At 46.1% G+C, this 473,676-nt stretch overlaps 11 protein-coding genes across 23 annotated transcripts; 5 read left to right on the plus strand and 6 right to left on the minus strand.

Moving 5' to 3' along the window:
• Positions 1 to 23,411: 23,411 nt before the first annotated feature.
• Positions 23,412 to 27,472, minus strand: LOC149351594 (uncharacterized). The gene is made up of 4 exons (XM_089580905.1): positions 27,358 to 27,472; positions 24,996 to 25,194; positions 23,982 to 24,394; positions 23,412 to 23,501 (listed from the first exon to the last, which is right to left on the minus strand). Exons 1-3 carry the CDS (start codon positions 27,367 to 27,369, stop codon positions 24,030 to 24,032), a joined length of 576 nt encoding a protein of 191 aa, XP_089437031.1. The 5' UTR covers positions 27,370 to 27,472; the 3' UTR covers positions 23,412 to 23,501; positions 23,982 to 24,029.
• A 25,165-nt stretch (positions 27,473 to 52,637) lies between these two features.
• On the minus strand, positions 52,638 to 59,751 carry LOC149351595 (uncharacterized). The gene is made up of 3 exons (XM_089577064.1): positions 59,549 to 59,751; positions 55,509 to 55,964; positions 52,638 to 53,227 (listed from the first exon to the last, which is right to left on the minus strand). The coding sequence occupies exons 1-2, from the start codon at positions 59,558 to 59,560 to the stop codon at positions 55,581 to 55,583; spliced, it is 396 nt and encodes a 131-aa protein (XP_089433190.1). The 5' UTR covers positions 59,561 to 59,751; the 3' UTR covers positions 52,638 to 53,227; positions 55,509 to 55,580.
• Positions 59,752 to 137,076: 77,325 nt separating this feature from the next.
• On the plus strand, positions 137,077 to 140,462 carry LOC149351596 (uncharacterized). The gene is made up of 3 exons (XM_089580907.1): positions 137,077 to 137,155; positions 138,004 to 138,057; positions 138,735 to 140,462. Exon 3 carries the CDS (start codon positions 138,743 to 138,745, stop codon positions 139,286 to 139,288), a length of 546 nt encoding a protein of 181 aa, XP_089437033.1. The 5' UTR covers positions 137,077 to 137,155; positions 138,004 to 138,057; positions 138,735 to 138,742; the 3' UTR covers positions 139,289 to 140,462.
• A 6,794-nt stretch (positions 140,463 to 147,256) lies between these two features.
• LOC149351597 (cytochrome c oxidase subunit 4 isoform 1, mitochondrial-like) lies at positions 147,257 to 160,447 on the minus strand. Its single transcript, XM_089580908.1, has 4 exons — positions 160,358 to 160,447; positions 151,426 to 151,700; positions 150,362 to 150,493; positions 147,257 to 147,475 (listed from the first exon to the last, which is right to left on the minus strand). Exons 2-4 carry the CDS (start codon positions 151,697 to 151,699, stop codon positions 147,342 to 147,344), a joined length of 540 nt encoding a protein of 179 aa, XP_089437034.1. The 5' UTR covers position 151,700; positions 160,358 to 160,447; the 3' UTR covers positions 147,257 to 147,341.
• A 231-nt stretch (positions 160,448 to 160,678) lies between these two features.
• On the plus strand, positions 160,679 to 163,205 carry Sys1 (Sys1 golgi trafficking protein). Its single transcript, XM_089580914.1, has 3 exons — positions 160,679 to 161,116; positions 161,191 to 161,258; positions 162,867 to 163,205. The coding sequence occupies exons 1-3, from the start codon at positions 160,955 to 160,957 to the stop codon at positions 163,105 to 163,107; spliced, it is 471 nt and encodes a 156-aa protein (XP_089437040.1). The 5' UTR covers positions 160,679 to 160,954; the 3' UTR covers positions 163,108 to 163,205.
• Positions 163,206 to 163,972: 767 nt separating this feature from the next.
• Positions 163,973 to 237,680, minus strand: LOC149351599 (snake venom 5'-nucleotidase). 5 transcript variants are annotated; one of them, XM_089580913.1, is made up of 15 exons: positions 237,280 to 237,403; positions 233,013 to 233,252; positions 232,717 to 232,803; positions 228,180 to 228,319; positions 224,409 to 224,534; positions 223,402 to 223,527; positions 220,332 to 220,497; positions 218,822 to 218,917; positions 207,505 to 207,672; positions 206,163 to 206,335; positions 198,057 to 198,134; positions 192,674 to 192,801; positions 189,922 to 190,108; positions 176,974 to 177,059; positions 163,973 to 166,321 (listed from the first exon to the last, which is right to left on the minus strand). In XM_089580913.1, exons 2-14 carry the CDS (start codon positions 233,185 to 233,187, stop codon positions 177,000 to 177,002), a joined length of 1,710 nt encoding a protein of 569 aa, XP_089437039.1. In that variant the 5' UTR covers positions 233,188 to 233,252; positions 237,280 to 237,403; the 3' UTR covers positions 163,973 to 166,321; positions 176,974 to 176,999. The 5 variants fall into 5 exon arrangements, with proteins under 5 accessions (XP_089437039.1, XP_089437037.1, XP_089437038.1 ...); XM_089580911.1 differs by lacking the exons at positions 176,974 to 177,059; positions 237,280 to 237,403 and adding an exon at positions 237,594 to 237,680 and having other exon boundaries at positions 163,973 to 166,324; XM_089580912.1 differs by lacking the exon at positions 176,974 to 177,059.
• Positions 237,681 to 241,452: 3,772 nt separating this feature from the next.
• Syx16 (syntaxin 16) lies at positions 241,453 to 258,019 on the minus strand. Its single transcript, XM_089580917.1, has 9 exons — positions 257,752 to 258,019; positions 257,519 to 257,604; positions 257,398 to 257,416; positions 257,261 to 257,294; positions 255,360 to 255,466; positions 253,898 to 254,063; positions 249,720 to 249,814; positions 242,712 to 242,858; positions 241,453 to 242,220 (listed from the first exon to the last, which is right to left on the minus strand). The coding sequence occupies exons 1-9, from the start codon at positions 257,830 to 257,832 to the stop codon at positions 242,038 to 242,040; spliced, it is 918 nt and encodes a 305-aa protein (XP_089437043.1). The 5' UTR covers positions 257,833 to 258,019; the 3' UTR covers positions 241,453 to 242,037.
• A 375-nt stretch (positions 258,020 to 258,394) lies between these two features.
• On the plus strand, positions 258,395 to 289,184 carry LOC149351601 (uncharacterized). The gene is made up of 7 exons (XM_089580915.1): positions 258,395 to 258,636; positions 261,362 to 263,026; positions 266,605 to 266,779; positions 269,653 to 269,815; positions 276,937 to 277,060; positions 279,952 to 280,129; positions 285,387 to 289,184. The coding sequence occupies exons 1-7, from the start codon at positions 258,584 to 258,586 to the stop codon at positions 285,921 to 285,923; spliced, it is 2,895 nt and encodes a 964-aa protein (XP_089437041.1). The 5' UTR covers positions 258,395 to 258,583; the 3' UTR covers positions 285,924 to 289,184.
• Positions 285,386 to 338,021, minus strand: LOC149351602 (beta-catenin-like protein 1). Its single transcript, XM_089580916.1, has 17 exons — positions 337,785 to 338,021; positions 337,577 to 337,694; positions 337,426 to 337,496; positions 336,714 to 336,820; positions 333,350 to 333,489; positions 330,007 to 330,104; positions 329,560 to 329,653; positions 327,819 to 327,910; positions 327,635 to 327,707; positions 325,733 to 325,791; positions 313,488 to 313,636; positions 311,582 to 311,763; positions 308,106 to 308,203; positions 306,950 to 307,030; positions 297,992 to 298,129; positions 293,820 to 293,892; positions 285,386 to 290,816 (listed from the first exon to the last, which is right to left on the minus strand). Exons 1-17 carry the CDS (start codon positions 337,812 to 337,814, stop codon positions 290,728 to 290,730), a joined length of 1,692 nt encoding a protein of 563 aa, XP_089437042.1. The 5' UTR covers positions 337,815 to 338,021; the 3' UTR covers positions 285,386 to 290,727.
• On the plus strand, positions 295,949 to 308,095 carry LOC149351603 (uncharacterized). The gene is made up of 2 exons (XM_089580918.1): positions 295,949 to 299,572; positions 304,708 to 308,095. The coding sequence occupies exon 2, from the start codon at positions 304,709 to 304,711 to the stop codon at positions 305,399 to 305,401; it is 693 nt and encodes a 230-aa protein (XP_089437044.1). The 5' UTR covers positions 295,949 to 299,572; position 304,708; the 3' UTR covers positions 305,402 to 308,095.
• Positions 338,022 to 338,208: 187 nt separating the features above from the next.
• LOC149351604 (uncharacterized) lies at positions 338,209 to 427,473 on the plus strand. 9 transcript variants are annotated; one of them, XM_089580920.1, is made up of 23 exons: positions 338,209 to 338,275; positions 347,713 to 347,871; positions 350,466 to 350,516; positions 352,021 to 352,284; positions 353,653 to 353,816; positions 354,187 to 354,384; positions 362,250 to 362,309; positions 365,374 to 365,631; positions 367,818 to 368,048; positions 373,300 to 373,454; positions 377,263 to 377,380; positions 377,506 to 377,555; positions 381,567 to 381,716; positions 386,844 to 386,933; positions 387,909 to 387,977; positions 391,748 to 391,846; positions 399,464 to 399,643; positions 405,135 to 405,194; positions 407,574 to 407,621; positions 412,527 to 412,696; positions 415,983 to 416,236; positions 427,072 to 427,132; positions 427,226 to 427,473. In XM_089580920.1, the coding sequence occupies exons 4-23, from the start codon at positions 352,158 to 352,160 to the stop codon at positions 427,378 to 427,380; spliced, it is 2,697 nt and encodes an 898-aa protein (XP_089437046.1). In that variant the 5' UTR covers positions 338,209 to 338,275; positions 347,713 to 347,871; positions 350,466 to 350,516; positions 352,021 to 352,157; the 3' UTR covers positions 427,381 to 427,473. The 9 variants fall into 9 exon arrangements, with proteins under 9 accessions (XP_089437046.1, XP_089437045.1, XP_089437053.1 ...); XM_089580919.1 differs by lacking the exon at positions 350,466 to 350,516; XM_089580921.1 differs by lacking the exon at positions 350,466 to 350,516 and having other exon boundaries at positions 338,218 to 338,569.
• The last annotated feature ends 46,203 nt before the right edge of the window (positions 427,474 to 473,676 follow it).

Below are 473,676 nucleotides of genomic sequence, written 5' to 3' on the forward strand. Positions count from 1 at the left end.
CAGCACTAAGCCCTTTCAGGGACACTTCCTTCAATCTCGTTAAATTATAAGGGATGTAGTAAGTATACGAGGGAATCAGGGAAAGCGTACTTCTCCTTAAAGAGGACGTCAAGTTGGGAAGAACGGAGTGGAGATAAAAAAAAAATGGCAGTGGTTTAGCTCTGGTTAAGCCGGGTAAATTGCGTAAGCAATGGTGTGCGCGTTCTTCTGGCGATTCTTCGGCGCGTTGCCCTCGCTTGGTAGCATTGCGGAGTTCCTGAGCAGTCAGGTGTTGAGATTTATCGGTGACCGATGACGTGGAACCACTCTGCGAGGTAGAACGTTGTCGCCGAGCTGCATCCTTAGCACGACGCTTTGCAAGACATTCTGCACGCTGTTCTGGCGTCTCTTGTGCACGTCGTCGCTTTCTCGCTTCTTCCTGTCGCTGCCACTTCTCCTTAGAGGACTGCATAGCAAAGCATTCACACCAAGGCAAGCGCGCATTTATAGACGCTTTACAGCGCGGGAGCATCGGCGCCGCCATATTTGGTCACGTGACCATTCCGCCACGCTGCCACCACAGAACGCCATCACCCGTTCGGCTGTACGCCGTGTTCGTCGGTAAATTGGTTTTTGAGGAAAAGAAGTGTATCTGTCTCGCATAACTCGGTGGACACTAGAACCTCGCCGTAAAGGGGAGAGAGGAAGATAGCAGTGAACGAAGACACCGTATTCACTAGACGCGCCTTTGTTTATTCTAAACCATCCAGCTGGCATGGCGGAGTGGTTAGCGTGCTCGTCTCTCAGTCCGGAGATCTTGGTTTGATTCTCCAACTCGACCGATTTCCTACTCGGTGTTATTTTTTATTTATCTGGTCTGACTAGAAATGAGGCTAATTTCTTAACCGATATCATTCGAATGTAATCGATGCACTGCGCGCCAATGCTGCTAACGCCGGCTTCGAAGCTCAGAAGTGGCGGACTACTGGCGGACTAGAGTTCCTGTATATGCTCCCGTATATGCTACCTTTGGTAGCATATACAGTAACTCTATGGCGGACCTCCTAGTGGCGCCATCTGTCGTGGACAGAGCAAACTGCTCGGCGCCGCTGCCGCGCGGGGCGCCGACGGCGCTGTCTGGCGGAGCGCGGCTGAAGCAACGCTGTTCAAGGTCAACCGTGGCCACCGCCGGGGCCCACGCGACGGCTCGAAACCTGGCGCAGTATTGCTTAAGAAATAAAAAGGAGGCTACTTTGGAGGCATTACTTACTCTGTCTAAGCAATGAGCAACTGTAAAACTGACTTTTTTCTTTTGGTAGCCACTAGCAATAATGCCACAGTTTCCTTCCCGCAGCGTGTACTATCACGATCAATAATTCACGGGACTTGAATGTGCGGAAAAACATTCATTTCGGTGTAGTCACGCAATACAGTCGCCTGAAATGTGTCAAGTTATGAGGGTACGGGCATGCTTTATGCGTAGGTAACAGTCCGAGAATACGCGTCCCGCAAACTTTAGCCTGCGATGATACAAGTCATTTTTCAAGCTTTTCCTCATGTTAAGCGGCACACCTTGTATGAAGCCGTCCAACAAAGCAGGTGCAAAAGGGTCCTTTACAGGTTCAGCACTGTGATGAGGACATGGTGTTAATTGAATTGAATTGATTTATTTCATGTAATACACATACATGAGGAGATGGGAGAAAAAGCCGCTATAATGCAGCTTGACTAGGCTCCCATCCCGTATACAAGAGCAGAGAATCAGCAACTAATACACATGTCAATGAGGCAAACAAATACATGGTTGAACTGCAACCAGTAAACAAAGAAAGAAAAGAGTTTACAAAAAAAATAGGTATTAGCAAATGCCCATAGTCGAATTGTAAAAAAAAATGAAATAAAACAAAGTTTACAATGAAAAAAAAATGAAAAAAAACCTGGTAATAGCAAATGCACACCACATGTGTCATGTTGGAGCATTTACATAATTTTATGGATGTGGAGAGATACATGACAGAAACAAACAATTTAGTGCTTTTAATGACAGATTCTCTGTGATGATTCCCTTTTTCCTGAAAGAATTCAACATACTTGGAATGACTGTGCACAACATTTCAACGAAGGCACCTCGTCTCGCTGCATGCGTCTACAGCAGTCTTTTCACAAAGTAATAAGAAATGTTATATCCTTAGCGTCTGGCCATTCGTGTTCCGCGACCACAGAGTTTTAGCCCGTCGAGACTAGCACACATGTATCCAACACAATACAACGCTACTTGCAAACAATGCGGCGAGATAGCCGGATATGACCACATTTTATGGAGCTGCAAAAAGGCGCCGCCACCGGCGGACCTACTACCAGTCCCTTCTCTAGAGCGGTGGGAGGCTATACTGGCCAGCTCAGACCCGTTGACGCAAGTCCGGGCCACTGAGTGGGCTCACAAGGTCGCCAAGAGCCATGGGCTCGAAGCCACCTAGTATAATGCCCGCTAGGGCTCAGTGCTGACAATAAACGTTTTCCAATCCAATTGGGAAACCGAGGGCTCGTCTTTTGCGGCGTTCTTGCAACCATTTTCTTTCTTCTATATTTGCCACGTTTGGAAAGCAACGTGCTGCGCTTTCACAAAATTGACCCCTTGCATAATGTTAAAGTTCACTGTTGCCAGGCATTAATGCAAGGTAAATTCATCTCTTCATTCGAGAGAGATCTGTTGGGGGGACACGTCGGTCGCTCTTTCTGTTTTTGACTGTATGCAGTGTAGAAGATCAGGAATTGAGTGTTTCAGCTGCGCGATTTCTCTGCGTCATACAAATAAAAGCACATGTCGAAAGAATGTGAACGAAATTTTCGTAAGTGCGAAGAATGGCTTTCTGATTATTTTTTTCCTCTGTAGATTTTCCCCAGAGCCATGATCTACCGTATGCGTTTTAAAATTTAAACCAGAAATAAGGATAAATTTCGTTTTTGACTCAGAAGTAGAGCACTGCACGGGCCTCAATCTGGGGCCCGAGCCCGGCCTGGGCCCGAGACCTGAAGCCCGAGCCCGGCCCAGGCCCGCGGCTTCAAGCCCGGGCCCGGCCCAGGCCCGCTAAATTATCGCTCTAGCGAGCCAGGCCCTGCCCGTGAATCCCGGAGTGAAGCCCAGCCCGGGCCCGGCCCGGCCCGTTTCACAGTAACGCTTGAGGTACACTGCTCACTCTGAGCAAGTAGACTGCTACTAGACGGATAAGGAACTGGCCGACAAAGGTTCTGAAACCACAGTTTGGCTTGCAGAAAGTTGGTTCTTTTTAACCCAGAAGGAAGTGATTAAGAGTAATGCTCGCCAGGCCCTCTTTTGGACCGCGATCTCGTGTAGGTGCGCAAAGATAAACTCGGAAGTTCCGAAAGCGAAATGAAAAGGGCTGCATACGCGCGTAATAGACTACTTTGCATTCCCCCATGATTTTAATCAGTTTTATTTTGCCGCCCGGAAGAACAAACATTAAAGCTGCCTAGCAAGCAGGGGGATGTCATTTTTTTAGTGAACGCGATCTCACAGGTTGAAATCATAGCCAAACTGGTCGCCTTTCAGCAGAAACGAAAAGCTAAAAGACCTGAGTATTTCATGGTGTGTGTTTTGAAGACTATAAGCGTCCTAAACTTTGGGATGACGAATGATCAATGGCCAATTAAGACCGGTTGAATTTTACTCTTACTGGTGGAGCAGAAGATAACGTGCGAACGACGTGATAACTTACAGGGCAAAACACTTGCCATGACAACCAGGCTGAAGAATCGAGGAGAGATAGATGTGCTTATTCGATGAGATTTACAAACTCTCGCGAGCTTTTGTGGCTATTTCATTCACGAGACGTTCCGGTCAGCTCATCAAAAAGAAAACCAAACGCGCTTTAGTTTGTGAATTTTCTCACATGAGAAAAATATAGGTATAAAATTAAAGCTATGTTTTTAGGGCTTAAGGGCCCAAGGGGAGTCAGGCTGTGAGAGATACCGAAGCAAAGGGCTCCGGATCATTTCGACCACCTGGGTTTCCTCAACGAGCAATGATACTACATAGTACATGGCTGTCATGCTCGCCGCCTAAACAGAAATGCGGCCGCTGAGGATAGGAACAAACCCTGGTTCCCCGGCTCAGTAATTAAGCGCCTTGACCACTAAGCCACCACGGCGTAGAAATAAGGAAATAAATAAGTCAATGAATAAAGTTTAGTTTTTTTCTCAGCGCGTACTATAACCCAGCTCATCCGTGTCGCTGCTCCAATGTCGCAGTTGTGTACTTCACTCTGCAATAGTGAATGAATAGTCGGACACCAGGCGTTTCTGTACGGACCCAAGCCACACTCGCGTCCGCAGCTTTAAGCCCGAGCCCGGCCCAGGCCCGCAATTTCAGGCCCGGGCCCGGCCCAGGCCCGGCAAAACAGATCATGTCCCGGCCCGGCCCGGCCCGCGGGCCGCGCCGGGCCCGGGCTTTCGGGCCGGCCCGAGCCCGTGCAGTGCACTACTAAGAAGTATGTTTTTTTCCATATGGAATGACATGTCCGCCCCCGCCACCAGCATTTATGATCCTACACCCTTCAAAACGGTTATAGGCAGCATTTCTTAATATCTTGTATAATCCTTACTCCTTTCTGAAATACTGTACAGTCACTGACAATATTTAATTAAGTTTTAAAAAACATAGAGCAACTTGGCCGTGTATGTGTGTTGCTTTTCGATTCCATTTTTGCACACAGTTATTGAGGCAGGTGAACTTAGCATGCTTGCGTCATAGGTGTTGGCATTTGGCATTATAAACCTTTGAGGCAATGAATCTCTGTCAGAAGTCAGAAGGACTAAGAATACGAAAAATATTTTGTTCTTCGCTGCAAAATTTACTGGCCACATAAAGAAATGTAGGAGCAGCTTCGCTGCCCGCCACGCTTCTGCTCCCAGTCGCTCTTCACAACTACGAAACAAGTCAAGTCTATAGACCTTTTTCAGGTGCGCGCGGCCATCTTTCGACTGCAGCGCCGTCTTGCGTCTGGCCGATTTCTCCGCCATGTTGGCTTGGGCGGCTGCCGCTGCAATACAGGCAGCGAGTACTCGCCGCGCGGTTCAGCCTTATCCGAGTGTTGATTTTTGCATGATTTTGACCTGCAAAGTGTTGCACTGTATGCACTGAGCAGCTGTGAACAAAATGGCCCGTGCTTCGGCGAGCGGCGACGCGGGTGTCTCCGTGCAAGTTGTGCCGAAAATCGACATTGGAGGTGCGCTTCTACGCAAGTGTGCGCAATTCATTTAACGGCCTTCTGGTATCTATAATGGAGACATTTATTAATGCGAGCACGAAACTTGCTGAGCGCTTCTATGTTGTAGTTATAATTATAAAAGAAAAACCGCTCCGTTCTGAGCTAACAGCAGTGTTGCTGTCAAGCGCTCAAGCGGTCTGCTCTGCGTTGCGCCGGTGACACGAACAGATTGAAACTGCGTTCGACCACGTCTTTCACTACATTTTCCCTCTGCACTGTCCTAAAAAACGGTACTTTCTGTAGTGCTACATGCAGAAGGCACAGCTGGAGTGCATAAGCGCTTAGAATTCTGTTGCGGCTTTTGGCTTTGCATAAATTTCTTGATTACTTCGTACTAACGGTAAAATAACTGGTGAAGCGTGCAAATGTATTGTGGTCCACTCTTAGCGTGAACATGCGAGTGTGTGGCAGCGCTCTTCGGAGCGCCAGTGCATCCGTCGGCGCCGCGCATCGAAATAAAGTGTCGCAGGAACAGAGGAAACTGGTTGTGTTGCTTCGCGTCGTCTGACATTTCGCTAAACTCGGAAAAAGATGTAGTAGAGAGGCATCTGGCCTTCGAACGCGATGTAATTTATACCCTCGAAACTGGTGCGCCTGCTGTGACAGTTCCTGAGGGGCGTATCTGCTTGGTCCGTATCAGGTGCGGCCGCTGATTAATGCCGAAAGAGCGAGAAAGCGCGTGCGTGTGGTCGGGTGGGCACTGCGTGTCTGCTGATTGCACGTCCCTAATAGGCACATTTTTTTTTAAAACAATCGGCACTTTGCATTACGGCGTCAGTTGAAAATAGTATTTGGTCGAAGCATGAGGTGTCACGATGCAAGGTGGACACGCCAAAGCTGCGGCTTTCAGTTATTTAAGTCCTGCTGGTTTAGCGGATATTTACTGCAAGCAAACAGCTGTGGCATTCGCGCAATGCATCATGACTTTCAAGTACTGTCAAATAGCTTTGGCAGTTATGACAGAAATGTTTCACGTAACCCGCAGTGCTGCTGCATCATTTCCCCGAATTATTACTTATGTTTTGATTTTGCAAGGGTCACAGATGACATATATCTTAGCGACACCAGCAGTAGGTGCTCGCGTGTAAGGTATGTGCCGCTGAAACAGCCCGCAACCGCACTACCGCCGTGGGCCTCTGCGTTCTTAACACTGCTCCGCTTCAAGCCGCCTTCGCTTCCTGTAGTTGTTTGAACAGCAGACGACTGCGCAGTGGTTTCCCGAAGACCTCGTTGCAGCTTTAATCGCACATACACCGAAATCGGGCTACTACAGCTAAGCAACCGCATACAGTAAACACGGAGAACCGCAGAAAACGCGCGGGACGCACGGACACCGCCTTTCCGAACCAGCCAGAGAGGAGGAAAGCAACATGGCGGCTTTCGGCGCGCTGGGAGCGAGGCTAAAACTGAAAAAGGTCTATACTGTATCTGAAGAGCTGATGGCTCTAATAAAAGCGGCTACGGTCGAGTGAAATCGGTTCTTTTCGCAGCCGCACTTCGTTCTCCATACGGTTTGAACTGGCAACAAGCTTTCAGATTCTGCTGGCGTAGTTATTCGGGGCGTTCTTCGATTAGCCTGACTCGTTCACATCACGCGCAGATTTAGGCTAGGTGAAATGTTTGGCCGCTTTGTGTGTGACGAGGTGATCTGAATTATGGATCCCCTCACAACCGTGGCTCCTCTGCAAATGCATAATAACATCGCCAGCCATCAAAGTATGGCACGCGTAAGGTGAAAACGAATTGCGCTGAGCCACGGATAGACTTTTTAATTCTGCTCTCACACGGGACGGGTCATTGCTTCCACTTCAGTGCGGCTAATTATTGAGTAGAGCACAGGTCTTTGCCTCAAGCCAGGCGGGTTGGCCACGGTTACTCGGCACCGGGCAGACGGGGTGGCATTCACGTGGTGGTGATGCGCTCAGAAACGGGGTCAGTGGAACTTTTGTCGGCCCCCTGTAGAACCGGTAACCGTCGAGCGTCGTGCTGTTTTCTCCTTTCGCGTCCCCCGTAAGCCCCTGGATGCGTCCGGAAAAAGAAAGATCGCCTCGCAGCATCCGCTACGCGTCTGTTTCTATTTTCTCCTCCGCGCACTAAATGTGGCCATCCACGGGCCACCAGAAGTAAGCAGAAAACGAAAAAGCGAAGCAGGAATGCTGCGTCGTATGACAGTATGACGAAAACGGAACTTAAACTTGCTGAAGAATGCATCACCGTTACGGACGATTTCAATGTGTCACTCGTCACGGAGATCACGCGTTAGGGTCGCCCGAAGGATAGCGCACTTTCTCTCTCTCTCTCTCTCTCTCTCTCTACCTTTCTCTTTTAGAACGCAGCACAACTCTTCTTGAAGGCAGGCTGCCACAGCATTAGCTACGCTGGCCAAAAACGCAGCACATTGGAAAAACTCGCATCAGTGTGGTCAGAGAACGAACGTCCAGCTTGCGTGACACAGGGCCGTTCTCAGAAGACGTCTTCGCACCGAGTCACATCCCTACAATGCAGATTATAGCTTCATCCTTGAGTGAAGGTTGTTAAACTAATCTACTTAGAACACTTACAACTCAAGACAAGAGGTGACGTGTGCACGTGTTCCAACGTCTGCACACGCCATCTCGCATGAAGCTCCTGTTCATACTGAGAAAGAGAAATAAATCAAGTAGTTACTGCAGCGATGACCACAACGGCGATCTCAGAGATCATTCACTTGACCTAAAGCAGTTGGCATCCAAAATGCATGCAATGCACATGCTAACAAGTGCCGTGGCGCTCAGCTGTGCTGGGGCCATACTTTTTTTCAAAGAATTATCACAAGCATGAGTGTTAAACATATTAGGCTCTACTAGGCTCCTCAATTGAAGCCCTTTTCCTTGCTAAATCACCATCATCATTAAAAAAACAAAGAAACTGTACAACTTGGGGAGCGATTTCCCTCAATTAATGACTTTCAACGTTTGTATCGGTCCACCCTTCGCCATTTCTGTGAGGAGAATCGAAATTTTGCTTCGGTGATTGCTACCAGTGCAGTTAGTGTCCGCGCTTTGCAGACTCCGCGCTTTGTACACCAGTACTCAGTGCGCTTTTCATTTCTACGTCCCGCTGTAATAAATTTGATACCGAGAAAGACGAATGTAAACAATGCCTAAATTATCCATGTAATAAACCCGCATAATATTAGAAGTAAAATTTAACTTCCTTCTTTACCGCTCGCGACGCTAATTCGTCCCATCATTGACATGTATTTCCATGTATACATATGCATAAAGGCCAAATACAATCTGATACGAGTATACACAACAAAGGACAGAGAGCCCGCTGAACGAAAGGGTTCACGACGCAACTCTTGAAAGCTCTCTGCCGCAAACCTGTCCCCTGCTCCGCACCGGTACGAGGGCAAGGCCCTTGCTCCCAACTCCTGCTACGAACCACAAGGCCGGGGCGGCCAGGAACGAACTCTTGGTCACTGATACTTATGTCTCCCTTCTTCCTCTATATCCTCCCTTTGAAGCTCTAAAGGGAGGAAGCAGGGAATATAATCAGCATATTTTGCAAAAACAATCAATATACATGGTCTGTTCTGAAAGTAGTAGGACTGGTTTTTTCCTGGGCGAACGGGCGGACGAGAGGTGGTCTGCGCGTGCAGGATCGTTGAAGGGGGATATTGGGAATGCTGGGGAAAATCGGCAGTCGGCTCTCGGCCGTTGAAGAGAGGAGGTCGCTTGTACCGTGAACCCCTGTCGAAACGTCTCGTCACGCAGAATCGTCGAGCGTTTACTGCATCAGCGATACGCGATCAAATTTTGAGTAAATCTTGGTAAAACGGGCAAAGAGACTCACAACATGATTAAGGAGGCCTACGGTGACGCTTCCATGGGTAGATCAGGTGTTTTTGATAGGCACAAGCTTTTCCGAGAAGGTAAGTGTAAGGAGATAGCGCCACCCAGCGTCGTTTGTGAGGAGAAGAAGAAAAAGCACGAGGAGCGCGTGCGGAGGGGAACGCCGGGACAGGTAGAAGAGGATTACGTGGCAGAGAAGAGAAGAGCGCGGTGGGCGACGGACGTGGACGAGTTCTGCTGGCTCCCCGAGTTCCGGGCTTGGGCCTCAGCCGCAGACGTCCGGGCCACCAGACCTGGACATCCATCGTCGAGAGCCTCAACCACCAGGCCCAGGCGCCACTCTTCTCCGTCCATCCGTCAGCTGCTCCACACAGGCCGCCTCTGGTGCCTACGTGGCCTTTCCGGGATACCAGACCTGGGAACCGTGCTGGGAGCCCACAGACGCTGACGCTGCGGTAGCGTTGCATCGACATTGGAACGCCCAGAGACTCCCTGACTGCCCAACACCCAGCCAGTCCTCCCCGCTCGTTGCTCGAATGAGAGACAAGTAGTGTGACTTTCCTTTTTGACTTTCTTTTTCCTGTATTTTTCGTAAGCACTTTGTTCTGTTCCCCCGTGTGTTTTTCCCGTGTGTTGTTGCGTTGCTCTCTTGTTCCTTTCCTTTTTTCACTCCCATACTGAAATTGGTTTCCTTTCCTATAAAAGCCGCCTCGTTTATTGTTTGTACTTTTGTGTTTGTGTAAAATACAACCTGCAATCTCCCACAGTCCTCACAAATTTGGCGTCCACTACGACAGGACGCGGTCGGTTTTTATTTCTTTGCCTGGTGTGTTAATTTAGGCACAGTATGAGCGCGTCAGATTTGGTTGCTTTAGGCGAGCGCATGGGCTTGTGCGGCGCGGAGTTACGAGCGTGGGTGGAGGACGAGCTTCGTAAGGCACGGGAAGAGAGAGCCGCTGAGCGTGAAGCTGCGAAGCAAAAATTGGAGTTAGAGGCACGGAATTTAGAGACGGAGCGTGAAGCTGCGAAGCAGAAATTGGAATTAGAGGCACGGAATCTAGAGACGGAGAAGCAGAAATAGGAATTAGAGGCGCGGAACTTGCAGCTACAAATAAGGCTCATGGAAGGTGGTGCAAATCCTCCGAGTGACCGTGGAGAGCGTAGCGTCGCACCGGCAAGCTCCATTAACCCACACGCACTCATACCACAGTTCAATGAAGCGCGGGATGACCTCGATGCCTACTTAAAGAGGTTTGAGCATGTGGCCACGGGGCAGGGTTGGCCAAAAGAAAAGTGGGCAGCGGCGCTGAGCTTGTGCCTTGGCGGCGAAGCACTTAGGGTCTTCGGTCGGCTCTCGCCTGAGGATTCCGTGCATTATGACAAAGCGAAGCTTGCCTTGCTTCAGAGGTTTAGGTTCACCGCGGAAGGGTACCGAGAGAAGTTTCGCCAGAGCAAGCCCCAGGATGGTGAAACGGCCTCGCAATATGCTGCCAGGTTGTTTAGCTTCTGTGACCGTTGGGTCGAGATGCGGGGAGAAGGCCGCACTTTTGAGGTGGTTCGCGAGATGGTCGTGATCAGCGAGCAATTTCTGAACAACTGTCATTCTCGTTTAGCCCTTTTCTTACGTGAGCGGGAGGGCAAGACAGTTTCCAAGCTGGCGGAGGCTGCCGATCATTTTCTCGAAGCACAGCGGCAAAATAACTTGTTGGTCTTTAAAGAGGAGGGTGAGCAAACGATAGTTAAAGCCAAGGACGAGGTTTCACGTTCACAATCCCGCCTTCGATGTTTTCTTTGCGAGAAGACTGGGCACAAGGCGTCGGATTGTCGTACAAAGCCGAAGCAATTATATTGCACCTGGTGCCGCGAGGTAGGACATGATGCCCAGTCATGCAAAGCTAAGAGACCAGGAGACCGTGAGGAGTCCGCCTGTTGCATGACACCTCGATATTCACATCCCGATAACCCTGCAGAGGTAACGCGCGTAGAGGGCCAGTTAGGGGAGATGGTCTGTCCTTCCAACCCGGTGGAAACTGCTATGCCCGTGGGGCACGGTGAGGTGTTCGGCCAGCCTGGTTCGGTATTACGGGATACGGGCAGCACCGGCATTGTTGTGCGTGAGTCCAGCGGCACTTACAGGGAAGCAGGCTACATTATTCTTGGCCAATGGGACCCGTGTAGAAGTTCCGGAAGCGGAGGTGGTGATTTCCTCACCGTACTTTTCGGGTAAGGCCATCGCGCGGTGCTTGTCTACACCCCTATACGACATCATAATAGGCAATGTCCCTGGCGCTAAACCTCCATTCTCGGTTGACCCGCCAGTTCTAACTGATCAGGCAGTTTCCCTTGCCATGACGAGTTCGGTCGATGTTCCTTCCCTTACGGTGACAGCAAAGGTTTCAGAGAGTAGTAAAAGCCCCACTCTGAACACACTCCACTTGTCACGGCCGGAGTTTCGCCTCAAACAGGAAGAAGACCCGACCTTAGAGGTGTGTCGCAGGAAGTTGGGGCAAATATTTCGTGGCAAGGGACAGACGCCCACTCTTTTGACACAGATGACGGTGTTCTTTTCCGAACATACCAAGTGTGTCCTGGCCGAGTCGTTGAGCAAGCGGTGGTACCGAAGGGCTTACGCACGCAAGTTCTTAAGTTGGCGCATAAGAGTGCATTATCCGGCCATCAAGGAATACGGCAAACAATAGCTAGGGTGCTCAGTGAGTTTTACTGGCCCGGTGTACAGGCTGACATTAAGAGTTATGTCAGATCGTGTGATATGTGTCAGCGGACTGTGTCGAAGGCAAGGGAGAACAGAGTGAATAACATCGTAGGACGGGAACATGTAAAATCATGGTGGAGACCGAGGTCGGTTTGGAGAAAACGGTTTCACAAAGGAAAACGGAAGTACTAGCTGAAAAAGTTCTCGGGACGGTGAAGTGGTTTGATGTGAAGAATGGAATACAGAAGAATTTAGCCCACACCTGTTCTTGTATTGTCTGTGTTTCTTTGCTCATGTTTGTTTTTGAGTGTCCGCTACCTACGTTTTATGGCTTCCGTGTTTCTTCGCCCTCTATGGACGCTTTAAGTTGACTTTCCATGTGCTCTCTGTGCTGTGTGTGCGAATGTCTGTGGACGCTTCGAGCATTGACGACCATCGTATTATGTGTGGCGTGTAGTGTGCGCGCTGTGGTGTGGTGTTCTGTGGTGCGATCGTCGAACGCGTCTGGGGTCGCTCTCCTGAAGTTGAGTTCTTTCCCTTGGAAAAAACTTCCGAAGAGGGGGCCTTCTGTAAGGAGATAGCGCCACCCAGCGTCGTTTGTGAGGAGAAGAAGAAAAAGCACGAGGAGCGCGTGCGGAGGGGAACGCCGGGACAGGTAGAAGAGGATTACGTGGCAGAGAAGAGAAGAGCGCGGTGGGCGACGGACGTGGACGAGTTCTGCTGGCTTCCCGAGTTCCGGGCTTGGGCCTCAGCCGCAGACGTCCGGGCCACCAGACCTGGACATCCATCGTCGAGAGCCTCAACCACCAGGCCCAGGCGCCACTCTTCTCCGTCCATCCGTCAGCTGCTCCACACAGGCCGCCTCTGGTGCCTACGTGGCCTTTCCGGGATACCAGACCTGGGAACCGTGCTGGGATCCCACAGACGCTGACGCTGCGGTAGCGTTGCATCGACATTGGAACGCCCAGAGACACCCTGACTGCCCGACACCCAGCCAATCCTCCCCGCTCGTTGCTCGAATGAGAGACAAGTAGTGTGACTTTCCTTTTTGACTTTCTTTTTCCTGTATTTTTCGTAAGCACTTTGCTCTGTTCCCCCGTGTGTTTTTCCCGTGTGTTGTTGCGTTGCTCTCTTGTTCCTTTCCTTTTTTCACTCCCATACTGAAATTGGTTTCCTTTCCTATAAAAGCCGCGTCGTTTATTGTTTGTACTTTTGTGTTTGTGTAAAATACAACCTGCAATCTCCCACAGTCCTCACAGTAAGGAAAGAGTGGAGGAAGACGACCGCTTCAGACGCCCTTCGACCAGCAAGACCAACGAAAATGTGTAGCAAGGGAAACATTTACTTAACAGTGATCTATCAGAATGATTGCTGATGACTTGAGCATTCCTCAAACCCAAGTTTTTGGGATCGTGACAGAAAACTTACCCATGAGGAAAGCGTGCGCGAAGTTGGTGCCGGGAGTGTTGTCAGAGGAGGAAAAGGCCAACCGGTAGGATCTTCTTCGTCATCTGAATGAGGACCCCGATTTTTTGACCCGCACAAGGCGGCAACGCTGTCTCAGCCCCCCTACAGCCTCGACTTGGCCCTGCCAGACTTTTTTCTATTCCCGAGAATAAAATCGACGCTCGAGGGGAAACATCACCGATCGGTAGAGGTAGCTCAACAGGCTATGACGAGGGAGCTAAACAGCATTCCGGTCCAGGCGTTCCTGGAGGCGTACGAAAATTGTAAAACTCATTAGCAGCAGTGAGTAGGTGCGGAAGGGTGCTACCTTGAAAAATTGTAATCGTTTGTACTATTCTCTTGAATAAATTTTGTTTAAAAAAATGAGTCCTACTACTTTCAGAACAGACCATGTATTTCAAGATCTTACTTATCGAGACCCGGTTGCTTGCCTTAAATCGAATTAAATAACTCGAGCGTAACAGCTGACAAAGGAACTATCGTTTAGGCCTTCGCCTGAATGATAAAAAATATCACCTTATTCTATCTCTCAAGAATCTTAGCACAAAATCCTGACATGTTCCACAAAGCTAAAATTTAAAGTTACTATTCCAGAACTATCAAGATTCAAGATAACCGCTAGGGTATACAGTTTTTTTTTCTCGACACCATCCAGGACAAATCCCACGCAGCGCAAAAAAGACCTATGCCGAAAGAGCAATGAAACAATGCCAAGACGAAAGCCACCAACCAGTGCAACTGTCCCAAGAATAAGTAGCAAGGTCCCTTCCCTCTCCCTATTCAATAAAGTTCCAGCTGGACGTGCTTTCGCGAAGCGCAGCGGTGCGCAAGGTAGAGAATTTTTTTTTATTTAGTTCTGCGCTTTAAACTGTTCAGCCCTTTCGTAATCCCTCAGGGGGTGGCAGTTCTATGGAGCAGGTAGGGCATTAAGCATCAATTTCTTTGTGATTAGTTAGTTGCGTTCGAACCACGTTGCGTCAAAAAAAAGCGTACCTTCAACTCTGCCGGTCTGCAAAGAACGGCAAAATGTAGCTTCATTCCAAAGCAATTTTCAGCCAATTCCTTGGAGGGCCAGAAACAATCGCGACTGAACACGCGTGCTGTGAGCAGCCGCTAGAAAATGGACGCTCTGACTTCATTTCCGTTGGAGACTTTTTTCAGCTTGCCCTCCGGCTTCGCGGAAGAAAATGTATCAACCCTGCAGTGCCAAAAGCGTCCTTGCTGACGGCTGCATCTCTCCCTCTCGTTGATTATTACGGAAACGGTAAAAATAGTTTTGAGCCTGTCAAACGCGAACGCGCGCGGCGGCCCAGTTGTTGAGCCGCGCGTAAGCGTGCCGTCAAAGCTGCACTTTCTTCCGCGATCCACTATAAGTCCGAAGCATTGCGGCGACTGACAAATCGCTCTGCTTCGATGACGCCCTGTCGTCGGTTAAATGACAGCAGTTAAAAAGGAAAGAGAGAGAGGAACGCTTTCCAGGTGCGCGAATATTTCGCATGCAGGAAGTATTTTGCACGTGCTCCGATTTCTCGGCACTTCTAGCACCTTCGCCTATGCCTAGGGTGCCCGGTCTCGGCTTGCTCCAAAGGCCGTCATCGCGAGGGGCGCGGAACGTCAGGCTCTCGGCATGACTGGCTTCGTTCTCTTTAGTATTATTTATTTTTTTGCGCGCTCACCGACGAAGCCGCGCTGGTTGCGCGCAGCGAGACGACCTGTCTGTGGTGGCAATCGCAACCAATCCGACTCACGCGCAACTGACAGGGGCATGTCACCGAGTGACAGAATGCCGTTGGGCGATGTATAACATACGCGAGTGTCGCTCTATCAGTTTCTTTTCCCTGCACCATTATATATGAAGACTTTCTAGCGCCATCGCCATACATGGAATAACTTGTCACGCCGCCAGCTTATCTGCGATGTGGCCCGGCAACGAGTGATGAAGTCATTACAAGTGCATCTTATGTGAGTGCTGTATAGCGGTAATGCTCTCAGCCAGAGAAAGAGAGCTACGTGTATCGGAGACAAACGAATATCCTAGCAGAAATCAATGGGAGTAATGAACTTGGTCGAGCCAGGTACTGCACAGAGCAGATAACAGATGTGGTTCATGATGATAACACAGTGGACAGCCAAGGAAATAGAAACGTGGCCGGGGGTGGCACAAAGTCAGAAGGGTAGACGTAATTAGGTTTGTTACAGAAATACGAAACGAGAAAGAAATGTGAAACATTATCATGAGCAAAGTCAGAGTCCTTCGATAGCTATAGAAAGACTCTGGCAGAACCAAACGTTTTTATTTTCTTTCATTGCTTGCGAAATGCGCAACAACTTGCGTTTGGAAACAATACATTAGAATTCGCCCAGCAACGTTCAGAGCTGCAGGACTGGAAGTAGTTAAGGGCTACATCCATCTAGGCCAGGCATGTAGCCAGGATATTAATGGGAAAGCACTTATACGCTCACCAATTTCCGGAGCCCCTCACTACGGCGTCTCTCATAGCCTTAGTTGCTTTGGGACGTTAAACCCCAATAAACCAAACCAACCACTGTACGTGCGATCTTGTGCTGTTGCCTAGCAACCCGAGTTACTACCCGAGATTACTCAGGTATGCTCGGGTAGTAACTCGGGTAAGCTCGGGTAAGTTCGGAGGAACGTCGCGGCAGCTGCGCGAGAGGTTACTCGGGAAGAGCAACATGGGTCACATAATTCCTACCGGTGGCTGTGATAGAAACAGGCACCTTCCAGTGCAGTGGCGCATCTCTTAACCGCTGTGCCACTGCGCTGGTAGCGGTATGAGGACTCGCCACCATCAATGAATGTTACTTAGAGAATGACCAACATTAACCAACTAAGGATATCACTTCGTGCCCTTAGGGAAAGCTTAAGTGCCCCTCCAGTTGAAGAATGAACACCTGCTTTCGCACGTCTACTCGGTTTAACTACGTTAAACCCCTACCGATTTTCTTAACTGCCTTCCATGTTGTCTTCCATCCTTAATAAACCATTTTATGGAGGGGAGGGGGAGAGGGAGTGTTCAGGGTAGTTTCGCTTCTCCCCTTGGTTAAGTCACCCCCTCCACTGGCTTTATGCCTTATCTAGACCGAGTAACAACTGCGAACCTAGATCATTAGAGAGAAGTTAGCCGACGAATAAGAATGGGGCGGAGTGCATTTTGTTTTGAATCCCAAATTATAAACAGTCTTACCCTTACCCCTGAAAACGAAACTAAATTAAGCAATGTATTTTGCCAGTACTCACTCAGGGGACCTAACCTTAATCAAATTCTAACCATTGTTAGCGTCTAATTTAGTTAGAGATGAGAATCGAATGAGCAATGGAAAGGAAAATGTTAGGTGCAATATTAGGATAAATAAATAAATAGGACGCGAAATAAAGTGAGAAAGGGAGAGGGAAAGAAAGAAAGAAAGGAAGAAAGAAAGAAAGAAAGACAGAAAGAAAGAAAGACAGAAAGAAAGAAAAAAAGAAAGCAAGAAAGAAAGAAAGAAAGAAAGAAAGAAAGAAAGAAGGAAAGGAAGAAGGAAAGAAGAGACAGAAGCAAAGAAAGAAAGGAAGAAAGAAAGAAAAGAAAAATAAACAAAGAAAGAAAGAAAGGAAGATAGAAAGACAGAAAGAAAGAAGGAAAGAAAGTAAGAAAGAAAGGAAGGAAGAAAGGAAGAAAGGAAGGAAGGAAGGAAGGAAGGAAGAAATGAAGGAAGGAAGGAAGGAAGGAAGAAAGGGAGAAAGGAAGGAAGAAAGAAAGAAAGAAAGAAATAAAGAAAGAGAGAAGAAAGAAGAAGAAAGCAGAAGAAAGAAGAAGGAAGAAAGAGAAAGAAAGAAAGAGAAAGAAAGGGAAAGAAACAGAAAGAAAGAAAGAGAAAGAAAGGAAAAAGAGAGAAAGAAAGGAAGAGAAAGAAAGGAAGAAAGAAAGAGGAAGGAGAAAGCAAGGAAGAAAGAAAGAGAAAGAAAGAAAGAAAGAAAGAGAGAGAAGGAAAGAAAGAAAGAGAAAAAAACAAAGAGAAAGGAAGAAAGAAAGAGAAAGGAAGAAAGAGAGAGAGAAAGAGAGAAAGAAAGAAAGAGAGAGAGAAAGAGAGAGAGAAAGAAAGAAAGAAATAAAGGAAGTAAGGAAGGAAGGAAGGAGGAAAGAAAGAAAGGAAGAAAGGAAGAAAGAAGGAAAGAAGGAAAGGAAGAAAGAAAGAAGGAAAGAAAGAAAGAAAGAAAGAAAGAAAAAGAGAAGGAAAGAAGGAAAGAAAGAAAGAGAGAGAGAAAGAAAGAAAGAAAGAACGAAAGAAGGAAGAAAAAGAAGAAAGGAAGAAAGAAAGAAAGAAAGAAAGAAAGAAAGAAAGAAAGAAAGAAAGAAAGAAAGAAAGAAAGAAAGAAAGAAAGAAAGAAAGAAAGAAAGAAAGAAAGAAAGAAAGAAAGAAAGAAAGAAAGAAAGAAAGAAAGAAAGAAAGAAAGAAAGAAAGAAAGAACCGGTGGCCTACTAAAGCTTCAGAGCATAATACAGGTAAACGCATTCAGGGGCAACCGAGAGTGAGATGGAGCAAGGAGACAGGAAAATTTTAAGGCATTTTAATGCCTTATCGTTGTAAGCAAGAATTGTCGACAGAAATGTCACGCTTTTCAATTGCTCGAAATGGTTGTGACGTCACAGTGCGCGAATTTCAAACGGGGCCAATTGTAGTTTGGCTAGTAACCATGCAACCAATTAAAGGGATCGCATAGTGATGCTCCCAGTAAGTGGGACTGAGTTTAGTTAATTTGCTTAGTTAGCCTAATTAACCCTTCTAGTCAGATAAATAAATAAAACCGAGTAGGAAATTGGTCGAGTTCAGGAATCGAACCCCGGTCTCCGGGGTGCGAGAAGAGCATGCTAACCACTCCGCCATGTCAGCTCGATGGTTTGGAATGAACATAGGCTCGTCTAGTGAATACGGTGTCTTCGTTCACTCCCATCTTCCTCCCTTCCCGTTACGGCGAGGTTTAGGTGTGCACCGAGATATGCGAGACAGATACATTTCCTTTCCTCAAAAACCAATTTACCGACGAGCATGACGTAGAACCGAACGGGCGATGGCGTTCTGTGGACTCCCTGGCAGCTTTGCAAGACGCTGTCGCGTTTCGCTCTTACAGGCGAAGCCTAACATCTTAACAACGCATCAGTGACACAGGCAGCACCACCGCGCTTAAGGCTTTCGCCTCACCGCACTTTAAGTCAACAAAGTGCCCCCCTGAATTTTACGGAATATACGGAATAACGGCTGGCGGAAAACTGCAGTAATGAACTGGAGGTTACTGGCACGTGCCTTTGTCCTGCAGAGAACTGGGATAATGATGACGGTAGAGGTGTTCGTGGTGGCAGTTAAAGTAATCATTTAAAATTATAAGTTCGTCTCGGTGGTACATGTTTATAGTGGAAGAAACCAGCGCAAAAAGACGATGTAGCGCCGTTACAGCGCCGTGTTTCTGTCTGCCATTTCTTTTTTTTCGCGCTGGTTTCTTACTCTCTAAATGGTAAAAGCAATATAGCTAATCTGTTAACCCTCGCTTCGGATATCACGCCCCGTGGGCTTCTGATGTCACGCTTCTCTTTTCCCTACTAATTTCAATCATCAGATTCTATCGTGAAACACCCCTTGTATGATTACATCTTACACATAACCTATTCAGGTTGTTTTGAAGCGAAAAGCTTCACTAGACTAGTCAACACCGCGCTTCGCTTGAGCCACACTACAGATTTGACAATTCTGCGGATGCGCGAAACCGAGTGACGTCACGCACGGCGCAGACACTCGCCATGGAAGAAGAAGAAGAAGCAACAGTCGGACGGCGCAGAAACAGGCAGAAGTGTCAGTGCGACCAAGGTCTTCACGGCAGACTTTGTGAACAATCCGTTCGGCTACGTGTGTGGCATTTGTGAAAGACTATGGCATTTGCGGGATCTTAAGCCGGTAAGTGATGCCATGCCGCAGACATTGAACTTAGCATCTGTTCAGTTGAGTAAACCGGTGGGTAGGGTGTGTGCCTCATGTAGGGCATTTTTAGTAAAAGAGAAAGGCCCTCTGTTCAGCGTTTGACCTTTCGCCGCAGCCGTGCGCAGTGCGCATTTGAAAGGAGAGGTATATAAGGCGCGCTTGCCCATAGAACAGGCGCAGACACTCGCCGTGGAAGGAGAAGAAGAAGCAACAGTCGGACGGCGCAGAAACAATCCAGAAGTGGTAGCTTGGAAGTTAGCTGAAGAGCTTCGAGATATCCAGGCTTAACCATAGCTAAGCCACAGCCAATTTTTTTTGTAATCAATGCAATTATATTGTGAGTTCTGTATAGCTTCTCGAATGCTGTCCTCGCACAGTTATCATTTTGCCAAAATGCTAAGGTAAAGATTGCTAGTAAATCATTACTCTAAAACCAATTAAAAAGCATTTACGAGATGAATGGATGAATAGAGTGATTTTCTGGTAAGTCGATGAACATGACTGCCTCTGTGACTCGCATCTGCATCGCGTTTGCCCCAAGCGTAAAGCTTTGAACGAGAATTAACGGGAAGGATATGGTACAAAGGCGGAGAGCTTAACCATACTGGCGTTCGGCTTGCTCCCTACCCCTGGGGCGCCGTGCCCTGGAGTTGGCACCTATGAAGAAGGGGTGTAAAAGGTCGAGGGAGGAAAAGGAAAGACATGTTGAAGACGTTTGCATTCCAGGAGCCAGGTCGGGCATGTACAGGGTGTTTCACCTAAGACTTGACACAATTTTAAAAAATAAGCTTTTTCACTTACAGGATCGCTTTTTTCGGCATAGCATTGTCAGCGGTATTCTACATCAGAATACAGCTAAGATGTGCTAACTAGTAGATGGTTAACTAATACTGAATAGTTAACTTTTTATTTATTACTGCTAGGCTGCTTAATTTTTTAGAAGATGTAGCCCACCGTAATTGAAAACCATATCAGTTTTTTAGAATTTTGAAAAAGCGGTTATCCTCGCCACTGTAGCCTAACAAATTCTGGCTATTTCGAGGCGTTACGCACACTGGAGAGGTTGCTTTGCCTGCAAGCTTCTAAAAAAAGCTTGTATTTTGGAACGATGTAACCGAAATTTGTTGGGCCACAGCGCTGAGGATAACCTCGTTTTCGAAGTTCTAAAAAATGATATTGATATTACTTATGGTGGGCTACACGCCTCTCGATAATTAAGTAGCCTAACAGTTATAGTTACATTTTTAACTACTCAATATTACTTAACCAACCTGCTAGTTGGCACGTCTTAGCTGTATTCTGATGTACTACACTACTGACAATGCTATGCCGAAAAAAAGCGCTCTTGTAAGTCAAAAAGATTATTTTTTAAACTTGTGTGAAGTCTTAAGTGAAGCACACTGTATAAGGCCTTCGGACAGGACGTTATGTTTGTGGAAGCACCGGAACGCACTCAAAGCCTTTTAGGCCTAGGAGCCGACGAGCAGGGGCACGATGTTTACATGCCATCTTCTCAGACATTAAAGTTGTTAAAGTGTAGTCTAGGTGCCTGAATGGGACGGTCAACGACCGCCACCCTTCATGAGATAGTAGGCAAAGGGGTGAAAAAACCTCCATGGTCTCTTCGCAACTGCAGACGTAGTAGACAAAACTGCCAAACATTCAGAGAAAGTTTAGTTCATGGGGGTTAACGTCCCAAAGCGACTGAGGCTATGAGGGACGCATTTAGAGAAAGAAACAGAAAAGGAAGGTTTTGTGAACCGTTCTGAGACAGTCTACTCAGGAAAGCTATATCACGTCGTATAACCCAGATGGGGCAAGAAGCCGGAGTGAGAGATTCGAGAGTAGTCGGATGACCACTAGGTGTGTGCCACTCGGTTAAATACAGTTATGTATGCCAGGATCCAAAACATTCTCGAAACGTCCAATTTTAAGACGGTTCAGGCACAATGACCGTTCCCTAAATATGATCTAGCATCTTTGTAGAAGAATCGGCCTGCTAAGACACCAGTCTAACCAGACAGCCTGGATTGAGCTGCCACCACGGCACACTCCTGACTGCTTTGACTCTTCATGTCTGTGCCTGTTTTCCGCTCCACTTCTCATGTCTGTGTACAGTTGCCATCTCCGGTAGAAGTATACAGGAAAGAGCTGGGCTGAGTTTCTAGCGCAGCGCTGTCCCGACTGCTTCGTCATCCCGCACCTGCATCTGCTTGTATTTGACGCTTGTTAAACGCATACAACCTATGAGGAGTATCGTAATCTTTCGTATCTTTCATCGGCGGCTGTACCTGACACCGTCAACAACACAACAGGAGGAAACAAAATTACCACGATGGGCATCGAAATTCTGGTCCCTCCAGAGAACAATTCAAGTCTTTCTTCTGTGGGAGAAGGCATGACGAGCGGCGAAGCTAGGTAAAAGCAACTCCTGCCTTGCCAGTTTCACTGACCAAATTCATAAACGCGTGTTCCTGATGTCCGCAGCCTGAAGGAACATTGTCAGATAATCACCGCATGCTCGCATTAATCCAATGCAGGGATAATGAAATGTAGCAGGGATCCGCTAAGGATCGTTTTACACAAATGAAAGTGTCCTTGTTCGCGAAAATGAGAAACATTGCGCTATTAAGACAATGATAGGACAGACGAGGTGGGTATAGCGCAATCCTTCTCATTCAATCCGAAATGCACAAACTCGCCCATCAGCGTACACTCTCTGTTGGGCCACATGACCGTGCACGGCCTCGTTAACCATGTACGCTTTAGATTTGAAAAAATTATGGCTCTTCTTGCTGAAAAATTCGGTAGGAATAATGGGTGAAAAATTTTATCTCGTGCAAAATCTCTGATGCTTAGGTCACGTTCGATTCCTTTGATCTGAATCATTACGAAATTTTTGCATGTGAGCGCAAATTACAAAAAATAAGATGAAGACTTTCATACGAATCTGCCTTATTCTTTAATCATTTAATTTGTACTGTCAAGAATCCTGCCCGTGCACCTCTTCATATAAGCCGCGTCGCAGACGAAGCAAAAGTCATGGCTACACAACTATGCTATATGTGTAGTTTAATTATTTCAGTGCTAATGTATTAACTCTACAGTGGTGGTGAATATCCGCTTTTTATAAAAGGAACATTACTTATTGTGATCCTCATTCAGATTTTAATGTGTGTTTGCCGACGTTCCCTTAACGTTATAAAGCATCGAGCTAAAGTTGCTTCCTGCGTCACAGAAGAAAGCATTTAATACTTATAAATTTACTAGACAAAGGAAAGTGTAAATGATGGGGTTTAACGTTCTGAGGAGACATATCGGCAATTAGGGACGCCGTAGTGAAGGGCTTAGGACTAATTTAGACCACCTGGGGTTATTTAACGTGCGCTGACATCGCACAGCACACGGCCGGTTTTTGTATTTCGCCTCCATCGAAATGCAGCCGCCACGGTCGAGATTTTATCCCGCGACTTTGGTATCAGTAGCCAAATATCAAAGCCACCGAGCCACCGCGGCGGGTACAGGGCAAAACGGTATACGGTTTGGTTTTGTGTATGCAGTTCAACGTCCCAAAGCGACTCAGGCTAGGAGGGAAGCCGTAGTGGAGGGCTCCGGAAAATTTCGACCACCTAGGGTTTCTTAACCTGCACTGACATCGCACAGTACATGGGCGTCTATCATTTCGCCTCTACCGAAATGCGACTGCCGCGACCGGGGTCTAACCCGCGTCTTTCGGGTAAGCAGCTGAGCACCATATAACCACTGAGTCACCTCAATGGCTTCTGTTAATACGAATAGCTTTGTTGAAGTTGTTTTCCACTCCGCATGCTTATGCTTTAACTTTCTTCAGAGCAACAAATTTTAGTATCATGCAACTCAATATAGAGATCATTTAAATAAGTAGTTCGAATGCAAGCAGCTGTACAATTTCAGTCTAGGGCGATTAGGCCATCAAGAGTTGCCCGCCTCCATCGTGGGTCGCTTGTGAAGGCGCTACATACCTTCAGGTACTCGTACAGGGTTCCTTTTTTTTTTTTTGCCGTTCCTCTGTGCGTGTGTGTACGTGTGCTCGGCGAGGAAGCGAAGCATTCTCAGCGGCTTTTTTGGCGCGAAAAGGCCCCGCAGGTAACACACAGACGACTGGTTTGGAAGGGGGGAAGTATATACAGATTTTATTATTAATAAACATATTAAGCCTAAGAGTTGAGCTGGATGAGGTTATGTACAGATGAGGTTCAGTTTCTCCTGAAAAAGAGAAAAAAAAACAAGCAGGTGTCAGAAAAGTGGACTCATCTGAATGACAGTCGTTAATATCTCATGGAGATGCTGCTCTTTGCCCGAGGGGTGCATTCTCTACTGACAGGCACTCTTAGGGATAGTGCAAATCCTTAAGCGACCGCCGGCAATTGTCTAGGCAGTTAAGCATCTGAGCAGCCGTATTATTGGTTTTGCCTGTACTGACGCGCATTGCTTAGATTCGGGCTCTGTGATCATGGCCAGTAGCATTATAGAAAGGAAATAATGTCTAACACATGTGAAGTCAAAGTTTAACGTTCAATTAAAACGTTAAAATTAGCTATGAAGGTATGCCCAGAGTCCTTCAGGGATGCTTCTTTCGTTCCCTACACCCACTTCCTTTTTCTCAGTTGAAAACAGCCCGTAATGTTATCATTGGATTTTACGACATTATTGCCTCCAGCATCAAGATATAGTTCTGCATCTTACCGCAACCGTTGAGTATGACCAGGATGACGTCGCCAGCACGCACACCAATCACCAGAAACCGTGGTAGCCGCCATAGCCGCCGCCGTAGCCGCCGCCGCCGCCGTAGCCATGGCCGAAACCATGCCCAAAACCGATGCCATGTCCAAAACCATGACCGTAGCCGCCGCCATATCCGTGTCCCAAGCCAATGCCGATGCCGTGGCCTCCGAAACCAATGCTGATGCCCTTGCCGAGTCCGTGACCTCCGTAGCCGTGTCCATAACCATGTCCGTAGCCACCATGTCCGTAACCGAAGTGCGGGTGGCCGACCTTGACCTGATGGGCAACCTTGTACGTGAGTACGGGCCGAATACCGATGCCGACGGTCTTGACAGGCACCTTGACAAACTTCACCACTTTCTTAGGGACATAGCCTGCAGTCAGAAGATGCGTAGGCAATAAGCATGTGTCCGTGATTATTCGTACAGAATAAACCTGAAGACTGCATAGTGTAACAATTTTTATTTATATAGCGTTCACCGCTAAACTGCGGCGCAAAATAATTATTTCCTAAGGGAATGTCATCGATCCTTTTTTATTGCTTAACACGCATCCTTAGATAAGTTAGGTGGAGTCTTTGCCGCTTAAAGTGGTCGCATTATTATATGAGCACCGATGCGGAATAGAAAACGCCGAAATAATTACGCTACAGAGGTCACTAAAATAGGAAAGTGTCTTTTAAAAATAACACCAAGACGATTCTCGAAACCTTATTGCTGACAAAAAAAAAATCTGACATAGGGGGGCCATGTTCAAGCCTTAGGACCTGTTTTCAAGGCCACAGTTCGGCGTGTATGAGCAATCGCTTCTTGTGACCGGTATTTTGATCCAAGTATATCAGGCTGCTTTCACAAACGGAAGTTGTCATGGCGCTGAAGCGATCGTTAGCCCAAGCATCAAAAGAAAGCCTTCGCACGGTAGCTTCCACTGTTTACGGTCTTCTCGCGCCCATGTTCTACAAGTGCACGGGCTCACCGATGGTAACGTAGGGTTTTTTGACATAGCCCACTTTGACGATGGGCACGCCATGACCGTAGCCGCCTCCGTAGCCGCCGCCGCCGCCGCCGCCTCCGTGACCGGCGTTGACAGCGCTCAGGGCATGTAGCGCGTTGATGTCGTATCCTCCGTGTACGCCGCTTGTCATCGTTGCTGCTAGCGCGGCTAACACGAGCACCTGCGAAGTCGTGAAACAAACATGAAACGGCGAAAGTTTAGGACAAGGAGGACGTGAGCCAAGTTTCAAGGTTGCATAGAAGCTCGCTGTCGTCGTATTGTGAAATTATAACCCCGCTTCTTAATCCTACCGCCCTTTTTACTCCCAAATAGCGTCACTTCCAGGCCAGCACCCCTTCGCATGCGACGATTTGTTAGCTGCTGACATTGGCCGACAAATCTGTTGGAAGCAATCTGGTTTCGGCTTTCCCGCCTAGAACTGCGTGTGTGAACATTTGTACGCCGCATTTTCCATTTTCGTTTTCAGCCACTGCTGGCTTTAGTGCCGCGGAATCAGTTTATGCGGCACGTATATAAGACCAGCGAGTACACTGAACAGTAAGCGCGTCTCAGATTGACTGTAATTCATTACAAAGCGGAAGGAGTACGGCGATCGTTGATAATTGGGAGATAATGCAGCCTCCAACGTGTGAAGAGTTCTGCGCGTTGTTTCACACAAAAGTATTCGCCAAGGTAATAGCGACAGAACAGCAGCCCTCAAAACCGCTGCCACTGATATTCACAACGCCAAATTTGAGCACACGTCTGCTCCCAACTACACTTGTGTTTTCAACGGCAGCTGAGCCCTTCCAATGTTAATATGTTCCACATATTAATATTAGCGAGAGGTTAGATTGTTTTTTTTTTAAATTCTCTCTTGCTATGTATGGTCACAAAAGTTCATCACGCACGAAATTGTTGTGTGACCCTCATTATTTTCTTTACGCTGCTTGAAACTCGCTGGAAAAACCTACCATAGAATTCGGGGGCCAGTAGCTGATTTGCTTGCTTTCTGAACTGCTGGAATATGTAGAAAATACGTTAAAAATTTATAGCGTTTCATTTTAGTCGCATTATTACTATCACCGTCCTCGTCATAAACACCACCGGCCGAATTTAGTCCAGTGCAGAAAGGAGAGCTCTCCCTACGATCCCCAGTGACCTCGCCCTTGCGCCAGCGGGTCCCTTATTTAATAAGTTCCCTGACCTTGTCACTACACACGGTTCCCACCCGCCAAAGAGTGCGCTTCTCTCGCATTAGTATCCACTCCGTGACTTTCATATACCATCCGTTGCCTGTTGCGCTCATTACAAGTCGTTACAAAGTCAATTTCGTCATTTAATTTCATCTCGTATATTATCAACTTGCTACGCGCACTAGTATGCTACTTTTCAAGTGGCTAACAATCTGAGACATCATCAACATCGTTAGCACACCACTCTAGCTGTCGAAAATGATCCTCCGTTTTACTTTGTTGACTTACTAGAACAAGCCTGAGAAACTAGACTTAATCAGCGCATAATTACGACCAGGTGTTCATCACGATCTAACCTAGCACTAGCGTCACATTTTGCTAAAGGAACGCGCATGGTTTGACATTAAAACTAGATTACTTGCTTTCAAACCTGGAGGTTTTCTCCTGTCCTTCAAGTTCAGCCTTTTTTGCAGAAGGTCGAAAGAAGTTAATTTCCGAGGCTAAAGGATAGTGAAAAGAGTAAGAGCTTTTCTTTTAAAATAATTCCCGCACTATAGTCGATCCCCTGTCTTTCATTAGAAGGTTATGAGCGCTGATTTGGCAACTAAGCGGCAGTCTAATGAGTGCTAAGTACTCTTGAGGAGAAAAGTACTTAGCAATCATGCTCCTCGTAGAGGAAATGAAACCTAGTCACCTATGTAACCTGACGGTTAGAAGTTAGTGAATGCTCCAGGGATGTGTTATAGCCATTTAAGTGAACCGCGGCTGATGACCCGGTCCCACAATGACCTTCACACGTGGGGTCGAGCTTTTTCTACCTACGACCTGCTGAGATAATTTCAGTTTACACAGAAGACAAATTAAATAAAGTTAATTTTCATTGAAGATCGTTTACGTAGATGAAAGGCGGTTATTTTCTCTAATGGCCCCCGGACGAACGGCACTGAAGCTTGCGTCACTGAATATCGGTGAGCCGGCGGGCAAGGCCTTCGTCAGAATCGAGGTTGCGACGCCTGCTGAGGGAGGCAGAGTCGAACCGGCGACCTTGACTCGGACCTGCCGCCGGCCCCGCGGGAACACTGCGCAGCTGCACGAGGAACGCGAGAGCACGTCGGCTGTGGGTGGGTGGCTGGCTCGTCGGCACTTACGATCGTCTTCATGGCTACAATCCCTGAGCTGCTCCGCTGGAAAGCACCGACTGCGTTGCTCGATCCACAGTGCTGGCTGCGTGGCCTTGCAGGGTTTTATACCAGACTGGGCAAGAAAGAAAGAACAGCGCCGCCGCGAGGAGGCGGGGAGAAAGCACGCCGCCCTTATCGGCCAGCAGAGATGACGGGCGAGGGGGTAGGCGGCGCCGCTGAATGAGCGCGTCCATTTCGAAGCTTGATAAAAATAGTCGGTCAAGTCCAGCGGGCGGCCGCAGAAGCCCATGGCGTTTCCGCGAGGGGAAGGTGTGCTTGATCTACATTGGAGCGGGAAATCTGTAAACTCGCTCCTTTTCGGCGAGAGAGGAATACCCAACGAGCGGCGGATGCGCGCTCGGGAGAGGAGGGAGGGCCGGCGCCTATTTCGGTCGCCAGACAGCCGCCAACACGCTGCCCTCGTTTAAAGGGACCGACTCGCCAAAAACGAAGAAAGGATGCGCGGCCTGGGACAAGTTGGTCTCCTTGTCGCGGCTCCCGCGCGCGCGTGCCGCCGATTGCCCGCGCTTCGGCGCGCTGATCGCGACCGCCATTCAGGAAGTAGACGCGCGCTGGGTCGGTGGGGAGCGCCTCCGCGGACAGCCGTCAAGGTGGCCGACCGAAGCCTTGACATTGAGATCCGCCGGTTCCGCTTTCCCTTTCCCCGCTGCGGAGCGCCTCGCGATGGGTGCTGATTGAGCTTTTCAGAGATGCAGCTCCCGGTGAAGAGCCCCTGGACTCTTCGACGCTGGCCGCCACTCTGACAGCTGTCATCGCCTCGCGCCACTTAGGCCTCCCCGTCGACGCCCGCCCGTGAGCCGCCGAGCTTTCGTTTGCCCAGCTCGCACTGGCCTCTTAGCGTCGAAGTGCCGCGGGACCCGGAGGGTCGCAGCATTCGCTTGGAGCGTTACTTCATGTTACGGTACGCCGCCACCTTGAGTTCACCTCTGTACGAGTTTCATTGTCCTGCGAAAGCAAGAGGCGACCCGCGGGTTGTTTCACCCGGGTGCTGCTGCTGCTTCTTTCGGAGTCATTTGCCATAACAACCACTGTGCTTTCTTATCTGTGAGGGTCATATATCCTCGCTGATTTCCTGCCTATTGTTCGTATCATGGCGCTTATTGAGTCATTGTGCAGTTATTGTTTCTTCCGCACGTTTTTTTTTTTTTTTTTCGTCGAGAAAGCATCAGCGGATGGGTGAAATCCAGTGGCCTTGCGCTGTTGAATTGTTTCGATGCGAAAATTTGTATTTGAATTCGACTCTGTGTAATCTTACTGTGCTGTCTTTTCTTTATGAGTTGCCTGCTTTGTGCAAGTATGAAAAGCAGACTCCCGCAATCTGGTAATGCACTGTAACTATGCTTCTCTACTTACGAAACAAAAAAAAACGAAGGGTATTGCCTGTAACACGATGCAAGGATGCTACGCGGGGTATACCGACTGAAAGTTTCAGGGGTGTGAACACGTGCCCTGGTACAAGATATATAACAAACGCAACGATCGTAGCAAGTGCTGCGCTGTGGATTTATGCCGCAAGTTTTACGCTACTAAGTTTTAATCCCACTCTATGTCATGTGCACTCGCAAACCATCATGCCTGGCGAGGTACAGCCTTTGTCAAAAGTTTAGAGCGCAGCGGAGTTGCTTCAACACCTTGCCGCGCTGCTCGTTATGCATCTAAAATATACCTTGAAGGGGAGCGGAACGCTTTTCCTCACCACATAGAATGTTGGGCCTTCCGCGGAGGCTGCACCGCAAGCCCGATTACAGAATCCCTTAGGCTCCTAACTTTTGACAAAGAGTGCACCTCCTAGAATGCCTAACCACACTCGCCGTACGCGATAATCCAATTTTCTTCAAGCATGGCAAATCTGTATCACCTCGTCCCCCAAATAATACCTGCAGGTGATGTGAACCGCAACAAAACTGTTATCGGCCTGCTCTTCGATTTCTACTCACTGTAGTGTTTGTTACTCGCATAGAACTGTTTGTATCAGTTTATTCGTTCCACCGTTGATCCCCTCCTGTGCTTATCCATCGTTAACGTCTACTGTTCACTACAAAGCAAGCTGTTATGATCTCCCTGATTTTTTGAGTAAGTAAGCAGTAAGCAATAGTAAACAAACACTATATAAACTGCTATTTATTCATGCACCCACAGGCACAATCAACTATTGTGTTTAAGGACGAGTAAAGGCGCACAGTCTGTGACCTGAAATTGGCTGCACAGCACGCGGCTTACGAATAATCCTTTATGCACACATCTTTTGCAGTAAAACTGTTAGATGTGTTAAGGTATTTATTTTATAAAGTGGGTTTTTGACGTTAGCGAATAAAGTAAATCGTAAATTGAAGATTTTAACGTCCCGAAACGACACATATGCTCATGGGATGCCGCTATGGAGGGCTGCAGATTAATTTAGGCCACCTGGAGTTCTTTAACGTGCGCAGACACCTCACAGCAGACTGACGTTTTTGTATTTCGCCTGTATCGAAATACAGCCGCCGCGGCCGGGATTTCACCCATGACTTTGAGATCAGCAGCTTCTAAAAAGGTCCATAGCCACTGGGCCACTGCGGCTGGGCAATAATTAAAAAAATATATTTTAAAATTTTGAAGCAAGAGTCCGGAGATAGTAGATTTTGGGGGATGGCAATGGGAATCAACGGGGACCTGGAAGCCCATTCTTGCATGTCTCGGCTCGGCAGGCGGACTGTTTTCCGCTGGCCCGAAGAACACAGAACTCTTGGCGGAACCCGGGCGCCCGCTGAGCAGTCCGCACTTCGTAGCCAGCGTTCTTTCACAAGGCTTCAGTCCGATCAAGAACTTTCAAGCGAACCAGTGCATGACAGCTGGGCAGCTAAGTTTTGACCGTAACGAGCAGGACCCAGAAAAAAAGGTGCCCGGAACCGGCATCAGCGTTGCAGCTAGTGTTCTTTTTTTTTTTTTTTGTATAGGCACAACTTGTCTCCAAGGTCACCACACTCCTGCCTTCCGCAGCAGCAACACACCCGTGGCTATACCCTTGCGTTTACCTTCAGGTTGCCTGCTACAGGCTCGGCACATCTTACTATGACGTACTGCTTCTTAACTTTAATGTACCTGCTAGTGCATGAAACAGTAATGAAACATGGGAGGGAATTTTTAAATTGTACCGCTCCCCTTTGACCATGCAGTGTTGCCGTACCTTGATACACTGCAGGTGTATAATGAAAATAAAAAAAAGGAGCTTGATGGCCAAAAGTTTGAAAGTGGGGCGGTTGGGTTCCTGTATTTTTTTAACAAAGACGCGCCGCGTTTTTGTCTGTATCACATTACCTTTTTTTTTAACTACCCAGATACTAGTTCTTGTTTCTTCGCTCATCTCACCATCACCTATGGCGAGACTTTGTAACACTGTGACTCATGATTGCTTTGACCGAATAAAATTGTCGTTATTTACTTCCTTTCTTGGTTTATTTTGTGGTTATTTTGCTGTAGACAACACTCATACAAAACTATGCTCGGCAATCAGTGTTTTTAGTCCCAGCCAGTGGCTTCGTGAGTTGCAGGCGTTTATCAACGCCGGCAAAAGTGAAAGTAAAAGAACAATATGGTGATCGTAATCGATCACCGTGTTTTTATTCTACTTTCAGTTCACATCAAGTTGACGTCATAATTTAGGCCAAATCGCATAAATACACTTAATGATGAAGGTTAACTGCGGTGTTTTTCAGTTCTCCTCTTTCTTTATTTTTTTACCGTTAGCTTCAGGACGGGTATGGCCACAATTCCGTCGAGCGGAACAAGCATGAAGGATTTTTTTGCTCTACGTTTTCACTCGCGGGCAACAGAGAAACAAGGGTTTACGAGCCATAGCAGTAGCCGTCGATATACCACTCTTAATTTCTGAACCACTGCAGGACAAAGGCCTCTACCTCATCTCTACAATTACAACCTGTGCCACCTGCGTCCACCATAACCCGCAGACTTCCTAACATCATCCGCCCACCTGACTATCAGCCGCTCCCTGCTAGTTTTGCCTTCTCTTGGAGTCTACTATGCTATCCAGAATGATCATTGGCATAACTGATTAACTGATTAACTGAAAGGTTAAGTTTCAGAGGGTCAAAAGAAAATAGGTGCCTCAATTTCTGCAATTATCTGCACTATCGGCAAAAATACTAAGGACTCACAACGACAGCTTGTTTTCTATGCTTTGTTTCCGCGTATTCTGTTAGTAAAGCGCTTAATGTTCGCCACCTAGTCACAGCTACCGCCTAAGCGCAACGAATACCATTATGCGAACAAAGATAAATTTATACCCAACTTTGCAGGCTACTTTGTAGGTGGTGATTCCTGTCAGCTAAATAAATAAACTTCGCATCAAAAGCATATACTGTTTTTTTTCTAATCTTAGATATATATACTCACCTTTTGGCACTAATGGCCAAGTAATATCTGAACCAGAAGGATACAGAGTATTATAGTCCGCTTCGTGCTGTTCACGTACAGGAGGCAAGCAGTGTTTGTTAACAGCCGTGGGCATACACATTTGTATTCACGACCACAGAACAGCGGTGCAAGTTGCAGCAAGATACAGCATCCAGATATGTTCAGCGTCGTCAGCCCTAAGGAAACCGTGAGGACATGCAGCTTAAGATCGGAGAGACTAGGCGGAGACGCTGTAGGACGGTTTCTTTGTTGTACACGGAAGATCTAGCGGCCATTCTTCTTCAGTCTTCTTCAGAGCAATAGCCAAATGGAACGCTCTTCCTCGAGGAGGCACCCCCGTTCGGAGCTTTCTCATCCGTTGTCAGTGCTGGCTGGTGATGTAGCAGTTAATTATTCTCCCTTCCTAAACTTTTTATTCGCTCTTTAAGGACTGTTGTTCAGCGTTTACAGTGTCTTGCATGTTTTCTTCGTTTGCATTCGCGTTTTGTTGTGGGTGTTTTCTTTATCTTAATTCTTCCTGGCCACCTTATCTCTCATTTTCTCGCCTCATTGTGCTCACTGATTCATCTTTAATCATGTAAATTGATCCTGATTCAATAGCTATAGATGATAGTAAGCCGTATTGAATTATACTTAATAATAGTAATAATAGTAGCTCTAATCTGAAAGAGCAGTGTCTCATACATTTCCAATGACAGCGATACTCATCAGTCTTTATTCGCCTGGTTAACGATTTCAGCACGGTTTCTTTAGCCCCTTGATTTGTAGTTTAGCATTGTTTTCTCCTTGAGAGAAATGAAACAAATGCACTTTGTGTTGTTACGAACTGAAATATCTCCCTCGGGTTGTTACTGCAGAAGCTGGTGAGAACAAAAATAAAAATACTGCTCTTCATGGAGAAAAACAGCCGACAGTTGTATTTGTTTGAAGCGCAGGGTTTTATACAAACCGCGAATCATCACGGGCCCTGCGGATAAGTGCGTAGCAAAAATCTTTTTGCTTCAAAATACTTTCCTGCTAACGGCTAGCCAGGTAAGGCCAATAAATTGCCACGTACCATCGGATTTGTTCATTTTTATTTTTATTGAGTGCCTTTCATTTGAGCGCTGATGAATTGTCTTCGCGTCTTTGCGAAGCTTTGTTTTCAACGTCTGCTCAGCGAATAAGCCCCGAATGTCGATGTACTATTAACTCCTCAACCGAGTTTTGGGTAGGGCGGTGAAACGGCCTGTTTTGCAATGGCTGGTACTGCATCCCTGAGCACCGGACCCTGGGCACCAGTAAAGTTTCCTCTCTCACTCTGTTTAGCGTGTGGCAATAAAGATGAATGCCGCAGTCTTTCAAATTAAACTTTGTGACGCAGTACATTTCTGCGTCTCCCTGTCGGTAGTGCTGCTATATGTTTCCTTAATCACATTTCACTCCGCGTAACCTTGGTGCATAAACTACATTGAATAGTATGCTCTGAAGATCTGAAGAGGGTCACGAAATAGAAATTCCATGCACTCATAAAGTCTCGCGAAGCCTTAGAACGCCTTAGGTATTGCGCCATCATGAAGAACGCGGAGCACTCGTGATACGAGCAAGAAAACCATTAACTAGCCCACTATCGATCTTTTGTTGCGATCATGCAATGAATGAAGTAGACAAATTACTCGCCCTCTACCTGTTTCTTTCAATTAATTCGTTTTTGTGGTTTAAATAGACTCAGATATGAGTTGTATTGTTCAACGTTTTATCGGAAAGGCGTTTCTTCAGCGCCACCACTGCGAGAGAAGCAGGTAAGCATTTTCAAAAGAAACTAATGGTGCTGTACTGGCAGAATATTTCGAAAGCAGCTCTTTATCGAAAACTGGCCCACTACAGATGCTGTACTTTCAAGCTAAGCTCGAGAGTCTTGTCAACAGACTCCGCAACGCTCATGGCTAAAAGGACAAATGATTGATTGAAAGTCCTTTATTTTGAGAGGAAGGCACAAGGCCGCTGTGGGGGGAAATGGGGAAAAGGACGAATTATATATACATATAGTAGCTTGCGAGGAGAATCATACTTGGCGCTGCTGCTAACGTACGTAGGAAAGTTTAAGACGTTTCTTAGAGAAACATTTATTAGGTCAACGTTTCTCTCGCCGAGTTCCGCGACTAACGGATCAAAACGGTAACATACTCAATTCTTCTTTATATCCGTTTGTCAGCAGTTTAGCGCAACCTACGTCCACACCGAATTTCTGCCTCACTAGGCTTCCACGGAGAGATCTGGTGAAATTTTCGCATACACAGTCAATGCTGCGTCAAAAGGCATCGGGACAAATACGTATGAAGTGAAAGCTCTCCAAGCTGCCAATACTCAACTAGAAATATAATAAAAAATCTGTGTTACTGGATGATTGTGTCATGTCTCTAAATACTCTACTTCTTCATTTGCTTACTATCATGACAAGTGCTCATGACAATTTCAAAACAAGGTACGGGTGTCGCCTATGGCTAAAAACTAAAGGTCGCAGTTGTGCGCAAATGCGTGTGGGTTTTATTTCCCCGTAACTTATGTCGATAAACGGACTACGTTCTTGAGAAGAGATAGAAGCTTGTTCTAACAGCCGCATAAAGGATTCATTCAGTCAGTCACCCTATTTTTCGATTTGTTTCTGCGGAGGTCAGCTTCTAAAGCCTCATTATCAAGTTTGATAATTACGCGTATGTTAGTTTTTCTGTATTGAAAAGGATCAGGAACAAACTTCTAGGAGCTGCTAAGTAGCCAAGGAGAGGGGACATTCAAGGCCAACGCATATGCTCTTGCATATGCTCTTGCATATGCTCTTCCATGCTACGGAACTGACGTATTTTGGCCCTAAATAATACTAAAAGAAAGCTCATTGTGTTCTGTGTCTGTGCGCTGGGTTGAATAAACCGCGATCACTGGGTGTCAGTGCTCATCGTATCCTTGTTGAGCCTAAGAGATACACAACAGAACATTTTCTGTCATCACAGCAGGTTTTTTGGAGTATATTGGGCCGTGGCCTCATAGTAACAACGCAGTTTTCTGTCGTCGTAGCGACCGACCAATTCTGTAATGACAACAGGCGCTTTCGCACTACTGCAGAAAAATCGGTCGTTACGACGGGACGGCTAAACATTTAGTGATATTTTGGTCAGGGCTCTAACTTTTTTCGACTCAGCTTACGCTAAGGCATTTGAGGTTTATAATGCATTCAAGAGCCACAATTTCGAAACAGGCTTGAGTCTCATCGAAGGAACTAAAAACCACCAGGAAGCGCCTAATGAGCAGCAGGCGCGTGTGAGACGAAATCGCGAAGGTCAAGGACAGGGACCGCAAAGCGTCACCGGCGGCTGCGGGGAGTGTAGCAGCGCGTTCCGTTAGTGAGTTGCTCCAGTTTTGTACAACCGGCTGTCGAGGCGACCTTGCGTTCGAGGGAGCGGGCGGTAAGCGACGCCCTTGTAAACCCGCGGGGCTTTCGTTCGTCGAACTTTACTCAAGAAAGACGATCGAGGAAAGGAATTTTAGCTCCACCTGGGTGGAAAGCTATCGTCGCCGAAGGAAATCGCCTATCGGGCATTCGACCGGTTAAAAATAACGTGGCCGTCTCGTCTCTCGCGTTGAATCACGCGCGGGACGCGCGTAAGCCCGGAGGCAAGAGAAAGGAAAAGCCGAAGGGAGGGTGGAGGGCCTCTTCTCGCCATATAATATCTGGCCAGGCATAAACGTCACCGCGTCGAGCGCCTCCGTCCTTATCGCGCTCCCGAGAACGCGCCCGATGCTCCGCGCGCGATGCTTTTAAGACGCTCGCTGCCTGCGATTTCCTCCTCGGCATAGACCTTCGCGGACCCTCGGGAACCAACGCGTGTGCAGAAAAAGGAGCAAGAGCAAGATAACGGCGCGCTGGTTCTATTTCGCGCATAAGTAGGGGAGTGGAGAGGGGTCGAAAACACCGATAGATTATCCCGCGCTCCGGCCTTCCTGGATCGACCCACATGCGCTCGCTTCCTCGCCGCGGCGTGCCTTGCTTTGTTCTTTTCCCGCTTTCGATTTCCAAGCGGTCGCCTGTTTGGCTTGCTTTCCCCGGCAGGCGGCGCGCATACGAGAGTGGCTGGGCTCGGAAAGGCGCGGCCGCTGCTGGGGCGTCGCGCGGCGTTCTGGTCCCGTGATTTCATTCCGCCGCCGTGAGAGACAGGGCATAAAGGAGGCTTTCATTTGCCTGCGAATGATTTTTCTGCGGACGCGCACTGGCTGTAGCCTTGACTGCTGCCGCTTTGAACGGTTTCAGTTGGGCCCCACCCTTCCCAGCTCGGTTCATGGTCTCACTGCATATATATGTGTTTTTGCTTCTTCGCCACTGTTACTCAAAGCAATACAGTTTAACGCTGCCAGTATTGGTACACTTATAGTTCGTGAATTTTTTTTTCTCAATTCCCTCTTTTCCTCTCTTTGCACTAGTATCTGAAAACGGGTTCAGACAACCGAAACCGTGAAGCCCCTGGGATAGCAAAAAATAGAGGCTCAGTGTCTGGCCCTCACATTTTAGCTGTCACAAGTGATGCTGGGAACGTCGGCTTTATCATTTTTTCTTTCGATTTCCATAGCGTTCTGACGCGGATTTCGGGAAGCGCGGTCGCAGCGTGCTGTATAGAGCGATGGTCACGGGAGGAAAGTCAGTGGACGCTTTTCTGTTCGCTCCGCTGGCGCTGAAAGCGCGAGCTGCTTTCTTCTTCGTGATTGTGGGCGTTGTTGGGTGGCACCAGAGACGATCCATTATATATTTGTGCCGGTGCGCCGACAATGTCTTCATGTAGCGAGCTGCTTTGTGCTGAAGACTGTTATCAGACAAGTGCGTGAACAATTCCGCGCTCTCTTTTCGAGCTCAGTACCACCTATGGCAACTTCAAACATATGAAGTGAAAGATGCCCATAGCTTCCTGAATATCACGCATGCCTAACTGCGGCACTATAGAGAAACACAGTGAGGTTCAATGCCGTAACCGTGAATTCCCTCAGTCAGACTCAAAAATCTCTTTTTCAAGCCTTTTTTTCTTTGCAGCAGCTTAAAAATTCGAAAAAAGTGATGCAAATTTGGCCCTTAGAATTCCCTGAAACTTCGTAAAAATTCCCTTTTCACCAAATCTTATTCCTAAAATTTTCTAAAAAGGGTAAATTCTCCGAGTATAGCATCACTGGAGTATCGAGTAATATATTTGAAAAAGAATTCATTCTGGCGTTTCTTGCTCACAGTTCAATAGTTCTTGTTCACACCGAAGCTCGCAAGCGCATCTGCATGCTCGCAGCGTTGCTCACTTTTGCAGCTAGCTTGCAGAATAGCTATTCATCACTTCATCTGAACAGATGAAGCATTCCTTTGAACGGCTTCGCGAATCTACACGGGTCTGTCCTGAAAGTAATGAGACAAGTCGCGGTGTCGCGCGTGCTCGCGCTATATCGGGAAAGCGCTCTTGGGGGAAGGAAGGGGAGCATTCAGCATCACAATGCGATGAGGTTAGTTGGCTGCGAGCAGGCGAAGCGAGTGGACATCTTCGAGCGTGTACCCATATTTCGTCGCTGCGTCGAGGAAACCATGGAGCGAACGTTTGAACACTGCTACGAGGTGAAGCTTTGCAATAAACTTAGTAAGTCACCTATTGAGTCAATCAACGTGATCAAGACATGTGGGAACGATGTGATGTCCAGGTCGCGTGTTCTAATGACACAAAGTATTTAGAAACGGTCGTGACGACGTTCACGACGAGCAACGGTCCGGGCGCCCGTCGATGACGGTTACGAACGGTAACGATGACTGTGTGGTCCTAAACGTCTTTACGGCCATTTGTAAATATTGTGTGCCATTGGAGCCCTTGCGATCTGGACATTGCATCATTACCACATGCTGTCAAATGTCTGGTCGGTGATTTGTTCAGTTTATTGCAAAGCTTCACCGCGTCGCGCTGTTCCAACGTTCGCTCCATGGTTTCCTCGACGCAGCGACGAAACAGGGGTACACATTTGAACACGCCCACTCGCTTGACCTGCTCGAAGACAACTGAGGTCTTTGCATTGTGAAGCTGAAGGCTCCCCCTCCTTCCCCCAAAAGCGGTTTCCCGATCAAGCGCATGCACGCGCCGCACCGTGGGATGTCTCATTACTTTCAGGACAGACCCTGTACATTGCCGCTGCATCGGTCAGGTCTGAACAGTGCAGGTCTAGTTATATCTCACAGAAAAAGGCGAGGCATTAAGACGCATCTATCTGAATTTCTGGACTTTTGACGCGCTAACAAAATAAATGAATAAAATTATGCCAAACTGTTCGCGCTGCCCCTATCATTATGAATAAAGAAATCAAGCTCGCGGAGAAGAACATTTCAGGCATCGCCAGCAAAAACGCGGGCTTAGTGCCCAAACGATTGTTCGCTTCCTTTTGTTCATCTTTTCCAACGCCGGCTGGGCAACTGATTATCTGAAATACAAAAAGCTGGATATAGCCACGGCAGAGATCTCATTCCGCGCCATCGCCTAATGATGTTTTGCTGGGTTTGGCGTACCGCATGCAGCAGAGACTTTCAAGAGCATCTCCGCAATCTGCAACACCGACGTAAAATTATTTGATATTACATCATGTCACTGAGTCGGCATCATAGTGTGCGTTTCGCTTTCATAAAATCGCCCACACAACCGGGGTGATTTCAAACGAATAACACATTGAGTTTATGTTGATCTAACTACACGAGCTTAGTTACGCTTCCTTTTCTGTTCCAGTACGCCGTTCCATGCCTCTAGGAGCTCCTTACGTAAAACCTTTAATGCACACTGCAATGGGAGTGCAACGCTCCAGCACCGACTCGAAACTAAAGTTTTTGCTCTCTGTATTTCCTTCTTCTCAGGCTCGTTTTGCACCAACGGTTCGAAAAGCCATCCTTGACTTATATTGAGCTGTGCAATCAGCGGCACAACCGTGACCAAATGCAATAAGAAAAGGGACCTGTTTACCTCCTCCCACTTCCCGTTTCGAACTGCAATTATGCTGCGCCTGATGCCGCGCTGTTGCTGTTTACTCTGTAACACGCTTAAAAATAGCATTGCAGATAGTCAAACACCAACAGCATCGGTGTCCGCTAAGCGCGCGTGTAGTTCGAAACGCGAGGATCGGTTTCTTACTTTAGCTCGCGGCGTGTCCCGACTCGTACAGTATGCATGAAAACAGCGAACCCACACATAGAGCAGGTTGTTGGTTTACGATCGTCTCTAGCTGTCTCAGATGCCACCCTCCCATCCCCCCTTCCTTCGCTTTCGAGGCTGAACGGGTTGTCTTCTTCCTTCTGGCGAGGTCGTTTAGCCGTCGTGTCCCCGCGCGCAGCCGGTCGGCACCCGGGGGCCTGCGCGCCTCGCTGCACCGCGGGCGGCGAGGCCGTCCTTTCCTGCAGCCACGGGCACCGGAGTCCTCGGTCGGCGCGCTACTACGTACGGTGCTGCGTCGGGACTCTGGGAAACGAGGAACCGCACCGACACCGCCGCCTGTGAATACGAGCAGAGCGAGCGGGAAGTGTTATTACGGCGATAACCGATAGGAGCGTTCCCTCCAGGAACTGCGAGATGGTGTTCGATTAGGCGCCCGTGCGTGCAGATTCCACGAGTACAGGCGGTCGCGTATCTGAAGATCGACATCCTGGTGGTGCTTTTTTCCTGTCGGCCACCGGACCGCACTGCCCGCCGCTCACACCGAAGTTCCTCCGCGGGTGGCAAACTGATTCGTGCTTATTATGGTCATCGTGCATTCCTTAAGTGCGTTAAATTGGAGCTCACCGGGAAAGCATCTGAATTTACTCCTATAAATGGGTTTTTGAAAAGTAAATAAAGCCCTGCTAAGCAGAGGGATGGGCTGACTTTAAGAACATGCCCTCAAACCGCAGTCAAAATAATAGAAGAAAAGAGTGCGCGCTCTAAAAACTCTGAGACCATTCTGCGTGAGACACCCCCAACAATGTTCTTGCCCCAGTAATACTGCAATTAAAAACAAAATAATAAAACTTGTCAGATTGCTGCAACAACAATTAATCCATTCCGAAAAATCGGCAGGCAAAACGGCTAAGCATGAGGATGCTTCGTTCTCGAGAGGAGTGCAGGAGTCGTTGTAAGCTCTTAAATTTATGCGGAACCACGGATATCCACGAGCCCTTTTCTTTCGTACATGCGCCAATCCTGCTGCCAGAAGTGCTCCCTGGGAGGCACAAAACGCCGTACTTTAGAGCCCTTAGTAAGATTTCTAGCAAAATAACACTCTGCCTGCGCAAAAAAAAAAAAAAAAATCTGCTATGCACGCGAATGCTGAACAAGACTTTGCATGCGCCTTCCCGCTTCCCATAACATTCTCTTCTCTTCCTCGTAACGCCAAGCGCGGTCTATCTCGAGTGGCTGAGTGCTGCCGGACCTTCGATATGCCCTCAGAACCTCGCTCTAGATTGCATTAAATGCATACCTGCATACCTACCGCGGTAGCTCAGTGACTACTCAGCTAGGCTGCCAGCACGAGTTTGCAGGATCGAATTCCGCGACCCGCGAAGTTAAAATTCAGGTTCGCGGCGGCCGTGTTTCGATGGAGGCGAAATGCACAAAACGTCCGTGTGCTGTGCGATGCAAGCGGTAGAAATTAATCTGGAGCCTTCCACCACAGAGTCACTTTGTCCCTCTCTCTCCTTTCACCTCTTCTTTCGTCCCTTTCCTCACGGCGTGGTTCGGGTGTCGACTGTGAGTGAGGCAGCTCCGTGCTATTGCTTTCCCCGTAACCACCCTGACCCCCGTTACACATATATTCCAGCATTAATAATATAGGCTGTTACGTCTCAGCTTGAGACCCGCGATGATCACGGTGGCGGCAACAGCAGCGGAAATTTCGAAAGGTCGTTTGACCCCAAGATGACCCCACCAAAAAAAGGATGACTGGCTGGGAAGTGGCCGATGGAGCTCTTCCCACGCTCGGTTCGGTGCGAACGACCTTCCCTTCGGTACCCCGCAAGAAGCGACCGTCGATGGACAGACGACAGGGAAGAAGGGATTCACCACGTCTGAGAGGAACCGGAACGAATCGGAGGAAGCCGGCGCAGGTGCGGCCGCGGCGCCAGCACGTCTACGCCACACCTGTGTTCGATAGACACGTGCTGCTTGCAGTAATGTTGCACCGCAGTGCGAAAGAGGTGCAGACGCGTTTCCTCCTCGCCAGTTCCCAAGCGTGGACTCTGCACCAGGTGCCTCCGTGCTGTGCTGTGCTGTGCCGATCTGTGTGTCGTGTTGAATTGCCGCCTGGAAGGGGCGGAGCCTTAGGGTATTTAACCAGCGCGCTAAGTGAGAACGAACGCTCTGGGCCTTGTCGAAAAGGCTCATCCAGTCGCTCGACGTTATAAACTGTTAATTGTTTATTCTTTTTCGTTTGCTCTTTTGTACAGTATGTAAATAAGTTAAAATGCCATTAAACCGCTTGTTTTTCGTTTCCCCAATCTCCGAAGCTTCAGACATTCCCTCATCCCGGACGAGCCCCCAGGGTGACGCAACAACCGGTCACGCTACTCGACCCGCGATAACTGGTGGCAGCGGTGGGATGCTGCTACCCGAGCTATAACAAGGCGCATATTTGTATAAAAACGGGTGCTCCCAAACAGGCCCTTGTGCTTAATCTAGGCTGCCTTGTACTTCGACGGAAGCTTCCATTGAAGCCTATGTATTCTATCGAGGCTCTCATCTTCGTTTACAAGTTCCACCCCGTCATCTTCTTCCAAGATTACCTATAGATCTTCTTCCACGCTCAAACGGATAACATTGTGTTCTATCTGCCTCTTTATTTAGCGGTGTTTATTACGCCGTGGCACAAAACGGGCATGGTTATATGAATAAAAAAAATTACGGGGCGATTATGAAATCTGATGCGAGAAATCTGCGGGAGCAGTTAGATTTTCCTTCGATGCTTACTTTGCTGTTTGTAAATTAATTATTCTACTCTAAGCCGAGGCTTCGCACAAGCTAAAGAATTTTTCTGGAAGATGAAGTGGGGAGGGGGGGGGGGAGTTGCATCAGGAAGTTAATGGTGTGATGGGGAGAGGGATCGAGGAGGTGCGTTGGGGAGGTGGATGGTGAGGGGTGCTTCAGGAGGGCAGCTGGCTTCCAAATGTGTCCTTGAACTTGAATTCCCTTTTAACGCGATCTATGGTTAAGGCCCCGTTACGCATGGGTTGGTGGAGGGAGGATTTTTTTAAGGTAGAGTTGGGGGGGGGGGGGGGGGTTGGATGGCGCTTCTGGAGGAGGAAAGTGTGGGCGGGGGTGGGGTTGGAAGTTGGATCGAGGGTGGCGGTGGATGGGTGAGCAGCCCTCTAGCTTGGGGGGTGCAGTGAGGAGATGGCTGGTGGGTGGTGCCTCTGGAAGGTGGAGGCTTCTTTCTACGAGGTTTCACACAAACAACGCCGTCATCATCGTCGCCAAGTGCTATTGGTATTGCTACCGCAGTAAAAGATTTGTATATCTAATGAGGTCCAGAAGGTCATGGTAAAGAGAGGGCAGGCAGATTGGCTTTGTGAAAACATAAGGGGAACAATAAAAGAGGAAGCCTCAGGGTGCTGGCACCCTGAGGCTTCCCCCTCTTTTGTTCATTTTGTGAGGTCTAGAAGAGACCGATGATGCGCCCCTGCGGCCAAACAACTCAGGACGCAGCACCGGCCAGGGAGAGACCCGCTGCGGCCAGATACCGGTCGGTTTCAATGCAAAGCGAACCCTCACGAGGGGGTGGAAGTCGGTTTCGATTACCGGGGTACACAAGCTGAATACCCGGGGCAGGGAAACAAGCCTCGGAAGTGAGCACAATTCGAGTAATGGCCGGAGTGAGGCAAACCCCGACCCGGATCCTCCAAAGAGCAACCTTCTCTGTACGGGTGAGACCGCGGGGGAAGGTTACCGGTCATGGCGTTGGAGGGGCTCTTTCCTTGTCAGAAGTAGGGTGGCATCATCCAGGTTGATAAGTTTAGGCTGTGTTGATGTGCGGGTCGGCAGGCAGGAGGTAGCATCTGCCTGGCTTTGCAATCTGAGGAGGTCAAGTGGGACCAGTTCAATACAAATCAGTAGAGGGTGATTAGCCGCCAGATGATGTATGTCCTGACAAATCACAGGGCGGCGACTGACGCGCCGGAGTAAATGCATTGTTTGAAGGGCGTCACTTTGAATGATGATGCGGGCCATAGGAAGCAGAGTAATGGTGTCCTCTGAAGAAAGCGCCGCCTCTACTGCGACCAGCTACGCACAAAAGGAGGAAGTAGGTTGCGTGATTCTAGACGGAGGTGCCATTGCTACAGAGGCAACAACAACGACAGAGGTGTCCTATTAAAGACCGGCTGGCAAGGACAGTAAATTGCTGCTGTTGTTTCGCAACCCTGGCTGCTAGCATCTTCCTATTTTTCCATGGTCCTCTATGGCGCAGTAAATTTTTGAGCTTGGACTGAAAATCGCTGGCGTGTCGGACGCTGAAGTCCGCGAGCGTAGACTTAAAATGCTTTGCTCCATTCCAGTGAAGGAATAAGTAAACTCGCTGCCCGAATTGCAGCTCAGGTCCGCACTTTACGTCGTATTTCGAGGCAATTTTGAATAGTCACAGACTTTCGGGGTGAGCGAGAAAATAATGCTTGAAGTCTGCGGCCGCGTCGCAGCTCCGAGCAGTGCCATACGTGCAAAGCTTGTTACAGAAGTCGGACACTTCGGTGGTATATGCTGTCTTACGAAGCTAGCGCTGCCTTCGGGGGACGCATGTGTCAGCTGATGGTGACACTTCAGTGTTCCTACAGCGGTGCATGGTGTATATAGACAACGCCACCTATGTTTACTTATTCTCTGAAGGTACGCTGCCAGGTACGCACCGGCCTGAAATAAAACGTGCTCTAAGAAAGACGTGCATAATGAACACAGTACATGAGGAGTTTTTGTTTGTTTTTTTCGAAATGAGCCAAATCCAGAAACGGAAACTACGTCAAATTTTCCTGTAATGGAAAGCTCATCCATATATCTTACTTTTTCGAAGCTGTGAGAACGAAAGGTGCCCAGTAATGCTTAGAAAACCTCCGCGCAAATCTATGTCAAATAAAAAATGAGCCGGATACTGCTCAGGTGTACAGTAAAATGAGCCAAATCCACTCGCGAGAACCTTCTTTGCCAGCTTCAACCTCATATGCCGGACTGTTTCGAGGGTGGTTTCATTTATTTCTTCCCCAGCGATACTTTCTCATAGGCTGAAAAAGATATGAGGAGATTGGCTGAAGGGCTCAACAAACGATAAGATCATTAGCCCCGCTTCCAATGAACCAAGGACGCGCCTCCGCTGCAAGGATGCGCCTCCGCTGCAAGGATGCGCCTCTGCGTTGAAGTGTTTAGCTGGGCTGGTTCTCAGTGGTTTTCTCAAATATATTTATTACTAGCGGAATACTAGATATGGACAGAAAACTACAAACTAGCCGTTGTTCTGTCGTTTTGCGTCCTGTACACGCGGCTACCATTTCGCTATTACTCATGAATTTAGAATGCTACAATGAAGTAAAATATATTCTTGATCCCGTATTTCCCTCTGCTTTCAATTGGAGGAAACACTTAAGCTCCGCCTTTAGTGAGTGACGCAATATCTTTAGTGGGTTAATGTGCAGAATTGGTAATTCTCTACTTAACAATCATAGATGGCGGCGAGTCCTCATACCACTAGCGAGCTTACCCGAGTAACTCGGGTAAGCTCGGGTACTAACTCGGGTTGCCAGACAGCGGCAAAAGATCCAAAGAACGTACGTACGTACGGTGACAAGATTCTTGGTCGGTGTTGGTGAGCGTAATAATGCTTTCGCACTATAATAAAAATAAAGTCACCCTGCTGATACCGTCCACCACACACATACGTTAGGAAGGGTTGGGAAAAGAAAGACAAATAATAGTGCCCTGCCTGCACCGCTGACTGCCCACACCCCAACGGGCTTGTACACCACACATTGGATAACTGGCGTGAAATCGTCCTAAATTCACTTTGTATTTCCCGGTGATGTATACAGTATACAGAACCACCGGCAAATAATGCGGCCACGCGAAGTTATCGCACATCTCTTGGTGTTTCATACACTAAGGCGGCACCTTGACGAAACAAAAAAAAACAATAAACATAGTCTCGAAACACTCAGCCTGCTCTGGGATGTGCACTTTCGCTGAGCCGTATAAAGCGGTCGCACTTGTTGATCGGACAGCCGATGCCATGAACTCTGAAAACGGGAGAAAGAGAAACTCTCTAGCGCTTACGGAGTAGGTGGTAAGGAGCATCGAATTGCCCTTGCGAAAGCTACGTGTCCGTTTCCCCTCTAGTTCTTACTTCCTTTTGACGACGGAGGTTTGCCCCGATTAGCGGTTCTCTGTTTTCATCTCTGTCAGCCTTCACCCGCTCCGCAACGTATCGTACAGCTTGGAACGCGTCAAGCAGTCACCAACGACGAAAGTAAGAAAGGAAAAAGTACCACAGTGAGAAAGTAGGTGGCAGCACCACTAAATACTTCCGGCGTTTGACGCAGGCTGTAACGCGACACGCGCGATGGCCGCTGAAAATGAATCTGATGCGCTGCTCGTATAACGGGTCAACGGTGTGCAATGACGCCTAGAGTGGCATCTGTGACTGTGCCGACTTTAACAAGCGTGACTTCATTGAGAAAGGGGCGCGCCGTACCTCTCATGTTTCGCACATGTGCACACCCTGGCAGACATCGCGTGTTGCGTCACAATCACTCGGAACTGGAAACACCAAGCGCCGCCAACAGCCCCGCTTATACGGCCGCTTTCTTATGCCGCTAGTTCTTACGCCCTGAAATGTCGCTAAGAACCGTAGAGCATTCCACTATGCTCCAATTCCCACTAATAAGCTGACGAGAGCGCATTTCATGGCTTAATAGGCTATACTAACACTGCCTGTAGCTTTTTTTACTGTCATATCATGTCAAGAACAAGCTTTTGCCAGAAATAACAGAAAACGCCCGCAATTAAACTTCGTGCAGTCGATGAATATGCAGCATCAACTGAAAAAAAGATAGGGCGAGAGACACGACGGCACAGTCGTGTAAGTGTGTATCGATTATCCTGTCTACATCTCCGTTAAAAGCTTAACCCTTCCAAGCTTCCGAGTAATATATCATGAGTTCCTCTTAAGCAAATCATTTTTTCTGAGTAGTGCCTATCATCTACGCGTCTTTAAAAAAACGGGTAAAAAGTTTAGAGGATTCATTTATGCGTCAAAAGAAAAGTAATCAGTCAGCGCGTAATCTTTAGACGCGTTATAACATATGTCGTCATCATCATCACCATCACGCGAGTAAAGTTAACTGCGAAGACTTTCTTCAAGCTGTCCCAATTAACCTCGTCTTTTGCTAGCGGCGGCCACCTTGTCCCGACAGATTTCCAAGCCTTATCACTCCACTTGATTCTCTTTTGGCCTCGTTCCCTTTGCCTTAGTACAACATATTCATTCCGTTACTCTATGGTAGACAACCGGGATATGCACTGCACGGTATATATGCCACCCGTCATTTTCCTAATCTGAATTTCAGCTACTTCAGCGCTCGTTCTCTAATGCACGGATCTCTCTTTCGGCTAGAATGCACCGATCACTTCCCTTTCCACCCGATGCCCGTGTGCTGTGCGACGTCAGTGTACGTGAGAGAACTCCAGGGGGTTGAAATTAATCCGGAGCCCTGCAGTTACCACTTACCAAGCTAGTATCATTTCTATACTGACTGCTTTAAATACTCATTTTTCCCACTATCAATTACAGAATGGAAGAGCCTTAGTTCATCCATATTACTAACAGCTCATCTCTGTCAAAATTTAACATTGCTGTTGACAGTATGTGGCGTTATTAGCTAGTCATTTCGGGATTGCTTATGATCTGTTATTATTATACCCATGGTTATGTAGTTTTTTTTTTTTTTTTCATGTGTAAACATTTTATTCCAACTATGCAGCGTTACAAAAACTAACTGCGAATACTATGTAAATGTCTTTGCAATGTACGTTCATAATATTTATTGTTTACTTATTATCTATCATATCCTAATACGCAGCATTGTCCTGCGCATTTTACTTTTCTTTGTATAATGCTACTGACAGTAGCCTTAATTATTTCATGTACAGTAGTCCACACGTCTGTATAGAGCGCTCCGGCTGCGCACTCGGTTTTGAATTTTTGGCAGTTGCCGCTCCCTGGCGAGTCCTATATAGCGCTTAAAGGCATGAGGAATTAAACAGGTTCTATGTCAATGTACATGCGCGATACGATCTGGTTTCGAGCCCTAGGCTACTCGTAAATTACGCCAGTATACTCCCGGGTGCGTCGTTCGAGCTCTGTATAGGCAGGTATGGGGACGACTGTAATATTTCATTGTTTACGTCATAGCTTTGTTGTATTTGCGTTTTACCACTCGTTGTTTTTTCTTAACATGCTGACCAGATGTTATGGTTAATACTAGAGGGCTATCTTGTTAACCTACCTATGCCCTCGTGCCACAATCCCAAATGGGATTAGCAGTATATATAAATAAATAAAATAAACAAATATCCCTTTCTATCTCTTTCTGTACTGTCTTTGGTCAAATTTCAAGCCTTTCTGCCGGCCTAAAACTTTTGCGCTGGCATGTGAGTATTTGCAGAATATGTCGCTTCTATGCTACTCATTTTATGCTCATTGAGAGGCTGGTGACACGCGTCGCGTGCGTCGTGTTTGCGCCAGGGCTGGCTTGCGCACCTCGTCTGTACTCGTATATCGGAAGCAAACGCCCTCAGGTCGGCCAGAGGGCTGTGGAACACTCCAGGCAACATATCTGGCCTGGTCTTCCCTCAGAGAACGCGCTCGTCCGTGCATGCATGAACTGCTTGAAATGGCATGCTGCAGCACAAAACGGGAATTAAATAGAGCTACAGCAGAAATTTGCTTACGATGAAGAACGTGAGTCACGTTCAACCTTCAGAACACCGCTGTGGAAGCTAAGTGATCAAGCTAAGCGTTAATACAAAGGAAGTTACTCATTTCCAACACACACACACACACACACACACACACACACACACACACACACACACACACACACACACACACACACACACACACACACACACACACGTGCAAGCATGCACACAGACAAACAAATAAACAAACAAATGATGCACGTTCTCTGCACAACTAGGCGTGATAGCAGGTCACATATCAGGTTTGCCGAGGAGACCTAAAACTGCGATGGAGCATATATTTATTTGCGGTTCGCGCCGAGACGGTAAAGCAGGACGCGCTCCGAGTGCTCGCATGAAAGTCAACGGTCCCTGACTGATAGCGGTGTATCTGGACAGAGTGCTTCGTCGTGTCTCCAAATGCAGCGCTCCTTAAGCTTTAAACTCTTGTCGACAAAGCCAGACCAGCTGTTCACGCTCAGCACTAAGAATTTCGACCAATGTGTGGCTGTGCAAGGCTCCCGAAGTTGTCATGAAACGAGCAGAGCCTTCACCTATGTCTACCTATACCAATTCGACGTAGAACTTTCAATAGCGTCACTCACAAGGCCATTCTTCAGCTTTGTTCCAAGCGGCGTTGACTAATTTCGTAAAACTATTTTTCTCAGGCAAGGTTTGCATTCATTGAGAGCGCAACGCGCAGCAGCCAGCCTTTATCCGAGAATGCACCGGTACGAGCGGTGTGCAGCATTTGTTTATGAGCTCCTTCGTCGTTGTGTCAGACTATTTGCTGGAGACGCAGCTTGATGTCTGCAACTGTAACGTCCAGGCAGCTCGATTATGACTGCTCGGATTAAGTCACAGACAGTATCGAGAAGCCTTGATTTGAAACAGACTGACATGGAAGCAAATGACACCCTTCTGTACTGGGATACCTTTGCAAATCTGCGCTCGTTCTTCGTGCCCAGAATCACGTGTATCCTTTGCTCTTATCGCCAAAGGATTCTTCCGCCGCGGAAAGATTCCATTTTGCGATTGTAAAATCTCAGTGTACAAAAACATGACTGAAGTTTGATGCATTTCATGTCCTCCCTTTCGTGCGCTAACGGCCGTGCGTGTTATAAGCGAGGCAGCAATGATAGCGTCCAAAGACTGGTGGGACTGCAGATCAAGTCGCTCACTTTCGGCCTATAACACGCCTTCCCACGTGTCTACTACAAGTGTGAAAGGGCGCAAAACTGGCGCGCCCGATTCAACAATGCCCCATCGCACAGTCTTCCACTCGCCGAAAAGAAAAAAAGTTTCCTCTTCAGGTGTCGTCACTGGTCGCTGCCACCGTGAGCGCCTCCGCTTCCCGTAGGAATGCAGCGCGGGCGGCCGCCGCATCCAGCGCCCGCCGATTCGGCCGCTCCGCGGCGGGCAGCCCTTTCACTTACCCGTCCCTTATTTTTCATTTCTTTCCTCCGCCTTGCGCTTTGTTTGCGCTGGAGCATCGGCTCCAACGGGACGTCCGCGAGGCGGCCCCGAGACAGGTAGTCCCGAACGATGGCCGCGGCGCAATGCGCGCGTGACCATGAGCCAGTTTGCTGTCCTCGCCTCTGGTCGAGGAATTTCGGCTGTGGTTTTCGGCGTCTCTCGATGGAGGGGGGGTGTGCGGCGCCCAGGCCTGTCCGGCTGCGGCACTGTCATTACCATTCGGCCAGTGATGCGCGGCCGCCGCCGCGGGAGACGCGCGTTTCGCTAATCTGCCGCTCCAGATAGAGCCAGGAAAGCGGCCAGCCGGCCGGCCGGCGGCGGCGAATTCGGGCCCGCGCCTGCAATTAAGCCGGCCAGGAAAAGTGTGGGCTCGAGGAAGTCTCGCGCCTCGCGGCTGGGCCGCCTGGGCGTTGGCCGTCGGCTACCGACGGGAAAGAGGGGGCGCCGCTCGCAGGGGCACACGCGAGCGCGGACGCCGCAGGCGCCGCAGGTGTCCTCCTTCCCGGCATCGAGGCCACGCCTCGTCAGACGCGGGGCTGTGCCCCCGAGGCCCCGGGCCCCCGACCCCGTGCGCCATCACGCACACGCCACGCGCCATCCACGCGCCTCCGTCCGATCGGCAGTCCCGTTTCGCGCCGTCCGCACGCACTGCTCCGCCGAGTGCACAGCGCTTCGTGGGAATCGCGCCGCTGGGGTTCATTGACATCCACGTGGACCGGAGACGACTAGATTCAACTGCAGCGCTGGCGTAGCTGGCCTGGAATTAGTTCAGTTATTGTCAAAGGACAATAGATAGCAATGAATAGTAGCAATATAAATGTCCGAAGCTGCACGGGAGTTACATGAGGGACGCTGTAGTGGCCGGCTGACGATTAACTGCGACCACCTAAGGGGATTATTTAACGTGAAGTGACATGGCGCAGCTACACGAGTGTCTTATGCATTTCGCCTAGACCGAAATTCGGTCACCGTGTCCGGGATTCGAACCCGTGACTTTCCGCTGTGCAGCCCAACGCCGTTGGGTTATGATGACAGTGGACTAGAGGGATGATAGTGAACACACATGCAGCCACTATTAAAAGATGCTCCGCTAACTTTGGGCCTATCGTAATTTTGCTGTTTAGCAACACTACATGCGCGACTGGGTGTGTGCGCGCGAGAAAGAGAGAGAAAAATAGAACGAGCGAGAGTGAGGTAAATCATTCCAAACGCCACGCGGAGACCTTTTGAAGATGCCGCTCGCACCGGGGAAAGAACACTTACGTTTACTCCAATCATGATATACAGCCGGAGCGAAATCTCTCTAAGAAGGGCTTTAATCAGTAGTGGGCAGCTTCTGTTCTTCCAGTGATAATTGGGAAGAGAGTGGTAATGCAGGGAGCTACTCGAATAAGCTTCAGTCTCCGTGCCGGGAGTACATTCGTCGTGTTTGGATAAGCAGATATGGTGGTCCAGGTAGTAAAATATAAGCAGATGATCACACTGACCGAAGTCATACGCGAGGCAAAGTAACATGAACGCTGAAGTGTGGTATACAGCATAATACTAAATACTGCCACGGGTTCTGCTTATGGGTGCTGCCGTCGTACAACTCCAGCGCCTAATCTTTGGAGGTTGAGGAGGACCTTCCTCCTCACTGCTTCATAAATTCGAAGTGCCAAGGGTGCTACTAGTGCTCCGCTGCACGGCCTAGAAGCAAGCCTAGAAGCCTGACAACTTTTGAGAGAGACTGCCTGAAGGGTCAGTCTACCCCTCACCCTTAGTAGTAGCGTAGTACTATAAGATCAGAAAAAAGGAACGCCCTCTTCCTGACAAATTAGCAAATCTGAAGAACGCATAATCAGGTGGCTGCAAACTAATACTTTACCTATGTCCTACTTAATGAGTAAATAGTATCCAGGCACATACTATTCATCCTGCCACTTCTGAAGAGCAGTTGGCACCCTGTATCCCACAGTTTGGGAATGTCAAGAAAACCAATACTTGTACAATCCCGATCCGACATATTTGAGCGCTGAGAGGCAACCCTTCATAGCTACAGTCCACTCGACCGGAAATCGTTGGTTGAGAGGGGGCGAATTATGATGGCGACCAATAATTTCTGCGACTCAGCCCACACAGTATTTATGCTCTCAATAAATATTTGTTCCTCCTCCTCCTCCTCCTCGAAGCCTGTACTCATGAGGTGATTGCTTTAGAATCAACGCCTTGAAGAGAGCAACGTTCGTTAAAAATATGGATCGGTTCTCATTTTGTTGTTATGTCTGATGATGAAGATAGTGATAATGATAATGTACAATATTTTTCTCACCAACCTTAGTGGGACGCTTTGGAAACACTGCCACGAAAAGCTCAAAGCGCTTCGCGGCACATTCTGCTTTATTTACGACCTGCCTCTATGTGCACTCACCCCCAGCAACAAACTCTCGTGTGGGTTGACCTTCATCATTTTACTAGTATTGCGCCTTTGCTTGCGGCAGTGTTACAGTCGGATACAACTCAAGAACGAAGAGGCAGATGCCCCTCAAAGGAGGCCCTCCAGTCAATGGTGTCGACTGATTTTCATGACGCCGTGGTTAATTCGATTAAGCCATGAGCCTGCCCCATTCATATCTGCCAACCCCTGCGATTTCACGCTAGCGGGTCCACGAGGATCGGTCAGGGGGAAGTGTGTGTGTGTGTGTGTGGGGGGGGGGGGGGGGGGGCGCACTTTGAGGGGCATGTGCGGCATCGTTCTTGAGTTGTATCGGACTATGGAAGGGTCTTTGCAAGTGGAAATGGCGATTGTCGTCACGCAGAGCGTAACGAATTTTAGTATTCCACCTCGAATATAACGAGCATCAGTGTGCTAACCTCGGATATAACGAGCCTAAGTATGTCACCTCGTATATAACCAACATTCGTGTGCTGAGCTCAGATATACCGAAATTCGTGTGTTGGCCTCGGATATAACGAGCTTTAGGGTGTGAACCTTGGATATGACAACGCATTCAAGAGATTCACCGAGGGGGCAGCCTATGAGTTCTTGTAGTGATCCAGTTTTCACCTTGCACTTACCTGCAGTCTAATCAGCAGTACGCAGATTCCAAAACAATGCGGCGGCTTGCCACAATTTTTGGCATGCTAATTTTTGCCGCGGGGCATTTAGTTTGTTACAAAAATGCAAGAAAGCGTCAACTTGTCAAACGAAAAATGGTCGGAAGTTATACATAACTGACATCAGATTTATTTAAGACATTTCACAGGCACCACGTAGGGCATTGCGAGGATGGGGGAGAGGAGGGGTGGGGGTTGCAATCGGAAAATATGCCAGTGCTCTTTGAGACGTTCATTTTTATTGTACACAAAAATTTTCATGTTACAGGCATCGCGTGGAGCTAATGCGCACTAATGGTTTGTAACTTTCCGGTGCACTTCTAGAGTATTAACACAACTTGCTGCCACGAAAAAAAAAAATTTCATCGGTTATTGCTTGTTAACGCACTGCTCAGTACATGATCTTTCGTTGTCTTTCAAGGACATCGAACGTGTTAACGAAGACTATTGACCACCAGACGACGCAGCGAGAGTTGCGTGCCACCCTGAAGCCGCCGGCTATGGAGAGGGCACGTACGGCGAGATGTGCGTGAGTGAGGCGATGCACCATGTCTGTTTCCGAGTCCAGGGCGATCGGAGCGAAGCGATAAATGCCGGGGCGGCTTTATTTGAGACCGCGGACGTTGGCCGGTGGGTCGGCGCGAGTGCCGATTCCATCGCTGCCGACAGCCGTCGTCGAGGAAACCGACGCGGATGCATGACGACGGCGGCACTCTTCTTTCCATGGGCGCAACGGGCCCAATTTCATACATGGCGAGTATTTATAGTCCTATATACAAAATGTACACGATGGCTTGATCGTGACGCCCGGGCGGCCAGTCTCCCTTGACCTCCGGCGGCAGCACCTGCAAAGAACAACAACGCCGAGATGAACACTGCACGAGGAAGTAAAGAAAGCAAGTGAAACACGCGCTCGCGCTTTGACCTGCTTTGCGCGCGCTGAGCTTTGCATTCGCGAGTGTGCGTTATGGTTCTGCTCACTGCGCGTCGGGTTAAGTATAGCCCGCTCACCACGAGGTCCGCAGACAGCTTCCTCTGGGAAGACCGATCGAGCCAACCTTAGCACTAGGGTGCTCGATCCGGCGCTGAATCGCTCATCTTCGTGCAGAGGCGAGAGGACAGTTCAAAGGGAGCAAAGTGCCTTTACTTAGTGTTAAAGGGCTGAATTGCACACCGTCGGCCTTAAGCGCCCAGCTGAGCAGGATGGGATCCCGCCTACTAAAAGTAGGATAATAAGCTAAACAACATAATTGACTGGCAATAATTGACTGGATTAATGCTTTCCTCGCATCCCGCGTTCAGTTTGTAACCACTAATGAAGTGAACTCACCCTCGGCCCCAGTTCAATCCGGCGTTCCGCAAGGGTCGGTTCTAGGTCCTCTCTTATTCCTGATTTATATAAATGACTTACCTTCTCACGTTTCTTCCAAAATTTGTCTTTTTGCAGACGACTGTGTGTTATACCGTAAACTAACTGATGCTTCAGATGCTTTATTAATTCAGAATGACCTCAATAATATTGTGGAATGGTGTAATACATGGTGCATGGAATTAAATATTAACAAATGCAAATCAATGAGGGTATCTCGCACTAACCACATAAGTCCCACTTTTATGCTTAATAACGTCCCATTAGAATCGGTGACATCATACCGGTATCTGGGAGTTCTCATTACCAATAATCTATCTTGGAAATCGCATGTCAATTATATCACTTCTAAAGCCAGTAGCACCCTTGGATATATACGCCGTAATTTCCGCCTTGCACCATCATCATTAAAATTACTATTGTACACAACTTACATTCGTCCACAACTTGAATACGCGTCATCTGTCTGGGATCCCGGTCACGTAACACTCATACATTCTCTTGAGGCAATACAAAATCGCTCAGCCCGGTTTATCTTAAACAACTACCAAAGGACCGCTAGTGTTACTAATATGAAAACCTACTTACAACTACCACTTTTATCGACACGAAGAAAACTATCTCGCCTGTCTCTCTTTCATAAAATATACCATCATAACACAACCTTGCGCTATCTTTGGGTTCAACCACCGTCATACATTTCAACTCGCCGTGACCACAGCAAAAGTACATTCCACACTCAAATACGCTTGCATATTCATACTCGTTTATTCCTCGGACAAGCAATGACTGGAATAACCTACCAGCATCACTAACAAGTATATCTGAAATTGAGAACTTTAAATCAGCATTACACAGTTTCTTTTCATAGCTAGTGCTCATATCATCATCATGGCGTTCATAGATGGTGTTCATATTCCCAATGCGACTGTTTGTTTATTAGGAACTGCATTCCTTGTTTATTATTTGTTTTCCTTGCCATATTTTCTGTATTTATTAACACCGTTACTGATGTCGTAGTTTACTCTTTGTACCTTTGTTCTTTTTCATTCTTTTTGTATGCTTACTTTCGTTTTTGTACTGGTTTTACAGAGATTGTGTATATTTTTTACTAATAACTTTTTTGTGTAAATTGTGTATGCCTCTGCATCCGCCCCTTCCCTCTATAATGTGCATTTGTACCCTGAGGGTATAATAAATAAATAAATAAATAAATAAATAAATAAATAAATAAATAAATAAATAAATAAATAAATAAATAAATAAATAAAGCGTGCCCTTATTCGTTGGTGGCATTTACGGGTGCTATGCGGCGAACAGTCATTTTTACTGGCATCGTTCTTTTAAGCGGCAGCGTTGCTGGCAATGCTGCGGCCACGCCAACGTAAAGAGGAACCCAGCATTGTTTTGTACGCAGAGGCAGTGGAATGTCGCTAGCACATGCGTGCTAATATTTAGCATTTGATGTATTTTTAGTCTCCGCCTTACAAAAATATTAAGTGCAAAATAAATACAGCAAAAATATCGCTTGTCCCTCGCTTTAAATACTCACTGCATGTCGCGTCGAATACCCTCATTGCATTCGTTGGTTTCAGTAAAGAGCGAAAGAAGTCATGTTGCAAACAGCGCTAAGCCATCCATGGTGGACAACTGGAACAACGTTTCAAGGGTGACTTACAGCAAAGCAGAGGGCAGGTAACATACTGAACTGAGTTCATTACTGCAGGATTCTCACCAACAATCACTGCATTGCTTACTTTTCAGAAAGGCAATGCCCAGCTCTAGATCCAGTGCCGTTTTTCCAACTTGGTTCGGAGCACTGCCACGCGCTACCACTTGAAGTCCAAGCTGTTTGAGGCACCGTAACTAGAGAGGAAGTCCATCGAGGACGCAAAGCCGCCCACACCGCCTCCGATGCTTCCGTCCACGAGACTGACGGGCACTCCGGCGGCGATGGTTAGCATAGGCTTGAAACCGTGCTGCACCGATGCCACGGGCTCGGCCACGTAGCCGATCACGGGCTTGGGCACCAGCTTGACCTTGAGCTCGGGTCGGGCTTCGAAGCGCACCTGGGCCACGGGTGCTGTGATGGCGACCGCGGGCGTCCCACCGGAACCTAGCGGATCCCCGAGGCCACCCATTGCCGCCGCTCCGGAGATGTCGAAACTTCCGGCGAGGGCTGCCGGCAGTAGCGCGCAAAGCAGGGCCACGGCCTACGGAGAAACGAAAACGACAGTTGGTGCGCTTCACCTCGCCTCTCCTCAGGAGCGTACTCCGCCCCTCTTCAGTCGCCCGCCGTGGCCGCCTCCCATTCCGAGCGTACGTTGACAGACCTGGAGAGGCGCGGAAAGAAGGGTGACGCGAAAGGAAGACGAAAGCTGCGTGCGGATCCTCTCCGGAGGAGAGCGGCGCCAGACGGTGACCCTCGTCATTGTGCAAAGGCCACGCCATCGCGGCCGCCGCTCTTCCCCTGCCCCCTTTGCGTCATCGCGTGCGTAATTGACCGCGGTTCGCTACGCGCCGTTTGCAACGTCCGATGCGCTCCACGAGGTTTCCCGGTAGCTGCAGGGCTCGCCGCTGAAGACGTCTGGCCCGAAAGTGGCCCCGTGAAAGGGCCTCTCGACTCACTGACCTTTCCTCCTTGAGCCGGAAATTCGTAACGCGGCAACGTAGAAGGACGTGGGTCCGTCGTCGCTCTAAGGCGTGCAGTCGACTCAGCGCTGGAAGCCGTCGATCTTGAATGTCATGCAACCTGCTGAAAGCGGCTGGGGCGCAGCTGAAACACAAACTGCAGCGGTAAATCGTGCAAATTTTGTCGTGTTGTAAAATGTCGGGCCGGAAAAAAAAAGAAGTTTCTCGTTTCGATTGCCGAATAAAAGCATAACCGTTGACAAAAACCGTTCATTGGTTGGTAGGCTTTAACCGCATTGGCACCGTATATCCCTAAATAGAATGTACTGTGACTCTACGATTAAGACGAACTTGCACTGAACCGTAAATGTTGTGTAAAACCTTTATTCTGCTGTGCCGAAATACTACTTGTGCATGCAAAAAAAAAAAAAGTTTCCTTTTATGCATGTATTTACACGCCTTGTCTTGTCTTCCGTGTACCTTGTGCTGTTACAAGTGTATAAAGTAACCGTCATAGTCGCTACCAAACTGCCTCTTTGTAGGGGTGGCGAGGCTTGTCGAGCGGTCGTAATGATTGCTTTTTATTGCCGCCCTCAGTTTTTTGTAAACAAAGCTGAAATAAAGTAATTGATTAATTGATTGATTGATTGATTGATTGATTGATTGATTGATTGATTGATTGATTGATTGATTGATTGATTGATTGATTGATTGATTGATTGATTGATTGATTGATTGATTGATTGATTAGAAAACTGCATGTACAGGGCGCGTCAAAAGTTCCCAAGACATGAGGTCCCATTTTGAGCCGTGTAGTTGGGCATTTAGGACGCCCCCGAACCTCCAGATCTAATTCCATTGGAGAAGTATCATTTTCACCTCTGAGAACTTTGACAACTTCATAGGAGTCTTAAGTGCCAGAAAATACTGCTGAAAAGCAGAACCTGTGGCCTGCAAACTTTTGATGCACCCCGTTTGATTTGGTTTATGGGGTTTAACGTCCCAAAGTGAGCCGGGTTATGAGATACGCCGTAGTGGAGGGCTCCGGATAATTTTCACCACCTGGGCTTCTTTAACGTGCACTGACATCGCACAGCACACGGGCCTCTGTAATTTCGCCGCCATAGAAACGCGACCGCCGCGGCTGGGATCGCACCCACCCATTGCAGGTCAGCAGCCGAGCACCATAACCACTGAGCCACCGTGGCACAGCTGATGCACCCTGTACATCATTCCCTATTATAACAGCCAATTGGGGTGTGTGAATTGCACGTTTTCGAAACCGGATCTAATACTAATTGTGTCGTTAAAAACTAATCCAATAGCGAAAGAATCATATCGCGTACGAATCAAATATTTGTGCGATCATTCGCTACTAGCGCGAATATTCGTAGGAAACGAGCATTCAAGCGAAACATGGAATGTTCCAGCGTCGTCAATATAAGTCATGGAATTAAGGCCATGCCTATCGAAAGACGCAGCCCTGATATCCAGTAGGGGACACGTGACACCAAGTCAGTATATTAACTCCGTTTCCATCACGTCATGCGCATAGGAAAATTACCTTTTGCTCCTGACGGCAACAGCGAACGAACTAGCGCTAAATGTCAATTGTTGAGAGAGACGAGTGTTTGAGCCCTGGCCTCCGACATCGGGCATGAAAGTAAGGTTAGCTAAACCTGGCTGAACCATGTCGCGTAGCCCACTCTTGGAGGCCATATGTATGAGCATTACGAAGGCCCCCACACGAATGAACAGCGTCGCGGCGGTGAGCCCTCCTCCCCCACAGACCCGTCGCGACAACATGCAGTGCGGAGTCGGAGTGGGCCCTGTTTTGGAACAATCGAAGAAACCAACAACGGGCTGCCCTATTTCATCTCCTAGCCAATTATTCGAAAACTATTCGAAACTTCGGAATGGATTCGATCCGTTTGGCACAATTATTCCAGTAATATGCGTTGTGGGCTAGTTGGTTCATTCTCAGAATTCTTTTTCGCGCACACAAAGACACAATATGACAAGGGAAACAGGACGAAGTGGCATAATTATAAACGTGCACTACTTGATTCGTTGAGCGAATCGAAAAAAAAAGCATATTGGATTCTCTATTCGAAAATTTCAAATATTCTTTCGTTAAAATTATGACGGCAAAAGAAAAAATGGAATAAACTAATGGCCTAAAAGACAACCATCACGTCTTTTCAGCTACTGCCACGCCATCACAAGCAATAATGATTTGCTTTTTAGAGAGTCAAAATGCAAATATTAAAATTCGGAATTCCAGCAACGCAAGAAAAATGGTTTACACTTAGCCTGCATAGACACAAAATAAACTGTTTAGCTAAAGCAGTATTAAATAATGAAGCGCTTGGTAAAGCACGTTGTACCTTCGTCTTCATTTGTACGAGGCGAAAAGTCGCCAGAAATAAATGTCTCCGTACGCAGCCAATAATCACTGAAGTGACCCGTGCCTTTCCTCTAAATTACACGGCGTATTGCACCAGCCACTTGCGACATCCCAACATGGCGAACGATTACGCACTCACCATTGTTCTCAATTAAATTACACTTCATAAAGATTAGGCATAAATTATCGCTACATGTTGCGAGTACAGCCTTCCGGATTTATGACAATATCGTGCGGCATTCAACCACCTAATAGCGGGGAAATCGCACCGAATGTTCGCGTGAGCGCACGAAGTCCTATCCAACGCGAGCGTCGTATGCCATGCTGTTTCCCAAGGCGTTGACATAACCCGCCTATATTTAGAGTTGCGCGATATTATTACAAATCCGGAAGGCTGTACACGGCTTTCTCCACATAATTTGTTGATTGCAACCACACGACAGCAGCCTCATAAAGATGACGCTTTATGCAAGCAGCTTCGTGAATGCAACATGAGTATAAAACAGCCAGGTAAGCAAATTTTCGGTAATCACACATAAAAACGAAAAAATGCGCCATATGAACTCCCGGGTATTAAAGTACTTGCAAAAACGAACAAACCAAGTTCATCGACCTAAGACTTTACTTCTCTGATTATGTAAATTCTGCTTTTATCCGAAGTTACCCCCCATCTATTGTGTGCGCCCCTCGCCTCACGTTCGTGACTTGGCTCACAGACGGCTCTCAATGCGGTCGCATTGTAAGCGCGAGCATACTCACAGGCGATAGCATAGCGCCGGCTCGATTCTGTCTCGTGTGCGTCGTCTCCAGACTAGTGCGCTGAAAATGACAGTGGCTGCCGACTGTCGCTTCCCTATATACGTTAAGCGCGACCACCCAAAATAGCGGGCAAACTCGCCGGAGCACACCAGCAGGAAAAACAGCCCAAACTCGATTCCACAAGCAGAAGCGCTCCAGGACGCGGAGACACTCGCGGTCGGAGCACGCTACATCCGCTAGGATACGCCTGTAATCCTGCCACCCCGGCACGAAATACGGGCGACCGCGGTGGGTGGACGTCGGCGGTGCGCGCTCGGATATGGGCTAATCACCAGGAAAAGAGAGAGAAAGCGCAGCTGCTCCTGAACCCCTCGGGAACGCATCTGGGCCGCTTTGTGCCCGACGCCCCTGCGTGTTTCCGTCCGTAGCTGCAAATGCATTCCGCCCGGGGATACGTCCAATATAGATTCACGGGCAACGCGCGCGCCCGATAAGCAGGAGGCTGGGGCTGCTCTTCGCCGATGACGGCGCGCGATTAGCCAGCCAGCCAGCCGGCCAGCTAGCCCATGGTTGCCTGGCCACAGCTTCGTAGCGCGCCCAGTGCTATGTATACATCATGCACGCGCGATGGCACAATGGCCGTATCGCTTGTTTTCCCCGCTGCGCAACAGATATTGGCGCCGGCTTATTTACGAGGCGTTCGCTGCACTCGCGTAACACCTGCAGGTCCCAGACGAGTCATAGCCGATAGGCAGCATATATAACCGGCACGTTCCTGGTTCTGGCGGGACGCACGCCTTTTACGAACTTTTCCGGTGTTTTCACTCCGCACAGAATCGGGTAGAGCAGGAACTTAAGCAACCGTTTTGGTTATCGTTTTTTCCCTCAAGATCCGACGACAGTGTTTTCGCGCGTACGCTTTTAGCAATGCACTGAAGAAGTTCGGTTAAGGCCAGAGCTTAAATGCAAAAAAAAAAAAAAAAAAAATAGAGTGCGGGAACGTGTCTTCCCCCCACACTTCCTCTCGCTGTTGCGCCATCAGGCAATGCCGCGACGTCTCTCACGTAAGTGTGCCGGATACAGGACTTGGCGTTACCTATGAATTATGTCGGCAGGTAATGCCACGACAGCAGATACTACTATAGCGCGCAGCTTTTATATTTGTGCACGCAGTGTACGCGATCATCGAAAAAATCAGAAGACGCTAACGAACCATGGTTCGTGCTCACGTACGTACAACGACATGATTTGCTTTGCCCCACAGTAGATTTTCTTCCTCGTGTTGCCCAAGAAGTTCATTTTGCGCAGATTTATCGTCTTATATCGGTAATCTGCGAGAAGTACATCACACAAGAAAAGTAGCAGTCACAATCGTATTTGAATTCAGCTTAGACGCAAATTCGATAGCTTTGCAGTAGCCGCTGTTGAACATTGCTAGGTAAAGTTTATTCTTTATTTATTCATTATCCGATAAAGTAAAGGCAAACACAATAAAAATGTTCCAAGACATGGTAACAGTCTGCAGGCCTGCAAAGCAGTCCCGCAGAATAGAGCAAGAGAGGTAAAAATGTAAGAAATTGGGAGCCGTGCATTACAGGTCACCAGTGAAACACCACAGACAATGAATGAGTCAAACTTCGCAACCCTCGGTGCAGTATTGTAAGCGAACGGGTTAACTACAAGCCCGCCAAACCGCGAATTAATGAGCACATGACAAGTTTATAAAATTTTTAAACTCCTTACTAAGCCAGCGATTTTGTACTCTGTCAATCGCTGCTCATGAGTACCGACGTTGGTGCACTACCTTGTATTTTCCCTGCTTTCTCCGTAACGGAATTACCTGATTGGTTAATTGGGGTCCCATTATCACGGTGACGTCCTCAGGATCATGTGAGCCCAATGACTATAGTCTGATACAACTTAAGTCTGCAGTGAAGCTCCGTCCACATTCAGCCTCCGCGCACAGAATTCCTCCACGACGAAAAAGTGGTCCGCTGGTTAAATGTTTCTTGTTACGTAAACAAGAAGCTTATCACAAGAAAAAAATTATGAGCTATAGGATTTTGACACGTGGATTGTTTGATATAGTCAAGCATTAAAAGGCTGGTTTCGTTTACAGTTGCGGTTGGCCAGCGGAGTAATACAGGACGTCGCGGACGGCGGCCCAGTGTTAGCGACTGCTGTTTTTTTTTTAGTTGTATCCTACTATAATGAGGAGCGCCGCCAAATTTGAAATTCATAGACTAGTTCAGAAGTACTTGTATTTGGGCGTGTTGGTTCATAACTTTTCAGGAGAAGAAATATAATTCAGAAGTACTTGTATTTGGGCGTGTTGGTTCATAACTTTTCAGGAGAAACATCGGGCTCATTGCTTTGTGTTCAACGTTGATAGTAAGCACTCGTCCCTGTCTACTTCTTTGTCCGTGTCTTTTATTGCGCCCCTGTGTCCTCCTGAAAAATAGACTAGTTGATTTGGAGATGACGTCATCAGGATCACGTGATCCCAAACGAACCATTCGGAGAGCACCGCCAAATTTACGGTACAGAGGGATGCCGAAATGTTAATGCGATAGCATTAGGTTGTCGTCGCACAACGAAATTCCCTGATTGGTCGAAGGAGGTAACGTGACCTTGTGACGTCATCACGACCTGCTCACTGTAGAAAGTGGGAACCTGCCCACCGGATTGTGACCAAACTGCCAGCCGTTGCCATATTCAATACAGTCGCCACCTGTCCACCGTGCAGCTGCACGTGAACCTTACAGAAGCTTGGGAAGAGCAACCTGGGTCACACAAGCCCCACTGATGGCCGTGTTGGAAACAGCCACCTGCTTGGGCAGTGGCGCATCGGTCAGCGATGCACCACTACGCCAGTAGTGGTATAAGGACTTCCTGCGATCTATGAATGTGATTGAGAGGGTCATGATGTCGTCAACACCACATGACCACCGCCAATACTGAAAGTGTGAAAACCCCCCAAAAAATTTGAAAGTTGGTCAGTCCCCAAAATTTCGGAAGTAGGCTCACGCAAGAAAATAGATTAAATTGTACTGGTGGGTGGGATAAGTATAATCTCATATGATAATCCAATGAAAATTGGTTTATTGGTTTATTGGGGTTTAACGTCCCAAAGCGACTCAGGCTATGAGGGACGCCGTAGTGAAGAGATCCGGAAATTTCGACCGCCTGGGGTTCTTTAACGTGCACTGACATCGCACAGTAGATTAGTGCTAGAACATCCTAGAAGGCGATGACTCATGCATATCATATAAAGGTAATGGAAGCGGTTCCAGCCAGAGTTTGGCGGGAAAATCGCAAGAACGTTATAGACACTCACTGTGACACCACAGCAAGCAACCTAAATGCCATCACATTTTCTCGTTTAAGAATATGTTTAAGAGAGCCCCCAGGTTTCTTTTTTTTTAATCGCCGAGCAATTTAGGCTGTGCCTGCGAACATCACAAGCAACGGCGTGCTTACTGAACCAGTGAAGGGCGGCGCACTCGCCCAGACAAGAAGGACCGTAACAAGAAAGCGGGGCCGACTCTGCTCGGCGCCCGTGGCCGCGTGATTCGTTACTCATCTTAACTGCGATCCTCCTCCTCCGCGATGCGTATTCTTGCCAACCTTGAACGTGCCTTCAGTGTGTCGAACAATGCAGCCGAGCGTATTGTTGCGCCCGCGCTGCGATCGCAAGCGCGGAAAAAGTGGCCGGACTCTTGATACCAAAGAGATTCAACAAAGAAAGGCCCGCCGTAACCCAGATTCACAAACAAGGCAGCCCCACGCGAGTCTTTTCAGGCTTTGTGTACAGCTTAGTCAGTCCAACTTAGCTTTAAAATAAACGCGATAAAAGCCTGAAGAAAAAGAAAACTTTAAGCGAGGCACAGACGGCGAGGGCTACACGCGTATACGCGGACGCAGCCCAGAAACATCGTTGAGCGCAACCGTCAAGACGGCCGCTCCATTACCGAGCGCACTGTCGGCGTGAGATCGTTTCTGGTTCGAGCGGCCGATGTATGCGGCGCGGACAGGGAAGAACACTGTTTATACACGTCTCAAAAGAAACGGGCTGCCCACGTTGTTGCTCTTCAACTCCTCAAGAACGCATGCGAGTACACTGTACAGCGTGTCCGTATGCAATGCTCTCCATTCCTCGCGCGGCAAGGGAGGGCACGCCGTTATTGCACGCGAAGATGACTTAGAAATGGGACCTCGACCATTTTCGGGCGAAATCGAAAATTTGCTGAGTAGCCCTGCATCGCCAGTTGGCCGCAATAGTTTGGCAAGTACACTGCGGAGGTCTGTAAATTATAATTAATACGTTCAAAGGCTCCCAATGAACCGTTATTTCGCTGTTGAAGGAAGCTTCGTAGCTCTCTAAGCCGAGAAACAGTGACGGCGCCATGCCGAGCGACCTGCTGGAACTTCCTAGTTTCTTTTGCGCTTGTTTGTGTTCAAGCCCTAGGAAGCAGGTCGTAGTCAAAATTCCCCTGGCCACTTCTTCCGGGTTTGAAGAATGCATTTCCCAAAGCCCATGGACTGCGATTTCGGCGCGCGGTAAAGGGATCCAGACGGTCGAAATCTATCCGGAGCCCTACGCTGTACGGAACGCCGTGTAGCTGATAGTACGTCCTTGGCGGCCTGAAATAAATAAATATATAAATAAACATGGGAATAAATCAATACTTAAGTCAGTAAACTGCTATCTTTACGAAAAAGACTCCCGTGAGTAATGGTGTTTCCTGGTGCCATAAAGTGACTGTATTCTTAAGTGTATTTAGAATGATAAAACTAATTATGAGTATTTGAAGTAAGGTTAAATTGACTAGCCAGAATAAGAGAATTTTTTTTTGGTTGTACTTTCATTTAAACATCAAATTTGTTCCTTTATTTACATTCATTCTCTCACTCACAGCCACTGCAGCCAGTAAGACGTTACTTCCTCTTGAGTCATGAGAGGTAGAACGCTTGGATCAACAGACAGCCAAGAAGACTGCCAGGTGTAAAAGGGCTCTGAAAAACTATAACGGAAGCAGGTGAGAAACGGAAGCGTGAAGGACATCATGTAAGCCGTGCTCTATAGGCCACTGCAAACATCATCAGGCCGCGACAGTTGCTCAGGGGGAATATGGGGGGGATGAATTGACAGGAGAGGGCATGAACACGTGCCTTCAGACTGATTGAAGAAGCAAAATAAAAGCTACTCTGAATAATTCGTGGGCTACCTGTTCGCAGAAGGCAGACGGCGAAAAGCACAGCGCCGCTCAGCTAGCCGGGCGTTTCCACTCAGACTCGCGAAAAACGCCGAATCTTTAGCAAATACGCTCCTCAAACAATGACGGAGACAGACCAGTGATGAAAAAAAAAAGGAAATGTGTATCAGCAGGCGTTGAATTGTGCTGGTTGAGCGCAGACTTGGAGAGCACGTTGTGTGACCGAAGAAAAAATACGGCATCAAAGGATAAAATTATAAACAAGGAGTATTTTCTTAAAAAAATCATTGCATGAACAAGCGTCAAGGGCCTCACCGGAATCAAAAAGAAAAAGAAGGCGTGATCCTGTTCATATCGATCATGAGAAGGTTTTCGCAGCTCAAAAAGTAAGGTCTGAAAATGGTATTCATTTCCGGCCGCAGATTTAAATCAGTTACGGCAAGATAGGAACAAACGGTGAAACGAGAAGTAAAAGACAGTTTCCACTAGGCAAAGAAGACTGCTCACTCCGCTCATACTTGACATCTCATGTTTTTGTTTTTTTTATCAAATAGAAAAATATTAACAATTCCTACCATTCCGTCGTTTTCTTTTTCAGTTTCCTTGCCTTCTAGAGCCTGAAAACAGGTGCGTAGTTCACGGATAAAACAAGTAAACATGTACCCCGTACGGACTGCAGACATTTGGGTGTGGTATAGTCTTTAATTTTCGTCTCACAATCAGTAAAACAAAAGAAGAATATCTGTTTTCACAGTACATGTGGACCAGCATACTGCAATACAGTGACCGCTGTCGCACCAAGCCACTCCTGCGAAGGCGTGAAAACTCCCTTCAATAAAATAAAGAGTACCATGACTACATGGTGGCGGAATGTTTTCGTTAATATGAAGGGCTTATTAGCTTCTTTCTTTCCTTCTTTTTTCTTTCTTGCTTTCTTTCTTTCCTTCTTTCCGTCTTCCTTTCTTTCCTTCTTCCTTTCTTTCTCCCTTTCTTCATTTCTTCCTTTCTTTCTTTCTTTCTTTCTTTATTTTTATTACCGAGGTAGCAGCGGCCCAAAAGAAGTCGTCTTTTCCAGTTGCATGAATGGCGTTAATACGTCGTTCTCGCTGCACCTGTACAGTGTGAACAGGCTGGCTTCGCAGAGAAAGCACCGTGTGCTGTGCGATGTCAGTGCACGTTAAAGATCCCCAGGTGGTCGAAAGACTCCATCCACTACGGCACCTGCATGCTTCTTCTTTCACTCCCTCCTTTACCCCTCCCCTTACAGCGCGGTTCGGGTAACCATCGAGATATGTGAGACAGTTACTGCGTCACTTCCATTCCTCAAAACCAATTTTCAAACATCGGGTAATAAGATAGGGAGCTCGCCCTGCTGGATGTGCGTGAACGCAAGCTACGGTAAAAAAGAGGGGCAGGTCGCAGAGGACAGTTTCCACACGCGGCGTCGCGTCCGAACCCACGCGCATGATATAGAAGAGAGAAAAAAAGGACGGAAAGGCAGGGAGGTTAACCAGGCGATGCCCAGTTGGCTACCCTACACTTGGGGAGGGGAACAAAGGGGAACAAAGGAAAAAGAGCGGCAAGGAAATGAGTTTTCTAAGTGTCCAGCGACCACTATGTCACAGGGACAGAGGGTGCGCACTGAAAACTTAAAGATTATAGGCTGGAATGCAACCCCGAGTCCCTTAAGAAATTCAGGAACACTTTCACCGCTTTCCGTTGTCAGGAAGGTTGTGTCCAAGGCCCCAGAACGCTAGACTCTGTTAAAGGACGCGAGTCCAAGCGGAGCAGAGAAGCACTTAGGAGACCGCGCTCTCGCTCAAAACGAGGGCAGTCACAGAGGAGGTGGCTGATCGTTTCGTCACAACCGCACTGGTCACACGCAGGAGAGTCAGCCATTGCGATGAGATGGGAATAGGCGTTTGTGAACGCCACTCCCAGCCACAGGCGGCACAACAGCGTAGTATCACCGCGGAGGAGGCCGAATGGTATATGATGTTGGAGCAAGAGGTTGAAGTGATACGAGCGGGGTGTCCAACCTCCAGGAGCAGACCACGACGTTACAGTCAGGTTTCGGGCGAGCAGTTGAAGGTGCCTTGCTGCGTCAGCTCTTGTCATTGGTATGCGGACAATGTTGGTTGTATCGTGAGCCGATCGAGCAGCATCGTCAGCTAAGGCGTTACCAACAATGCCATGATACAAAGCCCACAATAGAATGGGGCTGAAGAAAGGGCCGCTTCAATGCGCTTGTATCCTTTGAAAAAAAAAAAAAAGTAGGGAAACAGTGTGTCCATTGTGGACTTGACAGAGCATGTCCGAGCACGAAGACGGCGGGTCCTTCACCTATCCGAAAAAGTGCCACTCACATCTCGAAGTCACACAAGGAGTACAAGAGAAATGCTACAGAAGAGGCATTCTCCAGTGTAATTTCATTCTTTATCCTTTTTGCGACGAGCGGCTAAATATAGTATCTGAGGTGATCGTGCGCTTACATGCGACAGCTGCTGCCAAGAGTCGAAGCGTGCTCGGCGGAAGATATAGCGCGTATCTGGAATGACTCCCTCCCTCTCTCTCTCTCTTAGTATGGCGAATTTCCTAAACAATAATTGAAACTCAGTCCCCCCCTCCCGCTAAAGGCTTACGCGCTCCCCGTCTTTGTCGGCATACAGCAAATCACTAGTTAGATAACGCGTTTACCATGGTGATTCCCCTTTCAGCGAAGATCTACCCTTTCTCTTTCATTCAGACTTCTCAATAAAGCAAAAAAAAATTATTAGCCTTCTAATCTGGATCACTAAGTTAGAAAGTCACTCTCTGAAGGACCCAAAAATAATGAGATTTTAACTATCTTAGCTCCCAGGATCTGAAAGCATGAATGGGTACTGCGCTCACCTTGGTTGCTTGCGGCTCCCTGATGGTGTCGTACAAATACGTTATGAGCATGCGTTCACCAGTCATGTATGTTGCCTCCAAGAGCACTGCACGGACTTGGGCTTATTCGAAATTCCGCCTGGCCCGCTGGGCAGGCCGGGCGGTGTACAGCAGTTTTTTCAGAAGAATCGATTGGTGGGCGAGTTGGTACATGACTAGATGAAACAAAGCGCAAAAGGGACAGGACGAACAAAGAAGCGCCTTGTCCGCGTTGTTTCTTCGTTCGTCCTGTCCCTTTTGCGCTTTGTTTCATCTAGCAGTTTCTTGCCGGGCTCGGGCCTGTAAGCTGATGGGCCTGGGCCGGGCGAGGGCTTGTGTATTGAACGCGTACTTTTCCTGAATGACCAGTTCTTATATTGTCAAGAGGTTAACAAACAGCAGGTCAAGGCAGTTAGCGCGAATTTTCGCCTATTTCCAGAGCACGACCTTTTTAACGTGCGGTTATGCCTGTGACTTGTTGAGCATGCAAAAAAAAAATTAAAGCAATGCAAACAACGCAAGACAATTCAGGCAATGCCTTGCACACCATTCCGTTTTTGTGAAGCTCATTTAATTGCGCTCTTTCCAAACATCTCAAGCAAGTTATGGAACACTGAGAGTATTATAGACATCTTATTTTTGCTTGTTGCCGTCTTATCGCCACCAGAACCGCTATGCATGACATTAGAACCATGAGTACGGCGTTCACTCACAAGATGAAGAAACAATTTGCTTTAATCAGTCACTTGAACAGAGATACCAGGAACTGTCAGGCTGTCTTTGCGCAGAACTTGTTCAACGTCCTTAGTAGTTATTCACGTCGCTTCAAAAAGGAACCCAGAGAAATACTGCATAGAGGAACAATTCTAACAACCCGAAACAAAGCACGCGATTACGCAGAAGCGAAGCGAGAGGACACACCTGGAGTACGGCTAGTTTGTCCTTATCCGCCGGGCGCCTTGGCTGTTCTTCCCGTTCCTGGGATGTTAAAACCCGCTATTTCTGCACACTTGCGTGTTCCGTGCGCCATGAAGTATCGCGCCAGTCTGCGCGTTTCTCATCTCGGTTTTCCGTGTTATATTTTCGAAACAAAATGGCCTCGGCCAGAAACGGGTGAAATGCTCAAGCGCGTTGGAATATGGTGGCTGCTGCATTCTCGGCAGTCACTTTTTTGTTCCGCTGGTTGCGGAGTTCGTGGCAATTAAAAGAGCACAACGTGGCCCGCAATATTCGCAAAAGCAGTGGGCAACTTCCGCGATGCAGTGGAGCGGCGTTTTATGTCGGAGCGGTTTTATGTCGGGGCTTTTGTGCTCTTGTTCAGGAAGGGGAGGGAGATGGAACTGCACATTTCCAATTTCTCTAGCGAAAATAAATTAAAAATAATGGGCTTATAATTTCACACCAGGCACTCGAAATCGTTTCCTGCTATTTGCTGTCACTACTGTACAGAAAGCGAGACAGAGCGCCCCTAACTAAATAAGCCTAGTTCTTTCAAATATTAAGAGGTTTGGCCCCATCTAAAGCCTCGATTAACTTAACCCCATGACTGCATGGCGTCGGATCTTCTCGAAGGAGACCGCTGAGTATCGCAGTATCCGAGTATTCGCATTAATGGGCGTTTCGAGCAGCCCTCATCTCAGCGGAACCGATTGGCGCAGTCGCAGTTGTGAAAGACGACCGCCCATCATTCCTTTCTTATTTTGCTCCTTCGCCGGTCGCATCCGCTTCGTATCTAGGAATGAACGCTGGCGCGCCGTCCGCATGCATGTATTCCCGTTCGCCTCTTTCCGCGACCCACGGATTAAGTTCTCGCGCCGGCGAGCCCCAGTCGGCCCATCGTCGGAGAGTGGTAATGCATCGGCGCCGAGCCATGGCACCCTTTGTACACACGTCGATCGACGGTCGGCGATGGCCCGCGTTGCCCAATTGCCTAAATGCCGAGCGGGGCCGCCGCTTCGGCATGCGGTCCACGCGCGAGCGGCGCCTGACTCAGCGCTTTCGCCGGCCGCTGCAAGGGGAAGGGGCGGTGCTCGGCCGAGCGCGCGCCGTAACCGTCGCTCTGGGTCGGCCGTGCTCGCGGGCCGAGGTCATCTGACCGACCGGCCGCTTCCGGGTCCGCCGGGGCTGCCTCCTCACGACCGGCCGCCGCAGATCCGCCTCGAGACGCCGCGGACCGCGCGGGTCGCCGCTTCCGAGCCACTCTCGCCCTCGTGAAACGGAAACGCGGCCCGAGAGAGCCGGGCGTTAATGGTAGCGGTTATCTTGAGAGCGAATTGTTCCCTCCGAGAAGTGCCGCGTATGAAAGCGAGAGTTCGAGAGCGTGTTATACTTTCGTGATCGTCGCAAATGCTGTTTTCATTTTTGTTGTTTACGAAACAACGATCCCATAATCTTCATCTTATGCTGAGACAAAAAAAAAAAAAAGAAAGGAACGGTCTTATGTCTGTCTCCATTTATTAAGCAAAACTTCTATTCAATGACGTGCCAGTAGATAATGCAATGTTTGCTGTGGCAAGCAACGATGTCCGGCTTAGTATTTAAAACAGCAATGCGGAAATGTAACGTGACGTGATTCGCGACTAACATCGACGATAACCGAAAGCGTGCACACAAAGCTCACTAAGTTCAAGCTTGGGCGAGTTGGTGTGGCTTAACTGCCAGCTACGAACAGCGCGAAATCTCACCCGATGACGGAGAAACACACACATCAGAGCTGACGTGTGCGCTTTACTTCATGTGCACGTCAACCGTTGCCCTGTTCGCAGGCGTCAGTATCTATATGAAGGTGTCACCTGTATCGAACACACAAGTGGAAAAATGGAATAACTATTGCAACAACAAAAAAACTGGCCCTCTCTAGTGCGTGTCACTAAATGATTGTGAATGCTTGGCATTTAGGGGGCCTCCATGAGCTGCACCCCTAAGGGAAACTGTACACTTGGACTTGAATGCACTCAGAAGAAGTATTACTACGGACACGACTGCTCGATCGAGCACAACGGAGCTTCCATAAAAGCCCATGCATTCTATCAAGGTTATTTTCTTCTCCTTCTTCTTCTTCCTGTCGAAGACCTCCCTGGGTAACACTAAGGCTGAGGGTAAAGTGCTGAGGATTGGCCCCTATAAGTTCGAAAGCATTCAGAAAGTTCCGAAAGGCTGCAGTACAGCAAACGAAGCGGCCGGTGTTCTGATGAGGAGGAGGCCGCTGTTCTTAGGTAACATGCCTTCAGCTTGGCGAACCAGCCCAGAACCAGAACCATCCAGCGCACCCACCATAAGCATTGAAACTCCGAGCACGCGCAGCAGGCAATTAGCAGTCCTATGAAGCCTCGCAATCGGCTGCGATTAGGCGGACGCGATATACCACCACTGCATAGTACGGATCGTGTCAAGCTCCGGCGCGACTCAGTGCTCCACTCATGCTGTGCGATAAAGCAGCCTCTGGTCCTGCAGCACATCAAACGCCTGCTGTTATCACATGGGCCGTAGAAATAGCTTTGCCTGTTTACGTATTTATACATCACAAGATACATTCAACAGGTGCTGCCCTAAAGAGATCGAACCCATTAACGGCGAGGGCGTAGAGAGAGCATCGATATGTTTAATCTAATATAGTGTGTAGTTGAGTAGTTAACAGTCTGATGTCTAGATGTCGTAGTCCTATTTTTTTTTTTTTCAGAGCCTTAGCTCACAGTGTTGCGTACAAGCGACGCCAGCATTCCTGCGTAGTACCCCTGATAAATATCGTTGCAAACAAAGAAGGATAGATGCATTATTTGATTCGAAGTCAACACCACCCGGCTGAGGGGCGCGCTGTAGCGGAGGACTCCTGTATTGCCAGCAAACGTCCATCGTTTTTAAGCGTGCGCCGAAATCTGAGAGCACGCGACCGTTATAGAATATGTCTCTCTAAACTACAGAAAAGAAACGAAGAAAGTGAGACTAGAAAAGAGGCTGCGATAGAGCGTGAAAAATCCGCGTTTCGACAGTGATATACATGCCAAAACACAGGCCTGTTGGTGCGTGCGCTGAACGCAAAACGCAACGCTACTCTGAGCAGCAGCCCCATATTCGAAAAGCAGCCCCTTCCCGGCCGAGCACCTGCTGAGCGCTAGAGCAGCTGGCCATGCCTTCGGCGATGCAACCGACCTCGATGCATGCTCACGAACGGTGCGCGGCTGCCCGAAGAGCGCCGATATGCAAGCGCTCTTTTGTTTTGGAGCCTGGCCTAAGCCATCCACTTTCTTTCTTTCTAGAACAGCGCCGAGAATCGAATATGCGTGACCAGGCACGTGAGAGAGCTCTGGCGGCCTCTATAATGACGATCGACTCGACACTGACTTGACCGTCGGAGCGATAGCACGCTCGCCATCTATGAACACTGCTGTCGAAACAAATTGAAGGGCGAACAATTTACGCGATGAAGAACGGACGCTATTTCACGCTTCTACGTTCACAGACGAGGACAGCTGGCTTGATTCGCGTTTTGATGTGAAGCGCGTGAAGAAGCACGCCTAGTCCAAGGTGACTATAACCGGCAATATATATATATATATATATATATATATATATATATATATATATATATATATATATATATATATATATATATATATATATATATATATACAGGGTGTCCCAGCTAACTTGGACCAAGATTTATAAAAAAACTAAGCGTTCTTCAGAACTGAAATCGCGTGGATGTTATTGAGGTTTATCTAAAGTTACAGTACCATTTTTTCCCTCCTCCTATTTGAATAATTAGTCGAGATAAATAAATTAACTTTTTAAATATAGCTTGAAACGTTCAGGCGTCAATAGGAAGGTTGTGGAACTCCGCAAATATCGTCCAACCCAGGCACTTCCATCGAGATAGACCTAGCGTGGCCATTTTTATTCGGGGAAAACGAAAGCCCGCGGATTTTAAAATATACCACGTGACAGCGCGCTCTGTGCGCCCGGATGCGCCGCGATTACAGCGCTCTCATCCGTGCTTCGTTAGAAACATCACCCGCTTCGGGCCTTTCGTGCTGTCCAAGACAGGGCTTCGCGATGTGCTTGGTTCCAAGATAAGCGCCAGTGGGTACGGGCGGCAATGGAAAGAAAGCGCGGCTCCTGTTTTTCAGCGTAATTCACACGACGTTATCAGGCTTGTTATATGCGTCTTTGCTTCTTGGGATCTTGCTCCCAAATTCAAACTCATGAGATTGTCATCGTTCTTCCGCAAGCATTCTGCTAACGTGAGTGTGCAGTTATTGCCCTCAGAAACGGGAGCCGCGCTTTCTTTCAACTCCCGCCCGAACCCTCTGGCGCTTATCTTGGTACCAAGCACATCGCGAAGCCCTGTCTTGGGCAGCACGAAAGGGCCGAAGCGGGTGATGTTTCTTATGGTGTCTTCGACTGGTCGCTCCCACGATCCGGTTCGGATTTGGCAACGTGAGAGCCGCTCTAGCTCCGAGCGCACAGCGAGACCGGTCAAGCCGAATGGTCAGCAAGTTTTCAGAGCGAAAGCGCAAGAAGGAGGGAAAGGACCTAACTTCCAGAATCGCCACACCGCAGTGGCGCTGCCGCTGCGGCTGGTGTCAACGACAGCAATCACACAGTCTGCACTGCCCACGCCGCCGTCGCCGCTGAACCTGTATCGCTGCACCAGCAGTTCTTCGTCTCCGGCTCGCGTCGAAAAAAAAAAATAAAAAATTAGTGTCCCGTTGTACCACTCTGGATATGCCGCGGCAGCCCCCAGATGTGACAGCAACACAGACGGCGTACCCAGCTTAATGATTCTTCTGCTTTCCGACATTTCCCCTCACAGAGCCACACAGCAGGGACGTTTTAACTGCGTCTTATACCTAAAGCGCCAAAACTTGCTTCTACGGATGCGTAAGAATGTCTCGCCAGACCGGTCGTGATGTGCCCTGGCTACCCTGGCTTCGCATCCGTCTCCGCGAAACGGCGGAAGTGGCTCTGTCACGTGAACACATCTCGGGGCCGCTCCGACTTTTTTCTCGGAGCGCCTCAGAGCGCTCTGAGCTGGAGGCGGGCGCTCTGAAAGAACCAGCCGAATGTAGTCAGAGCGCTTGATTTCGACCAGCCGAACGTGCGGCTGCATCTCAGAGCGCTCTAGAGCGATCTGAAACGACCAGTCGAAGACACCATTACAAAGCACTGATGAGAGCGCTGTAATCGCGGCGCATCCGGGCGCACTGAGCGCTCTGTCACGTGGTATTTTTTAAACTCCACGGGCTTTCGTTTTTCCTGAATAAAAACAGCCACGCTAAGTCTATCGCTGTTGGCTTCTCTCATATATATATATATATATATATATATATATATATATATATATATATATATATATATATATATATAGCGCCAGAATTGAGAAGTATCTTATCAAACCTGAGCTGGCAGGCCTAATTACTTTTTGAATGCTAGGAACACTCACTCACTGCTGGATTTTAGTCGTTTTTGTGCCTCGAGTACCGGGAAAACAAACAGCAAGGATAATTATTTGTGAACGCGAAAAGCGCAATGCAGATATACTTTGCAGATGGCCCTAGTGGAACATCGTATGAGCACCGACATGTATTGGACGACTTCTATAGGGAAGGGGGAGGGGGGGGGGGGGGGGGGGCGAAGTGAACGGTTGCTGCCTGTCTGCCTCTTCCCTGCCACGCGAAAGGAAAGCGGCCAGGCCGGAAAAACGTCCACTTTACATCCTCCGTATGAGCGGATTAAAAAGCCAAAGACATCGAATGCTTGAAACAAATTGTTAAAAATCCGAATGCTTGAAACAAATTGTTAAAAATCCTCTCACGTGAACAAGATGCCCGCTCCTGCACTAAAACGTCTTCTGTCATAAGCATGGCTGAATAAACGGGGTAATCGTTCTTTAGCATCCATCCCAGTGCCACCACAGGGTTACAAAAGAAAAATCTGCACAGCTAATTCAAAAACCTGCGAAGTAAAAGAAAAATTCGCCCTGTTCCACGGCTCGAAATGCGAACCATCGTCTTTCCGATGCAGTTGGACTATTCATGGACTAACTCAACTAACGAAGAGGGCAAAGCCGAATTTGTCAAGCGGGAACTGCGTTAGTTAAAATTATATTGGTCAATTCCCAAAGATGGTCTAGGTTTCAGTCAAGCATCTGCGCCCGAGCTCAGCTTTGTGGTTGCAAAAGAGCAGACCATAGCCTGTTCCCCTATACAGCCAGTTGGGGTATTTTTTAGAGTGCGCTCACATCGCACATATTTTTGAGGCTTATTCGCCTCAAGCAGCAACTCATCCTTCTGTGCCTTCATTTTTAAGATGTATACACACGCGTTTTCTGTATTTTCGATTCTTTTTTCTTTTATGTGTGCGTGGATTTAAACCGCAATTCATGTTCTACGACAGCATCAGAAAAGCAGGTACTGTGCTCTTTGCATGCACACCTAGAACAACTTCTTCACCTTTAGAGGCGAGAGTGTCCAGGGGGAAATGACAGAGGCAGTAGTTTCTGTGGGTGATTAATAGTGGGGAGGGGCAGGAGCTGCACAGCTTGGCCAAAGCCAGAGTTAGTCAGTTAGGTGGACACGGTGTAGGAAGTGCTTCGGTCCTTGGACGACATGGCGGAGATGAGTACGCATAGTTTCCTGGGAGGCAATCACATCTAGCGAGAGACAGCCTGCCACAGGCAGCGCTTCTGCAAGCTACTCTCGCCCACTCAACCGAGGAATATACGCAGCACGCCCACATTTTCATCGACGGTTCAACTACTCAAGGAACTTCTTCGTGTGGCAATTATGTGCCTTCAACAAGCCATGTTCCTTCTTACTGGCCGCAGCGGAAGACATCCTATACGACAGCTGAGCTTCACGGCATTAAAGAAACTGTTTCCTATACCCTGCGCTGAACCCCCTACCTATGAATTATAATTACCGACTCCAAAGCATCTCTGCATATCCTGTCCAACGTGCTGAAGATAACCAATTACCAGCTCCTTTCCCTTGACATCGTGTATCCACATCATTTGGATATTGCAGCAGGCCGCAGCATAACATTTAAGTGGATACCAGCAAGCTGTGGCACTCTGGCCAATGAAAAAGCAAATGAAGCGGCCCGTAAAGGCCACCAAAATCGGATATACATCCGGACTTCCTCCACAAAATCTGATGCGTCCCAAACGGCTAAAAGATTTGCTTCCGACGAAACGTATCGGCTCTGGAGCTTGCCGACACATCCCTACCAATTTCTTTACTCAGTCGACCCACATCTCAGATCAAGACTCTCACCCAGAATTCCTCGCCATCTGGAAACACTTCATCACCGACTTCGCATGAACGGCTTGCTATACCGTTTCGGTCAAATGAACAGTCTGCTTTGTGACAAATGCGGCTCGATAGAAACTGTGGATCATATCCTGCTTGAGTGCCCTGCATATACTGAGGAGCGTGCGTTCTGTATGAGCACTGCATGGAGAAGCTCTCTCCAGTGCCTCTAACAATGGACAGTGTTTTAGGTCGCCTAGCCTGCCTTAGGAAACAGAAACATGCTTGAACTTTTTGTTTGCATATTTACATGAGATTGGACATCTTGACAAGCTCTAATTTCACCTTACATGTTACCCTCATGCATTCTTCGCGCAGTGAACTTTGTTAGCTCATTTGTCGGACTATGCACTCCATCAATCCATAGGTTACATCATTGCTCGCCAGTGCACCTTAGTACGCATTTAATGGCCGCATTTTATGTTGCCCCTTTTTTATTTTCATTTTACCCTTTCCACACTGCTCTCCATCCGTCTATCTCCCAAATTCCCTTCCCCACGCAGAGTAGCATGCCGGCGATTTTTGAACGCCGGTTAAGTTCTCTGCTTTTCCATTAAAGGGTCTCTCTCTCCCTCCCTCTCTCCCCTCTCTCTCTCTCTCCCTCTCAGGTACTATGCTTGCATTCAAGTTCGTCTCGTTGTTAACTGCAGCAGTTCTCCATCTGACACAAGGTCCGAGGCAGTGATGCGAGCGTCAAATAGGTCAGGAAGAGGCACATGGCGCCTAACTACGCACAGCCTTGAAAGAACAGTGCGTTCCCTTATCGGAACCTAGAAGAGTCCATGTACCAACTGCTTGTGCCTTGTTAGCAAGCGCTAAATAGAGGCACGAGAGAACGCGAGCTGAGATATCGCGTGCGGCGCAAGTTTCTCACAGCCCATAATACATCGGCTAGCCAGGATGCAAAGAAATCGGAGCCACTTTCCTCGCGGGCTAACAAGGAGGCCCTCCTTTGTTTCCTCGCGTGCAGCTGGTTTCGCTTCCCACGCATTAATAAGCAATGACTTCTTGCTTTTGCGGGGTTCGAACGCATAGGCCGTAAGTGGGGCCGATAATCATCTGTGGCATTGCACTATGGGAATCAGCCGACTGCCGGCGACCACGGAACGGTGGTGTATAGAAACCAAACAAAGCAGCCCTGAGATCCGGAACGCTCGGTCACGCAATGATAGCAAGGCTCAAGCCGGGGTTTTCTACTCTGACGAGGCGCGCAGGGCACGCCAAAGGCGCGTGACGTTCTGCAATGAGGAATCTCGCTGCTTTCACATCCTGCAGCTCGACCGGCAAAAGCGCCGCCATTAGGCCCGCATTCGAACTTCCCTTCACTCTCACGCATGCTATTTGCGACGCGAAACCTTTCGGTGACCCGCAAGCGTGCTGCGCTGTATGACTGTCCTCATATTGGGTACGAAGGGTAGCTATTTTTGCTGCCGTTGTGCGCACGAAGCGCACGCGCACTCCGAACGAGAAACCTCAACATCGTACTTGCGGCTGGGATTCGGACGACCGGCGAAATGAATTTGCGTAAATCTAATTCAATACCGCAAAAAGGATATGAGGTGGTCGGGCTGGCCCCGTGATGCGCTTTGATCCTCCGCTAAAGTTTGCTGCCGGTAAATCGATAGCTACCGTATATGTATACGGGCTCGCGTAGTACGTGCAGGAGCGCTGGAGGCTCATGGGAATGCAAATATCTGGTTAAACGAGCTCCACCCCGTAAGCAGCTAATCTCTGCGGGTATAATTGACGCAATAAAGATATATTTCCTCTAGAGTAATCCTGGCAAGTTGCTATTTATTACCTGCAAGAAACTGTCAAATGCACTCCGCCCTATTCTTATTCTCCCAGTTATTTCACTCGCATGCATGGTCCGGATCTGTGGTCACTGCTTGCCAGTGTTCCCTAGTTTCTTCCAATACCTCGCTTCATCTTGTAAACTGTTGTTCCCTTCTATTGCTGAATGTTAACTTCAGTTTACTTCCTGTTAATTGTTAGTAACATCGTTCTTCCTTGCGTGTTCAGGCCTCCAATCATGCACAGAAATCCTTTCTCTGAGTTACTTAGCAGGGTACTGTCGTTAGCAAATGTAAGGTTACTAATGTGCTGTCTATTAGCTTCTATCCTCAGCTTTTCTCAATCCAAACATCTGAATACCTGTTTTAAACACGCGGTAAATAGCAGCACAAAGATTGTCACTTTGCCTGACCAGTTTCTGATCGGCATTTTATTATTTTATTCGTGCAGAACTATGCGGTCGCTGTGCAGTCCGAATAGACATTTTCTAGCACCTTTGCATATGCCTCTTGCACACTCTGGTTGGTTACGCTATAGTATGACTGCACGGCTGCTGGTGTTTCGACTGAATAAAATGCTTTCTCGTATTATGAAGGATAAATATATACAGCGGCTGGTTATATTGTGCACATTTCTTCATTACCGGACTGTTGCTGTGAATGTGGTCTGTTGTCGAGTAACCTTTCCAAAAACCAGCCTATTCCCTCGGTTGATTGAAGCCTACACTGTAAACAAAAATACACCCAAAAGGGAGTAAAAATAGTGGCGGCCACCCTTTTTACTCCATTTGTGAAAACATTTACTCCATGAGTAGGCAGTAATAAGGTGCACTGTCCTCCATTTTGCTCCCATGAGGGAATAATGGAGTGAAAATGAGGATTTACCAGCATTTACTCCAGTCTAGAAAGGGAGTTAATTGTGCCAAATACTCCACCAGTGCCGAAATGGAGTAAAAAAACCATTTTGTGCAATCCGCCCCGCCGCCTAGCGTCTCGTCTGCTTCTGGTCAGTTGTCGGATAATGGCGGGGAGTGACGACCGCTTGGTTACCATCGTGGCTGGATCTCTGCTGACTTTTGCTCCTTCACGAGCGCCTACCGCGGTGCAAGATATCGACTTGTCGCCGTTTTCCGCTACAGTACGCTACATAATTGAAGTGCTCCTGTGAAGCCTCCAGTAATCTAACCACAACTGACTTTCCTTTGTTAGTGTCGCCACCCCGTTACAGCCCCCGATTAGGCCTAATTCTCACAGGCTTTTTTTCAGTGTGATTCTCGCAATGTGTTGCAGCAGATTAACATGGAACTCCGATAGAACATAGTGTCAACGCTGAGCTCTTGATTGAGCTCATGAAGCCACATTTTTCCTCAGCCATGTTTAAAATCCAAGCCTTAATTAAGTCAGTATGAAAGCAAACACTGCCATTCCAAACTACCATCAGGTGTATTTTCATCTTTTCTGCTCTGGTTTTGAGTCAAATATAGCGTGGTGCATGACCGTGAAACTACCCAGCGTTTCCTTTTCAATTTTGAACTACTGATTATAATGTTACATCCCTTTATCTATGAACATGGCCAACGAAACGAGCTCGTACAGCAAAAGGAGACGACAAGCAGACGACTCCTGCCGCGTACGCCGCCGCTGGGCTAGCAGACTACGGAAAGAATGCCTGACGCGGGGTCTAGGGCAGCGCAGTTTCCCAAGTTGGGTTGCCGGCGGCCCGCAGAGCTACTGCGCGTTTCCGCCGCTGTCACTGCTGTAAGAGTGAGCCTGAATGAGGATAAATAAACATGACGCCATTTTTGGGCTCCATTTCTGTGGGTAGTAAAAAATTTACTCCCTTCTCACTCCAAAATAGCTCCCTTATATAAGGGAGTCAATAAAAAACCCCATACATATGGAGTAAAAAAAACCTCCTTTTGGGTGTGCGTTAGAGGACAAGCCATTTACTCCCTTTTGGGTGTTTTTTTGCTAACAGTGTAGTCATATCCGCGCTACATATCCGCGCTCGGCTCGCAATCCAAAGGTTGTCGGTTCGAAGTCTGGTGTTTTCACGTGTGTTTATTTCTGCTTCCTTTGTCGTTATTATATGTGTCAAGTTCTATCGGAAACTATCCCGTTATAAATTACGCTGGAAATCACGCAGCGTTTGCGTTTTTTTATTAAACTTCTGCTCCGAGGACTAACTGTTGCACCCCTTTGCAAGGGGACCAGCAGTTACACCCTTTGCAGTTAGCCCTGAAAAGGACGAATGCCAGTGGCAGGTCAGTTAGTCCCCAAAAAGACTAATCTCTCGCCCCCTGTTAGTTCTTCTTTTTCAAGAGTGTACTAGCTATTACCTTCCTCCCCCAATAAGCAAGGGAGAGTAAGCTAATCGGTCTGTAATTTTTGAAGCCTTTTGTATCCCCTTTCTAATGGACTAATATAATGTACACCTTCTTCTATGCATCCAGCTAGCTCGAGGTGACGAGGCATTGCATATATAGGGTGAAAAGTTTTTTCTAGCTCAATGTGTCCTGCACCACTCAGCAGAATCTGCATTCGCTTGATCCTCCCCGATCGAGTTTCTTTCAGCATTGCTTGTAAGCCTCTCTCTACTTCCTCTTTCGTCACCCCGGCATGTCCATCTTCTCAGCCCCGCTGCCTCCGTCATTAACGTCATGGTTGTTTAGCGTGCTTTACAAATACGTATAGCATTCCTCTGCTACTTTGACTACCTTATCCGAAATGCTAATGGTGCTGCCTTCATAGTCTCTTAGTGCGTACGTTTGGTTTTTGCCCATGCCTAATTTTCTCTTTTCTGCTTTGAGAATACCTCCGTACTTGAGAGTTTGCTCAATCCTCTCCGTACCATACTGTGTGTTTGTGGGCGTAACAATGCAAAAACACTTTCCGTCCTCTTACCTTAATCACTACGGAAGTTTCAAGGCAGATCCACGGCACTACGCTCTAACTGCGGCCGCGTAATTGCGTCATCCTGGTGCAGGTGAAGGGACCTTTACAAGAATACAATGCAAAGCCCAGCACACTCTCGGGTAAGGCACCCAGCTGCGTAACACTTTTAGCTTAGGAAAAAGAATGAAAGAAAGAAAGGAAAAGAAAAAGAAAGAGAGAAATATAGGTAGACAGAATGAAAGAAGAGCACGCAGCAGCGCACAGTGGCACACGTAGGAAGGCGACTCCGTTTGTTCGGTTTGCTCCCCCCCCCCCCCCCCCCCCCCCTCCTTCCTGCACAAGGGAACTCGAGTCATTTGCGCAGTGGTGGACGGGCCACGACAGTCGCGATGCTCAGCCCCGCACCGGTCGCGGCCAGCTAAGAAGATGGCGTGCCGAAAGCGAGATGATGGCCCAGCTGAACTCTGACTCCAATTCAGCTGGTCCACGAAGCGCTTGCGTAAGAGAATGCCGCGCTCACGCCAGCTCTGTCCGAAGACTTTTGGACGGGGATATCATGTAATCATCGTGCAATGGCGCTGACATAAATCGCTGCGTCGTGAGACGCCTTTTGCACCTAATGCTTCTCTCGCGAGCGCTCCCTTCCTTCAGGGCCCCGGAGCGCTCGACGCGTGTTGCCCGCGCACCGGTTTATTATGTGCGCCGCGGTGTTTCCGTTTAGGTCTTCGCCACGCCACTGGGGCTCCGCTGGCCTCTTTTTCACACCAGCACGCAAAACGTTTCGGCAGATGGACCACTCCGGCGCTGGGAACGCTGCTAGCTTCCGTTCCCGTTCTTGCTTCCGGTGTTTCACCTTTTGGGTGCAAAACGCGGTATTCATAATGCGATGCTCTCGAATGCGCCAAAACATGCTAAAAGAATCTGTATTTTGTGTTGTACACTGTGTGGGGTACGCATGTGTGTGAGGCGCCGTAGTGGAAGGCTGAGGTTTAACACGCAGCGACATATCGCGCAGTACACTGACGTTATTATTTTCTTCTTTTTGCGTCGGGGAAGGCACTTCGCGCCGATCGAAATGCGGTCGCCGGGTTCATCAGCACAATGTTCACCCACTGCTTCATGCCGAGGAGTAGCATGGAAAAGCGGGGTTTTGTAGGTCGTCAGCACTTCGCGGTCATGCGACTAAAGGTGCATAAAGGTGGCACCAGCAATGATCGGATGATTGCGTTGAGAGAATGGTGTCCTGAAACTGCTCATTGTGTTGTCATCACATCACGTCGTGCGAAATGATCAAGCCCTGTCACCGCTCGATGGAGGTTAAAAAGTATCGGTCCTATCTTTACTTCCCATACACGTGCCAGGTAGTCAGAATGGGCAGGATCGTTTAATATATAGCAAGCAGACAAAAAAAAAAAATGAAAGGGCCTTTCCCACGCCTAGTGTTGCTTTGCGGCGGAATTTACTATGTCTTAACTGATTTTCACCTAATGAAAGGCTGTAAATGACCTGCTTTTCGGAAGATTTTCTCGTATTTTGTGCTTAATTTCTCTAGTTTTCCGAAGAAATAGTTGATAATAATAAAAGAAATAAGGGCAAGAATCATTGATACTTGAGGTCAATGAATTTTTTTTAATTAACTTTATATCAGGACCAAAAATATGCGCTGTCGGGATATACTAGGCCTAAGGAATTCACATTCGACACGTGCAAAATGTTATTCGGACTCCTGGGGAACGCCTTCCCTGTGTTCCGACTCAGAATGCACTTCTGGCTTTTTATGGACACATACTTGGTCTACACACGCCATGTGGATGCTTTTGAATGCATGTTTATGCGTGCGTGCGTGCGTGCGTGAGTGAGTGTGTGGATGCAGTGAAGTGAGGGCGTGGGTGGGTGAGCGATTGAGTGAGTGTATGTGTGGTGGTGGTGGAAACGTTTATTGCCAATGATGTAAATCATGGGGGCGAAGACCCCTACATGGCACTTCGATGCCTCCTCAATGTGAGGACGAGGCACCATTCCAACGCGAAGGATAGCCCCTGGAGCGCAATCCTTCTGTGAGCGCTGGAGATGATCCGGTGCTGGTCTTGAGCGGACGAGCTGGTCAGAAGAGACTCCCAGTAGAACTCCGCCGCGGTTGGTGACAGGGGATGAGGGAAGGTGGGGCATGTGAGGAGGGTGGAGTGTATGTGTGAGTGGGTGGGTAAATGAATGAATAGGAGGGTGGGTGAGTGAGTGAGTGAGTGAGTGAGTGAGTGAGTGAGTGAGTGAGTGAGTGAGTGAGTGAGTGAGTGAGTGAGTGAGTGAGTGAGTGAGTGAGTGAGTGAGTGAGTGAGTGAGTGAGTGAGTGAGTGAGTGAGTGAGTGAGTGAGTGAGTGAGTGAGTGAGTGAGTGAGTGAGTGAGTGAGTGAGTGAGTGAGTGAGTGAGTGAGTGAGTGAGTGAGTGAGTGAGTGAGTGAGTGAGTGAGTGAGTGAGTGAGTGAGTGAGTCTGAGCGCGATTTGTATGCCTGTGCACCACTTCGTCTTTCATTATTATGTTCTGGAACAGCACGTAAGTGCATGGCGGCGACGAAAACAATATCCAGCAACATTAAAGACTCTCTCACGTTCGAGAACGGCTTCTTGTACGAAAGGAACTTCGCCACTCGAAATCCTACTTCCTGTACCTTTCTGCGGTTGCGTATGCGTTCCGCAGTAAGGACGCTGCACTGATGCGGAATAAGGACATAGCACACAGCACATTTTATGTATGCTGATACATGATAGGTATCTCAGGCAGCGGGTATTCGCAGGGCCACGATTGCCCTGGAGATTCGGCGCGTCTACCCTGGGAATTAACATGCAGTGAGACCTCTTTTTTTCTTTCGTTCCTCTTTCTCTGCTCTACACATCGCTAGATGCCGATCGCTACCGTTTAGTACGCTTCAGTCGCTCTGAATAGTTGCTTGGCGCGGACAATGGTTGTCGCTTCCGCCTGCTGCGTGTTATTTGGACAGCTTTTGACACCCAAATGTGCGCATTTGCGGGAATACAGATCGCGATGCATGTGGTTTTCACGTTCATTCTATTTCCATAAGCGGTAGCACGAAACAAGTAGGTTTTCATCTAATCGGTTTTAACAGCGAATCTACGCTCACACCTCCTCCAGGGCGACTATAACAGTTGTATCCTGCCATAATACTTACTTGTGTTGCAAAAACCTGGAGACTAACGAAAAGGCCGCAAATTAAATTGCAGGCAACGCAGCCAGCTATGGAAAGGAAGATGACAGAGGCAACGTTACAGCATTAATTTCCCATTGATCAAACACTGTAGATTTTAAAAACAAGATAGTAACGTTTCCCTATGCCCCTTGGTTTCGGTGGCTGTTGGCTTTCTTCATAGAAAGAAGGCAGATAGGAGTTTGGGAGCGAGCGCGAGTTCATGATATCCTAGCTGAAATCAAAAAGAAGAAATGGGCATTGGCAGAGCATAGGTAACTGATGATCTCTAGCGGTCAAGGAGAGTATTCCAATAGAAGGCAACGTTAACAGGGGGTGCAAGGACTCAGGATGGCGGATGAGATGAGAAATTTCAAATTTGAAATTTGAAATTTTTCAGGATAACGTGACCGCCGCTGGCATATATATGAGAGGCCTTTGTCCTGCTTATGATGATGATGAGGAGGTGGACAACGATAACGACGACTACGGCACACACACACACACCCACTCACAAGTTATAACGCCTATTTCTAAGCACTGCTTAAAATATTCGCTGAAACGCCTTCGCTTCGATCCTTGCGGGATCTTTTTTTGCTATAAGTGTTCTGGGCAAAGCTCACATTCCAGTGTCGAGAACGTAAGCCGGCTGTAATTGTGCGTGCCGTGTATCGGTACGCTTTCAAGAAACAATAGGCAGTTTTACTGACACGCGTGTGCAAGGTATACTCCTCGCTACATCACGACGTTGGAGGAAGTCAGGGGCGCAGCCAAACGCCGTAAACATCCTGTCTCAATGGGCTGGACAAAAACGGGGAAAAGCCATGACTGACTTCCACATACAGTTCAACAATTTCAGCAGCAACGCAGAAACCCGGCTCATTAAGACGGCATGTAACCACTCGCTTCACTGCGTGGGAAATGAGCGCAGCGCTCTTTCCCGCTGAAATCGCTTTCCACCTCGTGAAATGAGTGACTCCAAGCTACAGCGTTGCGCCTCCATCTGAGGCGCAAATGCATCGAGCGCGCCAGTTAAAAGGGTTAACCAGCCTTGCACACCTTTGAGAAACCCAGCACAGTGAAGACGGACGTGCTCAAACATTGCAGGACAGACGTTGTCAGTCGTTCAGCCATCAGTCACGCTTTCTCCGTAGCATCTCGTGTCAGGAAGCGTTATGTACGACAGTGCGTCAAGCGAGCGAAAGTACACGAGACGCACTTTCGGCATGGACGACGGAGGTCAGGGTAAATGCCGAGAACGAGAATGAGCAAAAGTGCTGCCCATGCTCCATCTTAAGAATAGTCAGATTAGGCGCGTGAACAATGGACTGCTGTGATATGTCAGTGGCCGCGGTCCTCGCTGAACAAAGGACCACGCGTACGAACGTCAACGCAAACTCCAGATATTTCTTTTTATTGTTAACGCGGCTGCCCCGAAGGGAGGGCACGAGAAGGGGGACACGAAAAGGTACGAAGTGGGGTAGTGTCGATGCGAGTCACTGTCATTCGCGCCAGGAAGCGACCCCGCAGCGGCACGATTGTGTTTCCATCTGCCGACTGCGCATGCACTGCACACCCGCGCTTTAGCCCCGGTCGCGTATCGAATCACACGCTGTGCCGAATCGACGTCAGGACGCTGTGATTTTCGCCGAGGAGTAGGGGCCGGTTTCGGACAGCCACAGTGGCCCGCCTTGGGCGCCGCGGTTTGCTTCTCACGCAGCGTCCTCGTGCAACGACAGCCGGCGTCGACCAGAGCGTGTGCGCATTCTCGCCGCACTCTTCCTCGCGTCGGACCGCGCACTGTTTCTTGTGATCTAAGCGGCGGCCGCCGCGCTGTATTTAGCCTCGTCGTAACCGTTCCGGGACCCCGCAGTGATCTCCGAGCTCTCGTGAGACGCCCCAAGAATGCGGCTGCCTGTGGGTCTTCTCGAAGGAGAAGGGATAGACGGAGATTCGAAGCAGGCTCAAGCTGAGCAAATCCTGACCCGGCCAGCTTATGCGCATAGCCATGAGCGGCTGTCCACAGCACATTGACTTTTATTTATTTTTTCTGTCACGTGGACAAGCGATGACTGAAGCAAAGTTGGAGCTATCCGAATGCCGCAAGAAAAAAAAAAACAAAAAAACGAACACTTCGTGGCAGTTACTTCATTGCTTGTTGACAACACATTGTGGCATTGTAAATACCTGGCATAGAAAAAAATAGAACATGGACGTGACTTCGTGCTCCTTTGATCTCTCTAAGGAGGCCAGTCGTGGAAGTGAGGGCTTCCTCCAGTTACTGACTCTCACAGGAGCGTAACGCATCCGGAGTTGCAGATGGCACCTCCGGTGTTTGTTTTGCTAAAATACACTAGCCTTTCTGGCCTCTGCTAGTAACAGTTGCGGCTCATTCAACGACAGAGCTGAGTAGAGGATATACAATGAAACAGACTACGAGTCAAGCTGTATATATAGGGGCCTTCGTTTTCGGGTAAAATCTAATTTTGCCAAATTATTGCACCCAGAACAGATTTCCTGAAAATCTGGTTATACTCGATTTCGACCCGAAAATGCGCCTTGTAACGAACGTTCGTTTTCTAGTGCACAAAGCTAGCTGTATACAAAGCACGAAAATTTGCGGATGCCGTGTACTTGTTCAAAATGGGTGTCTTCGGTCGAATGAAGATTTTAAACTTGGTTAGCCCTTCTTATTCATGGCGCGGATTAAAGATAACCTGAGATTAAGTTCGAAAAGAACGTTTTCCAAATGGGCGGCCAAAACAACGGTTGTGACCCGACGTTTTATTGGCAAAACGGTATAAAGCGCTACCCACGCTAACGACGTCCTGCTCCAAGATTCTGGTGCGTTTAAAATAATAGGCGTGATTTCGAATAAATATTTTCACTGTGCACAAAAGCAAATAAAAACAAGCAGGTCTTGGCCGGACGTGCTAGTGCTGCGCAGGAGACTGGTAATGTACGAGACAATTGTAATAAAGGAGAAATAAATTCTCCCCCAAAACTGCCTCAGTGTTCGACTTAAGAACGTTAGCTACGCGAGCTTAAAGTGCTTACATCAATGTGCTCAGTAAACGTGAAGAAGACGAAATTTAAACATCCGCGGATGTTTCCTTTCCGGAAACATCCCTTCTAAGACACAAGCAGCGCCATCTACCTCATAGATTTTGCACTACTATTGCGATTTACAGCCACCTTCGCTATATTCAGTATATTTCCCCCTTACATCAGTTAATAAATTTTATAAACGTGCGCCTCACAACACGAAGAATCGTTCGACACCATCCGGAATCCTCTGCGACAAACGGTTCAGCCGTAATGGCCATCTGAAGATCCTTAGAATGCATTGTTTGGAGGCGGAAAGGTCGTCGTTGTGAATCCAACACATACTTTGGACTTCACCTCAATTAGTAATTGTATCCTCAAGACCGTGCCAAGTCATCTGACACCACATGGAACATTCTGCGTCAGACGGGTGGCCTCAAAACTTTATGCAAATGGTGGTCAAGAGGAGGGCGGGGGGGGGGGGGGGGGGGGGGGGGGGGGGGGTCCCATTCCTATGGCTGCTATACTGGCACATATACTGTAATGGGTCGAAAGTATAGGTATCAATTGGGGCGCTACGCGCCCACTGTTGCTATGCGATATAGTGTGGTCACGTGGTTACTCTTTTGGTCAATTAGACCTTCATCGCAGACAGACGCGTCCTTGAGAAACGTAAGTAGCAAGAGCTAACGCTCTTAAAAATTCATTTGGTAGACAGTTTTATAGCGCAACCTGTCATTTGCATATTTTGTGCGAAATAACGAGCAAAAATACATCAATATATATCCCTCCCAAAAATGAACGCTGACGAAGAAGTTGTCTTTTCCTTAAAAAATAAAGACCCCAAAACGCCCGAATTATTTTTTTTGTACCTGAATTTGAAACCATAGTATATCGCCCGATTTTCACACCCCTTCCCATGAAATTACGAAAGGAATAAAATCCGGAAACGAATAGTCTTATGTATAAAACAGTCTCCCTAGAGAGAAAGTAGACAGTTACGACATATCGTTACCGTGTTTATACGTTACCGTTTAGCGGGATAGGCTGGAGCACCCAGACAATGGCCGCGCATGCGCAGAAGTCACCTACCAATCCTGGTAAGCGGTAACGCAAACATGGTAACGATACGCCATAACCCTCACTGACAGTTAAAGGAATTCTGTTATAGCGGTATAACTTGCGACAGCAACAGCAGCGCATGCTGACCAGCACCGACCTCTGGTCGGAAGTGCCGCAAGCCCGGGCTTCCCATGGCACCGGCCCCGCCGATGGAGAAGTGGGGGGGGGGGGGGGGGGGAAGCGACCTGCACCCGCCTGCTTACTCCATCCTTGGAGCTGGATTTGTGACAATAGTTGCAAGAGTGCTCTTTTAGGACAGGTGACCGAGCAGCTACACCGCGATTGCTAACACTTCGCGAAGTTTACTTTTTTTACTGTATATCAGCTTACCCCGTCATCACCAGAGAAGTTAATCCCATCCCAGGGCAGAGACCTTTCTGGTCCCCTATGCAGTTCCAGCCACGCCACCCCGTGATAGTAGATTTTCTAATTTCGTCTCCCTGCATGAATAGTTGTCATTGCATTCACGGCTATATCTTCTTTATCTTGGCATCCACTCTTACCCAAACCGTTCACCAGTTATCTCTTCCGCTCATCACGCACCCTGCCCAAGTCCGCTTCCTCCTTTTGATTCCAGATGAGTTAACATTACTGCGCGTATCGTCTCCAAATAACACTATTGCCGGCTTGACCTCAGAGTAACGCTAAACTAGGTTTCCCGTAGTAACCTCCAAAGAAGAGACGTTAGTGTGCGTGCGTGCCAATATACGGGCTCTTTACTCGGCTTTTGTTGCGACACCTCTGTGCGTGCAATGCACCCGTTACACCTGTACAACAAATAAATTCCTGGGAAAACGGGAGTAGCTGGGGCTGTGGGGTAAGGCAAACCCCTTTGTTTTAATAAAAGCGCGCCATTAATTCGTCACCATTTTTTCTTTACACAAGATAGGGAATTTTTGTTATCCTTGTCATGAGTTTGGATTGGTTCATAGGGGTAAATTTAACGTCCTAAAGGTACTCAAGTTATGAGGGAGGCCGTAGTAGAGGGCTCCGGATAATTTCGACCACCAGATGTCTTTAACGTGCATTTGCGTCGCACAGTGCGGCCCTCTAGCATTTCGCCTCCATCGAAATGCGACAGCCGCGGTCGGGATCGAACCCGCGTCTTCCGGGTCAGCAGCCAGTCACCACATAGCCACGTGGCGGCCCTTGTCATGAGGGTTGGAGTAGTAAACGCTGCTGGTCCTTAGAGACATACCAACTACAAAAATAAAAATGTATTAAAAATTGACAGGACAGTTACCATTGTGTAGCGCAAGATTCCACGACAGCTGTTAAGGTATTTATATTTTACGATATGTTGAGGTAGTAGAGAATATTAGACCGACTTCATATCTGCGTAGTTCTAAAGCGCCCTTTTTAGTTTTCCTCACACAGAGTCGCGTCTAGTTAATACCACCGCCGTTAACGTGGGTGCCTCGAATTATCACCAATTTTCTGGCGACCAAACTTGTGCAGTGTATTTACGCCTCGTTAATATGGAAACTCGCTGTCCAGACAAGGGACAGACAGAAAATGCACAGAGCTTTTTGTCACGTTAATATGGACGGCAATGAGAACCAACTCTCTACTGCCCCTACCAGATGTTTCACTTTCTGCATTTTGAGCGCAGGACACCGGAGGAATGCAGTGGAAAAGTACAAATTGCTGACCTATGGCCCTTTTCTTTTACGCTTTACAGTGCCGAGTCGATGCCCCTTTCCGTTTTCCGTATTGCATAAATGAAGCGATGAAAACTCTCTTCAGCTTGTGCTACGTAGAAAGGCTAACTAGAAAGGGTAACTGCCCTCAGAAAGAAAGCAACCACCCTCCGCTTGCGGCTTACCCTCTCACCATACCTTCCTCCTCCCATGGTAACCACCTTCCGGACAGCTCCCGTGGTAACCACCCAGTGGTTACGGATTCCTTCACTCACGTCATACCCTCCTCCTTTCATGGGAACCACTCTCCGAGTGGTTCCCATGGCAACGCACCCACCGGTTACGCCGACGACTACGACATACTACTGCTGATACTGCGAAGTGAAAGCCAGGAACGGCGCTTAGCTGCTGTCGCTGTAAAATGTCTACGGCTTCTCCGCTACCCTCAACCTCTCTCGCCCTCATCCCCTAGAAATTTTGACACCCCCGCTAATTTCAATTCGTGGGTAGCCCCTGGTTCCGTGATTTCACCCATGCTACGGTAGTAAGCATGGCTCAATGATAACTTTAGGGGGGCTTGTTGCTGGGCTCGTTAGTAGATTTCTGGCGCAAACAGGGGCGCACACACACACAGAAGAAAGACACATCCTCTTTCTGCGTTTGTTCCGCTTCGCGCACGAATATTCTTCCTAACGCTAGTAATTCCCAGTGTACCAATGAGCTGCTGAGCTTGTGCGGATAAATGAATCGCTCTTATCGAGCTGGTTCGGGCTATGCCGAGATAGAATAAATTTTGTCGCCCTAGAAGCACGCGAGCTTCGTGGTTCACCGCAACAGTTTCAGTGGGAATTACTGCTGTGCTGCAGGAACCGGCGAAGCGTCTTCTATAACGCTGAGCTCCATTCCTGCAGGAATGTGAGCCACCGCGGTGGCTCAGTGGTTATTGTGCTCGGCTGCTGACCCGAAAGACGCGGATTCCATCCCGGCCGCGGCGGCTAGAATTTCTTTGGAGGAGAAATTCTAGAGGCCCGTGTACTGTGCGATGTCAGTGCACGTTAAAGAACCCCAGGTGGTCGAAATTTCCGGAGCCCTTCACTACGGCGCCTCTCAAAGCCTGTGTCGCTTTGGGACGTTAAACCCCATAAACTAAACCAAACCAGGAATGTGAATGGGCTGCGCAGAAAGGGTCATCGGGACAGGCCGCGAGAGCAAAATAGACGCTGCACGCAGACGCCACTACGCCGCTAGATGACGCCGATGACGCTAGACGCCGCTAGATGACGCAGCTATATATTTCGGCGTAAATTTTGACGAAGCCTCCCACACCCAGTGTACGAGCACTTTTGCTGTCGATGGTACATGAATGATTATGTAATAGAGTGTTACCCGCCCCAATAGCTCAGTCGCTGGCGTTTGGTTGCTGTGCCCAAGGTCGCGGAATGGAATCCCGGCCGCGGTGGCCGCGTTTCGGGAGGTGAAATGCAAAAACGGCTGTGAGTCGTGCGATGATAGCACACGTAAATGAATTCCGAGGGGTCGTAATTCTTCCGAGACCGCCAGTACGGCGTCTCTCTTAAATCCGATGTACCATAGCTTACTGCTGATTCTGATACGGCACACATGCCTTGCACGTGACGTCACTTCCGCCCACACCAAGCGCTGGCGGCCATGCTGCCGAACCATACGTCTGACCCCGCCCGTCCGCCCTGTGATGCCTGACCGCTCCTGGTACGCTTTAGATTATTTTCTTATCATTTCAAGCACGATGCCTCTTACACAGAGCAATGAGCCATTCAATGTATGCGCGCGGTCGCTACGCAGAAAATATGCGACTGTGTACACGCTGCGACCGGGAATCGACATGGCGATGGACGTTGACGTGTTCCCTGAAGTGGCCCACGGGGATATCGTGAACTATCTAGTTTACTCCTCCATCTTTGAGACGTTGGAAGAAATGAAAACCTTCAAATCACTGGAGGCACACAACTATTTCCCCAGCTGGTGGCCGAGGAGCCTGTCTGCGATGCGTCTACACGACGAAAAGCTCGGCCTCGGCAAGCCGCTTTCTCTGCCATGGCGATACGAACCGGCTTGTGTTGTCAAACAAATCGGATGGCGCCGTAGCAAATCAAAAACATTAACTTCTTCAGGCTGTAGCCCTTGCTTCCCACATTTTCGCAGCTGCACAAAGTTCGTGCCTGCCCTGTCCTTCTTTCACTTTTGCGGCAGAGGTAGCAAAGGCGCCACTGTTTCTCAGAAACATGTCGCAGCGCGGCGGCGACGATTTTGCCCCTCGCGTGGGAAGTTGACCCCTCGCGAAGCTGAAGGGTCAAGGCCACTCCGCCCACTCCTGGTATTGTCGCCGTGTAGCGAGCGCTTGTATGTTGTAGGAACGGGGAGCTGTGGGTTGAATGCCCCGCACCCTGCGCGACCTTCGCAAGTTAGCATGCGCTCCTCGTTAGGACCGTGGCTTTCTCTCGCGTTCCTTCTCTGTTTCTACGGTTTTTTTTTCTCTTTCAACACCTGCGAATAGTTGGTGCACTGTGCCTTGAGCTTGTTTGCTTGTTTGTTTTTGTTTGTTTGTTTGTTTGTTCGTTCGTTCGTTCGTTCGTTCGTTTGTTTGTTTGTTTGTTTGTTTGTTTGTTTGTTTGTTTGTTTGTTTGTTTGTTTGTTTGTTTGTTTGTTTGTTTGTTTGTTTGTTTGTTTGTTTGTCTGTTTGTTTGTCACGAGAACGCGGCGGCGGGAAAACCGTGAGCCGGGCAATTACCTTGGAGATTTTGGTGCGTGAAGACGTGAGTGAGGTTAGCCAGGGAAGCGGTCGGCAAGCGAGTCTAGGCGGGGGTCTGACGCGTAGAGCCAGTAGAGCGCGGTGACGGCGGCCCCGAAGACGCGTGGCCTAAGTTCGCCCGCATCCGCAACACCCCATGAGCCCCACAACGCGCGTCCGCAGCCTGACGCTCCCTGCGATCGGGCCTTGCCACCCCGCAGCTAAGCCATCGTTTCTCCCCACTCACTTGAACTCTTTTTTTGTCTTGTTGCTCACTCTCTCGTCTTAATCTTTTGTATAGTGTTGCTTTCTCGCGTAGCATTGTTGTACAGTAATCGCCCTCATGTTTCCTTCTTCGTGTTAATTGTAGTGTTCGCGTTATTTGCGTCGCGCCTGTGCACGGACATTACTTTCTTGGGCTTGCTTCTGTAACCTTTTGTTGTTGTTCTTTACCAAGTAGAGGGGTTTGTTACGGAATTTGCCAACGCCTCATGCCTCCGGTCAAAGGCTAATCAGGCGTCGCCCCTATCGCCGGTCAGCAGTCGATTCTCATCTTTCGCACGCGGGGTGAAGTTTGTCGCTCCTCCCCCTCCACATTTACGGACAGTGCCGTGGTGTACAGGTTGGTCCAATTAATTATAATTTCGGCGCCAACCAACCATTAAGCCGCCCACAATATCCTGACACGCAGCCATTTAGCTCACGGCACAAGCACCTTACCTGTCACGAGGTGCGCTCCGCACACACGTAAGTTGGGGTTCTTCGGGTCCAAATCGGCTCCCTTAATGCGAGCCAGCCACAACTCGCGCTGATTCGTACTGAGAGTCTTGGAGCGCTTGCACTTGTCTACGGTGATCTTAGGAATGCGGATTAATTTCGCGTTAGACGACTTCTTTCGCCTGGAGCTGTCGCTACGGTTGGGGCAGCAAGGGATAGCACACAAAACCCTATTGAAGCTGCCAGTAGTCGCGAACCAACACGATGCGAGCTAACAGAGGTGGCGGTAAGCTATAGAGGCGGTTTGGTGGTAGTTCGGCAGCATGGCCGACTGTGATGCATGGAAAGGAGGAAAGCGCAAGAACAACAAAAGAAGCGAAGAGGAAAAGGGGGGAAGGGGGATGAATGGAAAAAAACTTTATTGTTAATAAATTGGTGTTCTTGACCGGAGAACAAGGGTGCGCGCTCCCTCCGGAAGCAGCCAATGAGAGGAAGCGCGCCGAACAACCGAAAAGCGGCTTAAAGAAATGGTTTAAAGGCTTGAAGGAGCTGCGATTAAACAGAGATAAAAAAGATGGCAAACCTTAGGACTTGAATATATTCTTACAACGTGCTGTCGAAGAATTATAATGCTTTCGGCCATACTTTTCCAACGTGCTTAATAATACGAATAACAACCTATTGGAAGGAAAGGATCACTGTGAACTATGTTTTGCACTGTCCTGGCATGAACACTATTTTACTAATGGAAATGCATAGTGAATGTAAAGGCATTCACCTGGTGCAAACGGGCATCCAAGAAATGCTCGCTCGAATTTCTCGCGCGTGGGCAAGAAATGCGAACGCACTGTAAAAAAAAATAAGAAAAACAACTGGGTTGCTTCCTTTTTGAGTCAAAAATGCGCTTACAGGCTCGTTGTTTTACTTGCCTCGACCCCCCCCCCCCCCCCCCCCCCCCCCCTTTCTGCGTCTCGCAGTCAGGCCGCTGCGTTCGTACTACTTTCCTCTGCAGCGCCGTGTATCCAACGTGGCGTTTCTTAGGGAAAAAGTCTGCCCGGCTGACACAGCGGTAAATCGGATACTCCAAGAACAACTGCGGCATCCGTGTGCTCCACGAGCCTGCGTGCGTGTGGGCAACTAACCAAAGCGCCTCCAACTAAAGAAGCAAAGCAGAAGTGAAACGGGAGCTCCGTAATGACCCCCGTCTGGACGTAGAACGGCCCTCCGTCGCATGAAGACGCCCGAAAGTCTTTTTTTTTTTTTGCTGCTGCTGCCGCAAGCAGCACTGGCCGGATCGGCAGGCAAAAGGAGTGGAAAGGGGGGGGGGGGGGGGTGTATAGACGACGAGCGAAGCGCAAACTAACCCAACAGCACTGCCTAATTTTGGTAGAGGTGAGCGGCACCGAAAGCCATGCGGCGCGTATCGAAATGCTGCACACGTGGAGAGGCCTCTTTTTTTTGGGGGGATCAAAGTGCTATCTCTCTCTCAGCGCCATTATTGCCGCACGAATGGCGTTCTGCTCACGTAGAGGATATGACATGCGTGTTCCTGCATCTCTTCTCATCGGGTACCCGTAACGATGGAAATTGTTTCCACAGAGCAATGTTCCAACTCTCGCCTTCACGTCCATTTCGGGGGGTCAGTCGCATCTCAGTGGCATCCCATAATACTATAAGCTTAGACGAAGAGGGCAGTGGAGACAATGGGTCACCCTTATATGCCGTACATGAAGCGGGAATGAGTCAACAAACTCACCTGGCGGAACTCGCAAACGATTGCAGGACGACGCAATGCAGCGACTAGTTCGTTTGTGCGCAGTTGCAATGGTTACATGGCAGCGCTCCAAATTTGTGCACTTTAAAAATACGTCATAAAAAATGCTGCGCACTCTTTCAAACTGTTTGTAAAGGGCCTATAGAGCACCACAGATAATTCCTTACTGACCATCACGGGCAAAACACATGGGGTGATGCGAGCGGCAATACTGGCGCCGGGAGACCATTCGGGGTCCCTCTGTGGGGCACAAGCATAGCCGACGGCAGCGACAAAATAAGGAGAAGCGTACACGAAGAGCATAAAAGACGGTAAACTTAACACCGTAGCGTCGACAGAAGTCATCGCTCTGTATAAAGCGCGGGAAGAAGAGAGAGGGGGGGGGGGGGGGGGTAGCCACAAATTATAGGCAGTGTAACGTGCAGAGCGTCTGATTTATTTTAATACAAATTAGTTTCAATCGTGTTCAGAACTCAGTAGGTAATTAATCAATATTTGTTTGTAATAGAGTATACATCGGGCAAACAGGACGGCGTTTTAATGAAAGAGTTAAAGAGCACTACAACACTACAATTTGGTTAAGGAAGGGAAGAGTGGGCATCTTTCCATGCATTGTCAAGACTGCAAATGCAAACCAATATTTCGAAAAACCAATTTTTCGGGGCGCGGGAAAGTCCAAGTCGAAAGAGAAATTGTGCCGGCATACCATATCAGATCAGCAGGCAGTCAATGTATCAGCACACCACCTTTGGTTCTGCATGATAATGAAATAGCTTTTTTGGAAAACTGACTGATTTCCACAAGACAGCCGGTAGGACTGTACTTAAGTTTTCAACAAACTATCAGCGCTCGTCCTGTCGTGATCGTTGTCTCTCGTTGTCGTCGTTTCATTGGCACTGCGACAAATTCTTGTATTATGTACAAAGGCAAATACTGCCAAATCATATATATGATAATGCAATCGGCTATGAATAAAATTAATTAATTGCCAATTAAAATACTTTTTGGCGGCCTTACCAGTAATTTCGACGTAATTCTATTAACAAAAACATGGTATCGCTCAGTGATATCATCCGCCTTCCCGTGTGCAGATCATTTTTTCTTAGCCGCCGCGATGGCTCAGTGGTTATGGTGCTCGGCTGCTGACCCGAAAGACGCGGGTTCGATCCCGGCCGCGGCGGCTGGAATTTCTTTGGAGGAGAAATTCTAGAGGCCCGTGTACTGTGCGATGTCAGTGCACGTTAAAGAACCCCAGGTGGTCGAAATTTCCGGAGCCCTTCACTACGGCGTCCCTCATAGCCTGAGTCGCTTTGGGACGTTAAACCCTATAAACCAAACCAAACCATTTATTCTTAGTCGTGAAACGAAGCGGGCGGAGGCATAGCAGAATTGATAAAACTATTCTTGCGATATTTTATCTGATCACTGCATAAGTTACGAGAACATAGAAATGCTGATAGTTGGGTGTGGCCGTCAGGCTTTCTGTGTTGTTTATCGACCCCCACACGGCAATGTAGACCAATTTTTTTGTACCTTCGAACGTGAAATATCTTTTCTTTCTGGAAATTTCTCTGCGTGCATCGAAGGACAGGACGGTTACCACTGTGTAACGCGAGATACAGTGGCACCTCTTGAGGTATTTATATTTCACGCTATATTGAGGCAGAGTATGCGAAAGCGACTTCATATCTGTATAGTTCTAGAATGGCCTTTTTTTGTTTTCCACACACACACACACTCACTTTTTGACTAGCACTCCTCTCCAGTACGCTCTCTAGGCGCGCGGCACCACCGATGACCCTCTCCTTGGGCAGCGCGTTCCCCAGCAGCGGCCGCATATGGACCGCGCTTAAAGGGCCACGGCCTACCCTCTGGTAGAAAATACTCTCTACCTCTCGAAAATACTCTCTAGATTTTTCTCTCTCGCTCCTCCTCGAGTAGGCTCCGCAAGGCAAAATCACCCTTCCTCTTCCGATGTTAGCCGGACGCGTTGTGTCTGGTGGGGTGCGTCACATGTCTACGTCATGGCCCCGCCTTGAATAGAATTCTTTTCTTGGTTTTTGCTTGCTACCCGGTCTAGTTGAGGGGGGGGAGGGGAGGGAGAGCGGTGGGTCTCTCAAAGCCCTCTCTATTTTGCTCTTTGGGTCTCCTCGCGGTGTTTTGTCGCGTTTTTTTTTCTTTGTCCTTCCTCTCCCCAGTTGCTTGCGTCGTGGACGTAGTCGTCCGGAGCGAAGTGTCTTCCGCAAACCACCACATTCTTTACAGTTGTGTCAGGAAGGACGATGCGTTGGAGCCAGACACGACTCAACTCAATCTCCTGGAAATCTGTGCCGGATCGTGATTCGACTCCAGTCGCTGCGTGCGCATCTAACGACGAAAGAGCGTCGTTGCATTTTCACCGCACACTGAACGATCGAGAGGCGCCATCGGCTCGACCACCTAAACTTGTTAGCGAGCGCATCCTTTCATACATCTGTTTGTCAACCCCAGTTAATGAGCCACCTTTTCATTTTTTTTTAGGCCTCCCCATCGTTTCACGACCAGAGGGGCGGGAGTCGAAGCGCGGACCCGGCAACCACCCGTTTGTTTTTCTCCGTGTGCGTTTGTGTTCTGTGTGTTTGTCTTTTCTCCGCTCCTAAGCTCATGTCGTTCATTGGAGTCAAGGCGTAGGCAAGATGCACGAACGGTAAGCGGTGTGTGTGCGGAGAGGTCAAGTGGGCGAGCCAGGGAAAGACTCTACTGCACAAGTAACTAAAACCCTGTTTTGTGGGGCTTGCATGGAAGAAAAAAAAACTGAGAAGGGAGCGCGCACGCAGAGGGCTATCTCGTGACGTGATCACGGCGGGGGGTAGCTGACAATCTCAGTTTTACTATTTTTTTACTTTTTATGACTAGTGTTCAAGGCTGTCGCCGTAAGCTGCCTCGGCAGTTTTTTTTTTTGTTCCTTCATGCGGGTTTGTAGGCATGTGCCAAGACGGAAGGCGCTGCGGAAAGCGTTGCGCAGACGACGCGACGCCCAACCTTCTCCCGTCAGTCAGAACGATGCACGAATGGAATGCCTTTAGCGAAAATAACCCGCATGACGTCAAACGAGCCAGAGTAGAGGGCGGGGACATTTACTTGTGGAAGGAAAGAACGAGCGGGCTTTGATTTGACTTTTTGCAGCTTTTCGGGGCGCTCATGGGTCTAGTATTTTGCAGAGGTTATCTTCGATGCCTCATCTATGCAGTGGGCTTGTTTTTCAAAAATGACCGGACCCTGGTCAGGTACCCTTTAACCGCGCTACATTCCGCCGCTTTCGCCATGCTCTCCCTCCTCCTGCCTCATTGACTATCCTCCGAATAGTTCGCATGGTAACGACCCCCCGGTTACGCATCCCTTCGCTCTCGCCGCACCCTCCTCCTTCCATGGTAACCGTCATCTCCCTTCCAGGGTGATTACTCTCCAAGTGCTTCCTGTGGCAACCACTCACGGGTTGCTCCTTCTTACGCTCTCGCCACACCCTCCTCCGTCTATGGCAACCATCTTCCGGGCGGTTTGTGTGGCAACCATCCCGGTTACGACTTCCTACGCTCTCGCCATACCCTCCTCCTTCCACAGTAACCACCCTCCGGATGGTTCCGGTAGTAAACACCCACGCTACGCAGTCCACCGCTCTCGTCATACGTTCCTACTTGCACGGTAACCCCCTTCCGGACGGTTTCTGTGGTAACCACCCACGGACTACGCCGACTACTACGACGCGAAACCCAGCTGCGCGCTTAACAGCTGTCGCTGAAAAAGAAATCACCACATCACTTTTGTAGACTGTGCACCCTACCGCCACTGTTGATCGGTTTAGAAGACCTTGATTAGGAGCAACCTTACATATCACGGATGAACCCAGGGCGCCCAGGCTATGGCATACGCCTCATAACATAACCTATGGATGGGGAGACCCAAGGAGGTTGGGAGACCTTACCACTGCTCAAGACGTTCCGCGCAGCTGTACGCTGTGCGCGGTGGACAGCTAACGCCACCTGCCGCAGCATGAGGAAGTCCGTGCCGCGCCAAGCCCTACACACCCGCTTTGTTCAAACTTTATCACCTTTTTCTGGCCAGCTTCATCCTACAACGCCACAGCAGCACACTGCGTAATCCCGCACCCTGCTTTGGTGGAAAAGCCAGTTCAGTCAGCTTTTTGTAACTGCCTTAACTTTTCCCTACCGCGCCCATTGACCATCGTTTCCTCCCTAACTATGGATCCGAACGCCAGTGTCAGTCGATTCATCACCGTCTTGTTGACTATGTTGTTTAGGCTGCGCCATTTTCCTTGAAGCTAGAAAACTAGCTTAATCTGCTCTTTAGTTCTTCTTCCTCATGGCGGCGATTTTTGAACCGCTTGTGAAAACAGCGCAGCGTAAAAATTGAGAATGGCCACCTTCGCCAGAGTGGCATATGCCGTGATCTCGTGATTCAAGGGCGGCCACGGTTGATTTTGTCGACAGTCTAGGTAGCAGTGACTCTGATGATGCTGCCTCATCATCCAACCTTAGTACAGACGGCGAAGAAGACCCGAGGAACCAGCTCAGAACATCGGTGGCAGCGCTTCGGTTAGTTTCTTCTCTGGGCCAGTTTTGCTAGTGATCAAGGGGGATCAAGCGCCAATGCGTGATTCCGGTCGCCGTACGCTGCACTCTTTTCTAGTTTACTGTAGCCTAAACGGTTGTCTTCTAGCCGGAAAGCTGCACCAGTTAGAGCATTTACTTTTGCAGAAGTGTTTGCTATTCCATAGATGCCCGTTTTTTATATTCCGAAATTTTTTTTTTTAATTTTTAATGCATTCGCTTAGAACGCCCGTTATCGCAGAGAGAGTCCGCCGTTGCCGTTGGCTTGTGAAGCCTCAGTTGGCAGGAGGCAAAATGGAGAAAGAGAAATCCCCTCTCCACTTTCAGGGGAGCGGAGAGGTAAAGTGGGAGAGGGGGTGGGAGACGAGGGGTGCCAGCAGGGACACCACGGTCGCCAGAGCCGAGGGGTGTGGAAAGGGAGTACGGCATGCTACATGATAGCTGGATCGCATCGGGAGACTGGAGAGAAGGTATGGAGTGTCACACGGTGGTTGATGGACTGGGCCACGCCACGGTCAGGGGTTACACATCCAATATTAACGCATACTCTGCCGCATGAATCGCGTTGATCGTCTGTGATTTTTTTTTCCTTTTGGATACAAGCACATCTTTGCAAGTTTTGTTCATATTGTATTAAAAGCTTTGATTTCGCAAATAAAATTTTATAATAAGACAAACATCAAACCACTTTAACGAACTCATATTATTAAGAAATGTACTTAACTGCCTTCATTTTTGTCTGTTACATTATACTTTAAACATCACAGCTCGTAGGCCAAAATAATTTAACTAGACCCACAAAATAAGGCCTTTTTCACACGGCAGGGAAAGAGTTAATTGAGCGGATGAGTTTTCAAGCAGCGTAACTTTGCCTTCGAGGTGTAGAATGTAGGGCCGTCCTAGTCATTTCACAGCTGTTTGTAGACAATTTAGACAAGAAAAGCGTGAACTGTCTTGAAAGATCTATGCATCAATTACCTCCTCTCCGAAGTAAATGCTTTTTTTTCCATTTCTCAGTTGGAGGTAGTTCGTAATGGGAATTTCGTACAGCACGAAAGCAACAAAGCCCAACAGAAGAAACATTCGCACACACACCAGCGCTGGTGCGAGCTCAAGTTTTGTCCGTGGTCCTTTTTTTTCGCTCTGAATTACTCGAGTTTTTATCACGGTGCGATGAAACTGCACTAATAAATCTTCATACTCGTATGTGTACTGCAATCCGCGATATGCGCTAGCGGAAGCCAGTCCCGTTCTTTTCTCAAGCGAACCACCACGGCCTTCCTGATTTGCGTTGTGTGCCACAGGCAGAAATTCCGATAAAAACTTGAGAAGACACTTAAGCTTCGCCTTAAGGGAATGATGCGATAGCGTTAATGGGTCCCTACATAGGCCTGGGGTCCTTTTTGTGCATCACTTCGCAGGCACAGATACTGTACTGGCCGCCGCGGTGGCTTGGGTAATGGGGTAGTGTTGCATATATGTGCAAGTGCTCTACAGGCTATAAAGAGAAAAAAAAAAGGCCGTGGTGGCTTGGTGTCTATGGTGCTCGGCTGCTGACCAGAAAGACGCGGGTTCGGCGGTCGCGTTTTGATGGAGGCGAAATTCTAGAGGCCCGTGTAGTGTGCGATGTCAGTGCACGGTAAAGAACCCCAGATGGTCGAAATTTCCGTAGCCCCTCACTACTGCGTCCCTCGTAGCCTGAGTCGCTTTGGGACGTTAAATCGCATGAAACCGAAACAGATACTGTACTGCGTTAGCATTCAAGATCCCTCTCTTGCAAGCACTCTTTCTCTGTAGCCTAGGTTAATTCTGCCTGCATGCCCATATATGCGGAATTGGTCATTCTCTATTTACATTCATAGATCGCGGCGAGTCCTCATACCACTACCAGCGCAATGGTGCAGCAGTTAAGCGATACGCCATGCCCTGGCAGCTGGCTGTTGCAAACGCAGCCAGCGGTGCGGCTTGTGACCCGGATTGCTTTTCCAATTATTAATTTAACTGCCACGGTGGGCAGTTTGCTCACAATTTTCACCTGCTACGTTGGGTAGGTTCTGATGACGTCACAAGGTTACGGGACCTAGGTGGCAGGTGGGCCACCTACTTTCTCGTCCACAACGCCGACAACACCGACGACCCCAGATTTTCTGTGGAACAGGAACCTCAACGCTGCTGCGTTAAAAGTCGACCGACCCAAAACGCACGTCATGAATGAACTTGTTCCGTACGTTCAAAACCTGAACTTCACTGCGATCTGATCAATTCGGACAAAGACATTATCATTCGATTCTCGCAAAAAGCGCCAGTTCATGCAGCAAATTTTCGTCAGGAACCGAAAGAGTGTTGTCTGCGCCGCTTGCAGGCAGAGACGCAGTCAGTACCCTTCGCTCTTTGAGTGTGGTAATAGTCGAGGTGGAGGCCGCACGCCCAGCTGACCTATCCACTCAGCTAGAAAAACGACATGCAACGCACCCTTTGGGCCTCGTTTCATGGCAATATTCCGTCCTCCCTAGCGTAGACTAATCTTGAAACTTTCGTGCTCGCGCGCATACAGTTGGACGAATGTGCGTGCCTTTCGTAACGCCCGTGGGTAATACGCAGTGTAAACAATGTGGTCATACCCCACAGTTCGATACAATTCGGGGAAAGACTCCTCGTCTCAGGCGCCAAAAAATATAGTCATCAAGTGGTTGCCCCAGGTGATGGACAACACTTGCTGAAAGTGCGGTAAGCGGTTTCACGACGCAGCTTTGACACCGGTGAAGATTTTGGTGACAGGTCTCCAACAGAGATGGACATTTGACCTCAAAATCCTCGACCTCACCTAAACCTCAAAAAAAAAAAAAAATCTGATGGCTTCAGTCAACCTCATCAGTTGAGGTCGAGGTCTCCTCAGGCGCCTCCGCCTAGATTTTTCAGGGCCGACCATAGACATCACTCAGCCTCACCTCAACCTAATATATTGTGAGGCTGAGGTCGGGCATTAGCAAATGCGGTTGTCACTCCAAAATCTTGTTTGGAATCCATACATCGCGAAGCCTTCAAGAAGGCAACCCGAGATAATGAGGTACCGTTTTAATTTCTCATTTAACAAATACCGGGTTACCCGGCTAAAAGCAACCAAGCTTTTAAAAGAGACGCAGTGGCCAGGCCCAGCCAAACCAACTGAGGGCTGTTAAGAGTCGTGTGGTCGAGTATGCAGTATTTTATTCGTTCTCCGAAGTTAATTAAGACTAATCAGCTACCTTCTTAAATATCAGCTTCAGAAATAAAGGGCCAATTCAGAAGTTGTAGATAGCTTGAAAAACAGCTCGCCCAGTGCACACGCAAAGCCCCGTCACGGACAGAGCTCCAGAGAAAAGCGGGCTTTGTTCTGTGAGACGCGTCTTGGGACGCTGAAGCAGCATGGCTGTTACGTGGGAGCCCTTGTATTTTGCGAGCTATCTTTCAAGCCCGTTAAAAAAAAAAAGAAAAAAAAAGCTACTTCACGGAAATGGTACCTTGGTGCAGACCTTTTATCCAGTTGTTTTGAAGCGAAATTTTCACTACGGGACCTCGGGCTTCGATCGCCGGGTGCCTAGTTTTGACCTTCAGCTGAGTTAGAGGTTGAACCATGAAAAAGAGAAAAAAAAATTGAATCAATATCCATGTCGAACTCGCGGCTGCGCGAACAGATCTCCTTCAAAGGCCGCTACGCGAGACCATTAGGCTGTCGCCACTTTTAACACCAGCCAACACGCCTCGTGTTAAACTGCACCACACTCTCGCGTTGTGCATTGGAGAGCGCTGTCTTCATCAGCTTCCATCTGCTCCGTCCCGCGGCACTGCCTGCTCACCGTCGTCTTATACGTAGCACAAATCCGTGCTTTCGCTCCGATTCCAAGTAAACGTTCTGTGTAGTTTTTTCAAGACGATCTACAATTTCTGAATTGACGCGTCATTCCTGAAATCAATAATTAAAAAGTTAGCTAACTGGTATTTACGCTTTCCGATTTCATTAACTTTGGAGAACGAAAAAATTTCGGAGGGAACTTAAGACCACTTACGTGCTGTGAATGCGAAGCATGCACGCGGGGTGTTCGGCTGCGGCGATGGCGTACTGTATACTCTAATGCAGTGGCCAGCGAAGCTGACCTGTTAGTGCCGCGTGAATGGAAGTTACAGCTACAGCTTGTAATGTCTACTTTGACTTAACCTCATCAAACATGTGGTTTGAGGAGACGGTCAATACAGTCTAATCTACATGTAGTGCGCACGCTGTAGCAGCATTGCAGTGACACTCATGAACAATTAACACTGCTGCAAACTGACCTGGTAAAGGCGCTCGATCGAGTGTCCCATTCATTCCTTTTTTCTCTCTTAAATCACGTCAGTCTTGGTTCAGTTTTTTATATTGGGATACGCCTTTCTTACAAAAAAGTCTTACACGTGCTTGAGTGTTTATGGCTGTCTTTCACGACCAGTCCGAATTCAGTCGTCTGTGAAACAAGGTTGACCACTGTCCCCGCTCCTGTGCGCACTATACTTGGAGTCATTTTGCATAAGTGTAAACAGTAGAGCCGTCTGCGGTTTTCATGGGAAAAGCGCAAGGCGCGGGGAGGGGGGCAGTTGTGTGCAACAACGTTTTCTGCGCCCAGTTTTGATAAAATAGCCGAGAAAACACTTTCAAACCAACCGCGCAGCCGCTTTCGCCCCTCTTGCGTTTCGCTGCTGCCTCAATGGTAGAGCGCTCGTTCCTCCGGCGGGCAAAGATGGCGCCATTGGTACGACTGCTGCGAAAGCTTGTCGTTTCGGTCCGCCGTCACCGCAAACGATTGAGATTTTCGATTAATTCTGACCGAATCGGGCAAGTGCACCACCCAAACGAAGTGACAAACAAAATTGACCACCAAATACCACTTTGGTGTGATATTGGAGCCCGTACAAGCAAGTGGTTAGGCCGAGAGAATTTTTTTTTTTTTCGGTTTTCTCTGATCGACGCAACATTCGGTATAACTCACCTTGCCTTGTCAGGCGCCATTGTCTCAGAAACAAGAGTACAGTCGAGCCCACTTATAACGACCGTAGTTATAACGAACGCTCGCTTATTACGAAGGAGGGGGTGCTACTGTCAGAATATGCATTAGGGCACTGCGTCTCAGATACAACGAACAACCATGGTAGTGTAACTCGGTTAGAACGAATGAGGAGGCGCCGTAAACTCGGCCCCGCAGTCGAAAAACTCTCGAAGTACGGAGATGGAAGCGCGTCTGTAGGCCTCCGGGCGCCCATGATACCCTCACTGCCGACAAAATGGCAATGAGGGTGTCACGATCATTACACCTGTCACCCGGAAATTGCTGACAAAACGGCACAGTTTTACGAAATGCTGCCATTGAAAACGCATGCCTTGAAAGGCGACGTCTGCACTGGTGCATGACAGGGAAAGCTAACAGCAGCGACCGGCGGCAGTTGTTCTTTGGGAGCTGCGTTTTCGTACGCTACAGGTCGAACACAAAGGCCAGAACAATGCGTGACTTTAATTTCATGCGACGAGCGTGCAACCAGGCAGGAGTTACAACGCAGCGATGAATACTGCGGACGATTTGCTCGCTGAGTGGCTTGTTGAGTTCGAGCATGACATGGCGAAACAAATACGAATTTCAACTCGTGCTTGAGAGATTTGCAACGCATGACGTGTTGACTTATCTTGCGTTGGTGACAACGTTCTTGCCACGAAATGCCAAGTGCAAGATCCAACAAGACATGGGCGTCATTCACGCGCTCAAGATGTCCTTTCATTGGTGCATCACCCAACTCACACTGATAGCAACTCACACACCAGATGACGATGTTCCGGTTCGGATATCTTTGTTTGCTGCTGTGGACTGACTGCGGGGTGCATCAGGAATTGTTTCCGCGAAGCATGCTTTCGACGACCCCATTATGGAGGTTAAAGTCAGAGCAGCCCTTATCAAGCTCCGAAACTCAACCCCTGGGGAGGACCAAATCACAAATGTCATGCTCAGGAATCTAGATGACCGTTCAATTTCCCTTCTCGCCGACTACTTCAATGAGTGCTGGAAAATAGGGGCGCTACCTGCTGAATGGAAGCACGGGAAAATAATTTTCATCCCTAAACCAAATAAGCCCATTAATGCCCAAAATATCCGTCCCATTTCGCTGACTTCGTGCCTGGGCAAACTGTTTGAGCATGTCATCCTCACCCGTATAACTCAACACATGGAATCCCATGGACTATATCCTCATACTATGGTAGGATGTCGAGCCCATCTCTCGGCACAGGATGCCGGGCTGCAGATTTCACACGCTACATGTTACATTTCACATGTTACCTCACACCAGAGCAATCCTGGCAGTCGACCTCACCAAAGCATTTGACAAAGTTACGCACAGCGCCATCCTGCAGGGCATCCAAGAGCTGCAGTTGGGGCCTAAGACCTACAACTATATCCGGGCCGTATGTGGTCCAAACCGTTATATCATCCGCGTAAAGTGTGTACTAAGTGCGGGATGCGGCTGAGAGCCTTGGCCAGGGGGATGAGGGTGAGGTTGAAGAGGAAGGGAGATAAGGCCGCCCCTTGGGGGGTACCAATGTTACCAAGCGTGAAGGAGGGGGTTTGTATATCATCTACATGCAGGGAGGCGGTGCGACCGTTTAAGAAAACGGTTCCCGCACTTAGGACACACACTTTAGGCGGATGATATAACGGTTTGGACCACATACGGCTCGTATGGCGACATAGAATCGACCCTTCAGGAAGCCGCCACAACTATAGCTACTCACGCGGCAAACATTGGTCTTTAATGCTCCCCCACAAAGTCAGCACTCCTCATAATCCGCCCGCGGCGCTTCCCTACCTCCCCCATCACGATTTACCTGCATGACACTCCCATATCGCAAACACCTACCCTCCGCATTCTTGGCCTGCATTTACAGGACACGGGGAAAACCAACCTTACCCTTGTAGGGTCTGCTCGCGGGCAAGTCAAATCTCGCGCCGCTCACCGCGGGTACCCTCGGGCCCCACGTTGGGCGCCATTATTTGTGGGCAATTCCTCTGCGCGGGGACGCACAGGCAGTCACTCGAGGCAGGACTTTGTACAAAGGGTTTATTCTCACATCAGGGGGCCGGTCGTCGTCGTGGCAGCTGGGTCAGGTGGTCCGTCTGCAGGGCTGGTCCGAGAGCAAGAGCCCCCCAGCTGCCACGACGACGACCGGCCCCCTGATGTGAGAATAAACCCTTTGTACAAAGTCCTGCCTCGAGTGACTGCCTGTGCGTCCCCGCGCAGAGGAATTGCCCACACCCTGAAAGCACTAAAACAGTCCACTTACTCCGTCATCCATCTTCTTAGAAGGGTTTCACATTCACGAGCAGGTCTAGACGAAGCAGACAATCTCAAGGTGCTGCATGCCTTCGTGCTTAGTCGCATTCTTTACGCCACTCCTTGCCTGAACCTCTCCTGGGCGGATAAAGATAAGATCAATGCTCTAATCCGCATGGCTACCAAAGCAGCGCTAAACCTACCAAAGAGCACCAGCACGGACAGGCTCTTAAAATTAGGAATGCACAACAGTATACAAGAACTTATAGATGCACATCGCTACACACAGTACCTACGTCTGGCTGGCACAGAAACCGGGCGATATATACTGGGTTCTCTGGGAATTCGCATACCCGCACACACTATAAACTTCATCTCTCTCCCTCGCGCCATACGCACCGCGCTTATCCTCAAACCCCTTCCTAAGAATGTCCACCCTGAATACCATCAATCCCGCCGAGTCGCGCGAGCCAAAGCTCTCCATAAAGAATATGGCACTTCAGAGGATGTGCGCTGGGTGGACGCCGCGCGCGTGTGGTCCAGACCGTTCAGTAGTTGTGGCTTACCATCCAGCAGCCCCCCCCCCCCCCCCCCCACTTACCCATTTCATAGACCCCCCTTGTACCCCGTAAGAAGCAGAGGAAGCAGCTATAGCAGTAGCCATTGCCCAAACCAATGCGGCTTATATAGTTAGCGATTCCAAAACAGCCATTCTTAACTTCGCCCGCGGACGCGTACATCCCCCCCCGCGTGACAGATATTGAGAATGTGCACCCTAAATTCCGATAGGCGTATTGAGCTCGTGTGGGTGCTGGCTCACTCTAGCAATCCCGGAAATCAGGCCGCCGATAACATAGCCCGAGGACTTATTTGCCGGGCAAATGGCGACCCAGCCGGCATTTCTCGAGGGAGCGGGCACACACATTCTCAGAACTGACTCAACAAGCACGCCTTGCCCGTCGACTCTATCCCCCTCCCCACCCCCGCCTATCCCACTCCCAACAAAACCTCTGGAGGCGACTCCAGACCCGAACTCTTCTTACCCCTCAGCTTCTATCCTACTTCCGCCATGTTTCCCCAGAGTGCACTCTCTGTGGAGAATCGCACGCCACCCTGGACCACATCCTCTTCGGCTGCCCTGCCGATCCTCCCCCGCAGAGACAGCCCGCCATTGGAACATGGGAGCAATGGAAGGCCCTCCTTGCGTCGCAGGACCCGGACACGCAACTTCGCTGTGTGAACCGGGGGGCCAGTGCCATGGCCCTACGTGGCCTGGACACATGCGCGTAATGTGAGGGCTGTGCGGTGGCCCTGAGACCTTGCACAGTCCAAACTCGCTTGCAAAATAAATTTTTCCATCCATCCATTCGCGTGATTAGCCGCATGTGTATTTGCAGCAACGCAATGCCCGTCCCTGTCAAAGCCACTGTACGCGAAGTACGAGCGCTGCCCGTTGCCGCGAACGCTTTAACCACGACTAACTATTTCCTGTTTTAAAAGCAGCCTAATTGTTGGTATTTAGAGCCTCGGCGAGGAACATTAAGTATAACCGCTCTTGAAGGCTTGAAAAGCACCGTGATATGGTTTTCTTTGAAAAAAAAAATTGCCGATGATTATGTTAGTTCCTAATGCGAAATTTGAGCGCAGCTCATCAGCTGTTTCAGCTTTTCGATAGATTGAGGCAAAGAAATCGAGCAAGACATGTATGTACTATTACAGACAACTTGTTATTTTTCACACATACTCCTTCAAGAAACACTCCACTAAGAGTTCTTGACTGTCATGAAGGAAGCTTTGTGGACGGAGAAATAGATGGATATATGCTCGACTTGCTGCACCAATGCCTGGTTCCCAAAGACGAGGTCTGCGCAAGTATTTCGCGAGGTTGTCACAGCTGTGGGAGCCGTTACGTTCGAGAGGAACGGGATGTTCTCCCGCATAAGTGGTAAGAAATTCCCGCTTGTTTTTGTATCTGCATTAAAGGGACAGTGAGGAGAGCTCTATTAATATTTTTTTTAAAACACAATCCGATAGTTCGGCATTTCGTGGCTTTGTTTCCACTTGGACGGCCGCGAAAGATGCATTTATTTCTAAGAAACTAGGATTCGAAGTTGAAAAAGTTTCTCCCGCCACTCTGATTCAAACTTGGAATTCTCTTATGACGACACAGGACTAAGTGACGTGAAACATGACGTGCACATGACGTAACGTAGACTCCGTGATTTCTGGCGGCCAGCAGTGCGGCCTAGCAGCAGCCGAAAAATTTTAAGCTACCGCCGGCAGCACGTTGAAGGCATCTATCGGCTATTGCGGCCGTCGCTACCATCGCCTCGTTTACGTTTGCACCGGCGTTTTGCCAGCGTTACGATGGATCCCGCTCTCGAAGTCGTCAACGAAGTTCTCGCAAATAGACATCTTTAGCATACCGTGTACCTTGTTACCGTTAGCGGAATACCGGGAGCCCGCCTACCGCCGGTGAGCAGGCGCTGATTGGTCCCGATGCTGCAGGCGCGCGCGTAGCTGCCGGGTTCGTGGTGCCATCTGGCGACGTCAAGGAGATTTTTGCATGCATTGGCTGAGCCTCAGTGATTTGTGGCGTCTCGTGTCCTAATGTTGCTAGAACCATTGGTTCTAGCAACACTGTTTTGTCCTATGACGTCATCACGCTTGTACTTGCGAGTTTGGCCTGTGGCGGCGATACCTGTATTTTGGTTCTTGCTCTTTTCTACGTTACAAGAGCTTTGTTGTCAATATGAGTGGCGTTTTTGAAATCAGGAGCTGGTATTCTGTCGATACAAGCCAACTTCAATTTCTCCTCAATGTCCCTTTAAAGTCCCCACCCACATTGCCACACTGGCAGGTGGCAGCGTTTCTGGCACAACGTTGTCAATGCCCAAGCATGCAGCGCACATACCGCCACTTAGCTTAAAGCACGATTGAGGTGTCCACTGTTCCAAGAGGGCAGTTATGCGCCTTTCCTCTGGTTCAGGTGTCCACCGAGATTTGTGAGACAGATACTGCGCATTTCCTTTCCTCAAAAACCAGTTTACAAATATTACCCTCTGCTTTCCAAGCCCCCGCTCTACTGGTTTCGCAGCTGTGGGAGACAAATACTGCGCATTTCCTTTCCTCAAAAAAATACCGAAGACACTTTGGAAATTCTAAAGCGTGCTCGACGAAAGTCTTGAGGTCAACCCACTGCCGCTTCCCCGAGCCCATTGGCGCGGAATCACTGGGCCGCTTCGAAGCCATGCGTCTCACTCACTCGACTGCAACGAGACGTCTGGCGAAGGAGTGGTGGTGCAGCTGCCACCGCCGAAGCGCGCGCGCGCGCGCTCGTTCTACCGCTACTCTGTGACGTCACGGTTGCTATGCACAGCTACGCCCCCCACCGCCCAATGCACCGGCGCGCCGGCTGCTAAGGAGGGGAGGAGGTTGCGCTTTTACTTTCTCCTTTCCAAGCTCCCGATCCATTGCTTCCACTGCTGATTACAACGGACAACGGCGACGGCGGCGCCGCGAAACGCAGAAACGGGCGCCTAAAGTGTGGCCCGCATGGAGCGTTTTTTGTCCGCGAAATCGCGTCGCGCGCCCGACGCCCGCGCCGGAGTCGACAAATTGACTCCCGCATGGTCAGCAGCCGAGCGGCGCGCGCTACGGGCACGTTACGGGATACGTTGACAAAATGGCGGCGCTCTGCTCGCCCACTTCGGAATAAATACATCTCACCACTGAATTCTTCGACGCGATAGTTCGCTCATATGGTAGCGGTTCGCTTTTATTTCGCACAGCTCGCCCACGCGTAGAGGTATAAGCGATAACTAGCCCTGTTTTGAAGCGAAAAGCTTCACTAGGCTAGTCAACACCGGGTCTGGCGTGCGCCGTGATCAATTTTAGCCACAACTGCGCATGCGCGAGTTCGCCGCGTGACGTCACTGGAGAAGCGCAGGTCCCCGCCGGTCGACCTTCCCCGTCGTTCGCGCGGTTTACCGAGTGTGCATCGGCGCGCGCTCGGCTTCCTTGTATGACGCTACTTGCAGCCGCGTGTTTACCACAGTTACTACGCATGCGGAAGGAGGGCTATATAACGCGCTTGCCTACACCGTTATCGTGGTGCTCCCAGTGCATTGTGCGCGAACTGCGACAGCCATGACGTCAAACAAAGCATAACTGCAGCTTTTCGCTTGTATATCCAGGCTTAACCAGAGCTAAGCCACTGCCAATTTTTTTAGATTTTCATTTCATTTATTTTTCCCTTAAAGGCCCGAGGGCACTACATAAGGGGGGAGCAAACTCAAGATTTGTACCAACGAAGACAAGAACACTACAGAGAAAAAATAACAATAAAAAGGAATAAGAATGTACAGCAGGTAAGTGGCGCCGAGAAGGTTATACAATATGTAAGAAGTAAAAAACAATTGAACACATGAGTAAACACAGGCTAAGGAATGATATAAAAAAGCAAGGGCAATTGTCTGTATATATAAAGTACGACATATAATTGAAAAGATTGCTCTCACGAAAAATGCTCCTTTAGTATTTCACAGAATGATTTGCGATTAGTGCATGATACAATGGTGTTTGGCAGGGCATTCTATAGTGCTATTGCGTGCGGGAAAAAAGAATAACTGAGTGCTAACGTGCCACAGTTGACGCGAGCGATTCTATGATTATGGTTCAAGCGGCTAGACGTCCTATGGGGTGGTTTCTCGTTTTGCGTGTCGTGAGCGCCGATGGTAATAGAAATGATGCAGAAGACAGAGGCGAGATATGATACGGCGTGACATGAGCGATGGAATGGAGATGGACTGTTTCAGTGCTGTGATGCTTGTTTTCCTTGAATAGGAAGATGTTATAAATCGGATGGCGCGGTTCTGTACGGCTTCAAGGTCGGCGGCAAGCTAAGCTTGAGATAATTTGGGGATTTTCAAGCTCTTAGGCCTAACTAAATGCAGTGTGTTTACCTCGCAAGAATGACATCTGGCGAAGCAGTTGTCTAGCTTTTAGTCACTTGTTACATTTTCATCTATTTGCAGTTTTTCTTCTTGGAACGAAAAAAGGCTCGCAATGCACGCACCCTAGTTATCAGTAATTACGGATGAAAATTTCTTCAACACAGCGTTGATGTGCTTTGGCGTCTTGTCACTAATGGCGCTATACCGTTTACGCGTGCCCCTGAGGGACGCTACGGCACGGCAAGCTAAAACCCAGTGAACCACAAATATCCATTCGACGTACCGGAAAGATCCACACGTCATGTCCTAAAAGGGGCGTCCATTATATGTGCATCATAAGGATCACCGGCACGTTTGGATGCGCTAGACGTCTATAGGACGTCAATAATATGATTGTTTTTTTTTAATCTAGAGCATGTCCACGAAGCATGGACACTACATGCCTATGATCTCGTGCATGTCCACCAAGCGTGAACAATAGACCTTATGCGAAATGCACTGCCATCTAGCGGTCGCCGCGCGCGATCCGCCATGTTGGAGGATAGCCGCCGGATTCACAGTACGTACTGGTGCACGCTCGTCGCGCGCGCTCGAGTGTCACCGTCCTCAGTGCGCCCACATATTGCTTAGTTTCTTGCTGTAAGCAGAAGGGTCACAAAGACGCCCAGGGAAAAAATGCAAGAGCGCTTCATTTGAGCGCATTTCTATTTTTGGACTGCGATCCCCGACATCCGCGGCACAAATGTTGCAGAACCGTCCCTACAAGTCGAGACATCGCGCAACACATGTCGTTATCGCCATGTAGCAAATGAAATTAGAAATAAGCTTTGTAGGCACGAAGAAAATATCACACAAAAGCTGTTTTTCTGCTCCGATTGCCCGTGAAGTGCTGCGATTATCGGCCTCGCAAGAGAGTGATCGTGATCAGCTGTTCAGTGGTACGGGTCGCGCTTTGTGAGAACCGTCGCTCCTAGTGTTATTCGCTGCAGCGGTCACACGCGTTAGTTTTTAGTGCGAATATTTGTTTCGACGGAAACACTAGCAAGGGTCAAGTGCCCATGGCACAGAACGTTTGCGCTCTGCAAGTCAGTCAATCGTTTCTGTTGGACCAGGGAAAGGTGCCTATTTTGTGGAGCGACGGCTTGTATGCGTGTAGCGATTTCACTGAACCAGCCGGTTTCCACGAAACCGTGTGTTGTGTAAACAAAAAAAGAAAGGACCGTAAGGGCAGCCGCTCAAGCGGTACCATATTTCCAACTAGCAGCGGGAATGCATAACGCGCGTAGAATCCTCCAAAAATATCAGTGCACAACTGCTTGCTCGTCGTGGTAAAACCATAGACAGTGCTGCATTCACGGGCTACGTGCTTTTAACGGCGATAGTCCAAGAATGGTAAGCACTTGTGTAGTGGGGTCGTGCGGCGACCCAGGGGTCTATGTGCCCGGTAATAATAATAAAATGCTTTCTCTCTCGGTCTAGGGCACTAGGGCAAACTAGGGGCTCTAGAGCACTATATAGGCAAACAAACAAATGCTGTATCAACTTTGCAAGGAAAATGAAAAGCGTCGCATGTTGAGAGGCTACTTATTTCGACACTACCAACATGAGCGTGAAGTTTACTATCGTTTGCTTTCGGCGCCGACACAACGCACAGAAAACGCAACCACAACAACAGCAATTCAAGCAGCACGCCCGTCCGCAAAAAGTATCGAACCAAATAAAAACTGACTCAAACTAGACCGAAATGCGCACATTTTTAGCCGTAAACTAAAATTACACTTGCTTCGTGCATTTCTTGGTGTTCAGCGTCGGCAAACATACGTAGGACTCCGTGAAAAACTTGTAGCTCCGTACTCGGTGGCGTTCGGAAAGTGGTTTTGGACGCGTAGTAAGTGTCTGCGAAGTCACTTAGAAACTTGGGCAGCAGAAACAGGTCGACTGACCATTCAGTCATGTTTACAGGCTCAAGTGACAGTAAATAAGATTTTCGAGCCAGCACAGCAGTAAGGAAGCAAACGCAGGGCACGCCTAAATCCAGACAGCAGAGGCGGAACGAGCTTCTGTTATCCTCCAACATGGCGGATTTCCACTGGTTCTTCTTTTCTCCGATAGATGGCAGCAATTTTGCATAAGGTCTACAGATGTGCAAAGTATGTTTATGTCCACAAAACGCGGACATTGGACGCGCCATATATCTTCGGCGGCTTTAGGGCCACATTCGAACATATAAGAAAAGCCTGAATCCTAAGATGTGCTCCATGGAATGAATTTATTAAAGTTTTCTTCCATCGGCAATTACTCATAGCTTTTTGGCGATAATGCAAAACATTGATAATGCGAAACATTGTCATCGTTTGTGATGTAACCAATACGTAGTGACGGTTCTGTGACCTGTTGACCTTGAGCTACTTGAGCAGAGCGCGAGACGCATGCAGATTACACTCACGTACAGGGTCGGCCATAAGTAAACGGAGCACGCTATTGCGTTCGAAGTGCAATCACGCTTTCTCCATCGGTGATGAAGAAGCGTTGTTTGTCTACAAGAAAGCCCGCTAACCTCCGCCACCAGCATGCGCGTACCACTGCTGGAAATTTCAGTTAGGTGACGCGCGAAAAATATTCGAAGACAGTTGCGTGCTCCGTTTACTTTTGTCCGCGCCTGTACGTGCTACGCCTTCAATCTCAGCGCTCGCGCATACTTTTCATTTCCTAAACTTAATTACTCCTTAATTATTGGCTTCGGTGATTCCATGAAAGCCTGTCTGCAAACTGCCTCCCCTCCTACTTAGGTAATTATGGTGACAGGTACCAGCAGTCGGCACTCTGAAACAAGACGCACTCTAAGTTGCTTAGCATTGTAAGTGACAAGAGCTATACGACAAGTCTGTCAAGAATTGTAGAAAGAGTGCTTGTGAACATCTGAAGCTGAAAAAGAGTCACAGCATATTCTCATTTCCTTTATTATGACATTTTTACCACCCTGTGCTAGATTTATTTGTTGTGACTTTTCTGATGCAGATATTCTAAATAAAAAGCACTGATGCTGAGTAACTTGTCATTGTTTTTTAAAATGGTGCAGTTCTATTACAAAGGGCATTGTTTTTTCCTTTCTTGCTTTAGTGCACACACTATTGATTACAAGCACCTGCTGTATTACTGTAAAAGGGCTGTATTATGCTTCAGCAGCTCTCGATTGCTGCTCTGCAACGCTGGCTATGTAGCTTTTATGGCCATCCAGTGGATGCGACAAATATCCAACTGCAAGGTCTAGTGCACATCCATTACTAGTGGTAAAGAAGAACTTCTGGTGATCTATAGAATATCTTCAGTGTGTTTGTTCCATGGACAAATTAGGATATCCATTAGAAGAACATTATATGATCATGGATATCCCCTGGATGCGACAAATATCCAACCATTTGATCTAATGCACATCCGATGCTAGAGGTACCGATGCATTTCTGATGATCTATGAAACATCTCCGGTGCATTCCGTGCACTAATTGGGATGTCTATAAAAAGTACACAATATCCAGCACTAGGCATTCTTAGGATGTTCAAAGGACGTAAGTGGTTATCTAGGAAGCGACTCCTCCGAAAGACAACACGTTGCTCGGCCGTTTCGGCCGAGAAACCCGAAACCCAAGCCTCGGTACACTCGGAGCGACAAACACCCGTCTTCCCGGGAAGCGCGACGCAGTTCTGCAGGTCAAGCTATACAGTGCCATCTCAAGCTCAAGCTCGCGAGCGCGTCTATCTCGGCCGGCGTGACTCCGTCCAGAATCACGTGACGCCCGCTCCGGCTCTCATTGGCCTTCTGTCGCTGCCCTCTCCTGGCGTCGGCGTTTTTTTTTTTTTCTTTTCCGCCAGTACCCGACGATTTGGCAAAAACGTCCTCTCCGGCTGCAAAAAAAAACAATCAGGGGCACTTTGTCTAAAGTGCGTAGAGGCGAAAGCGTTTCCCGCACCACTTTGCCTACGTGACACTGGTGACGTCACCACTGGATGACGTCACACATAATTGATGACGAAGCAATGACAAATTACTAATTAGCGACTAACTACTGATTAATTACTAAATACTAATTAACTGCTAATTAATGACGCTTAAGCTCCGCCTTTAGGAGTGGAACGCGACAGCGTGTTGTAACGCTGCCAGGCAGTCCACGGAAAGCCACCACCCATTCGGCGCGATGCCTTGCCCTCTGAACGCGACGCTTTTTGAGGAAAGGAAATTAGGCAGTAATTCTCTGTCATCTCGGTAGACATCCGAACCGCACCGTACAGGAAGGGAGGAACGCCACCATCCGTTCGGCGCGATTCCTTGCTCTTTGAACGCAACGCTTTTTGAGGAAAGGAAATGGCGCAGTAATTATCTGTCATCTCGGTAGACACCCGAACCGCACCGTACAGGAAGGGAGGAACGCCACCACCCGTTCGGCGCGATGCCTTGCCCTTTGAACGCAACGCTTTTTGAGGAAAGGAAATTCTCTGTCATCTTGGTGGACACCTGAACCGCACCGTACAGGAAGGGAGGAAGTGGGAGTGAAAGAAGAAAGAGAAAGAGGGGCCGTAATGAAGAAATTGAAAATTGTATTTGAGGAAAGGAAATTACGCAGTAACTGTCTCGCATATCTCGGTGGACACCCGTCAAAACGCGGACACATCTGCCGACACGGCTGTCGACACGGCTGCCGGCACGGCTGCCGACACGGCTGCCGACACGGTTGCTAACGACAGTATGAGGCATTAAAGGCTTTCGCCTTAAAAAACGCTCCGGTGCTGTCGACGCCGACGAATCACCCGGAAAAACGCTCCATGCGGACCACGCTTAAGAGCTGCCGTCTAAAAGCCGACCCGCATAACGAACGTTTGTACGACATAATCGCCACTTTCGTTGGAATTCGCATTTCTGGCTGTAAAATGGCAAGTCCACTTACAACGAACCTCGGATACAACGAGCACAATTTGCGCGACGTCAGGTTCGTTATAAGTGGGCTGGGCTGTATTACAGTCGAGCCCAATTACAACGACCACAGTTATAACGAGCGCTCGCTTAATTACGAACGAAGGAGGATGTATACCATCAAAATATCTATTAGGGGCATGGCATCTCAAATACAATGGACAATTAAGTGTGGCCGCACAACTCGCTTACAACGAATGAGGAAGCGCTGTAAAATCGCGCCTACGTGCGCTAGCCATCGAGGTTTCCTAGGCCCTAGAGTAGAAAATATCCGTTTCTCATAGGAGCGGAGAGCGAAGTGCATCTCCAAGCCTCCGTGATATACCACCTAGTGCAGTGCACGGGCTCGGGCCGGGCCGGAACATGGTTTATTTTGCCGGGCCTGGGCCGGGCCCGGGTCTGAAGTTGCGGGCCCGGGCCGGGCTCGGGCTTAAAGCTGTGGACCCGAGCCGGGCTTGGGTCCGTACAGAAACGGCTGGTGTCCGACTGTTCATTCAATATTGCAGAGAGAAGTACACAACTGCGGCATTGGAGCAGCAACACGGATGAGCTATGGGTTGTATGCGCTGAGAAAAAACCTAAGCTTTATTCATTGTCTTATTTATTACCTTATTTCCACGCCGCGGTGGCTTAGTGGTCAGGCGCTTGATTAATGAGCCCTGGGAACCAGGGTTTGCTCCTAGCCTCGGCGGCCGCATTTCTATTTAGGCGGCAAGCGTGACAGCCATGTATTTTGTAGTTATATATTTGCTCGTTGAAGAAACCAAGGTGGTTGAAATGATCCGGAGCCCTCTGCTTCGGTGTCTCTCACAGCCTGACTCCCCTTGGGCCCCTAAGCCCAAAAACATAGCTTTTATTTTGTAGCTATATTTTTCTCATGTGAGAAAATTCACAAACTAAAGTGCGTTAGGTTTTCTTTTTGATCACCACCGGAACGTCTCGTAAATGAAATAGCCACAAAAGCTTGCGAGAGTTCTTAAATCTCATCTCATAACCACATCTATCCCTTCTCACTTCTCCAACCCGGTTGTCATGACAAGTGTTTCGCCCTGTAAGTTATCACGTGGTTCGCGCGTTCTCTTCTGCTCCACCAGTAAAAGTAAAGTTAATCCGGTCCTAATTGGTCATAGATCGATCGTCATCCCAAAACATACCTATACACTATTAGAAACGCATTCCGGAAGAACATATTAGTTTAGGGCGCTTACACACACCGTGAAATACTCAAACCTTTCAGCTTTTCGTTTCTGCTGAAAGGCGACCAGTTCGCTGTGTGTTCAACCTGTGAGATGGCGTTCACTAAAAAAATGTCATCCCACTGCTTGCTAGGCAGCTTTATAATGTTTGTACTTCGCGGGCGGCAAAATATAACTCATTAAAATCATGGGGAATGCAAAGTAGTCTATTACGCGCGTATACAGCCCTTCTTGTTTGGCTCTCTGAACTTCCGAGTTAGTTTATCTTTGCGCACCTACACAAGATCACTGTCCATAAGACGGGCCTGGCGAGCGCTACTCTCAATCACTTCCTTCTGGGTTAAAAAGAACGAACTCTCTGCTAGCCAAACTGGGGTTTCAGAACCTTTGTCGGGCAGTTTCTTATCGGTCTAGTAGCAGTCTGCTTGCTCAGAGTGCAATCGTTACTGTGAAACGGGCCGGGCCAGGCCCGGGCTGGGCTCCACTCCGGGATTCACGGGCCGGGCCGGGCTCGCTAAAACGATAATTTAGCGGGCCTGGGCCGGGCCCGGGCTTGAAGCCGCGGGCCCGGGCCGGGCTTGAAGCCGCGGGCCCGGGCCGGGCTTGGGCCTCAGATTGAGGCCCGTGCAGTGCTCTAATACCACCTCCCTCCATTTATTAAAGAGTTCCTGAAAAGGGTGTTCGAGATTGCGTATAATACGCTTGTATTATGTAAAGTACAGGCCACCGAGCCTTCATGCCGCGTACTGGAACAGTAAAGCGAACCGATTATTTACAATATAATTTTAAAAAGTCGCGCTTCCGCGCCTCGCGGCGACCTGCAGTGCCGAGCTTTCGCGTCCTTTACGCGCCGCGCACTTTGCGTCACCAGCGAAGGACTGCCATTGGTTCGCCCCTTTCTGACGTTACGCTCCCATGGCCGCGGCCACAAGCTCCGCCCCCACCACTTTTCTTCCGCTCGCGTCGGCAGCTGGCGGAGGGACCGAGGGACCGAGGTACTTTGCATGTACCTTAGATCAACCATTGTTGCTTGGAATGATGGCGTGGGTATACAGCGCTCTGGGATTTGTATCGGTTCCCGTGTAGCACCGATGCTAAGCGATTTGTTCCTCAGCAGGGTTGACAGAGCTATTGAAGTAGAGGCACCAGCCGGTGTTCTGAAGATACTTAGATATGTGGACGATTACCTCGTCTTTGTTAGGAACGATAGCTTTACGCAGCCTGTGCTGGACACCTTTGTCAGGAATGGCCATGGTCTTACCTTTACCACAGAGTCTATTCAACATGGCAGAATTCAGTTTCTGGATCTAGAACTGAGGCTTGAGCCGGGGCATGTTTGCTGGTTGTATTCGCCACGCTCCGTCAAGAGGTTACTAAGCTTCCATTCGGGGCATTCCAAGTTGGTGAAAGACGGCGTTGCCACTTCATGTATTCGCGCCGCTCTAAATAAGTCGTGCCTCCATTCGATTAAGGAAAGTGTGAAAAGCCAAACTGCCAGGCTCAGGAAGGCAGGTTTCCCTGAAGTTACGATTGGAAGGCTATGCGAAAGAATGGTGTCCAAAATGAAATCCAACCACATCCGTGAAGCAGCCGAGCGCCAGAGGGTCGCGGTTATTCCGTACGTCCACTCGGTCTCTCACCGTCTGAAGAAAGTGGGTCGTAAATATGAGGTGGACGTTTTATTTTCATCCCGTAGAAAATTGTGTAATATTTGCCCGGCTGTACAAAGAAGGCGTGAGTCCCTACTTGGTAGGAGGACCGAAAGTGAATGCACCACTAATCATGCTGAAAGGAGGGTCGATTGCGTGAAAGGGGTAGTATACAGAATTCCCCTGTCTTGCGGCGCATGGTATGTAGGGCAGACAGGACGCTGTTTAAACGACCGCCTGAGGGAACATTTTAATTCATTGGACAAAGCAGGCGGATCAAATTTAGCTCTGCATTGCAGACAACGTGAACACACCTGTACCCCTCTGCTTCAAGACACGTCTGTAGTTTTCCAACACAAAGATCAGACGGGAAGAGAATTAGTAGAGGCCTATCACATTGATAAGGGGGGTTCTGCGTGTGTCGCTAAACCGTCATTGTCATTGATGAATCGCGAATTTGCCCTTCTTGAGAAGTCGTTGCCGGATGTTTAAGATAAGTTAAGTAGGTTTTTTGTGTGTTTGTTTGGCGGGATTATGTATAAATGTCTTTTGTGTTAATAAATTTTCAGTTGAAAGTCAGCGCTCGTGTTGTTGTGTGTGTAAACGTCGTCGTCCTTTCGCGCTGTTAAAAAAGGAAAGGGGAATGAGGGGCTCGTTATAAATATGAGAGAAGCAGCCACAGAAACCAAGGGGCACATGGGATTTTTAATTTATTTATTTATTTTGTGGTGTTACGACATATGTCTTACGACATATGTTTCTGATTAGTCGATATGACAGTGATCTGCAGAAATTATTTCCTCACAGAAAAATCCAAATAACTGATATGTAAGCAATTTCGTAAATACAAAAATCATTCGTACTACGTAGAACATGTGCTGAACGCAATTAGGGACAAAACTGGGCGTTTAGACTATCTCAATTTCCCACGACTCAAAGCAATATGTTTGCGTGGTTCTTTTAAGTTTCTTAGGTTCCATTTTTTGTTTAATTCACTGTTCACCTCACGGCTGTCCAGGCTCTTAATTTTTAATGATGCACTTTCTCTCAGAATGTGTATGCGCATTTACCTTGTTCTTCATACTTTAGAGAAGTTGTCGATGGTGTTAATGAGAGCAACTGCCGGGCTTTTAGGGCACCACTGTCTGGTTATCGCAGCAACAATTAAGCTTCTCTTTATCAGCCGCTTTGGCATTCTCCTTGTCTCGAAGTTATGAATGGCTTTTGGAACTTTTGGGTATTTCTTCCCAACAACCTCCTCCCAAACTCCAAAAAAGGATGGAATGTCCCAGTCCCAGTGCAGCATTTATCGAACGTTTCCAGACCATAAAGGCAAGACATAGAAACACAAGCAAAAAGGCAGTGCTCCCACTAAAAGTCTAGAAACGTTTTTTCGAGAGTTTTAAGCAGCAACAAAAACGAATTAATGCATTTTGGTCCCAGAAAGGCAACTGGGTATAACGTTTTCAGGACCAATGGTTTTCAACAAGAAACAAACAACAAAAAATCGACTCCTCGCTCTCTTTTCTCTCTCCCTCTCGTCACAAGCTGCGGGGAGAGGAGGTTTTGCTCTTGCACTCGTCGCTTTGAGAGATGAAACAGCAGTTTCATTCGAACAGCCGAAGGAAACGGTAAACCCCGCATCTCTCTCGGCGCATGCGTTTCTCGCACGTGGCCGTCGGCTCCATGCTGCAGGCAGGCGACGGCGGTCTGCATTTTCATCGCGCCGCCGGCAGCGACGGTCACCAGCTTTCCCGTCTTCTAGCGTTTTCCCAGCTTTCGCCGAACTTCAACATTGTGTGGTGGTCCCTCCAGGCGTCTCCGACTATCGGCACTCCTCGCTGCGCCGCTGTCTACCAGAAGTGCAGTAATGGCCTCCCGTCGCTCGCCCGGCTTCCTCGCTGGACGGAAGCCATTTTGCGCGCGTTTATTCGCGCTGCCCCAGACGTTCGTGCACAAGCCCCAGAGCGCGGCAGTTCTTGCTCTCGTCACTGCGCCAACTGGGCTGTCGTGGACATCGTAGCTACGGATTCACGGCAGTTTTCCCGCGCACCTCGGCAGGCCCATACCATTCCTTTTGGAACTGATGCCGCGGCGGCGCATCGCAAGTCCTTTGCGCAGCTTCACGGCCCTACTGATGCCGCTGTTCTAGGCGACGTGCGCGGCAGCGGAGTTCGTGGCAATAGGCGACTCCTCGTTCGCACCCTGCATTCCTCAGCGCCTCCGACGACTGCAGCGCGTTGGTGGTGGCAGCGTGGCCGTCTACTACGGTCTGAGGCGGGAAGGACCTTCGGAGACCCACCACTCCCTTTTTGCGAGTGCCCATGGATTAGCCTGCTCTACCTACTTCGCCACCGGCCAACCATCCTGTCGCAGCGGTATAGTTTGTGCAGTGTTCGAGTGGTTGTATTGACTCTCCCCCGCCGGATTAAACGTGCCTTGATCTCGACTCCCACGCTGGACTGTGCCGCATGCGCGGTCTGCCGCACCATGGATGCAGCGCGCCACCGCACGTACCTGAGCACGTTCACCTTCCCGCCTGGCTCCAAGCAGTCTTATCCCCACACTTAGTCACAAGAAAATAAAGCTCCCAGGATCGTAACGGGGGTGTAACGCGTATGTTTGAGCGTTTGCTGTGCTGTGAGAAGGCGCAGGACAGAAGGCTGCGTTTAATTCATGGTTAAAGCTGTTGCAGCCTTCTGTTTCATCCCTGCGTTTCCGTAGGCAACGTCGTCAAGGTATGTTGGTTTATTTTATTTATTTATTTTATTTATTAGGCCCTTTTCGCACTTTTTTTATTTTCGCCTAGTAGAACTAATATTGCTCCGAGTCTCTAAGCGTGAGGGGGGTTTCAACTTGAAGTAAATCTGTGACCTGAAACCGCGTGTCTGCAGCGTACGCCCATCTCGTCTTTTCTTTTGTCACGCAAGTTGCTCTTTACATACGTTTGCTTTTGCGTGTGCATATCTGCTTTTGTAGCCTTTAGATTGCTCGTTTAAGGTGCATCAACTTTCAGCCTGTATTCTGTTTTACTTGCTTCATTTCGCAGATTTCTCAGTGCTGGAGAAAAAAGTGGCCATCATTATATGCATGGTGCCGTAGTGCTATGTACTACACTGTGTATTAAATGGTGCATACGTTTGCGTCTGCTGTTTGTATTCATTGAGATTTGCGACGTTGCGCGCAAGTTTTGTTCGACGCGGACTTTCAATTCGGTCTGTATTGCTTTTCTTTGACTGAAACATGACTGCAATTTGATTGTGGTGGCGCATGGTGCGGTAGCCGATATGGACGACAGGATGCAATTCGTGCTAAGAGCACAGCTAGCAAACTCCTATTTGCTCTTATATGGGCCAAATCGGGTGACTTTTTGAATTCATATTTCTTTTGTGTGTAAAATATGCTAGGACATTTCACGTAAACGGATAAGTGCAGAACGGCCGAGCTAGCACGCATTCACACGAGTGGAAAGGTGTATTACACCACCTGTAACGTAAGTATGCGCCTGAAATTTGGCACATATGTGCGCCTGGATGCCTGCAGGCTGTATGAAAAAGGAGGAATAATTTTATTGAACCAGAGCCGAGAAATCGTGCATTAACCTTTTGGGGCTTTCCATGGGATGCACAACTTTTTGGACATTGCTAGTTGTGGGGACGTTTTTTAGATGTGTTCGGGAAAAATGAGCACCTCCTGGGGAGATTCCAGATGTCCCGACGGGTCATTTTTGGGAGATTTTGAGGAGGTTTTGTGTTTGTTGGGTTGTCTCGTATGCAGACTTGCATTATTAGTACGAAAGCACTGTTCAGGTGTGTAAATCCCGAGCAAAATCTTGCTATATGTAAGTTTGTGCCAATAGCAACTGCAACACAGCATCCGCAGCGACATAGCAGAGCTGTAACGTAGTTATGTAAATAAATGAACAAACAAACAAAAGAAATATTGCCGCGACTTAGTTTGCAACCCGCGGCGGTGCAAACAGATCAGTCTCGCTGGCCTGTGCACGAGAGCACTACGCTCTCGCCGAAGCCGATCAAGCCTCGTGCTAAACTGCAACACATTCTCACGCTGTGCTTTGCGCCTCGTCGTCTTCAACAACTTCCTTCTGTGCCCAAGTCACGAAAGGAAAGGGAACATGTACGCGGCTTTGGTGTCCACATGCAAAAACTTGTTTTCGAAAATTATTTCGTAGTAACCAGTGCTAAACTACCCCCATTTTTTCGACGAAGACGGCGTGGGTACACCACACTAGCCACGGTCTGGCTTCTTTTCTTTCGCACCAGCAAAGAAGGGAGCGAGTAGGGGAGCCACACAATCAGCGCGCCTTGAACACGCTGGGTGATAAAAGAATAAAGAGAATCTCAGCCGGTGCCCCGAAAAGCTGGGTTCACGCGAGTGGAGTACAATGGGGGAAGGTGAAGGCATCTCTCTCCCAAACCAGGAAGGATGAATGTAAGAGGAGAACGAGGAGCTCAACTTCATGCGGTACGTGGTGGCGGATTTGTGAACTAGGGGCGCATGAACCAGAATCCTGGCCTGAAAATTAGTCTAGGGCAAGGGACATGGCTGCTGAGCTGTCTGTGCCTGTGCCGATGAGCGGACGTTGTGCCGTGCCCCTGTGCAGACTGGAGGCCGGAACTAATGTGTCGCTGCACCCGTTGCCCCAAGAAGGGCACCTGCGCCTGGCATGGGTCAAGCATCGCTGTCCTGGGGGAAGCGGCCGAGACTGGACGCCGCCAGTAGGCCAGCAGAGTTTTCTGTGCTCCCTACACTTCTCAGCCGACGCTTACGAGTACTTCATGTACCCCAACATTCCATTCGTGAATACGCTACTCCGGACGGATGCCGTGCCCACGGTCTACCCTACGCGGATGATACCAGAGATCGCCAGAAGCATTGTGCCCGCTAGGAGGAACGTAGAGGTATTGCAGTTCAGTTCCAAGGTGCAGTGCTTGATAGTACAGTGTGTAGCTTGCCTTGAGGGTGATTGCTGACATCATGTAATGCAGGAGTTCACGCACTGGGTTCCACGTACGGAACCATTGTGTTTCATAGACTGCTTTCCAAGTTGATGCATGCCTCAATCCCCACCTTTCCTTTTGCTCATTTTATGTGGGGACTAATCATATAGCCTATTTGCCTATAGCTTACTGTTTCACTCTGCAGAATTGTTATTGAATTTGGCCATTTTTCTGAGGGGCCGTTCATCTGCTTGCTCATTTTTGCATGCAACAGGGTCCCTCAGCATCTTTTGAAAGCCACTGGGATTCTCCCAGCCAATGAAGTTTAAGCCCCCTGCTAAGGTATACATATACAGTCAGCCACTGCCTGCATTATTTATTGTTATACATTCCTGATTGCTTATATCATAAACAAATGTGTTGAGGCAAGGTAAAAAGCATATAATATCTCCTCAGCCCATGCCACTCAGTAAAATAGGCTTAAGTCAGCACCCAGTGTTCCCAGGTCTCCCTCCCAAGTGCTGATAGAGCACAGCGCTGCTTAATTTCGGTGACTGGACAAGAACCAGAGTATTCACTTGCCCTACACAGTTGCTAATTCAGCAGGTTGTAGTTATATTGACTTATTATTTGTTTTTTATTTAAACCTGGTTTGTTCACCTGCTGCTGCAGCTCTGTGGCTTTGGCATTTAGCTACTGAGCCCAAGATTGTGGATCAAACCCTGCCAACCATGGCCACAAAATTTGGAGGCAAAATGTCAAAATGCTCATGTGCTGCACCATGTCAATGCGCATGAAAGAACCCCAGGCAGTCGACATTAATTTGGAGCCCTCCTCCATCGCATTTCTCATAGCCAATGTGCATTTCTGGGATGTCAAACCCTGCATGCCAAAATCTGGCTGCCGAGATTTGAGTTTTTAGATATGAATACATTCCAAGAAAGTGACTGCTATTCCTATCTGGTGTTTGCAGGAATGAAACACTTTTTTGTGCTGAATAAGTTGAATGGGAATGCAGGGCTAAAAAGTGAGAGCTTGAACCATTTGTTGAATTTGTAAAAAATTTTTTTTAGGGCTATGTATTCAAATGGGAAGAGGCTATTGTGTGCAGATTCATAAAACAAAAGCAAGACAGAAAAACAATCCAACAAGCTCATGTTCCAATTATATTAATTGAACAATAAAATATAGGCCAAAATAACTACGAAGAATTTAACCCCAACACGTACTCAACAAGAAGCAAAAGTAAAGTGTTCATCAGTCAGTGAGCATCCCTGGCAAAGCGGTGGTGCATCTGAGGTTGGGTAAGATGCCAGTCAGTAAGCTGCAAAGCATCGCAGAGGAAGCGTTGATGGGCGCAGCACTGTAGAACCCAGGTAGCAGGCAGTGCGAAGGTTGAACAAGGGGTAGCACTGGATGACATCGAAGCTGCAGTTTTTATCCAAAAAGTGCACTTAAATAATATGTATGTCATCCTCTATTAGACTCCTGCTTTTCATAGTTGTGTGGTTCAATGCAGAAACATGAACAGGCAAAAACACGGTAAAAGTTTCAGGTGGTTGCAATTTCATTCCAGTAGCTGGTATTTTTAAAAAGCTCTGAAATTAGCTTTTTTTTTTTTTTCAAAAGCTGAAAAATAGTGCATTCAAATTTTTCTTTTCAACATGTTTCGTTATATTGAGTGCTTCATGTCATTCAGTACAGGTTTTTCAGAAAATGCTGTTGCTATAGTAGGGTACAACTTAAAAAAAACAGCAGTTGAAAACACTGGACCACGGTCTGCAACATCCTGTATTACTCTGCTGGTCAGTCACAACAGTAAACGAAATCAGCTTTTTAATGTTTGACTGCATCAAGCAAGTCAGGCATCAAAATTCTAGTGCTCACAATTTTTTTTTATTAGGTTCTTGCTTAGGTACGAAAAAAAGCTTTTACAACGGACTACTTTTTTGTCATAGAGGAATCCTGTGTGGTGGTCCTGAATATGGGCGGAGCTTCACCGCAGACTTGGGTTGTATATGACTATAGTACAAAGCACTGCTTTTAAAGTTAGGCTATCTGGCTTTGAAAGCACGTCATTTGAGCACATTTGTGAATAGTAATTCATTAAGTATTAATATCTTCTCATTAACTTTCCAGTTAACATGTTCTCATCTGTATGTACTGAATGAAATGAAACGTCCTCTATTCTCTGTGGCAGTGTTAATATGTGTTATAAGTGAAAAAAGCAATGCATTCAATGAGGATATCTGCTTACTAATTGATTACTGTCAAACACTTTAAGTGGGCTTTAGAAAGGGCATTCATGGGTAATTTTGCAAGACGTGGCACAAGTGCTTCAGTGAGTTTGAATGCCTCACTTTTTACTCTACAGACCAGAATGAAACTTTGTGAACAGGTTACTGGATGACTAGGGAATCTGTTGCAACTATAATTCGACGTGCATTTTTTGGTCTGAACAACTTCTGCCCTGCATTCTATTTTAAACTAGATTGATTGCTTCAGTAATCATTCTCAATTTGTTACTGCTGTTGCCATAACTTGCCATTCAATGAAGTATATTTAGGCCATTCACTTCCAGGTTTTAACACGATAGCACTAGGGCTCCCATTCTCCGAAAAATCCGGTATTGTCCGGTATCATCGTTGGTGTTGTGAATCGTGAGCAAGAAATTCCCAGAGAAGCAACCTAAGTGGGCCACCTAGGTCACATGGCCTTGTGGCATCATCCCAACCTGCTCACCAGATTGTGAGCAAACTGACCACCGTGGCAGGTGACAGTTAAATTAATGATTGGTCGCAAAAGGTTGCCTGGAAAGAGCAACCTGGGCTACTCTGAATTTCTGGATAATTTATGAAGAAGCTCATACCCTTAAGGCGGAGCTTAAGTGTCTCCTCCAATTTTTATTTATTTTTTCAGGAATTTGGGGGGGTGACAGATTAAGCATTATTTTTGGGTTCAGAACTGGGCAAATTTAGTACCGACTTTTTCTAAGTTGTGCTCCATATGTCAGTATTTTCTGCTTATCTTTGTGAGGGGAAACAAATAACTGTGATTGCTCATCTTGCTGTAAGTATAAATATCTCCAAATGACTGACTTCACCTAGAAACTCTTTATTTGAGAGCTTTTTTTTTATTTGTTACAGGTGCTTTGTTATTTAATTTACGTTCTCAGTGGACAGTATTTCTACACCTAGGTGTTCCCGCCTTTCATGGTCAAGAGTGGTCATTTGAAGTGATCTTGCAGCATTGTGACAAGATGTTATCAACGTTAGCACCACCTGATCCAAAGATGCCAATGAGGTGTCCGGTCAGTGTCTGTGTCCCGACCACTTGCTTCTGAGAAGCGCTTTTTGAACTATTCTTTACGTCAAGCCATGTTGCAGGTAGGGAGCATCAAAAGAGGTTTTAAGTGATCAAAACAAAAATGAAAAATGAATATGTTTTAAGATGTGCATTGCTTTTCGTACTTCCAGCTTTTTTCACTGTTTTTTTTAAAGCACCTCTAAAATTGTGAACTTTCGTGTGTGAGGTAGTTGCTGGTTTAATTGGTTTAACACAACTCAGAGATTACTCATGAAATGTTCGTGAAATCAGAAAAATAATTGACCGTATCTGCAGAATAGTGTATCGCGTCTTCTCTAGGTGCATATTGGTATAAATTGAGCTGCATTCTTTCTCAGGGAGTAAGTGTGGGATATACCCACTTGCTACTGGTCCCTTATACATTACTTGTTTGTAAAAAATTTGTGCTTTGAAAATTGGAATATACTAACATAATCTGGTGTCTTGGACTTAACCCATTCAAATCAAGTATATTTAATCATGTTAGATGACCTGCAGTACACAGTTACAATAGTAACTATAAATGCTAAAGAGAATTACAACTTAGCTTTTTTTTTTTCTGTACCACTGGGCTTTCTGTATTTTAATTTTCGGCCAAGGGTGCAGATACTCTTTGAATGCTTCTATTGCTCTAAAAATAGGTGGTTAGGAAATGAATTGTTGAAGAAGACAGACTGAAAATGTTTTGTTTAGGCTCTGAAAGTAAGCTCTGCGAGTTTTGTGGATGCTTTATCACAGCACTAGATGTCTTAGCCTAGTTCCCTTGATTTCACATGGTTGTCATCCCATCCGCATGTACGCATGCAGGACAAAAAGGTTGCCTCCAGGGCTTTGGGCATGGCCATTTTTCCCTAGTTCCCACCCTTCAGGAAAGGCTGACTTATACAAACAAATTTGAACTGGAGGCATTAACCTGGACCATGATGCAGAGTATGTACTTATCCCCAATCATGAATCCACCCAGGCATTGGTAGCTGTCGCCATTAAGTTTTTACAGCAAAGTTCAATGTTTAAAGAAAAATGCTCCCGCACAGTAAGACTCTGATTTCCTCAGAGCAAGCAAATACAGTGCATGACAAAATCCTTACATAAGCAGGACGACAGCCACAAGTGGATGGCAGAAGAACAACAGAGGATGAACTGCTCATCCTCTATACTTGTTTAATAAAGGTTTGCTCTCTCTCTCTCTCTCAGCATGCTGCCCACAACATGCTGCACTCAAATATCCTCAAGTCCGTGCTCACAGAATTCTCACACCATAAAAGTCGCTCATTTAAACCCTACCATAACAAACTCAAATGTCATAGCATCATGCGGGGTGTCATCATTGTGTGAATCGTTTAATGAACCAGCTAGTGCTGATCACTAGTTAAGCCCCAAGGATACACGGCTACAAGTTTTAATGTGATAAAATTAGAAGCCTCATCAGGTGAAAATGTGTCATCGGTCACAAAATGTGCGATTGGTTGAGGGAAAGTGATGTCATCAGACCCGAGAAACCCCATTGGCTGGAAGGACATGACATTGCCAGACTAAGACGGCCTTTGGATGTAGGGAGTGACGTCACCAGACCAGAAGTTACATCACTTCCGATGACTTTAGTTAGGGGTCCCTGTGGATTTTTTTTGCTATTGTGAATTCTTTGCATCTTACAGGCTGAATTTTTGGAGCCTTTACATTTGTGCCATTATCGTTATTATTGCTGTTGTTTTCTGCTTAACAGAAATGTACTGCGAGTTCTATTTCGCTGTGATGCTGGACAAAAGGATTTCTGTTGAGAATATTCGTTATATCTTTATTGAAAGTCTTGTGGTCACTCGCTGTTGTATTGCATAAAACAGCCAACTGAAGTATGGATGAATCCAACTCTCAGTACTTAAAAAATCTGAAACTATCTGCCATCTGTGGGAATAGGGTATTCCGGATATGTCGAATTATTGCTTATATCAAACTGTCAGTATATCCCCTTGAAAATCCCATGAGAAGGTATAGCTGTGTTCACATTTATCGAACTCCCGTTCAGCGGAACGTTTAATAAATCTAACTACCATGCCTTTGTAAGTGGTGCTTCTCCTAATGGCACTCTCACAATCACTTTTCACGCATGCAGCCAGGTTGGCTGCGTGGCCTTGGGCAGCTGCTGGAACCGCATCGAACCATGTTGCGAGGGGTGTACTTGTGCGTGGTCTTTGGTCTGGCATGTTTAACGAGACACTGTTGTTCGGGGAAGCTGGCATTCAGTGCATCGGTTGTCATGCGATGAAGCCAGCCTAGATGATGAAAGGCTTGCGTCGGCTCTTGCATGGCCTACTTCGCTCATGGAGGCGATGCAGAAATCACCTGTACCCTTATTTTAATTGACATTGTATTGTGTTTATAGTGTACTGATAACATAATTAGACCTCTTAAAATCAGTGGTGGCTTCTCCCGAAGTACTGCCTACTGCAGCTGCCGTGCGAAGTGAGCTGGGCATAGCGATGACACCCAGCGAGCGGTGTGCTGCCAGTATGATGGCAGGCAGCACACCGCTGCAGGAAGCGTGTCACTAGTGTCCGTACTACGTATTCACACTTCTGACTTATCATCGTCATCATCATCAGCCTGACTACACCCACTGCAGGGCAAAGGCCTCTCCCATGTCTCTCCAATTAACCCTGTCCTTCGCCAGTTGCGGCCACCGTATTCCCGTAGAACTTCTTAATCTCATCCACCCAGCTAACTTTCTGCCGCCCCCTGCTATGCTTGCCTTCTCTTGGTATCCACTCCGTTACCCTTAAGGACAGCGGTTATCTTGCCTTCGCATTACATGCCCTGCCCAAGCCCATTTCTTCCTCTTGACTTCGACTAGGATGTCATTAACCCGCGTTTGTTCCCTCACCTACTCCGCCCTCTTCAGATCTCTTAACGTTACACCTATCATTTTTCTTTCCATAGCTCGCTGTGTTCTCCTTAACTTAAGCTGAACCCTCTTTGTTAGCCTCGACGTTTCTGCCCCATAGGTGAGCACCGGTAAGAGACAGCTGTTGTATACTTTTCTCTTGGGGGATATTGGTAAACTGCCATTCATGATCTGAGAGAACCTGCCATATGCGCTCCACCCCATTCTTATTCTTCTAGTTATTTCCCTCTCATGATCCAGATCAGCAGTCACTACCTGTCCTAAGTAGACATATTCTCTTACTACTTCCAGCACCTCGCTACCAATTGCGAACTGCTGTTCCCTTGCTAGGCTGTTGAACATTACTTTAGTTTTCTGCATGTTAAATTTTAGCCCCACCGTTCTGCTCTGCCTGTCTAACTCATTGATCATGCTTTGCAGTTCATGTCCTGAGTGGCTTAACAAGGCAATGTCATCAGCGAATCGCAAATTACTCAGGTATTCTCCATTAACTCTTATCCCCAACTCTTCCCATTTCAGGCCCCGGAATACCTCCTGTAACCTGGCGGTGAATAGCATTGGCGAGATCATGTCTCCCTGCCTGACACCTTTCCGTATTGGAAAGGTGTCAGGCATAGATAAGCTTATCTGTTGCCATGTTTTATTACTAATCAAATTATCGATAAACTGGACTGTTTTGCGATCCCTTTCGAGTTATCTGAGATCGACTGTATAAATCAAAAATCTAACCTACAGTCCATTATAACTCCCTTTTTACTGGTCATGAAGCTTCTGAGGAAGTTTTGCCAGCATTGGCAAGTCAAGAGGCAATGAAGCGGCGTCAGCATTACAGGGCTATAGCACTAGCTACTGCTATAAAAGGAGCCGGTATTCATTTATGACTATTTCTTAGGCTTTTATCGTGTGAATATAACTAAGCCATGCCTTCAGAAAAAATATTTAATTGCGCGTTGTGTGGACAAGAAATACAGGAGATGGCTGTGCACTAAAGCAATGCATAAACACTTTGCATATAGTCCGGTGCAGCTCTTGAAGTGCCGCGGTCACTATTTTGCATGCTTTTTGTCTTTAAGCAGTGTTTCTAAGGAAGAATAAGTTTGGCAGAACCTGTCTGAACTGCCAGAAGGAATGAAAAATTTTACCACAAAGCTTTGAAGTTCTCCATCGCATGAACAAACTCTATCACATGAACAGGCAGCACTGAATGACCGTTCAAAGGTGAACAGTGACAGCAGACATGAGGCAGCGAGTTTATATACAGTTACAAATAATTATTTATCCTCAGAGCGCACAGGTGTTTGAAATATACTGACTAGTTATAAAACAAACAGGCATGCATGTGCCAAATGACAATACATCATTTATGGTCACTACACAGCATGTTACAAAACATGCACAAGTTATAAAAAAATAATTGCACATTTGTTGATCTTCCGCCATGGCAAAGAAGTGACAGCTGTAGGTGTGCTATAGGTGTGAACTGTTGTTCTTGAGTACAACGCTACTATTGGCAGAGGCGAAATTACTGTTTACGCAGTAGAGCTACATTATCCATTTATGCAATGCCGACACTTTTGCAACAATAAAAAAGTAAAAGTCAAGCACATAGAGATAGAGCTGATGCGTCCATAGTGCAAACCTGATAATGAAATAGACGAGCAGGATACTGCACACAGCTGCTATTGTCTTGCTATGCGCTAGCCATCGTTTATATAAGCTGCACTGGAGACTTGCGAGCACAGAATAGGCACCACTTTCTGCTGCATCTTGATCAGGAGACAGACCTAAAGAGCATTTATCGCATTGCTGGAGCGTTGGTTATCGAGATATCAATTCTGACCCGACAAACACGCCAGGAGGCCTCCGATTATGAGGCTGAGCAGCCAGGACAGTGTCCGTTCGTCCATCCTGTAATCTTAATGTGAGCAACAAGTTTCACTTGCTCTTGAGCTGCGACAGATGGAAGCCTGGACATCACGAATGATGGCTAGTGTGTCACAAATGGTATTATTTTAGACATTATGTTTTCTTTAAACCTAAAGCAAACTGTTTTTAATGACTCCCTGTTCTAGACCTATTATTTGTTAGCCATACCTTTTTTGATGGAGTGCTAAACAGTGAAAGTGGAATATCTGACCATCGTCTTTTATTTTTCTGTTGTGCTTCTCCAGTTGCCTCCGGGGTGATTCCTGTTAAAATTATAAAGGATATAGTACATGCTGATGTTAACACAATTATCGACTCTCTACAGTCACAGTGAGATAATCCTTGCAGCGATGACCTTCAGAGTTTATGAAAGCGCTTTAAGTGCGCAGTGGAATACAGTATTGAACATTTTGTTCGCCTTAGAAAGGTTCACATTAATTGTTGCAATCCTTGGATGAGTTGCAAAATTGTTCAGTTGAAACACTAAAAGATGTAGGAAGAAAAAAACACTTTCTCTACTACAGTTCCATGTACTGAAATAGAAACTTGCTTTAAATTTCAAATTAACTGTCTTGTTATTTTAACATGACGCTTCCCAAATTTATCAGAAGTGCTCACCCAAAATTTTGGAACTTTCTAGGTCAAAAGACTGATCAGTTGAACAAAATTCGAATAAACGATGACGTTGTAACCGACTGTACGATGATGGCACAAGATTCTAACTTGAACTTTTAAAGCGTGTTTCTTACAAAGTGAGCAACTGCTGCTAGAACCCCTATCAAAGATCCTGGTGATGTACAGGCACGGACAAAAGTAAACGGAGCACGCAACTGTCTTCGAATATTTTTCACGTGTCACCTAACTGAAATTTCCAGCAGTGGTACGCGCATGCTGGTGGCGGAGGTTGGTGGGCTTTCTTGTAGGCAAACAACGCTTCTTCATCGCCAATGGAGAAAGCGTGATTGCACTTCGAATGCAATAGCGTGCTCCGTTTACTTATGGCCACGCCTGTACCAACTATTTCTGTGAACGGTGTTCTGTCCATGCTACGTAAACTCAGCTATAAAAATTGCACTGGTCCCGATGGGCTATCAAATGCCTTTCTCAAACATTTTGCAGCACAGTTATCTGAGTTTTTTTCTTTAGTTTTGGGTGTTGTACCGCAGGCTTGGAGGATGGCCCACGTTGTACCAATTCATAAAAAAGGGGACAAGTTAACTATTTCCTATTATCAACCAATTTCAATCACTTCTTGCTGCAAGTTACTTGAACACATGTAGTTTCTAGTTATCTTAATTCCTTTGTGGCTGATAATAACATGGTTTCTGAAAGGGCATGTCCACGGTGGCGCAGTTAATTATGACAGGTAATGAATCTGTAGTTGTCAGGGCAGGTTGATGTACTTATTTTAGACTTTTGTAAAACATTTCTTACGGTTCCACAAAGTAAACTCATCTGTAAACTTGAAAGTGTTGGTGTCCCTGCTTACGTTGTTAATTGGATAAATGCTTACCTAAAATGCAGGACACAGTACTTACAGATTAATGGCTGCACATCTAAGGCACTTCCAGTTGTGTCAGGAGTACCCCAAGGGAACGTCTTTGGCCCGCAGCTTTTTCTAATTTATGTTGATCTGCCGGCTGCTATTTCCAAGGATGTCTCTGTCAGGCTGTTTGCATACGACTGCATTCTATTTATGACCAGAAATGAAAAGAATGATCACAGCATCTTGCAAAATTCTCTTTTAGCTGTTCAGTTTTAAGGGGGGACAAGGGTCTTAAAACTAACTTTTTTATTTATGGCTAGAATCTCATGAAATTTTGCACACAGATGCATTTTTCTCTTCTGATTCCAAATATTAAACATAATTAAGCTGGTGATCTTAAATCTTACAAGGCCTAGAATGTAATTAGGCAATTTCTTATGCAGTTTTAATAAACTTTCTTACTACATTTTGTTGCTTTTAATTACATGAATTGATAGCCAGAGAGTTCCCATACTCGGTGACATCCTTCGTTTTTCTCTAAAGGCATGTCATCCTGATATACTATGTCGAGAGTAAAAGGTTGCAATATTTAACACTGCAACTTATTAAGCTAATTGTAAATTGCTATTAATATGTGGCCTAAACAAAAAAGTAAGAATGTTGTCGGGTATGGGAATTCTCTGGCCATCAATTCATGCTATTAAAAGCAGCAAAATGCAGTGAGAAAGTTTATTAAAGCTGCTCAAGAAATTACCTAGTTACACTCTATACTTTACGATAACTTTTGATCTAAGACCGCCAGCTCAATTATGATTACATTTTTGGAATCAGAAGAGAAAAACGCACCTGTGTGCAATATTTCATGAGATTCTAGCCACAAATAAAAAGGTTAGTTTTAAGGTTCTCGTCCCCCCTTAAATGGGAAGCTAGATAAAACTGTTCTTTTGAGAATATCGCATAAAAAAAACATTTCAGTTCCTTCTCTACAGCCTGCTAAATCATTCCCTTACAGAGGTTACATATCATGAATATTTAGGCATCGTCTTAACAAACAATTTAACAAGGACGGCCCATTTTTCTTACATTTGTTCCTTGGTATTTTCCGAGTTATGCTACCTAAGGCGGAAGCTTAGAGATGCTCCAAGTTGAAACTTCTTGCGTACACAACATTTGTTAGATCAAAATTAGAGCATGCTTCAGTCTTATGAGATCCCTTCATAAAGAAAGACACTTACCAACTTTAGATGGTTCAATGAAGAGTGATTAGGTTTACTTATAACAAGTACAGGGCACTGGATTCAGCTACAAAACTAGTGAAAGCCAACAAAATCCCACCACTTAAAAGTATGCAGACAAATGTCCCGTTTATTTTTTCTGCATAACCTTTTAACACATACATACCTCATTCCAAAATTCTCCAACAGTTATCATAAAGACAAACGCACCAGTCTGGAAGCCATTTGCTTGAACAAATTTTTTCGAGAACTGAGGCATTCAAGCATAGTTTTTTTTTCCTTTGGACCATGTCCAACTGGATCTCTCTTCCAGGGGCCTTTTTCTAGTCCTCTAGCTTTAGTAAAGCTCTTGAAAAGCATTTCTTAGAGTTATTGAGTATTAATTGTACCTTTTTGTTTGTATTATTGATTGCAACCTCATGATCTGCCTTTTCTTGTGCCGTTCTTTGTTTACATGATTTCTATTGTCTTTCCTGCCTGGGCCATAAATGTTGGCATGCAGTATTTTGAAATAAATAAATAAATATCCCTCATGTCAAAATGGTTTCTGTACATGCAGACTTTCAGAGAGTCAAAAGAAACAAACACTGTTTCCTGTCATGGCGTGAACCTTTTCGACTACCTGGGGTGCACGTTAAAGAACCCCAGGTTGTTGAAATTTTCAGAGCCCTTGACTACGGTGTCCCTCATAGCCCGAGTCACTTTGGGGATGTAAAACCCCCATAAACCAACCAACCAACCTTTACAGTGCTGTGTGCCGTTCGCTGTCATACGATGAGGTGAACATCGATGCAGTTTCATGCATCCTCCTGCAGCCTAACCGGTAGCACACAGCACATCTTCAACATTCGTTCTCACGGTACCACACAACATGGGACACGCTCAACACAGAATGTACTCAAGAAATTCCATGTCAATTGCTCACGATGCCAGCATGTCACATCACTGCCGGTGGTGGGCGCCCTGCCCGCTGGCCTTCACAGGACCACTAATAACACAACACGGCCAACCCTAACAGCACACAAAGCTCTCCCATTGCATTACATGGAGGCTTCATGACCAGAAAGCTATTCAAGGACTCTGGCTATACAAACTGTTAAAAGCCAAAGGCCAATGTTTCAATGGCTTTGGTAATATGGCCCTACTTCCCGAAGGCATCAATCTGACAGTTTGGACATCAGCGGTTCATATTAACATATTACTCTGCAGAAGCCCGTGAAAAATTGTTTCCAGTTAAAAGCTTATACCCAGCATGGAAACTAACTGCCTTCTGTCTTTGTTATCCATCTATGAGGTTTATTGTTTAGCTTCAGAAGAAACATTGTTCAGCTAACTGATCCCTTGACCTTATTGTTTTATGTGTAGATCACCGCTATAAACTTGTAATCAAGCCATGTCACCTGCAGTCTTTTTTTTTTAATTAACAAAGTCAAAGTAAGCAAGTAAAATAACTAAGGAAGTAAAGTAAGTCAGGTAAATAAGTAAAAGTGAGTCAAAATATAAAGCAGTTTCTGAATTGTGGTTTTACGCTTCTACAATGTTTCTGCTGCAGTAGTCTCAACATCCTAGTAATGCTTTACACTTTTCTGCTCAGGGAGCTGAGGCTTTTGCTGGTAACCCGGCCAGCTGTGTGCTTCAGTCGTCCGGTCCATTAGGTTTGAATGCAGGTCAGTACTTTGTGTCCATTATTCGTATCTGTGTGCATTATTCTTTCTCTGCTCCACTCAGTTAGCATGGTTTATGAACAGTGTGCAACTATAGGAGTTTGACAAAACATGCCATCAATACTTTTAAAAAAATTTTGTGCTGGAGTACGCTTTTTTTTTTAGAAATACATTGATGCTTATGTGGGGCTGCCGCGGTGGCTCAGTAGTTATGGCAGCATCTAGTGGCACATTGAGAAACTTGGTCATGACAATTTCTTATTTTCTTCCCCCCAATTTCTAGTCCGATATTGGAGGTGCAGGCCTTACACGAGTAAATATGGTATGCTCTGGCTGCACTCAAAACATGGTAGTGTGCAGTTTGAGGTGTGCTTCGATTGACTTGGTTAATTATACTCTTGGAGATACTGTAGAGGAAGTACCATGTTGGGAATATTGGCCACATTTGTGGGCAGCTGTAATTTGGGCTGCAAGTAAACAACCTCCTGAAAATTTTTCGCCAGCAGCCATGGTCCGCAAGTTTTTTTTTTCTGCACACAGTACAAAGCATGCAGTAAAACAGAATGCAGTACCAGTGTGTTATGTCCCTCAGCATAACTGACATTCGTTAATTTAAACCTGCACAGGCAGACTTACGCAGACCTTCCCATGAAGCCAGTAATCAATCAAGTTCACTGTTCAATGCAATGGCTGTAGGTAATCTTGAGTTTTTTAGCTCGACTTGCTGAATTTACACAATTAACCTGGTATGAAGTGTTGTAAAAGATTGTATTCCATATTCACTGTCTGTCTGGTGAGCTGTAGCATTTAGTCCTGCATCTTAGAGGATGTGATGTGACTTTCAAATGCAGGCTTGAGCTCCAGAGACTGCAAGCATGGGGTACCTCCTGGACAGAACACAACAGGTGAGAATCTGCAGCTTTTCTCCAGAAGTGATTTCCTGAAGGTTGTCTTTCAAAGACCATTATAAAGGATATGGAAGCTTCAGTTCTCTGTGGTAAATGATGATGATATTTACCTTCAATATTTTGAAAAGTTGTTTTCTTGATATCTGTACTGCTGTTCAAACTGTCTCCCCTGTAGTTCTGTTCGCTGATGCAAAAACTTGTACAGGGTACCAATTCCTTGTCAGGCTTTTAGCCTCTAGCCTTGGTCTCTTTTTAGGTACTGTATGAGAAACAAATAAAACAAAAACTAAACAGTGGTATTGTGCTGTGTGCTAAGCATAGCTGACTGCCACTTTTCCACTTGATTGGATTTCAGATGTGTCTGTCACAAAGCCTGTAATGCAAGTGCACGGACTAAAGGCAGTGTCTTTTGGATGTGTTATAAAGGATATTCTACATTTTTGGCAGTGATGACATTTCTGGCAGCCTATATGTTTTCTTCAACTGTATGCAGAATTCACAGTAGTAATACCTTGCTTTAGACCAGAATTCACTTACTGAATTAAACTCTGTGTAAACATCCCCAACTTCTGATGAATATGTCCTTCACATTCATCTTTTATCCCTAGCTCCAAGCGAGCTCTGCATTGTTGGTTTCTGCATTTTATTGAAAGCACTCTGCTTTTAAAATGCAGGTTCAGCCATGACAGAGAGCAGACATGACATGCCTCTTGTGCAAGATTCAATAGATGAGATGCGCCCTGTGAGCCACTACATGGCATCTACTTCTACTAGCAAGAGTAATCACCGGGATAAGCCTGTGGGGAAGAAGCTGCTTGATTGCACCTACTGCAGCAGGAGATTCTATAATAATAGCACGCTGGAGGTGCATCTCCGAACACATACTGGTGACTGTCCATACGTTTGTGACCATTGCGATAGCAGGTTTGCACAATGCAGCGACTACAAGACACATCTGCGCACTCATAAAAGACAGCACCCTTACCTGTGTGACCGTTGTGGTAAAATGCTTGCATTAAGCAGTAACGTGGCGGCACACATCCGTATTCACACAGGTGAAAAGCCATTTCATTGCCACCTCTGCCCCATGGCCTTTGCGCATGGTTCAAACTTTTTGAGACATGTGAGGTCACACAAGAATGAAAAGCCATTCCAGTGTGGCTTATGCCATAAGGCATACAAAAGCAAGTATGATTTGAGAAACCACGTGAAGAAACACAAAGAATAGTAGTGTTCTGTAATGCCCTTAGACAGTATGTTCTGCTAGCTATCCTGTTGTGTACAACCAACCAGCAGCACGCTAGCAGGGATAGCAGGCAATATATATCACTGGTGCCAGTTGTCATCCTGCCTCAATAAAGACGTTTGGGGGAGTGAAATGGTGCACAACAATTCATTTTATTCATGCATTCTGAGTGGGCTAATTTTTGTGACGTTCATTATAAATTCCCACATAATTATCCCTGCACCCCTGTATTGTTTGCGTGATAACACAAGCAAACCTGTCCTTGTGAAAATATTTGTGTTTACTCCGGCAGAGTTAGTGGTAGGAACGAGTGTGGACAAAAAGGTCTCCAGCCTCAAAATGATGTGTTTTTCACTTGCTTACAGGCTTTAAGAGTTCTCTCTTCTTTGAAACGAAAGCTAATTAAAAAAGTTCACAAACATCTGTGTTACCAATTCTGACAGCACTGTCTCTTCTGGATGTAAGTAGCATAATATTTGTGGAGCAGTATGTCTGCACTATTTTTAATTTGGTTTGGTTGGCAGAATATCAGTTCTTTGTTATGTTGGTATTACTTGACAAAGCCTTATATAATTAATAAGGTGTTCATAATAACAAGCTGCAATGTTCTTGACTGCTGAAACAAAAGATACAGTGATTGCTGCCTATGAAAAATATAATCTTGTAGTGTATTGTGAGCTCCTATCTCATGTCACTTGTGTGAAATTGCTTAGTGCACATATGAGTATTCTATTGCATTTGCCATTACAAAATGTTGAATACAGTCTGGCTGTTTGTAAAACTTGCTTTGTTTAAACATTTTGCATTAAAATTCGAAAGCACTGCAGTGCTTTGGTTAGCCTGCATCTTCAAAAACGTGCTTTTCTCCATTGTACTTCGAGCATGCACAGACGTCATTGTGGCTTACATCCAGCAAATAATTTTGTGTCCATAACAAGGCTATTTCTACAGGATGGCATTGAATTACCAGTGGCACAACAAAATGTGCGGTAGTTCAGTTGGTTTCTTTGGAGAAAATGTTAAACCTTTCATTCTTTCAACCACCATGTATTTACATGCCGTTGCAAATATCCATTATAATAAAGAACATTGAGCAACCTTTTTGGAGAATTCAAGTAAAATATTCCACTTTTCTATATGTTGCATATTGTGCAGTCCTCCCCATGCCCTGCACCTGCATTCTTTGAAGCTCAAGCACACTTGCGCTGCATGTGCTACCTGCACCTTTGGAGCTACTTTTTTTTGTGGGCAGCACCACGACGCATGGACACAGGTGCTAGTGTGCTTAATTTTTCTCAAAGGTTATAAAATGCATGCTCATGCTACCATCTTTTCCTTATCTCAGGTGTGTCTTGCCTGACTGGTCTGAACGGTTGGTCATTCAGGTTCAAGTAAATGAAATGCATTTTTGCTTATAACTTCACAGTTAGATTTGAGTAAGCGAAATTAGTATCCTCACCTTGGGTATTCAAAGTATGATTCCAAAACACATCACAGTTGCAAAACTAACTCTGTACACATAAAGTCCTCTTTTGTGATTGCTTAAAAAGCAATCGATGTGCTTTTGTTTCAGTTCTGTTGGCTCATGATTACGTGATCAAGGAAAGGGCTGGCAAACAGTGGCATGAAGGTCACAGTTGTTAATTATGGGCATTTGAGCAGTTGTTTTAGAACTGAACGGCCAAAGACGAATAGCTCTCTGCGCAATGCACGCTTGAGTTTTTTCAGTGCACATCCGATGACCTATTTGAAATGCTCCATCATCACAGTTGATGTTAAGTGAGTGCTCACACACATACCAGCTCATGCCTCACAACGCAGAACTACAGAGAAGGGATGTCGCTGTCAGCCTTGGACCACGATGGTAGTCCCGTGCTGAAACATCCTGCTGTGTAACAATGCACAATGCTGGCACTCTAGGGTCACCAATTTGTGTGCAACACCAGTTATGAGGCAGGTATGACCGTTGGTGCAAAGTCGGCAAGCAGACGAGACATGAATACGGGCACAGTTTTGGAGAGTATAGGCATGCTTGTATATTGAAGTCACAGCAGTATGAAGAGGTGCACTGGTGCATCACAATTTACTGCTTGGCTGTGTGTGCATGAACTGGCACTGCCACCTGTATTCATTTCTGTGCAGTCAAGGAGCTGAATTGTTGTAGTGAATAATCATGCAACCGCTGTCGGGCTGGAAGGCTATTGGTTGCATATTTCAGGTAATCTCAGTGCTGAATGGAAGACAGAGAAAAGATAACAAGCCAGACCAAGTGGGGCACAGCTGTCACTGACTGTTTCTTATTTGTTTACAGCTGACTTAGTTGTGATCGTTTTTGTATACATATATGTATACACAGAACCACTTCTTCATTTGCCTTCTATTTGATCGCCTGATCGCATTGTACTAGGGGTGCCAAAAGTAAACGTTTCTTCTGTGAACTTTTAAAAACTTTGAGATGACAGAACCGAAGAATATTCCGAACACAAGTAGTGTTTTTCCAGAAGTGTCTAAAAGCTGCTGAGTTGTCCTATAAAAAGTTCATATCATGAAGAAGCCAAACGTAGCAGGAGAAGGTGAGTCAGGTGGGTGGGTGGGGCTGGCGAAGGAGCATTGACTTATCATTGTGCAAAAAGTGATGAGAGGAAAGCGGAAGGCACAGAGATGCTGAAGTTCAAATTTTGACTACAGATAACTATGCTTTTGACAAGCGCATTAAAAAAAATTTTGCTCGAGGAGTTAATCGTGAAGTGGCATCCTCATCCCAGGCACACCACAACTTTACAGAAAGACCCTTTCAGAGTCCCTTTATTGCTGGCTCGCAGATGTATTGAGCCTGATATATGCTGTTGAGTAGTTCATTACCTTAAAACTATTTTAAAGTATTCCATTTGTATTAATTGTTCATTTTATTATTTTTCAAACTTTAAACATCCAATGGATTTCCTAAATAAAAATATTTCTACATGTACACTGCATGGTGCTGTTTCTTCACAACATTCATATATATGAAAAATCAAAAACTGAATGCAGTTAACACCGATAGCTGCTTTTAACTGCAACACAGTTTCAATGTGCAAGTTAAAAAAAAAATTTATTTTTCCAGAAATAGCACATTTGGGCAATGCCCAAATTTTTACTATTCCGCACTTTGTTCATTCAGCGTGGTGATGACGAGTTAACAAAATAAGCAAATTTGTCTTCTATGGCACCATAACATATTTGAGCTGAACAACTGTTCACCCACTGCAAAAAACACCAAAAGTACTTCGATTCATTTCCCTTTCGAGAAAAAGTCTGTTATAAGGAAAGCTACTGGAGGAAAGAATTAACATTTGGAGCACATGGTTTCACTTATTGTCCAGTCAGGAGTGTTTCGGTTATTTCTTCTACTGACTGGCTGACATGACAACTCTAGGGTTGAACCCACCAAAAGTTACGTTATAGAAAAGGTCTGTTTTTTTTTTGTTTTCTTAACATCAAGCATATTGTAAAATACAATCTCATTCTGAAAAAGTGGAAGCAAGTTTAACATATCTGAAGTGAATGTCACCCATATCGGTGCTGGGGTTAGCAATTCCAGACAAATTCATTGACTCTTTGCTCAATGGAAAAATTCTGACAACAACGTAACACACAAGCAAGTTGCTGCTCATTCATGGAGGAAGAAATATATGAACACACTGAACACCACCACCAAATTTTTTTAAACGTGTCAGCTGAAAAAAAAATATTTACAAAAGTTTTGTATTTCTCTTACCTTCAACCTCTATATGTTCTGTCCCCTCTTTGTATGAAAAACCCCGAATTTCAACCAAGTAACTTTTTCAAAGAAGGACCTAGCAAAACAGGCTTTTAAATTTGTAGTTTCGATTTCCACACCATCACCACCGAAGAAAAATGGCCGTGCACCACTGTCATGCTAGGGTCGCTTTCTGTGAATATGCAGAGGAAGCTACAAGCACGTGCTGCCAGCTTAAAAAGGGAATTAGGGATAAAAAGGGAGAGGGAAAAGTGCAACGGTGCTGAAATATTTTCACTACAGATAACTCAGCTTCTACAAAACGCATTAAAAAATTCTTGCTGGAGAATATTCGTGAAGCAGCATCCTTTAACATTTGAGCCCCTTTCAGAGCCCCTAGCAGCGTTTACATGAACCCAACAGGGCTAGGTTGAGTCAAGTTATCGGGTCGAAAACCAGTTACTGGGTTCATGTAAATGCGTGCAGAGTCGGGTCGAGAGTTGAGGGGTTGGGTCCAGTCAGCTCTGTCGCAAGGGGTAGGTTGACACAACTCGACCATGCCCTGATATGCTTGTAAATGCTGTCGAATTGACAAGTCGAGTTAGTTGGAGGGGACAAGATAAAAGTGAACCTGTTTTTTGCTTGCGCCGTTGCACCTCCAAGACAGGGGTGGCATGCTGCAATCTTGAAGGCTGGCACTGCTCGATCGCATTGCACTGCTCGATGCTTGGTGTAGCAGCAGTTGAAGCGACCTGGACACGCTAAAATCGAGTTCATGTAAACACGCAGTCGTCAAGTTGGGGTGACCTTGCTCAACCTGACCCGACTTGACTCAACGCTATTGGGTTCATACAAACAGGGCTCCTAACAATTTGGAGGTAGCCTCACTACAGGCACCACAACAAAAACAGTCAGGCACAAGGGCAAGTTTTATTGCTGAACTGCGAAAGGAGCAAGTTTCTCAGCTGCTAATGAGAAACTTTTGTTTGAGTAATAACATTTGATATATAATAACCTTTTTCTTGCAAAAACTTTTGCAGCACAATTTCAACAACACGTAACAAACGAGTTTAATATAGGAGATCCGAATGAGAAATAGTAAATTATAATAAATAGTATGGTGCAGTGTACAAAAATCTTGCTTCGGCTTTTCCAGCACACACAGAAGCTTGATCCGAGTTGATTTTAGCATTTTTTACAAGCTCCTTTGCCTAAGTCTTGCAGAATGTTGAACCAAAGGCATTCCCATCCAGATCTAGTTCAAGCATTAACACTGCGGTATAGCTTTTGTATATGTTAATAGACTTTGGTAAGCCATTCTCAAGATATTAGTAATGCCAAAAAGCCTGAATTATGTCTCTGAACACAATTTTTTCCTTGCCCTTCTAAAATTTGGAATTTTACAGCATCATTATATTACACTTGATCGTATGGACCGAATGGCCACTTGATCAGCCTCTGCCTTCTTTGCAGCATCTTGCACTTCTTGAAATCGCCAACGACCCTCTCGGTGATGATTCTGGATGGCAATATGTTCTTGGAGTACGTTACCTCCATTTCTAAAAGCTGCTGCCTTGCAAGTGTGAAGGGAGCATGATGAATCTCAAAAACACTTCATGAAGAAGGAAGCCCCTTTCTGCCAGCACCTGGTTTCCCTCCTGAAGCACATCCAGGAGATCTTTGAAATGACAGAAACATTGAAAACGTTCAGTGCAATACATGCAAGCGTGCAATGCATCAGATGTTATAGATGTAGACATTTACTTCACATGCTTGTTCAGCACATAGAATTCACAAATGATCCTTTGCTACACAGCAAATATTCATTTTTAGAACATTTGTCTCATATGTAAGCTCTCCTACGTGCTGTGCAGTGAAAGGTGTAAAACAGGTAAACATGTTGGCTGCTATATTTTTTTAAGTTACATGTTACCTAGAGTTGAAATGAAGTTTTTAATAACCGACCAACTCAGTATGAAAAGAATTGTGGCAAATAATTCTTGTCGCACTCTAATGCGATCACCTTGTCCGTCATCCTCCCTCTCCGCACACAGGACACGAAGAAACATAACTGCACCATGCAGGTCCACACAAACATGGAACTTCAACGTAATATCTTGCTTGTGATTTCTCCATTTAATTGCTGCGTGCTCATGCCCGTTGGTCTGCTGGTGAAAAAGTGTTTTAATCTGGGCATGCAGTTTGCAAAAAAAGTAAAATTATAATTCATAAATCCAACAAGTGCTTGTAAACATACATGACATTAAAACCTGTAACAGTATTTGTTTTTTATTTTGCATACTTGCCATAAAGGCATAATTTTGCTTTGCTGTACACTAAACAAAATCCTGTAAGGTGTTTTATGCAGGAACCAGGGAAGGCTCCTGCTCTTATTGTTGTTGGTCAGCCACTTGGAGAAATCCTCCTCCCTGATCGGCATCAGTCCCACTTCCTGTAAAATCTGTGTCCTTGAAGCCCTTGTCCCTGCACAAGTTCACAGCAGGTGGTGGACATTCACCTCCGCAGCCGGTGTGGAGCACCTCAGGCAAGTGGTGGGTCCTGCGTCTTCTTCAGAGCCCCATCGGCACATGACTGATGGGACAAGGACCTCCCAGCCGTGGTCCTTCTCAGGATTACCTCCTCCAATCTTGTTAGGTTATGAGAGATGGGGAAGTGCAGGGGAGAATTAGGGCACGCATACTTTTCCTTAAGGAGGATGCTAAGATGGGGAGAACAGAGCGGGCATCAAAAGGGAGCTGAGGGATGCACTAGTGTTTGGAGCTAGGTGTGTAAGATTGTCTTTTCTATGCTCCATGTTCTCAGCATTGTCTTGCGTCCAGTGTATCTAAATGCGTATCTTTGTTTTCATGTTGAGTGGATCTCCTCAATGACACGTCGTCTTTGTCACTTTTTACAGTTGTTTTATGGCAGCTAAGGAGTCTGCATAGATGTGAGCTTCAGTAATAGACTCAGTTTTATTTATGGCCTCCATAGCATCACGGATCGCATAAAGTTCCATCACAAGCAGATCCTAGCTGCCGTAGTGGCTCAGTGGTTATGGCACTCGACTGCTGACCCGAAAGAGGCGGGTTCGAACCCAGCCGCGGGGGTCGAATTTTGATGGAGGCGAAATTCTAGAGGCCCGTGCACTGTGCGATGTCAGTGCATGATAATTAAAGAACCCTGGCCAGCATCGCTTGGCGCAGTTAGGCACGCACAGAGTTTTTGTCTACACCCCGTGCCACTGGCGACCACAGCGCCACCTTTGTTCACAAACATGACACTTGTCTTAACACAGACTATCCCCATGAAAATTCTGTAAAAGTATAGGAAAGTCGTGCAGTATATCGAACTCCAATTTCATCCGCCATTCGCCACGCCCCTTAAGTGGCACTTCTCCTAATGACGCTTTTCAATCAATTTTCGCGTGTAGCGACGGGTTGGCACGCACTATTGGACGCCAACCCAATTTTCTGCAGAGCTAGTGCTGCGAAACCACATGACGAGGTAACCGTGGGATGTGCTTGAGGGTGGCCGTCTGTTCCAGATAGGTAGTACTCATTTTCCACACCACACTGCTCATGTGGCAAGGCCAGCCGAACTAAAGCTTAGCGTGCCTCGTTGCCAAAGGCAATGCAAAAACTGTGCGATAATTTAATGAGCGATTATTCTATGTATAGTGTCCTGGGCAGGATTAGATGAGGGCAAGCGGTGGCTGGCTTCAAATCACCATTCTCGGTGGCTTCGAAGGGAAGCAGGTTAGGCTAGGCCTAGCAAGCTGGAAGGCTGTATGTTGCTGCAAGCAGCGAGTTGCTAGCGTGGGTGCAATGCACCCTTTCAGTTAGGTGAGATAAGCACATATACTGCCATTTTTTACATACTGAATTACTTACGATCCCTTCAGCAGTTTAATACTAGAACCAAGTTCAAATGTACTTGCATCACCTCTGCTTCAGAACTCACCGCTGACAAAACAGAGCTGAAGGCTTATGTGCCTCTGTGGCCAACGTAATCAGTTTTTGTCAAAGCAGGTACCCTAATGACACTCCTAAAGACTAATATGGTCTCAAAAAGTGAGGACAACAGTTGTACTTGAAACACACTAATTGCTCCGCTACACGATTAAGAAACAAATCACACTGCCTGGTTACTTTTGGCAAAGGCAGTAAATTAAAACCACCCTGACATCACGCAGAAAGAAATGCCATGTCTCACTCGGATGTATACTTTATTTCTGAAAAAGTGAAGACCTAAGAAACCTAGTTTCAGTGCCAGTGTGGACTGCACTGAAAGTCTTCACTTCCATCTGTTGTTTTCGTAGTCCCACTTTGAAGAGATGCCTTCAACGGGATTCACCCTGAGGTCAATCATCCTCTGCAGCTGTGCCTGTCTGGCCTCCAAAGTGGTAGTTGATGGCAAAGGCCCATACACTACAAAACAAGGCACATTATAGGAGAAATGAATCCTTCGCAGCCAACAATAAAAGCAAGCACAGAACATGAGAACTGAATCCTTAAATATTCTTAAATTACAGCTACGTATAGTGCTTAGATATGCATGTAATTGCTACTTGCAACTGTACCAATACAACCAAAATAATTTAATGGTTAATTTTCAATGCAAACTTGCAGATGCAGCAAAAAAAGCACGCAAACTGCAAGTTCAACATTCAATGCAAGGACTGCTGTGAACAGTGAAGCCTCACCCTAATGCACTGCATAAATTCTTGAAGCGTTTGCCCTTTACAGTACCTAAGCTTTGTGAAAGAAATGTTGCCACACAAGAGGACACAAAAATACAGAATACATCCATTTTGCAAGCTCATGCCGCTTAAAGGGCATTTTTTTTTTAACATTCTGAATTGATAACAGCATAGTCATTAAAGTTCCCTCTTCAGCACATACCCACGCGTGCATGCATGCACACGCACACACAAAACTTTTCAAAATACCAAGTAGTATCACAAAAACTGGAATATAGGTCTAACTTTTTTTTCAAAAAACCACGGCAAAAAGTCTACCCCCATCTTATCTACCGGTCATTGGTGGAAAAACTACGGAAGTCTTGCAACAATGGGCAGCTGAAGTCAACAGCCTCCATCACCATCGCCGTCAGCAGCAGTGCAGTATGGTGACGTGGCACCGACAATTTGCATTTCCGTTGTCACTAAGTTATTTTGGTTTGTGGCTGGGTGTTGTCGGCGTGGAAATCTCTCCCCGCAGAGATGGTGCGCAAGTCTTAGAAAATACAGCATAAGCAATGCGCTAGACGGCACAGAAGATGATGCTCTATGAGATGGGCAGCGAGAAGCAATTGTCATCTGACTCGAATTTTGACGACTCTGATGACTGAGTAACGCCTGCGCACACCGTGCCCTTCTCTGTACTGTACACCCAGCCAATTCTTTAACAGTATTGCGTGACCATTGCCTTACGTGTTCGTCAGCACCTTATCATGGAGCGGCAAAAGAAGCGAGAGTAAGCGCATGTGTACACATGTGCGTATCTCACTTGTTTCACCGCTCAGCGCCGTTAATAAGACGCTGACAAGCACGCGGGTCGATGGTCACGTGATAGTGTTAAAGAATTGGCTGGGTGCACATACAAGCAGTATCTAAATGAAAATAAATACAGTCACCATTGTGCAGCTGGTTGAATCACATTTGTTTCAAGGTAAGGGTGTCTTTCGCTACTTTTGCTGTTGAAAAAGATTTTTTTCATTTTTAGAATTGGTTAGTTGGGGGGGGGGGGATCGACCTATATTCCTGTTTTTACGGTAGTTTAAAACAGCATAAACCAGGAAACCTGAACTAGTTTTCGACCAAACTATGACATCACGGATACTGTCACAAAACATTTCACGTGCACATTGAGTGGCTAAACTGGCAACTGTAATTGGCAGCTGGGATCATTGTTTGTCCGAAATGACCAAAACTCGAAATTTCGTCGTTCAGCAAACAGAGTGAATATCGACTTGTGTGCAAACTGATATCATACAAGCAAAGTTGCATGTAGAAATTACCCCAATCTAGGCCATGAAATGGGAAGTTTTAGAATTCAGTTGCCCTAGAGTCACTGGATAAGTTTTAAGAGTACGGCGTTCCTTTTCACCGTGCCACCGAGCCTGGAAGAAATGTGGCTGCCGCGGCCCAAAGTTGCCAAAACAGTAATCATAAGTTGCAGGGACTTCCCATACAGTGGCAGGCATCCAAAGCATCTGGGCTTTGGAAGCCTGCCTGAGGACCCACATACACCTGCAAGATATTGCTTCAACAAGTTAAAAAAAAATGCCATCTCCAGTTTATTCTGAGCATCTGCTCACGCTATATCCAAAGTTAGATGTGCCAACTATGCAGAGGTTTACATATAAACATCTGAGGCTTTTCTCTAGGACCCGCACATATCTACAAGGTATTTCTTCAAGGATTTTCGATAACTGCCTTTTCCCGTGTATTCCTGAAGTATTCTCTCAAGTTAGCTGTTCCAACTACACAGAAGTTTAGTTTGTCACATACAATAATGATGTTACAAAGGCAGATACACAGGGAACAACAAACACAACTGCCGCGCTGAAAATGTCAGTCAGGGCCGGCCATGGAGCTTCCAAATACGGTGGTGGGGAGGGAAGGATCGTAATACGCCAGTAACTAAATTGTGCTGCAAAAAAAAAAATGCCGCCTTGCTGTGAAATTTCACATAAGTAATCAGAAGACTGCGGAGAACATACAGTGAAAGTTCCAGTAAAATCTGTGGAGGCAGAAAAAAAACAAAAAACGCCCGAGGTACCCCTTAAGATCAACAGCTCTGCTCCGCAACTTCCCAATCAAGGAGATAGAGGAATAAAAACTAATTTCCAAGAATATGCAGCCCCATAGTTTCTGGCCCTTGTCAAGACCACCCTGCAATACTGTTACAGCTGCGAGATTGCAGAGAGATGGGCTAGTGATGTAGCAAATATTAGGCAACCAGGACAGATAAAAGTACCAAAAGAACTGCTCAAAGGCTGAATTACAAATAAACTGCTTTGTTCCAGCCTGTTTCTGTACAACAACAGCTCCTAGCAGCACTTCTCTTAGCTATAACTAGACAGCACCGCATGCAGCACCATGTTCATCATACAGCATAACTCAATACCTTCTGATGATATCCTGATGATATGTATTCATATCATTGTGAATTTGAAGGCATAAACAGAGGAATACTTGACAGTGATGGTTACTTTTCTGGGAAAGAACTGAATTTACACATATTCTCAAGCTTACTTTACCTAGATAAATATCCAATAAGATCAAACCTAGCCAAGGCCATTATACTCACCAAACTTCTTCAGGAAAATCCATACCCAAAGGGAAACACCCAACAGCAAGAACACATTTCCCACAACAGGCTTCCACTCATTTCGAGATGCATTCATTTCAGCAAAGGTCTGGAAAAAGCTGTACCGATATACTGGAAACGAAAAAAAATATGAAAGCAAATTACTCTCAGCACATTCTTCATTCTCTGCTGTTGCACTTAATACCCCTGTCAAGCGCAAAAGTTAAGTGCACTTACGGGAGTGCGCTTCGGCATCCCTAGTGACACTTTGGGCTACGCGGTGCTTAACGGGAAAGCAAAGTACACTCGTAGTAAAAAAAAAATGGCGTCAGAAAATGAGCGGAATTTCTCTAGAGGTTTATGGAAAAGAAAAAGGACTCATAATAATTGATTGCTTAACGTGACTAGCGCAAATAAAACGAGTCAACAGTTTTTAACAATGAAAAAAAAAAAAAATAGAAATAGAAGAAAAGCTAAGACAAGCCAAGACTATCCAGAATTGTGGCAACAAACAAGATGGCGGCGGGCAGCGATGCTCATCTGATCACGTTTCCTTGTTTTGTTGCTTCGCTTGTAGCTATAACAAACAAATTTTTTTCGGAAAACAGTGTTATAGGATGTTAAATAAAGTTACAAGTACTTTTTATGCACTATACATATCTTGTCTTTGAAGTCGCTGCTGGCGAGAGTACACACTCGGCCAGCAAAGTGTGGTCCGTGAACACACTCCTAGCGGGGTTCACTCAGCCGTGAGTGACACTTCACTTGCCTCGTCAAGATGTGGCAAAGTGTACTTACAGTCAGTGACACTATCCGTAAGTACACTTAACTTGCCCGCTTGACAGGGGTGTAACAATGAGACCTGTAAGCCACCACGGCATGGTATCGAAATGACGAACTTGTTAGCACAATAATTACAAAATACTCCTTTGAAATCATTCTGCTGAAAAGCTTGGCTACCACGCAAAACTAGCAGAATGCAACAGCCTTTTAAAGCTAAGTCCAAAACAAAGACCTGTGCCAGAAAATGTACTAGATGACACGAGGGAGCAAGGTTAGCTTACGTGCTTTCTTCTCCTCCAGGCTAAGGTTCTTCCAGTCGCCCTTCTCCTTTTCACGCAGCTTCTCAATCTCTGGAGTGGGCTCCTTGTAGCGAATGGCTGGCATGGGAAAGTCAGGGGTGTCATGGTAGGCGTACTCGCCATTTAAGCCAAAGCCGACCACTTCTCTCTTGCCAATAAGAGCCCGGCTGTGGTATGCAGCTGCTGGCTGAGCCCGTGCCACCACAGGCGCCAGCTTGACTGCACGCTCACTGATTTGCAGCAGTCGGCTCGCCATGCTGCACAAGAAAAGAACCTTCAGATAAATTTACACTGCAGACAGCCAGGTTGTCCTACAGTGCAACAACCTTAGTGCATCAATCACGGGACGCTAAAACGCCTGCAAAAGAAGGCATCACACGATAAACAAGAAAAATGCGCAAAACATTTCGCAAGAGCAATTTCTAAAATGGCAATGCAAATATCAAGCAAAGAAGCCCAAGTGGCGGGTTCAAAATGGCATCGAAGGCTTGTTGGTTAATTTTGCACAAGTGTGGCAGCAAATGTCACCGTCTGAATCACTGAGTAAGTCTGGAAATATCCAACCAGCATAAGCTATTTGGCACAGAAATGGTGCTTAGCACGTGGAGTTCGTTAAACCAATGAAATGGCCTCCAACAGCCACACGTACAATCATTTCTGCTGGTCACACCAACAGAACATTTCAAATACCTAACTGCATAATTCACGAAGCATAAACTACTATGGTTTACCAGATGCTACAGTGTCAGTTTCAGCTTTGAATATGAAACTGAATGCACAGAGAAGCTAGGTCATTAGCCAATGTATCACCAGCATACTGGGTTAGAACAAATGCATAGGAGTGTATTTGTATGCCTAGAGTTATAGATTCAAGTCCTGGATTTTAGAACCCTGCCTATGTATGATATGCAGGGTTAATCGTACAAAAGTGACATATGCTGTAATGAGGGATGTCATAGTGGAGGGCTCCTGATTAATTTAGACCACCAAAGATTCATTAACCCTTTCAGTGCCTCTCCCGAGATAACTCGGGCTATCACATATGCACACCCCCTGCCTCTCCCGAGTTAACTCGTTGGCTTCTTAACTCACTCCCTGCCGCTCCCGATAATACTCGTGTAAAAAAAAATGATGCAAACATGTAGCGCCATCTATGGAGAGACGCTATAAACTCAGATCTTGCAGGGCAAATTTTTCACAACAGATAGCGCGCATGTTTCTACATCCGAGTAGCTTTGTTTTGGTTTCCGCACAGCAGCCATGCGAGGCAATGTGCCACACTCGTCCGCGCTTTGACGGACGAAGAAATTCAAAACTGCTTGTGAATTCGGAGTCCAATGATAATGAGTACGAGGAAGGAGCCCACCTAAGTGCCTTGTCGAGTGATGACACCGAAAAATCCGCGTAATTAGAGGAAATCCGACAGGCACGATTGGTGCTGGAAGATTTGATTCAGTACAACTAATATCTATAAGATTATCCTGAATAAACATGTCTACATGCCCTGCAGAGCATTTTAGTGCGTTACTAGCAAAACATTTCCAGAAAACTAACATGCAAAAAAAAAACCCGGCAGGGTGTGTGCAGCTGTGAGTAAAAAAAACCTGGCAGTGAAAGGGTTAAATGTGGCCACCACGGCCGGGATTCGATCCTGCGACCTTGCGATAAGCAGCTAAAACCAAAGCCACTAAAGCCACTGCAGCGAGTGAACTAAGAATCAGACTAAATCTCCAGGCGCATTCACAGCCCTCGGACACTGCAGACTTATAAAAATGCAGATGGTGCATGCTGTTAAAACAACAAAGTGTTCAACATTGCAATAATTAAACATATTTGTCCACAGGACCACGAACGTAGCCAGGAATTTTTTTAAGGGGGGCCCATGATAATTTTCGAGCTGGAGTCGGGGGGCCTTGGCTATGTGCCTGCACAGGACTGCTGTGATCTGACATCAACCATCAGCCTGACTACGCCCACTGCAGGACAATGGCCTCTCCCACACTTCTCCAATTAACCTGGTCCTGCGTCAGATACAGCCATCTTATCCCTCCGGACTTCCTAATCTCATCCGCCCACCTAATTTTCTGCCTCCCTCTGCTACACCCGCCTTCTTTTGGAACAATCCATTGCCCTTAATGTCCATTGCTTGTTTTTTTTGCCTTCGCATTATTTTTTAAATTTTAATGCCAATACTGGTAAGCCCTTGCGGGCTGTTACGGAGTGGGAAACGAAACATTTACACCAAAAGCATTTCCAGCCTCTGCTGAAACGTTTCAGCTAAGTACCCCACAAACACACTGGCATGTTTCGCCCATGCCCATTTCCTCTTCTTGATTTCAACTAGGATGTCATTAACTCGTGTTTGATCCCTGATTCACTATGCTCTCTTCCTGTCTCTGAACATTACACCTATCATTTTCCTTTCCATAGCTTGCAGCATTGTCCTGAAATAGAATCCGTCTCGTTAGCCTCCACGTTTCTGCTCCATAGGTGTAGTACCAGTAAGGTACAGCTGTTATATACTTTTCTCTCGACGGATACCGGTAAATGGTTTATGGGGATTTTAATGTTCCAGAGAGACTCAGGCTATGAGGGACGCCGAAGTGAAGGGCTCCGAAAATTTCGACCGCCTGGGGTTCTTTAACGTGCACTGACATAACACAGCACACGGACCTCTAGAATTTCGCCTTCATCGAAATTCGACAGCCGCGGCCAGGACTGAACCCACGTATTTCGGGTCAGCAGCCGAGCACCACAACCACTAAGTCACCGCGGCGGCCGCTGATACTGGTTAACTGCCATTCATTACCTGAAAGTACTATCGGGGACAAAAGTGGTATACTCCACGCGGCGGCAGCCGGAGCAACGAAAAGCTGCGTTTCAACGCCATCTGCAGGCGGAATCTCGGACCCAGACAGCTAATCTGTGACCATTATTATCAGCAGGCATGTCGCTTGACGCGTTTCCATGTTTCATGCTTTTGCTCGCCAGAATGCCGAGCGGCGCCGCAGCAGTAGCAATCTGGTGGCCCTCTTTTCATTTTGTGTCTTCTTTTTTTTTCAACGCGCATTCGAGATATGGCTTGAGAGATATGGCGCGTGGTTAGCTTGTCGTGGAAGCAGCGCATTTTTGAAACATTGAAAGCCAAGCGACATGCCTGCTGATAATAAAGGTCACAGATGGGCCATCTGGGTCCGAGATGCCGCCTGTAGATGGCGTTGCAATGCAGTTTTTCATTGCTCCGGCTCCCGCCGCGTGGAGTATACCACTTTTGTCCCCGATAGTACCTGCCAAATGCACTTCACCAAATTCTTATTCTAGTTACTTCAATTTCGTGGTCTGGATTTGTGGCCACTACGTGCTTGAAGTAGATATTCTCCTTTACCACTTCCAGAGCCTCGCTGCCAACCGTAAATTGCTGTTTCCTACAAAGACTATTGAACATTATTTAAGTTTTCTGGATATCAATTTTTAGACCAACATTATTTAAGTTTTCTGCATATTAATTTTTAGACCAACCATTCTGCTTTGCCTGTCTAAGTCACTGACCATGCATTGCCATTCGTCCCCGGGGTTACTTCACAAGGCAATGTCATCAGTGAATCGCAGATAACTAAGGTATTCTCCATTAACTGTCATCCCCAGCTCTTCCCAATAGTCTCTGAATACCACCTGTAAACACACGGTGAATAGCATTGAAAAGATCGTCACTTCCTGCCTGACAACCTTTCTTATTGGGATTTGATTGCAGTCTTTATGCAGGCCACTACAGATATCTTCCAGTATGTTTGTATACGGCTCTTCGACACCGATTCCATAATGCCTGCATGACTGCTGACACTTCAACTGAATCAAATGCTCTCCAATAACCTACAAAGGCTATATATAGGGGTTGGTTACAGCATGTGCATTTCTCTATCCACTGACTGGCTGTGTGAATACGGTCCATTCTCAAGTAGCATTTACGAAAGCCCGCCTGGTCACTTGGTTGATTGAAGACAAGGTGGTCCCGATGCCATTCGTGATTACCTTAGTAAATACCTTATACGCAATTGGTAGTAAGCTCATTGGACTGCAATTTTAGTGCAAAAGCACAACTTCACGGGGTCAAACCAAACCGAAAATCTTATGGCGTCCCCGACCTTACGGGTGCAGATATAAAATACTGCCGCGACTAGGTTTCGAACCCACGGAACCCGCGACCAGATCAGCTTCACTGGCCACAGCCCAGGAGCACTATAGGGAGCTTGCATGAACGCCGGCGGCGCTATGCATTCTGGGTAACCCGCCATCTTGCCGTCCTAGAAAGCAGTCGACGCCGCACAGGCAGGCTGCAGTGAACTGACCGAGAGCCGCGTCGTCTTCGACAGTAAACCAAACAAACACGGGCTTGCTCGTGTGCCACCCCGACGCACATGGAAGATGTCAGCAGTATCTGTTCCCGATTGTTGTGTGCAGCTGTGCCTAAAATATCCGGCGCGCTACGAGGAAAAGGCAAAGCAATGCAGCGTGGACCCATTCACACTACGTGCCGACGACTGCACTATGGATCACTATGGATTTGGACAAGTGGCCGCCCGGCGACGTCGTCCGCAGTCATGAATTTCTAGTTCGGAGATCTAGTTTTGTCACTCAGCAGCAACTTAAGGACAAGGAAGCTTTGGAAGGCCATAGCATTCTCACCAGTGGATGCGCGTGCAAGCCATGCATGAAAACGGTCACAGCCGAGACCGTGGTCCTCAAAACACAGGCAAGGATACTATTGACTGAGATACAAATTCCTTTTGTTGCCTTAGTGATTTAAGCCCAGGTGAACCACTCACAACGTCTGAACAAGCAACTTGTGTGCGTGTGGGTCCTCGCGAAAGCGACGGCGACATTTGCTCTGCACACTGTATCTGCATGGATGGCAACGGCGAAGCCTGCTTGCATGTTGCTACTTGCTGTTTTATGTAGAGTACGGCTTGCACGCACGTCAAAAACAGTCGTTCATAGACAGCACTAACACTAGCTGCTGGCCAGCGATGGGATCGTGCTTTGCAACAATGATAGCGCGCCTGATTTGGGGATTTCGAGTCATAGCGCAGGTGCAGCGATGGGGCCCAGTCGGCATTGCAATCGTTGAAAAGTTTCGACGGCTGATCTAGTAGATGTATGCGCATAACCAAAGATCTTCAGTGTGGGCAGCAATTATCAACTTTTAAGTATACAGTGGTGCAAAAAGTAGGTAGACAAAAAGTAGGTAGGCGTCGCCAGGTACCTGCCTTGTGAAGCGTAGAACGCAGGGGCTGCAGTAAACAAATCGACTATCAAACTCCATACGTCGCAAATCGTTTATGCACATGACACGAAGTGGCATGAACAGACTTTGCACTTGTCCAGGCTGGCGTCGATCTTGCGTCTGCTAATCCATGCGAGCCATTCGCGTAGGCATCGCCTTGAGAGCTGGTTTGCCTTCTCGCACTTTTGCAGGCGTATCTTCGGTATCCTGAAGAGCCCGCAGCCTGCCCGTCCTTTCTTAGTTTCTGCGCTGCGCTTTGAGTTCGGCTGTTAAAGCTCATGACAAAACAGCACACCATCATGCCAGCACCGTTTGCACGCACTACATGACTGTATAAACTTGGATGCGTCGACTGCTGCCTAGGACGACAAGATGGCGGACTACCCAGAATGCATAGCGTCGCCAGCGTTCGTGCAAACTCCCTATACTATCACTGTAGCCAATCACGCTTAGTGTTAAACTGCAACAAACTCTCGCACTCTGCATTGCACATAGTCGTCGTCTTCAACTTCCATCTGCGGTGCAAACAGATCAGATCAGCTTAACCTTGATTAGAGCTTAACCTGAGCCTAATATCGCCAGCCGCTGCAGCGGCTCAGTGGTTATGGTGCTCGGCTGCTGACCCAAATGACACGGGTTCGATCCAGGCCGCGGTGGTCGCATTTCAATGAAGGTGGAATGATAGAAGCTCATGTACTGTGCAATGTCAGTGCACGTTAAAAAACCCCAAGTGGTCAAAATTATCAAGAGCGCTGCACCACAGCGTCCCTCATAGCCCGAGTCACTTTGGGACGTTAAACCCCATGAGCCATAATATCGTCGTCAGATGTGCCGACAACCCAGCAAAGCAAAACCACGAGCCAACCAGGCTAAACACACGCTTTCGCATGTTTAAACAAGTTTGTTTAACCACGTTAAAACCCTACTACTTTTTAAAGTCCTTGATGTCTCCTTTCTTAGGGAGTAAGTTAATGGTGCTTCCAAGAGTCCAGTACACTAGCCCTCATGAGGCATTGCACATACAGGGTGGCCAGTTTTTCTAGAACAACCTCCTCTCTGTCAACAGATCTGCTGTTACCTGGTCCTCACCAGCCGCTTTCCCCCTCTGCACTGCTTCTAAGGCTTCATTTACTCCCGCTCTCATTACTGTCGGGATGTCCAATTGCTCTGCACTACTACCTCTCTCATTCTCGTCCTGATTACATCGGCTACTGAATAGAGCTGTGTAGAACTTCTCGGCTACATTTAACTGTATAATTGACATTGGTAATGACACTTCCCTGCTTGTCTCTTAAGGCATATATCTGATTTTGCCTATACCTAAATTCTCATGACCCCTTTTAGGCTACTGCCGCTCTTTACAACATGCTTAATTCTCTCTATATTAAACCTCCTTATGACAATCGCCTTACGCATATTAACTTTGAAAGCTCTGTCAGTTCTGTCTGTTGCATTAGATGCTTTCATGCTTTGGTGTTTCCTATTCAGATCTTTCATCTCCTGGAAGAGCTTACCGGTATCCTGTATTAACTATCATTTTGCCTACTCCTATTCTGCACTCCATAATGATATCTGAGATCACTATTCCTGGCTTGAACACTAAGGTTGTCATCCTTGGTTAAAGCCGAATACGTAGCAAAATCCTGAATTCCTCTACTTTCCCTCATACTGCAGACTCATAATGGGCTTCCTTTTTAGTTTCATTCAGTCTTCAAATCTAGACTAATTCGAGACTTTACCATCCCATGGCCACTACATCGCACCTTGCTGAGCACCTCCACATCCTGCACAATGCCACGGTGAGTGCAAAGTATAAGTCTAGTCTATTTCATACTTCGAAGTCCAGTTCCGGTCCTCGCGTTTGTGGAAGAAGGTATTCATGATCCATAAATTATTTCCTTCTGCGAACTCCACTAACAACCCCCCAACTGCTATTCCTAGAACCTGTGCCTGGTCTCCAGCCTACCCTGGAATTGAAGTCACCCATCAGTACAGTCTACTATGTTTTTACTTTACTCATTCCCAATTCGTCTTCCCAAAAGCTTTCGACTAACTTGTCACCATTGGCTGGATGTAACACATAGGCTTGTACCAACTTCAGTTTGTACCTCTTATTAAGCTTAATTACAATATCTTCCACCCTCTTGTTAATGCTATAAATTCTATGTTGCCAGCTATACCCTTATTGATCAGGAGTCCTATCTGACATCAATGCACTGCAACAAAAGACAACAGGACAAGAAATGCCCCATACAGCACTGTATGGTGTTTTTCTTGTCCCTTTTCCCTGTGTTCGTCATATTTTTATACAAGCTGGTGTTATCGTATGCCAGTTCGCTAGAAGGTACCTAGCATCTCCAAGCATTTTACCACCTTAGCACCATGCAGTGCTTGATTGCAGCAATGCTCGTCAATAGTGATTGTTTGCTACATGGTCGGCATATCAAAATGACATAGCTACACAACCTTCCTACCATTTACCCTTTCATCCCCTGAAGGTCAGTATAACAGATCAATGATCATGTGCGCTGCAGGGGTGTACAACTTGAGAGAGTTCCATTAGGTGTCCATTCCCACAAAAAGAATACAAAACACTTTGCATGTGAGCGAAAGGAGCTGCCACTTCATCACGCAGAAATGCTTGTTTATCAGACAGCAGTAACTGCAGCACAGGCGCAAAGGAATCGCAGAGTGGAAGTCCATCTTTCTGGTACCAATTACCCAATGCAGAACACACAGTGAGGCCAGATGCATTTAAACAAGCTCTGTGCTAGCGATTAAGTGGTGACATACACACATCACACTAGTAATCATGCTGCCCAAGAGCACTGCATAATCCTGGCTCCAAACACAAAGTGCACAGCTAATACAGGAGCGACAGACAATACCAGCTGGTTATGGCTACGCACGCACCTACTCCCCTCCCTCACCCGGTACAGCGCTCGCCAAAAAACATCAACGGCCCTACACTTCAATAGAAGCCATGCAGCTAACGAACACGCCCCACACCTGCACTCTACTTTCTGTTTAAGATATCGATCTCCAGTATTCAACAATAAAAAAAAGGTGTATCGGTTATCAGCGACCCATTCATGTGAAAAAAAAAAAATTCCGCGACTACGCAAGGGGGCAAGCTTAACATGTCTGCACGACCGCGCACATTTAGCAGACAATCATCACACACAGATACAGCAATTACCTAAACTCCTGTGATAGGGCATTCAGTGTCATTTTTTGCTGCTCAGGGAACCCTCCAGCGACAATATCGATTCAGTTTCCGGCACATGCTGCCGATTTCAGTTTTAATGCTCAGATTTACAAGAAAGCGAATAAAGACAATAATACACAACACGTAAATCTGGATCTCGAAAGCAATGTAAGGAAAAACAGGGCGACAAGAGAATGTTACGACCGGCAACCTCAAAATATCTTTTTGACCTCCACCACCTTCGAAAAGGTTAGGCTTAATCGCAAAAGGGAAAACCGACAAACATTTCTTTCTGCACGCAGCAGCCGCACTAAGACAGTAGCAAAAATAAGCAAACTGAACGGATCCATTGTTCAGTTTTCAAAATACCTAGCAAGGTTTTTGAAAAACAGCCGGCGCAACAATATCTCGTACAGCAACCTTACCTGCAGCCGTGCGAGTACGATCTGGACGAGGGGACGAGGCAGCGTAAGCAAACGCATGAAAAGTATCGCGCATCTGCCGGTGATATTGCAGATGGCGCTAGCAATACTGCTGAATATACTGAAACTTGACATCAAAAGCAGGCATTGACAACTAAATTTGTGACTGGCGTTAGACAAAGTCAATTAAAAAGAAGTTATTATATAATTATAAAAGCAACTAACGTTTTTAAATGCTAGTAAAAACTGATTATGATTGGATTTCTATGGAATACACCTTGGCTGCCTTGGCGTTTCGAGAGGATATCCAAATCCAAATCCGCAAATGCCACGATTAGTCAGTTGCGATCAATGTTACTCCTTTGCGTAGTATTGTTGTGAGCCGCCACACTTACAATGATCAAACTAGTTTTATTTGAGAAATCGTGAGATCCCAACCGGCGTCCTGCTTTGCCCTGAAGAAGAGAGAGGCTGGACGGCTTGTCTGAGCCATGATTGGAGTCTGGGTTATCGGATGGATAGGGTGAACCACTGCCCCGCCTGAAATCTCACGTTCTTCGTTTAGTAAAAATAAGAGCCTGCGACAAATCATTCCGTATAATGGCTGGCCACTTCCGCTACTCAATCTGGGACCCATTTCTCATCATATCTCAAATGATAACGCTCCAGTGCATGTATTACGTCGGGCTAGGTTTTTGGATATGCTTTCTCGACATTGTCACCGGCCAAGTTTTGTCGCTCGATCAACTGTTTTCCTATGAGGTGAGCGCTTGTCTTCGCAATTCGAGTGATTTTCACTCGTCATGTGGTGCTATATGTGCTGTCATCAATCGCAGGCGGTGCACATAAAGGACATGCGGGGGCGGTGCGTAATAGGCTCCTATATCATCAATTCACTATTCGCGTGAGTATGCTTTTACCACCTCTGATGTGCATTTCTGTGGATCTAATGCGTCATGCCACAACCCTTGCACCTCTGCAAGCACGCAGGCAGTTGCCGGCCCCCTTGTTGCTTAGAAAAGGGTCAGTAGCGGGAAGAGATCACGAGAATGAGTTCGCAACGCACTGCACTGAAGTCTGCCGTAGTAGTGGAACTTGCAAGTTAGAGAGCGCTTGCAAAGCTTGCCTGTGAACAATTAAGTAAGCGGTTAATGGCGTGCAAGAGCTGAGTCTGTGGGAAACAGCGGAGTAGACTTGCTCAAAGAAAGCGGTACCATTGGAGTTTCCATAAGTCCTTTCTGGCTTCTTTTTAGATCTCGTTCTGAAACGTCAGTGTCATTTGATACGGCAGATGATTACCGTGCTTTGAGTTGTTCGCGGAAGCGAAACATTGCAAAGGTAGGAAGTATTGTGTGCAGAAAAAACGCAGGTGAATCATGAGGCCCACGCGCTTTTAAATCTAGGTGCAGTGAAGGAAAACATGCGTGGAGTACAGTGTTGCTGCGTTCTTATGCATATTAGAGCATGTTGCGCCTACTTGTTTTTATGGTTCTTGACAAGGCATGCACTGGGGCATGTAGCCCGTGCTTGCCTTGAAGCTCTCTGCTTTCATGCAAAAACACATAGGTGCCATGTGCACCACAATGTCAGGTAATTGAAAAAAAAGGTGTGTTGTTTGTGGGGCTAAAATGGCTAATGTTGTGCGACGTACTGTGTTTCTCATTAGGGCGTAGTCACTAGTTGGATGGTTTATATTTTTGTACAATTGTCTTTAACTGAGGCAGCTTAGCAAACTCTGGCAAATAGACAAAACTGCAAAGGACTAAGCATTCGATTATAGAGCTTTGCTGAAAAAAAAAAAAAAAAAACGAAGTGTCTGGTCTATATGAGGCCAGGAATTTTAGGCATACAAAATGAATTTAAGACAGTTTGTTTCGTTTGTTCGTTTTACAGGGTTTAATGTTTCAAAGCGACTTAGGCTCTTGAGGGGTGCCATAGTTGAGGACTTGGGATAATTTCGACTACCTAAGGTTCTTTAACATGCATCGACATCGGACAGTACCCAGGATTCTAGCATTTCGGCTCCATTGAAATGCGACCACCGCTGCCAAGATAGAGCCCACATCTTTCGGGTCAGCAACCGAGCACCATAACCACTGAGCCACCACAGCAGCAGAATTTAATGAGTGTCTGGCATACACCAGGCATTTTGGGCACACAAAACAAGAATTTAAAGTTTGCAACCTGATAGTTTCGTTGAAGGAATAGGGATTACCAAATCCACTCGTCATGAGGAATCATGAATAAGCTAACAGCTGTTTCTAATTGGGCTGGTTGATGTAGATTTAAGAGCATGATGATTGCACCTCTTCTTGTGTCTTCTGTCAACAGACTGTTTTCTCATGTTTAGACCCAATGTAGTGGGAAGCTTTACTTGAATGTAGTTTGTGTAAATGGCGATGGGACAATTTCTCTCTCATTAGATGAATTCCTGAAGTGCATGCTAATCAGTCATGCTGCATTTTTTTTTTAACCCTTGAGCTATCTTTTTTTTTTTTTTGGCTCTGCACAGGTCCCTGCTGCTGTGGTACTTTGTTCAAAGGACAAAGCAATGCCTTGATTTCACATGCACGGTGCATCTCTTCCACCTCATTGGCTGCTGGATCTACAATTCAGCCTTCCCACATACGCTCTCATGGTGGCTGCTCAACACAGCCTGCGTGACGGTCACCTGTGTTTGTGGTGAATTCCTCTGCATCCGGACTGAAATGAAAGCAATCCCACTGAGCCTCTCTCCTAAGGCTGACCTCTAAGAAGACAGTGATTCATGTCTAGAGGTGCCCTATTTATTTAAAAGTCACTGGTCATGTTTTCAATACTAGGAAAATAAAGGCAGGTGCTGTAGACCTTACTTGTGCTTGTACTGGTGTTGCTTGAAATTTTGTGCCTAGGTCTAAAAAGGCAGAAAGGAAGTGGCTGAAAGCAAGTTGACATGAGGCGTTATTGCGATGCACACTTGGAGAAAGCTACTTTGCACATTTGTAGACTTGAGATAGCTGCTTGTACAGGGTAGTCCAATCTTGGTGTGAACCGTGTGGCCGTGCTTTTTGGAGGGCCACTGCATCCGACACGGCCGAGCACCGAAGTGAAGTGGTGCATGACGCAAAGCACCAAGTCCAGGCCCATCTTCTCCTGCAGCACTTTGATGTGATTAGCTGCTGTGACACACGCAGTGGCCCTCCAAAGAGCGTGGCCGTGTGCGTGCATGCACCAAGAGTGGACAACCGTGTATGTATGCATTTAGTGGGCTTGTAGAAATGTAATTAAAGCTTCACAGTATGGCACAATTATCTTTTTGCTGTTTGCTGCCTAGCAGATGAGTGAAATTAATCTGGAGCCTTCCACTGCGACGTCTCTTGTGGCATGCATGACAATTTACTTTGGTGCCTCTGGGAGTGCCAATATCAACCAAAGCATCGATGAGGCCAGAAGTTGGCTCTACAGCTGGCAAAACTGTTACCAAAGCATTTCATGACTTACTTCTTTCCCTGGTATTTGTAAATGCACCCAGGCCATTATAATAATATTACCTTTGCTAGTAGTGTAAATGCTAAAACACAACCTTTTGTGTTATGAACAAGTTCTGTGGACAGCGGTAGACAGTATGGCACGGAAAAGTGACTTGCAACACATTTATTCTTGCAAAATCAATTTCACATGAAAGACATCTTTGAGCTCTTGATTTTGAAAAGGGCCATAAAAAGCTACTGAAATGCTCAGGACCATAAACTTGGTGGACACATCAGTAACAAGCAAACATGGAAAAAAAAAGGACAATATTCTCGAACAACATGCTGTTAAAATGTAAAACACAACTTCAGACTAGTAAAAACCGACTAAAGTCAACTTCCGGGAATGTGAAAAAAATGCCACCCCCCCCCCCAAAAAAATGCGCACACTTTAAAACTTTCAAGGCTAAAAACCTAAACACCAAGCTTACAATCTTGGAGCTTACACAGTTGGTTTCTATTTGAGTGGAACAGGTTAAAAGCCAAACAAAGAAGGTATTGCCGTCACATTCTCACTTGTGGTTTGCATATTCTCCATGCATCATTCTTTATCAAAAAAGCATTTCCTGGAGAACTGTGAACTCTTCAGTTATATGCACACGGAGGTTGTTCGTTGAATTTGTTTACAAAAAAAGAAAATGTAAGTAGTGTAGCCTGGGGAGGCTCCCTTTCTTGGCATAGCGTGCACATTAAAGCTGTGTGTGCTCTCTTGAAACATCAGATATAATATGGCCCAGCAAGTATACCAGCAACATAAATTCAACCTCTACATGAGTATAGCTAGCCATGCCATTAGCACATGCAGCAAATTTTCCTTGCCTTCACTGCTGTCTGCTGCTAAAACAGTGATGACATACAATGGTAAGAGCTTACATGAATATTAACATGTGCCGAATATGCATGATGATATAGCAAACTAGGCTCTCTGGAATATACTTCTGGTTAGATTGCATACTTTCAGGAAACTAAAAATCTACGACGACGGCCATCTCGACATGATGCACCCTTTTAAAAAACTAGAACAAGCTCTGTGCAAATGGTATGCCAACTCCATGTCACTGTGGAGTTTATACTCGGCCTTGTATTGGATCACATCTTTGCTGCTAGATGATGTTTGCCAACAGTTTCACTGCTCTTCTTTCAGGCTACAATAGCAACTGCTGTAAGAAACACCACTGCAGTGTAAAACACAGATATACCCTGCACTGCACAACCTGTCATCAAAAAAATTTTATCTGCACAGTGCAAGAGGGCAAAACATAATAAATTCTTGATGTTTCACAACCCAAGGCCTTTGCACCGTTACTTGCATCAGAACCATGTGTTCTGCAAGTCTTTTTGTTTCTTAGCCCAGTGTCTACAGTTAAGTGCAACACACGGTGCATTTAAGGTGCAGCATGGATCACATAATCAAAGGGCAAGAAATGCATGCCATGTTTTGGGGCAGTGTTTAGGATAGGAGTAGAACAATCACTTAGACAAACAGACACTGTTAATTTCTGCTAAATTTAAATGTCTTTCGTGCATTATTTTCCAACTTAAACTCTCAGGCATGTTTAACATGCAGTCGATGAAAGGGTGGTGGGAGTGAGAAAGACTCGGCTCAAAACAATACTTTCAAAAATTCAGAGATTCAAGGTGCGCCATATGATATAGTTAGGTCTCCAAGTGCATGAACACAATTCACAACAAGTGTAAATAACAAGGGCAGAAAGTCAATAAAATGAAGATCAGCATGCTGTTTCTTGCTGTGATCTGAACGTGCTGCCCCTCCTTACATAACTCAGAAGCGAAGTTGCAGACAAAGAATTTGGCTCGTTTTTAGCAAGCCATCACATTGCCAAGTCCTAGGACTAATATCATGTTTTTGCACCTTTCAAAAGGAATGATAACGGCAACTGCCACAAGACTAATATTCTGAATGAGTACAGATACCAATGGTGGGATATTAAACGAGAGAAGTGTGAAAACTGTGGCAGGAAAGTACATTGCTTAGTGCAAACCACCTTTTACAACACAGTGTGAAGCAGGATGAAATTAGTAAAAGCAAGTGCCAGAGAGTGTGTTCATACTGTCTGCATTCTGCTTATTAATCAAGAAACCAATACACTGTCTACTGCAAAACATCTTTCAAATTCCTGGCTAACAATACATAGCTTCAAAAGGGCATTTCATAGGCTTTAAATTACCACTTCCATGTGAACTACCACTCTTTCATGTGAAAGAAAATGAGGTAAATACTAGGAGGGCATAAGCTACTACTGAAACTTTAAAAATTCTAAGATATCTGAGCGTTTGGACAAAAGATGAACTTTGGACTGGAGGGAACAACCAGGTGATCCCGGAGTAATACGAATTAGTTCTTCTCAAAACTTCCTGTTGAAGGTTCTTCTTCGATAACTTCCTCAACAAGCCGTAGTGGATGTGAGTCGCTGTCTTCCCAGAATTTCTTGACGACCTGCTGGTGCAATAAAAACAAAAAATTTTAAAAGGGCAACATTAGTAGGCATGGTGCACATATGCGACTAAGTAGAACCTGGGTGCAAACTCATGCTAGGGTAAATGGCTACAAAATAAAGGAAGAGGCAAGCCTTACAAAAAATTGGTGGGGGCTTAGCTTTGGTTAAGCCTGGTAGGTTGCGAAAGCAGGTGTTTTATACTGCATATGCAGCGCCTCTAGTGGGAAGAGCGCAGCGCGCCATGCCAAGTGGCCGCCGTTACCCGACGAGCCGAGTTGGTAGCCCGGCTCTCGCTCCTGGTATGATGTCACCCTATAACGTCACTAGCGCCTCTAGCAGGAGGAGCGCGGCGTGCCGTGCCAAGCGGCCGCCGTTACCCGACGAGCCGAGTTGGTAGCCCGGCTCTCGCTCCTGGTATGACGTCACCCTATAACGTCACTAGCGCCTCTAGCAGGAGGAGCGCGGCGTGCCGTGCCAAGCGGCCGCCGTTACCCGACGAGCCGAGTTGGTAGCCCGGCTCTCGCTCCTGGTATGATGTCACCCTATAACGTCACTAGCGCCTCTAGCAGGAGGAGCGCGGCGTGCCGTGCCAAGCGGCCGCCGTTACCCGACGAGCCGAGTTGGTAGCCCGGCTCTCGCTCCTGGTATGATGTCACCCTATAACGTCACTAGCGCCTCTAGCAGGAGGAGCGCGGCGTGCCGTGCCAAGCGGCCGCCGTTACCCGACGAGCCGAGTTGGTAGCCCGTCTCTCGCTCCTGGTATGACGTCACCCTATAACGTCACTAGCGCCTCTAGCAGGAGGAGCGCGGCGTGCCGTGCCAAGCGGCCGCCGTTGCCCGACGAGCCGAGTTGGTAGCCCGGCTCTCGCTCCTGGTATGATGTCACCCTATAACGTCACTAGTGCCTCTAGCAGGAGGAGCGCGGCGTGCCGTGCCAAGCGGCCGCCGTTACCCGACAAGCCGAGTTGGTAGCCCGTCTCTCGCTCCTGGTATGATGTCACCCTATAACGTCACTAGCGTTTCTAGCAGGAGCGCGGCGTGCCGTGCCAAGTGGCCGCCGTTACCCGACGAGCCGAGTTGGTAGCCCGGCTCTCACTCCTGGTATGATGTCACCCTATAACGTCACTAGCGCCTCTAGCAGGAGGAGCGCGGCGTGCCGTGCCAAGCGGCCGCCGTTACCCGACGAGCCGAGTTGGTAGCCCGGCTCTCGCTCCTGGTATGATGTCACCCTATAACGTCACTAGCGCCTCTAGCAGGAGGAGCGCGGCGTGCCGTGCCAAGCGGCCGCCGTTACCCGACGAGCCGAGTTGGTAGCCCGTCTCTCGCTCCTGGTATGACGTCACCCTATAACGTCACTAGCGCCTCTAGCAGGAGGAGCGCGGCGTGCCGTGCCAAGCGGCCGCCGTTGCCCGACGAGCCGAGTTGGTAGCCCGGCTCTCGCTCCTGGTATGATGTCACCCTGTAACGTCACTAGCGCCTCTAGCAGGAGGAGCGCGGCGTGCCGTGCCAAGCGGCCGCCGTTACCCGACGAGCCGAGTTGGTAGCCCGTCTCTCGCTCCTGGTATGATGTCACCCTATAACGTCACTAGCGCCTCTAGCAGGAGGAGCGCGGCGTGCCGTGCCAAGCGGCCGCCGTTACCCGACGAGCCGAGTTGGTAGCCCGGCTCTCGCTCCTGGTATGATGTCACCCTATAACGTCACTAGCGCCTCTAGCAGGAGGAGCGCGGCGTGCCGTGCCAAGCGGCCGCCGTTACCCGACGAGCCGAGTTGGTAGCCCGGCTCTCGCTCCTGGTATGACGTCACCCTATAACGTCACTAGCGCCTCTAGCAGGAGGAGCGCGGCGTGCCGTGCCAAGCGGCCGCCGTTACCCGACGAGCCGAGTTGGTAGCCCGGCTCTCGCTCCTGGTATGATGTCACCCTATAACGTCACTAGCGCCTCTAGCAGGAGGAGCACGGCGTGCCGTGCCAAGCGGCCGCCGTTACCCGACGAGCCGAGTTGGTAGCCCGTCTCTCGCTCCTGGTATGACGTCACCCTATAACGTCACTAGCGCCTCTAGCAGGAGGAGCGCAGCGTGCCGTGCCAAGCGGCCGCCGTTGCCCGACGAGCCGAGTTGGTAGCCCGGCTCTCGCTCCTGGTATGATGTCACCCTATAACGTCACTAGCGCCTCTAGCAGGAGGAGCGCGGCGTGCCATGCCAAGCAGCCGCCGTTACCCGACGAGCCGAGTTGGTAGCCCGGCTCTCGCTCCTGGTATGATGTCACCCTATAACGTCACTAGCGCCTCTAGCAGGAGGAGCGCGGCGTGCCGTGCCAAGCGGCCGCCATTACCCGACGAGCCGAGTTGGTAGCCCGGCTCTCGCTCCTGGTATGACGTCACGCTGCGGCGTCACTAGCATGGTATGACGTCAGGGGTCATTCTAAAGGTCAAACGTGCCAAGTGGCCGCCGCTACGCGAAAGGCCATTTCTTGGAAGTAGTATTGCTTTCGCAATAAAATGCACTTGCGAGAGGTATGGGGATCGATATCCAGCCCCTCCACCAAAATGTCGCTGAGAAATGTAGTGAGACTCAAAAAGGGGCTTTTAATCGGATGGCCAAGCAGAGCAGCAACATGCACTCGAACGGAAGCGTCGTTTTCCTCGCACTGACACGAGCCAAATCATGCCCCGCGGCCGCATGGCAGCATCGGCAGAATGTGAGCAGTGTGAAAATATGAACTGTGAAAGGCATCCTGCCCACATTACTTCACATCTTACAGGTTAAAGAAAAGAAGCAGCCTGACACAAGTTACGTGTCCTTATACAATGCACAACAAGCCCACTTTGTTGGCATTACTTGGTGTTGCTTGCACGATCAACTCTAAAGCTAACAAACCAATTACATTACTTTCCTATCAACAAAATTTTGCTTAGGCCAAGTACTTACATAGAACATGTTAAGAATGTTGCCCCTTGCTAGGAAGTTGTGCTCAAATGTACCTAGTAGTGAGTTTTTGTTGTCATCACTGCTTCTGCATGAACCGTTACGTTTGAATTTAAGCAGGTACCCCCTTTGCCAAAAGTAACCGAGCAGCAGGTTTTTACTTCTAAACTGTACAACTGAACCTTTATGGCACCCCTAAAGACTGAAGCGTGTCAAAACGTGAGGACAAAGGTTTAATTCAATTCAATTCAATTTTATTTTGAATCTCTTTTACGAAAAATACAAAACACTTTTTGGACCCATAGCCAATGGCTAGTGCGGGTCCAAGTACACAAAATATACTTTGCTTACTTTACACACATTCAGAGCTTAAGGGCTGCCGTAAGTGTTTTGCTACGCAGTTAAGAAAGGAACCACTGTTGCCCGATTACTTTTGGCAAAGACGGTACGCATATATACCCTGAGGTGCTGTTCTGCACGAAACTTGAGACGGCAAGTGTCAACACATTATTTTTGCATACTTAGGAAGCATGTTTTTACAAGTTGTGTACGCTGTGCTTAGCAATGATTTGTACACCTCTTGTTAGGAGCAGTTTATATTGCTACCTGGCACTTTACCTGCATTTTTCGTTCTAAACTTTTATGTTCATGTACACATACAAAATAACTGCGTTGATGCAGTGGGATGGTAGAGCACTGTAAAGCTTCAGCAAACTGCACAAAGTTCTGAACTTCATAATGTTCTTTTAACACTGCAACCACTGTTTTGAATGCCTGTTTAAGAACACACAATGCACTGCCACCCCAATTCCACTGTTGTCAATAAAATACAAATCATGACAGCACATGTGGTATCGACAATACCATCTTAATTTATCAAAGGCCAAAATGTTTTGTAATACAACAAAAAAAAAAATGACGCCAAGGTATAGCGGCATTAAAGGTACACTGAAGAGGAATCTGAACTCGTATTTTTACCGTGGGAACTCGATCTACACGTTCTGAGCATTCTTAGAAACTTCTGATTATTGTCCTGTGCGGCCGATTTTCGCAATTTAAATCAGATTAAACGTCCCGGCTCCCGCCTTTTTTTTTTTTTAACTCACCGCAGATGGCAGGAAGAGTCAGCCAACCTTTCAGCCAGTCCCGTGGCGGCTTGCCGCTCTGCCATCGGCGGAGTGACATATAGCGATCAGCGAAAGCAAAGAGTCCACGCATATTTTTATTTCCGTGGGATTAATTTGCAGCTATGTACATGGGCATCCGAAAGGGGGGGGGGGGCAAGGGGGTGCGGTTCCCCCCCACCCTCTGGAATTACGGATATTATTTATGCACTAGTAGAAAACAACTACACAGCTTGACTAGCACACTTAGGTGATATTAACTTATCGGATTTTGCTTATTGAGTTCAATTCTTTGTTCATCAATAAATTCCAATGTTTGCTCTCCAAGCCTAGCACTATTTTATGTGCGCAGTTTAGACCACAAAAAGTTTCTTTTTGTGGTCTAAACAAACAGTACAAAGATTCTCAGCAGTGCTTACACAGTAGTATGCAATGAAAAGACGATTATTTACCTAAAACTGAATAATCAACTTGTTGACAACATTGTTGGCATCAGAGCACAAGATTATATTGCAAAACTGTAGGCCATCAAAACTGAAAGCGAGCCCAGTTTTAAAAATTTCAGTATCAGCAATCTTGTTCGAGATATCGAACGCTAATAAACAAAACTCTTTTGAAGACTCGTTAAGTTAGCTCTTCCACATTGCACATTCATCAAATGGCGTCAATACGCAACTGTCACGAAAATAACATACACAACTTCGATGTCACAAAGTACGTGAGCTGCATAAGTCTATTCCACATTAAATATACCTATAAAGTTGACATCTCAACTTCTCTTATCAACACTTTGTACATCAAATCAAATTTCTCACCTAGAAAAATGAAAACTCTCATGAGATGCAATGTTTGCACATACATGTGCAATAAAAAGGAAAGAAAATGGCAGTACACCCACTGTCTCAATAACCATAAACATGCACGGGAAAAATTGCACACCACAACAAACATGTCTGCACGCCAGTTCCAGATATGCAAGCCAAAGTGCAATAATTGTTTATGTTGATTCAAAAGGAAAAGAGGAACAGAAAAAGGAACTGCTAGTGCATTTTGGTTGGCACAAACATTTGCATGCATGTTCCAGGTCAGAGTACCAGAAAAACTATTTTCAATTTTTATAAACAAAAAAGAAGATAAGACAGCACTGCTAATATCTCCAGTGATTTCTTCTCATTACTAACTCTTAAAGACTGTGCAGATCCACTTAATCATCAGCTGATGTCGAGCTTAATATAAATACAATTTCAGCTTGCTCATTTACATTTGGATGCAGAACCGCATTTTCGCTATTACAGACTCAGTTTCCAGCAAACTACTAAATCTCTAACTACTACTACGGCTTGAAACGCATGAAAATGCAATGCCCTGCGTACGATTTCCCTTAAAAACAAGTGGGAGGATACCCTGAGTAAATTCAAGGCTGCACTCAGCTACTGTCAGATTTCCCGTGTGACAATGAAACCAGCGGCTGTCTGGTGATTGCAGGTCGTCTGTGCAGGTGCAAGCAAAGCATGCAGCTTGTTAGCACTACATCACATTGAAGCTGTCACTGCTTGCAATAAATGGGTGCCAAAAAGCAAAATACAGATATGTGAAAAGGAGTCACAGGCGCTGTTTGCAAGGCCCCTGAATGTATAAAAAAGCATGGGAAACCTCTGGAGTAGAGGGATAGATGACTCCTCTACCAGTGCTTTCACATTACTCATTTTACAAGTTTTTATTCATGACGCATATGCTCATTAGCTGACAAAATGTAAGATATTAAAACATAATTTAATTAACACATTCTGAACAATGAAGACAATCTGCAATAAGCTCAGCATTTACTTAATCATCAGTAGCCTCACACTGACGCATAGGCATGCACAGGTCTCTCCACAGAAAAGGCCAAAGTTCACGGGAGTGCCTGTTCATGTTTTCTGGATAGCACAGAACAATATGGGGCAAAATATGAGTCCCTTTCCCCATGCCTATTATAGCAGCCACTTCCCCCTTGCCTGCCCCCCCCCCCCCCCCCCCCCCCCCCCCCCCCCCCCCCCCCCCTCAGCAAATGCCTACGCACTGACATAAGGTGCATGCATCATACCCTCTGCTGAAAAAATTGCCACTAAGTGGTGACACCATCAGCGCTTAGATATCGGTTTAGTGTAAAATACATAAATATCAACACTAGGACTGACACTAATAACATCACCATAGCCTACTCTGAGAAACAATTTGTGTTACGAGGCCCCTTTAAGTTTAATTTGTGACATGCTCCTTGAAAGATTATTAGCCATAATTTTGTGCTTTTCATGTATTGCACCTAACCTACCGTTAAATTTCATGGATTCACAGGTAATCCAGTTTAATAATTTCACCCTCTTGATATCACACTGATCTTTGTGGATTTATTGCAGTCCAGGACATTACAGGAGGACTGCAGTTTTCAACCCCCTTATTCTGTATATCTCAACAGAACACACATTACATTAAAAGAATTGCTGTATCTTTTGAATGTTAATAGTTCTGCTGCAACACTTAAACGAGACCGCAAACAAAAATTATTCTTTTTGAAAGCATGCATGCATGCGAGTGCATGCATGCAGAAAAATGAAAAAGCTCTTCTTGTGTCCACAACAGGCCACAATGCAAGTTCTTCATTCCAGAAGCACTGCACAAGGTGAATTCATGTAACACTTGCCCTATTAGTACAGCAGTCCCCTTAATTGCAGGAAAATAAAGCCTCAAAACAGGGCCCCTTTAAGCTTAATTTGGAATATGTTCCTTAAAATATTCTCCACAATAACTTTACTTCAAATGCTCTTTATACATAAGACCTAGCCTACCATCTAGTTTTTTTATGTGCACAGCGGAACATCGTAATTTACCACATTTGACTCGACCTTTCCAGTAGAAAAGTTGCAAGCATTGTAATATTTAGTGTGACAGTGGCCCATATATAAAAAATACATATAAAAGAAGCTTGACAATTCTTCAGGCTATTTCAACGCTGACAACTAACACTGTATGCCATTTATTCTTCATCCTACAGAGCATATTTATAAGTGGAGACAAGTGGAGGAAGATAAATAAAAAAAAAAGCATTTTAAAATCTTAACGTTACTTTAATTAATGCTGTGCACCTCCTTTAGGCATGTAACACATTGGAGCATACGTCACTGAGTGTTTCTTCAATGCAATTTCCGTGTCAGGTGCACAACACTGTCCACACAGCATTTTCTTCGCTGGTCTAGCCTACTGGATATACCACCAAGGCAATAGCTATGCTTATGAAAATTTGTTCTGGTATGTAGATTGACAGCAAGAAAAGTGGAATGAGTTTGTAATTCACAAACTCCAGAAAACATCCCTGCAACTGAGCTGCAAATGAGAGCAAATTTAATTTTCGTCTTTGTCACATTTACACAGTGTTCTACCACAGACGTGAGAAAACTATGTTGCCTTCATAACCCTTGAATGATCAATAAAACCTTTCTGGGGAAAATAAAGGTTTTCACAGTGGTTTTTCAAAGCGACTGTCATGGTGCAAATAAAGGAAGATACCGAATTTTTCTAAAAAATCGAAGAGCCCTATGTTTTAGGTAGCAGACATGCTGCAATAACAGTTTCAATTATGTTCCGAAAATTGCTTTTACAGTAAAATGCTAGGGTACCATCTTATAGACAAGCGTGAGGCCGTGACGGCACGGAGATGCGGCGGCGCTGGAGTCAGCAGTGACCTTCGTTGTGTAGGCAAAAGCCGGTACCGTGTGCCTTGGGTATGCCACGCTTGAGCGTTTTTGAATGCATTTTGCAATATTCGGGCGAGTTATGATGCGAGTGGTTGAACTGCAATGCTGAAGAAAGGCAGCGGCACAAGTTTCCACAAGTTTACCGCATTTAGATATGGGCCAAAGCGATGTGCAGCGGCCGTAGAGCGGGAAAAGTTCGGCGACGGATCGGCTGCGCGGCTAGTATTGCATTTCTGCATCGAAATATGATAGTTTGCGTCTCTTAATCTGCATGTTTGCTCTTCAGTCGCGCGGCGAACAGTGCAAGAATCAACGTCTGCAGCTTGGTCGCGTTCTGTCGGGCTCTCATTATGAGAAGTCTGAACGCGGCATTCCATGTGGGTGTGACCATAAATTGAACGCAGGGGACCGTTTTCAGGTGGTAACCACCCGGACTATGTCCCGGGCATCTCTGCGCGCTCAAAAAAAAAAAAAAAAAAAAACTGCTGCCAGTTGCCTTCACTATTCATCGGGCCACTAAGCGCGACGTTTGAAGCAGCACAGTAGTCCAGTAGTAGGAATATACGACGCATAGTTTTTTCTCTATTTTCACTTCCACGAGCTCCAACATGTATGTTTTCTCACCACCTCTCCTAGAAAACGATTAAATGTTGCTAAGGTATCAGCAAAATCATGCAGTGTTATTTCCCATATTACCTGAATTTTACAATTACTGGTCAATCAGAACCTGGCGAAAAGAGCAAATACCGGACCAAAAACCAGTTATCAAGCAGAATAAGGCCTGCAAGCAGAATGACTTAGAATATTTAGCTCTGCAGAGCAAAAGTAACTTCGTTGTAGCTCGAGGTAAACTTCTATCCATTCGCTTGTGCACCTTTCTTAAAGCCAAGCGAATAAAAAAGCATTTTTTCAGACATTACCAGTGAAGATCGCATTTGCATGACTCATTCAAAGTAACTGCAGGGCTGGACGAGAGCAGGCACATCACAAAGGTTCATCATGGGAAAAAGCTGCCTCGCGTCGTGCATCCCGCCGTCCTTCTTGCAATTAGTGATTGGGTATGCTGCATATGCTGCAGACCTGTATACCTCGTGCTTTCTCGATTTCATTTAATAAGTCAACCTAGTCAATCGCCGCAGCCGCGCCGTTGCTGCCAAATATAGGAGCGCAGAAGGAAGGCTATGCAGCGCTTCGCCAGGTAATTCCGTCTGGCGAACAGGTTGAAAAAGTGCTAAACTGCTCTCTGGTCACCAACAGAAATGTTCCTAACCACAAGTGACGCGCACTCTTTGAAATATGCGCGCACACGAGTTGGTTTTTGAGGCAGCATCGCTGGGCACGGGGTGGACCTGCTACATTTTTGCCTACACTCCGCGTCGCTGCCGACCGCAGCGCCACCTTTGTTGACAAACATCACGCTTGTCTATAAAACAAAAACAGTGCTTTATGCAGCTAGATTTTTACACAGAATGAAAACGTTTCAGTGGCCCTTCAGAACAGCTGTTTCTTGCTGCTATGGGATCATAATACATAAGTAATTTTCACGCTCAGCGAAGCCTGGTTTGCATATTGACTAATGCATAAGCTGGCATTATAAGAAGTGCGACTCAGACTTTTTCTAGTGCACCTCAATACAGTACTTTTCTTCTCAAGTCTTTCTGAACATGAATTGTTTGAAATCATTATTTAGCCATCCTATACATGCCTATGGGAAACAAACTTTTCACTGATTATACTTCAGTTTAAATATATCTCTTTATGAAAGAGAAATGTTGAAACATTTCCTAAATAGAATACTGTAAACAACTTATTCTTGGCAAGCTGAGTACTCTGTGAATTCGGTTAAAGTCATAATTTCAGAATATTTCACGAGCACTAAATTTCGCGAAGCAGTAGTGATGGGTTTAGCTGCCATTGTGGCTCAGTAATTAAGGTGCTCGGCAACAGAGCCGGAATTCCTAGGTTTGAAGCTGGCCGCAGCGCCCGCGTTTCGACGGAGGCGAAACTCAAAGATGCCCATGTGCTGTGCATTGTCAGTGCACGTTAAAGAACCCCAGGTGGTCGAAACTATTCCGGAGCCCTCCACTACGGCATCCTTTTCCTCTTCCACTCCCACCTTCCTCCCTTCCCTTACAGCATGGTTTGCGTGTCCATCAAGATGAGAGACAGTTACTATGCCATTTCCTTTCCTCAAAAGCCAAAAACTAATATTCAGAAGTGATGGGTCGCTTAGTGCTCTCTTTGAGCAAATTATTTTGGGGGACCAACTTTTCACAAGGTCTACATAATCCCTGAAAAGCGCAAAAATTAGATCTTCACTAAAATTAAGTTGTTTACAGTAGCTGGAAAGTACACCGCTACTAGCACAAAAAGAACTTGACTGTGAAAGGGTTCAAATAAATAATACAAATGATCTAATTGAATCAGCCTCCTGTGTGTGTTCTATTGCGCATGCGAAAATTAGATAAATGCTGCTGAAGAGCCCCGCTAAATTCTTTGATGTGCAAAGCAGTAATAGAGATGCAAGCACAAAAACTAACATGCTACAAATTACTTCCAGCTTTAAATATGCTGCAGCTTAAAAAGGGTGAACCTGGTTAGTAAGACAAGAAAAACAAAAAAATATATGGGGTATTTTTCTTTCCAAGTCTTTGAAAAAATTTACATTCAACCAACATACACTGAATGCTACCGACTACCTAAGAGCTGCTGTTAAAGTTTCTGCATGCACACTCAAAGCCATGTTACCCAGTGATTTTTCATGCTATCATAGGGGCTAAATGGCATGAAGTGCAAAAATAGATAACTAAAGGAAAAAGCAAAAGTTGTTAAGTTTTAGCCAGTACTTTCAAGCCCAAAGCTAGCATTCACCTCGGTGGTTCATAGCTGCAACCAGCCTACCCGCACTGTGGATAGTCACAACTCAGAGTCCATGGTAATGCACTCGACCGGAACCACTGAGGTGTTGCCCAAGACAAACACAGGAGGTGGACGGGGAAGGGGAGGGAAATGCAAAGAAGCCATAAAATACCAATGTGGATAAAGTGAAGGCGGGCATCAAACTATAACTGCAGGTGACACATATACTATCTGAACTTTTAATAAGTAGGTATCCGTGAATAAACAAATACCTATCCGCCACTGTATTAACCGCCACCATAAAAATGCACTGAAATGTGAATGGAGCATGAAACTTTCAGTACATGTCGCACAACCCTTGCTGTGAGCCACTGACGCACCACATAATCACTGACATTCAGGGCTGGTCAGAGATAAACATAACCCCTTCACGTGACTCATTTGTCAACAGGGTGCACAAAGGGTGCTGAATATCATGAGCTCCATCATTTGCATTTCGAAACATGTTCATAGTATAGATGGTGCCAAGTTATTCTACAGTGTTTTGAGTAGTGCGCTAGAGAACAAAAAAAAGAAAAATAAAACGCCATCTGACCATATATTCTCTAGGCTTCAAGAAAGATGATGGTGCACAACTTCACCCTAAAAGACATACAAGCAACACTGCTATGAGCATCACATTTAAAACTCAGCAGCAGTACCACTGTCAGATTTTGCCTCTGCTTCATAGCACACTGAGTGAGCACGACTGACTCATTAACTACAGAGTACAATAAGCTCTGTAGCCTATGCTCTGATTCTCCAAAAGAAGCAAAACTTTTACTTACACGCAATTTAGGGGACATCCTGTGCCCATGAACTTTGAAAAACTGAATGCGCAGTTAAAAGGCTTCCTTTTTTGCTGGCTGCAGGCTTGCCAAGTATTTCTTTTCAACTTAAGATGTTGGTTCTGAGTTTAGCATTTACACGAGCCTTCATATACAGAATGATGAATTCTAAAGTTCACCAATGTAAAAAAAAACTTCACTACATTTTTTTTGTTCTTTGCTTTGCAGAGTGAAATTTAATTTCATACAAAACAAGATTTGAAAGAAGTCTAGTCAGCCAGAAATATGTGCATACCACAGGTTACAACTGCATAAACCAGCTATGAACTATCATGCCTAACCTTGCATAGCATTATGAAGCATCACATACAAGATTGACACAGATTATGCAACTTAAATACTGGCTTCATACAGTAATAAATACAATTAAATTCATTGCAGATTAATGTTGAGTGCACATCTTCCATTTTCAAATGAGTCCAAGCATAAATAACAGCAGGATCCATGTAACAAGATAACGAAACCTTTGCGTGGCTCTCAGAGCAGTAAGAACTGCATGTCATGGCCAGTACAAATTATGCAAGGAAGCGATACATGCATATTTATGGAGAACAGAACTCCAGTACAACAGGAGAGTTTACGAAAAGGTTCTGGGCACGACAACTGTGCACTGCACGACACACATACATGCTACTTAGGCATGAGAGCATGACACAATGAGTACTATGCATCACACATGCCATACAGAGAACTTATAGCGCTTTTCCACATTGCCCTGTTTGGTGCCAAATAATGGAAAGCCTGCATTTAGGCTGCAGACACTTATTAGTGCATGTTCCTTTACCTAGGCTACTGCTGAGGCTGAGGATGCTGTATGTCTAAACCACAGGAAAGTGAGTGGTGTCGAAAAACCTCAGTAATTCACAATACTTGCAAAGATGCCACCAACTCTTCACATCACACAGAACAGTAGTGAGACAGCCTAGATTATGATCATGTGGCAGCCGGCTAGCTTTGTGAAAGAAAAACGAGTCTTTTTTTCAAGGTGCACAAGCCACATCTGAGTCCAGCACTTTTGCCGCCTCAATATAGCAGTGCTATCTGTGTAAAATATTGAAACTAAGCTGTGTTGAGATGCACTTGCATATGTATCCATAGCAGCGGATGCCTTGGCATACATGACAATTTCAGTGGCCAGCTACATTTAGAAGTAAGTACCCAGCTATCTGAAACAATCAGAATAACTTTATCAGTGAGTCCATATTTCTGCAGACTAAATTTAATGATGCTGGCTGCCGCTTTCTTTAACTAAGCATGGCAGGGTTCGTTTAGGGGCTTAATACAGATGGCATCACTATAACTGTCATCGCAAAAACACGATCCATGGCGGTGCTGCCAAACCACCGCTGGTATTGTTTTTGCAATGACGGTTAACTTAGAAAAAAACGAAAAGTAAAGAACTACTAACTGCAGCTCAAAGAAATTTTGCACACTTTGCAAAACATGCACGTCCCAAAAATGTGACAAATATGCATGCGTTTTGTCAAAGAGATGAGAAGCTAATGAGCCGTTAATCTGTAACACTTTTGTGATTTTTGGTCATGTTTAGAGCGCCGGTGCTAAATAACTATCCACTGGAGCCAAAAACTGCTCTCAATGTTTAGAGATTAACATTTCACTTAAATGCTGTAGAAGCAATCCTCTTTTTGGTGCACTAGTTTTTCCCGAACGCACCCTGCCAGCAGGCAAGTCAAACAGAAGTACTGTTTTATGCACTACATTTTCTGTTCAGTGCACTCATACCAACAACTACTGCTATTAACAATGCATACTGTTCAAATGTAAATACATTTATTTTTCTAATGAGCTAAAACATGTTTTTCTATCATAAGTGAGAGAACCGCAGCAATCGAGCAAACATTGTGAAAAACATCCAATAGCTATGAAAATGTGGCACCCGCCTAAAGGGGAGGTGCAGCTGTCAGCACCAACTTTGTTAATTCTTATGGATTTTGATGAAAATGTTTTTGCACGTTAGTAATGCTTTCAAACTTAAGTGCACCAAAAATCAGCCTTAAACTTTTTTCTACAAATTTTTTTTTCTACACCTTGTGGAGAGCCTGCAAACGCAACAAAACGTGATAGTAGACTGGTTCACCGTTCACTGTATTTCTGAATGCATGCTACACATGATAACAATCTTAAATTTTTTTTTCCACAACACAAATATTTTTGTTTTTATTTTTAAACAGCAGTTAGCATATACATCTCTAAACTGTCAACAAGGTGTCACACCAAATACAATCCATCAAAGCTAAAAACCAAGTCATCATATAAAGTGGTGTTCTGTGAAGGAAACAAAAGCAAACAGGGTCAAATAGACGAAATAGTTGTGGAGAAATCTGCTCCATAAGATGAAAAAGGGTGTTAAAGATAAAAAAAAAAAAACAGGAATGGAGAAAAATGGCAATTTTTCGAGTATTTCTGTGACATGCAGTGCCACCATAGTTCATGAAACAAATTTTTTAGAGTACTTCCCAGTGGCTTTAAGCAATAAAACCTTGGCAGCGCATAGAAAATGAGGTATATGAGCAGATGCAATGCTTAAAGAAATTTTTTTTGGCAATTTTTCACAATTTTGGGAGAGTCTTAAAACTATTTTTGTTATTTACTAACCAACTTTGATGAAACTTCACAGAATTGTTCAGTTTTGTCTCCTGATTTAAAATATGAGTTAATTTTCCTTGTAGGACAATTAGTTCTGGAGGTATTATAAAAGTAATAGAAAATTATTGCAATTGTTTCCCCAAACAACAGGAAAAAAACAGCTCATCGAAAATTTATTTTTAATCTGCAGGTAGGTAAGTGTAAGGAGAGCAACGATGGAGGCAGTTTTCAAACTGAGCTAATATTACAGGTTTAGCAGCCCACTGAACTTGGTGCTCACAGCCATGGTGACTATAAAGAATTTCAAAAAAAAAGAAACTTAAACAGGTGAAAATAAAAAAAGTTGCTTCCAACAATGCATCCATTATACATTCAGCTTCACATTGCAAAAAGATTTATAGCTCTAGCTACTCTAGGTGTTGAGATAACCTTTGGGCAACCTTGTAATTCAACACAAAAGGCAGTAATTTTGAGAAAAAGCAAAAAAATAAACACAAAATTAAACAGGGTCACTAGGGTGAACGGCACCCGGTGCCGTAGCCTTGTAACACCCCCCCTCTTACCCCTTAACCTCGTTTTGATGCCTTGCTTGGCCGTGTAAGTTGCTCTGAACTAATATAACATATGAAAGATACTTGACCAAAGCATCATGTGAAAAACCTATTCAATGAAAATAGTATTGCATCGTGTATTTATAAAAGACAGGCGTATGTAGCTGAACAGCTAAGCAGCGCCCAGCATGTGAACCGCTATTCGTCTTCCTCTTCGACTGCACCAATCATCGTGAAAACACCCTCCGGCGACAACAACATTTCTGGTGCTTAGCTTGAAGCATGTCAGCTGCGTGATACGGCTTGAGCCAAACAGCATCAACAGCATCAGTCGCTAGTCGGGTGAACGATGTCGGAAAATTGAGTGGGGCAATATCATAGGTCATATTGGCCACCTGAAGGAGCATGCAAGAATGGCCAATGTACAGGGAGAATAGTTTTATAGAGAGTCAGATTCGGTGAGATAGACACCACAGGAGGATGAGCTACCCTGAAAAGACGTGGACTTCCCTATGCCAGCAATCATAAACCAGCTGCTCACTGGTTTGTGACTAAGAGTGGCGGGAGAGTTGGTTTGGGAGCCTCGCTTGCATGCGATAACATCTCGTGCATACTGTGGTTGAGGTGCCAGTAGGCAGTATTGATGTATCCAGGCCCTAGAACAATGTAGGGTGCTTGGTGAACAAAAGATATAGCCGCGAAAAGACAGCAGAGTCACAGCAGAAAGAACTGTAGGCGAGCGTAACATATGGTAGAGCAATTTTCCAATCACCATGGTTGGCTTGCCTTTGTAAAAGTAAAGATCCCAGGGGGTTTGCCTCTCGGCCCCGGCCGTGTGGCTCATTATGCATTGCTAGAGTTCTAGTACCTTGAAGATAAGAAGCCGTGCAGGGGGTTTGCCTCTCGGCCCCGGCCGTGTGGCTCATTATGCATTGCTAGAGTTCTAGTACCTTGAAGATAAGAAGCCGTGCAAAATTTAGGACTTCCATGGATCCTACAGGAGCCCCACAACCATGCCTAGAAGCAAACCACTTGGGCGCTTTACTTTTGAAAAGCCCGTACGTAGGAGAGCACATCATTCAATGTTTGGTCGAGGCGTTCAATTGGTATGGTAGACAGTGGTCAGTATGTGTCAGTTGGGATACGAGCGGAGAATATCACTGATGGCTTCGGCAGAAACTATGGTCAGATACAACTCAAGATCAAAGCAGCTAATGCCCCCCAAAGGAGCTCTTCCAGCGAATGGAGTCTACCGATTCTCCCCCTCGACTGATCCCTTTGGGCCTGCTAGCGTGAAATCGCAGGGAGTGGCAGATAAAAGGGGAGTAACCATGGCTTAATTGGATTAATCGCAGCATCATGAAAATCAGTTCACGCCATTGTCTGGAGGGCCTCCTTTGAGGGGCATCTACTGCTCCGTTCTTAGGTTGTATCCGATAGCAGCCCCAATCAGTAAATAATTGTCATGGAGTTCCATGATGAAGGATAGTCTCTTCAAGAAGAAAATCTGCAACACTGCTAGCGCAAGTTATGGCTATTGGACTCGTTATAGTGTACCTGACCGTAGAATCAGTGACAATGACCATCCAGGTCGAGACGAGGCAGGTCGAGACGAGACCAGTGTGATATAAAAGTTCAGGTGAATGTCAATAAGCTGAAAACCAGCAGCAGGTGATGCAGAAGGCTTTTTCGAACCTTCACACTGGGCACAGGAGGCAACGTAGCCTCATATGGCGCAGCACAAACCGGGCCTTAAAAACAAGCTGCACATCTGCTCTTACGTATGCGATACGCCACGATGGCCAGCGGTTGGCAGGTATTTCCTGAAGACTCCCGAGTAGAGCCGCTGGCGCAAAAGAAGCATCAACTCAGGCCTGTTGGAGTGGATATTGCGGCGATATAGTGCTCTCACGCAAGTGAAATACTTGTGGGAAGGAATTGTGAGGCCGTATTCTATAAGCTGTCCATTTTAAAATGGCCATTTCGCATCTGTCTGGTCTGCTGTCATTGGTCACTCAGATATATCCGCAAATTTCAAGCATCTTTGGAAAGCGACCAGGTCATTGGGTGGTTGGCGACTGGACCTCACCACTGGCTGGTATTGACTGTGATACGCAGCCAATGGTGAGGTGCATCACAATGCTCGGTCAGCAGCACGTGACCGGACCTGCTCATTGTCAGCCATTGGCTGCGACATGCAGCCAACGGTGAGGTCCGGTTGCCTTCAACCCAATGGCCAGGTTGCTTTCCACAGACGCTTGAAAGCAGCGGGTATATCCGAGTGACCAATAACAGCAGACCAGACAGATGCGAAATGGCCATTTTAAAATGGACAGCTTATAGAATACGGCTCCTGGTTTGCTGAATCGAGGTCTGCAATCAGCAATCGTAATGACAAACCACGGCGGTGTTCGTGGGCGACGTAGACAAATTCTGAAATGGGGAAGAGAAAGAAAAAAGATGCCCAGTCACTAATCCGCCTGCACATCATAAGCAATTACCAGGGCGATTCTCGATGTTAAAAACGTTGGTCTTATTCCAATTAGGCAGCACCATAGTGTGAAGAGACAAGCAACCCACATCGTGCTGCAGACCCTGGACTTGAACATGACGGTGAACGAATACTCTCGCAGATGCAAAGCCCGACGGCCAAGTCAATCCATGGCACTTTTTTTAGCGAAGAAAGTCAGAAAAAAGCATGGTGGTTGGTCAGGACTGTGAAATGCCATATGAACAGGGAACGGCGAAAATTGGTAACAGCCTGGGCAAGTGCCAAACACTCACATTCAAAGATATACTAGTAACTAATATCGCTTGGTAGCTCGTATAAGTAATGACGAGTTCATAATCCTGCTGTTTGGCTACGACAAACAACACCGGTGCCGGTCTGCAGGTTTGGATGAGAACTAGAGTTGGGGCTGATGCATCGAGATGGGCTAAAATTGGTGGCAAGATCAGCAACGCGATGAGCAACGAAAGGCTCTCTCTTTGGCAGGGCCCCAAGCAAAAAGGAACATAGCGGAAGGACTACATATGACGTCGAATTGTTTGCCTAAACAGCAGAAATGCAAATAAAAGTCAGCAAAGCTCTGGGTATTCTTCGTTGACTGGGGAGCAGTGAAGTCCTTGCTTGCCTCAGGGAATTTCACCGGGGTACGGTTGCCGGTTGTACTTCTGAGGCATCACACAGGTGGGCAATAATGGTGAGCGGGCTCCAGTCGAATTGACACTGCATGAAATTTAGCTGGAGGCGCACTTGACATAAAGCAGCAAAAAATAGAACGTCATTCGAGGTGTTGAAAATGGAGGCGAAAAGACCATGGCACCGTCGATCAAGGCAGCACAGACAAGTCACCCACTTAAAGCCCTGAAGGCAAGACCCATCATCCGTTTGAAAGTGGCAGGGGCATTACAAAGCCCCACAAGGGTGACTCTAAAGCGATAGGGACCATCAGGTGTAAAAAGCCGGTTTTTCCTGATCCACAACATCTACAGGGATCTACCAATTGCGGGAATGAAGATCGACAGTTGAAACCGTGCCTATCGTCATGAATATATTAAAGTGTTTATTTATGCATGGAGAAGCAGCAGAAGCGCTTGAAAATTTAACAGTAATTAGAAAAAAATAAGGACTTCGAGCAGCTGATTTAAAACAATGGAGTTTCAGCTCCATGCACAGGGGCCTTGTTAAGCTTGAACAAGTTCCCCTTTATGAGATATGAAATTCCATTTTTTTTTTTATCTCTTATATCTCAGCTGGTCGGTGTCCGTACTTTTTCTTATGACCATTCGCTCACCAGACCATTCTTTTTCTCTGACCAGACGGAATTCCGTGATAACCTTGGCCTCGAAACAATAAATATTGAAGAAACAGATACCGCAAAGGTTTTGCGGCATTGTTTAATGCCTGGATGCAGGGCAGATTAATTAGTAAGAAATGCGAACGCTATATGAGCACGTAAAAGTGTGTATCGGTATCATGTATCATTGTTCTCCTTGCAAATTGCACGAAATTTTCACCTGCAACATTTTAAACATGAAAGCTTGAGTGACAGGCAAAGCGTCGCAACCTTCGACCTCCCTTGCACACCTGCACACCACCCTGCAAGTGCAACCCCTCAGCGCTGCACCCCTCACATGCCTGGGGCTAATAAGCCCCAGGCATATAGTCTGAATGGGATGCTTACGCAGTTTTCTGTCCAGATTTAAAAAATGCTTTCATTACTTATATGGACCAATTAGGTTTGGTTGAATCTAATTAAATCAATTAATTTAAATCAATTTTGGTTGAAACTAGATGAAACTGCACAGCCCTATCCAGTTTTTCTAGCTGATTTCAAATTTGCTGTTAGTTAACTAAGAAACTGATGAACTCATAGGATAATTTAAAACCATTTTACTTGGAGCCACAATGCCGCGGTGGCTCAGTGGCTACGGCGCTCGGCTGCTGTCCCGAAAGACGCGGGTTCGATCCCAGCCGCGGCGGCTGAATTTCGATGAAGGCGAAATTCTAGAGGCCCGTGTACTGTGCGATGTCAGTGCACGTTAAAGAACCCCAGGTGGTCGAAATTTCCGGAGCCCTTCACTACGGCGTCCCTCATAGCCTTAGTTGCTTTGGGACGTTAAACCCCCAATAAACCAAACCAACCAAAAAGTAGTCAACTAATTTAACTGCGACACCACTTTCCTACATACAGACAACTGTGCTCAAAGTCCACCACACGGTCCTTCGAGGGTTTCACGTATTCCAGATAGCATCAACTGATGTTATCAACAGCCGCCGCTGTCAGCCAGTGTCATCTGACCGACTATCCGACACGCGTCGTCGCGCACGGTCGGTGGCTTCCTGTCCGCTCCACTCACTCGCGCGCAGATGCCACCTAGAAACTGGCGACCTTCCTGTCAGATTTTCTCTCGAATCATTTGCAGTAAATGCCGCTGATGAAAGCTGGGAGGATCCATGGTCAATGTTGCAGATTACCAACTTCGTGCGACTGCGCACCGACGCGGCGGTTCACGGTCTGACGCTGTGCTGCGCTATCGCCCGTTGTCATTGGCGCCGACGACCGCAGGTAATAGTTTTCCATAGCTCTGCTACCTTTGTGCATTTGTCGACGTTGCAGACTCCGCGTTTCGATTTGGCGATTGTTCGCGCTGATAAATTTTTGAAAACGGCGGTGCCCAAAGATGACTAAAATTGGCGGGAAATTCAAGAAGTGTTGCTTGTTGGGTGAGTTGGTGATCCATAATAATAGCACTCGTGTCGTTCTGTGTTCCTCCTTTTGCCCTGTCTAGTTATGCGTTACTCTATTATTAAGGGAAATTCAAACTAGCCAATAGCCACGAGGTGCAAGGCAGCCAATCGTGAAGCCGTGTATTCGTTTTAGTTTTTGGCATTTTTCTCGGCTCTGAATAATCGCAGCGGGCGCCACATTTGCACATGGGCCCAAAAGAAAGCCGGCGAACTGCACTGTTAAAAGAGACCAAACAGAGAGCATTACGGCAGCTTGTTTTGAATTGCACAGGCATAGAAAACACGCGCATTTTAGTACATCCTCGCGAGGTCCTGCGCCGCGGCGGCACAATTATCGGACAATTTTTCAAAATTGCATGAGTCCCGGGCTCCTAACTTCACTTACAGGTGGAGAAGAACCTCGCGAATCTGAATATGACAAAATTGAACAATCGATATTTTCACGAATTTTTGCATGCGCAGCAAGCGCGGGCGGCTGCACTTGCTTGCGCATGAGCCTTTGCAGCTGATTCTTGTCTGATCTCGGCAGCAGCACTTCACGAAACGCGGAGGCCATGCTTCTGTGTTCTTTTTCATATTGCCGCAAACTGTACTGTCCTGAGCAAAAGTGGCCGTATACCACATGAGATTCATCTTATATGTGCCATAACAAAAACTTTTTCACCATTTCAGAAAGGAGGACTCCAAAAGATAGAAATGAGAAAACTGCCATGCCTGCAAATAAAAGTAGCCCCCCTTCAGTGGCCTTGGCACCAGCCGAGGCTGTGACATGGTGGTACTATGCAGTTTAATAGAAGCTTGTGCAGTATGCGAGACTTATTCTCCCTACAGTACTGCCGCCACTGGTACACTACTCTCCGCATCCCATCACAGAAGAATCGGGGTGGCTATCGATGACACTATCGATGTCACTCTGTGGGGTACATGCGTACCTCATTTCCTCTGCCAGCCAGCGGCGAGCATGCAAATGCCACAAGGCAATGCATGCAAGCCACCCCAGGAGCGGAGGAGAGCACACCTGCATCTCCTGCCGTTTCTGGATGTCACAGTGGTACACTGGCTGCTCACGTAAGGGGAAAGGGGGCAAACATTGTTTTTGGGGAGAGCAAATGGTTACTACCTCAAGCAGTATTCAGTAAGGCATTAATCAGCAAAGCACGGTGTTAAAGGACGGCGGACGATTACAGAGAGAGAGAAAATATTTAATGCATAGGATGGTTGGATGGGCCCTCATTCTGGCAGCCCATTGGCTTTTGCCACCGCTCTTGCCTGGTTCACCAGCGCCGCCTCCCAGTCTTCAGTTGTTGAGTTATTGACTCTTGGTATAGCTGGGTTTTTCTGGCATGCCCATGCCATATGGTATAAGTTAGCCACTTCAGCGCAGAAGGCACAATGCAGATTGTAGAAATATTTACTTATGCTGTTTACTTTCCTCGTTAATCCCAAATGTTGGAGTAAATCCCCACAGTTTAATAGCGGTTCACGATTACAGTAAGCCCCCCCCCCCCCCCCCCCCTCTTTTTCTGAACACCCATCCACGAAGTGACTCTTCTTTTAAGTGTGAGACTAATAAACAGTTTCTAACAAGCTCTGCTCATTTCACCTGAACCGTCCATGGCTGCAACTTGTTCCTCCATGCGTTGGGATACATGGGTTGCGTACAAGTGACGCCCATGTGTGGATGGCACGGAGACTCGCCTTTCCCACCGACTGCGCACAGTGTGGCCCCCACAACTACAGGTGACAGCCTGGACCTTACATCAATGGACTGCAGGCTGTTTCCTGCCCAGTCAGTAAAGTAATTCATTGGTCTGTCAAAAACATATATGGAACCTACTGGGATCCCATTAGTTCCAACTGGTTCTAATCGTGTTTTCGACGGATCAACCGCGACTTTTTGAACGGGTCAAGACAATTGGGAACTTCTGAAGACTTTGCGCTTTGTGTCAGATGGATAGGATACCAATGCAGTGTGCCACTGGCAATGTCAATAGCAGCCCTCGATCTTGTACAATAGCATGCGGAGGCTAGTGCATTGGTGGTAGGATCATGCCATGAACAGTTGAGCACTTTCCACAGTATTCATGGTTCCCATTGCAGGTACGAAAAATCTAGGCTAATGAAGGTCTTTGAATCATATATAAGTGTTTTTGATAAATTTGACCTTGCCTTCATTTAATAACCTGTCCTGAGCCCTGCAGCTAGGGAAAACCTGTCCCCAAGGGCCGCAAAGCATTTCAACAAAAAGGATGACCAAGCCTATGAGTTTCAACACCACCAAAAATAGGGCACCAAGCCTACATTGGAGATATGTTTCTCAAAAGCACACAGTATTTTCTTAAAAAAAGAAAAGGAAAAAGACGAAGCCTGCACTTCTGATGAGCTTCACTTAATGGGAAACAAATAAACCACAGATTCTGTACAGTGACCAAATGACAATGGTTTCTTCCACTCACTAATGTTTGCTTGAAGGTAAAAAGGACAAGGGGAAGGTTACATGATTATTACAGTACAGTAAAAGCTTGTTATAGAACTTCAAGGAACCAAAAAAATGTTAGAATTATCTAACAATTCGAATTATCGAACGACCCTAAAAGAACTAACAAGAACTGCCTGCATCACAGTAAATTTATTCGGTGAAAGACTGGGCAATGGTCGCTTGCTTTTGAGGAGAGAACAGTGCAACAACGACTATTTTTAGCAGTGGAGCTCCACAACTACTGGGTCACACAACTCACTAGAGGCAGCAACTTGTGTAAGGAGGCTTCACCAAACAAACTGTGAATGGCTCGTGATGAGCCCGCAGTTTCGGCATACTGGAAGAACATAAGAATCACTTGGACAGAAACGCTCAGCAATGCTGAGGTGGCAAGAAAAAAAAAATGGGCATAAGAAAAGACTAGTGATGCGCTAATCGGTGCCCGAAATGGGCTCGGTTGGCTGGCTGATGCGGGCTGGCACAAAGTTCAGAAAACGAAACCAAAACTATGCAGCGCGACTGTTCTTGGAGACAGGACCATACATTCGTCATCATACTTGCCACTGCGCGCACATCAGAGGTGGCAGAGTTGCTCTGCAGCATGGAATTCAGGTTTAAGTAGGGCTACTGGTGTGATCGCTCACCACGCTGGTCATATCTGGACATGCCCTCCCTTCGGGAACCCATTTGAATTAACCAGTGTGAGACACGTAATGTCCGAATTAGCGAGTGCACGATGCCATGGACTTACATTAAGGGCATTGGCTGAGACCATGCCAGCAGTTTCAATTAACGAGCTTTCACTGCAATAATCAGGGTCAACAGGGTGCTGGCTCTGAAGCACATCAGCTTTAAATCTTGTTAGACAACAGCTTTGACTACACAGCTCCATAGCGTGCTTGATAGGAACTGCAGTTCCTGTGTGTTGCCTAGTACTAATTAGGAATCAGGCAGTTACGTGCAAACTGCGTTTTACATGCAACACAAAAATATGCCTCAACTGTGACAACAAAGTACTACTACAGAAGCCTAAGTGATGCAAAACTCTGCATCAAAGCAGCCCAAAAAAGGTAGAGCTAAGTTTGCTACTCCACCAATCTAACATATGGTGCTAACATAGCTAACACGAAGCTCTTGCATGAATATTTCAGTATCAAAGCTTTGGAAGAAAGAGATGCTTACTTCTTCTGTCAAGATGACTATACGGTTTTCAACCTTCGGCTCCATTTTGCATGTCTCGTGTTCAACGTCCTCAAGCGAAGTTTGCCGCTGGCGGAACAGCCCTCTTCGTGCTGATGCATCAAGGCTGAAGCCTCGCTTCAACGGTGGCTTCGTTGTGACGTCTTCACAAGTTCGCACCAGGCTGTGCCTTTAAGGGAATGGTAACAATAAATAATGTTCAGATCCTTCTTCCACAAGAACTGCACTCACAATGTTGAAACTGTCTTGGACCTTTCCATCATAATACCAGTGATACAGGACATATCAGACACCCAAGAAGAATCTTAAGAATGCACAGTGAGAGCAGGTGAGTTTGCTGCTGAAGCATATTTCAGGCAGTTATGTAATTCTTAGGGGCGTGCGAATATTCGAAATTTCGAATATGAATTGAATATGTTTCAAATATACTCAAATTGAATATACTCGCCAGCGATCGTAACCGCATCGACTTTCATAAATTCAACATTGGCAAAACCGTAATATCTGGGCAAGTCATCTGATGATCAAGTTTAAAGTTCCAGGAAAACAATACAAAGGTCCTGTTCCCTTTCTTCTCCACCGTTTATTGCGTAGACCGATCGCATTTCGATGCCGCCCACTAGGCATGACCTCGTTCAATATTCAGCAAGTGGGCTTTCCCACGCCTCACACGTGCTGAGAACAAGATGGCCGACGACCCGCTATAATTGAAACGCGAAAGCACGCTTTTTTTTTTTTATCCTTCTGTAACATGTTACATATGCTTAATGCCCATAACCATAGCATACGTCCTGTCACCTTCATAACTTTCTGAGCGTGACCTCCGACAACCTGTTTTGGCCAACTATGATACGCAGGAAATCTTACTTGCGGAAGGGGCGTCGAGGTGTCGCAACAGGGCAAGCGATTCTGTAAAAATCCCACCTGCTGCATGATGCCTTGTAACCCGCGCACCCCTTAAATTGGCGTAACGGCCGGTGTGCCAATGATCGGAGGGCCCCTGTCGCCAGGCCCAAAAATAGCCTGGCCTCGTAGTTTCGGTTTCTGAGCTTCGCCGCTTGCCCATGGCGACGGCAGTTGCCGGCCTGAGCATTCACGGGAAGTCCAATTCCAGCCACGCACCACTTTTGGATGCTGACTGGCGCGTCGCTGGTCATTTCTTTTTCCTTTTTAGAAGCAGCCTCGCCGTTCTGACGCCAATGTGCATTCCCCCCTCAATACGTTCGCGTTGCTCTTCCAGCACGCCGAAACTGGGCGCTCGTCACGGGCTTATAGGTGTTTAGGAGCCACCTCATAAGGCTTTACCGCATTTTCAGCAGTTTTTTTTGTCGCGAAAGCACTACTTCACAAGCAAAGCTGAAAAGCCCGAGGTATGTATGAAGCCTTTTAACCTTTGACAGAGCACCAGCGGCGGAGGCCTTGCGCAGCTGCTCCATCAACAAGCGAAACAAGCACCCCCCTCCCTCCTTACCCCAACTCGCGTGTAGCTGACGACAGTGGCTGACGATAACATCTGGCGTGTGGTTGCCTTCGAGGTGCGCTGTTGGCACAAGTGTTTTCACACGTCCTACTCAGTTGAACTACGTTAAAACCCTACCTTTTTTTTTTTTCACTCGTTGCAGGGCATTTTATAAATCGACCTTCGGATAGCCCATTCATTTTTTCTGGTCCCTTGAGCTCCGAATTAATGATGTTTACTAGTCATCATGTCATTTTTTTGTTGCCAGTCCTGTAATTTTATGGATTTCATTTTGCATGGCCACATAATAGGCTGGATACTGTTATACTGTCTAATTAAGTAATACACATTTCTGTGCAAATCATGTTTTTTATATGGTGCTGAGTCAGTCTAGTTATGTTTATTTCAGTAGCAGACAGTACAATATTTTGAAAAAATACCAGCAACAACATTCGCTTGTTTATCATTTTCTTAAATACTTGTACTGAACAGATATTCAATATTTGAAGCCATTTTTTTTCTTCATATTTGTATTCAATTCATATTTGAAATTTTCAATTTCGCACATCCCTAGTATTTTTATTTCTTCCTAAATTCCTCACTTCTAACATGTGCAATTACTACTTCCAATGAATCTTGCCCACACACAGAAAAAAAAAAAAAGACTATAGTGTTTCAAATTACTAATAACAACACTTCCCTGCGACAGCACACAACACAACTTGTGTTAAAACATATTTCTGGTGTTCTTACCTCAGTAACACAAACAAAGCCATTTTTGTAGCATGAATGACTGCCTACTACATTTAATACATGAACTTGCCACGCACATTCAATTCCACACAGAGAATTGATCCATTTAAATGCATTAGATACATGGCGCCAATGGTTAATGAAGCTATGTGGACTTTGTGCTTTATTTACCAGCATTAACTGATAGAAATGATACATTGCCATATCTACAGTAGAACTGCCACTGGAAAGAACTGCACAGCACTAAAAACCATAAAAGATACCGAGAAATGGAAACATTCACCTTTCACTCACTTCAAATCAATAGCAGCCTAATACAGCGAAGAGCGTGAATAATATGACTAACTCAGCAGCATTTCTCGTATGCCATGTTCAAAAGAAGACAACTCTGGCATTTCAGTTTAATGTGTGCAGTATAATGCTAGATTTTTAAGGCAGTGCTAACATTGGAAATTCCATTAGAAAATCGTAATTTCCCACTTTTAGAAATCTTTTGGAAAAGTGTGCTAAAGACCAGCATACCGTCGGGACAAGCAGACCAGGCTCTGGCGGTGGTGGGTGCGAGGGTGGGCAACGCCAGTAAGGATACGGACAGCTTGGAAGTGATTCTGCACTGCTGTGCACAGTTCAGGGCTTTCATCCTCGCTCAGCTTGCAATGACACAAAAATAAAAACAACACAATCAGCAGATCAGGGCAGCCATAGCAACCTGGTGAATACTGGTGTTCTACTGGCATGCACACACTCTATGAGATTGGCCGTAAAAACATGGGCATAATATCCTGAAGGCTACTGCATATGCCACCCCCCCCCCCCCCCCCCCCCCTCAAAAAAAAAGAAAATACTGGTGGGTACAAGAGGAGAAGAGGGAGGATCAGTATTCTGTGAATACTGTCAATGGTATGTGGGAACACATAACTAAGAAGCACAAGAAACAGGCAGAGTAAATATATAAAAGGCAAACACTTAGCAGCTTTTCAATTCATGCATATAGAGCAACCTGTTATCACAATAAGCTACGACATAACCAGCACACCTCATGGTAACTAACAAAATTCTCATGCTGTTCACCCTCCCTCAGAGCAGAGAAGTGACAATGATAGCTGCATTACACTGCCTCTGTCTACACACTCCCAAGCCCACAAGGACCACACAACTACAGATCAAACATTGGGCCTGTTCTATTACCCACTTCTGGCTGCCTGTGGGTCAACTCAGCTTGCAGTCGGAAATTTTGTTTTTCTCAGATTGCTTCGACCACAGATCCATCTACTTCCCGCAGCTGCAGGAACATATTTGTTTTTCTCAGGTGGGGACCCCTTCTGGGGAAAGGGCCCCCACGCTGCCGCCAGATATGCCAAAACAATCCTGCTATGGCAACTAGCAAATGACAAAGTTGGGAGTGCATGTGGTTGCTTCTAAATGGGCTCGGAGGACCACGATGCTCTGTGTGCTATCTCATATGATGTTTTGTGGGTTGCAGGCCCTGATTTCTGTAGGTTTAGGTTGCGCTGCACCCTGAGGTCTTTTGCGACAGCTCTCACAGCACCTATTGTGGCATCTCGTTTCATACTTCATCTTGCCAGTCACAGGTGAAGTCGTTCCTCTGGAAACTTAAATTTGCCCTCGCTTCAGATGAGTGCAAATATAAGTTGCACTTGCTTAGCTCGGCTTCACAGAACTTCATAGTTGTCAAGACCATGGGCTACACTGGTATCAGAACGGAGTTCTGGGCCTCAGCCTTTCTCAAGAGTGGCCCCAGATTTCAGCTCTGAGTGCGTGCACGCATGCTTACATGTTTATGTGTGATATGCAAAATGAGTGTATGGCATTTGATGCAATCTGTACTGTGACGAAGCAGCTACACTTCAGGATATGCCCGAAAACATACGAGAAGCATGTATACCTTGACAGCTTTCATTTGACACATTAGTTTTCTTGAGCAGGTCATCACATTTAACCCTTTCCGGTCATCTGTCGGGCACTGCTCAACAGCTGAAAAGTATGCATCTGGTCAGTTGTCGGGCATGGCCCGACACAGCATCTTGTCTGCTATTTCTGTAGGAAAAATTGTGTGCCATCTGGTTGGAATTACTGTAGCCTGCAAACTGGCTATATGGCTTTCCTCCTGAGGATAGCAGCATCATACTGATGCAAAAATATTTTTTGATCATGTTTTGAGGGCCTGAATTAGCATAAAAAAATCGCTACTGACTTTCATTCGAGCAGGCAAGTTGTATGGAAAGTTGTCTAATGATTTTGTAGAAATTGAAGATGACTTTAAAGACGAAAACTATGTGCTTCCTTCAACAAGGATTGCGTGCTGCTTGCAGTGACAGAAAGATAAATGGTGGCAGAAGGGAGACGGTATCTTTTTGAAAGACACGTGAGAGGAAGCCTGGCCTCCACCCAGGAGAGTGCTTCGAGAGGTACCACACTCTAGGGCTGTAAAGTTCCGCTGAAGCCCTGGCGAAGCTGAAAAAAAAAAAAGCTTTAAAAAGTGTTTATCACCAAATACAATCGATGACCGATTTTTTGGACTCCCTAGGGACCACGAAAACGACCGAAAATTTGGGCAGTCCGGAAAATCAAATTTCGCCGAAAAAAATCACAAGCTTACAGCCAATATGCCGGAGGAAGGGGTCATTTGTATAGCACACATTCTGAAGCCCCTCATGACTAGATTTCGCCGCGCGTCATCTGCACAGGCACTACTGCTCCTTGGAAGCTGTGACATCAAGCGTCTCCCTGCCTCCATGCATGGCCGGTGCGGCCGCTTAGGCATCATGGCGTAACCTGTTGCAGCTGCGTGGATGCTACGTGCCATGTAGGGGAAGCGCTGCGAGTGCCGGCGCTTGTGTCCTGAGTACTTTGATAAGAACTTGATCCACACAGCTGCCGGACGAGCAAAGAGTGGGGGTGCCAAAGTATTATTCCGCTTAAGGTTGTAACAGTAGTGCAGCGGGGGGGAAGGGACGTGCCATGTCATGCCTTCCCAAAAGATGCTAAGCCCTGAAGAATGGATCCGTGTGGCGCAGCTCGCCTGCGCGACAAACCTTCTAGGTCTGAATTTTAATTGCAGCATTTAATCGACAGTGACTGCAACATAAATCTTGTTCTGTTGCAAATCCTCATGCCACTGAAATGACAGTGCCTGAAACCTGACGCTTTTCCGTATTGTCAAGTATACTTCTGAGGGAGACGTTCTTGCAGACCTGGAGCAAGGCCGGAGGTAGCGGTAGTTGTTGTTGTCCTCGATATAGCAGTAATGGAGTGGGGCACTTATGCCACCCTTCAAGCTCTAAATCTCTGTAAGGTAAGGAGAACCCTTCTCATCTTTCAAGAGCGTTTTGATTGTTACGGAAGCCATAAGGGATCTACTATACGAGTAAAAAGCAAACCATGCAACCTGGTTACCTTTCACAAAGACGGTACACACATTATATTTGGAACTAAACTATGAATATAGCGCATCTTTTTTTTTTTTTTCCTGTTCTTAAGAATAGCTACAGAGAGCTCACCCACCAGTCTCATTAGCTGCGAGAAAAAGCCAACTTCTGAATGACCATGTTCCATCGAGGTGAAGCATGCTGCCGCTTCTATGCGAAAGGCCGCATGCATTAACGCAAGGCAGGCTTCCCAAAGAATATTGAACATTTTTCATTCTAATTTCGCCAAATTTAACATTTTCTGCTGCAGAAAATTATGGGCCAAATTTAACATTTTCTGCTGCAGAAAATTATGGGCCTAACATATTACAGGACTGGAATCGTTGAAACAACATCGAGAACCGCCCGCCACGGTGGCTCAGTGGTTATGGTGCTTGGCTGCTGATTCGAAAGACGCAGGTTTGATCCTGGCCGCGGTGGCCGAATTTCGGTGGAGGCGAAATCCTAGAGGCCCGTGTACTGTGCGATGTCACTGCACGTTAAAGAACTTCAGGTGGTCGAAATTTCCAGAGCCATTCACTACGGTGTCCCTCACAGCCTGAGTTGCTTCGGGACGTTAAACCCCAATAAACCAATAAACCAAACATTGAGAACCAGATGGAAATTATTGCATTATTCTATGATTTCATTTGATTTTGTTTGTACTGCCACATCTTTCGGTGCATAAGCCATAGTTCACTCTTAGATTACCACTGCTGCAGCTTACACAATGGTGCAACCAATATGTTTATTTCTTAAACGCCAGCGTAAAGTGAGCAGGATGAGCATGCAGGTGATGCTGTGCTTTTTTTTCTCCTGGCTTTTCAAAGGATTCTGATCATGTTTCACATAACCTCATCACTGATTTTTACAGTTGCTATTTTCTGGGTGACTACTCTGCCAGAAAGGCGATCGACAGAACAGCAAGAATTCAACTGTTTAACCACTGCAGCCTTTTCATAACATCATAAAATCATTATTTGTACAGTACTTTTGGCCATGTTGCATGATTCATCACTCTGGGTGTTTTGTGAATGAGTGCAAGTGTGCGTATGTGTTTCAAGTGTGCTCCATGCATAGCATCAACTCCATACATGTACAGCAGGCACCTTTCCGCAGAAATTGCTGTCAATCAAAACTCCTGCACTGGTTTACACAATATCCAAACGTGTGGATTTACCAATGCAGTTTACCAATGCTGATTTACCAATGCTGGGAGGTGCAACTTAAAATTTTAAGAGAAAAAAAAAAGCAAATAAGTGGGGAAGAGCAAGAGACACAAAGATGCGTATCAAATGAAAGTATGGTAACAAACTTTCTCAATTATAATTTTTGATCAGGATACCTGCCAAAAGATCTACAAAGCAAAAATGAGTGGTGACCAAGGCCCATATTCTAACTGAGTCAAGGCACTCACCAAGTGGTTGAAACAGCGGAAGAAGTTGTGGCACTCAATCGCGACAAAAAAATGCAGTGGTGCAGTCTTATCATCTGCATCCGTGGCATCCACTGGCTAAAAAGCTTGAACAGTGTCGCGGTACTGTAAACTGCTTCTTTGAACTAAGAGCAGAATGCATTCAGTAACAAAATTTTCTTGTGTTAATAAAGTCCTTACTCTCCTGATCAACCTGGCAATATTTCTCTGCTCACTGGTTACTTGCTCACTAGCAAAAAGAATTACATTTTTGACCATTGCTTTTCATCACATCAGCTACGCAACTGCGGATGACATCCATTTTGCCAAGACGCCACAAGCAATTGTTCCAGAAATGACACACGTTTGAGACCATCGACAATGTAGCCCTGCCTCCTGTGTTGAAGGTCATGCAGCAAGGAAAGCAGTCGCCAAATCCAACCATTTTTCAACAGAGACAAGCATCTCACTAACTTCATAGCTGGTACAAAGTCACTTTGCGGTGCCACTGAGTGACACACCTGCTCCTGCTGCTTCAGCCAATTAGTGAGCACTTCACGAGACCAAAGGGCCAAAAAAAAAAAAAAAACCGCCGCGGTGGCTTAGTGGTTACGGCGCTCGGCTGCTGACCCGAAAGACGCGGATTCAATCCTGGCTGCAGCGGCTCAATTTCTATGGAGGCGAATTTCTTGAGGCCCGTGTACTGTGCGATGTCAGTGCCCAAGTGGTCGAAGTTTTTGGAGCCCTTCACTACGGCATCCCTCATAGGCTGCGTTGCTTTGGGACGTTAAACCCCAATAAACCAAACCAAAGGGCCAAAAAAACCAAGTCATCATGGTCCTAAAGAGCAAATTTAAAAATAGGATTAATAAGTGTTGCAGTGTAAAACAACTTTTAAACCCCTGCCATGTCAGGACAAGCAGCTTTCTGGGCATTCGCATCAAGATGACAATCTGATATGATGAGCACGAAAGAACCTAAGTGCCTCTGCTTGCTTTAACACTCAGTGCAGACTGCCCCTTTCAGAAAGATAAGAAAGGAAGAACCTTATGTGCATACACACCAATACTTCACACTCCTTGAAGACATCATAGCCGTCTTTTCCCTGAGCAAGGTAGTTTTTGGTGACAAGTCTATATTTCTGTAAAGAAAGAAATGACGCTTTTATCCACCACACTGACAATGCTCACAGAAATAAAAAAAGAGAGTAATTCTATATATAAAAAAAGAAACAAACAAAGGGAGTTAAATAGAACAAAATTTTATCAGAACAAATAGGAAGAGCACGAACTTCATTAGCCCAATCTTTTTTTTTTTTCTGCATGAAGTATACTGTATGAAAGAAGCAGTCAAACCTCGATCTAACAAATAAGGGTATTACTAATTATTGGCTTCACCAAACTGCTCTTAAATATTTTTAACACATGCAACTCTTAATCTATATTTCGAACGCGGCTTGTCACAAAACTGATATACTTAAAGGTGCACTGAAGAGGAATCTTAACTAGTCTTTTTGCCACGGGAACTTGATCTACACGTTCTGAGCATTCTTAGAAACTTCGATATATGGCCCTGTGTGGCTGATTTCCCTAATTAAATCGAATTAACGTCCGGCTCCCGCCTTTATTTTTTTAATTCTCTCCGTACGGTGGGCAGAGTCGACCAACGCGTGGAGTGCCTTTCAGCCAGCTCCGTGGAGGCTTTGCTTTCGCTTTATTTTATTTTTTAGGTTTCCGTGAATAAATAGTTTCATTCGCAGATAATATAGCCGCAAAATAAGCCTGCAGAAATAAAAATATGTGTGGACTATTTGCTTCTACAGACTACTACGTATTACTCCGCCGATGGCAGAGCGGCAAGCCACCACGGGACTGGGTGAAAGGCACTCCACGCGTTGGTCGACTCCGCCCACCGTACGGGGGAGAATTAAAAAAAAAAAGGCGGGAGCTGGACGTTAATTCGATTTAATTAGGGAAATCGGCCACACAGGGCAATAAATCGAAGTTTCTAAGAATGCTCGGAACGTGCAGATTGAGTTCCCGCTGCAAAAAGACGAGTTCAGATTCCTCTTCACTGCACCTTTAAGCTGCCGAGTGCCAAGCTGTGCCCGCTCAGATGGCAGGTGTCAGGCTTTGCCTCACTACACGAGCCACCCATCAATAGGGGGAGACACTTTTTGGAGCACAAGTCATGCGCACCATGTGACCCCTGCTGTCAGTGTTGTCTTTTTTTTTTGTTTCTTTCAGTTTTACTTTTGAGCAACCAGCACCATCTCTCACAAAGGTTTCAAACTGTTCGGGACATGGGCAGTGAAGCCGGAGAGGCATGAGCAAAGTGTGAGTGACACAAGGAGATTGACAGGAGTGGACAGGAGCGAAGGTTCTTGTCCTGAAAACAAGAGATCTGTTCTTTTCTCTGCTGCATCATATAAGTGAGTTTATTAATGTTCATAAGTGAGCTTGACACTCAGTAGTTTGCACAATGAAATATTCTGAGCATTGAGGACTGATTTTCATTGTGTGCTCTGTATTTTTAATAAATGGAAAGTTTAAAAGTGTCCGATTTCCCAGTGTCCGCTTTCCCCATGTTCGCTCATTTCTCTCTGTCTGTCCGTTTATTCACCTCATAATCTACCCATGGCCTGCAACTGTGCTTATTCCGCCCACAGGATATCCAGTGCGTCATGAAGCAGGCATATATGTACCACAAAAGCCTAGTGCAGTAATACATGAACTTCAGTGGAGCCTTCACTAATACAGGTCCAAGGTCACCAGGAAAATAGAGGAGCACCCGTGTATTTGCAAGCACAGACAATAGCTTGCAGAATGCATGGGTCATTCATTAGAGCAGCACAAATTGAGTGGATTAAGTAGACATTCGAGGTGTAGCAAAAGCTTTTAGGTAGGAATATTTTCTCTGCCCACGTGCGACATGAATGGGAAGTAAACATTTCAGTCACTTCCCTTTTACAAATATATGTGCGCCTAATAAGGTGACACTGTGTATGCTGATTTGAACGCATACATTTTCTGCAATGCACTGCAAAGCTGACTGAGGGGTGTCCAGAGCACCCGCAGAGCACAGCGTATGCCAGCAGAGCATTTCCACAGCGTTGTGACCATGATTAGTAGTAAGCTCGCTGTGTAATTCCGATATATGTTAAAACAACAATGACGATCAGTTCTACGAAAAGAAAGAGAGCAGCCAAACTCTCGACAGGAGAGAGACAAGAGAGGAGTGAAACCGGACTGAATGCCTGCGGCCTTCAAGGAACTTAATTCAATTATGCCCACCACATCCCTTTGCGACCTAATCCAGTCCACCAGTCGCACCAACAATTTGGAAACCTTTAAGAGAGACGGTGCTGGTTGCTCAAAAATAAAAGTAAAAACAAACAGAAAGATGACACCGGCAGCAGGGGTCAGATGCAGCCATTCAGTAGCCATCCTGTGCTCGCGTCACGGTACAAGAATATTTGAAGTGCTGACACTGACCACCCGCCACGGCGGAGAGTGCACACAGATCTTGTTTGCCCTCTAGCGGAACTACGGAGCAGTGGACATTCGCTTGTGGAATGGCGGACACGGCTGACCGGTTTGCACGGCTTTCGGTGCCGCTTTAGCCTATGTTTGTCGGTGTTTTCTGCTACCAGAGTGCACCACAAGGTGTGGACGTTAGGTTCTCGGCTTCCATGTTATGGTAGGCACCGTACACGAACAAAGTTAGCTAGAACTAGCTTTTTGTGTCGCGGTTTGGGACCAGCCGCAGTGCTCGTTGTGCAAACGCACATGGTGGTGTGGGCAGATGCCATAGACAGTTGTCACGGCATATGTACACCCTTTGTCAAAAGTAACCAGGCTGCATGGTTTGCTTCTAGCTTGTATAGTAGAGCCCTTGTGGCTTTCCTAAAGATGAAAAGATGTTGGAAGGTAAGAGGACCCCCAGTCATCACCTCTAACCTAACGGCCATTTCAGCTTCAGAGAAGCTGTAAGGGCTTCACTGTACGAGCTAGAAGCAAACCATGCAGCCTGGTTACTTTTGACAAAGACTGTACATAGTGGCTTGTGATGTGTTGGTTGTTGCTGCGAGACACCTGAGGGGTCCACCAGCCGTGTGCAGAGCCGACTAGACGCGATTATGCTTCACAACCAACTGCAGATCGGGCTGCCAGAGTTTTCCGGACCAAATGTCACTTTTAAAGCTGTGTCGGAGCCTGCTCGCCTAGAACTTTGGCGCAAGGCAATCCTCAGAGCAGATAGGATATTACAACTGAGCGACCATGTCTGCGTGAAGCACTTTCCCGAGCATATGATAAAAAATTGTACTACACAAATTCGATGGCAAGGAACTTTTGAATGCACCCAAGAAACAGGTGCAGTTGGCGGACGCTGTGCCCCGTATTTTTCCCGGATGTCCCAAATATATGACAAAACAGGCAAGTTCGAGAAAGCTTCCTAGAAAACGACAGTCTGCGGCCACATGTGCCAAGCAGACAAGCAAGCGGACGGCTTGTGAGAAGCAAAAAGACGCCGATTCATCATGGAGCCCTCCAAAGGAAGTGCGCACAGGTGGCTGGAGTACATCGTGTGTCAGCTGATCAAGGAATATGCCCTTCTTCTACCATGAAACTTGGAGGTGCGGTAAGGTAAGTTGCTGGGCGAGTTGGTTCCGATATTCCATGACTACAGCGCAACGAACGGCATAGCGAGAGCGTTCGGTTTTTGCGTCCGCAAGAAGCAGCGCTGTGTTGTGTCTCTGCCTGTGTCCTTCTTCTTGTCCCATTCGTTGCGCTATAGCCACGGAATATCGGAACCAACTCGCCCAGCAACTTACCTTGTCAAATTTCATTTCTCGTACAAGGGGCTATTTTGCATGTGACTTTGATTTACTTCAGTTCATGCCAGTCGTCGCCGCTGCGTCATGCATAGCGAGAACGTTCGGTTTTTGCGTCCGCAAGAAGCAGCGCTGTGTTGTGTCTCTGCCTGTGTCCTTCTTCTTGTCCCGTTCGTTGCGCTGTAGTCATGGAACTTGGAGGCGCCTCCTCACTTAAGTGCAAGTTCCATCTTCATTGGCATTCATGGTGCTAAGGATTGTACTCTTGTGCACTGGCCCGGGTAGTTAACATTCTAGGTGCTCAGCATTCCCTCTACATGCCATGGCAGCAGAGCAAATAATTTTGGTTGGTGATCTCGTGACCAGCTTCCACCAGCTGTACATTTTGGTGCCACAAAACATGGTAAGACATGCCGGCAACATTTATAACAAATATGAAGCCATATAATTTGCCGGACCCTGGAACCCTCAATGGAGAATTTCGTGACCCAACATTACTGAGGTCAACAAATCACTTTACCATGCCAACTACAATTATTCTCAACTGACATCCGCTAATCCCCGTTTAGAGACGCGTAAGTATTTTACCTCTGTGCGTGCATGCCAGTCTTTCCTTGTGAGAGAACGTAAAAGATGAGCTTGGCAGAAGGAATGCAAGGGGAACTTCCACTAACCATTTTCGCATTGCGCAGCTAAAAGTGCTCTGCACTAGCCATTAAAACGTCGCAAATGCACACTAGGTTTCCTTTTGGTCCCCGTGCTTGTTTGTATAGCAGTGGAGGCGTTCTGCAACACAGCACAAAAGCACAGGTTCTATTTCTGGCTGCGGAGGCAATTTTTCTGATGCAGGCAAAAGGTGGAAAAGTCCTTGAGGTTTCCCTGCACATTAAAGAACCCCAGCTGACTGAAGTTAACCCTGTTCTCTACACGGCAGCCATCATCTCACAGCGTCGGCGCATTACACTACTCAAGCAATGTCTGAATGTACGTGTAGGCTCTTTGGCTCAAATATGGGAGCATGCGCATTGCGGCCGACCTTTCATATTTAGGAGTCGGTATAGTTAACTATGCTCTCGGCATTCGTGCGGATGAATGAAAAAAACTTTGCAGTGAACACATTTCGATTACGAGCTCGGAAGGATTGCAGGTTAGCGTCCTTGCTGCTGTTTCACCCATTCACCCAAAATTATTCGGTGTCGACAGCAGTTTCAATCCTTCTGTGCCTTGTCGCACTTAACAAAGCACACATACTACACGCCGTGGCACCGAACAATTGTGCAACACCTAAATTACGACCGCCATAGCTCGGCGACTAGACAAGCCCCCATTGTATAGTGCCATATGTCGGTGTTCGAGAGATGTGAAAGGAACAGCGAACAAGATCTGGCCACTTCACCAGGCGCAGTGTCAGCACTTAAATATATTCTTATACCGCGGCCCGCGTCGACTGTCATGAAGGTGGCAAATAGCAATAGCTTCCGACCTCGCATCCCATTTTTCATGCGACACCACTGTAATGCAGGCAAGCCACCCTAGCTGGCATCTGAACTGCAGCCACCATGCACAAGCAGTTCCGTGCAGGGAAACCAACCTAACTAATGTTCAGCGTTTATTTATTTATTTATTTTTCGACAATCACTGTCAACAGCTGCCAACCGCTTTGAAATGGCACTAAAACTTCAGAAAAGGCTTCTCCGAGTTGCCGTCCATCCCTTCACTGACTAAATCAGACTACTCCTGCACAAGCTTTTCCAGAAATTTTACATTACGAACTTTGGCTATAGCAAACTACTTTACAATTTTTTACCTGTTCTCTATAATGAGGTTTGACCATATTTTGCTATTTAAGTTGCTCAAATTATTCAAGCAGGCCTTGACTCCCTCCAAGGCCTTTCCTTTTTCTACAGCTCCACCAATGCATCATCACGACAAAACTCTGCTCCTGGCACAGTCAGCACTATTCTGTGCCAGTACTGCTACTCACACCTACTGATAAGTCCACAATCTGTATAATTAAGCACAACATAGCTCTCATGAATACCAGTAAGATCACAATATTTTATGTGACCAATGCTGCTCCCAAACACCAAGCATTCAACCATCTCAGGCATTCCATCTGACACAAACACTGCATTCAATTTTTTTTTTTACAGCTATTATCCCCATTAAATTTTGACAGCCTGAGAAGATCTCAAAACCAACAGCCCCTAGTTTTGATAACACACATGCCACTCATGTCAAATTGGTAAAATATCTTGAATCGGATGTCCTCTGGCACAAGACATTGTAGCGGGAAAGAATACATTTACAGGTATTTACAGGGAGACATATACCAGCAGCCGGGATAGCTGCGAGCAGCACCAACCGGACCGAACAAGAGATCTTAGTCGTCTTTGTCAACTCGTGGCATAGTGCATCTTTTCATTGTGGTTGTCAGCCCGCTATGATATATTCACCCTTGCGTTTGTTACTGTATATCTCCCAATATGCCGCCGCGGTGGCTCAGCGGCTGTGGTGCTCGGCTGCTGACCCAAAAGACGCGGGTTCGATCCCGGCCGCGGCGGCTAGAATTTCTTTGGAGGAGAAATTCTAGAGGCCCGTGTACTGTGCGATGTCAGTGCACGTTAAAGAACCCCAGGTGGTCGAAATTTCCGGAGCCCTCCACTACGGCGTCTCTCATAGCCTTAGTCGCTTTGGGACGTTAAACCCCATAAACCAAACCAAACCATCTCCCAATATGCTCAAAATAGGCAAGGTCGCCCATGATTTTAAGGAAGGTGATTTTTATTTATTTGGAACCTATAGGCTAATATCTACAAGCTGTAATGCCTAAATGAAGATGCATGTACTGAATAGATTAAATAGATTAAATAAAATAAATGAATTTGTATTGAAAAAATAAAAATCCGTAGTTATCTAGACTAATGCATCTCGTGATGGGGTTGACTGTACTTTTTACGTATTTTGCCTCCAAATCAAGTTCGAAAACAATTTAGGGAGATTCCAACTTCCTACTTTTATGCGAAGCATATTAACGTAGGTTTCGGGCCTTTGCGCGACGCCCGGTGGTGGCCACCATTGACCTTGAAGTGAGATCACATGATGTGACGTCACGTGATGACGTCACACCGGCTGCAGATGGGGCCTCATATCGCGTCGTCGGACGTCGCCCGGCGGAGGCCTCCACGCTTCGGTTCGCGCCGTCGCGCGCGACGCGGCGGCGGCGCCACCATCGCTGCATCACGTGATATGTGACGTCACGCCAGGGATGAAGCGGCGAGCGCCCGCCGTCGCGTCAGTCTCTGTGCCCGCAACCGCGCCAGCGCCGGGCGTGTATGCGGTCAAGATGCCTCCAAACGCTAAGGACGTTAATAATAAGAATGCAAAACGAAGGCTGCTTCGCATCCACTGGGCTTAACCTTGATAAGCCTCCAACTTTTTTGTCTGCTTCATTTCCACTCTTCTTAAAACTAAAAATTTTACCAATAGGTAAGCTCTATTTATATTCTGCTGGTAATATATCTTCCTTCACATATCTGAAAAAGATTTCAGTAGTAAAGTTTTTCTGACCATCTTATTAACAACAGCAACCACATATCTCTCTGCTAGACTAAATTTGTTACCACTAACTATCAAAACTAGCTACATCACACAATGTTCATGTTTCCACAATTTGCTTTTGTAACAATCTTTATACAACTGTGATCACTGCTGGTTTATTTAAATGCTTCAAACATATTAAAAGAATAACTTCTGAACTAAGATGTAAAAGGCCAGCATTCCTTTTCCTGCAAATATTCATTTTTTTGTTAATAGTCATTTTCGTGTTCGCAAATATTGTTTTCTTTGTTTTTCGCAATATTGTTTTTCGCAAATATTGTAATTTCTTATGGAGGTCTCCTCGTAGTTCTTACTAGGGGCCTTCTCCTGTATAATATGTTTTTGAAGAATTAAACTGGCGTCTTCTTGGGCAGGTTAAATTAGTGTACACGATCAATCACACTTAGAGGGAACACGGCTCTGCGTGGCTGCGCACACGCGGAGCACTATTGCGACTAAGTTGGTGGCAAACCCGTGCACAGGGGCAGATGACACAAAGCACGACGTCGAGGTCCCTCTTCTCGAATGCCACTCTGCACAGATTCATGAACGGGTTAGATGCATGGCACTCCACGGAGCCGTGTTCCCTCGCGATTGACCCTGTACATGACTATTTCAAGACAATCAGAATTTATTGCAAAAGAACTTAACAAAAAAACATGTCATACACTTGGATCATCCGAGAACAAGCAACACACTTTAGGTCAACAACAAAATTTTCACATTAGTGCATACCTGGTTTCTGTCCAAAGGCTCATCACCTATTCGCACAAACTGGGGGTCTATCCTCTGTCCAGGTGGTTTCTTGGGGTCAAAAGCAAAGCTGACCCCTGATACCTGAGGAAAGCGACCTTCCAACTTAGGGTACTGAGACACGCCATTTTCCAGAGCTTGCAAAATTTGGTCCCCTAGAAAGAAGCGACAGACGTACTTGATACATGGACTGATTCGTTAGTTCATAACAGAAGAACGGCGCAAGTAAGAATGCAACAAAGTAAAAAAATTCAGCTCGACAGTAAGCCTTGTAGCTACCATTTACCCATTCACAATTTCAGAGTAACTTGGATTTAATGGAGTACAGCTGGTTCATAGTCACCTTTGCGAATTATCAATATTTCATAACCAGCACTGTTGCTCTACCTCATAGTACATACTGCATTTGCTCTCATAATGAATGCACTCATATAGTGAATGTACCCACTACTTTTCCTGATAACATTTTCAATCGTTTTCCCTCTTGCATAATAAACTCACTCCTATTTTTACCCTTTCAGCAATCGTGCAGAAGCCGCACTGCCAGGAGGTGCTTCAGTGCTGGTGAAGTGCATGTGCACTCCAGTCATTGGATGCTGAGAGATGACACATGCGCTATGAATCCTTCTGATGATTCAGGTAACACCCCAGAAATATGAGCATTCTGACTCATCAACACTTTCCTGAGCTGTTCCACACCAGGCTCCAGCTAGAACTGCTATCACGTGCTTCACCAGGCAAGAACCACCTCCCATTGACGGCCATGAGTTGCATGCGCACGCCATTCTGAGCTGTCGGCTAAACCTTTTAACCTAATCATTTTATAAATGTCTCTGCCTAAATTTCAATTTGGATTGTTTACTTCAATGGTGAATTGTACCACATGCAATTTCTTTTCAACCAGTCTGCTTTATTATCCCTTTCAATATTTCAAAATTTTTTTCTAGCATATTATACCTCAATGCAATGAATGCACCCCCCAAGTTTTCACAGATTCCTTGGAAACAAAAACACATGCTCATTATGTATATAGTACTTTATTGGAGTACGGACAAGATTTCTGGCTTCAGCAGTGTAACCTTCACTAGAAAAACAAACTTGTGAGGAAGGAAGGAAGGCAGATTGGTTAGAAAAGATTAAGACTAAAACTAGCCAGAGATATAGCACCTGAACAACAGTTTATAACCTCTGTTTATATTTTAAAAGTATATCCACATTATGTCATAACTGTTGCACAAAATTATTGAAACCTTAATTTTTCAGGTTCAATGAATGCAGGACTAATGATTCTAGGCTGTGTACAAATGCATATATCAATTCATACCAGAAGCACTGAGTACAATCAGCGAATCCATCATGGGCAGGATGGTGACCAAATCACGCATTGTGAAGGGGCCTTTTCGATGAATTCGATCTGACCGCAGTGTACCAGAATTGAGGATAGCCAGATCAGAATGAGTAGATGACAGCATCACGTCACAAATAAAGTTTCCTGAAAAACAAAAACAAAAAAACGAACAAAAAACATATGGTCACATGCCTGTGCATGCACACATTCACACATGCCCACACTTAAGTGGATTCAGTCACAAATTTTGGCATGGTGCCTTAAGGGGAGGGGGTAAGCAGTACCCTGCCCATGTATTTCAGGACGTGTTTGGTACACTTTTCACAACTACTAGTAACTAGTAAAGGTAGCGTTTAACTGTTTATATCATTTTTATCTTTGCTTTATGCTTTTTCGACTCAACTAAAACTTTGTAACATGATTAAAACACTATCTGTTATGAGATTTTTTTTCTCGAGGACTACATTTAAGGCCGCTTCTGCCGTTGTTTTTGTCTATAAAATCTAAACAGATCACTGTACATGCCTAATTTTGGCCGAGCACGTTCCCACATGCTCACATAAATAGAATCAAAGAAATGGCCTTCTGCCTCATATTGTTAAGGCCGCTTCTGCCATTGTTTTTGTCTATAAAATCTAAACAGATCACTGTACATGCCTAATTTTGGCCGAGCACATTCCCGCATGCTCACATAAAATACAATCAAAGAAATGGCCTTCTGCATCATATTGTTAAGGCCGCTTCTGCCATTGTTTTTGTCTATAAAATCTAAACAGATCACTGTACATGCCTAATTTTGGCCGAGCACATTCCCGCATGCTCACATAAAATACAATCAAAGAAATGGCTTTCTGCCTCATATTGTTAAGGCCGCTTCTGCCATTGTTTTTGTCTATAAAATCTAAACAGATCACTGTACATGCCTAATTTTGGCCGAGCACGTTCCCACATGCTCACATAAATAGAATCAAAGAAATGGCCTTCTGCCTCATATTGTTAAGGCCGCTTCTGCCGTTGTTTTTGTCTATAAAATCTAAATAGATCACTAATTTTGGCCGAGCACGTTCCCACATGCTCACATAAAATACAATCAAAGAAATGGCCTTCTGCCTCATATTGTTAAGGCCGCTTCTGCCGTTGTTTTCGTCTATAAAATCTAAACAGATCACTGTACATGCCTAATTTTGGTCGAGCACGTTCCCGCATGCTCACATAAAATACAATCAAAGAAATGGCCTTCTGCCTCATATTGTTAAGGCCACTTCTGCCGTTGTTTTTGTCTATAAAATCTAAACAGATCACTGTGCATGCCTAATTTTGGCCGAGCACATTCCCGCATGCTCACATAAAATACAATCAAAGAAATGGCCTTCTGCCTCATATTGTTTTGATGATAATGGTAACGGATGGTACCGTTGTAACAAAAAAACTTGTTTTGAGATAAATGAGTTTAAAGTAAAAATTTACTTTATTACAAAGTTTTTTGCTTTGCCGACATTTCCTGACAAATTTACTCCACAGGCACGACCTCCATAGCCATTATTCAAATCATCTATGTGTTTATTTACTAGTCATTTAGTTCCCTGGGCTTTTTTTTTTTACTTGCTGTGTCGCTTGGCCAGCAGAGGGAACTTGTTGCCGGTCAACTTCTCTCAACCGGCAGAGAGTGCTTGTGCTTCAAGCTAGCCCAAAGGGCTGCTGAACCTTGGTTCTTCCTTTGTTACCGCCGTTGAATGTTATGACAGCATCTACTTTTGACATCCTTAGTGCCTCTGGTACTAGAGAGTCATTTTTTGGAGTCTGCTCCCAGATGATGTGAATGAAGGATTAAACGCTATCATGGAGGCTAAGAGCTCCAAAACTGTTCCTAAATATATTTTTATTCCAGCTGAACCAAGAAACATTTAGTTCTGGTCATGGAATTGTGTTTCAAATGGCTGGTAAGACATGGCATTTACAAAAAAGGTGGCCTAGCTGTTTGCTTCCTCCTTTTCAAAGCTATTCTTTAAAGGGAAATATACAATGTAGGAAGAAGGGCGCTACTGGAAAAGCTGCAGAAAAGAACGTCCTCCTAGAAATTAAACAAAAGTAAAAACCAAATTTTTTAGTATTTTGCTCACCCTGTTCCCTTAAATTCTTATGAAACTGTTTGCAAGAAAAGGTACCAACGATAAGCCTAAAAGACAAGGCAATCCACCCATGGAATGTCCCACACCCTTCAAAAGGGCCGCAAGTACCATTGCATGTTTTCTCACTATGTGTGCAGAGTTTTTTCCCCATATGTGCAACAATGTGAAACAGTTGAAGCCAGTATTAAAAATTTGCAGCAATTGATGCCCATGTGTTGTCCTCATGCAGAAATCCTACTATGTGCATAGTCTGAATTTTTTTTGTAGTTTTTTTGAATCAGTGCCTAAAGCAGCGCATACGAAGTGAGAGTATTATGTAGACACTGGAGTACCACTCCTTAGGCCCAAGTGGTAGGTATATGATGTGATGTATAGTGTTCCAAAGCTGTGCTAGTGCTAAGAGGAAAACCACAGTGAAGGGCTGTGGATTGATTTCGGCCACCTGGAGCTTAATGTGCACTGGTATTGGACTGCATACGGGTGTTTTTACATTTTGTCCCCACCGAGTGACTGGGATATGATTCCGTAACCTTGAACACAGCAGCTGAATGCTCAAGCCACTAAGCCACTGAAATAGATTTCTATCTAAGTGACACACTGCACCTTCCTCTCCATAAAATTTTCTTTAAAAAAAAAAAAGAACAAAGCATGGAGACATTTGTGTTACTGTATGAGTATGTAATTGGCTAGCTGCTACATGAATAACATAACATGTTTCTACTCAAGCTGTACTATAAATTGTGAGTCACTGCTACAGCATATTAAATATGCCCCGAAAACAAGATTATGAAAAAACACCCAGAATGGAACATGAACAGTGTCCATGAGCAAATCAAAAGTCAAGGTCATTTTGGCTGGGCAACATGACTGAGTTAATCGAACAAATATGCCACAATGAAAGGCATATTTTGCAGTGTAAGTGGCTTAAGATTCCTAGCTCATTTATTTTTAAGCATTCCCCGTGCTGTTTTCAGTATTTGAATTCGACTATTTTTGCCACTTTTCACACTATTCGATTTGAAATTTAGCTATTCGCCCAACCCTATAACTAATTCAATACCAAGCTTTGCATTAAACACTTATTTATAAGCCACTCTTGTTCAGTACCATTACCACCTTTAACTAGGTGTGTGTGAATATTTGAAATTTTCTAATAGCAAATGAATTCTATTTGATTCGCTGAATGAATCAAATAATTCTTGCTCAAAATTATATACACTGAATCAAGTCTAATGATAAGTTTTCGAATAATACCTCTATCACTCAGAACTGAGCACTGATGCTTTGTGGAGTTTCTTTTCCAATGCCGTAACCCATTGTATCGAGCACTTTATACCAAAGAATAAAAAGAAGAGCAGGCGCAGGAATCCATGGATTAACAGAGAGATTATCCATTCGAAAAGGAAAATTCAGCGGAAACGAAAAGCATGTTCCCAAAATTGCAATGTGGGTGACACACCTTGTATTCGCCGCATGAGACATGACTTGAAATGCCAAATTAGAGAGTCAAAAAACCGCTTTTTTAATGTTACACTGAGAAAGTTTCTTTGAGAGGCGCCGGCAAAGTTTTGGAGGTATGTTAATCCACCAACCAAGCAACACTGTTCAAATGCTGAGGTTAACACTCAAGAAAGCACTGAACAATTCAACCTTCAGTTTTCCTCTGCTTTTACGAAGGATGATGGCACGTTGCCAGGCCATTATGACTTCTCTACCCGTCTTCCCATTTCAGATACTGTGATAACCGAAGAAGGTGTTCTGAACCTGTTACTCAATATTAACACAAAAAAAAGCCCCAGACCAGATGGTATACCTAATGAATTTTTAGTCAGGTATGCTGAGTGGGTGTCTAAGTTCCTTACGAAAATATTTATTTCCTCTGTTAGCAATGGTTACTTCCCTTCTGCATGGAAACTAGCCAGAATAGTGCCAATCCATAAAACCGGCAACACTTCAGACTTTAGCAATTACAGACCAATTTCTCTCACGAGTACGTGTTCTAAGCTACTAGAACATATCATGACCAAACACTTATCAAACTATTTAGAAACGTATAACTTATTATCACCACTACAGCATGATTTCCGTGAAGGTTTGTCTACGATTACACAGTTAGTTGAGCTAGTTCATGATATTTCACAAACGATTAATTCCCGCGGACAGATGGACTTAATTTACCTAGATTTCGCCAAAGCTTTTGATAAAGTTTCGCATCCTAAACTTCTGCTTAAAATCAATACTATGTTTAAAAACCCAAACTAACGACATGGTTTACTTCGTATTTAGAGCGCCACCACCAGTACGTTGAAATAGACAGACATACGTCCAGCTTATTACCGGTTTTATCTGGTGTACCACAGGGCAGTGTCCTTGGACCGCTTTTATTTCTTACTTTTATTAATGACTGGCCAAGCCTCGTTTCTGTCCCTATAAGTTTATTCGCCGACGATTGTGTCATTTACAATAGAATAAAATTCTCCCAGTGATCAAATGAACATACAACACAGCCTAGACAATATTACTAAATGGTGCGATGACTGGCAAATGACCATTAATCCCTCGAAATCTGTTTATATGTCTACCACTAGGAAGAAAACTACCTTAGAATTTCCTTACCGTACTCGTGATAATGTGCTCGGAAGGGTAGATGAACACAAGTATTTGGGACAATATTTACAAGCGACTTTAGATGGAATAGGCACGTAGAGGAAACATGCAATAAGGCTAATAAAGTGCTGTGAAGTCTGAGGCGCAACTTACATAGTACAACTCCTGAAATTAAAAACTTGGCTTATAGAACACTACTTAGACCTACAATTGAATACGCTAAAATTGTCTGGGATCCACACACGCAAAAAAACTGTAACAAACTAGAAAGGATTCAGAGGTTAGCCTCTCGATTCATATTTAATAAATATCGCCGAGTTCACTCCCCCTCAGAGCTGTGTCACCTTGCAGACCTTCCCAAGTTAGAATTAAGGACCAAATTCGACAGGCTCAAGTTTCAGTTCCTTATTATCAGTAACGCAATTAAAAGCAATAGGACTGATTATTTCGACAATCGTTCTAATGAATCATCTAGACATCGCCATAGCATGTATATTCCGCCTCCAGTAACTCGTAACAATGCATTTAAATATAGTTTCTTCCCCAGAGCAATAAATGAATGGAACATGCTTCCCGATTCCGTAGTTCAATCTTCTTCGCTCAGTGCATTTTTGGTTAATTTAGACTCTTTTATTTATTCCGGGAGCGCGGTGTGCTAACATGACTGGGTTAAGTCCGTGTATTGTGTTTCGTGTCTTTATATAGTGTTTTACTGTGTAGATGCTCTTGAGTGTGCGTGATTATGTTTTTTGTTGCTCTCTTCTACCATGTAATAGGGCCCTGTGTACACTTCTCTCGTCCTCTATTCTAGAGGCCCGTGTACTGTGCGATGTCAGCGCACGTTAAAGAACCCCAGGTGGTCGAAATTTCCGGAGCCCTCCACTACGGCGTCTCTCATAGCCTTAGTCGCTTTGGGACATTAAACCCCATAAACCAAACCAAACCAAACCTCTTTAATGACTTGTTACGTGTACAATGCGCTTGATGACAGATTTGTTGGTATTTTTGCTTTCTTTTTTTTCCCACCACTACTGTAATGACCCTTCAATAGGGTTAACAGTATCAATAAACAAACAAACAAACAATTCTCAAATAATCGCCACGAAGTTTGAAATGGGCTTGCCATAGTGTTTTACGAAGACTGCCTCATATCACAAAATGATTTTTGTGATATGATCTGACCAAGTAAGTTTGTTATTGATAATAATGCGAAGGTAGCCTTAAGATTCTATCTGAGATAAGGCTTTTGAACATAAAGAGTAGGGCTATGTGAAGTTAGAATACTATATGGAATACTTGCATAAATCTGCACTTCTTAGCATTAGCTTGCATCATCCATAATGAACACCAGCTTTTAGTGAGCTTTAAATAAGCTTTAGAAAAGAAGCAGACACAGCACAGAGCCCTAAGGGACTCCGTCAGTTACGTTAGTAGATTCTGAAGGATGACCACAGATTATAGTGAATTGAAAACCAACACATGAAGAAGTTGTGAATCCGGGCTAATATATGAGGGTCAAGATGAAAACCTGAAAGTTCTGACATGAAACGCTGACAAAGGACACAGTCAAAAGCTTTTGGAAAATCAAGGTAGATAACATCGGTTTGGAAGAAAGAATTAAAGTTTAGTTGAAGGTCCATGGTAAACCCAAATAATTGTGATTCACACGAAACACCACAACGGAAGCCATGCTGAATCTTGAAAAAGAAGGAAGAGTTCGAGTGCAGGCAGGATGCAATTAGTGAGCATATATGTTCAAGGAATTTACAAGAAACATAGGTTAATGAAATGGGATGATAATTAGAAGGGCTGTTCCAACTGCCTGCCATGAATATTAGAACCACTCCATTTTCCAGTCATTTGGTATTGAGTTCCTAGCAGGAGATTGATTAAATAATATTTATAAAATATGACAGATACTTTTTTGTAGCTTTCAGTATTTCAGCAGCGGCCTCGTTGCACTAGATAAATTAAGGTGATTTTTTTTTACCTTTACAGATTTGTATTTTAAAAATATGAGAGATACATCTGTGTGGTTTGTTACGCTGGATTGTACAGCAAAGCAGACTTTATGTATCTTATATGGATCAATAATTGGATGATTTACTTAACTTATATTAACTAAAATTAACTAAAAAAACATTGAAGGTGAGTCCTGTTTTTAAATTTTCTTAATCGGCAATGCATTTCGAAATACTGAACATCAGAAATATGCATTTGAAAGCTAGTTGAGTTGGCTTGCTATATTGCATAATTATAAAATGGCGTCTTTCACACTGCTTATGCATCAAATATAGGCACAGTTGGTGTATTTGATGATGCAGGAGAAGTTAACTTGATTTCGGTGACGATACCACGCTCAGCGATGCCATTTTATAATTAGGTGAGGTGGCAAAGCCAACCCAACCCAAGCTTTCAAGTGCATGTTTCTGACGGATATCTCAAACCACACTGCCAATTAAGAATATTTAAAAACAGAGCTCACCTTCAATGCACACGAAAATCAATTTCACAGTATTACTTTGCCCCCTAAAATCAAAAATAAAAAGTTTATTAGTTAATTTAAGTTAATTAATAATCTAATTATTGATCCATATGAGGCACATAATGTCCGCCTTGCTGTACAATCCAGCTCAACAGACCACACCGACTTATCACTCACAGGTTTAGAAATAAAAATCTGTAAAGGTTAAAAACAAATCACCCTCTAATGAGGTTTTGTCTATGAAGCAGAGATGCCTGTACTGATGCTGATACGTCCATCTGTAACAAGTTTAAACTTGGCAAAGTAGGTACTTTAAAGGCAGGCTCATGTGTGCAGACTGATGAAAAACAGGAAGTCATGATACCAGAGCAAAGTTCAGCAGGCACCTGTGAACTGTCTAGATGAGCAAGGCTAATACAATGCTAGTTGCTACACTTCAGCAACAATAGCCTCCAAAATTTCGTTGGGATAGTTTGAAGGATACTGTGCAAATCACTGTGATAAAACTTCCTTTTTGTACATCTCAGGAGGCAAGTATATTTCTGTAAGCATGGGAAATATACTTTTGCCACTTAAAACATTCCACTTTAGCTTCACAAAAAAAAAAAGAGATGCTTTTTCTTTTGAGAAAGTCTTCTCAAGGAGTTTGAATACCATGGCTTACTAGAAATGTACAACTGCATATCAGTGGAACACAAGTTTTGACCTACACTAAAATTTTATTCCTGAAAGATAGCTAGTTTTATTCTAATGTTAAGAAGAAGATTCGTGGAAGTCACAGTGAAGATCCTCAAGCTCCGAGCTAATATGTCGGAAGTCCCCTCATTAAAATCGTGAATGCATTTAACAGAGTACTGCTGTTGCGAAATGGAAAAAGATAAGCAAGACAATGCTGTGGTCACTCAAACCATTAACGTATGAGCATGACTGGATGAGCTCTGGGTTTGATGCAAGGACCAGTGTTGTAGGCGTTACCGACAAAAAGTAACTAAATACGTTACTCGTTACACTAAAAAAAAAAGAACGTGTTACCGCCCTACGTTACCTACAGAAAAAGGTAACGCGCTACCGTTACCGTTACCGAAAAAAAGTATCGCACGTTACTTTGCCGTTACTCTATGACCATAAATTTTAATCAGTGTGTCTTCGCTGTAAGAACTCAAGATAACAATTTTATAAAGCTCATACTTCATATAATTCCAACTTCACAAAGAAAACAGCTGAACTAAACAAATTTACAGGAATTCTGGTGGGCTTCTGCTTACAAAATTACGCGGAAATCGTGTAGCAATAAAGAAATGCTTAAACGTCATAGTTCCGGTAAAAATCAATTTGCGCACCAAAACATTTTTTTTTTTACTTGAACCTGCATAATTATCGCAAAAATGCGAGTGTTTACGTCAAGGTGTTCAAGGTCAGCTTCGCTCGCAATAACCAGAAACGTAGCCGCAGTTGCAGATAGAAACAGCCGGTTGACTGCAACCCCCTTTTCTGTGCTGTACCATTGTACTCTTTCGACGACTCTCTTGGGGCCATCTTGAAGTGAACTGGCGACATTCCTAAGTTTGCTCAGAAGAGGGAACTGCTTTCACAAAGAATGCGAGAGTGTCGCCTGTGAAAGAGACCTTTTGGTTGGAAAACAAGCTTACGCAGAAACTGACTTATAGATTTCTGCAAATGGTCCATTGGTGGCTCGGCATGCGTCCACTCTTTAGAGAGTAGTGTGCGTGAGTGGTTTGGGGATGGCGACAAGTGTGTGACTGCGTGTTCATACTTTTTTTTTTTTTTAGTTGAGTGCGTCGTCAAGGGCAGGTGTTTTTTGGCATGCATGCGAGCCGCAACATGGGTCGTCGAGAACACCTGTAGATTTTGTTTATTTGCAAAATCATTTTCGGCGTTTTTTTTTTTTTTTTGAAAAAGAGGCGGAGGTGGACAATTGGAATAAAAAGTAACTAGTAACGTGACACCTCACGTTACCGAAAAATGTTAACCTAAGTACGTTACCCGTTACAGTTCCGAAATGGTAACGAGTACGTTACTAAATTACCGGAAAAAGTAACGCATTACCGGTAACGCCATTACTTGTAACGCGTTAACGACAGCACTGGCAAGGACTAAATCTACAGTGTTACTGCCATGAGTTGGCATTTTAACCGCTTGTCAAGACGCCAAGAAACTCTGTGGATTGGTGAGCAGACCCGCATATGTTATCGTCAATGTCTGGAAAATCAGTCACCATGTAAGATTTACATCTTACATGGAGATTAATGAGCACAAGGAAAAGGTGTATTTAAATCAAGCAGGATGGAGTGTAATTCAAAATTGAAAGAGCCATCACTGTCAGGAGCACGGTAATCACACAATGATTATATTTATATTTGTGAAAAAGGGGAGTGCGATGCTAATAATTTCATGGTGAGAGTAGATAGCAAGTGGGGAAGAATTTACATTATATTGCCACCAGGTGGCCCCAGGTGGCATCAGAAGACAAAGAGGTGAGAGTTGGCTCACGCGCCCTGAGGGCTGATTCTGTTAGCGCTGCTGGCGAACGGTGTCTCCTGCCTTGGTTCCGTGACAATATTTAATAAAAGCTAAAACACCACCACCTCTGCACACTACCGTACCAAATCTGTAGGTGGTATATGGCAGATTGTTTTCTGAAGTAGTTTAATTACCCGCCGTAGTGACTCAATGGTTAGGGCGCTTGGCTACTGAGCTGGAGTTCCTGGGTTCGAACCTGGCCATGGCGGCTATATTTCGATGGAGTCAAAATGCAAAAGATGCCAGCGTGCTGTGCGATGTCAGTGAATGTTAAAGACTCCCTCCCGGTGGCCAAAATTATTCCAGAGCCCTCCACTACGGTACCTCTTTCTTCCTTTCTTTTCTCACTCCCACCTTTATCCCTTCCCTTACGGCGCAGTTTAGGTGTCCACCTAGATGTGAGACAGAGACTGTGCCATTTCCTTTCCTCAAAAACCAATTTTCAATGTTTAGGACATTATTTGTGAGCCATTATCCTCAAATAATGCTTCCACTGCTTTTCTTTAGAGAAAACAGCTCTGAATGTTGGCTAGCACGATGGACATCATTTGACACACAGGTGTACAAATCAGAAGTGTGACTGATGTGGAAAAGAAAGCCTGGAAACTGGTAGTGATCACTATGCCTAAAGCTCAACCTTGGAATCTGAATCAACATTGTAAAAAACTGCTTACTGTCCATGCTACTCATCAAAACAGAGCCACTTTGTTGAGTACACGCAAAAAGTTTGTGGGTTGTAATATAAAAAAACCTTATTTACTGGAAAACAGCATTGCCAGAATGGAGGTGCTTCCTGCACCCTTACTGCCTATTTGCTTGTGCCGGGGGTTACAAGCTAACCAGAGGCAAGCTCCCATGCAAATCACACTTCTCTTTCCTGGAACCACACGTGTATATCCAACGCGATGGCTCAGTGGCAATGTTGTTCTGCTGTTCAGCACAAGTTTCCTAGCTGTGGCGGTCCCAAAATGATGGAAGTAAATAAAACAGCAGACATTATTTCATGTCTCTGGGTGCAACAAGGAACTTCAAGTGATAAAAATTTCACCAAATTTCTCAAAAGCTGCACGTCTCACAGCTTATCTATTGATTTGACACATGAGAACATATTTAATACTTTTTTTCATATGTGCAAACTTCAACAGCAGGCTGGACCTTGCTTCCCTGGTGAATTTTTCAGTCTGGAGCTCTTCATGCCCCATGTGCATTCAACCTCCAGGGATACACTTCAAGTTTGATGCACAAGTCCTCGTACCTTATGAACTCTTTCTCTTAAATGACACCTTTCCAGTCAGCTGAGCCCAGCGGCTGTGCACAGCAGATAAGATGACCGCAGATAAGCCGTAAATGTTGCACTGTGGAAGCATTGCTATATATAAGATGAACAGGCCTATTGCAGTTGGCCGATGGATCTACTAGGAGACTTCTGTGCCACGTCAGCGGGTTAACAAACCTCGATGCAGTACCATTTGCATGCTGCATAGTGTCAACATGCTCTTCCGATACATGGGAAGAAATAAATAGCACTCACCTAGATTAGTCTCTGATGTTCTTATGCTGCTAAATCTACCATCCAGATCAACAGCAAAATGCCCAATTACTTCTTCCATTTTTCCTTGGACAACATCTGAAAGCATTTAAGCCATACTCCACAAGTTTCAAAAGAAAAAAAAAGAAAAAAAAAGAGCACACAGTCTTTAAAGCCATCCTAAAAATGTATGTTTTTAAGTTCCAGAATCTAACAACATAACGATACTATGAAATATGGTGCCTAGGTGCACAAAATTTTCTCAGAGAAGTATTTCAGAATTTAAGCACACAAAATCTCCCAACTTCATTGCATCCACTAGACACAGAGCATACGTGCAACAAATGCCCACAATGCCACTGAGCCTTTATTCTGGATGAGAAGTAATGACCCTAATTGCTATGCTTAACTATACACCTGAACAAATCACTTTGACCTTACAGCTTGTTTCTCTTTCATGCCCAATTATGACACAACTAGCTCTTTTGAACTCGATAAAAGCTCATTAATTTGAACTTTAAAGGAGCATCAAATTATTCAAATTATCGAATGACCCTGAAAAGCTGTCAAGAACTACTTTCATCAAGGTAAATTTATTGGTGAATGACTGCGCAATGGCTGCCTGATTCTAAGAAGAGCACAGCGCAGCAATGAATGTTTTGTGTGCATAATAGTGTTGGGAGTGCTGAAGCAGAACTGCTCCAGAATCGTAAGGAACTCCCACATCTTTGACAGTGTGATGTGGTGGAGCTCCACCGCTACTGCGTCACACACATCATGTGCGGCACCGTCGTGTGTGAGGAGGCTTCACCGCAAAAACACCGAACAGCACGCGACAAGCGCACAGTTACAGTGCACTAGTTACAGTTACAGTTACAGTGCAATCACCAAAATGGTTGAATTTCCTCTAGTAGCCCACTAAGGGCAATAACACAAGAACTTGATTTGTCCATACTTTCTTTTTGCCTTTCAATGGGATAGTCTAAATAATTAGATCATTTTTCCAGGCCATTCCTACAGCAGCTTCTGCCCAGAGAAGCTACCTTTTAAAAGACGAGATACACCAAGGATAGAAAAGTAAGTACATATACAAACAATATGCAAGGAATCTTTTATATAAATCTGGAGTCCACAATTACTTGTGCAAGCATGAGCGAGAGATGTACTTTTCTAAGTAGTTTTTCAAAGGAAGCATGATCCTTTTATGTGTTTTGAAGTTCAGTACATAAGTAAGAATGAATTCAATGTTAAGTAAAAAACAAGTGTCCCTTTTCATATTGCTCGTATATGTACATTCGGTTCAGTTTGTGAAAATTCACTGCTTTTGGGTAGCCAATAAATTCTAAAGCTTTATTTTTCTTTTGGCTCAGTATAATGATTATAATTATTGTGAGAGAACAAATGTTTCGAACAACATATTTCTTATCGATCGATAAGAAAAAAAGCCGAAAAAAAAAAATTTCCCACGCAAAAGGCTTATTTTTACGATCAAATTTATGAGGAAAAAGTTTACCTTTATATTTAGAAAGAAGATCTCTGAGCTCCGAATCTTCAACGAAGTCGGAAGTGACGTTCACCTCCGCAACATCAACTGCAACCCCTGATGTGGTGAATGTAAGGGTAATGCGTGAGAACTGACGAAAGTCTGTTCCACTCTTGATAACATGTTTTCCATTCACCTGAGTTATTGGAGCAAAAGAAAAAAAAAGGAAATTGACCAAATAAAGTAAGGTGGCATCTGAATGCTGCAAACAAAATACATTACTGCCATCCAAATTGTCAATGAAAGACGTGAGTTGCCCTTAACAACATTCAGGGATCCTTGCAGCCATATGGCTACAAAATAGAAAGCCACACAATTTTTCTCACTGCAGTAATAAAAGCAATGAGAATGTTCACTTTGCAGGGTCAACTAGTTCCACGGAAGCTTTGGAGGATGCCCCCTGAATCTCTTGCTTTCAAACAAAGCTCCCAAATATACTGGCTAGTGACACGATTCGACTAAGTTGTTCACCTGAATCAGGCTAAACGTAAAAATTGAATCCCATCTACCCTCAGACTAATGGCTCAAAAGCAAATGTTTGAATGTTCAGTGTTTCAGTGTAATGGCATAATGCATGAATAAACTAGAAAAATGGGCAAGTGCAACATAGCTTAGCTTATTAATTCCTATACAGCAACACAACAACATCAATCCGGCTGCAGTTGGTTATATAACCTATCCTTTGCTGGCATGGTATCTTTATCTCCATTCACCTGGGCTCCTCAGCACCCTTTCACTGCTGGGACCAAATGACCCCTAGCTCCTGTTAAAAGTTCTGCTCCTGTTAAAAGTTCTGATTCAAAGTGCGAAAAGACTTCAGAAGTGATGGGTCACGTTCATTGGCCACCGAGGATTTACTATGATCAGAGTGCCTCCAAACGATGCATAGTCTGAGAACTTGCCATTAACATCCTTACATTTTGAACCAGCTTCATTCAAGATTAAAGAAGCAGATTGCTCCTAGCCATTTCTTTCACCTCGTGGCCTGGTCCCAACACATCTGTTACGCATTTATAAGCAAGACCTGGGGACCAAATCCTTAATATAGTTTCTAAAATATCACTATTCATTACCTGGCACTTTTTAAAGTCTTGTTCACTCTGCAGAAAAAAATCAGTGCACCCTCCTCCCAGAAAGTGATTAGCTTTTTTTAAGTAAAGAGAGTTTAGTCACGCAATATGATCGTTTCACAGTAATGCCCATCACATACTACAGAGCCTGATGTTGGGATGAAAAAAGATTTTAAAACCACAGTCTTTCCATGCACTATGCTTATTAATACTAGTATAACCACATATAACCATATGCCTTAGATGACAACCATATTTAACCATACACTGATATAACCTCACACACAATATTTTAACTGCAGTTGCCAAGAATGCCGAAAAAAAATCCAAGAGAGAAGGAAACAGGAGAGTTCAGAGAAAGAAGTTATGAGGGCAAAAGACTGAAAAGCAGCACAGGAAGAGCTGACCAATCACTTCCCCAAGCATGGGCCAGTTTGAGTATGCCACTTATGAGAGGCTGTGGACAAATTGGTGTATCGCCTCCACCAAAGGATTTTTCTGTGTACTGAACGTCAGCTCAGCCCAGGATCCTCATTTCCCCAGATATATACCTACCATATATTGCCAATTATAAGTTGACCACCCAACTCATGACCCCCATGACCCTCATGTCGATACTGCCTCGCCCTGAACTTTTACTCACATACTTTACGCTCCCTGCTGCACCAAACCACTATAAGGCAAGCAGGAGTGCGCAAGGCACGATTGGGTATATTGGCGCAGTCACGTTTCCGTGTACTTCCAGTAACCTCAAGCGCTGGAATCCGAAACTGAACCACTGGCTGTTCTGTTTGCCGCTAGTCAACCGGCCTGCACACTATGGTGCCGTTTTATCACCTGTTATCTCTCTGCCTGCAAGCTTTGCGCCTTTTTTTGCTTTGAGCTGTGCATTCCTGTTCAAATTCCTGCGCATGCAATTTTGTTTTTTTAAGCAGACTTGCTTTCGCACCATGTCTGACAACTACTGTTTTTACTCACATAATTTGCAACCGCGCATAATAAGCGCATAATATTTGGAGTAAACTATTATTCGGACCAGCAAAGGGTACGATACTGGGGGTCTATGTATAGGTGGCAATATGTAATATATATTGTGAGTTATGACCTTTGTAGTGTTTTTAGGACGTGTTCAGAAAATTTGCATGTAATTTGTGCGCCCCCTTTTTGAAGCCTTAATTTAAACAAAAAAGTGCGCAAATTACGCTAGTAAATATGGTACTCATGATTCATAACAGCGCAGCAAACACAGACAGAAGGAAAAATAGACAAGACAGCAAACACATGAACAGTCTGTCCGTGTTTGCTGCGCTGTTGTGAATCATGAAGATATACCAACTTGCTTAACTTTCTTGTGTCATTGAATATGGTATTATGTAATATGGTATTACGTAATTATGCTTGCATGGGGCGCGATATTATCCACGGCTCGGTCAAAACTACTTTTGACCCCACACAGAGGTAGACTTTACAAGTATACGTATAGGTCGACTCCCATTAAAAGTCGACCGCCAAGTCGACCGCCCACCTTTGGCGAGTCATTTTTCAAAAAAAAATGTTGACTTATAATCGGTAATATATGGTAAACCACCTAAGGCCTAAGGCACAAATGGGTTCAATGTGCATGTATGAAGAGCATATCTTATGCACCAAAATAACAAATAAAACAACACAGCCATTACAGGAACATGAATTCATTTATTCTCGCCATTCAGAGGAATAAAAAAAATCCCCAACCTTCAAATCTCTAGTACAGATTTTGAATGAAATAACTATACCACCTTCCATGGTGCTCTGTGACAGCCTCTCGATGAACAAGTTACTGGCCACAATTACTGCAGCTGTTGCTACCTTTCCAGCTTATCTATTTTTGCGCACTGAGAATTAGGTTTGTAGGCATTAGCAACTACATAAAAACATTGTTCGAAAAGATGTGCAACAGAAACAAACAAACGGTGCTGCAAATGACTCACCTTTTTCACTTCATAAACGTGGTCATGGCCTCCTAAGATAAGATCCACTTCATCCACGTTGGCAGCTAAGCGACAATCATTAGGGGTTCTCATGTGGGTCAGAGCTATAACGTAGTCCACACCTTTCTGTGGGTAGCAAATCACAAGAGAGAAAAATAGATGAGCCATAAAATGAATGTGCATTATATCAACAGACCTGGCGAAGGTGTACCTTTGTCAAAACTATGTACACTGCTCTGCACATGTTCATAGCAGCCATCAAGCCAAGCTACCAGGCGAGACTGTTAAAGCTAAGAAGCAGTACTAGGTGAGGAGGACACTTGGTACTCTCACTATGCAGAGGTTGTGAGCACAAAGGTGCTGGAGAACAGGAGGGTGCTGTGGCGGGCTAGTTGGTGTAATGTGACGAAACGGAACAGCGCAAACACAGGACGACAGAGTGCCTGTGTCATTCTTCTCTACTTCACTCTGTGTTTGCACTATTCCTTTTTGTCATGCTAGAGAAGTGCTCGATTATAGTTTTAGGTTGCTCCAGCCAGTCCCAAAGTGCACTACATACTTTTGACAAAAGGTTTCATTACCACTCTTATGATGTGCATTAATAAGGTTCAAGGGTAATAAAGTTCACAGTGACACGTTTAAAACCCGGATGCCACACTACATCACCGCAAACCAAAGAACAAAATAAGCTCACAATTAACCACAATAACTGCCAGGCACTCTCTTATCAGCATGCAGGCGAATATACCCAACGGTTTTGTCAAACACTTGGCTGTGCTATCTTAAAAGTTCGCTGAAGTAAAAAACTCTGATCCAAACACATTCCGAGCCCAGCTTGCCATATTTAGCACATCCTTGATATCTGAAATCTACTGAACATTTCAGAGAATTTACCATGAGCTAGCTTGAACTATTACAATGGCATAGTGGGTCTGTCACAAAAAATAATGGCAGCAGTACCTTCAAGTAAAAAGCAAAAAAAACTTGCAAGTGGAAAGCTAGCATGCCTTTTGTTTTAGAAGTCTTGCTAGCCTTCGGCCTTCGGTTACGAAGTCTTTATACTCAACATCCTCTGGGTCAATAGTTGCAAGTGTTGCCAGCCACTCTTCTTCAACAAGTCCTATCAGCCCAATCTGCAGGAGAAAAATACACTGACTATATCCAACATATACACCAACTGGCATCAACCAAAGTACTGACATGGAACAGCCGGATGAACATGAGAAACACATCTATATTTCAGTTTATTGATCTCAGACTGGTAAGACATGCTTCAGTAATCGTTACTTCCTTGAAATGTAAAGAATCAATCATAGTAACACCCTGACCCTACACTGCTAACCATGTTAAGATATCAGAAGGTTAACAACATATATTACAGGCACTATCAGTATCAGTATTATATTACTAACATAACTCGAGATTTGGCACTGAATAAAAGTTAGGTGTAATCAAATATTCAATTTTTTTAAAAATATGAATGGAAGATGAATATGAAGAAACAATATAGAATATCGAACATTGAATATCAGCACAGCAGGCAAAAGTTGTCCCTATTTTTTCCAAATAGTGTATTGTCTTTGCAACTAAAATAAAGCTAGACTGACTCCACACTAAGCAAAAAAAAACATGTAGAGAAATGTATGCTGCTAGATTAGACAGTATGTAACCTGTAATGTGGTCATGCAAAATAAGTGAAAAAATGAAATTGATGAAGTGACACATGATTGTCAACTAAAAATAACATGACGGGTAGCAAAACTTCATTAAGTTGGAGTTCAAGGGACTGGAAAAAAATGCCTGAATAATCCGAAGGTCACATAATAACCCCCCTCCTCCTTAAAGATGCGAAAATGTGGTGAAGCCTTGCAAGGAGGCTTCATAGCACTAACAAGGAAAAGCCCATGACGAGTGTGCGCATTCGTCACGCTGGAAGAACAAAGCAGATGCAAGTGAGAGGAATGCGCATTGGTGTCAGACCAGAGAAAGAAGAGAAGATGACCAGCAACACACCAATCAGCATCCGAAAGCAGCACGAAGCTGAGTTCAGGCAGCTCACAAATGCATGGCCGATCAGGAACAAAAACTATGTGGCCAGGCTACGGTTCAGCCTTGCGCCCCAGCCTCCTATCATTGCCATGCATGCCATTACGTGCACATCAAAGGTGCGTAGACCACAATGCACCAAACAATGTGCGAGATTTTTACATGAGTGCATTGCCATGCTGGTGACATGAGTAGGCCCCTCTTAGGGAGCCCCATGCAAAATTCCGCAAGTGGGCTCTCCCGCATATAGAGCTAACCAAAATGAGATGGCCAAGCTCACACTATAAGAGCTGTGAAGGCGACAAGACGAGCGCCACGAGTATGGGCATTAAGCATGAAACACAATATGGATGGTCAAACACAAAACCGCGTGCTTTCATGTTGTGATTGTTCAAAGCGGGTGGTAGGCCATTTTGTTCTCATCACATGTTATAGTACATAGAAAATCCCCCTTTTGGAATTAGCACCTGGGGTCCAAGCCTAGCAACGTCTGAATGTGACCAGTCCACACAAGAAACAATGTTGAATAAAGCCAAGAGGATGCCTCTGATGTGTTTTCCTGACACTTAAAACTCAATCTTTGGATAATCTGCCCAGTTCTGGTTTTGCCACAGTCGGATTAATGAAAGTCGCCCAGTACTTGATCGCTGCCAAATATTCGGAATTTACTAAACATCAATTTCGCAGATCACATATGAACCGTATAACAAACATATTCTATTGGTATTCTAAATTTCCAATATTCGCACACCCCTAATAAAAATACAGTAGTTCGGTGATATGTGCAGAAATTCAACAACTACTACAAAGTTCAGTGTGGCCACTTGAACGTCATCCATATTTTCTGAAATTATGCCATACAGTTCCTCACATATATCTAAAGGGAGAACTGGCGGCGCTGCACTTCATCCACCAAGAGTACGCCGGGAAGACAGTGTTTTTTGTACTTGGCTTGGCTATTGTTGGACATAAAATGTGGGTCCAGTTGTACAATATGACTCGTCTCGAGACAAACCTCGAAGAAATGCTGTGAAAGTTTCCATACCAGCCCAGCAGTGAACTTTCACTTGCATTAAATTTATTGAAAAAGTGAAAACTGTAGAGCAGAGAATCGTGGTGCAGCTAGTCCAAGGCAGAATCCACGTTCTTGGCCCAAACACTAGCCAAGGGCAATACAAAACCTCATCTTCCTGGCATGCCCCTGGTGGATGAAGCACTCTTGCAGAAACTTGAATTGATGGTACACCACTTTTCCCTCTAGGTAATTTTGAGAAACTCTATGCTGGGAACAAAGTGACCAGTTTTACTGAAAGTCTACAATTTTAGTAAATGTAGAAAGGGATGCAAAGAACTGGACTTTTTGCTTTCCTCAAAGCAAAGAAGCGGCATTAAAAACTGAGCTAAGCCATCATTTGTCCCTTTAAAACTCTTTGGTACCAAACATCTGGTGCTGCTAATAACAAGACAGAGTATAAAACCAGACTTTAAAAAATAACTCCAACCAAGCTTGTTGAATCAGAAGTTTTAAACCAGTGATATCTCACACACAGACATATGTGGATTTTAAGACATTAATAGATGGTCCGGCGTAACTTCAACCCTCTGCGGTTCCCCAACATGTACCGAATTCTCAGTTCACGATCACTTTCACATTTTGCTGACATCTAAACAGTCACTGCAGCTGGGAAGGGGGGGGGACACTTGAAGAAAGAAAACACCATGCAAAAATACAAGCATTAAACACTGTTAACTGCACACCCAGGTTAACCAATAAAAATATAATCTACCTATACTCCGCTGGAACTAAGGTGAGGTGTGCCTCCTCTAAAACAAACAACTTTTTCAGCAACGAACGGCCAAGTACAATATTGCCAATGCACAAAAGTACTACTACACTTCATTATTTAGGGTGCATAATAGCAATCTGAAAATACTCATGGGTTTTTGAAGAAGGTACTCCACTACATTCATTATTACATGACACACAGGAGTTTTCTCTGTTCCAGCATACAATGAGAGAGAAAGAAATCCATCTTCTTTAACCAACACAAAAGAATTACAACACAGCAAGGTGAAGTGGTAAAAATGGTAGTTAAATGATATGAATTCCTCACAGCTGCTATAACAAGCTTACTCACGTCAAAACACACCCTATGTTTTAGAAATTTTGCTTCACTGCCCTTAGTAAAGCCATGGATACCACTAATTGCCCATTAACTTCCATAAGCCCAATATGCAATGTAAGGTTACTAAATCTCACCATATGATAATACCGGTAATAAAGTATTAATCAATAATGATGATGTGATTCAGGTTCTTTAGTAGTAATGGTACAGTTTTCCTAAAGACTGTGGATGAATAAATACCAGAGATACAAAAACACACTTCGGCATAAATAAGATCAAATTGATGAATAAGATCAAATTGATGAAAAAGCATAAAATGTTAAGGAAAAATTATATGACTATAAGAGGAAGAAAAAACAGCGGCATGAAAACAAACATGAAAACAATAATACAACTTTTACATACAGTATCTCCACATAGTGAAAATATTACTGGCTAAAATATTTTAGCATGGTTAAAAAATAAAACGTGATGCTTTATCATATAAAAGCACTGGCTGAACATTGGTAAAGCAGCAACAGAGAGAGGTGTGCTGAAGTTTGGTGATAAAAAAGATTTTTTGGATAAATTGTGAGGACAAGAAAATGGATAGAGCAAATGACGTACCTTTTTGCCAGACCGTTCCAAAATATGAAATTCTTCGCCATCAGCCAGTAGTTTTCCAGTTTCATTGTCTATTACATTGGACATCAGCCATGGAAACTTCGTCTGCTTCGCAAACTCTGTCAAGTTGTCGACACCAAAATCTGAAACAAAGTTACGGTTTTATTTAAAGGTTTGTTCAATATCATAAAATGTAAGAATACTTACACTCCAAATTACATGAAATGTAATATGAAAAAATGGTGCATGCCAGCTTCTTCAGATAACTATAAATTCTCAGTCATAGTAAGGCATCTGTTTACATTGCCTTCCAAATACGTACACATATTTAACAACAAAGATGGCAACCAAAACTTCAATGTCGCTGGCCTTTGACTCTGACCATTCTTGCTTTCTTCTTTGGAAATAACAATTAAAACTAATGCTATGAAAACGATGCTTGCTGCACTCGTAACGACTCCACTGAAGCTCAAAAACTGGTTTTTGAGGAAAGGAAATGACGCACTAACTGTCTCACATATCTCGGTGGACACCTGAACCGTGCCGTAAAGGTAGGGATAAAGGAGGGAGTGAAAGAAGAAAGGAAGAAAGGAGTGCCGTAGTGGACGTCGTTGGAATAATTTAGACCACCCTGGGATCTTTAACGTGCACTGACATCACACAGTGCACGTTGAACCCAAACCGTGGTGGCCACATTTCATTGAAACTTCAGTACCCGATTTTACCTTAATTCTCGTATGCTGCCTCAAATTATGTCCTCAGCATACTCACAAGGTGCATCTGTGTTGAGTGAAATATAACAGATTCAGAAGAGCACAAGAAAATGGAGAGTAATCTACAGCTATTTTTTAGTACAGAAACCATGAGTCCACACAAGTGCTAAAACAATACTTCGAGCTCATTGATTAGACCAACACAATGAAGTAATTTTCGGTGATCCTCCTATTACAGGCTAAGATGGGAATAAAAATTAAGCGCCAACAAGCATAAATGTCTACCATTAAAGCACAAGTTCCCAAACGTTCTGGTGTTAAAAAACCCCACCAGCTTTAAAACAGAGCTAGGAACCCCAATGCACTTGCCACCACAAAAGAATGCAATAAAACTAGCAATGGGCGAATATTCTAAACTTTGAATACGAATTTGAATGCATTTGATATTCGGTTCATATCCAATTCGAGAAACTGATATTCGAGAATTTCCAAATATTCGAAAATACCCGAATATTCGACAGTGATTGAATACCGCACCTACTTTCATAAAATCGATCATGGCGAAACCACGGTATCATGGCAAATTATCCAAATATTGAGTTTAAAGTGCCAGAAAAACAGTACGAAGACATCCACTTCACATTTTTTCTCTGTCGTTCATCGCGTGAACCGATCGTATTCAGAAGCTGCTACGCTTGGACCTGATGTGAAATTCCGCAAGTGAGCTTTCCCACGTGGCACATGATGAGAACAAGATGGCTGACCACCCAATTCAAACAATTGCAACGTGAAAGCTCTTTTTTTTTAATTTTTTAAATCGACCTTCGGACAATTCGGGCCTTTTTTTCCGGTCCCTTTAACTGCGAATTAAATCGGTTTCACTAGCCATCATGTTATTTTTAGTTGCCAGTAATATGTCATTTTATTTATTTCATTTTACATGACCACATCACAGGTTGGATACTGTCATGCTGTCTAATCAAGTAGTATACATTTCCGTGAACATCATATTTTTTTATATGGTGCTGACTCAGCCTAATTTTGTATATTTTTGAGTTGCGAAGACCATACACTATTTTGAAAAAAAAAATATGGGCAACAGCATTTGCCTGTTTCATTTTCTGAAATATTTTTTTCCAACAGATATTCAATATTCGAAGCCATTTTTTTTTCATATTCATATTCGATTTGCATTCGAAAATTTCAATATTCGCACACCCTATATAAAACTTAATGCACGGAAACTCTAATTGAATCAATGTTCAGTGGCCATAACAAGAATGCATTTTGTTGTAGTAGCTAGCTGCCGGAGATTGGTTTCCGCAATAAATAACTGCATAATTATTAGTGTCATGGTGGTGAAATACAGCTAGGTGCAGGAAGGGGGACACAGGCATTAAATGGGTACTGAAACAACCAAAATGAGCAATCCGTGGAACAATGCAGTTCTGCACAGCCCAGTTTGGGAGTCTCTACCCCAGAAAAAAGGTTAGATTCCAGCTAGCAAAGACAAAATGATCAATTTATGGCTTGTGCATAAGCAGAACATCACCTTTTCTGTCGCTTTACTAACTACAGATATAAAGAAATGAAAGTGCGGATACAAAGCTATTTAAAAAAAAAACTTGAACACTTTAGAATTACGGTTTTGTAGCTTCAGCATTTCTTTTGAAGGAAATCGAAACATATACTTTGGAGCGTATTCTAATGAAACACATTTTTTTTTAACCTTTCATCTGTGGCTCACACAAAATTTGAATTTTTCAGGCCCATAGCAACACTAATATTTGGGCTCGAATATGAAGTTAAAATGCTCCTAAACAGACATACAATTGAACCTTCGGCTTGGCGTGTGCATTCTCCACAAGACATTTCTATTACATTTAAAAGCTCTTCTAGTCCAGCAAACCAACTGAATCCACTCTACCCCTTGAATAGAACAATCTTTTTAAAGAGTATGCAGGATGCAAGCTACCCCTCACAAATAATGGGCAGAGATGTCCTTTTATGCTAGAGAAACTGTTCGCAGAAATAAGAATGTTGTCTGAAAGTATTCTACTTCCAAGTGTTTGCAGACAGACACCTTCTCATTTATATTTGTGTCATTCGAGGTTTACTAGCACTGTCTATAGGCTCTCACAGTGAACTCCAACAGCAGATTAGGAGCACTCCTGGACCGACCTTTTCTTTTTTTTTTTTCAGAGCAAGGCAGATTGGGACTGCATGGCCTATTTCCTCCAATGAAGTGCTCCCTACTAGTAGGACATTCACCAGTCATCTCTGTTCATGACAAACGACATGTACGTGTGAGTCAAAGAACTGCCAGGTACTTTTTCTGCCAGCGCATGCCAGCGACCCTGGCTAGCTCTTGCTGCGGCCTGAATGTTCCAAATGCAGACTTAAGGTGAGTGCTCTACATCGGATTTTTACTGAAATTCACCATTAAGCAACCTGTCATTTCAAGTACTTCTGTTAAGCTGAACCTGAAACCTAAACAGGTTTACAAAGCCCCATCAAGTTTGTCTTAAAGCGACTTTGGTTTGGTTTGGTTTATTGGAGTTTAACGTCCCAAAGCAACTCAGGCTATGAGGGACGCCGTAGTGAAGGGCTCTGGAAATTTCGACCACCTGGGGTTCTTTAACGTGCACTAACATCGCACAGTACACGGGCTTCTAGAATTTCGCCTTCATCGAAATTCAGCCGCCGCGGCCGGGATCGAACCAGCGTCTTTCGGGTCAGGAGCCGAGCGCCGTAACCACTGAACCACCGCGGCGGGGCTTAAAGCGACTTCCATACACATACACAAGCGTACTTACAAACAGAATATTAGCACAAATAAATAGGGTAGAAGAAACACTGAACATAAGGATTACGATCAATACTACTATCAACTTTGTAGTGTTACTACCGGGCACTATCAGTATTGCTTGAGATATCCATCCCCCTTCAATCCCACTTAATTTCATTAACACTCTTTGTAATAACGAACAAACCAGCCCAGCTACAAGCTCAGCCTGCTAATTTTGTGGGGGTTAACCCCAATATGCTTCTTCCAGCTTCAGTGTCACGTGCAACCAGGACACTGTGTCTGCAGACGGATACACATATCTGTGCTTTGTGTCTACTGCAATTTGTACTCACCTAGCAAGTCCCTGCCCCCCCCAGTATCTTCTATCGAAAGGCAGGCGACCGCCTCCCTAAACATTTTCTAAAATGCCATCACCCCTCCCCCTCCCCCCTTTATAACTGTGAGGTTGAATAGCAACACTTCTAGCTTTTGTTAATACTGCATGTAAATGTCTTTGTATACTACATGTAAATGTCTTTGTGTTCTCAAGGTTTCAGTGAATACAGTTAAAAAAAAGTTAACTAGCAGAGAGGCATGCTTGAAGTCTGTACTCATGAATATTATAGCACGCTACACACAAAACCTAGGGCTGGGGGGAACTGGCAAGGACACCATGTAGTCTTTCTCAAAAATCAAGAAAATAGCATTTTTGCAATTTCCCTGCAACCTCTAATGTTTTTATTTGTATTAAAAAAAAATAGTAACCGATACATGCAAATTCCAATCTCGACATTTAGAAATCTCCAGAAAACCCAAATCCACATTACCTTCAACAAGTGCCCTTTGAGTTTATAAACTCTGAAAATGCAGATTTTTTACTTACAGCCAATTTAATCAAGCCTGTTTCAAGCCCAAGAAACAACAACAAAAGCTATTCATCTATATAGTAACTGTATCAAATAAGCAGCAGTTCATACATATATCTAACTGAAATTTAAATTTTATGTATTTATTATTGCTAGAAGAGCACAAAACTCACCGAAGTCATGGTTCCCATAGACAGCACAGTCAACTTTGCAGCAGTTAAGGACGGGTACCATTTGCTCTCCTTTGGTGAATGTGCTCACTGGAAGCAAAACCAAACATATTAAGTTCTCAGTTCTGTGCATTCAAAAGCTTGACAGTGATCCAGAATTAAAAAAAGCTGCTGCTCCTATATGAATTACATTTCCATTCGACATACATGCAAAGCATCTAGTTAGGTTAAGTAAAAGCATTTCCATTAACTCCTCAGTGATACTGCCATTTGGCTTCCTGTAAATCTGGGCTACTTACTGATGGACGGAGCCAGCACATCACCACTGAAGAGGATCAAGGGGTTCAGGTGGGCAAAGCTTTTGAGGGCAGTGCAAAAGCGGGTGGCCCCTCCAATGGGCTCACCATGCTGCTCTTCAACATTGTAGCAGTCATTGAAGTGCAGCACAGTGACGACTTCACCTTCCTCCGGCATCCTAAGCCTTTTTCACAGCTGCCTGAGCAGCTAGCGCCAACCAGATGTCATTGCCACTTGGGTGCCTGAAGCATACACACAAACTCACAGTTGGCTGTCGTCCTTGCTGGTCCTGCTAGCAATGATTTCGCCAGCAAGGCCAGCAATTGCAGAACAAGATGCTACAGCTGCATGTGCTACTGAATCGAACATTGCTGTCACACTACCTATATTCTGGAATAGGTTGCAGTAGTAACATACATACACTATCCAGGAGTACACAACCCCCCTATTTTCTGACCCTTAGCTCAATTTCCAGCGCAGCTGAGCACTGTTAAGAAAAGCCTTGTTTAAAGCATACTCATCCGTTCACCAAGTGCAACCAGGATTAATGCAGATAACTGTAAAAGGCCAAGCAGCTCTTCATTAATCACAAAATTCTTCAGTGGCTCTAGCTGGAATTCTCACTAAATAGGCTCGTTATCTCTCCCCTTTCAGCACAACAAAAAAGCATGAACCACAATGAAGTATTGGCTTGGGCTGGTTGGTACACGACAAAAATAGTGAAACAGCACGAAGACAGCAGGAGTTGACACACATTAATATACACCCGCTTAATTAACCAATGTCTACACCTGTATCATCACAGTCGGCAGCATCATCATCATCAGCCTTACTCATGACGTCCTCTATAAACTAAAGGAGGTCGTGGCCTTACTACACCCACTACAGGGCAAACGTCTCTCTCATATCTCTCCAATTAACCAGGGCCTGTGCCAGCCGAGGCCACCTTATCTCCACAAACTTCATAATCTCATCCACACACCTAACTTTCTGCCACCACTTGCTAAGCTGGGCTTCTCTTAGATTCCAGTTCGCTATACCCTTAACCCCTTACCCGTTTTGGACGAGCTGCGCTCGTCCTTGCCAAGCCATCCCCAAACCGTTTTGGACGACTGTAGCTCGTCCTCGCTGAATAGGTTCTTCCTTTCAGTGTTTCGGACGAGCAGCGCTCGTGTGGGGCTTAGATGGCATTTTACTCGACAGATGGCAGCACTGACCTGATAATTTCGTTTTCTTCTACCGCATAAACGTTTTTTTTGTATGGCAACCTGGGTTTTAAAAATGGCGTCCGGCGGAGGCGATGCGTGTTTTGTTGAGCCGTCTTCTCGGAAAAGACGCTTTTCTTCCTCGTCACCTTCTTCAAATGATGGTGATTCAGACACCGAAGTGTACATTGTTTCAGGGAGCGAGGACGATAGTGATGACGTTGTGCTGATCAGCTCTTCCGATGAAGAAGAGGACAGCTCTGATGCAACATCGCGAGCGCACGTCAGTGGATGTAGATCGACGTCAGCAACATCCCTACGCGACCCCCTCGGTTTCCTTTTTTCGCAGCTCCCGGTTAGACCACTATAAGCTCACCTGATGACTTGATTGAATATATTTATCGCTTATTACCTGCAGGAAGTTGGTTTTCAGCATTGCGAGAAATAATAAACTTCAATGTGCTAATTTGACTTCATGTTTGCTTCAAATATTTTTTTAAAGATCGAATGCATGGTTTTTATTGCAATATTAATCGAAATCAGGAATAAAAAAAATAAGCAGTTTCGTTAAGAAATTCGTTGACATAACAAAACGGTGAAGGGGTTAATGACAATCGGTTATCTCGCCTTTTCATTATATGGCCTGCAAATGCCCATTTCTTCTTCATTTTGGCTAGGATGCCATTAACTATTATTTGCTCCCTGACCAACTCTGCTCTCTTCCTTTCTTATAACGTTACGCCTGTAATTTTCCTTTCCATAGCTCGCTTCACTGTCCTCAATTTAAGCTGAACCCTTTTCGTCTGAGGGCAGAGGGTTAATTGGTGTATTCATGTAGGAGGTACTGCCAATTACTACACCAGGGTGGCCAAATACTGTTCTGGTGAGAGAGCATGTTGTTGGCTGTGGTCACCGAGATCAAGTTGCACCCCAGGCCTGGTTATGCAATTCCATCAACACGCATTCTTTTTTTTTTTTGTTATCCAGTGGAGAATTGTGTAGCTCTGGGATTAGAACTGTGGTTGTATACTGCTGTTTCATACTGGTCAAAAACAAAACTAAAGTTTCTATAATGTTAACCATCAAATAACCGGTTTGTCTGCTTTAATAGCAACAAAAAACATGGCAATCTCCATCCTATCTTTCAAACCTTTGGCTATTTATAATCATTTTCACAAACATGAAACAATTACTAGCCTTAACCGCCTTTTTTTTTTTTTTGCAATGTCCAAACACTGACAAATGTTGGTGAAGATGATCATGACTATTGTATGACTGATGCCTATAGAACAATGCAAAATTTATGCAAATCACATAGGAGTGCACTTTGAAGGATACACTTCTGCCAGATGGTTTTTCGAACGAAATGTAATACCATTTAGCCTCTATCACAAGCAACTTGTTACAATTCTAACAAAAGCAGATACAAGCACTGTGTTTACATTAAAAATTATGCAGTGCATAACATTTGCAAACCAGAGTAAGCCATCATTTAAATACATTTTATTTTGCTTCAAGGTGATGTCTTCCTGCTTCTCTTAATTTTTTGTAATGTCTTACTGGGGTGTCTGTTTCACAATGAAACAAAAACTTGGCACTATATCTTATGTTATTCAAAGGTTTCAAAAAGCACTGATGGTGAAACAGCCCCTGAAAAATATCGGTATGCAATATAGGGATGAGGAGGCGATGTTTATGTACAGATATAAGGTTAGCCTTACAGTGGCCTGTGGTCTGTACTTTATTGAATGAATGTGTGTCTTTACCAATGTCCCAGAAGGCCAGTAAGCCCTTTCCATTCTACATTTCCCGGTACTCACACAAGCACATAACATGCACCTTTCAATAAACATTACAAAAAAAATATTAGTGATAACAATGCGAACATTGGCTAGATGGTGCTTTGAGGACAGTACTTTACGAGTGCGCAAACATGTAGGCACATGCAGTGTGTGCAGACAGAGTGGAGACAGCTACCTCTTCGTATGAATACGTGCTAACGGCGTCAAATGAACGGGACAGTTGAAACCAAAGTAGAAGATTTTGGCTGAGGATTATTAAATGGTTTCGTGGCGGTGACTGAGAGTGAATTATGACCCTTGTTTGCGTGTTTTGTTGTGTTTTATGGCACATAGGCGGACCCTTGTTTGCATTTTTTCCCTCCAGCTACTTCGTCTTGGCGTTCGCCTTTCAATGGTCCCGCTCGGGTTTTAATCGACGTCGATCGCACATACCTGACATGCGCCATAACTACAATAACCCTAAACTGAAAACACCACAGCCTTACGAAAATAAACCGAAAGTGAGAACTATGTGGGAAAATATACACGGCGAATGAATGAACTGGCGCACGAGTGACTCAAAGGAGGGGGTACAAAAATGTAAGAAGCGTGTACATACTACGTTGCAGCAAGAATATTAAATGCGACTAACGTAACTTCAAAATAAATGCTTCAGAATTTCACACCATTTCAGCGCGTCTCCTCTCGAGTGGGAGACGAAAAATGGCATGTGCGATTACTTCCCTAGATCGCTAAAAACGATGTATCTGGTAGAGTTAATATCAATCTACAAATGTACTACCTTAGCAAGGTACTAACGCAAGCGTACAACAAATGGTTCCGCAAAACCAAGCTGCGCTGCAAATACAAACGGTACATGCCACGGCTTCTCTGCCAAAAGCATCACTAAGCGTAAGTGCTTTTAGACCACATTTGAACAACTGCCAACAGTTACGGCATAGGTATGACCTTGCCATAGCCTCGGCTTTGACGGGCAGGCTAAGCTAGCATCAAAACCATGAATACAAGCAAAAACACTTGATACTTTAGGACCAATATATTACCCGCACTGATGCAGCCGCACAGGAATCGAGGTTGTGCAATGACAGGGAGTGACAGATGCATTACCTGTGAACAGAGGCAAAACCTACGAAAGCCGAAAGTTACGCCACGAAAATGGGTGCATGGTGTGCTTAAAGGAACCAGAGTTCGGTAATCTCCCGGGAAAAACCGTTGCTTACACCGATAATAAGACGTTTGGATATGCACTGCTTCCTACTTACCAAACTGCCAAGCACGGCTGCCAAGGGTGTAGACCATCATTGTTTCATTTGTTGTTCTACTTTCTTATGCACACCTCGTAACTTTGCGAACTTCGCTGAAGAACAGTATACATTATCCACCCAAGCAGGAGCTAGAATTTTTTGTTTTGCACAATAAAATAACGCTTAAGTGCAGAAATAAGCGTTTTTAAAACGCAGCGTAAAAACGAAACCGAAACTACTGCATGCGACTGCGTTTCGCGTTTTGTTTTCTCCAATTCACGTCACGACTTCGTTTTGCTGGTTGTGCTATCTCCACCACCACAAACCCTTACCTCAATTAAAACTTCCTTTTGGGCGAGTTGGTAGTTCATCTTGAAGTTAGCGCAAACAAAGACACGGACAAGAGAGACGAAACACACACACAAGCTAGCACTTGTGTGTGTGTTTCGTCTCTCTTGTCCGTGTCTTTGTTTGCGCTATAACATTTCTACCTTACCTCAAGTTATCCGGATGAAAGCCCCCCCCCCCCCCCCCCCCCCCCCCCCCCCCTCGCTAAGCCAACAATGGCCGTGTTATCAAGTGAGAAGTGCTAGCTTGTGTGTGTGTTTCGTCTCTCTTGTCCGTGTCTTTGTTTGCGCTATAACATTTCTACCTTACCTCAAGTTATCCGGATGAAAGCCCCCCCCCCCCCCCCCCCCCCCCCCCCCTCGCTAAGCCAACAATGGCCGTGTTATCAAGTGAGAAAAAATACGCTGCTGGAACTGCAACTGAACTGGAACTGCTGGAAACTTCTGAAGCACCTTATGCTGCAGGCCTATTGTCTTGCAGAATAAGTGCACATAAAGCACCTGGCACTAAACTTAAATAGTCATTAGTCAAACCTATTTGTATCAGCCACAGCTGCTGAAAAAAAGATACTGCACAGGCAAGCACAATTTACACCTTTTATGTCAGCTTTTCCAGCACTTAGTTTCGACACAATGAAGCCACATATATCAGAAATTAGAAGTGGATTACACGAAATAGACTGCGCCTCTTTCGAGCGATACTAATTGTAGAAAAAGTAAACGCTTATTTGCAGATTATCAAGCAGTTCATGGGAGATAATTTTATTACGTTGGCTCAATTCAATATAACTCAAAGATAATGAAAGCTTTAACCTCTAACAAGAATAAAGTTACATCAGGACACTAAACACACAGCCACCCCTGAGCAAAACAGCAGTCAGGCAACAACTATTGCCACAGCTGCAAATCAACCGCTTAGGCAAACACAAGTCAAGTGATAGCATGTATGGAACAAAAAGGAAGCCATAAAAATCTGGCCCATCCCTTATTTTCGCGATGTACAGTTGTAAAGCTCTGCTGGATTTGTACAAGTTCCAATCTGTTCCATGAACCGTTACATACACTACCACAAAGATAGCGGTACAACCACTGTTTCTTTGTCTTTCTCCCAAATGGTACAACTCCTGTACCAAGTACAGTAAGCAAAAAGCACACAGGCTGTTATCTCTTTGCTATGTTATGAAAGATGTATACAGTAATTTTGTCAACTTCCTGCATAAAGAGAGTAAAACTTCTGCACCTTCCATGCAAAAACACACAGGTAGAAACCCACACTAACTCATACTGAGAGTAGGGAAGCTTGCTATGTGACATGCTTACTTTAACCTGCATACCCACACCACATCTGCCCTAAAGATGACTCTGAAAGTACAGAACTAATAACATAAAAAAAAGTTTCAATATGACCCTTCTGCAAGAACCACATTTACGCAGCAAGTCACCCACATTCTGGTCAAATATAACAAGGGAGTGAACAATTGCCACATAAGCTCAAGAGCTAAAGACTGTGATATTAGGAGGTTCTTGCAAACAAACACAGTTAGGAACTGCAGGAGACTGCAGCCATACACTACACAAAAATAATGGTCAGCTTTGCCCAGCCAGCCTCCCCTTTAAAAAGAAGAAGAAAAAAAAAAAACTCTACAGACCTTGCACCTTCAGTCCTTTCAATATGACAGAAATGAGGACTACACAAGGATCAAGTTATATCAAACTCTTCTAATAAAATATATGGCAAAGATGGTCAAATATACCCTATGCAAAACACCAACACCGGCAGCATTTCAATTCCTGCTATTCTGTTAAGAAATTCCACCCACCTTTAAAGAGCCCTGAAATATCTCTGTCAACCAAGAGAAACAAATAGGAATCAGATGATCACCTCATGAGAAAGGTATTCCAAAAGTACCGTCAACTCCCGATAATTAGAACTCGAAGGAGACCAAAACTTTGTTCAAATTATGCAGAGTTCTAATAAAGGCTCGCCTTTTTAGTACACCCGATGTAGCCAAGATCAAATTATCTGTTCAAATAAGCCAGAAGCTTGAATTTATTGAGTTCAAATTAATGAGATTCTACTACCTTTTCTGCTCAGCGAATGATATGTGCAGAGGGAACAACAATGCAATATTTAACTTTTGTGGTTTCACCTCAACTTAAATCTTTTCATGACATGTGTCTCTGGAACTGACGTACCAACTATCAGTAACATCTGGTCACTACTGTCCTCGATAACATTACGCTCACCATTTTCACACAGGTGGTGCTCCCTCCAGTATGTAGCAATTCAGGCAACATCATCACAAGGCAGCTACTTTGCAGCTACATAAGGCAGACAAGATGCAGTAAGATACAATGCAGAGCTTGCATGGCATTTACAACTACTACACGTTGCACTGGCCATTGTGCACCGCAGTACAAAGGCCTGTCCCAGACATCGCTATCACGCCTGCCTCGGCACCAGCGGCGGCCATCCTATCGCAGAACACCCTGACAAGGGCCCCTTTAACCGCGACTCCACCTAAAAAAGTGAAACTTTAAAGCAACAAATAGATATTCTCTTCTGGGGTACGTTTTAGCACAGGTTATTGTGCATTCTTTCAGAACCATCCCTAAAAATGAAGACCAAGAGTAAATAATTGCAAAGCTTTACACTCACTTTTTACGAAGTCCATTCTCAAAGTATATGTTTTGGTACATTCAAACAAAGTTCTCATTAAGACAGATTAGCCGTAGAGGAAACTAGACGCAAGTAAAAACACAGTAATTAATAAATTCAGCTGCACTAAAGCATAAGCGATAATTGACAGCAAAAATGTTTCATTCATAACAATCTGCAATCCCTTACCACAGCCCAACCTCTCAGGACAGTACGTGCACATGGGCACATATTGTGATGGCTTACAGGAGAGGGCAAGCGTAGCGTATTACAAAATTCATTGCCCTGAAGCATACTAATTCAATGCAACAAAGGACAGAAAGGCTACAAGAACATGAAATGTTTATATTCCAGGGCTTTCATCTGCGCAATTAATTTTACTCAGGCACCCTCTCACTGCTGTCCATGGGCAACAAAATGCACTGAAAGATGATGTAAATTGTTTCGCAAGTGCAATTTCAGGTGCAAAGAATGAAAGCATAAAAATAAAAAACTTTGACCACAGAAGAGAGAGGTTCCAAATTCCCATTCTTTTGGCGCATTTCTTTCCACTGCCTTGTTAAACAGACTGAGGCCATTTACACGTGCCCATCTGCATGACAACTTAACATTGACAAATTGATGGATTGTTGTTTATGCTGCAACCTACAGTGCTGCTGGCATGGTTTCCAATACCAATGCAAAAAACCTCCCCTGTGATAACCTTTCTTCAGCCAGACAAACAGCAACTTGACAGAAGCCAATGTCTGGTGAAATGCAGCTGTGAACCAATATGAAAAAATCAGGAAGGCACTGTCTGCCAAAGCTAACAATAATGCACTTGCACCCAGATATAAAAAACTGCTCTTCTCCAACTATAATTTGCATAACATGAAGATAAATGCATTAGTCTTACTCAGAACTGTACCAAAATAGGTAGTGCTTTGTTAAGTATTAACACTCATTATAGCACATAAATATTTCAGAAAATTAAAAATTTCTTGGATTAACTCCTACATGCCTTCAAGCTCCTTTAACCTCCTAGGATGGCAGAGCTAGTGGAATGACTCCACCTGCCAAGCACTGGTTCTTGCTTTACAGGAGTTGGGTCTGTTGCCAAGACTGTGTACCCTCCTAGCCTTCTCACTACAAATTTTACTACAAAATGAACAGGTATTTTGAAAGTAAACACCAGAAGTACACAAGTAACGGACAAGGCTGTTTAATTAAAATACACACCAAGTGAACTTAAACATCAATGTTTAAATTAAAACATCAGTAAAATCCCCTTTCGCAGCATTTAAGTGAATAAACATGCATGCCCAAGAAACACACAGAAAAGATAAGCACTATACTGGCGTCTATACTGGTATATACAGATGACTTATATGCTTCACCAACAGCCATTCAAGAATGGCATCAGCAGCTCACCAAAAGTAGTGGCGAAACCAACAAATTCTAGCAATACCATGCTCAAATGGAAGTGTCTGCACCTGCAGTTAGAGCTGTCCTATATCACAAGTATTTCTTCATCCACTAGAAGCAAAGAAGAGGAGACATGCCGTCACCATAACATAGTATTCTTTTCAGCTTTGAGTCAATGTTATTTACACCAGTCACGACACACCAGTCACGACACATTGTGATTATGAACCAGGTCATGCCTTTCCTGCTACGCAATGCTGCGTTGCAGGTGATGCAATCTGTGATGTGCTGCATAAAGGCCTGGCTGGTGTCCGAACATATCACCTTGCAGGATGTGAGCGAAAAGGATGGTTGTGATATTAGAGCCTACAGCTTGAATGCAAACAGCAGAATAATAAGAATGATCGTGGATGCTGCCATGACAAGGATGCACATCATTTTGTGGTTCTTCTTCTGATAAGTGTCAGCCTTCTGCAGCTGTTGAAGGCCTTGCTGTACTCGTGTCTGCACTGTGTCCAGATTATAATCAATCCGATCCAGCACTGTTCCCTGTAAACAGTGAAGTGGAAAAATGCTTCATCACGCATTATACACTGTCCCTTCTTTTAGGGCAATTTAGTGGTCGACACTCATTAAGGCGCGTAACTTGTGGTGACCACATAAATTCAGTAGTACTAAAATTTCAAGTGGTGGAATGAAAGGAAACGGAAAGATTGCTACATGAAAACAAAACAGCTGCTCTTTGCAACATAAAAATTTCAGAAGAGCACAGCTCTTGAGAAGGTAACCTGAAAGTGTCACCTTCACTGTAGCACTGAATGAACACCATTTCATTATGCTACAGTTATGGAAACAATGCACAGCCACATCAGCAAATTGGTGCGGGAAAATTCATTGCACTTTATGTAAGGTTACGAAAAGAAGAACACGTAAAAAGACCTGAAAACTTTACGTCATCAGCCATTTTTGCACAGGCACAAAACCTATACATGGCTTGCCCCCAGAAACTGCCACCAACAAAACTGTAAACAAGTTTGCACCTGTTCAGCCACCATGTTGGCAATGTCCTTGAAAATGGTGTTAAGTTCTGTAATGGATCGCAAGATGTTGTTGATCTCTCGCTCTCGCACTTGCACCATTTCTGTGTTGTCTTCCAGGAAAAGTTGGTCTTCCATTTCAAGTTGATGCTGCAATGTCAAAAAAAATAAAAAATTCATGGTGACACTATATGTGATGGTCGAAGTAATTCACGCAAGCCACAATGCACAATTAAGAAGTGAGTAAATAACGACAACTGCTGTTGCAAAATCCTTCTTCAAAGTGAACACTATTAGCCTCTTCAGCACTCAAAACAGAACCAACTTGAAAGCACAATCTCAGGTATTGCTTTTTGAACAAGTACAGCTTGTGCACATGGCTATAAAATGCAATAATATATGTAATAACAGTTGCATCTGTAAGCAAGATTCTGAGCATTCAAGGTAATACTAACCATTTCAGTTAACCATTACCATAACTACTACTGCCAAAAATTAGCTTTACATATGTGACGTGCACATGAATGCACATGCACACGCACATACACACAGTAACAACAGCAGTAGCGCACCAACGATAAGCCACATGTTCCAAAAAGATGTTATCACTAAAACGTTTTGATAATGTTCAAAACAAGAAGCCTGAAAGCTGAAAAATTTCAAAATAAATAGAAATGTGAAGATCTCTAGTTAAAATGGTTTGGTTTATGGGGTTTAACGTCCCAAAGCGACTAAGGCTATGAGAGACGCCGTAGTGAAGGGCTCCGGAATTTTCGACCACCTGGGGTTCTTTAACGTGCACTGACATCGCACAGTACACGGGCCTCTAGAATTTCTCCTCCAAAGAAATTCTAGCCGCCGCGGCCGGGATCGAACCCGCGTCTTTTGGGTCAGCAGCCGAGCACCATAGCCGCTGAGCCACCGCGGCGGCCTAGTTAAAATGAAGAAATAAATTAAGTGCACCATCGATTAGACACATCTTTCCCAGCGTTTCAAGTCAAGTGTTGTATTCAGCTGTGAGTGCCCAACTCAACAATGAATTCATTTTTCTGAATACACAACTTGACACACTAGTGCAAATTCACTGCACATACTACCACCTCACCATAAAAATCATGATATATAGCAAGTAATGACAGCATATCTGCAACTAGCACCAATTTCTCCACAGACGAGAACACATACATCTAGCACATAACATGCACCAAAGAAATGGGGCCTAGACCCACAGCTAGCAGTAAGAATGCACTTTGTGCAGTGTAGCCTGTAGGGTGACTCCAGGAGATGGGTATAAATGCTTATCCCAGCAAAGATGTTGGCCCACAAGCACTAACAGTTCACACAGACTCTCCTGTTCAAGACTGTGACAGACCAAAAAAGCAGAACATTACAGTGTAACATGAAATGGCTTTTGGGAAAGCTCCTGTAACACTCTTTCCTAGTGACAGGTGCGGGCATTGTTTCTCCTGCCATGAAATTCTGCTTTTACAAAATAGGTATGCTGTTCTTCAAAATATATCACTGAAAAAAAAAAAAAAACCTACTATCAAATGCCACCTATCTCTGAAATTTGAGTGTACATTGGCTATGGTTTAGCCGGGAGAAGCTTCCATATCCATCTCCTCCCAGAGCAGTGCAACAGGTGGCACATATATCAATTCAAGTGAACTTCATTAATGTGATAGCATTAAAGTTCACATCAGAAGCAATATCCGGTATCTGATGTCACGAAATTTGCTCACTAGTCGAGAGAGGTTGTGTGACCTTGCGGCATCATCCCAACCTGCCTACCATGGCAGGTGGCAATTAAATTAATGATTGGTCATGAGAGGTCATGTGAGTGATCTAGTGAGGTTGTCACAACCTGACCTATCAAAAATAAAAAAAATTGTGATATATGCAGATGTCAGCACTGACACAGTATAATGGATGCCTGCTACTGCAGCTAGCCGTCGAAATATGGCAGTTGATGGACAGATAATTGCAAACAAACTGATGCAAATACACACAGAAGTTGCAACAGAAGCTGTGACAAACTTGAAATATAATGATATCACATTCCATTCTTATGGTGACTTAAGCATCCCCACAGTTTTTTTTTTTTTTCTAGCCATGTCAATGCCTCACCGCAGGCTCTAATGCATTTCACCCCACACAGTATTTTCCTATTTGCTGTAGTCTAATATCGAGTTAAATAACGTCCAAGGCCATGAAAAAAAATGACACCCTAGCCTCCCAAACGTACACCCCTTGTGACCCCACTTGCATTTCAGCAGCACCATTTTTACTTTTGAAAAACATTCTGCAAAGACCAGAATCCTGATCAGGTGAATCACAAATATACTTAATTCTCGTCCACTACCCAAAATTCATTTTTAAGAGGTAGTCTCAACTGTGAGACAACTGAAATTGTAAGAAACCAAAAGCGACTACTATAAGAGTGATGAGGCTTTTTGCTGACAAATTTATGAGACATGAATAGCAGGCCGCAGAATTGTCATGAGAAAGCAGCCAGTGACCACATGCCCCATATTCATTTCTCCCCACCATCAAAAATTCTTCAGCTAGTAAACAACTTTCATGCCATAGTTAATTTTTTTTTGTATGTTTTACTTTCAGAGAGTGTATGTTGGACAACTTCATTACCAAAAAAAAATAAGGTTTGAGGTGGATGCCAAAAAAATAAATTCTTCAGAGTCGAGAAAGTGATACTGCCATTTGAAAGCATTAAACTAAGTAAGCCTAGTCTCCATAGCTCATCCTTGACAGTGTGACGTGCAGGTCCTCAAGCTTTAGTCACAAGCTCGTCAGCTTGATGCACTAGTGCCACAAGCAATTGCGTGTACTATCAGGCAGGACTGAAATAGGAAAAGCCCCTATGAACAAAACAAAAATTTTACTTCTCTATTTTCAGCTATACATAGCATACAACAACAGTCGTCAAAATTTACATGTTAGGACTAGCAGTAAAGTTTCTTTGCAATGTGTGGTGCAGTTCATGAATGTTCTAGAGAGATCCCTTAAAGGGTACTGCACCTATTTTTGAGCGTTCAGCTATATTCAAGGATGGAAATTTATATAGGTAGGTAAAGCATGCCAAGTTTTGTTTCTGCTATCATTTAAAATGGTAACATAATCGACGATTAAAATTCAGGCTTCTCCTCACAGCACTGAAGGAGTGCAGAGAGCTCAGTGTGACATCACAGATGGTAAGATTCAAACATCCGCTGCCGTCAACCACACCATGTCTTGCATTGTTCGATGCTGCCAAACGACACTTCAGTGGTGTTGGCTTTCTTCTTCAAAGCAAGCGTTATGCGCTGGAAATGTACCTGTACCGTAGATGAAGTCATCCCCTTCCCCCACCTACTTGGCGCTGTGTTCTAGGGAAAAGCTTGAAGGTTGTCACGATTTTAATTGGCGATTAAGTCATCAATTCAAATGCAAGCCCAGATGAATTTGCATGTTTTACGTGCCCTGAAAGTTTTATACATTCCTTTAAGCTCGCTGAATTTTAAAACTTCTGCAGTTGCCCTTTAAGCCTCGTTAGCAGTGATAGTACAAACTAACCAAGGCGTTCACAATTACGCCATAAGTGGGCACCAAAATGCATGAGATTTAACGGCAGCTGAGTAGGGGATTTCATGTCACTACATTCTAAGTGGAACTACTCCTTAAGCGAGTACGAATTAATGAGGTTTTACAGTATTTGTACACTGGTTACAAAGGAATGTTTCACTGCACAGTGGAAGAATATGGCACATGCATGTTGACATTTGGGCTGATAGCATATACCATACATGCTTCCAAATGGACCATTATTTATAGACTGGTAATAAAAAATTAAGAGGACACTTAAGCTCTACCTAAAGGCTATGATGCCATAGTGGCCTGTGATACACATATACTTGTCCGCATACAGTTGTAAGATACCACGTTACGTGAAAGACCACACAACATACATATAAACTCCCGCTTGTTCCCAAGCCATACAAGCTTGCCTTACGTGGCCTAGCCGATAGCATGGCTGGCTCACAACCGAAGGTTTGTGGGTTTGAATCTCACCTAAAATTCTTAATTTTTCTTTCAGTGAAATCAGTTGCTTTATAAAGTTCAATCATTTGTGATATGCGGTGGCCTTTAATTTGCATTACATGTCATGTTTCAATCACTTTCATGCCACACATGACGTCACGTTTAACGTGAGCATTGATCCATCGCGGTGGCCCAGTGGTTATGGCGCTCAGCTGCTGACCCAAACGACGCGGGTTTGATCCCAGCCGCGGCAGTCAAATTTCGATGGAGGCGAAATTATAGAGGCCCGTGTACTGTGCAGTGTCAGTGCACATTAAAGATCCCCAGGCTTTCGAAGTTTCCAGAGCCCTTCACTATAGCGTCCCTCATAGCCTGAGTCGCTTTGGGGCGTTAAATCCCTGTAAACCCATAACGTGAGCGTTGCGGGTTTGAAATTTCTGCGTCAGGTCATGTGGCTGCGATGTCATGACACTATTGACCAACCAGGGACTTAAAGGGACAGTGAGGAGAGCTCTATTAATAATTTTTTTAAAGCAAAATCCGATAGTTCGGCATTTCATGGCTGTGTTGCCACTTGGCCGGCTGCGAAAGATGCATTTATTTCTAAGAAATTTGCATTCGAAGTTGAAAAAGTTTTTCCCGCCGCTCTGATTCAAACTTGGGATTCTCTTATGACGACACAGGACTAAGTGACGTGAAACATGACATGCTCATGACGTAACGCAGATTCCGTGAGTTGTGGCCGCCAGCAGTGCAGCCTAGCATCAGCCGAAAAGAAAGCTACCGCCAGCCGCACGTTGAAGGCTTCTATCGGCTATTGCTGCTATCGCTACCGTCACTTCGTTTACGTTTGCACCGGCGTTTTGCCAGCGTTACGATGGATCCCGCTCTCGAAGTTGTCAACGAAGTTCTAGCAAATAGACACCTTTAGCATGCCGTGTACCTTGTTACCGTTAGCGGAATACCGGGAGCCCGCCTACCGCCAGTGAGCAGGCGCTGATTGGTCCCGATGCTGCAGGCGCGCGCGTAGCTGTCGGGTATGTGGCGCCATCTGGCGACGTCAAGGAGATTTGCGCATGCATTGGCTGCGCCTCAGTGACGCGGGCTTCTCGTGTGCTAGTGTTGCTAGAACCATTGGTTCTAGCAACACTGCTTTGTCCTATGACGTCACCACGCTTGTACTTGCGAGTTTGGCCTGTGGCGGCGATACCTGTATTTTGGTTCTTGCTCTTTTCTACGTTACAAGAGCTTTGTTGTCAGCATGAGTGGCGTTTTTGTAATCAGGAGCTGGTATTCTGTCGATACAAGCCAACTTCAATTTCTCGTTAGTGTCCCTTTAAGCGTTCAACGCCACCGACACCGGCTTTTCTGTGACACGAGCTCCTTAACGCTGTCACGTTGATAGTGGCTCCTGACGTATTCATTTCTTCACAAGAGAACAGCGGCGCAACTGAGATGGCGCAAGAAAGAACCTGACACATCGTACTGTTGGGCGAGTTGGGGCATGACGCAAGAGAACAGCGACGCTGTTTTAGTTCTGCCACTCTTCTCTTGCATCACGCACCAACTCACCCAACAATCCATTACTCATTCCTTCGCCATTTCTACTCTGTTTTGCCAAGCATCCAGTTTGTGAGCTTGTTTTTTCAGAGGCATGAAAATGCACTTTCTCATTTCAACATGTACCAAGTCTGCTGGCCTTCATTTCTTGAGTGACATGGACATGGACATGGGGCCATCCTTTCATGCCAAAAAGTCTTATCATGCTTGCTGGAGGGCAGCAAAATCACATTGGACTGCAGAATACATTGTGGGTCGCTATCTTTCAAAGCCAAAATCCCAAAATCAAGTTTTCGTCACTAACAATTGTGCATGATAGCTATAGCTCTCAACCATTTGTCATGAAGGGTGTCCGGATAGCTAGTGAAAGTATAACTTTGACACCATAGCAGAACTACCACTTGCCTTAGTTTACACCTCTGATCTGACAGAATGCATTTTAAAGGGCTTCATTAAGGTTCTGCTAAGAATTCAGCACGATATGGGAAGGTACTCGGACAGAGTTCAGTGAAATTCTCTCGTGGTAAGTACGTTGGTAAGAAAGCAATTTTGTCTTCTCATTGCCCCTAATTTACAATCACCTGATTAGCCAGGCAACGTCCATACATGTATGAAGCCATTGGCACGTTTAATTTCTAGCTATGACATTATATGGGGAACGACACCACTTTAAGCAACTTTGAGCAAGCCTTCTGCAGAGCACCATAAAGCATGGCTGCAGCTCAGATAAACAGGCCTAGACTGACTCAGCAACATAGAAAAAAAAAAAATGATGAGCACAGAAATTTATGCTCTTTGATTAGACAACATAACAGTATGAAACCTGTACTGTGGTCATGAGGAATTAGTAACAAAATGAAACCTATGAATGACACATGCTGGCAACTAAAGGTAACATGACGGGTAGTAAAACTTCATTAATTCAGACTAAAGGTAATGGAAGAAATAGAGCTATTGTCCAAAGGTCGAGTTATCCGAAGGCTAGGCTATTTTCTGGCCTAGCAACAGCGCCCTCCTATCATCGTCACAGCCGTCGTTACGCACACATCAGAGGCGCGCAGGCTATAATGCACCATGCACTGTAATGCACGTTTGCCCTGATGGTGACACCTCAATTGCCCTATTGGTGATACCACAAATTCATTTATCACTGTGAATGTTATAGTCACGCACCAACTCATTCATTTGGTAGTAAGCATTACACAAAGAGTGGCCACTCATGCATGAGAAGTAAGGTTTCTCCAGCTCATTTCCACGTTGTCTCAACACTGAGCGACCAGCAGGCTGGACTTTTCACGTAGCCAAATGCAGACTGGACAGACCATGTATGCTGAGCAGAGACATTCCATTATATGTACAGTGTGTGCAGCACACTGAAAGAAGTAGCTGCTGGTTGCAAATGCATAATATACGTACATCTCCTCCAAATCTATCTGGAGAAAGTTGGGTGTCTTCTACATAAAAAGGAACGTGAAAAAATTTGTTCGAGTGCTCCTCTCTTGACTGAAGCCCTGAAAAACAAAGAGCCAAAGCAAAGTTAAAAATTTGAAAGAGGACAAGGTAGCTTTTGATACAATCAACACTCAATGCTGTTTTGCACCATTTTGTTCGTTCTCACCATGCATACGGTGCACTTTGTGCACCGCATATTAGAAATTCATCACAAACAACTGCTACAGCTTCAACTTTCACAAACATACACATCCTGAGAAATTAACTGAAATCAATGAACCACACAACCTGCAGCTTTTAAAGCTGGTTCGATTCACAATTTATGACGTAGCTGCTCCAAATAATTCAAAGAAGAGGGAAAGCAGACAGTATATGCTCTAGTTAATGCAGAGAAGCTGCAAACATAAGATTAACACTCCACGCTGGTGCTCTTTATGTAATCCTGTGGTCATTTATCCCTCTGCCGCAAAAACTAACTTCTTACATTTACTCATCAATCACACTAACAGTTTCTTAGTCTACTATGACAATATGACAAGACGCATAGACATTTCCAACAAAAGAAGCATCTGAGTCAAGATTTCATTACTAAAGAAAGGACCTTCCGGAAATTTGTTGTGCCGAAGGAACGGTAAAATGTTCTAATTTTTTCTATTAAACAGAGAAGATGTGTGGAACATGCTAAGCTTATCATGAATGCCGTCAGCCTCCTGAATGCTTACTTCACTACAACATCAAGCTTTTCTTTAACCTAGCTATGAACATTATGTTTACAATCCACGTAACCGAACCGGAGGAAAAATACTTCAATGTGACATACACCACAAGTCCACACCCTTAGACAAACTCACACACCCAGATTGCAAGTGGTGAATTACAGCATACACTGCATTGTGACCAGACACTATGACATGTGGCTTGTCAAGACTGCATCCAAAAAGTGTGTACATGCATGTACACACACTGGACAAGGCCAGCCTTTTCATGAAACCTAGGAACCACTGCAATTCAACGGTTCCTTTTTTTTTTTTTTCAAATCTTTGTCTGGTCCTTCCCCCCTTCCTTTCTCTGTTTTTTACGTTTCCCTGGCACCAGGTGATCTGTCTTGAAGTTGTACATCTTGATTATGCTTTTCATGTAATGCACATGTGTATCGTCTGGTTGTGGCTGCGTGCTACAATATAAGCCCTGTGGTGAAGCCTTCCTGAAATGAAGTTGCAAGTTAGCGTCTGTCTTTTGTATTCTGTGTCGCCTTCGTCTGTCTAGCACTACGCATACAAGAACTTCAAACCAACTAGCTCAAGCCAAGGTTCTGTTGCATGCATGCATACACATGTACAAACAGTGTACACATACAATGTACACACACACACACACAAAAACCTGTACACCACAAGAAGTTCCAGCAACCTGGCATGTACTACTATTACAAATTTAGCAGCCAATCAACTTGAAGTGCATTTGCATGACATTTGGTGCCGTGTACTGCAGTGCATTCAACTGCAGTTCATGCAACGTTAGTACACTTATCGCCAGCACTTTACATATGTTGGACATGAGTGTACATGGACTCCGAAGATTTTGTACAGTGAGGGAAGTGTCTCATAATACTGCTACTTACATTTTCATCTAGAATCAATAAATGAAGTTTTGAACAGAAAGCCTAAGGGGTAGGATTTTCAATCTTCTGTCAATACTTCTTACAAGATGCCAACATTACGGCTGTTTTACATCAGGGGAAATCTCGCAACAAGACTAAGAATGAGAATCCCAGTGTCTTCAAGGTGTTGCCTTAAACTAAACCATTAGCACTTATTTAAGTTTCAGTTTGGTTTATGGGGGTTTAACGTCCCGAAGTGACTTAGGTTATGAGGGACGCCATAGTGAACGGCTCCAGAAATTTCGACCACCTGGGGTTCTTCAACATGCACTTACATCGCACAGTACACGGGCCTCTGGAATATCGCCTCCATCAAAATTCAAGTGCTGCGGCTGGGATCGAACCCACATCTTTCGGGTCAGCAGCAGAGTGCCATAACCACTGAGCCACCGTGGTGGCTTGTAAGTTACATAATTGTCTAAAATAAACCCATTTTATACTAGTGGTTCAATATAGTTTTATGGTGTCCCAAAGCAACTCAGGCTATGAAGGACGCTGTTGTGGAGGGCTCAGGATAATTTCAATCACCTGATGTTCTTTAACGTACGCTGACATCACGCAGTACACGGGGCTCTAGCATTGCGCCTCCATTAAAATGTGACTGCTGTGGCTGGGATCAAACCCATGTCTTTCGGGTCAGCAGCCGAGCAACAGAACCACTGAGCCACACGAAGGCTAATGATTAAAGAGTTCATTGGTTGTTCAAGACTACAGTAGGTACAAAGTAAACTGCCTGAAATTACTGCCTATCCAGGAATCTAATGGCTCCACCATTAAAAGCCAAACCTGGACTGCAGGGAAGTGGAATTATTTAAATCCTTCGGGTATCAAATAAAGTTACATTCCATTCAGTCTCAAACTAAATAGCACTATTTGGCAACTCATTATTTTTGAAGCCATTTTGAAGACTGCAACGCTTAAAAAAATTTCACAAAGAATTAGATAAAAACTCACACTAAAAATACATAAAAAGAAAACCTGTGGCAACAAGCATATAAATTGCGAGGTTTCTGTCCTCCCCAGCTCTGAAAGATAGCCACCAGTCTTGTTTTTTTTTCTATAACTCTCATCCTACTTCGAATGCTTTGGAAACATGGCAGCAACAAAAAAGCACTAGTAACAGTGATTTTACTGAATTTTCAAAGAACAAGGTTAATGACGAGGTTTTTCGACCTAATGCAATATTTAGAGTAAAGCACCCAGTCGATATAAAATACAAGGGCAGTGTCCCCAGAGCCTGTTTTTCAAGCAACCCATTTTAACATGCACGCTGTTTTTTTTTTAAACTTCACCAGGACATCTTCAGCCAAGCTCTTCTCTGTTCAGCCAGATGAGGTGCAATGTGTTAGTTTTTCTACTCCTGTGCAGACATAATACATTCCGCTAAATATGAACTGCATGAGAAAAGTTTTTGCCATATACTCATTTCGAAGCCAAATTATTAACTGCACACACCAACTAGACTGGCAACAGATCTTGTACATTAATGTGCATGCACTGTGTGTGTTAGCGCACTCATGATACTTGGGTGAGTATGTAATTCATGTTTTTCACCCTCACTCAAAGTAGCCTGCAAGCTGCATCACCAGGCAAACACTCCCCAGTCACTAGTCATGAGAGCCTTCTCTTCCTCGTACATTAGTGAAAAGCAGCATGAAAAATAGTGAAATGCAGAAAGAAGGCAGCACACACGTGTACACGAGCGCAGACATGCAGCTGAAATTTTATTGAGCAGCTAACATTACAGAAAAAAAAAAAAAATATGAAATGAGAAAGCCCTCCCAATCAAAGAAATTCACATTCATCACACCACACAATGTTATGGACAGGTGGCTAATGCAATGATTGACATACACAGCCTTATCCAATACATAAAATATGAAAGTCACCAGAAAAAAAAAAATTTAACACATTTTGGCCACAATTAGGCCTTTCTCAAAAATTGGAAAGAGGTCAGGCACTGGAGATAACATTCTATCAAACTTTACTATGCTTTTTCCTGGTGGCTTTTCTATTTTATATTAATAAGCCGCTAAGCAAAGCACCATTTATATATGCATATAAACGCATACCTTCAGTTGTCCAAAAAAAAAATTCCAGCTGAGAGACTGTGAGGAAGCATTTGTCTGTGTGTACCCATTTCTTTGCACGCTTCATTTCTATTCGTGCTGCTTTTCAATATCAACTGGTAGCAGCTGGCATGATCATTTGTGTCGAACACCACCTTTCTTGGTTTCAAATTTGCAGTTTTTTTTTTATTAAGATGAAAAAACATACTTACCTAGCTAAAGGTGACCAACATTTAGAAAATAAAAGCAAGCAACTTCAAATGCCCTGTGGTACTTTCAATGCTAAGTGCTATGCATCAGCACAATACTTTACTCCATCAACATAGACCTCCAAAGAGAAACAACACAGAAAACAGTACAGGCACACTGTGAAGTGTCACAGTCAACTCCTACAGTATCAGCTGAGGACTTACTCTTGCAATATGTCGTCTGTGAGGAACGGAAGCTGGTGCTGAGTGCCTGAAGGGAGCTAGCAACAGAGCGCACTACATTCTGTGCCAAGTGAGTTTCCTTGGGGTTAGAGCCATGCCGTACACCCTGTTGGATCACAGACAGCAGCTGCTGGCAGTGGCTGAAGAGCTGCAGAGGGGGTGAATGTCAATACCTATATCAGTAAGGAGCAAGCTTAACAAGAACATTGCTCCCGCAATAGCAAATACTGAGGCTAGGGATGAGAATCGGGACAGAAAACATGACAAATAGTCGTGCTTTCTACTGTTACACAAAATGAAGATCTTATTAATGAGTGGTGAGCTTAGGTAATTCATCCAATATGGGCAACACTGTGCATTACTAACGGGCATATACATGGCAAAGCTGCCATACAGTGACTGCCACCAAAGGGCAAAAGCCATTCTGCTGACTGCAACTTGATGAAATGTAGAAACGTCATGTGTTGCATGATCTAGCATTGTAAACGCATTTTTTTTTAAAGATGTTACAAGCAACACCTACCCATTAAATTAAGTACATCTGCCCAGCTTGCCTATCTGCTACGCCCAGAAGTGATGCAGGTGTCATTTCTGGGCATACCTGGTCATGTCGAACGCACAGCCTGAATTTTTCCTTTTTCAGAAAAACAGCCATGTCCAGCTCATGAGGGAAATAGTAAGCACAGTGAAAACCGCAGTTCATATAAAGCGGGACCAGAGTTGAGGAGAGGGGGCAGTAGGGTTACAGCCTGACCCCCCCATCACTACACCACAGCTTATATTCATTCAATGGTGACATAAATTGCATTTGTTACGCAGTTCACCACCTCTTAACCAGATGACCACAATGGCATCTCGCAAAATGTGAATACTATCCACCTCACAAGGCTAGTGTCGTGTCAGGACACCCAATGTCTACTACAAATTTTTATTATTATTTTTTTGTCCTGCTCACACTGTTTTCTGAACACTAAATGCAGAACTTTAAAGTTTTCCTGCAAACCAAAAAATTGGTTGATCATGACGAAAGGAAAGGCACAGCAACTGTCTCACCTCTCGGTGGACACGTTAACTGCATCATGAGGGGAGAGAGGGAGGAGGGAGTGAGTGAAAGAGGAACAGAGGAAGAGGTGCTGTACTCAAGGATTCCAGAATAATTTTGGTCACCTGGTGTCCTGTAATGTCAGGCAGTCAAATTTATTCCGAGCCCTCCACCTCTACACTACGGCACCTCTTTCTCCCTTCCAGAATATCCAAGGGAAACCATTTTAAAACTACAGTGCATGATAAACACTGGTCTATTTTCGGAGCACTAGACGTACTGTAAAGAACATTTAGTGAAAGCCACAAGGTGATTTGGCAATATTTCTCAAAACCCTAAACCTGCAAAACAAGGCAACATAAATCAGAGTTCAATGCCACAAAGTAATGCAAGCATACAAACCTGGGTCAGCTGATGCGTTGTTTGCTCAATCTCATCCTCTTCAAGTGAGCTCTCATCAAAAGTTGGCCGGTTCAGGTGGCGATCGTGCAGAGCAGACAGTTCTTTCACTGCACAGTTTAAATGATCTATGATGCTTTCATGACAACAAATCATACACCCTACAGTACTGTACCACCAGGAGAAGATGTCACAATTGTGCGACGTCTCTGCGGGAATATTTTAAACCTTGCAGCGGCAGGTCAAAAAGTTCTAACTGCATTAAACACAGATTTCAGAATTGCAGCCAATGTAAGTTAGCTTTGTTTAAACATCCTACAAAACATAAAATATTTAAAATACACGACGAATTGCAACCCATGTGCTACACAAATTTGGCCTTATTAATTCATCATTACGAGCCTACAGACCTAGGAGTAAAAATATCCTTCAGACACCATTGTAAGAATTTGGGGTCATACAAAAGCAACCAAACAGTTAAACAAGGCTTAAAGAACATGCCTACAGTCTCATTTGCAGTGAAACCACAAGCATTTGTAAACTATGACAAAATGCAAGCTACAAGCATATTTTATTTTATTAATAAACATCACTAAAATAAAATGCTGAAGAAAAAAAAAACAGACAAGGTGAAGCCAGAGTGGTATGCCAATCCTTCCACAACCTAGAATATATCAATAAAAGCCAGAATAATATCTACAGAAATTTAATGGCAGCTTATGAGCACACAGCAATGTTTATTTTCATAGGTCAAGCATCAATATATGAATTGAAGGTCTCACTAACTAGGAATACTGTACTATAGTGAACCCCAAATGGCCAGGTAAGATAACATGCCCATTGACCAAGACAAAATGACCTTTGTGGATAGCGCTACTAGTTCATATTACATTACAGTGATGCAAGCAACACTCACGGACAAAATGCCATGTGCACAAACACAAAACCATGTTCGTGTACTTTGCTTCATTAGACTCTCAGTGATACTTCCTGTACTGCACTGGTTGTACAGATCAGGATCCTAACATGTAGTGCCAGAGAAAGACAGGGCAAGCATGATACACAAATGAAAACCGCTACGAGGTGAACCTATAAGCCAGAAAATGCACGCACAACTATAATGCTTAACCACTTTGCAAGCGTCAACAAATCTGCAACAAAAAGAAACCTTTTTTTTCACGGGTATGTTGGAAAAGCATGTGAACATGCGAGTCTGGTTTGTAATAATGAAAAGCTTTCAAATTTTAAACACAACTTCCGTGATTATCCTAAAACTGAGCTTCGGAACTTTGCACCGTTACAGAGTGAAACGTGACGTGAATATATACTACCTGCTCAGATACTATACTTTCTCAGCTAATTACTGAAACATAGTACAATTCTCTCTACATATCTAATTCATGTCAAAGTGCAAGGAAATTTTATAAATCCCTTGTCTTCCACAGCTGACGTCTCACTTGCACCATAACCTCATGACTGCTCAATGGTTTTATTCAGAGTTTTATTGCACAGACATGCGAGGATCTTTTGTGCTTTGGCAAAACAATAACTTCATGCGTTAATGCTTTCCTTCGGGCATTCACAGCCCATCCCTCACTACAGCTCTCACAGGCCTATAATCTGGTTTTGGCTGATATAGCGGCAGAAGCGATTTGTGCTTGGTACCAATGCTCCATGCTTTAACGCATAAGCAGCGCAGATTGCAGTAAAGAACAAGAAGTAGTTCTCAAAAATATTCAGGTTGAAGCAGGAAAGCGCTACCAACACAACGCACTACCCAAAAAATGGCCATGTTAGCATTTTCCCAAGCCCCAAGAAGCTGTATCGCGTTCTAAACAAAGTAATCTGCAAAACAAAATAAGTTTCGAGCCACGTAACCAAACTCCTAGGAGACAAATACCTACGTTTGTCTCTGATCTTCATCATCTGGTAATTCACCTGTGTTAAGAGAAGCCAATGTAGCGAAGGCGTACAGTGAATGTCAACGCAAATACTGCAATCGCAACATTATGCTGTCATGCACCATATCGAAGACACTTACCTCTTCCAAGGCGTCAATCCTGCACGCAGAACACAGAAAAAAAAAAGACAATCGAAAGCAGTTTACTCGACAAGAACAGTAAAATATGACAAAAATAATAGACATTCCAACGCATTCTCACCATCGTGGAGGCTCAGCGTCGTCTTTGTAAACGCCGATGCCACTCTCAACATCGCGTCCGACTAATGCCACGGTGTCTTCATGAACCTGAACGTACAATCGTCATGTCAGTTACACTGAATAGCTATATTAGTCACAGCTCGCGCACGATAACATGTGTGAGGACTGATACCACTATTTTTGAGAAACAGAACCTTTTACTTGTCCTTGGTGCGCTCTAAACATCTGACTTACATGGTCGCCGAAGATATGCCTGCTCTGAAGGGCGTTGTTGCGCATTAGCACAAACGCTTCTGTAAGACTTCGGGTCGCCATTCTGGCGTAAATTTATAGCTGCGTGCTTTGGGTAAAGAATAATGGTACATAGGACGCTAGTAAATAGCTCAACAAGCCGGAAACGAACATTTCAAGCTAAGCTTTTCATACATATGCAAACTCTTTCCGCCATTTTTATAACAGACGACGTCGAGCTAGTGGCGCCGCTACACGGCTGAACTGAAACTGAACCTCTAAACCATGAACTTGCTAAACTGTTGAACAAGCGCAAAAAACTTGAATATAACAAAGTTATGTTGGTTGAATTGCTTATTTGCAGTCACTTTGACGTACTGTAATTATTTTAGTTGCGTAAATTATTTATTTTTGTTGTTAGGGGCTGCGTTGGCTGCGTTTTGCTTCCGCAAAAACATATAGTTCGTTCAAATTTGGTTCAGGTAGTCATAATGCCGACCAGCTTGGCATAAAACTACGTATACCATAATACATTACTATGCTCAAAAAGGCTGAATGATCTTTAATAGGTGGTTTTAAGCGCCTGCATTTTTTAGGAGCTAAGATGTGAATAGATATGTGAGAGGTTGGGCGCACTGATCTCGGGTGGTCAGCCGAAGATCCAAGAGGTGCTAGAGCCGGGACAGCGGGCGGCTGCAGCGGGATTGACGCTGTTTACATTCGAGCATGACGCGGGAGCTATGAGTGTCACGCCATCGGTGCTAAAATTTTCAGTTGTATGGATTATTAATTAGGCACGAGTACAACGCGCAACGTTGTCAACGTCTGATCAAGCATGAGCTCCGCGCAGGGAGAACCACTGAACATTGAATTTTCGGAGTCCACAGAGTAAGTTTATTTTTCCTTGTTGCCTGGAACAGTTGCCTGGAACAAAAATGCATAAGCCGTCAAGTTTACATCAGCCAGGTTTTCTGCATAGTTCAGGCCATCTGATAGGTAGCATACTCTTTCAGAGATAGAGCTGTGTGTGTACCTATTTAACCGTTGGTATGTTGATTTGCTTCGGGTTATTTTCACTATTTTCGTTTTGTCAGGACAAGATGTCACCGGCGTCGTTAATTTATACCGCTCAAGCAAACGTACACTGTTCTCGCGCACCTCTGAGATGAGTGGAAGTTGGGCGGTTGCCTCGCGCGGCTGATACTGCTTGCCCTCAAGATGCTAACTTTCGATTGTTTTGGCGAGTGGCAGCAATCTTATCCGACGATGTCATCAACAACTATGGTCTGCTTTTTCCATCATTCCATCAAAGGTTCAACATTGCAAGTCACGCAGGGGATTGTAAAACAGCGGCTGTACATCTTGGCGCCTTTCTTCTTTTTCCGATGTTTTCTTTTGTTCAAAAGATGATGGAACAAGTTCGCTTGCTCGGAGGCGCAAGAAACCTGTTTGAAGCGCCCGCCCAGACAGCGAGGGGTCGCCGGCAGCGCAGCAGTTCTCGCCGCCCACTCGCGACTGCAGTGCGCTCGGTGCGCTGCACTGCGGGGCTTCGCATGAAATTCCTCTTCTGCACTGTGCGCTTGTATTGCAAGCCGTGATAGATTAATGGGTGGGTGCAGCAGTGCTGATTAGTCTGCCTTCCAAGCGCTTGCCTGCACAGTCTTCTAGATGGGGCTCCGCGTCTTCTTCCGTTTTCTTTTTTGTTAGTGCTTCGAGGCCAGCCTTGTGGAGGTTTGTTGCCTTGGCGTCCGGCGCGTAGCGCGATTGCGTTTATCTTGTCGGTTGGTAGTCGTAAACACATCGTGTCGTTCGTAACCGACTGTGCGCGCAGTGGGCAGAGCGTCACGCCAGCGGAGGGAGATGCCCCCGCTTCCACTACAAAACGTGAATGCCATAGCAGTATTGTCAGTTAGTTTGTCTTCGAAATGGACTGAAGAAAAGTCTCTCAGTGCTTGCATTTTGGCGATTTATCATGTTCTTTCAGTCTGAATTCTTTTCTTCAGATTGCAGCCACTTAAGCGCTCAAGTGGTCTATTTTAAGCACACAAGAATGCTCGCCTGGTTCTTCTGTTAACATTGTGCACTCTTCTCTCGGCAAATATTTTCTTTCTAGTTCCCAATAAGCTTGTGCCTAGGGATGGCATGTATTAGTTCAGTATCATTAGTTTGTTATGTGCGTGCTCAATTTGTCCTTCTCTCTTGCACTTTCCTTATAGTTGTGGGTGGTGATTTGTTAACACAGTTTGCATCTGCATGCAGCATTCTCATGGAATGCTTGTTATTGGTTCAGTTTGCCAATACATAGGGCATAAAGTTTCATTAACTTGGCATAAGGCATCATTGGGGATGTGCCTTTCTTCTTACATTTTGTTAAGGGAAAGGGTGCTTTCTGAGTGCTCTAAATGCAAAAAATCATAGAAGAATGCTGAAAACTGTTGGCACTCTTTTGTTTCTACAGATTTGGTATGCAACTTGAAGGAAACTATACAATAGTTTTTGTAGCAGTTTGACTCGATACGATGAAATCCAGGAGCCAGACCACCCCCCACCATATAGCTATTTTTTGTTGCATGTTTGTGTGCACCCTCGTTGAAGTGATACATTTATACACCGTGGATATAATTCTAGTTACACCTTGCCTAATGTGCATTATGTTGCTTTCTATGTATGGAACATTTTTTTTTTTTTTAGGGGGTTGGTGAGGGTAGAAGCAGGCAGTGTTTGCAGGCTTATATTGTACTTTTGCAGTCGGTACTTATTGATGGTTTAGTACTCTTGTATCTCATTTGGTTGTGGCCACTTTGTACTGTTAACATAAAATTTAATCTTTGCCTGACCATTTGGTTTTGTACTACTTTAGCAACCTCGTCAAGCACAGAATAGGAAAGTTGTTCGCACTAATTTCATGTACTCATTCTCTGTGAGCATCTTTGATATATTTGTTGTTGCCTTTGTGTATCCTGGTTATATCCAAGCAGTGAGGCTAAGCTGCATTTTCCTGCACATGGGCAGTTGGATGACTAGAAGGATAGTTCGCCGCTGTGGTGGCTCAGTGGTTCTGTTTCTCGGCTGCTCGCCCGAAAGACGCGGGTTCGATCCCGGCCGCAGTGGTCGAATTTCGATGGAAACGCAATGCTAGAATCCCATGTACTCCACGATGTCAGTGCACGTTAAAGAACCTCAGATGGTCGAAATTTCCAGAACCCTTCACTATGGCATCCCTCATAGCATGAGTCGCTTTGGGATGTTAAACCCCCTATAAGCCAGATAAGCCATAAGCCGGAAGGATAGTTCATAAAATTTGTGTGAAAAAGCCAAAATTAATTAACCAAATATTTGGTGACTATTTTGGGCCCAGGGAGGAGTTCAGTTTGACACAAATGATGCTATGATGTTATATCTGAAGTTTGCTGTGATAAATAATCATTTAAATATTCAAAAAAAAATATTTCTGACATCTCAGTTTTTGAAGCAGCAGGTGCTGTGTGGTTTTGATGCTGGAGAGTAGTTGCTAAAGGATATTTGTTTAGCTGTGCTGGTTAATGCTCTTTACATATAATATGTGATGTAAAGGTATTATAAAGGATGCTGTAATTATTGTTGCCCGTTCTAGGTTCGACCGGTGCCTTCCTCTTTTCAAGGAAGTCAACCAAGCAGACCTCCCAGCTTCTTTCGTGATTGAAGATGACCTTCACTCCCTCACTGATGTGACAGCCTCTCGTCCACACTGTGACGACTTGAGTAAAGCTCAGGGGCTGCCAGAGGCAGTGTCAGCTGGGGCAACTATAAGGAATAATGAAGACAAAGCAACGCCCAGTACCATCTCATTCACTTATACCAGCACAGATCCAAAGTCCACTGATGGCCTGGAGCTTGAGAGCTTCTCATTTGAAGGAAGCATAAGCAATGGAGCTGTGGCAAATGACATGGCTAAAAGCCCAGCCCAAGCATCACATACTGCAGAGCCAACTTACCCTTATCCTACATTTCCCAATGTTCCTGACCTGCAAGCTGATATATCTCGAGCTATAATTGCTAGTAAGTCAAATGCATACAGACAAATTGGCAGTCTCCAAAATGGAAGCATGGGTGAGCGCAAGGATGGTAAGAAGTGCTGCAATCGGCACACTCAGCTCGCATCTGATGATTTTGATGAATACTACATCAAAATGCTCGATGCTCAGAGGAAGCAGCCTGTTCTTTCACAGGAACCACCCCTGTGTACTTCCTGCTCACAGTCAATGATGCAGTATGTTTCTGCCATTCAGACACTTATCCAGCAGCTCACTGTAGACATAATTGTGAAGGGGAAAGACCCCCCAAATTGCAGCTGGTGTGCAAGAGAGAAGCTAGCAGCTTTCCAAAGCTCCTGGCCTTCAAGCTTTCTTAAAAGCACTTCCACCACTGTGTCTGAAGGGTTGAACCAAAACAGTACTCGGCAGCCTTGCTCAAGCTTGCAGAAAGAACAGGGTCATGTTACTTTATCTAGACCACAGGCACAGCAGTGGCTGGGGTCCTCTTTTCAAGCACCAGTGCCACACAGTGCTCAGTCCCCAAACAGAGGACGTAATCAGTTACTGTATTCGGCCCTAGATGTGCAAAACTTGCCTGGTAATGGAGTCCACCAAGGTGAGAGTCCTGCACCCTTTCAGTCCTTGCATCTGAAATCAAGCGTGCCTGCTGGCCAGGCACCTGAAATTGCTGAACATGTGCCTGCATTCACCACAAGGCCACTGAACACTGCCTTCATTTCAAGTGCTGGTGAGCAAAACATGCCAAAACAAGATGAGCTAAGCCCCTGCTCACCCAAACTCCCAGAGGGGCAAGGTGCTGCTTCCCCTAAAAGGAGCTTGTCACCTGTGGCTTGTGAACCCAGTGAGGTAGTTGCCCAAAGTCTGAAGGGTGATGAAGGTATAATCAACCCCCATTACACTGAAAGTGGAGACCTTCAAGGCTCGGTGAAGCGACCTTCAGAGCTTCAGCTTTATAACCTTGGCTCAAGCCTTCAAGACAAACCAGCAGACAGTGCAGTGTCTCAAGGGCAGCATGGTGGAGCCAGGCGAAAGCAGTCCCTCAGTTCAGACTGGATGACCGATCTGGTTCAGCCGCTGATCCCAGAACCAGCAGTACCGAGTGTGCGAGACCAAGCGTATGTTACCATGGCGAACAATGACCTGAGTGCTATGGTGTGCCTTGTACTGGGAAACTCACTTTGGCTCTCCAAAACGTCCCGTTCTCTTGTGGTCTTGGTGACTGATGGTGTGTCCCATGCCTTCAGGTTGGTTGTTGCCCTTTCTTAATTTGTGTGATCGTTATCTTAGCTCTTCTCCCTTTCTGTTTTTTTTTTACCAATTCAAGCATCAGAAAAAGCTCACTTTAGACATTGCTTCATTGGTTTACTGATTTATTCTGTTTTAAGCATCTTGGAAACTTGGTCATCAGTCCTTAATTGCTGTTGTTAGGTCTTATGTATACTCTGCGTGGTACACATATTTTGGGTTGTTTATGAATACTGTTGAAATTGGTGTTTAATATGCTTCAGTGACATGCAGGTGCATTTTTTTTAGTGAGCCATAATGTGTCGACTTATGGCATGTGTGGTCAGTCATCGGTTAAAATTTTTAGCCCATAGTTCTGAGTGCATGAAAGCACGGTATATTATTTAGCAACCACTGCACCAATTTGATTTAACCGCACTTTGTTCAGAAAGGTATTTATGATAGCATACCCTTAATTTACGCCCTTTTAAGCAAAAAATAGTTACGAAAATTGCAAAATGCAAAGCTTCAACTCCAACTTCAGAGCATTGCACATCTAGAGCACAGAGAATAAAGAATAAAATTTCAGAACGTATGCGTTGCAGTGGTTTAGTATGTGGGGGTTTAAGGGGAGTGCGCAGTGAGGAGGTGTGGTTTTTAAATTTTTTAGTGTAGAACATTGAAATTCGGCATGCTGTTAGGGAAGTTCACTGAATGCTTAAATACGAAATTTCACTGAAGTATCTTAAATAGTTTTGACATTATAAATTTTTATATGCTTCATTGCTCTATGCCAAACTTGCAGAAAGCCTGGCATGACACAAGACATGGTAGGAGCCTGAAGTCACTCTTAAAGGGGCTCTGAAACACCTTCCGAGGAGAACGCATCAGATCGCTCAATCACTGCATTGTGTTGTCATGACCATCTGGGTCAAATAATTTCTACATGCAGCAGAGAACCCGCAATCACGCGCGAAAACTGGCGAACCCTTTCTGGCGACTCTTTCATGCTCGCACCCTCCTCCGTCGCTCGCACCTGCGTGTACAAGTTGAGAGATGGCTATTGGCTAGATTCCTTCAGACAGCCAATCGGAGGAGGGGCTAGTGGAGGAGCACCGACCTTCCAGCACGCAAAAAGTGACGAGAGGAGAGGGAAAGGCTCGAAAACGCTGAAATTCAAAATTTGACTACAGATAACTCGAGTTCTATAAAGCGCATCAAAAAAATTATCGCTGGACAATATTTGTCAAGCGGGGTGGTTTAACATCACAGGTATAGCGCAACTTTATTAGAGCCCCTTTCAGAACACCTTTAAGGAAATAAATGATGCAGTGTCATTCTCCAGATATCTTCATCAGCCTGATTTGTTTGTAGTCTACACAGAATGTGTTATCCACGCTTGCATAATACACTCGTTATCATGTCAAATTAGAGTTTAAAAATGAGAATGCAATTCAGCGATAGAGTAACGCCACTGCGTAAAGAATTTATCAAGGAACACAGTGCAACAAACTGCATGAAAATCCATGAAGCCATTGTCATGCTATGTTTCTCCAAGCAGGGCTGGCAGGTCAAAAAATACTTTTGAGAAAACTGGCATTTTCGTGGAGGTTTCAGCCAGTTTTGTGCTACCTACAGTCACAAAAACATTTTTTGAAGTTACTTTTGGGCTGTTTTCGGGGAAGATGTTTCAGGATATAATTTAAAGGACCTTATAGATACGAAATATGGTGTTTTCTAAAATTTGACTTTTTTTTTTTAACTTTTGTCATTTGAAAGCCCCTTAACATGTCAAAGCTGCATATGGGCTTGGAGGGCTTTTGATTAATGTCGGCCACCAGGGATCCAGTATTTGGTTCTGTGATGTTGGGCCGGGCAGTTGAACACCATAGCCGCTGAGCCACTGTGGTGGGTACATTGCAGTTAAGGTACGACAACACTCTTGAAATGCCAGTTTTCTTCAAAAATATTGTTTTTCATTTTTATTGTTCACAGGCGTTCATCTACCTCTTGCACAAAAAAATGATTCTAGCTATTCCCATTAAAAAGCTACTGGCTCAATTGTTACTTGCAATGTGATAAATGAAACGGAAAGAAAACACAAAGAAAAAAAGGAGAGCTGCTACATGTGCAAAAAAAAAGACTGTAAATGATCGGGGAGAGCCTTCTTATAGGTATGGAGCATTTTAGTGCTCTAGGACTTTGCTTTCTTGTGTATACAGGAACTTGTATGTATAGAACTTGTTACTTTCATTACTATTTCTCTCAAAATGCAGTTTTGTTCAAAAGGGTGTTCAAAAGGGGGCAGTTTTGTTCTTTACTGCATTACACCAACTTGGATAGCGTCGCACTCGGTGAAAATTTTTTCTTTAAACTTGGCACACTTGTGTATTGCCTACCAAGGCATGCTGTGAACTGTGAACTAGGATTATTGAGATCCACTAATAATTTTCTACATTGTGGCCTGTTATATGAATATCCGTGCTTTCGGAAAACCATTTTTAGTTTGTTTTTGGTTTTTTTTGCGGTAATTTCGAACTAACTTATTACAGACTCTTAGTTCTAGTTCATTGCACAGCTAATAAGTACACTTCCATAAATTCAAAAGCTTGATGGTGTGCATTAGATTGTGAGTGATCACAGTTGGCGTGAGAGGCAAGTTTGGCACTTTTCAAAGGAAGACATTATGATACCTACTTATGATATTAACATGGTGTGCCTAACTATTCAGACCAGTAAAAGAAATTTTATTACATCAAATACACGTTTCCTGCAAACGTGGAGTCATACCTTAAACAGGAGAGATGATTTTCGTTGCATGTTTTTTTTTTTTTTCTGCACTGTACAAGACGTTAATAAACACCAATCATCATATGGAATTCGCATGTACCTGGTAAACAGCCATATATTTTTGGTTTCTGTTTCAGTAGCCAAATGGTGGTTGGGATGTCAAAAATAGGTTTTGGACCAAATGAGGCACACAAAAACTGCAATAGAACAGCCCTTTGTTCACCCGTCATTCTTGCTTCTGGGGCAGGCTAGTGAAAGAGTTGGCGCAAAAATAAAACGATGAAGTAGCAGATATATTTATTTCTTTATGCGTTATGTGATGTCAAACCTGCTTGTGACGTTATGACAACCATATGACTGGTGAAACAGGAACAATATATGGGAGAAAATTAAATTGTTATTGACTGCGTGCATGCGAATTCCATATGGTGGTCATTGCTTACAGATGTCCTGTGCATCGTTTAAAAAAAAGAAAAAGAAAACACGCAACGAAAAATTTGGTCTCTCTAGCCACTGCAACTCGGCCACCGTGGCAGCTGCATTTCTACAGCTAAATCCAAAAAACGCCATGTACTGCGTGATGTCAGTGCATGTCAAAAACCCCTGGTGCCCTTTCGGATCATTCAAAGAGCATGCTACTAAAAATTTGTTTCCATGCCCTTTTAGCAGAGAGCATTCACACGCTAGCAAAGAAGCTGGTATACTTTTTTCACCCGAATTATGAGACGATTATGGGAAAGATGGCATCGCACACACATGTAGGGCAGATGTTATGCTGTAGTTGGGTACATTGAGAACTGATTTGCAGGCATCTGCTGTCGTGCATCTTCAATGTGGTGCTCTCAGTTCGATCTCTTGGAACCCAAGGCACCACGAAGCTTGCCCTTCTGGAACAACCAGACATTGGTGTCTCCTTCACCAAACTCCATGCGTGGCGGCTGACCCAATTCTCAAAGTGTGTTTTCATGGATGCTGGCATGTTGGTGAGTTACCTCTAATTTATTGTCGGGTATTTCATTTGTACACAGTTTGTTTACCAAACAGTGTACGAATGAAATACCTGACAATAGGTTGCTGTTATTGAGGAAGCATTGAGATATTGGCGCAATCTCAGTATTTCAAATGGCTCCAGCCCTTTTTTTATAACCTTTCTACTTCTGTTGCATGCATTGGCGACAGTGATTCCTGATGTGTAATGTTTATCTGGGTTCTGTATATGGCACTTGGTGCATTGTAGCAACACGAGACTGAGTTGGAATTTCGTTCAGGGGTGGCTTAATGGGCAAATCTTGGGATAAGTGGTAGGAGGGGTGTGTATCTCAGGTGCATAGTGCTGTTTAGTGCTTACCCACAGAGAAAAGGGAGGTCAGCAACAGGCTACTGTCACTGAGGAAAGGGTGGTTGCCCCTCTTGAATTCAGCCTGCACGTCAGAAATGCCTTTTTAGTGGCTTCAAGGAAAGTGTCTTTGACAGTTCAGTTTTTTATCATGTCATAGCTCGCTGTTGCTTCTGAGAGGTTTCCTTTGCTTCTGGCTATGTCACCCTATGCCTCTGAACGACAGTGTAGGCACAGTGGCCCATGCTATTAGCCGATAAAGTCCTCTAGTTCCTTTAAGTGCAGGTGATGACTTTTCACTAGGTGGCCAATATTTGTGCGTTATTTGAACCTGTTACGTGGGTAAGAACTAGTGCCTTGATGACAAGGCAGTAATTCTCACCTGGTGTTCTCTCATTTTTTGGTTTGTTCACTCAATCATTCACTCATTCATCACCGCCTCTTGCGTCATCACTGTGCTCCCTGTCTAGTAACCGCATTAAGAAAAAAAGCGCTCACCATGCATGTGTGGTGTGGTTGCCCTGAACGATGATCAGCTGGCCAAACGCCATGAAAGAAGTGCTGCGTGATAGCATCCTGTTTCTATGGCAACGAGATATTTCATGTATGTTTTTGTCTCTGCCGGCGAAGTTTCACCACTCGGCTGATAGAAGACGATGTGATCACGGGCCCAGTTTGTTGGTGCATAAATGGTACAGTGCAGAAATGCACAGTGTATTTAAGGCCATTGAAGTGATCTAAATCTAAATTAGTAAATTGGAGCAGCTGTTCCTCATTTTGGCTGCTACGTTTGTATACAACTAGACTGATTTCACTGGAGCGTGCTGTTTGCCTCCATGTATGCTGCTTTTCAAAAGCATTAAAGGGACCAACAACTTCTCAGTTGTTGGTCCTTTTAAAGCTGGATATTTGGACTTTGCAATTGTCGCTTTGACTCTCAAGTTTTAGTCTTGTTAGTAGCCAGTGAGCGTATCTAAAAAAGTTTGATGTTTTAAGATTGAAGATTCACTTTGGTTGTGGTCTATATTGTATTCTTTGAAGATAGCTGTATGGTTAGATTGCTATTGAAGGTTCATTGCAAAGCCTGAAAGCTCACAAGATGTTTCACAATTAGGATGCAGGAAGCATGAGATTTTACTGGCGTTTTCTCTCAATACCTTGCATTATTTGTTTGTTTGTTTATTCAGAGGTCCCAATATTGGACATTACCAGTGGGGGGGGCATGAAAACAGCAATAGGCAAAAACAGAAATGTGTTTTTTGGTGGACCTCTTGAAATATTGTGAGTTGACATTTGAGTTTCCAGCTTAAGTAGGTAGACCATTTCAGTCTTGGGATTTGCAGAAGATGAACGATTTCTGAAAAATAGTAGTATGGATGCAGTAGAAGCATGAAAGTACTAGTAGTCATAGTAGTACTGTATGCTGGTCTGGTATTGCTTCAATAATATTGACGCTTTGTTGCCACGTAAATGGTGAATATTATAGTAACCAACCTGCTAAATGCTTGTGAGCATGGCTGGGCACTGGAGTTTTGTTGCATTAGTGAAGAGCCGTGCCCGAAATAAAATAATCAAGTCACAGCATTACGCGTTCAAACAAAATTAGGGGCACACTGAAGCTCCGCCTTTAAGGATGTGACATGGTAGCGTTAATGGCTCCCTTCAGCGGTTTCTCTTCACACACAGTCACTGTTCGTTGTTCATATTCACATATTTATCATAATTATCACAACACAGTTTTCACATGCTTATCTTTGAGCTCTTCCACACTGCAGTTTACGCACATAATGTTACTCTAATTAGTACATCTCTAGTTCAATTCACTAATTACCACATTATTAAGCTTCAGATTATGTAAGCGAACACCACACGCACATCACCCCCCTACATTCACATTGCAAGTCCTCTTTTCAATTATTTTTACTCCAGATATCCACGTATGACGTCATGCGAGGTGTGGGTTTCTCGACACAACATTGCCGGGACGACGCTAGGTTTTTTGCTGAGCGGGAGCCTTAACACTGTCCCATTAAAAACATAAAGCATAAACCAGAACAGTGCATGAAGTGAAATTGCAAAAGCCAGAAAATAAGGTAGCACACTTAGGGAATAGAGTACTTGCACAGTGTTATACCTTGAAAACATTGTACACCGTAATAACATGTTCAGAGTTGGTCAAAAGTTCCAAGGCCACAGAGTCTGTTTTCAAGCTATGTAGTGGGGCGTTTCTGGCAACCTCAAACCTCACAATCTCTGGAGGGTGGAGTCTTATTCTCACCCCTGAGTACCTTGGTAGCTTCATAGGCACCAAAAATGCCTGACTGTCCTGCTCAAAAGCATACCTTATGTCTTGGGAACTTTTGATCAACCCTATACTTGACACTTAACGCACTTATAAGTACAGACATATTTATGCATTTTATGCTGCGGTTCAGTGACAAATAGCATGAAATATTTCACCATGTTCTTGCTGCAGAGCACTTGCAAATTAATGCTTTTCAATGCTTTCTTTTCCTCTAGGTTGTTCAAAATTGCGATGAGCTGTTTGAGCGTGATGAGCTCTCAGCAGTGCCTGACATTGGCTGGCCAGATTGCTTTAATAGTGGACTGTTTGTGTATGTGCCATCTATGGAAACCTTCTGGGACCTCATCAGCTTTGCGGAACGGCAGGGCAGTTTTGATGGTGAGAATATGTGCAATCATTTTTATTTTTTTGTGGTTTATTGCATGTTAGATGCCTCCTTTTTTGGAGAGTTACTGCTATAGATTGTTGTGCTTCAATCATCATCAGCTTCTAGATGTTGCTGCTTATTTTTATATTTTATGCCACATTTAAGTGTATAGTGATGGCATGTAAGCTTAGTGAGCAAGAAGTGCTCAAGTACATTGCTATTGATATTGATCTGAAAGTATAATCTTGCTCTAAAGGGCAGCTTCCCTGCAATGCATAGGTTATCGCTGTGGCTATGACATCACATATTTGCATCAAAATGAGCATAAAAACAAAATACCAAGTGACTAGATGCCTTGTCCCAGTAAAAGCTTGCCATTGTAAAACTTGAAGCCAGTTACTTTTTGCTTGGGAGTCTTTCTGGACACCAGCATTGTCAAGACCTTTGTGGACCAGTTCATCTCAGTCTGTAAATGCGACGTGGCCCCAGTCACTATGGCATTCTGAGACTGAGCACAAGGTTGCAGGCTCGGTTCCAAGCTTAGGTGGTTGCATTTCGATGGAGGTGCAGTGCAAATATGTTTGTGTACCAAGATTTTGGTTCAAGTTGAGAAACTCCTGGTAGTTGAAAAAAATCTGGTAGCCTCCACAATATTGTGCCTTATAGCTGCTCCCTTGGCTTTGGCACAAAATAGTTGAATTCATTATTGTTACATTTTGATCTTTCATTTATGATACTGACCAAAATTATGAGTGCAAAACACGCCCTCATCTCACTGTGTTCCGTAGGTTTTCTCGAGTGTGTGAGTAAACATATCAATCAGAAACTGATTTGCCTTGCTCACAGTAAAATGAATAAGAATCAAGTTGCAGGAAAATTCTAACGAGCTGAGAATGCCTTTCTCATCGATGACCAATGCTGAATGCCAGGTGCAGTGAATAAACAGGTTGAGAGTTCTCAGTGTCCAGGTGCATCCATGGACAAGAATTTTCTAGTGTTGTCAACTTGTCCCTCAGTATGGTCCGAGTCTGTATGGTATGTAAAATGTGGCTGCGCTGAGCTTTGAATGCAAGCTTGATGTCTTCATTGTGAGCGTCTTGTGAGCTGTTGTCAGAAAAAGCTCAGTTCTAAGTTGTGTCATTTCCACTGGTATGAATCTATAGCAGCGTGGTGAAATGCATGCCACAACTTGAAACACTTATTTCTCATATCTGCTTTGGGGTGTCTAAGAGAAGAAACTGAAACCAGTTAGCGGGCCTGGTTTACCTCTGGCGACGTGAGCAAGAAAGTACTGGGCCTGATGAGTAGGACTTGTTGGTTGGTACAACCTCATGTGACAATTACAGATTAGTTCTGGCAGTCAAAAGGACTGTAAACATCAATATAAACTAGGCCTAGATTGATAGGTTACCTTTCAGGGATGTCAAATATGCATATTTTATGAGTAATGGGGTTTTGTTAAGAGATAAAATAGTGTAAATATCAAGTACCCATGGCAACTTACCATGCAGACTAAGGTGTTCATAAGACAAGCAGGGTGGGTGACCATGGCCTTGAAAACCGTTTCTTGTGGTGCATTCCAATTGGTGATTTGGAGCGTTGCCATAAATACGCAAAGGAGCACAATATCCGTCATGGTCCAATCAAGATCTGAATCCAAATCACCCATTGAAACATGCTCTTCGGTTTTGTGGAGCAAGAAACTTGTTCCAGATAGCTGATTGGAGTGCACCATTAGGATTGACTCCCCATACTGCGATACAGTAAAATGATTTGTGCCTTGCAGCAGACGCTTTTTGAAAGTGGTGACATGGAAATGATTGCAAGTACTAGCGTTATTTTGCTGCGCTAAAGCAGTAAAATGTTCTAAAGGAGTTGAGTTTTCTAAAGGGCTACCTGCCATGGTGTCGTACTGGCTGTGGTGTTCTGCTAGAGAGCACGAGGTCACATGCTGGCTGGGCAGCTGTATGTCACTGCAAGCAGACTGCAAAAGAATGCTCATGTACTTGCATTTGAGGGCAGATTAAAAAGCCCAGGTAGTCCTGAAACCTTTCACTGCAGCACGCCTTACAGCCCACAGTGCACCCTTCGCTTGCATGAATTCATTGTTAACCTTTTCAGGGGCAACATACTGTGTCGTTTGGCGTAACTTTTCTTTTTTTATGGTTGCTTGTGCTTCGGATGCCTTGCTGCTTTGTATCATTCATTGCTGCTGTCACTTTCTTCTTCTTTTACTGCGACAGCTGCTCAAGGCCTGTTCCTTCAGTTTAGCAGTGTGAAAGTAGTAGTAGAAGAAGAAATCAATGTAGCGGGAGGGTAGTAACCTTGGGGAGGGAGGAGGAGGTCAGTAACTGTAGAAAGAAGAGGGTATGATGAGAGTGGAATGCGCAGCCAGAGATGGTTACCATGGGAACCATCTGTAAGGTGGTTACCATGGAAGGAGAGCATGATGAGAGCAAAAAAATGTGTATTTGAAAGATGGTTACCATGGTAACCATCTTTCAAATACGCATTCCTCTGCTCACACCATACCCTCCTCTTTCTGCTGTAACCCATCTCCTCCTCCTTCCCCGTGGTTAAACCATCTGGAGATGGGTTACCGTGGAAGGAAGAGGGCATGGAGACAGCTGAGGAATGCACAACCAGAGGGTGGTTGCCACGGTTACTGTGGAAGGCGGAGGAAGAGTGCGGCAAGAGTGGAGGAATGTGGCATGCTCTGTCAGCGGCAGCTGCTGCGAAATGCGCCGCGCGAGGAGAGTGTCAGTGTGGTGGTGGTGCTGCGTGCTTGGGAGCAGACTTGGGTAGGGAGGAGGAGTGCTAGTCGATGAATGAGTATGTGGAAAACTAGAAAAAGTGCTCTCTAACTACAGTAGAACCCCGCTATAGCAAACTCAGATACAGTAAAATCTCATTAATTCGGCCTTCAAGGGAGCAGAGAAAATGTTTGAATTATCAAATGGCCCAAAAAAAAAATGCGGAAAACCATTTGCATCATAGTAATTTTATGTAATAAACGCCTGCCTGGACGATGGTTGTCTATATTTGAGGTGAAAATCAATCGACAGTGACGATTTTTCGTGGTTTTGTCAAGTTATTTGCTTTGTGCACACAGTCGGGCACACAGTGTTCAATTGAAAAATTGCTCAAGAATAGTAAAGGCCTCCACGGCCCTTCTGCAGTGCGACACAGTAGCCGTGGTGCCTATTCACAAACGGCCCCTTCGAGTTTTGAAGATGCTTCACCGCACTGGCTGTGAACAGCACGTTTCAGTGTGCTGGAAGGACAGAAGAAGCACGTGGATGCAAGCGAGGAAACTATGCGTAGGCATTGGAATGGAGTGACATTGTCCAAAATGAAAATAAGACCAGTGATGCTTCAAGCAGCATCCGAAACAGCATGGCTGAGCTAAACTTCGGCTAAAACGGACGCTTGGGCGACTTGGTAATCCATGGTTGTAGGCAGCACAAAAAAGACGGACATGGGAAGAACACAAAGGCGAATGCTGACTTTCAGCTGAAGCTTTATTGCTTGGCTCGCGAAAATATATACATTGGGCACAACCTACAAAAGAAAGCACGATGACAATCACATGAGCAGATACATGCTAACAACTGTTGAAGGTTGCAACAGCGCCATCATTATCTTCCGTCCAAAAACCTTATTTCTCTTGCTATTAATGCCAACGAGGCACTACTTACACATGCGTCCTCAATCCTTGTGATTTCTGCGGCTTCTAGAATTTCGCGGGTAAGCTGATTGCGATGTTTACTTAGCACTCTCATTTGGGTAAAGTGCAGCGTGCAATCTTTACAATCCCTGCAGTGAATGCCCAGGTGCCCTTTCACCATTTCAAATACATTGTTGTGATGCTCCTTGAGGCACTCATTGACGCATCTTCCCATTTGCCCAACATAGTTTAACACACAATAGCAGGATTGAGTAAACAACGCCATCCTGACATGGTACCAATTGGTTTTGGTGTCTTATGGAGCATCGTTGTGCAACAAACGGAGCATTATTGAAAAATATAGGGAATCGAGTTAACGTTAGACTTGTCTTTTCGGCCCCTGATAATCTAGGGAAGGTTTGCAAGAAGGTTAATAATGCTTCGTTCATTGCACAATGATGCTCCATAAGACACCAAAACCAATTTGTACCTTGTCAGGGTAGCGTTGTTTACTCAATCCTGCTATCGTGTGATGTACAGTATGTTGGGCAAATGGGATGATGCCTCAATGAGTGGCTCAAGGAGCATCACAACAATGACAACAATGTATTCGAAACGGTGAAAGGGCACCTGGGCATTCACTGGAGGGATTGTAAAGGTTGCACGCCGCACTTCATCCAAACGAGAGCAATAAGTAAACATTACAGTTAGCTTACCCGCGAAATTCTAGAAGCCGCAGAAATTGCGAGGATTGAGGACGCATGTGTAAGCAGTGCTTCATTGGCATTAACAGTGAGGGTTTGGTGCCCGTTTCTGCGGTTCGCAGCGTCGCCGTCGCCTGTTGTAACCAGCAGTGGACACCTTAGTCGTGCTTTAAGCTGCGAAACCAATGGAGTGGTAGCTTGGAAAGCAAGGGAAAGGCGCATAACTGCCCTCTTGGAACAGTGGACACCTCACTCGGGCTTTAAGCTATGTGGCGATAGTGACAGGTGTGTGCTGCATGTGTTGGCATTGACGACGTAGTGCCATTTTAAGGAAAGGAAGCGCACATAACTGCCTCCCTGGGTCAGTGGACTCCCCAATCGTGGTTATAGGTACATGGGGTGATGAGAGAGAGATGTGGGCTGCAAGCATTGACAACGTTGTGCCAGAAACGCAGCATAGTTGGCGTTCTCATTTGCGTTAGTGTTGACAACGTTTTACACTCCGATCATTTTAAGGAAAGGAAGTGCACATAACTGGCTCCTGCCAGAGTGGCAGGGTGGGTGGGGACTTTAATGTACATATGAAGACGAACAGGAATTTCTTACCACTTATGCGGGAGAACATCCCGTTCCTCTTGCTCATAACGCCTCCTACAGCTGTGACAACATCGCGAAATACTTGTGTAGACCTCGTCTTTAAGAACCAGGCATTGGTGCAGCAAGTCAAGCCTATATCCATCTATTTCTTCGACCACAAAGCTTCCTTCATGACAATCGAGAACTGTTAGTGGAGTGTTTCTTGAAGAAGGAATATATGTGGAAAATAACAAGTCTGTAATTGTGCATACACGTCTTGCTCGAATTCTTTGCCTCACTCTATTGAAAAGCTGAAGCAGCTGATGAGCTGCGCTCAAATTTAGCATTAGGAAGTAACGTAATCGTCGGCAATTTTTTTGGTTTGGTTTGGTTTTTTGGGGGAAAGGAAATGGCGCAGTATCTGTCTCGCATATCTTGGTAGACACCTGAACCATGCCGTAAGGGACTTAGAGAAGAAAGGAAGGAAGAGGTGCCGTAGTGGAGGACTCCGGAATAATTTCGACACCCGGATCTTTAACGTCCACTGCCAGTTGCACAGCACACAGCCGCCTTTTGCGTTTCGCCTCCATCGAAACGCTGCCGCCACAGTTGGGTTCGAACCCGGGTACTCCGGCTCAGTAGACGAGCGCCCTAACCACTGAGCCACCATGGCGGGTCATTAACAGCGAGGGAAATAAGGTTTTTGTATGCAAGATGATGCCGCTGTTGCAACCTTCAGTAGTTGTTCACATATACCTGTTCATGTGATTGTCATCATGTTTTCTTTTGTTGGTTGTGCCTGATGTGTATATTTTTACAGGCCAAGCAATAAAGCTTCAGTTGAAAGTTAGTGCTCGTCTTTGTGTTCTTCTCACGTCCCAGTCTTTTTAGTGCTGTCTACAGTCATTAAACCTCGGCAATGGGGGACTTACGATCGCTGTCACGCCTGCCATAGCGAGCATGCCTGAGGTGCGCGGACACCACTGTTTCATGCAATTCAGGTTCAGGGAGGTCTATTCGGGTAATCGCTGGTTGCGCATGTCGTACCTCTACGCGCCACTACTGCTAGCCCACCTAGGCGTCAGCCAGGATCGTGCTCCTAGTTCGAATTTCCAGATTAATGAGATTTCACTGTATAGTGAAAACTCTGATATAGTAAAGTGAAACTGCGGTCCCATTTCACTTTCCATAGACTAATTTTTTTTTCGTTTATAGTGAAGACATCTTTAATAAATACCCGGTTATATTAAACAGCGTCTGGCCATGGCGACGTGCTTCCTGCGGAATGATAACTTTTCGTGGTGGCTACCAAAGACGATAAAACGGCGCCCTTTGAGATGACGAAACTTGTGAGATGCAAGGAGAAGCTAACTTTTTGAAGACCTCGGGGCCGTGAGGCAAAGTGCGCGACGCACACGCGGCGGGGGCGGAAGTAAAGTTGGCTATGAACATAGAAAGAAGGTGGCATGTATCGCTGAACTGACAATAAGAGTAGGGGAGGGAAGAAACGGTCCAACGTTCAGAGCACGAGGCAGCGGTGGCAAGAATCAGAGGCACGGCAACACTGCATGGGCAGTTTCTTAACTATTGACTCTTAAATGACCCTGAGGCCGTGGAAGACGATGCCGTGTTCACGCAAAGCTTTGGTTTTCATATGAAATCAATATTGCATTTTATTCGTGCAAATGCAGTACTTTTACAAGATGTAAAGGAAGTCAAAAACATGGTAACACAAAATGTGATAAATGGAAACAAATAATTATCACATAAAGGGATGATAAGAGCAGGATGGAAGTTATTTCTGAGTGTTTTTTATAAATCAGTACTGTGTGTTCAATAAGTAGCCAATCAATTACCAGATAACATCCTCGGAGCCATGTCATCACCAACAATTGATAAAGATTTTTGCTGGTTTGAGTGACTTTACTATAAAGGGGTTCCACCATATACGTTTATGCATGCCACTCTGATTCTTTACCTCATTGTGTCATGAAATGTCGGTACCTCAACAGCTGCAACTGAATCTTGCATTACACAGTAGTATCCTGTGAGATTTGTATGTGTGTGTGTGGGGGGGGGGATGTATGTGGGAATATAGATTGTAGTAAAGCATCTGAAATGAACACACTGCAGATATGAAAGTAATGGTACAGAATTACTTTACACTTACCTGCATCCTTTTCAGGAGGCGATCAGGGCTTGCTAAATACATACTTTCGCAACTGGTCTTCGGACATCAACCGTAGACTGCCATTTATCTACAACCTGATGGCAAATGTATGCTATACCTACAAGCCAGCATTTAAGCAGTGAGTTACTTTATTATTTCCCTTCTGCTGATTAAGCCCCTAATGGACTTGGACTTGGACGAGCCAGGCCCGTCGTAAGCGAACTGTCATTTCTGGCTCCCGACGAGTCCTGCTGGTCATGTGTTTCCTGGCACTCTGTGTCTGGTTTAAAGCGGGTAGGGCTCGTTCAAAGCATTTTTTTGTTTTGGTACCATTTAAAACAAAAAAACTTTTGAGATCACTGCGGCGACCCGCATTGGAGCAATGCGAAAGCAAAACGTCCGCATACTATATCGACGTCCGTGGCTATTCTTGACGTCCATGGCTATTTTGACGTCAATGTGTAAGTTTTGCATGTAATTAATTAACTAATTACAACCCATGAAGTAAATTTTCCCACAGCAAGATCTCATCACGCACTATCTGATGAGTTTTGATGATGCGACACAGCCGCCTAATGCTTTCGCATAAAAAAAGTCCATGAGGGGGTCAAGGCAGCCAACAGTAATTGAAATCAAGGAGAGCATAGAGGAGTGTTTTCTTTATTTGTGTTAACAATAGGAAATTAGTATAACTATTTTTTACCTGAAAAATAATTACACTACTAATTTTCTGTTGACAAACACAAATTAATAAAACATTCCCCTATTTTGTCCTTAGTTTCAGTGACTGATGGTTTCCTTAGAATGTATGTTTTAACAAGTCTCTCATTTCCTTTCCCTTGTCTGTCCTACTGCCAGTTGACATTTGTGGCATAGGCAGGTGCCTTGTATTAATTTGTTGACCTGATGATAAATGCAGCTTCAAGGATTCGTATTTTTGAACCATTTTGCTTTTGGAAACATAAATTAACTACATGGCTTGCAGTTAATCAGCTAGAATGAAACTGGGAAAACGATCTTTTGCTTCTTTTACTCAACAAGCCACAGTATTATGATGTAACACTGTTTGCTGTTTAATGGCAAAAAATTGAAAAATTTACCTTTGGGGGTTTGTTTTGTACAACTCTGACGTGTAAAAAATTTCCGCAAGGTCTGAGATAAAAGGATATTTATAGTTTCGTCAATGGGCTATACATACGTTTTCTGCATAGCTTATTATTAGAGAAATTTCACTTGTAAGCCTCTCACTTGTTTTTATAATTTTTAAAAGTCATTTTAAATGGATGCTACAGGGGAACACTGTCCGTAAGCTAGGTTACAGGTTCAATGTCCAAAGATTGGAAGTCATTTTTACAGAGAACATAGCTTGGATTGGCCAGAAAATGACATAAAAGTGGAACACTGTGGCGGCGCCCCTTGAAAATCCTCTTAGCTGGATTGGTGATGTGAATTCTTCACTGGCTACAATTGGCTCGTTGCTTTCACATGCAACACTATTTTGGTAGAAGTACTGTCGATAAAGGAATGTGAAATGAACCCTTTCGGGATGTGAGAATGTATGATAGCCTTTGTTGATTATGCAGAGGGCCCTACATTTCTGGGTAAAACCCACTTTTACCCGATAGAACGCAGTTTTCCAGTCCACAAATATTAAGCCACTGCGCAAAACTTGGGGGAAATGTTGTCCTATTTCAGCTAAATGGGGATTTGCATTTAATAGATGATTCTTAACCTCTTTTATTGCTTGCAATTCATGGCACATCTTCATTTGAAGACCAGTTTGACAAGTGCATTTTAGAAGTGAAAGGCCAAAACATGGGTATTGACGAACTGTCCTGTTGGCCTCAATGTACAAAGTGTTAACCATGCTAACAGCATCCTGTTCCAAGGCTCTTGCACGTTGAAAATGGCCACTGTGATGTTAAATGAATATCTTCACACTGTGCAAGCAAAGGCAGGCAGGCCTAGCAGGGATGCGGAAGTACCGTGCAGGAGATGATAATGTGCACAACAAAATAATAGCAATAAATGAGAATAAAAAAAGGGAACAGAAATCTCATTAGGCAGTCTTTTTAGTGCAACCTGCCATTTCCATACCGTTTATGGAAATAAGTGACATTGCAGCATTTTATGTCTCGCACAAAAATAAGCGCTTGTAGTAAATTAACTTTCATTGCTAACAAAGACCAGAACAACCCCGAATTATCGAAATGTTTGCAGAATAAGCCGAATTTGAGGTTTAAAATTATTGCCCAATTTTTACCCTCCGAATTCCAGAAAAATGAAACCTGAACACGAAGGGCTCTAATTAAGCACCATAAAACTGAACATAACTAAAGTAACTGAAGTAGGAGCTGTAGAACCGCAATTTTCACTTTCGAGCATAGCTAAACATGCAAAGTGTGCAATGTTGGGGTCAGATGCATTAGTTCATGCTGTAATTGTTCTTGCCACATCGGCTAAATGCATCGCTGGTGCCTGACTTTAGTGTACTAGTATATAAAAATGAATTCATAGTTGTCGAAAAGTGCATTCAACATTGCATTCATGTTCATTAGGCATTTACTTTTATTAATAGGATGCTCATAGTATAATAATGAGCATTTATTTTTAGTTGTCTTGGGCTGGCTAATTGACCAACTGTATAACTGCCTGTTCAAAGTCAGTGTAAAAAGCTGCATTGTTTTGTCATATTAATAAAAGCAAAGAGCAAAAATAGTGGCGAGACCACAGTTCCCTTGAATGCACGTTTCCTGCTACAACGCTATGATGGCTGCTTGCTGCTGGCACTTCAGTGCCTTATTCGAAAATGTGCCATTCTGCTTGCTCTCTTGTTATGAGACAGGAGAGTTAGAGTTAGTGCATCTTCTTTTCTAATCATTGTACTGTAGCCATTTACCACACTAAAAGCTTTTCAGTTTTGACCCAGCACTTGTCTGCTCTTTGCTTACCACATTAATGATTAGCTTTGCATTGGCAAAAGACTGTGCAGTTCGTGAGCAAGTTTTCATGTTTTCTTTCAAACTATAGGTTTGGCCAAAATGTCAAAGTGGTGCAGTTTCTTGGTGGATACAAGCCCTGGAATGTCAAGTTTCACCCGCCCACAGGCACCCTGTCACCAGCTGCTGATGTGCACCCAACTTATGTCCAGTTTGTTCAGTTCTGGGTGCAGATATTTGTCAAGAGGGTTCTTCCACTTTTTTCTTCGGTTTGTATCACGTTCTGCTTCCGCAGTCAGGGACTGTAGACTATATTCAGTATTAAAACAGCACAAACAAAAAAGATGTAGGAAAAGACATACACATGGGCACTGTACGTCTGCTCATGCATAAGTCTGTTTTTGCATACCTGTCTGGTTTGTGCTGTTTTGGGAGTGACTAGCCACCAGCTCGCCTGAGCTTGTACACACGCATACAATACAATAGCACTTAAAAGAATGGCTATCTGGGCTAGCTGGTATGGATTTATTTGAAGAGAAACCACCGTGCACAGACGGAACAAGAAGACGAGATGCACAACACAGCGTTGTGTGCGAGTTTCTTTTTGCTTTGTCTGCGCGCACTGGTTTTTCTTCAAATAATTACAATAGTAGCTGTTATCCTCTGGCTGGCCTCCGTTGAGGCACTGTGCAGTCGGTCTGCAACTTTTATTTTTATCAGATGTCTGAAACAAAGTTCTATCTTAAAATGTTTAAGTATAATTGGGGGTTGGACTTTGGACTTTGGTATTGTTTTTAAATTTCAAACTTTTTTGGTGTTTATTTCAGAACCCATTTTCCTTTCTTTTTCCCCCAGCAAATGTTATTTCCTATGGATGAATTTGAAATTTTTTTTTTGTTTTCAGTGATATAATGTGGTATTTATGTGCAATGAAAAGTCACTTATAGTTTATCTTGGCTTTCTGTCAGCTTCAGCATTTGATGGTAAAGTGGTCATAGGTGTACTTGCAGAAGGAAATATGCTTGCCAGTAAAAAAAAGTAACAGAAGGTAAATGATGGAATCGCTGAACAAAAACGAAAGGAGGTCTTAATTTCTAAAAGGTTGATTTATTATTTTGGTTGTTGCACTAGCGAGAATGCGGGGCATCACATCATCATTGTGCTGACGACAGCCATGCAACTGCCTCTTGATTATCGTGCTAACAAGAACATGACACTTTTTCATGTTTCGAGTGTCCTCGCATGCAGTGGAGACACCTGCTTAGCCAAGTGACTACCCTAAGAGGGTGATGACAGTGAACAGCGCTATGCTAGGAGATGATGTAGGACCTCCTAGCCTGCAGAGGTGCATAAAAGTAGCAAAGCTATGCCTCAAAATGCACAACTATGCTGCTTAAACCATTGGTACACTATTTTACCACTTTTCTGGCTTCCGCTCTTGCTGAATTTTCTTCTTTCACTGAGTGTCGATCCTTATACTCTGCGACAACTTTTTCTGGCAATGATGCGGAAGCTATTGAGCCGAAACACTCCCCCTTTTCCTATGTAGCAAAATATGTAGCCTCCGCTTGTAGTTTTCAGTTCTCTTTTAAAACATACCGTATAAACGCGTGTAAGGGTCGCACTTTTTTTCCAGATTCGAGGGCCAATTTTCAGGGTGCGGGCCGTACGCGCGATGTGCGAAAAAAAAATTAAATTGTAAGTAAGAACATACCAATCAGTAAATGAGCGGCATTTATTCTATGTTCAGTCGTCACTCGCGGAGTGTTCAGACTCCGAGCTGGTGCTGTGCTCTAGTGCACGCTCATCCCACAAGCCGCGCATCATGTCCGCTGTCAATGCGTAGCAGTTGTTCCGCACTTCCATCACATAGCAAAGCAGCTTTTCTTCCATTTCGGGAAACTCGCATAGCTTGCCTCGGAAAGCGTGCTTTTTATAACTTGTGTTTCTCAGTGCATCCTTTTGGTTGCACTATCGTCAGACAAATTTCTCGGCCACGTCGAATTTCTTCCCCGCCACACGCTTGTCGTGTTTAAGAGTTAACTCCCAGCCGTATAGCGCTTGCCGATTGCACTAAAACTGCAATGCTTGGCAGCTGTAGATGGTGATACTGATACCAGTAGAGATAGCGGGAGCTCGTGGCGGAGGAAAAAGTTGACGATGATGATGATGATGAGCCGTGGCCTCAGGTGCCATCTGTGGGCGGCACCTGGAAGCTCCCGTGCGCGTGCGTGGTCTCCGTGATCAGGCACAACGTTGCTCGCAGCCGCAGCCGATTGCAGGGGCCATGGCGCATGCATTTCAAAGGCTATTCTTGCGTGGGTCGCGGATAGTTTGGGTGCAGCCCTTACACTGATCTTTTTTTTTCAATATTTCCTTCGAGAAAACAGGGTGCAGCCCTTACACGCGTTTATACGGTAGTATAGTGGCGATATTCGTTATTGAAGGCATATTTCTAACACAGCTGCTGACTTTCCATGTCGAAATTCAAGGAAAAAACTGTTTTCTTGATTACAACGAATTTGCTAGGCACGTCCAATTATAGATGGCGCCAGTTGTCCCAGAATGAACGTGCCACGGAGAAAGCAGCATGCCAGGCTAGTAGCAGGTGAACCATCATGCGTCTGAATTCTTTGGCCGAATGACACAGCTAAGGACACTCCGCCCCATAGCCTTCCCTTCATTGCCAAGCAAAAGTGTCGTTGAGTATAGCTGTAGTGTGCGTGTCAAGAATACTGACCTCTTTCATTTAAAACCGAATTTCGAAAATTGAATTTTGAATACTTTTATATTTCTTTTTCCAGTTTAAGCCAAAATGTCCAACCCCTAGGTATAATTTAGGGTTTCAGTAAATTAGTTGGTTAACTGTAGGCATACAGTTTGAAGAGTTCTCAGACCATTGCATCTGCAGTCATAAGTGTAGGGCTATGTGACATCTTGATGAATGGTGCCATTTACTGGAGATGCATGCTCTCTTTCTAGCTGTGGGTACATTGCTCTAGTAACTTTTGCAACATAGCACCGTCTTCGCCAAAAGTAACCAGAAAATGGGGTTTGTAAGTTAGCCATGTAGCACAAAATACTTATGGCACCCCTTAAGCTCTAAATCTGTGTAAGGTAAGGAGAACCCTTGTCCTCACCTTTTGTGACCTTTCAAGGAAACCCCATTGCTTGGCTACTTTTGGCAACGAAAGTACATTTTACAGACATCTTGTTGCTATAACGGGGGAGCGTTGGAGCAAGACGAAATTTGAATTAGGCGAAACTGCACTTCCAGTGAAACTTTATAAAAATGCATTGAAAAATGGCTGGCCTACCAAAGTTGTGAAATTTGTTTGAATTAACCAAAAGTTTGAATTATTGCGAGGCTCCTGTATTTTTATTTGGTGTTGCTGGGGGAATACAGTAAGTAAACCATCATTGCACTAATTGTGTAATGTACCTAGCTTTATTTTGCAATGCCGATTTCTCTACGCAGACCATGGCCACGGAAGGAACATGCTATAGTAGGATACAACTTAAAAAAAAAAAAAAAGTTGCTAACACTGGGCCACAGTTCGCAGCGTCCTGTATTACCCCGCTTGCCAATCGCAACAGTGAGCGAAGTCGGCTTTTTAATGTTTGACTACATCAAACAATCCATGTATCAGAATTCTAGAGCTCATAATTTTTTTGTTGTGATAAGTTTCTTGTTTAGGTAACGAGAAACGTTTAAGCGGTGGACTACTTTTTCGTCGCGGAGGAATTCTGTGCGCGGAGGCTGAATGTGGGCGGAGCTTCACTGCAGACTTAAGTTGTATCGGACTATAGTAAGAGTGTGCAGTCAAGTTAACACAACAGCTGCAGTGGCGGCTGTAGTCAGCATGTATATGAGCATATTGCTCTTCCCCAATTGCCCCAAATTATCAGACTGATCACTTGCACCTACTGTCCCCTTAGCCATCCTTGTGAATTTGCATGTGTTTTTCAGCCATCCACTGCTTGAGAGTTACTGTGGTAACAAATTAGTCACCAGAAAAACTTTGGGCCACATCTGATGTCCACAAATATATCACCCTTTACACCAGTGAAGCTCATCTTGGTCAAATTGGACTTCATGAGCCAATATAGCTAGAAAGGGGAGAGGGCATCACATTCCTCATTCAGCAAAAGGCAAATGGTGAATCGCAACCAAAGATAATGCAAAGGTGGATGATTACTAGGGGTATGTGAATATTCAAAATTTCTGTTAGAATCGGATATATTTATTTGGTTTATATTTGATTCAAGAACTTGTGGGATATTAGAAAATTTTCCCATATTCCTCGCCAATCGAATACTACCCGACCATGGCATAACCACATCTGGGTAAATAATACGAAAATTGAATTCAAAGTTTACAGCTTGACCTTCAAATAATTCAGGCATTTCTTTCGGCCTCTGTTAGTCTGAATGAATGAGGTTTTACTACCCATCATGTTATTTTTAGTTGTCAGTCATGTCAGTTCGAGTTGATTCTGTTACTCATTTTGCGTGACCACAATACAGGTTGCATACTGTTATGCTGTCTAATCAAGCAGTATACATTTCTGAGTGTGTGATGTCTTTTTTGTTTTTTTTGCATGGTGTTGAGCCAGTCTAATTCTGTTTAGTTCGATCTTTTGCTGAATTTTTTTTTTCATACTGAACAGATATAATTCAATATTCAAAGGAATTTTTTCTTCATGTGCATATTCGATTTTTATTTGAAAATTTCAATATTTCCACACCCCTAATAATTGCCCATTGATTTTCATGCAAAGTGCATCTAGTTACTGATTTTTAAGTAAGATATGGTGAGCAGCCAGTCTCTGTCAAACTACGAACGGCAGTGAAAAAAATGCGGTGGATGGAGAGAAAAAGAACGTGTTACTGGCAGGATGCTTTCTGGACAAAGATTGAAATCTTTAGGGCCAGCAGGCCACTTGACAGTGTTTTGTGGGCCACTTCTTTGAGACACTATACATTTCTAACTAGGAAGATTAAAAAAACTACAGAGAATGCTTACTACATTGAAATAGGAGCGAAAGCACGGATTGGTGCTACGTAGAAGACGATGGTGAGCAGGCGGTGCCGCGGGACGGAGCAGATGGAAGTTGATGAAGAAGAAGCTCTCCAATGCACAGCGCGAGAGTGTGGTGCAGTTTAACGCGAGAAGTGTTGGCTGCGGCGATAGCCTAGTCTCGCTGAGCGGCCCTTAACGAAATCTGTTCACGCAGCCGCGGGTTCGACTCCCAGTCATGGATATTGATTCAATTTCTTTTTCTCTTGGTTAGACCTCTGGTTAGACCTCTAACTCAGCTGAAGGTCAAAACTAGGCACCCGGCAATCGAAGCACAAGGTCTTGTAGTGAAGCTTTGCTTCAAAACCAAGTTTGATGTAATCGTGTTTGACCGTGATTCCCCCAAGTCTGCAATACCAGCTATTGGTGGTGTGATATAATTTGTGGCAGTTCACCCTTCTTTCGAGCATGTGGCATGGCTGAGGGTATTCTTTCTACATGCGCAGAACATTCAGGCAAGGACCAATGAACAACGCTACACATGTGCTCTGGACATCCTGCAACACTTCCCATCGTTCCTGGTAGCTGAGCCCATGGTGTGCCTTCCCGCACCATCTCTTCGTGCACACCCCAATCCTATCCTCTACCTGCCGCCAGGACCACGGGTTGCCCCTGAACCACCACCTGCAGGGGCATCTCTGCCAAGTTCAGCAGCCACATGCCCAGAGCCTGCAACTTCAGAAGCTGCACCAGAGGAACATGCTGAACCGCCCGACGTAAAAGACGACTCCATTCCAGTGACACACAGCGAGCCCAGTCCACAAAAAGTTGAGGCCACTCCGAACCATTTGCCTGTAGCAGTGGATGACAATTGTAACTTCCTCCCAGAACCCGGTGATCCAGCCATAGCTGTTGACGACTTCTCTGGGATGTTGGCATGGGAGCAAGGACGAGCTGATTACATGGGCGAGCATTGCTCAGACAACATTATGGCAAAATTAGATGAACTCATTGGTCCTGGCCCTGGTGTTCAGGCCAAGTAAAATCTATGAAATACAGGCTGTCCGTAAACTATTATTGTGTTTTGTGAGTTATGGATATGCCTTAGTTCAGACTATTAGTTTTCGTTCTCTTGTGGTGAATTGTATGAGTCATTTATAGTTGGAAGATGTCCTTTGCAATTATTTACAAATTACAAAAAGTGAACAAATATACAAGAACGTGAACAACAAGCAGTCGAGCCCACTTCACTGCAGCTTCAGCTCCTGTAGGGCCTCAGAAAAAAGCACAATTAGCAACCTTCAGGTATTGGAGCAAATTTCAGGTATTGGATCGTTCCTACCACGCCACTAGCAAAACAAGTTAAACAGGATACTGTGAACTTAGGCTTTCCCAGCATAGTTGCCCCTTGATCTTTTAGGACCCATCTTTGCAGAATTGCCAAGAGAGCTGTTTACACCTCCAGAATGACATTAGTACCTGTTTGTTTTACTGGCCTGAGGAGCTTTTTATGTTAGGAAGAAAAGTCGTTAGGTACATGTTGGCTATGAGACAGGTGCCCTTGCCAGTCAAACTGGCATTTTTCTATCATGACATCTCTCCAGTTTCTGCATAAGAGCAAAAAGTAGGCACTGGTGATGGTCAGACTCTTAGACAGGTAGTCAGCTTTGATTGACGCCAGGACAATCCTCCTCCCCCCTCAAAAAAAAAAAAAAATGGAGCATAACTCTGCCTGCATATTTCTGTACCTTTTCCTTTCTGGGAACCAAGCACTGCACTTCGTAGCCCTTTCAGGCAGGCTGGCATGGCGGTCTGTAATGGCTGTTGGGCTAAGAAGGGAGTTCAAACTGAATGTGACTGTTAGCCTCCAGCCATGAGCCTTGTGTGAGTAGGCTGCAAGAGGCCGCACTTGCAGCCTCTGCATGCCATAAGGAACATGCTGTATTTACTCGCGCAATTTGTGCACCCCCAACTTTTTGCCCGGATTAAAAAAGAAAAAAAAAACCTTCCGTATTTTGCGCTCCCTGCTGCACAAGCACACCAGCATGCACATGGGTACGCGCAGGGCAGGCTTGGGAAGATCAGCGCACCCGCATCGCCATTGCGAATCGTTTGTAAATTGCTTGCTGTAAGAACAATTCCACGCCGTTTACCTGGCTCGCTCATACTGGCGGTTGCTTTCCCATACAAGCGGCTGCGACAGCAAAGTTCCGGAAACCTCGAAAGTGTGCGTTGAGTGAGAATCCGAAACTACTGAACTGTTGGCTATTCTGCGAGGGCATTGTTTTATTGCCTTGTAGTTCCATTTGCGACTGTATCATTTCACGTTTATTGCTTTGAGCTGTGCACGCGCCGTCATGCCGTCACACGGGGAACTATATAATGTGGGTCGGGGGCGGCATGGGGGGGTTAAAGGGCCACTGAGCACTCTTTGGTTGAAATATTGTCTACCTCCTTGGCTGCGAGGCATTGTCCCCGGAACGCGCGGACTCATTAATAGCAGAGTTATAGCCGTCGCAACCAAGCTACTTCGCCTTGCTTCTTTCCTGTTTCCTCTCCGATATTTTTTTCCCTCCCGCCTCGTCGACTAGCATCCACAAGCGAAATTCACTATCCTCCTCCTCCAATGTTAGCCGAAGGCGTGGAGTCTGTCACATGACTACATAATGACCCCGCCTTCAAAAGTATTCTTTTCTTGCGTATATGTTGACATAACATATTTTCCGGTGTACAAGACGCACCCTTGTATAAGACGCATCCGCCATATATGCAGGCAGTCATTGAAAAAATTGGTATATAAGACGCACCCCAATTTACCCAGTTAGGCTAGTGAGGCTTAATTAAACATGCTTATGCGACCATTGCAAAATGCACCGTACGTGTGAGAAGTTCTTAAGCAACCCTAAGTGATCGAAAAAAGCAACATCCACGCCATACCCGCCCACGTTTTAGCACAAAAGAAAAAAAAAGCGAAAGAACTCTCTTTATGTCCATAACAATTTATTTTTACATAAAACCTTCAAAGTCTATCTTCTGATGCGCTATCGAAAAGGCAACGCGGGTGAAGCATTCTCTTCGCACTACGTACTTGCAAAGGGTGATAAAAAAAAAACGTCGGCTTCTCTTGGCTTGTCTTGACAATGGCGAGAAGCGCGACTGTCGCCATGTTTTGGCATTTCACATTACCTTTGCTTGGGGCCTCCGAAACGGCCGCGTGTTTAAGATCCCGGAAGTGGCCAACCCCACCGTTTCATGATAAAGTTCACCTAAAAAAGTTGCGCACGGGGGTCCCCGTATTGAAGTTTTAACCATGTTACAACCGCGTTATTGGTAGTAATATTTTTTCGGTGAAAAAAGCTTGAACATCAACCTGGGTAATTTCTGTCGCAAAAAAAAAAAAAAACGGAAAATTCGCATATAAGACGCACCCTTGTATAGGATGCACCAGCAAGATTTTTGAAAAAACCCGCGTCTTATACACAGGAAAATACGGTATTTAAAGTACACTTCTTAGACCAGCGAGGGACGCAAGTTGTGGGGTAGATTTATATGCGGCGATATACCTCATACATTCCAATGCATTATGACCTTTCTAGAGTTTTTTAGGACATGTTCGGGAAATCTGCACATAATTTGCGCACCCCCTTTTTGAAGCCTCAATTTTAGAAAAAAAAAATGTGCGCAAAATATGCGAGTAAATACGGTAGTTCCTGAAATGCTGTTCAACTGGCAAGGTTATGTTGCCCAAGGAGACGTACATGTGTGCATTTTAAATAATGCAGGTAAACGAGCATTTCATCTAAGGAATGGCAAATCATGAATTATTGATAAGTACCTAAATTCATGTTTTTACAGTACAGTGGCTAAATTAGTACAGTGGCTTGTTCCATGTTGCGACCACCGTTTTTTTCTCCCTTTTTTCGTTGACCTTTTAGTACTTGTATAGTGCTTCCTGGCTACAGATGCCATTCTAACATTCCGCTCTTCATTATTTATGTGGGCTCGACTGCATGCACTTGCACTGGGATGCAGTCTTCAGTATTGTTTGCGAAGATGCATCTGCACCTGTGTGGTGGGTTTTGAGTTCACGGAATTGGCTCGCATAGCGTTCCAAGTCCCAAACCCTGCACCTGCTTCTACAGTGGGTAGTAGTATGTGTGTGGCACAAGCCACACAGTCTTTCTACTTACATTCATCATTAACAAAGTCTGTGAAGGTCAGCTAGCTTTTAGGTGATGTTCCTCTTAAACTCTGAAGTTCTTTTAAACTGTCCCAATGTTCACCAATAAAGTGTTTAGCAATGAGATGTGTGTGTTCACTATTAACTGGTCGCTGCACATAACAAAAGCTTGCACATTTGACGCTTTCACAATTTTATTGCAAGTGAACGTTACGGAATAAGAAAATGGCTTCATGCAGTGACCAATTGATGTTTATTTACAAGTTCTCTGTGCTGCATACCGTATTTACTCGCATAATAGGCGCACTTTTTTTCCAGAAAATCCGGCTCAAAGTTCGGGGTGCGCCTATTACGCGGGGTAAAATTTCTGGAAAATTTTTCGACTCGCAGAATTGAACACACCGCGTAAACGCACTCGTGTACGGGCCGCACCCCGTTTTCGCGAAGAAAATGTAAAAAAAAAAAAAAAAGTCCGTGTAAGGGCCGCACCGAAACTTTCGGAATGCACGCGCCGAGGCCTCCGCGATCGGCTCCGGCTGCGCGCAACGGTCGCTTGATCGCGAAGGCCACACACGCGCACAGGAGCTTCCAGACGCCGCCCACGGAGGGCGCCCAAGGCCAAGCTCATCATCATCGTTTTCCTCCGCCGCGAGCTTTCGCTATCTAATCGCCATCAGCATCTCCAGCTCGTTTTTTTTTTTTTTTTGTTGCTGTCAAGTGCCGGGATTTGCGGTAGCGCGATAGTTATCGTGGTTTATGGCTTTGCCGCGGAGCATTGATGTTTTAGCTCGACGGGCAAGCACCTTAACAGCTACACGGCTGGGAGTTTGCTCTCGAACGCGGCAAGCGTGCGGCAGGTCGGAAAATACGACGTGGCCGAGAAGTGCGGCAGTTGCGAATGCGGCGTCCCTAAATTTTCGTACGCGACTCCAAGCGCCGAGGTTTTCGCGGGCCTAAGTCGGGAACGTTTCCGGCTGGAAAGGAAGCTTTCCAAACAGACGTTTAAAGTGAGCATTCCTGAAAACTGTGTGCGGCTGTTCTACGCGATGTCGTTGTATGTGCTGTGGGTCCGCAGCAGCACTAGTAGGGACTAGTAGTCAGTTCAGCAAAAACTTTGTTAAAATAAAGATTGGGAAGCGGGGGGTGGCGAGGCGTCGGCTTGCAATCGTGTAAATACATGGTCTCTTCGATTTGGCTGCACTAGCTGCACGAGTTCAGAGAGTGCAGCACTGTCGTATACGTTTTGCCAGTGCAGCTCGCGCCCTCTGCACTGTCCTCTTCGTTTTGTACAAGTGCAGGCCTAGTTCTCGACGAGTTCACGACTGCGCTGCACTCACTTCGGAGCCAGTGCCAGCCAGTTCACGATGCCGGGTGGCCTGAACTTGCCTATTCGTTTTGACAGCGACAGTGCGGCGCTAGTGTTGTGAACTGCCGGAACCGGCCTTGCGCGCTCGTTACACGGTGGCGGAACTTTAGCAAAACTAGTGCAGCCAGTGCAGCCAAATCGAAGAGACCTACAGTACTGATCACAGTGCCAAGTTCGGGGTGCGCCTATTATGCGCGGAAATAAAAAAATCTGATTTTTCGCGCCCTAACTAGGGGTGCACCTATTATGCGAGTGCGCCTATTACGCGAGTAAATACGGTAACTGTGTTGATGTAGTGGGACTAAAAGCGGTCGACTAATTGCAATATTCTTTGCTGTTCCACTTCCTTCAGAGATTCATCTTTAGCATCTCCAAGGTTGCCGGCATATTCTGAAAAATAACATACCCATCAAATAAGAAAAAGTAGTGGCATGCACCTAACTTATTTGTTAAATAAGTAGAAGAAATATGGAAGGTGCATAATGAATGGTGAAGTCACTTGGTAAACATACAAGTTGGAAGTGGCTTAGCCTATAAGACTAACCATACCAGTTGACGCCTATATAAGAATCATTTGCACTACAAAGGATCAAGTAGCTCTTCAAACGTCCATCCCCTTCGACTTCAGTCTGCAGTAAATTCATCTTGAGCCACATCAACAATGAACGCCATGGTAAACTCTGTTTTGTGAAGGGTAAAGCACAGCTTGCAGAACCTTCTGCATACCAACAAGAAGTTTGGAGAGAAGTGGAATGCAACTGCTTTTGTGCACATATGTGGGCCGCCGCGGTGGCTGAGTGGTTATGATGCTCGGCTGCTAACCCGAAAAATGCGGGTTCAATCCCTGCTGCGGCGGTCTAAATTTCCAGAGCCCTTCACTACAGCGTCCCTCATAGCCTGGGTCACTTTGGAAAGTTAAATCTCATAAAACCAAAGCCAAACCAGCTTTCATATGTGGGCAGAAAGCATACCGAATGCCTCTGAGTACATTACTAGAAATGGGTGCCTATGGCAGGTGTCTGACAGCGTGGTCTACCAGCTGAGCTGCAGCTGACACAGAACACAAAAAAATGTGCCACTGCCTAAACAACAAGACGATGTATTATCAACCTATAATACACTGAAAAATAGGTGATGCTAAAAGCTATTTATTTGACCTGGTGGCAGCAGAAAAATCTTTCCAGCAAGTCTGCAGTCAGGAACGTGGCTGTGCAATCTCAGCTAAAACCCAATTTTTTACCTTTTTTTTTGCCTTGAGTCAAGTTAATAATCAAGCTAAGCCTAAATGCTACTGCTGTCCTGATTATTCACTTTGCCACCAAAGACAACTGAACTGAGGTGTAGAAAACCAGCAGCTGCCCTAAACACCAGCTCTGCAATTAACTGTCTCCATAATAACTGCTGGTGAGTCGAGCACAGTCAATGCCTTTATGGCCTTTGTTGGCTTCACATGCAGATGGGATTAAACAGTACTTTCTAAAAGCAAGCATCCAGAACACAGGTTAGCTACCCCTTGCTAGCCATCGTTACTCTTGAACTCCTAATAAAACAGCTGTGAGAGTGAAATGTCTTCACAGTGAGAGTACTTATAAAGGTCCGGCAGGCATAAGCAGTAGGCAGATAATGAAATGAGTAAGAAACTGTTGGAAACAAAAAAAAAAAATTGCAAGTTGAGTACTTTCTTGATGCAAGTTAGCTTTCTATAATTTGGAGAATTTAAGCTTTTTTTATGCCCTACAAAAAAAAATTTTTTTTTTTTACTCAAGGGAAAAATAGCTCAAAACACGGAACAGCGAAATATCGAAGAAAAGCCCACTACCTCCTTGGTATTAGAGTTTCAAAAAAAAAACTGGTAAACAAAAAAATGGTTTTAGCCCTCCCAATTTTTTGAAAAATGTAACTCCTATGAACAAAGGTATTAGCTATGTACAAGCTTGATGTAAATGCAATTCAGCAACAAGTACTGATAACCTACTCAACGAAACCTGCCCAAATTCATGCAAAAATGATTGGTAAGCCACCTGAAGTTTTAGACCAGCAGAGTTTACCTGCAACCTAAGGGTTTTGCTTCTGAGCATTTCAGCATGGCTCATTCTGCCTCCTCAGTGAACCTAATCTCTTGAAGGCAGGAGGAAGTCGCATCCTCAACACTCCCAAGCTTCGGACTGCCAAAGGTATCGGAAAGCCCCGCTGCTTAGAAGCAAACTGCTTGGGCTAAGGCTGTACATATCTGTTCCAGAGGCCTTGGCTATAAGCTTTCACGATGGCAGCAGTTAACAAGTGCACGTCTGCTAAAAACTGCACAGCTGAGCACAACATGCGAGAACACAATGTAAACAAGACAAGCTGTCTTGTCTCTAGCCTGCAATCCTAGGTCGTACAGCTTCAGCACCATATTTACAGGGTCAATACAGTATAACTCCCAAGTACCTAGTTGGTTGCACCAATAGTGTACTGCGAGAGTGGAACTTCGCAAAACAAATTAGTGTTTTCACACCACCACTGCTAGCTACAACGCACATGCTGCAACTTTAGTGCCCCTGTAATAGCGATTGCAGTGAGAGTTATGGCAATAGCAGTTGAATGTACTGTGCTAAGCATTGCAGAGAGCCCGATTGGCACCGAGATACATAACTTTGCACCGGCGCTGGGCTTCACAGCTTTATGGAGGAAGTGCCAAGTATGTCTGTTGTGCAAGCCATACCAAGTGTGGAGGTGCATCCCAATCTGCTATTCTATTATATCAATGTTATAGTACAGGTAATTTCACAAAACAGCTGTGAGGTTCTGCTCCAGTTAAACTGAAACGTGTGTGACTGGCTTAAAATCAACAACAGTGGAGAGTTCTAGTAGACAAGTAATCCAGTGGCACAACACACGGTGCAAGCACACCACCACTGCACACAAGAACTGACTTCTCGTGTTCTCTGAATATGAAGTGGTACCGTGCTTGCTATACCAAGCACCTTAACAGGGCCAAAATCTTGCACCACTGTAATTGATAATCGTGCAGTATGGTGCATTTCCAGTTTAAGAAGTGACCATGTTTTCATGACCGTATAAAAGCCACAGAATGGCCCAACATGCATCACACACACAAGCACCTGAGCAACTGACCTTAATGTGCATGTTTGCTCAGAGGAAAACACTCAGTGATTTCAGCTAGTTATTCTAATAAACCACACACAAAACCAACTTGTTTAACCAAAGGCACATTTAGAAACTGTCTGCTAAAAATTCCCGCTACATGCACAAGCAGGGCCCTTCAAATATATGCTGCAAGGCCCTCAGTGCCTACCTGATGATCAGAAATGTAAGACGGCACACACACAAAACAAAAATGACTTCCTGCTGTTTTTTCAGAGAGGCAGTCAAAGCACAGCAGCCACATACCTCTCATAATATTTCGGATTGTTTTGATGGATCCTCCTCGCAGGTTCAATATCTGCAGTACCCGCTGCTTTATCTAGAACAGAGTAATGATGCCACAGCGTTAAAAATTTATTAAATCCTAAATGTGGGCACGGTTAGATCAAAAAGCAATGCGCACAGCTGTTGTGGAACACTCATGTGTCATGGCACCTGTTTCATGTGTTGTTCAGCCCTTTTTGGATAATCATGGCCTATAAATTGAATAGATCTTGGATATTATGCAATAGCATAAGAGCTTCACAAAAGCAGAAAGCCACGATCATTTTGTGACCGGTGTCACACTTGGGGAATCAATTAAAGAAATAAACACTTCATAGCCGGGAGAGCGGGATTCGAACATGCGGCGGCACGAAGAAATGGTTCCACCGGCCGATGCTTAAGACCACTACACCATCACCTCAGCTTAACATCCAGTGTGCTAAACTACCAGTCTCTAGCAGTGTGGTTTGGAAGCCGTTGTTTTTACCATTTTCCACCGGCGCGCATGGAAGCGCCATCAGACAAGCATGCAGCAAGCCAAACTAAATGATGAGAGATTAGAAGCAGTGAAATTCAGTTAAAATGCCCAATGCTATCGCAATGTCATCTAGTAATGATAACTTTGAGTTTATGACTGCTGGACTATTTTAAAACAGAAGCAGCTTTTAACATTTGGTCTGTAACCAGCTAGCACTGACTATAGCACATCAGGTTTCAAAGTTTAGGAGGGTAGATGTGTAGGCCAGTTGGTGAGACATGAAGGAGCTAGACACCGCAGCGGACACGGGACAGAGAAAGAAGACGACACAGGGCGGTACTTGCAACTAAAATTTTATTTGAAACTTCATGGCTTTATAAAGACCGAGGCACGTGTGATCTTACAATCGGGTAAAAAACGATGAATGAAAAGCAACAGATAACAACACCAGATTGTTGGAAGAAGGAAGGGGCAGCTTGAGAGAGAGATTGTAGAGGCCATTGCCATCTTGCGCTCGCAGCCGGATGAATGCGTTAGTTCGCCTTCGGTTTCCATCCTCCAAAAAGAACTGGGTTTCCTTGACAGGTATAACAGGTTGGGTGGCTTCCTTTTGACGTTCTTTTTCTTCCTTTGTCTTGTGGTTTTCATGCTTCCACATGCGGTCGACGGTTTTTAACACTTCTGGTATATGTAGATTGTGACTCGCATGATGAGCATTGCATAACGTTTTAAAGTCTGATTTCTGTACATTGTGACTCGCATATCTTTCCTGTGCATTGTTGTCAGTTAGGTGTTGTTATCTGTTGCTTTTCATTCATCCTTTTTTACCCGATTGTAAGATCACACGTGCCTCGGTCTTTATAAAGCCATGAAGTTTCAAGTAAAATTTTAGTTGCAAGTACCGCCCTGTGTCGTCTTCTTTCTCTGTCCCGTGTCCGCTGCGGTGTCTAGCTCCTTCAGGTTTCAAAGACGTCGCACAGAGTGCAAATGCTAAGCCACTTATAGCATCTTTTTGCAACCGGAGAAAAAAAAGGTATAATACCCCTGTCACACTAGCAAATTTAATGTCATTCGAACCTAATGGCATTCGATGCATCGAATGTCATTAGGTCTCTGTCGGTGCTACACGCAAAAAAATAATGTCATTCGAAAATGATGGCATCGGCGATCAGTGAAAAAAAAAATAGTCCAACTGAACGACATCAGCGCGCATAAATTATGTTTGAAATTGTTGTGCAGTGTTTCAAAAGCGGCTGAGAAATTTGTGTGGCGTATTATAAGCTTAAACGGCCATTGTGCACCACTTTAGCCATCAAAAGCCAAGCCAAGTACAAAGTCAACCACAAATACGATAAATGTAAACAAACAAAATGGCTGACATGGCGGTGCACGGACACGCGCGGAGCTTGGAAATGACTTCCAAAAGGTGAACTGCTCAGTTACGTCTTTAAGTACCTTCGAGCTTAACGAACATGGCACGCCAACCAACAAGAATCACGCATCCCAAAATGACCGACGGTCGCGGGAAAGGCGCTGCTTCACGCTCGGCCGCTGCGGTGGACAGCTGAGACCGAGAGTAACAGCTATCCACGACAGCCTCTAGTGTGAACAGATTCACACAAACTAACTTTTTTTAGCAGAACTAAATAAATGCACTTTCTAAGTTTGGCAGTGTGCACATTATTTTTTTCGCGTCGCTTGTTCCTGCTGCGTATCTGGTGTCCAGAGTACGCATTCGGTTCGAGATCGAATGCGAATGAGTTCCCCTAACTCATTCGATGGCGAATGTCATTCGAACCTAATGACATTACATGTTCCCGTGTAGCAGTCGATTAATGACATTAGGTGGTAATGTCATTCGATTCGAATGACATTAAATTTGCTAGTGTGACAGGGGTATAAGACCGACATGCTTGTCAGCGTTGACTCATGGCAGTCAGTCAACACTTAAAAAAAAAAGCTTGAGCAGTAAACATGTTAACCTAAAACTGTTCCCCCCCCCCCCCACTGAATATGTCTTCTGGTACTTTATCACTAAAACTGGAATAACTATTTCGTAGCAGAAATGAAGCTTAAGGCCTACAAGATATACAGTAAACAGTAAAACCTCATTGATATGTTCCTGGGTCATACAATTTTTCAGATACTATGTTTAAAATTTTGACAAACTGTGGTCGTATAATATATTTATTGACCAACCGCACATGTGCAAAAATACAAGTAGGCCAAACATGAGTGCATGCGACATGAAAGCCGGAATGCAGTGGCAGTCACCTGCCGTGTTGGCTTCACTGTGGTGCCTCCTAGGTGCAAAGAGGCGAAGCACCAACACCACCACCAAGAAAAAACTGCGCGCCAGCGCTAGCCGTTTTTGCAGGGATGCGACATGAAGAGGAGAAGCGCTGAGGTTTCTTCGCAGTGCATATGGCAAGGGACTGAAGCATCTATAACTACAGCGATGCGCTTACATTAGAGTGGGCCAAGTCAAGGGAATGCAGCACAAAAAGCAGAAACGCTACGACAGTAAGGCGCCCTGGTGGCTTCCCCACTGTACTTAGGTGCGAAGGGGAGAAGCATATAAAAATGATGAAGAGAGTCTGGTTAATTTCGCCATTGCTGTCGGACAGACCAATGCGTTGCGAAGTTCCTTCCGCACTTAAGACAATGTAAACCCAGACTGAGTTCTGCGAGCACTAGAAAAGGACTTGTTCAGATCTTGTAAGAACGGAAAGCTGGGTGAATTGGTTTCTGTTATCCATTGTAAAAACAGCGCGAAAAACGCGAAGACAGAACGAACACGACAACACTAACGAGCGCTTGTATTGTTGTGTTCGTTCCATCTTCGCATTCTTCGCGCTGTTTCTAGAATGGATAACAGACCTTGTGCCAAGAAATGCTAATCGACATCTTTATGAAGTAAATTGTCAATAAATGTCTTTTTACCTGATTCAACAGTTACATTTATCAAAATCGGGCAGTTTAGATCATATGTTGTCCCGGATAAAACGCTTTTTCCACAATTTAAAAAAAAAAAAACATACGAACAAGGTTTTACTGTATTTCATTAGAAGTCGCAGGGCGCCCAACATCACAAACAAAACACATAACCACATAGCTGCACGTTTCTCTGTCTATGATCTTTCTCTTCCACATTTTTTGCTCACAGCACTAGAAGTAATGTGCCCGCTGAGGACCATAAATAGCAATTAAACCGCAAGCAAAACAGCCTTCGTCTCACACAATGCAAGGTACGCAAGCTTATCCAGTGTCCTCTCTTTCTGCCATAACCTCAGCGTTTTCATATTAATGGTGAAATTAATAAGTTATGGAACTTTTTCATGACACTTTTGAGCAAAGTAACAGTTGCAGACTTTTCATCTCACTAAGTTCAGCAGATTATTTTAAGCTGGCGGCAAATGCAGAGTGGTATTACTTCAATAAAACCAAATGTATAAAAAAGTAAAACAAAAAAACAAGGCTAGTAGATGCAACTCACTGCAGAAAAAGTGACATGGCGGTAAAATTGATTTTGATTTTCTGAAAAATGGGGCAGTAATGCAGAACAGTGTGTTAAGAACCAAACTGCCAGATACAGGCTATTGCTACTGTTAAGGTCAAAACTACAACTTCTTTTTGCAAGAAGAGGGATGTGCGCCTTGGCTGAAAGAATACTCACAGATGGTGGGCCTGAGCTGCAAATGTCCAGCATGATGTAATCCACCAGCTGCAGAGTGAACAAGCCTGCATCAAGTCGCCTGAGGTAGAACTTCTCCTCCTGATCCATCTGATCATCCTCATCTTGAAGCTTTGGATTCTGAAAATTGAAGGCTCATCACAGCAATGCCACATTTAATGATTGTGGTGCATAACCACTACTCAGATGTTTAATTTTTATTGCTCAATCCACAGTCTTGGTAGCGCCTATAGTCTAGCCCGTTTATAATGAAGCCACTTATAGCGAAATAGCGGTTATAACGAAGGGATTTTAATTTCCCATTCCCATTTTTTCATTTTCAATACATTTTGGGTCCGGTTTTAACGAAGTAAATAAGAGCGCGTCAGCGGATATAACGAAGAGATTTAATACCAACCGAAAAATAATCTGCCAATCAACACATTTTTGCATCCTTGAGGCGATTTTTTCCGCGAAAATAAGAGCAAAATTCGGCTGACGGCGTCCTTTCGTGCATCGTCTGCTCTCCTGCGGAGCGAAAGGTTGCTTCACTGCATCGCATGGCACACCGGTCTCGTGTTGCGCCGTCCTTGAGCGGTCATAGAGCGGCGTAGAGCGGCGTCACGGCGTAGACCTTGTTGCCACTGAGGACTTGACGACTGAAGAAGTTGCCGGGAGTGTCATGGAAGAGATCTTGGCGGAGAGCGCCTCCGACAGCGAATGCGACGATGCTAGTTGTGCCCCTAAGTTGGTCACCTCCGCAGCGGCCATCGCAGCTGTTGACACGCTACGGATGTACCTCGGCAGTCCGGAGTTCGACCAGACCGTTGGTTCGCAGTTGGATGGTATGGAAGCCGCAATCCTGAAGTCCGCACTCACGAAACGTGTTCAGGGGACGCTGGACGACTTCCTTCAGCAGCAATAAATCGGTATGCCGATGTTTGCATTTTTTTTTCGTAGTCCGCATATTACGAAATAGCGGATATAGCGAAGTAATTTCCGATTCCCGCCGACTTCGTTATAACCGGGCTAGACTGTAGCATAAAATCTGCAATCTGTCCCCAAATGAGAAGAAAAACCCTCCAAAGAGTGAAATGTCTGGGAGGCAAAAAACATTATCCTGCCCATATTTGTGTTAAACACGGCCTGTTCTGGTAAGGTATAAAACAAAAATGGCTTTCCATCCTTTTTTTCCAACAGCGTGCTAACTGGGGCCGGAGTTTTTCCAACTCCGGTCCTAATTAGCAAATGCAGGCTTTTGCGTGCAGAACACTGCACAGTTTTAATGAAACAGAAGTGGTGGTGATGGTAGCAAATTTATCCGTGAGCCTTGAATCTCGACTGAATGCATCTAAGATGGGCGGTGCACTTTGTAGGGTCTGCTCGCGGGCAAGTCAAATCTCGCGCCGCTCACCGCGGGTAGCCTCGGACCCCTTCTTCCCGAGTGGGGGGGCAGGGGGAGCGAGGCTGGGAGAAAGCCTTTATAAGGCGAGACCGGGAAGGCTCGCGCTCTCTCGCTCTCGGACCAGCCCTGCGAAAGGACCACCTGACCCAGCTGCCACGACGACGACCGGCCCCCCTGATGTGAGAATAAACCCTTTGTACAAAGTCCTGCCTCGAGTGACTGCCTGTGCGTCCCCGCGCAGAGGAATTGCCCACAAATAATGGCGCCCAACGTGGGGCTTTAATTAACACCTTGTGGACGATTTCTCCGCCGATTTTGGGACGTGCAGCCAGACTCGTGGCAGGCCCTCTTTGTTCAGGGCCACGCCGGACCGATAGGGTTAAGGAGCGGGTCAGGCGGAATGTTCGCGGGGTAGCGACTTGTGTAGTGTTGTAAATTGGTTAGGGGTTTTGTGTTATTTATGTAGTTTCCGGGCGTTTTGTGTTGTGTATTTCCGCGTGTTTGTAGATAGATTGTTGTGTATATGAATGCTCTTGTTGCCATGAGCAGTTAGCCGGTGCGGCCGGACAGTTAGCGCGAACTATGCCTCCCAGAAAGGATGTTTCAGCCACGGCTTTGGATGGCGGGGCAGCCGGTAGTGAGACGGCCGACGCGGCGGCCGTAATAGGGGAGGTGACTGAGATGTTTGCCGCATTAGCCCGTCAGCTCGGTTCGGTGGCTGGCGCCAACCAGGCCGCAGCATCGGTAGCATCGGCGACAGCATCGCGCCCGCGGATAAATATGGAGGTCCCCTCCTTTTCCGGGTACACGGACGCGAAATCAGTCCACGAGTTTTTACTACAACTCGAGGACTACCAGACGGCTCTGGGCGCCCCAGATGACGTAATGCTAGGGCAGGTCCTGCCTGTAGCACTCGTCGAGAGCGCGGCGCGATGGAGGCGCTGCCAGCCGACTTTCCAGTCAATGGCGGACTTCAAAGATCGTTTCCGCGCCGAGTTCTTGCCGCCTGATTATGAGCGCCGGATGCTGGAGGAGCTCGCGTTGCGCACCCAACACCCAGAGGAAAGCCTCCTCGAGTACGTACGCGCAATGCAAGAGCTGTACAAGAGGGCAGATCCGACGGCAAACGACCGAGATCAGGTTGCGCGTGTGATCAGGCAGTGCCATCCACGCTTCAAGCCGTATCTGCGGGGCCGCAGTTTTACAAACCTCGAGGCCCTAGCGCAGGAGGCCAAGACCGTGCAGGCGGATTTACTCGCCGAACTGCGCTACCAGCCGCCCCCCAGGCCGGCCGAATCGCTAGAACCGGGATGCGCATGGGATGGAGGCCGAGAATGCGCGATGAGGGCTCGGCGAGCCGAGGTAATGGCCGTGGAAGGGCAGGCGGAACCCCCTGTTGTCCCTCGCGCGCTGGACCCGTATGCATTCGAGCAGCGGCGTCGTGCCGGCCTCACAGGCCACGCGCCGAGCGAGCGTCAGGAATGCGCGGAGAAAGGGGAGAGTCGTCCCCAACCGCTTCGTGGAACGAGGGGTCCTCCGTCCACGCGGCGGGTGAACGACCGGCTTTGCTGGAATTGCAACCAGCCCGGCCACGTGGCACGCGAATGCCAAGCTAGGCGTATGCAGGGAAACGCCAGGCGCTGGCGGTGATGTCTGGTGGCAGCGGCCTTTCACCGTCAGCGGGAGAATTTCATGGTTGTCAAGGCGCTAGTCAGGAAAAGAACTCCCGCGCCGGCGACGGGGAGGCCTTTGTCCCGCTCGCCTGTAGAGCTCAGGGAGTCGTTCCGCGCTCAAGCCCTTTTATGCTAGTGCAGTTAGCGGGTCGATGCTACTCTGCACTCGTAGACACGGGCTCAACGCTGTCACTGGTCGGTGACGAGGTGTACGAGGCCTGCCGGATAGGTAACATCCGTGTCAGACCGGCCCAAACCCCGTTAAGCTTAGCAGCTGGGGCGGCAAAGGCAAAGGGAGCAGTGCGTCTTACGATGCGCTTTGACGGCAGAAAGCGGAGACATCGCTTCGTCTATCTGCCTGGCTTGTCGATGCCAGTAATTCTGGGAAGGGATTTTCTCTGGAGCGAAGGCATTGTGCTCGACATGGGGGAGAATGGCTATCGTTACAGCCAGCTCGCCCCCCTCATTCCCTTCGAAAGCGCATCCTTGCCCAGCTGTCCTGCTCAAAAGGTGGGTGTCCACACCTGTGCGACAGAAAGGCAGGTGAGCTCCCTCGAGACGCTGAGAGACGGTGGCCCGTTAGAAGCGATTATTGCGTCTTTCTCAGGACCCAGTAGTCAGCGCCGAAGGCTCGCGGAAACTTTACTCCCGTTTTCGGATTGCTTCACGGAGAAACCGGGCAGAACCGACCTGCTTCAGCACGAGATTCAGACGGGTGATACGCGCCCTTTCAGGTGTAACCCGAGGCCGTTAAGTGCGCATAAGAGGCAGCTTCTCGACTGTGCCCTTGACGAGATGATTTATGCCGGTGCGGTGAGACCCTCACAAAGTCCCTGGGCGTCACCAGTGGTTCTAGCGCCGAAGAAAGATGGATCGGTCAGGCTGTGTGTTGATTATCGTAAGCTCAACTCACTGACGCCTACGGTTGCGTACCCTTTTCAGTCGATCGAGGCTGTGATGTACGCGTTAGGGAACGCGAGGTTCTTCACAGTCCTAGATGCAAGCAGAGGGTACCTGCAGATTGAGGTGGCCGAAGGTGACATTGAGAAAACCGCATTCACCTGCCACCGCGGGCTCTTCGAATTTACTCGACTCCCGTTTGGTTTGTCTAACGCCCCGAGCACGTTCATGCGACTGATGGACATAGTGCTGGGCGATGCAAGGTTCAACTACGCCATGGCGTACCTCGACGACGTTGTGATATTCTCACAGTCGTTCGAGGAGCACCTCATTCACCTGAATTCCGTTCTCGATAGAATGAGACGTGCCGGTCTAACCATTAATCCAAAGAAAGTGCAGTTGGCATCGAAGAGAGTGAACCTCTTGGGCTTTGTCGTGGATGATGGCACACTGAGACCGAATGATGACAAACTGCAGGCAATTCTGAACTACCCCTGCCCCATGGATGTGAAAAGCTTGCAGAGGTTTTTGGGGATGGTTGCGTTCTACAGGCAATTCATCCCGCGCTGTTCGGAGCTTGCAAGGCCGCTGAACCTGCTGTTGCGTAAAGGCTCGAAGTGGGTCTGGGGCAAGGAACAGAGTGACGCATTTGTTGCCTTGGCTCACGCGATAGCGAGCCTCCCCGACCTGAACAAGCAGTTTGTCTTGCAGACAGACGCTAGTGACTACGGTGTTGGAGCTGTTTTGTTACAGGAACACGAGGGCAAACTGCGCCCTGTCGCGTTCGCTAGTCGCACGCTCACATCGGCGGAGCGGAATTACTCCGTGACCGAAAAGGAATGCCTGGCGATCATGTTCGCATTGTCGAAGTTCGACATGTACCTAGACGGAGCGGTCTTCACCGTGCAGACAGATCATCAGGCATTGTCTTGGTTAAAGAGGCTCAAGAACCCCGCAGGCAGACTCGCGAGATGGGCGCTGACGTTGCAACGTTACGCGTACGCCATCGAGTACCGCCGGGGCAGCTTGAACAAGGTGGCCGATGCTTTATCGCGCGCACCATGGAATGCTGGCGGAAGCGCTTCAGAGGCGCAGCCCAGCTTTGTAAAAAGCGGCGTCACCGCTGTTGGAGAGGAGGAGAGGGCGGACGGGAGTGTCGCGCCCGGTTTGACGAAAGAGGAGATGGACAAAGGTCCCGCACGGTGCTGTGACGGAAGGGAAACACAGCAGCTCGTGGCGGCGACCGCTCGCCTGCCTAGGAGCGAGGCAGAAAGAAATCTGTCTTGGGGAGTAGCGGTCAGTAGAGAAGAGCTGATCGAGGCCCAGAAAGCAGGCGGTCTTTGCCAGCGGGTGCTGAAGGAGCTGGCGAGCAGCGCAGCTTGCACCGGGAACGCTGAGGGCAAGTACGACGCGTATCTGCTGGGCGATGATGGCTTGCTGCTCCGCTACATCCCCCAACTTGACGAGGAAGAGGCGATAGCATCCCCTTTCCGAGTCGTGGTCCCGAGAAGGTTGCGGAAACGGTTCCTGCAGTACTTCCATGACTCAGCGCTGGCAGGCCATGGCAGCGGCAGTAAGACTTACGACAAGTTATGCCGTGTCGCGACCTGGCCAGGCATGAGAAAGGATGTGCTGGGATACGCCCGTACCTGCCCGGTATGCCAGGTAGCCAAGCCGCGGGCGGGCAAGCCCGCTGGCATGATGAAGGCGGTAGTTAGCAACTACCCGTGGCAAGTGGTCGCGTGCGATATCATGGGACCCCTCCCTCGGTCCGCGCGCGGAAACCAATTCATCCTGGTAATAACGGACCACTATTCCAAGTGGGTTGAGGTTTTCCCCCTTAGGAAGCTTGTGTCGGAACGAATTTGGGAAAAACTGTTGGAGACTTTCACTCGTTTCGGTTTCCCTTCCGACCTGATTACAGACAATGCTTCGTATTTCACAAGCAAAGTCTTTGTAGACTCTTGTCGGGCGCTTCAAATCCGCCACAGGAGAACGAGTCCCTACCACGCTCAGAGCAACATAACCGAGCGGGTGAATCGAAATCTGAAGAGTATGCTGGTCGCGACGACCGAGCAGCACAGAGATTGGGACGCGCGGCTGTCCGAACTGGCGTTCGCTACAAGGACAACCGTGAACAGGTCAGTGGGTATTACACCCGCTTACTTGAATTTTGGGAGAGAGATCGCTTTTCCGCTAGAGAATGCCCTACTCGACGCGGCGGGGCCTGCGCCCCCTCCGCTTTCGCAGTACGCGGCAAGGCTCCGGGAGCGCTGGGAGGCAGCGCAGCACACAGCCCGAGAAAACCTCGATGTCGCGCGCATGGAGCAGGCGGATCAGTACAACAAAGGTCGCCGTCACGTCGTTTTCAACACGGGCGACTTAGTACTCAAGAGAACGCACCCACTTAGTAACGCAGCGCGCGGTTTCGCCGCGTCGCTAGCGCACAAGTGGGCTGGGCCATACGAAGTTACGGCACGGACTACGCCGCTCACCTACCAGTTGCGGTTGTTGACAAACGGCGAAACCGCTGGTCCGGTGCATGTCGCTGATTTGAAGGCTTTCCACCTTCGCAAGGACGATGGCTGCGAAGCGGTGGAAAATCAGCGCGATGCGGCGATCTCACCCCCGGGAGGACGAGCAGGTAGCGGTGCGGTTCGCAACCGACGCTACAACCTGAGGACCAGGTAGCACCCGTGTCTCTCGATCAATTATCACTCGCAGTGCTCTCGCCCTCTCAGTATGTCTTCTAGGAAGCTCCAGCGGACCGACGCCCGTGGCTCGGACTCCAGAAGGCAAGGCAGACCACCGTCGAACGGTGGCCGCCATCAAGGCGCGCCACCCGGCTGGCGGCAGGAGCCGCGCGAGTGGCGCAGGTTCCACGGCCGCGGTGGCCCCCACCGCCAGTCTAACCGCGCGCCTGACCACTGGAGAGAACCTCCCAGTGGTGCAGGACAACGCAAGAGGGCCAGTGACGACCAGGCGCAGGGCCCCCCTCAGCACCCAGCCGGCGCTTCGGCCGCCGAGCAGCCGCAACCCAAGCGGCCCAGGGTCCTGCGGCACGTGGCCACCTGGACCACGGTCGCCAACGGAGCGGCCATCTCTTACTGCGCGCGGTCCAGGTGGCGGGACCAGGCGCAGCCCCTTCGCGGCGGTGACCTCCAGGAAGTGCCGCTGCCTTTCCGCGGCCTGACCCTGGAGGAGAGGGACCAGGAGCCCCCGGCCGTGTTTAGTGACGAGGAGCTTTGGAGGGCGCTGCCGGCAGGGCCCCCAGCGGAGCCAGGCGCCTCGCTCCCCCAGGCGGCTCGTGAGGAGCCCGTCCAGCCAGCGGTGAGCGGCCCCCCGGCGAGCACCCCTCCCCCCTGCGACGACTCTATGGACCCAGACCCGGAGGTCATCGACCGCCTACTGGCGGACCCCGGGACGGACGTTTGAGGGGGGGGGGGAGATGTAGGGTCTGCTCGCGGGCAAGTCAAATCTCGCGCCGCTCACCGCGGGTAGCCTCGGACCCCTTCTTCCCGAGTGGGGGGGCGGGGGAAGCGAGGCTGGGAGAAAGCCTTTATAAGGCGAGACCGGGAAGGCTCGCGCTCTCTCGCTCTCGGACCAGCCCTGCGAAAGGACCACCTGACCCAGCTGCCACGACGACGACCGGCCCCCCTGATGTGAGAATAAACCCTTTGTACAAAGTCCTGCCTCGAGTGACTGCCTGTGCGTCCCCGCGCAGAGGAATTGCCCACAACTTCGACTCACAGAACCTCCCTTCGGTAACGAATACAACAGCAAACATACTTTCAAGTGCATATTACTCGTGCAAGAGTGTCTGTATCATGCCTGCTTCCAGTGCACACAGCATTTCAAGACATGGCCGCCGCGGTGGCGGCTCAGCGGTTATGGTGCTTGGCTGCTGATTCGATCCCGGCCGCGGCAGTCGCATTTCAGTGCAGGTGAAATGCTAGAGGTCCATGTACTGTACGGTGTCAGTTCACATTAAATAACCCCAGGTGGCGTTAATTATCCGAAGCCCTCCACTACGGTGTCCCTCACAGTCGGAGTAATTTTTGGGAAGTTAATCCCCATAAAAACAACAACAACAAATTATGGGGGCATCTAAGCATTTATACTTGTCGCTGAGTTATTGGAGATTTGGGGGGTGAGCGTTGTTTCGCTGTAGCAGCTTGCTTGACATGTTTTGCTGCGTTGCGATGGTCTCGCACTTCGTCGTCAGTGAACTGCTGCCTCAGGCTGTGCTTTGCTCTCCCGCCTGATGATGTAGACGCAAGCGATTCAACTTCGGATGATGACTCCATAGGCCTTATTTACATGAATATGACAGTGGGCATCGTATTTCCTAGCATATCCCGCGGAGCCGACACGTCACTGTGTACACATACCATATCAAGTCTGTAGGGCCCAGTGCATGTGAAAGAGGGGTCCAGCCACCCTCATCTTGAGCACAGTCTGCTTTGTTATTCAGCTGAGAGGGTGTTGTTTGATCTACCCCTACCTTGTGATGGCCTATTGCACCAGGAAGGGTGATGATGTCCTTTGGGGGCGTATTTCTGCCCACCCCATTTTGAGCGCAGTCTGCTTTGTTATCCAGCTGAGAGGGTATCTATAGCACCTCCAAACCTGTTTCCATTGAAAGTCGACTTGCCTTTTTCTATCTACCCTGCCTTGTGATGACCTACTGCTCCAGGAGGGGTGACGACATTATTCGCGGGCCGCGTTTCTGCCACGCGCGCCTGAAACGCCTTTCTGGCGACGACGGGGTTTCCGCTCAACGAGTCAAGTACTGAATGCTCTCGCATTAATAACAGACTTGGAAAACAATAGGTATGAGCAATTTTTTTCAAATAATGAATGCAAACCCAATATTAACTTCAAAAATTCAAGTAATCTGTCATGATTGTACATATTCTCATCAAGTTAAATAGATAGAAACTGAGAGTATGTCATATTACAGGATGCAAAAGAAGTGCTCACCTCCTTTTCACGCTCAATCACATTGTCAATAGCATGCACTTTTTCTAAATATTTGAAGTGAAGCTCCATGAGCCTGTCCACCTGGAAAATATTAAGCAAGTATTTAGCGTGCACACAAAGCTCAACCGGATACTATGATATATACTATCAGTGTTCAAAGCTGAACTAGTTTGGTCATACTTTTTAAATGACACATTTTAGAGCAATACAACAAACACACAAGGTGGCACATGTGCTATCAACTCTGCACTTGGTGTAGATGCACATGCCTCCATATACATATTTCCAATTCCTTAAAATATACACATATACATGCATATCCCTTCCAAATTGAGTTTGCACAACATGTGTATTCTTAATTATTGATAAAAAAAACGCACTCATAATAAAGCACCCCATTCAGCCCAAAGGTAGAAATGGCTGCTTCCCTTCAAAAGAAAATATATGCAACGAGATTTGGGCACAAAGAAATATTGTGGTACCATGTCCCACTATGCCTAAACATATACTAATGCATGTTTTTCTTTTTAACCAAGAGCAGAAGGAATGCGCATAAACAATGATAACTACATATACTGCAGGCGAACCTCGTTATATAATGAATGAATGATGATTCCCCTTGGAAGCTTGCTCAACATGGCTATAACGAAGTAATCACAGGGACCCTTCAACCTCGTTACAACGAGGTTCAACTATTATCCGAAACAGTCACTTTGCAGCTTTCTCAATCAAAGGCCCGAGCATGATATGAGGCTCACAAAAGTAGTAAGCAAGCAACCTGCTTATGCTTAGTTTGCATTTTGGTTCCGCCGCACCGAAAGGTTGTGGCGACCTGTTACGAAGGTTACAGACGTTATCACCATGATCACCATCACCATTTTGCAAAAGACTTATTACTATCTTCAGCTTTTCTTCAATGCAAAGTAATGAGCATAACCCAGGTTATAGGACTTATAACACACCAGCCATTCTGACATGGCAGCTTAAACAAAAAAAGGCACTAGCAAATTAAACAATCAATGCCGCCCTTTGATGTTTTTCTGGCAACTGCCAGAGTACATGACAAGAAAAGGAATCCACCTTGACTGAGTTCTAATTTCAATTATGCAAAACTAATCATACTAAGCAATTTGCCACAAGGTCACTATTCACCCACCTTTTCATGGTCATTTTCTGTAAATTTATTCAGAAGGCGCTGTCGTTGTGTGGGCTTGCAATTCTTAAGCATAGACGCTATCACTGAGCATACATGTTCTGCACAAAAGTAAACGAAACAATCATAAGAAAATGCGTTACCCAAGAAGAATTTTTTACATCAGACACTGTGACAGAAAACAGATTCTATGGCAGAAAAGCACTTGATGGGGCAGTCAACAGTATCACAAGTACAGGTCTGGAATTACTGGCCACTACAGCCAGATTTCTGTGGATAGGACGTCTTCAACATCAATGTAAAACAATTAGTTTCATTATGGGCATACAGTCAGGCCCACTTATAACAATACTGGTTATAACAATATATCGGATATAACAATGGTCAGTCGTGGCACCATCAGCTTTACCATGTATTCTATGGTAAAATAAACTGCTTATAGCAATGCTGTCAAGGCACATTATTGGTCATAACAATTAAATCTGGTAATTGAGTTTCAACCGTAACAGAAAAGAAAACATGGAAATGCTACAAACGCACCAGCAAAACTATGCTTACAACACACAAGCGCGTGCGTGTGGGGCCAACCAACGGACTGAGCCGGCGCAGCGACACCACGAAAGAAAAAGAACCCGTGACAAGCACTCGGAAACGCTGCCACCGGGCGCGCCGAGGATGCTTGCGTGTCGCAATGACACAGGCAGGAGAAACGATGGATGCAAAAGGCCCGTGCAAAAGGCCCATTCAGAGAAGAAAGTAAGGAGCATGGTAGGGAGCCTTGGCGGAGCAGTCCATTATTAACGTTTCTGAGGGGTACGCCACTCGCAGAAAAAAATGCGGACGCGTTTTTCTTTGCTTTTGCACGCTACAGCTGGCACCGGCAGAGCGTATGTTGTCCCATCTTCCCCTGTTCTTCGCTAACTTCTCCACGGTCCCCGCGTCAGGCGAGCTGCTGCATTGGCTACGAGCGGCATGCGTACTCCCAATAAGTCGGTGCAGTGCACACGCATGCAGCCAGCGTGGTTTTTCTCTTGTCAGCTGTCACCGCACCCTTGGTTCTGCATTCTTCTCGAATTTCCCATAAAAATCGCTTTCGGAAAGCCGGCTTGATTCCTGTGACGTGGAGGTGCGCGAAGCTCCCGCAAGTGCAGTGATGGATTTTCTCTCACATGCTAACATGATAGCAGTATGCTTACATCTACAGCTTTTGCCAAAACAGGCAGCCCAAGGAGTTTGCTTCCAAGCTGTGCAGTGCAGCTAGCTCTCTCTCACTGCTTGCTGTCCTAAGCTTGGCAGGAGTGAGTTTGAGAGCTTGTCTCACCATCAAGAGAACTGGAATGCAGACTATCCGAAACAAGCCCCACAGCAAATGCAAGAAGGAAATCTAATAACCTGTATATTTTCGACAAAAGGCACAGACCTTTACACAGCAACAGTAATACTGTGCTGGAGGAGCACTAGCCAACAGCAGCTGAAGAAAGTTTTTACAGGAATTGCCCTAGAAGTGCAATACAGCACACAACTGGCATGTTTTAAGCTCAGTTGATAAGTAGATTGCAGCAGAAGCTTCAGTAACTGGGCCTTTTCGCTAATGAAGGTGTCATGACCTGCAAACTAAAACCACATTCAATGATGTGCAGTGGTCCTTTTACGAAGTGCGTTCATCAGCACACTAAGGAGATCAGCATCCACATACACATTGATAAGCATCAGTAAGTGACTTTAACAAGAAATTGCTCCCTTGAACTTGGTAAATGCTACAGAGGCAGAGAATAACTGAAAATGTACTCTACCTAATTACACTACATGGCCACTAGAGTGTTATCTCAACTCCAGCACTTGGCAAGTGCTAAAAGGTAGCCTCATAGCATATTTATCCACACTGTAGCTATAGGTACAAAGAAACAATACTGTGCATATTAGCACTGTAACTTAACTTTACCAACTCAAGCTGTCATGATGATTCTTGGAGATTACTGCCACTGAAGTAATCTCCAAGAATCAAGACAACCTTCATAACGACTGTTTACTGCAAGAACCAAGGTATATTTTGAAATAAGTGCACACTTTGAAAACGGAAAGAAAAAAATGCAGCGAAAGCTTTGAGATATTACAGAGTTTTGCACTCTGCATAACATAGGACCTTACTGCATCATACCCTACAATGCAGAAAATTGTATGCAGCTCAGCACTGGTATGACAATTTTATATCATCACAATACATTTACTATGAAGTGTGCATTGAAACAGTGCCACCATAATATATCATAATTACTCACGTAATTTGCACCCGTGCATAAACTGCACACCCCCAACCTTTTACCTGGATTAAAAAAAAAAAAAACTTTTACACTCATATTTTGTACTCTCTGCTGCTCCAGACCACCAATATGTACGTGGATGCACTCAAGGCAGGCTTGGGAAGATCGGCGCAGGCACGCCGCCATGTGCGGTTGCAAAAGATGCGAGTGGTGAGGGCATAAATTGTGCGCCGTTCACCCGGCTCACTTGTACTGGCAGTCGCCCTGCCGAACGAACAGTTGCACGCACGCCCAAATCCGAAACTACCGAACTGTTTGCCATTCGGTTTGCGGCTAGTCAGCCGGACCGTATCCGAGGGTGCACTTTTATCGACCATTATCTCCTTTACCTCCCACTGCTGGCTTCTCAATTGTATTGTTGCATGTTATTGCTTTGAGCTGTGCACACGTCGTCATGCCATCCCGCGAGGAAACAGATAATGTGGGGCAGGGCGGGAGGGGGTATGCGTCTTATATTTGGAGCCAACTTTTTTTCTTCTTTTTTTTTGCCAGTGAGGGGTGCGAGATGCAGGCGGTGATATACAGAATATATTGCATGTTATGACCTTTGTAGAGTTTTTTAGGATGTGTTCAGAAAATTTTTCACAATTTCCACACCCCCTTTTTGAAGCCTTAATTTAAAATAAAAAAGTTGCACGAATTACGTGAGTGAATACGGTACTTTGGACCATTCAGATACTATAGTTTCGAAAACCAGGCATATGAGAATTCACTCTACTGTAAGATTTCAATTAACCGTATGCCAGTTTGTACAAGTTATGAGAACAAATGTCATCACAATAGTCAAATTTTTCAATATCAAGCCAATACTACATTATTACTAGGGACAGAAGGTCCATTGTGGAGCTTTACAACCAACATCTAGACTTGCTAAACAAAGCCAGTGTGGTGCTAAACAGTAAAAAAAAATAAGCACAGTGCTATGAATGTCAAGCACATGCAAAAACCCACATCCAGATCTTGTGATACTGCACATTAACATTGCTGATCAAGGTAGACTTCTTCAGCCTATGCCAAATTATGCCACATTAAATTTGAAAATTTATTACTGTAAAGCCTCTAAAAGTCAATGCTCTAAGAAAATACTGTTAGGAATTTAGTGGCAGACTGGTAACTCAAGCTTCCATGCCACTACATGAAACTTCTGTATGGCTTTACCTTCGTGTTCTTCGGGAGATGCCCCTTTCTTCTTGTACTTCCGTGGAGTTTGCATGAACAGTGGAAACACAGTGCGAAGGCCCAAGATGTCTACAAATTTGTTGCAGTTGTCAGTACCCTCTGCATTAGATGTGGCGAAGTCGAGCACCTTCAGTGCACCACTACGTGACATCTTCTTTTCTCTGACAAAAAAAAAAAAATGAAGTTATATCCCCTAAGTGTTCAGTGAACAAAACAAATCACTGTCTGCAACTACAGTCACCAAGCAATTTTTCAGACCTGAAAGAGATGTAAAAACACTAGTAATCAAACAGCTCCCCCCCCCCCCCCAGAAAAAGTTACCAATAACCACACAATGTTATAGGTGGTTTTCTGAAACTGTCCCGATAAGTGAAATGTCTAAATTTTAGACGTCCAAAAAATTGGTTGGCAACTGCATAAGGCGGCTGTACCACATAAAGGTAGCCAAACAAAAGCTAAAACTCCTACTGTATTATGACAGGTGTCCTATCCTGCAAATTCTTAGCCTGAAGTAGAAGTTAGTCAAAAGTAAATGGAACATATTTCTACAAATTCACTATTCTGGCATCTGGGGCATTCAAAATTCAAAGATGCAGTACACAGGCGCACAAATATGGCACTGAAACACTCCCAATTGGGCACAGTATACCCCTGAAAATTTACAAAGCCACTTGTCAGTGCACTATACTCTCGGAATCATGTTTTATTCCCCTCTGATATTACACATGCATGGTATGTCTTAAACAAGTGCTTCTACTAGGGTATGTTCAAGCTAGCATACACCAAGGAATAAAAAAAAGGCATAGTGTATCAGAAAAATGGAAGCAGTCTCAAGCTGCTGATTGTTACCTGCAGTAGTAGCTAACTTTACTGTGCAAACCTAATTAAGTGGACACAGTGAACTGATTTTTTCAGCATTTGGGTGTCAAAGAGGCTGCCATTTCCTGCAATATGTCAACAACATTATCTTTTCTCTCAACAAAAACCAAAAACCCCACAATATAAAACGCCATATGATAGCATATTTGCACGTGACAATAACTACAGTTGAGTCTCGTTATAATGAAGTTGAAGGGGCACGGCAATTGCTTCATTATAGCCATAGCTTTGTTATAGCCCGAGCTGACCGAGCTTCCAAGGCGAATCGTCATTTCTTCGTTATATCCATTATTTCGTTATAAACCATTTCGTTATAACGAGGTTTGACTGAATCTGGATGTGCTTCAATTCTGTCATTTTTTTTTTAGCTGCTTTAATAACACACTACACAAAACATGAATTTGTCAGTAAACTGTGGTGTTACCCTCCTCCACTGTTTTCTCTACCATACATTTCTTACTGCGTTGCAGTAGCATAACTTGCATGATGTGCTTCTCAATGCTGTCTGCTATACTACAGCTCATTTTCTTCTCACTGCTCCCATGCAGTGGTCCCATAATAAAATGCAAAAGGCTTGCTACAAACAACAGAAGTCATCGGAGCAGTTTCTTGCATAGCTTTTGATATGCAATGTAGTCCAGTGGAGTAAGTTCTCCCTCCATACACCTTTAAACCAGTTTTAAAATATGTCGTGACGAAATCGATAGTAACAATAATTGTTTCCTCATTGAAAATCTACTCTATCTCGAGGCAATTCTTTTACACAAACTGGAATAACACAAACCTTGTTTCAAGTTGTTCATCAATTTAGCCTTGTTTAACCGCTGCTAGCAAGTTAGCATAATGATGGTGGGTTTTGGTTTAAGCCCCAAACAAGGAAAAACTTTTTTTCAAATGAGGATAGTATTTAAAAAAGCTGTAGAACTTTCCTCTGCAGTCAAATGACTCTGCTCGGATGGATCTAAATGGTGATTCAGTCCTTTTTTAAACACCAGATTAAACATACCTGAGCATCAAGTTCATTAGTTGCAAGCCTTCACCCTTGAGAAAGCGCTCTCTATTGGGGGAGCACATCAGACTCGAACAGAGGGCCCCAAACAAGTTTTCCATCATCTCCATTTCATCTGATGAACTTGGGTCATGTCTCTTGAAGTACTGCAACAGCAAGCCACAACCAGAGAGTTAACTACGTCAGACTCCATCTCATATAAAGCTCATTTGTAAGACAATGAGGATACTACTACTATGAATGATTTAAGTCCAAGCACCAAATCAGAACATAGTCTTTTTTAAAAAAAAAAAGCTTAAATAACAGAACTTTTCCCCTAGCACTGCTAAAAAAAATTCTGAACATTTCTGGCCTGATTAATTTTGCTTTTACATAGCAGTAAACACATTTAACATTATAGTACAGTGGTGCTCCATTTGACGCACAATTCGATTTATGGACGACTTTGCTGGAGAGCAAAATTTTTCAATGCATTTATGCCTCACCAATACGGAAATTTGCTGTCCAGACAATGAACAGGGTGAAAAAGCACAGAGCCCTTTGTATTCTTGCCACGTTAATGTGGACAACGATGAGAACAAAATCTTCACTGCCTTAAACAGATATTTCCTTTCCTGTATTTTGAGTGCATCACACCACCAAAAGGCAGCGCGAAAGCAGAAATGCGACAAGTAATAGCCCTTTTTTTTTGCTTTATGCATGAATGGCTGTAGAGAAAACTCTCTCTTCATCTTGTGCTACACTGAAAGCTGTACTGTGCAGCTGTCAGCCGACTAAGTACAGATAGGTACTAGCTGCTCGTGGAAGTGAGCAGTCATAATAGGAGATAGGCCATCACATCAAGAGACGCTTGATAACATCTCATGTACTGCTAGGTTCTTCAAGCTACACCGTAACATATTAAGTATATTGTCTCCCAGGATGATGTACTTAGATGTCTCAAGATTTTCTTTAATTTGAATTTGGTTTGGTTTATGGGGGTTTAACGTCCCAAAGTGACTCAGGCTGTGAGGGACACCGTAGTGAAGGGCTCCGGAAATTTAGACCACCTGGGGTTCCCTAACGTGCACTGACATCGCACAGTACACGGGCCTCTAGAATTTCGCCTCCATCAAAATTCGACCGCCGCGGCTGGGATTGAACCCGCGCCTTTCAAGTCAGAAACCAAGCGCCACAACCACTGAACCATCGCAGCGGCTCTTTAATTTGCATTTCACTGCCTACCACTATGCATAAAAGTAGACCTGAGTGGGTGTGTTTTATTTCTCAATTATTTCTTCATGACTCATTATCACAGACAACTCGTTTTATGGACAGTTTTCCTCAGGAACCAAAGTGTCTATATTAATGAGGCATGACTGTATTATGTTACATGGGGCTTAACGTCCCAAAGCTACACATGACCGCTGAGAGATGCCATATTAACACTGAATGGCTCCATATTAATTTTGACCACCTAACGTTCTTTAACATGGAGCAAGATTGCACAGAACATGTGTTCTTGCATTTCACCTCCGGTGAAATGCAGCCACCACAAGTGGAATCTGATCCTGTGACCCTGGGCTCAGCAGGTGAATGCCATGGCCACTAAGCCACCGTGGCAGGTCCACAAATTTGATTAATAAATTTTTTAACTAGAAGGAAGAATACAAAATTTTGTACTTTTTAATACATAAAAAAAAATCACTCTGACTGCAACTTCAAAGAAATTATGGTTATCAAGTACACTAGACTCCCTTTCAGATGAACATGGTCAGACCATGTAAATCTGTTCAATTTTAGCAGAAGTGTAACTTAATGACCTGCAATTCACCATAGCTCTTCCAAGGCTAAAAATATGTAAAATGTGCTTAACTATGCTCTCAGCTTTCATTACATTGTTGCTCTCCCTGCTGTGTTGTTTTTCTTACACAATGCAACACAGTGACATAAACCAATTGGTCACTTTATGTTGGGCAACAGCAGGTCAGAATGACAATGCAAAAGTTGACATTAACCAATGAGCACAAGTTGAATGGTTTATGTAAACCAGATTTCTTTTACATTGTTTCATTAAGAAACTAAACAAGGGATGGCAAAACTGTTTAGCTTCCAAGAAAACTTAGCTCAATACTGTGTCTTTATGGGAGTCCACAGGATTAAGGAGCACATCTGTTGATTTTAAAATTCAAAACACCAGTGGGTCAGCATTCTCAATGTTTGCAACTCTAGCCAAGCAATCTAGCCACCACAGCATGCTGTTTTGGCTGCTCCTAGTTAAAAACTCCTCAAGGCATACTAAGACATCACAAAAAGCAATCCACCAAGTTCGTCACCATACTGCAGCTAAGTCAAGATATGCTGAATTCAAAGGGATTGCAAAACAGTTCAATATAGGGCCATGAAAGGAATACAGAAAAATAAACCGTACTTAAATAAGACTGAAAACTACACAGCTTTCTTGAAATTTCCTGTAGCTACCTCAGAAAGGAAGGACACTGACAGGAAGGAGCGCACTTAGCCCTGCCATTGTCCTTCCTTTACCGACATAAGACTGCTGGCTATAATATTCAGAGCTCATAGATAATGGACACTGTCCGACTTGACTCCACGACTGAATTTCATACCACAAGAGAGCAAAAATGAAATGCCCTGCCCAAAGTGTAAGCTGGTATTTGTTACATACTACTGAGCTAAGAGTGACAATACTAGCATGACAATGCATGACAAAGAGTTGCACAAAGACTAAACTGTACTACACATTTTCTGAACACAAGAACGCATTCAGGCATACATTTACTATACATGGTGTATGCTGTGCACAACGCAACATCAGCACTACCATCATCCACAACATGTTGCGTAAATAAACACGCGCCGTAGAATGCTTCTCCCAGCTAAACAGGCGCAATGTTCGAGCTCATATTTTGCACAGAAATGGCATTTGGTCGGCAGAATTGCTTTATACCATGTTGGTTTGGGTTTGGAATAAATAAATAAAAAAAAAGTTGCACATTCGCAGCGTCTGCAGCGACAACGAAGGAAATTAAGCCGATTGTCAGCGATCGCACCGGTGGCGCCATCTCATTTGTTGGCCATGAAGATTCAACAAAGGAGGGGGGGGTTGCGGGAGGTTTGGCGACGCTCTTTCAAATGCTTTTTAACTGATCACAGAAAACTTAGTTTGGCCAAAACTGCGCTAAATTCGAAGACTTTCGTTTGCCTATTGCAATAAATCTTTTCGAGCGTCGGCTGCTTTCGTCTGTTCGCTACCAACTGCAGCTTTTGAGTCTGTGCTTTCAGTCTTGCCTTCTTTTCTAAAGTATGGAAACTTACCACCAAGAAATGAGACTACACTGAAGAAGAGAAGGCCATGGCCGTGTCTTGGATGTGCGCATCGAATTCAATGCACTTCGTGCGGAAGAAGTTCCATGTGATGTTTCATTGCCGCACCGCACATCTCTGAAAAGGTGGGTCGTCAAGTTTCTGTCAACTGGAACTGTCGCATGACCGAAAAGATGCGATGATGGGAGCTCCCGGAGTTTTATTCCTGAAGCAATTGAGGGCGCTTCCGACTTAAACCCACGGCTCTCCTACCAATGCGCAGGTTTGCTATTCGGCACCACAGCGTAAACAGTGAGCCAACACCTCAGGAAGAAAGAAGTGCGTCTTTACAAGGCTCGCGTGCTTCATGAACTTACCACCCAGGACCTGGCCCAACGAATGGAGTTCTGTTGGGCAGAACAGCAAAGAATTGCTGCAGACTTTGGACATTTGCAGTTTACACTCGCTGACCGATTTTTCGGACCCGGCGAGACCCGAAAAATGGTCCGAATAATCGAACAGTCCGAAAAATCCATGAACTTAAAAAAAATAAACTTTTCCGCGAAAAACCTGCTTTCAAAATCGTGAAAATCGTCGCTCCCCATGTTCCGCCTACTAGCGATAATATTAGACCCATTGAGTCATAGCCGTGCTTTCTTCATGTCCGCACCCTATCACATCATGATACCAGATAGTACGACGCGGCCGCGGTCATGCCGTGAATGAATGCATTCGTTGCGCGAAGCAAGAACGGTCAGTTTGCATGGGGCAATAACGTTCGCGAAGACCGAGAGGTAACCAATGGGTAACCCATGGGAAGACGCGAGCGGAAGAGAGCGCCTCCGAATGCAGTCCCCCCTCCCCCTCGTCTACCGCGTTTGCTGCCCCGCACCGCGGGGTGTGTCGTCCAAGCCACGGTGGACGCTGCAGCTGTCCCGCGGTGCCGTTCTCAATGCGATCGCACGCCCTTTGTAGGCCATCTCGATGGCAGTGGAGAGCATCTCTGTTGTGTCCCCTTATTGCTTTTGTGTGTGTGCGCCCCCGCGTCCTCCTCCTAACGACAGTTCGCATCCTCCTCCTAACGACCACTCAATCCTCCTCCTAACGACCACTCGCATCCTCCTCCTAACGACCGCTTGCCCCTCGTCGCACGCTGTCGCCGGATGCCCCCCCACGGTGCGCCCCCGCACCCTCCTCCTGTTCTGGGAAGCCACTCCCTGCCGTGGACGCTTCTCCACTCCCTCCTTTCTTCGGGCGGCCAGTTCGGCTCCTGCCTCGGTCGACGCTGGTCGCACCCTCATCGGCTTTAAATAAACGAAGTCTTAAAGTACCGTGTGCGTCTTTCGCTGCATTCAACACAGCGACCGGACACGACAGTGGCGACGAGAAAGTGGATTCGACCCGCGCTACGCAACGCTATTGACAAGCCATGGCTACGCGAGGGTTTCCCAATCAGATACCAGAGTTCAACGGCTCATCGTGGTCATCGTGGGTTGGACGCCTTCAGTTCTACTTTGAAGCTAACAACATCACAGACCCAGCCTTGAAGAGGGCCAACCTGCTGACGCTGTGCGGGGAGCAGACCTACGATACTGTCTGCGCCCTTATTCAGCCAAGCACACCAGCGGCAGTGTCTTACGACGACATCGTAAAAGCGCTGCAAAAGCACTACGACCCAAGGCCATCCGAGGTCTACAGCCGGGCTCGCTTCCAACGACGAGATCAACTGGGAGGAGAAACTGTGAGCGCCTACGTAGCCGCGCTCAAGAAGCTCGCTGCCGACTGCAATTTTGGAACGCTGTCGACAACAGCTACCGGGCAGGAGGGAGACGCAGCTTCTTCTGCTAACACCACCATGCTTCCCTTGGACGTGATGTTACGCGACAGATTTGTGTGCGGACTGAGTGACGAGTCACTGCAGCAGCGCCTGTTCGCTGAGAAGGACCTCACATTCAGCAAAGCTTACGACATCGCCGTTCGAGCGGAGAGCGCCGGTCACCAGCAGAGAGGGATTCGCCGGAACACCGAGCCGGTACACCAGACAAGCAACCAGGTGCGCAAGCCTTCTGTTGTTGTAAAATCGGTCAAAAAGGCACAACGCTGCTGGCGGTGTGACGACCAACACAACCCCCAGGGATGTCGATTCCAGTCAGCCACGTGTAATTTTTGCCACAAGCGAGGGCATATCGAAAGAGCATGCATTACGAAACGGAGACTTGCCAAGATAAAGTCACCTTCCCAGCCTAATCACAGCGTCAACGCCTCAGAGAATACGCCGCTATCTGATCTCCATGGAACAACATCAGCAACACCATCTGTGTTGTACGACCTGAACACCATGAATCTCGGCACGCGACCGAAGATTTTTACAGAAGTAAGCGTACATCACCAGCTGATTAAGTTCGAGGTGGACTCCGGCGCAGCCTGTACTCTGATCAGTGAGGACACGTTCCGAACTTCATGGCCATCTGACGCACCCGCCCTGCAACAAGACGACACGCACCTGCGAACGTGGTCAGGACAGAATCTGCCACTATTGGGCTCTGCCAACGTGCAGGTTAACTACAACGGCCAGACCCATACGCTACCTCTGCTTGTTGTGAAGGGCACAGGATCAAGCCTTCTAGGGAGAAACTGGTTTTCTCCACTAGGCGTGATGATATGCGGCATACACCAGACGCCGAGCCAGAACATGGTTGGTAAACATCAAAACGCCGATGCGCTAAGCCGTCTGCCACTAGACGCAACTGTTGACGAACCATTTCCACCAGGAGACGTTCTGATGTTCGAAGCACTGCCAGAACCTCCGCTTACAGCAGGCACAGTTGCAGCATCTACGCAGAAGTGCGCAGCTCTCCGGCTAGTTTACACAGCTGTTCAACAAGGCAACGTGCATAAACTCAAAGGGGACAACTTCGACGCTTACCGCAGGCGAGCTACAGAGTTGAGCACCCATCGCGGCTGCATCATATTTGGGTCCCGAGTTGTGATGCCGAGAGAACTACGCGCACAAGCTATGTCTCTCATCCACGCCGGACATCGGGGCATCGTTGCAATGAAAAAGTGTGCCAGAAGCTACATGTGGTGGCCTGGCACTGACAACGACATCGAAACAGTGGTGCGAGAATGCAAGCCTTGCCAGAGCAGCCGGAGCGCCCCGCCGAAAGCTCCTGTCCCAGAATGGGAAAAGCCAGACACACCATGGCACACACTGCACATTGATTTTGCAGGACCAATTGAGGGCTGCACTTTCCTTGTGGTCGTAGATGCCTACACAAAGTGGCTTGAGATAAGGCAAATGGGACAGACGACTTCGGCAGCAGTCATTGACAACCTCCGATCACTATTTGCAACGTTCGGCCTGCCGCGCAAGGTAGTGTCGGACAACGGAACACCGTTTGTGTCTGCGGAGATCCTCAAGTTTTATCGCGACAACGGGATCTCATCAGTTACATCGGCCCCCTACCACCCAGCGACAAACGGACAAGCCGAGCGCTACGTAGCCGAGCTAAAACGCGCCCTTGAAAGAGATCAGACAGGCTCGCTGCAGCGCCGCCTTGCGCGCTTTCTCTTCAAGCAGCACACGACGGTTCAGAGCACAACAGGCGAGACCCCCTCGAAAATGATGTTCGAGCGTGAAATGCGAACCCAGCTCACAGCCATCCTCCCCGAGCCAAAGGCAGAGACGTTCCGGGAAGAAAAAGCAATTCCGCGCTGCGGCACGCTTAATGAGGGGCAGCGCGTCCTCGCCCGACAGTTTCTGAAAAAGCCACGCTGGGAGGAAGCTACAATTGTCAGACGCATAGGCCTGCGCTCTTGGCTCGTCAACATACATGGCACAGTAGCACGCCGACATCTCAACCAGCTGCGTAGATTTACGACGCCGTCTGAGAGCTGTCCGCCAGCGGAGAGAACACGTGCACCATTTTCCCACATAGCCTGGCACCTCTTCCCGGAAGAAGAGACTTCGCCCAGGACAGACCTAGGAGACACAGCGAACAACAGCCAGCCTACAAGTGTTTCTCCCCCGAGCGCACAAAGCCAGCGCGCCTCCACGCGTGAGCGCCGACCCCCTGCACGATACCAGGCAACTTTCTAAGGGGGAAGGAAGTGTTGTGTCCCCTTATTGCTTTTGTGTGTGTGCGCCCCCGCGTCCTCCTCCTAACGACAGTTCGCATCCTCCTCCTAACGACCACTCAATCCTCCTCCTAACGACCACTCGCATCCTCCTCCTAACGACCGCTTGCCCCTCGTCGCACGCTGTCGCCGGATGCCCCCCCACGGTGCGCCCCCGCACCCTCCTCCTGTTCTGGGAAGCCACTCCCTGCCGTGGACGCTTCTCCACTCCCTCCTTTCTTCGGGCGGCCAGTTCGGCTCCTGCCTCGGTCGACGCTGGTCGCACCCTCATCGGCTTTAAATAAACGAAGTCTTAAAGTACCGTGTGCGTCTTTCGCTGCATTCAACACAGCGACCGGACACGACAATCTCATTATCTCGAATGGCAACTATGGAGAACTAATAGCCAAGCCTATCCAAGTCAGTCCGATTGCACCCGCCGGACCGATTCCGTTTAAATACAAGATGCCGCCTTTGGGTTGGTAGTGACAGCGATGCCCGCTCGCATCTATATTAGGCCGAAATAACAAACTTTTGGTTTAAAAACGATCGCCACAATATAGTTGGCGCCTATTTTAGTCCGAAAATTCGAACTTTCAGACTCCGCAAAGTCCGAAATATCGGTCGTGAAAACGTACACGTTTCTATGAGGTGCGCGACAGTTCCTCAGCGAAGTCCGAAATATCGGTCGGCTACTGTATATTGTTCACTGATGAAGCTGTTCTCCATCTCGAAGGTGCAGTGAACCGACGGAACACGCGACAATGGCCCTGGGAAAATCCCAGGTTTTCAACGACACGTCCTGTGCACTCTCTAGGTGAGGCAGTTTGGTGTGGAATTTGGCGCGAAGAGGTCGTTGGACCATTTTTTTTTCAGTGATACTGTCACTGCCCACTCATAACTGTTGCTGCTACAAAATGAAGTTTTGCCTGAGCTGCAGTGGTGCCAACTCTAGGGATTTTTCCCTAGATCTAGGGAACTTGGAGGACATTTAGGGGAAAAGAGATTTTTTATATAATCTAGGGAAATTTCATTTGCTCGGAGAATTACTTTTTTTCTGCCTCAAATTGTGAAGACAGTACAAGCTTTTCGTTGCTTTTTTTTCTCTACAACTGACGGAGGCCCGCACAACACCGTGCGCGCTCGAGTAAAGCCCGTTTCACATGCAAGTGAAAATGCTTTGTTGTTGCGGCACAAAAGCTGTTTAGAGCCATCGCGGCGGCTCCAGCAGTCAGAGCAGCGATGTACCAACAAGTTACAAATTTTTCGCCGCGTAGCGCTGCTCAATTTTCAGTCGCTTGTATGCATGTGAACCAGCCTTTACATGGACGTAGTCGGACGTGTATGGTCCCTGACGTGGCCAGTGGCACCCCAGCTGTGATCTGGCGCGCCACGGCCTCCCCTCAGCACGCGCGCCCCTTCCTCAAGCTGTATTTGGAGCTCGCTGCACGACGTGAAATTCCTATTTAGTATGCATATCTGCATGTTTATTTTGATAACTAGGAAAGAACAAGGGCGCCATTTTTTTATAAAGAAACGCCGTGTTGGAAATCTTACCTAGTCTAACTAGGGGAACAATTCCCAGTTCACCCGCCGCGGTGGCGCAGTGGTTATGGCGCTCAGCTGCCGAGCCAAAAGACGAGGCTTCGATCCCGGCCTCGGCAGTCGAATTTCGATGGAGGCGAAATTCTGGAGGCCCGTGTATTGTGCGATGTGAGTGCAGGTTAAAGAACCCTAGGTGGTCAAAATTTTCGGAGCCCTTAATTATTTCATCCCTCATAGCCTGGGTCCCTTTGGGACGTTAGACCCTCCGAAATCATAAGCCATAATTCCCAGTTTCACCGCGACGAACAAAGCGAGTTGAGGTCACATAAGGCACACAAAAGCTGTAACAATCAATGCTTCATTGTTTTAGATGACTCAAACTGTTACGTCAGCCACCCTCTAGACCAATCGCAGCAAATGAAGAAGCAGCTTTGATATCGCAGTTTCCATGCGCTCCTCAAGCAACCTCCAGGCATTTTGTATGTGATATCCTTCGGCTGAAGTCTAAACCAATACAACATGAGGGGAAAAAATTCAGTTAATTCCACATGCCAATGCATGTTTACTAATATCTTGCGTAGAGTGAAAAAAAAACACATACACGATATACAGCCTTTAATTTGTAATGTGCAAAGAGCGCTACGGTTTATCTTGTAACTGCATTTAGAAGTTCATTTCAGATCCTTTATTTCAAATTTACAGCTAATTTGCTTACCAACGTCTGGTAATAGGGTAGCTGCATGATAAAACTTGCTACTGAACTACGCATAAATATACATGTTCTCACAATTGAACAGTTTTTTTCCGTATCTAGGGAATTTTTGGCTGCAAATTGAGAGAGAAGCGGCTCTGGAAATCTCCCGCACAAGTGGATGGGCCGCGGGTCAGCAAAGATGCCTTGGACTACGAGGTCACCTGATCTCACCCCGTGCGATTTTTTTGTATGGGGCTATGTAAAATCACTTTTGTACAACGCCGACACATTGACAAGCATTGGTGCGCTCAAGGCCCGTATTGAGCATGCGTTTGAGCATGCGTTTGAGCAGATCACTGATGAAATTCGGGCAAACATTTTCAGAAGTTATGAAGACTGCTTGGAGGTGTGCATTCAAGCCAACGGCGGCCATGCTGAAGGCTGAGCAGCACAGGATCTCGAGAACACGTTGAGAAACGGCCCTTATCAGAGCCACCAAAATCCTGCCTGGTGAGAGTTAACGCACGCTGCCGCCGCTCCTTACCCAACCCTCTGCAAATAAAGGTGATTGGTTTGGTTTATGGGGTTTAACGTCCCAAAGCGACTAAGGCTATGAGAGACGCCATAGTGGAGGGCTCTGGAAATTTCGACCACCTGGGGTTCTTTAACGTGCACTGACATCGCACAGTACACGGGCCTCTAGAATTTCTCCTCCAAAGAAATTCTAGCCGCCGCGGCCGGGATCGAACCCGCGTCTTTTGGGTCAGCAGCCGAGCACCATAACCGCTGAGCCACCGCGGCGGCCAAATAAAGGTGAACCGAATGGTATCCACACAGACAGCATAGTACAAAAATGCTTTCAGGAGGGTGTCAAGCGCTCATAGCATTTATTCTATGGCAATGTATGACATCAAACCATAGTGGAGCGAACAGACAAAAGCAGACAACACTCAAAGCTCGGAAAAGATGTATTGTGATAGGCAATCAAAAGTTTTCAAATTTAGCGCAGTTTTGGCCAAACTAAGTTTTCTGTGACCATTAAAAAACCAGTTGAAAGAGCATCTTCAAACCTCCCGCAAAACGCTCCTACACCCCTCCTCTGCCGAATCCTCAAGGCCAACAAGCAAGATTGCGCCACCAGTGTGATCGCTGGTAGAACGGCTTGGTTTTGTTCATCTTTGCCGCAGACGACGCGAATATGCGACTTTTTTTTTATTTATTCAGGCAAGTAGCCCAAACAAATGTAGCATGAAACAATTCTGCCGACCAAATGCCATTTCTGCACCAACTTTGAGCTCAAACAATCCACCCGTTTAGCTGAGAGAATCATTCTACTGCACGCATTTATTTCCGCAACAGTCTGCATGTGCAGCACCATAACACACTGCAGGTGCCATCCAATGCAGGTGGTAGCTAGAGCTCCTACAGCTACCTATACGATACAATTATTTACGGTTACGACCAACTGCGAACAAACAAAAAAAGGCATCCTGACAAAAAAGAAGTGCCTTGTGCATGCTGATCAGGTTGTTGCTCCAGCACACATGCTGGGTTGTCTTTTCTGGTTTCAATGCATACTGGTGGTAGTGCTGAAGCCATACATACAGGGTGTGGCAGGTATTTGAGAACATGCATTCTAGGTGGCACTCCATCCTCAACATCAAAGTTACAAATCCTTCTTTGTTGTAGGTGACCATGGCAGAGCTTCAGGTGACTCAGGAAATGAAGAGGCATGCAGTTATCATCTCCTTGGCTGCAGGACACCTCGATTCAGAGATCGCAACAATCTTGAAGGTTGCCCGATCGTTCATGTTCAAAGTTCAGTAAGAACTGGAGGTATAAAACGTGATATAAAACAATTCTGCCGACCAAATGCCATTTCTGTGCGAAATATGAGCTCGAACAATGCGCCCATTTAGCTGGGAGAAGCATTCTACGGCACATGTTTATTTGCGCAACACGTTGCAGATGATGGTTGTGCTAATGTTGCATTGTGCACAGCATACACCATGTATATAGTAAATGCATGCCTGAATGTGTTCTCGTGTTCAGAATGTTGAGTACAGTTTAGTCTTTGTGCAACTCTTTGTCACGCATTGTCATGCTAGTATCGTCACCATTAGCACAGGAATATGTAGCAAATGCCAGCTTATACTTTGGGCAGGGCATTTCATTTTCGCTCTCTCGTGGTATGAAACTGAGTCGTGGAGTTAAGTCGCACAGATTATCTATGAGCACTGAATATTATAGCCAGCAGTCTCATGTCAGCAAAGGAAGGACAATGGCAGGGCTAAGTGCGCTCCTTCCTGTCAGTGTCCTTCCTTTCTTTTAATAATGTTAACATTAGTTTAGCAGGCTCTTCAGTCAGTTCCTCACCCTTAGCATGCACCAACCATAAACTCTGCACCATCAATATTTACAAACACCAAATGCATACGCTTTAAATGACAAAATGCTACCACGCAAAGAACCCCAAATAGCCAACAAGAAAACCTTTCACAAGTAAGAAGATCATGTAAGCAATATTAAAACAGACTAGACTTATACAACTCTCATTGCTGGTGATTAGAAAGAAGACACTCACAGATAATTGCTGCAGTAATGTATCAATGCCATCAATCTCCCCAAGCAACTTCTTGTTTTCTGCAAATGGAAACACACTGTTGGAGTAAACAGCTGTACACATTAATTAAAAATTGAAAGGATGACATACTAGCAGTTCCGTTCATTAAATGCATAGCAACTTTCCCATGACCACCACAGGTCATGGTCTTGGGTGGATGGTATGTCCTTAAAGGGACTCCGAGGTCAAATTGCAGTTGGCCTGTATCAGTAGATTATTACCTCCTAACGACAGCGGCTGCTTTGAAAATAAAGCTTTTATAAGCTAGAAGAGACCTTAAAATGAATACAGTTACTGCCATCACCAGCCGATTTTGCAAGTACTGATTTTGCAGTGTGCTGACGCAGTTTTTTGGGTGCAGATCCCAGAGGCTAAACTACACTACCATTAACTTCCAAATGGTCATCATGGAGTTTTTCCTGTTGTATATGTGGGGGAAAATTTTTAAATGCAATTCTCTCATCAATAAACGCATCTTTTGATGCCAGACAAATATTAACATACCCAGAAAGAGCCATATTTACCACAAATAAAAAATAGTAAAATATAAATTGTGGGGTTTAACATCCCGAAGCTACACATGGGCTATGAGGGACACTGTAGTGGAGGGCTCCGGATTCATTTAGACCACCTGGGGTTCTTTAACACGCACTGACGTCGCATAACACACTGATGCCTTTCAAGTTTCGCCTGCATTGAAGATAGATGGGGCTGTCCTCAGCATCTCTTTAAAATTTGTTGTGTTCCATATATAGTATGCAATAAACACTGGAAAACTACAGCCAGCCACATTCCAGCAGCGAATTCAAGTTTACACTAATATAGGTTTCAGCACATTCATCACACTGAGCTGGGGGCAGCAAAGCAGCATTAAGAAATTGACCAATGGGGTTACTCTGTAGTTGTTGCATTGAAACCACCTCAATCAAGGCTAACTAAAGTCACAGAAGGGTGCAGAATATTGTAGTTAATCCTGTATAAAAAATTTATGCAAAAACCTCGAACTGCAGCCTCCCTCAGAATTGTTTTTTTATCTTTAATGTGCACTGACATCGCACAGCACACAGGCGCCTTTTGCGCTTTGCCTACATCAAAACGCGGCCACCATGGTCGGGTTCGAACCCGGGTACCCCGGCTCAGTAGACGAACGCCTTAACCTCGGACTCTCTACTCATAATAATGCAAGAGAGCTGATGCATTATAAGTGCAGCGTTTTGCAGACTAATTTAATGCTGCATTAAAATGTGAAGATCACTTTTTCTGGCTAATGTTTTGAGAAGGGCACAAGGTTTTCAAAAAAAAAAATATTGCAGAGCTTCTTGCTACTTTTTATAAATGAGTACAATTCAAGAAAAAAGAACTGCTGGTTTCACCAAACAAAAAAATCTTTTCCTTGCAAAAGAAAAGCCAGAAACAACTTTTTATATTTTTTATACAGAAGAAAACAACTTTCCATATTTTTTATACAGCAGAAACAACTTTGCATATTTTTATACACTACTACCATAATTTCAAAAGAATGCTGAACTGAGCTAGTTGGAGTGACTGCACAGTTAGAATTCAATATGCTGAATTCCAACTATGAAGCCATTATTTCTCCATTCCAGATTATCTTATGTCATGGCAGGATTGCACAAATATATTTTAATCTTCAGAATACAGAATCAAGCAGCACTGCATATTTAACTCAGGCTTCCAACATGATGAGACTACATGTTCAGCCACCAAAATTATTTTTAAGTATATGTACTATAATACTTGAGAATGGCAAAAAACGCTTTTTGCCTCTATGGTGAGCTCTGAAGAGCACATGAATAAAATATCAACACGAGAAAGGAAAGGCAGAATGTACTACATGCTCACCATCATGATTCTGAAGCAGGATCGAAAGGATTTCACTGCAGTAAAGCTTGTTTGCATCAAATGGCATCTTGACCTGAATGTCAACACCAAGCACAAAGAAAGCAAAAAGGAATGATTATTTTTGCATAAGCACTCTTATCAGTAAACATAAGTCACAAATGCCAGCACTGTGCATGCCACTCACCTTAAGTCGTTTCAATATCCAGGCAAGCAGCCCTTGCTGTGCTGCCTGAACACTCAAATCTGGTCGGAACTCAGTCAAATTTTCAATAATAGCTGAAATAACCAATAAATTCATAATTCTCTACAGTCAAAGTGTAAAAAAGATTGGTTTGGTTTGGTTTATTGGGGTTTAACGTCCCAAAGCGACTGAGGCTATGAGAGACGCCGTAGTGAAGGGCTCCGGAAATTTCGACCACCTGGGGTTCTTTAACGTGCACTGACATCGCACAGCACACGGGCCTCTAGAATTTCACCTTCAAGAAATTCAGCCGCCGCGGCCGGGATCGAACCCGCGTCTTTCGGGTCAGCAGCCGAGCGCCGTAACCACTGAGCCACCGCGGCGGGGTGTATAAAAAAAAGGCTTTACATCACATTAAGCATAAATATCTGCTACACCTACTATGCCAAGTTGGTCTGTGCATGTTTGTATACTAAACAACTGTTATTTAAGGGGATACCAAAACAAAATTTTGCAGCTGCAGTTTATAATGCAAACAAGAGTTGAACTGCTAGAGCTGGGGAATATGGCAAGCTCTTTTGTTAAAGAAAGGTGTGAATCTCATTTTCTCAGCGATTTTGTATTATACTACTGCACATGGCAACCGTCTCTGTAAGCTGCAAATGTGACATCACAACACCCCCGCTGCACTTACGCAACTCAAATCACTACACACGGGTGGTCGACTGGGTGGAGTTGCTATACCTATAAATATGCCTTGCGTAACTATCTGCTTTTCCGCTGCAAACTTTTGTCCTGAAGTGTTTGGCACCTATAAGGTGCGGCTGCAGTCAAAGCTGTCGCAACAGCATTGCTAGTCTAGTCACACCTTTAAACCCGTTTTTGAGAGTAGAAGCTCTGAAGACTGAGGATTCAAGTTGCGCAGCCATCATGGCCAATTTTTTCAGAGTACTTTCTCCACAAAGACTACACAACTAGCCCAGCCTTGTTGAGAATCCTCACCATGTTGCTCGAAAGACAATGCCTGATGCTGTGCCCTTTGTATTCTCAAGAGAATACAAAGCAGAGAAGACCAGCAACACGTTTGAGAAGAGGAGGTGAGGGAGGCTGGCGCTCCTTTAATACTCATGGAGCGCTGAAGAGGAGCAGCCAATCGCAAGTCTGTGTGTTCAGAGTATAATGTGTATAGCAATCAATGAAAGCTAACCTTTTACTGCATTTTTATAGTAGGCAGTTAGGTCCAAATCTGCAACAGCATCCCAAATTTTTTGTCAATGCACTTATCTCCTACATGCTGCAAAGTAAGACAGCTAAGCTTAAAGGGCCATGGACCAGGGGTCTGGACATTTTTGAAAAACAAGCCCACTGCATAGATGAGGCATCGAAGATAACCTCTGCAAAATACTAGGGCCATGCGCGCCCCGAAAAGCTGTAAAAATTCAAATCAAAGCCCGTTCTTTCTTTCCTTTGAGAAGCAAACATCCTCATCCTCTACTCTGGCTCCCGAGCCTTCAGGCTGATGTCATCCTGAAAACTTTCACTAAAGGCATTCCATTGGTGTGTCATTCTGACTGACGGGCGAAGGGTGGGCATAGCCGGTTCATCATGTTGTCTGCTCGTTGCATGCAAGCTTTCCCCAGCGCCTTCCGTTTTTGCACACACCTACAAGCCCGCATGGAGTTAAAAAAAAAACTGAGAAGGGAGTCTCCAGCGACAGAAAATTTGCAAACAATGAACAACTCACCAAGTGTATTATGAACACCTTCAGCTTCCTCCTTAACAGACTCGTCTAGACGATCTAGGTTCTGCACCAACTGGGCTACAATCTGACCGTCAATCTAGGGGATAATAAATTAAGAGCACTTGAGATTTGCATTAGAAGCAGGCAAGGAATGTTTCAGCAACATTTTCTTGTCTTCAAGCAAGCTACAACTAGAGCTCACTTAATTGCAACACTGCTTTCAACAGAGAACAAAAAATATTAGCCTACAGAGCAAAGATTTGCTGGTATAGGATGATCATTTGCACAACTGTTTTCGTTAGATTTTGCTTAAAGACAAATGTGTTATACAGAGGTCAAAGTCTCAGCTGATGTGGTGTTCCTGAATGAAACAAATGATACTTGGTTTAAACCATACTGAAGGTATCAAAATTGTTCTCAAGCTACTACAGCAAAAGTGAAAATACTTACCAATGCATCAATCAGCATATCTGCCCCCTCTTGACTTTCATGCAGAGAGTCCACATCAGTCAGCTCTTGCAAAAGATCCACAACTGCTATGGAAATGTCTACAAGAGACAGAATTTCATCTAATGTAAGCTTAAGTGACAACATATGTCATCCCCAGCAGCTATATCTTTCCTCATTGAAATGTTAACCAAGCACACTTACTGCACAACAGAAGGACACTTTTCAAATCAAAATGAAGCATTTATTTCTCAGCGATTCCTATCACCGTATAATGCAATGTGAAGTCTACCACCTCTGTACCAGAGCAACACTTTTTTTATCTATCTGAAATTTCTTCACTACCTCCCACCATGACCTCAGAAAGCAGATTCAGAAAAAAACATTGACATAAAGTGAACACCCAGAGAAAGGAATTTAGTGCACTGGACACTAGCTATCTTTCCTGTCCTGGAGAACAACAAGGCATCTGCAAATGGTACACACAGTAAAAACAAGGCTATCAAATAAATTAGCCCTTTAGAATCTTCTAAATTTTTCACATTTTCTAAATCTCACCGAAATTCCCCAATTGTCCACCAGCCAAAAGAGACATTTATCACCGAAAAAATCAAATTTAAAAATCTTCCTGCCAGTCAATTTAAACTCGCGACATTCTTACTGAAAAGGACAGATTGCCACCGTTTTGAAGTGAATGACGGTGTCGCATAGCCTCTGCGGTCCGCACCTAATTATCTGTGTCAACACACACATATTACTAACGAAATCGGCCAGTGATAATGACGCCTGTATTTAGCCTTTTAGTCTCTTTCTAGCTTACAAAAGCTCTGTTTTCGGTGAGAGTGGTCTCTCTGTGCTTAGAAAGCCTATCAATGCAGGCCAACTTCAATCTGTCCTCAGTGCCCTTGACGGAACCGCCTCCTTCAATTGTACAGGCGTCAAGCCAAATTTCATTAAACTACTACTACTACTCTTCAAGCTATTTAAAAGGAGTCCCAAACAACCCTATATCAGAGCCTGGCACCTTGCGACAACTGCATGGTCAAGAGAGCTTTGCTGCGCTTGTAAACATAACTGAACATGAAAGAAACTCAACAACTAAACATGTAGAGAACTAAGCTGCAATCGACGCATGGTCCTTTGAGTGCACTGTAGTATATGCACGCCATGGCTCAAACGATCGAGGCTTGTAGCTGAAGCACGCAGAGTGCGCATGGCCACAATTTGCAGGTAAATTAATTAAAGTTCTTCTTTGTAGCCACACTAGATGCCTGAGCAGCACTGGCATACGCTGGCTGAAAAAAAAAACTGCCCTGTCTATCTCGCTGTTCAAGTACATAATGATATGTTTACATCCGATCAATCATGCACTGCTGGAGAGTTACTAAATGCATGAAAGTGGTTCCTCTTCTGATCAAAACCAAAGTAATTTCAAAAACAAATCAGCTATAAAGCTTTGCGAATAATCAGCGAAAAAAGCGAAAGCTATAAATGGGTCGGTGATGTGAGATATCAGTTTCATGATATCTCACATTGCATTTGGTGTTATTAAAATGTACGCGCACAGTAGAAAAATAGCAAACGAGAAGCTGAAAAGTATACCTGGTTCCTGCATGCATTTTAGTATCCTCGCAGAATGCTTAGCATAGCTCAACGGTGCATTGCCATTTCACCTTTCACACAAAGCGCACCCGTCTTTACCCAATGCCAGGCAGTTGTTTCTTTTCTTGACTGAACCAGCATGGTAGGACTAGTTCTCAGAGTGCTAAGTGATGGTGCTGCACATTTCGCATATTGTCTATTCTGTAATGGTTATATCATTGCCTACGCAAAAAAACTGGAAGACAATTTGTTTCTATCTGTGGGCACGTATGTTGTCCAGAGATAGAGAACACATTTGTTGTCCACAGTTACACACCCTTAAGCCAAACTCAGATATTTCCAAAATATTATCTATTTTTATCCAGCATGGCCATTGGAATTCCTTATATAGATAGCATATAACTGATGCATGCCTGCATCGAACTTCCCTACATCACACATTTGATGTGTGCCAACATCCTCATGCACATAATAAATTAGATTTCAAACCTGTGCTGCCTTGCTTCTGCCTGCATAATTATCTCATTTAGCAGCTATCAGCAGTGGCTGTGAAAGTGCCCCGCACTCTGGGTGTGCATCGGTAAATGTGGTCATGCCAGTGCGCTAAAGCATCCAGAATATAGTATACATTTTGCAGCTACGTATTTCTGTCTTTGCATTTTGGCACACTGCATTCTGCAATAATGTGGAGATGTGGGCTAGTTGGTACGTGAAAGGAAAGCTGTTGCTACATCAGCATGTTTCTGCAGACACTGAGTGCTGTTTTTCATGTGTGTGTCAACAGAAACTGGCACCATGCACTAATTACTGCCTCCGTAGTCCTCGTTAATTGGACAGTTCAGCATCTCGTGTTGCATTTTACCACAGCACCAACATGACAAGATTGCATGCCAAAAGCAGTGCACACACTGCATATATGCAGTTCAGTCAGGCTGCTATGTTATACCATGTAATACTAAGCAAGTCTTAAACAGCTTTTGTTTACAGACATAACATAATTATCACACACAAACACCCACTTGACTGAAACCATACACTTGCATATCTTCTTTACAGATATGCAGAATCTTTAACGAGGCAGCACTTTGCAAAAAAAAAAGATGACGGTGCAGCGGCAGAAAAAGACAATTTTATAGTTTTGAAAGCTATAATACAATTTCCTTTCATGGGATATGCAGCTGATTTTAGTTAAAATATATTCAAGGTTTATAAGCCCTACCTGCCCTCACCTCATTCGCCCATGTGGATTTTAATCTGTCAACTTATGAGAATATTCCACACAGTTTCTGGTGGTTAGAATTTTTTTGACAGTTGCAAGCTTTCCCAGCTCTGAAGTAGCATGAACCACTAGCAGCTAAAAATGCACAGATGACGACTATGAGGAGCCTATTATGTATGCTATGATCCACTTCACAAATAACAATGTTTATCTGCCAGAAAAAAAATTCCTTAATATGGTTTGTGTTCAGGCCAGTTGGTTGTTTAATACTGGAGTAAACTGCAGGTGTTACACAGTTTCATAAAACTGTGCAGCACTATGCATATAAAAGTTGGCAGCACTCCAGTAAAAAATTCTTTTCAGCCTCCCTCAGCCTAACAGTGCCCCTTGGTTAAATCTGCTTGAATAAGTTTGTGTTATTCGTTGATCAACTGTTACTGGTGTACTTTTTAAAACATAGCACATGTTAACAAAAGCTCGATAAGCAAAGGGACTGCCAGCAGTAATGAACAAGTAGAACCATACCAGTGTTCTCATGGGACAAAAGACCTAAAATGCTCTGGACAGCATTCAGTTCAACCAAGATTGGATAAAGTTCTGGCTGGGTGGCTACAACATGCATCTCCTGCAGGATGTCGTTAAGCTCGACCTCAGAATCCATGAACCTGCAAATACACAGTAAAAATAAAGGCATGCTCATATACACTACCAAAGTAGTACAGATGTTGCACTGTTTTTTCTTTCCACTGCATCACTCCCCCTCTGTAATGCCCTCTGGGCCAAGAGGGTAACTTGAAATAAATAAATAAATAGAAGCAATTTAAAAACTGTAAATTGTGGGGTGTAACGTCACAAAGCAACACATGGACTCTGACGAACACTGTAATGGAGGGCTCTCGATCAATTTAGATCACCTGTGGTTGGTTTCTTTAATGTGCGCTGACATCACTAAGCACATGGGTGCCTTTTGCATTTCGCCTCCACTGAAAAGTGGCCCGAGAGGCCGATGTTGAAGCCGGGTGAAACTAAACATAAAACAGTTCCAGAGCTGTAATTAATAACACCACAAATAATAATCCACAGCCAGTGTTGTGCCTAGCAGGGCATTGTTCTTTCACTAAAGTCTTTCAGTGCTGTTTTGCTTAAGCCTAATGAGTGTTACATAACTTTATTTTTTTGTCTGTAAAGTAATACATTTAGCCACATAAGTACAAGTTGTTTTTTACTCTAACATGTGCATAGTCTTTAAAGAATAAAAGGAACAAACAATGACATTACAATTACTTTCACACTTTCAACAAACTTAAGTTCCAAGCAAGTGAATGCATCAGCTCATTTTCACATTGAGCCCACCGCGGTGGCTCAGTGGTTACGGCGCTCGGCTTCTGACCCAAATGACGTGGGTTCGATACCGGCAACGGCGGTTCTATTTCGATGGAGGCGAAATGCTCCAGGCTCGTCTACTGTACGATGTCAGTGCACGTTAAAGAACCCCAAGTGGTCGAAATTTCCGGAGCCCTTCACTAAGGTGTCCCTCATAGCCCGAGTCGCTTTGAGACATTAAACCCTCATGCACAAACAAACATCATTTTCACACTGTCCATATTGCTATAAAGAATGAATTGTAATTTGAGCTTAACACAACACTTGATGCTTGTGAAACATGAAGGTTCTATCAGTGCACCAAACGCCAGTTGCACCAAAATTTTTACTGTTCCACCCCTTGAGCAAGCAGCTAGGAATAAAACGGTTCCATATGCAGTTGCACTTGCAGCTTGTGCAGTTCACCTGTAAATTTCAGGATGTGTGCCAAGGATGCGATGACATTTGCACTGTTTGCAGGTCTGACATATCTCAAACTTTCTGCACCACCAACAGTACAAGGTACAATAAAGGGGCAATGAAGTTATTTTGATGAGCATATCCTAATGCACGGAATTGGTAGAGAATCTTCTCATGGGTACCCAGCTTATGTTTCGCAACTCTACACAAAGTGCTAACTTATAAATGGGTTTTGAAAATTGCAACTCTTGACTGATCACGCTGATACCATTCTATATGCCAGTGCTTGCAACTGCCAAACTGATGTCATATGGGTGATGGACGTGAATCATGAGCGCACTGTCAAAATGCGAAGAAAGTTTCTTTCAGCCCTTTGATGCACTATGTACACAACTGAGTACAATTGTGTACAAAATGAACTTAGCCTTTTCCGAGTGTGTGCCACATATAGCAATGATTTTGTTATCGAAGGTGAATTTAGCATCCTTCATATTGCACATGGGATGGTTTTTTATGCCATCTAGCCACTATGTCAGCTCAAATAATATTTCACAAAACAGTGAGCTTGGTAACACATCATTCACCATTTTCATGCAGATGATTTTTGCCACCATTAATATAATTATATGTTTTGCATTCGAGGACAATGTGCATCTTTGGAACAAAAAGTGATTCCATGATCCCTCGGGTGTTTATTTAAAATATACTAGCATTTTGAAGTCAGAATAATTAACTATTGTGGCATTTTGCATGAAATTTTGTACATGGTATAAACGCCTTTCTGAGGCCTGCCTATGTTATTTTGGTGGAAAAATGTTTGCTTTGTATCCAAACAACCAGCAGTACCTGAAAGGGTTAATAATACTACCTAGCATCATCAGCCAAGTTGCTTCCACTGCAGGACAAAGGTCTCTTCCACTTATCTAACCTCACTTCTCCACCAGATTCTCTGAAACTCCCTGCTACGTCTCTTCCCTGGAATCCACTTTGTTACTCGTACAGCCTGTGCTAATTTTTTCCACAAGCGGATGGCACGGGGACCACCACCCCACTGAGCAATGTTTTCCATGACAAAACCATACTCATTACCTCAAAGGAAGTTTAAAACACGGAGAGTCTGAGGGGAGAGCACCTTGTGTCTAAGAACAGAAAATGAGGGAACCCATTTTTCACTTTTTTGGTGCATGTAGCACTCACTAAATAGCAGATCACAGCAAGCAAGCAAACAGGGGTGTCTGAAGCAGCTCCACCATAAAGCATGTGACATGACTGACACTGAAAGTATAGAGGAGGTGCTGGAACCACCGTGGAAGGAACAGCAAACAAACAAACAAACAAACAAAAAAGACTGGTCAACAAAGAATGAACTGAAACATACATCAACAATCTTTTCACACTGTTTCTTTGTGATATGTTAAACAACTCATCTAACCAACTCATTTGGGGACATAATGTGCAAATTCAGCATACTTGCAGGCAGTAACACTATCTCTAGACAGAAAATTGCCTGAAACCATTACAAGCACTTTAAAACAGTGCTATTGTCAACACAACCCGTAGGAAAGCAATACTGAATGAAGAGCACTAATAATGACAACTGGACACAATAAAGTTAAACAGTGCACATACACCACTACTACTAGAAAATAAGAGCCCTTTCGAAAATCCATTCTATGTACTGAATACTGTTCGATAGAAGGCTAGGCGTCCAATAATTTTTTCCGGTATTAACAAGCACTAAGGTACTAAGTAAGCGGCGCCGCAGTGGTGGCTCAGTGCTTATGGTGCTCGGCTGGTGAGCCGAAAGAGGCGGGTTCGGTCTAAGCTATGATGGTCACATTTCGGTGGAGGCAAAATGCTAGAGGCCCATGTAATGTGCGATGTCAACGCTTAAAGAACCCCAGGTGGTTGCAACTATCCGGAGTCCTCCACTTTCACTTGACACTTTGGGACGTTAAACCCCATGAACCACTAAGGCAGCAGCAGCTGTCTCACATTCAGTGCTAATTTGCAGCAACAGCAATCAGAGGCTACGCAACACCTAAGGCTGGCAAGCCATGCAGCATGTGTTACTGCTCCCTAAATACATGAAACAACAGAAACTCACTTTTCAGGAAGATCTGGGTACTTGATTCTGAGCTCTTGGTTTTTGAGCACTTTTTTCTCAAAATTGAGTATAAGCTTCTTGAGATTAGTGTCATCAAGAATGTCAATCTAAAAATAGAAAAATAAATTGAAAAATAATTAACAAATTACATGCACACTGGGAAGCACTGAAAAGAAGCAAACACAAAGCTGACAACCATAGCGCTGATGCTTCCAAAGAAATCACACTACAATAATCAGCCAAGAACATAACCACTGTCAACATCTACGTGCGTGTGGCCATAAGGTTACAAAGGAAATCTATACAGCTTTCTTTTATGACCATAATATGACTGCTCCAAACCAGGGGTTCGAAATTTCAACTGCGAAGATCTGAGAGGTGCATAGCATAGCTTTGTAACTTCCTAGTATGAAACATAATGGGTTGGGGGACTCCCTTCAACTCGGTTACTAAATTACGTACTGCAGCACACATCAGTGCATAAGAAATGCCAACAACTCGGGCGACCCTTGCTATGAACTAATGAGGTACCATGACCGCAATTCGTTGGCTGGCAAACAAAACAAGCTTGACTAAATGATTGCAGGATATCAGATCGGGGATTGCTCTTAATAAAGTGAAGAAATCTCATCTACACCACTGCTAACGTGCAACATTTCAGGCCACCAAAACTATATTCTAGTAACAACTGCAGGAATAATGCATGACATACGTCACTGTCAGGCTGCGGTATGTCTGCGGTTTCTTCTCTCGATGTGGGCTCCGGCTCTTCACGCAAAGGAGCTGCGTTGAAAATAATTATAGTAACAACAGCTTAAAGAAAAACAAGGATCGCTGGTTAATGTAACCTGAAACTAACTTACCAAATCGCGACACTCTCATCGTTCCACCTGTATGAGCGTTGTGTTGCAGCCGCTTTCTCGGCCGCATGTCTGCCGTTTCTTCATCATCTTCCAAGCCACGCTTTGGCTCCTTCGCAGGCTTGAATCGTGAGATAAACAACGTATTTGACGCTTTATGAACGCTACAATAATGCACGCTGGTAAATTAAATGCCTTATTCGCAGCTTACCTTGTAATTTAACAGCTCCCCAACGTCCATTTCTGAAGATCTCAAACCACAGCTCTCGAAATACACAAGTCGCGAAACCAATCACATAAGCCACGTTTAAAAATTCAACACCCAAACGCACAAAATCTTTACAAATAACGGCGACCCCAATCCATATGCCCCGATCAGCACGGCCAGCGGTGCGATTAAACAAAGTGAACTGTGATGTAAACTATTCGAAAAATACTGAAACGACAGGGGACACGGGGGAAACGCGCGCGAAATAAGCTTAAAACAATGCTTAAAAACAAAAACAAAAAGCTAAAAATTAAAATGATAAAATATTAGAACTAATATTTGACTCTTATTTTTAATACTGCTTGCATCTTAACTAATTGTGATCATAAATATTTTGGTATAAAATGCATTAATATTTAATTTCGGGTTTTGTTAGACCCGTAATCAATGGCTCTCGTCTGGTTGTTGTGTTGGGTTGTTGGACACTGAGCAATGTTAGTAGTTTTCTCTCATTTTATGCGCGTTGTTAGTTGTGCATTCAGTTTAGCTTGATCTGTGGTAAGACACTGAGTGCTGACTTTTATTTTTAAATGTGATGAGTTCCTAGTTTTTGTGAACTTAGTGCCGCCGGCTCGTTCATCTTGCCATCATGTTAGGCCTAAACGCGGTGAAGTGTGCCCGCAAGTGCGAGGTGCGCTTTCCGCAAGAAACCAAACGTGGGCTTGCCTTGAGAACTTGCCGTTAAGGGAAGCAAAAGCGCAGTGTAATTCTCACATGCTTGACACGCGGTAAGTGTGCACATTGTACTGAAAGCTTGTAGGAGTACAGCGTTTTGTTTGTGCCGGCGCGTCGGCTAACTGCGCCTTCGTTATGCAGTGAAATCAAGTGCTACTTTTTGTTTCTTCAGTTTGAATTTTTGTTTGTTTTGCATGTTGTTTGGACCTAGCTGCTTGTGCGACTACGCAAGGCATGCTAGTGATGGTGGTACGAAACTTGCCTGCAGTGTTGATACAATATTGTTGCCATCCGACGTGAATTGCGCCGCGTTCGTAGGTAAACCGCTGCTAGCGTTTGCTAATAAAGCATTATCCATAAGCACCAGTTTTCGATGCTGTAAACCGAAGTTACAAGCGGGCATTTATTTGCATTTTTGGTGCTATTTGCTTGCGGGGTCGGAAGTGTGCTTTTGTGGAATGTTTGGTTGCCCAGTTTTGGTGCTAAGAACGTTGTTGCTTTACTGAGCTTGTCTTGCGCGCGGCAGGCAGATGTAATTGCTGAAAGGAGTGGGTAATTTTGCTGCTTGTATTGAATCTGACGGATGGATTAAGTGGACGTGAAATGTGCATATGCAGTACATATTTTAACATGAAAAAGTGCAAAATGCTTTGTTTTCCTTGTTCTTGTGTACCAGGTTTATGTAGCAGTGCTCTAACATGCACGTGATTGCATGTGATTGTTTCTCCTTATGTGCAACGTGTGAAGGGTTGAGTGACTGAAGGGGAGGGATTTTTCAAAACACCCAGCAACTGACCAAAATGTTCTCTGGAAATGTAGAGATTTTGCCACAGCCAGGTGTGGTATTACATATTAAATGAGAAAATGAAGGCTATGCCAGTTCCATCCAGCAGTTGAGATCTCAAGTAGTTGTGACATAAATGCCTGGAAGGCTTTTTACTGATAGTTGTGGGACAGCTACTCCTTGGTGCAAAGGTACCCTTTGTCACAAGTTTAGAGCACACTGGGTTCTGGACCACACCATGTGGCCCATGCATCGCCAGCATTCTAAATCTCATGAAAAGTGAGAGGAACTCTTGTTCTCGCCCCTCCATAAGGTAGGAATTTCACAGATGCTTCAACAGCCCCACTACCTGGCTTAGAAGCAAACCTTTTGGGCTCTGTACTTTTGACAAATGTGCATGTACCCTGCATTGTGTACTGCTATGCCTGTGGCATGTACCTCTACAGCTCTCATTTCTTTTGAAGCATTTTGTGTTTCGTCTGAGTTGCTGCAAGGCTCCACCATCAGACAAAGGAGCATCTATACATAGCTTGCACCGACGTCACATTCGGTGGCCGTCGGCTGCTAGTCGGCCATGCTGCCGAACCACCGCTTCTAGCTTACCGCTGCCTATGTTAGCTCGCATCGTGTTGGTTCTCGTCCATCCGTAGATTCAGTATGGTTTTGTGTGCCACCCTTGGCTGCTCCAACCGTAGCAACAGGTCCAGGTGAAACAAGAAGCCGATGAACACAAACTTCATCTGCATTCGTCAGGTAATCGCAGGCATGCAAGTGCGAGCGCTCCATGACTCAGTACGAATCTGCACGAGCTGTGGCTGGCTCGCATTAAGCGTGACAGTTTGGACCCCGGTAACTCAAATTTACTTGTGTGCGGAGCGCACTTTATGAGAGATGAGAGGCTTGTGTCGTCAACTAAATGTTCGCGAAAACGTGGAAAGCAATGGTTGCACCCTGAAGTGAATGTTGCTGTTTTGATTGACCCCATCCGATTTGTCTAACAACACAAACCCAGACTGGGTCCCGCGTCGCTGCATCCTAGCTACAGCACTAGGCAAGCCGGTTAGATCGTCGTGACCGCAGCGAGCAATGACGGCAGAGAAAGCGGCGTGCCGAGGCCGAGCTTTTCGTCTCGTAGGCGCATCGCAGACAGGCTTCTCACCTACCTACTGTAGAAATCGTTGTGTGCCTCCATTGATTCGAAGGCTTTCATTTCTTCCAACTTCACAAACGTGGAAAGAGTACACGATATCCCCCTGGGTCACTTCAGGGAACACATCAACGCCCATCGTCGCGTCGACTCCCGGTCGCAGCGTGCACGGACCTATATCGTCGCAAATTTTCACTTTGTGTGCGTAGCGTACGTGCGCCGATAGAATAAGTTCAGAGCAGTAGCCTGCACTGAATGGTTCATCCATCTGTGGAGTAGGCATCGCGCCCGAAAGATGAAAAAATAATCCAAAGTGTCCGAGGAGTGGTCAGGTGTCACAGGGCGGACGGGCGGGGATGGCCGCATGGTTCGGCATCATGGCCGCAAGCGCTTGATGGGGGCGGAAGTGACGTCACGTGCAAGCTGTGCATAGTGAGCGGCAAATGTTCCTCGAAGGATCCCCACCAGCCAGTAGCATCGATTCTCCCCTTTGACCGATACCCTTGGACCTAGCAGCTCGAAATTGCAGGTGGGGCAGATGAAATGGGAATAACTGCGGCTTAATCGGATTAACCACGATGCCGTGAGAAGTAGGCGACGCCGTTGGCTGGAGGGCCTTCTTTGAGGGGCATCTGCCGCTTCATACTTTGTGTGCAGCACAGAATGTCGTTCTCATTTTGTTAGCATGTTACTTGAGTAGATGAGTATAAATTTGATAGATTGACAGGGCACCATAAAAGCAACCAGGATTTGGCTGTGGTTGTGTGAATAGTGTGTGCATATACCATGTGTTTTGTAGGTTGACTGACAATGTTGGACTTTCTTCAAACAACATTTTTTGGAATATCTAGGGCTTACCTGGGTAGATTCTTGCTTGTGTTAGGTTTTCTTCCTGTACAACCTGGTGAACACGTCACATTACCACCAAATTGCTGCCCTTGTTTGTTCTATGTGTATAGTTATTGCTTTCAGCATATTCTTAAGTTTGAGACACTACATACATACTTTGCTAATGAAATTAGTCCATGCTAATTTAACTTAAATGGCCGTAGGCCCTCGTGCTGATACTGATTGCATTCATCGTGATTACACTGCACCTGCTGACGTCAGGTGCACTGGTCAGAGCGCTTGTAAATCCACAGTTAGTGAAAAGTGTTGTATTGCAGGCGGTTTAAGTGTACACATTATTGAAACAATGAGAGAAAGAATGCACATGGGTGTTACTGGCAACTGTTTATTCTACCAGTTCTGTGCTTAGCTTAAGGGGACTCTGAGGTAAACTCTATCTTTTTTATTCTTTGTAAAAAATCAGTTGTTTGGCTCTTTGTGGCTACGTTGGTATTTGTTCGGCGGCAAAAGATGCATTTACTGCTGAGAAAATTGGATTTATTAAAAAAAAAAGAAAGGCCGAACAGGTTACTGCTATGTAACACTAGATTCAGTGACAACTGTTGAGGTATTTTCATTTCTTGTGAGGTGAAAAAATTGAGAGCGAGATGCATATACGCATAGTTATAGAGCACTCGGTTTAGTTTTTCACACATAACATTCTTGGACTAGCTTCCCTCACCAGTCCACCGCTCTAGACATGTGGCGCCACCCCGCTGTGCCCATCTCTGGGTGGCACGTTTCACAACAGCCACCACAGACTGAGTGTGCCACATTCCTTTCATTATCTCCATACTCTCTCTCCTCCTTCCACAGTAACCACCCTCAGAACTTTTCCCATGGCAGTGCACCTCTGGTTGTACAGCTCTCCGCTCTCACCATCCCCTTCTCTTTCCACGATAACCATCCTCTGATGGCGCATCCCTTCGCTCTCAGCATACCTCCCTCATCCTCCTTCGACGGTAACCACCTTCCTGATGGTTCCCGTAATAGCCACCATTTGGTCGTGCATTTCTCTGCTCTCACTGCACCCTTTTCTTTCCCAGGCAACTCTTCTGCCTCCTGCTGCGGTAACCACTTTTCAGTTGTGCATTACTCTGCTCTCACTACACCCTCCTCCAACTGTAACCACCGTCCGGGTGGTTCTTATGGCAGCCACACCCTTTTTCCTCAGTAGCACTCCTCCTCCTTCCTCATGCTTGCCACCCTCCGGTTATGCCAACTACTCATACTACTATGACGCTAAACCCTGGGAATAGGCCCTTAGCAGCTGTCGCTGTACACTTTAACATTTTTTTTTCCCTGCCACTCTGTTAAAACTCGTGACGTCAGTAGCAAAAAGGGCTTCGTGTCAGTTGTATGGAGCACATAGTGTGGTGTATCCTCTGAGATCTGCATGGAAAACAAAATGTTCTCAGTTTGCTTGAAAAATTACCTGCCTTTCATTTTTTGGCCTTTTATAGTTTAAAAGCTCAGCATTTAGTGGAAGTAGCATCTTTGTTGTTGTAGTGTGGTTACCAGTCGATACAGCCAACTTTAGTTAGTCCTCGGTGTTGCTTTAAATTGGGTGGTCTGATGATGTTTCAAAGGAAAGAAAGGCAAAGCAGTTAATCGGTTGGAAAATTATAGGAACAGAAACCCCAGTGTTCGGTCGTTACCTGTTTTGATGAGTGCTCTTTTTGTTATCGTTTTTTTTTTTTTTTTTTGCAAAAGCAGCACTCCGACAGCCAAAGCGAGACCTTAGGTGGCCGGCGTAGCTACACTGACCTTGTTTCAATTGGTTGAAATGTCCGTGACGTCACAGTGCGCGAATTTCAAACGGGGCCAATTTTACTTTGGCTAGTAACCATGCAATCAATTAACGGGATTGTATAGTGATGCTCCAAGTAAGTGGGACTGAGTTTAGTTAACTGCTTAATTAACCAATTAGCCTAATTAACCTTTCTAGTTGGACCAGATAAATAAAACCAAGTAAGAAATTGGTCGAGTTGGGGAATCGAACCAAGGTCTCCGGAGTGCGAGACGAGCACGCTAACCGCTCCGCCATGCCAGCTCGATGGTTTGGAATGAACAAAGGCGTGTCTAGTGAATACGGTGTCTCGTTCACTCCCATCTCCCTCCCTTCCCGTTACGGTGAGGTTCAGGTGTTCACCGAGATATGCGAGACAACCAACCAACCAACCAGATGTATTTCCTTTCCTCAAAAACGAATTTACCGACGAGCAAGGCGTACAGCCAAAGGGCGATGGCGTTCTGTGGACTCCCTGGCAGCGTTGCAAGACGCTGTCGCGTTCCACTCTTACAGGTGCAACTTAACATCTTAACAACACATCAGTGACACAAACAGCAACACCGCGCTTAAGGCTTTCGCCTCACCACACCTAAGTCAACAAAGTGCCCCCCTGAATTATTTTATTTCTCTGTCGATATATTGCTTTTCTGTTCTTTCTATATTGGCATCACATATTACTCTTAAGCGCAGCGTAGAGCTGCTAGAATAAACAGTTGCTTATAGTGTTTGTTACACGTGCATGATTTCTTTCGTTAAATGTCCAGTCATTCAGCGTTCAGCCCAGCATTTTTGTCTGCGCTAAGGAGCGGTTATGCCTGTTCATTGATTACTGGGTACAGTTTTCACCCTGGCATACCCTGTATTCATCAAAGCTTGCAGGCTTTCATCTTTTACTACGCATTTAAATGCCTCACAAAAGTTTTGGTCATCTCTTGTGGCTGACTTACCCAAAGCAGTTGCTGTTTTGGTGACTGAAGCCGGTTGTGCAACTTGACCAAACAAATGTAAGACACAAGTAACTCTTTGCTCTGCCCTTTGTTGAATGGTGCCTCATAGCCCACAGTATTGCTTTGGCATGTAAAGACAATAGCCTTGTTGGCTAACATCACATGTGGCCAGAAGTATTGCCTGTGTTTCTGTGGCTCTAGTTAATTAAGACGACTTGGTGGCTGACAAGCTTCATGTAGCGGAGAAAACGTTAGATCCACAGAAACAGGGTACCGGATAATTGGAACCAGTTAAATGAAGTCCTTTGAACTGCCTACGTCCACCAGCTAGCGTACCAAAAACCAGACGCCTCATTTTATAAACAACAATATGAGATTTATAGTGTTATTTTCTTTGGTCAGTTTCAAGCTGACCTCTTGCAACAACATTGCTCTTGTGGCCTTTGAACTTTGGATTTTGTGTTTTCAAGGTTGAGGTGGTAGAAACCTGGCACACTATTTGCCAAGCTGTTTGTAGGAAAATCTGCTTTTGTGGAGACAGTTACTAATTAATGTTTTTGGGAAGACAATATTTTTTTGGCTGAATTAGCAGCACAGCAGATCCACTGGTTTTAAATGACATTTCCTAGCAGAATTGATAAAAAAAATAGCATTGAAACATTGCCTGAGAAAGGTCTGCATAGTGGCGCTGTTTGATGTGATTTTCTATTTTTTAACGTCCCAAAGCAACTCGGGCTATTAGGGACACCATAGTGAAGGGCTCCGGGAATTTCGACCACCAGGGGTTCTTGAACGTGCACTGACATCGCACAGTACACAGCCTCTAGAATTTCACCTCCATCGAAATTCGACCGCCTTGGCTCTAATGGAACCCGCGTCTTTCAGGTCAGCAGCCAAGCGCCATAACCACTGAGCCACCGCGGCGGCTGGCACTGTTTGAGGTCTGGTGTTCAAAATAGGGAACTGATTTTTTTTTCTTCTAAGGATATTTATCATACAGCAGTTAAACTGCCCTTTGCATTCAATTTTATCTGCTGGTCCAGTTCAGCTACCATGTGGTGGGCACGTTAATTTTTTTTTTTCTTTCAGTTAAGTTGTGAGAAAGATCACTGAATTGTGGTGTGTCTGTTGCGTCTTGCTGCATTTGTCAAAAGTGAAATTTTTGGTTCAGTAACTGCGAGGACAGTTCCAAGTGGTCTAACATCCAATGTTAGGTAAGGAAAAGTAATGCCATCATCAGTCTTTAATATTGTTACATGACGGCAAGCTGATGAAGACTGGACTACATGACAGATGGCGATGGAATGATTTTATTTCGGTGGGTCTAGCGTGAGCGCTCTGTGCCGCACCACTGCACACTTTGTCGTCTTCAAGTCCGTGACACCTGGGGCAACCAGCGATAGTCCCGATCACGCGAGCTAGAAGAGCGGCAGTGACGATGAAATGCAGGACGTGATGATGGGCATGACAGGAGGGATGAACAGAGAAGAAAAGGAGATGCACGATGAAAGAGATAAGCAGATGATAATCGGATGAACGCTGGTCCCGCGATCTGGGCCACAGGTAACCTTGAGCCGACGGCCGAGGTTCATGGGTGCACCAAACAGCATGGCAGGGGGCTTGGGTGCTCAAGTGTCAGAGATCAGTCGGATTGTAGGGTCTGGTCAGTAGGACTAAGGATCAATTCGTTGGGTCTTGCAGTCGAGGCAGGGGCGGTGCTGGGGCGAACAGCGAGCTCGGTTCTGGTCATGCAGGCAGGGGCACTACCGGGTGGTGCAGTCCAAGAATTCAAGGTCGACGACCATGGCAGACGCAGCACGCCAAAGCTCCGGGACTAGGATGGCAATGATTACCCCGCACCTCGCACCATATGTTACGTGACGGCAAGCCAATGAAAACGGGACTACATGACAAATGGCGATGGAATGATTTTATGGCGGCGGGCTTAGTGCGAGCGCTCCATGTTGCACCACTGCCCACTTTGTAGTCTTCTAGTCGGTGGCAATATGTAAAGGGCATGGGCTGAGGTGAATAGAGAAATGCATGTGCACTACACACACACAAATTGGCCGCTGGTTCTGGTTGGATATTGATTTGGAGTTGTGCAACTGCTAGAATTAAAAAAAAAACTGGCGCAGCTTGCTTGAGATCATCGTTCCTTGCCTTCCAGTGGCCTACTGCAAGATGATGCTGTGAGTTTCTACCCATGTTATGTTCTCCTCAGTATTGGCAGCTGTAGCATGGCAGGTCTGCAAACTCTAAATTTTAACGCCATTTTGAACTATTTTATGAAACCTCAGCCATTGCTGATACTTATTGAAAGTAATGTTTGCTTTTCTAGGAACATTACTACAGCCTTTGCATAGAGATAAAAATTTGGTGTCCCTACTTCTTTAAGAGCTATACAATTAAGAATTAAGCATGTTGCAGCTTTTATTTGTAGTGTGGTCTAAGACGGCAGCATTTGCGGCAACATGCTGGTGAATGTGCCACTGGGTACATTGCTGTTATTGGGAGTGTGGTCATGATAATCTGCTTGTCGGTCCACCCATCCATTACACTTGCAGCTTGAACATTGAAATGCATTTTAGCTTCATCATTCTCATTGTATTTCAAAGAAGGTTCCAGTTTTTTTTTACGTCTTTAAAAAAATTGCTCACAGCTGATTTCTCATTGACATTGCAGTGCTTCTATACTTTGCCTGTTCATGCAAGTTGAATTTCAACCTTGTTAAGAGATATTTGGAGACGAATTTGGTAAAGCCAAATTATAGCTTAATCATTCAGGCAGCAGATACTGCGACAGAAATCCGGTGTTTCTGTAAAAAAAAAAAAAAAACTGTTGGCATGTGGTTCTCCTTGTCAGGTAGCAGTGCAAAGCATCAGTAGTATGCTTACCATCAGTTATTGCAGCGCACGTCCTGCTTTGAGGAGGGTGCTGCATAGCTTGTCTCCCACTATCACTATGTGGCAAGGTGTTGCCATACGGAAGTCTCTGCAATGTCTGAGCAAGTTCAGCATTCAGCTACTGGGCCCAAGGCCTTGGGATCAAACCCCGGCTGTAGTGGCCACATTTAATTGGAAGCAAAATGCAGAAACTGTGTGATGTGCTACGTGATGTTAGTTCACAGTGTTCAACCCCAGCTGGTCGAAATTATATGAAGTTTCTCTACAATGGCATGCCTCATAGCCCACTGCACATTAGTGGCTTTGGAGTTCAGCTGGTGATACCGTGGTCACAGGATTGAATCCCAGCTGCTGTGGCCGCATTTCGATGGAGGCAAAATGTAAACGCTTTGTGGTGTTTGATGTCAGCGCAAGTCGGTGAACCCCAGGTGGTCTAAATTAATCTAGAGCCCTCCACTACAGTATCCGTCATAGCTCGTGCATTGCTTTAGGACAAACCCCACATACAGTAAAAGCTCGTTAATTCGAAAATCCAGATGATTCGAACTGCCAGCGTAGCTCTGGCCAACACCCATCTAAGTTTATGGTGTTGCACGCTCGCTAGTTCAGACGCTACGGGTCTCGCACCGGTTAATTTGAACGGGTCCCCTAATGGTGGCTGTGTCCAGGTATGACTGGTGTAGCAAGCGATCTTCTCAATAGCCCTACTCAAACCTGAATTCCATGCTGCAGAGTCGCCGATGCACTTCTGGCGCACACGCGACAGCAGGTGTGATGACGAACGGACAGCCCCGTCTCCAAGACGTCGCACCACGTAGTTCTGGTTTCGCTTTTCTGAGCTTCGCAGCCTGCATCGGCCAGCCAACTGAGCCCAGCTGCACGCCTTTTGAGGTGCTGATTGGAGTGCCTTGCTAGTATTTTTGTCCCAGTTTTTTTTTTCTTTTCTGATTCGGCGCAGTTGAGCGTTTCCGTCTGCGTGGTTCTGTTCTAGTGCATCAAAGCTGCGTGCTCGTCAAGTACTGCTTGCAGTTTGTGCAGTGAGGCCTCCTCACGCTCGATGCTGCCACTTATGAAGTGTGTGATGCAGTAGCAGTGGAGCTCCACCACTAAAAATGGTTATTGTTGTGCCATTCTCATCTGAAAAGCAAGCAACTATTGTCCAGCCTCTCACAAAGTAAATTTATCGTGATGCGAGCAGTTTTTAGTTTTTTTGGGGGGGGGGGGTCATGCAATAATTAAAACCACACTCAGCCCTTGTTCAGCTTCCCATCTGACATGTACCCTCTGCGATTCACGTTGTTAGCCCAAGCGGGGGGGGGAACTTGGTATTCTAGCTGTCGCGGTGGCCCGGTGGTTATGGCGCTTAGCTGCTAACCTGAAAGACGCGGGTTCGATCCCGACTGCAGCAGTTGCATTTCGGTGGAGGTGAATTGCTAGAAGTCCGTATACTGTGCGATGTCAGTGCACGGTAAAGAACCCCAGGTGGTTGAAATTTCTGGAGCCCTTCACTACAGTGTCCCCCTTAGCCTGACTTGCTTTGGGACGTTAAACCCTCATAAACCGTAGACCAAATTTAGTATTCTCTTCTAGTTCATTAGTTTCCATTTGTTGCCTAAAGGAGCACTATGCTGAATTTACCAAACACTAAGGCCTGGAAACATCGTATGTTTTGCAAGAACAGCTCTGTATTATTTGATAACTCGTATAGTCGTGTCGTGGTCCTATGGCATGGCCTCTTGTCGTGAGATTCATATGATAGTCTGGATGCATATAGTCCTGCCACCCAGCAAAAAAATAACTCTATACTAGCTTCCAGCACGCATGTTAAAAAAACGTGTTTGCATTTTCACTTCAACACTGCTTGTCTTGGTTGCAAGCTTATTGTGGTGCTCGGGCGCCAGTGTTTTTTTTTTTTTTTTTTCCAATTTCCAAGCAGAGTTTCAATTTGTCTGCTTCTATTTAATGGGAAAAGTACTGGTGTTGCTTCGTGGGCTAAACTGCTGCAGTGTTACTGTGTTGGATATGATTACCTGTTGCTGCTCATGGAGCTTCAACTACTTGCTCTCTGTTGGGTAGCAGTGTTGGTATCTGCTGCTGCAGTTGTGCTGGTATTGTTCAAACCTTTTGTCTGTGTCCAGAAAATTTAGAGCTTATGTAGCACGTTTAATTCAGTCGCTGCCAACTAACAAAGTGTGAACAAGTCACGTCTTAAGCTTACGGCAGGAGGCAGCAATAACTTCAGTAAACAAAAATTCATACTGATTTGATGAGGTTCAGGCTGTGTAATAATCCCTCAGCATCAAGGTTGTGAAAGATTTGAGGAATACATGATTACTGAATTGTTCAAACTAATGCACCAACCATTCGGTATCTAACTTCCCAAACTTTTCTTTTTGATTTGAGGTAAATGTGTAATGAATCCGTTGGAACTCTGTCCATTTTCTGCAACTAGTACGAGTTCTGAAAGTCAGCTTGGGGGAGTGAATCTTGATGAAAACTATGCATGTGTTGCTCTGCCTTAGTCAAAGGTTCATTCTGCTCTTGTTGCTGCAGGATTTAGTTCTCGCAGTTCAGTCACATTCACCCTGGCGCAATCAGTGCAAAGTTTTCAGAGCCCTTTATGCTTCTCCACTTCATAACTTTTAAGCCCTTTGTGAAATGCATGTACAGTCCAGGTTGTTAATTAGACAGTTGCTGTCCTTGTGTGTCTTCCTTTGCCCCAGTCTCAATTCGCACTGTTTCTACTCAGTGGATTACCAACTTGCCCATGCTCCTGTTCTAGCCTGTTGTCACACTGTTTTCTGTTGAAGTATGAAATGCTGACTGGCAGTCAGCATGCACTTGCCTTAGCTACCTTAGCTATGTCAGGCACTCATATTTGAAAGCACTGCTTGCCGAAGCATGCTGGCACTGAAACTTGTACCAAAGCTGCATATGTAATTATGGATGCAGAATGTTTTCAGCATGCCTTAAGTTCATGACTGGGCATTAAAGGGTTAACATTATGATGGCGTCTGAAAAGGCAAGCTGCACAGTTATCCCAGTCAGTTAGCACCACCTTTCAGAATTCAAAAATTATGTGGTCACAAAATTGCTGAAGTTAAAATATTGGCTGTTGATAAGAATTTCAGTTTGACTCTGTTTTCATGGCTGCTGTTAAAAATTTTTGCTTGTCGTGTGGTGATTCATACACTTAATTTCTTTTGAGAATTGATCCTGTGTGTTTTTCTGTCAGTCAATATTGTCCATAGAAAATGAAGCAGCATAGTATTCCCTTGCAAGTTGGGGAATTTGTGCAAGGTAGCTTCAAAAAATGTTTTTGTTTCACTCAGTAACAGAATAAACATGTAATAGCAATTTTTTTTATTGATTTAGGCTTGTGTTTGTACACTTTCAAGTTGTTGCTCATTCATGCAATGCTCATTTTTTTGAGCCCTAGAAAAGTTTATAGCCACTGACGATCTTCGTTACCCTGCTTTCTTTAGCTGTACTCAAGTACTAATCTGTGTACATGATGAGGACTTGAAGCCTTCCTGGTAAGATGAAATATGTTTGGGACCGGGGAGTAGCTTTGTCACTCCTAACATTGCAGGCATTTTTCTCTCAAGCTGTTTGCATTGCTTAAGCATGATAATGGCATACTTTTGCATGTTTTCTCTGTTAAATTTATTGCTGCTAACTGCATCTGCTGTTTATTTTTTCTTAATATTTGTTATTTGCTAAAACTTAATTGTGAAAATGTTGTGACGATTGGTATTAACAGCTAATTATTGTTCAGTTATGTGTAAAATGATGGGTAGCCTGTGAGTGCTGCTTGATATGCATAGCGAATATTGTAGTCCAGCTTGAAAAAAATTAGTTTTGTGCTGTTAATCTGAATTCTAATTTTGAAGTTGACTTGCTTGGGTGGATTAAATTTTTACACTGAGCATATTTACTTCCTAGAGTTTTTCTTACTTGCCATGCTGGCTTATGTATTATTACTGAACTTTTTCAGTTTGTGGTGGTATTCATGCAGCTATTGTATGTTGAGAAAGTTACCAGACCAGCTTGTTTAAGACGAGACTTTGGTCAGGTGCACATCTTGGTTAAGCAGCAATCTGTTCATGCAAAATTAAGAACAATAGCGAGATTCCCGTTCTAAGTCTTCAGTCACAGAACCAGCCTGGGGCAATAATGAGCCACCACAATGTTGTGCACCTGCTCTGGTCTCTCATGGTTTGTCCTGATAACTTTTGCAACAGTTAGTACATATATCGGAAAACTTTATCACATGGTCTGTGAATTTTCTGTGTGTTATGGCTACTTTTCAGAACTGCACTTTAGGCGACTGAATGTGATAGCTGCTTTGTACCTGGTTGCACTGCTGTTCCTGATACCTCTCTACCCTGCTCTGGATGCTGTGCCTTTCCCCAAGCTTCACAGTCCTACCTTTCAACCTCCTCGCTGTGCTCTGCTGCCTTCTGAGCTCGCCACTGCCTTTGAGCTTGAGTTGTGGCCAGTTCCTTTTATATTTCCAGTCCTTTGTCAGGCTCCTGTTACAGGACTTTGGCTGTACCATGGGCTTTTAATCTATCAGTTAATGGTTTCTGGTGTTTCCTGCATTTCATTGTAGGGCATGATACCGATGCCACTAATGTGTTTCCTGAGGGTCATTGTCCCATGTAACCCTATGTAGCCACAGCAGCGCAGAGGGGGTGGTGAGCTCTCTCAAGCCAAGCCTTGATCTGGCGAGTGCACTTCGCGCCTTTCTGCTTTCTCTTTCACCTAAGTTTCAGTGATGCTTTTCGTGCCATTTTCCTCATTTCTCAGCTTTGGGTTCTTGCTACAAGCTTGTTTAAAACTAAAAGGACCATGTGTTTACAGTATGTCTCCCTGTGCGGGCCATGTATAATAGCTTTTTTTTCTTCTTCCCGCGAGCTAATTGTCAGTTGCATAGCATTTGATAAAAATGACATAATTTACCTTTTGCATTGTTAACGCTGCATTTCACATGTTTTTCTCTCACAAATAAATTGTCATGCGCCATTGCATTTGCAGCCCAAGCAAAGGCGTGGAAAGCTTGAAGGTCCGGCTTGAACAGTCGGGCTTTTGGCTTGAGTACAGCAGAAGAGCAAGGCTTAAGAAGATAGCAAGGCCACTTTCAAGTTGGGAGCCCTTGAGCAAATAGCAGCAACATGACATCTGTAGAGGAGCTACAAAAGCCTGCAGTGGGCAGCAGTGATGCAAGTGATGGCGAGGGCTCTGCTGGTGGGAGTTTAGCTGGGCCAGAATCGCCTGAAGAACGAGACAAGGCGCTTGAAGGTGACGTTAACTGTTTTTGTCACTCATCTATTGTTACTTTAGTAAGCTTGAAGGGACACTGAAGACAACTCCATCCAATTATTAGTCTTAGTGAAAACATTCTCTGGCTCTTTCTGAGTATGTTAATGCTTGTCTGGAAATACAAACCCTCTTTTTGTAGCGGAGAAAATTGTATTTGAAAATTTTCCCGCTACTCAATTCAAACTTGGGGCGTCCACACAAAAAGGACTAGTTGCTGCCGTTTGGAATGAATGGTGGAATGAATGGCCATGCAGCATAGCCTCTGGGATCCACACCAGAAATTCAGTTCTGACGCATTCAGTTTGCTTGCGAAATCAGTCGGTAAAGGCGAAACCTGTATTTCGTTTTTGGTCTTTTCTAGGTTATAAAAGCTTACTTTTCTGTGAGAGTAGTCAGTCGTTATAATGCCGTAGTCTATCAATGTAGGGCAACTTCAGTTTTTCTGTAGTGTCCCTTTATGCTCTGCAGTGCAGTTTTAATTGTTTGATGCAGCACGAATCAATAACAAAAGCTTTGCCATTGCAAATGGCTAGTTTTTATTGAGTGCAGCATTTGTTCGTTGTGTATTATATGTAGCTGTACATGGAAACTGCACGTTGTGTGCGTTCCACTAGAGAAGAGCTCAATATTCTGAAGTCATTGTAAGCATGCTTGTGGCTTCAGGATTTAGCAAGTCAAAGCAAGGTCTTCTCATAACCTGTAACAAGGTTTTTATATCTAATGAATTGCATTAAAATGTGTGTTGAACTTAAGGATGGACACATGTAGAAAACAAACTTTATACCAATGTTTTGGCCAGGGCTCAACCTTTGCAAGAGTAAAGCGAATACTAATAGCCACAGGCTTGAAAGGCTAACACATTCAAAAGAACACCTGCAGATTATGACGCATGCAACACACATGGCATAAATATTGTCTGTGCAGTTGTGTGTCATATAACCCTTTCGCATAACTCAGGTAGCATGGTGAATGCATTTGAGCACTCTGCATGTTTACCATGTATTACTGACAGAGCACGCTCAAGAAACACTTCTCCGCTTTCGTTTGTTTTCGTGGATGATTTCAAGTGTGAACAAACCCACTGACTGCTACTAAGAGTTGGACTACCATATTTACTCGTGCAATTGACCCGCTTTTCTTTTCTTTTTTTTTACTTGTCAGGGGGAGGGTTCATTATGTTGGGGTATAAACAATAATTTGATGTATCCAGGATTGACTGTAGTAAATATTTGCTTGATCTTGGCTAGTTCACTATAATAAATTTATGTTGCATTTACTTTTTGCTGTGCTTGTGCAAATGAACAAAGGCACTAAGTGCTCACACACTTACGGGTTGTTGTGATGCAGAGGAGAAACTGGTGGCTGAGAGAAAGAGCGAGGAAGCAGCAGTGCAAGAACCTCAAGCTACTGCTGTTGAACCAAGCCACTCTCCTAGGGGCTGCAGTGAGGGGGTTGTTGAGAGTGAGGAAGAGGGCGCTGTTCATAGCCCAGAGCCTGCACCGCAGCTGCACGTGAGTGTCACTTCAATGGTTGTCCTGCCTGTAGCATCCACGCTTTCATTTGTGTATGCCAGCATTGTGCGTCGAGGATTATAATTTCATGCTTTAGTGCACTAGACAAAAGTAACTGGTTGTTTATGCGAAATATTTGATTTGCAGGGTCGATCAAAAGTTCCCAGGCCACAGGATCTGCTTTTGAGCTGTGTAGTCGTAACCTCTGAGGACCTTGATAGCTTTATCAGCATCTCAAGTGCCAGGATATGCCTATGAAAAGCAGACTCTGTGGCCTGGGAACTTTTGACCAACCCTGTACATTGTAGTTTTTCATTGAGGGTTTTACTGGGGAGACGTCTTGAGCACAAAATGGAATGGATCTTGCCAGTTAACCAAGGCTGTCAGCGGGGATGCCCTGGAGGCAGCCCCAGCTGTGCCTGTGGCCAAGAAGTGCCTCAACAGCCGCTCTATGGAGCCCCTGGAAGGAGAGCTGGACTTTGAAGATGATGCTCCACCGGAGTCACCTAGCGGCACTTCACTTCTCGACAAGGCGCCAAACAAAGACACCAAGGACAGCAAGACAAAAGTACGAAAGTTTTCGCTGCTTTTTATTAATTTCGGAAATGAAAGCTGTTTTTGAGGTTCATTTGAGGTTTAAGATTGTTTCATTAGAATGGTGCTGGTTGTAATGCAGCAGAAAGCACATAATTTAAAAATAAGTGAGCCACACAAGTATTTCAAGAGCAACGGGCACATTCCTTGCATTTTTTTAACCTAGTCTACAGTTAAACCTGGATAACCCTCCATGTAGTGAATTCCTCAATATTACGAAGTTTCTTGATTCCCTAACGCTGCCCCCAGTAAAGCGCGTGTATATGAGAACTCCATGTAACATGGTTGATGTGATGGTTGACCTTGATATAATGAACTTGCTATGCAGACTGTCTGTTAGCTAGTGCTGAGTTACTTGAGCTGACGTGAAAAGAACGTCTACGAACACAATGAGTGGCCGCATTTCACACAGCATGCCATGCGCCAGTCCCGTCAGCGCACCTGCATGGCAAACAAAGCAGTCTCCGCTGCTGTCATTTTTAAAGCATCCCAGCTCATGGCATTACTGTAGTTGATGCACAAAAGCAGCGAAAAATAATGCGACATAACAAAAAAAGAACGACACAGCAGTGCGTGCCGATCACTGTTGATCTTGGTTGCTCGCGTGATTCCGACGCTCTGATAGCTCTCACATGTCGGGAGCGGGGACGTCGAAGTGCGGCCAGTCTAGTGGCAGCAGCATGACCGCGCGAGCTCTCCTCCAGCCCCCCCTCCCAGCCCACTCGTAGTGGCGTTGTGTGAGCTGCGGCAGAGGTGGTGGCGGCTGCTGCTACAGTTGTGCTATCAGCCAATCACAAAACATTTTCCCACACTTATTGCTTTGAGTAAAACGGGTTTGCTGCAAACATTTTCCAGATGATTTCACGTTCAGATGATAGTACTTTTTTTTTTTTTTTTTATCGCGATATATTGCCATATTATTGCACCTGGCGGCCACCTGTGGACGCTGCGACTAGACGTCATAACACCCACGCGCCCACTGTTCCCGCAGGAGCACAATTGCCATCGCTACCCGCGGCTTTTCCAGTTTTTAGTTTTGTGTCGGCCGCTCGTCGTCTGTGTGTCATCTGCTCATGGCGTACACAGATATGGCAAGATGTCAATCAATGCTGTCTACATACCATAACCATATGCACGCTTGCGTACACTAAATGCAGGCATTTTTTCCGCACCTTACGCCATGTCTAACATTCTCACTTATAAAACAGGCGCGACGATGTTTAGACTGGTGGCGCCATCTGGTGGTTAGGAGGGGAACCACGGTTGTCAACAAACCGACGTACCTCTTTAAGCCTAAAGGGGGCAGAATCGTCACTCTAAATAAAAATAATAAAGCAAATTTATTACTCGTACGTTTTCTTATGGGTGACAGGAGACGAAGTGAAAGACCGGTGGCCCATGTATGGCCATTGAACGCGCTGAAGAAGGCAGTGACGAATCCAGTCCGAAGCGAGGTGTCATGCATCGAAGGGCACCACCATATTTGTCGCTGCGGGAATGCAACTTCGTACTCGCCGTCCTGTTGGGCGATGAGAATTGGCGGAATTTTTTCCAGCGGCAGAAATCGGTCCTTGACCGATCGGGCTTTCCGCTGGATATTTCGGCAGAATCTCTGCCGCGGTGGCAGATTCCACTCGCTCTCTCCGCCAATGTCCAAGTGTGAACGCGCCTTTGTCACTTGGCCTACCCAAACTGCAGTGCGACATCGCGCTTCGAGTGGCGCGACCAGACGCCTGTCGGACGAGGGTGTCATGACGTCATGCTCTTCATCTCGCGCCGGCCGGGAGGGCTTGGCACACGCTCATAAACATCGAAAATAAAATCATCTGCTGAACAATATGCGCAGTGACTACTACATTTCGGTGTAATCACATTCCGAGAATCTAGTTTCAGCGTTTTTGTTCAATTTCAAGATTTTGCTTCAGTATCCCTAAGCAAATGCTTGGTTGCGTGCATAATCACATGGCCACATCTGGTAATGCGGCAGTTGGAGCAGTGGCCATGCAGCAGTCGGAGCATGGTGCGGTGGCAGTCGGAGCAGCGATGAGTCACGTGGTCTGACAGCACAGCCAAACCTCTGGCTCTGCTCCTGCTGAAGGTCAAACTGCAATACCCAATGACCTTGGTGAAACATGGTGTGGTGGACCTCTCGCTCCAGAACTGCTCAATACCCTGCCTTCCACACTCGCGTTGAGGGACCAGCGGCAAACCGAACTGCAAACGATCCTGTGGGTTCGGATTTCAGCGTGGCGTAGGCTGCAGAGATTTTCGGTGGTTAGCTCTCACATATGGCTACACTATTCAAGTTTATTTGCATCTATACATGTACAGATGACGGGAGTGCAGACAAAAAGCCAAACGAATTTGGCTTGGCGGGGTCTATACCATTTACATAAAATGGTACTATGCACAATAAAGAGAACACAAAGATACAATAATGGATAAACGAAAAGAAAAAAAAGCATTAGTGAACATTCTATAACAAAAATACATACAGGCAAAAAAAAATAAACAATAGAATGCTGAAAGGAAATGAAATTGCAGAAAGCGTATAGTATAAAATGATACAAATAAAACGGCTTTGAAATTCACAAGTATAAAGAATAAGTTACGAACAAGCAAAGAAAATTGGTTAGGCATTTACGGCGTCAGTGTATACTACAGCAAAGCAAACAAAACAAAAAAAAGGAATCCACAATGAGCCCATTGAAAGGAGAGATAGGTTGTTATTGAGTTTCTAATGAGTTTAACAAAGATGGCAGTGTGTGGCGTAACATTTGTTGACCGTAGTTAGTGCATGCTTTAGGAATGTACCGTGTTTCTCTGTGACGTGTGTTGTAAATGTTAGAACTCATTGTCAATAGAGATAAATGCTCGAAAAATTTGGTGTTCTGTTTTTTCGCAGTAGTGAAACGCTTGAGTCAAATACTATGATATATGGAGGTGACCGGCTGTAAGTTAAGGGCGTTGAAAAGAGGTTGCGTATGAGCGACATAAGGAGAATTAGCGACAGCGCGCACTGCTTTCTTCTGCATCAAGTTTTGTGATATTAGACATTGTGGTGTTTCCCTAGACTAAATGGCAGTAATTCAGATGGGACAGGAAAAGAGAGTTGTACAGCAGCTTTTTCACGCTCAAGGGAAGAAAAAATCGAAGTTTCGTTAGTACTCCCACAACACGAGCGATTTTGTTAGCAACTGAATCTGTATAAAGATTCCAAAGTAAGTTCTCCTGAAATACAACCCCGAGGCACTTAATGGATGGCACAATGTTGATAACCGAGGAACCCATTGAAGTCATATGAAGCAACTGCTAGAGCAAAAGAGCTGGGTAAGCAGCGTGCAATTCGGGTTTTCTTTAGTGGAAACGATTCGCATATGAATTAACTTTTTCTTACGCCCAAAGACCCATGCGTCCTGCCAAGAACGGGTGCCGGCACGGGGTGCATACTACCCGCCACTCGTCGAAAGCTACCTTCAACTCGGCAAATAGGTTGGCTCTGAGCATAGGTTACCCCCCTCTCAATTTCAGATAGCCGTTATCTGCTTAAAAGTAGTGGTACTGAAATTAATGAGGTATGCCGATGTTATATGCTGTCAGCCTGTCGCAGAGGCACGAAGCAGGAATGGTTGCGTCGCGGGACAAGTGCAGGAACACGTTCTGGCAGTCTGCAAGCCATACCAGAGCCTGATATTTGTGCTAGGACTACTGGGGCTGGGTTGCTTCTCATATCTAGTATTTGCATTGCGCTGCGGCATAGCCTCGCGCCTCTGAGGGACCATTCATTGCTTCACCGGTTCCGGCAAAATCAGGATCGGGCATTCCTGCAATAGCACCCCACTTCCCCAAATTAACCGGTGCAATACAGGTCACTGCTTCGAATTATCCAGTAAAAAATTACGGGTCCTAAGAAATTCTTAGAATTATCCGGGATTTCGAATTGACTGAGTTCGAATTATCGAGGTTTTACGGTACATTTATTTCTATTTTGGTTTTTGTTCTGCATTGTCCTTTCAAGTCTTAACGCGAAAACCTTTTTAACTGTTTAACTGTACTTTATTTTACTTTCAAATTTCTTGGATGTTTGCTTTATAAAAAAATATTGCTTCATGCTTTTCTAGATGTCATGCCAAAAAATGAACATCTTTGCCTGAATTAAAATCCTGCACTTGGACAGTAGAGCAGTATTTTTTGTTGGTTATCTGTCTATAATAAGTGCAGCTGGGCCAACTGCTTTATCTCATATCATTATTCGTTCTTGCTTTCTACAGCTTCCATTTGATTCATGTTGTGTGTGGCTAATGTGCTGAACTGTCGTTGGCATGTCACTAACGGGTGCATAGGATTAGGCACTCCACCCTGAAAAATGCTCTGCGTTTTTGCTCGGCGCTTTTGAATTGACCAACGCTATAATGATTGTTCTACTTATGGTGCTGCCTTACTGACAACCTAATTGTTTCGTAATTAAAAGAAATATATATGTTCGATTTCAGCGACGCCTTAGTAGCGGAGCTGGCGTGCAAGCAGATCGGGTCACTCGCGCTGCAACGGCGGCAGCGAACGTAAAACTAGCTTGTATCATAGTTATTACTCCTACCAGCAACCCGATACAGGCCAGCGATCCTCGAGGAGGATTCATTTTTGACGCTCCCGTATCCCAGTGCTTATTATTTACGAGAACAATAAAGTTTAGCCAGATCATCGCGTCACTTCGTTCGTTGCACCGCAACCCGGAACGGCGGCGAGCCTTGCGACAACGGTGAACCGTGATTCTAGATAACTGCAGTTAAGTGTGGTATCCGCGATTAAGCATAAGCACATTTAGACTGCCCGTGTGACTGCAGGTCAGCCAACAGCCAGCTGCCGCTGCAATGCTGACAGAGAAAGATGGTCATCTACACGGGCCATCTGTCAGACAGATAAATACGATCATCGTCGGCTACACTCAATCAATCAATCAATTTTATTTCCTTAAAGACCCCTTTTCAGGGGCATTACATAGGGGGTGGGTACAATGTTTGGTGAGACAAAGTAATCATGCGTTATGATGATGACAAAAAGCTGTTAGCTCTGCACGCGAAGTTCGCGGGACAGGTTATTGTTGCAATGTCAGCGGGAAGGCCATTCCAGTCCGTGGCGGTGCGTGAAAAAAATGAAGCTGCAAAGGTGACAGTGCGTGCACGTGGGCGGCTGATCTGGAGTTGATGGAGAGTGCGGTGAGATATGCGTCAACATCGGTGAGATATGCGTCAACAGACTCAAAATCTTCGACAAATTGCAGCGGCAAGTTCGGGGTGCGATCATTATGCGGGGAATAAAAAAAATTGAATTTCGCCAACAAAATTCGGGGGTGCGATCATTACGCGAGTGCGATCATTATGCGGTATACCCATGTTTTGCCACGACCAAACTTTATCAAAAATATTACTTCTCCCTATCAGCGCTTGCATTGGTTACCTTAACTTCAGGTGAAAAAAATCTTTCAGTTATTACTGTAGCACTTGTAACCCTCTTCTGGTTTGGCATCTCTGCCGTCTGCAGTATTTGTAAATATGGAATCTTGGTGATACGAACACGGTTGATACAAATTTCGCAATGATAACGAAAAAATTCCCTAGGTGGAGTGCATTGTGCATAATGTGCGGAATTCCGCATGTTTTGATCTATCTACCACATCACTACTTATGATAAGAGTCGTGACCATACTCTTGAGCACAGCCCGTACATCATCGACGCCATGATCGCTATTTGCGCGGCCCACACATCGTCGACGTTGTGATTGCTAGCCGTGCGGTACGTACCATGAGCAGTAAGCGGTTTTGCGTTACGCAGTTAGCGGTGCAGTGAGCATCGCGGACGTCATGATCGCCAGTCACACACACACTGCAAGTAGCGAGCTGTGGCCTCACAGCCATGAATAAATCCCGTCGGCACAGATCTGCATGGGTGCATTTTCTGTTCTTCTGCACAAGAATTTTGTCCATTTGTGTGACACAAAATTTCAGATGATACGAATTTTTTCTGCGACCCCGTGAGATTTGTATCACCAAGTCTCTACTGTACATGAAGACAACACATATGGAGGGCCCATTGTGCGATGTCAGTGCACGTAAAAGAACCCCAGGTGGTCGAAATTTCCGGAGCCCTCCACTACGGCGTCTCTCATAGCCTTAGTCGCTTTGGGACGTTAAACCCCATAAACAAACAAACCAAAGTGGGAAGACACAGGTGACAGGAAAGATAGGAATGCAGAACAGCAACATTACTGCGAAAAGTGCTTTGCCAGCATTAGCTTCAGTAATGATGAGGCTTTTGGGGTCTTGTTGATCTGAGGTGCATTTTTGAAGTTGGCGATCTCACTGTTAGCCCTCAGCTAGTTGGATCAGACAAGAAGTGGAACATCAGTTGCTGTTATTTATGATAATAAAAATAGTCACGATTGCAAAGATATTGGCTTCAGGTGTGCAGCCCTCACTTCCAGTGCACTACCAGCCTCCAATGTGCTTTGCTGCTTCCTCCTCAAAGATTGTGATGAAGGAATTTGGTTCAAAATTTCTTAAAGGGACTGTGCAACGAATTAAATGTCGCTTGTAAATGTTTTGAATGGTTAGAAAGTGTGCTAAAAAGCATTCACACCAAGTATGGGTCTTCGGAACTGAGCCGGCAATTTATTATGAATTTTTAAAAACCACGTTTTTTTTTTTTTAATTCGCGGGCCAATTGGTGTCCTCGTGGTGACCGATTTTGAAACTAAAATCATGAAAGTAGATGTCACTAGTCCCGTGACGTCAGCAGGCCACCACACCCTGTCATTTGCTGGAGTCACGCCAGTCACGACATCACGGGCACTTTTCCGGTAGCCGTGAAAATCATCTGCTCGTGTAGCCGCGTAACCCCCTCAGAAAGCGCGAGCCACAGCATTGCCTTGACACATATGGTTTCTGTTTACCTCTGCCGTCTCTTTCTGTTGGGAGTTTGGGAGCCACTCGCACTGTCTTTTTCATCCGCTTGAGGTAAATAGCTGCTGACGCTGCTGCTGGGGTGCTGGGTGCGACAACCGGAAGTCGCAAACCAAATGTCAGCAAATGGCGTATTCATGGGCGGTGCCCAGTCCCAGAGCTGTTTTCTTTATTTTTTCCTGGTGTCCTGCGTGTGCAAGTTGAGGGGAGAGAGGAGGAGTGTGATTTTTAATCGTCTATAACTTCGTTGTTATTTATGCTAGCTCAAAAATTCTTGCACTGGGGTTACGAGTGATGGAATGCCTATCTCTAGTCTGCTTTACGCAATCTCAATTAATTTATTGCATAGTCCCTTTAAGCCATAGTTACTGGATTTGTGCAGTGCTTTGCCACATGTGAACTTGTACAGATATCAAATTTAATTGTTCCTCACTACAGGAAAAAATGCAGTTTTGGAATAGTGCACGTAAAAAATGTATGCAACTGTAAATTTAAGCATTTTCATTGTTTATAGCGTATTTGGTAGTAATAAGTTATGACAAGGCCAATTTTTGGACATCTCAAGGTCATAAAACTGTACCATCTCTCTTATCTCACATGCAATAGTGGAGTCTTCCCTGTACACTATTGCATTTTTCCGTTGGACTATCACATTTATAGACAGTCTTGACTGTAACATAGTTTCCTGAGCAAGTAACTTATGAAATGAAATTAATATCTATTACTTGTTAGAATGACGTAAAAAAAACTAGTACAGCGTAGCTACCACGAGTATATGAGGCTGCTTTCATTGGTATGCATTGTTTCATTTTTATTCAAACTTTAGTTATAGTCATGTTTTTTGCTTTTTTTTAGCCTAAACAGAAGTGTTATTTTTCAGGAAGATAACTTGGAAGAGGGAGAGGCTGAAGATGATGGCGAAGTATCCGACGTCAGTGGTGTAAGTGCAAATTTTTTATGTTAAATCATAAAAAAGAGAGAAACGGATATATACCGTAAAAACCCGCGTATAATATGAACCCGAATATAATACGAGGCTAAGTTTTAGAGATGCGAAATGGGAAAAAAAAGTTTCACCCACGTATAATACGAGTAACACAAGCTCATAGAAGACATTTATTCAAATCGCATCCCGCACTTCACTTCAATTACTTTCTTCAGTAGCGCTTTCTTCGGACATTTCTTTGTCCGACAAATCATCCCAAATGTACTCATCTTCCGTGCCATCGAGGGCGTTCGAGATGCCGCACTTCTTAAGCCCGCTTCAGCCGCCCGGTTGGCGTCACTGCAGGCTCACCTGAGCGCATCCACTCTGCGTAGCACCGCTTGACTGCGTCCTTGAACGGTTTGTTTACACAACCATCAAGCGGCCGCGAAAGCTTTGTCGCGTTCCGCAGCACGCGACTTTCTGTTGTGGCCATCCACGAATGCTTCCTTCAACGACACCAAACTGCCTCCCGGTTGCACCGTTGCCGATGTTCTCCGCAGCTAAAATCGCTTGAAAGTAGCCGAGTACTGTTTTCGAGACCGTGACATCGTGCTCCCTAAAACAATATCCACTTCACGAAGCGTGCCTTACATGCGAGCACGTGCGTTGTCAGCAGGCGCACGGCACACCGCGACCCCCCGGCGCACCCAACGGATCAACAAAGAAACGACGTCGTGACGTCGTTTGCCGAGAGTAGCGAAGCCAAGCCGTAGCCACGCGCCAATAGCAAAGCCAAGCTGTAGCCACGCCGCAAAAACGAAACCAAAACTTCGAGCAACTTCGAAAATTTTTGTTCGGATCCGCAAATAGTACGAGGCGGAAATTTAGGACGCTAATTATGGGAAAAAAAACCTCGTATTATACGCGGGTTTTTACGGTAACTCTACTCAGTTTTGGTAATTCTGAACTGGATGTTAAGCAGTAATATTTTGCGAAGTTATTTTTAATTGGTGCAATAATATGTTTGAATCATTGGCCAAACAGTTAGGTGAACCTGCACTAAGAGGAATGATATAGTTTTCATTTTTGGTTTCATTGATTTGAAACATTTCCATGCCTCAGCACATGTGAGAGGGCCTGATTTGCTAGTTTTGATATTGTAACCTGCACCACTAATGTATACTTCAGGTCGGTAGTATCAGCGAACAATAGAAATTTTCAGCAACATGTTTGTATAGGCAGATGTCTGTGGTCAGTGTTCACTGACTAAAGTATGTCTGACTTGCAACTCAAGGGTCAGGGGTTCAATTCCCAACTAATTACCTCAGCTTTATTTCATCGCAAATAATGTGCTTTACATATGTATATGTCCTAACGACATTTGAATCATGTTGCGACCTTCTAAGCACAAGTTTTCTAATGTTTTAATCACTTTTAAAATCTGCCACGCCACATGTAGGCATTTTTTCAACCAAACTGGAGCTTTCGCTCATGCCGCCACCAGATTTTCTGCAGAATGGGAGTCTTACGCTGTTGCATAAAAGTTCATAGGTAGAATATGAACTGCTGATTTCAAAAATGCTTTTTCCGAAAGATGTATTTTTTTTGCACTTTTTTAGCCCTAAAGACCCTTGAACCTGCTTAGCTTTAATTCTGGCATATCAAGTTAGCAAGAGAACATGCATACAATATTAGTTATGTTGATTGTTTTTAGAGCCGCCGCGGTGGCTCCGTGGTTATGGTGCTTGGCTGCTGACCCGAAAGATGTGGGTTCGATCCCGGCCGCGGCGGTTGAATTTCTTTGGAGGAGAACTTCTAGAGGCCCGTGTACTGTGCGATGTCAGTGCACGTTAAAGAACCCTAGGTGGTCGAAATTTCCGGAGCCCTCCACTATGGCGTCTCTCATAGCCTTCGTCGCTTTGGGACGTTAAACCCCATAAACCAAACCAAACTTGATTGTTTTTAGAGGTATGCATGGGAAACCTTTTGTGTGTATTCTGAGCACAAACAGATCAGCTCCTTTAATTCGTTAGCTTTGTTGCCTTAAAGGGACACTGAAGGGGAATATAAAACTAAGTAAGACTGATAGGTTATTCTTCACGAACACTTCCTTCATTTTTTCTTCGTGGAAAAGGTGATGTGTTGCTGTGAAAATCGCAAATGAAAGTCTCGAAACTGTTCCACATTCAAACCGCCTGTGGAAAGAATGTTCACAGTTATGTCATTTCTATGTATGCATTTGCAACGGAGGTCTATGACCATTTAGAGGCGCGAATTCCAAAGGCTGAAAATGCGGCTGGAAACTGCATTGGCACAGCGCATAGGGCATAGTTGGGGGAGCTCAGGCCTTCTGAGCCCCCCACCCCACTCACTGTGCCCACCTTCCTCTGAAAGGCAAATGCTCTTCGTTGCATTATGTGCGGCTGTATCTGTTTGCAACACCTGTGCAGTAGAAATAGCCTCTCTAGATTCAGAAGAAACAAGGTGGAGTTATCAAGGGCAGATGCGGACGGCAGAACGAACTGCTGATCGCTCTCATGCACATTTCACGGTGGTGATGACGAGAGCTTGTGGCCTTCTGTGCGTTGTGTGCTGTTGTGAACTGTGCCCATAAGCTTCGAGTGCTGCAGTTTTTCATGAGTGAAAAATTGCATGCACATTGCTCATCAAACAGTGCACTGTGCTGTCAATTATTGCATGTTTCTTTACCAGCTACAGTGTAATCCACTTACAACGATACCAGATATATTTGGCCAAGCCAAAATGGTGCTTGGTGATTTCTGTTTGCTGATGCAAGCATTTTTTCCCCCTTTTTCCATCTCCTCCCTTTGCTGTTTCTCATTCCTCTTTCAATCTTTTTGTGTTGTTTCCCTATTGCACGCACAACTACTCATTTCCCTACTTTTTCCTGCTTTCGGAAAAAAATTTTTAAATCCAAAATTTTTCTCACCTGGGGCCACAAATTCGAATTTTAATGCTCGCAAACCTCCTGCACTTCCTGCACTCCCCCTCATGCCATGTGTCGGCCCCTTCGCCCCTGTCCTGGCTGCTTCCTTGCCACCCCTACCCCCCGCAGACTGAGTTGTCAGTGCAGGATGATGACTTGGAAGAAGGGGAGCTGCCTGAAGGCACTGGTGGAACTGGGGCTGCACGTAAGGCTGCCCAGGTGCCCCGGCCCATCTGCCGTTTTTTCATCAAAGGCCAATGCACATGGGGTTCGTCGTGTCGCTTCATCCACCCAGGCATCAATGACCGAGGCAACTACAACATGTTTGCCACTGTGCCCAAGCCACTGCACCATCACATGCCAATGGGGGGACCACCTGCTGGCATGGTAGGCTTTCTTCTCTACTTCCTTGCTTTTGGTGAGCTCACAGTAATGCAACTTCCTAAATGAGCTGTAAGCCTGTGTTTTGGTCGTCTTTCAGTCTGGGAACAGTGCACCAAGAGCTAGACAAAGGGATTCAGCTCCCGTTACGGCTAACTGTGTTAAGATAAACAATGTAAGAGCATTTGGTTAGTTTCCCGTAAACACAGTGTAAGAGAAAAAAAGTCATTTAGGACGAATCACTCCGCACATTCGCTGTTTAAGAGGAACTGTCACATTGACCATAACGCCAGAGTCTCCATCAGTTGTACTCTTGAGGAGGGGATAGAAGAAACATTTAAAAATTGAAAACACTTGCTCCTGCACATTCGTGCACAGGTACGGAGTAGCGTCCTTGCCGGGAAACTTTCCTACATATGCACTTTCATATGGGTACATTATAGGCAGCGCACCAGCATGCCTGTCAGCACACAGAGCAGATATCTTACATGACTGGATCTATGCATCGCGCACGTGTTGCATGGTGCATGTTGCCCCCAGTGGACGAAAAGACTCGCAGGTGCAGGGTGAACCTGTTTGTTGACTTTATATTTCAACAGATTTTCAACTGACATTTTGCACAACATGTTTTTGTAGCCCATAGATCTGACATGACCAGATATTATAGATTGCATTGTAATTGTTAAAATATTCGTTCTTTATTTTTATTTTCATGTGTTTTAAAACTCCTACCTTGTGGTATACTCGTGGTCAGGCTATATTCATGTAAACACGGTAAAAAACGGACTAATGCCTTTGTCATGTGGAATGGTGTGAGCTTGTTTCGTACCCTCATTTTATGCATAGCACATTATATGTTCTCTAATTTGCCTCCTCTCTGCAAGATAATTTTTTTCATTGCTGCCATGTAACAGAAATTTAGACACACCTTGCATGCTCACTTGGCCTTCTTCGAGACACTTCTGATAAGGTGATTAAATTTGCATTGTCCCTTCAAATTCATCACAAGTCTGCTGTAGAGTAAAACCTCATTAATCCAGACTTAAACAGTTGGTAAGAACATGTGAATTATCCATAGGTTTATCAAATTACCCTAAATAAAATGCCAAAAACGATTTGCATCACTCTAAATTTATTTGGTGAAAATTCACAATGACCTCCTACTTCTGAGGTATCTGTGACTGCAGTGGCGACATGGTGATGTCGCTGCACAAGAAATACCAAGCTGCCATTTTGTGATGCCGATGACTAGAGGGTGTTGCTGACATAGTTTCATTTTCATATTCTATTCTAATGCACATGTCATTTTTAGATCTTTTCCGGAAAAAAAGGTGTGCGTTAGAATTTAGTAAATATGGCATCTAGATTTCTGAACCAGTGAGGTTCTACTCTACCTTTATGTGTTTAAAGTTGCAAAAGAACTAGCTCAAGACCATATTGCTGCTCTTAATATTATTATTATTATTACTATTATTTGGCAGGATAACAAAAACTGAAACACGAAATCTGGCTAGGAACCATCTGCTAACTGCCACCCGAAGAAGGACAATTCCTGCCTGCTCCAGTAAAGGGACTTGGGGGACGAGAAAGAATGTAGAAACAGTAAAAAGAAAATTAAGATGCTATGAGATCGCTTTCTTAACATCATGAGCACGGTAAAAAAAGGCGCTTAAAATAACCTAAAAGGAGGGAGACAGCCAGCATGTAGTGTGGTACCTTTGCATGAGGCACAAGTCATATTACACTGGTGGCAATGTCGAAGAAAGGTGTGCAGCAATGAGCCAAATTGCACTACACACTAGTAGATGAAGCAGTGTTATACAGTAGAACCCCGCTGTTACGTTCCTCACTGCTGCGTTTTCCCGGCTGTGACTTTTTTTTTCCCGGTCCGGTGAAAAACGTATGAACGGGGTTCTACTGTAATTGACTGTCTAAACTGCTCAAGGGCCTTTGAAAGAGGTGGCCCCATGTGAGGGAAAAAGCTGTCATCCCATCAAGCGCATCACATTGAGGGAAATTTGGGGCTTAGTAAATCTGTTCATCTTATGAGGAGTTAAGCTCGACAGAGTTGCTTGAAATATCAGCTTGTGTAAAAACTTAATAGGGATCAGTAAACAGGTGTTGAGACAAGCATACAGGTATTCTTTTCTCTATATAAGCAGAGTGATGTTTGTGAATTTTTTATTTTCAAGCGGGGCGGAGCACCACCGCCTGAGTTCTTGGGGCCTCCCATGCCACCACTGCCGCCACCACCAGAGGAGATGATGCTACCACCAGTTGAATCAGCATGGGAGCGAGGCCTTCGCCATGCTAAGGAGCTTATGAAACGGGCTTCTCGTCGCAAAGAGCAAGAGCCAGACTTCGAGGAAAAACGACTGAATTTAGTACCCTCCCATCATGACAGGACTTCATCACAATCTGAGGTGGGGCACATTCTGGTTTGTCTTTTCTTTTCCTGGCCTTCTCAGGCACATGTTTGTGGCCGGAGAATTGCAATGGGTGTAAAATGTATAAATCTGCTTAACCCTTTGTGCTACAGCAGAACACATTTGTCCCACTTGCTTCAAGTGCTGACAAACGAAAAACAGTAGGCTTGTGCAAATAGCGAATTTTCACTTCGAAGCAAATATTTTCGAATTGAAGCGAATAGTGTGAGACTCAAAATGTAGTAATAAAAGAAAGAGACAATCATTAGAGGTGAATAGCATACACTGAAAGACGGGGTTTGCAGAATTCACTAAAACAACTGAAATAAAAAAAAAATGTAACAAAGTAAAAATAAATGCTTTCAAATTTGGGTTAGGCAATGTTCAAACTGCCCCAAGCCATAGTCTCAAGCCTTTACCATGCAGTTCTTTATATGCTGCTGTTTTGAAAATAAAAATTGCTGAGAGATTTTTCAGACACTGAAATTTGAGACGCCCTGCATCTGATTCCGCATCATCCCTGACCTCATTTGCATAGCATATGGTCACGTAACCGCAACACACATGCAGGATCGCCCGTTTGTTCAACTGCCGGAGGAAGCTTGGCCTGAGTCAAAAAATGTCAATGATGGCGCACCGCACACGTGCCAGAAGCAGCACGCGGCACGCCACCATATGCTAATCAGAAGACGCGGTACCTGTGATTTCTGGGATAGATCCTTAGTAAACCAACCTCGCAACGTTGCACATTGCGCTGCTTTGGACGGAGGCGCATCGTCAGCACGGGCCAGCATAAGGCGCGAGATGCGAGCACACCCTCTTGCACTGCCAGGTATGCTGCTGCATAAAGGCACGGGGTGCACCTATCCCTGAACAGAGCAGGTTTAAATGCATCTCTATGACCAAAGTACTTCCGTCTAAACACGCGAGGCAGATCTGGTAGAGCAACCATAAAATTCAAACCTCGTTGTAGGATCGCTGATATCTCGTTTGTCTCACCTTTATTTATGGTGCCATGTTTTGGTTTCAATTGTAAGTCAATCCCCCCTTCAGATTTTCAAATTGTAAAAGGTGGGTAGACTTACAAGCAGGTAAATGCGGTACTACCTGTACGTTTCTGTGAGCATGTCCCGTCCAAGCTTCCGTAAACCCCGTGCAGTGCTAACTCAGCTGTTATGTTGCAGCTGTGGCAGCTTTCCTGCATGCTACTTCTCAAATGTCACTTCGCGATGGTGGTTTACCCTATGCTGTGGAATTTTGAAAGCTATACGTTTAGCGCGCATGTAACGGCGACAGCAGACCGGCTAAAGTGGGACTCTAGACTCCATCGACATTTGGCTGCCATTGTATTCGGTGGCTTCTGGCTGTTGGTGCCATTCCATTGCTGCTGAAGCGCGAGCACAAATGACTAAAGGCACGAAATTGAAACTATGCCGTAGCAAACCGCTGAACGGTCGGCGTTGTACGAGATGCGGTTGTGCGGGCTGGCTCCAAGGAAGGTTTGTCATCTGCATTTTTCCTTGTTGCCTGCAGCTTGAAAACATAATTTCTAGGTTCCAATTGATGAGGATTGTGTAGGGCTATAGCGGCTGCCACAAAAACAACACACAAGTGTGCACGCATGCTTAAACTTCACCCGCTTCGCGCACCTTCTCTTTTCGCGGCTGCCTTCATTCCATCAAGTTTTCAGGCAGAGGGAGAGCCATCACAGGGCATTTAGGATGTTCTGCGCATGCAAACGTTTGTGAGAGTCATAGCCTTGCAAAGTCCATGGAAGCATACAGCAGACAATGATGTACTTATCCAGGACCAAAGGAACTGGTGCATCATCATCAAGCGGCACCCTAATGTTGTAGTAAAAGCTCGTTAATTTGAACTTCACGGTTCCGGGAAAAAAGTTCGCATTATCGAATGACCTCGAAAAAACTGACAAAAAACCGTTTGCATTACGGTATATGTACGGTATTTACTCGCGTAACGAACCCACTTGCATAATGAAGCCACCCACCCCCGATTTTTGCCTAAAAATATGAAAAAAACGAGCGTCAGTCGTTAACGCTTCCCTCCGTTTCCGTCATGGTCCACAATGCATTTCTGGCGGCGCCAAGATGCTGCGCAGCGATAACATCTTTTGATGTTAGCTCTAGCAAGGGGGGAGCGAACTTGGCTGAGTGCCAGTGCTTGTCCGGGTGTGCAAGCCTTGTTTTGAGTACGTTCGCCTTATCATGCCGTGGGCGATTGGGGCGAACGCCGTCTACTGCCACTCAATCATTGGAACGCGCAGCGAGCGATGCTAAAAGCCGGTGTCATGATCGCGGCTGACCGTGTGCTTTGGTTGGTGACTGATGGGTGAAAGGATGGACGACACTTGCAAAGAAAAAAAAATGTTTTTCGCACGTAATTTGTAGCGCCCGTCCGAAGTCATAGCCTTCATGGGCTTTGGCTGGGACCACACTGACAGTACTTATCTGTATTTCCGAATTAGCAGGGCTGGAATTGACAAGTATTTAGTTGCAAGTTCCGGAGGTTGCGCAGAAAAGAGGGTAGGCAGCCGCCACCGCTGCCGCCAACCCCTACCCTCCGGCCGCCGCGCCGGTGATGGCGCCATTTAGGCTTTACCCACTCTTCTACGGTTTTATCTGGTTCCATCTTCTGTCCCCGTTTAGGACGTGCGCAGCCTCTAACTATGCGGAAGTGCTTTTTTTTTGGTCACGTGCTGTGTGCCAAGCTGCCCAGAAGCGGCGACGCGTAGTTCGAATTATCCGTTGCGGAACCGACCCGCTTTTGAATTAATAACGGGCTTTTTTATACACAGATCTCTATGGAGCTTGGCCGGACCAAGTACTGTAGTTCAAATTATCCGAAAATTTGAATTTTCAAGGTTCGAATTAACGAGCTTTCACTGCACAGTTAGGAACTTGAAGGTAAAGTTGGTTACTTTCGTTTGTGGCAGTAGATTTTTTTCACGCGCGCTTGCTGGCTCCTACATTTCCTGGCTGGTGTGTTTTGTTTCCGTGGTCCCGTGCAAAATGTAACAGAAGGGTTCTGCTGTAGTTTCTGGGCCCTTCCCTTATCACAAGCATGGCCAGAATAATTAGTGAATTTATTCTAATGATGGCAAGCGATCCTGTAATAATCTCTCCTATTGCATATGGTGCATTGTAATCCGCGCAGCGTAACGGCTGACGTGAGATGATCAGGGGGTCCAGTCGCTAGGCCAAAAAGTAGCCTTGCCTCGCCGTTTCGGTTTCTGAGCTTTGCTGATTGCCCGCGGCGACGGCAGATGGTGGCCTGCAAATTTGCCAGTCGTCCAATCCCAGCTCCACCACTTTTGGATTCTGACTGGAGCATCGCTGATCATTTCTTTTTCTTTTATAAAAGTTGTTTCACCCTTCCAATGCAGCGCGTGTTCCCTTCGCTTACATCCGCATTGTTCTTCCAGTACACTGAAACTGCGCACTTGTCACGGGGCTTTACAGTGCTAGTGCGATGGAGCCTTCTCGTAAGGCCTCGTGGCATTTTTGCTTTTTTGGCATTTTTTTTCTTCTTTTTTCGAGGGCGTGAGGCATTTTATAAACTGACCTTCTGATGACCCGGGCACTTTTTCCAGTCCCTTGAAAGCTGAATTAATACAGTTGTCCATCATGTTATTTTTAGTTTGTTTCCAGTCATATGTCATCTCACGGATTTTATTTTGCATGTCCACATTATAGGTTGCATACTGTTATGCTGTTTAATCAATTGAGTAGTACAGTGAAAGCTCGTTAATTCGAATTTCGGATAATTCGAACTGCACTGCTTGGTCCGGCGAAGCTCCATAGAGATCTGTGTATAAAAAAGCCCGTTAATTCGAAAGCGAGTCAGTTCCGCTACGGATAATTCGAACTACGCGCCGCCGCACCTGGGCGGCTTGGCGCACAACACGTGGCTAAAAAAAAAAAAGAAGAATCTCCGCATAGTTAGAGGCTGCGCAAGTCCTAAACGGGGACAGAAGATGGAACCAGACAAAACCGTGGATGAGTGGTTAAAGCCTAAATGGCGCCATCACCGGCGCAGCGGCCGGCGATGCCGGAGGGTAGGGTTGGCGGCCGCGGTGGCGGCTGCCTATCTGCTTTTCCGCGCAACCTCCGGAACTCACAACTAAATACTCGTTAATTCGAGCCCTGTTAATTCGGAAATACGGATAAGTACTGTCGGCGCGATCCCAGCCAATGCCCGTGAAAGGCTATGACTTCAGACGGGCGCTACAAATTATGCGCGAAAAACTTTTTTTTTCTTTGCGAGTGTCGTCCATCTTTCCACCCATCAGTCACCAATGGAAGCACGTGGTCAGCCGCGGTCATGACGCTGGCTTTTAGCATCGTTGGCTGCAAAAGGCGTTTGCTGTTGCTATCGCGCATTCCAGTGATTGAGTGGCAGTAGACGGCGTCCACCCCAATCGCCCATGGCACGATAAGGTGAACGTACTGAAAACGAGGCTTGCACAACCGGACAAGCGTTGGCACTCTGCCAAGTTCGCTTCCCCCCTTGCTTAAAGCTGATGCCAAAAGTAAACACACCATGATGTTATCGCTGCGCAGCATCTTGGCACACCGCCAAGAAATGCGTTGTGGACCGTGAGGGCGCGAAACGGAGGGAGGCATTTTTTTTTTTTTTTTTCAAAATTCTTTGGCAAAAATTGGAGCTGGGTGGGTTCGTTGCGCTTTTTTTTTTTTTTTCAAAATTCTTTGGCAAAAATTGGGGCTGGGTGGGTTCGTTGCGCGAGTAAATACGGGCACATATACCGTAATGAAAATGGTTCTTGCCGGTTTTTTCGCAGCCATTCGATAATTCGAACATCGGTTAATTCGAACTTTTTTCCCGGTCCCGTGAAGTTCGAATTAACGAGCTTTTACTGTATACATTTCTCTGCACATCAGGGTTTTTTGTATGGTGCTGAGTCAGTGTAGTTTTTATTTCATTTGCAAAGACCATACACTGTTTTGAAAAAAATAGTTGACAACATTTGCCTCTCTGTATTTCATTAAAGAGTCTCTCTCTCTCTCTTCTTAAGTATTTTTTTCTGACTGAACAAATATTCAATATTTGAAGCCATTTTTCATCATATTCCATTTGTATTAGAAAATTTCAATATTCACACACCCCTGTATAATAATGCGTGCGTGTTCATTGTGGCATTTGTGATCCTTACACATTGAAGGTGAATAAACCGCTTCTTTCTTTTCTTTTTCCTTTTGTACACCTGTAGGTTGACAAAGAAAATGACTTTTATGCTGGAAGTGCTGCGCCTCCATCTCGAGCCATGAGCCCACCTTATGTACGACCTCCCATGCCGCCACCACCTCCTCACCACCTTGCCAGAGGTGGGCGGAGAAGCGATGGCCGCAGGGATGACTTCTACGGGTGCGTACTCCGTTAATGCTCATAGCATACAGGGGAACTCCAATTGTGCATCCCCCGTTCATACGACAACCCGCCTTTTACAACGAATTGGCGCAAGCCCGGCAAATCCCCCTTAGGAATAATGTACTAAATGCCTCGATTTATAATGAAAAATTGTGCACGTCCCACTTAGTATGATGGCCACCGGAAACCGTTTGGAATGAGATGCTGGCGGAGCACTTTATTGGCAGGTGTCCCATGAATCCAGTTACAGTAAAACCTCGTTAATTCGAACTCGGTTTATTCGAAATCCTGCGTAATTCGAAGCTTTTCGGCGGTCCCAACAGTTTCCATGCAAAATTTGCCGGATAATTTGAACAGCCAGCGCGCCCCTATCCGGATAATACGTAGGTTTAAACTGTGGCCTCCGTGATTCGCGAAAAGAAAAATTTGTTGCCAGTCTCTGAGGCCACTATAGTTGAGTTGCCGGAGTGGCAGCCAGGCGGCACTGTAAATCAATTTTCAGTTTCTGGTGGTTTGTTGTGCCTCAGAGATCTACACAGTCAAATGCTAGTCTCGGAGGCTAGCTTTAGTTGACAAAGCAACAACCAGGTGCCACTAGGTCACAATTTTTCTGGCTCCGTTTCCGTTGTTTGTCTAGCTCGTGGCAGGCGCTGCTCGTAGTGTTTTGATTGTTGGGTGCCGTGATCAAACGTGTTCTGTGTTCAGGCGCGTTTATACTCCGACGTAGCGCGTGCGCGGCACGGCGATGACCGCGGAAATGTCCGGCGGCTTCGGTGCACTCTGACCGCACCGTGGAGCGTGTCTCTATTTTGCGCCGAGCGCGCCGAAGCCGCCCACCCAGAATGCACTGCGCACGCCTCCCGCGCCACTCCTCCCCTCTACCCCTTCGCCACTCGCCTCCTCTCCCAGGCGGCGTGTCGAACGAAGAACGTTCTGCTCGCGTCGGAGTTATGTGTGTTGGAGGTGTATGACTTCACGGAGACGGCAAGCACGGGAGAAAACGGTGTGTATCAAAGCGAGGGGAGCACACCCATAGTAGATCATGCCCACAGCAAAGTGCACTGCAACCCTGACTGTTATATCGTAAAACCATCAGCTGGCATTGTGATTCTTTTAGTTCTTGTCTTTTAGTTCTTGATTTTAGTTCTTGTCACTAGGCCTAATTACGAAGGCCAAAGCCAATGACGCACTTGCTTTGTCCATTTGTATGTTCTTATCATTTCGGCATCTTCCCGTTCCGGGCCCTTCGTACTGCGGGCATAGTGCAGTTCCTGTAACGACGGGTTCGCTTTCGTGTCTAGACTTTGTCCCAACTCGTACGTTCGCTGCAGGCATGCTGAAGGCAGTACAGCCATCGTATGCCGAACTTGTGAAAGCGGTCACCGTTCGTCGTCTGTATGCACAACACACGGAGAGGTTTATTCATGAGGAGCTTCAGAATGTGCACAGTACTGACCCCCTTCCTCTGGTGTATTATTGCAAACAGTTGGTGATTTTTTCAGTGACACTTGATTTTTCAGATATTTTCGCGTTCCTTAAAGGGTCTGAAAAATGGTCTAGACTGCATTTCTGGATACTGAGTTTCAACAAGATATTTTGACAAATAAGAAAGTTTTCAAGTTCTAGGTTCTTTAGACCATTATGGAGCAGTCCCACTTGTGACGCTTCTGATAGCTTGTACAAATTGAAGAATTTGATGGAACTGCGAAAAATTCATTGTCACGCGCTGGCCATTCCCAAGATTTCCACCAAATTTACTCTCACACGAATGGTTTTTGGCAGTTTTGGGGGGGGGGGGGGGGGGGGGGGGGGGGGGGGGTCATTTGATAATTCTACATTTGGATAGTACAAGCATCTTTCCCATTCCCATATTGCAGTGAAGCATATAAAAATTTGTAATGTCAAAACTGCTTAAAATATTTCAGGGAATTTTTGTATTTAAAGGTGCACTGAAGAGGAATCTGAACTTGTCATTTTGCCGCAGGAACTGGATCTACACGTTCCTAGCATTCTTAGAAACTGTGAATTATTGCCCTGTATGGCCGATTTCCCAAATTAAATCGAATTAACGTCCGGCTCCCGCCCTTTTTTTTTAATTCTCCCTCGTACGGTGGGCGGAGTCGACCAACGCGTGGAGTGCCTTTCACCCAGTCCCGTGGCGGCTTACCGCTCTGCCATCAGCGGAGTAATACGTAGTAGTCCGTAGTAGCAAATAGTCCGCGCGTATTTTTATTTCTGTGGGCTTATTTTGCGGCTATATTATCTGCGAATGAAACTATTTATTCATGGAAACTTTAAAAACAAAATAAAGCGAAAGCAAAGCCTCCACGGAGCTGGCTGAAAGGAATTCATGCGTTGGTCGACTCCGCCCATCGTACGAGGCAGAATTAAAAAAAAAGGGCGGGAGCCGGACGTTAATTCGATTTAATTAGGGAAATCGACCATACAGGGCAATAAGTTGCAGTTTCTAAGAATGCTAGGAACGTGTAGATCGAGTTCCCGCGGCAAAAAGACAAGTTCAGAATCCTCTTCAGTGCACCTTTAAGCATTCAGTGGGCTTCCCAATAAGCATGCCAGATTTTATTGCTATAAACCTCCAATTCCTGCATCCCCCCCTTCAGGGCCTACCGTATTTACCCGATTCCAATGCGCCCCCGATTCCAACGCGCACCCAATTTACGGCACAAAAAAAAAAAAAATTAAGCCCCGATTCTAACACGCGCCCGATTTCGGTGATGGAAAAAAAAAAACTACAAGCCCCGCTTCTAACGTGCATGTCATTTCCACGAATGAAAATAATTTGCAACCATTTTTATACATTGAGGTGAGAACAGGCTTTTTATTCACCCGAACTTCATGCACTGTCACTCTCAGACAGCTCCTTGTCACTCTCCGACCACAACATCTCGTCTTGAGTGCCGTCTATGGCATTAGAAATTCCGCATTTCTTGAAAGCACCTCGGTGGTGACGGGCATGTAGTCCACACGAAGCTGCCGCGTGAAGTCAGCCAGCTCATCTTCAAGGTCGGGAAACCTCCCCGCTTACGGACCGTGGTGGCCTTTGCTTAACATTTTGCACTCGAAGATTGACTTTTTCAGTCTTCACTAGTCGTGAACACAAGTCTCTGGCACACCAAAATGACGGGCAGCATGCCTATTGCCGTTCTGTTCTGCGTGCAGGATAACTTTGCGCTTCAAGCTATTCTCGTGACGGACACGACGTCTCTTCATGTCTTCGTGGCCGCTGCATCCATTCTCAAAAACGATATCGCACGGAGAGCCCACCGGAGAACACCACCATCGCACTACGGACGACGCTATAGCTTGCTACTCACGTCGTAAACGCAGCAAAACCGAGGCGAGGTGGTTTGTCCAGTGAATTTTTTTTTGTGCCATGCTCGCCGACAGAAATGACAAGCACCACACCGGTTGAAAACGGCTCCTGCGACGCAGAAAACGACGGGCAAACGTGCGCCCATGGCTGTGAGCAGCTAGTGAGCTCCCACATCGTGTAATGGCGATGGGCAGCTATGGGGCAGTTTCGGTTTGTACTCAAATCCAACACGCATGCGATTTTGAGACGTATTTTCCCCGAAAAAAGGTGCGCGTTGGAATTGGGTAAATACGGTATATCTTTGATGCTAATGAAGCTAGCTTTAAAATTTTTGCAGTGCGATGAGAAGCGATGGAGCACTGTTTGCTCATGTGTTTTTTGTAATCTCAGTAAATATTGTTTTGTGGTCCTTTCAAAGCAGAAGTTACTGCAGGTGGCCGTTCTTTAAAAATTACTGTTATCATTGCCCAGTTTCGAGGAGCCAGACCCTCTGGAGCACTCGGAGCGAGAATCCAGGGAGTATTGGCGTGGAGGGCGCTACGAGAACTTCGAAGTGCGCTGGAGTAACCGGCAGGAGTTTGACCACAGGGTGAGGTTTTCATTTATCAGTGTTGCTCAGTTGTCCACTATTCCAAAAAGTATCTTTGGTGTTACAGTGGATTGCTTTTAGCTCCTCGTCTTTATGTGTGCATATATGTTTTGGTCTATGTGCAGGATCGACGAGAAAAGGATCGCAGAGCTGGGCGAAACTATGATCGAGAAAAGTAAGCATTCCAGGCTGTCATAGAAGCTCGTGGTGATAAGTTTTTGGCTGTTAAAGATTGTAGAATTGAATGATACCTGGTGAAATCTCTTGTTGCTGAGTATAGTTTGATATTTGATTCTGTATAGTATGTTTTTATAGCAGTGTATAGTAATTTCTTGGCATCCAGGTGGTAAACCGGCTTCTTCATTTAATATCCAGACATTTGGCATCTGAACTTCTAAATTGTGTTACAGTTAAACCTGGTTATAACGAAATTGAAAAAAGTTTGAGATGAAAACATGCAGTTTTCGAGAGAAGAGTCGAAAGGATATTGCAGAATGGAAACCAGGATAAAAAATAAATGTAGGTGAAATCATGTTGAAAATGCTTACAGAAAACGTTACTTGATGTCACAAACGCGACTAAACGTTCCGCGAGAGCGCGACTGCGGCAGCAGCAGCCGCCACCTCCGCCGTAGCTCGCGCAACGCCGCTGCGAGTGGGGTGGGGAGCATGAGGAAGGCGGTGGCGCCGTGGCCGAGCTAGAGGAGAATGTGCACCACCACGCCGCTGGAGCTGCCGCTGTAGACCGACTGCAGAGGCGTGTGCTTCTACATGCATGTTCCCTCTCTCAGTTGTCCCCTAGCTATTGCCCCTGAAAACGGACTCCTCACGTCGTCAGCGCTCTCCACGTCGGAATCATGCTAGCAACAGTGCGGCAGTGATGGCCGTGCACTGCTCATGTCGTTTCTTTCTTGCCCTATTATTTTTTGCTACTTTTGGACATGAACTGTTGTAATGCCATGTGATAGGACGTGTCAAGAGAGAATGCGCCGGAGATGTGCCGACGGCGCTAGAGCACAGCGTGCTGTGTCAACTGCGGTCACTCGTTGTGATCGGCATTCCTGTGATGTCAGTTCGTGCGTTATCGTCGAAACACTTTCGCGTGGTTCTGCCAAATTTCAACTAACTCAGCACTAGCTAACAGGTAAATGAGTTTCTTATATCAAGGTCAACCGCTGCAACACCTTCGTTACATTGAGGTCTCAAATACATGCGATTCAATGAGGGCGACATTGGGGAATTGAGAGACTTCGTAATATTGGGGAATTCACTATATGGAGGTTCGTTGCATCCAGGTTTAACTGTATTGCAATTACAATTGCAGGCCAATTTTTCAGGCGCTAAGGGACCACGAGAATGTCAAAAAAAAATTGGTCAGTCCGAAAAAATAAAATACAATTGCAGGCCAATTTTTCAGGCGCTAAGGGACTACGAGAATGTGAAAAGAAATTGGTCAGTCTGAAAAAATAAAATTTTACCAAAAAATCAAAACCTCAAGGGACCAGGAGAATATGCTACATTTATTAGGAGTTCAGTTTACAGAGAGAGTAGGCACTGCGTAAGGATAAGTAATGGATATGGATGTTTTTTACAAAGTGCTGTGAATGATAGGAAAGAAAAAATTCCAGTTCGAAAGAAAGAATTCCAGAAAAATTCCAGAAAATTCCAGAATTCTCATTTGAATCATTTGAAGTTGTGGCGCGTCCAAAATTTCAGGTGCTCTTATACATTGGCTCTATGGGCCATGTCGTGGTGCTGTGAAGAAGTCCGAGTAATCAAGCATGTACGAAAATTGGGGCGTCCAAATTTTCAGTTATCGACTGTACAGGGTCGTCCACTCTGAGTTAGAATGCGCTAGCGCATGGCCGCACTCTTCAGAGGGCCACCGCGTGCGACACAGTCGCTCATCGCAGCAAAGTGGCGCAGGAGAAGGTGTACCTGGACGTGGTGCTTTGCGTCATCTGCCACTTCGCTTCGATGCGCAGCCGTTTCGGACGCAGTGACCCTCCAAAGAGCACGGTCATGCGCTAGCGCGTTCTAAGAGTGGACGACCCTGTACATCTAATAGCGCACAAAAAAAAGTTGAATGGCACATCAGGCATATTGAAATTTTGTTTTTGGCACACAAAGCATTACTTGAAGAAATGAAGGAATGCATTGAAGCTTTGTTACACGCATTGAAGCTGTGTTGACGTTTTGTATTAATGGCGATTGAAATTGGAGGAGTCAACCTACATGTGGAGCCGGCATGTTTATGGGATGCGAGACCTATCGTAGCAGCCCCGGCTGCTGGTCTTCATTGCGATTGCGTCATGGTGCAGCTATTGCTTTTAAGCGACGACTCCGTAAACACCTGGTAGGCGTATGCACTATGCACCCAGTGCCACCCCGCATCAGGCATCGGAAAGAGGTGCCCATCTCCATGTACCTCGCGTTAGCTTCCTCTCGTGCTCGCGCAGTTACGTGTAAATTGCAAATATCATGCACAGAAGAGCGGCTGCGGCCACTGCAGTCAGCACACTCGTTCTGCGGAAGTCAAGGGAGCCGCACGTCCTCGGATTAGAGAGATTTAGTATAGTGCAATCTGCAGCCGCTATCACAATCCGCTTCCGTGGGGAGTCACTACTCATGCGCAGATTGCCCTGAGGATGCCACAAGGTGCCAGACGCTGGCCAGCTGTCTGCACACCTGGCCCGTGGGGCCAGTCAGCGCATGCGCACTGGTGGCATGCAGAAGTGGATCCGCGCTATGCTAAATCTCTCTATTGATGCACGCCGCTGTGCCGGTTGCAGCGCTTGTGCACTGCGGGTCACAAAGCCACAGACAAGTGGCAGGTAGAGATCTGGGCGCTGCGCTTGCGCCTTCTTGCGTCTGTTGTCACGAGCATGCACAGACTGGCTGCAGCATACGCGCAGGAGCGCAGGCAAGTGACGCGGAGTCTGGGTTTGGTTGCATGCATGCTGCAGTGCCGTCCTGAAGAAGGTACACCGTACCAAAACCACACTCAGCAACAGTTCCGAAACATTATTAAGACAGAAGCCTTTAATGCCTCATCGTTGTAAGCAGGAGTTGTCGACAGAATGTCATGCTTTTCAATTGGTCGAAATAGTCGTGACGTCACAGTGCGCGAATTTCAAACGGGGCCGATTGTACTTTGGCTAGTAACCATGCAACCAATTAAAAGGATGGTATAGTGATGCTCAAAGTAAAAAAAAATAAATAAATAAAACCGAGTAGGAAATTGGTCAAGTTGGGGAATGAACCAGGGTCTCCGCAGTGCGAGACGAGCACGCTAACCACTCCGCCATGCAAGCTTGATGGTTTGGAATGAACAGAATGCGTGCCTAGTGAATACGGTGTCTTTGTTCACTCCCATCTTCCTCCCTTCCCTTATGGCGAGGTTCAGGTGTCCACCGAGATGTGCAAGACAGATATAGTATTTCCTTTCCTGAAACACCAATTTGCCGGCGAGCAAGGTGTAGAACCGAACGGGCAATGGGGATCTGTGGACTCCCTGGCAGCGTTGCAAGACGCCGTCACATTCCACTCTTAGAAGCGAAGCTTAACATTTTACCCACACATTATTGACACAAGCAGCAACACCGGCTTTCGCCTCACCGCTCTTTAGGTCAACAAAGCGCCCCGTGAATTGTTCACTTGGGACGAATGCCGAACATTCGGTTTGAATCAAATATCAAATACTCTACTATTCGACCGGATATTCAAAATTATCGAATATTCGCACATGCCTAGCATTAACCCTTTCAGGCCCAAAATGAAGACTCTTTGGAATAAAAAATTGGCACACAAAGATTTGAGTGTTTAGGAAAATAATTATTCATAAAATTAAATAAAACTCATTGGATGGAGGCTTGGCTGTTGATGAAGATGCTGTGTTCAGTGAAAATGAGGTCCAGAAAATAAGCAATGAGTTGAGATGCATTCGACATTTTAGTTACTCTTAAACATTAGCTCTATGGAACATGTGGCGGGGCCATGAAAAAGTCCGAAAAATCAGGGGTCTGAATTATTCATTTGGCGACTGTAAAAGGAAACCTCAGATTAAAAGTTGAGGGAAAGTACCAAGGATATTCTTTTTTTTTTCCCCCCATTGGTTGCCTATTGTGCTGCTTCTTTTTACATTGCACAAGTTTAAGATTTTACTGTCCTGATGTGTCTTCTTTGAGGAGTGGCTACTCGCACGGGGTGCGCCCAGATCGACCTCATGGAGGAGGGCCTGAAAGGGAGCCGCGCTGGCGAGAAGAACGCTTCCCAGAAGCTCCACCTCCACCCATGGCGAGAACACGGCCAGACGAGTGGCGGGACCCGTGGAGAAGGTAGGTGGCTGCATGCGATACTGGTGGGCTCTTATTCAAGCTCCACATGGTGTTTGGTGATTTGCTTGTGTTGCTGCATTTGATAATTTCAGGAAAACTATAACCTCCTAACAGTCCCTTGACATCTAAAGTAATGAAGGTTTACTTACCTAGCCATTGTGTTATTTTTGGTTGGCAGTCATGTTAATTCATGGATTACAGGTTGTCTATAACAACAACACAGGTTGCATACTGTCTGATATAGCGGTATACTTTGCTTGCATAACTTTGTTTTTGTATGGTACTGAGTCAGTTTAGTTTTGATTTCAATTGTCAAGACGATGTGCTATTTTGAAAAAAGTAAGGATAGTAATGTTTGTCTATTTTTGAAAATTTTTTATACTAAACATGTATTCAGTATTCAAGTTCATTTTTTCTTCATATTTGATTCATATTTTTAAAAAATGCAATATTTGCACACCCCTACCAAAGAATCACCACAGTAGATCCAGAGTTCAAAATCAAAGTTAACATAATGCATTTCAGCAAGTGAATGGTTGCTTCGTTCAAGTTCATCATAGCAAATCCTGGAGTCAAAAGTAGAGGTAATACCCCTGTCACACGGACAGTTTCAGTGCCCATTAAATCAGTGGACATCAGACTGAATGGGGATCAGCCAGTGCCACATGGCGGTTTTCGATGACCATTGAACTCAATGGACGTCGACTCAGTGGAGGTTTGCGAATGGCCATTGGAATCTCGGGCCATTGAGAAAAGCCCCTCACTCACCATGTGAGTGAGAGGGACACGCAAAAATTCGAAACAACAAAAATATCTTTTTGATTTAATGGCAAAATTTTAGACTACAGTCAAACCCGAATATAACGAACTCAGATAGAGCTAATTATTCCTTATAACGAACACTCGAAGTTGTGATATCGTTATCCATATGAAATGTATTTTTTATAACGAATTACACATTGGATACAGCGAACTCTCAGCGCGCGCGATCGCTCACCAAACGCCCGCCAACGCGCCTTTGTGCCCGCATCCAGTATCTCTAGGCAGCCATTTCCGGGCCGCAATCGGCGCCGCAATCGGTGCCGCGATCGCCGCTATCGCGTGCAATCGGTCGTCAAAGGACCGCCAACGCGGTACTGCGCCGGTTCCATGTCGCGACGCCCCGCTGCCTGCCCCCGCGCCGCGCTTTCGTGAAATGCAGGGCAATCGGCCCGGGAGGCTCTTTCTGCAGTAGCTTAGGGCTCCCTCCACTGCGCATGCGCGGCCCCGCGACGCTTTCCCGCGTCTTCTCAGCTCTCTTTGCTCGCGTTTGCAAGTCGTGCTGCTCGCTTCCGGACGTCCCTACTTTGCTGCCGACACATTCCGCCGCTACATCCTGCAAGATGACGACGAAGCAGCGGCGTGCCGTGCCGCTTTCCTACAAACTTGAGATGATTAAAGGCTGACGTTGCCGCGCACTTCAAGATTCCGAGGAGCACGTTAAGCACCATCTTGAAAAACAAGTCGGCCATCAGAGGAAATGCGCAGGAGCACCCAAACGCTGACGGCTGTCGTCTTCGCAAGCCGGCTTACGAACTCGTGTATAACGAATTTGGTACTGAGGTTTGTTAAAGGTTCGTTAAAAGCGGGTTCGGTTATAACGAAATACTTCATATAACGAACTATTCGCGTTGAATCATGCTATTCGTTATAAACGGGTTTGACTGTATGTTAGCCAGTTCATACTAATTTTTATTCGGTAGTCAAAATGGCAGCTGTGCAGAAAGGCCGGCAGTCAGATGTAAACAAATCGACGCTGTTCTCGTTGTGAGGCGTCACAGTGTTCTGCCTCGTTTCTCTTTTTTTTTCGCCTCTCAGCGCACTTTATGATAACTGATGCCAAGAACTGTCCCACAAATGCTACAACGATGGTGGCTATGCACACGACAAAGATGGTCACTGATCTGTGGCTAGCGAAAAAATGCTTCTGAAATGAAGCGCGCATCGCTGCCCATTGTCGCCCCACCATCGCTGTCTCTAGATTGTGCCTAACTGTGAAGTATTTGAATCGCATTTTCAGAAAAAAAAGAAAAAGAAAGTTTCAATTGAAATGTCACTTACTCCAACATTCGACTTGTTCACTTCGTATCTTTTTTTTTTCAGTGTTGCTACCCCTAGCGCCATCTGTCGGGTCGCATGCTCACTATTCACTCAATGATCATTGGAATTTTCTGTGTGGCAACGGTGCATCTGGACGGCCCTCTCGGAAATTTAAACGGCCATTGACTCAGTGGGCATTGAGATTGGCCGTGTGACAGCGGTATACAGCCGAATCTCGATGATACGAATTCCACGGGACGCTGAAAATATTGTATCATCACAAATTCGTATGGACCAAAACAAGCTAAGTTTAGCATGAAAATGAAACACAAAGTTTACTCGGCTCAATTACTTTCGGCTGAAAAAGTTAGTAATGCTGGTTTGCATTTTCTTGGGCTCGATTTTGCCAATCAGCCCAGCCTGAAAAGAATAAAACGGTGCCACAGTTTTGTCGCTCACGCTGCCAGCGCTGACGGTGCAGCGCAGAACGTCAAGGGCGTTGAGGGTTTTTTCATTCGATGGTAGTGGATTACCCTCTTCTTTTTCGCTGTCTGGTGACCGCAGTTTTTTTTTCATCTATTAAATCTTCATTGATCCGCAACCCACAAGTTGCAACATTGTCATCTGCAATGACAAAGTCGTAAACAGAAGCTTGAACGTCCAGCGTCTGCCAACCTTCAAGAGTAGCAAAATTGACATCGGACTCTTTGGCAGTCAGCAGTTTGCGATTGTTTCCGTAGTCACACTGTCCCAAGACATGGCCAGAAAATGAATTGCGTCCAGCTGACTAATCTGCAAATTGTCATCTTTGCGATCAATCTTTGGGAATAATCGCCTCACTAAAAGGCCCTTGAAGTGGTGTTTCACATTCCAGATTATTCCGGTGTCCAACAGCTGCAGGTGGCTCGTCGTGTTCGCACTCAAGAACATGACTGTGACATCGTTTAATGTCACTTGCCTGCAGTGGGCAGAGCACTGATCAACGAAGAGCAAAATTTTTCTGTTCTTCGATCATATTTTCCAATCTAAGCCCATAAGGAACTCTCGAAAAAAGAAGGGTATATGCTTGGGCTTGTTGGTTTATATTTGAAAGGTAAAAACGTAGTGCAAAGAGACAAGGACACAGAAAGACACACAACACATGGCGCTAACTTCCAACACTGGTTTATTTCAGAAAGGAAAGGTAAACGTGCAAGGCAAACGTGCAGCTAATCGAAAGAATCTGTTGTTTAGCCTTGCTGATGATGGCGAGCATCGTTTGTTTAAGCAGATAGGTACAGACACTCTTTCCTTACCTTTGTGGCTGTTCTGACAAGCCTGGCCCTTCACACACAAACTCTTGCTCAGTTGCAGGTATAAGAAGATGCCTGCCTCATCGGCATTGAAAATGTCACGCGGTGCATACCGTGAGGTCAGCGCCGGCATCGAGTTAATCCAGTCGCCAACAGCTGTCTTGTCCACATTTTTACATTCTTCGCAAAGAATTTTGTAAACAAGCCCGTGCCTTTGTAAACAAGCCCGTGCCTTTATTTGAAACTTTAAAATGCACCACTTTCTGGACGCTAGAAAATATTAAATGCCAAGAGAAAGTTCAATGTTGTTGGCCTTATATCGTAGCACTTTGCCATCCACGTTGACACCAGCTGCAGTCATGTCGCGAAACCATGTCAGTAGAACTTCTGGCTTGACATGTGTAGCACTCTTTGCTTGCTTGACGTTGACGCCAAAGTGCTGGGCGTTCTTCAAAATGACGTCCCACTGCCCAACAATAGTGCAGTGCGTCGACGGCGCTAGCCCTAGCTCGTTTGCCAAGTCAAGACATTTTTTTTCATCTTCAAAATTTCATGTTTTTGTTTAAAAGTGCACTGAAGAGGAATCTGAACTCGTCTTTTTGCCGCGGGAACTCGATCTAGACGTTCCTAGCATTCTTAGAAACTGCGACTTATTGCCCGGTGTGGCTGATTTCCCTAATTAAATCGAATTAACGTCCGGCTCCCGCCTTTATTTTTTTAATTCTGCCTCGTACGATGGGCGGAGTCGACCGACGCGGGGAGTGCCTTTCACCCAGTCCCGTGGCGGCTTGCCGCCCTGCCATCGGCGGAGTAATACGTAGTAGTCCGTAGAAGCAAATAGTCCGCGCGTATTTTTATTTCTGCGGGCTTATTTTGCGGTTATATTATCTGCAAATGAAACTATTTATTCACGGAAACCTAAAAAACAAAATGAAGCGAAAGCAAAGCCTCCACCGAGCTGGCTGAAAGGCACTCCCCGCGTCGGTCGACTCCGCCCACCGTACGAGGCAGAATTCAAAAAGAAAGGCGGGAGCCGGACGTTAACTCGATTTAATTACGGAAATCGGCCACACAGGGCAATAAATCGAAGTTTCTAAGAATGCTCGGAACGTGTAGATTGAGTTCCCGCGGCAAAAAGACGAGTTCAGATTCCTCTTCAGTGCACCTTTAAAAGAAAGGACCTTCCGCTTCCGAGACATTTGTTTTGAGCGATCCAGTCTTCGGTGCGCACTTAACTAGCGTCCTTGTCTGGTCACATTTAGGCAGGCACAGAGTCATTGGCGCACAACATGAAATGCTCGAGGCAGCAGCAAACAGAGGAATGTATCAGCAGAGGGGGGGTAGGTGGTGCGGCGGCAACAAGCTCCGACTACTTGCAAGGCGCCTTTTTCCATAGGCCAATCAACAGCTGAGTGACATCGCCCACGTGGCTCGCCTAGCTGGACGCGAAACAGAATGGGCAGGCCCAGCAGCCGGTTCGGCTGGTGCCACGGGACATTGATGGGAGGGTATGCGCTCCTCTTTCAGACCAGCCGCACGTGCTCACTCGCTTGCATGGGTGGTCGCGTGTTTGTACCATCTGCGCGGGCTTGAAAAACTTCATATAATCCTGAATCGTAACGTATTCTGTGCAACGTAGACCGCCCGGGACACTGTCATAATTCGGATCAAACGTAATCGTATCATCGAAATTCTACTGCAGCATAACCTGGTTTGTCCTTGTGCAGTTCAGCAAGTGAATATTTCTTCTGTCCAGGTCAAAAACACCAAAGGGTCGTCGTAGCAGGTCCAGGGGTCGAAATCGCAGGTCCTTTTCAAATTGCTCTTCAAGGTCATTTTCATCAAGGTGAGCATTTGTCAATTATTTTTTCTTTTAGGCCTGCAATATTGCCGTATAAACGCACGTAAGGGCCGCAGTTTATTTTTCCAGATTCGAGGGCCAATTTTAGGGATGCAGCCCATACACGCGATGTGCAAAAAAAAAAAAAAGTAAAAACACACCAATCAGGAAATGAGCAGCATTTATTTTACGTTCAATCATCACTTGCAAAGTCATCTGACTCCGAGCTGGTGCTGTGCTCTGGTGCATGCTTATCCCACAAGAAGTCTCGTAGCATGTCCACTGTCAATGCATAGCCGTTGTTCTGCACTTCTTCACATAGCAGAGCAGCTCTTCTTCCAGTTCGGGTAACCTACACAGCTTGCGTCGGAAAGTGCGCTTTTTGCAGCTTGTGTTCTTCAATGCGTCCTTTTGGTTGCACCATCGTCGGACGCACTTCTTGGCCACATCAAATTTCCTGCCCGCCGCACGCTTGCCGTGGCCGAGAGCAAACTCCTAGCCATGTAGCTATTAAGGTGCTTGCCCATCCTGCTAAAATTGCAACGCTCGGTGGCAGCACACGGAAGCCACAACTGCTGCAAACTAACACTCTACCACAGCTCTGGTGCCTTTGACAACCACAAAAAGCTGGCGCTGGTGATACTGATGCCGATATGAATAGCAGGAGCTCGCGGCGGGAGTATAGTAGTTGACGGCGATGATGATGATATGCGGCCTCTGGCGCCATCCATGGGTGGCATCTGGAAGCTCCTGTGCGTGTGTGTGGCCTCCATCATCAAACGCACCATTGCCCGCAGCTGGAGCTGATCGCGGAGGCCACAGTGCATGTATTTCATGGGTCGGGGAAAGTTTGGGTGCGGCCCTTTCATTAACCTTTTTTTATATATTTCTTTCGGGAAAACAGTGCGGCCCTTACACGCGTTTATATGGTAGTTTCTTCTTGAAGAAGACTGCATTGTAATTTCTGTGTACTTGTTTCAGGTCATCAAGGTCATCCTACAGTTATTCCCGCAGCTCCTCTTCTCGAAGCTCCTACTCCAGTTACGACAGGTATGTCAGGTTATAAGAAACCTTTATAATGTCATTTGTCCTGTATGGCATGTGTGGAGTTTGTAAACTGAGCTCTGTGAAACCCTTGTGTTTCTTGGAGTAATACAGTCAAACCTCGTTATAACGAACATGGATATTGCGAATTATTGGCTATATCGAACTCTTCCTAAATATTTTCACAAACATCGGATCTCGATGGAGGCGAAATTCTAGAGGCCCGTGTACTGTGCGATATCAGTGCACGTTAGAGAACCCCAGGTAGTCGAAATTTCTGGAGCCCTTCACTACACCGTCCCTCATAGCCTGAGTTGCTTTGGGATGTTAAACCCCCATAAACCGTAAACACATGCATTTCTTACTTTATTTATCCGACATGGTTTGCCATAACATATATGTCGAACTGCCGAGCACTGAGCTGTGCCAGCTCGGTTGGCAGGCGGCAGGCTTTGTCTTATTACACGGGTGGCTAGTGGTGGTGCGGCAAGTGTTCGTGCCACGGTTCACACTTTATTTCGCATTTGCCAACAGTGACACAGAAGGTATAGCGGTGAGAACAGCTGGCGGCAATGCTGTCGACACCTGTTTGTGCCTTCTGCACCTGTCGATAATGCCCCGGAACCAGCGACATGGTTGGTTGTTGTAGCTTTCCAGCCATCCTTTGCTCTCGTTGGCTGTCACGGAGCGGAGGTGGTAAAAACTGCAGTAGCTTTCGTCCTAGGAACCAGTTTTTTCCCCAGCACCGCTGTAATGCGAGGAAGCTGGTGTCTGACCTGCCGCTGCCACGTGCTGCAGTGCTGTGCGGGGAAGCCAACCTAACTGGCATTTGCTGCTTTTTTGCGTCTTCCGCAATTGCCACTAGTGGCTTTAAAACTGTGCTAAAACTACGAAAAGGGTCTCGCCCATTTGCCATTCTTTCTCTGAATTTCGATTCTCCTGTGTGAGTTTTTGGCAAAATTTTATATTACAAATTTTGACTATATCGAACTGTTCTACAGTTTTTTTTTGCCTTTTTGCTATGACAAGGTTTCACTGTGATGGTGTTCCCTGAGCACCTAAAACCACACATGCCTCAAACTCCACCTTTTCTTTCCCCACTTCAATTTTTGACTAGTCACTGTAATTGCTTATAGCAGACTTTCATTGCAGTCAGTCATGATTAATTTGGCCATTTTTTAACGGCTGCATGTCTGCATGTTTTCTTCTGAATGCATGTTGGGCAAAAAGGGATGGAAGCCAAGACATGGGATTCCTGGGCATCTTTTTGAAACTTGTTAGGGTTTTCCAAGGCTTAAAAGATTGTGGGTCCTTGCTGTATAGGAAAGCAGTGTTAGTACCGTATTTACCCAATTCCAACGCGCCCCCAATTTACGGCACCAAAAAAAAAAAAAAAATTCAAGCCCCGATTCTAACACGCGCCCGATATTGGTAATGAAAAAAAAAACTACAAGCCCCGCTTCTAACATGCATGTGGCTTCCACGAATTAAAATAATTTGCAACCGTTTTATATTTTAAGGAGAGATGCAGGTGAAAAAACCGCGAATTTTTTCGATAAAGTCGATTTTGTATTTTCTTACGTTTTGTATTCCCCCCAGCCTCTTCTTTTATGTATAAAAAATCAAAGCCGATAACCAATGGGAAGTTAGTAAAGAATGCAATTAAAGCTCTCGCGGTGGCTCGCGAAAGTGCAAATTTGACCGAATTTCGGGAACGCGGCATTTCGCTCCACGGCGTCGCCCGCTCTTGAATTTTCGCGGGGAAGTAGGCCTAGCCCTCTCCTGCCAGAAGCCACTTCGGCAGCAGCGCATTCTTGATAAAAATACGGAAAATAAAGATCGTTTCCCGCCCAAGTCGCGACTGGCCCTTCAAATCACGTGGTACGATCGGAGCCCTTCCATTGGCTACGAGCATTCTACCGCACGGTCGGACACAGACGCTCTTTCTTCGTTCTGCCGCCACCGAGACATGAACAAACGCTTCTGCCCAGGTTTTTCTCCTTTCTCCGCTATGGATGCAACTGAGAAACGAGATTTTCTTTCACGCAAGTTCCTGACAAAGCATCAGTATAAAGGAAGACGCCCCAAGCGAAAGCGGAGAGCTCCGGTGACGGGAGGTTCGTCTGCTGCTAGGCGTAACTGCGGCAGCGGCGATGCACCATTTGGATCCTTCAAGCTTCTTGCGGAGCATCCATGACTTCGTCAGTGCATCTGAGCGAAAGATAAAGATGTTCGACGGCCAAAACAAGCGTAAAAACGAGCGCGGAAGCGCTGTTATCTGTTAGATCAGCATGATGCACGACCTCGTCAGCGGCGCGGCGTGCCCCGCCTGCGGACGATGTAATCTCTGTCAGAGAATTGGCCGCAAAACAGAAAGGACTCTCATCGTTTTTGGAACTTTACCGCCGAAATGACTCGTTTCTGACAACTGTTGTGTGATAAGCAGATTCTTCGAGCCGCGTATCTCGATCGTGCAAAGGCAGTGATGAGGCGTCCGCCCGCGGCAGTGCATGGGATACCGTCGCCGTGAACGTGGTCCGTGGTCGCTGAGCACGCGACCAATGACAAGCGCCACACCGATTGAAAACGGCTCCTGCGACGCAGAAAACGACGAGCAAACGTGCTCCCATGTTTGCCGGCAGTTAGTGAGCTGGATGGATGGATGATAATGGCTTTACCCTTTGTACCGAGCTCCCACATCGTATAATGGCGATGACGATGGGCAGCTATGGGGCAGTTTTGGTTTGCACTCGAATCCAACGCGCATGCGATTTTGAGACGTATTTTCCCCGAAAAAAGGTGCGCGTTGGAATTGGGTAAATACGGTAAGTAGTGTTTCGATGAAATTTTAACATATTTTGAACACTTTATGCACAAGAGGCCTCCACTATCATGAAAGTCGCAAGCAGCTTCTAGAAAGCACCCTCACCACAGCTTCCAGCATTAACATCTCACTTTCTTAGCTGCAAGAATAGTAAATATTCTGTGTAATAGATCAGTTATTTTACATTGCATTGTAAGGTGTACCTAACTAAAGACAGCCACTTTTAAAATTTTGACTACACTTGAATTAAGTATGGATGTTGCCATACAAAATGTAAATGATGGTTTATTGCTAGGGTAGAGTTGCAGAAGTCTTTGTCTTGTATTGGGCGTGGAGGCTGATGATGATCATGGTACTTTGTGCAGCTTTTGCTCATTATATGGTGGCTTAGCAATTGGTGGCAGCGCCCCAGTGAGTGCTAATGAAGTTCGAAAATATAGCAATCGCTTGCTACGTGTTCGAAATTTCAGGCGCTCTTATACATTGGCTGTATGGAGCATGTCGCAGTGCTGCAAAAAAGTTCAATTGACCAAGAGTGTCCAAAAAAATAGGAGTCTGAATTTTTGATCGTCGACTGTAGTGACACCTTCATTTGCCATTCTTGCATTTAGCTGCACATCATCTTAATTCGTCTGAAGCGGCATTGTTATCATTGTTGATAAATGTAGTGCTTCTAACAGTTTGTGTGAGGCTTTCATTTTACATGTGCTTGCTTGGTCTGCTGCCACTGGCAAAGGGCAGTACAATCTTCCTGGTTTTTATAGTTCTTGCACATTATACTACACATGCTAGGCTGTAAAGGTTCTTTCTCGCAGGAACTGCTGAATTGTCGCCTTGCATTTTAGCATACTAGCCTGTTGTAATGTTGTATTCACCCGTTTTGTTTACCTGCCCATTGGAGTTTTCTTTTTTTGGCATTTTCACGAAATAAATACTGCACTTCATGGTGCAGCCGTTCAAGGTCTCGGTCACCTGCCCCTGCTGCACCACCAGGAAGACCACGGGGCAGTCAGCCCCCATCACGAGGACCACCCATGTATGGTCCTCCAAGGTGAGCATTAGTTCAAACGCAGTGCTCGCTGAGTTCAGTTCGCGCTGTCGTTAACGCAGAAGGAAATTCGTAACGCATCCGCTTCGTCGTCGGCAATGACGAAAGTAACCAAAATCTCTTCCTTGTCATTTTTGGATGCTTCTCCCCTTTGCATTGCACCCCAGTACTGTAGGGAAGCCACCACAGCAAGTGATTGTCGCAGTGTTTCTGCTTTTTAAGCTGCCTTTACCAGACCCGGAAAAAACTTCTCTTTGTCCTTATGCACCGCGAAAAAACTTCAGTGTTTCTCTTGTTTACATTGCGTCCTCGCAAAAACGGCCGTCGTGAATGCTAGCGCGGCGTTTCTGGTTGTGCTTCGCCTCGTTGCATCTAGGCACTGCATAGAAGCCACCACGGCGGGAGACTGCCGCAAAAAACATGTCTAGTGCGCTCTCCTTCAGCCCACTTGTATGTTTGCACATATGCGGTTGGTCAGTAAACGCATTATACGACCACAAATTGTCAAAATTTTAAACATAGTAGCCGGGAAATCGTGTTTTCTGGGAATGTGTTAACCGGGAAAAATGTAGTGCAACTCAGTGGGACATTTTTAATATCTGCGATCTTGAGTGTACGAACCGGAAAATCTTATGAACCGGTAGCATATAAGCGAGGCTTTACTGTACGATGTAGGAAGTACTTTTTGGTTAAGCCAGTATTAGTTAGTTATTTTACAACATGTTGAAAATACTGACCGAAGGAGTAAATGAATTTGTAGGTATGTAAAAGATGGGCTGCAGATTTCAAAAATGGCATTTTCAAAATTTATTTTTTATCATTTTGGTCCCTCATGACCCCCTGCCCCCCTTAAGGCTTCAAAAAGAGGATGCACAAATAATATGGAGATCTCGCGAGCACATCCCAAAAACTGCACAGAAGTCAAAACGTGCAATATATGCTACCATATACCGTATTTACTCGCATAATGGTCGCACTTTTTTTTTTTTTAAATTGACAAATTTAGGGGTGCGATCATTACGCGGGGTAAATTTGTTACAAAAAGTTTTTGAGCGCCGAAAACGCAAACAAGTCACAGGCAGACAACCCTTATCACACGGGCGCGCTACCCGCGGTTATCGCGAACCGATTTCGGCGATCTCTTACGTCGTTAACCGAGCAGGTAGAGTGCAAAAAGCGCACAAGCTGGCCCGCTTCAAGAACGTACGTTCTTCGCACTAAATTACGTTCCGAGAGCAACACATCAAATTAGGCAGTGTGTATAGTGCTGCGTGACGGCGCTTTTATGCGGCCTTCGGTCTCGTCCGATAGCGCAGCAACAGTGCACAACAGCAACGTCCGGCGGCGCTCAAGCTACGCATTTTACCGCCGTTACACCGAAAAATGTCCGGTCCCTGCCGCATTGTTGATGCACTTAGGTGACACACTCGCAACGCTCAGAGCACTAGATTCCGCGCGTTTACCACAATGGTGCCGCCCGCGAGCGCGGCGGACAGCAGCACGCTGTGCTCCCTAGTCGTCGTTAGGCCTAACTTATTTCGTATCGAAGCCACAGTGGACGGCGCTTTTAAATAGACCAACGCTATAATGAATGTTCCACTTACGGCGCTGCCTTTCTGACAACCTAATTGTTTCATATTAAAAGAAATATATACAATTGATTTCAGCGACGCCTTCGTAGCGGAACCGGCCAGCAGATCAGGTCACTCGCGCAGCAACGGCGGCAGCTGCTACGCGGCTGCGAACGTAAAACTAGCTTGTATCGCAGTTATTACTCCTATCGGCAACTCGGTACAGGTCAGCGATCCTCGAGGAAAATTCATTTTTGACGTTCCCGTATACCAGGGCTTATTATTTACGAGAACAATAAAGTTTAGCCGGATCACCGCGTCACTTCGTTCGTTGCACAGCAACCCAGAATGGTGGCGAGACTTGCGACAACGGCGAACCGTGATTCGAGATAACCGCAGTTAAGTTTGGTATCCGCGGTTGAGCATAATCGCATTTAGACTGCCCGTGTGACCGCAGGTCAACCAACGAGCGGCTGCCGCTGCAATGCTGACAGAGAAAGATGGTAATCTGCACGTGCCATCTGTCAGACAGACATAGCAAGTACGATCATCGTCGGCTAGACTCGACATCGTCGACAAATTGCCGCGGCAAGTTCGGGGTGCGATCATTACGCGGGGAATAAAAAAAATTGAATTTTGCCAGCAAAATTCGGGGGTGCGATCATTACGCGAGTAAATACGGTAATCTCGTGTAAGGGCCGCGCCAATGTATGGGCCACACCCCGTTTTGGACTGTATAATAATTGAGAAAAAAATAATGTTTATACAGTCGAACCTCGATGTAACGAACCTCAATGTAACGAAATTCGCGATGTAACGCATTTTTTTCATTTCCCAATCACTTCCCCATTGAAAACCATGTATTTTTTTTCGCGATTTAACGAAGTAATTTTGCTCCGCACTTTCGATGTAACGAAGTCCTTGTGCATCGCATGCATGTGCCAGGAGCTACCTTGACAATCGAATGAGAGCTAAAAGTTTAGCCGAGACGAAACGCAGTTTGTATTTGCCCTTTTACGCGCCAATTTTGCCGGCAGTGTGGGAATCTGCGAGAACGTACCGCCGCGCCATCTGTCGTGCGCATACAAAGCCCGCGGCATGGAAGTTTCAAGACGCGCCGCGCCATGACGCCACTGGCGAGCTGTAGACTCTGAACGTGAAAGCGCAAACCGGAATTTTCTTGCAGCGTCCGTTCGTTTTTTTTTTTTTTTTTTGCGTGCCATGTCCTCTTAGAGAACAACAAAAAAAAGTCTTCAGTGTTGACAAACTCGTGGAGCTAGTGTGGTCGTACCTTTAAAACGGGTGAGCGGCGAAAAAAAAAAAAAACGTGCCCTGGCAGAGGAGGCGAGTGGCGAAGGGGGTAGAGGGGAGGCGTGGCGTGGGAGGCGCGCGCGGTGCATTCTGGGTGGGCGGCTTCGGCGCGCTCTCGGCGCGGCCCGCGCGAAATGCAGCCGGCTGCATTCCGCGCCGGGCGCCGTCAGAGCGCGCCGGTAGCCGCCGAACACGCTGGCGATCGGGCGCCGTTGTTTCGCGAACGTGACGTCGCCGTGCCGCGCGCTCGCGCTACGTCGGAGTATAACCGCGCCGCGAGCACAATCCCACCGCGCCGGCGTGAGCGATGCGAACATTTTTCTTTATTTTTCTCTGATGCGTCCCCGGCTGCAAATGTTCAATGCTGATGATGATGATACCAGTAGCGACATCTTGTGGCGGCTTTCAGTACTAGGCGCTGCGCTCGTTCTTTTGCTATGCGCACACGGAGAAAAATGATGCCGTCGCGGTGTTTGCTATCACTCATTATGCTCCTGATGTAGAAAAAAACATCCGGTGCCCTTGTTAGCGATACTATTACTCGATTTTCTTGCGTATTTCCTCAATAAGTGATTTACAAGTTCCCATCAACAAGCAGTGTTCCTGAACCAGTTATACTTTATTTTGACAGCTGAAACATGGGAACCTCGACGTAACGAAATTCGCGATGTAACGAAATTTTCGGCTGCAAGTAGGACTTCGTTATATCGAGGTTCAACTGTAGTTCATTTTAAATTTGTGTATATGCCGCACCTTCAAAATTCACAATCGAATTTTTAAAAAAGTGCGGCTCTTATGGTAAGTTTCTTTAATTCGGCTGCACTCACTACACTAGGGCAGCATTGGCTGCTTCCGAAATGAATGGCCGAGGGCAGGCCTGGTTGTCTGCTAGCCTTGGTGTTGCCATCAATTTACAGCCAGCTACGTGCTGCCGGCATCAACGGGCGGCACAATCCCGAACCACATAGAGAATTTTCAGGCTACAAATTGCAATGAACTGTTGCCATGAACCAGCCCCAGGAAATAGTCATTTCACGGGAGAAAAAAAAACAAAATAGTCGTTGAATGTATTCACACAGGCAATGTACGAAGATGCGCTGAAAGGCTGCCCATGCGGCTTGACTTGATGGCTTAGGTTTCCCATTATGACGCCATAAACAGCTTCCTCCTCTCAAGAAAGATCTCCCATCATCTCTTTAAGAGTCTACTATCATATCTATTTCGCTTCTGTGATCTACACATGGTCGCTGCCATATTGCTGCACTACAGCTTCACTTCCACTTCGGAGAGTGGTGCACTAGGCTGGAAAAACGATGACGGAAGGGCAGCAGGCACGCGCTGCACTGGCAAAACGAACACAAAAGTGCTGTACTCCTTGAACTGGTGCAGAAAATGCAGCCAAATTGAAGAGACCTACTGTGTACTGCTGCCTTATGATGACCCCGCAACTCGCACCATTTGCTACCCCCCCCTCCCCCCATTGTAAAGCTAGTACATATGGGCAATTTTGTTGGGAACAGAAAAAAAGGTCAACTTGTATGTGGCAATATACGGTACATTGCATGTTGTGACCTTTGTATTCCTAAGGGAAGGATGCACTGCATTGCAGCTGTTGTGCTGTCATTATTTCTTTCCATTATATCATCGTTATCTCCTTCATGGCTATTTAGCTGGTGCTGACTCGTTTCCACTTGTGTGTTGGTGTGTCTCTAGAAAAGGGGGGGGGGGGGGGGGGGGGGTGTTATCATGGCTGACCAGACATGCTGGCTCCAGCTTGTCTCGCACTCTCACCCCAAAAAAGCCCGTCGTCCTAGCTCCTTGCATACATCAGGTATGACTTCACTTGGCTTGACCTTGGTCCTAGAAAAAAATCTAGGTCCTAGAAGCTGGTCCTAGAAAAAATATTTGATTAATGAAGTCACAACTATGAAATTTTCAGGGAACATGTGTTTTGCCATCCTGATTCCAAATATGCCCTTTAATTTCATGTAGAACTAGTGCTTGTGCACTTCACTTCACTTTATTACCTTGAAGACCCCCAGTTAGGGGGTATCAGATAGAAGGGGTGGGTACAGATAAAATCAAGCTTTGTGTACAAAGATGTTATTCGTTAAATATCGCAGTTATACAATTCAAAAGTGAAGAATGACAGGTCGTTGCAGTGACGTCGTGTGGAAGGCTATTCCAGTCTTTGGCTGAGCGAGGAAAGAATGATGCACTTCGCTTTTGTAATATGTAACGTTTTGGAGAGAAATTGTAAGAAATTTTGCTGCAGAGAAATTACTGAAATGCATGCCATTAATTTGTCTTGGCATCAAAGATGCAATAAGGGAAAAATTATCATCTGACCTATTGTAGAACTTGAGTTAGTTATGGGGATTTGAATGAGCCACTTCAGAAATTGGAAGAAAAGTTTTTATTCCCGTTTCTGAAGTGGCGACTACAAAACCTCATAACTCAAGTTCTATAATAGAAAGGCTGATAATTTTCCCTTATTGTATTCCTTAATGTCAAGACAAACCAATGGCATGCATGTCAGCAAGTTCCCTGCTACCTAATTTCGTACAATTTCGCTTCAAAATCCCACAGAGCATATTATGTAAGTGCACTAGCACTAGTTTACATGAAGTTAAATGGATTATTTAAAGGGACTGTGAAGGAGGATCTTAATCATGTTGTGGTACGCCTAGCATGTTAAAGGATGCCGCTTCACAAATATCCTCCAGCAAGGATTTTTTTTAATGCGTTTTGTGGAAGCTGAGTTTTCTGTAGTTAAAATTTGAATTTCTGCGTTTTGTCACCTTTCTCTCTCTCCTCTCGTCACTTTTGCACACTGAAATATCTCAGCCCCTACACCGGCTGCCGACGTGCCCAGGAGCTCTCGGGGGAGGGGGAGCTTCCGGCCGCGGCCATCATGGTAGCTGTGTGACGTCAGAAAGGGTTGGCGCGGCAAACTAGTGATAGCCCTACCCTTCTCACGTAACAAGTGCTGCATGACTCGTTGCACGCGGATTTGGGCGAAAGCCCGGCACTGCTGTTCGCCCCAAGGCATAGAAGAGCGAATTTATAAAAATGTATTGTAAATGATTGGCTCGCTTTTGAGGTCTTATATGCGGCATCAATACTCGGTGGCCTATACTCTACATAATGCAAGCATATAGCCAACCCCAAACACCTTTTGAGGGAAAGCCTTTAAGTGTGGCTTCCCTGCTCTTTAAAAAGATTTTGATTAAGGGGGGACACTGGTCTTGAAAAGAAAATTTTATTAATTTAGTCATAGTTATGAAGTTTTCAGGGCACATGTATTTTTGTGGGCTGATTCTAGATATGTCATTTAATTTCATGTAAAACAATTCCATGAGCACTTATGCAACTTTTATGCAAGTATTTTGCGGAGAGTTTTCAAGAAAATTTGCTGCAGGAAACTTGCTGAAATGTATGCCATTGGGTTCTCTTGACACCAAGGAATACAATAAAGGTAAAATTATCATCCTGGCTCTCATAGAACTTGAGTAATAGGGTACTGAAGCTGCCACTTCACACACAGGAATACACATTTTCCTTCTCATTTCTGAAGCGACAACTTCAAAACTCTATAACTCAAGTTCTATGATAGGCAGGAAGACAATTTCTCCCTTATTGTATTCCTTGGTGTCAAGAGAAGCCAATGGCATACATTTCAGCGAGTTTCCCGCAGCAAATTTTCTTCAAAACTTTCCGCAAAATACTTGCATAAAAATTGCATAAGTGCTCAAGGAATTGTTTTACATTAAATTAAATGACACATTTAGAATCAGCACACAAATATACATATTCCCTGAAGATTTCGTAACTGTGACTTCATTAATAAAAATTTTTTTTTCAAGACCAGTGTCCCCCCTTAAGGAAGCCACCATTATTCAGTCTTCAGGGAAAATATGTTTTTGCATGCTGATCCCAAATATTCCATTTAATTTAATCTAAAGCAAGTCCTTGTGCACTTATGGAATATGTTATGCAGGAGCATATAAGAAATTTCGTTGCAAGAAGCTTGCTGAAATGCGTGCATCTGGTTTGTATTGACATAAAGGAATGCAATAAGGGTAAAATTATCATCCTGCTTCTCATAGTAGAGTTATGATGTTTTGAAATTGCGAATTCAGAAACTGAAATAAAAGTTTGTATCACTGTTTCTGGAGTGGCGTCCGAAAAACCATATAACACAAGTTCTATGATAGGCAGGACAATAATTTTACCTTTATTGCATTCCTTGATCTCACAAAAAAGTAACGCCTTGCAATTAAGAGGCTGTGCTTCACAAAGTCCGCATGCTGATGGCAGCGATGAAACTGCTACTCAACTGTTTCGAAAGCCAAAGTATGACTTTTTTTTTTGTGTTGTTTATGCGTGACATTGCTGCTCTAGGGGATGACACTAAGGAAGGAGGTGAAGCCCCTGGTCTGCGCCACAGCATGTCTAAGATCTCTGAGCAAATACTTCAAAATGTATGACCTTGGTGCTTAATCTAACAATACCATTGTCTTACCATGCCTCTGATTCTGCACTGTATTTTTTTATCCTGTGCCTTAGTGTAACTCCCACATAGTTGTAGCGTTCTTGTCAGGGATACTGGCCTTTTTGGTTAAAACTCGATTTCAGAAGAATTTGGCATCCTTTTGTCTGTGTCTTGTGTTTTAAGCCAAAATATCCAACTTCAAGTTATAGCAGTTAGATTCACCTACTTGGTCTGTGGTCGCAGTCAAGCTCCAGGCAAGCAGGGCAGTGCTGCTAGTGGTGGCACGAGTGGTGGCACAGGCGGCGGTGACAGGTCTCCAGTGCTGGATCGCCGGAAACAGTACAATCCTTCACCTCCTCCCGTTACTACTCCTGCAAGTCCTCCTCGCAAGTCCCGGAGAAAAGCGCCAGGTTCTCCGCTGAGGTATGAACTTCTAGTTAGAAAAAGTACCGTACAGGGAACAGGCTTCAGGTTGAACACTACAGTCAGTTACAAGCCAAGAAAAAAAGCAGCTTTTCCCCGTCAAAGGACCTCCTTCCCACAATGGCATCGGCTGATTCTCATGAACCTGCTAGCGTGAGTACCGTGACTATGCAGTAAGTGGTGTGACAATACAGAGAGGGGACTATCCCCTTTCATCTGCCACTCTCTGCATTGTCACGCTAGCAGTTTAGTGAAAATCAGCAGCCACTGCTGTCTGCTGGAAGGGGCTCCTTTAATTGAGGAAAGCTGCTTTTTTCTTGGCTTGTATCCAACTATAGATACATAGCTTGAAGATGCCTGATTCCTTGTCACCCTTAATGTACAGGCCTCAGAGATTAGTGGTAACGGTAGCAATATTTTGTACTCTGTTGCACTTGATTTCTGCTTTGCAAATGTGTCCTGGAGTGACTTTGTGGATTAAAGTTGTTTTGTTTTTTGAATGTTTTAGTAGTGATCAGTAGTACGGGCCTTACAAGACAGGTAAGGCACCGATTTGGCTGATATGGGAAAACTGCTAATAACATCGGTCAGGGACACAGGCACAGCTTACCATATTTATTCAAATCTAGGCCGATAGTTTTTTTTAAAAAACAAGATGTAAAACTCTTATGTTAGCTTAGATTCGAGGATTTCATTTCGAGGTTTCGTATTCGTAAAATACAAATAAATGTAGCACGCAGGTGGCGCCCCCACGAAACGCCAACAAAAGACAGCACTGTAGCTGTTACTATCCGTAGCCAATACCGATCAAAGCACACATGAGCATTTGCTTCCATTTTGGCCTTGTTCTGTTCTCATGTGGTGGCGTGAGCACATTCGCAACAGTGACGTTTTCGTACGTGGTTTTTATCACCGGCATCATGGCACCAAACAGGCGGTGCCATTATAGTGCCGCCTTCAAGCGAAAAGTTATACTCGTTGCAGAGCAGTCATCAAATCTACAAGCCGGGCGGGACTTCGGCGTGGATAAAAAGAATGTTAGCCGTTGGAGGGGGCAGCGTAACGAAATTTTTGCTTGCGGCAACGAGAACGGCTTTCACGGGCCCCAAGGAAGGCCGCCATCCAGAAGTGGAGTTAGCACTGGCCGAGTTCGTGAAGTCGCAGAGGTCAGCGGCACTTCCAGTGACCACGGAAGTGCTGCTAGCCAAAGAAGAGAGCTGGCGAGAAAGCGAGGCATCCCCCGGGAACAGTTCAAAGCCAGCCGGGGCTGGTTGCAGAAGTTCATGAAGCACTTTGGCTTCAGCCTCCGACGTCGCACGTCCATCTGTCAAAAGCTGCCGGGTGACTTTGAAGAGAAGCTGATCTCATTTCAGTGATTCGTTATAAAGAAGAGGATGGAGCACGGATACGCTGTAGGACAAATAAGAAACGCTAACCAGACGCCCGTATGGTTTGGCATGCCAGTGGCGTGCATCGTGAACGAAAGAGGTGCAAAAGAAGTGAAAGTGCGCTCGGCCAGATATGGGAAGCAGCGCATGACAGTAATGCTGGGCTGCACGGCGGATGGCGGCTGGGGGGTGGCGGCATCAGCACTACCTCCACTGTTGCTTCTTTGCCTTGGGGTAGGGCAGAAAGTCCGGGAGCTTTTACTCCAGCTTGGAGATGTAAAATGGCATATCTTTCATCAGCAGTGCTTTATTCTTGATGTGTTGTTTTGCTCAGTTTTGGACCAAAGTGCAAATTGTTCATAATGCATGTTACCCGAAGGTTCAATATCACAGAACAAAAGAGCACTGCAGTTTTGTTGCTGAATTGTTGCAGAAGGTTGGGAGGGGGAGGGGGGGGGGGGTGCAGGAATGTTAAAGACGGTACTGAGGAGGTGAATACACTTTCAAGAAACTGTAGAAATGTTGCGCATTTACCAACCATTTCAGGTATATCGACTAGTCTCGCAACTTTCACATGGCTCTGGGTCCCAGGTACCAGAGAAACTAACCTAAAGGATACTGCAAACAGTAAAAGGAGTGTAGACACTCGAGGTAGATTTGCATAGAACAAATTTCCAGTGGCCGGGGGATTTTTCGCACTCCAATAATTTGTACTTGCAAAATATTTCGGTCTTCTTTGAGGAACCATCACACACCTCATAAGAACGTGAACATACAGGCAAACCTTATAACTATCAACACTGCGACAGTAAAATTTTCACCGCTTCTGAGTATTCCCGAGTTCCCATCAGCAAACCATGCAAGGCTGTGCAGTTATGATAGCCTTAGCTGCTTATGTACCATTAAATGCAACACAACTAAATGGTTTTTGGAGCAAGGTTCAGCTTCAACAAAATTTTCCTAGTAAGCAGCCCTTTTTGTTTGTTTTTTACATCCGCATATGCACGTGTCTCGTTAGGTTTCACTGAAAACAGCTGCTGAAGACTGTTACAGTGGTCGACCGATTTTTTTGGACTCCGGTAATTCAGACGCGCAATAATTTGGACCTTGCTGAGGAACCGTTACGCATCTCATGTATATTTTGACAACCGGTATTTCGGACTCTGTGAAGTCCAAAAGTTTGATTTTTCGGACTAAAATAGACACCACCAACTACTGTATTTACGCGATTCTAAGCACCGCCCCCCCTTAATTTTGCAAAAAAATTTTGGAAAAAATGTTTGCATGCGAATCTAAGCACCCCCTTTCTTGCGAGGAAGAGTGCGTTGTCGAGGCCGCCAAGTGCACTTGCTCACTCTTTCATGAGCAAAAAAAAAAAAATCAGTCGGTGACTGCATTCCCTACGGAATCTGAATCAATGTGCAGTCATGTGCGCATAAAGATGCGATGTGGTGCACAACTGCTTGCGATGGTTTCGCCAACGGCTCTGGCTGGTTGCTTGCAAACCATAGTTGTTGGTGAAAGGTGGCTTTCAGCTTGTCTCTCGCTTCGCTAACAAAGGCATAAAGAAAATCAGTTCTGCAATCGTCTCAGTGTGAAGCTATCATATCAACGGGAACCGGCTGAAACGTTAAACGTTTTATAAGCGATGGCTAGTTCCAAAGTGATTTTTCCGAGGCTTCATTGCAGAGTACGTTAGGCCTAGCGGCACCAAGCAAGCGGCATGCTACTATCCGTTATTGCCTGGCATGCCGGTGAGTGGTGCATCATTGCAAGAAGCCTGACGCTGGCTAGGGTGCACAATAGTCTTGCTTTTGTGCTGGGCAAACTTCATGATCACTCTTTATTTATTTTTTTCTGTCTAGTGCACTCGGGCACTACCCTAGTTCAGGCATAGCGTGTGACAACGGTTCTAGGTTGAATCTCAGCAGAACGACACTCCGCCAGTATGTTCGTACCGCGCGTCGCAAAACACCTTAGAAGAATCAGCGCAACCGCATTTCTGGCATGTTGTCTTAAGCGTCGATTTCAAGGTGCACGTGACTATTACTCAACACGCAGTGACGCAGGTGCACGCATGCCTTGTCCACGTCAAAATGCCTCCAGGCAGCACGGTCTCAGTACGGGTTCTTACAGGACGAAGGCAGGGGCACTTTTATAATGCGTGTGGAAAAAATATCAGTCTAGATAGCAAATGTAGCGGGTGAATTTACAGTTCAACCTTGATTAAGCAAAGTCGGTAAGGTCGGCAGTTTACTTTGTAATGCTCAAATTTCGCTACATCAAAATTCATCTCCGAGCTTGCAAAGAATCTGCCAGAAATGCGCTAATTGGTCCTTTATTTCTCCCCTCTCTTTGCCAGCGGCAACAGAATTACGCACGTCTTGCTTATGTTGCGAACTCACGAGCTGTCTCAGGACGTCTGTCACACCAACCACATCGTGGGTGACAGGAATGACGTACACATCTTGAGTTTTGGTTTTGCTTTCATCATTATCCTCTTACAAGTGCCCCGAGCACACCGCCGACACAATGACGTGTTCTGCTGCTGCTCCTGCTGAGACCTCGTGGCCGATGGTGGCAGGCTGGCAGCGTGCCACGCCCTTCCCTTCCCCTTACTTTTTTTTTTTTTTTTTGCTCCTATGGCGAGAGCAAGAGAAGTGTCCTCCAATCACCAATCAATGAAACGAAAACAGGCCCACCCCGCTCCTCGCGTTTTCCGCCTCAAGTGCGAGTTTGTCTCTTTTTGCTCGTATTCGCCTCGTCCGAGTGGGAAGTGAGGTTGTCAAGTGAGAAGCGATTTTGTCAGGTGTGAAGCACATGACGGGCTTCACAGCCAACGGATGTGTCAGCAGCACTGACCCTTCCAGTCCTTTTACCAAGCTTTGGTCATCTATAAACGCGGCGGGCTTCCTTTGAGCAGAGGCAGCACATCGCATTCAGCGCAGATTTTGGGCGGGATAGCAAGAGCAACGGGCTAGCCTGGCAGGCTGCCAAGGATGCACAGATGCTGGTGCCAGCCTCGCCCGTACTGCACCAGATGGCACGGCCTGCGGCGCACTTGCCACTGTGATCGTCGTATTTGCGTCTGCCTATGCACTCTATATGTGAAAACTGGGCGGCGCTCATATCACATAAGCACTTCAATGTGTGCTTCGGCACACGCTCCGCTCACCCATTCACGCTCGCAATACATGTTTTTCTAAGGTTTGTTTACAACCAGCAATGAAGTTTCGTTACGTTATAAGTGCGCCAAAATCCACTTCATTATATTGAAGCTAAAAATACATGATGTTTTATGGACGCGAAGTTATGAAAACTGGAATACTTCGTTACACTGAAATTTGTTACTTTGAGGTTTAACCCTTTAAGGGTCGAATTTTTTTTTTTTTTTAAACTTTCCAAGGTGGTCAGATTACTTTTTGCAGATTTTGAATGTACAAAATGTACAGAGTCTGAAGAGTCATCGCTTTCAGTGTCAAGAGAAAGGGCAGTGCATTCGGCCATATTGCCGCTTTGGCGTGCATCCGGACTCGAAGGAAACTCGGTAAACAAGGAGAGCGAGAATACCTCGTGAGGATTGGTGATAAACAAGTTACGAACAGCGTCAGTAAAGATGGAAATCAAGTTTTGCTTGCCTCTGTTGCCATCATGCGGCGAAACCAAAACTGCTAAAGGGCGTTGTCGCTGACCGCGTGACGCACTGAAGCTAGAAATCAGTTCTGTTTATCTGCGCAATAAGGTAGCACAATCAAATTCCAGACGCCTCTTGTAAGTCCCAGGATGTGGCAGCACCTCTTAGTGAGCATGCATCGTTATTGTAGCATGAAATTGCAAACAGAGGGTTGAAACCGTTCCCGTAGGCAAAGACCTTGTGGGACGGAAAACCGCCACCATACATACATGGCAAAAATACTCAAAGGGTTAACTGTATATGGTTTAAATTCGCTTCAAACCAGAAATCCACTAGCCTAGTTTCAAGACATTCTAGAAAGACTGAAAATATGCATACTTTTCTGTGTATGTATGTGTGTTTCTAATTCAATGCTTTTTTTTTTTAATTTGTATAAGTTTGCATTTCATTTGGGGTTTCTCTTGTGCAGCAAACAGAAGAAGTCGCGGAGTGGCAGCTTCTCGCCAAGCTCTTCAAGGTCCCGCAGCCGGTGAGTCTTACCTCTCGATTTTTTGTTTTCATAATTGGCATAATGCATTTAATCTAATATTGCACTCTAGTCAAAGCCTCTTCTAGTTCTTCTTCCAGTTCAGCAGAAGAAAGCTATATTTATTGTTATGTTAAGGACATTTGTGACATATATACGGTCTTGTGGTGAGGCTTCTAATTTTGCGTGTGTTCATCTGTAGCAAGTAATTTTGGGATGCTTCCTTGAGCCGTACCTTTGTATTGTGGATAATTTAGCTAGATGTTTGTTCAGCTTGAATATAAATGTCTTTATCATCTCTCTGCATTGTCTTCATGGGAATGTTGTACGGCTTTTGGGAACTACCGTATTCATGCGAATCTAAGATGGCCGCGAATGCAAGACGATTGCCCCAATTTACAACAATGAAATCAGAAAGAAAAAATCTTTTTTGCATTTATTGCAACACAGGAGTGCAGTGACAATCACTCACTGTCGCTGCTGCCGTTGGCCTCTTTGTCGCTTTCTTCCCACAAGTCATCCTTTGTGCCGTTGAGGTCGTTGGAAATTCCGCATTTCTTGAAAGCGCGGACGACCATATCATCCGGAATAGCAAGCCAGGTGTCCAGGATCCACCTCACGAGCTGAGATAGCAATGCTCACTTCTACCTCCCAGTAGACATCAGTGCAAGTCCCCCTTGCTCCATCCACTCACAGTGATATTCATGAACATTCTCCTTCAGAGGCTTATTAAGACACACATGTGAAGGTTGCAGCTGAGAGTTCACCCCTCCCGGGATGACGACAAGGTTGCACCAGTTGTCTGCCATCAAAGCCTTAATAGCGTCAGTGGTGTGCCCCTTAAACGCGTCCACAACCAGCGTCGAACGTAGCCTCAGCAGCGCTCCAGGACGACGGAACCAAACGGTGCGGACCCAGTCGCTGAACATGTCTGCTGTCATCCACATCTTTTCATTACAGCTGATAATCACACTAGAAGGAAATTCTTTTTTTTCGGCAGTGTCTTCCGGTTGAAAGGTAATGTAGGGGGGAGCCTTCTACCATCCGTAGTACAAGCTAACGTTACGGTCACCCGTTGCTTCTCATTTCTCGTCGTACTAATTTTCACGTCTTTAGAGCCAACTTTTTGGACAGTGTAGTTGACCGGCATGTCAAAATGCATCGGTGTTCGATCAGCGTTGCCTATCTGTCCAAGGCTGTAGCCATGTTGGCATTGCAGCCCGATGACGTAACGCTGAAATGAAACTAATTTCTCTTCAAAGTCTTCCAGAAGCCTTTGACACACTAAAGTCTGGCAGCAGAACGAGAATCCTGCGCGGTTCATAAAACGTTTTACCCTGCCTTTGCTTGCTTTGAAAATTGTGACTAATCACACGCTCACAGGCCAATTCCCTGGCTTTCGTCTATCATCCCGACAGTGACGGTGACACATCTGTTCCTGACCTCATTTACATACCGAGCCAAGTCTTCCTCCAGCTCTGCATGGCGCCCGCGTTGTGGTCTCGTAAAGGCTTTGCACTAACTTGAACACGCTGCCAATTCGCTGGCGCTTTCGTAGCCACCTGCGCACATTCACCTCTGAAACGCCGAAGCACCTGGCTGCTACCAGGTTGTTCCCAGTCTCGTTCGCAACAGCGATAACTTTTTGCTTGAACTGTGCCTTATAATGGCGCCTGGTTTCACTCATCACGAAGAAATGAAGCACAACTCGCATCGCTCACATCCACATCCGCAAACAAAGGAGGCACTAACGAAGTAATCGACGCGGTACAGAGACTTCCACGCTAGCGCGTGACATCATTTCGGACCAATTGCTTGGAGCCGCTCCACTTCTTTCCTCGGCTGTTCCTTTTCTCTCCTTTCTTCACGCCCTGAGCGGGGAGAGCATGCAGGCAGCAGAAAAGTAAAGGAAGATCGGTCCACGCGGCAAAAGAAAAAAAAAAAGGTTATGCGAGAAGCGCACGAGAGGCTACAGTGACAAAAAGAAAAAAAAAATGGCCGTGATTGTCGTGGTCTCCCGAAATCTACTCAAGGTCGCCCGCGTCCTTGAAAGGAAGCGACAGAACAGCAACCGCTACCCAGGGGATGCAGGCAACCTTGAGCGAATTTACGGCAACCACTTAACACAATGTGGGCTTGTGCTAATTCAGCGCTTGTCCAGTCTCTTTTTTGGTGGTGTCGCATCTGTCCTGGTTGCACTGTTGTTGAAAGGTATAATCTACTATGTTAATGAACAGCTTCTGAGGCTGCGTGGGAGCAAAAAAATAATAAAAATATACCTATTTACAGCACCTTACTGCTGCCTGAAGCACATTTTACGAAAATGGTGCAGTGGTTGGAGCCCTTGTAATATACCAAGTGTCATTTTCCTTCTCTTTTTAGGCATACAAAATTGTCTAAGGGAGAGACAAAGAAAGGTTTCATGATCACGTAAGCTGCAGCATACTTTGGGCATATTGTGCTGGTTGGTGCACACATTAATAGAGGCTTGTTGATTTCTGCTTGGTTTTGTGCTGGTGTGTGCGTGTGTGGATGTGGGTGTGTGCGCACATGCGTGTTAAGTATACACGAGCGGTGACACGAGTTCTAGAAAGTGAAGTATCTGAGTTTTTAAATTTAGGAAAAAAACAAATCTGTAAGGATTACATGGGCATGTGAGGTTTCAAATGTTAGTGAAATGGGACATATACAGTCTAGCCCACTTATAACGATACCGGTTTTAACGATATATCAGTAACAACAATGAAAAGCTGCTGCACCATCCACTTTTGTATGTTTTCTATGGTAAAGTAACCCGCTTACTACAATGCCCCCATGCTGCATTATCGGTTATAACAATGAAGTCTGGCTCCTGAACGCTCGTGCTAAAAGGTAGTGGAATGCGAAATCCTTGGAAAGAAAAAAAAAGAAAGGAGTTCCAGCCGCTGCACCCTCCCTGGCGCGCTCTCATACAATAGAACCTGTTTTCCAGCCTTCTTCGCATCGCCAGCCTCGCGCCTCTCTCCCGCTGCCCTTCCACCCCTCCGAGCACAAATGGGCTGCGCCCATAGCTGCGCCACCCTCCGAAGCACGCTGCTCGCTCTCCCCTCATTCTGCGCAGTTCTGCCTACGGATTTGGTTGTTTGTGAAGTCGTTCCTGGCCACATGGTTTCTCCATCTCATTTGAATCGTCGCCGAAACGGAAGATGGCTGGTACGCCAGGTGATTATCGGACGACGTTGCCGGTGAAAAGAAAGCGCACGGCTATAGATTTGGAGACGAAGTGCAGAATCGTGAAGGACTACAAGGACTGTAAGAAAGTGTGTGACTTGGTTAAGAAGTACGCACTATCGCAACCGATGGTGTCAGTCCCTCCGGGGCTTCGTTTTCGTGAGGGACCTTCCGCTGCACTACGTGGAGTACTTGGCTGCCATGCAGAAGGACGTCTGCAAGCTTCATGTGAGGCAAGCAAGGCTGACAGACATGGGGTTTCCTCGTGCAAGCCAGTGAGAAGTACGTGGCGAGATGCTTGTGGCGATTTCACCCCAGCGTTTCTTTCTCAAGATGAGAGGCGGCCGCGGCAACCTTCTCGTATTTTTTTACCAGGCCCCTTTCACCCCAGCATTTCCTTCTCAAGATGAGAGGCGGCCGCGGCGACCTTCTCGTATTTTTTACCAGGCCCCTTTCGGGGCCACCAAAATGATGCCTCGGCGGAGCTCGCATGTCACTTGCCATCCGTGACCCTTCTTTGCAGTTGTTATGCTTTTCTTTGTGCAACCCGTTTATAACAATGGAAATTTCGTGGCACTTGAATACTGTTATAAGTGGACTCGGCTGTTGTAAGAGTGGTTGCTGTGGACGAAAGTAGTGCACAGTGTGTGGGTAATCGCATGACTAGGTGCTGAGGTCACTCAATGAATGTTTTGCGTCTAGTACATGACTGTGCAGTTTTCACACTTTTTTTTTTCTGAATAATTGTGAAAAGGCACAAAGCACTGGTTTTGACACCCCATCTGTGACACTCTGGACACGGGGCACCTCCCTTTGGTCATTGTTGTTGGGTGCCAAAGGTTGCACAGTTTGCAGTGTTTTCTTGTGAAGGATCTTTTTGTGCACTTTCTTTGGAGCTTGGATAGCACTTTAAAAAATCGTGCTTTTTTTTCATCATTTTAGCCATCTGTTAGCTTGTGCTGCGCATCACCGCTGCTTTTGCTTTTCAAACATCATACCACATGGTACTACAGCAACTAATGCTGAAAAGAAATGAAAAATAATAGAGCACAGCAACAGTTCACACCAATCGGCGCCACGTGGTTGCCGCATAATTCCAGCGCAGAAACTCACCAATAAACCAGAAGTTCCTCTTAACAGAAGTGCCCCCAGAAAATATATGTTGGCATGCTGTGCATGCCCAAATATACCAGGTGTTTCAGCGAACGGTTTCAAAAATTTTCTGAAATATGCTTTTTGGGGTAAAATTGTGGCTTTTGCAGCATAGTATTACCAGTGTTGGCGGACACCAGAAAATCGGTGAATCGTCTTAGGTAGTAAGTTGGTTAACTAATTTTTAATAAACTTTTTGACTAGTAGAGTTAGGCGCCTAGTTGTAATTAGAGATTTGTAGCCAGTCGTTAGTAATAGCCATATCAGTTTTTAGAATTTCAAAAACTCAATTACCCTTAACACTGTAGCTCGACAAAGTTTGGCTGCATCGTGCGAAAATACATGCACTTTTGGAAGCATGCAGGAAAAGCAACCCCTCCAATGCACGTAACTAGTCGAAAAAGCCAAATTTTGTCGAGCCAGAGCGGCAAGGGTAATCGCGTTTTTGAAATTCTAAAAACTGATGTGGCTATTACTAACGACCAATAGTTAAAAGGTTAACTATTTGAAGTTAGTTAACCAGCTTACTAATTAAGGTGATTCACCGGTTTTCTGGTGTTTGCCAGGCCTGGCAATACCATGCCGCAAAAGCCATAATTATACCCTAAAAAGCCTATTTTTGAAAATTTTTGAAAGTGTTCATTGAAACACCCGGTATAAGTTACGTGAAAACAATGACTGAAATGGTCTTGCAATGAGAGGGTAATTGCGAATGGAACACATATGCCACTATGCATGAAGTGAACTGAACAGTGAGGGCACGAAATGAAGTCACGTTATCCACTTAAAGATGTGTAGTTTTACTTTTTCACTTTTTTTTTTACCTCTCCCTCTATTCTGCAGCGATTGCTGTTTGTATTCCCCCCCCTCCCCTCTGACTTGATTTTTGAGACATCGAGCATTGTGGAGGTGTCCAGCTGGGTGTACACCTCTCTTATCTTGCTTCTTCCGCAGTGTAGCTGTTGTCAACTCTACGAGCAGACATGCCATGAGCCTTTCCTTACGCAATGCCCATGCGGCTCCGATATCTGGCCATCTACACTGCAGTAATGTGTATTGCAGTGCCATTCGAGTTGAAAATTCAGCTCCCAGCTGTTTAAGCTCTTGATTCAACGAGTGGGTGCACTCCGCACCTATGCGCCTTTTAGTCTGACGGAGGCATTGTGTGGCACAAAACGCACGCAAAATACTGAGATCGGGCATCTCTGTGACACCGCATGAAGGCAGGGGCGAAGGTGCCGTGCCCTGGCCGCGTCAGCAAGAAAGCTTCCTTATCGGAAGCTCTCTTGTCGGGGTGTGCTTTCTTCCACGGAAGCATTTAAATTTTTTTCCTTTGGTTGATAGTGCCGCACAGATGACCCGAGAGTGTCGTTGCATGAAGTGTCTGAGGTTCACGATCACTGCGAAAGTTCGTTTTCACCGAAGCACACGTGAAACTGTTTGTCTTAAGTGCTTTTTCCTGGTTGCGTTCATTACACAACTAATAGGAAGAAAATTTTTTGGTATTATGGGGTCTGTGTTGTATTAAACACAACCGCCTGAGGGACCGTACAACACAAATTGAGCACATGCATTCAGTATTGAGCACAAATTGAGCATATGCAGTGCAGTATTGTAATGTTGTTAGTATTCGTTTCAGCATAGGTATTGAGATATTTAACATTGTATTTAGCTCTAGGAGGCAAGACATCAGTGCTGATGTTGTTACCACTAGGTGGTGAATTTCAGCTATATATTGTTCATTTTACAGTGCTTTGTGGGAAGCGGTTCATAAATGCTGGGTGTACTACGGTTATTGTAATTATTGCGTGTTAAATTGGCGTTTAATTTTTATGCTGTATCAACAGTGTGAAAATATGGGTGATGAAGAAGAAAGCACTGTGAAACAAGTTATTCAGAAAACACCAGTTCTCATTATCTGGGACCTTGCAAACTCAAAAAGGGCATTGCGCCTCCCATAAACCGTTGTCCCTCCATAGCATCTTGTGCTTCAAGTTGAACGAATCAGTGAAACACTGTTGGTATAATGGCCAAGCTTCGTGAGGCAGCCTGTAACATTGTTGTAGCCATGGAAGTGGCGTGTCAGTGTGCGCAAAAACAACTTACAAGGCAGCCATACCTTGCTAACTTCCAAAAGTACAGTTAGGCTGTTTTAATTGACTCTGCACTATATCATTGGAAAAATTAAACGGAAACTGGAACCGCAGCAGTGGCAAAGGGGTTGAGCATCCGCCTCGCATGCGAGAGGTGCGGGGTTCAGTCCCCAGTGCCGCCAGGAACCCACAGGGGATACAGTGGGTACAAGCTTCCCCTGGCCTGGAGCTCGGCTTAACCAGGGTGAAATGTTTGGGAAATGAGTCTTTGACCCCACCTTGAGCAAACGAAAATACCTTGTGCCATGGCGCTCTTTATCCGCAGATGCCATTGCACCATAAAAATTCACTATCGTCCTAAATGGAAACTGGAAGCATTGTAAAAATGGAGTTAACAACATTGGGCATGCTTGTGCTTTTTTTTTGTTATTATTGATTATTATTGAATGGCTTTTATTTGTATGCACAGAGTTCTATGGATCTTTTTGCATCTGTACCCATGCGGCCTGTGAGGCATGGCACAGGTACCCATGTACCTGTGAGGCATGGCCTGCGTCGTGTCAGAATGGGTCGCAGGGCAGAGTGATTGGACTTTTTCTCTTCTTTTTTTTTAATCTTAGGTTTTGAGGAAGCTCCTAGTTCTTGCTTGTAATCATGTGATTTCCTCTTGAGAAATAAGCATTTTTTAAATTTATTGAGAAATACTTTTTTTAGTAGTTTAAGGTGCATGAAAACAGTCAATTTTGCAATTTACTCCACAACAGCAGGCATTGTTTTGAAACAACCTAGGAACATTCCAGGCTAGGTTAGCCTGGGCAGATGCTGAGCATATTTGATTGCCCAGTCATTGTAGTCACCTGCAAGGTTTCTTTCCTTTTAGGTCAAGTTCATCTCGCACACCATCGCGTTCTCGGTCACGAAGTTACTCCCGCAGCCCAAGCTTGAACAGTGTTTCTTCAGCCTCAAGTTCACCTAGACGGCGGCGACTCCAGGCCCCATCTACAGCAGCAACCATGTTGGCTGCCAGGAACCCATCACCACCAAAGAAAGGTGATTCCAGCTCATAGTGCTTGTTTATCAAGTCAACTTTTTTTTTGGTCAGCGAGGGGCGCAATTGCGGGGTGGACTTATACGTGGCAATATACCGTATACATTCTGCATTATGTCCTTTAATTTGTGCACCCCCTTTTTGAAGCCTTCCCATCTTCGTGTTTGCAATATCAAGAAGTACGTGAAGCAATTGTCGCATGGTCATGAATTATCAATTGTCAGATGTTAGCTCGCACTCTCGTTTAGGTACAGGCAATGAAATACAGTGGAACCTCGATTATACGACGTTCAGGGGACCGCGCGAAACCGTCGTATAATCCGGGTGTCCTATAATCGAAAATCAAAGAATGCGGCCAGTGGCGCTCGGCCTTGCGCCGAAAACTGTTGACCGGCTTCAAGCCCGCGGCAAGTACGCCAATCAGATTAAAAAAGACAAAACCCAGCATTTGTTTGAAACAGATTTGCAAAAAAATCTTTATTACCGTTTAAAAAAATCGGTAATTTTTTTTTTTTTGCACCTTTGCCCAACCTCGGCGCATCAACTTTCTTTCAAGGGCTGCCACGTCTGGCAGTAGGTCGCCAACATCGTCGCGCGCGCAAGCAAAGCGCCGGATGTTGTCGACGCTCTGCAACACGTCCGCGTAACTAGGAATGGGAGCGCAAACCTCTGCATCGTTGTCCACTTCGGAAGTTTTATCGTGGGGCACAAGCATCCATTACTTCCATTACAAAAAGCGCCGTGGACGCCGCTGTCCTCGCTTGGGCGAGCGCGGCCTCGCCCGCTTATCTGTTTTTTCATCAGCGTCGGCTCCTGCGGACGCATCTGTTGCTGGGAGGCGCGTCTTATCTTTTCTCTTTATCTTTCCTCTGATCTTTTAACTCTCCTCGGCAGCGGTGGTGGCTTGGCTCACGCCAGTAGGCGGGCCCGTGCGCTTTCCTTTTCATCCTTCTCTCAGTCGCAACAACAACACGCAGGCCGCGCCTCCTTGGGACTCCGACTGCACAGGCTCGACGAAAAAGAGAGCAAGTGCACTTGGCGGCCTCGGCAACGCTCTCTTCCGCGCAAAAACGGGGGTGCTTAGATTCGCATGCAGTTTTTTTTTTTTTTTTTTCAGAAATTTTTTCCCGAAAATAGGGGGGGTGCTTAGAATCGCGAAAATACGGTACATCCCGGCCTGCGTTTGCTGACGGCCTTTTTTGACGGACGGTACAAGCCAGCCGTCGTACGAAGCGGGGCCCTTCTAAAATTTGCGTCGTATAACCGAGGTTTTTAATGCATTGTCTCTATGGGGGTTTTGCCGGGACCGCACAAATTCGTCGTAAAATGCGGGTCATCGCATGACCGGGGGACGTATAATCGAGGTTCCACTGTAGATTGATTAATGCATATTGCTGTTAAGAGTTCACTTGTGTGGCGCAGCACTACATATTTTTGTGACACCTTTAATGTCACTTTCCCTAGGTCTTGAGTGTAAAGATGGGCCATGTGGGTGTGGGCTGTGGGGCTCTGTGAAGGAAACAGGAATACTCCAAGTGCATGTTTCGTATGGTCCCTTTGATTTGCCAAGCTCAGAGCTGTCCCCAGGCTGCCTGGGGAGTCACACATTCGAAACACTTATTACATCGAGGAAACACTCGCTTTCGTGTAGAATATGAACCTTTTTGTCATCAACGGGCAGGAAACTCGCATCGCTGTGTCAGAACTCATCGCAGACTGTTCTTCACTCTGTATTAAGTGAAGAAAACAGCGCTACAGACAAGGGCTTGACGAGACTACACTTAGCATCATGCACCGACTAGCCTGCCAAAATGCCCTGGCAGCAGAGGAGCGCCTACCTTTCAGCAAGCAAAAAGTGATGACAGGAGAGGGAAAGGCGTGCATACAGTGAATTCATGTTTTGACTACCGATAACTCGACTTCTGCAAAGCTGATTAATAAAAAAATTTGGTGGAGGATGCTCATGAAATTGCGTCCTTTAACATCCCAGGCGTACCACAACTTTAATGAGCCCCTTTCAGGCCATGTGCTCACTTTGTTGTGTTTCATTCTTTTATGACTGTACATGCTGTGAAACTTGTCATTGGCATGAATGCATCTTGTATGCTGTGACTATTTTCAGGTGGAGCTCTGCATTCTGAAAGGATTGATATGTAAGGATTGATATGTCTTCGCTCTTATTGCGACGGGAGGCACAACAGTTCGCTACAGGTGGAGGCGCTACAGCATGACCCATGAAAGGCAGTTGCTGTGCAGAGGCGAGGTTAAGTAAAAAAGAAAAAAGAAAGAACCTTGAATTAAACCCAGTGCAGCTAAAAGAAAGAACCTTGAATTAAACCCAGTGCAGCTGCACTCCTCGTCATAGCTGTATGTCTGATACTTGTGTGCAGGATGGATTGAGTTCCCCCAGGTGGCTGCAGCACCATGAACGTCCTTACTTTTACGTAAATGTGCACATTTTTTGCTGCATGCCACAATGGAAGAAAGTGGAAGAAGCCGGAAAAAAGAAAAAATCGCAGCAGTGAACATTGGCAATCCTCATAGTGACAGATGAATGGCAGCAACTGGCTTTCCGAGCGTGCTTTCAAAAGCAACGGCTTGGCCACTTTCAGTGGCACCTCTATAGTCAGTGCATAGGGCATATAACATTGGGAAGAGAAACATTCTTCATTTTGACAGGGGTGCATTTGTTACGCAAATGTGCCCATTGTGCAAGATTTCCGATTATACAGGGGTTTCAGGCAGTCCCCTGAAAGCCGTATAATTGGGGCTGTGCTGTGTATCATACCAGCTACTAGGCCCCTTCACTGTTGATGCTGCATTTTTGTCTATGAAGAAGTTAACACCTCTCAAAGCAAAACTGGGTAAGCTTTTTTTCCAGGTATAAGTGTTCTTGAATTCTATCAGCTGTTTAGATGAATTTAGGGTTTGGTGTAGAAGGCTTCTCTTACTAACTTGGTGTTATGTTAGTGCAAAAAGCACTACTTCATTAGCAAAGTTGAAAAACCTGGGGTGTGCGTGAAGCCTCAACCTTTGAAGGAGCACCAGCGGCAGAGGCCTTGCGCAGCTGCTCCGTCAACTCGTGGAACTGGCACCCCCACTCCTTGCGCGCGGCTGCCAATAGCGGCTGACGACAAGATCTTGCATGCGGTGTTGCCTTTGAGGTGGTGTTGCCTCAAGTGCTTTTGCACGTCCCACTCTGTTTAACTACGTTTAAACCCCGCCATTTTTTTTTTTTTCCCCAGCTTTGGAGCGCTGATGGATTGTGGGACACTTGTGTTCATGCAGGTTCTGAGGGGTCCAAGAAACGAATGGAGAAAGACCCAGTTCCGAAGGGTGTCTCAAAGTTAGCCCTGCAGCCTCAAGCTGCTACAGCTTTGGGGCCTGCTGTTATGATGCCTAGCTACCGGGATCCTCTGCCTCCACCTTTAGACCTTGTTGGCTTTGAGGAAGAAACAGCTCAGCGACAGGCCCGTGAAGCTGCATTGCGGCAGCAGGGTATTTCTCAGAAGCCTCAGATAAAACTCACCCTCATCAAGAAGGTAAGAATACATGCTTAGTAAATTACACAATGAGGGCACATTTTGGAGCAGCTTTAAAAGAGAATAACGCCTGCAATGTAGCCTTTCTCTGAGGCAGTTATATGTGTACAGCAGCAAGGCTTATTGCCACATATCGCTGGTCTTTGATTATAGGCGTACCAAGCCTGAATCTGTCCTTTGTTACGGTACTGCAGTGTTAGTGCCATTTTTGCTAGACCCTTAAAGGGCCCCTGGCCAGGTTTGGACATTTCAAATAAACAAGCCCAGTGCATAGATCGGACTGTTATGATCATCTCTTAAAATATTATAGCCACACGCCCTTTAACGCAGGGTAAATTCAAACCAAAACCCGTTCCTGCTCTTTTTAAAAAAAGCCAGCCTCCTCATCCTCTCTGCTGGCACCAAAGGCTTTGTTATGATGGCACAGCGAATTGCTTTCCATTGGTCCAGCATCTTGGTTCACTGGTGTTTGACTAGTAACGTTTCATCTGCTAGCTGCCTTCACTCTTTAGTTGCGCCATTCGTTTTGGCGCAAAAAAAAAAAGCGTTTTAGTTTCTTGTTGTAGTCCCTTTGTCTCTGTTTTGGTATGCTCTTCATTTGTCGTTCACCTCACTCATTTCATCTTATAGCATGAATCTGGCAGCTCCGTCTCATCATAAACCTGCTCTCACGTTTCAGTGTTTCTGACTCCCCAATACTGGTACAGTCAAACCTCGCTACAGCAAAATTTCCGCCACGTCGATGCATTGTGGTTCCTCGTCAGCAAACCATACAAGGAAATACAATTATTTTCCCCCACAGCAAACAGATTTTGGAGCGAGCTTCCACTACAACTTTTTTTTTTGTGCATCCACGTGGATGCAGTCATGTTTTGTTTCACCAAAAGCAGCTGCCGAAGTCAGTTTGCACTCCCTGTGAAATCGGAATTAATGCCCAGATATGTGTGCATAAAGGTGCAATGCAGCGCATGGCTGCTTGCGATGGCTTTGCTGACTGCTTCAGACTCCGTTGCTACGAACTGCTGCCATTGAAGCTTTTCACTCTCTTTGCTGATGAAGGCATAACGGAAATCAGTTCTTTGTTCATTTAGTGTGAAGTTACCGTGTCGACAGTAATCGGTAAGATGCTTTATGACAGATGGTGGCTAGTTACAAAGCACTTTCTCTGCGACTTCAGTGTGCAGCACATTAGGCCTAGCAACACCAAGCAAGCAGCGCACAGCAGTACTGTCGCCCGGCGTGCCAGTGGGCGGCACATCGATGCAAGAAGCCTGATGCCAACTAGGGTGCACTCTAGTCTCACTCTTGCTCCGCAGGCGAGCATCATGATTACGTTTTCTGTTTCTTCTTTTTTTCTGGTGAACCTGAGCAGGGACCTAGTACAGGCACTGCTGTGTAAATAACAGTAAGATGGTACAGTGAACTCTCACTTGAGTGAACTTCAAGGGACCGAAGGAAATAGTTCACTTAACTGAAAGTTCACTAAACTGAATATTCACTAGACTAACATAAGACATGGCATACAGAGTCAAAAGTTTGAAGTGCAATTCAAGGAGCATAAGACATGGCATCCATAGTGTCAAAAGTGTGAAATTTATACATATCACCTTATACAAGGTGCATAGCAGTTAAAACGCTGCCTTTCTCACTTAAAAAATTCAGTAATTTTCTTCTGCACTTGTACATTTAAAGCACAGGAAGTAACAAAACTGTCGAAAGAGTCAATGTTTAGGCTGAACGGAGCCGATGAAAACACACATCACGTGGGTCGTTTGTGTGGACACGCGGAAGAGACGAGACCGGAAAGAAAAAAGTGACGTTCACGACTAGCCGATCGGAAAAGAACAGGCACACCACGTGGTTTGTGGTGTGACACATTGCCGCGTTGCTCCGGCGGTGCTGTAAACGCCAGCGATGTTATTTTGTGCATGGCCTCTGAGATCACTTGCAAGTTACTATTGATCTCGGAGGCCATGCCTCCTTGCCGTTTTTCTTCTGCACCGCCGCTTTGCCCCATGGGCGCTGTAGCACGAGCGACGTTACACTGCCGCAGGAGCGGCGGTTCGATGAGGGCGGGCATCGGTTGCGCCTGCAGTGGAGGGCTCAAAACTTCGTTGAACTGATCGGAAAAATAAGCCTGGGTCCTCTGAGCGAGTTCGTTAAACTGAAATATTCACTATTCCGAAATTCGTTTAAGTGAAACATTTGTGCATAGAATCTATAAGAAAACTGCCGGGGATTTTTAAAAAGTTCGTTATTCTGAAATATTCGATAAACCGGCGTTCGTACAACTGAGAGTTTACTGTAGTCCTAGGCAGAGTCTCAGCAGAGCGACTTCTCGCCAGTACTTTGATATCGCACGTTGCAAAATGTCTTCGAAGAATTGGAGCAACCGCATTTCTGGCACGTCGTCTAACACACCGATTTGGAGGTGCATGGGACTCCTATTTAGTGCACTTAATCCACACCGAGATGCTTCCAGGCAGAGCAGTCACAGTATGGATTCTCGCAGGACGAAAGGAGGGGTGCTTTTGTAACGAGGGTGGAAAAGTATTAGCTTTGATAGCAAACTTAGCAGGTGTGTTTATTGCGCAGATATGTACATTGTTTCTAGATTACCATAAAAAGCTCACCATGGCGCTGATTTTTAAAAGGCGAATGACCAAAGATGACAGATTTTTGGAAAATAAAGGTTTTCTTGAACTAATCTGTCAATGTTCTGGCCTGATTTCAGGACATCGAAGCTCCAGCGATAGTTTTCGTGGGTCTCCTGAATTTCTGTGTGGCGGAATTAGACTGCAATCATGTTTGATGGATATGCAATGCCGGAAAGCGAAAAGCAAGAAAAAATACCTGGCGAGACGGAGCCATGACATAGACATTAGACATACCCTATGCCTCCCTCTAAAATACAGGAGAAGGGGGATCTTTGCTTCATCCAGACAAGTGGGAGAAACAGATTCAAAGAGGGCAGAGAAGCGTGGCAAAATTGCTTGATTGTGACTGGTGGTGCAACTCTGCTGCTAATGAGTCTTTTCAAAAACTTTTAGCAACTATGCATTCCAGAGCAGATGCCAAACAATTGCCACTGTGTGGCAAATTTTCCACCAGTGGATGGTCAGGGGCCTTTTATGTGTTCCTCTACTTAGCAGTCAAAGATGCCCGAGCTAGCAGAGGACTGCAAAGTAGGGGTGTATAAAGTCTGAAATTTCAAATACCGTATATAAATGCATGTAAGGGCAGCACCTGTGTATGGGCCACACTCCGTTTTCCCGAAGGAAATGTTTAAAAGAAAATAAATCCGTGGAAGGGCTGCACCCCAACTTTCCATGACCCAGGCGGGAATAGCCTTCCAAATGTATGCGCGTGGCCTCCGCGATCAGCTCTGGCTGCGAGCAACGGTGCGCTTGATCGCGGAGGCCACACGCGTGCACAGGAGCTTCCAAGTGCCGTCCATGGATGGCACCCATGGCCATGGTCATCATTATCATCTTTTTTTTCCCGCCGCGACCTCCCACTATCCACATCGCCATCAGTATCGCCAGCTCCGGCCTTTTGTGGCATGTTAGCGCGTTCACCGTAGTCGTTATGGTGGTTGTGGCTTTCGCGGCAGGTGCCGCCGAGCGTTGCAGCACGATGGTGGGCGAGCACCTTAATAGCTACATGGCTGGGAGTTAGCTCTCGAACACGGCAAGCGTGAGGTGGGCAGGAAATTTGACGCGGCCGAGAAGTGCGTCCGATGATGGTGCAACCAAAAGGATGCATTGAGAAACACAAGCTGCAAAAAGTGCGCTTTTGGAAGCAAGCCGTGTGAGTTTCCCGAACTGGAAGAAGTGCTGCTCTGCGATGTGATGGAAGTGCGGAACAACGGCTACACGTTAACAGCAGACATGCTGTGCGGCTTCTTTTGGGATGAGCGTGCACCAGAGCACAGCACCAGCTCAAAGTTGAAATACTCCGTGAGTGATTATTTAACGTAGAATAAATGCCGCTCATTCCCTGATTGGTGCGTTTTTACTTTTTAAAAAAATCGCACATCGCATGTATGGGCCGCAATCCAAAAATTGGCCCTCGAATCTGGAAAATAAAGTGCGGCCCTTACACGCGTTTATACGGTAGCTTGTGAATAGTATTTTCTGTTCAATTTAGTTTGCGCTGCACTTATCTGTTTGAAGTATTGGAACCTTCTGAACATTCTTTCCCTGTTCACCTGAACTTACAAATTTAATTTTACATCTTGCATTCAAAATGTCAGTGACGCTTTGCTCATGGCGAATTTCGCCATTTCAACTCCCATGGCGACCATCAAGAGTCATCGTGGCACATTCATGGATCGAAAAACAAAGTGCAGCACCATGCAACACATCATTGTGTTCTTCTACAATGCAGTCGACAACTGGCCCTGAATAGGCCAACAAAACGGCGGGGCTTTCTACATGTAGTTTGTCTTGTCATTCTTTTCCAAAGAACAAAGCGCAATAGCTTACAGTAGAACCTCGATGATATGAATCTCACAGGGTCACAAGAAAATTCGCATCATCCGGAATTTTCTGTTATCCAAAGCGAACAAAATCTGTATGCAAAAGCATGAGAAAAGCAATATGCAGGTCTGTTTATGGCTGGTGGAATTTATTTACGGTCGCACAGCCACAGCTCACCACTCGTGGTGCATACAACGTCACTGGCGATTGCGACAGCGGTGATGTGCAGGCCCTGTACGTACAGCGGGACTAGTAGTCGCGGAGTTGGCGATGTGCGGGGACACCCGCCACTGCTCACTGCTCCGACTAGCGATCGCAGTGTCAGCGGTGTGTGGGTGAAGGTGCGGTCGCGGCTTGCACGTTCGTATCGTCTGTAATGGCGCGGGAGAGTGTTTGGGACGTCCAAAATTATGCAGTGGACAATGCGCTCTGGCCAGGGAATTTTATGAATTCATATCAACTGTGTCCATACTATCCAGATTTAATGTAGTTTTGTGTCTAACCATGGAGTGCAGAAAATTACCTAGATGTGTATGCAAGTTTCCACTGTGGAAAAAAAAAGTGTTAATGCTGCATCTTTTTGTTTTTCTTGTATGCTAATTAAGTCCAATTGATGTATTCGATAAGAAACAATAAATCTAAAATAGCTATCCGATATTAATGTAAGTGCCAAGTTTCATTGCAGTACATAACTAGAAATGTGAAACGAAAATCGGGCGACTGAAGAATGCATGCACAACATCGGCATGCACATTGTTCCGAAACATTTGTGCCACTTGGCGATGCGCATGTGGTATACCCTTTTCTGTGGCATTTGGCCTCGCTTTTCAAGACAAGTTACTTATCGGCAAAAAACAGTTTACTTTCAACGCTGAGACGGATTCCATTGTAGAACTAAAACCATAGTTAGCCAAGGCGCCATGTGTCCCGTTCTTACCGCAGGTCCAGCCATCCAAATGCTTGCGCCCTACCGCAACTTATCAGAAAGCTTCTGTCCTGATGACCAACATACGTAGTTACCTGCCAAAAAAAGAAATAATTGAAACCGTCCTTGAAGATCATAACACTGACATTGCAGTATTTACCGAATCTTGGCTAACACCTGATATTCAAGACGCAGAACTGCTGCAAGACAACCGGTCCTTTCATTTCTACTGGCGAGATAGAATAGGTCGCAGGGGAGGGGGCATTTTTCTCTTGTCAAATCTAACATTCCATCCGCTCTAGTCGAGATTAATTGCTGCAGCAAAATGTTATGGCTTAAAAGCTGTCTTCCATCTCGTACCAACATAGTAATTGTATGCTATCGAGCACCTGACACAGATCAATCTTTCATTACGGACCTTCACTGTGTGCTTCAAGACCTGCATTTTCGACTTCCCCACGCCAATTTTATACTCTGGCGATTTCAACTACCTGGATATCGACTGGGAAGCTTTGACTGCATCGTCTCGCCAATCTAAAGACTTCCTTGAACTCGTCCTTACATTCAACCTTTTCCAAGCAGTTCATGAGCCAACAAGAGGCTCAAATATTCTTGACCTCATTCTTGTCTCCAGTCCAGAATTAATCCAGTCACTTTCGCAATCTAGTGGACTCACTGATCACAGTTTCTTGTTTCTCGACCTAACCATTGAAATCTCCGCCCACCAACCATCCGTCAAATACATCCGCGATTATCGTAATGCCGACTTAGCGAGTGCGAACTCCAACCTCGGAACAATTTTTTACTGCTTTCCTCCTATCCATGTCTACGAGGTCCGTTAATGAAAACTGGTGCCATTTTAAGCACAAACTCTTGTCGCTCATTGACGCTTACGTACCACTCATATGCATCCGCGGCGGCGCCACTAAGTCTTGGTATTCCAATGCTTTGCGCAAATTATCGTGGAAAAAAAACGCCTCTTCCGTAATGCAAAAAATTCTACATCATCTGTGAAATGGAACAAATACTTCGCCAGTCTTCGTGAATACACTCGGTTATTACGGTCGTCTAAAAGAAAATTCTACAATCATGATCTCCTAGACATAATGCGCTCTAACCCTAAGAAATTCTGGAATCTGATAACGCCCAAAAAAAACAGCTCATACAACATATCTTTGAGAAGACAAGATGGCACACACGTTCTGCTTTCCGAATGCTCTGATACTATGAATTCCTACTTCACCTCAGTCTTCACCCACGAACCACCGGACAACAGGATTACTTTACCGCAACTTAATTTTGCTTCAATGCCACCTGTTACCATCACATCTGAGGGAATTTCGAAGCTCATCGAAAATCTCAAGCCGTCTACTTCCCCAGGACCTGACAACATACCTGCCAAAATCTTCAAAGGAGCCAAAGAATTGTCAAGCCAAATCCTACAGCTCATTTTCGACCAATCTCTAAAGACCGGCCAAATTCCGGACGATTGGAAAACAAGCAAAGTTGTGCCCGTTTTTAAGACCGGTCACCGCTCTGACCCCTCGAATTATCGTCCCATTTCATTAACATGCATCTCGTGTAAACTCTTTGAGCATATACTGTACTCCAATATTGCAAATCACCTCGATAAAAATTCTTTTTTTCTTTCCCAAACAGCATGGTTTCAGGACAGGCTTCTCATGTGAAACACAAATCTTCGAATTCACAACTGATCTTCATCTAAGTCTAGATTCTTTATTTCAAACAGACGCCATTTACCTAGATTTCTCAAAGGCATTTGATCGTGTTCCTCACCAACGTCTCATCTGTAAACACTCATGCCTGTCACTCGACCCTCTAGTCTTTTCCTGGAATCGCTGCTTCTTGACTAATCGCTCGCAGTTCACCGTCATCGCTAATCACGCATCTACAACTACCGTAGTTATCTCCGGTGTACCCCAGGGTTCTGTCCTTGCTCCGCTTCCCTTCCTAATCTTCATCAACTACCTGCCATCTGTAATCTCGTCACCTGTCTGTCTTTTTGCGGATGGTTGCGTCATTTATCGCCGCATATCTGATAACACTGACCAGGAATTATTACAGGACGACCTAAATAAAATACAGAAATGGTGCTTCGACTGGCTCATGCAGCTTAATATTTCGAAATGTAAATGCATGCACGTATCACTCAAACGCTCCATTACTAATTTCCAGTACTCCCTGAACTCTGTGGCGCTGTCAGTAACGAATTCATACAGGTACCTTGGCGTCCAAATAATGAACAAATTAACATGGTCAGACCACATTATTAAACTTTGCGCAAGCACTTTCAGAGCATTTGGCTTTATCCAAAGATCACTATCAATGTCCCCTCCATCAATTAGACAACAAGCATATGAAACATTCATTCGCGCTAAAATTGAATACACCTCAGCAATATGGAACCCTCACCAGGCCTACTTAATACAACTGCTCGAAGCTATCCAGAATCGGGCAGCTCGTTTCATAACGTCGCAGTATTCGTCTCGGCACAGCGTTACCAACCTAAAATCGTCTCTCGGCCTTGAACCATTAGCACTCAGCAGAAAAGTATCAATTCTTTGCCTTTTACGTAAACTATACTTTAACTTCCCTGCACTAAGCCAAACTTTGTTATCTGCTCCCTTACGCTCATCTCGCCGATTATTCAACTCCCTCAGCATTCAGTGGTTGCACGGTTCATCCAACGCTTTCAACAAATCTTTCCTTCCCATCGCCATAGAAGAATGGAACAACCTTCCTGAAACCGTTGTCATCGAAACTAATCCCACCAGATTTAGGCAGCTAATAACAGACCACTTGAACCAACTATGGCTACTTCCCTCGCGATGCTCTGCCTGCAATTTGAACTGCTTGTGTCATTGCGACAACCCCCCCCCCCCCCCCCCCCCCCCCCACAAGTGTTTTCCCACTTATTTAATTTCCGTACATTTTAATGTTTAATTTTATATACTACTGCTTTGCCATATATTTTCTGTACTATTTGAATTACCTGAGGTTAATTTCACGTCAAACTTGTTATACTTGTTATTTTTTGTTATGCTTTTTTATGTTTACATGCCTTTGTATGACTGCTTCACACCACTGCCTCCCCCCCCCCCCCCCCCCATGTAATGTCCCAGACGGGTTCTTTAAGGGTTCAATAAATGATGATGATGACACATCTCGTGTAGCCAAGGACGTGATAAGCAGCTTCAAAATAATTGACTTGCAGTCTGTGGCAGTTGTATGGCAGAGCAGAGTAGCAGCGGATGCTGGGTCATGCCTTGCTGTTCCAGCTCAAGTGTCAGACGAACACGACAGGTGCACTGCCGAGTGATGTGGGCTTGTGGGTGGGGCTACTTATGCTTTTGGCCTGCTTGCTTTTCAGTTTTAATTCTTTGTGCTGCATTGCACTGGGGTGAATTGCATTTTTCAAATGCTAAGAACTTGCAGACTTACAGCCCACCATTAATAATGGTGGGCTGCAAGTCTCTAATTACAGTTAAACCTGAAATTAACAAACCACTGTATAACGAATTCCTAGATATTTCTGAGTTTCTTATTTCCCCAAAGCCACCCCCATTGAAGCGCGTGTATTTGAGGCCTCCATGTAACGAAGGTGTTGCGGTGGTTGACCTTGATATAAAGAACTGCCTAGGCCGACTATTTGTCCGCTAGTGCTGAATTACTTGCAGTTTGGCAGAACCACGCGAAAGTTACGTGACGATAAAGCTCGAACTGACATGGCAGGAATGCCAATCACAACGAGTGACACTGCGGTTGACACAATACGCCGTGCTGCAGCGCCATCGGTGCATCTCCGGCGCTTTCTCTTTTGAAACGTCATACCACATGGTATTACAACAGCTTATGCTTAAAAGTGGTGAAAAATAATGGGTCACAGCGGGAAAAAAAAATGCGAGAAGCGTGTGGATGCTCGCGTGATTCCGGCACCGATAGCTCGCGCATTGGAGACGGCGGAGAGCGCCGGAGACTTAGAGAGTTAGCGAGGGGAAGACTGAGAGAGAGAACATGCACCTAGAAGCACATGCCTTCGCGGTCGGTCTACGGTGGCGGCGCGGCCGTGTGTGTTCTCCTCTAGCTCAACCGTGGTTACCAGCGCAATCGTGAAACGTTTCTCGTTTGACTTCGAGTAACACTGTTTTCTGTAAACATTTTCAATGTGTCGGAGCAATAGCGCAAACAGGACAAGGGACCAAGAACGAGTAGACACACACAGCGCTGAAGCAACAAGCCCGAATTTCAACATTTTAAATGTGATTGCACCTAGATTAATTTCTTATTTTGGTTTCTGTTCTGCGCTGCCCTTTCTACTCTTCTCACGAAAACTGCATGTAACAAAAACCTGGATATAACGAAAAATCTCGGGACTTTTTTCAATTTCGTTATAGCCAGGTTTTAGTGTATGATTGTATGTGTAACAGTACCATTTAAAACTAGGACTGCCAATCGAAAATTCGGCATCCCAATTCTTCGGCCATGCTTGAATATTCATTCTTTTTCACAGCATCACGGCATACCTCATGGAGGCATTGTATAACAGTAACTGAAATTGTGGGCACATTGCGAATGATCCACTGCATATAGCAGACAACGTTTGGTGGAAAAAGCCAATGCATGCTGCTTTTTATCCCCAAGTGTTGCCTTAGTAAATGTATGCGGGAGCATTAATTTGCTGCTAAGAGAAAAGCAATGTCCTTCTTCATTGGCGCAGTGTTTTCTGCATTCCTTAAAAATGTCACTTTTATGAACTTTGTGGGGTTTAAAATCGGGGAGATAAACACGTTCTCCCCGTTTAAGCGCGGCTGACCCAGTTCAAAGCCGCACGGACCCCACCCCGTGGTCGCGTACGCTACTGAGCGCACGCCGACCACGGCGGGCCTTGCTCTGCGGGAACAAAGGAACGACACACTGGCTGACACAAACAAGGCATTTATTGCTATAACAACAATAACGCCAGCTAGCAACAAAATACACTGAGGAATCTAGGATGTCCAACTCACCAGCATGGCTACGAGCGAACGTCCGCCCACGGTAAGGCAAAGGGATAAACTCCGAGGTCGAGCGGGACGGGCTCGGCGGGAGTAAGTTCCGACCAAGAGGCGCCCGTCGACGAAGAGCGAAGCTGCGAGCGAAACGTCCGTTCGCTTCCCGGTGCCGAGGGAGAAGAGACCACGTAGCTCCCCGCGAGCGCGCAGCAAAACGCCATCCGTGGCACTGGTGTCGCTGCGACGCGAGCGCCCTCCCCTGTTAGTGGAAAGTCACCGAACCGAGAGGAGTGCTTTGCGGAGGAGCTAACCACAGGGAACTAGCGCGTTGAGGGAAAGCGAACGCAGGGGACGAAAGCGTCCCCACAACTTGGACATTGTACTGCATATGACCTTCATAATGTTTTATATTTTCAGGCACTTCCTTTGTCATTGGCTAGAAAGGAGGAGCCGACTGCCAAGAACAATGGGGACAAAGGTAACGTTTTGCATTACATCTGCAGCCTGTTGTTATGCTGTATGTTTTACTGTTTTGTTGAAGGATGCCTGTTGCCTTTTTTTTTATTTGTAGCTGCGAAGAAACGACCAGCCTCCCCAAAGTTGGTCTCATCACCTTCTCCCCCACCTAGCGGTCGGAAGTCAACCACTTTAAGACGTGAGGAACTTCTGAAGCAGCTGAAGGCAGTTGAAGATGCCATCGCCCGCAAGCGAGCCAAATTTAGCTAGCCTTCTGTGGCTTCTTCCATCAGTTCATTCAGTTCTTTCCCACCACCAGTAATCCTTTGTAAATAAACCAATATGTTGGAAGTGTATCGTGAACTGTGCACCAGCGTTTCAAGTCTACCATGGACATTTATAGCCGCCTTGCCCTGCGTTTGGTCTCAAAGCGTTCTCATATCTGAATATGTGAAACGTTTTTCTCTTTTCCTTTTTTCCCTAGTTCAAGCAGTGTTTGAAGCCTGGCTTTAGATGAGGACTAGAGGTGCAAACCGGCATAGACCATAGTGTATTGTCAGATTGAGCACTGTGAACCTTAATTTTTTTGCATTCGATATTCCTGGAGTATTCCAAAACGAAAGCATTAGTACTTCATTAGGGTGGAACTCAAAGGTGTGCAAGACAGTAATATACATGGATTACCATGTGCTGTTTGCCCCAGGCAACTAATTACCCAGTTACCTGTATATTCTTAACACGGATTCCTTGGTCTGACTTCTGACATGCACCAAAAAAAAAACTTTTCTGTCGCACACTAAATACAAGAGCTAAAGCTTCTCAAACCATGAACTTCTTGTGTGTTATCACTCAAAGGTCGGGGCTCCAACAGGCCTCGTCTGTTGTATATAGGCCCTTTACAGACACCAGTTCGTGCTGTGCCTGGCAGGTGGTGCTGCTAGCTTCCAGAATTCAAGTGCAACAAGGACAGCATATAGAAAGGAGAACGATGGGACATGCTGCTAGGACTGCGGCCATGTCCCGCTTCCTGAGCATTCATAGTATTTGCATGGAGTGCGAACCACTGTTCAGTTGCTTGTGTTTTTGAAGCTTTTCTGAATTGAGAACCAGACAGTGTTGCTGTGGTCGGCTGGCAGCAAATGTGATGGGGCTGTGGACATACAGGGCGCTACAGAGCACAGGCTGTCTTCTGAGGGTTGTCTTGCGAGGCTAGGTTTTTCACAGCAGAGGAAAATTGGCTTCTTAAAAAATGACAGACAAGGTTGGTATGGAAGCCTCAATCTGCCAGCCAATGTTTTGACAACAGGACTTCTTTTCGCCGAATCCTTCAGCTCTTTCCGAGTGACCCAACCACTGTCACCAAATACAAGCAAAAATGATGTATCCTCTAGCCTTGTAAGCCATGATTGGCTGGCAAAATGAAATTGAGGCTAATTAGTGGAAACTCATGTGACCGCTGATGACGCTAAAATATAGATAGTCTTTATTTTTGGCTTTATTACAGTTTACACCGCTTATCTTTACTGTTCAGCTGATTTGGTCGCCATGGTGGCTTGGTGGTGACAGTGCTCGGCTGCTGACCCGAAAGACGTGGGTTCTGTCCCGACCGCGGCGGTCGCATTTCGATGGAGGCAAGATACGGGAGGCCCGTGGACTGTGCGATGTCAGTGCACGTTAAAGAACCCCGGAGCCCTTCACCACGGCGTATTTCCGCGTGTGTGCGGTTGAGAACAAATCCATTCAAGAAGTTCAAAAGCCACACCTGCATCTGGTGATTTCTATCGCACCTGCGATGCGCGCACACAAAAGGCTTGTACCGTGACTATATCGTGCATATCCTCTCGCCACAACAGGGCCTGCACTGAGAGCTTCGCCAAAGCAATTGCCACTGATTCTGGACAAAAATTTTATGAGCAGGATTATGTACTTCTCATGTCTAGCAGGTTTTCATGAAAGGAAAAGTTAAAATTTTCAGTCATGATCAGCTTGGCTGCATCCACTGCAGGGCAAAGGCCTCTCACATATGTCTTTCCGTTTAACCCTGTCCTTTGCCAGCTGTGGTCACCGTATCTCTGCAAACTACTTGATCTCATCCGCCCACCTAACTTTCTGCTGCCCCCTGTTAGGCTCGTCTTCTCGGAATACACTACGTTACCCTTGGAGGGCAACTGCACCACTTTTTCAACCGCGATATTCTACGATTCAAATCTATCGAGGCTCTAGGTAAAGCATGTCAGGTGTTTTTTCGCTAGTATTTTAAATAGTGGTGTAATCGACGATTCACTTTTAGGTTTCTCAAAGCACCAGAGAAGTGCGGGGAAGTTCGGTGTGGCGTCACGGAAGGTAAGATTTCAAATTGCCGCTGCCATCAACCATACCCTGCTGTACTTCGCTGGCTGCTGCCAAACAACGCTCAGCGGGCTTTGCCTTTGGTGGCGTGGGTTTTTTTGAGAGAGCTGTACTACTCGAGGCCTGGCTTCGCGCGTTTGACCTTAAAGACCGACCAAAGTCGAGCCAAGCAAACGCCCCCAAGACTAACAATGTACGACTGTGTGTCTTGCTGCGCATAGCCATGGCCGTAGCTAATGACCGGCAACCACGTGACCGGTGACCAAGTTACCTACACGAGCTTGACAATTAAAACGACAGAACTGCCATTCAAAGAACTAGAGGCGACGGAGCAAGGGAAAAAATGGCTGAGGCTTAGCTTAGGTTAAGCCTAGTCAGATGCGAAGCATATTGTCGCCGAGTTGCATATCGAGCACGCCGCTTGGCTAGACGTTCTTCACGCTCTTCATCAGTCTCTGTAGCACGCCGCAACTTTTGCTTCTCATTCCAAACGAGCAGCCCTGTCTCCAGGAGGCATCTCTATCCCGTGTACGCCTAGCAGAGGCAGGCGCACCCCCTTGTATACCGCCCCTCCAGCATCACGTGTTCACTACAGCACACCTAGCGGCAGAAGCAGGAAACACATTGGTCGCGACGGCGCGAGCTGGGCCCCCGTTTCTCATCTGCTGTGACGTCACGCTCCACGTGGTCATCCTTGGTCACGACGCCTCGCGCGACGGCGCGAGTTGGGCCCCCGTTTTTCATCTGCTTTGACGTCACGCATCACGTGGTATGACATGGAGGTCACGAAAGGTCAATGATAACGACACCGCCGCACTCGAGGAGCTGGGTTGGGCTATTTTAGTATGCTTCGCATAAAAACCGGCTGTGCGAATGTGGCCTACAGTTCACGTAGTATCCACGAATAGCACTGCGCTGTCCACTACGGACGGTTAGCTGCCACATTTGCTTCTAAGCCGCCGCGGTGCCATTTCCATGGCGGCGAAATGATAGAAACCCGTATAGGGGACCGCAGCTTCGCAGGGGGGCGCTGCGGACGCCAGTGAAAAGCGCCCTCTCCGACCGACTCCGTATTTTTGTCCGGGCAAACCGGTCACCCCTCCCATTGAGTAGCTGCGCGAGCAGCCAACACCACCTAGGTGGTGTTGGAGCAGCGCGCTTTCCCCTGAAAAAAAGCCAGTTCTGCACGTACTTTGCACGTGTTGGCCAGCGTGCAAATCTCTTTGCGCAGTCCCGAGCTTTTTCCCTCGTGCTTGAACACTGGCGAGCTTCAGAGGATTAGCAAAATGTACAGGGGCGCTAGAAAAAAATGCGAACAGCACGGCGCCCACGCGCTGTGCAGTCGGAATTTATCTTCAATGCGTTTTTATCTCGGTAGTAACAAAAAGACGCTAGAGTGGTACATTATTGTATCACGGATGTCTCTAGCGTATTTGTGTTGCGAGCCAAGTATAAGCGTGACGAAAATAAATTCCAACAGCGGAGAGCCTAGGCACTCCGCTGTTCGCACTGCTTTCGGTCGCGGCAGTACGCTCTGAGATGTAGGTTAAAAGAAATAGTGGACAGTGAATTTTTTTTTTTTCGCTGCGAACTTGAAAAAAGAACTGCTAGTGAATCAGGCCCACTACGTGAAGCAGATTGTTGACGAAAAAGCCGGCACCGTAACGGCGAAATGTGTATCGCAAGTAAATGACGAGATCATTTAAGACGTGGAATTCGAGGTAAATACCATTTTTTTTTTGGCGCGGCCATCTTCGCAAGATGCTTAATTTCGTTGGGTGACTGAGCACTTCGGTGCATGCAGGTTTGTTGGCCAAATAATAATGATTTTGTTACGTGTTTCGATGAATAATGATGGAAATAATTTTTATTTTAACTTAAAATAAAGTGGCCTTAAGGCGACACGCGAGGCTGAGGAGAAAAACGAAAACACGCACGAAATGCGCCTACCAGCTGCTTGCTATATACGGCTAAGAGAAAAAAATGCTCTAGTTTGTCAATCGCTACAACGGAGATAAGCGGTTCGTATATTTATTTTAATTCCGATTACAGCGCACGCGCATTCCCAAAACAATTATTTGCAGAGCCATCGCTCATATGCAAACGCTCATTCATGTGCAAGCAAACATTTTGATTATTTTTATTTTTTGAAATTTTTTACATGTAAAGCAACTTCGAATATTGAGCCCGGCGTCACAAGTCGGAACATTCAGGCGATCACTGACCTTGCCTCACACGCGTCTGCATAATGCCGCTAGCTGCAGTCAGTCTCCAAAATAAAAAACGGTAAAAAAAATGAGTTTCGTTAGCGCGAGCTTTACTAAACACTGCATGCTTAGTGAATTACAGCAAAAACTGCGCAGAAATAATATTACGCGTGCGACATACCAAACGTGTTTAGTAACAGGAAAAAGCTTACTTCACCCTGCCCATAGCAGTTATCGAGGCCTGCCGTTTCTCGTTCTGATCCATTTCATACGCAACAATTCCGGACAAAAACATTTTTGAATAGTAAAAAATGTATGACCGCATTTTTTTTTCATATACTGGAAGATTTGACTATAGCAATCTCCCATCGATAGGCTTGCATTTTTTTTTTCGTATTAACGTTTTTCCTATCGTCAACTGCTCGATACGAGCGATGAAAAATATTTAAGATTTTGCTGCATATAGAAAGGGTGGACCATTACCTTCAATATTTCCGTTACTGTACGTTACAATTTTCCAATATTAAATTTTTTTTTTCCCAAGAATGTAGGACATCACCAGGAAATCTGTAGATTTACACGGGCATTCCTTGGCCGTTGATGTTCAGAGAACTATTGTGACAGCCGCACACACAACCAGTTTCTGCACTCTTAGAACGTCGCGGAATTCACAGCGAGCGGCAACACCACTTTTGTGCGCCCGCGAGCAGGACGGCACGTGCTCACAATGAAAGAGAGAGTGCCAGCTGCGCGAGCAGCACGCGCGTACCAGCCGACAGGCTGCTGGCTCAATGCGCTCCGCCGGCGACGTGCCCGGACAGCAACGCCAAAATGACCGGCAGGGGAGAAGTGGCGCTGGTGCAGTGGAAGCAAACTTCAGGTGCGCTTCCCTATACTTTGCGATGGCAGTGCACGTTAAAGAACCCCAGGTGGTCAAATTACCCGGACTGCGATGCCCCTCATAGCCTGAGTCGCTTTGGGACGTTAGACCCGATAAAACATTCGGTGCTACTTTTCCTGATGATGTATGCCTCTAGAGCTCGCGAGTAAAACTTATCCTTATGGTAATGCAAAATGCTAGTTTTAGCAAGAAGTGTGCGGCATCTCTTTTTTTTACGCGCTCCTGAGACGAATGTTAACACAGCTGATCCAGGTAAAGTTTACTGCAAGAAAGCGGGAGCTCGTTTACAACTACGCAAACGCAGGGTATCTGTCTCATGGTTAACCTTGCAAACAAAGGTAGTATGTCTCAGTGAAAAGCAGCATCGTTACATGGTCAAGGCTTCATTTGGGCTCAACCAACTGGCCAAGAAGGCGCAGCTCTGGCGGGAGTACCGATAAGTTTCCCCCTTGTCATCGCGGCCCGAGTTGGCCCTGTAGTTCGGCTGACAGTAGGCGCACTAATCCCTTTGAAAGAATGAAATGCTGCTTAAAAGGCAACTGTCCAGGGGTCACGTGACAAACGCTCACTGCATAGTTGAGGCATCGAAGGTAACCTCTTCAAAATACTAGAGCCATGCGCGCCCCGAAAACCTGTAAAAATTGAAATCAAAGCCCTTTCCTTCCAAAAGCAAACGTCCTCATCCTCTGCCCTGGCTCCCAAGCCTTCATGATGACGTCATTTTGAAAACATTTGCTAAAGGCATTTAATTGGTGCGTCGTTCTGACTGAAGGGGGAAGGGTGGGCGTAGCCGGTTCGTCGCGTCGTCTACTCGTTGCGCGCACGTTTTCTGCAGCGCCTTCCGTTTTCACACACACCTACAAGCCCGCATGGCGGGAAAAAAAAAAAACTGAGGAGGGAGGGTCTGGCGACAGCCTTGAAACCAAGCCAGTTTTTTTTCCTCCATGCAAGCCCCCCTAGAAGGTTTTAGTTACTTGTGCCAGTTCTTGTATGCTTCAGCGTGGTCTGTGCGTATGCAGTGTCGTGTGTAGCCTTTCCCTCTCGCACATTGCTTATCGCTCCTTTATCTTGTCTACACTGTCGCTGTCTTGGTTTTTGTCGGCTCGGGAAAGAAAGGTCGCAAACTAACAGAGCACACGAATACACACAGCGAAGCGCACAAGTGCACAGGATTGCTTTCCGAGAAATGCCGGACTGTTCCCTGGTCCGCGCACAGCCATGTGTTTCGAACGAAAGGGACTCCCGCCCCTCGGGTCGTAATACGGTAGGGAGGCCTCAGGAAAAAAAACAACACGCAGACATGAAAAGGGTGCTCGCTATAGGGATGACGCTGACGAAAAGAATTGCCGACGATTATGTTACTTCCTAATGCAAAATTTGAGCGCAGCTCATCAGTTGTTTCAGCTTTTCGATAGATTGAGGCAAAGAATTCGAGCAAGGCATGTATGTACAATTACAGACAACCTGTTATTTTTCACACATATTCCTTCTTCAAGAAACACTCCACTAACAGTTCTTGATTGTCATGAAGGAAGCTTTGCGGAAAGAGAAATAGATGGATATATGCTCGACTTGCTGCGCCAATGCCTGTTTCTCAAAGACGAGGTCTGCACAAGTATTTCGCGAGGTTGTCACAGCTGTGGGAGCCGTTACGAGGGAGAGGAACGGGATGTACTCCCGCATAAGTGGTAAGAAATTCCCGCTTGTCTTCACCCACCCTGGCAGGTGGCAGCGTTTCTGGCACAACGTTGTCAGTGCCAAAGCATGCAGCGCACATCTGTCGCTACCGAGGTGTCCACAGTTCCAAGAGGGCAGTTATGCGCCTTCCCTCTGGTTCAGGTGTCCACCGAGATCTGTGAGACAGATACTGCGCATTTCCTTTCTTTAAAAAACAATTTACAAATTTTACCCTCTGTTTTCCAAGCCCCCGCTCTATTGGCTTCATAGCTGTGGGAGACAGATACTGCGCATTTCCTTTCCTAAAAAAAATACCGAAGACACTGGAAATTCTAAAGTGTGCTTGGCGAAAGCCTTGTGGTCAACCCACTGCCGCTTCCCCGAACCGCTTGGCGCGGAATCACTGGGCCGCTTCGGAGCCATACGTCTCACTCTACTGCAGCGAGACGTCTGGCGAAGGAGCGGCTGTGTAGCTGCCACCGCCGACGCGCGCGCGCTCGTTCTACCGCTACTGTGTGACGTCACGGTTGCTAAGGAGGGGAGGAGGTTGCGCTTGTACTTTCTCCTTTCCAAGCTCCCGCTCCACTATTTGTTTTTCCAATCCCGGACTACTTGCTGACAGGTCTCGGCTTCCGCTCTGACAGGAAACAGCGTCATGGTCACATGACCTACTTGCCATAGGCTGCTTGCGTACTCGCTGCCAGAGCCAGGCTCCCCCTCGGCTACTGTACCAGACCGCTGTCATCTGCTTGCAGACGACGCAAGCCGTGGCCACCAGGACGCCGAAGCAACGCCGTGTGCTCGATCATGATACTGAGTCGATTTGAAGACCGTACTGTCAGCTTACCGTAGGTGCATTACAGAGCTCAGCTTCGGGGGTATGCTCGCCGCTACTGCTCGCTGCTCGCGCAGGTTCGCACAAAGTAGCTCAACTCGTTGCGGATAGGCAGATAGACGAAAGCCTTCGCAAAAATGCTGAGAACAAACGCTATAGCTGCTCCAATATACGAGTGATTCACCTGCGATGCTTTCAGGTAAGCGCGCAAACAGCATTTCGCAAAACAAGCGAACAAGAACCTCTTGACGACACGAGCAAACAATACGCGCTCGCAGCTCCGAATGCGCGTCCGTGTGTAGTAGATTTCAAGAAAATAGAACGAAGATGCAAGAACAAAAAGTCTTACGGTGGCTCAGAAAGCAGCTAAGGACCTCATGTGAAGGTTTAACGCACGATATCGTCCTCCAGGAACACGAAAAGTACGCAAAATGCACGCAGAGTCTAACTCAATATGGCTGGCAGCGCGGCGCGCAGCTGTTGTCTCCTGCCTTCCCCGCAGCCCCAAGTAGCCCGCGGACTGCCATAGGCGAAAAACGAACGCGTTGCTATGGCGATGCAGGCAGGTGGGCGGAGCTTTCGGGCTGCCCGAGAAAAACAAAAATATCTGCCTCTCCCGTAACCGAGAGTAGAGTAAGGATAAAATGTTTACGGGCATAACACATTGGTTGTAGATGTTACTAGTCAAAATCTTGAAATGGGTCTAGTGTTCAACACACCACACATACTGTGCACTGGTCCATGTGGACGCAATCGTTTCCTGTGAGTGTCTAGGGAATCTCTTCCGCCCTGCCTCGTCAGCTGTATCCGGTTTCTGTCAGGCTCCATTGCTCGGCTTAATCAGCTGTGACGGTGGCAGCATTGAAATGCAGGACGATGGAGAAGCGTACGCGGACACGACGAGACGCAGGCCTGACAAGAATGTATAAGCACCTGCCAAAGGGGGAAACGTCATGAGCTGAAGGCCCAGCGGCCGGTCTTTTACATGCGTGAGTGTGGGACCGCGGCGCCATCCTTCGGGACGGCGCGGAAGCACTTTTTCCGCCCAAAGCCCTTCTCGCCCTGGAGCTCCCCTCTTGCTCTAAGCGGCCCTCTCTCTTAGAGAGTCTCGTTAAATCTCGTACGGTGCCCGGATGCTCTCGTTTCAGCTCCCGGATGTGTGGAATTCAGTGCCCGGATGTTGGCTCTCGGTCGAGGTGTGACGTCACCACACTGCCGACAACGGGAGCTAAAAGCATTTCATGCTTAATACCGGACTCGAGTCCGCAAGTAGTCCCGGACAGGCGACGCCGCGAAACGCAGAAACGGGCGCCTAATAGCTGCACTCTAAAAGACAGATGTACGAAAGGATGCACTAGCTGACATGTCGAAGCGGTCGAGCTGATCGCGTCTCTCGATATTTAGTGTGCGGAGAAAATGCAACGACGCTGTTTCGTTGTTGGATGCGCACGCAGCGACTGGAGTCGAACCGCGATCCGGCACATATGGTCAGGAGATTATGAGTTGAGTCGTGTCTGGCTCCAGCGCATCGGCCTTTCAGACACAACGGTAAAGAATGTTGTGGTTTGCGGAAGACACTTCACTGCGGACGACTTCGTGTGTGTCGCCGTATGGGTCCATTTGTTAGGCCAGTCCTTCCAGCCGTTCACGCACGGCGGGGTCCATTTCAGTGCGAGGACAGTCGCGAACTTTCGAATCCCAATGACAAACAAGAGTCCGTTGACAACTTCGCACAACAGCGCCGGAAAGACAGGAAACAATGACAAACATGGCCGGCGCTGGCCTTCCATTGGACACTTATTTCATAGATCGAGGAGCTTCCGGAAACAGACAGCCCGACAAAGGGCAAGACTGCACAGGGTGCTAGAAGCAGGAAAAAATGGCTTTAAAAAAACAAAAAAACATCAAAAGCCAGGGAGAAACCACGCACGTGTTGATTTCTCAAAGGCCTGTCACGAAAAAAAAAAGATGTCGCCAAGGACAAGCAGCCTCAGACAACACGGAAGGCACTGAGTACGGAAAAAACATGTATGAGCACAGCGGAGCAAGGCAGCAAAGACACGCGCACCAAGCAATGCACAATGGCGATGGAGAAGCGGGGGACGAACACAGGCCGGTAAAAGACAGGGGTCAAGCAGTTTTGTTGTACACCCAACCAGGAAGGGCAGGGAAGGGAGTGAGAAGGTGAAAAAAAAAAGATTCAAACAAATAAACAAAACAACGGGGGTGAGGAAGGACGAAGAAAAAAAACGCGAGGAAACACCACGAGGAGACCCAAAGAGCAAAATAGAGATGGTGTTGGGCGACCCCCCCCCCCCTCCCCCCCTTCACTAAATAGACCAGGTAGCAAAAAGCAAGAAAAGAATTCTTTTCAAGGCGGGGCCATGATGTGATGCACTCCACCCTACACCACGCCTCCGGCTAACATCGGAGGAGGAAGGGCGATTTTCCCTTGCGGAGCCTACTCAACGAGACGCGAGTGAGAAAAATCTCGAGGAGGGAATGGAAGGAGAGGAGCATGGGCGAGGTAGCTTGATTGCGATGGCTGTAATTACACTATTAATGAGTCTTTTCAAAAAATATTTACGGCCGCGCCTTCCGGGGATGATGCCTCGCTATTAGAGAGGTAGAAAATATTTTAGGCAGTTGCCCTTTAAGAGCATTCTCAGGCACGTCGAAGGGATCCTCAAGTACGTTCGGCCGCCGATCACGATCTCAAAACAGCGCGCACACCAAGGAGGCAAACTGAGGAACCACAGTGTTTATTTACATTGAAGCGAACGCCAGCGTCTCGGTTCCTCGGGCGGCCGGCTGACCGGTTCGCTTTTACTTGATTGACAGCTCATGTGGCGTGTACGAAAACCGCGGTCCCACCTTCGCGAGATGCCACGCTACCGGTGACGACACGCGGCCAATCGCGCGCGGCGGCCGGCGGGGTGGTGGTGGTGGAAAACGTTTATTTTCTCTATTTTACAATCGAACCGCCTCTTGAATTCGGCCCCTGCGCTTCAGGCTAACAGTAAAAAATGCAATAAGCGGAATTAACTGCTGCAGAGGTTCTTCACTACTACTAGAAAATAGCCAACAAACGGACGCCACGCAGAAAGGAGTACACACACACGAGGCGTTATCGAGGTTCTCCTACAAGCAGGCTCAACACGCAGACCCCCTAGTGGTGCTACCATCACGGAGTGGGATTCATTCCGCGCTTCCCGAGCAGCCCGCACTCTAGACATCTCAGACATACATATATCTACTTGGTCCCACCAACTCCAGCGTGACGTCCGCGCCGTGACTCGCCCTCTCCGAGAGGACTGCCCTGCAGACGCGATGGATTCCCATCTCCTGCACATACAGGGTGTTTCACGTAACCTGAACCAAGGATTTAAAAAAAGCTGTAAACCGCTGCCCGCTGAAACCAACGATACATTGTTCGCCATGATGTGGCGCTCCTCAGAATATTTTTATTGCGCTTAATTAGTTAATTAACTAAGGTGAATTATGCAAATTTTCAAATATTCATTTTAGAGCCAAGACCGTTACGTTATAGTTGTAGAGCAGGTTTATAAACCGATCCAGTTTATTGTAGCATCGTATCTCTTACGGGGTCCTTTTTTCCGACATCTAAAGAAAGCCCGCGAAATACCACGTGACTACGCTCGTGCGCTACCAAATTGCAGCGCGCTCAACAGCGTTTCGACAAACGGAGCGTGCCCGCTGACCCTAGCGAAGTGAACGGTCGCCGCTGCCCGCTGTTAAGAGTGGACAACGTGGTCCTGGAGCCGGGTGTGACTCATCGCAAAGCAAGGGATATGACGAGGCCTGGCGCCGGCGGCAGAAGCATAGACGACGACGGCCGGGGCTGTTGCACTCCAAATCACCGAACCTCCGAACCGATCGAAGGAGGCTGTGTCCCACGGACCTGGGAGAAATTACTGTCAGACGAGTGTCGTCGTTAGGCAAAGATGCGGCGAGAACTTGGGACAGCAGCAACAACGCTGGAAGCAGAGATGCACATGAAGCACGGCGGAAGCAACGGTATACGTTGGCCGAGTCGGCCTTCGGGTCACCGAACGGGATGATGCTACGCAAGGTCACGCTGAGCGAGGCTGCTAATTGAAAGACGCTGTGTCGAATGGGTCTCGTGCTTCGGCCATCCGGCGGGGGAGTTCGAGAAGGTTCAACCACCTGCGAGGAGACTGCGGGATTCTGCTTTCCCACGGAGGCAACGTACAGAAAACTGGCAGCAGTGGTCAAGGTGACGCATCTGTGTTTGATGACTGTCTTCCACTTCTCATCCCCCGAGCTGTGAGAGAGCGAGAGAGCTTCAGCACCGCCCCGTGCAGTGAGTGGTACCGCCAGCGTCATCAATGGCCCATCCGATTGGACAACGTTATTCGAACTAAGTTCCCCAGTCAGGGATCTGGGGAACGCAAACCGTATTTAACGGGACGTTGTTTGTGATCGGAGCATTCGATTGCATTCGATTCGATTCTCATCTGTAAATATGTAGAATAAACCCTTCTGTACAGTTTCCTCGATAACGCAGTCCGACATCGTCATTCGGAGCCGGTACCTGCGGGGCTAAACGAGTTAGTCATCTCCAGGACCCCTCCGTCTTCAACTCTGGTTCCAGCGGTGGGATAGAAGCCCCATCTTTAACACTGGTTCCAGCGGTGGGCGTGTGGCCCCGTTCCCAACACTGGTTCCAGCGGAGGGATTGAAGCCCCCGGTCCCAACACTGGTGGCAGCGGTGGGATAGAAGCCCCATCTTTAACACTGGTTCCAGCGGTGGGCGTGTGGCCCCGTTCCCAACACTGGTTCCAGCGGAGGGATTGAAGCCCCCGGTCCCAACACTGGTTGGCAGCAGCTGGGATGGACCGTGCGACATCGTACTTTCTCCACGGGTGAGCGTCTTGGCTTTTGCTAAGGGATTCACCAGGCTGTAAGATTCAGAGAATAATCTTGACTGGGAATCAGGGCTTTGTCGTTTGAGAGGGGTTATTCTCAAGGCATTGTGGAGTTAGCAGAGCCAAAGCGGAGAAGGCGTTGTCATGGAACTAATGGAATTGTGGAGGTCGGACTTGCTGTTGATATGCGAGGAACTGTCTTTTGAAGTGCCTAACAAAATAACCAAAATTGAACTGTGCGAATTCATTCATGAACAGGTCAAGAATAACGATCAACTGCTGGTAGATACGTGGAATTTGGTACAGGAGGAAAAAGCGCGCACAGAGGAAAAAGCGCGTAAAGAGGAAGCTGATCGGGAGTGGGAAAAAGAGAAGGAACGGCAACGGCAAAAGTGGAAGGTTGAAAATGAAACAAGGAAACTAAAGATATTAGAACTTCAAAACGAACTGCGAAGAAAGGGCGGTAGTGTGAGAGCCGGAACTCCTGAAAGAGCAAGCGATGCTTATGAAATAGGTCCGCAGGTAAGACCCGCAAAGTCTGTGACCGTAGCCGAGTTGGTAAATCGCGACACCACGAGGGAAGTGGCAGAGAACGTGTGCAACTGGTACGGTGGTCGAAGGGAAGCCGCAGAATCCGAGACCGTGTCCAGTGTAGTTGGACGTAATGCTAAGAAAGAGCATTCCGAGATAGCGTCTCAACGACATGAGTGCGAGGATTCTCCTCCGAGTGAGGCAGGAGTGGCAACGGACAACTTTGTCGGGACTGTTACGAGCGCGACCCTTTCAGTAGAGTTGATACAGGCGTCAAACCGGCAGGACCGCGAAAAGGGAGATTTTAATATCGGAAAAGGTTTCGAGGTAGAAACAGCGGAAACCCCCTTTGAGAGTAACAACCGCGGTAAGAGCGAGTTGGGATGTCACAGTGGCTTCAGTGACAAAGGCTCCGGAGAGGCTACCTTGGCAATGCTGGCGCAAGCAGAAGGCGAGACTGCCGAGCAAAAGGACAGCCAGGCGGGCTCAGTTGTAGCTGAGCACTGCAGAGTAGAGAATGGCGCGCAGAGCGACAGCCAGGCGGGCTCAGTTGTAGCTGAGCACTGCAATGTAGACAATGGCGCGCAGAGCGACAGCCAGGCGGGCTCAGTTGTGGCTGAGCACTGCAGTAGAGAGAATGGCGCGCAGAGCGACAGCCAGGCGGGCTCAGTTGTAGCTGAGCACTGCAGTTCAGGGAATGGCGCGCAGAGCGACAGCCAGGCGGTCTCAGTTGTGGCTGAGCACTGCAATGTAGACAATGGCGCGCAGAGCGACAGGCAAGCTGGAGAGGACAACTCCCGAGGGAATGAACTGGGGATCTCAGGGGCAGTTTCATGCCCGTCTGTCAGCTGCGTGGAGCTGGCACTCTGCTGCGAAGGCACAGAGGCCAGTTTGGAATCTGAGGAAAATTTCCAAAGTGCGACGGAAAAACTAGAGATAGCTAGTTATGATCAGGAGACGCACGCGGTACAGTCTAGGCGCAGAAAAAGAAAAAGGGCAAGAACCAAGAGAAAACGAATCAAATTCAAAGCCCTAAATTCGGTTGCGCGCACAGGTGCGAAAGAAAGAAATGCGGTGGAAGGAAAGGCGAAGCCTTCCCGCGTTGCGCCTCATAGACTTGCAACTGCAGTTAATGATCTGGCGACATGTGCAGCTCGTTCGAGGGTTGACTGCAGCAACGGAAAAGGAAGTGTGCGTTTTCCGACCAGAACAGGCGCGAAGTGCTTCAAGGGGCATCGGCCTGTAAGAAAGCCTAGACCGGACAAAAAGCCAGTTAGAAAAAAAGCAAAGCGGCCCAAGAGATCAGAAAGCGCAAGGTTGCGCGGTACTCAGCGCATGCGAACGCAGGCGTCGAACAACCGAGACGACACATGCAGGCGTGTTCGGCGGGCGCACTTGAAAAGGAATCGTCCTTCACATTTGGCACCGCATTCTAGGAAGCGCGCATGGCGAATGGGTAGCCGAGCTTCCTGCTTGGGGCGAGAGAAAGAGGTACCTTCTCGCGCTGGTCACTGCTCGTCGTCCAGAGCCAGAGTCGGTTATCGACATTGTAGGCACGACCAAGGTTTTCGGAGAGCCTCGAGGGGGCGCGGAAACGACAGTGAGAGTCGGGGATCGTTTTTTTCTGCAGCCTTTTGTCACGAGTTGACCGCAGTACAATCAGTCAAAGCGCGACCCCGGCGGGCGCGTCTGAAAGACTAATCCTTTCAACTCGGCGGCGGGGAGTCAGCTTTCCCCCCCCCCCCCCCCCCCGCGTGGCGATTTGAAGTAGCTGTTTTTTTTTATTCCTCTTTTTTTTGTGTGTGTTTGTGAAATCAGGCAGGGAAAGGCTACTTTTGAGTTAAAACGAGTTGATCGGAGGTTACTGTTTTTTTTTTTCCTTACCTTAGAAAGGCTATGGTGTCACTGAGTTAGAAATCACAGGTGTCGATTTCCCATGCTACCAAGAGATAAGGGCACTCACAGGAGTGCAGCTCGAGTAGAACTACGCTTAACGTCGCGTAGACGGAGCGTAGATCCCTTGATTGACTGACACCTTACGAAAGGGAGCCTCACTGACATACACTGAAATGACCGAAGAAAAAACTCGTTTGAAGGAAGCGCTCGTGTCCCAACCTTTGCTTCAGGCCACTTATTTCAGTAAAGAAGTTCAGTGTGACGCCAGTGATAGAGGACTGGGTGCTATTTTAAGTCAAGTTGGCGACGGCCACGAAGAGCACCATGTTCAGTACATCAGCCGCAGGCTGACATGTAGAGAAGCGTTAAGCGCTTTAGACAAAGAGCGCGCGTTTGGTTTAGGCGGCACAGATGTTGTCGGGTTACCAGAGTTACTTGAACGGCGCAAAGTTCATATTTGAGACTGACCATCGTCTCAAACGTGCTTATGACAGTTTTGTCCCCCCAAAGATGGTCGCTTGCTTAGACGGAGTCCTGCTCTCCAAAAACAATTTCTCGATGCGTTTCAGGAACGGAAAACCGCACGGAAATGCTGATGGATTCAGCCGATTGTTGTAGACAGGAGTACTTGGTAGGACCACCTACTGTGTGTGGGTTTTTGATTTTAACCTTGGTCCAAGCAGTCCGTCTTTGGCGATTTCAAAGGGGATATTTTGCGCTTTCTCGGCACCAAAATTACGCCAAAATTCAGTCAAGTTTTAGTAAACATTTGTTGTCATTGTGGAAAGCCTGGTGGGTCTTTGGCAGATTCCGAGCGCTTGCTTGTGGGTCAGTGCCCTGTCTCGTGGAACAGTCCACTGATGCCATTCTTTGTTGAATGTTCGAGCTTGGATGCCATTTCTGGAAACCGGCCCTTCCACCCGACTCCGGCCTCATCTCTTCCTGCCCAGCGGTCGTGAACGCTGGCCATTCGAGATTTTTCGGGCCGCGGACGAGCTGTTAAGAGTGGACAACGTGGTCCTGAGAGCCGGGTGTGACTCATCGCAAAGCAAGGGATATGACGAGGCCTGGCGCCGGCGGCAGAAGCATAGACGACGACGGCCGGGGCTGTTGCACTCCAAATCACCGAACCTCCGAACCGATCGAAGGAGGCTGTGTCCCACGGACCTGGGAGAAATTACTGTCAGACGAGTGTCGTCGTTAGGCAAAGATGCGGCGAGAACTTGGGACAGCAGCAACAACGCTGGAAGCAGAGATGCACATGAAGCACGGCGGAAGCAGCGGTATACGTTGGCCGAGTCGGCCTTCGGGTCACCGAACGGGATGATGCTACGCAAGGTCACGCTGAGCGAGGCTGCTAATTGAAAGACGCTGTGTCGAATGGGTCTCGTGCTTCGGCCATCCGGCGGGGGAGTTCGAGAAGGTTCAACCACCTGCGAGGAGACTGCGGGATTCTGCTTTCCCACGGAGGCAACGTACAGAAAACTGGCAGCAGTGGTCAAGGTGACGCATCTGTGTTTGATGACTGTCTTCCACTTCTCATCCCCCGAGCTGTGAGAGAGCGAGAGAGCTTCAGCACCGCCCCGTGCAGTGGGTGGTACCGCCAGCGTCATCAATGGCCCATCCGATTGGACAACGTTATTCGAACTAAGTTCCCCAGTCAGGGATCTGGGGAACGCAAACCGTATTTAACGGGACGTTGTTTGTGATCGGAGCATTCGATTGCATTCGATTCGATTCTCATCTGTAAATATGTAGAATAAACCCTTCTGTACAGTTTCCTCGATAACGCAGTCCGACATCGTCATTCGGAGCCGGTACCTGCGGGGCTAAACGAGTTAGTCATCTCCAGGACCCCTCCGTCTTCAACTCTGGTTCCAGCGGTGGGATAGAAGCCCCATCTTTAACACTGGTTCCAGCGGTGGGCGTGTGGCCCCGTTCCCAACACTGGTTCCAGCGGAGGGATTGAAGCCCCCGGTCCCAACACCGCGCTTATGCCCGCGGATGTACAGTTACATCCGCGACTTCCTGTCCGAACGCACAGTCACACACGTCCGCGAATTCCTCTCCGAACGCAGTCACAAACACCGTGGGCGACCACCAGCTCACCGATGTCTCACTGGGAGCACGGGGAACGCCATGGTGCTGCGCTGTTTCTTATCCTCTTCAACATAGCCGTTATCCAACTCGCCCAAGTCCCCGACACACATTTCAGCTTCTATGCTGACGACATCACTGTCTGGGCCAGTCGAGGCAGTGATGCCGGCATGGAACACAAACTACAATCGGTCCTCAACAACATCGACTCGTACGTTCGCGCGCGTGGCCTATAGTCTGCTCCCCTTCCAAATCGAAACTCTTCCTCTACCGCCCCACGCCGTACGAGCCCACCAGCCCTTCCATCTCACTCACCCTAGCGAACCACCCCATACGCCTCGTCTCCGAGATCCGCATCCTGGGCCTCGTCCTTCGCTCCCACGGTGCGCACGGCGACACCATCTAAGCTCTCCAGACCGAAACCCAGCAAGCCACCCGTCTAATCCGGTGCGTGGCGAACCGGCGCGCAGGTCTGCGAGAGCGGAAAATTCTGCGCCTCGCCCAAGCCATCGCGAGCCGCACGGCGTACTCATTCCCCTACTTTCCCATAAAGCAGAAGAAGCGGGACCGCAGCAGTGCGCACCTCAGGAGCTGCACGAAGGTCGCCCTCCGCCTACCCCCCAGCACCTCTACTGCCCGACTCCTCAACCTCGGTACCCACAACACATTTGAAGAGCTGGCAGAAGCCATTCTAACAGCACAGCTGACTCGTCTGTCGGATACCGCGGCAGGCCGCACTCTATCAGCTAGGCATCGCCCCGATCACCCATCCTGCCGAGGGGCTCCCCCTACCTCCGAACCTACGCTCCCATCTCATCATCCTTCCTATCCCTAAGGACATGCACCCCGAGCACGACGGAGAACGCAGGGCAGCTTGCGCCAAAACCCCGCACAAGTTGTACGGCGACAGTGCCGAGGTAGCCTATACGTGGACGTGGCAGCGTACTCATCGGGCTCCCGCATGGTCCTCGCCGACGCTACCAATCAGGCCCGATTACTCGCATCAGGCTCCGTCATCACAGGTTCATCCGAAATTGGAGAGGAAGCGGCCATTGCGCTCGCTCTCATCTTCACCTCTGCCACCAAAATTCTGTTCGACTCAAACTCCGCCCTATACAATTTCGTCAAAGGCCTGGTATCCCGCACCGCGGCTCGGCTACTATACTTCTGGCACCCCACCCGTCCCGTAACCCATATCTGGACCCCCGCACACGCAGGCCTCCCGGGTAACGAGAAGGTCTACATCTCTGCCAGAGGTCGCACTTTCCGGGCCGGATTTGGACCCTCTCCGCCATCCCAGGAAGCGTTCCAACTCAGGTAGGTTGAAGGGGCGGCCCGGGTCGGGATTCGAACGTCCTGTGTTCTCAGAGTAGAAGGAAGGAAGAGGCAAATGTAAAAGCAGGCACCCCACTGGAGGATAAGGAGGAAAGCGTCACAATGTAGGTAGGGTGGTGAGAGGAGCCGGTTGTGGGACAAGGAGGGACCTGGTGGCTTTTGTGGAGGGAAGAGTTGATTGAATCACATATGCGTTTCCATCCAGTTGGTTATGTCGAAGGTCCTGTGTCCGAGGTGTGTGTTATTATGTTTTGGTGCGGATGCGATTGAGTTTTTTTTTCGCAGTTTGCCGCAGCGCATGGAAATTTGAGACAGTAGCGGGTGTTAAAGAGCCTTACAAGTACGCATGCCGGCCCGTTTGATGCAAGCCAATACAGACTACGAGTGTAGGCATTGTTCGTCAACCACAAGTGGAAGTGGGAGTCATTGTTCGGAGACAGTATTGCCTTCCGAAGAACCCGGATGCGCACCAGTGATGTTCCTGGGCATGTCCACAGTAGGTGCTGCACAGTGGGAGCACTTGTCAGTAGCTGGTGAAGTCTGGCTGCGTAACTGATGCTTACCCACCGGGGCAAGGGCCGCTCCACCAGCAGCCATTTCAGGGAGACCTCCTCCACCTGAGTTAGTTGAGGGGGGTTTGGTACGCGGGGGAATGAGGGCGCATGTACGCTGCGTAAGGGAGGCAGAGATGTTATATGTATTAGGAGTGGATCTGTCGGGAGGGAGGTATGGAAAGGTTAAGGTATGTCAGGTGCACGGGAAAGTGCACCAGCTACGACATTATGCATATCTGTGCTAGCCTAAGCACAGTATAAGCCGGGTATGAGCGGCAAGTAGCGTGTATGTATTTGGCACTGTCACGATATGGTGGGCGGCTAGATGTTTGATTGGCGCCGAAGTTATAATTAATCGGGCCAACCTGCCCACCACTGCACTCTCCGTAAGTTAGGAGGGGGTGGAGCGACAAACCTCTCCACCCCGCGTGCGGAAGATGAGGTTAGACTGCTGACCGGCGATAGGGGCCACGCCTGATTAGCCGTTGACCGGAGGCATGAGGCGTAGGCAAGTTTCTTTAGAAAGCCCTTTACCCGAGCAAACAACCGCAACCAAAAGGGTACAAAACAAACCCAGCAAAACAGCGGCAATACAGAGACGCGACACGAATTACAAGCACAAAATCAGAAGCACACAAACAACTATTAACAATAAGAAGGAAAACAACAGGGCGAGAACTATACAACAAGGTTACACGATTAAAGCAATGTACAAAAGAATAGGACGAGAACAGCGACAGAACAAAGAAAAGAGTGGAGCGAGTGGTGAGAAACGGTGGCCTGCGTAGTGGCAAGGTCCGGTCGCAGGGAGCGTCGGGCTGCGGAAGCGCGCGGTGCTGATGGGGGGTTGCGGATACGGGCGAACTTGGGCCACGGGTTACGCGTCTTCCACGCGTCTTTCGGGGCCGCCGTCGCCGCGCTCTACGCGTCAGACACCGCCTAGGCTCGCTTCCCGACCACTGCCCTGGCTGACCCCACACACGTCGGCACGCACCGAAATCTCTAAACCAACTAACTCGGTCGTGATTTTCCCGCCACCGTGTTCACGTGACAAACCACAAACAAAAACAAATAAAAGCAATCGAATCCTCTCGGCCCCGTGCACCAACGATTTACAGATGTTGAGAAGGGGGGAGAAGAAACATGAAGAAACTGAAGGGGATGCGAAGGAAAGGTATGGTCCTAACGAGGAGCGATGTTAACTTCCCAAGGTTGGGACGGGTGCTAGGGCATTCACCGGCCGCTTCCTGTCCCCCCTTCGCGAAAGCACTCGCTTCCCGGCGATAATCCTGAGGAGGGGGGCGGCGTAGTCTTGACCCCCCAGCGTCGCGAGGGGTCAACGCCCACGCGGGGGGAGGCAAAGTCGTCGCCGCTGCGTCGCGACATGCCCGCATACTACCGGCGCCGTGGCCAGCCGGGGCCAGTTTGGTCGGAGAAGAAAAAAGAAAGATAAGGCATGCGCGCACTTTGTGACACAACCCCCACGAAAAGAATGTTATTCTTAATAACATTTCAAAATCAAATGCACAAATGCCGTGCATGCACAAATGCGTCTTGCCGAGCAAGCAAACGAAGATGAATTAACGCGCAATTCACTGTTAGGAGCGCGCACCAGTTCTTCGTCGCACAACGTTTCCCACGATGGCTCGCACAGTCGCGCACTGCACACTTCACGCAGTCACGTCACAGTCACTGCAGACTGTTCTACAACCGAAACAGTTCACATTTTATCGAAACAGTTCGACACTCACATGCTAAGCAGCACACAAACATCTTGTGCTGCACTGCATTTCCACAACATAGGAAAACAAGCCCTCAGACATGAAGAAAGAAAAAGGAATGTCTACCTAGAATGGGAGAAGCGTTCATAGCTCATAACCGTCTAGGTTCCGGCAAAGATAACCAGTGCCGGTCTCGTCTCTTTCTTTACTCCGGCATTGAGAGGGACTTCTCCGTACCTCTTGGTGCGGAACTTCCCGGATAGGAATTTTCCGTTTCCTAACTCCACATTAAAGCAGCTGGCACGAAAAATCGCTCGGGCGTCGTACAAACTTTTCGCTGCAGCGTGAAAACGGTTCTCGCCGTTTGAGCACTTCCCGAGTCTGGAACGAGTCATGCAAATCAGGTGCCCTATAGTTCTCAGGCTGCTAAGAAGCACCGCAGGTGTCTCTTCCTCCCTTTTCTGATGCGCAGCACTGGAAGACGGGCACTGCATCACAGGGCTTACTTGCTCGCTCGCGTTTGTCGAGTTGCACATATCCCCTGTGCGGTAACCTGGCTTTTCGTGGAAATAGTCCCCTTGGCGAGTACCTAATGACTCTACGTCATTTGCCGGTTGTGCGCCTGGCTGTGCGGAAACGGCGCTCTCGCAGCAACCGGCTCGCCCTACCCCCACGTATGACTGTACACCTATCTGCATTCCTGGCTGCTGCTCCGAAAACGGGTCATCTGTCACAGTAACCGACCCTGTTTCGGTTGTTTGTCGCGGTTCTAGCCTCGCGGGAACTGCGGCATCACGATGATGCGCTGATTCCCCTACGGGGCACAACTGTGCTCCGTTCTCCCGATCCGGCTCTACAGCCGACGCGTCCGAGCAATGCTCCTCGACTCTGACCGCTCCGTCGAGCTCGGCCTCGGGTTCTTCGACGACATCAAGGTCGTCACACTCCCCTCCTTGCGGCCCTGTCAGCCTCTCAGGAACCGAGACAGCCCCAGGATCCTCTCTGTCAGGCTCTACAGCCGACGAGTCCGAGCAATGCTCCTCGACTTCGACCGGTCCGTCGAGCTCTGCTTTTCTTTCCTCATCGTCATGAGGTTCGGGGCGCTCCACAGCTCGCTGCACTGTCCGCCGCTCGGGAGCCGTGACATAGCCGGGATCTCTTTTCCCGAAAGTGTGCCCCAGTGTCCCGTCCTCCAGGTCAGGCGACACTGTTGCCTCCAATGTGACGTCTGAGGGCGGTGCCGGCATTCGGCTGAACAGCTCTTCCAGCGTGTTCGCTTCAGGCGTTTCCGAACTCACCTCTACCCCGATTGCATGGCCGAGCTCACCACTTCGTCCGTTGACGATACAAAGTTCACCCCCTTTGAACGTGAGCTCCCCATGCTCGGGAGGCGTCGGCAAACGCACCTGGTCCGCTGCCGGTGCCATTTCTGCGACCGCCCTGCAGTCGCCTTGCCGGTAATTCCGTTCGCCGGCATCAAGCACCTTCGGTGCTGTCTCACCCGGCACTTCGCTTCCGTTTGAAGCGGCATCAGAGCCCTCGCTCCTGCTAGCTTTGCTTCGTGCTCGGAGAGCCTCAAGTTCTCTCTGCAGCTCCAGCAGCCTGCGCGCTGAGCGCGCTTTGTCTAGCTCGTCCTCCTGACGACGGCGCATCCTCCTCGCGACGACGCTCGCGTAGCGCTATCCGCTCGTCGCACACAAATTGGCGAAGGGCTGCTCCCTCGAGACCTAACGCCTTTCCCCGCCGGATGATGCTCCCTAAGTCATCCAGCGTACACATGCTCTTCGCTGGGACAGCGCGCGCTATTTCACTTGAACGCTATGCCTCGCGGTCAAGGCCAATCGTGGTCAGCAAGTCCTGTCCGCGGACGCCAATTGTCAGGATATGGTGGGCGGCTAGATGTTTGATTGGCGCCGAAGTTATAATTAATCGGGCCAACCTGCCCACCACTGCACTCTCCGTAAGTTAGGAGGGGGTGGAGCGACAAACCTCTCCACCCCGCGTGCGGAAGATGAGGTTAGACTGCTGACCGGCAATAGGGGCCACGCCTGATTAGCCGTTGACCGGAGGCATGAGGCGTAGGCAAGTTTCTTTAGAAAGCCCTTTACTCGAGCAAACAACCGCAACCAAAATGGTACAAAACAAACCCAGCAAAACAGCGGCAATACAGAGACGCGACACGAATTACAAGCACAAAATCAGAAGCACACAAACAACTATTAACAATAAGAAGGAAAACAACAGGGCGAGAACTATACAACAAGGTTACACGATTAAAGCAATGTACAAAAGAATAGGACGAGAACAGCGACAGAACAAAGAAAAGAGTGGAGCGAGTGGTGAGAAACGGTGGCTTAGCTGCGTAGTGGCAAGGTCCGGTCGCAGGGAGCGTCGGGCTGCGGAAGCGCGCGGTGCTGATGGGGGGTTGCGGATACGGGCGAACTTGGGCCACGGGTTACGCGTCTTCCACGCGTCTTTCGGGGCCGCCGTCGCCGCGCTCTACGCGTCAGACACCGCCTAGGCTCGCTTCCCGACCACTGCCCTGGCTGACCCCACACACGTCGGCACGCACCGAAATCTCTAAACCAACTAAAGGCCGGTTCACATGCAAGCGACTGAGCGATTGAGCGGCGCGTCGCTGCGAAAATTTCCAACTTGTTGAAACCTCGCCGCTCGTCGCAGCGACGACTCAAAACAGGTTTTTCCGTCGCGGCGGCAGGATTCGCTACCATATTCGCTTGCATGTGAAACAGGCTTAACTCGGTCGTGATTTTCCCGCCACCGTGTTCACGTGACAAACCACAAAAAACAAAACAAATAAAAGCAAACGAATCCTCTCGGCCCCGTGCACCAACGATTTACAGATGTTGAGAAGGGGGGAGAAGAAACATGAAGAAACTGAAGGGGATGCGAAGGAAAGGTATGGTCCTAACGAGGAGCGATGTTAACTTCCCAAGGTTGGGACGGGTGCTAGGGCATTCACCGGCCGCTTCCCGTCCCCCCCTCGCGAAAGCACTCGCTTCCCGGCGATAATCCTGAGGAGGGGGGCGGCGTAGTCTTGACCCCCCAGCGTCGCGAGGGGTCAACGCCCACGCGGGGGGAGGCAAAGTCGTCGCCGCTGCGTCGCGACATGCCCGCATACTACCGGCGCCGTGGCCAGCCGGGGCCAGTTTGGTCGGTGTTAAGAGTGGACAACGTGGTCCTGAGAGCCGGGTGTGTCTCTTCGCAAGGCAAGGGATATGACAAGGCCTGGCGCCGGCGGCAGAAGCATAGACGACGACGGCCGGGGCTGTTGCTCTCCAAATCACCTAACCGATCGAAGGACGCTGTCTACCACGGGCCTGGGAGAAATTACTGTCAAACGAGTGTCGTCGTTAGGCAACGATGTGGCGAGAACTTGGGACAGCAGCAGCAACGCTGGAAGCAGAGATGCACATGAAGCACGGCGGACAGCGGTATACGTTGGCCGAGTCGGCCTTCGGCTCACCGAACGGGATGAGGCTACGCAAGGTCACGCTGAGCGAGGCTGCTAATTGAAAGACGCTGTGTCGAAGGGGTCTCGTGCTTCGGCCATCCGGCGGGGGAGTTCGAGAAGGTTCAACCACCTGCGAGGAGTCTGCGGGATTCTGCTTTCCCACGGAGGCAACGCACAGAACACTTGCGGCAGTGGTCAAGGTGACGCATCTGTGTTTGATGACTGTCTTCCCCTTCTCATCCCCCGAGCTGTGAGAGAGCGAGAGAGCTTCAGCACCGCCCCGTGCCGTGGGTGGTACCGCCAGCGTCATCAATGGCCCATCCGATTGGACAACGTTATTCGAACCAAGTTCCCCAGTCAGGGATCTAGGGAACGCGAACCGTATTTAACGGGATGTTGTTGTGTGATCGGGGCATTCGCATTGCATTCGATTCGATTCTCATCTGTAAATATGTAGAATAAACCCTTCTGTACAGTTCCCTCGGTAACACAGTCCGACATCGTCATTCGGAGCCGGTACCTGCGGGGCTAAACGAGTTAGTCATCTCCAGGACCCCTCCGTCTCCAACACTGGTTCCAGCGGTGGGATAGAAGCCCCATCTTTAACACTGGTTCCAGCGGTGGACATTGTAGGCCCGTTCCCAACACTGGTTGGCAGCAGCTGGGATGGACCGTGCGACATCGTACTTTCTCCACGGGTGAGCGTTTTGGCTTTTGCTATGGGATTCGCCAGGCTGTAAGATTCAGAGAATAATCTTGACTGGGAATCAGGGCTTTGTCGTTTGAGAGGGGTTATTCTCAAGGCATTGTGGAGTTAGCAGAGCCAAAGCGGAGAAAGCGTTGTCATGGACCTAATGAGGTTGTACAAGTCGGACTTGCTGTTGATATGCGAGGAACTGTCGGTTGAAGTGCCTAGCAAATTAACCAAACTTGAATTGGGCGAATTCATTCTGAAACAAGTCAAGCATAACGATCAGTTGCTGGTAGATACGTGGAATTTGGTACAAGGGGAAAAAGAAAAAGCCCGCAAAGTAAAAGCCGACCAGGAGGCTAAAGAGAAAGCCGATCGGGAGAAAAAAGCACGTAAGGAGCAAGCTGATCGAGAGTGGGAAAAAGAGAAGGAACGGCAACGGCAAAAGTGGAAGGTTGAAATTGAAACAACGAAACTAAAGATATTAGAAGTTCAAAACGAAATACGAAGAAAGGGCGGTAGTGTGAGAGCCGGAAGTCCTGAAAGAGGAAGCGATGCTTATGAAATAGGTCCGCAGATAAGACCCGAAAAGTCTGTGACCGTAGCCGCGTTGGTAAATCGCGACACCACGAGGGAAGTGGCAGAGAACGCGTTCAACCGGTGCGGTGGTCCAAGAGAAGCCGCAGAATCCGAGACCGTGTCCGGAGAAGTTGGACGTAATGCTAAGAGAGAGCATTCCGAAATAGCGTCTAAACTACACGAGTGCGAGGATTCTCCTCCAGGTGAGGTAGGAGTGGCAACGGACAACTTTGTCGGGACAGTTGCGAGCGCGACACTTTCAGTAGAATCGATACAGGCGTCAAACCGGCAGGACCGCGAAAAGGGAGTTTTTAATATCGGAAAAGGTTTCGAGGTAGAAACAGCGGAAACCCCTTTTGAGAGTAACAACCGCGGTAAGAGCGAGTTGGGATGTCACAGTGGCTTCAGTGACAAAGGCTCCGGAGAGGCTACCTTGGTAATACTGGCACAAGAAGAGTGCGAGGCTGCCGAGGAAAAGGATAGCCATAAGAGCCAGGCGGGCTCAGTTATAGCTGAGCACTGCAGTGCAGAGAATGGCGCGCAGAGCGACAGCCAGGCGGGCTCAGTTGTAGCTGAGCACTGCAGTACAGAGAATGGCGCGCAGAGCGACAGCCAGGCGGGCTCAGTTGTAGCTGGGCACTGCAATGTAGAGAATGGCGCGCAGAGCGACAGCCAGGCGGGCTCAGTTGTGGCTGAGCACTGCAATGCAGAGAATGGAGCGCAAAACGACAGACAAGCTGGAGAGGATAAACCCCAAAGGAATGAGCTGGGGATCTCAGGCGCAGTTTCAAGTCCGTCTGTCAGCTGCGTGGAGCTGGCACTCTGCTGCGAAGGCACAGAGGCCAGTTTTGAATTCGAGGAAAATTTCCAAAGTGCGACGGAAAAACTAGAGATAGCTAGTTGTGATCAAGAAACGCACGCGGTACAGGCTAGGCGCAGAAAAAGAAAAAGGGCAAGAACCAAGAGGAAACGGATCAAATTCAAAGCCCTAAATTCGGTTGCGCAGACAGGGGCGAAAGAAAGAAATGCGGTGAAAGGAAAGGCGAAGCCTTGCCGCGTTGCGCCTCGTAAACGTACGCTTGCAGTTACTGGTCAGGCGGCACGCGAGTCAAAGGCTGACCGCAGTAATGAAAAGGGGAGAGCACGTCTTCCAAGCAAAACAGGCGCGAAGTGCTTCAAGGGGCATCGGCCTGTAAGAAAGCCTAGACCGCGCCGTCCGGACAAAAAGCCAGTTAGAAAGAAGGCAAAGCGGCCCAAGAGATCAGAAGGCGCCAGGTTGCACGGTACTCAGCGCATGCAAACGCAGGCGTCGAACAACCGAGACGACGCATGCAGGCGTGTTCGGCGGGCGCACTTGAGGGGGATTCGTCCTTCACTGTTGGCACCCCATTCTAGGAATCGCGCAGGACGAAAGGGTGGCCGAGCTTCGTGCTTGTGGCGAGAACAGGGAGCAGCTTCTCGCGCTGGTCACTGCTTGTCGTCCAGAGTCGGTCATCGACATTGCATGCACTGCCAAGGCTTTCCGAGCACGTCGAGGGGGCGCGGATGCGAAAGCGGAAGTCAGGGACGTTTTTTTTTCTGCAGCCTTTTGTCACGAGTTGACCACAGTACAATCAGTCAAAGCGCGACCCCGGCGGGCGCGTCTGAAAGACTAATCCTTTCAACTCGGCGGCGGGGAGTCAGCTTTCCCCCCCCCGCGTGGCGACTCGAAGTAGCTGTTTCGTTTTTTTTATTCCTCTTTTTTTTTCTGTGTGTGTTTATGAAATCAGGCAGGGAAAGGCTACTTTTGAGTTAAAACAAGTTGATCGGAGGTTACTGTTTTTTTTTTCCTTACCTTAGACAAGGGCTAGGGCGTCACTGAGTTAGAAATCACAGGTGTCGATTTCCCATGCTACCAAGAGATAAGGGCACTCACAGGAGTGCAGCTCGAGTAGAACTACGCTTAACGTCGCGTAGACGGAGCGTAGATCCCTTGATTGACTGACACCTTACGAAAAGGGAGCCTCACTGACATACACTGAAATGACCGAAAAGAAAACTCGTCTGGGGGAAGCGCTCGTGTCCAGACCTTTGATTCGGGCCACTTATTTTGTTAAAGAAGTTCAGTGTGACGCCAGTGATAGAGGACTGGGTGCTATTTTAAGTCAAGTTGGCGACGGCCACGAAGAGCACCAGTTCAGTACGTCAGCCGCAGGCTGACCTGTAGAGAAGAAGCGTTCAGCGCTTCAGACAAAGAGCGCGCGTTTGGTTTAGACGGCACAGATGTTGTCGGGTTACCAGAGCTACTTGAACGGCGCAAAGTTCATGTTTGAGACTGATCATCGTCTCAAACATGCTTATGAGAGTTTTGTCCCCCCAAAAATGGTCGCTTGCTTAGACGGAGTCCTGCTCTCCAAAAACAGAATTTCTCGATGCGTTTCAGGAACGGAAAACCGCACGGAAATGCTGATGGATTCAGCCGATTGTTGTAGACAGGAGTACTTGGTAGGACCACCTACTGTGTGTGGGTTATTGTTTTTAACCTTAGTCCAAGCAGTCCGTCTTTGGCGATTTCAAAGGGGATATTTTGCGCTTTCTCGGCACCAAAATTACGCCAAAATTCAGTCATGTTTTAGTAAACATTTGTTGTCAATGTGGGAAGCCTGGTGGGTCTTTGGCAGATTCCGAGCGCTTGCTTGTGGGTCAGTGCCCTGTCTCGTGGAACAGTCCACTGATGCCATTCTTTGTTGAATGTTCGAGCTTGGATGCCATTTCTGGAAACCAGCCCTTCCACCCGACTCCGGCCTCATCTCTTCCTGCCCAGCGGTCGTGAACGCTGGCCATTCGAGATTTTTCGGGCCGCGGACGAGCTGTTAAGAGTGGACAACGTGGTCCTGAGAGCCGGGTGTGTCTCTTCGCAAGGCAAGGGATATGACAAGGCCTGGCGCCGGCGGCAGAAGCATAGACGACGACGGCCGGGGCTGTTGCTCTCCAAATCACCTAACCGATCGAAGGACGCTGTCTACCACGGGCCTGGGAGAAATTACTGTCAAACGAGTGTCGTCGTTAGGCAACGATGTGGCGAGAACTTGGGACAGCAGCAGCAACGCTGGAAGCAGAGATGCACATGAAGCACGGCGGACAGCGGTATACGTTGGCCGAGTCGGCCTTCGGCTCACCGAACGGGATGAGGCTACGCAAGGTCACGCTGAGCGAGGCTGCTAATTGAAAGACGCTGTGTCGAAGGGGTCTCGTGCTTCGGCCATCCGGCGGGGGAGTTCGAGAAGGTTCAACCACCTGCGAGGAGTCTGCGGGATTCTGCTTTCCCACGGAGGCAACGCACAGAACACTTGCGGCAGTGGTCAAGGTGACGCATCTGTGTTTGATGACTGTCTTCCCCTTCTCATCCCCCGAGCTGTGAGAGAGCGAGAGAGCTTCAGCACCGCCCCGTGCCGTGGGTGGTACCGCCAGCGTCATCAATGGCCCATCCGATTGGACAACGTTATTCGAACCAAGTTCCCCAGTCAGGGATCTAGGGAACGCGAACCGTATTTAACGGGATGTTGTTGTGTGATCGGGGCATTCGCATTGCATTCGATTCGATTCTCATCTGTAAATATGTAGAATAAACCCTTCTGTACAGTTTCCTCGATAACGCAGTCCGACATCGTCATTCGGAGCCGGTACCTGCAGAGCTAAACGAGTTAGTCATCTCCAGGACCCCTCCGTCTTCAACTCTGGTTCCAGCAGAGGGTGTGTGGCCCGTTCTCAACACTGGTTCCAACGGTGGGATAGAAGCCCCATCTTCAACATCGGAGAAGAAAAAAGAAAGATAAGGCATGCGCGCACTTTGTGACAGGCACCCCGAAGAGTATCGCCGACTTTCTTTAGGTGCTTCAGTGCTTCTTGAGAATCAGTAAAAATGTGAACTTGGAGATAGGGAGGGTCGTCAGGTAAAGCTTCAGTTGCATCTAATACCGTTTGCAACGGGGGGGTTAGGCAGTTAGGCCACCTACTTCACGTCATCTTGCAGCGTTATAACAACCTGCCCACCGGATAGTGAGAAAACTGCACCAACTGCGTAGCAGGTGGCAGTTAAATTAATAATTGGTCGCTCGGGAAGAGCAAGGCCCACCGCTGGGAGCACTGCATCATAGTGGCGCATCGCTTAACCGCTCCACTACTTCACCACTGCGCCAGGAGTGGTATGAGGACTCCCAGGGGTCTATGAATGTAAAGTAGAGATTGATCTGCATATGTGGGAATTAATCCATTACGCTATCGCGTCATACCCTGAAGGCGGAGCATAAGTGCCCCCTCCAGTTTTTTAATGTAGTGTGCGGTGAGGTGGTGGGAGGATGAGGCGGCTGTGTTCGTAATGAGTGATGATTTGGTGGTACGCGTATGTGAGTAGAACCCGCGAGGTTTCCTGCGTGGGGTTGGGTATCCGATATTCCGGGGCCCAGAAGGATAGATCTCGGGCCAGCGCATGAACGCGCTGATTATCGGGGATCGAGGCATGCCCAGGAACACACGTGAATCCTGTTGATGTGGTTAGGGCGGGTAATGCAACCGCCGGGTAAGCATGCAACCGTCGGGTAATTGACTAGGAGCTGCTGGTAACGAAGAGGAGGTCAACTGTGCAACTGCCGCTCGATCTTCCTTCTGCCTTCTTGCGGCGAGCAGGCTCGTTTGTTGTGAGCTGACAGTAGTCCCAAGGAGGCTGTTGAGGTTGAAACGAGGAAAGAAGCGAAGCTTTTCGTATTTTGTTAGTTTCACGTAGCAGGATTAATTTGGTTGGTTGGTAACAGCTTTATTTATAGTCCTGCAGAGCTTTCGCCGACGGGGCCTTAGGTCTCCCGCCTGGGAACGTCGAGGCGTTGCCTCGCCGTCGCCTCGCGGGCCTGCTGGACGGCCCAGAGTTGGTCACCGAGGCTGGGGCTGCGCAGAGCAGCGGCCAACCGCGGCGGGAGGGTTCCGGAATTAGCACCGTGCAGGTTTTTGTTACAGTCCCAGAGCATGTGAGTTAAAGTGGCTATATTGGCGTGGCAGACCTTGAATATATTTGTCGGGTATGTACCGGGGTAGAGCCTGTGGTATAGTTCCGGGTTGGGGTACGTGAGCGTCTGCAGTTGTCTGAAGGCCACCGCGTGCGCCCTGTCCAGCTTGTCGCTGGGCGGAGGGAAGGTTCGGCGGGCCAGGCAGAGGGCCTTGGTGATTTCGTTGTAGCTGGTCAAGCAGTCTTTGGTGCTATTCCATGGACGACGGTCGCCGGCGCGATTCGCGAGCGCGCGCGCCTTGGCGTGTGCCGTCTCGTTTCGGTTGCGATGCGTCTTCGATACTTCTCCGATGTGCGCCGGGAACCACTGAATTCTGGTTTGAAATTCTACCTCCTGCTGGACTTGTCGATTGCTCAGGACTCGGGCCGCTCTCTGTGAGATCCATCCTTTGGCGAAGTTTCTGACCGTCTGACGCGAGTCACAGAGAACCATGGTGCACGTCGGATCCGTGAGGGCGAGTGCACCCGCCGCTTCCTCCGCTTCTTCTGCGCGTTCGCACGCTACACTTGCCGTTATGCGCGTTTTGCCACACGAATCGACGACCGCAACCACGAATCGCGAGCGTTCTGCAAAGCATTTAGCGGGGCATGCATATTTCTGATGCAGACGGATAGGAGTTGCTCGAGGTAGGCCGGTGACTACCCGCACGGCTTCACGGTTGAATGCCTCAAGAATGGACCATCGTTTTTGGATAAGGTGCTGAAATTGAGCGTGATAAAGGAGCCGAGATTGGAAGATGGCTCCAAAGGCAAAGTGTGTTAATGGGCACTTTTACGAGCAGCTGACAGCCAAGCCGTGCTGTTTTCTGAGTTATGAACGTGAATTCCCAAAATGTTCGTATGTTCCACTTCTAGAAGTGGTTATCACAAAATGAACAAGGAGGGGAAAACCTCAGTTTGCTAGAGCCACGTTTCGACAAGGAGACTTGTCTTCGTCTGGGCAAAGCGTTCATCATCGGCAGGGGATTATATAGGGCCTCGCTCCGAGGAGGAAGGCCCCGGGGGTGGGGAAGGAAAGTGGTGTGGGAGGGGATGCGTGTCAGGAAGGGGAGGAGGTGAATCATCATTCGCTAGGCTGCAATAGTGCAACAACCTATATCCGGGGGTATGCAATGAACAAAAGGCTTTGAAGGGGCTGCGACGGGGGGGGGGGGGGGGGGGGGGGGGGGGAGGCGCTGGGTGAACCTGCAAAACTCGGATAAAAGGATTAGTCCGCGTGGTACAGGGAAATGATAACAAGGGAAAAAAAAAAGGGGGGGGGGGGGCTGGCACTGGAAGGAGAAAGGAAGGGGGGCATTTCCAAGGAAGGAGACTAGGCAGGGGGGGGGGGAATGGCTCGTGTTCAGAGAAAGCCAAAAAGTGGGGGCAGAGGGGGTAACAGGAGTGTCATGGTTTCCGAGAACTGGTAGCAGGGGATTAGGAGAAAAAGAAAAAAAAAGAAAAAAATGTGAACAAAGGAAGAGGGTGACAAGGCCGGAAATGGGGTGGAAGATATGACTTGGGAAGGGTGCAAGGAGCGACAATATACTTATGTGAGGTTCTAGGAAATAGTCTGACACGTGCAAGACATTTGTTAATTTAAAATTATGCTGACCTGGAATGTACCTGAGAGATTCCAGGTTTCCTCTGGACATGTTGATCCCTGTTGGTTGCAGTGTTTTAAATTTGTGGATTAGGAATGCTTCTCTGTATTTCTGTCCCTAGTCGATTTGAAGCCTGACTGAAGAATGAACAATTTGAGTTCGTCGAATTTGTGATGGCGTGATTAAAATGGGTCGACACTGCTTCTGTTCATTCCGTGTTGTGTCAGCCCGGTGCCCGTTTAATCTGGCACTCATTGTTTGTCCGGTTTCTCCGATATATTGTTTCTGGCAGTAGGAGCACTGGAGCATGTAGATAATATTGGACGATGTGCAGTCAAAACTGGTCTTTATATCGAAACTGAAATCGCTTGCCGTACTTTTAACCGTAGTGTCCCTTTGTAAATGTTTGCATGTCTTGCATCTGGGTCGAGAGCATGAAGGTTACTGTCGGTGGTGGTTTCTTACCGAGCCTAGCATGCACCAGGATGTCCCTCAGGTTTGTGTTGCGTCTGTATGTTACCCTTGGTGCGTCGGGAAATATTTTCTTGAGACGGTCGTTACCAGTTAAAAGGGGTGGTATTTTCCGCAGGATATTGTTTATGTTTGGAAGCGCGTTTGAGTATTTCGTTATAAGTGCAGGAGGTCGTTGACTGTTAGCTTTTGTTCGTTTTTTAAGACTACATCTCGTTTCAAAGTGGTTGCTCGTTGGAACGCATTATTAAGGGTTGTCTGTGGATGGTTTCTGGTGATTAGTGTGTTTTTAGCGAGTGGAGGTGTTTCAGGTAGTCATCGTCGTCGCTACATATTCTTCTTAGTCTCGTTGCCTGTCCTACGAATATACCTTGTTTGCAGTGTCTTGGATGATGGCTAGTGAAATCTAAGTATGTTGTCGGTCAGTAGGCTTCCTGTAAAGTGTGGTTTGAGCTTGCTATTTTCTAAATGGACAGTGGTGTCAAGGAAATGTGACTTGCGTTTTCGAGGAGTTGAAGGTGAATTTAATGCTGGGGTGGAATGAATTGAAATGTGTGACGGAATGCCTTCAGGGTCTCAGCCCCGTGCTCCCATATCATGAAAATATCGTCTATGTACCGCAGGTATATGAGTGGTTTTTTAGAAATGAATTTAGAAGTTTAGATTCTAGTAGCCCCGTAAAAATGTGTAAAAATCCATAAGGTTTCCGCAGAAGACTTGTTTACCGCAGATAATCCCCCGGCAGAACCTTCGTTTCAAATCAAATAACACGCCCACAGAGAACTTATCAATTTCCTGAACAACTATCTTGCAGATATTCCCACCCACCTCCCTTCCTTTGTCGAGGATACACCGCACTTTCTCCGCATAATAGAGTCTCTGAATGACGCTTGGCATTATCCCAGCAGATAGCATACTTGTCACACTTGACGTCGCCGCTTTGTACACAAATATTCCCATTAATGAAGGTATCGACGCACTCTTAAAAATTCTAACTCAAAGTCCTCACCCGCACGAAACTGAAGTGTACCTCACGCTACTTGAATTGGTACTAACACTCAACTACTTTGAATTTAATTCTTCTTACTACCTTCAAGTATTTGGAACAAGCATGGGCACTCCCTTCGCACCCACCTACGCGAACATTTTTATGGGGCTACTAGAATCTAAACTTCTAAATTCATTTCTAAAAAAAACCACTCATATACCTGCGGTACATAGACGATATTTTCATGATATGGGAGCACGGGGCTGAGACCCTGAAGGCATTCGTCACACATTTCAATTCATTCCACCCCAGCATTAAATTCACCTTCAACTCCTCGAAAACGCAAGTCAATTTCCTTGACACCACTGTCCATTTAGAAAATAGCAAGCTCAAAACACACTTTACAGGAAGCCTACTGGACCGACAACAATACTTAGATTTCACTAGCCATCATCCAAGACACTGCAAACAAGGTATATTCGTAGGACAGGCAACGAGACTAAGAAGAATATGTAGCGACGACGATGACTACCTGAAACACCTCCACTCGCTAAAAAACACACTAATCACCAGAAAACCATCACAGACAACCCTTAATAATGCGTTCCAACGAGCAACCACTTTGAAACGAGATGTAGTTCTTAAAAAACGAACAAAAGCTAACAGTCAACGACCTCCTGCACTTATAACGAAATACTCAAACGCGCTTCCAAACATAAACAATATCCTGCGGAAATACCACCCCATTTTAACTGGTAACGACCGTCTCAAGAAAATATTTCCCGACGCACCAAGGGTAACATACAGACGCAACACAAACCTGAGGGACATCCTGGTGCATGCTAGGCTCGGTAAGAAACCACCACCGACAGTAACTTCATGCTCTCGACCCAGATGCAAGACATGCAAACATTTACAAAGGGACACTACGGTTAAAAGTACGGCAAGCGATTTCAGTTTCGATATAAAGACCAGTTTTGACTGCACATCGTCCAATATTATCTACATGCTCCAGTGCTCCTACTGCCAGAAACAATATATCGGAGAAACCGGACAAACAATGAGTGCCAGATTAAACGGGCACCGGGCTGACACAACACGGAATGAACAGAAGGCAGTGTCGACCCATTTTAATCAACGCCATCACAAATTCGACGAACTCAAATTGTTCATTCTTCAGTCAGGCTTCAAATCGACTAGGGACAGAAAATACAGAGAAGCATTCCTAATCCACAAATTTAAAACACTGCAACCAACAGGGATCAACATGTCCAGAGGAAACCTGGAATCTCTCAGGTACATTCCAGGGTCAGCATAATTTTAAATTAACAAATGTCTTGCACGTGGTCAGACTATTTCCTAGAACCTCACATAAGTATATTGTCGCTCCTTGCACCCTTCCCAAGTCATATCTTCCACCCCATTTCCGGCCTTGTCACCCTCTTCCTTTGTTCACATTTTTTTCTTTTTTTTTCTTTTTCTCCTAATCCCCTGCTACCAGTTCTCGGAAACCATGACACTCCTGTTACCCCCTCTGCCCCCACTTTTTGGCTTTCTCTGAACACGAGCCATTCCCCCCCCCCCCCTGCCTAGTCCTTCCTTGGAAATGCCCCCCTTCCTTTCTCCTTCCAGTGCCAGCCCCCCCCCCCCCCTTTTTTTTTTCTCTTGTTATCATTTCCCTGTACCACGCTGACTAATCTTTTTATCCGAGTTTTGCAGGTTCACCCAGCGCCTCCCCCCCCCCCCACCCCCCCCCCCCCCCCCGTCGCAGCCCCTTCAAAGCCTTTTGTTCATTGCATACCCCCCGGATATAGGTTGTTGCACTATTGCAGCCTAGCGAATGATGATTCACCTCCCTCCCCTTCCTGACACGCATCCCCTCCCACACCACTTTCCTTCCCCACCCCCGGGGCCTTCCTCCTCGGAGCGAAGGCCCTATATAATCCCTGCCGATGATGAACGCTTTGCCCAGACGAAGACAAGTCCCCTTGTCGAAACGTTGGCTCTAGCAAACTGAGGTTTTCACCTCCCTTGTTCATTTTGTGATCGCCAAGGACCATCTACCGCACCCTCTCTCTACCATGGACTTCTAGAAGTGGTTGGTTGTCAATGGTCAATACGAATCGGGTCAGCTTGAATATACGGCAGCCGCTTTTGTTGCCCACGTGGACATAGGAAGAGAGGTTGAGAGAGTGGCCTGTGTTGTCAATGTATTCATAAAGAAGATTCAGGGCAGTTTGCCGGGAGACTTGTTGCACGTGCGCAGAGCAGTTGGTGGACCATAGAGTTATATCATCTGCGTAGGCGAGAACTTGAACAGTAAGCAGAGGGAAGAGGCCGTGTATAAGAGGATATATGAAAACACTGAGTTGGAGCTAAAACGGATCCTCGCAGGAACGAACGAACGAAAGTATGAAAAGCCTGACAAAGCTGTAAGGGCATAACCAATGAGTACATAGTGCCCACTGTACAGCCGTCCACACACCTATAGCGCCCGAATAGCACGCGCAGTCTGCTGTGCATTTACGACAATAGCGGCTGTGTGCCTGACCCGATGTAGCTTTTAAATACATGACGAGTTAAACAGAATCCATGGGGATGTGCATGCATGATAATGCTAAGGCACTCTTAAATGACGCAAGTGTACTCCCCGCGATGCGTCGTTCGAGCGCTCTGGACAGGTGCATGGACGACTGTACGAACGACTTGGCTGTGGGACGAGCAGCATATCACATCGTCGGCGAAGCGGTCTAGAGCATCTTTGGATCCGAGGCCTCGGTGAAGAGGCGGTTGTGGCTTCTCCAAAGATGCATGAGGTGTGGGTCAGAGTAGTCCGACGGAGGTAACGAGCTCATCCACAACCCTAGTTGGTAGCCGACCACGCGTTTTCGGACGGCAAAGGCGGTCCCAGTTGGTCTGGACGATTACATGTTTTTGGGCTTTGTATGTGATTGCGTAATTTGAATAATGTGATGGCCAGCACAAAGGAGGGCATCTAGAAGGACTTGCCAGGGTTTTGGTGGGTTGGGGCCGTGGTGGAAGATGAGGTCAGGTGGTGTGCTGCTCTGTGTCGCGTGACCGTCTAGTGTGGGTTTGTCTGGTGTATTGATGAGTATATGAGTGTTGCATGGTGTGTGCGGGCAGGAGACAGCAGGAGTCGAGTGTGTTTGTGTAGCCCCAAATGATATTCGGAGCAATAAAATCTAAAAAAGTATATAATGTTGCAGTGTCTAGGGAAGAATCGAAGGAAATAAGAGAGCAGAGAAGGGTCGTGGAATTGGAGCGTGTAAACATTCAGAAGTGTCTGGGTAATAGGAGAGGGCGATAAAATATGGAAGTACGCGTCTTCCTGTAAACGGATGAAGCAGCGGCGAGGAGGGGTCGGTCGGCGTACACAACCCGATTAACTGGGGTGTTTTGGCGTGTCGTGCTTCTTGTAAAAGAAGAAAGTGTGGGAGTTCTGTTCGCCTAAGAATCCATTGATCGACGGGTGTGGGGTTCGTAGAGGGGCTACGACAGTTCATTTGAATGAGTGGGAGGGCCATATAGTGGAGGTTATTGAACGATTTTGGGTGAAGCGAGATATGGGGGCTTAAGTTTGGGCACCCGGCCAATCGACAAGACAGGCACGGAGTGGGCACGCTTGATGGAGTCATTCTTCCGTGAAGATCGAGGCGTCAATGCATTTTTGGTTGATGATGGTGGCGAGGCTGTTAAGGGATTCGGTTAGGTTCGTACGAGCGTCTCATAGTTAGCAGCTTCGTTGGTCTTATGCCTCTAGAGGCGTCTCCTGCACCTCGGCTAGCGATGGGAGGGCGGCTGAAGGAGATAAGCTCGGCCAACTTTTGCTACAGCTGGATCGAGGCGGGAGGGAGAGTGCGGGTTGCTTCGGTGGCCTCCCCTGCGGTGCGGCTGGCAGAGTAGTGAGCAGGGCGGGCTTGAACGGTGTAAGCTGCGGTTGCGCCGCCAGTGCGGGTTGAGGGGCAAGGTATGATGGTGCCTGTTCTGAGTCAGTGGCTGGCTTTGAGGAAGATGGAACAGAGGCATGGTGGCAGCGTGTGGTCCCAGACGTATAGTTGCTCAGTCAGGGTTAGCCGACTGCCTTAGATGGCTGCGGCGGGAAGGAGGTTTTGGGGTAGGCAAGATGCCAACACGGCTATGAGCATCAAGTTGGCAGGGGATGGGGATGACACAGTGTAGCGGGCCACCTGCCGCTCAGTGCTGCACAGTGTCGGATGCACTGGCGCATAGTGTCTCCGGCAGATGTACGGCAGCGGCTTCGTCGCGGTGTTTCTGGATGAGGGAAATTTCCGCAAACGGGGAGTGGTACCCTTGGCAGCATAAACACCAAGGAGTGCATAGATGAGGTTCTTCCGGATGAGTGAGGATAGTGGAACATGTGGGGCACCTCCGCTGGTTACCCGGGTAGGCCAGCACACTATGTATGTACTCGAGACATGGTGTAGTGATGACATCGGGGTTTGTTGGGACAGAACAAAATACGAGGTGGGTGGTTGCGCACTCTGTAGGGGACGTGGGTTCTGATGAAGGTGATGAGGACTGAATCTGTCGCGTGCATGTGTCTCGTGTGAAGAATGTCTGCCTGATAGCATTCCAGGTCGCTGATTGGCTCGTCTGGGATCGCTTCCAGAGCAACTCCATGAATGCCAGACAGGAGTTGGTTGGCGGGGCAAGGTAGGAGGTGACAGAGAGGGCAGTGTCGTGTATAGCGATGCTAGTGATGTGAGGTAGCTGGTTGATGAGCGCTTCCTGACGGGTGCGGAAAGTGGCGTGACGGTTACGCTGGCAAATATGAAGAGACCCGTCGGCATAGGCGTTGGCAGGGAGCTAGGCGGTTTGCAGGAACGTCGGCAAAATCTGCAAGGTACGCGCAGCTGCATCCGAGGGAAGTGGTGGGAGATGTACGATAACTTCGCAGTGCTGTGACGGCACCAGGCCTATAGCGTGGCCGCCTTCGCTTCGAAAGTTTGAAGGGCCCAGAATTGACGAAAAACGTGATGAACGGTCAGAATAAGGGCAATGGGAGATAGCTCTGAACTTGCTGAAAACGATGCAGTGAAGGATTCGAATGGATGGTGAAGATATCAGGACGATATGGTTCGATTTTAAAGAGCTGGACGCTTTTACGGATTCTCGTGTGGACGCCATTCGCAGGCCCCAAGCTATGATAAGCGCCATGTGCTGAAGGCAGATGACCACAAATGCTACCGTAAGGCTCAAAAACAAAGAAAAATAAAGTTCCCCGTCCCGTACCGCAGGGCATAAAGACGTTAGGCAGAAGACCACGCGTGTTAGGTTGGGCTCCCTAAAAAGAACTAAATATAAAAATACCCCTCCTGCGTCGCCTTAAGTACAACGGGATGAAATAGCGACGCGGGATAAGTTGCTGTCATGGTTATTTACACGTGGCCGCTAACTGCTGGGCCGAAGGCGAGCCCCTGCTACTTCGTGCCACACCGGTCGGGGCAGGACGGTTTGCGGCATTGTGCGTTAAGCCGTCGCATACGCTCATCCGTTGGAATTACCGGGTGTATTCTCTCTTTGAAATACTCGTGATTTTGACTGAACCGAATCGCCAGTTCGAATAAACTGGAGTTTCTAACTAACGAGATTATATTGCAATGGCTGCGAACCGTTCTTTGGTTATGGGTTTCTTTATCGCTGGCGGCGCGCCTTTACCACATTGTCTCGACTCACGCGGGAAGAAACCAGACTTCTCTGAAATTGTAGCCGTGCGCAACTGTTTCCACGATGTACGAGATTTCTGTCGATGCTTGATGGTTCGTTACTCGAAAGTTCGTTTCTGTGTTTAAACTGAACACGGTCGAGAGCAGCCACTCAGTCTGGCCTTCGACCGCCCAGCGCATTTGCCCATATGTCGCCGCCGCCGAGTTCAGTTCTAATGAGGGCAGAGGCTTCCAGTGGAAGCCTTCAGCTGCGTTCTTGCTGCTCGACTGCCGTCACCACCACACCACGTGAATGTGAACTTGATATACAGGTCCCTCCAATATGAAAAAGAACTATTTAATTAATAATTACTCCGCAGTTATGTGTGACAAGCATACTTTTTTTTTCAACTACAGTCGGATGCAACTCAACAACGGAGCGATAAATGCCCCTCAAAGCAGTCCCTCCAACCAAAGGCGTCGAACGACTGTCATTCGCGGTTAATCCCCACGCGGATTCACATGTCAATCCCGTGGGGCCTGTGAGTGCTCGAGATTAAAGACGAATTATTCGAATTAGCTGCAATGTCCTGAAAATCGGTCGACGCCATTGGCTGGAGGTCCTCCTTTGATAATCATTTGCCGCTGCATTCTTGTATACAGCCGAGCCGACTTATAACGAACCTGACGGTCACACGGATTCCGTTCGTTATATCCGACGTTCGTAGTAAGTGGACTCTCCGTATAACAGCCAAAAATACTAAGACTGCCAAATTGGCGTTTATTTCTTATAAAACTGCGTTATGCGCGCCTACTTGTGCAAAGCAAAGCCTGCTGCGGCTCTTTCCAGGTTATCTAGGGCGGTCATTTAATCCTCGCCGAGACCATTGCGGCCAACTATCAAATTTAAGGACGGGATATAACTAACCGTGGTTGAAGAGTCCACGGTAACTTATGGCAGGTCGGCCACATAAATAAAGTTCCTGGCAGTATAGGGGAGTGCTCGTACTTGGTGTTCAACGCGTTCGTGAAAGCACGCGCATCTGCTGTTTTGTTGTCCAGGAACGTTATCCGAGGAAGCATCTGGCCAGCTATGCATCAACGAAACGTTGCCACAAATAAACATGCGTCTATCACGTGTGTTTCCGAGTTTTATCTGCCATTCCTGGGCTCATGCAGCGAAGAAAGTAGCGCAGCGCTTATGGCAAAGAGTGCGTCAGCTGCGCTGTCCGCTGTACGACGCTGCCTGCGCGTGGTAGCAGCGCAAATTATGGAGCCGGCTGGACAGCCGATGCGTACTACGTGACCAGCATGGCCAGCAAGGCTTTCAAAATTCTAAACTTGCTGCTGCTAGTTGATCTACAGCCTTGATCAGTAGATTCGCTTTAGACGGTGCCCCTGTCTCGCGCGCACCGCGCTTCGTCTACTTGGGATGCTTTGCCCAGCCGGCGAACACGTACGCAGGCAATGAATGCCCTCGTAGGCCATCGGTGCGAGTTTGGCCGCCGATTACTTACTGTTTCAATGTCACCTTCTTATTGCATTTTTTGGTTGCCATATTCTTTCCGGGGCGGTGTCGTGAAGGTTGAGAGACGCTTTATGATCTCCGCGCTTTCTGGAAGCACGAGCTCGTCAGCTTCGGAGGGGAGTTTACGGCGCGTCCTCGTTCGCTATAACCGAGTGGTGTGGCCACAGTTGTTCGTTGTGTCTGGGATGAATTGCCATTGTCTTTGTGCATATTTTGACGGTAGCACCACATCTGTTCGCAATAAGCGAGCGTTCGTTATAACTTCGGCCGTTATAAGTGGTCTGGATTGTAGTTCTATTGTTCTTCTAATGTAGTTCTATATGGTGTTCTATAGTTAATCTACTGTAGTTCTTCTCTTGGCATATAATACGCAAAAGTCATTTTCAACTTTAGTAAAGAGATAAAGAAATCGTCTTTTTGTGCAAACTGGACCTGCACATTGCCAGCTCGCTGTGGGGCCGACGTCAGGCTGAGAACACTGCAGCGAGCGGTAAAAAGGAAGGTCGCAGGCGTAAAGTGGCGTAGATAGGAGAGCAAAGGCGGGTCGGATCTTTAAAAAGAAATGATCGTGGGCATGTAACGCGCACAGCCTACTGCGGGTGGTCTATTAGAATGGCGGAGTAGACATCGATAGGAAAAATGGAATTGACAGCCAAATGTGGCATGCAGTAGCAAGGGTACAAATTTTTTCCGAATAACGGAGCCGCAGCAGGAGCTATAGACAGAAAATTAGAGACCCGCTGCGTGATACGCAGGCTGGACGAAAGGAACCGGACAAAAGCACAAGAGGGTGGTCATCTGCGCCGTAGAACAGGCCGTCCGTCAACTGCCCTCGTCTGCATGCGGGAAGAAGCACATACCCGGGCCATTCGGGTGCTGTCAAGAAGGCGAAAAGAAACCGGGCTACCTGCGTCAGCATATGTGAAGACGTTTTGCAAAGGGTCTGTGCTCTCGCAGAACGCACGCCGTTTGAGATTGCTGACGTCTGCGCGTTGCTGCACTTTTGTCTTAGCAACACGTGTTTTCCCTACCGCTCCAAGATTTACAAGCAGACAGACGGCACCGCTACGGGCGCGTCCATATCTATTACAACCGCCAACCTGGTCATAGAGGCTCGGGAAGAAGCATTTTTCTTGCAGTGAACTCAGCTCGAGGTTGCATATCTGGCACATGGCGTATATGCCATGTGTGTGACCGCGGGTAAAGGCAGGATTTGTGGCCAGCTCTCGAAAGGGGCGGTAAGAGGAAAATGAGTAGGGGGGTTGCCCTGCATTTTAAACTCGGGCGAAGTTATGGGCTTCACAGCCCAGGATACTTCCAAATTACAACATTACAGAAATGTTGGACCTGTTTATTTGTGTTGGCTTTTTTCATGAAGGCCTTTACAACTTCCATGGTTCCTACACTGTAATCAGCAACAACCTGATTAGGTATTTCGTTGCTGTGCTCTTAGAACGGTCTGGTTTTCTTCCTTTCAATTCGGCATTTTTTAAAATACAGTTATGGTTATAAAGCAAACAAGGGAAGGGGAATGAGGGGCTCGTTATAAATATGAGAGCAGCCCACAGCCACAGAAACCAAGGAGCACAGGGGATTTCTTTTTTTAATTAATTAATTTATTTATTTATTTTGTGGTGTTGATCAAGTAAGAATATTACTGAATATGTTGTCGCTTAAAGCTAATTGATTAGAAAAGCAGAAGAAAAAACAACCACATGCCGTCGGTGGGATCCGAACCCACGACCTCCGAATTACGCGTCCGGTGCTCTACCTCTCAGCTACGGCGACGGCTGTCAAACCTTCTGCTTTCGGGGGTATTCATGTTTACAAATAACCTAACCTTGAGAGTGTTCATCAGCGCCACCCACGTTCGTAAGCGGCGGACGTGGAACGTCCTGAGTTACCGCTGGTGTGACGTAGAACGCCATCTAACGGCGAGGGTGGAAGCTGTGTGAGAACCCTCTTATGCTTCCTATGGCGTCAAGGCTGCCTAAGCAGTAAGCAATTAAGCAAACAAGGGAAGGAGTTATATGGTTATAGGCTGTGTCATCTGGGTGATTCTCCTTGTACCTTATTTTTACTTTGCACTGTCCAAATGTTTGGTCTTAATACTTTTGTTTAATTGTGCTCATTAAAAAAAAAAAACTTAGAGATCACTGCAGAGACTGCATTGGAGAAATGCGAAAGCATTAGCGTTTGCCGCGACGTTGGTGGCTCCTAGTCGACGCCTTTCTACACCTATACTTACCCACTCCGTTGAGATCCGAACGCCACTCTTCGATCTCCGGTGCTACCACTCGACGATGTGTACTTTTTTTGTTGCTGCACTATGATTGGCTGTAGCCGTGACGTCATCAGACGAATGAATGACGTCACACTCTTATGACGTAACATGGCCTCACTAATTAACCCCATCGATTAAACCAATCAATTACTTTAATTACTGCACTCATTTGATGTGATTAATTCATAACATTAATCATGGTCATTGATTAGGATCGTTAATTATGCCAATTAATTGGGGAGATTCATTATTTACTAATGTTAATGCCCGACGATGACTAATGACTGTGACTCGATATTATTTAATCACTGACTTTATATACTTCACCACACCACTCTTAAGATCATGACTGATGACGTCACTACCTGTTGACGTCACGACACATCCGGCAACACGTTTTGCGGACACAGCATAGCCTAGTAATGCTTTCGCATTAATAATTTTTGTGCTGACACAAGTTTAGCAATCTATGCTGCTGTTGTCTTTGAGTACAGCATGGTCAGGGGGTCGAAGCTGGTCAGGAACATGCGCCTTTTCTCCCACCGCTCTGGCTTTATTTGCAGAAAAATACAATTCGGAAAAAAAGGAACATTAAGAAAAAGTCAACGAAAGAAATGTCATGTTTCTACTTTCACCGCTTCTTTCACCTCTTCTCTCGTGGAGCGGTCGCCAATTCAAGTTCGCAAAATATAAAAAATGTTGCTTCTCGCTACTATTCAGGGAGTTGTCATCGTTTACGCGAAAATCGGATATTCTCTATCATTATGCTTGTGTCTGTACATGCAAACACTGACGTGGGTCCGACGAAGAAGGCGGCTCTCCCGAAGCCACGTCGATGACATCCATCAGCGCGCTTGAAGTACAAACAGCAGTGCAAAATACGGCGACACAGCAGTAAGCCCTATTCTGACTCGACAGCGTGGTATATAGTACACACCCTCTTTTATATTTTACAAAATAAAGACTTCTCTGTACACTTATCTCAGCCGCCAAGCATATACTGCGACCTCTTGAGTCGGTCCGGTTTCTGCATCAGGTATACATCAGGTGTCCTAGCTAACTTTAGCCGGGGTATAAAAATATGCCGCGGCATTTTAAGACGACGCGACCAAATTCATGTTGCTGGCTATTGATGTGCTACAGAATTCGACAGGCGTTGCAGCCGGCACGGCTGGCTGAATTACGAAGCTGATATGTATGCCAAAGCCTACCACTACTCCAAGTTTACGACGTGTTGAACTGGAACAGAGCACACTTTTATTCCATAGAGGTCCCTGATTGCGCAGTATACTCAAGCGGTGGAGACTGCGATGACCTTAATTTCTTCAGGGGCATATTCCTGGAATGTCCTGAGCTATCGAGCCCTTCTTCCATCGTTGTGCAGTGATTCTCGGTACAGGACTGTCACGCATACTGTCGGTTTATCCGTGGCTGGGATTATGTAACAGTTCTATTCAGGTCTATCCATTTTTCTCTCTGAGGCCCAATCGACGCCACAGCCCAACTATCGTCGGATCGGCTTCACTGGGCCTCTTCGATTATCCGTCTCTGGCTTCCCGCGGACTGCCTGCGGGCTGCCAGAGCGCGGCGCCAGGCGCTCGATTTTCTCGGGCTGCTCCGCGCACTTCCGGTGGCTGCACAGAACGCGTTCGTTTTGCTCTGACTGGGCGGTTTCGGGCTGCCAGCCAGACTCGCCAGGACGATTTTGTGTTGGCAGCGCTAGGGCGACTAGTAGACGACAGAGAGGTGGTATGGTATAACGGGAAGCTCGCCAGGCCATTTTTATATGGACTAGGAGGACAGCTGTTCTTCATGCGATGTTTAGGGCGATGCAGGCGCTTGTTTCGACTAGGCCATGGTGCATATCGTCTGTGTCGCCTGCAATGGCACCTTTTGCGGTAGTTCTCGCTGTTTATTTATATGTTTTGCGTGCGTATGTGCGATCGTATTTCGATCGTCTCACCACCTCGCAGGCACAAATGCTCGCTTCATATATTACGATCGCATACTTCTTATTCACAAATTATTTCGGCTGTTAATTTCGTGCGCCCGGCTGATATTGCGATGGTGTTTGAGGCCTTCCACGACAGCAGCCGCAGATTCCAGCTCCGTGTGCGCGCTCAGACGCGCGCATGTATGCATGTGCTGAACGTGTTTTGCGAGGTGTTATAGTTGAGCGCGATACGAGGGCGTGTGGTCTTCATTGCGTTCGGCGCAGTGCAAGGGCGGATATGCTTTGAGAAACGCTTGATTGAATCATGTCTTTTATTAAAAGCCCTCACGACCACAGTGCTCAAGGCATCTCTGCGGGCATAAATGTGGCCACACAGTTGTCACTTACGGCAGACGATCGAGGCGACTGCTGATTCTGTCGTCGCCTGTTGTACGGCTTGATGCTCGGGCCTTCTGCCACATATGCTTAAAATATCTGAGAAGTATCGTAGGCATGCATCTCCTCGCGTTTGGCTCATTAAAGAGATAAAAAGAAAGCGCTGATCATCATGCAAGCACACGCGGTACGAGAGGCGCCGACACGCAGGGCTTCATTGTAGCGCCTTTCATTCCAGTGCTAGTTCTCTGCGGTAAAGCTGTAGCATTATAGATACGATACGCAGCTAAATTTGTACAGTACACCCGTAGATAAATGTTCAACAAGCTGATATGCGCTTTTGTTGAGATTATGCGTGCATTCCTTGCCCGCAGCAAAAGCCGGCGGCGGCCGACAGACTACAGTTGAACGGAACATATCCCGATTCTTTTCTGATTATACAGCCCACAGGAAGCAGTTCACGAGCGTAGAAATCGCAACGACCACAGCAGAGTCAATCACCAAGCAGGGTCGATCATCTGCGGTCATACCAGTCATACTGCGTAGTAAACAAACACGCGATAATCCGTGAGTACGGCGTGTCGTTTGATAAGCAACGCATGGGCAGTTTTTCCGTCCTATGTGGTGATGACTGAAACACGTTAGATTGCGATTGCTCATCGCATGCTTTTGAGGATTTCTCGAAGCTTACACAGCACACTGTGCACCGAAGGCACATGCTCGCGTTGTCGTCGCGGATGTATACAGGTGCGAGCACCATCAGCTGTTTGTTCTGCAGTCTGCGGCATCCCTCAATAACTTCAGGTCGTTGTTTTCGATCTCAAGCTGCCTATTCCTGCCGTACGCGTGCGTAGCAATGAGATGCAGCAGAACGCGAAGCTAGAGAGAGCATCTGCCCTC

This window comes from Amblyomma mixtum, chromosome 3 (assembly GCF_055824585.1).
Source record: "Amblyomma mixtum isolate Tamu chromosome 3, ASM5582458v1, whole genome shotgun sequence".
In the NCBI taxonomy this organism is placed as follows: domain Eukaryota; kingdom Metazoa; phylum Arthropoda; class Arachnida; order Ixodida; family Ixodidae; genus Amblyomma; species Amblyomma mixtum.

Bases quoted from the DNA above. Each gene is read 5' to 3' on its own strand.
- LOC149351594 (XM_089580905.1), bottom strand. The intron at 24,395-24,995 runs GTGAGCCCGTGC...TTCTGACTGCAG, and splicing joins AAAACCCTACGTTACCATCG to GCTATGTCCCTAAGAAAGTG.
- LOC149351596 (XM_089580907.1), top strand. From the start codon at position 138,743: ATGACAGAGAGCAGACATGACATGCCTCTTGTGCAAGATTCAATAGAT.
- LOC149351597 (XM_089580908.1), bottom strand. From the start codon at position 151,699: ATGGCGAGCCGACTGCTGCAAATCAGTGAGCGTGCAGTCAAGCTGGCG. The intron at 150,494-151,425 runs GTAAGCTAACCT...TTTCGTTTCCAG, and splicing joins CCTGGAGGAGAAGAAAGCAC to TATATCGGTACAGCTTTTTC. The intron at 147,476-150,361 runs GTGAGTATAATG...CTTGTTTTGTAG, and splicing joins GATTTTCCTGAAGAAGTTTG to TGTATGGGCCTTTGCCATCA.
- Sys1 (XM_089580914.1), top strand. From the start codon at position 160,955: ATGGCTGGCCACTTCCGCTACTCAATCTGGGACCCATTTCTCATCATA. The intron at 161,117-161,190 runs GTGAGCGCTTGT...CATCAATCGCAG, and splicing joins ATCAACTGTTTTCCTATGAG to GCGGTGCACATAAAGGACAT. The intron at 161,259-162,866 runs GTGAGTATGCTT...GGCTCTGCACAG, and splicing joins ATCATCAATTCACTATTCGC to GTCCCTGCTGCTGTGGTACT.
- LOC149351599 (XM_089580911.1), bottom strand. From the start codon at position 233,187: ATGCCGGAGGAAGGTGAAGTCGTCACTGTGCTGCACTTCAATGACTGC. The intron at 224,535-228,179 runs GTACGTCATTTG...TTTCTCCTGCAG, and splicing joins TGGAACGGTCTGGCAAAAAG to ATTGGGCTGATAGGACTTGT. The intron at 166,325-189,921 runs GTAAGCATCTCT...TTATTGCACCAG, and splicing joins TAGTCATCTTGACAGAAGAA to CAGGTCGTCAAGAAATTCTG.
- Syx16 (XM_089580917.1), bottom strand. From the start codon at position 257,832: ATGGCGACCCGAAGTCTTACAGAAGCGTTTGTGCTAATGCGCAACAAC. The intron at 255,467-257,260 runs GTAGGTATTTGT...TAAACTGTGCAG, and splicing joins GATGAAGATCAGAGACAAAC to TGAAAGAACTGTCTGCTCTG. The intron at 242,221-242,711 runs GTGCAAACTTGT...CACTGTTTACAG, and splicing joins CCAACATGGTGGCTGAACAG to GGAACAGTGCTGGATCGGAT.
- LOC149351601 (XM_089580915.1), top strand. From the start codon at position 258,584: ATGAGCTCCGCGCAGGGAGAACCACTGAACATTGAATTTTCGGAGTCC. The intron at 263,027-266,604 runs GTTGGTTGTTGC...ACTGATTTGCAG, and splicing joins GGTGTGTCCCATGCCTTCAG to GCATCTGCTGTCGTGCATCT. The intron at 266,780-269,652 runs GTGAGTTACCTC...CTTTTCCTCTAG, and splicing joins TCATGGATGCTGGCATGTTG to GTTGTTCAAAATTGCGATGA.
- LOC149351603 (XM_089580918.1), top strand. From the start codon at position 304,709: ATGTCTTCTAGGAAGCTCCAGCGGACCGACGCCCGTGGCTCGGACTCC.
- LOC149351602 (XM_089580916.1), bottom strand. From the start codon at position 337,814: ATGGACGTTGGGGAGCTGTTAAATTACAAG. The intron at 333,490-336,713 runs GTGAGTTTCTGT...GTGTATTTGCAG, and splicing joins TACCCAGATCTTCCTGAAAA to GTTCATGGATTCTGAGGTCG. The intron at 293,893-297,991 runs GTGAGTATTCTT...ACTCTGTTCTAG, and splicing joins GCAGCTCAGGCCCACCATCT to ATAAAGCAGCGGGTACTGCA.
- LOC149351604 (XM_089580920.1), top strand. From the start codon at position 352,158: ATGACATCTGTAGAGGAGCTACAAAAGCCTGCAGTGGGCAGCAGTGAT. The intron at 352,285-353,652 runs GTGACGTTAACT...GTTGTGATGCAG, and splicing joins ACGAGACAAGGCGCTTGAAG to AGGAGAAACTGGTGGCTGAG. The intron at 416,237-427,071 runs GTAAGAATACAT...TTATATTTTCAG, and splicing joins AACTCACCCTCATCAAGAAG to GCACTTCCTTTGTCATTGGC.